Source organism: Loxodonta africana, chromosome 10 (genome assembly GCF_030014295.1).
Source record: "Loxodonta africana isolate mLoxAfr1 chromosome 10, mLoxAfr1.hap2, whole genome shotgun sequence".
Taxonomy (NCBI): domain Eukaryota; kingdom Metazoa; phylum Chordata; class Mammalia; order Proboscidea; family Elephantidae; genus Loxodonta; species Loxodonta africana.
In genome coordinates this window covers 101,009,865-101,586,580 of record NC_087351.1, presented here as the reverse complement: position 1 = coordinate 101,586,580, position 576,716 = coordinate 101,009,865, and the positions used below count along the sequence as shown (strand labels likewise).

General features: G+C 41.6%; 3 protein-coding genes across 12 annotated transcripts; 2 read left to right on the top strand and 1 right to left on the bottom strand.

Moving 5' to 3' along the window:
• The first annotated feature begins 102,920 nt into the window (after positions 1-102,920).
• On the top strand, positions 102,921-190,280 carry KCNK10 (potassium two pore domain channel subfamily K member 10). Its single transcript, XM_003408807.4, has 6 exons — positions 102,921-103,244; positions 124,048-124,165; positions 137,658-137,818; positions 182,072-182,258; positions 186,473-186,615; positions 188,538-190,280. The coding sequence occupies exons 1-6, from the start codon at positions 103,020-103,022 to the stop codon at positions 189,156-189,158; spliced, it is 1,455 nt and encodes a 484-aa protein (XP_003408855.2). The 5' UTR covers positions 102,921-103,019; the 3' UTR covers positions 189,159-190,280.
• Positions 182,214-352,839, bottom strand: GPR65 (G protein-coupled receptor 65). Of its 10 annotated transcripts, XR_010323203.1 has the most exons (4): positions 348,943-352,839; positions 299,199-321,986; positions 296,877-297,046; positions 254,377-261,811 (listed from the first exon to the last, which is right to left on the bottom strand). XR_010323203.1 is itself a non-coding variant. In XM_023546461.2 (3 exons), the coding sequence occupies exon 3, from the start codon at positions 340,017-340,019 to the stop codon at positions 338,997-338,999; it is 1,023 nt and encodes a 340-aa protein (XP_023402229.1). In that variant the 5' UTR covers positions 340,020-340,485; positions 341,552-341,615; positions 348,943-349,004; the 3' UTR covers positions 338,765-338,996. The 10 variants fall into 10 exon arrangements, 3 of the variants coding, with proteins under 3 accessions (XP_023402229.1, XP_003408854.1, XP_064148907.1); XR_010323206.1 differs by lacking the exons at positions 254,377-261,811; positions 296,877-297,046 and adding an exon at positions 182,214-182,296 and having other exon boundaries at positions 321,352-321,986; positions 348,943-349,473; XR_002785343.2 differs by lacking the exon at positions 296,877-297,046 and having other exon boundaries at positions 254,392-261,811; positions 321,352-321,986; positions 348,943-349,472.
• Positions 352,840-367,006: 14,167 nt separating this feature from the next.
• Positions 367,007-444,592, top strand: GALC (galactosylceramidase). The gene is made up of 17 exons (XM_003408573.4): positions 367,007-367,216; positions 386,933-387,001; positions 387,258-387,321; positions 390,843-390,956; positions 394,807-394,946; positions 396,768-396,806; positions 397,306-397,436; positions 406,355-406,510; positions 410,021-410,145; positions 412,422-412,549; positions 417,700-417,789; positions 418,612-418,698; positions 420,739-420,889; positions 423,049-423,229; positions 432,008-432,171; positions 434,141-434,217; positions 443,282-444,592. Exons 1-17 carry the CDS (start codon positions 367,022-367,024, stop codon positions 443,426-443,428), a joined length of 2,058 nt encoding a protein of 685 aa, XP_003408621.1. The 5' UTR covers positions 367,007-367,021; the 3' UTR covers positions 443,429-444,592.
• Positions 444,593-576,716: the final 132,124 nt, after the last annotated feature.

The window sequence follows — 576,716 nt, the reverse complement described above, 5'->3', positions numbered from 1 at the left end:
CAGTCCTGAGGCTAAGAGCCTTCTAGCTGCCAGGCTACTATGGTATGAGTAGGGACTGTCTTATCCACAGAGTTTTACCTCTCCCATCCAGGTAGGCAGGCAGATTGGGCAAACATCGGCAGTCTTTACTAAGTATTCATTGAATGAACAAGCACCATATTGAATGCTAAGGGAATGACACAAGGTGGCAGGGCAGAATGGGTGCAGGAAGATAAGGCCCCTAACCTTAAGAATCAGGAGATGTGAGTTGAATTATTTTTATATGATTTCTGCCACTGCCCTAGAGTAGACTGTAAGTTCCTGAGGGCAGGGACCCCAGTGAGATACAGCAAGACATAAGGTAGTTTTCCAGGCAGAATAACCTGCTCTGATTCTGATCTTATTTAACTACGTCTGAGTCCTACATTTCTATAAAACAAAAACATATCACAAAAAAAATGGTGTTTCACATACGTTATGCGCTCAGGGTTAGCTTCTCTTCTCTGTAGATCCTTGATAGAGGAATGAGTTAAGGACATTTTATAGAACTGTAGAATGTTAAAACTGAAAGAGGATTTCAAAATCTCTAGCTCAACTATTTCATTGAATTTAATTATATCTCTCCTTTTCTTAATGATAGAAAAAGAGCTACTACCATCAAAACATGATGACATTGTGTCTATAAATTAGAAAAGAGAAAAAAATACAGATACCTCATAATGGTGAGGGTGTTGAGAAAGTTCACTGTCATGCACAGTGTTGATGTATAAATTGGTTCAGCTTCTCTAGAGGACAGTCTGGTTGATATGGGTCAAAAATTCAAATATACATACTCTTTGACCTAGCAATTTCACACCTAGGATTTTATTGTGTGGAATATTTGGCCAATTGCACAAAGATGTTTATGTAAAAGAACCTTCTTTCTAGTGTTGTTCATAATACCAAAAAGCTAGGAACACTCCAAATATTCCTACCTAAATAGAGGTTTAGTTAAATAAATTACAGCACACCCAAGCAGTAGATAATTACTGGTGATTGGAATGCGAAAGCTGGAAATAAAGAAGAAAGATCGGTAGGTAGAAAATATGGGCTTGGTGATAGAAACGATGCTGGAGATCACATGATAGAATTTTGCAAGACCGATGACTTCTTTGCAAATACCTTTTTTCACCAACATAAACAGCGACATACTCATGGACTTCACCAGATGGAATACACAAGAATCAAATCGACTACATCTGTGGAAAGAGATGATGGAAAAGCTCAATGTCATTAGTCAGAACAAGGTCAGGGGCCAGCTGTGGAACAGACCATCAATTGCTCATATGCAAGTTTAAGTTGAAACTGAAGAAAACTAGAACAGGTCGATGAGAGCCAAAGTACAACCTTGAGCATATCCCACCTAAATTTATAGACCACCTCAAGAATTGATTTGATGCGTTGAACACTAATGACTGAAGATCAGACGAGTTGTGAAGTGATATCAAGGACATTGTACGTGAAGAAAGCAAGAGGTCATTAAAAAGACATGGAAGAAAGCAAAATGGATGTCAGAAGAGACTCTGAAACTTGCTCTTGAATATCAAGCCGCTAAAGCAAAAGTAAGAAATGATGAAGTAAAGGATCTGAACAGATGATTTCAAAGGGCACCTCGAGAAGACAAAGTAAAGTATTATAATGACATGTGCAAAGAGCTGGAGATAGAGAACCAAAAGCAAGAACATGTTCAGCATTTCTCAAGCTGAAAGAATTGAAGAAAAAATTCAAGCCTATAGTTGTAACACTGAAGGATTCTATGGAGAAAATATCAAACGACACAAGAAGCATCAGAAGAAGATGGGAGGAATACATAGAGCCATTATATGAAAAAGAATTGGTCGATGTTCAACCATTTCAAGAGGTAGCATATGATCAGGAACCGATGGTACTGAAGGAAGAAGTCCAAGCTGCACAGAAGGCATTGGCGAAAACAAGGCTCCAGGAACTGATGGAATATCAAATGAGATGTTTCAACAAACAGATGCAGCACTGAAAGTGCTCACTCATCTATGCCAAGAAATTTGGAAGACAAATACCTGGCCAACTGACTGGAAGAGATCCATACTTATGCCTATTCCCAAGAAAGGTGAGCCAACTGAATGCAGAAATTATTGAACAATATCGTTAATATCACATGCAAGCAAAATTTTTCTGAAGATCATTCAAAAGTGGCTGCAGTGGTATATCAACAGGAAACTGCCAGAAATTCAGGCCAGATTCAGAAGAGGACATGGAACCAGGGATATCACTGCTGCTGTCATAGGGATCCTGGCTGAAAGCAGAGAATACCAGAACGATGTTTGTGTTTTATTGACTATGCAAAGGCATTTACTGTGTGGATCATAACAAATTATGGGTAAAATTGTGAAGAATAGGAATTCCAGAACACTTAATTGTGCTCATGAGGAACCTATACACAGATCAAGAGGCAGTTGTTTGAAGAGAACAAGGGGACACTGTGTGCTTTAAAGTCAGGAAAGGCGTGCGTCAGGGTTGTATCCTTTCACCACACAAAGTCAATCTCCATGCTGAGCAGATAATCTGAGAAGCTGGACTGTATGAAGAAGGGGGCATCAGGATTGGAGGAAGACTCATTAACAACCTGCCTTATGCAGATGACACAAATTCCGTTGCTGAAAGTGAAGAGCACCTAAAGCACTTACTGATGAAGATCAAAGACCACAGCTTTCAGTATGGATTACTCCTCAACATAAAGAAAACAAAAATCTTCACAACTGGACCAATAAGCAACATCAGGATAAATGGAGAAAAGATTGAAGTTATCAAGGATTTCATTTTACTTGGACCCGTAATCAGCACCGATGGAAGCAGCAGTCAAGAAATCAAAAGATGCACTGGATTGGGCAAATCTGTTGCAAAGGACCTCTTTAAAGCGTTGAAAAGCAAATATGTCACTTGAAGACTAAAGGCGTGTCTGACCCAAGCCATGGTATTTTCAACCACATCATATGCATGTGAAAGCTGGACAATGAATAAGGAAGACCAAAGAAGAATTGACTCCTTTGAATTGTGGTATTGGCAAAGAATATTGAATATGCCATAGACTGCCAAAAGAATGAATGCATCTGTCTTGAAAGAAGTACAACTAGAATGCTCCTTAGAAGCAAGGATGGCAAGACTGCGTCTTACATACTTCGGACGTGTTGTCAGGAGGGATCAGTCCCTGGAGAAGGACATCATGTTTGGTAAAGTACAGGTTCAACAGAAAAGAGGAAGACCTTCAATGAGATGGATTGACACAGTGGCTGCAACATTGGGCTCAAGCATAATAACGACTGTGAGCATTGAGCAGGACTGGGCAGGGTTTTGTTCTGTGGTACATAAGGTCACTATGACTCAACAGCACCTAACAACAACAACATTCAGTAGAATATATGCCCAATCTATATTGATTGATATGGAAAGATCTTCTCAATGGAAAAAGAAGTTACAAAATGTCATGCAATGTACAGTCTCATCTACAAAGTTATTAGGGCATTCATGTGCTGCATCACAGAGGGATGTTGGGAGGATGGTCAGCACAATTTTGACAGTTTCTTCTGGATGATTTGGGCTGATTTTTACTTTCTTTTTTATACTCTTCTAATAAGCATGGCCACCACCTGTCTGTCAGTTTGATGTGCTGTGCTGGCTTGTGTGATGATGGAAGCTATGCCACTGGTCTTTCAAATACATCCTGGGGGACTCATGATAGGTCAGTTTCAGCAGAGCTTTCAGACTAAGACACTAGGGAAAATAGCCTGGTGATCTACTCCTGAAAGTTAACCAATGAAAACCCTATAAATCACAACAGAATATGGTCCAATATAGTGCTGGAAGATGAGTCTCCTAGGTTGGAAGGTACTCAAAATACCCAGTGGCCACAACAATGGACTTGAGCATACCAACAATCATGAAGGTGGCACAGGACCAGGCAATGTTTTGTTCTGTTTTACACAGGGTAGCCGTGAGTCAGAGCCAGATGGACGGCCAACTAACAACAAAATATATGGATTGTCTGCTTGAGTACGTATTAGTTTTAGAATCAGAAAAAAAAAAATCATAAAGCTATTTTCATTTTGAAACAAAAGATTAAAAAAAAAAAAAGAAAGATCCCTTTCTGTTTTCCAATAGTAGTGATACTTGGACACTGTCGCTGTGCAGGATCCAATTTTATTATAATTATTCATCCTGACTCTCAAATCATTTGTTTTGTGTAGCCATTAGTATCAAAAGCCCACACCCCAAAAGCTTTTCTCATTTTTTCCATTGCCCCTTTTGGGAATCTTCTGGCTGGCCTCAGATCTTTTTTTGAAATAAAGCCATAGGTAAATAAATAAATATTAAAGATTACTTCTGGCTCTTCCCAACTGTAAAGCTTACAGTATCTTAAACCCATTTTTTCCCTCAACAAAAGCAGATGATTGGCTCTTCTAGACTGTAAATCGGCCATTAAATGGCATCCAAACAAAACAGATTTCCTGTCTTATGATGAAAGAATTTTAAGGACTACTGGGCAAGATGCAGGATTCATACTGTGTATTGGTTGCCATGGTTTTGAGCGAGGATGGGCTGTATAGGCTTATCATTAATTTGGATAGCTGTGAATCTCAGCTTTGCAGGGTTAAAAATGGTGCAAAAGGCAAGGCTGTTTTTAGACTGAATGGGAGCCTGGGTATAGTTAACAGCTAAAAATAGAAGTGCCTAACTTTAATTAACCCTTCGTCTACCAAAGTGGGTAAAGGATTAAATGCAAGAGATTCTCCATGAAAAATAAAGCTGGGCACACAGAAAGAAAACTGGTGTCTAATTATATAGGCATTTTTGGAACCATTCTCCTGCTTAGAAAAAAAAAATCTCAGGTGTATATTAGAAAGGCTTGTTCTAAGCTTTAAAATCAGCTAGTCTGCTTCCATGACAGCCTTACTAGGTCGAAAGATTTCAGATTGTAACCAATTTCACATTTTTAGCAGCTCATTTCGTTTTCCATTCGCAGATAGCACTTCAGAGCAAACAGACAGTGGACACTTAATAGTTTATCATTGGTTCTTTTATCCCTATTATTTCATGTTTTTATTAACTCTAGTATTAAAATGCAGATGGACTCCGTGCCAGGAGCTTTAACACTGAAGGTAAAGGGATTTATAAAGGCTGGAGAAACAAACGTATGATATTTCCAGACTCAAGATTTCCCACCCCTCTTTTGGGAAACTGTAGGGGCTCTTCGTAAGCACTTTGGAAAGCCCATTCAAAAAACAAAGAAAACAAAGGTCCAGTCCTTGGCTCGATCTGGGATTTGGGGCAAATCACTTAACCTGTTTAGTCCTCAGTTTCCTTGATTGTAAATTCTTCAGTTTTGAAGAGACGTGGACCGGATGAGTCATACACTTTTAAAATCTTAGTATTTTAAATAGTTGAATGCTTTCTTCAAATGAATCCTCAGGTGGAAGTTCATTATGAAAACAGGAAAAGTGGAGATCCCCCTGTCAAAGTTGGCTTGAGTTGGTCCCCCCATGACTCTTCCCCATCCAATCCCTGCCTGTCCCCTGAAACACCTAGTAGGAGCCCCCAGGGCACCTCACAGCACAATCTGAGGACCATTGGTTTAGACAAACTTCAACATCTTATTCAAGTTTAAAAGTCAGTTTATGGTTTTGGGAAATTGCAAAAATAATGCCATTAGAAATTTTTAGAGTAGGGAGACTCCATATTGCATCAACAAAAATAAAGTATAGCAACTTCCAAAAGATGCATTATTCTCACCATACCGGCTAGAAAAATTCTTGCCTTGGTTTTTGTGATCGTTAAGGTTGTATGTCCGTTTGGCTGGGTGATGATTCTCAGTAGTTTGGCAGTTATGATGTAGTGTGGCAGTTGTACGATGATGTGATCACTTCCATGATGAGATTTGATATTATGCGATCACCTCCATGATGGAATCTGCTGTGAGTAGCCAATCAGTTGAAAGGGAGTTTCCTTGGGGGTGTGGCCTGCATCAAATACATAAGCGGGCTTTCTGGCAAGACTCTGGGCTTTTGCTTGCTCTAGATACTACTTTTTTTTAGATACTACAGCTGGCTCCTATTTGTCTGACCTCCAGTTTTTGGAACTTCAGCTAGCAGCTTACCTGCGGCCTTGCCTGCTAATCTTGGGATTCATGGGTCTTCCCAGCCTGTGAGCAAAAGCTCTGGTGTCTGACCTGCTGATCTTGTGTTTGCCAGCCTCTGTGGCTATGTGAATCATAAGAAGCCTCCAGCCTGACACATGGATTTGGGACATTCCAGCCTCTACAACCATGTGAGCCATTTTCCTTTATATAAATCTCTTTCTCTATGTATTTATACACTTTACTGGTTTTGCTTTTCTAGAGAGCACAGCCTAAGACAGATTTCTTGACCCAAGCCCTCTCTCCACTCCTATTTGTTATTGGGCCTTTGAATAAAACAACCTACTACTGGTGCTTACCCTTTGACATTTTGCCTGGTGTTACAAATGTCTATCCATTAATTCATTGTTTCATAATTTTTTAAAGTTTTACATTCTTTTGAGTTTTTAAAAATGCTTTGCATGACTCGTGAATGCCGTTATTCTGAATAATAGAAGACTGCCTAGCTTATACGGATAACTTGTTGATTCTCAACGTTAGTCCAACCTCTTTCTGTATTTCTGAAAATCTCTTTTTGTTTTGTTTACAGAGGAATTTGTGGCACCAAGAAGAGCTCTGGTTGAATTTGTATGGAGGAAACTGGAGTCTGGGCCCTAAAATGGAGCTTTTTATTAAAACCTGACCATTAGTTATTGAAAATCTACTAGACATGGGAAATAGCAAGGCAGTAGTATGAAAAATGACAGCAAATCTTCTCAGACTTCTTTCATTATTTCAAAAGAGATTTCAGGGTCAGCAATGGAGGCTTTATCTGATCCTTGCCTTAATTTAATGGTTCTAATAACTATGATGTTCAAGAAATCAATTGAGGTATAATCTGAAGCTGGAAATTGTAAGTACTTCTGGATGCTGTGCTACCCATATAAAATAAAGCTGAGTAGAAGTTCTATGACCTAATAGCATAAACTCTATGAGAAAATAATATGTGTACACCTCCAATTGCTCAGAGCTAACATTTATATTGTGTTTCCTAAACCACTATGCAAACTATTTATAGAGAAATCACATCAACCACCCACCACTTGTTAAAACAGAGCAAGTATTTTAACACTAAAGGCAATTTTATAAAACAGCAAGGAAATTGGAAGTGGGAGAAAATGTCAGGCTGGAGACTTAACTGTTTCTTCCTTTTTTAATTTTTAACCTTTAAAATGTAATATACTTACAGACAAGTGCACGTAAGTATCTGTTAGCTGAATTTTCACAAACTGAACACACTTGTGTAACCAGCACCCATATCAAGAAACAGAATATTACCAGGACCCTGTCGGCTCCCCTCTTCCCCTTCCAGTCACTACCTTCTCCCAAGGTTAACTGGTATCTTGCCTGCTAATAGCATAGATTAGTTTTGCCTGTTTTAATCTTTTATCTAAATGGAATCACAGAACATGTATTCGTTTGTGTATGGCTTCTTCAACTTTGTGGGACTCATCCACGGTTTTTGTTCACTCTGCTGCAGAGTATTAAATTGTGTGACTCTAGCACAATTTATTGACCCATTCTACTCTTGACAGGCATTTTGGTGGTGTTTAGTTTGTGACTGCAACAAATTATGCTTCTAATAAACATTCTTGATCATATCTTTGATCAACATATACACAGTTGAGTATATATCGAGGAGTGAAATTGTTGTGGCATAGGAGAGGTACATATCTACTTTAATGTTGTTAGGTGCTGTTGAGTTGGTTCCAACTCAGTGACCCTATGTGCAACAGAATGAAGCAGTGCCTGGTCCTGTGGAATCCTCACAATTAATGTTATACTTGAGCCCATTGTTGCAGCCACTTGTTGAGGGTCTTCCTCTTTTTCACTGACCCCCTACTTTACCCAGCATAATGTCCTTCTCTAGGGACTGATTCTTCCTGATAACCAGTCCAAAGTATGTGAGATGAAGTCTCACCATCCTTGCTTCTAAGGTGCATTCTGGCTGTACTTCTTCCAAGGTAGATTTTTTTTGTTCTTCTGGCAGTCCACGGTATAGCCAGTATTCTTTGCCAACACCATAATTCAAAGGTGTCAATTCTTCTTCAGTTTTCCTTATTCATTGTCCAGCTTTCCCAGGCATATGAAGTGATTGAAAACACCATGGCTTGGGTCAGGAGCACCTTAATCCTTAAAGTGACAACTTGGCTTTTTAGTACTCCGAAGGGGTCTTTTGCAGTAGATTTGCCCAGTGCAACATGTCTTTTGATTTCTTGACTGGTACTTCCATGGGTGTTGATTGTAGATACAAGTAAAATGAAATCCTTGACAACTTCAATCTTTTCTCCATTCATCGTGATGTTGCTTATTGGTCCAGTTGTGAGGATTTTTGTTTTCTTTATGTTGAAATGTAATCCATACTGAAGGCTGTAGTCTTTGATCTTCTTCAGTAAGTGCTTCAAGTCTTCTTCACTTTTAGCAAGCAAGGTTGTGTCATCTGCATAACACAGTTTGTTAATGAGTCTTCCTCCAATCCTGATGCTCCATTATTCTTCATATAGTCCAGCTTCTCGGATTATTTGCTCAGCATACAGACTGAATAAGTACAGTGAAAGGATACAACCTTGACACACACCTTTCCTGACTTTAAACCACGCGGTATCCCCTAGTTCTGTTTGAGCAACTGCCTCTTGGTCTATGTACAGGTTCCTCATGAGCAAGTGTTCTGGAATTCCCATTTTTCTCAATGTTATCCATAATATGCTATGGTCCACACAGTCAAATGCCTTTGTGTAGTCAATACACAGGTAAACATCTTTCTGTTATTCTCTGCTTTCAGCCAGGATCCATCTGACATCAGCAATGATATCCCTCATTCCACATCGTCTTCTGAATCTGGCTTGAATTTCTGGCAGTTCCCTGTCAATATACTGCTGCAACAGCATTTGAATTATTGTCAGCAAAATTTTACTTTAACAGGCACCGCCAAATAATTTTCCAAATGGTAGTACCAGTTTACATCTCACCAGTAGTGGATGAGAATCCTGGTTGCTGTATATACTCGCCAACACTGATGTTTTCTGGTGGCTGGGTAGTGGTATTACATGGTTTTAATTTGCATTTCCTTGATGACTAATAAAGTTGGCACCTTTTCACATGTGTATCAGTCTTTTGGATAGCCTCTTTCGTGAAGTGTTCGATCAGGGTTTAGTCCAATTTTCTGTTGGATGTTTTTTCTTATTGATTTGTAGGAGTTCTTTGTATATAGTGGATAATTTCTTCATTTTCTTACGTACAATGTAGTTTGTACTTTTTTTTATGTTTTCAGGTATTCTGTTTACTATGCACCTTATACCACTGTATATTGAGGTCTGAAAGGTTTTTTTTTTTTTTAAAAAAAATAATATTTCATGGGTTAAAAAAACTCTTGCCTTGATTTTCTTGTTATTTGACATCAAGGGACACTGCTGTTTTCAGCGAAGTTTTACACAGCAGCTTAGGTTTTTACTGAAGAGTTTCTACACAAATCGTTCAGTGACATTGGTTACATTCTTCATAATGCATGAACATCTTCAATATTTCTGTTCTGGTTGTTCAATTCCCATTAATCTAGTTTCCCTGCACCCTTACGTTCTCATCTTTGTTTTAAAGTAATTGCTGACTGACTGGTCTTATGTAGGTGATCTTTTAAAGGAGCACAGTTCTCATGGGTGATATTCCGTATTTTGTGAGCCAATCTGCTATTTAGCTAAAAGGTGACTCAGGGGCTAGTTCTGGTTCAAAGTTTAAAGAGTATCTCAGGACAATAGTCTTGGGAAGTCCTTCAGTTTCAACTGGTCCAGTAAGTCTTTTTTTTTTTTTTAGGAATTTGAGATTCTGTTCCACATTTTCCTCTAGCCTGAAACACTTTTGATAACTCTTAGGTGGAAGAAGTAATTTTATTCAATAATGTACTGTATGCAATCAGCTACCATAAAATGAATCAACATTATTTAATAAAATTTTAAGTTCATTATCTATTTTTACTTTTAACTTTTTCATATTGTTTGACTCATTGCTTAAAATTGAATACAAAGATAAGAAGGATATGATGGTTAAGGCTGTGTGTCAACTTGGCTGTGCCATGATTCTCACTGGTTTGGCAGTTATGGTGTAGTTTGGCAGCTATGTAATGACGTAATCACCTCCATAGTGAGATTTGATATAATGTAATCGCCTCCATGATGAGATCTGCTATGGGCAACCAATCAGTTGAAAGGGAGTTTCCTTGAGGGTGTGGCCTGCATCTAGTATATGTGAAATTTCTGGCAAAGCTCGCTGGCTTTTGCTTACTCTGGATCCTGCAGCTGACCTGATCTCTGGTTCTTATGACTTGAGCTGGTGTCCTACCTGCCAATCTTGGGATTTGACAACCTCTGCAGTTTATGAGCCAGAAGTCTACCATCCGACCTACCAACCTTGGGTTTGCCAGCCCCTGCAGCTCTGTGAGCCAGGAGAAGCCGCCAGCCTGACCTATGTACTTGGGACTTTCCAGCCTCTATAACTGAGTGAGCCATTTCCTTGATGTAAATCTCTCTCTCTCTCTATGTATATATATGCTTCACTGATTTTGCTTCTCTAAACAATTCAGCCTAAGACAAAGGACAAAAAACAAAAAGAAACAAACATGAGAGGATAATGATCTTCATTTGAACTCGTTAGAAGAGATCACTTTCCCTCTAATTTTGGTAAGTATCGAAGTTGAAGTTCATAAAAAGATTAAAATCCTTGGGTTAGGTTTCAGTTTTGCATCTTACTAATAATGTTTCTTCTTAGCAGACTGGCAGGTCCTTCTTCCTAGTCTGTCTTAGTCTGGAAGCTCCAATGAAACCTGTCTACCATGGATGACCCTGCTGGTATTTGAACACTGGTGGCATAGCTTCCAGCATCACAGCAACACACAAGTCCCCACAGTATGACAAACTGACAGATGCGTGGTGGGGGAAGTTGGAAGGATAGGTAGTTGGAAAATATAGCCTTGGTAATACAAAAGATGCCGGAGATCGCATGGTAGAATTTTGCAAGACTAACAACTTCTTCATTGCAAATACTTTTTTTCACTAACATAAACAGCAACTATACACGTGGACCTTGCCAGATGGAATACACAGGAATCAAGTCAACTACATCTGTGGAAAGAGACAATGGAAAAGCTCAGACCAAGGCCAGGGGTCGACTGTGGAACAGACCATCAATTGCTCATTTGCAAGCTCAGGTTGAGACTGAAGAAAATTAGAACAAGTAGACGAGAGCCAAAGAACAACCTTGAGTATATCTCACCCAAATTTAGACACCATCTCAACAATAGGTTTGACACAGGAAGCACTAAACGACTGAAGACCAGAAGAGTTGGGGAATGACATCAAGGACATCATACATGAAGAAAGCAAGAGGTCATTAAAAAGACAGGAAAGAAAGAAAAGATCAAAATGTATGTCAGAAGAGACTCTGAAACTTGCTCTTGAACATTGAGTAGCTAAAGCAAATGGAAGAAACGATGAAGTAAAAGAGCTGAACAGAAGATTTCAAAGGAAGGCTTGAGAAGACAAAGTCTTATAATGATACGTGCAAAGAGCTAGAGATAGAAAACCAAAAGGGAAGAACACTCACAGCATTTCTCAAACTGAAGAAAAAATTCAAGCCTCGAATTGCCATACTGAAGGATTCTACAGGAAAAATATTAAACTACACAGGAAGCATCAAAAGAAGGTGGAAGGAATATACAGAGTCACTGTACGAAAAAGAATTGGTCCACTTGTCTGTGCCAAGAAATTTGGAAGACAGCTACCTGGCCAACCACCTGGAAGAGATCCATACTTATGCCTACTCCCAAGAAAGGCGATTGAACAGTATCATTAATATCACACACAAGTAAAATTTTGCTGAAGATCATTCAAAAGTTGCTGCAACAGTATATTGAGAGGGAAGTGCCAGAAATTCAGGCTGGATTCAGAACAGAACTTGGGACCAGGGATATCATTGCTGATGTCAGATAGATCCTGGCTGAAAGCAGAGAATACCAGAAGGATGTTTACCTGTGTTTTATTGACTATGCAAAAACATTTGACTGTGTGGATCATGACAACTTAAGGATAACATTGCAAAGAATGGGAATTCCAGAACACTTAATTGTGCTCATGAGGAACCTGTACATAGATCAAGAAGCAGTTGTTCAAACAGAACAAGAGGATACCGCATGGTTTAAAGTCAGATAAGGTGTGTGTCAAGATTGTATCCTTTCACCATATTTACTCAATCTTTATGCTGAGGAAATAATCTGAGAAGCTAGACTCTATGAAGCAGATGGAGCATCGAGATTGGAGGACGACCCATTAACAACCTGTGTTAAGCAGATGACACAACCTTGCTTGCTGAAAGTGAAGAGAACTTGAAGCATTTACTGAAGAAGATCAAAGACCACAGCCTTCAGTATGGATTACGCCTCAACATAAAGGAAACAAAAATCCTTGCAACTGGACCAATAAGTAACATCATGATAAATGGAGAAAAGGTTGAATTCGTCAAGGATTTCATTTTACTTGTATCCACAATCAACACCCATAGAAGCAGCAGTTAAGAAATCAAAAGATGTATTGAATTGGGCAAATCTACTGCAAAAGACCTCTTTGGAGCGTTGAAAACAAAAGATGTCACCTTGAAGACTAAGGTGGGCCTGACTGAAGCCGTGGTGTTTTCTGTAGCCGCATATGCATGTGAAAGCTGAAGAAGAATCTATGCCTTTGAATTGTGGTATTGGTGAAGAATATTGACTATACCATGGACTGCCAAAAGGACGAACAAATCTGTCTTGGAAGAAGTACAACTGGAATACTCCTTAGAAGCAAGAATGGTGAGAGTTTGATTCACATACTTTTGACATGTCATCAGAAGGGATCGGTCCCTAGAGAAGGACATCATGCTTGGTAAAGTATAGGGTCAGCAGAAAAGACGAAGACCCTCAGCAGGATGGATTCACACAGTAGCTGCAACAATGGGCTCAAGCATAGCAATGATTGTGAAGATGGCTTAGGACTGGACAGTGTTTCGTTGTGTTGTAGGAACATAACTCATAGGGTTGCTATGAGTCGGAACTGACAAGACGGCACCTAACAACAACACAACAACAATAATCCTCCTTGGTTAAAATGGCCTTGAGATCATCATATACTGGGTAGGACATTTGTGTTTTTTGGTTGTTCAGTATCCTCCTTTTGGTAACAGCACCCAACATTTTTTTGGAGAAAAACTACCATTGATACCTTTGACAAACAGTTATCCTTTTGTGTTGACTCCACCATCAACTCCAGCAGAGAGCATGTGTGACTCATTCAGACCTGGCCACTCGGAACATCAAATTCCTAGGAGCACATTAATTGGTTTAAGGATGGCCATGTGGACCAGGCAGAACCAATGACACGTAGCTAGACTTGTGCTAGAACTGCACAGGGAGAGGAGGACAGCTAAAGTTGACCTTAGGAAGATGTGATGTGGAAATTCTGTGGCTACGTTGCAACTCTGTGAGAAAGTCTCGTTGAAAATACAGTCAGCCCAAAAGAAGTGAAGCTGAGAGATGGACAGAAAAATGGGATCGGAGTAACATTTTGAGCCCTTTGGGTCAAGCCATGACTGGGGTCACTGATGCCTGAACTTTTCAGTAATGTGATCCAGTAAATCCTTTTCCTGCATAAGATGGCTTGAGTTGGGCTTTCTGACACTTGGAACCTCAGTAGCCTTGGCTGATGTAAGCATTTGTCTCAGATGTGTTTTTCGGCATTACACGTGATATGCAGAGTGAGGTAATGACATGGTTTTGAGCAAAGCCTTCTCTCTGAAAGGAAAAAAAAAATTTTTTTTTAAATTATCATTTTAAATTTAGGCACCAGGAGTTTCCTATAAAGGAGCCCTGGTGGCATGGTGGTTAAGCGCTCAGCAGGTAAGTGCAAGGTTGGTGCTTTAAACTCAACAGCTGCTCCGAAGGAGAAAGATGTGACAATCTGATTCCATAAAGATTACAGCCTTGGAAACCCTATGGGGCAGTTCTACTCTGTTCTACAAGGTCACTATGAGTCGGAATCAACTGGAGGGCACACAACAGCAGCAGGAGTTCCCTATAAGTCGATGAGATAGACCACATAGTGTGGAAGGTGCTCTAATGGAATAGTGTACAGGTATTGCGGGAGCATAGGGGACAGTTCTCTCATGCTGTCTGGGCAGTCTCCTCAAGTGCCCATGGCTTTCAAGTTGTAACAGCAGTCACAGTTTTATTTATAAAAATCCACTTGAGTCACAGCAAACATGCATTTAACTAGCAGAAATTAAGCTATATGTGCCTGGTAGAGGGAGAGAGGTGGAAAGAAAGTGAGAGAGTAAGAAAGCAAGAGAGAGAGGGTGAGAAAGAGAGAGAATGAGAAAGAGAGTGAGAAAGAGAGCAGTTTATTGAGATCATTTCTGTGGACTTTCTCATGCATGGATGAGTGTGAGATGGAGAGACTGGAGAAGCAAATCAACAATTGTTCTATTAGTTGGTCTCCGTTCCTGTGGTTCTGTCATGGTTTGAGCATCCCACCATATTAACTGCAATTCTAGGGCTTCTGTTCAACATGAACATTAAACACTAGCTATCTACTTTCATGCCCAACTGCAGAAACAGAAAATCATTTCATAAATGGAGGAAAAGCTGGCTGGGTTGGGTTTATTAAGATACAACATTGTATTGTATCCCCACAAGAGGATCTTCTTAGAGGATCTTCAAGGAAAATTTTGACAATTTATCATTTTAACCTCATGCTCTGACTTTAAAACCTAACTCTGTGTAAGTTGTGACTCCACTGTACTTTTGTGTACTGGCACTGTATATAGTTTTACTACTTGAAGAGGCCTTAGAAATTCTCTGGCTCAAGCTTCTATCTTATGAAGGAATCCCATTATAGCTTCTTTGCTACATTTTCTTGCAGTCTTCATTTACTGCTTTGTGAAGTGAGCCATTGTTGATAATCCCATTGATGATGAGATTTATCCTTCCGCTGAGTCAAAAATGTGTTTTGATGAATTGCCTTTAAAATGGAAACAATAATCCATGCTGAATATAGATACATTAGAAAACATGTAAACAAAATGTAAATATTCACCCCACCCGTCCCACCCTCTGAAATACTGATGTTCAGAAAATGGTACCTGCTACTGGTACCTGTTCTCTGTATTACTCGTGAGCAGATTATTTTATTTTGCTTCATTTGAAAAAATGCTAGTAGAGTATTTGAAAGGCACAATGTCTGGTATACTCCTTCAGAATGAGTTTTTAAATATCATAAATATATGATTGTGTGACTTGGTAACCTGCTTTTTCCACTTAACCATGAATTGAGACTATGTTTTCATGTTATTGCAGGTACAACTTCATCATTTTTTAGGCTTCTGATCCATATTTCCAAATTGCCCCTCCCCCCAGGAACTTGTAATAATTTGCATTCCCACCAGCAGTGCCTGAAAATGCCCGTTTCTTCACATTCTTTTTCATCTCTAACAATTTGAGAGATGAAAAGTAGCATCCCATTGTTGTTTCAGCTTGCACTTCTGGGATGATAGTGAGCTTCAGCTTTTTTCTTTTGATACTTCTCACCTGTAATTCTTCATAACGGTGTAATTGAAAGTGTTTGCTTACACTTCAAATAGAAGCTGTAAGGATCAGCGTGAATCTAACCTCCAAAATGTGGCGATTGCTCCAGTCCCCACCTTCCCACTTCTCCATCCTTGTTGCCAGCTCCTCCCATGGCACTCTCGCTCTCTCTCTGACACTAGCCATCCAGGGCTAGGCCAGAGTTCACAAGTTTAAAGGACACCGTACTTCAGATGACCAAACAGGCAGAAACCAGACACAAGTGTGGAAAAGTCCACATGACACCTTAATCCTCTGATCTGCGGGCCACATATTTGGGGCTGGTTTCCTTCCACTCCTTTAGGATGCCAGCCAAAAGCTTGGGAGTCCACATGACATCATTTGTTTCTGATCTGCTATCTCCTACTACCCTTTTGGGTTTGTTCCCTGGAATGACTCACAGAACTCACAGAGAATATACCACACTCACAACTATAGATTTAATATAGCCAAAAAGGATACAAATGAAGAGATGCATAGGGTAAGTTCTGGAAGCGAAAATTCCATGTCCCAAGCAATGCACTACCTTCCTGAGAGCAGATGTTCTTACCAGCTAGGAAGCTTTCCAAGCTTCCATGTTCAGGGTTTTTATCAGCCAGTCCTGCATGGTAGGCTAAATCATGCTTCCTGAGGCTAGTGGATATTGGCCTCCCAGAGTAATTCATTTCTGGTCTGGTCAGCCCCCATTCACCAGTGCAGATTCTCAGGTGTGCCCTGGTAGTCCCAGACCGAAGAACCCCAGTTACTCCAAAGATTATTTCTCTGGAGCCAAGGACAAAGGACATCTTAGAGTAAAACTAGGTCCTTTACCCCACACTACCTAAGGAAGTGTTTGTGTCAGCCACTCAGTGCCACATTGCAGTGACCCTTCCTACCGTTCCCTGGAGTACAAGTCCAGCAATGCCTTGAAGCTATTTACTTATTGTATATCTGAGGATACAGCCTGGGCTCTATGGCCCACTTCAGGGAAGTCTTTATTTTCTTCTCGCAAGATGCAAGTCATAGAAAATTCTCCGTGATAACTTTAAAAGTAGGTTGATTGCATTCAGATACATGTGGGGGAACAAGTAAGAGATTTAGAATCTAAGTTTAATAATGTGGCCCAACAATCTGCACTTGAATGTTACTGCCTGAGCTTATGGTCATCTTCAGATTTCAACTTGGAGTTCAAGTAACTCGATGCATCAGAATACTCAATAATAATGTTTCCTATTATATTTATTTCAGCAAGAAAGTCAGAGAAAAAGTGTAAGGAAATGATACCTGATACCGGCACCTGTTCTCTATATTACTCTTGAACAGGTTATTTTATTTTGCTTCATCTGAAAAAATACTAGCAGAATATTTCAAAGGCACCATGTCTGGTATAGTACCGTAGATGTAAAAATGTAGCATAATTACTTACATGGTGAGAAACCAGAGATTACAGCAACGAGTACTTTAACTGTCCAAGGTACTGAAATCTCCAGCTATTTTTGATTTACAGTCTTGTGTATTACTTTGAACTCGAGTGTTTTGTTCATCGAATAAACATTCCTATCATTCCATACTTCTTATGTCCTCTTTTATTTATGCTTATCTAAAGTTAATACATTTGAACGTGAATCAACTGAGTGAATAAAACAATTTTATATGTGATAGCGTGTCATATGTTTTAAGAGCTACTTTTCTATAACAAAAGGAAACGAATAAATGTAACTATGGTTGTGGCCACAAGACCAAGTATCTTTAAAAAACAAAACCTCAAAAACAGAAAACCAAATGGCTCAGAGCTAAATAGAGACCTAACTGCAAGTGGAAATAGAAAAGAAAGAGGTGACCAGACCAGGTCATCAGCTTTGTGAAAAATATTATGACTCAAACACAAAAACCAGGAGTGCAATACTTAACATAAAAAAGAACTGGCAAGATAAAAGGGACACATGAAACAATGTTTTATTTTAATGGCTAACATGAAGGACCACAGAACGGGACATTCTGCTCCACGGGAAGGAATCATAACATTGGAAAGGCACACACTTTGTACTATTTTAAAAAATCTAGCCTGTATGGGGAAAACACACACGCAAAACCCCAAAGATCAGCTGTGATCAGAAATGTGGCTCACGCACAGTCTGCAATCACGCAGATACAGGGGTCAAACTAGACCAAGGAAGGAAGTGTCAGCATTTACTGAGTGAGCGTTGCATGTAGTTTTATGAACTAGGACCAGTGAGAACAGGAAAATGAATTTGAAAAGATGGTTCTTTTCTTAAAGAGATGGGGCAGACACATCGAAAGAAAGGACTCAGAATATCAGAGTTTAACCCCTTCGTCAAACAACAGAAGCCCAGAAATGCTAAGCAACTTTCTGAAGGCTTATTAACAGCAGAGCTCGGGCCAGAAATTAGTAGCCTAATATCTATCTTGGTGGTCTTTCCGATATCTGACAACTGTTTCACATGTAACAAAAAACTTAATATTCATATAAACAAGTGTATCCTAATATTAGGACTAGAGACACAGAGTAGTAAAATGAAAGGATGATAAAGTGACTGAAATGGGAAGGAATTACCCATCAGGAGTCAAAGGACTCGTTTGGTTTGATAAAATTGTAAGGAAACAAAACACATTGGCCAAGAGGCATGAGGAAGACAGAGGTCAGGATGGGCCCAGAGTTACCCAGGGGAGCCCAGTGAACCCTATGCAAGCAGATTTAGGGGGCCAGTCAGAGGAGAGGAGTAAGTTCAGCAATAAATGACAAAGGTATCATGACTGTTTAATCAGTACACATTTGAAACAAGGTGTTTAGTGTAACCGAAATCTCTGATGAATATTCTGAAAGCAATATTTGCTTCTTTAACAACCTCTAACAAAAAAAAAAAAAAAATTTTTTTTTTTTTTTTAACCCACATAAAAGGATCCCTGGTGGTGCAGTGGTTAAGTGCTTAGCTTCAAAAGTTCAGTGCTTCAAACTCACCGGCAGCTCTGTGGGAGGAAGATGTGGCAGTCCGCTGCTGTAAAGATGACAGCCTTGGAAACCCTATGGGGCAGTTCTACTCTGTCCTATAGGGTTGCTATAAGATTGAAATGCAATGATTGAAAATGCTTTCAAATATGAAAATGTGATGCCAGCCAGGCTACTTCTGTTTTAGTCCCACACTGTCATGGACCCGCTGTTTGGCCTTGGGAAAGTTGCCTTACCTTTCAAGACTTTCATCTCCCACCTGTAAAACAAAGGGCTTCAGTACATCAAACCTTCCTAGACTTTGCATAAAAGGACCACCAAGGGCCCTAGTTAAAGAAATACATCCCTAGGTCCCATCTTACACCAACTGAAACACTCGGACCAGGGAATCGGCTGTTTGTCACCAGCAAAGCTTGGGAAGCTCTCACTACATGCTCTCTAAGGCCCCGTCTAATGATTATGGGCTGTGATTCACTGGAGTAAGCACAGAATTCCCAAAGCAACTTTATCTCTGTTTAATGGACTCAGGGTCTTACAAGACCCCCAGAGATCACTGTGAATGTATATTACACTCATCATCAGGGTCTGCAGCTTCCCATGGAGAAAGGGTAGGAGAATGGATGAAGGCACTAACCTTAGGTTATCCTTTTTTGAATATAACATTCCATAGATGAGGTCTCTGATGTCAGCTTTTAAAAATTCTATTTGCCAAAAATAATATTCTATATCCAGTGTCCCTGTTTTCAAATAAAAGTCCTAGCACCAAAGGCAGAAAATAATAGATGATACTGTCTCCTAGGGGCGGAGTACAGCAAAGCAAAATATCACTGTAAATGTATAAGCTTCACATCTTCTCAGTAGCTTTCTTATTAAAATATCAAGTTACCCAGCTGGTCAGAGGTAGAGTGTGGATTTTTCCATCTCATATTTTACAATTAAGTTTATAATTTTTTAAAATCATTCATGGCTCAAAAGCAATGGAGGGATCTTGATAATATTAAGTTCAAGCTTAATGTTACAGATTTCAGGAAAGAACAGTAATAATGTTGCAGAGCTATGATAGTTTGATCTTCTACTAACTGAAAAGAAATAAGCTGAAAGTAGCTGGAAGTGACAAACACATTAATATATTCCCCCCTCAAAACTATTCTAAAATTAATTTGAATTCCTGCCTGACACAAAGCTCTTAAATATCTGTTCCAACAATTGTCCTTGAATAATTGGAAGCTATCAAAAACAAAACAAAAAAACTCTCCTTGTATATGTATCACGTATCTTATATGGCCAGCGCATATGGTTGTGAAGTTTGTGCACCGAACACAGGCGCTAGGCTAAACGAGTAAGTGGAGAATGAAATCCAATCCAAGTTCAGGACACAAAGCTGTGCTCCTCGGCATTGGCTTCTCCCCAACTCCCACTCCTAGGAAGGAAGGAAGGCACGTCTTCTGACTTGAACAAAGACAGTCTACAAGTCAAGCCAGTATCTGTGGGTCTCTTCCACCTCCAGGAGCATCTTGCTCTAATTGCCATACATACCAGCAGTGGCCTTGCTTGTATAAGCTAGTTACCATATAGGTTGGCAATGGTCACCTAGGCTTGCAATGGCCTTGTTTACATACTAGCAAATACAGTATCTGACTACTTCTTCCAGGTGGTTGCTGGGGGCAGATTTAATTGGTGGAGTCTGACTCGCTGACATTTTACTATGTTACATTGGATGCTGTTGTTGTTATGTGGTGTGAGTCTATTCTGATTCATAGCAGCCCTATATAACTGAGTAGAAGATTTTCTAAAAATGTTTGGGTTCTTTCTAATCAAAGATTATGGCCACTTGCTTCTTTTTGGAACCCAAAGATGTGACACTTCTGCATCTCCTTGAAAAACAATGCCCCAGTTTGTAAAGAAATGAAAAAACAAACAAAAAAAATACAATCTTTTATAAGACACAATAAGACTCCTAGGTATTACAGTTGTCAGCTTAACTTTGACTCCCGATTGGAAAAAAACAGTGATGCAGATCATTGATTATTTTGCAGCCTTGAGATGATCAATATTTCAATGTGTATCAGTAAATGGCTATTCTAAAAATATATAGTATTGGAATCTATATTTATGTGCTGTAAACTGGAAAGAGATCTTCTTCTTATACTCAGCATTATTAATTGATTACTGAAGAGGCATTATTGATCAACCACTGAAGAGTAGAGTAGGCAGAGCAACGCGATGTGGTTGTGGAGAACTGGGCAAGACCTGGGAAAGGCAAAGTAATTCCAAGCCTGTTTACCTGAGCGGATACTTCGAGATGACACATCTTGGTGTGATTTCACAGACATGACAAAGACTTTCCCATCTCCTTCCCGCCCATCTCTTGCCCAGTACTTCTTTTACTTGTCTACTGATGCTTGATGGTTTCTTATTCATGACTTAAAGATTCATTTGTTGTTAAAACGCAAATACATCTGGCATGGGAAGAACATTCTTAGGGGGCAATTCTCTCAGAGAGCACACTTTAATGGGGGAAAGAATATAAGGGCATAATACTCCGGAAGATGGGTCCAACCCACAACCCATCATAGGAATGATGCAGGACTGGGCAGTGTTTTGTTCTATTGTGCTTGGAGTCGCCCTGAGTCGGGGGCCCATTTGAGGGCAGAAGCTAATAGCAAAGACAACAGTCCTGAAAGATGTCACTGAGATAGGGAAAGGACCAATACGGCTTCAGCTGCAATTTCAAGTGACCTTGAAATTTGACCCTACATTGGCAGTCAAAGCAACTTTACATGTGATTAGCTCTGTATAAACCTACTGAAAAAACCAAACCCATTGCCATTGAGTTGATTCTGACTCATAGCAACCTTACAGAACAGAGAAGAACTGTCCCACGGGGTTTCCACCGAGTCGCTGGTGGATTCGAACTGCTGACCTTTTGGTTAGCAGCTGAGTTCTTAACCACTGCGTCACCAGGGCTCCGAGCTCTGCATAGGGAATGACAATTTGACTCAGACATGAGAGGGGCTGGGTCAGACAGCTCTTGTATGATTTGTGTTTCCATTTCTAACTAGTGATGTGTACTAGTCACTTAACTTCTCCAAGCTCCAATTTTCTCCTCAACTAATAAATGCCTGGCATTATATCAGACATTTTTAAATATGAATTCATGATAATAATAGTACCCACATTATAGGGTTGTTATGAGAAATAAATGGGATGACCTTAAAAGTGCTTGCTATGTGCCTGGCACAGAGTAAGAAAACTTTTATGGAGGAAGTAATCATAAGAAGGATCTTTTAAATCCATAAATCCCTGTACAGTTTACAAAGCACTTTTGTATCTACTGTCTCCTTACAGCAATTGCGTAGGCATAACTAGCCAGGTATTTAGTGCTCCATTTTATAGGTGACCAAAGTGAAAGAAGTTTGGCAAGATTCACTTGCTTCGCTGTACTTCCTACTGAAAAAGGTGGCTGGCTAAAATGTGCATAAATCTGCCAAAGTGTGTACTTAATTCTTTCATTTTATCAATGGAGAAACTTAGGGTGGTTCAGAGTAATTTTGATTTTCTTTTCTGAAACTTGGAGTGAAAAAGATGTTTGTATAAAAAAGTATGAGTTGGACAAGTGCTTCATACGTACTAGTAAAGTTGGGTAAAAAGAGTTACCTCACATGCAGAAGAGAACAGTGAGCAATTTAACTTCCAGTAGATAAAAATTATTATGAGGGTTCTGCTGCTCTTCATCTTCACTGAAGTGTTGGAAAATTAAGGAAGGACAAGATTTACACTGGAAACAAGAAAAGATTTGACGGCACCAAGGTTTCTTAGATTTTGGAAAAGCCTGCTGATACAGGGTTTGAGATCTCTCCCACTAGATACATTTAGAAATCTGGGGTGGCCATATAAATTAGAATCCTCTTCAGAGGCGGACAACTGGATCAGGAAGCATCTTGAAATGACCTCTTCCAAACCTGGCTCTGTGATTCAGCAAAGATTTAGATGACTTCGAGGTAGGTGAGGGAAGTTCTAACAGGACATTTGTTGTGATCCTTTTCAACCAACCAAATACCTGCTTTAAAAGCAGCAAAAATGAAATGAATATATTGCAAACATTCCCACTGGACACTGAGACTATGGCCTACCCTCTACTGAGCAAAACCTTTTCTGTTGGTTAGAGACTATCCCAGGCTTGCCATTAGTTGCCTGGGAGAAGCATCTGTTAATACGTTGAGACAGCAGGACCCAGTAAAGAATTTCCAACTCTGTGCCAAGCTGAAAGGCTCTGGAGTTAAGGCTTGCCCATAAATAAAGGAGGTATTAAAAACATGCATGCCTTCTACATGCCTTCAAGTTTTGGTTCAAATTACAACCTTTCTAGAATGACATGAAAATCAGGGCTCATTCATTATGAATGGTGTGTAATCTTGCTAAGTTCTTATTTTTAAGTTTAGTAAAATATCATATGTGTCTGTCAACTTGGTGTGTAAGTGTGAAAACACATCCATTCTGAAACATGGCCTTTTTGAGGATAAGAAACAAAGATAACTTCTTTGACTAAAGTTAGGACTTTTATTCCCTGGATACTGGCAGCGGTGATGAATTTATAGAAGGAAATGAGTTACTTTAATGATCTGCTGTATAGTCAGGAAAGCATTTTTCCCTTTTGACTCAATTTATCTTTAGTTACATCATAACATGAAAGATTACCAGAAAGCAAATGGGTTTGCACTTTAAAAAAAAAAAAAAAAAGTCATGGGGGAAAAAAAAAGATGGAAGTACTTTTCCAGAATAAAATGTACTAAATAGACTAACAATCAAATGCAATCTTTGATTCGATCCTGGTTTTCACCAAATGACTGTAACTTTTCTGTGTGTTTGAAATTTTCAAAACAGAAATTCAAGGGGAGAAACAAACAAAACAACACAGTTTCAGCTTCATCTCTGAAAGAATGACCTGGGATTATGTTTTGGTCGTAGCCCAGAGCGAGGGAATCACCTTAAAACTTGTTTTCTGAGAAGCAATGGTGACTCAGGGAAGGATTATAGCTCTGTGTATCTTTGGTAAAATATTTGGCACAATGCCTTAAAAAGCAAACAACAAAAAACAAACAAACAAAAAACACCAAACCTGTTGCCCTACAGTAGATTCTGTCTCATAGAGACCCTATAGGCCAGAGTGGAACTGCCCCATAGAGTTTCAAAGGAGGGCCTGGTGGATTTGAACTGCCAACCTTTGGGTTAGCAGCTGTAGCTCTTAACCACTATGCCACCAGGGTTTCTTCAATGCCTTACAGGAGTTGAAATAATACTTTCCCAAGGGCTAAGATTAAAAAAAAAAAAAAAAGGCAGGGGGAGGGGAGAGGAAGGGGGCTAATTTACAAGGTGGTAGATGCCCTTACTGGTTATGAAACATGGTCATCAGCTTGACGCCTTAATTACAACCTCTTTGAAGTTCATGGTATGTTGTCATTAATCCCCAATAAGAGGACTGAGTCACCAAAATAAAAGCTGCAGGATTTACGCACAGGGATTTATTATTGAACAGGGCCTCCTGCTTCAGGGGTAGGATACTTGACACCCTCTGCCCTTTCACTGCTGATGTCTCCGGCTCTTTCAAGCCAAAAGGTAGAGCCCAAGATTAGAGGAACGTGTATTTAAGGGCGTGTTTTTGCAGATGCTGGTTGGGACATGAAGACAAACGTAGGAGTGATTAATCCTGAGAACAAAATGGGAACTTTGCTGGTGGAAGAAAATATTTCTGGAACCAGAAGCTTTAGTTAGCTTTAACTAACCCTATCAGTTTTTGCCACTTACTTATCAGTTTTTGCCACTTAGTGAGTATACACAGGGCCAAAGGGGAAGGGTAGGTGGGCGAGGGATCTTCACAAAATGAAATGGAAAGCTCTCTGCAGTTCTTTTGAGAAGAGGATTTGGAGGTGCCTCGAGGTTTTTTTTTTTTGAGGGTGAGGAACAGTTAGGACACTGGCATTTCTTCTGGACTTCTGGGAGAAATGGTGAAACCAAAGGAAAACAACCTAAGGCTGATTAATGAATTCATGGTGATGTTCGCGAATTCAAAGTAGATTCTAATCAGATCCCGCCCCCTTCCGTTTGCGGAGCCAGCACGAAGCAAGATTCCCCAAGCTGCTTCATCACTCCCTGCTATTCGCTGTCCCAGGAAACTCTCCTGCCTCACCCCTGAGTCCGTCTTCCACGCTTCTCTCGCAGAGCAGTTCATTGCCAGCCACTCCCAGGCTCCCCGCGCAGCAGGCAGCACCCTCTCCGGCCTCACACCCACCCGGGCCTGCAGCTTGGGGAGGGGGCAAAAGATCCAGCTAACTCCAGGAAAACTTCCTCGCCCGAGATGACTGGGGTGCTCCGGCTTCCCCAGCCCGCCAGCGCGGGGCCCCACGGCATTCATCAAAGTGCTGCGGCAGCGATTGGTGCTGCACGGCCCGGCGGCTTCTGAGCTGCAGAGACCCGGGCGACCCGCAGCGACGCGCCCCCCGCGAGGGACGGGGCCCTTTCCCACCGAATGCTCCCGGGACGCGGCCGCCGCCAGTCCGGGGCTGCAGGCGGAGCTCGGCTAGTGCAGGGCGACTTTGCGCCACGATGCTTTGTTTTCCTGCGGCAGGCACCGGAGGCGGTCTCTCCCCAGCAGACTTAACCCGCCCGCAGCAATAGCCATGGAAGTTGCTGCGGCACAGATGGACAGGGAACCGCTTGGCGCGGCATCTTTTTTGGATGGTTTTTCTCTGCACGGATCATTTCTTTCCTCCTTCGTGAGGTAAGTGAAAGCCAGCCTATATGACCAAAGGGAGGGATTGAGGAAGGGGATTGCGGTAGCACAAAGGGTTAATGTGTCAAGTTTTCTTCTTGGTGCGGGGGAGGATCCCCCAATGCCATCCATTGCAAATACAGTTTAGGGGTTGGGCTTGATTTGCAGGCCCCTTAGGGGAGGGGGTGTTGGGATTTATTTTATTTTTGCCTCAAACTTGTCTTTGCCCATGTCCTGAGAAGGGAGAATGAAAGTGGAGGGAAGAGAAAGCCCCAGGAGTCGGGGGTGGGGTGGGGGTGTAGATGGCCCCCGAATGATTTAGCAGAGAGGTGATCCTAAGGGCAAGTGACTAGAGCAAGCCTTTAACCCAGACCAGGAGCTCTAAACCCCTGGTCATACTCCCCCACCCCATAGCACCCATCCCAAATCACCCCAGCACCCAAATAACCATGCTGATGCCTCTCTGGGAAAGGCTCTCCAGGGGCCAAAATGACTACTTATGAAGGTCTGCAACCTGTCTTGCATACAGGTGGTGCACAATATATGTTTGCTGATCGGCTGAATGGCGGTGCATCCCAAAGGCTGCCTTTTCTGCCACAGAAATTTTCTTTGGACGGTTAACTGATGCCCTGATGTAGACCCCAGGGCACCAGATAGTGCAGTTCATTTTGCAAAGGAGGTGAGCAGGAGTCTTAGGTAATACAGTACTTAGATCTTCATCTTCCAGAAGAACCCATCTGACAGCTTCTGGGTCAGATCTATGGGTCCAAGGAGCAAGTGACTTCACAAGGTTCTGGCATAGTGAAGCAAGCACAGGCCTTTAAGTCAGAGATTTGGGTTTGGATCTTGATGTTCTGATCCTGGATGTCTTCTTTTACCTCTCTGACCCTCAGTCTCTTCATCTGTAAAAGAAGGCCAGTTAGAGCTTCCTTAAAGTGACAGAGGGAAGATTAAGGGAGAGGAAATCAGAGAAGGTGAGGAGGGCACTGGATAAATGTCAGTCTTGGCTTGGAGGACTCAGGAGAAGAGGGTATCTTAGGTGCTGCTGACTTCTCTGTTGGCACTTCCCTCTAACTCTGGTGCAGGTCAAAACATTGCATTGCAGTTATGGCCCTGGAAACAGTTAAGGAGGAGCAGCCAGCGCGAGGTTTGGAGCCTTTATCTGGAGCTTAGCAGCTCAGGAGCTGCCTTTGGGCTGGGGAACAGAATTTACACACCTACTGGTGTTTCTGGGATATGAATGAGCGAAGCAGAAATTCCTTGTTTGCCTCATTTCAGCACCTCATCCATCCCCTCAGCCCTCTTCTAGTGGACGGAAGCAAAGTGTGGGAAAGGGGTCCCAGAAATCGTGTCTTGGAAGCACCTGGGAGACCAGCACCTGCCCAAAGGGCTGGGGAGTCAGAGTAGGGCCATCAGATTGGTACCAATTTTGCCTGAGCAGGGTCTGCAGAGAACTCAGGGCTCCAGCCAGGGCTGCCTGTGAGGTCAGTGACAGAACACTAACCAACCTTCCATGGACCTCATTTGGGAAACTTAGAGGCTTGGTTGTGACATTAGGGTGGGGTGGGGTGGGATGATGAGAAAAGATGCTATTGACACAGGGCTCCCCAGAGGCCTCAAGGTGCCCTAGAATGGCATACCAATTCAGAGAGCAACTGCTAATGTAGGGTTTAGAGCCACAGCCAGCAGGGTTTCAGATGACGGGGGCAGTCACCTTCTCTTTCATAAGGAAAACGACTATCTAGTCCAACCTCACAGCACTGGAAAGTAAGCTCCATGAAGGCCAGATCCATGTCAGTCTTGAATGAACACTGAATTTTAGAAATTTCATCCATAACCGAAAAGAGGATTCAAACTTCTCTCTCTCCAACACTGCTCCATGCAATTCATGCCTTCATTTAGCGAGTATTTCTTGAGCATCTACTACGTGCTAGTTTCCATTGCTGGGCATCGAAGGAATTTGTACATCTCATTCATATTGGTACTTCCAGTAGCCCATCCAGGAGCATCTCAGCCCCACTTGACTCTTCGGGAGACGGAGGCCCCACCGCCAGCCCCCGTGTGGCTTCAGGCCGGGTCAGGGGAAGGGGAGTGCCGGGAGCGGGAAATGCGGCCCGGTAGCCTCTTCCCTGGAACTTGTCAATAGCCCCTCCACCTGCCCGTGCTGGGTTCCAAACTCCCAGGGCCGCCGCTCCCCGGAGGCGCCGGGCTTGGCAACTCCTCTTTCCTTTAGGGCCGCGGCGCCTCTCTCCAGCCCCCTCCCTGGCCTCCTAGCGGCGGCTCCAGCCGGGCCGCAGGTAGCTGGGGAAGGGACCCGGCTGCGCCTAGGGAGCGAGCTTTCCCGGGCGGGGAGAGCGCGGCCGATGCGGTGCGGTCCCAGAACAAAAGACTTATGGCTGGCACCGGCCTCCTCGGAGCGCGGTGAAGACCTGGGCGTGGGGCGCAGGCGGGAGAAGCCGGCGCAGGAGGAGACTGAAGTGAAAAAAATGAAGTGAGACAAGAAAGGGGGGCGCTCAGGGTGGGAGCGGTGAGAAGAGGTCACCCCCGAGGCCGAGGTCTGCGGCGGGGCCGCCGCGGCCCTCCCTCTGCCTCCTGCAGCGCCTTCAGGGCAGCCGAGCGTGTCTCCGGCAGCAACTCCGCGGAGCGCGCCGTGGTCGCCTCCACGCCCGCCGGCCTCGGAGCCAGTAAGTAGCGGCGCGCCTGCCGCCCGCCCCGCCGCGCCCGCCCTCGCACCGCCCCGGGCCACTCCGCCGCCAGCCAGGCCCAGTGCTGAGCGCGCCTCCCTGGACTGCTCCTCCGCCCGCCGCGCTCCTGCGCTCTCCCGCCGAGGCGCGGTGTCTGCGCCGCGCCGCGGGGAGGGTCGCCTTCGCCGCGCGCTCCCCGGGCTCCGCACCACCCACACGTCCAATGGCTTTCGGGGGGTGGGGAGAAGGGGCGGGGGGCGTCGCCGGGGGCGAGGAGCGCGGCCCGAGTGGGGCGTGTGCGCTCAGCGCGGCCGAGCGAGGCTGACGTGCCCGCGGGAGCGCGCGCCCGGGCGGTGTGAGCGAGTGTGTGTGTGCAGGAGTGTGTGCGCACACGCCTTCGGGGGCCGGTGACACTGCAGTGGGCTTCTCCATTGAGCCAGCCTTCCGGCTGCTCAGCCCCCAGCCAACGGGCACCTCTTTTAGGAAACAGCTTGGCTCTGTCATCTTTCCAAGCCTTCCCCTGCATCCACACCTCGCTGAGCTTACTTTTCCTTTGACCCAGGGTGCCGTGGCCGACCACCCCCCCCATCGGTACAAACACCCACGCCTTCTCAAGTTCTACCCTAGGCCAATATTTTTCCACTTGTCTTTCTCTGGGGTTCCTCTTTGAGCCAGGTCAGGCTCCCCCATCCTTGGAAATTGTTAGACTGCTGTACCGAGGCGTGCAAAGCTCGAGGACTTTATCATTATTTTGATTCTTTTCAATTCCTCCCCTTCCGGGTAACGGAGCAATGAAATTTCCAATCGAGACTCCAAGGAAACAGGTGAACTGGGATCCTAAAGGTGGGTATCCTCGACTTTTGGCCGCCCTCGCCCTGCCTCCGTCTCCTGCATGTGCGCGCCTCCATGAGTAGAGGACTGGCTCCTGGCAGCGTGTGTCCTCCGACTGGGATCTGCGCTTGGGAACCGCAGCACCGGTGGGAGGAGGGCGGAGGCAGCGTGGGTTCCGAACACAGATAGTGCCTGTCATTATCACATAATCATTGTCCTTCCTGGATGGCTTTAAAATCTATTTAAAGATACATCAAGTCGGCTGTTTGGCTTGACATTGCATCAAGTGTCGGTATTTGCTTTTGACTTTGTGCGATTGTGTGTGTATGTGTGTCCTTTGTTTCTAGTGATCTTTGTCTCTCTGGCAGATGGGTGGGGTGCCTCCCCCTGGCCCCGGAGCCGCGCGGCTTGCCAGGGTGTCCTCAGTGGGAAAGGTTTCCTGGCAGCAAGTGGAGAGCGGATCTGCACAGCCGCGGTCTCTGGGGTGGCCCTTCTCTAAGGGCGTGAGGAATAATGGAGCCCACGGGGACCTTCCGAGTCTTGGCTCAATCTTATTACCAAACCAGGCAGCTAGTTGGGCTCAGGCCATACTAGGAAGGGGAAGAGCAGTGGTTGGTGAGAAGGGTGGGGCTGGAAGGGGCTGGGGAGGGGGCATGCAGTGTGCCTGCCAGAGAAGTGGTGTTATTTACAAGTGCTTACCAATGTGGGATGTTCCGTGGGCACAAAACGGGACGATTAAGACCGATTTGTGTGTTCCCTGCATTGGCCACCGTGCCTTTAATTAGCATACAAGTGTTAAGGCTCCTCCCCCGTATCAGAATGGGAGCAGAACAAGTTGAAACCCAGTGTCCAGTTTTGACAAGAATACTCTTTAGCGTTGGTCTTAGCTGGGCTGAGCTTGGCTAGGCAATGCCTCAGTGTGCACTGGGTTGAAATTTGTTTGTTTGGCATGTGTAATGTTCTTTATGGTGCATTTCTTCTTTCCTCCAGACTGGAGAAGAAGAAACCCACTCCTATCTTGACTAAATGTCTTATGAATTGACTGGCTATTTAAGAGTGAGTGGTATTGCCTTTTTTAAACACTGAGGCTCTTACACTTTATATACAATGCAAACCTTCAATTTTTTTATCTCTAATCTCTGGAAATATGGAAGTATGCTGTGTCTTTTTTTTTGTTTTAATCCCTGCAAAACGTACGTATTGAAAACCTACCACATACTACACCAAGCACTATGTTAGCCCCCTGGGGATACAGTCAGAAATGGACAGACGAGACAGAAGGTCTGCTTCCATGGAGTTTACAGTGAGGGAGGTGGACACAAAAGTCACTGCACAGAGGAGTGCATACTTACAAGTTTATATATGTTCTTTGAAGGAGAAAGTGTCTGATGGAACAGATTGTCAAGCAGCAGGAGATGGGTGTGGCTAGAGAAGGCTTCCCTGAGGAGGTGACACTTGTACTGAGACTTAGAGGGTGCAAAGGACTTAACAGACTAATGAGGAGAGGAAGGTGTTCCAGAAGAGGGAATAGCAAGTGTGAAGGCCCTGAGGAAGAGGAGGGAGCACTGTGTATGATGAACTGAAAGATGGTCCCTATGGTTGGAGTGGAGTGAGGGAATGTGTATTTTGAAATGTGGCTAGGGGAGGGGTCCACAGTGGTCAGATCACAAAGGGCTGTGTTGGTGGTGGTGGTGGGGGGGATGGGATTCTAGGGTGGGGGAAGGACTGTAGTCTTTATCTTAAGCCAATGAAGGGTGTCAAGGAGAGGGGTGATGTGATCTAAACTAAGTTTCAAAACAAGCGATGTGTGGCTTCCATGGATGTAGGGGACCAGATATGATGGTGGCGTGGACTGGCATGGTGGCCATGGAGACAGAGAAGTGGATGGAGTTGGGAGGTATAGAGGACGTGAAATCAACAGGCTTTGTGTGAATAAAGTGGGCAGGTGGAGGAATTGGAATGACTGGACAGGAGGCAGAGCAGGACTAGTCTAAAAGGAAAGCTCATGAGTTTAGTTTAGGACTTGTTGAGTGGGAGATGTCCGTGAGTCATTCAAGGGCTGTGTCATGTGGGCAGCTGTCTAAAGGGTCGGGATCATCAAGGAACTTGGGTGGCGAGGGAGGGGAGTGGGAAGAATTTCTTGAAGCTTGCCTTGTTTGATTTCCGTATGATCATCATTCAAAATCTAAATGTCTCCACGATAGCTACACCCATCAACATTTTACAGCCTGAGACAGTGGAGGAACATGCAAGAGGCATCTACAGTCACAACCAATAGGTGCTGAAAGGAAAAAGACCCCAATAAAAATCACAACATTTAATAAGCAATCGTTTTATGCCAGGCGCTTTATACACACTATTTTTTTTCACTCTCACAATACTTATCTGATGATATAAGTGTTACTGTCTCTCTTTGACACATAATTGCCACCATGACACCACCAAGCTACTTGGTGTAAGTAAGATACTCTGGATTCACACGTGGTTGTTCCTGTAGGTGGAGGTGGCAGAGGACAGAGGCAGGAGTGTGGAAGGTGAGGGTGGCATATCTCACACCCGTACAGAACTGTATACCAGCGTTGGTCTAGTGCTTAACATGTGTTAATTTAGTGAATTTTCACACACACAAAGAAAATTAGGAGGAAGGTACTACCTTAGTTTTACAGATGAGGGAACTAAGGAACAGACAGGTTGAGTAACTTGCCTAAATTCACACAGCTAATAGGTGGTGAGTTTGGGTTAGAATCGGGGCTCTTAAACACTCTTCTAGTCTATGTGTCTTAAGTAATTGGAACCTGTGATTCTTGGGTGGTGAGGCACCCGGAGTGCAGGGACTCGAGCAGCTTTTCGGGTAGAGGAGGAGCAGGAGGAGAAGAAAGAGGAGGAAGAGGGGGAGGAGGAGGAGAGGAAGAAGAGGAGAAAAAGGAAGAGGAGAGGGGGAGGAGAAAGAGGGGGAAGGAGGAGGGGAGGGGAGGAGCAGAGGAGGGGGAAGAAGAGAGGAAGGGAGCAGAGGAGGAGGAAGAGGTGAAGTGGAGAAGAGCAGGAGGAGGAAGAGAAAGAGGAGGAGAAAAAGAGGAGGGGGAAGAGCAGGAGGAAAGGAGGAGGAGGAAGAGGAAGGAGAGGAGGAAAGGAGAAGGTGAAGAGGAGGAGGAGTGGGAGGGAGAGCAGTGATCAGCATTTCCGCCCTCATTCCTTTCTCCACTAACCCATTTAGCCAAATAAAGTCTCCACTTCTACTTCTTTTTTTTTTTTTCCACTTCCACTTGTGGTGGGCCGGCCACTGGCCACTTGAACAGATTTTGAGTTTGCTCTTGGTTGGTTTGTGTTTACACAGACCAAAGTGTGTTTAGCAGGGCAAAGATGAAAGGGAACCTAGCCTTACAGTGGAAAAATCAGAGGGACAGTTTGCATTAAATAGACTGTAGGATTTGGATTTGGATTTTAACAGACTTGAACCTTCAGGTGGAGATGCTCGAGGGTTGTGGAAGGAAGTTGTAATCATGACGTTGTGCTTACAGCCCCATTACCTGGCAATTTAATAGCACAAAATGAAGGTGGTTGGAGAGCAGATTGGTTTTGATTGTACTTGGGCGAATTAAGGAAAACACTGTCAACAGGTTTAGGTGTAAAAATAAGACCTAAACGTAACTTGATTATTTTTTGGTGGGCTATAGCCTTTCTCCATATTCCTAAAAATAAGCCTTCAGTAAACAGGATAAGTGTGTAGGACTTGCATGAAAGTAGTTTTGAATACAACTTAGGTGCATTTTAAATCACTGAGATCACTTGTTAATGATTTTCTGCTTAAAACGGGGATTGGCTTTCTACTTCTGTATATTAACTGGTAAAAAACCAAACCAGTAGCTGTTGAGTTGATTCTGACTCATGGCAACCCCATGTATGTCAGAGTAGACTGGGCTCCACAGGGTTTTCAATGGCTGATTTTTCAGAAGTAGATCACCAGGCTTTTATTTCAAGATGCCTCTGGGGGGACTTAAACCTCTAACCTTTGGGTTAGCAGCCAAGTGTGTTAACCGTTTGTACCACTCAGGGACTCCTATGTATGTTAAGGGCTTTTAAGAACCAATAAAATCAGCAAACAGTGTTTCCATAGCTTGAGGCAAGCAGATCAAGGTGCTGTAATGGGGGCAAAAGAATTAGGTTCGAGACCCAGCTATACCATTAGCTAGCTGTGTAACTTTAAGCTGCTCATTTAGCCTCTCCTTGTGGAAAGGGCCATTGACATAGCCTCTGCCCACCTCTTTGACCTTCCTCAGTTTCCTCCTTTGATCTGATCTTTGAACCACTTAGCTTTCTTTTGTTCCTCAAATAGATCAAACTTCCTCCTGTCTCAGGGCCTTTGCATTTGCAGTTCCCACTGCTTATAATGCTCTTCCTTACACATTCACATGGCTGGCACCTTTCCATCATTTGAATCTCATCTCACATGTCACCTCATTAGTGAGAGCTTTCCTGTTCTATCTGAAGACCTCTCCTCCTGTTCTTCAGTCTTATCACTACCTATTATGTCATCTGCTCAGTTGTTTTCATGACTTCTGTCATGACCTGAAACCATCTTACTTCCTCATGTGTCTCGTTTGTTGCCTCCTCCCTCACTGGCATGTGAGCGCCATGAACGGGACCATCTCTGCCTTGACCACTGCCATATCCGCAGGGTCGGAAAGTGCCTGGCACATAGTGGTGTTGTTAGGTGCCGTTGAGTCGGTTCCAACAGCGACCCTATGTACAACAGAACAAAACACTGCCTGGTCCTGCGCCACCCTCACCATCGATGTTATGCTTGATCCCATTGTTGTAGCCACTGTGTCAATCCATTTCTTTGAATGTCTTCCTCTTTTTCCCTGACCCTTCACTTTACCAAGCATGATGTCCTTCTCCAGGGACTGGTCCCTCCTGATAACATGCCCAAAGTACATGAGACAAAGTCTCACCATCCTTGCGTCTAAGGAGCATTTTGGCTGCACTTCATCCAAAACAGATTCGTTCGTTCTTCTGGCAGTCCATGGTATATTCAATATTCTTTGCCAACATCATAATTCAAAAGAATCAATTCTTCTTCAGTCTTCCTTATTCATTGTCTAGCTTTTGCATGGGTATGAGGCAATTGAAGATCAGGTGCACCTTAGTCCTCTAAGTGACACTCGATAACCACATATAGTCATTGTTGAGTGAATGGACGGGTGGTGGGATGGACTGGAGAGTATCCCTCAGGCTTCATGCATCACAGAAATTCCAGGATTCCTCTAAGCTAATAATGGTGAAGTACAAGTAAGGAAAAAGAAAGAATATCCCTAAATAATGGGATATTGGGAAGATATCAAACCTGTTGCCATCAAGTTGATTTTGACTCATGGCGACCCCATGCCTTACAGAGTATAGCAGTGCTCCATAGGGTTTTCTTGGCTGTGATCTTCATGGAAGCAGATTGAGGTCTTTCTTCCTCGGTGCTACTGGGTATGTTTGAACTGACAACCTCTTGGTTAGTAGTCAAGTGCAAACTGTCTTGCATTGCCCAGGGACCTGGCATATTGGAAAGGACACCAATATTCCCACCTCCTTGAACTCTTCCAGCTCTTCAAAGCCTCCAGAGGATGGTTCCCTTCTTTTCTCTCCTTTCACTGGAGCGAAAAGTCTGATGGGAGCTGGGTTGATCTAGTCTGATAAAGATATGGTCAGTGTCCAATGAGTAATTTGGTTCATAGTCACCCCTGGAGAGTTTTTTAGGTATTTTAATTCAGTTAAGACAGAAGCAAAGCCACAGAGCAGTAGCTAGATTTTTTTAAAAAGCTGTATTTCTAGTGCATACTTTTATGCAAAATTCTGGAGAGGCCTCCACCATGAGTGTGTAGCACCTTTCAGTTTACAGAACACTTTTTACAAATTATCTCATTTGCTCTTGAAACAACCCCTAGTTCTGTCATTAGAGTCTTAGATTTGTGTAAAATGGGTAAACTAAGACGTAGCAAGAGTAGATGACTTATCTGGGGGCCTGAAGTGGTAAACAAGCAGAGCTGGGCCCAACCCAGGTCTTTTGATTTTTTTAATCATTGTAAAAATACATACGTAAAACATTTGCCAGTTGAGAATTTTTACACGTACAATTCAGCGACGCCAATTACATTAATCATGCTGTGCAGCCATCACTAGTGTCTGCTGCCAAATTTTTCATCACTGTGAACAGATACTCAATGCTTCCTAAGCGTGACTTCCCCTTTCTCCCTTCCTCCTGCGCTGGTCAAACACCGTATTGCTGTGGGCAAATCTGCTGCAAAAGACCTATTTAAAATGTTGAAAAGCAAAGATGTCATTTGAGAACTGAGGTGTGCCTGACCCAGGCCATAGTATTTTTCGTTTTTTTTTTTTTAGACAGTGGGGAGCTCTAAAAACTTTTATTTATGTTTCTTTTAATGTCAATCAGTGTTATAAATTTCGTATCAGACTTCTTTTTTTTTTTTAAATTGTACTTTAGATGAAGGTTTACAGAACAAACTAGCTTCTCATTAAACAATTAGTACACATACTGTTTTATAACATTGGTTAACAACCCCATGACATGTCAATACTCTCCCTTTTCGACCTTGGGTTCCCTGTTACCAGCTTTCCTGTGCGCTCCTGCCTTCTAGGCCTTGCCGCTAGGCTGATGTGCCCCTTTAGCCTTGTTTTGTTTTATGGGCCTGCCTGATCTTTGGAAACCCTGGTGGCGTAGTGGTTAAGAGCTGTGGCTGCTAACCAAAAGGTCATCAGTTGGAATCTACCAGCTGCTCCTTGGAAACCCTGTGGGGCAGTTCTACTCTGTCCTACAGGGTCACTCTGAGTCAATGTCAACTCAATGGCAATGGTTTTTTAATCTTTGGCTAAAGGGTGAACCTCAGGAGTGACTTCATTACTGAGCTAAAAAGGTGCCTGGGGGCCATACCCTCAGGGTTTCTCCAGTTTCTGTCAGGCCAGTAAGAGTGGTCTTTTTTTGTGAGTTAGGATTTTGTTCTACATTTTTCTTCAGCTCTGTCCAGGATCCTCTATTGTGATGCCTGTCAGAGCAGTCAGTGGTGGTAGCCAGGCTCTGTCTGGTTGTGCTACACTCAGTCTGGTGGAGGCTGTGGTAGTTGTGGTCCATTAGTCCTTTGGACTAATCTTTCCCTTGTGTCTTTAGTTTTCTTCATTCTCCCTTGCTCCGGAATGATAGGGTGAGACCACTGGAGTATCTTAGATGGTCACTCTTAAGCTTTTAAGACCCCAGGAGACAAGTCATAGTATTTTCAATCACCTCATATGCATGTGAAAGCTGGACAATAAATTAGGAAGCCCGAAGAACTGACACCTTTGAATTTGGTGTTGGCAAAGAATATTGAATATACCATGAACTGCCAGAAGAACGAACAAATCTGTTTTGAAAAAGTACAGCCAGAATGCTCCTTATAAGCAAGGATGGCGAGTTGGATGTGTTATCAGGAGGGACCAGTCCCTGGAGAAGGACATTATGCCTGGTAAAGTAGAGGGTTAGCGAAAGAGAGGAAGACCTCAGTGAGATAGATTGACACAGTTGCTACAACAATGGGCTTAAGCATAACAATGGTTGTGAGGATGGTGTAGGACCCAGGCAATGTTTCATTCTGTTGTATATTGGGTCCCTATGAGTCAGAACTGACCTGATGGCACTTAACAACGACAACGACAACGACAACGATCTGCCCGTGGTAACCATTAATAAATTTTGATCTCTACTTATGGGGCCCTGGTGGCACAGTGGTTAAGAACTTGGCTGCTAAACCAAAGGGTCAGTAGTTCAAATCCACCAGCTACTCCTCGGAAACTCTATAGGGTAGTTCTACTCTGTCATAAATTGACTTGATGGTAACAGGTTTTATATACTTACACTTCGTACAAGTGAGATCATACAATATTTGAACTTTTGGGACTGACTTACCTCACTCAACATAATGTTTTCAAGGTTCATCCATGTCGTAGCATGTATCAGGACTTCTATTCTCTTTACAACTGAGTAATATTCCATTATATGTATGTGCTGCATTGTATTGATCCATTCATTTATTGATGGACTTTTAGATTGTCTTCACTTTTTGGCTGTTGTGAATAGTGCTGCAGTGAACACTGGTGTACATGTGTCTGTTTGCATTGCTGTTTTCAAAGTCTTTTGGGTATAAGCCCTGGTGACACAGTGGTTAAGAGCTCAGCTGCTAACCAAAGGGTTGGCAGTTCGAATCCACCAGCCACTCCTTGGAAACCCTGTGGGACAGTTCTACTCTGTCCTATAGAGTCACTAAGAGTTGGAATCGACTCGATGGTTGTGGGTTTATGAGGCCATGTCTTTTGATTCTCAAGTCCAGAAGCATTTCCTTTAAGCTCTTCTTCCTTTCAGGATTCTTGTCCATTGCATACTCTTCCCATTCCTTCTTGCCCCAAAGTGTATTCAAAGGTTTATCTGAGAGATTTTGAGGAAAGTCTTCCCTGATCAGTGAGTCCTCAGACAACAGCTGTGTTCAAGCAGATCGTGCTTGTACAGGCTGACACTTCCTTTTTCCCATGAGTTCAAGTGAAGACCCTTGGGCCCCATATGTGCTCTGATGGCTAAAAGGACATTTTGGTCTCTTGTGAATTCGAGTGTGCTCAATTTGCACAGTCGCTTTATAGCTGTCTTTATTAATGTGTTTCCAAACACACATTTGCATAACTTAGAAATTTTCTGGAAAGAAAACATCTATTTTTGATTTAATATCCAACTTCTAGGAGATCAGCCTTCTAAGTAGGGTTAATAATGTGCCAAAATCATCACAATTACCCTAGAAAGTAAAGAGTAAAGATGTTCCAAAGATTGTCTGGGCCAAGATTTGGTTCAGCGTTCTTTTCCAGCGGTGTCTAAGGGGAGTGTCATCATCCTTTTGACAATCCCAGTGATCGTTGGTTGGAATTAAGACTGAGCAAGTTGACTTTGCTATTCCACACCATTTCTAAAACATTTGTGCCTTGGCTCCATGGGAATATCAACTTAAATCAGATGTATTTAAAAAATACAATCCCCATCTTGCCTCAAATTGGGCAACTTCAACCGCTATGGAGATAATGCTTGTAAAGTATGTCTAATATAGGAACAGTGCTAGTGGCTGGCTGTTGGTGAAGAAGGGGTTTTGGAGCTAGTGAACTCCTATATGCTTTTGACCCATAGAGAGTTAGACAGAGTTTAATGATAAAACAGAGTGAAACCATTTTACCAATAGGCTATTAGGAGTTTTCAGTTTGGAGAGCTCTCTTGGCTGTAGAACAGAGGTGAATAAAAAGGCAATCTTGTATTGTCCTCAGATTCTTTTATAAAGGGCAGTTACCAGATGACCCAGCCTGGTTAGAGTTGATTAGGGGGTCAGCTCTGCATGACTGGGTTACAGAATCTACCCAAACATGGTACCAGGAACACAGTCGCCATGTTGGTTACACCCACATTGGCAGATTTCTCTCTGTAAGAATTATGGTGGTCAAAGGACCTAGCAGTTCTCTCAGGGGAGACTTTGCTATTTATCTGTGTGAGACTCATTACCGTTCCCAGAATAGGAGAACAAAACCCTCATATTTACTTTCTAGAAGATTTATTTGTGGTTTGTGAACAGTTTGAGCCCTCTCCACCCCTCTCCCTCATACTGAGTATCTGGGACTGAGTACTATGAATTAAAATAAAACTTGAATTTCTAATCCTCCATCTAGGGTTGGGGTGGGATGAGGTCAGAGCCATCAGCACGGAGGGGTAACAAGGGGAAGAAAGGACTGAAAATCTGCTTCTGAAAATCAACCAGTGAAAACCCCATGGATCACAATGGTCCAGTCTGCAACCAATCCTGGGGATGGTGCAGGTCTGGGCAGCATTTTGTTCCGTTGTTTATGGGATCACCATGGGTCAGAGATCAGTTCGAAAGCAGCTAACAACAACAACCTGAGGTAGGGGCATTTGCAGTTTTAAAAAAGACAGTTGAAGAGACAATCCAGATTTGCTGAAGTGGTGGAGAACCTGGAAGTCACAGGGAGCTTTGCAGAATGGCCTAAAATATCAATATTTGTACTTCTGACATACAGGCTAGGAACAATTTTACTACCCAGGAAATGAGTTTCTTGTATGAAAGCAGGCCTTTAAAAAAAAAAAAAATTTTTTTTTTTAGGTCCGGTAAATTGTAACATCATATTTTAGCAGAATAAAGATAAACAGTATAATTTACCAGATTTAATGTGATATGAGCCCGTCAGGCTGAATGGAGTTGCTTGGTGTCAGGTGTGATCCTTGACAACTGAACCTTCACTCATTTTGAGACAAGAAGGTAGGCTCCAGAAGTTTAAGAAAAATTGGTGGAAGGAAAAGCTTAGAGATGAAAAAGATACCATCCATGAACTAATTTTTTTTTCTCTTTGCAGATTGAGAACAGTCTATTGTTAGTCCATTTTAGCCGTGGACCATCCTGGGTCAGCTCCTCAGTTCCACTGGTTGAGGAAGTTGCTTTAGGCCAAAGGCATTCATTTCTCATGGTGGAATTTGAGACCAGGTGGAAACTAGTTATGATAGACCTGGTTCAGCTTATAACAAAGAAAAATCCCCATTGTCATTGAGTCGATTTTGACTCATGGTGACCCTATGTGCTATTGAGTAGAACTGGTTTATAGGATTTTCTTGCCTGTAATCTATATGGAAACAGATCACCAGGACTTTGTTCCGTGGAGCTGCTGGGTGTGTTTGAACCACCCACCTTTCGGTTAGCAGACGATTGCAAACCACAGGTGTCACTCAGGGACAGTTCAGCATATACATTCTTAAAATAACCTGATAGGAGATAGGACCTAGCTCCTGAACAAGACAGCGCTCTCTGTGTAGCATAGAAACTTAGAGTGGAGACACCTAGTTCTAGTGCTGGCTTTGCCATACCACCTCATTTGTTTCATATAGAAAAGGAGGGAAAAAGCCTGTTGATCACTAAGATCCCTTCCTACCCTGGCATTCTTAGGTTGCCTGAGTCCCAGTTCAAGCTACATCACTTACTAGTGGGTGATCTAAGGCAAGTCGCTTTACCTCTCCGTGACTTGGTCTCCTCATGTATAAGATAGAGATAATTACAGCCTATATTTCCTATAGGGTCGCTGTGAATCGGAATTGACTCAGTGGCAACAGGTTTGGTTTGGTTTATTTCCTTGGTTTGTTATGCAGATTAAATAAAGTGATGTATGTAAAGCTCTAAGAAGAGTTCCCAAGACATTGTAAGGGCTCCATGAATGGTACCTGTAATATGTGGTTATCAGAGTTGCAGGGCACCTAGTCTGTGAAATAGGGCAGGCTCCAACTCCAGCATTTTAGGAAGCATCCTGTTCTCTCTCCAGATTATCTGGGACAGTGACCCATAGCAGAGCCTACCCTCCTGAGACTCTCTTAAGCCCCCCCAGTATTTTCATTGTTGTTAGCTCCTATTGAGATGCTGCCCAGACCGTTGTGTTCCATAAGGTTGTCATTGGCTGATTTTCAGAAGTAGATCACCAGGTCTCTCTTCCTACTCCATCTTAGTCTGGAAGCTCCACTGGAACCTGTTCAGCATCACAGCAACACGCAAGCCTCCACTGACAGACTGGTGGTGGCTGTACATGAGGTGCATTGGCCAGCAATTAAATCCGGGTTTCTTGCATGGAAGGCCAGAATGTTACCGTTGAACTACCAATGACTCCCCTCCAGGCCCCCCAGTATTCTTAGTCCATGTTTAAAAAACCTGGGCTGCTCTCGGCAAACAAGGGGAAAGACTAGAGGAAGAACATGGTTTGAAATCACAATACTTGAGTATGAGTTATTATTATTCTACTGATTTTATTAGCTATGTGAACTCGGGCAAGTCACTGACCCTTTCTGAGCCTTAGTTTTCTCCTGCGTAAAAGAAAGATAACAGTGACATCTACTTCACAGTTGTTGAGATGACCAAATGAGATTATAAATGTGAATGAGCACTATAAACTGTTAAGTTCTAGACCAACACTTCTCCAAGCATGTTCCATGGAACACAAACTAGTCTCATCAGACGCTCTGAGTGAAAAATGGTTTCATGGTCAAGTTAGTTTGCTGAATGATGCATGCTCAGTCCTTCCTGGAGAATCGTCATGCACGTTAGCATGCTGTGAGTTATGTATTGCTGTGTAACAAATAAGCCCATTTAGTGGCTTAAATCGATGACAGATATTTATTATCTCAAAGTTTCTGTGAGTCAGGAATTCTGGACCAGCTTAGCTTGGTGGTCTGGCCAGGGATCTCTTATGAGGTTGTGGTCAGATGTTGGTTCGGGCTACTGTCTTCTGAAGGCATGACTGAGGCTGGAGGATCTGCTTCCACGATGATGTAGTCAACTAGCAAACTGCCTGTGGTTGTTGGAGAGAGGCTTCGTTTCTTCCCAACTTGGGCCCTTCCACTCCTCTTGAGCATCCTCACTACATGGTGGCTGGCTTCCCCTAGCGCAAGCAATCCAAGAGAGAACAAGGTGGAATTGGCAATGCCTTTTATGACCTAACCTTAGAAATCATACATCATTACAACCACTACCACATTCTTTTTATTAGCTATGAGTCACTAAATTTGGCCCATGTTTATGCTGGGAGGTGAATTAAGCTCTACTTTTAAAAGGAGTGTCAAAGAATTTGAGGATATATTTTAAGACCACCATATGCATTTTACCCCTATAATTTGTTATATACTTACTAAGTACCAGGCACTGTGCTAATTGCTTTACATTCATTATCTCTTTCTAGTCCAAAGAAATAAATGGAATTATATCCTCATTTCTGGGTGAGGAGGCTGAGGCCTACAGAGTTTAAGTAACTTGTCTAAAGTTGTCCGGTAATGCTATGACTTGAACCTGGCTCTGTGTGAATAAGTGCCTGAGTTTTCACCTCTACGCTGTATGCCTTCCCCAAGTAATCGACGCAGTATGGAAGCATGTTTAATTTTGTTAACCATGAGTTTCCCACTCGACCACAGACCATAATTCATTTAATTCCATTTACTCTTTCTTTGGATCCACTGTTGGAAATGATATTCTAGAAAGACAGTGAATATGATGATAGTTCCTGGGTGGTGTAAATGGTTAACACATGCGGCTGCTAACTGAAAGGTTGGAGGCTTGAGTCCACCTCAGAAACACCTCAGAATAAAGCCCTCATGATCTACTTCCATGGTTCTACTCTGATACACATGGGGTTGCCATGAGTCTAATTGAGTTGATGGTAACTTTTGGTGGTGACGATGTTAATTTACATAAAATGTGAATACATAGTCTTACATTAGATCCCAGTATACCTACCAGTCCAAACAGATTGTTCGATTCCAAAAAGCATCTACTGAGCCTGTCTTGTGTAGGTGCCATGCTGCATGTAAACCTGTAAGGAATTATCAGAGAAGTGACCCCACAGATTACCCTATTTTTTCTCACCGTGAAACCAGAGTTGGGATGACTTATGGGTTTTCTCCCCTGCTTTTTTTTTTTTTTATGGATTCGGTGACTGGGAACTCAGCTTCCTTGAATAAAACCAAAAAAACCAGGTGTTTGAGCACTAGAAATATCAGGGAGCTGGGAGTCTGCTGTGTGTCTGGTGTGTTCCCGTAATGACAGCAGGCCATGTGTCTGGGTGACTGAAATGCAAGTAAGAATGCAGCCAAGATGGCAGGGACAGTGTGACTGGAGGTGATGGGTGTACCACATAGTGCAAAGTCACCGTTGGAGGTGTTAGCACACCGTGCCATATTTTGAGTAAATTTTTGTTTTGGCTATCGTGTTGCTTTTTCACATACTCTTGAAACAAAATAATTTCCAGGAAGCAGGACACGTCTGGTGCCTTACCAAACCCACTGCCGTTGAGTTGATTCCGACTCATAGTGACCCTACAGGACAGAGTAGAAATGCCCCACAGGGTTTCCAAGGAGTGCCTGGTGGATTCAAACTGCCTAACTTTTGGTTAGCAGCCATAGCTCTTAAGCACTATGCCACCAGGGTTTCCATTTGGTGGCTTAAAGCGTCCCATGTTTCCAAAAATGAACACCTGGCTTATTTATTCTGAATAAGGTTTCGGAGCTGCTGTGTCCCAGAAGGAGAAGAGTGATGAGATTTCCTCTGTACCCTCAGGGACTTGAGAATGATCAGGAGCTGTACATCGTTGAACTTTCCACACTAAAATGGCAAGGAGAGGGCCTATGGCAGGGCGAGAGTGGGTTGAATGAGGCTGCCTGAGGCCCCAGTCACATTCCAGAGCCAACTATCATGGAGTCTGTAACCATAGTAACTAAAGGCTGAAAAATTCTCAGGCTGCTGATATGCCATGGCACCTACCTCCTTGTTCTGCTGTTTCTCCTCTTTTCCTCCACCCAACTATCCTTGTATTCCCCCGCCCCTCTGCACAGTGACAGAATTTCAGGGTGGCTTCTGCACTGGCCATTTCACTTTCTGACTAACTCTACACTTCCCAAGGCCCCATTTTCAATCCCTAGGCCCACAGCAGATTCATTATGACCCAGACGAAGCCACACGCACATCATTTTCTCGGCTTTTCCATTTTTACTATGAAAAATTAGTCATCAGTCACATAGTGTACATACTCTAGATTTAATTGTAGCCGTGCATAATGATGGCAGCTCACGGCTCTCATTGTTTTGAATAACACTCCTACACTTGCAGGCTGGTTGCGATCTTGAGTTTTAGACGTGTTTATAAAATAGGAGAGAAAGCCCATGAAGTGCAGTAGTCTCTGGTCAGAAGACCCTGGTTCAAGTACTGGCTGAAGAGTGAGGTGGGGCAGGAGGGCAGAGAGGTGGGTGACAACCAGATTTTACAGAGTGGTTGTTATTGTTATGTGCCGTTGAGTTAGCTCTGACTCATAGCGACCCTGTGTACAGTAGGAGACACTGCCTGGTCCTGTGCCGTGCTCACAATCATTATTATGCTTGAGCCCATTGTTGTAGCCACTGTGTCAATCCATCTTGTTGAGGGTATTCTCTTTTTCACTGACCAGTAGATAGTAGGTCCTAGTAAGAAGTTTTATCTTTTTCCAGGAGAAAAAAAAAAAAAGAAAGAAAGGCATTGAATGGTTTGAAGTGGGGAAGGGGCACAATCAGATTTGTATTTTAAAGATTATTTAAGCTTCTCATAAATTTATTGATTCATTTGTTCATTCAGTCAGTGTTTATGGAAGATACCTACTATGTATTAGGCACGATGTTGGGTACAGGACGCCCCTGGGATATTCTATGTCTTCTTGTAGGGAGCATAGGAATTTCTGAAAAACACTTAGGTGGGGAAAGGTTTTTCCTGACACCTTTAGATTAAAGCAACCAATTCCAAACTTCTGGTTGCTATCGGGAGGTGCATCTTAAAGCAATGACCACCATATTTTTAATTTCTGTTAATTAAAAACAGAGTCCCTGGGTGGCACAAACAGTTAATGCACTCGACTGCTAACCAAAAGGTTGTAGGTTTGAGTCTACTCAGAAGCACCTGGGCTGAAAGGCCTGGTGATCTGCTTCTGAAAAATCAGCCGTTGAAAACCTATGGAGCACTGTTCTGCTTGACACACATGGGGTCTCCGGGAGTCAGAATTGACTCGCCGTTAGTTAAAATAATCTTTTCCTTGGCTTTGTTACTCAGCCCTTGATTCTGCGATAATTTGCATATCTGAAGCTGACGAATTAATAAACCGAAAATTCTCATGTGTCCATATTCAAACTTCAAACGGCTTTCAGAAGCATGTGGCTGTCGGTCCAGCATAATGGGCCTAACGGAAATTGCTGGCGTCTCCTCCATGCCTGCTGCCTCTTTGTCTCTGTTGTGTCGGGGGTGTTGTGACATTAGGGGCATTTCTCCTTTGACTATAATGGGACCCCTGCGAGTCGCATCCTTGTGGCCCTGGCTCAGAGAGCCTCACAGAAGCCTGTGATGTGCCGGTCCCTTTCTCTAGCAGGGTGAGAACACAGTGTCTCTAGGAGCATGAATGCCTGCTCCACCAGGCAGTAATCTCCACACAGCCTCCTTCTCTAAAGACAGGCGGAGCGGACAGCCACAGGGGGTGGAATTTCAGGAGCTCTGTAAAGTCCCTCTCAGCCGACGACCCAAATCATTCCTTCCCAGGCCTATCAGGGTGCCTCAAGTCTATCAGTGACTCTATTCATTGCAATCTTTCATTTATCCATCTGGTTATTCCGTAAGCATTTATTGAATGCCTGCAGAAGTGGGGTAAGCACTAAACACAGAAAAAAAAAAAAAAAAAAAGACGAATCTGTGTAGCCAGAGAACTTGAGGCCTATCCACTGGGACAGGTGCATAATCAGGTAATCATGATATATTATGATAAGTGCTTTGATAAGGATATGGATTAAATCTCCTGAATACATCTTGTTAAAATGCAAGTGTATGTCCTGAGGGTCACATAAAAAAACAAAACAACCAATTGCCGTTGAGTTGACTCCAACTCATGGCGACCCCATGTGTGTCAGAGTAGAACTGTGTTCCATTGGGTTTTTTTTTTTTATATAATTTTTATTGTGCTTTAAGTGAAAGTTTACAAATCAAGTCAGTCTCTCACGCAAAAACCCATATACACCTTGCTACACACTCCTAATTACTCTCCTCCTGATGAGACAGCCCGATCTCTCCCTCCACTCTCTCTTTTCGCGTCCTTTTCGCCAGCTTCTAACCCCCTCTACCCTCTCATCTCCCATCCAGGCTGGAGATGCCAACATAGTCTCAAGTGTCCACCTGATCCAAGAAGCTCACTCCTCACCAGCATCCCTCTCCAACCCATTGTCCAGTCCAATCCATGTCTGAAGAGTTGGCTTCGGGAATGGTTCCTGTCCTGGGCCAACAGCAGGTCTGGGAGCCATGACCACCGGGGTCCTTCTAGTCTCAGCCAGACCATTAAGCCTGGTCTTATGAGAATTTGGGACCTGCGTCCCACTGTTCTCCTGCTCCCTCAGGGGTTCTGTGTTGTGTTCCCTGTCAGGGCAGTCATCGGTTGTAGCCGGGCACCATCTAGTTCTTCTGGTCTCAGGATGATGCAGTCTCTGGTTCATGTGGCCCTTTCTGTCTCTTGGACTCGTAATTGCCTTGTGTCCTTGGTGTTCTTCATTCTCCTTTGATCCAGGTGAGTTGAGACCAACTGATGTATCTTAGATGGCTGGTTGCTAGCGTTTAAGACCCCAGACGCCACTCTTCAAAGTGGGATGCAGAATGTTTTCTTAATAGATTTTATTATGCCAATTGACTTAGATGTCCCCTGAAACCATGGTCCCGAGACCCCTGCCCCTGCTACACTGGCCTTCGAAGCATTCAGTTTATTCAGGAAACTTCTTTGCTTTTGGTTTAGTCCAATTGTGCTGACCTCCCCTGTATTGTGTGCTGTCTTTCCCTTCACCTAAAGTAGTTCTTATCTACCAACTAATTAGTGAATACCCCTCTCCCACCCTCCCTCCCTCCCCCCTCTCATAACCACGAAAGAATGTTTTCTTCTCAGTTTAAACTATTTCTCAACTTCTTATAATAGTGGTCTTATACAATATTTGTCCTTTTGCAACTGACTAATTTCACTCAGCATAATGCCTTCCAGGTTCCCTCCACAGGGTTTTCAATGGCTGATTTTTCAGAAGTAGATCACCAGGCCTTTCTTCTCAGGTGTCTCTGGGTGGACTTGGACCTCCAGCCTTTTTGTTAGCAGCCGAGCACATTAACTGTTTGTACCATCCAGGAACTCTGAGGGTAACATACTAACTCTCAATTACCCCATCAGTGCAGCCAAGTTAATCAAGTTTCTGTGAGAGAGCTGGGCCATGAGGGAATGGGACATAGGGCCGATATATATTGATGGGTTGATGTAAAGTGGGTAAGGGAAAGATCCAGAACATGAAACAGTGGCTTTGGTGAGGTGTTGCATTGGGAGCAGACCAAGGGCCATGGTGGTGATAGGATGGTGTGATGGAGGTGGGGTGTGGCTAGAGGCACACAGGTGAGGAGAAGGACAGAAGGTACCGTGTAGAGACGGGAAAGGCGCTGAAGGCAAACTTGCCCTCATGTAGATGTTGCCCAGGGCTCACCCTGTTCCCATTAAACTCACTTCAGAAGTTGGAAGGGACCTTTGAGATACACAAGCCCTCCGCTTTTCAGAGGACAACGCTGAAGTACAGAGGGCTCAAGTGACTTGCCCTTGGCCAGGCAGCAAAGAGGTGACAAACCCATCCTTGAACCCTTATCCGCTAACCTCCGTTATATAATAGTGCCTTTCATGGTAATGCCAAGAGGTGCTGGTGCCCTTTTTCTCTTCCCCTGAAGATGTCCTTTAGGAAGAAGAATTACTATACAGCTAGAACTCTACTGAGGAGCCCCGGTGGTGCAGTGTTTAAGCGCTCAGCCGCTAACCAAAAGGTGGGCATTTTGAACCCACCAGCTGCTCCATGGAAGAAAGATGTGGCAGTCTGCTTCCGTAAAGATTACAGCCTTGGAAACTCTATGGGGCATTTCCACTCTGTTCTATAGGGTTGCTGTGAGTCAGAATTGACTCAACAGCAGTGAGTTTTATAGCTCTTCTACGGTCAGGAGCATATTGGTTCTGAGATTCCGGTACGAATCCTCTCTAAGCTTGTAACAAGTATGGATGTGAGTGTACATCCAGCCTCTGGGAGAAAACAGCCCTTCATTTGTTCGGTGAATATTTACTGAGTGCCTTCTTTGTGCCAGGCACTGTTCTAGGCTCGGGAGAGACAGAGACGAAGTCTCTGCCCCTGTGAAATTTACCTTCCAGCCAAACTCAGCATCTCTCACAGATGCCCAGGGCAACTACTGTGTTTTCGAGATCTGTTGAAACACAATTGACAAGTTGTTGTTAACTGCCATCAAACTAGTCTACCACTATGGCGATCCCATGCACAGTTAAAGGCTGCCTGGTCCTGTGCCACGCGCCATCCCCATGATGGGTTGAGGATTGGGCCGTTGTGACCCACAGGGTTTTCACGGGCTGATTTTCTGAAGCAGATCACTGGGACTTTCTTTCTAGTCTATCTTTGTTTGGAAGCTCCACTTAAACGTGTTCAGAATCACAGCCACATGCAAGCCTCCCCTGACAGACGAGTGGTGTCTGCACATGAGACGCATTGGCTGGGAATTGAACCCGGGTCTCCTGCAAGGAAAGTGAGAATTTTGCCACCAAACCACCAATGCTCCCCTATTCGACAAGTAAGGGGGTTTAAACGACTTTATAATCAGGATGAAAGCGAGAGTACTCTGATGTTACACTGCTTTGCAAAAAGTACTTAGTTTGATAATTTAGTATGGGATGAGTGTTGATCCCACTGAAGGCAGCAACATTCTGTTAGAAAATTTAGTGATTTCAAAGAAGGCCTCAGAAATGCCTAGTTTCCATTTAAATGTTATTAAGAGCCTTTGTTAATTAGGACTCTGTGGCTCCTGCCTGTGTTGTTGGGCCTAGACTAGAGCTTTAGTCTCCTCTATGATGGTGGCATGTACATTAACTCCCAGGAGCTGCAAGAGTCCAAGATGTTAGGTACCTAAATACACACGTTCACGCACACGCATGCGTGCGCGCGTGCACACCTGCCCTCGCGCACCCTCTTTCTCTAGGAAATGGAAATTTTTTGCCACATATGATTTCCAAAGTTTCTAAGTTTACATGCCTTCTGAATAGGGGGGAGTTGGGGGTTCTGTTTATTATAAGCTGGCAGGCTCTTTGCAGGATCGGGGCTGCTGAGGCCAAGAGAGAATCCAGGATGCCAGCCTGGGTCGCGAGGACTTAAGGAGGCAGCAGCTGGTTGGACTGGCTGAGGTGTCTGCCGAGAAGGCAGGGGACAGTGAGAATTTTACTCGGAGTCTCAGGCAGGGTTGGGGGTGAGGACACACTTCTACTGCCAAGACTCTGAGCTGAGTGGCAGGAGAGGCCTGTGGGAGCCATCCCACCAGCAGTTACCAGAACCTTCTGCTCTGTTTTCAACTGGTCCTCATGAGCAAGGGAGTCCTTGGGTGGTGGAAATGGTTAACGTGCCCGGCTGCTGACAGAAAGGTTGGTGGTTTGAGTCCACTCTGAGGCATCTGGGAAGAAAGGCCTGGCAATCTACTTTTGTAAAATCAGCCATTGAAAAACTTATGGAGCACAGTTTTACTGTGACACACATGGGGTCGCTATGAGTCAGAATCTACCTGATGACAACTTTTTTTCTCTCCCCATCCTTGTCTCTCTTTTCCATTTCCCTATTGGTGCTTTCTTCACCCTGCAAATAAACTGCTTATGCTCAAATCTTTATCTTAGGCTCAGCTTCTAGAGGGAGTTAAACTAAGACATATGGTAAAGTTTATCCTTCCCTTGCCTCTCTGCCTCACACCCCAGCTAGCAAGCTTTGATGGTGGGAGAGAGGGGACATGGTATGGTGCCCCTGAGACGTTCGACTTCTCAGGCAGGCTAAATGGTTCTCAGGAGACATCATCTACAGCTGTCACCAGATGTCACCAGCACATCTTTGGCACAAATCCCAGGGCTGGTGGGTGCTCCATAAGGCATGAAAAGAGAAGTTAAGGCTTGATAAGATTCGTCCCTGCCTCATCAGGCCATATTGTTTCCATAATTCCCTTCTCAGAAGAAGACAGCATGAAGCATTTCTTAAGCCAGCACAGTAAGACTCCATTTCAATTCAGTGTATTTATTAGACATTTGTGCCAGGCTCTGTGATAGATACTGAGATGTTACTAAGATGGTTTGTGACCTTAAGGAGTTGTCATCTGGTGGCACTGAGTGCTATGACACATGACAGAATACATACTCCGAAAGACAGACAGAAAGTTCTAGAGGAGTGTGAAGGAGGCAATGGAGAGAGTAAGTGAGGAAGGACTTCACAGTGGTGGGGTGTTTTAAATAGGTCTTGAGAGACCTTTCATGTTTTGTGTACCTCACACATCACTGAAAACAAAGGAAGCAATTGGTTGGAACATCCTTATTTCCCCCTTCCAGGTCTGTCAGTCTACCTGGTCTGTACCCACGAATCCTGAGTTTATTCTTTTATGGATGAAATATGTCTGTTCCTACCTGTCATTGGTTGAATTATGTCCCCCCCAAAATGTGTGTATTAACTTGGTTAGGCCATGATTCCTGGTATTCTGTGGTTGTCCTCCATTTTGTCATTGTCATTTTAGGTTGAGAGGATTAGGGTGGGATTGTAACACCACCCTTACTTAGGTCATCTCCCTGATTCAAGGTAAAGGCAGTTTTCCGGGGGTGTGGCCTGCACTACCTTTTATCTCTCAAGAGGTAAAAGGAAAGGGAAGCAAGCAGAGAGTTGGGGACCTCATACCACCAAGAAAGCAGCACCAGGATCAGAGTGTGTCATTTGGACCTGCAGCCCCTGTGCCTGAGAAACTCCTTGACCAGGGGAAGATTCAGGACAAAGACCTTCCTCCAGAGCCAACAGAGAGAGAAAGCCACCCCCTGGAGCTGACACCCTGAATTTGGACTTGTAACCTACTAGGCTGTGATAGAATAAATTTCTCTTTGTTAAAGCCATCTACTTGTGGTATTTCTGTTATAGCAGCGCTAGATGACTAAGACACTACCTAAGGCCAACCTCTGCATTTATGCTGGAGACTTCACCTCTTTGCTTTCTCGAGGACTTTGCTTCTTTGGTGATCCTCTCTTCTCCTGAACTGTCAATCTCTCCTTTTTGCTAGAATATTCTTATTAGTGTATAAGTACACTTCAGTAACTCCCATCATCCCCCTTCACCGCATGTGCCCTCCAGCCACTTCCTGACTCTTATATGCTTCCTCACAGCACATTTGCTAGAAAGAGTTGTCTCCAGTCACTGTCTCCACTTCCTCACCTCACATTCTTTCTAACCCACTCCACCTGGGCTTCTACGTTTATCAAGGTCACCAGTGGCCACCGCCATCACCGTTTAGTTTTTCTGTCTTAAGTATCAATTGGGATGCTTTTGGCTGCGTCTTGCAGGATGTCCTACTAAAAGTGGCTTAAACGATATGGACATTTACCGTGAAGAGAGTTATTTTCTCACTTCACCGGGTGGTTCTGGGGTTGGCTCCACTGCTTTGTAATGCCATTGAGGACCCAGGCTTTGTTCAGCTTCCTGCCCTGCCTTCCATAAAAGACTCCCTGGATGGTGGCAAGAGGGCTCCAGATGTTTTGGGCATCATGTCATCCAAGAGCAGGGAGGAAGGTGAAATGGCTTTTTTCCCATGATTCTCCTTTTATCATAGAAGATCTTTTTCCCTTGAAGTCCCATATCATTCTTTCCCTTATAGATCAACGCCTAAACCAATCACTGGCAAAGGGGAATGGTATTGGCTTGGACCAGTTAAGGTTCATCTTGTGAGGCTGTGACTGGGGCCCACCTTCCTTGAACATACTGCCATTTAACCAGCATTTAAGTGAAATAGGGGTTCTGTGAGCAACAAATGCGAAAGTACCCGGCAGCATCTGTCACATCTGTCTTTACACCCTGCAGCAGTTTTGACGTCCAGTCACCCCCTCCTCTTGAAGCACTTCATTCACTCTTGCCTTTTGCTTTGTGGCATTATTTTCTCTGGGTTTTCCTTTGACTTTCCTGGACATGCCTCAATTTCCCATTGTCTCCATCTCCAGTTCTCTATCTCTAAATGGTGGAATACCCATGCACTTGAACTTGAGGCCCTTCTCCCTAGGTGATGTCATCCACCCCTTAATGCCATGTATGTGCTGTCACTCCTAAGAGTGTATCTTCAGACTTGCACATCTGACTGCTTGCTTGACATTTTCTCTCACCTGTCTAATGGTCATCTCAGGTTTACAAAGAACTGTTGATTTTCTATCCCAAACCTGCTCCTCCTCAAGATTTCCTCATGTTAATAAATTGTACCACCATCTGCACCATACTAGCTGCCGTCCAGTTGATTCTGACTCATGGTGACCCCATATATGTCAGGGTAGAACTGTGCTCCATAGGATTTTCAACAGCTGATTTTTCAGAAGTAATCACCAGGCCTTTCTTCTGAGGTGCCTCTGGGTGGACTCGAACCTCCAGCTTTCAGTTAGCAGCCGTAGCACTTAACCACTATGCCACCAGGGTTTTCTTGCACCACACAGGGACTCCTATACAGTTGCTCGAATCAAATAGGCACGATGCTTGCTTCCTCTTTTCCCACCACTTGCCATTCCACATACTAATCGTCAGCAGGTCCTGTCGACCGTGCTCTCTAAACATATCCAGAATCTGTTCCTGTCTTTCTGTATCTGTTCCCACCTCCCTAATCCAAAGCATCTTCCAGCTAGAGGTTGACATAACCTTTTTATTGGTCTCCCCTACTTAACACTCTTGCTCCCTATAATCCATTCCCCATGAAGCACCCAAAATGATCTTTTAAAAATATAAGTTAGAGCCTTCCCACACCCTCAGCTTAAAACTCTCTCTCTAACGGTGGCCCTTCCCACTTGGCATAAGATCCGGGCTTCTGCCGCTGACCTGCAAAGCCCTGTGTGACCAGCTGGTGCTTATCTCCTCCCCAAGCCTCATCTTGCTCCTTCTTTCCCAGCCCATTCAGTACTTCTTTCTGTGTTTTGAGTAAGCCAAGCTCATCTTAACCAAGGGTCTTTGTGGGATCTGCTTTCTCCTCCTGGACTTTTCTTCCCTCTGATCTTCATATGATTGGCTGCGCCTTACCTCTGAAATCTCCACACAAACACCCCCACCCGAGACAGGCTTTCTTACCTGTGTTGTAATTCTCTGCATTATGCCTGTTGTTCTCTGAAAATTTTTATTAATTGAATAAAACTACAACTAAAAAATTAATAGGCTAAAAACACTAAAATGAAATCTCCGTGAAGTCAAGGGAGGAGAGAGTTTTAAGAAGAACTTAATTAAAAAAAACCAAAAAACAAAAAATCCTGTTGCCGTTGAGTTGATTCCAACTCATAGTGACCCTGTAGGATAGAGTAGAACTGCCCTATAGGGTTTCCAAGGCGTGGCTGGTGGATTCGAACTACTGACCTTTTGTTAGCAGCCGAGCGAGCTCTTAACCACTGTGCCACCAGGGCTGCCTCTAAGAATTAATTAAGGGCATTAAATGCTGTTTTACTAACAACAACAGCAACAAATGCTGTACAAAGACTGAAACTAATGATAATGATGATGATAATGATAATGACAATGATAACATTTATTATTCCTACGAACCTGGCAGAGCACCAGGCTTTGTGCATAAAATCCATTGCCGCTGAGTTGATTCCGACTCATAGTGAGCCTATAGGACAGAGTAGAACTGCCCTTTAGTGTTTCCAAGGCTGTAATTTTTCTGGAAGCAGACCGCCACATCTTTGACCCTTTTGGTTAGCAGCCAAGCGCTTAACCACTGCACCACCAGGACATACATTATGTTATTTAATCCTTATAATGAATCTATTGTCAAGGAATGTTATTATTCCCATTTTACAGATGAGAATTCCTAGGGGCTTAGGGAGGTTAATGTCTGCTATGTGAGTAAATGAATTTCCCTAAGGTCCTGGAGCTACAGTTGAGATTCCAACCTAAGTAAGTCTGAGTGGCTCCAAAGTTCATCTTTGTAAACATTGGGCTATACTTACTCAAATGAATGAGGACTGGGATACTGAAATAATACTTAACAGATTGAGAAAGGGAATATAATATAGGATAGGTGATTTCTTACCATGTATTTGAAACACATGATAAACAAAATTAATTTTCAGGGCAAGAACCTTCTCAGTTTTGAACTCTACCAAATTCTTGTATACAGACACCTTGAATTCTGCAAAAATATTAGGGATGAGCCCAGATTGAGTGATTTCCTGGTTAAAATATCAGAAGGTGCGTTCTAATGATGAATCCACTGTTCGCTGCAGGGAAACTGTTGAAAGTGGGTCTTTGTGTGGAGTGCGGTAATGACCACATGGGTGATGTGGTGGATGAACGCATCCTAAGCTGGTTTCCATGTTTGACAAGCCCGTAGAACATGTAGTGTTAGACATTTACTGAACATGTGGGTTTTTGGTTTATTCTGTCTTGACACATGCATTTAGTACTTGTCATAGCTTGACACTCTTGTACGCAGTTTGAGACTTCACAAAACGTTAAGGACATAATGACCCTCCTTGCTGAGTTCATAGTCTAATTGGGGTGATGCAGCCTACATGGTGAAACCTGTGAGAGCTGGCACTCCACCGGACTGCCTTGTTTTTCTGGGTCTCGCGTATATTCCGCTTTTGACAGGGTACAGTCTTACCACTTTTGTATCGCTCTCTATTAGTGGAAAATATTGTTGTTTTCCTTCTCTGATAGGTTTCTACTTAAGTTACCGGAATAAGGTTCTTGCCTCTCACTGGTCAAGAATGAGCAGGTAAGGCACGTAGTTTTCCACACGAGCAAAGCTTTATTGAAGAGGCTTGCAAGCGGAGACGAGGAGGGCCTAGAGCAATACTTACCCTCATCTCACAGAACAAAAGACAGGCCGGAGTTTTTAAAAGTTCCTGGGTCGGAAAAGATTCATGGTTATTCATAGGCACATGTGGGGATATGTTAACTAAAGTGGGGGCGCAGCAGCTTTTCAAGATGGCTGCTGTCCTGGAGGCCTCTGAGATTCGTAGCAGGACTTATTATGGGGTGTCACGCCTACGCAGTCTCCCGCTCTCTGGGTTCGATTCCCTGGCTGGGGCTGTAGCCCCTCACTGCCCCGGTGGAAGGTTACACAGTGGTCACAGGTGGATGTTCTGCGCATGTCCCTGGGCCTGGTTTTCTCCAGCTGCTTCTGAAAGGCAACTTTAAAGAAGTTTGTGGGCTATTTTTAGATACCCTGCCCTATTGTTCTGGGGAATGACTTTGTTTCTGCGGCCTGGCCTATTTCTTGTTACTTTGTTTGCAGATTCGGGGGCCCTTCTGTTCTCTGTCCTACTAAGTTCTCTAGGTTCCACACTCGACCCGCTATTGCCTCCCTTATAGTATAGTCTATTTCCCTTTTACTTGTTTCTCCTCTAACCACACCAGTCTCTTCACTATTTCTCAAACAGGCACCCTACGATCTCAGGGCCTTTGCTCCCTGTCTTACTTAGACAAGTTCAAACTTTAACAGGTTTTACTGTGAAAGAAACAAACCCAAAACCAAAACCGTTGCCGATGAGTGGACTCTGACTCCTGGTGACCCCGTGTGTTACAGAGTAGGACTGCTCCATAAGGGTTTCTTGGCTGTAATCTTTATGGAAGCAGATTGCGTGGACTTTCTCCCGCGGCACTTCTGGGTGGTTCAAACTGCTGACCTTTAGGTTAGCAGCCAGTGTGTAAACCATTTGTGCCACCCAGGGACCTGATGAAACATGCGCACGTGAGTAAACAGAAAGTCACAAGTGCAAACCATTCATGTAATTGATGAAGAACCCGTGGTACTAGAGTGATTGGATAAGAAGTGCAAGAAGCGGATATTTTTGAACTTCTGTTACCGGGGGGCAGGAATGCACAGGGATTGGTGGAGAGGGAAGGGGAGGGAGAATGCCCTAAGCAAAGGCAAGACTGCACATTGGCAAGATTTACCCAAGGGACAGAAAGGGCCAGTTCTCATTGGGGGAGGAACTGGAAGGGAGTTTGGAGAAGAGGATTGGGGAAATGAGAACTGTCAGTAAAGAAAGTGAGATGAGGCTTTTCTTGGGGTGCTATTGGGGTTTTGGATACCTGATATGACATAGAAAGAAAATTGGTAAAGATAAATCTTGCAGTGGGTGTGGAATATTTGGCAGCAAAACCAGGTTCAAACTGGAAATACTAGTTAGAGCAGAGCTCCTTAAACTTCAGCTTTTCCTACCCCACCTTCCATTTATTTTTGCCATATTTAAACATTACCTCTACCACTACTTTTTTTTTTTTAACCCATTTTTTAAAAAATTGTGCTGTAGGTGAAAGTTCACAGCTCAAGTTAATTTCTCAAACTTTTCTACACATATTGTTTTGTGGCATTAGTTGTAGCCCCCACAATGTGACAGCATACTCCCCCTTTCCACCCCAGGTTCCCTGTGCCCATTTGTCCCGTTGCTGTCTCTTCCTGCTTTCTTGTCTTGCCTTATGGTCAGGAGTTGCCCGTTTGGTTTTGTAAATTTATTGAGCTAAGAAGCATGTTCCTCAAGTGTGTTATTTTTACTTAATAGTTTTTCTTTAAATTGATTCTCCTTTTCGAAACTTGAATAAATTTAGCTCTGCCCTAAGCAGTATCTACCGCTATTGACTTAATATTTTTCTGTAAATTGACTCCCGTTAAAACAAACAAGCAAGCAGATGTTTAGCCTTACCTCAAGCAGGAATACCTATGGCATCATGGGTATTCTGTGCTAGTTATATTTTTCTTAGTGCATATTAAAATAAACTCATGGGCATCAAAAAACCTTTCACCTTTGCATCACCTGATGTTACTTTGTGTACCACGAATTGTTCATGTGTTACACTTCTGGAAACTTTCAGGGCACTGTTACAGCTCTCTAGTCTCACACAATGAACTTGAATAAATGTGATTCAACCTACATTTGTTAGGTACTTACTATGTACAAGTCACTGCGCTGGAGGAGATGAAAATATGAATTAGATGCAGTCTCTGCTCTTAAAGAATTTCAGAGATTAGCACCAACAAGAAGGTGAGCTGCAGACTCCACGAGACCATTCCCAGCTGTGTGGAGCACATTTTAGCTATAACATCTGGGCAACTGAGTGGGTTCCCACTGCAGAACGGGACCGGGCAAGCTCTCCTCAAATTCAATTCACCTCAGCAAGTGTTTGCCAGGCCGTATGTGATGCTTCTGTGAATGTGAGAGAGATTATAGTGTTTTGCCGTTGTTGTTAGTTATTAGCAAGCTGGCTCCAACTCACAGCGACCTTATATATGAGAGAACGAAATGTTGCTTGGTCTTGCACCATCTTCACTATCGTTGGTATGCTCGAGTCCGTTGTTGTAGTCACCGTGTATTTTGAGCACCTTCCAATCCAGGGGACTCATATTAGACAGTTTTCTGTTGTGATTCATAGGGTTTTCATCAGCTAATTTTTGGAAGCAGATTGCCAGGCCTTTCGTTCTAGTTGGTCTTAGTCTGGAAGCTCCGCTCAAGCCCATGCACAATAGGTGACCCTACTGGCATTTGAAATACCAGGGGTATAGTTTTCAGCATCATAGTAGCACACAAGCCACTATATTACAACAAACTGACAGACGGGTGGTGGTACAGTGTTTTAGGGAGCGATAAACCAGAAATCTCATCATCACCTGAAAACTATACCACTGGTATTTCAAATACTGGTAGGGTCACCCATGGTGCACAGGTTTCAGCAGAGCTTCCAGACTAAGGCAGACTAAGAAGAAAGGCCTGCCAATCTGCTTCCAAAAATTAGCTGATAAAAACCCTATGAATCACAACAGAATATTGTCTAACACAGTGCTGGAAGATGAGCCCCCTCTAAGCTAGAAGTCTCTTACGATACGCAGTGGCCACAATGGATTCGAGCATACTAATGGTCAAAAAAAAAAAAAAAATGGTCATGGATATGGTGTAGGGCCGGGCAACATTTCCTTGTGTTGTACATAAGGTTGCTGTGAGTCGGTGCCGCCTTGATGGTAACTTACAACAACAACAAAAACACTGTGATCTCGTCGTATTCATAGAAGCATCATTTCGACTCAACATCAACGGGGTTTTAAACCGGAAACCAAAGGGTGTCATTGGGAGGCTGGGGGGATAAAGACACAGGAGAGATGTGGTGCATTTGCGCCCAGGGTTTACAAGAGGAAGAGGTCATAGCCAGCTCTGGGGACCAGGAAAGGCTTTCTAGAAGACATAGTGTTTCAGATGGACTTCGGAGGATGAAGAGCTGTCCATTTTAGTGATGCAGAAGGTCCAGGAGAAAGGAGGGTGCCAATAAGGCACCAGTGAGGCAGACTGAGGCATCTGTTTGGGGAAGAGCAAGTCTCCAGTTGTTCTGTGGGAATGTGTGCAGATGAAGGTAGACAGGAAGGCTGGGGTCTTATGGGCACCTTAGATGCTAGGATGAGCATGGCTTTATTTCCACAGGTGACTAGGAACCCTTGAAGGTTATGATATGTGACAAGTTGCACTTTACGAAACAATTTGGGAGGTGTACATAATATGAGGTATAACTGTAAGCAGGAGACTTGTTAGGAAGAAACTCCATCGGAGTGAGGAATATTGAGGTTCCGAATGTCACAGTGACAGAGGTCTGGGCTGGAGCGCCCCCTACAGGAGTGGAGAAGAAAAGCCTACCAGAGGGTCTGTGCAGGCACCTGGGCACTGACTAGCTGTCAGCACAGTGGAGTCAATCGTTCTTAAATCACGGGAAGGAGCGTGATATCATTCATGAGTTTTGGAATAGTGGGGAGCGTTGATCGTATGAGGGAGGGCAGAAGACAGTGATTGCAGTTTTTAGCATATTATGGGCGAGAAGGAGGAGGCGTCCTACAGATAACTCTTCATTGTGAAAGAACAGCAGTTCGCGCTTATTTAATTCCTTTTGTTTTGCCTGTAAGTACACATGAGGATAAATAGCTGTATAATTTCTGTGTGGACTTTCAGGCCAGAAAGGTATTAAGGTCATGCTGAAAACGGACATTATCGGTCTTGACTTGTACAAGGGTAATGTGTCCTGGGAAAATGGCCCACAATATTCTGTGAAAAGTCATCTGAGTGACTCCTTTTTCTCCATAAAGTAGATCTTTCTCCTTCAATTGTCCTATATTTAGGGGTACTTGGTCGCTATGAGTCACAATCAACTCGATGCCAACGAGTTTGTTTTTTTGGTTTTAGATGACAGGAATTGTCCCTGGGTGGCGTAATCAGTTAATGCTGCTAACTGAAAGGTTGGAGGTTCTAGTCCGCCTATAGAGTGCCTCAGAAGAAGGGCCTGGTGATCTATTTCTGAAAAATCAGCCATTGAAAACCTTACGGTGCATGGTTCTGCTCAGACACACGTGGGGTCCCCATGAGCTGGAGTTGACTCAATGGCAACTGGTTTGAAATGACAGAATTCCTTTATTCCAATCCCTTGTTTTCCACCTGAGAAGTATCTCCCAGTCCATGGCTGCAAATGCAGTTTTGCCTTTAAACAGACAGGAGTCTAATGTGAATGTGTTTAAGTGAAGAGCAGATGAAGGCAGAATCTGGATGTTGACATTTCACTGCAGAGCGCAGGGACGGCGGCCCTCTGATGCTGGTTGATACCAGCCACCAGAAAATTTTCCCAGAGAACCTTCTAAATGTATGAATTTCCAAATACACCCATTTCTGTTTAGCTTTCGCTTCTCAAGTTCGTATTCTCTCATCTATTTATATAATGCTTATCCCTGTAGTGTCTGGGATGAAATGGCACCAATTTTAATTGCAAGGAATAGAGCACAACAACTCTTGGGAGCTGCTCTGGGCAGGAAGCGGAGGCTGAATTCTTCTAATGGAAACTTCTTCGGGGACCGTGACTCACTCGCCTTCATCCGCATCCCCACACAAGACTTGGTTGAGTTTCAGGAGACATCTGGAAGTCTGCAGCCAATTTAATGGTACACAAGAAGGTACAAAAAAAGGTGCTGTTAAATGGATCAGTACTCCTAGTTTTCAAAGGCACCAACGCTGTCTTGTAGCTAGTAGACACCCAGGCTGTGCTCGAGGATGCTGCCAGGTGTTTCTGAATTGGCCCCTTACATTTTATGGTCCTGAATACTTCACACTTGTCAGTAGTGTCTAAGACTGGTTCCTAGGTAGACACTAGACTTTTGGAATCTGTTATTGGATCTGTTAAAGCTGCAGCAAACTGTTCAGAGTGAAGTTTATTATTTTTGAAAAATAAATTTAAGTGAATGGTATGGTGAAATGGTAAGTATTTAACCTTAATTTTTTTGTTTGATTTTTCTGTTGTATCAAATTTTGTTTTTAAGTGATAGAGCCTCATTGTAATGATGCTGCCAGGAAATTCATTGATTTTGTGTGTACATTGATTCATTTAACAAATATTTATTTATTGTCTGCCAGGCTCTGTGCAGGACTCTGGGAAATAAGGATAAGAGCCACATTTTGCACTTTTTATGTTTTTTTTTCCCAAGAGAAACGTTCTACTGTACTATATTAATTTTAAGATGTATTTTTAAAAATATTTAACATTTCTGAAATCAGAATGTGTCTTACTACCAGTGACATGTCATGGTTTAATTGGCAATTTTATTCTTTTTTAGAGGTACATAAAATAATGATGCATTTTGTAATTGGTGGTATCTTAGATCAGTAAAATAGGAGCTATTTATGCAGTACTATATTGTGCAAGTCAGCTTTAGTTATGGTCGAGTGGTTAAGGTGAAGGACTAGAAATCCACTGGGGTTTCCCCACCCAGGTTCAAATCCTGCCAACCATGGGATATTTGGAGCCCTGGTGCTGCATAGCTTAGGAGTGGCTCCTTGGAAACCCATGTGCCATCTCCTGAGTTAGCTCCACCGCAACATTTTTGGAAACCCTGGTGGCGTAGTGGTTAAGCACTACAGCTGCTAACCAAAAGGTCAGCAGTTCAAATCCACCAGGCGCTCCTTGGAAACCCTATGAGGCAGTTCTACTCTATTCGATATGGTCGCTATGAATTAGAATCAACTCAAAGGAAATGGGTTATATTGTACAAGAAGGAGCCCTGGTGGTGCAGTGGTTAAGCATTTGGCTGCTAACTGAAAGGTCCGTGGTTCAAACCCACCAGCTGCTCCACAAGAGAAAGATGTGGCAGTGTGTTTCCATAAAGATTACAGCCTTGGAAACCCTATGGGACAGTTCTACTCTGTCCTTTAGGGTTACTATGGGTCGGAATCGACTCGACAGCAAGAGGTGTGGTTTGTTTTTTATATTGTACCATGCTTTGGCCAGTATTATGGCCCCATTTGAAGTTCAGTACTGATGCTAAGCCTCTAGTTTTAGGCATTGAGGTTGGTCCAGGGATGCCAGGACTCAAATGTGCAGATATCCGGATCTAGGAAAGAAGAAACGGAAGGCAAATGGAGAGGCATCGGGTTCAAGCTGCATAAGCAGTAACAGCGGGATGAAGAGGAATTCTCTGCTATCGTGTGTCTCTGCCTCTTCCTTCCCTCCCCTCTTGTCCTGCCCCATCAATTCAGGGCAGTGTACCTCTGCCAGGCATCAGAACAGAGCAGGAGCAATGACAGCCCAGAGATGAGAAATCACTCCGAGAGAGAATGGGGCAGTCTGTGTACCTGATGCTGGTAAAATGACTAGCAAATTAGAGCCAGAGTTGCTTTGTTGTTAGTTGCCATCCAGTCGGTTCTGATTGATGGTGACTGTGTATGCGACATAATGAAACATTGACCAGTCCTGCGCCACCTTCATGATTGTTGGCACGTTTGAGCCCATTGTTGTGGCTACTGTTTAGTGCCTTCCAGCCTTGGGGCCCATCTTTCAGGACTGTGTTGGACAATAGTCTGTTGTGATCCATAGGGTTTTCATTGGTTCGTTTTTGGAAGTAAATCACCAGGCCTTTCTTCCTAATTGGTTTTAGCCTGGAAGCTCTGCTGAAACCTATGCACCATGGGTGACCATGCTGGTATTTGAAATACTGGTCGCATAGCTTCCAGCGTCACAGCAACGTGCAAACCACTACAGTATGACAAACAGACAGATGGGTGGCGGGTAATGATAGTAGGCACGTCCATTTATTGTTTTACTATTACCCATTCAAATATACAATTTTACAAGATAAGTATTCATTAAGCATCATTTTTATCTTTGTTTTGTGTGTGAAACGGGCTCAGAGAGGATAAATGACTTGCCCAGTGTCATACGGTTGGTAAGTGGTAGAACTGGGATTCGGACTCTATGAGGCATTAACATCCATGCCATTTCCAATATGCCCCGCATCATCCCAAAGGCTCAGAACCAACCAGGTCAGACCAGTACGTGGAGAGCCATACAAAGTAGCCTCAGAATCCAAAATTACGGCCAGTGAGCAGGATTGCATTAATGTAACGTCCTTGTGTGTTGTAGCCCGGGTGCACAGACTGGGTGACTTGGGAGGGGGCGGATGCCCAGCAGGCTCAGGGAAGTACTTGGTAGACTGGCAAGTTAAGTGCTGAGGTTCAAGAATTGGTTACTTTGATCAGACCCCAAAGGGGCAGAAGTGCTGTTGTAGCTAAGATTCCAGAACTTGGTGATGGGGCATTTTAATGAAGCCTTTGATCCCAAGAGGAGCTAGCTGTCCGGATGAGCTCACAGCCCATAGTTGGGAGTTGATGACATTTCTAATTATGTTTCTGATACTTGTGGGGATGTTCTGCTGTAATAGGTTCCCTTTAGATTTTGATCCCATGTAGATCTCAAGGAAATTTAAGATGTGTTGGCTCATTATTTAAAATCACTATGTTATTTGCTTATTGCCATGAATAGCTGAAAAGAGTTTTACAAGTTATAAGAAAAAGTACAAGTTTCAAACGCCAAAGGTAGCTATTCAAACCTCAGACCCAAGAACTCTAAGAATTCTAAGTTGTTCACCTAAGCCTGTTTCTAATCTCTTCTTTCAAAAACCAAAAACCCACTGCTGTCCAGTCGATTCCAATTCATAGCGACCCTATAGGACAGAGTAGAACTGCCCCATAGGGTTTCCAAGGCTGTCAATCTTTATGAAAGCAGACTGCCACATCTTCCTCATGCAGAGTGCCTGGTGGCTTCCAACCAAAGACCTTTTGGTTAGCAGCCAAGCTCTTTAACCACTGCACCACTAAGGCTCCTTAATCTCTTCTTACAAGGGTGATAAGGGTAGGTTTTCATTACTTAAGGGGAACTATCGCCACTGAATGGTCAGGACAACTGTCCGTCTAATGATGCACTCAGCATGGCCACGGCCATCCTTAACATCACTATCTTTGTCATCGATAAGCACTTATTAAGTACTTAACTACTTGTTGTCTTGGATGAGGCATCATACAAAGAGGCTTACTTTTGTTCCTTGTCTTTTGTAGGTTCAAATATAAGAACATGTGGCTCAGGAAACGTAAGAAATATATTGACCACGAATATTGTGAATTAGGATGTTAATGAATGCACGGTGAGAGATTTATAGCCTATATAAAGTCACGGTGACTGCATTTAAACGATTTGTAAGAGTAGAAAAAACAAAACAAAAACAAAAAATCCATTGCCATGGAGTCGATCCCGACTCATAGTGACCCTACAGGACAGAGTAGAAGTCCCCTGTAGGGTTTCCAAGGAGCACCTGGTGGATTTGAACTGCCAACCTTTTGGTTAGCAGCCATAGCTCTTAACCACTACACCACCAGGTTTTCCTATAAAAGTAGGAAACAACATTATTAGTACACCTGAGAGGGGGAGGTTGGGACAGTATACTTGAATCTACATATTAATTTTAGGTGCAGAAGGAGAAGGCTGGTCATTTTTCAGGTCAGGAATTGATCCTAAAGGCAGCACTTTGCTGTTGGAATTGGGGCTCTGAAGACTGATCAAAATTTTGTGGGCCTTGAATTGACTCAACATCACCCAGCTAGAATAACAACAACAGCGTGAGGCCATTAGTATGTATGAATGGTTTGAGACCTGAGCCTCACGGGCATAAACAGTCACTGAATCAGCCAGGATATTGTTAGGATAAGTTCTCTTGCAAGTTACAGGGAATCCAGTCCAAATGGGATCCAGCCCAAAAGTGAATTATTGATTCTTAGAATGTCTCCAGGACTGCGGATTTCTTCATTTCTTGATTAGCCATTTCACATTGCTCTCTTCTTAGGCAAGCTTTCCCTGGTGGTTCTAAGATGGTTGCCAGTGGTGCCAGGGCTCTGTCCTTCCAGACTCACATCTTTCATGAAAGGGAAAGCTCACTTCTCTAAGCTCAAACAATAGTTTTACAATCGAATCTTTTTGGCTTTGATTGGCATATGCAGGGCCCTATGATCATCAGTCACTGCGGCCAGGGGGATGGAATGTGTGATTGGCTTAGACTGGGTCATGTGCTTCACTCTTGAAATCTAGGGGCAAAGCCCCCAGCACATGGCTGAGAGTTTCCCTAAGTAAAATCAGGGTATCACAACAAGGGGTCATGGATGCCAAGAGATGTTGGATTGCGGGTTGAGAATGGAAGCAGGGATACTGGTTGAGAGGTTGCTGAAGTCCAGGCAAGGGTCATGGTGGTTTGAACAAGGAGAGTGGCAGCTGAGATAGAGAGGGGTGGACAGATTGATGTTTTCAAGATTGATTTCACAGGATTCGCTGATGGAATAAATTCAGGAAAATAATTAAAAATGACTTTCAGGTCTGTGGACTGAGCAATTGAGAGGATGGCAGTACCATTTTTTGAGATGAGAAAGACTGGAAGAGGATTTTTTTTTTTTTTTTTTAAATCACCATGCTGTTTTGGCTCATGTAATTGGAGGAGTTTGTTAGAAGTGGGGAAATTTAAAGTAGGCAGTTGCAAATAGAGGGAAGCACTGGGAATATAAATTTGAGGAGTCATAGATATAATAATACATAAAGAAGGGGATGGTTGCAGGAATTTTTATGCTTTTAAAGCATAAAACAAACTGTTGGCTGTCGAGTTGATTCTGACCCACAGTGACCCTCTAGGACGGAGTTGAACTGTCTCAGGGTTTCCAGGGAGCGGCTGGTAGATTCAAATTGCCAGCCTTTTGGTTAACAGCCAAGCTGTTAACCACTGTGCCACCAGGGCTCCTTTTAAGGCATAAAAGTGGTTTATTACATGGGCTGGACTTGTTGGAAGTGCAAACAATAAATGGTTTTATTGATCTTTGGCTGTTACATTCACACCTGCTCTGTTAGATTTCCCTTCGCCACCTGTGGATAACACCACAGACATATCTCACAGCTTTAGACGCCTTTAAAATAAAATAAAATACCAATAAAAACAAGATACTTATTTTCAGGTATTAAAAAATCCAGTTCAATATAAACCAAGACAGCCACCTCTCATCTGATTCAAAGCTGCTTCCTTCCCCACAGGCCATGCCTGACCCCAGATGCCACTGGTCAGCGGTGGAAAAGGGCGGCCTTGGTTCTTATTCTCGCCTTGTCCAAACTCCTTCTCACTTGCTTTGCTGCTCCTGGTTCCTCCAGAGGCAGGTGGCAAATTAGATGCAAAGCCGTTGTGCTTAGCTGGTGCAGTGGGTGGTTCTCTCTGGGACTGGAATACCCTGTCTTCTCGTGAGTTTTCGCCTGCTAACTTACTTGGGGCTTTTGTGCCTTCTTGGTGACCTCATGTGAAGACTTCCAAAGTTTCCTGCGGCAGGTGTGGATTATTGTTTTCCTGGGGCTGCTGTAACAAAGTACCAAACATTTACTGTCTCGTAGTTCTGGAGGCTTGGAGGCTGAATTCAGTGTGTTGGCTGGGCCATGCTCTCTGTTTTCTGTCTCCTCCAGCTGCTGGTAGCTCCAGATGTCCCTGAGCTTGCAGCTGCAGCCCAACTCCAGTTTCAGCTTCCAATGTCACCTGGTCATCTTCCCCCCATCTGTCTCTCTTTTCTTTTATAAGGACACTACTCAGATTGGACTAGGACCCATCCTACTCTGGTGTGATTACATGTTAATTTAACTGCTAACTTGGTGCTTCAGTGGTAGAATTCTTTCCTTCCACGGGAGAGAGTTGGGTTTGATTCCTGGCCAGTGTGTCTCATGTGCAGCCTCTACCCGTCTGTCAGTGGAGGCTTGCCTGTTGCTGTGATGTAGAACAGGTTTCATTCAGCAGAGCTTCCAGACTAAGACAAACTAGGAAGAAAGGCCTGGAGATCTATTTTTGAAAAATCAGCCATTGAAATCTCTATCAAATACGACAGTCCAATCCCATTGTGCATGGGGTCCCCATGAGTCCACCTTAACAGGAGCTAGCAACATTTCTGAACAAGGTCATGTTCACAGGTATCAGGGTTTAGGACTTCCAACATATCTTTTCGGGGGATATAATTCAATCTATAACACCCTCCCTGGCTGGTCTCGTGTGACCTCCTCTCAGCTTCTGCCTTGAGTGCACTCTGGGATTTTTTTGCTCTAGTAGATAGGCTTATTGGAGGAGGGTTTTTTTTTTTTTAAATGCCAGCTCTACCCTAAGCTACCCTCCACCCCATCCCACTGCCACCTTGGCCCATGGGAAACCATTATGCATCTTTGTCTGCCAGACTTGGGAAGAGCAGACCACTCTTATTGCTGCCCTTTCCACTCAGCCTGCCACGAAAGGCCAAACTCCAGGAGCCCACACCCACTTCTCCAGGGCTGTCTCATTGTACAATTCCAGGGCCACCATTCACATTCACAAATCCTGGAGTTGTGCAATTGATGTGGCTGTGAGTCCTAACACATCTCTCATGCTCCCGTCTGCGACAGTGCATGGCAGATCTATGAAGTTTGCAGCTTAGCAAGCAACTGGCTGGGGTCTGAGGTGCCGGGACCTCCTTCTGCCAATCCCTTTGATCTCTCTGAGCCATTGTCTTTCTGCCCCCTTTGTTTGCCACTATGCTTTCCAGCACTGTGATTTTTCTCCTAAGAAATGCCTTTTCTCCAATGAATTCTCATATATGAGTTGTAGGTGGTTGTGGTTTCTGAACAAACTTGATGTCATCTTAGCAAGTTCTGCAGAAATGAATGATCCGTCTTCAGCTTTGGGGCTTCAGTCTAAACCATGAGACAGCAGGAAAAGCCCCACTTTACATCTCGTTGTAGGTAAATCTTTTCTTCAAATAAAACCTTGTGGGAAAGGCCAATATATAATTCAGATAGACATGGCGCTGCATGGTTGTTGGTAGGGAATGGGGGTGGAGGGGCGCTCAAGGCTGGCTCCTGGGTACAATTTGCATCAGGCAAATCAACCATAGTCTCCATGACAGGGAGTTTCCCTCTGTTTACAGGTCTGCAGCGTTTGGCCTATTCATGACTTTCTGATGAAAACAACAGTTTGTGAAGTCACTTGAGAATGACAATAGTCCTAGAGCTGCCCCAGAGCCCCTTCTGAGGACAGCCTACGGCCTGAAGTGGTGGGCTTGTCTGTGCACAGCTGTCATACCTGCTTCCTGATACTGTTACAGCAGCGATCAGGAGCTAATGCAATGGGTGACATGTACTGGGTGCCTGCTTTGTGCAGACATGGTTATACTCATGAAGCCTCACGACAGTCCAGATCCAAGGCTCCACTCTTGGTCCAATTTTACAGATGAAGAAACAGAGGCCCAGGTTACTGCCTCCCTGCTTCCTGACCCTGACCTAGAAGCTTCTGGAGAATGCAACACTTCTGTGCAAACTTGCTTGGTGTGCTTCTTCTTCTTTTTTTTTTGGTGAATGAAAAGCTCTGCCTCTGGCTCAGAAAATAGCAGCTCTTGGCACACCCTACAGAAGTAATTTTGTTGTTTTCTTGTGGCCGTGTAGCCTAGGACTTTGTTCTTCATTGGAAAATTGGCAAGAATTTTCTATAAACGTTTTTCTGCACAGATTTTCTTCTTTGCACAAAGTAGAGTGCTTTGGAGGTCAGTCCCCTCCATCTCTTACAAGTTTTGGGACGTTGGGAAATTAGCTAACCAACTTGGGCATCTGTTTCTCCATCTGTAAAACTGGATGGAGAGTGGAACCTCCATTCTGGACTGTCATGAGGCTTCATGAGAGCTTAATAGTGTCTAGCACACAACAAGCATCCAGTACATGTCATTAATTTTATTAGCTTCTGATTGCTGCTGTAACAATTACCACAAACTGGGCTTGAAACAACACAAATTTAGTATCTCATAGTTCTGGAGGTCAGAAGTCAGAAATGAGTCTTATGGGACTGAAGTCAAGGTGTCGTCGTCAGGGCAGCATTCCTTCTGAAAGCTCTAGGGGAGCATCCATTTTTTGCCTATTTCAGTTTCTAGGCACCGCCTGCATTCTTTGGTTCTTGCCTACATCACTCTGACCTCTTTCTGTTGTCGCGTCTCCTTCTCTCACTCTGAACCTTCTGTCTCTCTTACGAGGTTCCTGATTACATTGGTCCCACTCAGGTAATCCAGGGTAATCTCCTAACCTCAAAATCCTTAACTTAATCTCACCTACAAAGTCCCTTTTGTTATGTAAACCAAAAACCCAGTTGCCATCAAGTCGATTCAGACTCATGGCGACCCCATGTGTTGCAGAATAGAACTGCACTCCGCAGGGTTTTCAAGGCTGTGACCTTTCGGAAGCAGATAGCCAGGCCTTTCTTCCAAGGAGCCCCTGGGTGAGTTCAAACCACCAACTTTTTGGTTAGTAGTCAAGTGTTTAACCATTTGCACTGCCCAAGGACACTTTGCCATATAGTTTATATATTTAAATGTATTTCACAGATTCCAGGGAATAGGATGTAGACATCTCTGGGGTCCATTATTCTGCCTACCACACCAATTATTTTACACATTATCTTTTAACTATCTATAATGAGCCAGTCCCTCTGCTTGACTGCTTGGTGCTAGGCATTAAAAACAAAAACAAAAAGAATAAGATGCAATGCTTATACCAAAATGGGTCTGTGATGATGATGTTGGTAATAGTCATAGTTGTTGACGTTTGAGTGTTTGCTATATGCCAGGTATTTTCCTAGCCACTTTGAGTGAATTATTTTGCTGAAGTCTCACCACAGCACTAAGAGAAAGGTATTGTTCCCATTTTAAGAAGAACACCAAGGCTCAGAGAGCTTATATGCTTTTCCCGAAGACATGAACCCAGGTCTGTCTGATTCTAGGCTTACACAATTAATTAATTAACGTATTACATACTGCCCCTTAAAGGACGTGTGGGTATGCCTCTGGTTGGCTACCTAATTTGTTGTCGTTAGGTACTATGAAGTCGGCCTCTAACTCATGGTGACTTCACACACATGGGAACAAAACACTGTCTAGTCCTGCACCATCCCCATGTTTGGTTGCAGACCGGGCTGTTGTGATCCACAGGCTTTAAAAAAAAATTACTTTGTTGTTGTTGTTGAGAATACACATAGCAAAACATAACCAATTCAACAGTTTCTACATGTACAATTCAGTGACGTTGATTACATTCTTTGAAACATGCAACTCTTCTCACCCTCTTTTTCTAGGTTGTTCCTCCCCTGTAAACATAAACTCACTGCCCCTTAAAATTCCTGTCTAAACTTTTGAGTTGCTGTTGTCACTTTGATTCCATATAGATAGATCTTAAAAGAGACAGTGATCAAGGCAGACATTCTTTACTAGTTAAGCTAAATTATTGTTTGGCTTTAAGAAGACTTCAGGGGATATTTTTGGCTTAAGGGTTAAAGATTATCTCAGGGCAATAGTTTTAGGGGTTCATCCAGCCTCCATGTCTCCAGGAAGTCTGGAGTCCATGAGAATTTGAAATTCTGTTCTGCATTTTCCCACCTTTGATCACGATTCTGCTATAGAATCTTCTATCAAAATGTTCAGTAATGGTGATCGGGCACCATCCAGTTTTTCTGGTCTCATGGCAAAGGAGACAGTTGTTCATGGAGGCAATTAGCCACACATTCCATACCCTCTTCCCATTCCATATCCTGAGTCTCCTTCTTCCTCTCTTGCTCCGGGCAAATAGAGACCAATTTTTGTGCCTTGGATGGCCGCTTGCAAGCTTTTAAGATCCCAGATACTACGCAATGAACTAGGAGGTAGTACGGAAGCACTAAACATGTTATTAGGTCAATTACTTGGATATCTCATGAAACCAAGACCTTAAATCTCCAAACCAAGGAACCAAATTCTATGAGGTTTTTGGTTGTACATAAGCAACCTCAGCAGCTAGTCTTTTGTTTTGTTTTGTTTTAAGTATATCTATCACACAACTTTTGCCAGTTCAACTTTTTCAGGTGTACAACAATTTTTCCATTACTGTTAACACTTCTTTTCCCCCTCCCTCCCACCCTGGTAATCACTAATAAACTTTGGTCTCTATACATTTGCCTTTTCTTGTCTCTTTATATAAACGAGGTCATATAATATATGTCCTTTTGTGATTGACTTATTTCACTCAGCATAAAGTCTTCAAGCTCCATCCATATGTAGTATGTATCAAGAATTCATTTCTCCTACTGGCTAACTAGTATTCCCTTGTATTTGTGTACCACATTTTGTTTGTCCAGTCATCTGTTGATGGGCATTTAGGTTGTTTCCACTTTTTGGCTATTGTGAAGAGTACTGCAATGAACACTAGTGTACAAATCTCTGTTTGAATCTCTACTTTCAAGTCTTTTGGATGAATTGCTGGGTCATATGTTCTTGTTGTTGCTATTAGGTGCTGTTGAGTCAGTTCTGATTCATAGCAACACTATGTACCACAGAACAAAACACTGCCTGGGCCTGTGCTATGCTCACAATCATTCTTAGGTTTGAGCCCGTTGTTGCAGCCACTGTGTCAATCCATCTTGTTGAGGGTCTTCCTCTTTTTCACGGACCCTGTACTTTACCAAGCATGATATCCTTCTCTAGGAACTGATCCCGCCTGACAACACCCCCCAAAGTATGTGAGACACAGTCTCACCATCCTTGCTTCTAAGGAGCATCCTGGTTGTACTTCTTCAAAGAAAGATTTGTTCATTCTTTTGGCAGTCCATGGTATATTCAATATCTTCTCCAACACCACAGTTCAAAGGTGTCAGTTCTTCTTCCGTCTTCCTTATTCATCGTCCAGCTTTCACATGCATATGATTCGATCGAAAATACTGTGGCTTGGGTCAGGCGTGCCTTAGTCTTCAAGGTGACGTCTTTGCTTTTCAACACTATAAAGCGGCCCTTTGCAGCAGATTTACCCAATGCAATGCGTCTTTTGATTTCTTGACTGCTGATTCTGTGGATGTTGATTGTGGATCCAAGTAAAATGAAATCCTTGACAACCTCAATCTTTTCTCCATTTATCATGATGTTGCTTATTGGTCCAGTTGTGAGAAATTTTTGTTTTCTTTATGTTGAGGTGTAATCCATACCGAAGGCTGTGGTCTTTGATCTTCATCAGTAAGTGCTTCAAGTTCTCTTCACTTTCAGCAAGCAAGGTTGTGTCATCTGCATAATGCAGGTTGTTAATGAGTCTTCCTCCAACCCTGGTGCCCCGTTCTTCTTCATACGGTCCAGCTTCTCGGATTATATTGCTCAGCATACAGATTGAACAGGTATGGTGAAAGGAGACAACCCTGACACACACCTTTCCTGACTTTAAACCAGTCAGTATCCCCTTGTTCTGTCTGAACAACTGCCTCTAGATCTATGTACAGGTTCCTCACAAGCACGATTAAGTGTTCTGGAGTTCCCATTCTTTGCAATGTTATCCATAAGTTGTTACTATCCACACAATTGAATGCCTTTGCATAGTCAATAAAACATAGGTAAACGTCTTTCTGATATTCTGTGCTTTCAGCCAGGATCCATCTGACATCAGCAATAGTATCCCTGGTTCCATGTCCTCTTCTGAATCCAGCCTGAATTTCTGGAAGTTCCCTGTCAATATACTGCTGCAGCCACTTTTGAATGATTTTCAGCAAAATTTTGCTTGTGTGTAATATTAATGATGCTGGGTCGTATGGTAGTTCTTTTCGTTTTTTTTTAGATTTTCGAGGAACCACCACACTGTTTCCCACAACTACTGTAACAGTTTGTATTTCCACAAGCAATGGATAAAGATTCCAATTTCCCCACATCTTTGCCAACATTTGTTATTTTCTTTTTGTAAATTTATTTTAGCCATCATAATGAGAGCGAAATGGTATCTCATTGTGGTTTTGAATTGCATCTCTCTGATGGGTAATGATGTTGAGCAACTCTTCATGCGTTTGGTGACTATAGGGTTTCCACCGACTAATTTTTGGAAGTAGATTTCTAGGCCTTTCTTCCTAGTCTAGTCTGGAAGCGCCACTGAAACCTGTTCAGCATTACAGAAATAATGCAAGCCTCCACTGACATGTGGGTGGTGGCTCCACATGAGATGTATTGATTGGGAATCGAATCTGGGTCTCCCACATGGGAGGTGAGAATTTTACCCTTGAACCACCAATGCCTCTGTCTTCTTAATATGTATGTAAATAAAGGTTGCGCAATTTCAGTAGAGCGGACCACGCAAGTGGCTGTGATTCAGGACCAGTCGGCAGAGTTTGCGCAGGGGAGGCAAATGCTACATCGCTCCTGTCCCTGCCATGGACCAAAACTGCAACTTCATGGCACTGACTGTTGGGCAGAGGCTACTCTGTCTTCAGGAGAATCTAACAGCGTGTGTGAATCATTCCATTGAACTTGTCCCTTCCCAAGATCATCTCTCATTGTCTAATGGGGTCCTGCTTCAAGCTAAGGGAGTGTGTGAATAAAAGCCCTTGCATGAATAATACAAAAACTACCTAGTGATTGTAAAGGTTAAAAAGAAAGTATATTCAGGTAAATCTGAAGGGAAAGGAAGCATTGGAATACCAAAGGCCACAATAGTTTTGATCTTTTTTTTTTTTTTTTTTGCTGGAATTTCTGTCAGTGGAAGTAGAAGTCTTACAGGGAGGGCAAAGGTGGGGTGGAGGTTGGCTCCAGATAAAGCAGTGTTGTATAATGGGACAGCCCTGTTGCTGGGTGCAGCAGGATGGCCAGTGTCAGCTCACTGGGGCAAGTCAGACACAAGTAGGACAAGGAGGGGGCGTGATTACAGAGAAGCTCTACCTTTGATCTTCATCAGTAAGTGCTTCAAGTCCTCTTCACTTTCAGCAAGCCAGTTGTGTCATCTGCATAATGCAGGTTGTTAATGAGTATTGCTTCAATTCTGATGCCTTGTTCTTCTTCATATAGTCCAGCTTCTCGGTTTATTTGCCCGGCGTACGGATTGAATCGGTATGGTGAAAGGATACAACCCTGATGTATGCCTTTCCTGACTTTAAGCCATGCAGTATCCCCTTGTTCTGTCCAAATGACTGCCTCTTGATCCATGTACATATTCCTCACGAGCATAATTAAGTGTTCCAGAATTCCCATTCTCTGCAATGTTATCCATAATTTGTTGTGATCCACACAGCATCTTTCTGGTATTCTCTGCTTTCAGCTAGGATCCATCTGAGATCAGCAATGATATCCCTGGTTCCACGTCCTGTTCTAAATCCAGCTTGAATTTCTGCCAGTTTCCTGTCAATATACTGCTACAGCTGCTTTTGAATGATCTTCAGCAAAATTGTCCTTGCATGTGGTATCAGTGATATTGTTCAGTCATTTCCACATTCGATTGGATCACCTTTCTTGGGAATAGGCATAAACATAGATCTGTTCCAGTGGGTTGGTCAGGTAGCTGTTCCAAATTTCTTGGAGTAGATGAGTGAGCACTTGTAGTGCTGCATCTGTTTGTCGAAACATCTCAATCAGTATTCCATCAATTCCTGGAGCCCTGTTTTTCGCCAATGCCTTCAGTGCAGCTTGGGCTTCTTTCTTCAGTACCATTGGTTTCTGATCATATGTTACCTCCTGAAATGGTTGAACATCAACCAATTCTTTTTCGTATAATGACTCTGTGTATTCCCTCCATCTTCTTTTGATGCTTCCTGTGTTGTCTAGTATTTTCCCGGTAGAATCCCTCAGTATTGCAACACAAGTCTTGAATTTTTTCTTCCGTTTTTTCAGCTTGAGAAATGCTGAGCGTGTTCTTCCCTTTTGGTTGTCTATCTCCAGATCTTTGCACATGTCATTATAATACTTTACTTTGTCTTCTGGAGCTGCCCTTTGAAATCTTCTATTCAGTTCTTTTACTTTATCGTTTTTTCCTTTTGCTTTGGCTACTGGATATTCAAGAGCAAGTTTCAAAGTCTCTTCTGACATCCAGTTAGGTCTTTTCTTTCTCTCCTGTTTTTTTTTAATGACCTCTTGCTTTCTTCACATATGATGTCCTTAAGGTCCTTTCACAACTCTTCTGGTCTTCAGTCGTTAGTGTTCAATGCGTCAAATCTGTTCTTGAGGTGGTCTCTAAACTCAGGTGGGATATACTCAAGGTAGTATTTTGGCTCTTGTGGACTTATTCTAATTTTCTTCAGTTTCAACTTGAACTTCCATATGAGTAATTGATGGTCTCACCCTCAGTTGGCCCCTGGCCTTGTTCTGACTGATGATATTGAGCGTTTCCATCATCTCTTTCTATAAATGTAGACGATTTGATTCCTGTGTATTCCATCTGGTGAGGTCCATGTGTATAGTTGCTGTTTATGTTGGTGAGAAAAGATATTTGCAATGATGAAGCCGTTGGTCTTGTAAAATTCAATCATGTGATCTCCGTCATCATTTCTATCACAAGGCCATATTTTCCAGCTACTGATCCTTCTTTCCGGTCAATCAGCATAATAATAATAGCAACCTAATAGAATTACATTTGAACATAAATATCAAATTGTAAAGTATTAAATTTAATACATGTAAAGTGGTACATAATAAGCACTCAATAAATGGTAGCAATTTATATATTATTACTATATCTGCTTTGCATGGTGCACATCAATAGATGGAAGAGTCAGGAATGTCATAACAAAACTGTTAGCTTTTTTAAAAAAATTATATATTTTATTTATTGTTGTTGAAAAGTGTTAGTTTAGAGCCTTTTTAAAAGTTGCTTATTTGTCAGTGTATGGGATGCTTGGGTTCTGTTCTGGCTTTTGTCATGATTCAATTTTGAAAGCAATTCCTCAGTTATAATGTAGATTAAAACCTATTTCTGCTCTTATTGCTTTATAACAAACCACTCCAACTTGTTGTTGTTGTGTGCTGTTGAGTCAATTCCAATTCATAGCAGGCTTACGGGACAGAGTAGAACTACCCCATAGGGTTCCTAAGGCTATAATCTTTACGGAAGCAGACTGCCACATCTTTCTCCCATGGAGTGACGGGTGGGTTCTTAACTGCTGATCTTTTGGTTAGCAGCTGAGCTCTTAACCACTGAACCTCCAGGGTTCCTTCACTCCAACTTGTCGTTAGATGCCGTTGAGTGGGCATCTACCTGCCCATCTTCACAATGATTGCTATGTATGAGCCCATTATTGTAGCAACTGTGTCAGTCCATCTCATTGAAGGTCTTCCTGTTTTTTGCTGATTCCAATTTAGGGGTGGAAAATAAACATTTTATTATGCTTATAAATTCTGTGGTTCAGGAATTCAGGCAGGACACAGTGGGGATGGCTTGTCTCAGTTGCATGATGTCTGGGGCTTCAGCTGGGAAGATTCAAAGGCTAGCAGTGTCAACAGTGGGGGGCTGGAATCAACCAGAGGCATCTTCATTCACATGACTGGCAGCTTGGCTTTTGGCTGGAACACCTGCGCTTGACCACTCCATGTGGTCATTTGGGCTTCCTCCCAGCATGGTGGCTGGGTTCCAAGAGTGAGTATCCCATGAGAACCAAGCAGAAACTATATTGTCTGATATGAATTACCCTTGGACATCACATAGTGCTCCCTCTGCCTTAGCCATGGCCCATCTAGATTCAATAGGAAGCAGCATGGGCTCCACCTCTTGATGGGAAGAGTGTCAATGTCATGTAGCATAAAGATCATGGGGGATGGATGATATTGCTATAGCCAACTTTGGAAAAATACGGTTTTCCATGAGACTTAATTTACTAGGAGGCCATTTATGAGGCTAACTGGCTCAAAGGATCCAATATACTTCTCTATTTTGGGTATGCTCTGAAATCAGGGTCTCTTTTGTTTATTAGCAGACTTGGTGGCACAGTGCTTAAGAGCTCAGGGTACTAACCAAAAGATCGACAGTTCAAATCCACCAGCTGCTCCTTAGAAACGCTATGGGGCAGTTCTATTCTGTCCTGTAGGGTAGCTGTGAGTCAGAACCAACTCGACGGCAACGGTTTTGTTTTTTTCTTTGTTTGTTTATTAAAGAAATCGAGTACTCTTAATCTAAGTTGTATTAGAATTGAAAGATTGACTTGCTGGAACGGGTAGAGTTTCATTCATTTAACAAATACTGATTGAATACAGACTCTTCAAAATGCTGTGCTATTTGTGCTGGCAGATGGAGATGCCATAAGAAGTCAAGAAGTTAACAAGCGAAGACAAATACAATTGGCTTTCAATTAACTGGTCCCTGGAGAGGAAGAAGGCCGCTGACGATCCCTAATGTTAGTTCAAATAAAACAAGACACAAAAGGGACTTACTGCAAACATGTTCGGTTAGCATCGCATTCAGTATCCAGGAACATAGATCCCATTCTGTAGACTTTTCCTATTCATTAGTTATTATTAGAGCTTGCAGTTATTGAGTATGTGCTACAATTGTACGAGTGTTATATCATTCAATTCTCAGCAATTTGGTGAGGCAGGTAGTCTTATTTTCTTCTCCATCTTATAGATGAGGGAGTGAGGAGGAGAGAGGCTAAGTCACACAGGCTGGCATTTGTACCCAGGTTTTCAGGTCCCACAGTGCTTGCTCAAGGTGATACGGCTATTAGTGCAAAGCTGGGATGAGAACCCATGTTCAACTCTTTCTGTTTTGGTGCTCTTTCTTCCAGACTTGTGGTTTCCAACTGTGTTCCATCAATCATCGGGGTCCACATGAGGTCTTGGGACCTAGGGCAGGGATTGAGAGGGAGGCAAAGCTCAAATGACTCCAGGCTCCCACTCTGAATTCTACCATGTAGCCTGCCTTGGTTTATATCATATTACATTAATATATCATATAACAGAAAAGGAAACCCTGGTGGTATAGTGGTTAAGAGCTCGGCTCTAACCAAAAAGTCCGCGGTTCAAATCCACCAGGTGCTCCTTGGAAACCCTACAGGGCAGCTCTACTCTGTTCTATAAGGTCGCTGTGAGTCGAATCGACTCGATGGCAACGGGTTTGGTTTTGGTTTATAACATAAAATACATATTTAATATCAAATATATGTTATATGGAGCCCTGATGGCACAGTGATTAAAGAGCTTTGCTGCTAACCAGAAGGCTGGCAGTTCAAATCCACCAGCTGCTCCTTGGAAACCCTATGGGGCAGTTCTATTCTGTGCTATAGGGTTGCTATGGGTTGGAGCTGACTCGATGGCAATGAGTTTGGTTTGGTTATATATTATATATTTAAGTATATATTTATAAAATATATATAGTAATATTCTAAGAGCTGTGTGGAATAAATCAGAGGTGTTCAAACTTTTAGAACAAACTTTTAGAACCCTTCTCTCAAATGGAAGGATTTTGTTCTAAAAGTTTGAATTTTAAGTGGAAATTATATAGCTAGATAAATAGGCAGAGGTATAACATTCCATTTGAAGGAAGGTGTTGTTTTACAAGTGAGTGTCTCTGATCCATTCCCTGCTCTTGGATATTTTTAGTTTCAGGATGTGGTTCTTAAGCATTGTCGGTATTATTTTAACTTTAGACTCAAGGTCTCAGTTAAAATCTTTGTCTATTTTACCATCTGTAGAAAATAGCCCTTACAGTGTCCACAGAAACACAAATCACAAAACTAAAAGTCATAGAAAAGGAAGAGAGTTTATTCCGTGTTTTAAAATTTTATGTCTTATGTCTGTTAGATTTTCCTGACTGATTCAGTGCATAAATACGTTCCAGAAAGAATGATAACACTGTGATCCTTGTTTTTAGTTTGCATTTTTCACATCAAATTTTCCTGATGGAAAGTAACCGAAAAAAAAACTTCAAGTGTGATAATCACTTTCTTCTTTAGCAGACAGCTGAGTTTGATAGATGAATCCAGCAGTTGTTCACTTGTGATAAAAGGAAATGTGAATTTTCTGGCACCTACACACACACGAAATTCTAGTTCCTGCCCAAATTTTAGATAGCTCATAAGCTTGACACCTAGAGCTGAAGTAGGCCTCAAGGGGTAGTGATGTCGTGTACGGCTAGCTGTGCAGGTTGTGCACTGTACAGCTGTGAATGGTGCCTCCTGGAGTTGTGCAACACAGAAGCCCTGTCAGGAGGTCATGGATTCCAGCCTCTGTTGATTCTTAAGCTTGGTAGTGCTTGCTGTCAGATTTCAAGGTAGTAAGGATAAGATGGTGTCATTTCCAGGATAGGACCTTTATGAGCTGCCATTACTTTCAGTTTGGGTATTTCTTCTGGAATCTTTGATGGGTACCTAGGAATAAAAGGGTAGTTTGTTTGATACCTTGTGCAGTTGTTCTGAAATGGAGGATCTGGGGATAGATGTGGTTCACCTTCCTATTAGTGGCTGATTGGTGACTACTTGCTGATTTGTTCTGGAAAATGCATGAAAAATATATGACCTCCAAGCCCTGGCATTAGGCTTTGAGACATGGCATGGCTGCCTGCTCTCTGCTCCCAGTGGGCTAAATACAGTTCTGAATACCAAGGATTGAGATTTGGGGTGATAGAAGGATTTATTAGAACCAAACTGAGAAATTCAAAATAACTGTAAGAATTGATACAGAATCAAGGCTTGAGTTCTTCTTTCAGAGAATTTCTTGTAACAGAACGTGAAGGCAGCTGGGTGTCTTGATAGAGCCTGGAGTTTAGGACTGGATGGAAACTGAGTCTCCGGCAAATGATTTATTTTCTCTGGTTGAGGGGGTTGGACTAGCTGTTATCCAAGACCCCTCTCAGGTAAAAAATTATATTGTTAGTCTATAGGAAATTTCTTGTTCTTTGATTGAATTCTTTCTCTCAGAGTATTTTTTTTTTTATTAACTTTTATTGAGCTTCAAGTGAAGGTTTACAAATCAAGTCAGACTGTCACATATAAGTTTATATACATCTTACTCCGTACTCCCACTTGCTCTCCCTCTAATGAGTCAGCCCTTCCAGTCTCTCCTTTCGTGACAATTTTGCCAGCTTCCAACTCTCTCTATCCTCCCATCGCCCCTCCACACAGGAGATGCCAACACAGTCTCAAGTGTCCACCTGATATAATTAGCACACTCTTCATCAGCATCTCTCTTCTACCCACTGTCCAGTCCCTTTCATGTCTGATGAGTTGTCTTTGGGGACAGTTCCTGTCCTGTGCCAACAGAAGGTTTGGGGACCATGACCACCAGGATTCCTCTAGTCTCAGTCAGACCATTAAGTCTGGTCTTTTTATGAGAATTTGGGGTCTGCATCCCACTGATCTCCTGTTCCCTCAGGGGTTCTCTGTTGTGCTCCCTGTCAGGGCAGTCATCTATCGTGGCTGGGCACCAACTAGTTCTTCTGGTCTCAGGATGATGTAGGTCTCTGGTTCATGTGGCCCTTTCTGTCTCTTGGGCTCTTTCAGAGTATTTTTTAAAAAATTTATTTTTCTTATTGTTGAAAATGTACACAGCAAAACATACACCAATTAAACAATTTCTACATGTACAATTCAGCGACATTAATCACGTTCTTCAAGTTGTGCTACCATTCTCACCCTCCTTTTCTAATTATTCTTCCACCTTTAATGCAAACTTGCTGCCCCCTAAACTTCCCATCCAACCTCTTGTTACTCAGAGTATTTATTGAATGCCCTTCATGTGCTAGGCACTGGGTATTACGGTGAACCAAACAAGCTAGGTCTCTGACCTCAAGGAGCTGACAGTTTGGTGAGAAGGTGGTGGGGAGATGGATAATAAACAGTAAATCAGAAAACAATAAAGAGTAATTACAATCATGATACCTGCTATAAAACCAAAAATATCAAACCGATTGTCGTTGAGTTGATTCTGACTTGTATTGGCCTTATCAGACAAAGTAGAACTGCTCCTTAGGGTTTCCAAGGAGCAGCTGGTGGATTTCAACTGCCGACCTTTTGGTTAGCAGCCAGACACTTAACCACGGTGCCACCAGGACCTGCTATGGTAGAGAATAATAGGGAGGTGCTGTGTAGAGTGGTCAGGAAAGACCTCTCTGAGGTGGTAACATTTAAACTAAGACCCAAAGGACCCAGCCATGGGAAGAATGGGGGAAGGGCCTTCCAGACAGAAACAAGAGCCTTTGTAAGTTGAATGCGGGCTGGAATACAGAGGGCTAGGGGTAGCGTTGTGAGATGAATTTAGAAAGGTGGGAAAAGGCCCTGTTATCAGACCTTGGAAGCTATGGCAAGGGGTTTCACTTTATTCTAGATACAATTGAGGGGGATACTGAGAGGTTTTAAGTAGGGAGAGATGGATATGCTTTATATTTTGAAAGACTTCTAAATGCTAAGATGAGAGTGGATGGAAAGGGAGTGAAAGTAAAAGTAGAGAGACCTGTTAGGAGCTGCCATTGAGTCAACTCTGACTCATAATGACCTTATGTACAACAGAACAAAACGTTGCCTGGTCCTGTGTCATGCTTACGATCGCCAGCATGTTCCAGCCCATCACTGCAGCTACGATGCCAACCCATCTTACTGAGGGTCTCCCTGGCTGGTCTTCTACTTAACCAAACATGATGTTCTCCTCTGGTGATTGACTCCTTCTAATGATATGTCCAAGGAAAGCTAGTCAGACAGTGTTCTGTTGTGATCTATAAGGTTTTCATTGGCTAATGTTCAGAAACAGATTACCAGGGATTTCTTCCTAGTCTGTAGCTGTAACCAAGAGATGTGTGGTAGCCTGGACCAAGGATAGAGGTAGGGAGCTAGGGGACAATAGATTGTTTCTAGATCTATTTTGGAGCTAGAAATGACAGAATCTGGTAATGGACTATGTGGAGGAGTGGGGAGAGAGTAAAGGAGACCAAAAAAATAAAAAATAAGGCTGCATCTCAGGATCTTACGTTTTTGACTTGAGAAAACAGGATGTGTGTGAATATCATCCTGGGAGATGTGCCTTCTTTTTAGGTTGAGCTGGGCAATCTAGTGTAATTTGAATGTACAAAGTCTGAAATATGATTGAGATATCCAAACGAATAGGAGGCAGCTCCAGAATGAATCTGGAGCTCAGAGGATGTTTTAGGCCTGGGTATATAGATTTTGGGGTCATCAGCAAGTAGGTGGTATTTAAAACCATGGACCTGGAAGAGATTCCATGGGGAGGGAATGTAGAGAAAACAGCCTATGGAAGTCCAACATTTAGGTAGAAGAAGAAGACTTGGCAGAGTGGATTAAAAAAGGCAGAGAAGTTGGAGGGAAATCTTGAGGGCATGGTGTCATAGAGGCCCAAAGAGGGAAGCATTTTAAGAAAGAGCAAGTTCTTCTTTGTGGAGTGCTATGAAGAAGCCAAGTAATATATGGCCATGACCGTGTCCACTGGATTTGGCAATGTGGCAGTAGTGGTAATCCTGAGAAGAACTGTGTTGGTGGGAGGAAAGCACAGCTGTTTTTCCTTGGGTTTACAATTGTTATTACCCACCCAGTTTAGTACTTAACTACATTTTTGGCCGGTCATTTTGAGTTGTTGTGTTCCTCTTGTCCTCATAATTTAGGGTTTCCAGATAAAACACAGAATACCCAGTTAAATTTGAATTCCAGAAAAAAAAAAAAAAAACCCAAATTTTTAGTATAAGTATGTCCCAAATATTGTATGGGACATACTTATGCTGAAAAAAACTATCCAAAATTCAAATTTAACTGGCCGTCCTGTATTTTTATTTGCTAAATCTGGCAACTCTACCCTAACTAGACTGCCACATAGAAGCTACCATATGATTTGCTTCTGGGTTTAGCCACCAGGGCCAACAAAGAAAGGCAACCTCGAGGGACATTATCTCTGGTAATAGCTTATGCTTCTGCAAAGTGCCCTTAGTGCACCCCATAGAGTGCTGAGCACATAGTAGGCTCTCATCAAATGTTGGTTTGATAGAAACTATGTATGTACTTTTGAGGAAATTATCTGACAGAGATTCCCCAATGGAAAAAAACCCTGGAAACTGTGGTACAACTTAGAGAACACCATGGAATGGGCCTCACTTGGAAGGTCCCAATGAATTAAGTGGTGCACGCAGCACTTTTGGCTGTGGCTTGAGGAACTGAGTACCGAGTAGGTATGATATACTTACTCTTTAGCCCTAATGGCTGTGGTATGAATGGATTTGCTGAGTTCTGTGACTCTCAGTTCTATCTGCTTAAGTGCCACTGGCTGTTGAGAGGCCATTAAAAAAAAAAAAAAATCTTTAAATGAAAGGAGACTCTTGGAAATGCCCACAAATTCCGAGAGAGCCGGGCTGAGTCATTCAATGTTTTAATTGGTCATGCCAGTTCCTACACCTTCCTTTTTCCTTCCTTTCTGTGAGATGGAGGAGATATAACCACAAGATTGTATTTCATATGATCTCTTCAGAGAGAAAATTTCAAAGCAATTAAAATGAGTTGAATCCAAAATGTATGATGAATTAAATATCAGCTAGGATTTTTCTATGAAGATTCTGTTCCTGGGCTAAAAACCAAGAACCCGAAGATCAGATTTAACTACTCATGTAAAATGGTTTTCTCACTTGTGGTTTTTTTCCTTCAAGATTTGTGTTTACAAGGATCTTGCATCAACATGGCATTAACATTCATTTATATAGCAGGCTGAGTGTAGTACTTTCATTCTACACTAATTCATTGAGCCCTATGGCGTACCATTCTATTGCATGATAGAATTTTGAAGGAACAAGACTTAGTCATTGAAAATACCTTTCTTCAACAACATAAACAGCGTCTATACATGTGGACCTCACCAGATGGAATACACAGGAATGAAATTGATCACATCTGTGGAAAGAAATGATGGAGAAGCTCAATATCATCAATCAGAACAAGCCCGGGGACTGACTACAGAACAGACCATCAATTGCTCATAGGCAAGTTCAAGTTGATGCTGAAGAAAATTAAAACAAGTCCCTGAAAGCCAAAGTACAACCTAGAGTATATTCCCCTGAATTTTAGAGACCATCTCCAGAGTAGTTTTTTTATTCTAGCCACTTTATTTATTTTTTAAATAGTTTTTATTGTGCTTTAAGTGTAAGTTTACAAATCAAGTCAGTCTCTCACATAAAAACTTATATACAACTTGCTACTTATTCCCAGTTACTCTCTCCGCCATGAGACAGCCCCCTCCTTCCTTCCACTCTCTCTTTTTGTGACCATTTTGCCAGCTTTTAAGCCCCTCTACCCTCTCATCTCCCCTCCAGGCAGGAGATGCCAACATAGTCTCAAGTGTCCACCTGAACCAAGTAGCTCACGCCTCACTAACGTCCCTCTCCAACCCATTGTCCAGTCCAGCCCATGTCTGACGAGTTGGCTTCGGGGATGGTTCCTGTCGTGAGCCAACAGAAGGTCTGGGGGCAATGATCACCAGGGTCCTTCTAGTTTCAGTCAGACCATTAAGCCTGGTCTTTTTATGAGAATTTGGGGTCTGCATCCCACTGTTCTCCTGCTCCCTCAGGGGTTCTCTGTTGTGTTCCCTGTCAGGGCAGTCATCAGTTGTAGCCAGGCACCATCTAGTTCTTCTGGTCTCAGGATGACGTAGTCTCTGGTTCATGCAGCCCTTTCTGTTTCTTGGGATCGTTATTATCTTGTGTTTTTGGTGTTCTTCATTCTCCTTTGATCCAGGTGGGTTGAGACTCATTGATGCATCTTAGGTGGCTGCCTGCTGTCATTTAATACCCCAGATGCCACTCTTCAAAGTGGGATGTAGAATGTTTTCTTTTCTTTTTTTTTTTTAATAATTTTTATTGAGCTTTAAGTGAACGTTTACAAATCAAGTCAGTCTGTCACATATAAGCTTGTATACACCTTACTCCATACTCCCACTTACTCTCCCCCTAATGAGTCAGCCCTTCCAGTCTCTCCTTTTGTGACAATTTTGCCAGTTTCTAACCCTCTCTACCCTCCTATCTCCCCTCCAGACAAGAGATGCCAACACAGTCTTAAGTGTCTACCTGATACAAGTAACTCACTCTTCATCAGCATCTCTCTCCAACCCATTGTCCAGTCCCTTCCATGTCTGATGAGTTGTCTTCGGGAATGGTTCCTGTCCTGGGCCCTGGGCCAACAGAAGGTTTGGGGACCATGACCGCCAGGATTCCTCTAGTCTCAGTCAGACCATTAAGTCTGGTCTTTTTATGAGAATTTGGGGTCTGCATCCCACTATTCTCCTGCTCCCTCAGGGGTTCTCTGTTGTGCTCCCTGTCAGGGCAGTCATCGGTTGTGGCCAGGCACCATCTAGTTCTTCTGGTCTCAGGATGATATAAGTCTCTGGTTCATGTGGCCCTTTCTGTCTCTTGGGCTCATAGTTATCGCGTGACCTTGGTGTTCTTCATTCTCCTTTGATCCAGGTGGGTTGAGACCAATTGATGCATCTTAGATGGCCGCTTGTTAGCATTTAAGACCCCAGACGCCACATTTCAAAGTGGGATGCAGAATGTTTTCATAATAGAATTATTTTGCCAATTGACTTAGAAATCCCCTTAAGCATAGTCCCCAAACCCCTGCCCTTGCTCTGCTTACCTTTGAAGTGTTCAGTTTATCCCGGAAACTTCTTTGCTTTTGGTCCAGTCCAGTTGAGCTGACCTTCCGTGTGTTGAGTATTGTCCTTCCCTTCACCTAAAGTAGTTCTTATCTACTAACTAATCAGTAAAAAACCCTCTCCCACCCTCCCTCCCTCCCCTCCTCGTAACCACAAAAGTATGTGTTCTTCTCAGTTTATACTATTTCTCAAGATCTTATAATAGTGGTCTTATACAATATTTGTCGTTTTGCAACTGACTAATTTCACTCAGCATAATGCCTTCCAGGTTTCTCTGTGTTATGAAATGTTTCACAGATTCATCACTGTTCTTTATCGATGTGTAGTATTCCATTGTGTGAATATACCATAATTTATTTATCTCTAGAGTAGATTTGATGCATTGAATGCTAATGACCAAAGAGTAGATGAGCTGTGGGATGACATCAAAGACATCATACATGAAGAAAGTAAAAGGTTCTTAAAAAGACAGGAAAGAAAGAAAATACCAAGATGGATGTCAGAGGAGACTCTGAAACTTGCTCTTGAACATAGAGTAGCTAAAGCTAAAGGAAGAAATGATGAAGTAAAAGAGCTGAACAGCAAATTTCAAAGGGCTGCTTGAGAAGACAAAGTGTTATAATGAAATGTGTACAGACCTAGAGCTAGAAAGGGAAAAGGGAAGAACATCCTTGACATTTCTCAAGTTGAAAGAACTAAAGAAAAATTTCAAGCCTTGAGTTGTAATATTGAAGAATTTTATGGGCAAAAAAATTGAATGATGCAGGAAACATCAAAAGAAGATGAAAGGAATATGCAGAGTTGCTATACTAAAAAAAATTGGTTGAGTTCAACCATTTCAGGAGGTAGCATATGATCAAGAACTGATGGTACTGAAGGAAGAAGTCCAAACTGCACTGAAGGCATCGGTGAAAAACAAAGCTCTGGGAATTGATGGGATACCAGCAGAAATGTTTCAACAGACGGATGCGACACTGGAAGCATACGTTCGTCTGTGCCAAGAAATTTGAAAGAGAGCTACCTGGCCAACCAACTGGAAGAGATTCATTTTCGTGCCCATTCCAAAGAAAGGTGATTCAACCAAATGTGGAAATTATCGAACAATATCATTAACATCACATGTAATTAAAATTTTGCTGAAGATAATTAAGAACAATTGCAGCAGCCCATCAACAGGGAACTGCCAGAAATTCAAGGTGGGTTCTGAAGAGGATGTGGAATGAGAGATATCACTGGTGATGTAAGATGGATGTTGGTTGAAAGCAGAGAATACCACAGAGATGTTTACCTGTGTTTTGACTATGCAAAGGCATTTGACTGTGTGGGTCATAAAAAATTATGGATAACATTTCGAAGAATGGGAATTCTAGAACACTTAATTGTGCTCATGAAGAACCTGTACATAGACCAAGAGGCAGTTGTTTGAACAAAACAAGGGGATACTTCATGGCTTAAAATCAGGAAAGGTGTGTGTCAGGGTTGTATCCTTTCACCATAATTATTCAACCTGTATGCTGAGCAAATAATCTGAGAAGAGGGATTATATGAAGAAGACTGTGGCATCAGAATTTGGAGGAAGACTCATTAACAACCTGTGATATGCAGATGACACAACCTTGCTTGCTAAAAGTGTAGAGGATTTCAAGTACGTATTAATGAAGGTCAAAGACTATAGCCTTCAGTATGGATTACTCCTTAACATGAAAACAAAAATCCTCACAACTGGACCAATCAGCAACATCATAATAAATGGAGAAAAGACTGAAGTTGTCAAGGATTTCATTTTACTTGGATCCACGATCAACACCCATGGAAGCAGCAGTCAAGAAATCAAAAGACATGTTGCTCTGGGCAAATCTACTGCAAAAGACCCCTTTCGGAGTGTTAAAAAACCAAGTGGTGACTTTAAGGACTAAGGTGCGCCTGAGCCAAGACATGGTATTTTCATTCACCTCAGATGCATGTGAAAGCTGGACAATGTGTGAAGAAGACCGAAGAAGAATTAATGCCTTCAGTTTGGCGTTGGTGGAGAATATTGTGTATCCCATGGACTGCCACCAGAAGCAGGAACAAATCTATCTTGGAAGAAGTACAGCCAGAATGCTCCTTAGAAAGGAGGATGGTGAGACTTCGTCTCATGTACTTTGGACATGTTTTCAGGAGGCACCAGTCCTTGAAGAAGGATACCACACTTGGTAAAGTTGAGGGTCAGCGGAAAAGAGGAAGACCCTCAATGAGATGGATTGACACAGTGGCTGCAACAATGGGCTCAAACATAGCAATGATTGTGAGGATGGCACAGGACTGGGCAGTGTTTCGTACTGTTGTATATAGGGTTGCTATGAATCGGAACCAACTCAATAACACCTAACAACAAAATGTGCCAAGGAGCCCTGGGGATGCTGTGGTGAAAGCAGTTAGCTGCTATCTGAAAGGGCAGTGGGTCGAGCTCACTAGCCGCTCCCCAGGAGAAAGATGTGGTAGTCTGCTTCAGTAAAGATTACAGCCTTGGAAACCCTATGGGGCAGTTCTACTCTGTCCCATGGGGGTCGCTATTAGTCAGTATTTACTTGATGGCACTGTGTTTTTTTTTTTCTTGTGTATGTGCCACTATTCAATATGTAATTTGTCTTTTGGTGGTAGGTTTTTAAATAATGTCTCAGGTTCTTATAACTGTGGAGTTTGCACTGAATACTTAACTGTGACTACCTCATCTCCTAGAGATTTTGCTGGGGTAACAGATTTGGATCTGAAGATCTGTGAGAGAGTGGTGCTGAGGGAGAGGGAATTAAACCTTGAAAATAACACCGAAGCAAGCTTCTGTACACACTGCTTTATGACCTGCTACTTGGGGAGTGGAGTCCTTTGGTGGTGCAAATGAGTAACACGCTCAACTAGCAAACAAAAGGTTGGAGATTGGAGTCCACCCAGAGCACATTGGAAGAAAGGCCTGGCGATCTACTTCTGAAAAGTCAGTCATTGGAAGCCCTGTGGAGCACGGTTCTACTCTGGCACCCATGGGGTTGCTGTGTGTTGGAGTCGATTCAACGGCAACTGGCTCGTTTTTTACTTTGGGAGCAGCTGAAGGGCCAGCACAGCAGCTTGGCTGGCTTCCATGTGATCCATGTCAGAATCTAAATGCTCCCTGAGATTTTGGATGCCTTCTCCAGGTTCTGAGTGCTGGGCCTTCACTAAATTCCATGGGGGTGAAGGTACCTACTGGCTCCTCATTTCATCCGTTCTGGACAGCTGTGATTCTACTCGTCGCCTTGTGGCCTCTGTACCTGAAGCACAACAGGCATTCAGCAAAGGCTTGTCCAGTTCATTCCGCAAACATTATTTGAGCTCTTATCGTATGCTGTGCTCTGGGATTAGGAGTATGGCAGATTCAGAGATGAAGGAGCCCATCTTCAAGGGGCAGTTTGAGGAACTTACCCTCTACCAGGAGGAATTACTCCTGAGCCAGGACTAGATTTTTTGGGGGGTGGGATGTTGGTCTAGTTAGCTGGTCTAGGCTGTGTTCAGCAGGTTTCTGGTGTGGGAAAAGCCCCCAGAAGCCTGGATCAGCCCGAGGAACTCCTGGCAGCTCTGAATCTTACCTTAATCAGACCCTATTTTATCCCCCAGGATTCCCTGGGTGGCGCAAATGCTTAAGCGCTCGACTACTAGCTAAAATGTTGGTGGCTCAAATCCATCCAGAGGCGCCTTGGAACACAGGCCCTGCAATCTGCTTCCGAAAGGTCACAGCCTTGAAAACTCTATGGAGTAGTTGCGCACATGGGGTCACCATGAGTCGGGATCAACTCTACAGGAACTACAACAACAACGATGACATTTTATCTCCCAAACCCAGGTGCTTCTGGAGCACGCTAAGTCGTTTTGTTGAAGGAAATCCACTTCCCCAATTTTTTTTAGTAAGTCTGTCGATTCCTTGAAGACTTCACTAATTAGAGCTATTAATATTTCAAAACACCTCTTCTGATGAATGGATTTGTACGTTTTCTACGTCACTGCCTCTCCAGCCTCGTGAAGAGCAATGTGGGTGTCCTTTTCCCTTTTAGATTTCTCTCTTCCTCCAGCCCACGCTCGCTCGCTCGCTCGCTCGCTCGCAGCCTCTGATAGCTGTGTTTGCAGTCGTTCTCGGAAATGTTGCTGATGTCGGCAGCACTGATACTGTATTAGAGGAGCCGTTTTAGAGGAAATTACCCAGAGGGCGATACTGAAATACAAAACCATTTTGCCTGGTATTTTGTAGAAACCCCTTTTCTCCCTTGGATGGATCTTGTTCGTTTTTGCAACTTAGCAGGCTCAATGAAAGAAGACGTATGTAAAAATTTTTTCCATCTAAGTTGTTTGTAGGAGGCTTCAGTGGCTATGAAATGAACAAGGAACACTGGCAGGTGAAGGCGGCTGAGGCTACTTGCAAAGCAGAATGCACTGGGGTGTCGAGCTCCCTCTCAGGGGCTCTGGGGAGAAGGGCAAAAGTGACGATCCACCATATTCCACATAAATGGTCTGTTCTTAAAAGTATATAAATATAAATAAAAGCCTATCTTAGAGACCTGCAGACCTTGGTGTTCAAAAGCTTTCTGCAGAAAATCCTTTCATAAAGTAAACACTGATCTTGCTGAGTAGGATTTCTGTATACAACTTGAGATTTCTTTATAGAGGTACACCTACATCTTTACACTTACCCTAACAGCAGGCTCTGACCAGGGAGCCATGGAAGGATTGCTCAGTGTCATCGAGGGACAGTTGAGGGAAGAAACTATGAATTCAGAGTGGCAGTGATCCCTGATGCTGTTCAGTTTCTCTAGCAGTGTTTAGCAGTCTGCATGCGGACTCTGAACAGAGAGAAGGCCATTCTATAGAAGGGGCATTTCCAGGAGGAGTCTCTGGGTGGGTGGGTGGGGGGTGCAAATGATTAATATGCTCAGTTGCTAACTGAAAAGTCGGGTGGTTGGAGTTTACCCAAAGGTGCCCCGGAAGAAAGGCCTGGAGATCTATGTTCAAAAAAATTAGCCATCGAAAACCCTATGGATCACGTTATGCTGAGTGAAATAAGTCAGTTGCAGGATGACAAATACTGTATGACCTCATTTGTATAAAAAGACAAGAAAAAGCAAATGTATAGAGACCAAAGTCTGTTAACAGTTACTAGGGGTGGGAGGAGTGGGGAAAGAAGTTTGTTGGTGATGAAAAATCGCATTGATTAAGGGTAGGGTTGCACAGCTGATTATTGCAATTGCTGTCAATAAGTTGTCCGCCTGTAAGAAGTTGAATTGGCAAAAGTTGTATGATAGATATGTTTACAACAATAACCAAAAAAAAAAAAACAAGTGTAGCTTCTCAGCCTGTGTATGTACAACCAAAAACCTTATGGAATTTGGTTCCTTGGTTTAGGGTCATGGCTTTATGGGAGATACCAGTTAATTGCCCTAATAGTATGTTTAGTGCTTCTGCTCTATCTCCTAGTTCATTGTATAGTACCTGGGGTCTTAAAAGCTTGCAAGCAGCCATCCAAGGCATGACGATTGGTCTTATTTGCCTGGAACAACAGAGAAAGAAGGAGACTCAGGATATGGAAGGGGAAGAGGCTAATTGCCTCCATGAACAAATTCCTCATTTGCCATGAGACCAGAAGAACTGGATAGTGCCTGACTACCAGTATTGAACATTTTGATCAAATTTTCTATAGAAGAATCCTGACAAAAAAGGGGAAAATGTAGAACAGAATTTCAAATTCTCATGGACTCCAGACTGTCTGGAGCCGAGGGTGCTGGATGAACCCCTAAAACTATTGCCCTGAAATAATCTTTAAAACTTAAACCAAAAATATCACTTGAAGTCTTCTGAAAACCAAATAACAGTTTAGCTTAACTAGTAAGAAAGGTCTGCCTTGAGCATTATGCTCTTTTGAGAACTACCTATATAGGATCAAAGTGTCAACAGCAACTCAAAAGATTAGATAGGAACCTGAGGGGGGCAGTGAGTTTATGTTAATGAGGGAAGAGCAACACAGAAAAGGTGGGTGAGAATGGCTGCACAGCTTGAAGAATGTAATTAATGTCACTGAATTGTACATGTAGAAATGGTTGAATTGGTGTATGTTTTGCTGTGTATATTCTCAACAACAACAAAATAAAATTGAAAGAAAACCCTAGGGAGCATAGTTCTACTCTGGCGCACATGAGGGTCGACAGCACCTAGTTTTTTTTATTTCTAGGTAGCTTCAGGAAAAGACAAAAAGAAAGGAAGTTAAGTCTGTTAGCTAAGGAGTGAAGTGTTGAACATGAAATCTAAGCTAGGTGAATTTGAACCACTAACCACTAACCACTGCCGTCAATGACAATTAAACGGATTCTAGAAGACTCATGTTCTACAAGACTAGCAATTGGAGCCCTGGTGGTGCAGTGGTTAAGAGTTTGGCTGCTAACCAAAAGGTCAGCAGTTCGAATCCACCAACCACTCATTGGAAGCCCTATAGTGCAGTTTTACTCTGTCCTATAGGGTCTCCAGTATAAAAAAGAAAATTATAGGAAACTTTTCAGAGAGTGACCCCTAACTTTTCCTCTATTATGCTTTTCAGTGGTCGGTTCATCCATACCAATAATAATATTAATAACTATGAAAATAAATTAATACAACTTAACCCGGTATTCACTAGGTGGCTAATAGGTGCCCAGCACAATACTCCATGCTGCAGAAATGCCAATGGACAACATACGCACAGCTTCTGGAGCCCTCGTGTCCCAGTGGTTAAGAGCTCAGCTGCTAACCAAAAGGTTGGCAGTTTGAATCCACCAGGTGCTCCATGGAAAACCCTATGGGGCAGTTTTACTCTGTCCTATAGGGTTGCTATGAGTCAGAATCGACTTCATGGTAATGGGGTTGGGCTGCCCTTACAGAGTTTATGATGGGGTAGAGGAGATAGAAGTCAATGGACATTTCAAAATAGAGTGAGAATTTTCCTGGTAGAGGATGTACAAGATGCTATGGGAGCCTAGTGCACATGGGGAACAACTAAACAAGATGCGGAAGAGGTCAGGGACAATTCCTACAGGAAGTGCCTTCCACGCCAAGAGGTAAGGATGAGAAGGAATCAGCCAGGGTGGTGGATGGGGGAGGGTCTCAGGCAAGGGATAACTTGGGTGATGTCAGAGTCTGGATGGGAAGCGTGTAGAGGGCGAGGGGGTGAGGTTAAGCTGGAGAAGGAAGACAAGCCCAGAGCACACAGGGCATTGAGAACTGTGTCAAGGGCAACGGTAGTCACTGAGTGGCTTTAAGTAGTCCCAAGATTGGAGTTTTAGAAGGATCACCTGACTGTGGTGTGGAGACTGGATAGCAGTTGCTGTAGGGCTGACTCCTGGCAACCCCATGTATGTCAGAGTAGAACTGTGCTCCACAGAGTTTTCAATGGCTGATTTTTCAGAAGTCGGTCACCAGGACTTGAACCTCCAACCTGTCAGTTAGCAGGGGAGTGTGTTAGCAGTTTGCGCTACCCAGGGACTCCAGAGGCTGGTTAGGAAGTGAATTATGCATGAAGCCTGGTGAGGAGAGATAACTGCTTTTGATAAGGCACCTGGAAGACCTCTATCTCAAAGGAATGGACGCCTGACAATAGAATTTAAAACACTTGGCCCCTGGGTAAAGGAGATATTTTGGAACTGCAACTGCCTGTATGATTTTCAATCCCCAAGGGAAAGAAAAGATCTTTCATTTTAAAAATGCTCTAGTTAATTTAAACTGTGGGAGAAAAAGCTTAGAGCAGGAGGCAGCAAATATTATGCAGGAAGCATTTTGGAATAAGACAATAAACCTCCAGCTGCTGCTATGCTACCTTTAGGACTTTGACTATGGAGGCAAGATAAAGAATCCATCTTTCCAAGATGGCAGAGTCCGTTGGGAGAGCCACCAGGCAGGCAGCCCTGGGCTCTGAAAGATGACCAGTCCAGTGAGATACGATGGGCTGTTCTGACAGCACATACAAGGAACAGCTCTGGTCCTGTGCTGTTTGTGTCCTGGGTGTGCTGAGGATTCATTTCAGTGTGGGCATAATAAAAGCATCCCATCTGCTACCAGAACTAGGCCTATAATGCTTAGAAGTTCTAGAGCAGGGGTTCTGTTGAAGAGGGGTTTCTTGGCAGCCAGAGAGAGAAAATGGAGCTACAGAGTGGTAATATATGACAGTAATTGGATCATCAAACCCATACTGAGACCTCCTATGGACGAATCTTTGTGAATGATGCTGGAGGCACAAACCAGAGTAGGACCCACCTTCTCTGACATCTCCTCTTTTCCCCTCTAGTTTTTTCTCATTCTGATTTGTGAATTTCTCCCCTCTGCTGTCCCTTAAATGTTGCTGCTCCCCTGAGCGCCATCCACCACTCTTTTCTCATTCTATATCTCTCTCTGGACTATTTCATCCCATCCTGTGGCTTTCGTACCACTTATATGCCAACCACTTTCAAACCTAGGGTTCCAGCTAGATTCCCTCCTGAGTTCCAGACCCTTCTGCCTAATGTCTACTAGACATCTCCATCCAATGTGATACGGTTGCTGCAAACCTAATTGTCTAACACTGGGCTGTCCCTCTAAGCCTCCTGCACTTCCTATTTTAGAGAAAGGCACCATGTTCTTCCAAGCCAGATACCTGGGAGTCATTCCAAACCCATCCCTATTCCTACTTCTCACTTTCTATCAATCACCAAGACCTGTAAATTTTACTTCTTTAACAACCCTTGCTTCTGATCCTCCTCTCCATCCCCTATGCTACCTCTTGAGTTGAGGCCCTCCATAATCTGTTCCAGAAAATTCCCAGCCATGCTCTCAGTTGAAGATCTGTTGCTTCTCCAGTCTTTCTTTCACACCGCTGCCAGAGTCAGCTGTGGCCCCTCTATCCATGTTAACCTTGACGGTTTCCCAAGCTCATTAATATGACTTACAAGACCCACCGTGATCTCCCATGCCTGTCTTTCCAAATTTATTTTGGGGGTAGTCCTCTTCACACCATGGAGTCCTGACACACAGACCTGGTATAATTTTTCAAACATCCCAGGCTGATTCATGGCTAAGTGTCTTTGCATCCATTGCTCCCTTTTGCTGGTCTGCCTTCCTCTTTACTTCCCCCTGTCCTCTGGCAGACACCTAATCCTTTTTCTATACCCAGCTCAATGGGCACCCCTTCTGGAAGTCTTTTCTAGTATCCTCTTTGGTAGAATTGAATGCTCCCTCTTCGTGTCTCTCTGTACCCTGTTCATGTGTCTAGCATAGCATCTGCATACTTTGTTGTGTTTATTTGCATAGTTCATACAGTTCTCACTGCTTTCTAATTGTGTGAATGGTTCATGTTGATTAAGTGTTTGCTTTGAACCAGGCACTGCGCAATATGCCCTACATTTTTGCATTGAATCTTCGCAACAGTGCCACCAATTCTGTACCTTGCCAAGTAGGAGGGAAGGAAGCCCAGAGAGAGGACTGGCTGATGTTTCCTGGAAATGATAGCGCCTGCAGTGGCACTCAGACATATGATGAGGGTAGGAATGGATGACCATTGAAGTCTTACCCTTCCCTGTTTTTTGTAAACCTGAAAGTCTCATTCTCTGACTCTGTTTGCTTCTGGAGAAGGCCCCTGACTTTGTGCCATGACCTTCATTTATAAATACAAGAAGAGATTTGGGGACCATCAGAAGCTGTTTGCTTACTAGTCCTGAGAGGGAAGTCACTGGTCCTTTGAGCCCCAAGTGAACCCAGCTCCCTCTGTCCTCTTCCCAGGTGAGGAGAGCACTAATGGAGCAGGGCAAGAAAAGTCTTTCAGTCTTTGGAGCCTTCAAATCCAAGTTGATGCTGTTTGGTCCTAGTCAGGGGGGAAGACTGGAAGGAAATTCTGCCTGCCTGGTACCAGAGGGGTGACTCACCAAGGGTGATTCATACCATTTAATAGATTTTTCTTTTTTACCTAAGAAAGATTTTATACCCATGAGCAAAAGAGAACTGTCTAGCCCTTCATGAAGAGAACAAGAATGCACGGGGCTGAGTGTTTGGAGTACAGTGAAGTCAATTACTGCCATGTCTCCTTTCTCTTTTTCCCTAGCAATTGGGAAAGCCATGAAGAACTCTTTGGACTGTTTACTTTTCCAGAACCTTAACACCCCGACTCAGGGAACCTGTCTATGGAAAAACACACAGTAGTGCCAGGGATGCTCTTGTCTGCCAGGTAACTGTGCAGTTGAGCTTTCTTTTGGGTGGGTGTGTGAACTTAATCTCATAAATGCTGGCCTAAGGCAAGTTTGTCGGTGGATGAGTAAACATATTCAAAAATGGAGCAAATTGTAATTAGGAGCCACCCAGTTGTAGGTGTTACGCTAAGTTCCATGTTGGAGGGATATACATAGAGAAAGGGCATCTAATCAGACTGGGGAGTGAGAAATCATGAAGAACTTCACTGAGGTGGTAACACAGGAAGTGAGTTTTGAAGTATGAGGAGGAGTTAGCCAGATAAAGAGTCGGAAGGAGAAAACAATCGAAGAAGTGAGACCCGTTCCTCTGGGAAGGCCCATAAGGGGACATCAGCGGTGGCTGAGTGTGTGTGGGCCTGGGTGCTGCTAGGTTTGTTGGGGCAAAGGTTGCTTCTGTTGGCGTGGCGGTAGGTGAGGCAGGAGAGACAGGTAGCTGCCAGGTCCTGGAAGGGTGAGTCTTGGTGCAAGCTTGGAGCCTGAACTTTACTCCGAATCTCCGTGGTGTCTTTGGAGGATCTTGGCACCTTGGAAAACTCCACCTGACTGGGCTGTGGAGGATGGATTCCAGGGGGTCAGGACTGAAGGCTGTCACAGTGACTCAGGTGAGAGAACACGAGGGTCTGGACTAAGGAGAGAGGAGAAGATGGATGCAAGACAAGGTGGCAGAATATTCTTAGCTCCCTCTTCCTCAGCTGTTTCCTCTCTCCTGGGCTTTCTGTCTCCATAGGATCCCAGTCATTTCGTGTTACCATGGTTTCCTCCATCTGGAAGCAAAGCCTGAAGTTCTAAAGAGGGCTAGAAGGAGAGGGCAATGCTTAACCCGGAGGAGAACCTCTCCTGTGGTGGAATTTCAGGACCGTGCCTTGCTCATTTGATGTGATCGAGCACCATCACCATTCCTACTGAGGCCAGTGTGCCTGTCTCCCAGGCGTGGCTGTCATATGGGAAAGGTTTGACTGCTGGGGTATCTGATTGAGAAGGAGCACACACAGTCTCTGCTTTTCTCATAGGCAGGTGACAGCTGAAACCAGCTGCTGTGACAAGGCGGGGCTAGGGCACCTGCCGTCTTCCCACTCCCTACCCACCGACCAGCCTGAAGTCTGACTCTGGCCCATGAAGCCTTTTGGGACTGAGCTTTAACTGGGGCCCTTTGAAAGCTTTAAGCTGCCAGCACAATTGGCCCTGGAACCATTCCAGACCTGGGAGAGGAGGGTGTGGTGTTCTCTGCCTTCTGTAGTCACAGTTGTACTTTGCCTGGATCAGCAGGCAGAGTCACGTTGCTGTGTGATGGTGGCACCTCTGAGGTGGCTGCATTGCATGTTTCCAAGAGACCCTGAAGCCTTTGGATGTCATTCATTGCCTTGGTGGTATTGGTGAGAGGAGGCTGTTGGGGTGAGGTGTCTGAAGATGTATTCAAGGACACCACTGCATGTTAGCTTGTGGTAGGCTGGCCAGTGTCACTTCTCTGGGCCTCAGTTTCTCCCCTGTCAAGGAGGCAATAATGATCACTGCCCTCCACACAGGATTGTTGTGAAGATAAAATAAGTTCAAGCATGTGAAAGATCTTTGTCGCCTGTCCCACTGCCTCTGGCAACAGGGATGTGTCTCATTCATTTACATATTATTCCCAGTGCCTAGCATGGTGCCCAGCAGACTTGAGTGTTTGTTGATTGAATGAATGAATGAATGAATGAAGTCTAAGGGGCATGGGAAAAGCCAATAATGTAATATCAATAACGATATTTAATAAATATAAAAAGTAATATTTATAGTAATAAATATAAAGAATAATATTTATAATAATAAGTATAAAGAATAACAAAATTGCTAAGAACTTGTCAGCCAAAGAACAGGAAATTTCTACGTGTATCCCAGTATCCACACATACTTAGGTAAAGATGGAATATGCTAACATTCCTGAGGAAGCATTTTGAAATGAAAATTAACTAGTTATTCAGCATTTCCTTTCTCCTTAATTCTTGGCAGCATTTTTGCTGCCAGATACTTTTCTGTTGGAGTCATGAAGGATGATGGCCCATTACTTTATAGGCACCATCCATTATTGATACATTATATGGGGAAAACTCCATCACTGCTAGGAAACCGAAGGAGTCAGTCTGGTAGAATGGAAAATATTTTTATGTCCGTTGGAAACAAATGCCTTTTCCATTTTGGAAAAAAATGGTCCCTTTCACCTGGAATTGCTTTGTTTCTTATTTTCCTGTTTCTATTTTTTTTTTAATTATCAGAGGAGAACTGACTTTAAAGTCAGATTATACTAGTTTTAATTCTGGCTCTACCACTTTCTACTTGGCCTTGGCTTAGTCATTTGACCTCTCTGGGGCTCAGTTTCATAATCCGTTAAGTGGGGTTGTGTAGTGGCCATGAGCTCTCTTGCAGGGAGGGTAATTGAGCCCTGGCTGCTGCTCTGAAATCTACCGCTAGGCTTGCACCGGGCATGAATCACACATAGGCTACTCCCAGCGAGGGACTAGGTGTGGGGAAGCTACTAAGTCTGGTCTCTTTCTGGGAGACACAGGACTGCTCTGATGGCTGACTTTGGCCCAAGATCTCCTTGTTGGCCTTCCTTAGGCCGCAAGCATTCTAGGATGCATACGCCTATCCTTTCTTCCCTGTATCCTTCCCTTGGGGTCAGAATTACACTGTGTCTGATGGCTGTCTTGATTTCTCTCATACATGTATTTCTCCTAATAAAATCTCGGTACATTTAGTTCTGCCTTGACATTTGCTTCTTGGAGCGTGTGACCAACACAGGATGGCAATACCCCGTGGCGAGGGCCCAATGCAATGATGTAACAGAGTGTTTATCTGAGTGCTGGGTCCAAACTAATGCTCAGTAAGGGCTCCCATCACCACCACTCCCGCCACCATCAACGTGATCGTCATCTAGCCAGTTTTACTTCTTGGTTGGCTCCAGGCACAGAGACCTCCAGGAGTGTATCCCAAGCCACCAGGCAACTTTGTATTAGTGTGAGAGCTACTGTGGTTTCTGAGACAAATAAATGGATTAATTTCAATCCCCTTTGGAAATGTATGCAACCTAAGGAAAAGGCACCGACCAAATCCTTTGCCAGCCATGGAAAAGTGCAGTTGTATTTGCTAAAGGAACCAATTCCATGTTAATTAAATGCACAAAAGGTTTTGTAACATTTTCTGGCCCCAGCCAGCACTCCTGACATCAAAACTATTCTCCAGTCGGTAAGCTGGGGCGGTTCATTTGTTGTTTCCAAGAATCCTGTGTGTGTGTGTGGAGGGGCGGGGGTGGCAGAGTGGGGTGGGGGGAAGTAACCACTATTATTCACATTTCGCAGATAAGTAAACAGAGAAACTAAGTGACAGTTTCAGGGCCACCCAGTCACTGACAGGTTTGGGACTGAAGCTCTGGGTTTTGCTCTGGTGCTTTGGAAGCTCAGGGGTTGGTGAGTTCTGTTCAAACTCTGCTCCCAAGGACAATCTGTTCGCAAAGTGGCACCAGGAACTGGCTCGAGTGTGAAAAGACCCTTCTTGAGTCCAGTTCCACCCAGCCCCACTAGAAGCTCTGGAGTCCTCCACAGTGCAGATCAGTGAGGACACAGTCCCAGCTCTACCAGGCCTCCGTGCCCAGGCATGGTTTGTCACCTGGTGAGGCTTCATCCTAAAGTCAGTGACCTGGCACTGTGGTGTATGCCCCAGGTAGACAGCAGAACCCTGAAGCTTGGCAGGAACTGCAACATAGCCCAGCCCCTTGTGTCTATTTGGTGCTAAACCAATGTCTCCTGTGGTGATTTCAATAGGGCTTCTGTTTATAGCCTGAAGGAAAGGTCATCATTATCGACAACAGATAACAAATGTTTGCTCCATGCCAGCCACTGTGCCAAAAAATGGAGATGCAGCAATTAAAAGATGAGCTTTCTGACCCCTAAGAGCTTCTAGGCTAGTGAGCAAGACAGGCAGACTGTGTCTGCCTGGTAAAGACCAGGAGGACTTCACAGAGGAGGCGGCTTTAAGCTGTCACTGAGAAGGATGAGAGTTTTCCAGGCAAATGGGGTGAGAAGGGGTTACTGGCTGAGGGAGCAACATCTGTGAAATCATAGAGGTGTTAAAAGAGCATTGCTGAGTTTGTCAAGGTTGTTTTGCATTTGATACTACTCTTCCTCAATATATGTGTGGTCTGGATGTGTTAATGTTCCTTTCTTCCTTCCTCCCTCCTTCTCTTCCTTCCTCCTTTCTTTCCGCCTTCCTTTCCTTCCTTCCCTCTTTCCTTCAACCATTATTGATTGGACACCCACTGTGTGTCAGGCTCTGTGCAGGGCACTGGGGACAACAGAGGTGACAGGTAGATATGGTGTCTGTCCTCATGGAGCTTTCAGTCTAGTGCAAGAGCTGGACAAGTAAACAGGTTCTGTGGCACAATGGTTAAACTCTCAGCTGAACCACCAGCCACTCTGCAGGAGAAAGATGGGGCAGCCTGCTTCCGTAAAGATTACAGCCTTGGCATGGAAGCTTCGTAGGCACATCTGAACTCCCTGAGGGACAGAATTACTGGGCTGAGGGCTGGGTCTTGGGGGACATCCAGCTCAATTGGCATAACATGGTTTATAACGAAAATGTTCTACTTCCTACCTTGGTGAGTAATGTCTGAGGTCTTAAAAGCTTGTGAGCGTCCATTTAAGATACTCTTTTTTTTTTTTTTTTTTACTGGTCTCACTCTGTCTAGAGCAAGGGAGAATGAAGAAAACCAAAGGCACAAGGGAAAGATTAGTCCAAAGGACTAATGGACCACAACTACCATAGTCCCCACCAGACAGAGTCTACCATAACCAGATGGTGCCCGGCTAACACCACTGACTGCTGTGACAGGGTTTACGATAGAGGGCTGTGGACAGAGCTGGAGAAAAAAGTAGAACAAAATTCTAACTCACAGAAAAAGACCAGACTTACTGGTCTGACAGAAACTGGAGAAACCCTGAGAATATGGCCCCTGGATGCCCTTTTAACTCAGTACTGAAGTCATTCCTGAGGTTCACCCTTCAGCCAAAGATTAGACAGGCCCATAAAACAAAATGAGACTAAATGGGCACAGCAGCCCAGGGCAAGGTGGAGAAGGAAGGAGAGGACAGAAAAGCTGATAATGGGAAACCCAAGGTCAAGAAGAGGAGAGTGTTGACATGTTGTGGGGTTGGAAAACAATGTTACAAAACAGCATTGTATTAATTGTTTAATGAGAAACTAATTTACTCTGCAAACCTTCATCTAAAGCACAATTTAAAAAATTAAAAAAAAAAAAAGATGTCAGCCTTGGAAACCTATGGGGCAGTTCTGCTCTGTCCTATAGGGTCACTATGAGTGGGAATCGACCCAATGGCAACAGGTTTGGTTTTATTTTTTATCACCAACACTGCGCAGTGAGTGCTGGGCAAGGGAGACCTACCTAGCTGGAAGGGGTATTAGTTTTCTATTGCTACTGTAACACATAAACACAAACTTAGTGGCTTAAAACAACACAACTGTATTATCTTACAGACCTGGCAGTCGGAAGTCCAGAATCAGTCTCACTGGGCCAAAATCAAGGTGTTGGCAGGACTGGTTCCTTCTGGAGGTTCTAGGGGAGAAGCCATTTCCTTGCCTTTTTCCAGCTTCTAGAGGCCGACTGCATCCCTTGGCTTGTGGCCGCATCGCTCCTCTGCTTCCATTGTCACATCTACTTTCTCTGACCCTCCTGCCTCCTTCTTATGAGGATCCTTGTAATTACATTGAATCTATCTGGATAACCCAGGACGATCCCTCCCATCTCAAGATCCTTAATTTAATCACAACTGCAAAGTGCTTTTTGCCATGAAAGATAGCATATTCTCAGGTTTGGGGACGAGGATATGGATATTTTTGGGGAAATTATTCTGCTTATCACAGAGGGTCTAGGAGAAAAGGGGAGGAGGTGGTCCCAGAAGTGGTGTTTAACCTGAGATTTAGTGGGTCAGAAGCTGGGCAAAAGTGGAAGCTGGAGGACACTTAGGAGGCTGCTGAATTGGTCCAGGCAAGACAAGATGGTGGTCTGGATGAGGCTGGTGGCGTTGGGGTGGTAAGAGGTGCAAGGGATTGAAATGCACCGGGGAGGTAGAATGAATGGGAGATGCACCCTAGACAAAGCTCACCTTAGTATCAACAAGGGCAGCTAAGAACCCCAATGTGGTGTCCTTAGAGAAGGGTTAGCAAGAGCATCTACTGTGAATCGCCAAAAGAATGAATAAATCAATTTAGAGGAAATATACATTTGGACACATTATTAGGAAAGGCCAGTCGCTAGAAAAGAGCATCATGTTTGGGAGGTAGAAGTCTAGTGAAAATGAAAGAAACCGTCAACGAGATGGATTGGCACAATAGCCGCTACGATGGACTGAAACGTATCAATCATCATGAAGATGGCATAGGACCGGGCAATGTATCCTTCTGTTATACTTAAGGTTGCCAAGAGTCAGAGCCAGCTTGAGGGCAACTAAAAACAAGAAGCAAGAACATAATGTCCTGGTTGCTGATTCTAATTTATAAATCATTCAATCAGAGATTCCAGAGAATTTTGTATTCTTGTTAGTCAGAGGGAAATTCGATGATTTTATTTGATAGAGTGATAGACAGTAAAAGGCTGATTCTTAGTTTTCAAAGTGAAAAGCTGATTTTGAAGTTCTAAAAGGAAAGGCAGATGTTTACAAGTCCATTTCTTCTAAGTGGCCACCCCTCTGGCCAGGTATTGTCAGGGTCATTGGTGTTTTGAACAAGGATGACATTTCTGACCTTCTATTCACCCCAAGTTTCCCAAGCCAGAGGTTCAGCAGCTTGGCTCCCACTGGAGTGGAGTTGTTTGCCCTTACTTAGGTAATTAGGTTTGTCTCTCCTAGTACCTTATTTACACAACAGCCAGGCTGCACCCTGACAGACGCCATCATAAGAATTAGGATAATAAAGGCAGAACAGAATCTAAGAGAAATGGCCGTTCATTGCTGCACATCACAGACTTCCATAATGTGTTAGACAGCATTACATGTACAACATTACCACGAACTTCCTGCCATTACAGAAAAGCCTCCAGCTTAACTTATTTATTTCCAAAGTAATGAAATTGCCCTTACAGAGAACAGGGACCTTAGAGAATTCTATGTGTCTCGAAAACCAGAGGAAACTTCCTATCCAGTGGCTTACTGGAAGAAAATAGAAGAAAAAATTCTGTTACTAACAGATCAGGATAAACACCAAAAACCAGACTTATTGCTATCAAGTCAATCCCAGCTCACAGTGATCCTATAGGACAGAGTAGAAACTGCCCCATAGGGTTTCCAAGGCTGTCAATCTTCACAGAAGCAGATTGCCACATCTTTCTCCTGCAGAATAGGTGATGGATTTGAACCACTGACCTTTTGGTTAGGAGCCAAGTGCTTCACCACTGCTCCACCAGGGCTCCTGAGATCAGTGGTAGTTATATCTAAGTTATTGCCTTTTCTATTGAGAAATACATGTAGGATACATTTTATTATTATTATTATTATTATAGGAACCCAGGTGAATTGACATAAAATACCACTCAACATTCTCTTCTCTCATTAAGGCCACCTTTCTTTTCCTTCACTCTTAGTCGTCTCTGGATATTTGAACTTTTTTTTATTGTGTCTGTTTTTTTGACACTTCTCCCTCATGGTGCTCTCACTGTTCTTTTTTTTTTTTTTTTTTTTAATTTCGGTCCCCATAACCCTGGATAAGAGGATGTTTTAATTTGTTTTATGTTCATCTTTCCTTTGCTCTTGATATCACCTAGACTTCAGTACTTGGATAGGGTAGTTAGGTATCTCTCTCCTATTTCCTGTGCAAGTTGAACAATATTTCTGTTTTTCAAATACGGAGTTTTGTCATGTATTTTATCTTTTGTTTAAACAAGGAAGCTAAGGGAAGATCTAAATTATAAATAATAGAAAGATGGCTTTCAAATTTGGACCTGGTAGAAAAAAATACAAACATTTCAAACTCAATTAATACTATTTTTTTAAAACCAGGACTCCTGGGGCTCAATGTTAGAACTCAAGCCATCACCTAGCAACTGATCAAATGCCTAACTAAAGCCTTTGTGCACACATTTTTAATCCTCAAATTTAAAAGCTGGTTTAAGCAAGACATCTGTGCTTTGTTTCTGACAAGTTTTGTCTTTCGTATTTATAAACAAACTCTTTTCCCCTCTCCCCTTCCCCCACCCTTGTTTCCTCAGTGGCTGTTCCCTCAGCAGCACCTGCCTGTCAGCCCAAGAGTGCCACTAACGGGCATTACCCGGCCCCACGCCTCGCCATTTCCTCCCGAGCCACGGTGGTAGCCAGAATGGAAGGTGCCTCCCAGGGGGGCCTGCAGACCGTCATGAAGTGGAAAACAGTGGTCGCCATCTTTGTGGTCGTGGTGGTCTACCTTGTCACGGGAGGTCTTGTTTTCCGGGCACTGGAGCAACCTTTTGAGAGCAGCCAGAAGAATACCATTGCCTTGGAGAAGGCAGAATTCCTTCGGGATCATGTCTGTGTGAGCCCCCAGGAGCTGGAGACATTGATCCAGGTGAGCTGAGTGGGGGTCAACCATAGAACAACCTGTAGGGAGAGAGGAGAGCATTCATTTTGTCTTTCTGGGTCCTTGAGTTTTGCCTTTTGCTAAGCTCCTCCTGGTGGGCAGGGAAGTCCTCTTTTTAATTTATTAATCTCTAAATCGAGGCTAAGGACAGTCACACTCTCCACATCAGAAGACTTTGTGATGATCACTAGGTGAGCAGTGGCCATGTGGGTTTCAAGAGGACTGAGCCCTAGTTCTGACTTTGGCATAACCCTGCTGTATGACTCTTAGCAACTTGGAACTGTCCAAGCCTCAGATTCTGCAATGGAAAAATGAATGGTTTGGGTAGACTCTCTAAGGTTCCTTTGAGCTCTGTGTAGCTATTAAGTCAAAGTGCAATAGAAATGCCTGCTGTTCTTCCCCAAAATAATTAGTGTTGACTCTCATTCACTAGAATTTCATTCCCTAAAGAAAGCATGCATGGTGTTAAGTCCTACACATTTTATTATCCTATGGAACAAATAACTCTGAAGCCCATTCTCAATGTAAACATTTAATTCCCCAAACTGGCAGGCAGCCCAATGCTATAGCTGTCAGACTGTGGTCAGGGAGAGAATAGATTTGACACATTCAACACTAATGACCAAAGACCAGATGAGCTGTGAGATGACATCAAGGACATCATACATGAAGAAAGCAAAGGGTCATTAAAAAAAACAAAGACCAAAGTGGATGCCAGAAGAGACTCTGAAAATTGCTTTTGAATGCTGAGTAACTAAAGCAAGAAATAATGAAGTAAAAGAGCTGAACAGAAGATTTCAAAGGGTGGCTTGAGAAGACAAACTAAAGTATTATAATGAAATGTGCAAAGACCTAAAGTCTTTGCACATTTCATTACAGTGAAGAACACACTCAGCATTTCTCAAGCTGGAAGAACTGAAGAAAAAATTCAAGCCTTGAGTTGCAATACTGAAGGATTCTGTGAGCAAAATATTGTACAGAACAGGAAGCATCAAAAGAAGATGAAAGGAATACACAGAATCACTGTACTGAAAAGAATTGGTTGACATTCAGCCATTTCAGGAGGTAGTATATGATCAAGAACCAATGGTATTGAAGGAAGAAGTCTAAGCTGCACTGAGGCATTGGAGAAAAACAAGCCTCCAGGTATTGATGGAATACCAATTGAAAATTTTCAACAAGTGGTTACAGTGGAAGTGCTCACTCATCTTGTCTAGGAAGTTTGGAAGTCAGCTAACTGGCCAAATGACTGGAAGAGATCCACTTTCATGCCCATTCCAAAGAAAGGTGATCCAACCAAATGTGGAAATTATTGAACAATATCATTAATATCACATGTAAAATTTCGCTGAAGGTAATTAAAAAACAGCTGTAGCAGTTCATCAACAGGGAACCATCAGAAATTCAAGGTGGATTCAAAAGAGGATGTGGAATGAGGGATATTATTGCTGATGTGTCCGATGGATCTTGATTGAAAGCAGAGAATACCAGAAAGATGTTGAACTGTGTTTTAGTGACTATGCAAATGCATTTAACTGTGGGGATCATAACAAATTATGGATAACATTGTGAGGAATGGGAATTCCAGAACATTTAATTGTGTTCACGAGGAACATGTATACAGACTAAGAGGCAGCCTTTTGAACAGAACAAGACGATACCGTGTGGCGTAAAATCAGGAAAGGGGTATGTCAGGGCTGTATACTTTCAGCATCCTTATTCAATCTGTATGCTGAGCAAATAATCTGAGAAGATGGATTATATGAAGAAGAATGTGGCATCAGGATTCAAGGAAGACCTACGATATGCAGATGACACAACCTTGCTTGCTGAAGGCGAAGAGGACTTAAAGTACATATTGATGAAGATCAAAGACTATAGCCTTTAGTATGGATTACACCTCAACATAAAGAAAACAAAAATTATCACAACTGGACCAATAAGCAACATTGTGATGAATGGAGTAAAGACTGAACTTGTCAAGGATTTCATTTTACTTGGATTCACAATCAATGCCCATGAAAGCAGTAGTCAAGAAATGCAAATGACGTATTGCATTGGGCAAATCTGTTGCAAAAGATCTTTTTAAAGTGTTGAAAAGCAAAGACATCACCTTGAGGACTAAAGTGCACCTGACCCAAGCCACGGTGTTTTCTATCGCCTCGTATACATGGGAGGGCTAGGCAATGAATAAAGTAGACTGAAGAAGAATTGAAGCATTTGAATTATGGTGTTGGTGAAGAATATTGAATATATTGTGGACTGCCAGAAGAATGAACAAATCTGTTTTGGAGGAAGTACAGCCAGAATGCTCATTAGATGTGAGGATAGCGAGACTTTGTTTCATGTACTTTGGACATTTTATCAGGACGGACCAGTCCCTGGAGAAGGACATCATAGTTGGTAAATTAGAGAGTCAATGAAAAAGAGGAAGATGCTAAACGACATGGATTGACACAGTGGCAGCAACAACGGGCTCAAACTTTATGAGGATGGTGCAGGACAAGGCAGTGTTTCATTCTGTTTGTGCATGGAGTCGCTATGAGGTGGAACCAATTCTATGGCACCGGACAACAGCAACAACATTTATTTTTGGGGGAAGGAAGAGAAAACCCCAGAAAGCCTCCTAAATTATGTGTGTCCTGGGGCTCTGCTAAAGGAAAAGAGAAGAAGGCTCCTTAAATGCCCTTTGGGGCTTCAAACCCTAAAATTTCTAATTGACAGATTTTACTGGGTTTGTTTCCTTCACAAAAGTTGTTCCCTTGAGTGCTAGGCTGGATGCTTACGCTCTAAGACTGTCCCTTTGTGGCTGAGAGCCCAGGGAAACAACACAGCAAATTTTTATTCTGTTTAGAGAGTTTACCTGGCCACCTAGATAATTGTCTGTATCTTGAGCTTTGATGGGAAGACTCAGCCTCATATTTATTAAGTAGACACTGGGGCTGGCTCTGTTGATCTCTGTTTTCTCTAGTTGTGCTCCAACTGGTTTGAGACGTGGTTTCAGAGAACCCCAGGGATCAGGCAGGCTCAGGCAGCCCCCAACAACAGGTCACCCCAAACAATGGGGTGACCATTGATTCCAAGGTGTGACTCAGTGCATCATCAAGGGGTCGCTCTCTCTAGCTAATCCCACCTTCTACTGACACCAGTTTGTGCCATACCAATCCAGGGAGGCTGGTCCAAAAATCTCAGCTTTTTTCCCCTGGTCAGTCCTGATACCAACTGGTCCACATAGCCCTTTCTCTCATTCCAGCCACTGGGGCTAGGTCAGGGGTACCAGCCACAAACACAGGGATCCACATGACTCCCTGCACTTCAGCTGGTCCCTAAATTTGAGGTTTTCCTCCATCCCCCTTAGGATACCAGCCACAAGCTGGGGAGTCCACCATCCCTAACTTCTGACCTGCTGGCTCCCACTTCCCCTATGGGTTCAGCAATTCATTGAAATGACTCACAAACTGCAGGAAAAGGACTAGGTTTAATCTAGAAGAAAAAAGGATACAAACACAGGCAAGATTTGAGACAGACCTAGGCGCAGAGCTTCTATACCCCCATTGGACACCCTTACTCTCCATGACAGAATGTTTGCTCTCTCCAGCCTGGAAGCTCCACTGAGCCTCTGAGCTCTTCCACTGAGTCTTCCGTAGCTTTTATTGGCCTCACCACATGGCCATGACCATGACTCCTGAGGCCTAGTCGTTATCAAGTCCCCAGGTGAGCCCTCTTGGGCTGGTCAGCCCCCATTCATTGATCTTTGGTGTGGTCCACTTCTCAGGAACCAGGACCAAAGGCCAAATTGATTGCTCCAAGGGGCTTCCACACCTTGCACTCGGTGAAAGGGTCTATGTCCCCAATGCCTGATTGCTAATGAATCCCTAAGGAGACACATGAATTTTTCTAGGAAAAGAGTCAGGCCCCTTTAATATGGACTCATCTGGAAAAAGGAGCCAGGAGACAACACTAAATCCAATTCCAGTAGGACTCGTTTGATGCCTTAGAGCAAGCCACTTAACCTGAGAAATTCAGCCCATAAGGAAATATAAAATCCATCTGTCTCTGGAATCTTACCCCTGAGACTGCCAGCGAGTCTGCAATGACTAATAAGGCGACTTCCTGCAGAGCCGTTGTAATAATAAAAAATAGCTACCATTTATTGGCCGTTTCCTTTCCTCTAGGCTCTGTTCTAAATGCTTCTATCCTTTAGTTCATTTAACCCTTGTAATAAACCTAGGAGGTAGGTTCTATCATTATCATCATCATCCCATTTTATGGATGAGCAAATAAATTTTAAGGAGTTAAGTAACTTGCCCAAGGCCACACAGTCTATAATTGAGGGATTTAAGTCTTGGGAAGTCACACTCCAGAGCCCATACTCTTAGCCATTTGCTATATTGCTCACTTGTGTCAATGGCCTTTTTTAAATTAAAAAGAAATTAAATTTTCATGACTTTATTATTATTTTTATTGTGGTAAATATATATGTAACAGGACACCTGACACTTCAGCAATTTTCACACATACAGTTCAATGACATTATGTTCATTATGTTGTTCAAGCATCGCCCTTATCTGTTCCCAAGTTTTTCTGTTACCCTTAACAGAAGCTCAGTGCCAGGGGGCTTTTCTTAAAGCTTTTACTCCAAGGAAAAGACTAGAAGGAGAAGAAGAAATGATTTGGGCTATCTGATGTGGTACTGTAGCACTCCAGGTATGGAGTACTGTGTCTTCAAAAAAGATGGGGGTATCAAGGATAGGAAGGAGTGTGGCAGACTTGGTCCCTTAACTACACTGAATGTAAGGCTTCTTTCCATATTAAAGGGGCCAGACAATCCCTTTCTTTTGGATTATTGGGAAGAGTGAACAAAAAAAACCTTGTAAAGTGCCTAGCAGAGTGCCTAACATATACAGTAGTTGGTGTTCAGGAAATGTTATTTCCCACCCCCGTTTGATCTTTCCTCTCCAAAGTGAAGTGCATGGAATGGAATAGAACAGACCGTGATAAGCATACCTGGGGTACTTGCATTTCCTTGGCAGTGGAATCAAATAAGTGAGATACATGGTCAAGTTGCAGTTCCTATAAACTTGGTTTGACAGCTAGTCTGTCCCAAGAACTTCTTTGTCCTTTATGCTTCACAAACCACAATTGCTTATGTCTCTGTTCCCAGGGCAATTGTCTCAGAAGCTTCAGTACTGATGAGTCTTGGAAAAAGCAATAAAACACTTATCTTCTGTAATCCTCAAAGAGTAGCACCCTGAGGATGTTTTCCTGACTGACAGGGAGCGAAAGGTGCTTCAGCCTGCACAGATGATGATTGATGGCAGTTGTTTTCAGGTTGTGAATTCTTAGACATTTTAAGACCTTGCTGTCTTCTGTGGAGCTCGTGTGGTCACATGGCTGCTGTTTCTTCTGGTAATAGCCACACTGAAGAGAGGGGTTTAACGGGAGAGGGCTTAGTGTTGGGCAAGGTGTCCACCAGGGCAGATGTGGGATCTTCTATTCCAAGCTCCGTGATACAACACGGGCAAAGAGGACCTGTCTCTCACTAGAGGGTGTTTCTGAGGTCAGCTTAGTCTATTCCCCCCAAGTGAGCAAGTTGCCTCACTGCCTAGAAGGCTGATTTTCTCCGTGGCATAATTTAGTCCTTGACTTGGGAAAGTTTCTTAACTTTCTAGAATCCACTTGACCTGACGTGGGCACCTTCACATCATGGTAGTCTCTTTGTCTGAAGAAAGCCCCGGAGCTTTCATCTGCCTGGCGTGGGTTGTTTCTGGAGTTTCTTGGAAGTGTGAGCCTTTGGGGAGCCCTGTTGGCTGTTTACTCTCAGCTGCTAACCGAAAAGTCAGCGCGGTTCAAATCTACCAACCGCGCCTCAGGAGAAAGATGGGGCATCTGCTCCCGTAAAGATCACAGCCTTGGAAACCCTATGGGGCCATTCTACTCTGTCCTACAGGGTCACTATGAGTAGCAATTGACTCAATGGCAATATGGGTATGAGTCCTAGGGGATTCCTTCTCACCCTGTTATGTCTCCTCCTCCCTGACTGGTTTAGTGACTTTTTATGGTGGTAAACGGGAGCTTTTCCACTGATCTTTATTTTATGACCTCTTAGGGATTATTATGCTTCATTAATAAATTATCGGAGTCTTAGCACTTTGCTCAGTCATCAGGCCTCACACTGTTTGACACCATTTGCTCAGTCATCAGGCCTCACACTATTTGACACCATTTATTAAGCACTGCCTGTATGCTAGTTAGCCTGTATGCAGGCTCGGTACTAAGTGCTTATGCGCATTAGTGAGCCTCTATTTGACTCTCCCCATTGTCCCAAGGGGTAGCCACTGTTACTGCTCTATTGTAGGGGCTAAGTAACCTGGTGAGCCCTGGTGGTGCAGTGGTTAAGAGCTAAGGCTAAGAGCTAAGGCTGCTAACCAAAATTTGGCAGTTCAGATCTACAAGCTGCTCTTTGGAAACCCTATGGGGAAGTTCTACTCTGTCCTATGGAGTTACTATGAATAGGAATCGACTTGATGGCAAAGGATTTGGTTTTAAGTCACATGGTAAGGAACCCTGGTGGTGCAGTGGTCAACGTGCTTGGCTGCTAACCAAAAGGTTGGTAATTCGAATCCACCAGGTCTGCTCTGTCCTATAGGGCCCTTCTGAGTCAGAATTGAGTCAACGGCAGTGGGTTTGGGTTTTTGGTAAGCAACTTGGTGAGCACAGTGGCAGTTCAGTGGTAGAATTCTACCTTTCCCCTCCCCCCCGTTTGAGAGACTCTGGTTCAATTCTGGCCAATGAACCTTACGTGCAGCTACCACCCATCATTCAGTGGAGCCCTGTGTGTTGTGCTATGATGCCGAACAGGTTTCAGCAGAGCTTCCAGACTAAGACAGACCAGGAAGAAAGGCCTGGGTATCTACTACTGAAAATCAGCCAGTGAAAACCCTGTGGATCACAGCAGTCCAATCTGCATCCAATCATGAGAATGGTACAGGACTGGGCAGTGTTTCCATTCTGTTGTGCATAGGGTTGCCTTGAGTTGGGGGCTGACTTGATGACAGCTAACAACAACAGGTAACTTGGTTAAATTCTTGCAGCCAGCTAGTGACAGAAGTAATACTGGAATCTGGATCTCTTCGATTCCAGAGCCCATGTTTAATCATGGCTCTGCCCTGGCTTGATATAATGGGGCTAGAGTGTGTCATTGCATCGAGACCAAATCTTCCTGATGAAGGGCAAATCCACTCAAATGAAATGCCTTACTGATTATGGGAAAGCTTCTTCAGGAGAGTTGGTGCTTGTCTTCTGGCACAGAGTTCCATCTTCCTTCTCCCCCTGGATTTGTAACCTTTCCAACATACAAGTTCCCGGGGAGCATCCACACCAAGGCCAGAACTCTGGGCTGTTGGCCTCTGGCATTCTAACTCATCTCATTGGCTCTGTTCATTTGCTTTGGTTGAGGAAGATGTAATTTAAGATATGCGCAACTGCATGAGAGGCCTGGTACCACTGTGTGGTCCTGGGCATGGCTTTGGCCTGTACTCCTTTGATGTTGTCATGGTGGCCAAAGCTGCTATTCTGCAGATGAGGGAAGGGCTAGCGCTCAGCTGCTAACTGAAAGGTTGTGATTCGAACCCACCCAGTGGCTCCATGGTAGAAAGACTTGACGATCTGTTTCCTTAAAGACTACAGCCAAGAAAACCTTATGGGGCAGTTCTACTCTGTCACATGGAATCGTTATGAATGGGAGTTGAATTTATGGTACCCAGCAACAACAACAGAGGTCATGAGTTGCCAAACCATTCTCTCCAGAAACAGATGTTGCTTAATTTGCATGCCCCATGGATATTTCCCAAGGCTCTTTTTTCTGGCCAAGCCCCAAATCATCCATTCACTCACGCATTCATTCAACAAACTTACTGATTGCCTACTGTGTGACAGACGTACGGCAGGGATCTGGGGACATAATGATGAATAAAACACAGATGTAGTCCCTGCCTTCTTGGAGCTTATACCTGAGCTGACTTGCCCCTTTCTCTCTCAAAAGTGTCCTGGTTTGAAAGATAGATTTTGTGATCATCCTACTTCTGGGTAGTGGGGGAGGCTGATCTTATGTATATAATCACATAAATAAGTGTAAAAAAACCCACGATGGTGGCGTCAAAGGAGAAGGAAATAGAGACACGGGACCCATGAGCAGGAGAACTGACTTCGCAGGGCAGAGATCCTAGGCAGAGGGAGTGAGTGCCGAGGCCTTGTGGTGGGAGGAAGCAGCAGCATGGCTGAGAAACTGAGGGAAGGGGAGCAAATGTGGCTGGAGGTCATTTATCAAAGGAAAGTCAGAAGGTGGTTAGGCTGGAGACAGAGGCAGGGGCCAACTCTACAGGGCCTGGTTTTGGTTTTCATTCCAAGAGCACTGGGAAGCCATGGTGATGTTTTAAACAGCAGGGTGACATGATGTATCAATCAGTACTCTGCCATTTTGGTCCCTCATATAAACCCAAAAGATAGCAGTGGTAGTTGTGAGTTTGTTCTAAGTCATTTATTCATTCATTCAACAACTAAACATTTATAAAGTGCCAGCCATGGCACTCCGCTAGTGTTTTGCTCTGAATTTCCTAACTGATTATTGTCAGTGGTGTCAAGACTGAAATCTGGGGGGAACCTTCGCAGTCTCTTTGTATTAGGTGGTGCCCTCCCTTCTTGTGCCCCATGCCACTGAGAGCTCATTTGCTGCCACACTTATTATATTGTATTGGGTGATTGTCACTTGACTCATCCATCTCTTTCCCAAGACAGTGAGCTCTTTGAGGGTGAGTCTGTGTCTTTTATCAATGTATCCCCTCATGCCTGGTGCAATGGCTGGCCAAGAGAAGATGTATAAAGTTTGAGGAATGAATGGTGCCTCATATCTGGTTTGGAGAGCAAGATCCCCTCATTTAGAACCTTCGTGGAAGCGAAGCAGAAAATTCTTTTGTTTCTATGGAATATAAGTCATTTTCTTTTCATTCTGGTTGTCAATCATACCCTTCTCAAATCCCGAGCAGATTGCCTTGGGGTTGGTAGCCCAACAAGCTTTACATATTTAGGAACTTGAGGCTCTTAAGGAAAGCAGTCCCTAGAAAAACACGGCAGCTAAGAAGCCAGTTATTCACCAGCCTGTGGGAATCCGTGCTGTGACTTCAAGTGCAGAACAAGATCCAGACCTGCCCTCTCCCTTCCTGCCCGGGCCAACCGCCTCTTCCAAGCAGCCTTTTGTCCAGGAAGTTTAGGCTGCGGCCCAGGCAGCAAGTGACCTCGGTGATTGCAGGTTTGGCTTCTTTGTGCCCAAGGCATCAACTCTGAGGAGTTGAAGTGACTCCTCCTGGCTGTTGCCCTGAATGAAGTCATAGGTGCTGCCCTCTCACCAGTGAAGCGGCCACGCAAAAGATGCACTGTGTGCAAGATTGGGCCTGCAGCCGCAGCCTGTCTCTACAGGCCTCAGCTTCATTATTATTATTGGTTTTATTCCTGGGATTGTTGATTCCGTCATTGTGTGGTGAAGATCTAAAGCTTTTAAACCAGAAATTAAAGAGCTAATGGAAATTGGCATGCCTCTGGAAAATGAATTTGCAAGTGAGAATTCAGTGTTCCAAAACAAAAACAAAACAATAAAACCTATAAAAATAAAACAAAAACCCAGAAATGAATGCTACTGCGTCCACACTTATACACAAATGTACGTGTGTTTGCTCTTGTTTAGAGTGTTGTTGGACACAGTGTGGAATAATGGGATTTTGATGGTATGTGGCTTGTAATATTATTCTCATTATTTATAATCAAATGTGTTCATTGAGATAACTTATATTTACTGAATGCCTGTCATAAAGCAGGTGCTCTGTTAGGCTAGAGTAATTAAAAAAAAAAAAAGCAGGATGCCTCCATCCTGCCTTGAAGTAGTTTACAGCCCAGTGTTAATTATAGCAATAGCTAATACAGAGTGTTCACTATGGACAGGTACTGCTCTAAATGCCTTTTTGTATATTAACTCGTTTAATCTTCAAGTGATCCTTTGAGGTAGGGGTAGACGACTGAGGAATAGAGAAGTTAGATATGTTGCCCAATCTTATGCAGCTAGTGAGATGTAGAACTGTCATCCAAACCCAGTCTGCCTCTAGGGTCCGTGCCTTTTAACCACCAAGTCACGTCTTTTTCAATCATCTCATGTACAAGAGAAAGTTGGACAATGAAAAAGGCAGACAGAAGAATTGATGTCTTCCAACTGTGGTGTCGGCAAAGAACACTGAACATACCGTGGACTGCCAGAAGAACGAACAAATGAGTTTTAGGAGAAATACAACCATAACGTTCCTTAGAAGCATGGATGGTGAGACTTCGACTGGCTTATCTGTCATTAAGAAAGACCAATCACTAGAAAAGCATGTCATGTTTGGTAAAGTAGACGGTCATCAAAAGGAAGGGAAACCCCTCTGTGAAATGGATTGACACATTCATTAGCCACAAGAATGGATTCAAGCCAACAATCATAAAGATGGTGCAGGACTGGGTAATGTTAAGTTCTGTTATACACGAGGTAGCTATGAGTCGGAGCTGACTAGATAGCACCTCACAACAAGAGCTCTACTTCCAAGTCAAGGGAGACTAACTTGGCCTGCATAGTTAGAGTCCGGTGTGGTTGTTTCTGGAAGACAAGGAAGCTCAGGAGCCCATTCATGGAGCAGGAGTCTCTGACTCAGTCTGTGGAACCCTCCCTCAAGAGGACCTTCACTTACTCATGAGAAGACTGCAGAGAGCAATGATTACTCATTCGTTGTCCTCTTGAGGGGTTGTGGCTTTGAGTCTTGTGTGGAGGCTGGGTCAATATGTTCTGTTTAAAACCAAAATACATAAACTATCATTCATGTCTAGTTAAGAGTAGCAGATCAGTGTGTATTGAGAACATATATTTTCTCCTCCTTCTCAGTGGAAATGGGCAGAAAAAATAGAAATCTTGCTGCTATAGTTCATTTTACTGAGGTAGTGAGAGTTTAACTTTTTGTTCTTTTTAAAGCGAGAAGTACCAGAAGTACAAATTCTTACTGCTCTGTATTGCCCCTTTTCAAGGGGGGAGAAAAGGGGCAAGTTGGAAAGAGAACTGTTTGTGGGAGACAGGAGAATGCGGGAGTTAAAAGGGTGGTTTTAACCAGTCCCAGCTTTGCCACTTGGAAACCCTGGTGGCGTAGTGGTTAAGAGCTATGGCTGCTAACCAAAAGGTTGGCAGTTCGAATCTACCACGCGCTCTTTGGAAACCCTATGGGTCAGTGCTACTCTGTTCTGTAGGGTCACTATAAGTCGGAAGCGACTCAATGGCAAAGGGTTTTGGGTTTTTTTTTTATCTTTGATACTTAATGTAACCAGAGGCAGGTTACTTCTGTTTTCTGTTGTCTCCTCTATAAAGTGGGTTAAAAATAGTAGTATCTATTATGACAGGGCTTTTGTCAGGACTGAATAAGGTAAGAAGGCAGTGCCTGGCACATTGCCAATGCTGGATACTATGATTATTTTTATGAGCATTTTAGCACTTTCTTCAAAGTCTCTGGGACTATCTCCACTTCCATGTCTGCCGCCTTCAAACTGTGCTCAATAGAGAGATGGTGGTATTAGGTGCTGACGCATTCTCTGAGGGGGCACAGGAAAGTGAAATATCAATTTTGGATTAATATTGAGCACTCACGAGCAATAAGGAGCCCTCAGTAAAAAGCTACAATGAAAACAAGACAGCAGACTCATCTCTCTTTTTTTTTCATTAATTGTCTATTAAAGTTCAGGTTCTCTTCAAAGCAGTGGCAACAAAAGAACGGTCATCTTTCCTTAGCTCACACGGCAGTGATCCAGAATTCTTGTAGTTGCTTTTTGTAGCCCAGTACTTTTTTTTTTTTTTTAACAGAAATTAGATAGGCTCATCTTCGTGAGGAATAATCTCAAATGCAGAGATAGTGGGGCATACATCAAGCATTTTCCTCAGGACCAGGGTGGTATGTCAACATCACTTGGCAAATTTGTTACTCATTCTGTAGAGGTTGAGTCCAAACTGAGATAAAAGGGTGGCAGTTAGTAAGACTGAAAGTTTATTGATCTTATCAGAGCACGTATGCCCGCCTTCTCAGTCGACTGGATGCTTTCCTGGGGGTTGAACATTTCTGCTAGTTCACCCTGCCATACAGTCAAAGATAGAAAATTAATTCCGCGTTGTATGGCACCCTTTGGAAGGTAGAAGAGCTTCCTGTGAATCTGGCTTGGCCCCACATAATAATATTTAGATAGATTAGTCCTTAGTGTATACCCAAGGGGCCAATGAATTGAGTTCTACAACATTTCTCCCCCCAAAGGATTAACTAGTGGTAGCAAGGAGCCCTGGTGGCACGGTGGTTAAGAGCTCAGCTGCTAATCAAAAGGTTGGTGGTTCAAACCCGCCAGCCGCTCTGCAGAAGAAAGATGTGGCAGTCTGCTTCTGTAAAGATTTACAGCCTTGGAAACCCTGAGGGGCAGTTCTACTCTGTTCTCCAGTTTCGCTAAGACTTGAAATTGACTCAGTGGCAATGGGTAGGAGGGCATGCTAGCTTGTCTAGATAGAGTGCTGCTGTTGAGTCGACTCTGACTCAGGGAGACCTTATGTACGACAGAACAAACATTGCCTGGTCCTGTGTCACCCTCATGATCACCAGCGTGTTTGAATCCATTTTGGTGGCCACTGTGCCCATCCATTCACTGAGAGTCTCCCCAACCCCAGCTGACCCTCTACTTCACCAAACATGGTGTCTTCCTCCAGGGATTGCTCCCTCCTGATGACATGTCCAAAGCAAGCAAGTAGGACAGTGTTCTGTTGTGATCCATAGGATTTTTTTATTGGCTGATTTTTTGGAAGTAGATCTCCAGGTCTTTCTTCCTAGTCCATCTTAGTCCGGAAGCACCGCTGAAACCTGCTCACCATGGCTGATCCTGCTGGTATTTGAAGTACAAATGGCATAGCTTCCAGCATCACAGCAACATGCAAGCCACCGTAGTAGGACAAACTGACAGATGGGCAGTGGAGCTTTTCTAAGACAAGATGTGAGGGCCAGCTTGGAGACCAGCTCGTCATGGGTTTTTCTCTCTTTTTCTCCACTTGTCCTGTCCATTCTGCAGGTGGCCTTTGCTGCAGATTTATAACCAGGCTGTAAAGGTCCGACGAAAGCCTGCTGCCTGGCTCCCCTAGGGACCTGAGGGAAAGCTAATATTTGCACATAGCTGGATGCTTAGAGCAGCAGGAAAATAAACACACCACAATACCGCTCACTGTCCCCTGAAGGTGCCTTTCTCTTCGCCTTTTTACGGTCTTTGCAAGCATCTGTTTGTGAGAGACTCGGAGGCGGTGTGGCAGTTAGGATGCTCACTTGGTTGTGGCAAGCCTCTGATCAGTCAGCTCAGCACAGGCCTGGCTGCCACACTGGCTGTCTGCTTGGGGGCAGTGAAGGTGCGTGCACGTGAATCCCCTTTCTCTTCCCCCCATCCTCTCACAGACATTTTAGGTCGGGGAACAAGCACTTGCATCATCTGAGATGGGGAGAACTCAGGGGATGGAGGAGCAGACTTTCCAGCGCTGAGAATGGTGCTCTTCCTGTTAACAATTCTAACGGCATCTGCTTGCTGGCTTTGCCCTGCACTGGATGTGTGACCGTGGACAAGGGACTTCCCCATTCTAAGCCTCACGTGTCCTCCCGGGGACAGTAGCCATGCCCACCTCACAGGGTAGTCTTGAGGGTTAACTAAATTAATCTAGGCACTGGTCAGTGATCAGAAAGAATTCCCGTCATTATTAGTGTTAGTATTGTGAGAAATGACAAAGCACTGTGCTGGAAGTCATTTTTTTTTTTTTTTTTTTTAATTGTCAGTTGATTCTGACTCACGGTGACCCCATGTGTGTCAGAGTAGAACTGTGCTCTATAGGATTTTCAATGGCTGATCTTTTGGAAGTAGATCGCCAGGCCTTTCTTCCTAGGTGCCTCTGGGTGGACTCAAAGCTTCAGCCTTTCGGTCAACTGCCAAACGCTTAACCATTTGCACCACCCGGGGGCTCCCTAGAAGCCATAGGTACCTTCGAAAATCCTGAGAACAGGATTTGTAGTGAGGAAACTGAGGCCCACTCCGAGCATTTGCTCCTTAATCTGAAAACTTTCTAAGTTGTAAGAGTAACATATGAGGTGCTGGACTCTCTACCTACCTGTCTGACCTGAAACAGACTTCCTTGAGTCAACCACAGGTGGACCCCGCTGGGTGTGGCTTTAGCACTCCTCTGTGACTTCCTCCCCCCACTGTTATCTGAACTGTTATGATGTGACTTTGCACTTGGATGTCAAATAGTCCCTCCCCTGCCCCAGCATATTCACTGCTGCTGCTGTGAAATATTTATTTAGAAAATAGTTTTGAAGCAGGAGAAGTAAATAGCAACGATGACCAACAAACTATCATCATGCTTCCATCTCTCACCTAACGCCTTTCTGCTGCAGCGCTGTGAATATGCAGGAGGTGGAAAGATGCTGCTAGCCTGGTAAAGGGGTTTTAGATCATTAGAGGCACTTTTTAGGGGTGATGAACGTGGCCTGCCAGTTGCCTCTCCACCTCTCACAGGGTTTGTGGCTTTTCTTCTGTCTATGAATGGCTGGGCATGCTCCCTTTTCATACATTTATGAAGCCACTTCCCGTGTCCAATCCCTCCCCAGCCTTCAGCCCCTGACGAAATATTTAATTCCTAAATCCCTTTGCTGACTATGCTCTCTGGGGACTGAGAATGTTGTGGACACAAGGCCCCTGTCACATACATACTCAGATGGAGTCCTTTCCTTCGTCCCAGTAGTATAAGCTATTGGTAGAGTGACCAGATGGGGATGTTGGTGGTTCAGTGGTAGAATTCTCGCCTTCCATGCAGGAGACCTGGGTTCAATTTCCGGCCAACACACCTCATGCACAGCCACCACCCATTTGTCAGTGGAGACTTGCATGTTGCTATGATGCTGAGCAAGTTTCAGTGGAGCTTCTAGACTATGACAGACTAGAAAGAAAGGCCTGGCGTTCTACTTCTGAAAACCGGCCAGTGAAAACCTCATGAAGCATAATGGTCCCGTATGCAATGGACCATGGGGATGGTGCAGGATAGGGCGACCGTGGGGATGGTGCAGGATAGGGCAGCATTTCCTTTCTTTGTGCATGGAGTCATCATAAGTCAGGGACCACCTGGACGGCAGCTAATGACAACAAACAACAAAGTGACCGTATGTCCTGGTTTACACCTGTCTCCCTTTCCCTCAGCAGGTGTCCTGGTTTGGACAGTAAATCATTTGGTCACCCTAGCTATTTGTTTCCATACATCGGCAAGGATCTGTTGTTTTTCAGCCAATCTGAGGCAGGCTGAGTGCTTGTTGCTCCACCTTCGTTTGTCTTCTTCTGGTGTCATGTAAGGAAACAGACGGATGATCTCAGCGAGCACACAGATCATAAGAGAAAAGCCACAGGCAGTTAGTGGTCCCCCGAGGGTCATCACTCATCCCAGTGAGGCGCTAACGCTCATGATGGAGTCTCACACTGTCTGGAGCAGTGATCGACCGCAGCCCAGCAATACCTTATGGGATGACAGCTCAAGAGGGGCTGAGGGGACCCTCTAAGGGGAAGGCTTATCTCCCAGCCTCCTCTTTTCCTTCACATCATCCTCAGATGTCTCTCCCTCTGTGCACTTAGGGGGACAGTGAGAGAGAGGGAGGAAGGGAGGGAGGAAAGGGGTGGGGGAGAGGGGAGAAAGAAGGAGAGACAGAGAGAGAGAGAGAGAGAGAGGGAGGGAGGAGTGGGAGAGGGAGGGAGGAGAAAGAGACAGAACAGAGAGGGGGAGAAAGGGAAAGAGAAGGAGAGAGGGAGGAGAAAGAGAAAGATCTAGAGACAGAGAAATAGATTCTTTGAAGATTTTCTTCTGGGAGTCAGAGCTCTTTTTTTTTTTTTTTTAAATAAATTGATAATTAGATCTTTTTTTTTTGTTGTTTTTGGTTGGGCTACTGTCTTGTGCTTGTCTGATTTTACAAAGAAACAAATTACCTTCTCACACCTCTGGGAAGATAATGTGGCTAAATTTATTACTTTAGTTTGTTCATTCGTTTGATTACTCACTTAAACCTTTACTCGTTGAGTCTTCTACTGGGTATCTGGGTGGGAACTGAAAATTCCAACTTAGAAGCTAAAAAGGCAATTCAGGAAAGGGTGAAATTAAAGTGTAAAGTAATGCTTCTTATCTACAGTACCCTTTCCCAGAAGCTTGACTCTCTCACATCACATATGGTATAATTTTTTTTTTTTCATCCTCATAAGACCTCTGTGAACTTGATGAGGGTTGAACTGGTAAGTGAATAAATGATGCTTATTGAGTTCAAGGTTGTGGCCCAAAGTGATGTTGGTATTGGTTGAATCTCTACCCTATTCGTATTATGCGCAGGTCTTTGAAGCTAAGCTTATGTGTCTCTGTTTTAACACTTCATTATCTCTGTGCCCAGGCACTAATGGACTGGATTATCTTCACTTTTACATCCTGCACACAGATAAAAAAACTTGAAAACAAATGAATTTAATCCTAATGTGATTTATTCAAGTTCAAACAATTAAGATCACTAGAAAATACTCTAGAAAATTAACAGGATTTAGAACCATGAACTCAATTAGAAATATTGTTATTGATTGAAACGGATGCTATTAACTCAAGTGCTAGCAGTCAATTAATACTGGGTTTTCCTTGTATGTACATAATCCAAGTTTGCTGATTAATTTTAAGTCTGGTTGTTAGCTGGAGTCTTTGTGACCCAGGTGGTCTAGATAGGTTCAGACCTCATTCCTGAAATTGGGAAGAGTCCAAAGATCTCCCAAGAGTTTGGTGACTTATTGGAGGGCTTATTTTTCTCCTTACTCCTGGTTCTAACTCTTCTCAGTGAATTAGTTCAGCTCAGCAGTGGCCGCATTGTGCCCGTCAGAATCCTGAATCTTAATTTCTACAAAACCACTCCCCGCAAGGCATTTGCGTGTGTAGCCCATTTTACTGGGAGGAGAGAGAGGGGTTTACGTCACGGATACGAAGCAAGTTAAAAGGGGATACTAGATGGAGCTGCTCTTAAAAATTCCCAGGAATTCTTGCTGCTGACCTTGAACCTGCCACGATGTTGATTGACACTGCTTTCTCTTTTGTCTTTTCTTTCTCGTTTTTTTCTGGGATTTCTTCCTCCTTCTCAGGATATATAAACAAGCCCTCCCCCCCACTTTGTGTATTTGTAGGCAGAGCATTTGAGCTCTCTCCAGCTCCAACAGCCAAATGAAATTAGGTGCCTCTGTTTGCACGTTCAAGGGAGTAGGCTGACTAGAAATGACTCCTCCAAAGTTCCCTTCTAAGGAGCCCTAGTGGCGCAGTGGTTAAGTATTTGACTGCTAACCAAAGGTTGGTGGTTTGAACCCACCCAGCGGTGCCTTGGGAGAAAGTCCTGTCCATCTGCTATCGTAAGGATTATTGTCAAGAAAATCCTATGGGGCAGTTCTACTGTGTCATATGGGGTAGCTATGAGTAGAAAATTGACTTGACGGCAGATAATGACAACCACAGGGTGCCTTCTGCTTCAGTTCTTGAACAAAGGCAGTCCATTTCCCTGATCTCCATCTGGAGTTTTGGTGGAGGGATGTGTTCTGTGTCCCTTATGTAAAAGAAAGAGCCCCGGCTTGGGGCCAGACTGATAGGGTTTGAATCCTGGCTTCTCCGTTTCCTGGCTGTGTGAACTTGGGTGAATTACTTGATCTTCCTGAGCCTGTTTCCTCATCTATAAAGTGGGGATAGTATCACCTTTCTTGCAAACTGTGGAAAGGTGATACTATCCCCACTTTATAGATGAGGAAATGCAATATAGCTTTTCTAGAGCGTCTGGCTAAGTGGAGACACTGGACAAATGTTAGTCTCTTTTACTTTTCAACTAATAAGCACTTTCCTGAGGCTTACATATGTATACATTAAATATTTATAAATTGAATAATTCAAAAAAATCTTACTTTGGGTTTTTTTGGATAAAACCAATAATCATCCTGGTTTGTGTGTCCTGCAAATCTGTACCTGTAGAGACTGCGCTAGCTCCGCGTATGATGTTTATCTGCAGTTCTCAGCACTGTGAGACCGGACTGAACCAGAGCTGTCCTTGCAGCTTTGTAGATGCTGTCGATATTAGGTGTTGATGGTGGGATTTGAGGCAACCTGAGTGACTGAGGCCTAAAGCTGTCCCTGAGGTGGGCGCATCAGAGCCGCCTAGGTGATGAGGCTAGAAACACTGGTTAAGGTCTTGTGGAGGCCCTGCTAAGCTACTAACCGAAAGGTTGGTGGTTTGAGTCCACCTGGAAGTGCCTTGGAAGAAAGGACTGGTGGTCTCCTTCTGAAAGAACACAGCCTTGAAAAACTTAGGGAGCACAGGTCTACTCTGAAACACGTGAGTTGTTGTGAGTCAGAATCAACTTGATGGCAAATGATTTGGGTTTTGTTTTTTTCAGGCATTGTGGTTTCATCTGTTGACACGCATACAGCACTGAGAAAATGGGTGTCTGACCAGTGGCAAGGACTCACCATCTGTCCCCCCTCTAAAGCAGAGCAGAGTGAGGCCCTGGATGAATAAGTCATCACTACCAATTAGGAGCCCTGGTGGCACAGTGGTTAACAGCTCAGCTGCTAACCAAAAGGTTGGCAGTTCCAATTCACCAGCCAGAGAGACAGAGAGAAAGAGAGAGACGTGGCAGTCTGCTTCTGTAAAGATTTACAGCTTTGGAAGCCCTAGTGGACAGTTCTACTGTGTCATATAGAGTTGCTATGATTTTTTTTTTTTTTTTTTTATGAGTCGGAATCACGGCAACGGGTTTCATTTTTTGGTATCTCTACAGAGGTTGTTCCAACATGCCCAGGGAACACCATCTCTATTTGTTGTTCCAGGAGTAGCTCTTAGGTCTGTCATCTGTCACCTCCTCTCGGAAGCCTCCACCAATTATGTCCTCACCTGTGTTTGAACGGCTGATTTGATAGTACTTCCCACCTTCTTCCTTAGCTTGAACATGGCAAGGGCCGGTGCAGGAAGGGTCCACCCAAGGGCCCACTGCACATGATGAGGCTCTGGCCGGAAAGTCTGTGATCAAAAGCCAATTAACTATAAATGGTGCAGAAGTAGGGAGCCCAGGGAAGGGGCAATTGTGGGTGCTGTAGTGCATGGATTGGGTCTCACGGGGGAGTGGAGCTTGAATTAGACCCTGAGAGATGGGCAGTTTGGCGGATGGCAAAAGCACAGTTACAAGGGAGATGATGAGTGGGACGAATGAAGGAAACTCTCATGGAGACCGGCAGGATGGAGGCTCTTATAGTGATGTGAGGTGACGTTGGGTCATCAATATGGCCAATTTACTGGGCCTTTACAGTGTATGGAGGAGCCTGGGTCGCATAAGTGGTTTGTGATCGCCTGTGAACCTAAAGGTTGGTGGTTCAAACTCATCCAGAGGCTCTGTGAAAGAAAGGCCTGTGATCTTCCATAAAGATTACAGCCAAGGAAACTCTATGGAGCAGTTCTATTCTGTCATACATGGGGTCACTATGAGTTGGGGCCCGATTCAACGGCAGCTAACAACGATAACTACACAGCATATGGAACTTCAAATCCAGTAATCAGTGAGTAGTCATTGTAGTTTATTTTTAGAAAGAGAAAATGTGTGTGTTGGGGGAGAGGGAGTGAAATAATCATGAAATTGGCTACGATTTGTGAAACCGTACCTTGGTGCCGGGCATTGGGCTAAGTGTGTTAATGTCTCATTTAATCCTCCCAACAGCTCTATGAGGGAAGATACTATTATCGTCAGGTTGCAAATGAGGAAACTTGGACTTAGAGAAGTTAAAATAACTTGCACAAGGTTTTGAAGTTAATAAGGGACACAGCCAGGAAGGTCTGATCCTGGAGCCCAAGCTCTTAACTCCTTTGCTACTGAAATAAGCTCAGTGCAAAACCTCCTAACAAAACAGGAAAGAGAAGAACGAAAAAGCAACTGAAATCCTGCCTCCCAGGAATGACCACTTTGGGTGAACATCCTTCTAGACGTCTTTCTATGTATTTATGCACAGCAATATGTATGGATTTTGCATAAATTTGGACCATCTGTGCCTGCAATTTTTACATAAATAGCACTGTACTGTGTATCCTATGGAGCCCTGGTGGCACAGTGGTTAAGCACTCAGCTGCTAACCGAAAGACAAAGTCGGTGGTTTGAGCCTACCCAATGGTTCCTCAGGAGAAAAGGTCTGCTTCTGTAAGGATTACTGTATTTTTATGCAAATAACACACCCTGTTAAAAAATTAGCATATGGGGTGGAGGGAGGATGGCTTGTCTGCAAACAAATGTAGAACTCAGGTTCATTATTTAAGTAAAAATACAGGACAGCCTAGGAAACCCTATGATGGCAGTTCTACTCTGTCCTACAGGGTCACTGGGTCAGAATCAACTTGACGACACACAACAACGACAAGGACAACAATAATGCTATGTAACCTAGGTTTTTTTTTCCTACTCAAAATTAGTTTTTTAATTTTAATAAATAGACGCATGGTCATTTTATGACAGTACCCTCCTCTTAACCAGACCTCTATAGATCATGGCAGGTTCTTGAGCAGGGAAACGATTTTTTGAAACTTAAAAAATTTTTTTTCTTTTGGTAACTAAGCCTTATGCTTTCTCCCTCTCTTTGCAGCATGCCCTTGATGCTGACAATGCAGGAGTCAGTCCAATAGGAAACTCTTCCAACAACAGCAGCCACTGGGACCTTGGAAGTGCCTTTTTCTTTGCTGGAACAGTCATCACCACCATAGGTATCCATTTGTTTGCTAATGTCTTTTCCTCTGCAGGCCATCTTGAGAAAGGGTGCTTAGTCAACGTTTCATCCTCCTGGAATACATGGCAGTTTGAGGTTCAAAAGAGGCTTAGAAAACACTGTTAAATTAATGCCATCATTGTGGCTTTCAATGAAAAGCCAGGCTGAAGGAAAAATCTCTTTCAGAATGAAAGGCTGAGAAGCCTTCGTTTGAAAGGACCCAATGAAAATGTTAGTGTGAAAAATATGAATTAGTCCCTCGAACTCAGACTGCTCAGCTAAGATCAAATTTCTTTCTTTTTATTTAAATTGTACCTTTTATTAAAGTTATATGTATAAGAATTAAAATGTTCTACAGAGGTTCTTTTTTTAAATGAAAAATAGCAGTCTCCACCCCCTCCCCCTTTTCCACCACTTTTGTCTCTTTTAACTGATCATTTTGATATTCATCTCCATGTCTTCTGGAATTTTCCATGTTAGGCATTATTTCTTGAATTCCTGCTTCACTGCGGAAGTGCTCTCTTCCCATACTCCAATCTTCCCAATATGGTTTGATTGACTCAAAACAGAACATCGACGTTATTTTGACTAAGAAAATGTTTTTTCACAACTGATCATGTAGTGAACTGTGACTGCTTCTCTCCTGCACTCCGTTTTGTCTTCTGTTGTGTGTGTGTCTCTGTGTCCCTTCTGAAACTTGGGATGGCTTGGCTTTTTGTTTTAGGGTTTTTTTCAGAATAAAATTCTAATTGTATCTAATAGTAGTGCTCTGTTCTTTAAGCAGTGTCTATTTGTTCCTTGTTGTGAGTAACGCCATCTCTTCTGCCTCTCCTTCTTCTCCACCACGCCATTTGAGTTGACGCCAGCTCTTTATTGTTTACTTTTAAATAATTAAGCAGACTCATCCTCCTATTATATGATTTGCCAGTTTTAAATGATAACTCTTGGCTTTCATCTATTTCATATAATACAGCCGGTGAACTTAGTCAGCATCTCCACTTCTTCCCCTCTTTCCCTACTGATTTTTTTTAAGTCTTATCATTTTATAACATCAGGGGATATGATTTACGTTCTGCCCTTTTACTTTAATACTAGGATTTGCTTTAATCTTAGTTTTACAGTTAAATGTGCTTGGTGTTTATTCTCTAGTCCTTTTACAGTGGTTTCCCTCAACACCTCTTGAGGCTGAAAGACATCTTCAAGTAGTTACCTTAAGAATGGTTTGTAGGAGGAAAATTCCCTTACTTCTTGAGTGTTCAAAATTGTAGCCTTTCTACTTAAAGGACAATTTACCTGGAAGGCAATCTTTGATTGACATTTTCTTTATTAAGCATCTTTTAGGTGTTGCTCCAGAGTCCCTGGGTGGCACAGTTTGTGCTCAACTACTCACCTAAAGGCTGGGGATTTGAACCCACCCGGTGGGACCATGGAAGAAAGGCCTGGAGACCTGCTTCTGTAAAGATTACAGCCAAGAAAACCCTATAGAACAGTTCTGCTCTGTAACACATGGGGTTGCCATGAGTTGGAATCGACTTGATGGGGAGTTTGATTTTTTTGATTTAGGTGTTGCTCCACTGTGTTCTGTGGAGAAAGCAAACCCCAGCCTGATTTTTTTCCCTTTTATAAGTGACTTGATCTTTTTGCTTGGCGAGCTAAAAGGTTTATTTCTTTAGCTTTCATCTCTGATAACACTACTAAGTTTCATTTATTTATTATTGTACTGTAGATGAAGGTTTACAGAACAACCAACTTCTCGTTAAACAGTTAGTCCGCATATTGTTTTGTGGCAGTGGTTACCAACTCCACGACATGTCAACACTCTCCCTTCTCGACTTTGGGTTCCCTGTTACTAGCTTTCCTGTCCCCTCCTTCCTTCTAGTCCTTGCCTCTGGGCTGGTGTACCCTTTGTCTTGTTTTTTTTTTTAATAGGCTTGTCTAATCTTTGGCCGAAGGGTGAATCTCAAGAGTGACTTCATTACTGGGCTAAAGCAGTGTCTGGGGCCATACTTTCAGGGTTTCTTCAGTCTCTGTCAGGCCAGTAAATCTGGTCTTTTTTTGTGAGTTAGAATTTTGTTCTACATTTATCTCCAGCTCTGTCCAGTACCCTCTATTGTTTCTTTGTTTTTTTTTTTAATAGTGCTTTAAGTGAAAGTTTACAAATCAAGTCAGTTTCTCATACAAAAACTTATATACACCTTGCTAAAAAAAAAAAAAAAATTTTTTTTTATGGAACCCTATCTGCTCTCCCCTTAATGTGACAGCACACTCCTCCTCTCCACCCTGTATTCCCTGTGTCCATTCAACCAGCTCCTGTCCCCCTCTGCCTTCTCATCTCTTGACTCCAGACAGGAGCTGCCCACATAGTCTCATGTGTCTACTTGAGCCAAGAAGCTCACTCCTCACCAATATCATTTTCTGCCTTATGGTCCAGTCCAGTCCCTGTTTGAAGAGTTGGCTTTGGGAATGGTTCCTGTCTTGGGCTAACAGAGGGTCCGGGGGCCATGACCTCTGGTGTCCTTCCAGTCTCAGTCAGACCATTAAGCCTGGTCTTTTTATGAGAGTTTGAGGTCTGAATCCCACTGTTCTCCTGCTCCAGCAGGCATTCTCTGTTGTGTTCCATACCAGAGCAGTCATTGGTGGTAGCCAGGCACCATCTAGTTCTTTTGGTCTCAGGCTGATGTAGTCTCTGGTTCATGTGGCCCTTTCTGTCTCTTGGGCTTATATTTACCTTGTGTCTTTGGTATTCTTCATTCTCCTTTGCTCCAGGTGGGTTGAGACCAGTTATGGATCTTAGATGACCACTTGCTTGCATTTAAGACCCCAGACGCCACTCATTAAAGTGGGATGCAGAACGTTGTCTTAATATATTTTGTTAGGCCAATTGACCCAGATGTCCCCTGAAACTATGGTCCCCAGACCCCTGTACCTGTTACTCTGGCCTTTGAAGCATTTGATGTATTCAGGAAACTGCTTTTGGTGTAGTCCAGTTGTGCTGACCTCCCCTGTATTGTGTGTTGTGGGACCCTCTGTTGTGATCCCTGTCAGAGCAGTCAGTGGTGGTAGCTGGGTGCTATCTAGTGTGCTGGACTCAGTCTGGTGGAGGCTGTGGTAGTTGGACCAATCTTTCCCTTGTGTCTTTGGTTTTCTCTATTCTCCCTTGCTTCCAATGGTGTGAAACCACTGAAGTATCTTAGATGGCCACTCACAACTTTTAAGACCCCAGACTCTACTCACCAAAGTAGAATGTAGAACATTTTCTTTATAAACTATGTTATGCCAATTGAGCTAGATGTTCCCTGAGACTACAGCCCTCAGCCCAGTAATTCGGTCCCTCAGGGAGTTTGGATGTGTCTATAGAGCTTCCATAACCTTGTCTTGGACAAGTTTTGCTGGCTTTGCCAGTATTGTATACTGTCTTACTCTTCACCAAAGTTACCACTTATCTATTGTCTATTTAGTGTTTTTCCAACCCCACCCTTCCCCTCCCTTGTAACCATCAGACATCATTTCCTTTTGTGTGTAAACCTTTTCATGAATTTTTATAGTAGTGGTCTCATACAATATTTGTCCTTTTGTGATTGACTTATTTCACTCAGCATAATGCCCTCCAGAGTCATCCATGTCATGAGATGCTTCGGAGATTCATTGTTGTTCTTTATCGTTGCACAGTACTCCATTGTCTGTATGTACCATAGTTTATTTATTCATTTATCTGTTGATGGGCATCTAGTTTGTTTCCATTTTTTGCTATTGTGAACAATGCTGCAGTGAACATGGATGTGCATATGTCTATTCATGTGACAGCTCTTATTTCTCTAGGACATATCCCTAGGAGTGGAATTGCTGGATCATATGGTATTTCTATTTCTAGCTTTCTGAGGAAGTGCCATATTGTTTTCCAAAATGGTTGTACCGGCAGTGCGTAAGAGTTCCAGTCTCCTCATAGCCTCTCCAACATTTGTTATTTTCTTTTTTTTTTCTTTGATTGGTGCCAGTAATGTCAGAGTGAGATGGAATATCAAGAAATGTGGTTTTGATTTGCATTTCTCTAATGGCTAATGATCTCGAGCATTTCCTTAGCTGCTTGAATGTCTTCTTTGGTGGAGTGTCTGTTCATTTCTTTTACCCATTTTTTAATTGGATTGTTTGTCTTTTTGTTGTAGAGGTATGGGATTCTCCTATGTATTTCAGAGGTTAGACCTTTGTCAGATCTGTAATAGCCAGAAATTTTTTCCCACTCTGTAGGTTCTCTTTTTACTCTTCTGGTGAAATCTTTTTATGAGCCTAAGTGTTTAATTTTTAGAAGATCCCAGTTATCTAGCTCTTCTTCTGGAGTTTGTGTGTTGTTAGTTGTGGTTTGTATCTTGTTAATGCTGTATATTAAGGCCTCTAGCGTTGATCCTATTTTTTCTTCTATTATCTTTATAATTTTTGGATTTATATTTAGGCCTTTGATTCATTTTGAATTAGTTTTTGTGTATGGTGTGAGGTATGGGTCCTGTTTCATTTTTTTGCAGATGAACATCCAATTTTGCCAGCACCATTTGTTAAAAAGATTGTCTTTTCCCTGTTCAATGGACTTCGGGCCCTTGTCAAAGATCAGGTGACCAACACTACTAAGTTTTGTACCTTTCATTTCAGGAATATTTTCTTGAATGTTATCTTTAAACATTTTCCCTGCTGTGTGGTTTTGGTTTCATTCTTTGGGGATTTCAGCTATACATATGTTGTAACTTCTTCATCTGACTTCTATGTCTATTGTATTTTCTATACTCCTTTTCAATTCTTAACGTTTATTTCTCATTTTGTTAATTTTATCCTCTATTCCTTTTTATGTTTTTTTCACAGCGCTTATTCTCCCCTGTGTTCCTTCTGATTTTGTTTCCAGTTTTGTGATCATTTGGGGATCTCCCCTCCTGCCATTTTTTTTAAGCATTGTTTTCATTAGTTCATATTTACTTTCCACTTATTGTTTCCCATTTCTTCCCTAATTTCTTGCATTTCTGCTTTGTGGTTTCTCTGTAAAGATTCTTTTTTATCTGGTTTAGGTAACATTTTTCCTGGTGAGTGCTTTTCACCTATTGGTAAATTCTGCTACTTTTTTCACATTTTTCTTATGGCAGCTTTATCTTTATATCAGGCCAGCTTCCTCTTCAGTTCTTCACCTTGGATGAATTGGCTGTTCCTGGATCAATTTTTCTATCTGCTGAATGTTTCTTTAGGTCAGGGGAGATGAGAACAGGGAGAGGCCAGGGTAACCTTCCTGGCTGCACATCCTGAGACTCTCTTCATCTCTGTGGCCAAAGAGACTGAATGTTTTCTGCAAGTATGACCCATCTGTGTTATTCTTCATATAGTCCTGCCTCTCTGTTTTTCTGAACCAGACCAAATTCAGGGAGGCTTCTGCTGTTAACCATCTTCACCCTATCTATATTCCACATTTAGTGCAAACAAGGATGTCTCTTTTGGAGTTCAAAGTGAGCTCTCACCTTTGTAATTGAATTTTCTGCCGGCGCTTTCTGAGATCTATCACTGGTGGGCCTTCTCATTGTTCCGTATGCTTCTTTATTTACTCCCATATGGCTTGTGCTCAATCTTAGCTTCTTTCGGTGGTCCTTACAGATTATATCCTTTTCCCAGATTAGTTGAAAATGAGTTTGAGGGTTTTTGCCCCCAAACCATAGTGAACTAGCACTACCATAAAAATTTTCATTCAGAAGATGGAAGAATAGGAGGTACATGGCATGCAGAGGTCCATAAAAGTGATGGACAGGCTTTGAGAGGTTCCTCTGCCCGTGCAGTTAGGGAGATTCTTTCATTAAACCCTGTTTATACTGTCTGGGAGGAACTCCCTTGTCTATTGCTCTTCAAGGTCCAGCTATGCCTTCTGGGAGATTCTTCCCTGGCCCTTATCCTTCATGATCTCTATCTTAAGTGGGCTTTGGAGAGTATGCATTCCTTGGGGGATGCACAGTTCTTATATTCAACTTCCTTTTGGCACCAATTCCAGGTTCTAAGGCTTGTTATGAAACAAAAGCCCAGGTTTTTGTTTTTAGGCCAAGTTTTCAGGACTTGTGTTATTTCTACATTCATGAAATCATGAAGTTTATGTACAAAAAGAAAATTTGGTATGAAAGAAAATTGTCATTCCTATTTAGAAAGCCCCGTAACCTAATTATGTAACATACTAGGTACGCACTTGTGAATCTGCAAAATATTAATATTAGCTATTACAGGTATTAGAGATACGCATCACACTGGTTGGTCTGAGATCTAGAAGTCTTTTTCAGCACTCCAGATCAGGTTAGATCACATTAGCACACACAGTCTTCCAGCACCCAACAAAAGAAGCCAGGTGATCTGACACAATTTGATGTAAGGGCAAAAAGTGTTATGACCCTCAACAGCACCAGAGGGCATCAGGGAAGACCAATATCAGGCTACTTTTTGTTCAACGACCTGTTTATTATGATGGGGAAGTTTGTCGTGCATTTTAGGAGGATTTATAATAAAATCATTAAAATTGAGAAAGTATGGGCCATTTCAAGGGGCAACACTTTGGAAAATACACTCTAGGATCCAATATTGGATCAGTGAGACATGTAAAAAAATTGGCATAGTGCACTTACGAAAATACTTTGCGAGGGGTCGGGGCGGGGGGAAGGGAGAGGAGGGCGTGGTTGACAAACAGTTGTAGAATGTGCACATTATTTGTGTAAAAATAGGTTGTATTAAAGAAAATAGGAAAAGGAAAATGCTAATTTTCTTGTTTTATGGAATGACTAACTGTGATGCCTGTATGATGCATTGAAAAAAACTATAGCTATGTTGGCATATGCACTAATGGTATGGATGTGACTTGGTTTATAGGACAACTGTGTACATTGGCCCACATGACATTGTGTGAGGGGAATGGTGGCCACACTTACCTAATGAGGAACATTCAACATGTAATATTTTCTGCCCTTTTTTTTAGTGTGTTTGTACTGGAATTGTTGAGTGTGTGCAAATGACTCTTAGTCATTGAAGTAAGGGTCCTTGGCTTCTGCTGCCGCATGTCCATTCACTCATTCACACTTGTCCTTATGACCATAACCCAATGGCCCCCCTTTCCAATCTTGGCCTCCAGGCCCCAGAGGAAGGATCACCTTGTTTAGACTAAGTGACCCAGTGCCTTGTATCCCCCTGGCCACAGCCATTAACTTAGAGATGGGCACATGGCCTGAATTAAGCCAATAAGAACCTCAATTCCTGGGCTTTTCCTTGAGCTTTGGGAGGTGATTTCTACTCTTTCTTAAACCCAGTGAATAACTCTTTCTTAAAAAAAAAAAAAGACTCTTTCTTACTGGATGTAAATTTGGAAAGAGACAGGCCCAGGGCGCTGCCAGTCATTTTCTTCCCCAAATGAGAATTCAGCTAACACTAAAAAAGCAGAATCAGAACAAGAGAGTGATAAATGGGTCCTTCTCATAAACTTTGAGCTCTGGATTGAGCAACTCATGAAATATTAAAAAAAGTTCAATCTGCTTCTATACCAGCTCATTGCATTTCGTTTTTTGCTTAAGCCAGTCTGCACTGGGTTTTCTATCACTTGCAGCTGAGAAATAAAAACAAAAACCAAACTTGTTGCCACTGAGTCGATTCTGACCCATAGGGACCGTTTAGGATAGAGTAGAACTGCCCCATAGAGTTTCCAAGGAGCGGCTGGTAGTTTCAAACTGCTGACCTTTTTGGTTAGCAGCTGAGCTCTTAACCGCTGTGCCACCAGGGCTCTGCAGCTGAGAAAAGTCCTACCTAGTATATACTTATAGGTCAGAGATTATGGAGGGCCAGTAAGTATTCTCTCATCTCCATGGCCAGAGCCTAACCCTGCTGGCCATTGCAACCACTATCTCCACCATCTTTGGACCACTTGCTCTTGATTTAAAGACTTAGGCAGAGCATCCTACTGGATAAGCCTCTAGGCTCATGTGTCCATGTTTTGGCTGCCTGGCAGGCTGTTCCCTCTGTAGTGGGGGGCGTGATTATGCACAGGATGGGGACCTTTCCCCCAAATCAAAAGGAAGTTGGATGCGGAACAGGAAACTACAACAAAATAAGCATACAAACAAAAATAAAAATAAATAAAACTAACGTAAATAAAACGCAAACCACAAGTCACGTGTGGTATCCTGGAACAGTGTTAGCACTGAGATGAGGCGTTTGTTCTAGTTAATGGAGAAAATACTATTTTCACTCTCATACTCTCTCTTCATTGACACATAGTGTATTGTAAGTTGAATATAAGTTAGCTGGCTACATTTTGACTGCAGTGTGGAGGCTCTTTATAAAGTCATACGGTTAAAGAAAACCTTAATACAATGTTAGTAAGAATAATGTGGTGAGGAAATAATTGTTTTTCCAGGCACTTAATGGTAAATTCATTCATCACCCATGATGAAGCCTAGTACTCGGAGCCTAGTAATTTTTTCAATTCTTGCTGAGATGTTTTCTGCTTTTGAGGAGTCAGGCAATGGAGCAGCTAGAACTGAGAAAGCTGTGTTTTCATTAGTTGTGAAATACACACATATTAGCCCCCTTGCTTGGGTTAAGCTGAAAGGTTACCAGTTTGAACCCACCCAGAGGCACTTTAGAAAATAGGCTTGGTGATCTGCTTCCAAAAGGTCACAGCCTTGAAAACCCTGTGGAGCAGTTCTACCCTGCGCACATGGGGTCACTATGAGTTGGAACGGACTTGACACCAACTAAAAACAGCTTCTGTTCATATGATTTGTGACATAATATTGTGTATGTTTGCCCAAATTATTAAAGTTCTTTGGAGAACATAATCTTTGATGGATTACAGTGAACCCACTACATACTCCATAATGACGTGTTGTTGGAAGTTTAAGCTGTTTTGAGTTTTGTAATAGTGTAGCACCGTGATGAAAAAAGTTGTTGTGTATGAAGCATGGCCTTCATCTCTGGCTGTTTTCTTTGAAGAGATTTCCAAGGGGTGCTGTGTCAAAGGGCATGGATATTTTAAAGTCTCAGCAAATTGCTTTTCTGAAAGGCTCTCATGAACAGTGTGAGGTTTTGTACTTTTCAGACAAGCAAAATGTGTCCATTATTTAGAATGTGTATAGGGACAGCTTAGGAACAACAGGGTAGTTCTGCAAAAAGCAGTGATACTACTCAGTATCGATGGTTCCTTCTACCTGAGGATATCAGCACATTTCTTTTTTAAAAAGCTTTTCTTGAGTTTGGAGCCCTGGATGGTGCAAATGGTTAGTGCACTCAGCTGCTAATCGACAGGTGCCTCGGAAGAAAGGCTTGGACATCTACTTCTGAAAAATCAACCAATGAAAACCCTATGGAACACAGTTGCACTCTGACACACGTGGGATCCCCATGAGTCAGAATCGGCTCAATGACAACTGTTTCTTTTCCCCCTTGTGTTCAGATATATAGACATGTAAATCTAGAGCAAAAGGGGAGACATTCCAGCACTTTCCCACACCAGAAGGAAGAACAGACTCCACTTGGTCTTTGTCCAGGGCTCTCTGCTCTTTTCTCAGTAACTGATTCTGATGAGAGGGTTTCACCTGCCTTGCGTTGTTGATTGTGCTGCTGGGATCCCAGCAACTAGCTGTTTTCTAAGCTTGAGGAATGACTCTCGCTCCCGTGTGAAGCTGCTCTACCACAAACCATCACTTGGAAACGAGCAGCAAATGATTGAGTTCTTACCAAGAGCTGTGAAATGCAGTTAGAGTTTAGTCTTTAGGGCATTTTCAGATTGAGTCACCTGGCTGAACCCACATCAACAGGAGTACCTGGTCAGGTCCCATGTGACAACCAGTGACTCTGTTGCATTCCTGGCAGCCTCAATTAACGGTTGTAGCTGCAAAAGTACCTAGGTTGGTGTTTGGCTTACCCAGCACTTGGACTGGATGTTTACCCCATGGCTTTGGAAATAGCAATCATTATGGCTGACGTTTGCTGAGTGCTGCTGACTAGGTGCCAGGCACATAATCTCATTTAATCCTCACATTAACAGCATGAGTTAGTTGCTAATATCGGCTTCATCTTAATGATGAGAAAACTGAGAGGCAGAGAATTTCAGCAACCTCCTCAGTATCTCACATTTACAAGCAATGGAGCATAGCTCCATTCATCAGGACAGCTACATAATTTGCAGGCCCAGTGCAAAATGAAAACACTGTCCCTTGTTAAAAAATTGTGAAGAATACCAGGCTGGCAACAGCAGACAACAGCCGCAAAGTGTGAGGCCCTGTGTTACTGCACAGGGCATGTGCCCATAAAGCCAGGCCTGCTTACCCTGATGGTCTGGTTCTAGAGCTCGTGCTCTCGAACTGCATATAGTTTAGCGAAGATTTGACTTTGGCCGATAAATAGCAAGTGGAAGCACAGGCGTCAGAGTCCCTGTTGGTGCAAACAGTTAACATGCTCAACTGCTAACCAAAAGGTTGGAAGTTCGACTCCACCCAAAGGAGCCTCCGAAGACAGAGGCCTGGCGATCTACAACATGATGTGGGAAACCCATATGAAATTGTTCACTACAGATTAGTAAGTAAGCACAAGTAAGCTCCTGCTTACCTTGCTTTCTGGGTTATCTGCCCCTGCCAAGGCCTTGGCTTTAATTTTATTTTAGAGTTCTAGTCTGTGAAACTGAACTAATAAGCAGCTGGTTGTTGTAATAACAACAACAGCAACGACAATGATGGTAATGATACCTTTGTATTGGGATAGTCTTGGCCTTGTCGATTCCTTCCTTGTCAGTAGTCCTGGGTATTCCTTGGTTCATTGGTGATTCTCAGGTGGCATCTGTCTTCCCCCAAGTGTGTGTGTCTCTGTATCTAATCTGCTCTTTTCATAGCTAAGAAGTGATTAGATTTAGAACCACTCTACTCACGTATGATCAAACGAACATAACAAAGTCAACCCTATTTCGAAACAGGATTACATGCCTATATATATGGGTGAGGGTTCAAACATGTATTTGGGGGAGGGATACAATTTAACCAATAACAAGATTAGGATTTGGAGAGGTTAAGTGCATCTAAGGACAACCAGGTAGTATGAGTCAGAATCCGGGCTGAAGCCTCTGTCTTCTCACTTCTCACGCCCGCCCCTTGGATGGCACGGGAGATGTTGCATCAGCACTGTACTGTGCCCGGGAGGTGGGGAGGATCCTCTCTGAAAGCTGGAGAAGAGGTGCAGCACTTGTCAGGAGTAATAAGGTGCCTATTCAGCAGGTTTAAAGCCTCGATTTGTCTGCCTGTGTCTGCAATTTATTTCTTTCTGAGACACACAGACTAACAGGAAACCTCTCTTCCCAGACTATAACCAGGCAGCTATGAGACAGTCAAGCAAGCGTTTTAAATGTTTTCCCCAGCCGCTGGAAAGTTTCCAGGAGTCACCATAAACCTGCACAGAGTTAAGCTGTGCAGGCACAGCAATTAAAAAACCCATCGCTATAGGGTTGATTCCAGCTCCTGACGACCCTATAGACAGAGTAGAACTGCCCCATAGGATTTCCAAGGAATAGCTGGTGGAATGGAACTGCTGACCTTTTGGTTAGCAGCTGAGGTCTTGACCACTACACCACCAGGGCTCTGGCACATCAATAGGGTTATGTTAATGTAAACCAGATCATTCTAGAGGGCAATGCTTAGACAATGCTTTTGTCCGAGCTCCTGAAAGTGCCTGGAAAAAGTTCTGAGAGCTTTCTCTGTAGAATTAAGTTGAACCGGTGGTGAGTAAGAGAAATGCAAGATTAGGAAGGCTTGCCTGAACACTTAGTTAAGAAATGGAAACTGTAGTTTAGATAATTTGTGATAAAAGGTTTGAATGATCGATTTTGAACAGAAAATTCAAAAGGAAAATAGCCAGGTGACTCATTCCCAAAGGCAGGAAGCAACAGTGAGTTTTCCAGACCCAGAGGGGGGTGAATGATGGACCAACCATCAACATTATTCTTTACTATTCTTTAGTATTAGTGCTATTATAATAAACCCAAAACCAAACCCATTTTTGTTGAGTTGACTCTAACTCATAGCGACCCTAAAGGACAGAATAGAACTGCCCCATAGGGTTTCCAAGGAGTGACTGGTGAATTCGAACATGCCGGCCTTTTGATTAGCAGCCGAGCTCTTAACCACTGCTCCACCAGGGATCCACTATTATAATAGTATTAGCATTATTTTTACTGTATAACATTACTCTTTACCCACGTCAATAACCATGAACCCAATAACTGGCCCCACTGGATGGATTCAGAAACAGGTTCTACATGAGTTAACCTAGCTTGGGAGAACAGTTAGGTGACACTCTAGACTCTAGTTAGCATAATATTGTAATACTAATTGGCATGAAAATGCGTATCAATTAATTTAGACTCTCATCTATATAAATTGTGGTAATGCTATAAGTCTTTTTTTCCCCAGCAAAGCTTTCCTTAGCGCCATCCATATAGAATAGGCCCAACACTCAAAATACATGTAACTTAATGTAATTGCAAAACTCTGAAGAATGCAGATGTTGGTGTTTGCAAAGCACCGTTTGAAATACGTTATTAATTGACTTGACTGTAAAAGGACTCTCTCATATTTAAACATCCAATCTCTCAACAAACATTTATTAAGCATCTGATCACCCTCATCTAAGGATGTGTGCAGGAAGAGGGTAGGGGGAGAGGCAGAACTCAAAGATGGTGTGGAGTTCCCAGTCAAGAGAAAGAGACCCAGGCAGATCTCAACATTGCTGTCAGTGCGGAAAAGAGGCACAGTGTCTTCCCTCTTTTCTGGCTTCCCAGGTTAGGGCGCTATGGTTCACAGGTCCTTCAGCATTTGTGCTAAGCCACATATCTTCCTTAAGCCAGAGCACCCATTACCTTAGGAAGACAAATGTTGAAGACAGCCAATTGGTCCAGGTAGAAGGGGTGCTCACTGGGTAAAATGGTAAAGGAGAAGCCCTTTCAAATCTAAAAAAGGCAGTGGTGAACACTTCCCAGACATCCAAGCCCCCTAAAAAGCCAAACCCGTTGCTGTTGAGTTGATACCAACTCATAGCGACCCTATAGGACAGAGTAGAACTGCCCCATAGGGTTTCCAAGGAGCGGCTGGTAGATTTGTCCAGGGCTCCCTAAACCAGACATGTCTAGTCAAGTCCATGACGTTTGGTCCTTCTGAAAAGGATGATACCATTTTCCATCAGAATTACAATTCTGGGTGACTACAAATTTTCTAAAGTATAATCTAACTGAACATATAAAGAGCCAGGTTCTCTCTGAGACTATTCGCAAGCAGAGAAGAATGGAAGGATGTTCTGAACATCTCAGAGCCTTTGAGATGAATTTCTGTGCCCTAAGGCTCATGAAGTAGTGGTTATATAGAACTTTTTAAAGAAGAGAAGTCTGTGGGTTCTTTGGTTCAATATTCTGATCTCTCTGTCACCTTACCATTCTCCCTCTCTTTAATATTTCTCACCAGGGTATGGGAATATTGCTCCAAGCACTGAAGGAGGCAAAATCTTTTGTATTTTATATGCCATCTTTGGAATTCCACTCTTTGGTTTCTTATTGGCTGGAATTGGAGACCAACTTGGAACCATCTTTGGGAAAAGCATTGCAAGAGTGGAGAAGGTCTTTCGAGTGAGTACTGCGTCTATTTAAACCTAACCAGTGTGATCCAATTGACTTTAGCCTGATGGGATCCAGAAGGAATTATCAAAGGTGTTGTATCAGATATGCTTCCAGTGGTATAGTTGAATGTCATGATGGTATTTTCTGTTTTGGCCAATGGAAGTCATGGGTACTGTGTCTACACTTCCTTCTTGTGAGTAGCTTCCTACTTTGGAGTGGTATTGCTGGAATCTCAACACAAGAGGGTAAAGTATGGATTTTCCAATACATATTTTCTGAAGAAGTGAAGCATACTAAATTTCTCCTTGAGGTGGAAAATGGGTTCCTTAGTGTATTTGCAATAGATAGAGAATTGTAAATTCATCCATTTTGCTGTTGGAACTCCTTCATGCCATTTTATTTCCAAGCTCAGTGTTTTCAGACAAATCCTGGCATCTAAGAGCTCTTACAGAAGCGTATCTTCTCATGGTTCTGTGTTTACATCTGCCTCTTCTTCATGGCCTCGCCCTCTCTCCCGTCCCACTGCTGAGTGCTCACTCAGTTATAGTATACCAATATACTAACTTATACTAAGGTGTTGATGATTGCTATTGGCTTAGTGTTTTTTTTCCTCTTGGGAATACTTACCTTTAAACAATAGACAAAAACGTCAACTCATGTTTATTTACTAAAGATGGCTTTTCTGGCATCAGTGTCAGGCATGTGGAGTACATACAACTGGACTAGGGCTCCCAATACCCTTTAACTCACACCCATTCATATGATTTAACAGAACACTTGTTTTTCTTAAGTGTAAAGTCATTTCTGTTCTTTTTTTTTCTCATTATTGATCCAATTCTCAAGTGTTTTGAATATTCTTCAGGGGATTCTTTCTGATGATGACTTAATATTTTGAAATGACATTTGGAGATCTTTTCCAGAATCTAGCAATGACGAGTAAAGATAAAAAAAAAGCTGTACTTTTTTCTCTGTGAGACAAGAACTCTTAAACTTTCCTCCTAAGTCTGTCTGTCTCTGGTATCATGGTGTATACTTATCTTCAGAGGAAGAGAACAAAAAACAAAGCAAAACACAACAAAAACCTGTTGCCATTGAGTTAATTCTGACTTATGGCAATCCCACAGGGGGTTTTTTTGGCTGTAATCTTTACAGAAGCAGATCACCAGGTCTTTCTTCCATGGGGCTGCTGGGTGGGTTTGAACCACCAAGGAGATCCCTAACTGAAGTGTTTCAGAGGTTTCGTTTGAGTGGCGGGAATAGGGCACTACAACTGGGTAGGAGCCACCACTTATAAGCTCAGTCACCCTGGGTAAGCTGCCTCAGTTTAGTCATCAGAAAAATGGGATAGAATTTGAATCTACTTTATAAGTTTTTGATGATGAGTAAATAAAATAATGTACAAAAAGGGGTTGGCACAGGGTCAGCCACACAAGAGTTCAGAGCTGCTACGTGTCTGTCTCCCAAATAAAGCACTGCTTAGCAGGATTGACACCCATTCATGTTTCATCTGAGTAGCTTGGTGGTGGCATGTGAGTTTTTCTAGAATATCTGACAACCTTTGCCCCATAAGTGCTGGCTGGCCAGCTGGTCTCACTAGAGCATGCGCCTGGGCCCCTCAGTGGTCACCATGGAGACAGTTGATGCTCAGTGCTCTGCTTCTCAGATGTTCCCATCTCCCTCAACCAGACCTGGCAACTCTGTCTCCAAAAACCTTTCTGAACTTTTTGGAGGTGTCTTCGTAGCCCTCCAAGTTAGAGAAAGATGATTCTGGCGTATTGAACACTCAGAACAGGATTCAAACGGAGAAATGACTAATCTGGGATTGTTTATTTTTATGTAGCTTCTCTAGATCTGTTTCCTCATATTTAGAAAGAAAGGATTGGACTGAAAGCCTTTGAAATCTCCTTTAGTTAAACATTTTTAATTACTGTGTTCTAAATGAGCGAAGAGGTTGCAATCAGTTTGACTATGCCTGCTATCAAATTTGGGAACCAAATCTTCCCTAATGAATTTTAAATTACCAGTGGAGAGTACTGTTGTCTTTCCTCTTGAGGCTGTCTCTCGAATGGATCATTCAATTGGCTCTGAGACAGAGCCTTAAAATCTCACATTTCATTTTTATGCTGAATGGCCCACTCTGTTCTTGTAGTACCATCAAAAGACTGGGAGTCTGTTAGGAAGGCAAGACAGCCTTATATTATCGAATTGGCAGCACACAATGTATTCATTGGCAGAATGTTGGAAGGATGGGGTGACTGAATTCCAGGAGTAATGTAAGTGCACTTCCTGGGTATATAAGCAACCGATCCCATGGCAGCTTGCTTGCTGCATGTAAAGTTTTAGTAGAAAATCTCAAAGCTCTTTGCTATTCATTCAAACGACTTCTAAGCAGCCAATCACTCTTCCTTGATTATTTGAAAACTGGATTTTGCATACGCCAACACAAGCTCAAGGCTGTGAATTTTCAGTCTTCATGGGGAAGGTTCATTTTTTTCCCTTTTGCCTGCTGAGTAGTTGCTATAAGCCTTTTGTCTCATCTATTACGCTTTCTCTCACCCTTTGGGAAGGGAGGATTTATAGGGAATGGTGGTGGTTTTATGGTAGAGTTCTCACCTTCCGTGAGGGAGACCTAGGTTTGATTCCCAGCTAATGCACCTGAAGGATAGCCACCACTTGTCTGTCAGTGGAGGCTTGAGTATTGCTATGAGGCCGAAGAGGTTTCAGTGGAGCTTTTAGACTAAAACAGTCTAGAAAGAAAGACTGGATGATCCATGTTGAAAAATCACTCAATAAAAACCCTGTGGATCACAAAGGCCTGGTCCCTGATCCCTCGTGCATGGGGTCACTATAAACTCAACGGCAGCTAATAACAATAACAATTCCAAAAATACAAGATAAAATCAACCTTCCAGGTACCAGTCTGTCACCTGAGGCACCTTGTTCATTCGTTCTAACACATCCCAAGTCCTGAGCCTCATTTTAAGAATTTCTGGGGGGTGCTGTGTTACTTAGGAATGCTGTTGACAGCAGAGTGATACAAAGCCTGACTGTTGAAGCTTCTATGGGATGAATAAATAAAAACTCTTTCTTCTCCTATGAAGTTCAGGATGAACTGAGAAATAGACCATGGAGTCAGATGGAGACCAAAATGTCAGTTTTATTGCTGATAAGCTGATTGGAGAATGTGGCTTTAGTTCTGAGGCCAAAAGACCTTACTGACCACTTCGCCCCTGAATTAGAAAGACTTCAGTACTGCGGTAGTGTAGTGGTTAAGAGCTCGGCTGCTAACCAAAAGGTTAGCAGTTCAAATCCATCAGCTGCTCCTTGGAAACCCTATGGGGGATAGTTTTATTCTGTCCTATAGGGTCACTATGAGTCAGAATGGACTTTACAGCAGCGGGTTTGGGTTTTGGTCATCACTGTATTAGATTTCTATGGCTGTGTAACAAATTACCGTAAGTGTAGATGCATAAAACAACATCCATTTATCATCTGACAGTCCTGTAGGTCAGAAGCCTGGGTGGGCTTGGCTGAGTACTGTGTTTAGAATATCATAAGTCTGAAATCAAAGTATCAGCTGGGTGGGGCTTTGGATCTGGGGAAGAATCTGATTCCTAGCTCAGTCAAGTTTTAGTAGAATATAGTACCTTGTGGTTATAGGACTGAGGTCCCTGTTTACTTACTGGTTGTCACTGGAGTGGGCGGGTAATTCTCAGTTTCTAGAGGCCTCCCGCAGTCCTTGGCACATGGTCCCTCCATCTTCAAAGCCAGCAATGGTGCATCTAATAATTCGCATGCTTTGAATCTCTCTGACTTTCCTTCTGTCCCTTCTGCCATCAGCTGGAGAAAGCTCTCTGCTTTTGAGGGCTTATGCAATGAGATCAGGCCCCCCTGGATAATCCTCCTATCTTAGGTCAACTGGGCTATATAACATAGCATAGTTATGGGAGTAGGGGGGAACATCTTTGGGAGACCATTTTAGAAATGCTGCTTTCCTCACCCACTCAGTCATCAGAAGCCAGACTTCCTCCATAAAGGCCGAGCCTACCCCACTAACCTTGCTAGTTTGTGGAAGGAAAAGCAGAGTGCACCTCTCTGTAGGCGGATGGCCTCCAATTGGGAGAAGAAGGGGGCTGAGTCGAACTGGCTCCATCCTTTGTGCTAAAATCACCATGCAAGTCACTTGTCCTGGATGAGTGACAGGGAGAGAGGTCCAGAGTGCTACTCTAGCCAAAGCCCCTCTACATGGAACATGAGGCCAGGAAGATGGACATTCTCCCCAACACCGATTAACAGTGGAATAAGAATTTAGTTGCTTAATTATCTCACATAGCAAGGAACCTGGAAGTAAATTGCTCCAGGTTTGGCGCATTAGCTCCACAATGTCAGGTCTGCTAGGTTTGTTCTCTCTTTCTGCTCTGCTGTCCTTGGCATGTTGGTTTTTCAGCAGCATGATTGCGAGATGGCTACCGCAGGACCCAAAACCATGTTTTCATGCACCAACATTTAAGGCAAGACAAAAGGGCTCTCCTTTTATGGGAAAAAAATCTTTGCAGACTTCTCCTTATGTCTCATTGAGCGGACTGTGTAACATGACAATCCCCATCCTACAGGGGAAGTTAGGAATGTGAGTGTCTGACAAAGGAGGCTGAGATTACTAAGGTTGGCCTATACCAGTGGTTCTCAAAGTGTGGTCACTGGACCAGAAGCATCAGCATGTTCCTGGGAACTTGTTAGAAATGCACTCTGGGGTTGAGGCCCAGCAATCTGTGTTTACCAAGCTCTTCAGGTGAATCTGATACCTACTAAAGTTTGAGATTCCCTGACTTGGAGAAATGATGGTTCATTGCCTGGGGCTGAACACGTTGCTGTTATGAACAAAATTAGAATTCTGCTAGCAAAGAAGTTGGGGTAAGCAAATGACAGCATCTGCCACAGATGTCAACTAACTGCTAGCCACATAGGCCACTGGTAGGGAAGCTATTCTCCCCCACACCCCCTGCCAGAGAATCAGGTGGCCTTTGGGATCCTTGAATAAGTCAGGAGATTTATGCTATGGCAACACAAACAGCACAGGCTTAGTTTCTGTCCTACCAGGTCTGGGCAACTCCCCAGGCTTTAGGACCTGCAACAGCAGGGGAAGAGAACTGGAGCATTGCATTTGCTCTTAAGAGCTTTACCTCAGTTACAGCCCTTTAGTCTGAACTATGGGCCAGCTGCAGAGGGGGCTGTGGAATGTGTTGTTCAGCATCCAGGAAGAGGGGAGGATGAGAAAATTGGTGAGCCATTTGGTAATGTCAAGGAGTACCTGAGTGGTATAAATTGTTAACATACTCAGCTACTAACTGAAAGGTGGAGCTTTGAGTCCACCCAGATTTTCCTTGAGAAAGGCCTGGCGATCTATTTCTAAGAGATTACAGCGATTGAAAACTGTATGGAGCATAATTCTACTCTGACACACATGGGGTTGCCATGAATTGGAATTGACCACAACTGGTTAAGTAATGTCATGTGTGCATTGCCTGGGACCTACCCTGAGTCCCATTTCCAGGTGACAAGCATCCCTGGAATTTAGGTTCAGATCACTCTTTGAGGCATGGTATTGTAGTGAGACTCACTCATTTCACATTTGAGAAAATGGAGGCCATGATTTGCTAAGTGACTTGCCCAGAGCCACACAGTGACTTGGTAGCAGGGCCTTGGACTAGAACCAGTAATCCTACCTTAACCTTTCCAGCGGGCTGGAAGATACTTGCTATTGGATACATTAATCCACCATGAAACCAACTTGGAACATTCCACACTGAGTTATGGAAATGATTTATAAATATTTATATAACTGTCTTAGTCATCTAGTGCTGCTATAACAGAAATACCACAAGTGGATGGCTTTAACAAAGAGAAATTTATTCTCTCACAGTCTAGTAGGTTACAAGCCCAAATTCAGGGCATCAGCTCCAGAGGAAGGCTTTCTCTATCTGTTGGCTCTGGAGGAAGGTCCTTGTCATCCATCTTCCCCTGGTCTGGGAGCATCTCAGGCACAGGGACCCCAGGTCCAAAGGACATGCTCTGCTCCCAGTGCTGCTTTCTTGGTGGTATGAGGTCCCCCTGTCTCTCTGCTCGCTTCTTTCTTTAATATCTCCACAGATCGTCTCAAGACACAATCTAATCTTGTAGGTTGAGTCTTGCCTCACTAATACGACTGCCATCCCATCCTTCCCTCCCTCATTAACATCATAGAGGCAGGATATACAACATACAAGAAAATCACACAATACCGAGAATCATGGACTAGCCAAACTGATGCACACATTTTTGGGGGGACTAATTCAATCCGTGACAATAACACAAAGTAAAAATAATGTGTCCTGAGTTTCCCAGGGGAAATCTGAACCATTAGCAACGAAGGGTAATTATCTGGGATTAAGCGGCTGACACCAGGCTTCAGGGACAGCCTCTTCCTCCCCTGCCGTGGGCTGTCTCTTTTGCTGGATCAGGCTGGCTGTCACTCAATAGGACGCTATAGGAGAACTGGTCACATTTTCGACTGGATCCTACTTACTGGCTCTGAGCTGGACTTTGGCTGGTACGAAGCAGCTGCTTCTTTTTAATGTGGCCGATCAGTGGGCTTTCTGATATTCCCTCTGAAACTCACAGACACTCTTTTTCTTCTTTGGCCTTTTCCCCCAATGATAAGGCAGAAATGTTTATTTGCCTTTGGAGCCAAAGGAGTCTGGGTGTTGCCGACAATAAGAACACATTATCCTGAGTTATTGGTGCCGTGATTACTTGGGGAAATTGAGAGCCTGCCAAATGCTTAAGACAGGGTAAAGATAGTCTCAATCTGCTCATGATGTTTGATTAGTGGGCTAATCAATCACTTTGGATTGCAGCAAGGGGGAGGTCGGTGGAAGCCAAAGACTCTCGGAGGCCCCTGCCACATGCCTGGCATGTGTCACAGAAAGACGTTGAAGAGCACACTTGGAAGGAGGCTCTGTTTCTCACAAGGTGTCCTTGAGCTAGCATCCAGCAGCAAAGGAGTTAATTTAAAATTATTATTTTATAATAGTATAATAAAATAATTAGTATTTTATTATTTCAAGGAGATAAAAATCCCTGCTTTGGAAACTGGGTGTTATTTTTAGCTCTGTGGGTTCAACTTGAGCTTCCAGTTCCTGTTATCAGTGAAGGTGTTCATTGACGTTTCAGCCATGCACGCTGGTGCTGTAGCCACATAGGCAGGGGGATTGGGCTGGATTTTTGGTCTAAAACGTGGCTGCCTTTCAGTAGTATAGACGAGATGTGATATTGAAATTCAGTTTACAACTTCATGAGCATGCTCGTGTGTCTGTGTGTCTGCCTCTATAACATGACAGTGATTGAAATACATACAGATATGTAATATAAAATCAAAACCAAACCAATTGCCATCGAGTCGATTCTGACTCATAGTGACCCTGTAAGACAGAATAGAACTGTCCCATAGGGTTTCCAGGGAGCGGCTGGTGGATTCGAACTGCTGAACTTTTGGTTAGCAGCTGAACTCTTAACCACCGCACCACCAGGGCTCCATATATAATAACATGTTTTTTTTTAATATATGTATATTATACACACACACATACATGTATTTGTTGTTTTTTAGTTGATGTCCAGTCTGCTCTGACTCATGGCAACCTTATGTATAGAACGAAACATTGCCCAGTCCTGTGCCATCTTCGTGGTCGTTGTTACGTTTGAATCTCTTGTGGCTATCGCATGAATCCATCTCACTTTCATTGGTCCCGTGTGTTACCAAGCCTGATGTTTTTTTCTAGCAGTTGATCTTCCCTGATGACATAATCATATTACAAAATCTTGACAACTTGATAGGGTTATTGTTACATGGCTAATGTGAGCAGTTTATTTTTATCAGAGAGAAGACCCTGGAGCTAGCGTAAGCAATTGCTTTCTTATTTTCCCTAAGGGACTAAAAAAGAGCGGAGGGGTAATTGTTTTGAAATGCAAAAAAGGCAAATAATTTTAGGGCTTTATCAACCAGGGCCCTTTTAAATTGGCTTAGGTATATTGCCTTGCTTAAATGATAGGCCTGGAATGTGGGTTTCCTTTGCTTGAGATGAAACTACGTAAATGAGATCCACAAAACAGATTGCACAGCATCTCTTAATGACAGCCCGTGACACAGTTTCCCATGAACATCCCCTTGTCTTCTCCCTTCCTCTAATGCAGGGTTGCTCAACCTTGGCACTACTGACATTTTGACCTGAATAATTAGTTGTGGGGGATTGTTCAGTGCATTGTAGGATATTTAGCAGCATTCTTGGCCTCTACCCACTAGATGAACATTGTCTGATGTTATCAAGAGAGACCAGACCCTGGAGAAGGTTCATTGAAAAAGAGGAAGACCCTCAACAAGGTGGATTGACACAGTGGCTGCAACGATGGGCTTAAACACAGCAACGATTGTGAGATGGTATAGGACCGGGCAGTGTTTGTTCTGTTGTACATGGGGTCGCTGTGAGTCAGAGATGACTCTACGGCACCTAACAACAACAACAACAACAACAACAACAACAACACCCACTCAATGCCAGTAGCACCCCTTTCCTAAGTTGTGACAACGAAAGATATGTCCAGACATTGTGAAATGCCTCCTAGTGGACAAAATCGCCCTGGTTAAGAACTACTGTTTTAATGGGATGTTCAGGGTTACCTGCCCCCCAGGCCCTAGGCATATGCTCTGCTCCCCTGGGCAATCTTCCACACGGGCTCACTCTCTCCAGCAATGGTCCCAGCCAGTTCTTCAGTGTCAGCTCCATCCCTCCTCTCTCCTATGGTCCCTGAAAGAGGGCTTTGGAGATTTTATAATCTGGGAGTAAGATCATTTCTCATCAATAAGGGAAAATGCCTGGGGGCTTGACCCTGATGAGTATACATGAAAATGGCTCGTTCTACTATTATCTTCAATAGGCAAACCATCTCAGCAGGAACTTCAGCTGATCCAGTAAAGACTAATCTAATATACTGCTCACCCTCTTTCTGGGCTTCTCTTTAATAACTGGCTGGTGCCCCTTTGCTGTTTCCTATTGTGGTCTGAGATCGCTATAGAAGGTTATAATGGCCTTTAAATGACATCTTCACTCTTTTTAATAAACAGTAAAGCTAGCAAAGTCTGAGTAACAGGCCTAAAATATAACTACGTAAAATACTGCCTGAATAATGTTTAACATTTAAACATTTTTAAGGTAGTTTAATAGAGCCTCTGTTTTTCTTTCTGGCGAACTTGGATCTCAGGTGACTTCCGGGAATCTGATGGCTACTTTGAGGTGAACCATTATGTGTGAGCATCTGTGAACTTTTGTACATAGGGACCTTTGTAGAGAACTTTGAATTTGCCATTGACCAATAGGATTTGGTTGAGGTTAAACGGAGTCTCAATGGCATCTGAGTATTGAAGTAGAAATATTAATACTAGTTGCTTATGTGTTTTGAGGGTGTACTGTATGTCAGACACTGCACTGTGGGCTTTAACTAGAGTAAGCTGCCCAACAAACCTCCCATTATTGTCCTTAATTTTGCACGATCGGAGTACTTCCTTAGAGAGGTTTTGTGACCTCTCCAAGGTCAAACAGCTCATAAGTGACACAGCTAAGATTCCAAAGCCAGGCCCCTGCACCAAACACACGCAGGGGTTCAGCCATTCCACTATCCTGTCTTCCTTCTTTCTCTTGTAACTTAGGGATAGGATCTGATGGTTCAGAAGAGGATTCACAGAAGGTTTATTAAGACCTGGGATAGATAAAGACGGCCGGTTGAGAAAAAGTTAACATTGGCCCTTTCTTTATCTGCCTTCCAAAGGTTTTTTATTGCTGCCTTGTATTGGACCATAGCTTGTGCCGCTTCTCCATGGACCTGCTCTGTTTCCCTAATGCTTGTTGTCAGGTGCCGTAAAGTCAATTTCAGCTTGCCATTGAGTTGATTCTGACCCATAGCCACGCTATGTGACAGAGTAGAACTGCTTCATAGGGTTTTCTAGGCTGTTATCTTTATGGGAGCAGATTGCCAGGTCTTTCTCCTGTAGGGCTGCTGGATGGGGCAACCTTTCGGTTAGCAGCCGAGCATGCTTAAACATTGCGCCACCACGGCTCCTTGTTCCCCTAAATCTGGTTCATTATTAGCAAACACATCTTTCCTGGTGTTCTCTTGGAAATTGACCTGGAATTTAAAGGTGCTTTGCTTATGTCTGCCACATGATTAATGTGAAGGTGGGTTTAGAACAGAGAGGTCTATACGGTTTGGGAAGTCTCTGGGTGTTGTAAACGATTGACACACTCGGCTGCTAACCAAAAGGTTGGAGGTTGGAGTCCACCCAGAGGTGCCTTAGAAGAAAAGCCTGACGATCTACTTCTGAAAAATCAGCCACTGAAAACCCCATGGAGCCCAGTTCTACTCTGATCCACATGGGTTTGCCATGAGTCGAAATCGACTCACAGCAAGTGGTTGGAAATTTTGACCCAATAGAGGAAACTATCTAGAAATTTTTTTTGAATGTTCATTATCTCATAGGCCTTGCCCATTGAAGACTTGATCACTTCCTAGGGTCACAGGTGTTTTATTAACTCAAATACTTTATATCTTTGCTCTTGGGGGCCACCCAAACTTCTGTGATTCTTTAGATCTACTCCGTGATGACCTGTATCTAAAACTTTCAGTATTTTTTTTTTTAGCTTTTTTTTTATTAACTTTTATTAAGCTTCAAGTGAACGTTTACAAATCCAATCAGTCTGTCACATATAAGTTTACATACATCTTACTCTGTACTCCCGCTTGCTCTCCCCCTATTGAGTCAACCCATTCAGTCTCTCCTTTCGTGACAATTTTGCCAGCTTCCGTCTCTCTCTATCCTCCCATCCCCCCTCCAGACAAGAGTTGCCAACACCATCTCAAGTGTCCACCTGATATAATTAGCTCACTCTTCATCAGCATCTCTTTCCCACCCACTGTCTAGTTCCTTTCATGTCTGATGAGTTGTCTTCGGGCATGGTTCCTATCCTGTGCCAACAGAAGGTCTGGGGAGCATGGCCGCCGGGATTCCTCTAGGCTCAGTCAGACCATTAAGTATGGTCTTTTTATGAGAATTTGGGGTCTGCATCCCACTGATCTCCTGTTCCCTCAGGAGTTCTCTGTTGTGCTCCCTGTCAGGGCAGTCATCAATTGTGGCCGGGCACCAACTAGTTCTTCTGGTCTCAGGATGATGTAGGTCTCTGGTTCATGTGGCCCTTTCTGTCTCTTGGGCTCTTAGTTGTCGTGTGACCTTGGTGTTCTTCATTTTCCTTTGCTCCAGGTGGGTTGAGACCAATTGATGCATCTTAGATGGCCGCTTGTTAGCATTTAAGACCCCAGACGCCACATTTCAAAGTGGGATGCAGAATGTTTTCATAATAGAATTATTTTGCCAATTGACTTAGAAGTCCCCTCAAACCATGTTCCCCAAACCCCCGCCCTTGCTCCGCTGACCTTTGAAGCATTCATTTTATCCCGGGAATTCTTTGCTTTTGATCCAGTCCAATTGAGCTGACCTTCCAGGTATTGAGTGTTGTCTTTCCCTTCACCTAAAGCAGTTCTTATCTACTGATTAATCAATAAAATACCCTCTCCCTCCCTCCCTCCCTCCCTCCCCCCTTCGTAACCACAAAAGTATGTGTTCTTCTCAGTTTTTACTATTTCTCAAGATCTTATAATAGTGGTCTTATACAATATTTGTCCTTTTGCCTCTGACTCATTTCGCTCAGCATAATGCCTTCCAGGTTTCCTCCATGTTATGAAATGTTTCACAGATTCGTCACTGTTCTTTATCGATGTGTAGTATTCCATTGAGTGAATATACCACAATTTATTTACCCATTCATCCGTTGATGGGCACCTTGGTTGCTTCCAGCTTTTTGCTATTGTAAACAGAGCTGCAATAAACATGGGTGTGCATATATCTGTTTGTGTGAAGGCTCTTGTATCTCTAGGGTATATTCCGAGGAGTGGGATTTCTGGGTTGTATGGTAGTTCTATTCTAACTGTTTAAGATAACGCCAGATAGATTTCCAAAGTGGTTGTACCATTTTACATTCCCACCAGCAGTGTATAAGAGTTCCAATCTCTCCGCAGCCTCTCCAACATTTATTATTTTGTGTTTTTTGGATTAATGCCAGCCTTGTTGGAGTGAGATGGAATCTCATCGTAGTTTTAATTTGCATTTCTCTAATGGCTAATGATCGAGAGCATTTTCTCATGTATCTGTTGGCTGCCTGAATATCTTCTTTAGTGAAGTGTGTGTTCATATCCTTTGCCCACTTCTTGATTGGGTTGTTTGTCTTTTTGTGGTTGAGGTTTGGCAGAATCATGTAGATTTTAGAGATCAGGCGCTGGTCTGAGATGTCATAGCTGAAAATTCTTTCCCAGTCTGTAGGTGGTCTTTTTACTCTTTTGGTGAAGTCTTTAGATGAGCATAGGTGTTTGATTTTTAGGAGCTCCCAGTTATCTGGTTTCTCTTCATCATTTTTGGTAATGTTTTGTATTCTGTTTATGCCTTGTATTAGGGCTCCTAGGATTGTCCCTATTTTTTCTTCCATGATCTTTATCGTTTTAGTCTTTATGTTTAGGTCTTTGATCCACTTGGAGTTATTAGTTTTTGTGCATGGTGTGAGGTATGGGTCCTGTTTCATTTTTTTGCAAATGGATATCCAGTTATGCCAGCACCATTTGTTAAAAAGACTATCTTTTCCCCAATTAACTGACACTGGTCCTTTGTCAAATATCAGCTGCTCATACGTGGATGGATTTATATCTGGGTTCTCAGTTCTGTTCCATTGGTCTATGTGCCTGTTGTTGTACCAGTACCAGGCTGTTTTGAGTACTGTGGCTGTATAATAGCTTCTGAAATCAGGTAGAGTGAGGCCTCCCACTTTCTTCTTCTTTTTCAGTAATGCTTTGCTTATCCGGGGCTTCTTTCCCTTTATGAAATTGGTGGTTTGTTTCTCTATCACCTTAAAATATGACATTGGAATTTGGATTGGAAGTGCGTTATATGTATAGATGGCTTTTGGTAGAATAGACATTTTTACTATGTTAAGTCTTCCTATCCATGAGCAAGGTATATTTTTCCACTTAAGTATGTCCTTTTGAATTTCTTATAGTAGAGCTTTGTAGTTTTCTTTGTATAGGTCTTTTACATCCTTGGTAAGATTTATTCCTAAGTATTTTATCTTCTTGGGGGCTACTGTGAATGGTATTGATTTGGTTATTTCCTCTTCGGTGTTCTTTTTGTTGATGTAGAGGAATCTAAGTGATTTTTGTATGTTTATTTTATAACCTGAGACTCTGCCAAACTCTTCTATTAGTTTCAGTAGTTTTCTGGAGGATTCCTTAGGGTTTTCTGTGTATAAGATCATGTCATCTGCAAATAGTGATAACTTTACTTCCTCCTTGCCAATCCGGATACCTTTTATTTCTTTGTCTAGCCTAATTGCCCTGGCTAGGACTTCAAGCACGATGTTGAATAAGAGCGGTGATAAAGGGCATCCTTGTCTGGTTCCCGTTCTCAAGGGAAATACTTTCAGGTTCTCCCCATTTAGAGTGATATTGGCTGTTGGCTTTGCATAGATGCCCTTTATTATGTTGAGGAATTTTCCTTCAATTCCTATTTTGGTAAGAGTTTTTATCATAAATGGGTGTTGGACTTTGTCAAATGCCTTTTCTGCATCAATTGATAAGAGCTTGTGGTTTTTGTCTTTTGTTTTATTTATGTGATGGATTACATTAATGGTTTTTCTGATATTAAACCAGCCTTGCATACCTGGTATAAATCCCACTTGATCATGGTGAATTATTTTTTTGATGTGTTGTTGGATTCTATTGGCTAGAATTTTGTTGAGGATTTTTGCATGTATGTTCATGAGGGATATAGGTCTATAATTTTCTTTTTTTGTAATGTCTTTACCTGGTTTTGGTATCAGGGAGATGGTGGCTTCATAGAATGAGTTGGGTAATATTCCGTCATTTTCTATGCTTTGAAATACCTTTAGTAGTAGTGGTGTTAACTCTTCTCTGAAAGTTTGGTAGAACTCTGCAGTGAAGCCGTCCGGGCCGGGGCTTTTTTTTGTTGGAAGTTTTTTGATTACCGTTTCAATCTCTTTTTTTGTTATGGGTCTATTTAGTTGTTCTACTTCTGAATGTGTTAGTTTAGGTAGGTAGTGTTTTTCCAAGAATTCATCCATTTCTTCTAGGTTTTCAAATTTGTTAGAGTACAATTTTTCGTAGTAATCTGAAATGATTCTTTTAATTTCATTTGGTTGTGTTGTGATGTGGTCCTTCTCGTTTCTTATTCGGGTTATTTGTTTCCTTTCCTGTATTTCTTTAGTCAGTCTAGCCAATGGTTTATCAATTTTGTTAATTTTTTCAAAGAACCAGCTTTTGGCTTTGTTAATTCTTTCAATTGTTTTTCTGTTCTCTAATTCATTTAGTTCAGCTCTAATTTTTATTATTTGTTTTCTTCTGGTGCCTGATGGATTCTTTTGTTGCTCCCTTTCTATTTATTCAAGTTGTAGGGACAGTTCTCTGCTTTTGGCTCTTTCTTCTTTTTGTATGTGTGCATTTATCGATATAAATTGGCCTCTGAGCACTGCTAAAACTTCCAGTATTTTTGAGTTATGAATGTAATCCAAGAGTTTTATTAGCACGCGCACATTTATAGGGTTGCTATGAGTCAGAATGGATTCGTGGTGACAGGTTTTCTTTTTCCCCACTTTTTAGTAGTACCATAAAATCAGCTTAATAGGTGGATTATTTTGTACATTCACCCTACATCACCAGTTTTCACAGGCTAGTCAGGTTCCTCTGGAGGGCACTGATTTAGTAGAATAATAATCCTTTGCTCTTTTGTAGAACTATGTAACTGAAAATCAGAAGGTTTTTAAAAAAATTTTTTTTAACACATTTATCAAAAAGGGCTGGTGTCACTTCCACAAGGAAGCAATACCCCACTCTGGTGTACCTTCCAACGAATTAGGATTCTGGAAGTTGAGAGATACCCTTGTTATGTCTGACCATCGTGGAGCTAGGTGTTTGCATTGGGGAGGAGGGACTGAGCTATTCGTAAATGGGGTGACTGGTTTGTGCGTTGTCATGGATCAGTTCTGAATGGCTCTAGGTCTTTTTGCTTCAGAAATGGGAAAGTGTATTTAGAATAGATCATTACTGAGGGGTACCAGTGTTCTGGAACCTTCGCCCCAAAAAGGCAGCTTCCTTGGGAGGTGGCGGCAGGATGGGGCATATTACAGCCACACTGCTGAGCAGGCTCTGATGGGCTTCATGTCAGGAAGGACTGTCAACACACCACACTCCCCAGAATCGAATCCAGCCAAGGAAACTTGCATTCCTGTTAGAGGAGATACGACCTGTGTTTTCTTGGGGAAAACACGTTGTCTTTTATTTTCTGAGGCGAGCTGCATTTGTGCGTTGTGGTGTTTTTTACTTAATGGCCTTGCACCACCTCGTGGAAGGTGACTGCTGAACTTTAGTCACTTGCTGGTATGGAGCTGGATTCTCACCCTGTGGGTGGGGAGTTCCCAGGGGCCTGCAGCGTTATTTTAAAGGATCAGGGAATTGTTTTCTGCATCAAGTGGTGCTGCTAGACAGAAAAACCTGTCTCCATCTCATAGATACTAACTACCCTTTTTTTAAATGCATGCAAGCGTTGTCATCAGTAATTCATTTACATTCATTTTAAAGGGTGATTCCTGAATTAGTAGCATATTTTTGTCTTTATAAGCTTTCTTAGTCAGTGGGTACCAAAAGTTCTATTATCATGTAGGACTCGGAATTTTTTTTTTTTTTTATGTTAAAAAGGGATTTCAATACTCAGACAGAACCCGTTGCCCTCCAGTTGATTCTGACTCATAGCAACCCTATAGGATAAAGTAGAACTGCCCCATAGGGTTTCCAAGAAGTGGTTGGTGGATTTGAACTGCCGACCTTTTGGTTAGCAGCCAGCTCTTAACCACTGTGCCACCAGGGTTCCATACTCAGACAAGCTGAGTACAAATGGGAAGAGCAACACAGACTTTTCAAACCAGCTCCTTGTTTCCATATCTCTCTGGTTTTTTTCTTTTCCTTGGAAATAACATTTTTGCCCTGGTTATAGTCACTATTTCAAAGAGCTTCTCTTTTCATGTAAGGTAATCTCAGGAGTTATCTCGAGCCTGCTTCAACTTCTATAGGTTCAAAGACAGCATTGAGCAAATGCTCTCTGACTTAAGTCCTGCTTGCTTCTACAGCTGCGTTCTCTCGGTGAGGCCTGGCCATGCCTGGTGGCTGCCTCCCTCTTGCACCTGCCCTCCCTTCCTGCACTCACCTCCAGCTGTGTCTGCTTTACCAGCTTCTATCCCTGCTTCCTCAGCTCCGGCTGTGCCTGACAGACAGCTGGTGGGAGAGAGGGGGGCTCCATGCCAGGCAGACCCAGACCTCTATGTATTGATGAGCCCGGTTCCCACCTGGTCTTGTTGCTGCTCTGAACTCTTTCTATTCACCCATAATAATTCCCAGTCCAGCTCCCTATTGTCACCACTCCTTACTGTCCCCAGGTCAATATAATAAGGAATTATCAGATAACACCTCTGTGTTCTTAACACTGTGGGGGTATGGGCAATTAACAAGGGACAGTACTTTCTCCTAAGGGGATGGCAAGGCAGTGGGGAAAACAAATATGTATAAAGACCAGTGCCTGTAATATTGTGCAGAATGATACATGGTTAGGTCAGGCAGGCTCTGAAGCCACACGGGCTCAGTGATCTACCTGGGAGGTGCAAACGGTTAATGTGTTCCGCAGCTAACGGAACGAGTGGAAGCTTGTGCCCACCCAGATGCACCTCCGAGGAAAGGCCTGGAGACCTACTTCTAAAAACTCAGCCATTGAAAACCCTGTGGAGCACAATTCTACTCTGGCATACCTGGGGTTGTTATGAGTTGGAGTTGACCTGATGGCAGCTGGTAAACAAATAGACAAACAAACAAACAAACAAACAACTTACCACCCCTGTGAGTTTGGGTTCTGCCTCAGTTTCCTTATTTGACAAATGGGGATGATAGTAATTAGTATTCCTTTGGTACTTAGTGGATGCATGAGAGCATGTCTGGCACACAGTTGGCCCTCAGTAAATGTTATTTACTGTTAGTATATGTACACTGTTAGCTATGGGAGTCCCGAGGAAGCACTTGGGAATTCTAGCTTGGGTATTTGTGGCACAAATGATTAAGCACTTGGCTACTAACTGAAAGGTTGGTGGTTTAAACTCACCCAGCAGCTCTGTGGCAGAATGACCTGGTGGCCTTCTGCCATGAAGATTATAGCCTAGAAACCCTTATGGGGCAGTTCTACTCTGTTAGATGGAGTCACTGTGAGTCGAAATCTACCCCATGGCACCTAACAGTAACAACAACAATGAGAACATATTTGGCATCACCCAAGTCTTCAATTATGTGCTAGTTTTGTGTTGCTAACTGTTTCATCTCCTCCACTAAGCTTCTGGGCCTTGCAGGCAAGGACTATGCCCTTCTCTTCCTGCACGTGTGAAGTGCCTGCTCAGTGCTAAGCATATTGGGAGGTATTATGTAAATACTTATCGATTGTGAATTGACTGGAGACTAGAGAGAAATGGACCAGGTTCCCCTCTATGTGCTCAGGCTGTGCAGGCAATGCAATGCCCTTGGACAAACCCAATGAAGAAGAGATGTTTGCTGATGCTGCCCTCTGCCCTACCCCTCCTGGGGGTGGCAGGGTGTGTGTGGGAGTGGAGAAGCGGAGGGGGCAGGAAAGAGGGCGGTAAGAGATGCCACCTAGCAAAGGGAGTCCGAGGGGCAGCAGGGCAGTGCTTAGGCTTGGGACAAAACTCCGTCTTCAGCCATTGTCCCTAGGAGGAAAGCAGGCACTGGCCGTGACTCGATGAGCCCTTTTGAAAGTCAGGTGAGAAAGGAAGAATATAGGCAGACTGCTTCTATGAGGCTTGACTGAGTGTGCCTCTGCCATTCCATCTGTGCGAGGTGTGGGGTAGGGAACACCCTGGTGCACCCTTGGCGGCTCTTCCCTGGCCCCAACTGTTCATGCAGATGTGTCCATAAAATTCCACCCCTTGCATAGATTCTAGTAAAAAAAAAAAGGTAACCAAAAAATAAAAAAAGAATTTATTTTAGCTGTATGCTGATTGATTCTCAGCTTGCCTGTGCTCTTACTAGATATTGAACACGTGGGCCAGTTTTATTTTTATAAAACATCAAAGCATTGCTAGACTCTCCTTCCAAAGATGCCAGGCTGCTCATGTATCAACAAGGGGCCGTGGGAAGATGGGTTTTTCTCCACTCCAATGCCGTCTTTCACATCATTGCCACATTGTTGCCTCCATGGGTCCATTTAGGGCCCAGCAATGCCCTGGTGGCACAGTGGTTACGAGCTGTGGCAGCTAGCCAAAAAAGTCAGCAGGTCAAATCTACCAGCTGCTCCTTGGAAACCCTTTGGGGCAGTTCTACCCTGTCCTCTAGGCTCGCTTTGAGTCAGAATTGACCCAATGGCAACGGGTTTTTTTTAATGACCCCCCTGTTAGTTTTTTCCGTTCCTTGACAGAAATGAATTTACTGTGAACCACAGCAACAATCTTTCTCCATGTGCCTGGTGGAGGGTGGGGGTGGGGGTGGTTTTGTCTTCCCACTGAGTAGGCTCAAATCGATGTACTGGGCATCTCATATCAATGAGCAGGACTTTGTCTTCTAAGTCTAACATTGATTGGCAGTTGAGTTGGAACCAGGAGAAACAAAGTTGTACATAACATGCAGATAAAAAAATAAAAGGAATTTCTGTATGATTTTTGGGATAGAGTTCAAAAAGCATCTGTGTGATTTTTTTAAAACATATTTTGCTAGGTATCATAACAGAGTTGGCAGCAAAGTTAACAAGAAAGCAAGTGTCAACATTACAAAGGTAATGTAAAATATAGAAGTGCCATGTGGTGTTATCCTTGCTCCTTGGTGTTCACGCTTTTCTTGACGTCGCTGTTTGCTTCTTGCCTCTGCCTCCCTTTGAAAAAGTCTCAATTGTTCTTAACCCTTTACATCTTTATTTCTATTAAGTGTATTTCTCTCCTACTTACCCTTTGGAGGCTTGTCAACCTTTTCTCCAAGGAAGAGGAGAAAGAGGACCTGTCCAGATGGCTGTATAAATATGTGACACCTGTTTCCGTGAGCCCTTATTGGAGGAGTCTAAACATGGATGGGATTGCCTCCTGCCGAGAAAATGGTCACGTTCCTTCCATCTCATTATCATATGCCCTTATTTTATTTTATTTTTTTTTGCTTTAAGTTTCTTTTTTTTTTTTAATTTTTATTGTACTTTAGATGAAGGTTTACAGAACAAACTAGTTTCTCATTAAACAGTACACATAGTGTTTTATGACAGTGGTTAACAACCCCCCAACTTGTCAACAACACTCTCCCTTCTCAACCCTGGATTCCCTATTACCAGCTTTCCTGTTCCCTCCTGCCTCCTGGTCCCTGCCCCAGGGCTGGTGTGCCCCCTTAGTCTTGTTTTGTTCCATGGGTCTGTTCAGTCTTTGCTGAAGGGTAAACTTCAGGAGTGACCTCATTACTGAACTGAAAGGGTGTCCGGGGGCCATACTCTCAGGGTTTCTCCAGTCTCTATTGGGCCAGCCAGTCTGGTCTTTTTTTTTGTGAGTTAGAATTTCATTCCACATTTTTCTTCAGCTCTGTCCGGGACCCTCTGTTGCGAACCCTGTCAAGAGTAGTCACTGGTGGTAGCCGGGCACCACCTAGCTTTACTGGACTCAGTCTGGTGGAGGCTGTGGTAGATGTAGATGTGGTCTATTAGTCCTTTGCACTAATATTTCCCTGTGTCTTTAGTTTTCTTCATTCTTCCTTGCTCTTGAAGGGGTGAGACCAATGGAGTGTCCTAGATGGCTGCTCACAGATATGCCTTTATATTTAATAAAGGTCCTTGGGTGGCCCAAGTGACTTACCCTCAGCTACTAACTGAAAGGTTGGCGGTTCAAATCCACACAGTGGTACTGTGGAAAAAGTCCTGATGATCAACTTCTGGAAGGTTACAGCCATTGAAAGCCCAATGGAGCACAGTTCTACTCTGAAACATGTAGTCACCATGAGTCAGAGTTGTCCTTGTCCCTAGATGTATCTGTCTGTAATATTTCCAGAAGTGGCTTGAATTTGAATCCTCTCCTATGATCAAGAGAGCAACCAAGAATGAATCAACCAAATTTCAGGAAAAGTTCAAGTTAATAAAAAGTTAGAAGTTCTTCACAGTTAACATTCTTGCCTGGATTAAGCTCCTTAATGATCGGTTTGGGGAGAAGTCTGTGCTTTCACAGGGGAAATTCGAAGGGTGTGTGTGTTTCTACTGAATGTGCCACTCTCTTTTATCTCCAGGCTTTTACGTGTGATATTTATGGTACTTCAAAGACTCCCCTCATCATCCTTCTGGTCTCATTGAAAATGTCATTTCCTTGGGAAGGTTTTTCTCATTCCTAGATGAGGTCAGGAGTCCCTGGGTGGTGCAAATAATTAACATGGTCAGCTGCTAACCAAAAGGTTGGGGGGTCTAGTCCAGCCAGAGGTACCTCAGAAGAAAAGCCTGGTGCTCTGCTTCTGAAAAATCAACCATGAAAACCCTATGGAGCACAGTTCTACTCTGACACATATGAAGTCGCCATGAGTTGGAATCAACTTGATGGCAACTATTTTTCTGAATGAGGTCAGCTCCCTACAGCACTTCGTGCACCCCTAGAATAACATTCATCACACTCTTTTGGAATCAGGTATTACGCAACTGCCCTTCCCATTAACTTAGGGCTCTGCGAGAATCAGTCCCATCTACCCATTCACTGCTGAAATTCGAGGGGCTAGCCTGATGGTGCAGTGGTTAAGAGCTAGGTTGCTAACCAAAAAGTTGGCAGTTTGAATCCACCAGCTGCTCCTTGGAAACCCTGCAGGGTAGTTCTGCTCTGTCCTCTAGGGTTGCTATGAGTCAGAACCAACTCAATGGCACATAACAACCACAACAAGCACAGGGCCTGGAAGCCAGAATGCACTAAACCAATACCTGATGAATGAACAAACATTGCTGGACATGACTTCATACATTTTGATGTAGAAAATAACCTTGTAACCAAAAGTAGTATTGTATACAGATAAATCTCAATGGAAAAATGGGCTTAACCTCTGAGGTGTAATTATTTTGATGAAAGGATGCTTCAGTAGGGAAGCTGTCCACTGAATTTTTTTGCAAATGGCGTTTAAGTGTGCGTGCACACATATACACGCGCACACACACACACAAAGCGAGTTGCAATGGAGTTGATTCCGATTCATAGTGACCTCATAGGTGTCAGAGTGTAACTGTGATCCATAGGGTTTTCAATGGCTGAGTTTTTATATGTCAACTCCCAAGCCTTTCTTCTGGGGGTGAACTTGAACCTCCAACCATTCAGTTAGCAAATGAGCACTCTAACTGTTTGCACCACCTAGGGACCCTGTTTTTGTACACAGGGACTTTTATCTCAACTGGAGATATCTATAAGTGTAATTGTATAGATATCTCAAGTTAACCTTCTTAAACACAATATACAATTTACTTTTAGCCAGTGGTTCTCAACCCTGTAATATCCAACACTCCTTTTTATAACCAGTGTTTATTAATGCCCCTTTTCTACATTGAAATGAATTTCATGCATAGTACAACTTACCTAGACATGTAATTTTGAAAAAGTCAATATTGTCCTCTAGCTATACAATAAAGGAAAAAATAAAAGGAAAGTAATTTAAAATAAAAATAATACCTGTTTCAATAATAGGCACTCAGTCATGAAACCCTAGAGACTACTGAAGCAGCCAGCTGCTTGCATTTAAGTAGAATGCAACAGCTCCAATTGCAGACCGAGTCAGATGTGTTGTATCAGTGATGCCACAAGGGACTTTGCTGCCAGCTATGTGGTTTTCCAAAATGGAGAACATCGCTCAACACCCAAACCTGAGCAAACCCAGCACTGTTGAGTCCATTCTGGCTCATAACAACCCTAGAAGACAGAGTAGAACTGCCCCATAGAGCTTCCTAGGCTATAATCTTTACAAGAGCAGATTGCCAGGGCGTTTCTCTCGTGGAGTGGCTGGTGAATTTGAACTGCCGACCTTTTGGTTAGCAGCCTGTGAAAATGGCATGGGGACGACTGACCTCATGTAACTTCATAAGGAGGGAAAATCATCAGCATCAACAGCCCAAGGCTGATTCCTATGAAGTGGGAGTCAAATATATCTCCACCTTTTTACCAGTTCTGACACCAGCCATCCCTCCCATGGCATTCTCTACTCCTCTGCTGTGTTTGATAATTCATTGCAATGGCCACACAGAACTCACAGACAATATTTACAATTGTGGGGTTTATTAGGGAAGTAACAGTTTACAATTCAGGATCAGGAACAACTCAGGATACAGTTCTTCGGTCAAGACAGCTTCTCGGCTGTGCTTATAGGCAGGTCTCTCTCTGGCCCTCGACTCCTCAGTCCTCGACTGCTTGGCCCCTTGGGCTTCTTGGGCCTCATGAGCTGCTTGGGTCTCTTGGGCTGCTTGGGCCAGCCAGGCCTTTGCCCTGCTCAATCAAGTGTTACAAATCTCTTTAGCTCCTCTGATAAGTGGCTGGAAGCACCCCAGTCTGCCAGGAAGCCTCCTCCTTGAAGACATTCAGCTCTTTCGCACTGTGGGTAGGCACACCCACTGTAGCCACCTTGCTCTGTGGGCTGGGAAGCCCACCAAGCCATCTCGTGCCAGTCTCCTGGCTCTGCTGCCACTGTCCCTCTGCATCGTGTACCACCTCCGGTGTTACAGCTCTCTCTCTGTCTCCTGGGTCTAGGAGTTATCGGTGCAGGGACCCTGGTCCAAAGGACATGCTCCACACTTGGCTCTTCTTTCTTGATTATAGTGAGGTCCCCTCTCTGCTCTGGGATCCCAAAAACAAAACAAAAAACCAAACCCATTGCCGTCCAGTCAATTCGGACTCGAAGCTACCTTAAAGGACAGAGGAGAACTGCCCTATAGGGCTGGCTCTCTTTTAAGCCTAGTGAGACAGCAAAACTGGCCAACCCCCACGTTGAGTTTCCATACACCTTATTTGTACGGCCCTACCCCTGCAGGATTCCATGAGCCTTATTTGCATTGTTAACAAACTGTCCGATCCCCTGGTGGGCCACAAGCACCTTATTTGCATAGGCCCACCAATCACTTTGTAGGGTCACAAACCGTGGTGAGAAAGGCCATATAAAAGCAATTCATCAAGCCACACTCAGCTTGACCACTGTGCCACCAGGGCTCACCTCTCAACAAGGTTCTGACAAGTCAAAATTCAGCCTTCTCTCAGTTACGCTGGAGTCGTATTCCTGGATAATTCAGCATATATTGAAACAGTCCAAAAAATCTTGTTGTTAGTTGCCATCCAGTAAGCTTCGACTCATGGTGACTTCATGTATAACGGAACAAAACAATGCCTGGTCCTGCTTCATCTTCACGGTCATTGGTATGTTCGAGGGCATTGTTGTGGCTATTGTTGTCAATCCATCTCATTGAGAGAATACTTTGTGTTTATATGCAAAAGGGGGATAGGTTCTTGGCTCAGATAATTATAAATGTGATTTTTTTTTTCAGAGGAATGTTCACATCTTATGCTAAATGTGGGATAATTCTCTGATTTGTGAAACTGGCTCTTGCATTGCAGGATATTTGAATATTCTTGCCCCCATTCACTCCGTGCCAGGGGTGCCCCTCCAAATGTAACAACCAAAAACACCCTCTCAGATTGACAGATCGCCTACTGTGATCTTAATAGGATTATAAAAACATCTTCCAGAAAGCTCCTGTGTAACTTTCAAGAATTGTTGTTGTTAGCTGTCGTCGAGGTGGCCCCCGACCATTGGCAACCCCATGCTCAATGGAACAAAATACTGCCTGGTCCTGTGCCGTCCCCATGGCTGGTTGTGGACTGGACTGTTGTGATCCACAGGGTTTTTGCTGGCTGATTTTTTGAAGGTAGATGACCAGGCCTTTCTTCCTGGTCCATCTCAGTCTAGAAGCTCTGCTGAGACATGTTCAACATCATAGCAACTCACAATCTAACACATGTGTATAATTTCTATTCTGTGTTAATGGCCGTGTTCAGAGAGTTAAGAACATCCCCTTGGTGTAGTTCCCATGCTATTAATATTCATTTCAACAAACATTTATTGTGTATGTATGTCCATCTGCCTGTGTTTCTCTATGATATTTATTAACATTCCGTATTATAAAATCCTCACAGTTTATCTCCTGTTGGTTGAATAATTTTCTTTTATAGAATAATTTACCTTAAACAATTACTCTCATATTTCCCCTGCTTGTTAAAAGAGAAGGGGAAAATGTAGAAAATGCCCTGCTCTGGGCACCCAGGGCACAAAGACAAAGGAGTTCACTGTCCAGCGGGGAGACCTGTGTATAGATAAATAGCAGTGCAGGTGGAACAATTCCATCCACAGAGGCTCGTGCAAGGAACAAAGGCAGGAGAGAGGGGGAGATGGGAACTGTAACCAGAAGACAGGGAAGGCTTCTTGGAGGAGGCAATACCTGCACTGTGTTTTGAGAAATAAACAGGAGTTGAATAAGTCTAAAAAGGTAGAAGACTATCCTATCAGATTGAACAGCTTTTAAAAAGACACAGAATCACGCAACCGTATGGTATTTGGGCCCCAATAAATAAGCCATCGCCTCTAGAGGGTAAGCTACAAAATAATGGTAAAACAAGGGAAAGGGGGAGACAGCATGCTTGCTGTCGGTGGGGCTCCCCAGCAGTCAGTTCCGCTCAGGAAGAGGATGTGGCTCGGGCAGCAGGCAGGATGCAATTACCTGAGCTGGAACCAGGCCAGGTCCTACTGCTTCCGTCAACCATTGGAACACTTTCCAGGGATCCTGAAGGCTCAGACAAGGCCCATCTTTCTTACTTAGCTGTGGGGATTATTTCTTCCTCCTTCTCTCTTCTGGTTTTCCTCAAGGGCATAGTTGTCATCCCATTCCCAAAGGAAAGGGAGACTAATGGGTGTGATTTTCAAGAGCCTTGTGTTATTTCTTGAGAGAACCACTACAAGATTCATGAGCATGGTCGTTTCCTCTCTTTCCCTTTATTTCTCCTTATCCCTCCTCCTCTTGCCCTTCCTTACCTCCCTCCTTTTCTTTTGTTACAAAGGTTATAAAGGGGATACAAGGTCATTGCAGGGATTTTGGAAAACATTGAGTACGCTGGAGAAAATAACATCGCAGATAAATCCATTGTCCAAAGAGATCCATCATTAACATGTTGATAAATGTATTTCTAAGTCTTCTCTCTTCGCATCTATATCTAGCCCAAATGCCTGCCGCTCCGCTCGCGTTACAGCCTTCCACCTTCCTCCCCCTGACCCAGTTCCCCTTTCCAAGGTTCCCTGGTGCTTTCAGGGGTTGCCACCTGTGTGTGTCCCTGTCTGTCCCTACTGCAGCCTATGCCTTCCCCATCAACTCTTTCTGGACTGCCAATCTCTGCTCTGATCACCAACCCCTGCCTGCTGGTCCCCTCCTGCAGGTTGAAACCCCTCTGCCTTGGGTTGGCAGCTGCTACTGCCCCGTCAGCCTTGGGGAGGAGGTAGCCCCACTCTTCTGTTTCACACTCCATCCCATAGTAGGTACAGACCCTTCCACATCACAGTTGAGACCAGCTGCAATTTTTAACAAGGCTTTCCAGAATATTTAGGAATGTCAGGAAGATATTACTCACTGCAGATCCATCATACCTGGTTGCAGCTTGGGCTGCTCTTGGAGCCCAGGATTCCAGGTCTGTCATCAGGGGGCCGATTGAGTTGTGTCCCTGACCTGCTTCCAAGTAGCTGAAGCCATCTTACCCTGACCTCCTGGAATGGTTGTTCTAGGTTTTTTTAGGCAGGCAGCTTAGCTATAACTAATTTAAGCAGAAAAGTTAAGAAAAGGATCTTGGATATCTATAAAATCCTTAGGATGGTTAGAGAACTGGCTTGGAAGCTACCCAGCCAGGAACAATGACTAGAATCATGCCACAGAACTGGCCCTGAAGAAGCCACTGCTGTGTCTGCCTGACTCGTACATGCAGCTGGCTCTGCTGACCCCACCAATGCTTGAGCCTGGATGCTGCTGTTAGAGTCATCCTCATAATTGCCCATGGAAATGGGATATAGTGCCACCATGGCAGCCACCAGCCCTCGAATGGATTCCATATGGCTTCTGCTTCTTTATGTAACGCGAATGGGTTGTCTACTGCTGCCCACTACCTCCATCTGCCTATGGAAGTTCCCACCTGCTGTTGCTCAATTCAACCTGGATCTGGGCCAAGATTCCCCTCCATATCTCCACCCCACTCAGTGTCCAAACCCTTCATCCTCTATTAAAGGGACATAGGAGGATCCAGGACCCTTGAGAGGTGGGTTATACATAAATGGTAAATCAGTTATTGCCCACACTAGAAGAGAGCTCTGTATCTAGTGCCTTCCCCTTTGGTTTCTGCTCTCTAGACTGGAGGCCCTGCTGGTTCCTCTTGGAAGATCTCCTAGTCCCTCCCATCCTTCCTTCCACTCCAGGTTGAATGGCCATTCCACCTTCTCTCTCTCCTACCCCTAGCCTAGTCTTATTAGTCTCTGGGAAAGGAGAAAGTTGTTCTGCAAGCATGTCTCTGAGAATCTTCAACTTTCACTTAGCAGCAGCCCCTGGGGTATCAGTGAGAGAAAAGAGGGAAAAGGAAACACACAGGAAACCAACAGATGAATACTTCAAGATGTAACCCAGCCACCCCTGCATCACCAGTCTCTGTTCAAAGTCTGGCGTACATCTCTAGGATCAGGGAGCCTGGGTCACATGCTTGCGTCCTAGCAACAAGAGAGGCTGGGAAATTGAGTAGTTGGCATTTTTCAGCTTCTTTTTTTTTTTTTGTATACTAGGGAGCCCTGCTGGTGCAGTGGTTAAACATTTGACTTTTAACCAAAAGGTCGGCAGTTCGAATCCCCCAGCAGCTCCTTGGAGACCCTATGAGGCAGTTCTACTGTGTCCTATAGGATTGCTATGAGTTAGAATCAACTCCACGGCAGTGGGTTGGTTGAGTTATACTGGGAGAGGTCTCTGTTTTCCACCAAACCAAAGAAGGGGTTAAGATGATGGGCAGACAAAAAGAATGACCACAGTCCTCTAAAGTGGCCATACATATGATCCCATTAGCTCAATTCCATTGTAACATGATAACGGAGTGGCTTAGTTGGTCCTCAATGGCATCATTGGTGGTCGTTAACAGTAGATTCCAGGCCCAGCATCATGAATGTCAGTACAATTCCATTTTCTAATCTTTCTTCCAACATGAGAAGAATGTCAGAAGCTTGGATGTCCTTTTAGTTGTCTATGGGGTCACAGTTTGTGGTCCTCTGTGAAGAATTGTTGAAATGATAGCATGCACATCTCTGCTAAGCACTTTGCAGGCACAGTGGAATCTAAAATTATATTTTAGAGAGAATACTTTTCTAATAGAAATATTATCAGCAGAGATGCAACCCTGCTGACAGCTCAGGGCACTGTTGATCTTATGGAACGTGGTTCTGGAGTCACAGCCTTGTGATGACCACACTGGCTTTCATTTGCGTAACTGGACAGCTCTTCCAGTGCATTTCCCCAGAAGAGATGGATTAGTTCATCCCAAAGTTTATAATGGAGTCCCTGGGTGGTGCAAATGGTTAACATGTTTGGCTGTTAACCAAAAGGTTGGAGGTTTGAGTCCACCCAGAGGTACCTTGGAAGAAGGGCCTGGAGATCTACTTCTGAAAAATTAGCCATTGAAAACCCGATGGAGCACAATTCTACTCTGACACACATGGGGTCGCCATGAGTCAGAATCAACTTGGTGGCAACTGATTAAGTTTATAACAGGGCTTCATCTCTTTCAAAACAAAAAGTAGCATATGAGTTTGAAATGGTAATCTCATGGCTTCTACTATTGCCACCCATTTTCAAAGATTTTTGGGGTCAGGTTTAGTTCAGAGCTCAAGCTTCAAGTAAAACCTTGAAAATCCACTGGAAGGGTGGGCTCACCTCTCGGCTCCAGCCTTGGTAACGAAGTCCCATCCTATAGCCTGGAATGAGGCACTCAAATATGTCAAAGAGATTTGAACTCATTGGCTTGGACACAAACCCAAAGAAAATATTTTTTAAGGGTAAAATAATCCCTTTGTGAAAAGTAAAAACATACTTCAGTCATTACGTTAAGCTCTGTACATAATTTAATTCTTTTAAAGGAAAAAAAGGATCAATTAGCTAAAAATAGGAACATTTACTATGCGTGTTTAGTAATCCAAATGGAGCCCTGGTGGCGCAGTGGTTAAGAGCTTGGTTGCTAACCAAAAGTTCAGCAGTTCAAATCTACCAGCCGCTCCTTGGAAACCCTATGGGGCAGTTCTATGTTGTCCTATAGGGTTGCTATGAGTCAGAATTGACTTGATGGCTACAGGTAGTAATCCAAATAGAATTCTGTCATTCTAATCAAATTCATGTGGGCAATTCTATTCTTTAATAATCAATGCAGATGAATTATCATTCATTCATTTGTCCACAGTTTATACAAACGTGGAGTCTCAAACTTCCTTGAAGCATTTGTATAAAACTTGGGTAAGATTTAAAGAGGGCATGTCTCTGAGTATGCAAAGTACCCATCCTGGATGATTCTGCCCTGAGGCCATCAATGAAAACTTCGCCAGGAGCAGAAAAGAGCCAACACAAGTGATGTTTATTCATTGGACTTGTTGGCCTACTTGCAGGGTTAATTCTCTCCAGCACTAGTTCCCTGCGTTGAACCATTTGGAACAACACTCTTCACTTAAATGGGGAGTCTTCAAGTATAGGCAATGTATATATGGGGAATGTGATAAGTAAGCAGTTCAACAGGGTCATTAGATTTCCTGCTATACTCTCACTACTTGGAGTCCCTTCCCTTCCCTTCTCACAAGCTGTGGTTATATATTTGCTTGTGTGGTTATTCATTTACTGTGCATTTCTCTCCCACTATGAGGCCAGGGTACATTTTGTTTTGTTCACTACTGTCCCTGGATGGCACAAATGGTTAAGTGCTCAGGTATTAGCCAAAGGTACGTGGTTCAAATCTACCCTGACACGCCTCTGAAGAAAGGCCTGGTGACCTACTTCTGAAAGGTCATAGCCGTTGAAAACCCTGTGGAGCACAGTTCTACTCTGAAACACAGGGAGTCGCGTGAGCTGGGATCAACTCAACGGCAACTAGTTTGGTTTGAATTTAGCTCAGTACCTGACAGAGAGAGGGTGTACCATCCGTATTTATTAAATGAAACAATAGAAAATTATAGAGTTCGATTCATTCACAGCTTGGAAAATATCTTGCTGAAGAAGTTGTTACAGTTCCAGCTTGTTTCTATTGAGTTCCCTCAATTCAGAGCTTCCCGGTTTAGAATTTATTTCTGGGTGGCTTTCTGTAAAGCGTTCCCTAACTAGAAGGTTCATGCATATCTCTTTGTCTCTTCTCTCTGTTTTTGTTCCGTCTCGGAAGCAACTAGATACGTGCCCAGCTGGGAGACCTCCTTATACCTCCCAGAAAATTCTAGATCCTCCAAAATATTGTTCCATTTCTTTTTTTTTCCCGACATGCTCATTTTTCTCAAGATCTATCCTAATTTTTATTGCTTCGCATTGCCTTTTTTTCTTCTAGTTCATACATATTTTCTCTATAAGATGCCTTAGTGCTTATTCCATTATTTTTGAAAGTTTTATTGGACAAGCATCCCTATGTACTTACATTAAAAAATGTTTAAAAAGAAAGAAAGGTGGGAGGGAGGAGGCAGGATGGGAAGGAGGGAGAGAGGGCGGAAAGAAGGAAGGAGTTGAGGAGGGATTTGTTTGCTACTTACCCAGTAATAGCCAGGTATTTATACAGCTATTGACCCAATAATACACAGGTAATTTTATAAGTATTGACCTAAATCTGGCTGATCTTGGAGGAATGAATCAAATTCTTCTAACAGGCAAAATAAATAGGGCCACAGAAAATGCGTTCTCTGTTTGTCACTGACTTTGATTCCTGGGCATAGAGACAGCATTTCAGGCAGCTAACCGAAACTAAAAACCAAACCCATTGTGGTCAAGTTGATTCTGACTCATAGTGACCCTACAGGACAGAATAGAACTGCCCCATAGTTTCCAAGGAGTGCCTGGTGGATTCAAACTGCCAGCTTTTCGATTAGCGGCCGTAGCTCTTAACAAGTACACCACCAGGGTTTCCAGGCAGCTACCAGAAGCTCACAAATGCCTTCTCTCTGGGCTACTCATACCTGAGCACGGTGCAGAGATGAAGCCTTTCTCCTCTCCCACACTTCCAGAGTACTCCTGGATGCTGGTTCCAGTGCATAGTGACATGCCTAAAACGGTGTTAAGCAGAGTAAGGAAGAGTAAAGCGCCCCTAGACAATCCTTAGGGGGACAATTGGGTGCTTTATTGCATGGTGCTTTGTAGTTGCATTATGTTCATTGTTCCCCAGTCCTGTGCAAGGTCCTGTCCCTCCCAGCTGACTTCAGCTATGACATGGATTTCCTTAATTGCTCTCCCAATTCATTATCTCCTCCTAGGAGAGTGTCTGGCTTTACACACCCTCAGCAGAGGCTCTGTGTTATCTCACCTTACATTTCTGCTTTTAATACATATATTCCTTCCTAGTTGTTGTTGTTGTTAGGTGCTGTCGAGTCGGTTCTGAGTCACAGCCACCCTGTAAAACAGAAGTAAACACTGCCCGTTCCTGCGCCATCCTCACAATTGTTGTTACGCCTGAGCACATTGTTGCAGCCACTGTGTCAGTCCATCTCGTTGAGGGTCTGCCTCTTTTTCCCTGATTCATTCTCTGATTCACCAAGTATGATGTCTTTCTCCAGAGACTGACCCCTCCTGACAACATGTCCAAAGTATGTGAGATGTAGTCTCACCATCCTTACTTCTAAGGAACGTTCTGGTTGTATGTCTTTCAAGACAGATTTGTTCGTTCTTCTGACAGCCATGGTATATTCAATATTCTTCGCCAACAACACAATTCAAAGGTGTCAATTCTTCTTGGGTCTTCCTTATTTGTTGTCCAGCTTTTGCATGCATATGAGGCAATTGAAAAGACCATGGCTTGGGTCAAGCGCACCTTGGTCTTCAAGGTGACATCTTTGCTTTTTTAGCAGATTTGCCCAATGCAATGTGTTGTTCGATTTCTTGACTGCTACTTCCATGGGTGTTGATTGTGGACCCCAAAAAAGTGAAATCCTTGACAACTTCAATATTTTCTTAATTTGTCATGATGTTGCTTACTGCTCCATTTGTGAGGATTTTTGTTTTCTTTATGTTGAGGTATAACCCATACTGAAGGCTGTGGTCTTTGATCTTCATCAGTAGGTGCTTCAAGTCCTCTTCACTTTCAACAAACAAGGCTGTGTCATCTGCATAATGCAGGTTGTTAATGAGTCTTCCTTCAAACCTGATGTCCAGTTCTTCATATAGTCCAGCTTCTCGGATTATTTGTTCAGCATACAGATTGCATAAGTGTGGTGAAAGGATACAACCCTGATGCATACCTTTCCTGACTTTAAAACAAGTAGCATCCCCTTGTTCTGTTCTAATAACTGCCTCTTGATCTATGTACAGGTTCCTCATGAGCACAATTAAGTGTTCTGGAATTCCCATTCTTCTAAATGTTACCATAATTTGTTATGTCCACACAGTCAAATGCCTTTGCATAGTCAATAATACACAGGTAAATATCTTTCTGGTATTCTCTGCTTTCAGCCAGGATCCATCTGACATCAGCAATGAGAACTCTGGTTCCATGTCCTCTTCTGAATCTGGCTTGAATTTCTGGCAGTTCCGTGTCGATGGTATTGCTGCAATCACTTTTGAATGATCTTCAGCAAAATTTTACTTTTGTGTGATATTAATGATATTGTTTGATAATTCCTGTGTTCAGTTGGATCACCTTTCTTGGAAATAGGCATAAATATGGATCTCTTCCAGTCAGTGGGCCAGGTAGCTGTCTTCCAAATGTCTTGGCATAGGTAAGTGAGCACTTCCAGCGCTGCATCCATTTGTTGAACTATCTCAACTGGTATTCTGTCAAGTCCTGGAGCCCTGTTTTTCACCAGTGCCTTCAGTGTATCTTGGGTTTTTTCCTTCAGTACCATTAGTTTTTGATCATATGCTACCTCCTGAAATAGCTGAGTTTCCATTAATTCTTTTTGGTATAGTGTCTGTATTCCTTCCATCTTCTTTTGATGCTTCCTGCATAGTTTAATATTTTCCCTGCAGAGTCCTTTAATATTACAGCTTGATGCTTGATCCTTCTTGGTGAGGGGCTGCAATCTGAAAAAGAGAATTCGCCTTCCCATTAGGAGAACTTGCCTATAGCTGATGGTCTGACCTGCTTTCCTCCTACATAATGGAGTAGTCACTGAGCCTTCTGCTAAAATGTAAATCATGACACCAGGAGGACTGGAGAGAGAAGAGTCTTTGAAAGAGCTCAATAAGTAGTAGCATCCTCTCTTACCTACCCAAGATATGAACCAGCTGAGAAATAAGGCAAAGATAACTACTAAAGCTTAATGCTATTATAGTCCCTTCATACTGGAGAACATGAGCTCTCTGGGTGGCACAACAGTTTGAACTCAACTGCTAACTTAAAGATTGGCGGTTCAAACCCACCCCGTGATGCCACAGAAAAAAGACCTGTCAGTCTGCTTCCGTAAAGATTACCGCCTAGAAAAACCCCATCAGGCAGTTCCAGTCTGTAACAAATACATAGGGTCACCATGAGTAGGAATTGACTTGGTAGCAACATGTTTGGCTTTACTGGATAATATGGCTTACATCTGTGGGAAGTTGGGTTCTCTAATCCTGAATTCCAGAATTAGACAGCAGATCACAAGGGGCACTTCTTGGGGGCAGCTTCTTCCCACAATGAAGGGGAGGGGAAGCCCCGGGGTCAGAGTAAGAGGCTTGAGAGAGGCCTTGAATGTTAGAACTGGTGGGGCTTCCTGAACAGGGAGGAATCACCAAGGCGTGGGAAACGAGCATTCATCCTAACAGAGGGACCTTGTGGTCTAACTATTGTGCGATGCTCGGCCAGTAAACTGTGACCTTGAACCCTTGTTACCCAGTGGAGGGAGAAGAGTGAGCCTACCTTTCAGCGGCCTGTTTATATTGCTGCTGCTGTTGTTAGCTGCTGTTGACTCTTGGTGACCCCATGTACAATAGAACGAAACCCTACTCAGCCTTGTGTCATCCCCATGATCAGCTGTTGTTAACCGTAGGGTTTCGTTGGCTGGTTTTCAGAAGCAGATCACCAAGACTTTCTTCCTAGTGTAATAGTGCTCCTGTCATATTATTGTCTGCTTGTGTGTGTGATGGGGGCATTATGTGTGGGGGGGGGGGACATTGTTCCTTGTGCTACTGAAATCTGGGTAAAATCAATTTAGAGTTTGAGTGAGTGAGAAGCTGGGAGGGTGTCTGTCAAGGTTGCCAGGATTTATTCCATTAACGTGGCTGATTAGCCACATCTTTTTCATGGGTCTACCTTTCACACTTCAACTAAAGAGAAGGATCATTCTTCAGGTAAAATCACCTCTGGATGTTTCCTACGTGTGATGGCTTATCTGTAGTTCTGGCCTCTCGGCCATAGCTTCTGAGTGCTTAGCCAGCAAAGATCCAACGTTTCATCACCACAGCAAAGATCCAACGTTTCATCACCACAGCAAAGATCCAGAGATCTTCTGTTACAGCTGGCACATCTTTATGTTCCACAAACCAGAGCTACAAGGATATTATTCTTTTCTTTCTTCTGTCCCAGGTGATACTTTAATCACTAGGGTGTCATTATGCACTAAACTTTGCCTTCAATATGGAGCCCTCGTGGCACAGTGGTTAAGAGCTCGGCTGCTAACCAAAAGGTCAGCAGTTCGAATCCACCAGCTGGTCCTTAGAAACCCTATGGGACAGCTCTACTCTGCCCTATAGGGTTGCTATGAGTCAGAATTGACTTGATGGCAATGGTTTTGGTTTTTTGGTTTTTTGCCTTCAATAACCACCAGTCCTGGACACCACAGACAGCTCCAGGAGGAATGTTTTCAGCCAAAGACTCAGACTCTACCCCCAACTAGACTTTATGTGCTTGAGGAAGGAATTTTACATTTTTCTTTCTATTTTTTTTTTAAACTGCTCTGTCCCTTGTGACCAAAACAGTGCCCAATATTAAAAAAAAAAAAACTTAAAAATTACACGCTGAATGAATTAATTGGTTTAAATTTGAAAGCAAGATCTTGTCTTCCAACAGAGTCTTCTGTTTAAATATTAGCAGCTCCCAACTTTTAGAAAGGCAAACTTTTACAGATCTGAATTAAAGACTTCCTGGAGAGAAACAGCTGAGGGTTAAAAAAAAAAAATTGTGGATTTTAATTTTATTTTTTTTCCATACCAGGTATAGCTACTTTGGCAGTTCAGTGATAAAACAATTTAACTGTATCTATCAAAAGCTTTGTGTGGCGAAACTAGCAAAGCACTTCATTGGCCGATTATCTGTTAGATGCTGTGGTGTGGCTTGGAGCTGGATACAGCTTTTTTTTTTTTTGTATACTTAAGGTCCATTTATGTATTCAGCTTTTCAGCAGGACATTTTCAGCAGGCTCCATGGGAATTTGACTGCAGGTTTCTCACTAATACGTGTTCAGAATAGGCGACTCTGCCATGCGGATCATAGGCCCCAGTGTTTAAAAGGTCTCCTCATAGTTTATAGATTTACTGCTGCCTTTTGTCGATTCGTTGTGATGTTGAAACTATTAGCTAGAAGCAGACCTTAAAAAAGAATCTTTGCCGAATACAATAATAGAAGCAAATGAGGTCAATTCTTTTGTGAAGCAGTTCCTGTTATCTTTCCATCTTGAGAAATTATCCTCAGTTCAATCGTATGACTGTGGTGATGTGTTTAGGAAACCCTGGTGGCATAGTGGTTAAGTGCTACAGCTGCTAACCAAGAGGTCGGCAGTTCAGATCCGCCAGGCGCTCCTTGGAAACTCTATGGGGCAGTTCTACTCTGTTCTATAGAGTCGCTATGAGTTGGAATCGACTCGACAGCAGTGGGTTTGTTTTTTGTTTTTTTTTTTGGGTGATGTGTTTAAGTCTCAACCAAACCAAACCAGAAACTTGAGCTTTCTGCTTGTCTAGCTCCTGTCCTAGGATTTTTATTGCTGTATCTTGATTATTTAATAATATCCCCATTGTCCTGGCTGAAAATCGCAACAAAGATGCAAAATTTCTCAGCCAGACTGTGATCTGGATTGTTTATTGCAGAATTCTCAGGCATCCCATAAAGGTGAAAAGGAGAACAGAGAGGAGTAGACATCCAGTAAAGAAATAGCCCACAAATGAACATACTCAGTCTCTGAAACAAGATTGTTGATATAAACAAAGGCAGGTGGGAACATCATGCTTGATGAGAAGAATTAGACTTGTGGCTTAGCCCCTGAGGTCTGAAACAAGTAAACATGTCTACAGTTGTCGGTACATACATCCTTGGCTCAGAGGAGAGTTCTTTGAGCTGGCCCCCCCAGCCCCCAGCCCCCTGTTCAGGAAGCTTATTTGGCTCTTCCTAATAATTTTTTTTTAAATAATTGCACATACAATTTTGACAACTAAAGGCGATGGGTTTGGAGCTTTTCAAAAATTCCTAGTTAATACTGGTTGGACAAGGGGAGATAGTTTTGTGTCACACTCTTTGTATAAGGAGAAGGGAATAACATAGCATCTATTCTAACCAGTCCACAAAGTGCGAAAACAAGACTTGGCTAGAAATACACACCTACCCTACCACTTCAGCCCCAATAGTGTATCAAACCGTAGCTTCCCAGATAACAGCTTTGTTAGCCCAAGGGCTCTCACAAAGCTCTCTGCTAGCTGCTCTGCTTACTGGTAAATAAGTAACACAGTTTTGCCTAGCAACCCACTGTGGAAACAGATTGGCTCTGTAAGTGGTGGGCGGAGGCGGGGGAGCAGGGAGAGCAGTCCTGTGCCTCCCAGGGCCCCTCTGCAGGTGGTTCCTGACAGTGCAAACATTCTCTACAATTCTTGGCCATTTTAGAAGGATGATGAAGAACTAAGGGAAATTAATTGGAAGGCAAATAAAAAATCTCCCAAGATTGTGAGCTGAGATTGTCTGAGAGCTCGATTTAGAGTCAGCCCAGAAGAACCATTTCCTCGTTGAAAATGAGGTCATTAAATGAGATAATGTATCCAGGAAGGGGCAAGCAACAGTGACCTCCTGAAGCTGGACAAAGATGATCTTAAGCCAGACATGCGGGAACGTTCCTCAATAGCGAAGGGCAGCATTAAATCTGGGACTGTCCTGTCTGAGATTTAAAGTTTGACGTTAGCAATGATACTTAACTACCAGGCACTGTGCTTTGCTTTTCACACTTTATTCCTTTGATCTTCTAAGCAACCCTATGGGTGGGTACTCTTTGTCTCCATTTTATAGAGGAAGAAACCAAGGCACAGAGAGGTTTGGAAACTTGCCCGAGGTCACTCAGCTATTCAGTAGCAAGGATGGGATGTGTCTCAGGCAGTCTGTTTCCAGAACCCACATTTCGAAACATGTTTACACAGGCAGTGAGCAGTTGAAGGGCTAAAGGTGTTAAGGAGCCTGCAGATCTCCGCATTGTGAATGAGTTTGTGGTTCCTTCTTGAAATCTACTGTTTAAAATGTTCAATGAAGGCAACTGTGTTTTTAAATATCTAGACAACAACAAAAACATAGGTATCCAGGATAACAGATATTGCTAAAACCTTACACCTTTAAAAGAAGCTCTGCACAACGGAACACTCATTTCCATTACTAAAGAGACTCAAAAACCCTCAGCTTACAATGATTCAAGAAAGACTCGATTCATTACCCTTATTATGTATGGAAGTAGATATTGTCTGGCAGCTTAATTGTGAAGAATCGTTGAAGAATTTGTAAGAGCAAAGAATAGAAATGTTTTTTATAAATAACATGTTAGAGATGAAAAATCTATCTAAAAATAAAATATATGTTTTTTTAAAATTTGTTGTAATGTTTGTTTTCTGATCATTAAATTTCCTTCATGGTGTCTTTTTATTTGTTCATTTGTAATTGTAACATTTATTATGAAACAGGCATCAGAATTGAAGCATGAGCTGTTTAAAGCAAAACTGGTGAAAATCAGTTTTTCATTGTGGGAGATCAACAGACTTGTACACCTTGATTGTTGAAACAACTAAGTTCACTGACTTGTTTTTTTGTTGTTGGTGTTGTAGAATATGTGGGATATAGTAAAAATCTTAGTACCCTGCACGCACTAAAAATTTTGTAATCCAGCTCATCTCATTCTGCTAAAATGGCATGTACCACTTTTGCGTTCAATTGCTAGTATTATAATTGCATTTAAAAAGAAGTTACATCACGGATAGCTAAGATACACACACACACACGTGATATAACTCACATATCCTGCATGAATGCGTGAGTAAGCAGAGGAGGGGATACCACCACAGATACCAGTGTTCATGGCCCTCACATGCCTTAATCTCGCCCTGCTGTCGATTATACATAAATCTACAGAAACATGCTAATTACTTTTTCTAAAATTTACTTATTATCTTAAACTTTTGCCTTGTGAAACTAGGTAGTGGCCACATTCTTGTGGACTGGGCATAAGTAACTCCATCTTTGTTTTTAGCTTCCCCAGCCAACACCTGTACCTCTTTCTTTTATAGTGAAGTATGGGTTACACATATTTTCATACACCTACACCGACACACACACACCACTTGATTTCTTAAGTCCCTAAAAGACCTCCGTCTTAGTTGCCTAGGACTGCCATAACAAAATACCACAATTTATTTTCATACAGTTCTGAAGGTTAGAAGTCTGAATTTAAGGCATCAGCAGGGCTATGCTCTCTCTCTCTCTGTCTGCTTTAAGATCCTTTTCTTGTTTCTTTCCATGTCTGGTAGCCCCGGATATTGCTTGATGTTTCTTGGCTTGTAGTTGTATCTTCACACAGTGGTGCCTTCGCCCTCTATGTGTGACTCCATTTCCTTGTTTGTTCTCCCTTCTTATAAAATACCACTCAGGTGGGATTAAGACCATCCTACACCAGTGTGGCCTTGTCAATTTAACTGATTACGTCTGCAAAAACAAACAAAACCCCAAGCCAAACCAGTAACCATTGAGTCCATTCAGAGTAATGGTGCCCCCGTGTGTTCCAGAGTAGAACTGGACTCCATACGGTTTTCAGTAGCTGATTTTTCCAGTGTAGATTGCCAGGCCTTTCTCCCGAGGCACCTGTGGGTGGATTTGAACTGCCAATCTTTCATTAGTAGCCAGGCGCCTAACCATTTGCAACATCCGGGGATTCCACCATCTGCAAAGAAAAACACTATTTCCCTGATCAAGTTCGTGTTTAAAGGTACAGGGGCTAATGCTTTAATGGATCCTTTTGACCCCAGTATTTAAATTCTGCAAGCATCCTCTGAGCATTACCCTTGGACATCTGGGAGGAGCAGCCCAGGAACACTCGGGGTAGCTTGGGCAGTGAGCAGTGGTGAAATATTTACCTTGCTGATAAGGCAGTAAGGTGCCAAGGTCTTGCCTTCGCTGCTCACCTCACTCTCTGCCACCAAACAAATCCACTCCTGTTCCGTGCCATCTTCCCTTCTGCCCATCTCCTGCAGCCTGGAATGTCTCCAGCTTCCTGTGGACTCGCTGTTCTCCTTTGCCAACCTCAACCTCATTTGGATTGCAATTGCATTTGCTTCCTAATTTATGACTTAACAAGTGTCTCACAAACATTTAATTCACTTTAATTTCATTATGCTTTTGAGGAGGACGATTTATAGAGGGGGGAAATTGATGTTCCCACTGCCAGCAATTAGATTAACATAATGATCTATGGTAAAATCTCCTTCCGGGCTTTGGACTTTTCTTACATGCCTACAAACAAAATTAGGCTAATGAATCGGTTCCTGGGTCCACAGAGGGGCTCAAATGCACCCACAAAGTCCTCCTATAATACCCAATGTGGAAATTCATGAAATGGGAAAAACATGCACCTTATCCAAGCCATGGTGTTTTCAGTTGCCTCATAAGCGTGGGGAAACTGGACATTGAATAAAGAAGACTGAAGAAGAACTGACACCTTTGAATTATGGTGTTGGCGAAGAATATTGAATATACCGTGGACTGCCAGAAGAAGGAACAAATCTGTCTTGGAAGAAGCACAGCCAGAATGCGCCTTAGAAGTGAGGATGGCGAGACTTCATTTCACATACTTTGGACATGTTATCAGGAGGGACCAGTCACTGGAGAAGGACATCATCCCTGGTGAAGGAGAGGCTCAGGGAAAAACAGGAAGACCCTCAATGAGATGAATTGACACGGAGGCTGCAACAGTAGGCTCAAGCATAACAATGATTGTGAGGATGGTGCAGGACCAGGCAGTGTTTTGTTCTGCTGTACATAGGGTCACTATGAGTCGGAACTGACCTGATGGCACTTAACAACAACATGGTTCTCAGCTAATTTATGTCTTATGATACTTTTGTGGAAAAAATTTTTTTTCATATCAATTTGGAGAATATTGATAAATTATAATTTTTTCCAGATAGCTTTTCTGAGGTCATAGGGAGGGAACACATCAAATGATCTTTTCATGTTCCCACTCTATATACTGAGGATCTTCTTCGGGCGGGAGTAGTGGCGGTTCAGCGGTAGAATTCTCGCCTTCGTTGTGGGAGACCCAGGTTTGATTCCCAGCCAATGTACCTCATGCACAGCCATCATCTGTCTGTCAGTGGACGCTTGCATGTTGCTATGATGCTGAATCGGTTTCAGCAGAGCTTCCAGACTAAGACAGACTAGGAAGAAAGGCCTAGTGATCTGCTTCTGAAAATCAGCCAATGAAAACCCTATAGATCACAAGGGCTTGATCTGCAACCGATCATGGGGATGGCGTGGGATCTGGTTGCATTTCATTCTGTTGTGCAACAGCCACCCTCCTAGGAGTAAAGCATGTGACCCCCTTTTTTTTTTTTTTTTTATAAAGGACTGTATTTCTTAAGCTTTTCCTTTGAATGTTTAGGGAATATATTGATCCAGGAATTGGGATGCAAATAGTGCTGATCTCAATTCGTGCAAATAAATATTCTCCACCTATTCTCAGTTATTTACATAACTTCCCACTCCATTTTGCCATACTGAACATAAATCAAAAAAACCAAACCCACTGCTGTTGAGTTGACTCCGGCTTTTAGCAACCCTGTAGGACAGAGTAGAACTTCCCCATAGGGCTTCCAAGGCTGCAAATCTTTATGGAAGCAGATTGCCACATCTTTCGCCTGAGGAGTGGCTGGTGGATCCGAACCACAGACCTTTCGGTTAGCAGCCGAGGGCTTTAACCACTATGCCACCAGGGCCCCTTATGTTGAACATGGGGGCTTATGACCCCAGTGAAGTGGGGTGAGCAAGCCATGTTTATAAAGGAGAGCAACCTTCTTTCAACTCCTTCATCCCTTGGAGCTTTCCAGTGAAAGAGAAGCACCAGTGTTTCTTCCCATAAACCAGGGAAGAGGAGGGGGAACAGAAGAAAGGGAAACAAAGCCACAATTGTCCAAACTTCTTATCTCTAAGACCTAGATATTTTCTTGACTAGCATTTCCATGGTTGAGCCAAGTGGCCAATTTTAGGAGAAATAATTCTATCTTGAGCATTTCTGTCCTGGAAAACCTGGCTATGAGTCGGAATTGATTTGGCGGCAGTGGGTCGGTCGGTTTTGTTGTTAAACCTGGCTGAGGTGACAGAACCCAGAGTATGAGTGAAGCTTTGGAATTCCTGGACAGATTTTGCAGCGACTATTATTTATTCCCGGAGCCCTGGTGGTGCAGTGGTTTAGCGATACAGCTGCTAACCAAAAGGTCAGCAGTTCAAATTCACCAGTCGCTCTTTGGAGACTCTATGGGGCAGTTCTACTCTGTCTCCTAGGGTCTCTATGGGTTGGAATCGACTCAATGGCAACAGGTTTGGTTTGGTTATTATTTATTCCCAACCTTTCTTCCCAGCAAAGAAATGATGGCCTGCTCTTCAGTGGGATTCAGTCTGGTTTCTTTTGTTGAGGTTTTTTTTTTTTTTTTTGGCAACTTTGAGCCGGTGAATTGTTGAATAACTGGAAAAGCTGTTTCCATTATTAAGCACGGAACTGAGTTAATTACATCAGAATTTGAATCTCAGCTTTGTCTCTAATTAGCAGCCTCATTTTATGCAAGTCCCTTAACCCCTCTTGGCTTTAGTTTTTACATCTGTGAAACGGAGTATATGAATGCAGATGTCTCCCTGAGTTCTGAGGTTCTCTGCCTTCTAATTCACCAGAATGCAATGAATCAGGAACAGGTCATGTGGTAAGAATTTCCTATGCTGGATTGCCCCTAATGTGGTCATACCTTTGCAGGAAATCAATCTACGCAGTGTAGAAAGCCCAACACACTCTGGGGTTCAACATATATTTATGCTAGTATATCGTTTTGGTGGGATTATGATACTAGAGCCCTCTGATGACAACCTCCAGTGTCCATTCTGGGAGCTTTGAGAAGACCTAAAGGATTATTCATTTAGGAGGCAACGCGAGTGCTGTCTTCAGTGCGTTCAAGGGGAATCCCAACAATGTTCCCAGTCACCTCTGGACACCATTGGCATGGTTCCTTTGCCCCAATATCAGCCTAACTCCCATTCTCAGATGATGCCTTTTATCACCTAACTACTGACTCCTTTGGAAGCTGATGTGAGATGAAGCTCCTGCTGCCCATTTTGTGCCTGGCACCCTGATCGGGCTCTGGCTTTCAAAGGCAACAGAGTTCACAAATATGGTGACCGCAGCACCAGCTCAAACTAATGTGTTTGTAAAACAAAATTATAAGGAGGGTGAAGAAACACACAAGTGTTAGTTAGAGTCTGTCACAAATGATGCCAAGGGGTAGATAAACTTTCTTTTCATCCAAGCATTTGGTCCAACTTGTGTCAGCCATTTTTTTCCCCCTGTTGAAGACATAATCATGTATTAATGCGAAAGAATAACACAATATTTGATTGCTCTACAATTTAATAAACAGTTTGCAAATTGGGGAAACAGTTCCTCATGCAAGAATAAACTGCTTCTAGAGAATGGAGAATTCACAGCGACTTCAATAACTTTGGATTAATGAATACAAGTTTCCATGGTGGTGAAGTATTTAATGGTTACTGAGTTAACATTCAAAAGGTAACTATGGAAGATTGCCCTTCGCCCATCTAGGGTCCTGAGACCTCTAGAAATTTTAACTAAAGAAGTCCTAGTCTTTCTCATTTAATCGTAAGTTAATGGTTTTTTATGATCTGCTGTTTGGGTGAGAGAGAAAAAACTGCTGGCAGCTCAGTTTTTTGTCAGGAAGTTTTTAAGTTCATGGATAATAAAAGGCCTCATGAAATAAAAGTAAAATACTTTTTTTAAACATAAATTTGATTCCACACCCTCAATGGGTTTCCTTTGACAGAATGGGAAGTAGGTGCAAATCTATCACGACCACTGTGAAAAGAGCTCTGTGCTTTCCTAATGGAGGGTAAATAATACCACATGAGAAATGGCAGTGTCTTAGGCTAGGTTCTCTAGAGAAGCAAAACCAGTGAAGTGTATATATGTATATATGGAGAAAGAGAGAGACTTAAGAAAATGGCTCACATGGTTGTAGAAGCTGGCAAGTCCCAAATCCATGGGTCAGGCATCAGGCTGGAGGTTTCTACTAACTCGCGGGGCTGACAAATCCTATATCGGCAGGTAAAACAGCAGGCTGCTGACTCGAGTCCCAGGAACCAGAGGTCAGATGATGACAAGCCAGATTTAAGATCCAGAGCAAGCCAGCAAGGTTTGCCAGAACGCCCATACATATATTGGATGCAGGCCACACCCCCAAGGAAACTCCCCTTACAACTGATTGGCTGATCACATCATGGAGGATGCATCATTACATAACTGCCAAATCACTGAGAATCATGGTCCAGTCAAGTTGACATACAACCTTAACTATCACAGGCAGCAACCATCTTGGGAAGTAATGAAGTTTGTACCTGTGAGGGAGCTAGAATTGGTATTTAGGCTGCAGTTATTCAACCACATGAGGGACATTCAAGACATGAGCTGAGCTGCTTATGAACAGGCTTCATGGTGCCTGAGAACCTCCTAAGATCATGTCGAAGAGTTAAACCAGTAACTCTGTTAGGAGCAAAAAAAAAATGAGTTTTATTGAGAATAAAAACAGCTATATCCGGGCCCCATCCCATTGCCGTCAAGTCAATTCCAACTCATAGTGACCCTATAAGACAGAGTAGAACTGTTTCCAAGAAGTGGCTGGTGGATTCAAACTGCTGACGTTTTGGTTAGCAGCTGAACTCTTAACCACTGTGTCACCAGGGCTTCTAGGGCTGGCAGTGCTAAGTAAAAGTACAAAGTAAAAAGTTCAAGCAGAGAGAAGGGTCTTTGCACAAAGAGAACAAAGGAAAGGTGGGAGTTAATGATTGATTGTAGATAAGATCAGCTTCAGCTTGAAATCCTTTGAAATGCAAAGGTCAGCCACCTGACTACGAAGGGGTGAGTCACCAGGTAGGTGAGAGGTGGCCAACTGGTTTGGCCATACATGACTGTAGAATAATTGGTTGTACATTTGTCCTTCTACCCCAGGGCAAATTGTTTACATCTTGACACATTCTTGCTAAATGATTTGCATCCTGACCTTTGGTCTCCTGAGAATGCATGTTGACCACAGCATTCTTAGTCTGACAATGAGTGCCTCCAGTTTCAAACTTTTCTGTTACAACCATCTGAAATTTCTGGATGTGCTTTTTTCAAAGAGGGAGTCCACGGCTTTCATTAGATTCTCAGACAGCAGCCTATGACCTAAAAAAGGCTTGAAGCCACTGACATAATACATTTTTCTATGCCTCTGTCTTCTGAGTCCAGGATCACGGAGCTGATTTGCCTTTCTTTCTTCTTTGTTCTTCCTAGAAAAAGCAAGTGAGTCAGACCAAGATCCGGGTCATCTCCACCATCCTGTTCATCTTGGCTGGCTGCATTGTGTTTGTGACGATCCCTGCTGTCATTTTCAAATACATCGAGGGATGGACGGCCTTGGAGTCCATTTACTTTGTGGTGGTTACTCTGACCACGGTGGGCTTTGGTGACTTTGTGGCAGGTGAGCACTGGAGGCATCCTGGTCACTGGGATGAGGATCTGTTGGCCGGGAAAGGGCAGGGAAAATGATCTGTTAGCCACGCTTTTCAAAGCCACAATAAACAATGTTGTAGGAGAAGCAAACGACTCAGGTGTCACTGCTGCTGTACACAGGCTCATTTAAAACTCATGATCCTATGCGATGTAAACCGCAGCAGCTTTCTGCTGTGAAGGGAATGCAAGCTTCTTCCTTCCTAGGATGCTTGTGGCCCTTATCATCATATGAATTATGCATGAGTGAGATGACATGTCTCACTGAATGTTGGACTTCGGAATTGTGTTAAGGCTCCTTGAGTCAGTTCATAAAGGCTGTATCGGCAGATAGAAAACTCAGGAAAGGTGAGCATAGAGCTTGGCCTGCAGTGGCCTGCTGGTTAAGCTTCCTGACGCTGGGGTGAGAGCCATTATCCCCACAACAGTTGTCCTGGGCGTGCCCAGACATAAGACTCAGAACTTTGGTGACTTTCAGGAGCTGAGGAAAGGTAGTATTTTACTGGGTTCTTCAGGAATGGGTATAGAAGCAATAGAAGCCTTCTTTGTAAAAAAATAAATGTCAATGAGCTATGTTTAAGCAAGTGAAAAAAAAAATCATCATCAATTTCACCTGAGGACAGGAGTTTGGAAATGAGATTTGGCTTCTTACGTGGATCACTTTCTCAAAGTGTGGTAAAAAGGCAGGCATAGAAGAAGGACGCCACCTTCCCTTTTCCCAGAGGGATTGTTCTAGGTGGTCAGACAGTCAATACTTTTCTACTCTGACAAGTGAGCATTTTGATCAAAAAACACTGTGATAATCTTGAGATGTTTGGGTTGAGTGTGTGTATGTGTGTGTGTGTTGTGTGTGAGTGTGTGTGTGCATGCCCTTGCCAGTTTCTGGTTAAGCAGCATCCTGGACAGTTAAAGACAGCTGCCTGGCAGACTGTTCCTCATTTTGGCATAGTGGTCCCAGCAATGCCCTAATTCCTCCATGGAGTACAGCAAGGCGAATGGGATCTGGTCTTTGGGAAGCTGCTGTACAGGAAATTATGGAAAGGATGCTGAACACCTGTCAATAGGAACATGGGTGCCTCCATATTAATTCTATAACACAGACAGCTGACAGGGTAGTTTTGTAGCTATTTCAACTGGGCAATGAAGGCTGAAGTCCACTTTGTAGAAACATTGGGTCTTTTTCCTTCCTTTTTATTGACTAAGAACTGGAAAGTCAAAGTGATTAAAAATTGTTTGCGAAAAGACTGGTGACTGGGACTCCACCAATCTTCCCTTATGCACAGTGCTCAATCAGTGTGCAGCTAGCTCCTCTGCCTTGGTGAGAACTCCCCTAATGCTATCTGATTACAGGCCTGGAGAGAAACCACACAGCAGGACTCAGAAGGCATGTCCCTGTCCATTCCTCCATTCCTTAGCATGATCCATAGCTGGTCTGTGGGAAAACTCAGCTGAGGCTCCAATCTAAGGCCAAACACATGTAATGGTAACTGGATTTTAGAACTGTTTCTACAAACGTATTTAAGTACCTCAAAGCACAATTTGCTTTGGGTTATGTCTGGGTTTGCACTAGGCTACCTTGAGAATGCTCTGTTTTAGGACATTTGTGTCTAGACTCTGCTCTCTGACTGCTCAGTTCAATAATTCCAGACCTGTTTCTAGGGCACAAAGGCCAGAGCCCTGGGTGTACAAGATTAAAAAAAATTATGATTTTATTTATGATTCTAATTTATTATTTATTATTATTAGGCGCCACAGACTGAGCAGTGAGCATATACTAGCATTTTACCTTCACTCACCTAACAAGGGCGCAGTTACAAGGCATCATACTATTTTAATTTCTTCACTGCTGGTTACAGAGCCATATTTCATTTGTCCTGTGGTTTACACAGATTCGGGCTCTGTTATAATTCACAGCACTGACAGCAGTGAGATGAGGCCCTTCTAAGCACCTGTTTCCAGAATCTGGGCTGACACATCTGAAGAACATGTGCCTTAAAAACCGGAGGTTTGTCACTCCCTTTTCGTAATATTCTAAGTGCAATAGGGAATGATGACCAGTCATTTGAAAAGTATACTAACAAGAGTTGATTGTCACTGTGATTTGGCAAGGTACCAACTCTACTAGAAATACAATCGCGACGTCAACCACGCTGGAGTCAGTGCTGGTTTATTTTATAGCCGACTCACGTTTCGACAGCCTATCAACCTTACGGCATGGCATTTTGCAACCCTGCCTGGAACCTCACACTGAGCTGAGAATCCTAGAAAAAGGGACACGCAAAAGGGTGCCTACTGTGTTGTTCGCTAGCGCCCCTTAGTGACAAGCTTCGTTGGGTGATTTAAAAAAAAAAAACAAAAAAAGCCAAACCCATTGCCATCTATTCCCACTCACAGTGAGTCTATAGGACAGAGTAGAACTGCCCCATAGGGTTTCCAAGGCTGTAATCTTCATGGAAGCAGAATTCCACATCTTTCTCCTGTGGGGTGGCTGGTGGGTTAGAACCACAGACCTTTTGGTTAGCAGCTGAGGGCTTTAACCACCGTGCCACCAGGGTTCCTTCCATGGTCACTACTTAGCCTCAGATAGCCCAAAGGAGGAAGCTATAGACCGTTCTGGCCTAACACAGAAAGGAGAGGAAGTGCAAAAACTGCTTAGTGTTACAGGAACTCTGATAATATCCTAAGAAAGCTTGGAGGAGAGTTGCAGCTAAAACCAAAGGCAGTGAAAGCAAATGACGGGTCTTGCCACAGAGCCCTTTGAGAATATTTGGAATTATAATTTTAGGAAATGGCAGTAGCTGTTAAGGCCTTGTGGGCTGCATTGCAAAGTGGGTTCAGACACACTGAGAAGAGCCACAGGCCACAGCTCCTGCCCAGCTGCCTTTGGGAGGTATTATCGATACCCTAAAAGCCCAATCTGTATTCAGCTCTAGATGTGGTTACAACCATGACCCAGGGGGACAGTCTAATAATCATTCATCATGTAATACCATAATTACTGATACTTTGCTAGTATCAGTCATCTTGGAAATGGCCACCTGCCTGCTTCATTAGGCAACAACTTCTCACAGAGTGAGAACAAGGCTTGTGTCAATTTTGCCCCTTCTCTTTCTCACTTCTTCAGGAGAGTGGGCTGAGCTTAGAATCTATTTTGCATGGCTACCTTAGGCAGTGCCTGTAGGAGGGTTAAAATGAATAGGCTAGCTATTTGAAATAAGTGACTGATGCCTTCAGTGGGACAGCCAGTCAATTCAATCAGGCAATTGGCCAATTCAGTATGATGGTTTTTTACTGGAATCCCTGTTTAGAAAATAAAGAGATTGGGCTAGCTGGGCTCTAAGTTCCATTTCAGCTCTAGCTTATGATGATTCCAATTAATCGGCCTAATTGACCCTTCGTATTAGCAGCATGTAAACACGATCCCTCAGTTAGCATTAAATCACCACTTCTTGGATCAAAGTCTCGGTAATGCCATTATGTCTAATGTTATTTCCACACATCCATTCATCTCTTGGTAAAGGCATGTGTCCTTAAAGAAGGAAATGGTTGCAGAATTGCAAACCATTTGGGATCATTTAATGATATTCAATTTTTATTAAAAAAAATTAGAGAAGTTAAAGGACAAAAAGGAGGCCTAGCGGTCCAGTGGTTAAGCACTCAGCTGCTAACTGAAAGGTTTGTGGTTCGAATCACAGCAGCTCTGTGGGAGAAATGTGGCAGTCTCTTTCTGTAAAGATTGCAGCCTTGGAAACCGTATGGGGGCAGTTCTCCTCTGCTGTAAAGGGTCACTAAGAGTTGGAATCGACTCAATGGCGCGTAGTAACAACAACAAAAAAATGACAGCCGGGCTCATTGTGTTGCCCTCTAGCTCAAGTCATTGTCAATACTCAGGTTGAGAATAAGTGAATCAAGTTAGCCATTGACCATTTTTGTCATGAATATTAAGGGTAGTGGTTGAGAATCAAAGAAAGCCAAAGCACGATCAAGCTTCCTTAGGAAAGGGACATATCTATTCCCTGCCCTCCAATCCCTGCCATGTAATGCACATAGCAGGCCTGACAGTGTTAGACGTTGGGAGTGTTAGGTAATGATGGAATGGCATCTCCACTACATGGACTGGAATATGTTTGCTCTGCAAAGACTGTATGCTAGATCACAGTTAAAGTAACGTTTGGTTGTTTTCAGGGGGAAACGCTGTCATCAATTACCGGGAGTGGTATAAGCCCTTAGTGTGGTTTTGGATCCTTGTTGGCCTTGCCTACTTTGCGGCTGTCCTCAGTATGATCGGAGATTGGCTACGGGTTCTATCCAAAAAGACAAAAGAAGAGGTAGGACCCTTTCCAGATACTGTGAGTGCTTCTGAGATCAGATGAGCTCATGTGTCGAGAATTGCCTGTCTCTAGCTAGAGCATTTCTTGCTTAATGGAGGACCCTTCAAGGCTTCCTTGTTTTGAATCATTCCCTACAAGCCAAGTTAAGTGGAATAGCAGTTATTTCTGAATCCTCTTTTGGCAGGTGAGGAAATACGCTAACTCAGTTACCACCCTACAGATCCTGGAAAGCCTAGTAAACGAGAACTTATTTAAAAAAAAAAAAAATGGAAATAGTCAGCAGAGGGAGATTATGGCTGAGGAAGACGTGCAGTAGCCCCTTAGCAGCAAGGATGTGAAGAGGTTGAGAAAACCCAGAAAAAGCCCAGAAATATCAGGCCTGTCCTTCAGGTCTCAGGGCCTGGATGGCAATGCAGCTGAACACCATGAATCTTTCTCCATTCAGTATGGGACTGAAGTCATCACACAGTGACCAGCCATGGGGTAGCCATGGGGATTCAAGTTGTTTTTACCTATATCCCCTCCTTGTTTTTTGTCTGATCCCTAGAGACATATATAAACCTGTGACCAGGGCCAAGGAGTGTTCCCTCCCTCACAGAAATTTACATGAAAATTTACACAAAGGCCAGAGGAGAAACACATAAAAAGGCAAGATAGACTTTTCGATTATAAAAAAAATACTCATGTAGTTCTTCTAGGAAGAAAGGAAAAAAAATAAGAAGGAAGGAGGGCAAGGAAAGGAGAAGGAAAGAGCTAAAGGCAAAAAAGGAAGCAAGAAAAAAAAATGGAAAGAAATGCAAAGGATAGCCTCTTTATGGGCAACTGTTTACTTCCCAGAATACTGTCTTTCCATGTAGAAGACCCCTGGGAGAGGGTTGCATAATGGAGACTTTTCCCAGATCATTACCAGGCCCAAGTGCTCATTTTCCAGACTTACAGAAACACTGTCAATGCAATTTCCAGTTGGATTCCCCAGATAGCTAATTGACGTGCCAAATATGAACTATGGAAAAAAAAAAAAAAAAGGACTACATAAATATTGACTTTCCTAAATGCAAGGATTTGAGTTACTTGCCTGTTCTGGGAAGTATGGGCTTGTGCTATTTGCCCTGCTATTAAAGAGCCAAGAAATTTGGTGCTGACCCTCATGCAAAGCTTTGCTCTAAGGGAATATGTCCTCTGGCCTTTGGCAGATCATGCTCTCTTCCTGCACCCTGGCCAGGGGAATTTGGTTACCAGGTGCCCCAGAGGGTCTTCTTAAGCCAAGACAAACCTGATAGCACATGGCCGTAGCATGGCCCAGATGTACGGTGATCAACTCTCTCATTTGCCTGGGACTGATGGAGTTCCCAGGACACAGGCCTTTCAGTTTTAAAATGGGGACAGTCCCGGGCAAACGGATGGGTTGGTCACCCTCTCCAGATAGAATTATTAGAGGGACACGGAAGGAAGGGCAAAGGACCTGCTGAGCACCTGCTTTGGGCCCGGGGCTGAGCTAGGTGCATTTCCCTACCTTGTGAAACACTAAAAGCTCTAAGCTAGATATGATGACCCCAGTTTATGTCAGGGGAATGAAGCCACACAATTTAGAGGTGGAAACATAACCAGAACCCAGGCTTGTCCAACTGCAAATATAGGCCTCACCCTTCAGAATGCTGCCTGCTTCTCACTTAGTCCCTATCTCCAGATCTCAGGCCTCTTTGGGGTGGTCTGATGTGTGTGCCTCTCTGAACCACATTAGTCACTAGCCAGTTTGAGGTGTGTATTCAGGTGGCGGGAAAACTAAGCTAGAAGTAGCGTTTCATCCCCTTCCCTGAGCCCACCTTGCCATGCGGGACATGAAAGGGCTGTAGGTGCTGGGAGATGCGAAGCAGAGAGGACTTTCTCAGTGTGTTGTTGTTCTTCCATCTCTTGACCAGGTCGGTGAAATCAAGGCCCACGCAGCCGAGTGGAAGGCCAATGTGACAGCCGAGTTCCGAGAGACAAGGCGTCGGCTTAGTGTAGAGATCCATGACAAGCTGCAGCGGGCAGCCACCATCCGCAGCATGGAGCGCCGGCGCCTGGGCCTAGACCAGAGAGCCCACTCTCTGGACATGCTGTCCCCCGAGAAGCGCTCTGTCTTTGCTGCTCTGGACACAGGCCGCTTCAAGGCCTCATCCCAGGAAAGCATCAACAACCGGCCCAACAACCTGCGCCTTAAGGGGTCAGAGCAGCTGAACAAACATGGGCAGGGGGCCTCTGAGGACAACATCATCAACAAGTTCGGGTCCTCCTCCAAACTCACCAAGAGGAAAAACAAGGACCTCAAAAAGACTTTACCCGAGGATGTCCAGAAAATCTACAAGACCTTCCGGAACTACTCCCTGGATGAAGAGAAGAAAGAGGAGGCGATGGAAAAGATGTGTAACTCGGACAACTCCAGCACCACCATGCTGACTGACTGTATCCAACAGCAGTCCGAGATGGAGAATGGGATGGTACTCACGGACACCAAAGACAGGGAACTTGAGAACAACTCGTTACTTGAAGACAGAAACTAAATCTGGAGGACGCTGGACTTGGGATAAGTGTTGTTAGTGTTTTCTGTTTTTGTTTTTAATATTCACACTGAGACAGGTGCCTTAAACTGACTTCTTGTTAGTCCGAAATTACATAGCATTGAAGAATATATTTCACTGTGCCATAAAATGACTGAAAGCTTGCTCTGCCAAAAGGAATCAAAGAACTTCAATTCTGAGAGCGACAGCAGGACATGCAGAGAGTGTTCGCACACCGAGGAGGTGACCACTATTCACGGTGAGGGAGTTTTTGTGGCAATGCTGTGTGGCTGTGCAGTGCCGCCCCAGCCTGGCATTTCTAAAAGGGCAGCTATTCCTTTGACCAGCCTTCTGAAGGGAAGAGGTGTGTCTTTTAAGTGTCTCATGTCCTGAACCTACTGTTAGTGATACGTGCACAACAGAGAAGGGGACCTGCAAGGGGTGAACTGGTAAATGTAATTAGAGTTAGACGTGATGTTGTGACATGTGCCCTGAGCTTGAATTTTGATACAAACCATTCCGTCTGTACCTAGTCTTTCTAAACTCCCAATGAATGGCCACGGGACCTGAGAGCACCTGGAATTTGTTGGAAGCAGATCAGAGCACATGTATTCAAAGGTGCAATTGCTTTCCTCATGACAAATGAAAAAGAAAAAAAAGTCACAAACACATCACACTGTGGATATCACTTAAACCAATGACAGAAGCCTACTGAAGTTTTTCTTTCTCTTAAGGGGTAGGTAGTCCAAATGAACTTGCAAGCATTGGTGAAAACTCAACCTCAACAGCTGCCTGGTTCAAAGGCAGATCATGCTTTTTCCTCAATGGGTCCAATGGTGAAGATGAACTGGTTTTGAAATGTCCACATTCACTTTTATAGTGGGACTTTGGTTATAACTTGCTTTGATAAGAGGGGGAAAAGTTACCAAAACTATTGCCTTGCATGATGCCAGCAGCTCGCTGTTCTGTCTAGCTGATCCCACATTTTTATAAAAGTAGACATCCTTCATTCCTGAGACATACCAAGGAGGACCATGGCATCATACCATCTCAGGGCTTTCTGTCCCTTTGGGTGTCTTAGGGTGGACATAGTTATGAGATCTAACCTTGCTAGCTCCAAACAAAAGGAACCGTAATCCCTTAAACCAACCCTTGTATCATAAGATTGAAATGTTTGAATTGCTTGCAGCTTAAGTGCCATTAATGCCATTTAAAAAAAAAAAAAAGATACTTAAAAGAAGTACTTAAAATATTTTATTTTACTTTTATATTTGGGTGTTCCTTTATTTTGAAAGCATCACTTTTTTTCCTTGCCTGTTTATCTCACACCTGTTATTCATGAAAATTGGGATACCACCGTGAATGATTGTTTCAAGCCAAACAACCTGCATGCGATAATTATAATTGTTCCATCAGGTTCAAATCTCCAGTGAAGGAAAGTGGGGGAACGGCTAGTTGTAGGTTTTGAGGGGGTGATTTCGAATGTATTTTTATCAAAAAGGGCAAAATAAGGGAGCTGTGTATACCAGGCCATCATCCTGTGAGTGCCTCAGGCTTCATCATGACTGGCTGAATGTTGTACTGGCTCAGACAGGGCTATTTGGGCCACACACTTTAGTGATTGGCCCTCAAAACACCAGGAATTTGCTGGTTATGGTCTCTCTGGCTTGGTGCCACCTTTTGGGGATTTCAGATAACTAATCTGCTGAACGGAGTTACCGAAAGATCACAGGACTAGTGGGGACTTCCGCAAATCATTGAATGCTTTCTGACTTTTAGAGAAAACTATGCTCGCCACATCCTTGATCCCTGGTACCATGGAAGACCTCTCCCTGCCCACTTCCCCAGAATGCACAGCTCTTCCCTGCCTGTAGCACACATAGTCCCCTCACCCCTACTCCTAAACCTTTAGGCTCTAGTTGAAGTTCTGGCATTGTTTTTGGGAATACGCCACATAAGTTGTTTGGCTTTGATGAAGCCCTTTCTGGTACAGGGTAGGCTTAGGTTAACTCCTCCACTGGGATGGAGTGGGGTCTCACTGATGGCATCCTGGGTTCATGCAATGAAAACAGATTGCTGGGAAATGTTTCTGCTGGCGTGGACTTTGGTTCTTTCTATGGGAATGGGTCCAGCCTGACAAGATGTATTTGAGGAATCAGTAGATAACCGAGACTGTCCCTCTTATTATTCTAGCAGGTTAAAGGCCTCCTGGTTAAACTGCCCATGGATTTTACTCGCTTAGGTTTCCACCCTCTATTACCTGGGGACCTTCTTTAGAGTAGTGTGTTAAAATTCTAGGCCCTACAGCCAAATCTGGCAAGGGGCTTCCTCCAGGAAGAAATAAGGATAACTATCATTTATCTGGTGCCTTCTGTGGGCCGGACACTGTACTAGGCACTTTATGTACGTTAGCTCACTGAAACCTCACAGCAAGACTATGTGCAAAGTATCTGCAAACCCATTATATAGATGAGGACATGGAGGCTCAGGGAAGCTAAGTGACTTAGCCCATAGCACACAGCAAGAAGGTGGTAGAGCAGGTATTCATAGCCTGTCTGACCAAAGTCTGCTTTCAACTTTGCTACAGTGTCCATATTATGCACCCTGTAAGTATGTGTGTGTGTGTGTGTGTGTGTGTGTGTGTGTGTGTGTTCCTAGCTTCGTGGACACAGCATAGAGAGATGGGAGAGAAGGTTTGGGGAGTTCTGACCACCAAGAGAGCATGAGGTCTTTGTGTAAACATGGCCTAATGTGATGCCCTGGCAGACAATGTACAATTTTTTGGGGGGAGGGGGTTGGTTCTGGAATGTTGTACGTGGCACCCTTTCTATATTGTTAAAAATGCCCTATGAAAGCACTCTTTTGCACTTTACTTGCTTCCCTTGCAGGAACTCTGCTTATAGCAGGAATAAAATAATTCAGAGCACTTAGCTGCAAACTCTACCAAATGGAACAGGTGCATATATGGATGTGCTGGTTAGACGTGTTCCCAAAGGAGTTAAATCACAGTAATACGGGGAGGGGGTTCCGAAACAGCCCTTGGGTTGGGAGTGGCAAAATATTTAATATAATCCATTCCTTGAGTACAGATGGGGCCAAACCCTGATGAATAAAATCAAAGGAAAACCCTCTGGAGAGACTGAACTGTCAAATATGTGGATAAAGTGTTTGCCCAATGATAAAGTACTTTCCACAGGAGAAGATGGGAGGGAATGAGAGGCCAGACTCCTCTTTGGCGTGCACAAGCTAAGATCTGGGGAGAAGCCAGTTGTTTTGAAGTTGCTTGAATATTGCCTTATTTTTCGACTGGGTCAAATAGCATGTAGAATTCATGGGATAAAGCAAAACCGCTTCACATTGGACACACACATTCGTACGGCCCTCCCCTCTTATTCTACATTTCCAACTGCCACCATAAACTGGGAATAAACATTTCGGTTTTGGACATGGAATGAGCAGTATCTTCAGTGGGCATTGTCCTTTGCTTCGCTTGGTCATTGGGTACTGAATTTTCCTTCTGTTTCAACACATCTAGAGGTTTATTGGTGAGAGCCAAAAGGCGGTTTGGAGAGATGACAGCCCAATCTCCCAATCCCCACCCAATGATGATCCAAGAAATTCATCTGTTGGGGAAGGACCACAAAATGGAGGAGGTGGAGAGTGCCACTGACTTACAACTGAGGCATCTGGGACTTAGTCTGTGCTCAGTCTGTCACAGCGCTTAGATCTCTGTCACCTCATCTGCAAATTGAAGGACTTGAACACAGATCATTGTCAAGGGTCTTTTTAGTTCTATAGTTCTCTGACAAAATATTTCCTGATTAATTCAATTTATTAAGAAAGCTATTAGTTGGATTTGTGAATACTAACAGTCCTACTCATTTTAGGTTAAGATGAACTCTTGGTCTCCTGTCCTTCTGGGTGACTAATGGAAACCACATGTATTTGGAAGACTGACTCCAAATTAGGGTCATAGTCTGTGTAGGCTCATTCTGTCCTCCCTTACAGCTTTTTAGCATGCTGTCACCAGGAGGCCTCATGCTAAGCGGGCATTTTTTGCATGGTGTTAAGACTATTTCAACAATTTTAAGCTGTTGCTATTTGCAGACTGTTATACTAAAGGCTCTCTATGGTTACTTCATGAGTTTATGTATTCATAGGCATCAAACATCTCTTCCATTCTCTCTCCCTCTCTCACACACACAGGACATGGTTGCTCTAGGTTCTGTGGGGACCAGCCCATGTTGAAGTCCTAGTTGTCTTAGTCGTTAGCAAACCACCTTCTTGTATCCCTTGGAAATATCATATTCCTGACTAATCCTATACTGCTCTTTTGTTCATATGCTTGGTTTGGCGGGATTAGTGAAAATGTGACCAGAGTTTGGGTGGGGCAGGTGTTTATCCAATGGATTGCTTAAGAATGTGAACCATCCAATGTGCACTATGGTTTCCTAACCATAGGAAAGGCATAGGAAAACAAAACAAAAAGAGAAAACAGCCAGGGTTCATTTCATATCTCTGCTTTCTGCATTCCATTGATGTTTCAGATGGGGGTTATTCTTTCTCACTGTCATGATGCGACTGTGTGCAAGAGCCAAGTGAGCTCTTGGTGGTATCGTTTAAGAGCTAGTTAGTAACGGCCTTAAAAAAGAAAGATGGCAGCTCTGTGAAACAAAGGTCATTTTAATTTGGCATAGCGGATGCTGTTTATTCTGCCTACAGAGTCTTTGGACTAGCATGCTACTAGCACGGGTGTGTGTAAAGCCCTGCACTCCGTCCTTGCGCGTGAAACCTGCTGCATTGTACTTCACCAACCTCTTCATACTCCGTGTCAATCTCAGTCCTTCCATGGCTATCCATAAGTCACGTGACATCGGCACAATGGCATTGAGAAGTAAGAGATGTCTCTGATTTGACCAAAAGCGAGTACTTTCACAGGTGCCTAAGAGATTGGCAATCTATTTTTTGTTCTTGGCTCTGAAGTGAAAAATCTCAAAGAGTTCTCTGTGTGTTTTTAAAATTCCTGGAGAGGACTCCTGCTCCATCGAGACAGCAAGCCTTTGCTGCAGGGGATAGCTGCAGACCCTCGCCTTCGCCACCGGCAGGGCGCTGAGCTTGCAGAGAGAAGGTGCAGCGGTGCCTAGAAGCGATATGCAAACCCATTCACATGCCAGCCTCGGGCCTCTTTGCCGACCCAGAGTCACAGGCAGGGCACTACGACCATAAACCCATGTGTGGAGGTGTTTTACCTATTTCTCTCTCTGTAGGATTTCATGGTGCTTAAAAAAAAAAAAAAAAGGCATTTTACAGAAAATAACGGGGAAGGGGATTTCGTAATGTTCTTAGGAAAAGTACAAAAGCAATTTTGCTTGTAACATTTCAATAAGCTGTGCTGCTATTGTCTTTATTGGATGATGTAATGTTTGTTTTGTTTTGTTTTGGTTTCCTCAGTGATGGAGAAAATTGCAACAAAGACCATCTGGAAGATACAATCCAATGGCTCTACTGTATTCTTTTCTGGGGCTGAGCATGGTTTGTAGTGGCTGGGTTGGGGGCTTTGCTCAGGACCACACATCTCCTGGGGACAGGGCCCATCCCCACCTCTGCAACCCCCCCCCCCACCATGCGTTCATAAGCGCTTGGTGTATACAAACTGCCTTGCGGAAGGAGGCACCCAAAGCAACCCTAGAGGAGGAATCTTAGCCCGGCACTATTGCGGCACATTTATTTCTCCTCCCTATTCTCATCTGATCTTAATTGCACATTCCTTGGGGTTGGACAGCATCACTTATCATGTTTTCTAGGTGAAAGACTCAGTTCGGACGTTGTGCAAAGTCTGCCAATATGACTTGAACAACTCCCCAAGCGGACAGCTCCGGCTGTCTTTGGTTTTGTCTTTGCTGTGTGTGTGGTCCACCAGCCACATGTTTGTCATGATGAGATGAAGTCATGACCATTTCTGAGCACCTGGTTTGTACCAGTTATTAGGCTAAGGGGAGTCCTTGGGTGGTGCAAATATGTAAGTGCTTGCTGCTAACTGAAAGGTTGCCTGTTGAGTTTACTTTGGAAGAAAGACCTGGTGAGCTACTGCTAAAAATCAGCCATTGAAAACCCTATAGAGCACAGTTCTACTCTGCAACACTGGGGTCACCGTGGGTCACAATCAACTCAATGGCAGCTGGTGGGTTTCCTGTGCTAGGAAGTTTACAACTATCCCACTCGGCCTTCCCAATTAACAGTAAGCCAGGTATCTTCATTTCATAGATGAAGACTTTGAGGCTTGCATAGAATAAGAAACCTCCGACCCAAGTCAATCAGCACAAAACCCCTTTCTTTAGGTCACCCTGCTGTGTGGGGCGTGTGTTTTAATCACATTTCCAGTGAAGGTCATGTGGTGCTGGCTTGCCTCCACTGTTTCTCTCCTCCTGTTTGTGAGAGAGGCAGGTCCTGACGTCACAGGTACTTTCCTAGCCACGCGGATGAGCGAGGACAAGAGGCCACAACAGTCAAACCCAAGACCTTTGCTGGGGCTACTGGTCAGGGCCTGGGCATGGACAGACCTGGCTCTTTATTTTTACATCTTTAAAATACAGATTGTCAAAACAAAGTTTTCCTATAAAGTAATAATTTTGTTTTAGATTTTTTGTTTGCAAAGAGTTCTAAAATTTTAATAGTAGGAATGGTTGTTGGGGAAAAAAAAAACTACAGATAAACTAATCTAAAGATGACTGCTCTGAAGGACAGCTCTCATTTAAATGTATATATAACAGAGTATTTATTTTAAAACCAAAATCTCATTACTATAGACACAGTTCAAATGTCTCTGCCCTCAGGGGATATGAGACTAAGCTTTGTGGAAGTGTCAAATGCGTAGAAAGTGTGGTACCACTCCTTCCTTCTGTGTCCAAGGCAGACATCACTCATGAGTCACAGAACTCCTTCCTATTAATCCAGGCACGTTCTCAGAATCCATTTTAAGACTATGCTACAAGTCAGCAGTCCTCAGGTTATAGTCCAGGGACCCTTGTTCTTTCTTCCTGGGGGCCCGTGGGTTCAGAACTATTTTCTGAATAATAGTAAGACCTTGTTTGCCTTTTTCGCTGTCATGCTTTCATAAGCGCACCACATTTAGAATTGAGTACCATTAGTCACTCAGAGAAGGAGCCCCAGTGGTGCAGTGGTTAAGCACTGATAACTGAAATGTCAGTGGTTCGAATCCATCAGCCACTCCACAGAAGAAAGATGTGACCAGTCTGCTTCCATAAAGATTGATAGCCTTGGAAGCCCTATGGGGAATTTCTACTCTGTCCTATAGGGTCGCTATGAGTTAGAATTGACTGGATGACAGTGGATTAGTCCCTCAGAGAACAGAGGCAAGGTAATGTGATATCTCTTGTTGAAAATTAAAAGACTATTGCAAAATGATAGTAAATGGACCTGTATTTGTAAGACAACTCAAAAGCACCTAGATACAGTGTTGTCGTTGGAAAAGGCTTCCTGCTTCCCTAGTAGGCGCGCATCATAGCACAAGCCATAAAATACTATTTGTCTGGCCTTGCCCCAGTGGCTCTGTGGGGCCTCCAGCCACTCAATTAGTCCTGAGAGTCCCCAGGACTCCCCAGCAGCTTCCTAGAAGCCTTTCCTGCACCCCCAGGACTGAAATACATGACCTTCCAGTGTTCTGGCAACAACAAGCACTCTGTTTTGTAATTTCCGTCTTCCCTGTACTGAGAGCTCCTAGAGGGAGCTCCCTTTTCCTCATTGTTTTTATGGGCCTGGCTCTGTACATGGTGTATGGCAGGAGCTCAAAAGGTGTGGGCTAAATGAATTACAAATCCCAAACCACGGTGCTGAAAAGCAAAGGGGCTTTTGTGAAGAGCGAGAGCAGAGAGAGAGAGCCCATATCTAGGGTTGACTGGAGGGGGTGTTGGAAGGACACAGTGCAAGAGAGAAGCCCAGGGCAAAAGATAGTGGCCAGGCAAATGGGAAGTATCTTGGAAGATTTCCGGAGACAGAATACTGACTCCAATGATGATTTTTTTTCCCGGTCACTTGTGTGAACATACATCAACTAAAGAAGCCAGAATGGTACAAACAATCTTAAAACAAAATTATTCCTGTTTTAAAATGCTGGTACATATGTGGCTATGTGAATTTGAGACGGCAAAAAAGTCAATATGCATTCATTGCCTGCATGTGAAATATTGTTTTTGAAAACCACAAATTTATGATGGCTTGTACTTAGGAATAAACTTGAAAAGACATAACAGAGTCCAAAACTAAAATATGTTTCTAAATGTTGCACACAGCCTGTTTAGAACAGCCGTGTTTAGGAAATGAATTTTAAAGGTCATTCTTCATTATTTGGCATCATTCAGGTTAAAAAGGATATTTCCTTACTTGGAAGGTGATAACACTAAAATATTTTCCGTATGTGATAACCTGTTTTGTTATTGATAAACTGCCTGCATCAATGGTTCTTTTGAGTTATTTGCAAACACCCAGAGCAAAGAACAACTACAGGACCTCAGTAAGATATAAATTCATTTTGAGATGAAGAGCCTAGGAGAACTCTCTAATATTCTGGAGTCAACAGCATTGATTACAAAGGCAAGAAACAGAAATACACACACAATTTATGGCTGCACATTTCAATAGTTTAGGTAGAACATGAATCTATGGCCTAAAATACATTCTGCTCTTTAGTTGTCTGACTCCATACTCCATAGAAAGAAGAAAAATAATGGGTCGTTTTGTTGTTTTGATGATGGACAAATATGAATCCAAAGAATTTCTCCACTGAATTATTGTTGAGGGAAAAAAAAAAGAGCTAATGGTGAATGGTAATCAGTTAAAATTATTCAATCCATTCATTCATTCATTGAACAAATATTTTTGGAGCCCTACTATGTAAAAAAAAAAAAAAAAAATTTTTTTTTTTTTTTTTTTACTATATATAAAGCCCTGGCAGAGTGACGGGGATGACTGGGCCGTGGCCCCTGCCCTTAATAATCCCGTATTGTAGAGTCAGGTAGCCCTGTATGGGGTGCTCTGGGGGGATAATAAGCCTTCAATCTGATTGGAGGACGAACAATCTGGTTTGGAGGACAATATGTGATAAGGTTCGAAATTTCAAGGAATTATCACAAGAAATTAAAGAGCATGAGGATCAGTGTGCCCCGTGGCAGCCTAGGTGGGCTTTCTGTAAGAGGGAGACATCTTAAAGAAGGTGATTTGTAAGGGAGTGGAGAAACACAAACCGCTCCAAAGCGTAACTCGGCATCCTAGTGTTTCAGATCAATCCATTTGTCTTGAGGATACAGCAAATAAATCCTCATTTGAGATTACTTTGTTGTAAACCATTTTTTGTTTAAGGAGGACTGTGCTAAAATGACTGAAATGAATCAACCCTAAGTCAAACTTAAAAGGTAAACAGACGATAAGCCCTGTTAGTCACCAGTTTCAACGGGAATTGTAACGCCTTCTGAAAGCCAGTGTGACTGACTACCGCAGAAGAAATCTTCTCCTTTCTTCCTGTACATTTTCCTTCTCTCATAGTCAAGCGGATCCCGGGTTCTGGCTTCATTTCCTCTGGGGAGGGATATATATTGGGGAAAATTCCTGGCTCTTTGTTTCAAAAGCCAGATCCACAGCAGGATTTCATTTGGCAGGAAGCAGAGTGACTTGGAACACGCTGACAGGAAAAAGGGGCTTCTCCCAGGTTCTAAAGAGGTTCCCCCAGGCTTGGGCTAGAGCAGAAAGAAGTCGAGGTCCTACCCGGCGAGGGCCCTGGGTGCTCCCTGAAGAAAAAGGTCTGCATAGTGGACTTCAGCAGAGGGTACCTAGGGTACCCCGTGGGAAGGGAAGGACCAGAGGTACAGGGGCCAGCATCCCCCCAGCACAGCCCACAGGTGTCTAAGTGTTCCCCACCTGCCTAGTACAACAGGTCTTGAAACTGAAGTCATGCTGATTTATAGAAAATAAAGAGCTTTATCACCTCTTGTGTATCTGAACTTTTTTTTTTTTTTTATCCTTAGTGGTTATTTTTCTTGGTTTGAACCTTGTATTGTCTCGTTTCTTCTAGAAGCAGAGAAAAGGAATTTTCATCCTGATTTGGGGAAGATCCTTATCCAGGAAGCACTTTGTATCCATGCAGTCCCGTGGACTGGACAATCTCTTTTTGAGGAAGGGGTTGGGGAGGCAGTTTCCTGTAGCTGTCTGGAGGCAAGAAACACCCCAGCTGAGTGAGAGGAGGCACAGAGAAGAGAGCCTTCCAAACATTCACCCCAGTCTCCCTTAGGCAAAGAGGAACGGGATGGGGGGGAGGGGTGGGACTGGAGGACTCCGGTGGGGAGAGAGGGATCCAGTAGATCTATGCAGGCTTGGTTATCCTCTGCGATTGGGAGACCCATATTGCGTGCCCACCCCTGGAGTATCTCCCTCCCTTTACCAATTCACTGCTTTGCAGGGTGGGAGCTGAGATCTGGCCTAGGCAGTGTCAGGGCTGACTTCCTGCCAACAAGAGGAAGGGCTTAGCCAGGAAAATAAGAGGGTGATCAGAATTGTGTGCATCGAGGAGAGAAATGAGGCAACACCCCACCTTTTCCCTCTCCCCACTTCTCCTCTCTAGGCCTCTAAGGAGCTCCTAGAAAAAATAACTTTAAACATCGCAAAATTTGACTGCATATTCTGACTGGGGCAGGGTAATATTGCCTAGCATAAAACTTTGTTTTTTTTTTTTTCCTCTCCCTTCTTGAATTCCCTCTCCCCCACCCCTCACCCTCTATCCCCCCACAATTCAAGCAACAACAACAAAAAAAAAAGATGCAACTTTGTGGAAAGCAGAAATAGCCTAGTATTTTCGTCTGAACCCCTGGGGGGTCACCAAGAGAATTCTGAGAAAAAGTAATGGGGAGAGAAGACATGGGGGGTAGAAGCAAAAATATCTTCTAGAGACAAAAAGGCAAAGGAATTTACTGCTGGCAAAAAAATTCCCTCACGCTAGAGAGAGAAAAGTGAAAGAAGGGGAGAGGGGAGTGGCAAGACCCAGAAAGGAGACACCTGCAAAGTTTATCTGGGTAGATGGGACCTGAGAGAGGCCTTCTCCTTCTCAATGGGGGCTGGATTCCTTAAAGGGCAAGGACAAGGGGTCTTATTCTAGTGTGTTATGGTGGGGGAGTGTGAACTGTACATGCTGGTTAGGAGGTCCCCACCCAGGTTATTCCAACTTGGTACAGGCTCTGAGGCCTTCAAGAAGCTAGAAGTAGTCTCAGGCTTGGGAAAGGCCAGGCCTTGAGCAGGTGAGAAGTTTCACCAAAAGTGATTTCAGAAATAGCCTGAAGAAGACAAGCTTCCTGAGGTGATTCATGGCCATAATAAGGATACAAAAGGAACTGAGTTGAAGGGATTAGGAAGGACTTGAAGGAGGAAGTGAGTGGAAGGCTTGGAATCCTGTTTGCTGGCGCTGGGAGATCCCAAGGAACCAGGGTTCCTGGCAACCGCCTCCGTGCCGTGCTTCACAAGAGGAAGAAACCATTCCTCCAGTGGACAGATGAGGAGGCTTCGGGGGACCAGCCTCTCTAAGAGCCCAACGGAGTGCTCAAGACAAAACAACCCACTCTGGCGATGCCTGAGAGTATGCGGGGTGCCATGGGCTCTGAGCAGAGCAGTTTTGAGGATGACGGTGAATTTCAAGGCCAGATGTGAAAGGTGCTTGGCCTTGCCTCCACATATCTCAAGCCAGTGTGAGAGCGGAGGGGTCAGCTGGCCCCAACTTCATAAGGCTTTGTCCCTCTACACAAACAGCTCTCATCAATTTAAAGTGAGGCAAACAAGTGTGTCCACGAAGACAAACACAGGAGTGTCGAGTGGTTTCACTGAAGTTAAGAAGCAGGCCCTGCTCCCCACGTTCCTCCCTAGGGGGTAAGTTTATTGTGTTGTAACTCTGAGAGAGCCAGCAAATAAGTGAAGCCCCCTTTAAATATGAGTCTCCTTTAAATAAAAACGGTCCCTATTTAAGGTGGAAGGAATCTCCATCATATCTGTGCCTTCTAGACCTTTTCTGACTAGAAACCCAGAAGACCCTAATGTCCCAAAGTTGATTAGAACAAAATACGAGGTGTCCCTTTAAATCAGAAGATTAAACAAACAAACAAAAACCAAGAGGTTAGAGTTTTCTGGGTTAGAATCCCCCAGGGAATACTGGGAACCCCTTGACTACATACCACACACACACACACTCACAAATATTAATGATTTTATTGTTAAATATGTAAATAAGAAGTTACTTAAAAATTTAGTATTAGATATTAACTATTTCTATTTTTTTTTTTATTCTTTTATCCCATGTGGTGAGCTATACAGAAAAATATAATTGATCTAGTGGAAAAATATATGGCTCATTATTTGACCACTGTAAACGAGTCTACTTTGTCAGAGAGTATATTTCATTTCCCTTTTTAACTTTTTTTTTTTTTTAACCCTTACGAGAAACTGAAGAGCCTTTTAACAGCTGCTGGCTTGTCAGACCCATTGGAATTGAAGTTCAAAGCTTGATAATCTCTCTTGCTATTAAAAACAAAAAGCCAATTACTGTTTCCTATGGAAGGCAGGCATCCTAGGTACCATAAAACTTTAGTGATATGCCCAAGGTTATACCCACCACTGGTGGTGCCCAGGCGGGGATAGAAAATCAAGACAGGCTTAGCCCCAGGTCTCATATTCTTGGCCATTTTCAAGTCACTGCTGTGAAGTTTCTGATGTGAATATGAAAACTACACCATAGCAGAGGAAATGGGGACTCTGGTAGATGCCAACTCTGTCCCCTCCAGGAGTTTCTTAAGGCCAGGCTACTGAGCCCTGGAGTCAGGAGACTGCTCTCCTGGCTTAGCTAGAAGATGAGCAGCAGACCAGCTGGGCACCATCTGCCCACTGGGACCTCCTCCCAAGCTCTCCTCCGCAGTGTACTGCTAAGCCATCGAATTAGTAAAGGGTGAGTGACAGTGATGCAATGCAATGGCTGGTACTCCCCCGCCTCCCCAGCCGATCCATCTCAGGTGGGGAAGAAGAGGCAACTCTCAGGCAAACGGCTAGCTGTACTAGCACACTGGTGCTAGGACAAAGACAAAATTACTGGCTCTTTCCCCACTGATTAGAAGGTGCGTTAAGCAGCCAGAAAAGTTACAAGAGTTCGGTAGAAAAGATAGCTCCTTTCACCTCTCTCCTCTTCTGTCTTCCCCTTCTCGTTCCCAAAGACCCATCCTCTTAGAAGCAGCTAAGGGCAAAGTTTTAGTGAAAAGTGGGTGGGCTGCCCTCCATAATGACACTTTGGGATACTGCCCCCATTAAACCACATAGAACCCCCAATGTGGCTCCTGGGGAGAGAAAGTGGAGATGACTTGCTATTCCTTCACCTCCCTCCCACCTGGTTCTCCTTCCTTGCATGAGCTCTCTATCTGATTAATCCTCAGCACGCTAAGTAACTGGCCTTCAGCAAGAGGTTTTCCCCACAGTTCCAGAGGGCTTGGCCTGCAGTGGGTACTGTTGTATCTATGGATGTGCTTTAGAGTGTTTCGTGTGGACACTTCTAAGTCCCGTGTGATTCTATTCAAAAGTACCGCTTGACATTTAGAAATCTTTTCTCGCTGGAAGGTCAGGAAGGCTGGAGGTGGGGTGGGGTGGAGTGGTTGGGAGCTGGGCATATTAATAATATTTGGATGCTTTGAACAGTCTCTTTGCTCTGTAGACTTTTCCAGTTTTGTTTCCTAAAGTCCATTCCACGAACTTTGTGGGACCTGGGGGTGGGAAGGGGTGGGTCGTGGCAGCACGGCAATGGGGCCTGATATGGGATGGTGGCCTGTGCCCTTCCTTAGGCAGGGCTGTGACAAGCAGTGGCACTGCATCCCATTGCCCTACCCTGCACAGATACTGCCCTACTGCCCCACCAGGCCAGGTAAAGTACTCAGAGGCGCCAGCTGTATTTTCAGAAATACCTTCTACCAGTCGCTGCATAATTACAATAAAAAGTCATTCGCCCCCTCCTTCGTGGCTGTCTGTCACATTCTTCTGCTTTTACCGCTGGCCATGATTCTTCACTGAGAGCCCTGCTCTGGAAGTGTCAGGCTCTGCTGCCAGCCCCACTCCTTGGATTTCCTTCATACGTCTCGAATTGCCCTTCCTCTTTACTCCCAAACTCTTCTTCAAGAATCAGGCATCTTGGTCTAGTGTTCTGAATGCAGCAAAAATGCCTGGGGAAACTACCATCACTCTGTAATTGTAGCAACAGCCACAAAACAATGTTTCTCTGGCCCTGCTCCTACTTGCCCTATGGAGCTCGAGCCTCTCAAGTTTCTCCCCAACAGTTCTGAGACTCCTCAGAAGGCGACTCTCATGCAGTGCTCATCGTTTTCCTTTTCAACTGCTCCAGTTGGCCAGGTGAGGGGTCTGGGCTGCTGCCAAAGCACAAACTGGCAGGTGGGCCACGGAGCATGCCAGACGGTCCTGCAGCTGGTATATAGCTGTGGATCTCCAAGCCAAGGTTCAGGGCAGAGCTTGTGCCAGAGGCAGCGGAGACGTTGTCATCAAGCCTGCTGCTGCTGCTGTCACCCACATTGCCTTAGCTAATCGGGGGGAGTCATGTAAGTTAGGTCAGTAGGACCTAGGGGTGGGCATTTTGGTCATTTTGGCTTTGAGAACTGCCTTTCTCTATAGCTCTAATTTTCACTTTTCTTTTCGTAGGCTTGGCCTTGGAAGGACACATTAAAGGAGAATACTCAACATTTAGCTAGCGCAGGGCCCGGAGAAGGCACCTGTGCCGTTTTGAATCCTTCCCAGACTCTATGGGGGAGGCATGAGATAATAGGGTCCCAATCACAGCCTCAGTCAAAACTCACTGCCGTTTCCTCAAATTGCACTCAAAGGTTGAGACCTGCCAATATAGAGGCAGAGAATGTTGAGGCCATTTATTCTAACCTTCCACCAGGACCCATACCCCCTCTGTGACAATCCTGACAGATGGCCAACCAGCTGCTATTTGTACATTTCCAACCCTGATGGGGAAGGGCCCAGCGTGGAATACAACATTCCAGATGGGGCTCCCGTCCTTGCATGCTGAGTTCTCCTTGTTTCACTCCAAGTACAAAACCTTGTCTCTCAGCACACACTTTGGGTCTCCAAGGACATATTTCAGGAAGGTTGTTACCACCTGATGCCCCCAACCCGCATCATCTCCAAAAGCTGATGCATTGTTTTTGCTTTCCAATTGTCAGGTGACTGGCTTTATCCGCTGCTCAGTGTATCACAGCTGGCTTGCCATTAAAGTGACAAAGAGGAATAAGAGAGAGATGAGAGAAAGAGGAGAAAATGGCACACAATGTGCACCTGTCAAGGGGCTGAAGGGAGGGACAACAAACAGGGTGGTTTCAATCTTCTAAAGGAAATCTGGGTTTCAAGTGCAGGGAGAAGATAATTGTTCATTCATTCACCCAACAAACATTTATTGAATGCCTACTGTACACCACGAATAGTACTCAAAAGTGAAAATCTACAGACAGGCTAAGACATCATTTCTGTCTGATAGAACCTCACTGTCCAATGAGGGTGAAAGTCATGAGCAGATTAACGTCATGGACTGTGGTCAGTGCAATGATGAGGCATGCCCAAGGTGAGGGGTCACACATGCTGCCTCATGGTACAGGTGGGGAGGCAAGGCGTCATGGAGACTTCAGGGAGGGGCCTGAGTAGGAGCTGGCCTGGGAGTGGAGTGGGAGGTGATTGTTCCAGACAGAGAAAAACCATCAACAAAAGCACAGAGCTGTGGCAGGACACAGTGGATTCAGGGAACTACAAGCCTCCTGGTGGTGTTAGAATGGAAAGGCCAATATGGCGGTGTGGGATGACCCACCTGATGAGACCTAAGATGCCATGTCAAGGAGCTTGGACTTTATCCTACAGGCAGTGGGGGAGCACTGAAGGGTTTTGAGGATGGGAGAGGTGTAAAGAGGAGAATCTACTTAAAATTTTGCCTAGGACCACAAACCCAGAACCACATGAAGGGGGAGAACTGTGAATTTATAAAGCACTTCCAACTCTGTTGGGGAGGAGAGGCAACAGTTTCTGCAAATGACCATGGAGTTAAATTTCAAGTGGCTAGAAATATCAATACTGAGACCCAAAACTAGCTATTTCAACTTTGGCTCAGTGTTTTAGCCTTTTTCAGAAACTAATTCCATACATGTTCTGGATCTTTCAAAGTGTACTTGAGACGTGTTGCTGCTCATTTCAGTTCTTGTTTCATCTGTGTCTATGTTCATGCTCTCCACTTGTCCTCTCTTCTTTCCTCCTTCTCTTCCTTCCTTCCCTTCCCTCCCTCCTTCCTTCCAATTTGACTGCTCATTCATAAATGTGAATTAAAAACTGATGTATAATTCTTCCCACTATGGGAGCTCCTGGTCTGCGTGCCTTTCAGTTAACACACAGAACTCTTTCCCTAAATCATTCAGGCCAAGCCCCATTTGTAAGAACAGACAAGAATGGAATGAAGAGTAGAAATATGTCTTAAGTTGGGAATGAGCCCTCTTAGGTTACATAGGTTGCTCCAGTGTGGGCAAGATGTGGAACAGAGTCCTGTGGTGTAGGTTGTCAATCAAGAGGGTAGTCAGAAGGCAGATTCTTAATCTTGGCTCTTTGCCCAACCACAGCGTCTGCTGCCATAAATCGGCAGAATGGTCTTTCACAGAGAAAACATTGGTTTGGTCAGTAATAGCAGTAAGCCCCTAAGCTGAAACACTGAGATTCTTTCCAAGGCCAGGCTTTCACCTCTACCTTTCTCTATCCCTCAAATTGCAGTTTTATCCATCTCAGTTTTGCCAAAACCCCACACGAGGCTGAGAGGGATTCAACTGCTACCAGTTATCCTAAAATGTATACTCCATAGTGTCAGAGCTGGAAGGGGCCTTAGAGATGAGCTTTGCATTCATGCAACATGTTTTGGGTGAGCACTTATTTGCCTGGGTTAACTTCTGCTCCCACCTCACAGGGGAACAACAACTAGGGAACACTGTTCTGTTCCCACTCTCAGGCTGGCCCTGCTTCTTTTGAGCACCAGGGACATTTTAGACCTCAGCTGAGCTAAGCCTACTGAATTTCTCAAATCTACTAAATTTTCTGGGTCTTTCAACTGTCTACTTAAGTGCTGCTGCTCATTTCATTTCTTGTGTCTTCTGTGTCTGTATGTGCTTTCCAGTTGTTCTTCCTTCTTTCCTTCCTTCCTTCCTGCCTGCCTGCCTCTTTTCCTTCCTTTCCTATTGATTGAGTGCCTGTATGTGCCAGACTCTGCTGGGAACACCAAGATAAATTAAGTGGCTTATGATCAAGTGGAAGATGAATAAGAAAATGACTAGTGATCATCATGGAAAAGTTATGTGTTCATTTGGAATGTGAGAGCCATCAAAGCCTGAAGCCCAAAGTTCTCCCCACCCCCAGGTTTGGGGGGTTGCACCTTACCTTCCAAAGGTTCCATTCAGTTAAACTGCCATTTGAGCTGTTCTCAGTACTTCTGTGCCCTCAGAGAAATAACTTCAGTCTCCTTCTGTACCTCCCTGATGACACCTTGAATATCAATGTTAAGATCTGATTTATCCAACTGTCATGTTTTTATGAGGATTGCTCCATTCTTCAGTGTGAATTACACATTGACTTGAGTCCATAGGTTTTTTTTCCAGGGGAACAGGAAACCTGTTCATGAAAGCTTGAAGGGAAAGCTACTTTGAGGAGCTGGCACATTTGTGGATTTTCTAACATATTTTCTAGAGAACTCATACAGTAGAGGATGAATAGGGCCTAAAGGGAAAAAGGAATCATAGTTCTTGCTCTGCATATCACACAAAATCTTGGGATCCAGTTAGAATCATCTATCAGGAAAGAGGAAACACAGTAAAATACCAATGTAGAGTATTTAGCTACATATTTTTGAATTGCTTTTGCGCTACAGGGGTGCTTATTGTGTAGCTAAGGAACGCTAAGGGACGCTTTAATTCCCCTGGGAGTAGGTAACCTTGTAGAAGAAGTGATTTTTAGGGACAGATGCCCTCAGCTTATCCTCAACCCCGCCTCCCCACATATAGCCATCCACCATCTCTGAACCACTCAATGTAGTTCTTGCTAGTCTTCACAATCTATTTCCAGAGCCAAGCAAAAGAAGGGAGGGATAATTCTCTTGGCTAACTGGAAATCATAGTTAAGGTTAGAAGAAAAGCCAAGGAAATAACTTCAAAGAATCCTCACTCTGCCTTCCCCCATTATCCTCATGGAAAAGCCCAATAAAATTAAGAAATGACTAGGATTTTTTAATTTAAAAAAGTGATGCAGGTGAAAGGCAGCTACTAAGATTGAAGCCTCAGGAAAATGTATCCAGACTCTCAGGAATTATCTGTTATGAGTGCTGAATGCCCACGGCCCAGCACTTAAAGCAATATTGGAGTGGACGAAAGAAATTTCCTTATCCCCATGGGTGTGGGGAGAGAGGGCAAGGGTGGTAAAGAGTCAGAACTCACCAGATGCAGAACTAATCACGAGTCCCCTTCTTTCTCTCCCCTTTAAAAGCCAATATAATGATTTAGAAAAGTCTAGAAGTGAGATTTAACATAAAAACTTTACAAGTATCATTTGGAAGGGAAATATTATTTCATATGACTATTAGATTTTATGCTCCTAAAAAAGAAAGAGACATTAGGATAATGGGAGGGCATAGGAAAAATATTCCCCAAGCTTTTGAGTGTATTAGATTTTCTGACATTCATTTCTTTTTTCCTTCTGTGCATATTCACTTTTAGAAGCTTGTCAGATTTTCAATTTCCCTTCTTTCCACCTTTTCTTTCCAGGATCATCCTTTCCTTCTTTCATGCCTCAGGGAGAGAGCTGGTTTGGGTTTGAGTCTTGACTGTCGCACTTATTAGCTTTGATCTTGGGAAAATGAACTTTGTTATATATTCCCTCTTCTGTAAAGGAGGAATAGTAAAGCCTACCTCATGTGATTATTGTGAGCATAAACTGAGTTAATACATGTCAAGTGCTTAGTACTGTTTTTGCACCTGTAGGTACTCAATAAGTGTTTTCTTCTTCAGAAGAATTACTTTTTCTTTCTGAAGCTAAACCCTCAATAATGCCATTCCCTTCTCTTTTTGTAGAGACCTCCTCTCTCTTGCATCTCCAACCTTTTTAACTTCTTGAGACCCTTTCCTATATGAGGGGACCCAGACTTAGTGAGTCCCTCTCTGTGACTAGGAAGTTGCAGGAAAGGAAGAATCAATCAGGAAATGAGATACTCGTGGATTCCTTAGAAAGCTGAAACCATGAGATTGTTAGAAAATGTCTTGGTTACTTTGGGTCCATTTATCCAGCCAAGAAATAAGATCATGAGGGTGAGTAAAAGCTCTCCACCTGAGCATCTGGACTGAAAGACTAGAACCTTGGGGAGGCCCAAGGAAGAGGAAAAACCAGACAAAGAGGGTTAGAGGAAGTTGATAAAGAGGGGGTGGGGGAAGAGAAACAGAGCAGTGGGATTAACAGAAGTCAGAAGCCAGGGCTAGAAGACAGTGAGGGATTTTTCAGAAAAGAGTAGCGAAGTATTCGCATATGGTCTGAAAGGTGTCCATTGAGTTGAGCCCACTAAGTTTGTTATTCAGGAGGTGACCTGTAGCCTTTGCCAGAACATTTTAAGCAGCAGATTGAGGAGGTTGATTTCACTGCTCTGAACGAGGCAGTGAAGGAAACAGGTGTAGTTGATTTCTTTTGACAAGCTTGGCCAGGAAGATGGAGCAGTTGCCAGAGAAGATGCAAGATCAAGGAACAGCTTTGATTTTTTCATAAACATGGCAGCACTGTCGCACATTTGTAAGCTGTATGAAAGAAGAATGATGAGAGAGGCTGTGAATACAGGGGAGAGAGGAAACACCGGGGAAGGGACAGGGTCTGGGGCCAAGAAGACGGGAGAGGAGAGGACGGATGCAGAGCATTCGTGGTGGGATTGCCTTGAACACAGGGATAGATAACATTCTCTGAAAGAGATGGGGCGAGAATGGATGCAGATTTTGATAGTCATGGGCATAGGGGATCTCTTTTGAGGTCTTTATTTTCCTCTGTGATGGAGGAGGCAAGGCCATCTGCTGGGGGCAGGAAATTGGGGATGGGATGGGGATTTGGGAAGAGTGGTGAAGATTTGGAATAGCTGTGGTGGGATATGGAAAAGGGTTGTTGCAGTACACTTAGATTCCAGGGGTGCTGGAGACCCTGTATGGTGACTTTCTCTAGCAATGCTCAGCAGCATGGGGGTAGAAAGGGAGAAATGTTTGCACTGATGTAAGGGTAATAATGAGCAGGGAAGGTACGGCTGGGGAGAAGAGGGCTAGGTCATTGAGTATGATGGGAAGAGTTGGAAAGTGATTCACTACGAGTCATTCCAGAAGAGGAAGGGAAGCCACAAAGAGGGGACTGGCTGGGCTGAAAGTAGAGAGCATACGATCAATGAGGCTGAAGAGCATGTAAAAGGGGACTGAAGAAATTAAAGAGCTGGAAAGAGAATGAGAGATGGTGGCCAGAACTTGGAATTTAACATTTTGGAAGTAATGCTGTTTTAGGAGGTGTCAAGGTCTATACAGAAGGTCTTTCTGTTGAAGGGATAAGTTCAGACTGAGCTGGCTTATTATTCAAGCCAGTACTAAAATTATACTTCTCTGCATCTTAATGGAATAATCTACATTCCTAAAAGATCTTGGATGGTGGAGGTAAGGACATCTAAAATTCCTTCTCTTTCCCTACCATTTAGGGATTCTGAATATGAATCCCTTTATTTCTCTTTCTCTCTCTTCTCTCCCTTTTATGATACTGCATAACTTTTAAAAAATATTGCTCTGACAATTACAGGAAATTATAGACATTGAATACATGGTAGTACTTTCCTCCTCAATTCTTAGATTCTTGCCCAGCTGGGCAGGTCCAAGTTTTTGCTTCTGACTATTGAAATCAGGGGCAATAAAAAGAATATTCTTCAAGTGAAAGCACCATCTTTCACACAGGTGTCAGAAGCAGGCTCCTTACCTGCCCAAAAGGCCTGTCGTTTGATCCTTCTCTAAATGAGGATGTGCCATCTTGATTGGCCCTCCCCCCATCCTGTCCCTGGGGCTGTGATTCAGGCCTTGTACCTCTTTCATGGAATCTGCTGTTTTCTATCAGCAGCCACTGCAGAGGAAGTATACATTTTTGAAAAAATTTCTTTTGGCCTTAAGTTATGACATACTTTTTCCCTGAAGCTTGCAATTTGGGAAGGCAAAAGAAATTATAAATGAGTTATGGATTTGGGCCAAACTGAATCCACACATCTAGGTTGTATGGAGCTTCTGCCATTCTTCCATAAATGGCTCTTCTTCCTGGTAAAATAGAATGTTCCTCAACTGGAAGCCAAGAGACCTTGGGTTCTAAGTTGATCATTTAGCCAGCCAACTATCCAATTTATTTTTTGAATCTGGACAAGTCACTATGGACCTCAGAGTCTTCTGTGGATCTGAGTCTGGGTATGTGAGCCCTTCTAACCTTCTATCCTTCTATGATGTGAACATATCTAAACACATCTGTATACTCTTACCCATTTTATATAAATGGAAATAATGAGCATCTTTCATAGCCTAATGAAAAGAGCTGGGGCAAATGTTTCATTTAGGAAGGAAGTAAATGCATCCTCCTCCCCTAAAAAAAAAAAAACAAAATCCAAAAAACAAAACAAACCACCGCTGTTGAGTCAATCCTGACTCATAGCTATCCTACAGGACAGAGTAGAACTGCCCCATAGGGCTTCCAAGGACGTAATCTTTATGGAAGCAGACTGTCTGTCTTTCTCCTACGGAGCTGCTGGTGGGTTCTAACCACTGACCTTTCAGTTAACAGCCAAACACTTAACCACTGTGCTACCAGGGTGCCTTGTATCTTCCCCAGGTGTACTTCATTCATGTATACCGTGCAATCAGAAATTCTTGGAAATTAGAAATGGAAGACTCTCATTATTGTAAGCTATTTACTTTTTTTTTTTTATTTACTTAGCTTCCCTGTATTACATTTGTCCTCACGATGGCATTTCTAATGCTGAAGGCACAGACAGCCCTGTCACTGGACACTGTATGACCCCTTTTCTCCACCTGGAATCTTTCATCTTTAGCCCAACATTTTGAATTCCAAGAGAAAGTAGTGAAGAAAATCAATAGTTCTATTTCAGTTTTGTTCTGGTTCTGTTTCCAGAGTTGTTTTGGTGCCTGATTTTCTCTTGGTTTCAGTGAAGAGTGTGCTATGCCTGTTTTTAACCCTTGTAGCCTCTGGAGGTACCTTGGATTTGTCCAACCACTCTGTCACTTCCTGTCTCTCTTGCACTCTCCTTCTCCCCTTTCTTCCCATTTTTCTGAGTGTTCAGTGCACAGAGGTACTGGATTTCTCTCATAAAATTCCCTGGTCAGAGCTGAGTCCCTTACCATCAGATTAAAATTTTCTTACCTTGGATCACCATGAGGCAAACTGGTTTTTAATGAATTTTCTCAACCAATGGAATCCAAAAGAGGCCAAGCTTGGAAAGGTCAAGGTCTTTGCTACCTCAAATATGGTCCATGGGCCAGCCATACCACAGGCATCATATGGGAACTCATTAGAAATCCCAGATCCTCAGCTCCAACCTAGACCTAAGGATCTTCATTTTACCAAGATGCCCAGGTGGTTCATATGAACTTTAAAGCTTGAAAAGCATCAGTTGTGATGACATGTTAAGAGTATGGAACCGTCCATCTGAGCCAGGGGGAGAGTGTGAAGAAACCCATTGTTACAAACACTCAGTTTTATTCTTCACCCCAACCTGATTTATGACCTACTAGAGTTTTTTTTTTATTAGAGTTAGACTACCTCAGAGGCTGTTTGGGTTATTATTCTTTCGGAGAGGGAGAGAAGTGAAGACTGTTGGGAGTTTGTTGGAAGACAAGGGGGATACCCTGCTAAAGGTCCTGGAATTATGGAATTTGTCCTGTCTGCTTGGTGGGGTCTGTCATTCCGCTGCCAATCTCCTGTGAAATTTAGTGACACATCTTTCTAAGAAAAGAAAAACATGGAGAAAGAAAACATGTATGATATGTTCTAGTTTCCATCCTATGACGTAAAGATACAAAAATGAATGCAGCCCAATAGGAATAATTACCGATGGGTTTTCCAGATAAGTATTAGGGAAGAATCAGCAACCTGTCTTGATAATAAAACAAGCAAATGAACAAACAAACAAACAAAAAACCCAAAGCCATCGAGTCAATTCCAACTTATCACAACCCTATAGGACAGAGTAGTGCTGCCCCATAGGGTTTCTAAGGTTGTAAATCTTTATGGAAGTAGACCACTGGAGCTGCTGGTGGTTTGAAACTGCCAACCTTTCGGTTAGTAGCTGAGCACTTTAACCACTGTGCCACCAGGGCTCCATGTCTTGATAATACCGACTACATATCGGCAGATTCATTTCGGATGACAGTGTAAGAAAGCCATTAAAATGAATCCTAGACAAAGGTATGTTTCGTGGCATTCTGTCTGCAAGTAGGACGTTGCGGTCTCCTACTGAGGGCTCAGGAGGGCGATGACCTGGGATGGGTCACCGAGAAGCCCTTCTCTTCTGCACTGCATTGTGATGTAGTGAGAAGCATTAATGGCAACCATATCACTTTGGCAGCCATGAACTTAGTATTTGCAAGTAAGTGTTTGAAGGCATGGATGAAATATTTTGAATTATTTGTCTTTTTTGAATATCCATTTTCATTTTTTGGACATTCATCCAACTCCCACTCTAGCTAGATAAATTTAATCACTCGTGAAAATACCTGGAATCATTATTTCTCAGAGAGACACCCTGGAAAATGCCTATATTGTCACTAGGGGAGGACTGGTAACAGGTTTAAACCAGCCAGGGACTTCTTTTGGCCTTTTCTATTGTCGGGTTGTTTAGAAGGTGAAGGGCAAAGACTCAGGAAGCTCCTGTAATTAAAATTTGAATCCTAGGTTGTCTCATCCCATATTTCTATGCAGTTAAAAAAAAAAATGACAGTTTTTGATTAGTTAAAATTAAATGCCCAATATTAAACTCGAGTAGCATTAAGGGAGAGAAAAGCAACAACAACAAAAAACACCTGTGGTTGCCTCCATCTCAGAATAACTTAATATTTTGGGTTACATTTGTTTATATTTGCATTTAGTAATGTATTACAATTTCTCACATTAATAAATACCCTTTACTGTACGGTTTTTAATGGCTGTACCCTATGAAGGCTAGCTCCTCTAAGAAATGAGAATATCTAGCTAGAGGTATGGGTCTAATTCAAATAGGGAACAAGAACAGAGAAGAAGACCCCTAGTTCCAGGAGCATTCAAGTCCACTTGCAGATCAAAGGCAATTTAAGGGTCTAGATAAATCTCATTTCCATTGGGAAATCATATGACTGAACACTTTTCTTATTTTCATATCTTATGATGAGAATAAGTGTAAACTTGCACATACTTTACTGCTAAAATGGTCTTTGTATGGTGTTATGGATTCAATTTTGTCCCCCTAAAATATGTATTGAAGCCCTGAACCCTGTACCTGTGGATGTGATCCTGTTTGCAAATAGGGTTTTTCTTTGATTACGTTAATGAAGTCATATCAGTGTAGGGTGGGTCCTAAACCTAATTGCTTCCAAGTTATAAAAATAGCAGAATAGACACAAAGGTGCACACAAGGAGGAGACATGTCGTGTGAGGATCTGTCTACAAGCAAAGGAGCGCTAAGGATTGCTGGCAGACATCAGAGCTAGGACTTTTAGCCTCCAGAACAGAATAAATTTCTCTTTTTTAAAGCCACCCACTTGGTCTTTTACTGTCAACTCCTGCTGACTCTGCCCACCATTTTTAAAAACGATTTGGGGATGCAGAAAATTTCTTGTTCCAAGGTTCTCAGTTGTCTCAACCTCCTTCTTTCCATCTGCCTCTAGAAGTGCCTGACGGATGCAGGTGAAAGCTTAACGGACGTAGGGCAACGTGATACTGGAGAAGACTCTAGCTGAGGGGGATGGGAAACTCAATTTTTCTTCATCTGTCTTTGTCAAAATGAAGTGCCTCCTTTGTTGCCTGCATAGGTGATCTTGGAAATTTGGGACTCTCTGTGGGGTATGCCAAGTGATTTTCCAGGAACACAGCTGCTGCCCTAATTCTTCTCTGCTGCACACTCGAACATGGTTGCTAGCTTCCCATTGGAGAAACTCCCAAGTACTTGGCCCAGTCCTTTCAGCCATGTGCACCATGACCTTGACCTATGTTTCTCCCCTTATTTTGCAGTGCTTGGCTCCATTAATCTTGCATCCAAACAGGCAGGCCCATCCATTCACATCCCTGAGACTGGCTCTTCTGACTGCAGGAATCCTTGGCAGGCTTCCTCCTCCAATAAGACCTTCTTCTTTCTCTTCCCCTTTTAAGTCCCATCCATTCTTACTCAGGACTCAGCTCCTCCATGAAGCCATGGAGCTCACAAATCTTATGCCACAAATGGGCTTGTTCACCATCTTAGGCTTATATCCCACTTGATATTCCTCATATGCTTTAGTCTCTTGATTATGTGTTTGTGTGTATAGACACATCCCTGTTTAAAGCAATGACCCTTTTCATGTACAAGTCAGATTTCTCATAAGTTGATCAAAGGGCTTTTTGCTTGCATTTTATAGAAGTCCCAAAGCCTCACCAATTACTTTGACATTAGTAAGATGGCTATGGATTTTAATTCTCTTGAATCAGCCATGATTGATTTTAAAATTCATTCAAAAAGTGAATTAGGATCTCTGTGTTTTCTTAAGTCCTCAAAGAGACTTGTACCCTTTGCCTGAACTGTAGTTTGCAATCACAATGAACATGCAGTTAATAGGGTGCTTATAGGTGGGTGGGGAGGTAGTAATACAAAGTATAAATAGTCTGAGCCGATGAAGGAAGAATCCAGATGATTCATAAACAACATGGAGCTGAAAGCAAAGGTCTCCTCCTTTCCCACCACTCCCTCCCACCTCTCTCTCCTTGGTTTTCATCTATGCTCCAGACTGCTCTGTGCCTATGTGAGTCATGCATAATTTTACATATCTCTTAAATTGCAGTCAGTGCCTTTGGGAACCACTCCTGTAAGGAGAAAATTCCCAATGTCAGGTTTTTAATAACCCAGAGAGCATCTATAGAGTTAAATTGTAAGACCCTGATAGCAGGACCATGTTGTATATTTCATTGTGTCTAGAAGCACCCAGTACTAAATCCTTATGAATAGAAGCTGAGTAATGAAATGAGCTGAGGCATCTGAAACACTAGGTTGTGAGGACCTCTGATTCCAGTAAGTTGCCAGTGGTGATTCCCTTATCCTGCCCCTTAGGGTATAGGTATGGTTATTCCAGTGTCCTGCCAGACCTAATTCTATGGAAGACCATACATTTCCATAAGGAGGTTCTGCCTTCTTTGAGTGAAGAGGTAGGGGGGCTATTCTTTGATTCTTTCCAACAGAGGATCCATTAGAACAGGAACATAGGGCCATATAGCCCTTAGTAATCATCTCAAACTGAGCCTTGTGGTCATGTTTGCTGTGGGTGGAATGTGGGAACAGTACCTCCGTCCTTCAGGTACTTCTAGGGATGGATGGAGAGAAGGAGGTTGAAGTACATGAGAAACATGGATAGATGGATAGATTGTCAAATGAATTGCTAGGGCCTCCTTCCCCATAAAAGTGGGAATAGAACTGATGTTGAGAATACAGAATATTCACTACAGATATAGTAGAGGAAGAGAAAAACCCAGAGGCCCAGACAAGTCGTTTGGGCTTAAGGAGAGAGGAATTCTTTTCTGCCTTCCAAGTATTGACAACCTCAAACCCTTCTCCTCTTCTTGTCAGTGTCAATATTACACTTTTAGGGGAAATCAGTAGGTGACAAGAAGCTACCATCTGTATTTAAGATTCTCCCTACCAGGCTCTTTCTAGCAGCCTTCCCCTTTAGCAGAGTGCTTGGATTTCTCTCTCTTTCTGGCTTCCTCCCAACCCATCTCTTAGCAGATAGCACTTCCCAGTGAGAACTATTTTTGTGAGTTTGAAATCACTCTCTGGCTCTACTTTTCTCCGCATTCTTGCAGGTAGATAATAGATTTTGGAAATAAAAGAGGGCTTTGTATTTCTCTGATCAACTCTCCTGATCTTAGAGATGGTGTTGAGTGACTCCCTTGATGTTACACCTGATACTGTATACCTGGGAGGCCAGGGCCAGGCCTTTCCCTAGGTCCCAAGCATATTTAGACAACAGCTGCATTAGGGGAGATCTTGTACTCAGAATGGGATGAAGTACTGGTGGAAGGGTAATGCGCTGACCTTGACAAAATGGCATCATCTGAATTATTCAGACATTTGTTTAACCAAGGTACTTGAAACGCTGTCCAGTCAAAGTTTTAGACTGAGGACCCATCATATACCCATCTTCCCACCCCCTTTAGTTTCTAGGTAAAGAGTAGTCAGCAAGATGGACTGTCTTTTATTTTCTAAAGGTCGCAATGTCAGTGTCACAGAGTAGAGCAACCCTAGGAACTTATTCACCAGCTTTCCTTTTCTAAGTCATGAGCCTCACCACCAGTACCGGGGTTCCCCCTCTCCTCTAGCTCACCCTTCACATTACTGCCAAAGCAGCAAGAGGTGGCTCCTTTCCTCTCTGATTCTCCATCATCTACAGGATCAAGTCTCTGCTCCTGGGCACAGTGGCTGGCCTGCTTTGTGGCCTTGCCCCAGCCTTCTGTTTTCCTGCTGCTTGCCTTGGCTCCTGGGATTTCCTGGAGAGTTCTTACACTTTCCTCTTGTTTCACCCTCTACTGTTTTTACTTCTTTCTGTCTGAGGTGACCTGCTCAACTTTCTGCCCCTAGACAACTCCCTCTCCTCCTTTATGGGCAAACTTTGAAGTTTTGCCCTCTGGGAGGCTTTCCCTAACTCTATTTTCTGCAAGTTTACTAAAGTATTTGGTTTGGTTGTTATCATTATTTGCTTACATGTTTGTCTCTCCTGAGAGCCTCTGAACTCTATGAGGACAGGTGCCTTGTTATATTCATTTTTTTTTTTTTATCCCTAGAGCCCAAGACAAAGCAGGCACTCAGTATGTTTGATAATGGATACAGATCCATATAAATTTGGGTTTATATCAAGTCAAGACATATTTGCTTAAGAAGATCCCAATCTACCATTTCTCATTATGTGACTGGTTGGTTACACTAACCACTCTCCCATTTGTCATGAACTCTGAAATTTCCAGGGCTTCACAAAGGCCTAAAATCATGTTCCTTTTCTGCTTACCAGAAAGCTTACTATTACATGATTAAAGAAAGGACTTGGAGTCTTGGTTAACTTTTTCTCCTTTCAGAAGGAGGCAATGACCCTCTTGGCTGAGACAGATAAATCATTATGATGGCAAGGATTGGAGCCAGGGACTTGTAATGACATTAGAGCTAAATGAAAATCCGAATTCTATAGAAAATACTGCTAGTGAAGGACCGATATTTTCATCTTCTGTTTGTTCCAAGATAAGGTCATTTATTGATTGCCAAGCATTTTGGAGATGTAAAGTCATCTCCTTTATGTTAGTATCCAAGGGTGGAGTTGAACTTGACATTTTGGAGGTGAAAAGAAAAGAGCAAAACTAATCCCCAACCATTCTCTCCTCTCAATTAGGAAATGATACTCATGTTAAGGACAAAGGGAGGAAGTCTGGCTAGCTGAAAGGAGGGAGGGAGGTGGAGGGAAAGATAGTTACTTTCATTAGGGCTGTTTGCTTGATGCTCAGCTAGCTACTTGACAGCCATCACATAATTTAATGCTTACAACTTTCCCAGGTAGAATAATTTTTTTTCCATTTTACAGATATAGAAACTGAGGCTCAGAGAGGATAAATAGCCTTGGCCAAGGTAAACACGGCTAGTAAGTGGCAGAGTCCAGGGCTGCTTGACACCAAAAATTATGTTTTCTGCACATACTCATCATAGTGCTTCTGTGTCCTGACTAACCCAAAAAACCAAACTCATTGCTGTCGAGTCGATTCCAACTCCTAGCAACCCTACTGGACAGAGTAGAACTGCCCCATAGAATTTCCAAGGAGCACCTGGTGGATTCGAACTGCCGAACTTTTGGTTAGCAGCTGTAGCACTTAAACACTATGCCACCAGGGTTTCCTGGATGCTGACTAAAAAAAAAAAAAAGACTAGAGAGGTCAAAACACCAAGCCAGGTTGTGGGACTGGGGAAGCCAATGAAAACTTTGGAGAAAAGTTCAACTTTTATGTAAAGCAATACCAGACTTTCAGTTTTTTTCTCCCTGACACGATTTTACCATTTTCTGCCCTGAATCCTAGGGGGCCTAGCTTGCCTACAACCAGAGTATTTGGAAACAACAGCCTTAGGGAACTAATTCAGAACATAGCTGTGGTAGGCTGGTAAAAAAAACATGTGTCTAGGCTTCAGAAAGAAGAGTGGTATATTTTCCTGGGAAAAAGTAATCCAAGTGTCCTTGACTTGGTGGCGCCTTTTAGTTTCAGCCAGTGTAGTCATTTTAGGCAGCCCGACCATGGATGGTTGTTTCAGTTACGTCCCCCTACAAACTGTAATAGAAGGTCGGTGTTAGACATTTTACGATCTTCTTTTAAATTTTCACCATTTAATAAGTTTGGGCGTGTTTTTTTCTCTTGTGAGGAGAGAGAGACAGAGTGGCAGGGAGGGAGGGAGGAAAGCAGAGACAGAAGGAGGGAGGGAAGGAGGGAGGGAGAGGAAGACAGAGAGGTTATTTGGGCATTATTTGGTTACCTGAAGGGAAGGTAAAATGTTCATGTCAATGGAAGTAAAGGCTTTACAATCAAGATTGTGTTGAACCAAAGCATGATATAAAGGGACACGTGGAGATTCTTTGCTCTGATTCTGATTAGTTATTAGGGTAGTGGAATGAGATAGAAGAAAGAGAAGAAGGGGGCTATTCTATAAGTGAGCCAGAGAGATCAAGCACAGAGTCTTCACTAGGCTGCTCTAGGGGCGTGAGATTGTTTGGACAAAAAAAGGTACAAGGACAAGTGCTGGTGAAGTGAGAGAGGGAGAAGGGAGAGAGAGAGAAGGGGAAGAGAGAGAGAGAGAAGGGGGAAGAGGGGAGAGAGTGAGAGGGAGAGAGAAGGCGGAGGCAGAAGAAGAGAAAGAGTAATTTGATGTTGCAAAAAATGGAATAAACAAAGCAAAGCTCTGGCTAAGCATGAGGCAGACGGGCAATACGGAAGATGACTGAGAAGATCCATTTCACTCTATCTGGTCTCTTACAACTCTTCTTTTTTTGCCCTTGTCAGCCCAGAATGGAGCGTAATCACTTCTCCTTTGTGAGGCTGAGGGATTGGGGTTAACAGAAGAGATTTCAGCACTGCATAGAGCAGGAAACAAGATTTCTCTAGTTATTCCAAGCTATGAGGATTTTCTCACGGGCAGCATCTCTTCCTAAATCCCCCATGGCCACTATCTTCGCTACCTTCCCATTTCTTTCTCCCACTGGTGCCATCTACAGACAGCTCATGCTCCAAAATTCTGGTTGCTTTAGTTAATCAAAGCAATTTAGCTCTCTTTGGCTTACTTCACACCTTTGTAGACTAGTTCCGTTGCCTCACTTCTCACATCCCCAAATGCCCATCAAGACCCATTAAGCTGATATCTGAACAGAAAAAACACCTGCAGGGAGATGGAGCATGCTGCCCCTCCACTCAAGGCAGAAGCAGCTGTAAGCCCAATTATTCCCAGTAGCAATTTTTTTCCATCCTCAAATTTTGAGAGCGGCTATATTAGAGTTACGAGAGTATAGGATCAGAGAAGTGTGGACTCAGCTCCTGGTTCTGCCAGTAACTGAGGAGTCTGCCAACTGCTTGTGGCAGGTTTTCTACTGGATTTAGCTTTGCTCTGGGCAAAGCGATGGGATTAGTGATGGGATGTTACTTGTTGAATAGACAACTTGGGAAATTTCATGGAAATGTTGATTCAAACTATTGTTCAACATGACTTTGGGGACAAGTCCTGGACAAAAAGGGAAATGACCATTCCAACACAGTACCCCTGCAAAATACAAAAACGAAAACCCTAAACCAGTTTCTGCTGTGTCAGTTCTGACTCATGGTGACCCTATGTGCATCAGAGTAGAACTATGCTCCATAAGGTTTTCAATGGCTGACTTTTGGGAAGTAGATCACCAGGCTTTTCTTTAGAGGTGCCTCAGGGTAGATTTGAATTGCCAACCTTTTGGTTAACTGTTACAGACATTTCTACAAGAGGGCCCCCCTCTCTCAACAATCTCAAATTACACAACCCGTTCACTGCTGCCTCTCTGCTTCTCACATCACTCGCCATACTCTGTCATTAGGGGTTGAAATGTCTTCTCACATAGAGTGTGTGCTCTGTGCGAGCAGCACCTCAGTGCTGGGCAAGCAGGCAACAATTACTCTTTGTGAGTAAAGGAAATAAGGAATGACCACATTGGATTTTTGGCTTTGCTTTTCTTTGTAGCCTCGTTCACCTCTGCGTCAACGGTCACGTTTGCTCTCGAACAACTTTTCTTTCCCTGTCTTTTTATAATGTATCACTTGAATTCAGGTCCTACCAGCCCCCAGGGTAAAAGGGATGTTTAACTTGCCTCCAAACAGAAATATGCCTCTATTTAGTAAGATGTTACTGAGGGACAATGATTACTTCCTTCTGAGAAACCGCCATGTGCTGACCAGGAAGGGCCAAAATCAAGAGTGGCCCAATTACACATAGGTGGTGTGGAATGGACCAAGAGTGCCTTTGTTAGGGGGTGGGAGTTACTGTCAGTCCAATTCTGTCTACAGTAAAAATAGTTGGAAAAACAAAATCCAGAGCTAAGCTGGAGAATTTCCTTCTCAGTCATTGGGGCAAATATTGTGTATGCTATTCTGTTTAGTATCAGTTCATTGAACTATATACATGCCTCCTTTTTTGAGGAACAACTACATGGATTGCAATGCTGGCTGCTCACAGTTTAAATAGGCTTGTTTGTTTTAAGAAGAAATATCTACCACTTTTTTATGCTTTTCCTGTACCCTCTAAAGACTCTAGTTTCTGTTAAATGTCCCTTATTTCTTATTCACACTTCACAGACCACCCCGCATATTGTCCTCATTCAGGGGGCATTTAGTGATTGTTTGCTAAGTTTGACAGTGCAGGCATTTTGGTTTCTAAAAAATAAAGAAAACCATCCAAGAGCAGGCCTACCAAAGACTTCTTGGATTTCTGTGGGCCTGTAGGTGATGAAGGACTCCGTGATCCTTAAGACACCTTCGGCTTTTTGGAGCTCCGAGTTTCCTAGCCATAATATGTCTGTAGCACTAAAGTATAGGCCAGATCTCTGCAAAGTGCAGCATAAATTCAAGTTCAGATTCATTTTTTTAGAATTCACATTTCGACATATTTTAGGGGCCTATATTGGGATCGTGATAGGTCTACAGCGTCTCTGTGGTTATTTTTCTCCTTGTTATGTACAAGTTGAAACTGGGAGTCTGTGGTTTGTTGGCTAGATTTGCATGGTCAGACTTCAATCTCAGGTCCTGTGATCTAGATGCCCGTTCTTCTCTTCCTTTCTGCTTCTCTTATAAAGCAACACAGCAGCTGATGCGTGACCCTCCTATTGGGCAACAGATAAAGTTGGTCTTGTTGTCTAAAAGCAGAGGCATAACCAACTCCATGGCATTGGTTTGCATATATATCTTTGCTACTTTCATTTTATAAAACCCCGAAGAGTGCCAGTGGAATCAAGAGTCAGACTGTATAATCTCTTATACTCTCCCGTCCCTTGCCCAGCATTTTCCGCCTTCCCATCTCCAAACTTATCTAGCTCTGCACTTGGATTCTGACTGAAGTGGGGCGGCTGGGCGGGGGGGGGGGGGGGGGAGGAAGGAAAAGGAGGAGATTTGAGTCAAAGGGGGGCTAGCCCTGTGATTGCTGCCTGAATTAGGGAAGCATACAAAGCTGAAAGGAGTACCTCCAAAATGGTAAATGTATCACTGTCACGATCAGGAAAGATGGACTGTGATACACAGACAAGGCCAAGGCCAAGGTAAGGTTGGTGGTGGAACACTGTCTAGAAGAGGAGTGATAAGCGTTGGGGTGCTGACAGGGTCCTATGGCGTGCTCCATGCTGATCCTTTCTTTCTTAGATGACCTGCCTCCTCATGGAAACAGGGAATTTGGGGCCCATTCTCATAACTCCACAGTGTTGGTGAATCCTGCAATGGGGGTTAAAGGTCGACCCAACCATAAAGGTTGCTTTCCTGTCCAAACACCAAGAACAATTACTTGTTAACTTGGAAAGTGACAGCCATCTAGATGGGTCTAGTCTTTGATGGCTCCCAGGAAGAAAGGAAAGACTATGAGGTACCTCAAGGGAATATGTAGATCGGGACTACAGACAGTGCTCCAGGCGCCCAAACGGGTTCTCTTCCCTCTATGGGAGGAGGCAGGCAGTAGTCACAAGGGGTAATGTCGCAGAGCTAGGAAGTCTCTCTCGATGAGCATCTTGCTAGCATCCTGAGGCACCAGGGCTGTTGGGGCAGGAGGAGCAACTGTCAGGATGAGGTCTAGCCTGCTGGTCATTCTGGGGAATACAGGCTTTCTATAGATATCGCATCCTTCAAGACTGCATGGAAGCATCTGAACATATCAGGGCCCCCGCCTTCCATCAGTAACAAGGGGGGAAAAAAAAGCTCAACAAAATATTCAGTTTCTTTGCTCTTAGAAATTCCAAAAAGCAAAATGTGGGCAAATTTACTGCCGGGAGTGATACTTGAAATGCCCTTCTTTCTCCCTAAATATTCCAAGTATCTGAAAAACTTATAAATATGGCACATCTTCTAGAAAGCTTTCATAGGCAGATCTGAGGAGGTGGGAGGTGTGAAGTGGTGGAGTTTAGTCAGACTGAGCAGGGGAAGGTCCACAGGGCCAAAGTGTTAGTGTATTCTTTACCAAGAGCCAGAATGAGGGGTCATGCAAAGCAAGAGCAGAAATGAGTCATTAAGCCAGAGAAAGTAATTCGAGTGGGTCCCTGCCTAAAACCAAGAATCACAAGATGAAGTGGACGAAATGGATATACTGTCAGCGAGGTCTTGGCAGGGACGGAATAGGTGGGTAGTCCTGGATGAACACACTAGCAGCGCACTCTTGCTTGCAGTGGTCTTCTACATGCATTCTGCAGAGGAATGCATGAGTACACATGGCTGTATTTATAAGTCCAGGGACAAGGTAAACAACAGCCCCCAACCTTTTGGTGCCCTTCTGCTGGAAGATCACGACAAGCTGTTCCTGGATCACCTGGTAGAAGGCAATGCCCCGAAATTGCTCTTTTGGCCTGTGCCCTTCCTGTGCCCCAAAGCCGGTCATGGTGTCCAGGGCAGTAGATGTTTTCCCAGCGATGAATTCTGAGGTCTCCATGTTGGGTTACCAGGTTGGGTGAGGCAGTGATCAAGGACTAGGTGAGTCAATCATGGCAGTACCCAAGGGAACATGGGGTGCATGCCTGTAAAAGGAGATTTGACACAAATGGAAGACTATGGGGTTGATGCCCTTGGTTACCTCAAAAGGCTCTTGGCAATGGTTGTACAGTTTTGGCACAGGAAAGCGGAATATTTATAAACAGGAGAGCCAGAAGGTAACTCCAACTTGACTAGAATACGCTTTAGGCCAGTGAAGCTTAATATCGTTTGTGTCACAGATCCCTGTGAGAGCTGATGGAAGCTACGGACCATTTCTGGAGAAAGAGAAACAAAAAACATTGCTTATAACTTCAGTGTTTATGGACCCCTTGGTGCCCATTCGTGATCCTGATTTGAGAGCCACTGCCTTTCACTTTTTTTTTTTTTTGATACCAGAAGGTGTTTAAGAATCCTGTAATGTATCGGCCAACTGCCGAAGTGATGATGGGAATATTGGGATATGACTGTGCTGATGTCAGAAGGGATGTTCCGGGTGGAGAAGCACTGTGAGCTGTGTGCAAAGTCTATTTTAGTTTCATGGGCAGACAAGTTTGATGTTTGTAGGACATGTAGCAAAATTCTATTCTTTTTTTTTTTTTCTTAGAACATGTGTCATTTGTGGATGGAGAGCAATGGATGGATGGATGACTTTGAATAGCTCCTCAAAAACTGGCATACCTATTGGATGCCAGCTGTGTCGTGAATGGGATTGGATATTTCCTTATCAAAATAGGTGACAGTGGCTGATGTGACATTACTGACAGTGTGAACTCCAACACAAACATGTGGAAGGAGCATCTCTAATGTGGCTCTGTGAATGCTGCATGAATTAGGGAAGGATACAAAGCTGAGAGAATACAAAAATGGTAAATGTATCCATGGCATGATCAGGAAAGATGGACTGTGATACACAGATAAGGCCAAGGCCAAGGACTTTGATGTGTGGTCAATAAAGGAAGAGCCAGGGAAGTCTTATCCTTCAATATGGCACTCCTTGAGTTCATGTGGATACAACCCATTGGAGTCTTTAGTACTTCCCACCTGAAATAGTTTGGTCCCATTTGATCAAAAAAGAGGCTTTTAATGGACCTAGAAGGCAGCGCCATTTAATGTCAGTGATTGCAGGTTTCTAATGCCCATAGTCTCTTCCAGTTTCCTATCTCATCTGAGGATTGTCCCATGGCGTACATCCTATAACCCACTGCTGGGAAAAACCTGTTCCCACTCCTCTGACACCAAACTGTAATGACCAATTTATTATCAATTCTGTTCCACCTCTGTCCTGACTCCAGCCGCACGTGCACCTCTTCTTCCTCTGTCACAAACCACTTGGAGCTAGGTCAGATCTCACAAGTTAAAGGACGAAGTCCTCCAGTTTCCGAGTCCGCCCAAGACTTCAGACACCAGCTGCAAACTGAGGAGTCCCCAAGACACTCTTACTTCTGACCTGCTGGCTACAAATGTGGGATTTTCCCACTATCCCTTCAGGGTGCCAGCAGTAAACACAGGGGTCCTCAGGGCCCCCTTCACTTATGATCTACTGGCTATAAATTTGGGGGTTCCTCCTGCCCCCCTAGATACCAGCCATACATCCAGGGGCCTCAAGGGCTCCCTCTCACTTTTGACCTGCGGGCTCCCACTACTTCTTTGGGTTCAGTAATTTGCTAGAATGACTACAGTTTTATTATAAAGGATACAAATCAGGATTAGCACAAACAAGAGACACACAGGGCAAAGTCTGGGAGGGTTCCAAAAAGGGACACGTTACTCTCCCATGTGGATAAGTGTCTATCACCAACCAGGAAGCCCATGAAACATCGATGTGCCAAGATTTATCGAGGGTTTCATTACGTAATGCAGACTCCAGCCTCTCTCCCTTGAGGTCAGTCACTATGACAAAGTTGATATCACAAAGGTGATATCATGGGGTGAGTCTTTCTTGGCCTGGTTAGCCCCCACCCAAGATGTACCTCATCAGCATAAGCTGTTAGGTTAGGTGTGGTCTGGAGCCCTTGTCTTTGGGTAGTTGACCCCATACCCTCCTTGTGCTGGTAGGGATGCTCTCTGCTTTAGTATTCTCTCTACTCCTGCTAGAGGGTGGGTGCTTTCTGTGGACTCTCTGAGGGTTCTCAGAAAAGCTCAAGAAGCTCCCTTCTGATCTACCTGGTGAAGCGCTTTTCACGGAGGGTGACATCTACACTAGTACCTATCAATGAGTGCCATTTTTTTTTTTTTTTTTTTCCTAAACCTCAAGTCAGTACACATGAACTCCTGGGTGTGAGAGACGATCCAGAAGATATAGTTTGGATAAGAAAATGTTAAAGTATTGTTTGATTGTATAACAGGGCTGAATATTTGAAATCAGGACTGCTCTGGAAAGTTCAGCAGGATGGGGCCTCATATTTCGGACCTGGTGCCCTTCCCAAATCTCGCCAAAATGGAGTGGGTTCTCCTTAACTATACCCTTTGGTTATTTATCTGTTTACTCTCATGATGCACTGTGACAGAGGACACACATGACATCAAAACCCATCAACAATCATGGTTAAATGCAAGTTCTCTACATGTTGGAGTTCAGTGATTAAGAATCTTAAAAAGTTCTGGCACTTATTATTTGGATGAATTATAAAATCCTCCTTCTTTCTCTTCCTCCCCTCTCTTCCATAGCCTGTGAACTTGTTGTTTGTGAAACAAGAGTCAGTTGAAGCTGGAATATTATTTAAGAAGACACATGGCAATGCCAAAAAAGGTGTGGAGTTACATGCCAGAATTTGTTAGTGTGACTAGACAGTTAACACTCTGCAAGACATGTCAGAGTAGGGAGTGGTCAGAAGGGCTGAGGTGTTGCTAGATGTGATACCACCAAAATCACCACTAGGATTGGGTGGATTCTGGAGCGCTTAGCCCAGGAGCAGAACCTGTGGGCTCAGGTTCAACTAGGTGGACAGAGTTGGTCAGCTTCCCTGGGGGGCCCAGCAAGCTCTCGTCATAAGGCTGGACCTAGGTCATGGAAATTCAGAGGATTCTAAGCCCAGGCTGGCTGGCAAGTATTAATAAGGAAGTTCATTCATTCTCACATTCATCCATCCAAAATTCTTCCAATGTTTATTTAGTCCTTTGTTCTAGGTATTTTGCATGCACTAAGGCTATAGAAGTAGTCAAAACTTTATCTTTGCCTTCAAGGAGTTTACAGCCTACTACACAAGGCAGTCAAGTTGGAACAGAATGACAACAGAATGCAGAGGTGATATCCTGGAGATAAGCTACAGGGGGTTCTCAATCCAGGGTGAGGCCTCTCACCTGTGCTGGAGTGGGCAGAGTCAGGAAAGGCAGAAAGGCAGAGGGTTTTCTGCTCTGGACCTGGATCTGGATCTGACCCAAGAGAGAGCCAGAGGGAATGTGGAAATGGACTTTCCAGCAGAGAGTGCCCTGGGTTTTACAGTCCAGACCTGATTGGGGTGAAGGCCATGGCTTCTGTCCTCTAGGGGACTGAAGAATCAGACTAGCCAATCTGGAGAATCAGATCGGAATATGAGAACAGGACTTTGGAACAGATCTAAGCAGAGACCTAGTCCCATAATCTGGGGCACACAGAGAATATCTGGGCTTGGAAACCCCAGGGTGCAGGAGGCCTGATGCCCTGTTATTAGAATGCACACGGTAGAGGTATTTAACTGCCCTTAGGGAGTGATGTGGAAGCCCAGGGTTCAGTCTTAGGGCTGAGACCCCCAGGTCTGGAAGACAGCCAATGTGGTGTCCTGCTGTAGTCCAGCCACCATGTCAGTCTAACCAGAAGGAAACCTGATGCTAAGCCCTACTAGATAGGCTGTGGGGTCAGATGGGACAAGGGGCAGCGGGAAGGGGGAGGAACTGAAGCAACTCAACTACTTCCTTCTTCCTGTCAGCCTTGGTTGGGAACTAGGGTGAGGTGCTGGTCCAGCTGTGGTAGGAGAAATGAAGGGCTAGGGTGGGAGTGTGGATGCACTGACACAGAGATGGCTAATAAGAGTGTTCTATACAGCTGGAAACCCTTGTGGCATAGTAGTTAAGTGCTCTGGCTGCTAACCAAAAGGTCAGCAGCTCAAATCCACCAGGTGCTTCTTGGAAACTCTGGGGCAGTTCTACTCTGTCCTATAGGGTCGCTATGAGTTGGAACTGACTCAATGGCAATGGTTTTTTTTTTTTTTTGGGGGGGGGGGTGGTTATATAGCTGAGAAATTTTCTCCTTGAGGCTTGGGCTATTCCAAAACAGTCATGTACAAATAGGTGCTTAATGTTTTTGTGGAGGCTGATAATAAAGTCTAGCAGGAGCAAAAGGAGGAAGAGTTGTTGGGGTTTACATGATGAAACCTGGACCAGTGAAAAACCCTCTGTCCATCTACTCCAAGGTCCCTTGCTGCGTGCATCTGCTCAGGATGCCCCCAGGGAGGCATTGGAAGCCAGCCAGCAATCGTTGGATGCACAATTGTCTGCCACTTTATCTTAATTCCCCCCAAACTATCCCATTCATAAACCCAAAAGGCATTTTTACCTGTACCTGTGCCTCTCACATTTTGTTTGGCCTTGGCCTGATACCTGGATCCAGAGCCTTGACTTAAGAGAACTAAGCCTTTGGTTCCTAGTTTCGATCCTGACTACTCTTTGACCTGCCTCTAGAGTCCTTTCCCTCCAGGACATCTGCTCCTGGACCCCAGCTTGGCCAAACCTGTCTCTGGTCAAAGTGATGCTTTTGTTTGTAACTTTATACAGGGCCTATCTCAAAGATAAAGTTAAATCTCTGCCAGAGGAAGATGTAAATATGCGGAGGAGAGTGTTGCAGCCCTGGCCTAAACCGAGTAACTTACAAGGAAGAGAGGCTAAGAATAACAACTTCCTTTTGGGTGAGAGGGCCAGAGCATTTCTTACAAAATCTTGGAACATTTTCTAAGTTTAAAGGCACAGACAGCTTGTAGATTCCCTCCAAATTGGTAAGAAATGATATTTCTCCTTATCCCTGGACTCCACTGGTGGTTGGCTTCTTGTTTCTTGCCACGTGTGGCCATTTCCCTGATAATCTCAGAAAATGTGTTTATGTGTTTTTTTTTAAAAATCCAAACCATACCCAATGCTCTTGTTGTGTTCTTATTCTTTAACCGATGCAGCATATCTTCTCTTAGACTGGACCTGCCTTATTATTATCATACCCCAGAGATGCCCACAAAATGCTAAATTAAATGAGCAAGGCCCTTGCTCTCTGATAAGGCCATTTGCTCCACAGCTCTAGTAATTTCTCTCCAGTGGGGCATTCCTTGGTGTTTTGGGTTATTTGACTACTTTGAATGTATGTATGTATATATATATTAGCTATGTAATTTTACTGTATATTAAAATATATATATTTATTTAAGTCCAAATCTTCAAAAGTAGCAAAACATTACGGCAAAAACAAGGAGGTTTATAACTGTGATTTTGCATCTAATGTTAGCTATATTTGCTATACCAATTCAGTAATAAATATCCAAGAAATTCTTTTTTTTTTTGGAGGGAGGGGAAATTAGCCTGTTTTAACTGTAGGGTCCAGACTAGCTGCACAGATGTGGGGTGCTGGTGAGCTAATACAGTCAGCATCTTTTTCTCCATGGAAACCCTGTAACGACAAATGCTGCTAGGCTGAAACTTGTTTCACACTGGCAGCCCCGGGGAATGTGAGAAATAGATAGCACATCTGTATTTAAGTTACGTTTAGGGTATATTTAGACTGTAACTGTGACACATGAAGCAGGGCTTTCCCTGGTGATTAATAGCCAACTGGTGTTGATGACACTTTGGTCTCCCAAACACCTCTGGATGGGCTTTTATTTCCAGGAAATGGCTGGTGTCTTAATCAGGACTACGTAAATGAGCAGCCTTTGCCCACTAGAATCGAATTTGTATTTGGGAATCTTGATGGGAGCATTTTCCTCGAATGCCAATTGGTCTCTTATCTGGGGAGACATGAAACAGCTGGGATAGCCTCACTGGGGTGGTAAAAGAACAACTGGTTAAGATCGTGTGCTTCTTCTTGAAACACCCTCCCACCCCCCTTTAATACTGAAGCCCCACTTCAGAGTGATGGGATTCCTTGGAACTTCCTGGTGGCTTCACGGTCTGATGGCAACATGGAAGGGGCTTGTCCTTTGAAGGGAAACTTGTTTCAGAAAAATACAATTCTTGAAATTGAAAGTTCTAGGCGCAGGGATGCTTATTTATGGATGACGTTACCTAAACGCCAAAATGTCAACATTGGCACGACAGCTCTTCCTCCCAGAGAGACAAGGCTCTCATTTCCGTAAGTGCTGTGCTCAGTCAAGCTAGCTGCAACTGCAGACGCTTGTGGAAATTTTGAAGACCACTAGTGCTAACCGCAGAAGAAAAGGTTATAAACGCAGGCCTAAGTTTGCTCATCCGCTCTTTGGTGTCCATAGTCAGGTGGTGCGCACCAGCCCTTCCATGCTGATTGTTTACCGCTGGGATCCGTTCTGATTGGTTGGTGCCCGTACCATATACCAGTTGTTAAATATTTTGAACATCAGCTCCACCTAGCCTACGATAGACTTAGAAAAGGAATAGCATTTTAAGGGATGCGAATACCTCACAGGTGATACTCCTTGTGTAAACATCCCAGTTTTGACAGTAGTCAATGGTGGGGTGGGGTGGGATAGGATGGTGAGGGGGGAATTGACTGGACGGACCCTCAGGATCGGGGCACCAGTGAACCTGAGCCCTTAAAAGCCTTTTCACAAAAAGGTCCAAATGTGGATGCCCAGGGAACGAGAGTGGGCTGAAAAGTTAGACAAGCCCAGGATTCAGGAGCTGGTGAAATCATGAGGTTGTGAGGCCGGAAGCATTCCTGAGTGAGCGCAATGAATAGAATTGGGGTGTGAATAGTTTGCCTCGATAGGTCACCAGTCCTTTGGCAGGTGGAACTGGCCACTCTGGAGGCATCAAATGATGGTGGGTACAGGCTGAGTGTCCTTCGATCACATCTGTGTCCCCTAGCACCAATACTAGGGAGCTGGCCCAGGCTAGTAAGTGTCCTAGGGGTCTTCCCTGCCTGAGGCTCAGCTTCTCTCCCTCCTACTCAGGGCATCCTTCTCATGACCCTCATTACTTGCCAGAATGTTGAGAATGGATCCCAAATGATAGTTCACATTTTTTCCAGTGTGGGAAACTCTGAGAGAGAAAAGGCTCAACTCGTCTTATACTGTGGGTATGGTGTATCACCATCACTTTAACTGTCAATAGTCTGATGGGTAAAAATTCAAGCATATGAATGCTTTAGCTTTTCTTAGCAGATTCACTGTTATCCACAGATGACTTAATGTACCCGAGTTTCTGAAAATGATTTGTATTTGGTTTCAGGATAGGCTATGTGACTTTTTTCTTGAGGGATGATGTTAAGTAAGATTTTATGCCTTGATATCACACCAACAAAAGGGGCAGGCGAGCCAGGCACAAACTGAGCCTGCATAAGATGAAAATTTCGCTCTCAGTACATCACATGGGGTACCTGAGAATGGACAGTGTTGGTACAGTTCCGTGTATCTCTTACTTTTGGTATTCCTTAGATTGTCTACTTCTGGTAATCATCTTTGGGATTAGAAGAAATGTTTCCCATTTATTAAACATGAATATGAATGAATATGTTGCTGGCTAAGGATTTTCTATTTCTTGTATGTATGTGGCCAGTTTTCACAGTACGAAGCCTCAGTGCCTTACAGAAGTAAAGGGCTGAAGACCCATTTAGGTGGTCTGAACACCCCTTGAAAATTGGTTGTTAGTCCTTTGGAGGGAGGGATACCCAACCTCAGGTAGAGGGATCAAAGTACATAGAGTGGGGGCTAGACAAAGATCACTCTCAGTGGAGGGTCAGAGCTCAAGACTCCTTGTCATTAGGCAAAGAGAATCTCAGTGGAGATGTGAGATCACTGTTTGAAGCAGACACCACACTCCATCACCTCATCTGTGACTTTTATATCCTGGTTGGGTGAGACCTCATGCACAATGAGGCAGAATCTCTGTAACAGCACGTGGAAAGAGCTTCCCTCACAGTACTGGAATTTCAGCTAAAGCCTTAAAGCCAAGGGCAATGGACACAAAACAACTCCACATTCATTCAGAACTTACCAAGGAGGAACTTGTCTTTGGAATATTCATACCCATCATCCAAGTCTACCTTAAAAATTGGAAGATTGGAATTAATTTGGGTGAATTATTTCAAAAGGAATTTATAGGAGTAAAGCCAGTTTTGGATCTCCCCATGGGGAGTGGAAAAGAGGTGAGAAGAGCGTGTTACTTCTTTTTTCTCTCACTCATTAGCCAAGCCAAGAGGACCCAATAAAACCATGAGAACAGACTTTGGGGTTGTCCACTAGAAGGACAGACCAATGTCACATCCCCTGGCTGAATGCTTGCTAGGGTTAGAAACTCATTAACTTGCTTTGGGCTGCTGTAAGGGTGCTGGAGAGTTCTCTAGAAAGATTGTCAGGAGTCCCTGAAGAAGTGGGAGGCTGGCTGGGGCAGCTCACAGTAACAGGGAAAGAAGAGCAGGATCAGTGGCTGAGCAAAGCTGTACTTGCACTGTTTTAAGGAGCAAGAATGTATCCCCAAAGCATCAGGTGAACACATAAAAGGATCCAGGATCAAAGTGTCTTGAAAGAATCCTGCCCAAGAAGGCCATCTTCTGGGTTAAGTGGATCCCAGAGATATACTGCCAGAGTAGGAGCTGGTGGATCTGGGGTCACAAGAGCTCAGCCAGAGGGAGCATTGTCTGGGTCAGGAGATGGTGCCACATGCAGGTCTCCTAGGTGGTCTTCATACACCCACAACTGCTCACCACAAAAATAAAGTTAGTATTTGTATGACAGAGGTTCTTTAACAGCCTAAAAAGAACTTCTCATCCCTCTTGTACCTAGAGAACCCAGAAGCAGGCATTGGGTGGGGTTGGCTGGGCATGGCATAGAGCAAAGAGAGGAATAGTAAATGACTCTTCCCTCAGTGCTGATACCCAAACTTGAAATTAGGCCTGAGCTGGCTGGAAGGAGATGTTTTAATTGGATGAAAGGTTAGTTTTGATTTAGAGTGGTCTGCACTAGGTTTTTTTTTTTTTAATTTATTACTGAAGAGGAGACTGTTTTTAATGGCTGACATTGGCTTAAAAGTGATGTGATCTACCCCAGGCAAGAAAGGCAGATCCATCAAGAGTATGTCTGAAGTCACTGACGGGAGAATACAAAACTATTTCCTGATTATATCATGCCCTGTTAAGCTCTCTGCAAACCTGGTAAAGTTTTGCATTCCAAATGTCCAGATGCAGCTTGCTTGATGCTCTTAGCTACACTGGCATTTATTCTGAAGACCTATTAAGGCATTGGTAGTTTCAGGCACAAAATGCCTACCTCCACTTTGATGTTTAGGGGTAGGTAAGAATTCACCCTAGGGAGACAGGAACATAATGCTTTCCAAGGGGAAGGTATTATGGGGAAGACCTGTTACAGACCATCTTGTCCTCACTGAAAGCCAGAAGACTCTTTGGTCTCTGGGAGAATTTTTCAAGATGGTTTCCAGCCCCTCTCTCTGGACACACATGGCTCGTTTCCTCCCCATTGGGATGACCAATCCAGTGTTTGCTGAGCTTGCTCTCTCTACACAAAGGACTCATTTTAAAGGATCAAAGCGAGTTGTTTCTAGGAAGATGGACAGCCACAAGCCAATGATGCCTCTGGGAACTTTTTTGGTACATTCCACTTAAAACCTTCAAATTTCAGAAGAATCCAGAATCACTTTTTATTGTGTGCATTCGTGCTAAGAATCAAAAGCAGGCAAGGTTTTGTCTCCTCTGCTCCAAGAGTATTTTGTTTCTTCTCAGAGGCCACTTTAGGAGTCTTACAATTAAACACAAACAAGAGAGAAAGAAGCCTCAACAGTTTCCTTCATGAATGGCTGATCAATAGTTATGCTGGTGATCCTGGTTGAGTCTCTTCTTCTCCCACAAATAGCTCTTATTTACTATTTCTCAACCTGAGGATAATTTTCTTTGACTGGATGCCAGAGCTTCCATGTTAAATGACTCAAGGGAATATTTTCTGCAGAATAGTTAAGGCTCTGCTAAGGTACCCGAGGACTTGTTGGAGCCATTCCTTGACAGTCCTTTCTTCTGTAAAGCGTAGCCTACCATTACTTGAGTCATATCTCCTCTGTACTGGCAGAGACAGGAGAAATGGATGAATAGGATTGCAGAAGCAAGGAATCCTGGGTTATCTTTCCAACCCTACCATGGATTTCCAACAAAAGCTGAGGCTCAAAACAAAAAATATTACTGAAAAATTTAAATCCAGAAGGAGATGCTACAAACAAGGCATTCAGAACATTTCTGGGCGCTAAGCTTACTTTGCTGTTTGTTTTGAAAGAAAAAAAAAAAAAGTTTTGAAAGAAGTCAGCCCCTAAAGCCTAAATTCTAGTTTGTGAGACCTTTTCCTTAATTTCAATTTCAACCTAAAATCTGGCTTTTAATCATTTCCTGTTTTTTCTGAGCTAGTCAGAATTCAACCTTATGGGGCAGTTCTACTTGATGGCAGTGGGTTTGGGTTTTTTTTTTTTTTTTTGGTGAGTCAGAATTCAACAATGAAGATTTCTCATGACTAATGCCATATTTTAAGTTCTTTCCAGATTGAGTTGAACTTTTTTTGATGGTACAGGAAAAGCTTGGAAAACATAGTCCCAACTCCCCAAAGAAGAAAAAGTTAGTGATTGGAGGAGCCACTGCAGCGCATGCTGAGACACAACAGTGGCTGAGGGCCACAGGCATTTTGGTTAGCTGTTCCTTGCTTGTAGGTACCACAGAATGAAACTTGTAAAAACCTTTTATATTTTTTTAAACTAGAATTTTTAGAGTGGGGACTCAGGTCTTCTTTTCTCTCATTCGGCAGAAAACTCAACCTTGGTTGGCTAATTCATACCTACCTTTAGCTTCAGGTAATATAGAGAATTCCTACACAACTGAACCCTGCATGGCCAAAACTAATAAATTTCCTTCACATTTAAAAGCAGGGAGTTGGGGCTGCTTTGTTTTAAGCAACCAAGCATTAAGGAAAAGTAAACATTTATGGACTAAGTGAGGGAGTAGTCTTTTGAGTGGAGACCTCTCAAACAGCCAAGAGACCAGGGCAGTCATTGAAGGCAGCCATTAGTTTGGATTTGTGATGACCCTCCTCATACCCTTGCTGGGATTAGGATCTTTCCCTGACCCCAACGCTTGCTTGATCAGCTGACAATTTTCGTAGATTTTTTTGACTCTTCTTGGAGGGAGGACACAGATTACACATGCCCCCAAACACTCACTGGGGTTCACTTCAAACGAAAGGGTACCTGGATGCACCGCACAGCTGGCTTTTTGAATTGCCAATTTCTTGCTCTCTGGAAACATCTTCCCATGACTGACCCAACAGGTTTGACAGTTTTGAGTATAAATGCTGGTTGAAATCTTGCCAAGTTTCACCATGACCCTCTGGGGGCTGTGTTTTAAAGCTGGTGGTGACTGATTCTTCTGGGAAGCATGGAGGTTAGCCCTACAACCAAATCAGTTCCTTGAGTCCCCACGGTGCCAGCTCCTTCTCTGTCCCCACCAGCCCATGACTCAGGTACAAAGTATGCCTTCATAGTGCTTCCATCAGAGTACAATAAACCATTTATTTGGTACAGAGTAAAAAGGCAAATATAATTGTCCCTAGACATTCCAGGTATAGCTTCACATGTTTTCTAGCAGCAAAGAGGAGGGATTCAGTGACGCCCCAAAACAATGTCTTTTGGTAAAGATATTAAGAGTTTTATAATTCAAATCAGTAGAGTTGAACAAATATTCATTGAGCTTCTGCAATGAGCAAGGCATTATGTTAAACTCTGTGTCGGACCTAAGGACAAATGAGGCATATCATAAGATATGGTGAAAAGGATAAGGCGCATTAAATGAGAAGACCTCAAAAACTTATAGAAAATTTAATTGAACCAAGAAGAAGAAGGAAAAAGCAAAAATACATGAGAGGAAAACCTGCAGAAGTGTTCCTGTGCAAAAGCACAAGATTAAATATCCACCATGAACCTCCTCCTTCAGTTATACTTCACTGAATAGTGGTAATGCTAGTACAACAAACAAAAATAGAAAAAGAGGGGAAGAGCCATAACAGATGTGAGATGTCTCACTTCTGGAGCAATGGAAATGTCTCAAGTAGAGAATGCAGCAAGGGTACATTTTTGGTTCAAGATGGTGGATAGCATACACACGTCCAATTTACTCCCTCCCAAAACACCTCTAAAAACTTAGAGTGAAGTGATTTTTTTAAGGTCATGCAGCTATAAAGATGGGAGCAGTCAACCTCTAACATTTGTGGAGGCTATAGCAAGAGTACATATGAAGGGCCAAATGGTATGTTTGATATTTCAAAGTTATAAATCAAGCTAACAAACTATTATAGTTTATTCTCCCACCTTGACAAATATGCCTTTATAATGACAAAAATGAAATATATGTGTATATTCATTCCAGTGCATACCAAATAACTGCAGAGAGTGCAACTTCAACATTAGTTTCACTTTTGTCAAAGACATGATTCATTTTGAGAAGAAGCAGTGGTGTGTACACGTGAGCAGCCCAACACATGGCCAGCTCCATTCACCCCTTGCAAAGAGTCCTTTCTTGGCCATCCCTCAGGCCTAGCATGTACTAGACTGTTGGTGCAGTGTTTGGGATTAATCCAGGAAGAAACCTTTGTAGGTTCTACATGTGTCCTGGGGTGGGGGACTTCTTGGAAAGGGAATTCAGGGATCCTGCATACCCAGAATGTGATCCCAAAGGGGATGGTAAAGACTCATCTTGCTTCAAAGAATCTGTGCCTTTTTGGGAGGGGAGCAGTTCAGATCTGAGGTGACACTGCAGTGGGGAAAACGAGAGGAACGCAAAGTCACACAATTTCTGAAACTGAAAAACAGATGGATAAGTGATAACTGACTTATTAGACAGGAGAAAGCCCAATTCTCAACCTGCAGTGGGGAAAGGGAAAAATTAACTTGGTTTATACTACGAAAAAGAGATAGCCTTAGGAAATAATAGGTTGATCTTCAAGGAGAAACAAAAGAGAATAAAAAGGGCCAGAAATTTGGGCCAAGAAAGCTCATCTGCTTCTAAACCACAAAAGTGGGAGATATAAAACCTAGAGTAAAAGTTCTTAGTAAGACAAAGTGACTAGGGTGTGATGGTCCCATTCAAGCCTAATAGCCCTCAAGATTTAAAAGACAAAACAAAACAAAACAAAACAAAACCCGTTGCCATCCAGTCGATTGCAACTCCTAGTCCTCAAGATAGTTGTCATTAAGCTGAGAGTAACATGCAAAGGGAGGAGGAGGCAGCAAAAGTAGTCAGCCTGAGAACTAAGTCTAGAAAAGAACTTTAGGTTGCTGTTGTTGGAATATGAAACCAATTAAAGCAAATACATCAGAAACTTGGGTTTTTGAGGAAACTGTATTGTTGAAGAAAACCACGTGTCTGATCTAAAAATTTCTAAGCTGCTAGAGACAAAAAAAAAAAAAAAAGGACCCCTGTGGCCCCAACTTCACAAGCTGCAAAGGGGCTTCAAAGAATCTAACAGCCTCCCTCCCAGTGGGACACACTCACCAATACTCAGGCCAGATGTGACCAAGGAGAATAAAAATCACAGATTCTCCCAACATGCAGAGAAAGGGGTAGCAGAGAATAATAGCCAAAAGAGTCTCTTTAAGAGAGGAGAATCTAGGTCCAGTCCAGGATATACCCCTGACCCCAGGCTGGGAGCTTCTTCTCTCCTAGTGCCCAGTGGGATTTCAGAATTGTTATGGGTCAGTGATTGTCTCAGTCTTCTGTTCTTCAAGTTTATGAGCAGAAGTATTTGTTGTCCCTAAGCTACACTTTTACTTTGGTATTTGTGCAACCAATGACTTTGGTTTCTAGACCAAAAGGGTCAGAACCAATAGAGATTATTGCTTATCAGTAAGAAGGGACTTTGGGTCATTTGCTGTCTACACATGGGAAGAACAATAAAATATCTGGTGACTAGAAGGGCATATTTGGCAGAGATAATGCTAGATGTTCCCCACACATTTCTTCTTCCTGGTGCACAGGAAGACTACTTGGCCCAGTCCCTCTTGCAGTGAGGTTGAGGTCTTGTGACTGATATATGGCCACTGGGAGATGGGCAGGAGTAATGTAAACCATTTCCAGTCCTGGCCCCTAAAAAAACCTCACACGATCCCCTCATGTTCCTTTCCCTTTGATGACAACCTCAGAGGCATGTGTCCCAGATTGTGAAGTTACAAGATGGAGACCCATGACATGCAGTGATGGTCATGGTCACCACTGACTGTGACAAAATGAGAAATAAAAATGTATTGTTTAATTCCCTGAAAAGTCAGGGTTTTCTGTTGTGGCAGCCAGCATTTTTTACTCTAAGGTACATGTAATATTGGAACTAGGAGAGGCAACATGGCGGCAAGGCATGGAGAATCCCCAGGATGATGGTCAAGGGAGATCCCAGGAGAGCAGCAGTGGACCAAGCATAGGAGGCTACCTGCCCGGATTAGGGAAGGTATGAATACCTGGTATGTGGATGTTTTAAGAGGAAACGTAGAACCCTGATGGAAAATTTGAGGTTACTGATGAAAACATAGAATTAAGTCTGGGAAACACAACAAGAATAACAATAACAAAAAACAAGACAATAACTAACTCTAAGAAGAGAAAATATTTCATTAAAAACAAACAAAAAACGGTAGCAGCTTGTGACATGTATCACCTCTAATTAGCATACAGTCATAATAATATAAGCACTGGCATAATAACCTTGAGCAAAAGGAGGTGGGGGTTGGAAAACGTGCAAGCGTTAGTGGGAACGGGGAAGAAAGACTTCTCTTTCACAATAGGAAGCCAATAGGTAATGCCTAGGACCAAAATAAACATATAAAGATATAGCAATAATTGTATGTTATTCAGAGATAAGCATTCTCATACTGAAAGAATCAATTCAAAAGGGTCCTTTCTGATATTACTTCATGTCAGAGAAGGAAAAAGTGTTTTAATCAAAACCATTTTCAGTGGTTAATTCAATGGTAGCCACTCTTCGGCTAAGCTATTTAGAGAAATGAGCCTGGTGGCGTTGGAGGTATAAAGTCTGACAACCAAAAGAATCATTAACTGATTTATCTACATCATCCTATTTTCCTGTACAATCTCTATCCTGCACCGACGTCTCAAAACATAACCAAATTATAAGAGCACAAAAATCACAATGGTTGTTCCTTTCTTCCGAGACAATATTGTAAAACTAGCCATGGTATGTCAGCACACAGAAATAACCTCTGCCATGGAAAGTTTGTTCCTCGATTTTCTTCCTCTTCCTACTTTTGTTGAGTACATTCTAAGTAAGGGGTCAATAAACTATAGCTCATGTACCAAACTCAGCCTGTTGCCTCTTTTTGTATCACCCATAAGCTAAGAATGGTTTCTATATTTTAAAATGGTTAAAGAAAAAAAGAATATTTCATGACACATGAAAATTATATGACATTCAAATTTGTGTCCATAAATAAAGTTTTATTGGAACACAGTCATGATCATTCATCTGCATATTGTTGAATGCTGCTTTTTGTGTTACATTGGCAGGCTTGAGAAGATGTGAGACCATATGGCCACAAAACCGAAATTATTTACTATCTGACCCTTGACAAAGTTTGAGCTAGGTGGTAAGGATAGAGGAATGTATTCCTGCCTTCACATGGGTGGATATGTCGGATGGGGTGGTGAAGCCATTATAACAGACCCCATTTAAACCAAAAGGATCAATAAGAGAGGCATGCCCATGGGATTATGGGAGGATAATTATGGGACTGGGTGGGGGATATCAGGAAGGAACACACACCAAATTTTACATTGTGTTTCTAAACTTTATCTTCAATAATTACCAGTCATGGATGTAAAAAAAGAAAAGGATATGCAATTAAAAAAAACGAAAACAAAAACAAAGAATCTTACATAATCCTGCTTCCAAGAGATTAACTACTATGGTTTCAGGTAAATTTTTAACTAAAATGAGATATCTGTATATATTCTTAAAACTTAATACAACAATAGTCTATGAACACGTAAGAGTTGTATTGTAGTTCTTTATATGGATGTATTATAACTTTACCCCCATGCACCTGTCAGTTTTTGTTTTGTGGGAGCTTGTGTATTGCTGTGATGCTGGAAGTTATACCACCGGTGTTCAAATACCAGCAGGGTCACACATGGCAGACAGGTTTCAGCTGAGCTTCCAGACTAAGACAGACTATGAAGAAGGACCTGCTGCTCTACTTACGAAAAGAATTTGCCAGTGAATACCTTATGAATAGCAGAGGAACATTGTCTGATATAGTGCCAGAAGATGAGCCCCTCAGGTTGGAAGGCACTAAAAAGACGACAAGGGAAGAGCTACCTCCTGAAAGTAGAGTTGACCTTAATAATGTGGATGGAGTCAAGCTTTTGGGACCTTCATCTGCTGATGTGGCACAACCCAAAATAAGAAGAAACAGCTGCAAACATCCAGTAATAATCATCAGAATGTGGAATGTAAGAAGTTGAGTCTAGGAAAATTGGAAATCGTCAAAAATGAAATAGAATGCATAAACATCGATATCCTAGGCATTAGTGAGCTGAAATGGGCTGGTATTGGCCATTTTGAATCAGACAACCATATGGTCTACTACGCCAGGAATGACAACTTGAGGAGGAATGGCATTGCACTGATCATCAAAGAGGACATTTCAAGATCTTTCTTGGAGTACGACCCTGCCAGTAATAGGATAATATCCATACGCCTACAGGGAAGACCGGTTAATATGACTATTATTCACATTTATGCACCAACCACTAAGGCCAAAGACGAAGAAATTGAAGACTTTTACCAACTTCTGCAGCCTGGAATTGGTTGAACATGCAATCAGGATGCGTTGATAATTGATAACTGGTTATCGGAATGTGAAAGTTGGAAACAAAGAAAAAAGATTGGTAGCTGGAAAATATGGCCTTGGTGATAGACATGATGCTGGAGATTGCATGATAAAATTTTACAAGACAAATGAATTCTTCATTGCAAATACCTTTTTTCACCAACATAAACGGCAGCTATACACGTGGATGTCACCAGATGGTATACACAGGAATTAAATTGACTGCATCTATGGAAAGAGATGATGGAAAAACTCAGTATCATCAGAACAAGGCCAGCAGCTGATTGTGGAACAGACTATCAGTTGCTCATATGCAAGTTCAAGTTGAAGCTGAAGAAAATTAGAACAAGTCCACAAGAGCTAAAGTATGAGATTGAGTATATTCCACCTGAATTTAGAGGCCATTTCAAGAACAGATTTGACACATTGAACACTAGACCAGATGAGTTGTAGAATGATATCAAGGACCTCATGCATGAAGAAAGGAAGAGGTCATTAAAAAGGCAGGAAAGAAAAGACAAAAATGATTGTCAGAAGAGACTCTGAAACTTGCTCTTGAACATTAAGTAGTTAAAGCAAATGGAAGAAATGATGAAGTTAAAGAGCTGAACAGAAGATTTTGAAGTGCAGCTTGAAAAGACAAAGTATTATAATGACATTTGCAAAGACCTGGGGATAGGAAACGAAAACGGAAGAACACGCTCAGCATTTCTCAAGCTGAAAGAACTGAAGAAAAACTTCAAGTCTCGAGTTGCAATTTTAAAGGATTGTATGGGGAAAATATTAAACAACACAGGAAACATCAAAAGAAGATGGAAAGAATCCACAGAACCACTGTACTAAAAAGAATTGGTCGAAGTTCAACTATTTCAGGAGGTGTAGCATATGATCAGGAATCGATAGAACTGAAGGAAGAGATCCAAGCTGCACTGAAGGCATTGGTGAAAAACAAGGCTCCAGGAATTCGTAGAATATCAGTTGAGATGTTCAGCACTGCACTCGTCTATGCCAAGAAATTTGGAAGACAGCTACCTGGCCAACCAATGGGAAGAGACCCATATTTATGCCTATTCCCAAGAAAGGTGATTCAACCAAATGTGGAAATTATAAACAATAGCATTAATATCACATGCAAGTATAGTTTTGCTGAAGATCACTCAAAAGTGGCTGCAGCAGTACTTCAACAGGGAACTCCCAGAAATTGAAACTGGATTCAGAAGAGGACGTAGAACAAGGGATATGATGTCTGTTGTTAGATGGATTCTGTCTGAAAGCAGAGAATACCAGAAAGATGTTTACCTGTGTTTTATTGACTATGCAAAGGCATTTGACTGTGGGGATCGTAACAAATTATAGGTAACATTGTGAAAAATGGGAATTCCAGGACACTTAATGGTGCTCATGAGGAATGTGTACATAGATCAAGAGGCAGTTGTTCAAACAGAACAAGGGGATATTTCATTGTTTAAAGTCAGGAAAGGCGTGTGCCAGCGTTCTATCCTTTCACCATACTTTTTTAATCTGTATGCTGATCAAATAACTGGAGAAACTGGACTATATGAAGCAGAACAAAGCATCAGGATTGGAGGAAGACTCACTAACAATCCGCGTTATGCAGATGACATAACCATGCTTGCTCAAGGCAAAGAAGACTTGAAGCACTTACTGATGAAGAACAAAAACCACAGCCTTCATTACGGATTACACTTCAAGATAAGGAAAACAAAAATCCTTACAACTGGACCAATAAGCAATATCATGATAAACAGTGAAAATATTGAGGTTATCCAGGATTTCATTTTACTTGGATCCACAATCAACATCCATGGAAGCAGCAGTCAAGAAATCAAACAACACATTGCATTGGGCAAATCAGCTGCAAAAGACTTCTTTAAAGTGTTAAAAAGCAAAGATAACACCTTGTAGGCTAAGGTGCACCTGAACCAAGCCATGGTGTTTTCAATCGCCTCATATGCATGGGAATACCAGACAATGAATAAAGAAGACCACCCTACTCAGGCATGATCTGAGAATTATGAATGAGAAAAACTGACACCTTTGAATTGTGGTGTTGGTGAAGAATATTGAATATACTATGGACTTCCAGAATAACGAACAAGTCTGTTTCAGAAGAAGTACAACCTTAGAAGCAAGGATGACGAGACTGTCTCACATACTTTGGACAAGTTATCAAGGGGGATCAGTCCCTGAAGAAAGACATCATGCTTGGTAATGTAGAGGTTCAGCAAACAAGAGGAAGACCCTCAAGGAGATGAACTGACACAGTAGCTACAGCAATGGGCTCAAGCATAACAACGATTGTGAGAATGATGCAGGACCAGGCAATGTTTCAATTTGTTGTACATAGGGTTGCTATGAGTCAGAACTGACTCAACAGCACCTAACAACAACAACATTGCAATTTTATAGTCAATCACTTAACTGTAAAACATTTAGTTTACAGTTCTCAGTGCTTGGAAAATTCTGCATCGAACACCCTTTAAGCCAAATTTTGTTTCCGTCCTTAATTGCTTCATTAAGATAAATTCCAGTGGTCTCAGGACCTTTCTAGTTCCTTCCCTAACATGAAATACTAATGACCTTGTTTCTCAAAAAATAGCTAGATTTTACCTGTCCTCAATTCATAAACATAAAGCAAAAAAAGTGGTAGTAAGACCAGAGTCAAAGAGATTTTCAAATAAAGAGGATCCAGCAATTTAGTCTATTGTCATTAGCTTCTTTCAGGTTGGCCCCCGACTTGACAATCTATATGTTACAGAGTAGGACTGCTCCACAGGGCTTTCTTGACTATAATCTGTTACAGAAGCAGTTTGCCAGACCTGTCTTCCAAGGACCCACTGAAAGGGTTCAAAACGCCAACCTTTGGGTTAATAGCTGATCCCCAAATCAGTTGCCATCAAGTTGATTCTGATGAGCTGATGTGTGTCAAAGTAGAACTGTGTTCCATCAGGTTTTCAATGGCCAATTTTTTGGAAGTAGAACGCCAGCCCTTATGAGGTGCCTCTGGGTGGACTCAAAGACTTGACCCACCAACCTTTTGGTTAGCAGTCGAGTACTTAACTGGTTGTGCCACCCAGGAACAACCAACGGATCAATCAATAAATCCCCTGCCTCCGGTAACCCCACATGTCTCAGACTAGAACTATGCTCCATAGGAGTTTCAATGGCTGTAATCTTATAGAAGGAGATAGTTAGGTCTTTTTCTGTGGCACTGCTGGGTGGATTGGAGCCATCAATCTCTCCGTGAGTAGCCAAGAGCACATTGTTCTTGCCTGCCACGCAGGGATCTACACAAACATATATAAACATATATAGCGGGCATTAATCAACTTATCAAAGGTGCAGTTTTGTTCATTATCTCCAGCGTCTAGTACAGTGCCTGTCACAGAGTAAGTGACAGTAAATACTTATTGAATTTTCATCCCAATACCTGGTACATAATAGGTCCTTGAAGAATGGATGAATAAATGACTGCACAAACAACAGTCTGCTAACCTGGTCACCAAAGAGGTGTTACCTGGACCCTATCATATGTGGAATATGGTGGGATTGGAGTATAAGAAGTGATCTTTGAATTTAAAATTCTTAAAATGTCATAAGATTAAACATTTTATGATGATATTGTCAATAAATTATCAGTTGAATTGTGCAGTATAGACTAGTTGCCTTCAAACTGGGTACTTTTACCCCTGGAGTACTCTGTCCTGACACTAAGAAGTTTTCCTTTCCCATCCCTCCTTTCCATAGCCCATCTCCCACTTCATCAAAAACAAAACAAAACAAAACAAATTTCATCTTTCCCACATCTTGCTGTGGCCTATGACTCTGGGCTATAAAAAATCCTAGGGAACAAAGAATGGGTTGAAATTCAAAATGTGGCTTTGAGAGAAGCCTGTTACTTGCTTAAATCAGGGATCCCTAAAATCTTCCTTTTTGTCTTGTACATATTTCTATCAAGGTTAAAACAAGGTATTAAAAATTTAATTGTGCACCCCCGAAATATGTATTAGAATCCTTACCCCTACCTGTGGATGTAATCCTTTTTGAAAATAGGGTTTTATTTTCTATGTTAATTAGATCATACCTGAGTAGGGTACGTTCTAAATCTAATCGTTTCTGAATCATAAAAAAGAGCAGATTAGACACAGAGGCACATACACAGGGGAAGACAGATGCCATGTGAAAATCTACAAGCCAAGGAACCGAACAACACCTGGGACTATCCACAAGGAAAGAACTGACCTGACTGAGACATTACTTTAGACTTTTAGCCTCCACAACTGTGAGCTAATTTCTGTTCTTTAAAGACACCCACTTGTATTTTTGTTACAGCAACACGAGGAAACTAAGACAGGGAACTAAAACAGGGATATTTTGATCCCACTTATTGGTGTGTTCCTAAATTAGAAATAATATTAACTATGGGCCATGGGTCTGATTTTTATTTAATGACCTACCCTTCCATCCCTTACTTTTGTCAAGAAATGTATAGCCCTCGAGTAAGATTTTGATGAAGATAAAGAAAGCCATTGATGAGATATAATAAAGTGAAAATGCCCCCTCCCATTTCACATAAGTGATTTCTTTCAGCTGTTCTCAGTGCTTATCTCTAGAACAAGACGTTAGCTGAAAAGGCACCTGGAGAAGTCCAAGTAAAATAGGTTAGTTATGGTTAATTTTTACAAATGTAACTGGAATATTTTCAGGGACTGTCAAATTTTCAAGTTACCTCGGTAATAAGTTGGGGTATAAGAATCAGCATAAAGCTGGTTCCTGTGAGGCAGAGGTCGAGCACATCCCTGCTTTTCAACTTTTCCATTATCTTTGACACCAGCTGTTCCTTTTCCCAGCCCCCATGGCACTCTTTTTCTCTGTTGGGTTTGATAATTACCTGAATGTTTCACAGAGCTCACAGACTATACTTATGGTTATGTGGTTTATTAGGGTAAAAGGATACAATTCAGGAGAAATGGAATACAATCAGGAACAACAGGATATAGCTCTGGACCAGTGTCAGAAAGAGGTAACTGGGCAAGGTCTGGGAGGGTCTCCAAAAAGGAGAGTATGTCCCTTTCTTAGTCAACCAGGAGGAGTCTCTTCAACCAGGAAATGCTCCATGACATCTCTTGGACAGCACTTCTTCTCAGCTGGCATTGCTGCCACTTCTTGGCCAGTGGTGCTTCTCAGCTGGTGCTGCTCCCTGGCCAGCATGGCTCTCAACTGGCACAGCTCTCAGCCAGGTCTGGGAGGGTTTTCAGCATGGGGCTTTGTGTTCCAAGGGATGCACCATTCCTCCTGGCTCTCGTCAACCAGCAAGCCCCCAAACCCCTGTGTTCCAGGGCTTTTATTATCCAGTCCATATGCTCCTTGTCAGTTAGCAGGTGGGCTTCCCGGCCAGACCAAAAGCAAAACCAAAACCAAACCCACTGAATTGATTCCAACTCACAGCAACCCTATAGGACAGAGTAGAACTGTCCCATAAGACTTCCAGGGAGCACCTGGTAGATTCAAACTACTGACCTTTTGGTTAGCAGCCGTAGCTCTTAACCACTATGCTACCAGGCTTGAGATTGACTTGACGGCAATGTGTAGCTAGACTGGTGCCCAACAAATCATCGGGGTAGTCAGTTACTTAAGAAATCCCTAAGGTCAGTTTTGCAAAGACCAAGGGCAAAAGGCCACATGAGGGAACTCATTGGACCACACTTGGGTAAATCCTATAAAAAAAAAATATAGATAAGAAATTTTGTGATTCCTTTTACTTTAAATCTAGTTTATCATCTTACTAGGCAATATGTATTTAAATTACAGTTAATGCTGTCCTATTTTGTCTTATAAAATGTTAAATATTATTACTTTCTCATATAAAATAAAAGCATATACTAATGAAAAACATAGTTTTTTTCATGGTATATAACTTCTTATCTACATAAAAAAGTTTAATTAGTAAAATTAATGGTACTATTTCTTAATCTCATATATTATTAATTTTTCCCTCTAAAGTGAATTTTCTATATTACTTGAGAATATTTAATTCTTCTGTAAAAAGCAAGAAAACAAAGGGGATAGATAAAACTCATAAGAAATGTTAAGCATAGTAAGAAATCTAGTAGCTTATGACATATAGGCAAAATGCATTGGATATACTTAGTATAAATAATGGGTAAACAAATAGTTTGTGAGACACAGGCAGAGTTCATAAGTGTGTTAAATGTAGATAGTAATTAGTAACCTGTAGGACATATTGGTCAATGTTCAATCATTTCATTAAGTAACATGTGATCAAGAACCCATGGTACTGAAGGAAGAAGTCCACGCTGCACTGAAGGCACTGGTGAAAAACAAGGCTCCAGGAACTGATGGAATACCCACTGAGATGTTTCAACAAACAGATGCAGTGCTGGAAGTGCTCACTTGTCTATGCCAAGAAATTTGGAAGGCAGCTACCTGGCCAGCTGACTGGAAGAGATCCATATTTATGCCTATTTCAGAGAAAGGTGATCCAACCAAAAGCAGAAATGACTGAACAATATCATTAATATCATGCGCAGGTAAAATTTTTCTGAAGATCATTAAAAAGTGGTTACAGCTGTACATTGACAAGGAACTACCAGAAATTCAAGCCTAATTCAGAAGAGGACGTGGAAGGAGCGATGTCGTTGCTGTTGTCAGATGAATCTTGGCTGAAAGCAGAGAATACCAGAAAGATGTTTACCTGTGTTTTATTGACTATGCAAAGGTATTCAATTGTGTGGATCATAACAAATTATGGATAACATTGCAAAGGATGGGAATTTCAGAACACTTAATTGTGCTCATGAGAAACCTGTATTTAGGTCAGGAGGCATTTGTTTGAACAGAACAAGCAGCTACTGCCTGGTTTAAAATCAGGAAAGGCGTGTGTTGGGGTTGTATCTTTTCACCACACTTATTCAATCTGTATAATGAGCAAATGATGCGAGAAGCTGGACTATATGAAGAAAAAAGTGGCATCAGGATTGGAGGAAGATTCATTAACAACCTGCATTATGCAGATGACACAACCTTGCTTGCTGAAAGGGAAGAGGACTTAAAGTACTTACTTACTTACTAATGAATATCAAAGAATACAGCCTTCAGTATGGATTATACCTCAACATAAAGAAAACAAAAATCCTCGCAACTGGACCAATAAGCAACATCATGATAAACAGAGAAAAGATTGAAGTCTTCAAGGATTTAATTTTACTTGAATCCACAATTAACGCTCATGAAAGTAGCCTTCGAGAAAGCAAATGACATATTGCATTAGGCAAACCTGCTGCAAAAAAGCTTTTTAAAATGTTGAAAAGTGAAGTTGTTACCTTAAGGAACTAAGGTGCACCCAACCTAAGGCATGATATTTTTAATTGCCTCAAATGCGTGAGAAAGCTGGACAATGAATAAGGAAGACTGAAGAAGAAGAAAGCATTTGAAATATGGTGTTGGTGAAGGATGTTGAATATACTGTGGACTGCCAAAAGAACAAAAAAATCTGTCTTGGAAGAAGTACAGCCTTGGAAATGAGGATGGCGAGACTTTGTCTCATGTAGGTGGACGTGTTATTAGGAGGGTAGAGTTTCTGGAGAAGGTCATCAGGCTTAGTAATGTAGAGGTTCAGTAAAAAAGAGGAAGACCTTCAACAAGATGGATTGACAGAGTGGCTGCAATAATGGGCTCAAACACAGCAGTGATTGCGAAGATGGCGCAGGACCCAACAGTGTTTTGTTCTTTGTACATAAGATCACTGTGAGTCGGAACCGACTCAGTGGCACCTAACAACAACCACAACAGGTCACAATGTTGAGATAATCCCCCAAACCAATGTTGTTGAATTTTTGAGGACACTTAGTCTGAAAATTTTGGTTGACACTGAATTTCAGTATCATCTCAGGTGAATTAATATAGAGAAATACACATGCTATGTTATTATGAATTAACAGTTCCGTTTAGATCACAAAAAGGAATCAGAGTGTCTGGAGGAAGTTTTGCTTTGTGTTTACTAGAAATTTACTTACCTTGCATCTTTGAAACCTGGTTAGCTATTTTGTTCAATACCCGTTATTTCATAAGAAAGTACAATTTCTTCAGCCACTAAAATGTTAATCAGTGTTTGTCTTGATTACCTAGTGTTGCCATAACAGAAATACAACAAGTGGGTGACTTTAAATGTTTCTAAGTGCAAGAAAGTTGTGATGTGCTGTGTGGACAAAATACGTGTGTTAGATAAGCTTCGTTCAGGCATGACCTATAGTGCTATTAGCTGTGAGTTCAATGTTAATGTCTCAATAATACTTATTAAATCAGGTGTCATTAAACAGAAACATGAATGAAAAAGGTTATATATTGATCAGTGGACAAAAATATTGTAACCTGAAGCTCATGTGAACCTAACCTGGTATTTCTGCAAGAGCAATATTTGCTAATTTGGTATTCAAAACAGTAAAACATAACAACCACAAATAATGAGAACCAACTGCATTATGGAGTTTCTAACACTTATAGAGGTAAAATGTGTGATGTCATTAGGACAAAGAAGAAGAGGTGGAAAATGAAGGTGTACTGTTGTAAGGTTATTACAATGTTTATGAAGTGGTTTTAATAACATTCGAAGGTAGACAATAATAATTTAAAGATGTGTATAATTGTAAACCCTAGAGCAACAAAGAAAAAATACAAAGAGGATTAGCTAATAAGCTAACAGTGGAGATGGAACAAAAAATACTCAATCCAAATAAAGACAAGAAAATAGGAAAAATGGAACAAAAAATAGCCATCGCAAATAGGAAACAAATGGGAACATGGTAGTTTAAAACCCAACCATATCAATAATTACATTCATGTAAATTTTGTAAACACTCCAATTAAAAGTCAGAGATGATCAGAATGGATAAAAAAGCTTGACCCAGCTATAGGATGTCTGAGTTCCTTATTAACGAAGATAAGAAAGAAAGTTCGATGGCCAGGATCTAGAATTCCTGAAGGTCGAATCTCTGTGTTTTTCCCACATAGGCTTGCATGGGAAATATACAGAAGGATACATCAGGACAATGCAAACTTAATTTTATTAGCTTGGACATTGTCTTAAGCCTTCATGCAGAACCACCCACCTATGTGTTTGTTACAAGGCCTTTTATCACTCCTTAGTACAAAGGCACTAAGAGCAATCTGAGTGATTTCCTTGGTCCCTCTCCTCCAGACTGGGGTGAGCAAACTATACTCTGCAGGCCAAATCCTGTCCACCACTGATTTTTTCCGTAACAGCTTTATTAAGATAAGGAGCCCTGGTGGTGCAGTGGTTAAGAGCTCGGCTGCTAACCAAAAGGTTGGCAGTTTGAATTAACCAGCTGCTCCTTGGAAACCCTATGGGGCAGTTCTACTCTGTCCTATAGGATCACTATGATTTGGAATTGACTTGAGGCAAAGGGTTTTTTATTATTATTATTATAATTCACATACCATACAATGCACTCGTTTAAGGTATACAATTCGATGGCCTTGAGTGTATTCACAGAGCTGTGTAACTATCACCATAATCAATTTTAGAACATTTTCATCACCCTATGAAAAAATCCCATACTCTTTAGCTATCACCCTTCAATCTTCCCTTCCCCGTCTTCCTCCTCTGGCCTAGATAACCACTAATTTACTTTCTGTCTCTATAAATTTGCTTCTCCATATTTCACACAAGTGGAATCATACACTGTATGGCCTTTTGTGTCTTGCTTATTTCACTTAGCAAGACATTTTCAAGGTTCATCCATATTGTAGCATGAATCAGTACTTTTTTCCTTTTTATGGCCAAATAATATTCCATCGTATTGATATACCACCTTTTGTTTATTCAACAGTTGAGGACATTTGGGTTGTTGCCACTTTTGGGCTACCAAAAATCATGCTGCTATGGACATGTGTATTAGATTTGGTGAGGGCCTAAGTTTTTATTTCTCTTGATTATACACCTATGAGTGGAATCATTGGGTCAAATGGAACTCTATGCTCAATGTTTTGAGGATCTGGAAACCTGGTTTCCAAGGTGGCTTCATCAGTTTACATTCCCAAAGTATGAGTTGAATTTTCTCCACCTCCTTGCTAGATCTTGTTATTATCTGCCTTTTTTTATTATAGCCATCCTAGAGGGTGTGAAGTATATCTCATTTACAGGGTGTGTATTTGACCTGATTCAAAGCCACTTAGTGGGAAATACTCCATTCTCAAAACATTTTTTGGAAAAATTCAATGGCAATTGTTTAACATTGCAGCTACTTGAGGTGGTGATGCTACTCAGAGCAAACAAGGAGGCTGCACAAAATACTTGAAAGGAAAATCTTGGGAATGAGATATCCAAAGGGGTTTTGAAAGCTTCAGCATATCCCCTGGAGTCCACAAAGCCACATGAAGATGCATGGCTATGTGAATGAGCCAGAAAGACCTAATATCTCATCCCTGGCTGATGCTGAGTCTCTGCTCAAACAGGAAGTGAAGAATAAGGCAGAGTTGAAAACTGCTGCAATATTGAAGGCAAAGCACCCCTGCAAAGGCTGGGAAACTTATTTATTTCAAAAATTTAAGTAAATCTCTGTTTAATTCTTAGTAGACCACTAAGATACCCGATCTTCCCTAAAAGGAATATTAGACAGTCCTTCACGCTTAGATGAAAGGACGCCAGGCAGTAACTTGAATCCACATGAAGAAATAAAGAGCACCAGTAAAGGTGGTTACATAGGTAAATATAAAAGAAAAAAAAAATTTTTTTTTAGACAGTATAAATGCATTTTTTGTTTGTAACTCTTTTTTTGCCCATCTGATTTAAAAGAAACTGCATAAAACAATAGTTTTAAATCTGTGTTGATGATCATACAATATACAAAATAAAATTTGTATGACAATAATAGTACAAAGGAAGGGGAGGAAATGGAGCTATATAGGAGTAAGGTTTCTGTAAACTAATGAAATTAAGTTGATATTATTCTGAACTAGACTGTTACAAGTAAATATATTAAGTATAATTCCCCAGTGAAGCCACTAAGAAAATAAAAATATATAGCAAAAAAAGCAACACAGAAATTAAAATGGCACACTAGAAAATATCTGTTTAACACAAACAAAGGCAGTACTGGAGGGGTAACCCATTACTGTTGAGTCAATTCCAACTCATAGCAACCCTACAGGACAGAATAGAACTGCCCCATAGAGTTTCCAAGGCTGTAAATATTTATGGAAGTAGACTGCCACATCTTTCTCTTGTGGAAAGTTGGTGGGTTTGAACCACTGATCTTTTGGTTAGCAGCTGAGTCCTTAGCCATTGCACCACCAGGGCTCCTTTTAATAGAGGAATAGAGGAAAAAAATAGACATAAGACATATAAAAAACAAATATGAAAACAGTAGACACAAATACAGTTTCCATGAAACACCTGGTAGTTTCAAACTGCAACCTTTTTGGTTAGCAGCCATAGCTCTTAACCACTACATCATTAGGATTTCCCTCCATAATTACATTGAACAAAAACAAATTAGGCACTCCAATCAAAATGCAGATATTAGCAGAATGGATAAATAAACATGATTCAATTTTATACGGTCTATAAGACACACTTTTTCAAAGACACAAATAGATTGTACGTAAAAGGATAGAAAAAGATAAATTACACAAAAATAACTAAAAGAGAGCTGGGGTGTCTAAATTAATATGAGAAAATATAGATTTTTAAGCCAAAAAGCTTACTTGAGACAAAAAAGGACATATTATAATGATAAAAGGGTCAATCCATTAGGAAGACATAACAATTATAAACAAATGCACACTTAATAAGAGAACCCCAAAATACATGAAACGAAAACTGACGAAGGGAGAACTAACTCACCAATCACAGCTGGAAACTCCAATACCCCACCTTCAATAACGATTACAGCAATTAGAAGATCAGCAAGAAATAGACAAACAACACAATAAACCTACTAGATCTAACAGACATCTATAGAACAATTCATTCAAAAGCTGAAAAATGTATATTCTTCTCAAGTGCACATTGAATATTCTGTAGGATAGACCGTATGCTAGGCCATAAAATAAACCTCAATAAATTTAAAAGAATTAAAATTATACAAACTATGTTCTCCAAAATGAAATGAAATTAGATGTCATTAATAAAAAGGACTTCGGACATTCAAAAATATGTTAAAATTAAATGACATACTTCTAAATAACCCAAGAGTCAAAGAAGAAATCACAGGGGAAATTAGAAAATGTTTTGAGATAAACAGAAATGAAAACACAATATATATTAAAAAAACAAACAATATAAGGGGAAGAGCTAAAGCTGTGCTTTGAGGAAAATTTATAGCTGTAAATGCCTATGTTAAAAAAGAAATATCTCTAAGTAATAACCTAATGTTCCGCTTAAGAAACTAGAAAAATAAAAAAGCAAACTAAACACAAAGCAGACATATGGAAAGAAATAGTAAAGATTAAAGTAGAAATAAATGAAATAGAGAATAGAAGAACAGTAGAGAAAATGAACAAGACTTTGAAATGATCAAAACATTGACAAACCATTTTGTTAGACTGACCAAGAATAAAAGAAGGCTCAAATTACCAAAATTGAAAACAAAAGAAGGGACATTTCTACTGACCTTATAGAAATAAGAAAGATTGTAAGGGAATAATATGAAGAACTTTATGAAAACCAATTAGAAAACAGATGAAATGGCTGGATTCCTAGAAAGATATAAACTATTGAAACTAGCTCAAAAAGAAATGGAATGCCTGAACAGACCTGTAACAAGAGATTGAATTAGTAAACAAAAATATACCCACAAATAAAAGTCTAAGCCCAGACGACTCCAATGGTAAATTCTACCAAATATTTAAAGAATTAATACCAATTCTTCGCAAACACTTCTAAAATATAAAAGAGGAGGGAACACTTCTCATCTCTTTCAATGAGGACAGTATTCTCATGACACCAAAACCAAAGACATCTGCAGAAAACTGCAGACCAATACCCCTTGTGACTATAGACTCAAAAATCCTCAACAACCACTAGCAGATTGAATCCATCAATATATAAAAAGAATTATATGTGATCAAGTGGAATTTATCCCAGAAATGTAAGTTTGATTCAATGTATAAATTCGTGTAATACATCATATTAACAGCATAGAAGGCAAATATGCTCATATGATCATCACAATAGAAGTAGAAAAACCATTGGTAAAATCTAACAGTCATTAGTGATAAAAACATCCAACAAGCTAGGAATAGAATGGAACTTCCTCAATCTGATAAAAGACATCAACGAAAAACCCACAGCTAAGGTATATAATGGTGAATCACTGAAAGCTTTTCCACTAGGATAGGAAGACAAAGATGTCCACTCTTGCTACTTCTATTCGACATTGTACTGGAGGTTCTAGCCCATGCAATTAGACAAGGAAAAGAAATAAAAGACATCCAGATTGGAAAGAAAGAAGTAAAACTACCTCTATTTGTAGATGACATGATATTACATAAAGAAAATTAGAAGAAATCTACATAAAAGCCTAATTAGGATTGTGGGATACAAGATCAATATACAAAAATCAATTGCATTTCTATATACTAATAATGAACAATCTGAAAATGAAATTAAGAAAACAATTTTATTTACAGTAGCATAAAAATAATAAAATACATAGAAGTAAATTTACAAAAGAAATGCAAGACTTGTACACCAAAAACTGAAAAACATCGTTGAGAAAAATTAAATAAGCCCTAAATAATTTAATAATTGAGCAATTTAATTTAAGGACTAAGGTGCATCTGACCCCAGCCATAGTGTTTTCAGTCAACTCATATGCATACAAAAACTGGGTAATGAATAAGGAAGACCGAAGAAGAATTGACAGCTTTGAATTATGATGTTTGTGAAGAATATTGAATATACCATGGACTGCCAGAAGAACAAACAAATCTGTCTTGGCAGAAGCACAGCCAGAATACTCTTTAGAAGCAAGAATGGTGAGACTTTGTCTCACATACTTTGGACATGTTATCAGGAGGGATCAGTCCCTGGAGAATGACATCATGCTTGGTAAAGTAGTCATCAAAAAAGAGGAAGACCCTCAATGAGATGGATTGACACAGTGGCTGCAACGATGGGCTCAAGCATAGCAATGACCATGAGGGTGGCACAGGACTGGGCAGTGTTTCGTTTTCAACCCGTGTATAGGGTCGCTGTGAGCCAGAACTGACTCCAGGCACCTAACAACAACAAATAATTGGATAGACACCTCATGTTCATGTTTTGGAAGACTTAATATTGTTAATATGCAACATTGTCTGCGTTGGTTGAATAGGGGCCCTCCACAAATTCACGTCCACCCAGAACTTCAGAATGTGAACTTATTTAGAAATAGAGTCGTTGCAGATATAATTAGTTAAGTTTAAATGGGGTCAGACTGGATTAGCATAGGCTCTTTGTTCAATGACCAGTATCCTTGTAAGGAGAGAACACTTAGTGACACAGACACATAGGGAGGAAGGCCGTGTGAATACAGAGGCAGAGGTTGAAGTTGTGCTGCCAAGAAATGCTAAGGATTGCTGGCAACCACCAGAGGCTAGGAAAAGGCAGGGATGGATTCTTCATTAGAGCCTTCAGAGGGAGTATGGCCCTGTGGACACCCTGATTTCAGATTTCTGAGCTCATAAGCTGCGAGAGAATACATTTCTATTGTTTTAAGCAGCCAAGTGTGTCACAGTTTGTTATGGCAGCCCTAGATAACTAATATAATCCCCAACTGGATCTACACATTCGACACAATTCCTTGCCAAAGCCCCAGCTGTCTTTTTTGCAGGAATTGACATACAAAGTGGAGGATACAACTTTCCTGATGTTAAAACTTACTGCAAAGCTACAGTAATCAAAAGTGCATGGTACTGAATAAGTATAAAAAAACAGAACTATATAAATGGAATAAAGTGAGAATTTAGAAATAACAGCTTTACATTTATGATCATTTATGAAAACATACGTCCATACAAAAACATGCACATGAATGTTCGTAGCAGCATTATTCATAATAGCCTAAAAGTGGAAACAATCCAAATGTCCAACTGATGAATGGATAAACAAAATAGGATTTATTCATACAATGGAATATTACTCAGCAAAGTACATGCTGCAATGAACAAATCTGTCTTGGAAGAAATATAGCCAGAATGCTCCTTAGAAGCAAGGACGGTGAGACTACGTCTCACGTACTTTGGACATGTTCTCAGGAGGGATCAGTCCCTGGAGAAGGACATCATGCTTGGTAAAGTAGAGGATCAGCAAAAAAGAGGAAGACCCTTAACAAGATGGATTGACACAGTGGCTGCAACCATGGGCTCAAGCATAACAAAGATCATGAGGATGGAAAGAAACCGGCAGTGTTTCTTTCTGTTGTACATAGGGTGGCTATGAGTCAGAGCTGACTCAGTGACACCTAACAACGTGCTACAACATGAATAAACCTTGAAAACATCATGTTAAATGAAGAATCCAAACACAAAAGGCCATATTTTGTATGATTTCATTTACATAAAATGTCCAGACTAGGCAAATCCATAGTGACAGAAAGTAGTGATTGCCAGGTACTGGGAACAGGGAGAATGGGACATGACTGCTAATGGGTACAGAGTTTCTTTCCAGTGTAATGAGAATGTTTAGAATTAGGTAGTGGCGATGGTTGTACAAGTTTGTGAGTATACTAAAAGCTACTGTTTTGTACACTTTAAAATGGTGAATTTTATGGTAAGTAAAATATATTGCAATAAAGCTGTTAAAAAAAAAACTTTTTTTTTTTTTTTTTTTAACTCGTACTTGTATAGGTCATGGTGTGGCTGAGTTCTTTGTTCAAGGTGAAATCAAGATGTTGTTTGGCTGTGTTTTCATCTGAAGCTCCATGTTCTCTGCCAAGCTCATTCCTGTCATTTAGCAGAACTCAATTCCTTGCAGTTGTGAGACTGAGGTCCCCATTTGCTTACTGGCTGTCAGCAGGGGGCCATTCTCAGCTTCTAGAAGCTGCCCACTGTCCTTATTATACTGCCCCCTCCATCTTCAGGCCAGTGATGGTGCATTGACTATATCTCGTGACTGAAATCTCTGATTTTTCCTTTTGCTACCAGCTGAAGAAAACTCTCTCTATGCTTTTAAGACAGAAACTCTCTGCTTCTGTGATTCTCTTAGGCCCACCCAACTAATCTATATCTTAAGATCTTGGTAAAGGAGACCTGGTAGTGCACTGGTTAAGTGCTTGGCTGCTAACCAAGAGGTCGGTAGCTCAAACCCATCAGCTGCTCTGCAGGAGGAAAGACCTGGCCATCTGCTCCCATAAAGATTACAGTCTAGGAAACCCTATGGGGCAGTTCTGTTCTGTCCTATAGGGTCTCTATGAGTCGGACTTGACAACACACAGTAATAACAACAAGGTTTTGACACTTGGTACTTAATTGCATCTGTAAAATCCCTTTATGACAGTACCTAGATTAGTGTTTGGATAACTGTCTTAGTCATCTAGTGCTGCTATAACAGAAATACCACAAGTGGATGGCTTTAACAAAGAGAAATTTATTCTCTCACATTCTAGTAGGCTAGAAGTCTAAATTCAAGGCATCAGCTCCGGAAGAAGGTTTTCTTTTTCTGTCGGCTCTGGAGGAAGGTCCTTGTCATCATCTTCCCCTGGATGAGGAACTTCTCAGGTACAGGGACCCCGGGTCCAAAGAATGTGCTTTGCTCCCGGTGCTGCTTTGTTGGTGGTATGGGGTCCCCAACTCTCTGCTTGCTTCCCTTTCCTTTTTATCTCTTGTAAGATAAAAGGTCACACCCCAGGGAAACTCCCTTTACATTGGATCAGGGATGTGACCTGAGGAAGGGTGTTCCATCCCAACTTAATTCTCTTTAATCACAGGCAGACATGATGGTTTATAACACATAGGAAAATCACAAAACCAAGTTGAGACACATTTTGGGGGGACACAATTCAATCCATGACAGTAACCATGGGTGGGAATCTTGGGAGGGGAATATTTGGAATTCCGCCTACCCCAACCCATATTGGTGCTCATCCTTCTAGGGAGTGGGTCAGCTGTGAGTCTTATGTGCCTAAATGTTCCATGTTGCTGAAATTCTGTCCAGCATTTTGACCTCTCCAAATGAGCCAAGGACCATCTCTCAGGAACTGTCCAGATGAACATCTGGAGTTGTTTTGCTCCAGCCTTGGTCTCAAAGTGTCAGTATCAGTGAGTTGAAATGCCTACTTAAGAAGGTCCTGTGGAAGGCTACGGATGGTGGAAACCTCAGGCTGCCTGGCCTGGGTGATTGCAATCATCTTGGGGTACCTCCGTTGGTGAAGGGAGAGTTGGAATGAGTAGTGTCTGGTCCTGTCAATGCTGCCTTGACCTGGGGTCTTATGAATGCCGTTCTAAGTAGCTCTGAAATCACCTCTCCCTATTTTTCCCCAATAGGATCACTGCCATTCCATGCTTGACTCTCTATGGCACTAAATGTTCCCCGTGGCATGGTGGTGGGTGTTTGGGGGCATCATGATGAGAGCCATCATGTAGAAATAGAAAAAAAAGAGAACTTAAATTTCCTGGTACAAAACAGGATAAGAATGGCACGAACCTCTACCTACCCCATTTAAAGAAATTCACTAAAAACACATGTGCTGGCAGTATGCAATAAATAGCAGTAAATGAAGAACCTGCGTAAAGATATTTCAGATACCCTAGTGTGCCTATTTCCTTTTAAATTGTTTCCTCGGAGTCAAAATACAGACAATCTCTTCCAAGTAGATGTCATTATTCATGGGCTAGAAAAATTCCTAATTCTGAAGAAGGTTCCAGAATAAGGTAGACATCAATGCCACATCATTTGGAGCCCAATGAAAGATGACTGGTGGCAGGCCAACTGCTCTCTGGTCCTCACTCCCAAAATTTAACCCTTACATATGGATACTGAACAGGTCTTGTACAATCTGGGTGAGGCACCCCATGAATATTCTCTTATTCAAAATAATCAAATTTCGAGGATGTGCTACCGGGAAAATCTGTCACATTGCATTAGGTTGGCACTGTGACTTATATGAAAATTGTCACGTAACTCAATTGCCCAGGCCCAATCTTCCGCCGGCATAATTTAGTTCACTTAGAGTTAAGAGAATAAATGGTTAATAAAATGTCTTATCTGGGATTGTTGAAGGCAAACAAGAGACTGTGGTGCATCGGATGGTTCACAGGAGCTCAGGAGCTGGCTGCTAAGATTAGAACAAGCATAGGAACAGCGTTTAACACTTCAGGAATGCTTACAATTACATTATATTGCTCTCTATAGTTTACGAAGCACTCTAACTTATTGTCTGCCTTGATTCTTAGTGCAACTCTGTAAGGTAAGCGTTGTTATTATCACCATTTACAGGTATGCATCACTTAACGTCCACCATAGGTTCTGTGAAACAGGGCGTTATGCAATGTGTGAACACCATGTTACATATAGGCAGTCCCATTACAATTTCTAGTTAAATTCTCATAAAGCCTATTATGTTAAAACCTTATGGGAGCCTACTGGACAAAGCCCAAAAGCTGTATCCGCTGGATATAGGAGGCCGGCTTTGCCCAGTATGTGGCTGGGCTGGGCTGGGGCCTGTGCCAGCAGGTGTATCTGGACTTTGTGAACATCTGGGTGCAGGCAGGAGGGCGGGGCTGGGTGTGGCCATGTAGAGAGGAGGCCACCAGGAGTGAGTATGTGGGTGCTGGGAGCATGGCTGGTGGTGGCGGCCCTGGCTGCCACCACCCTGCTAGTGAGACCACTTCCTGGTCTTGTGCAGCCGCACCGTTGCCCAGAGCCAGGAGCTCAGAGTGCCCTGGTTGGGCTGGTATCCCCACCAGCACTGGAGGCATGAGAAGAGGGGCCCTGGCAGGTGCTGCCCTGCACCAGGAGTGAGAGGCTGCATGACTGCTGGGTGGGTGAAGAAAGCCAGGAGGAGGCAAAGGAGGAGGCAGAAGAGGTGGAGGTGCTGCAGAGATTGGGGTGTGCCCTGGAGCTCCTCTGCTCATTCATTCTAGGGGTTGGGGTCTTTATAACCATTACGGGGAAACAATAAACAGACGGAGAGCTGCATTACCTTAAAAAAACAAAAACAAAAATCCTTATGTGACCACTGATGTACCTGCGGTTGGCCGTGGCCTGAAGGGACATTATGTGGGTGTGTGACTGTATAATGAAGATACTGAAGCTCAGAGGGAGTGCTTGTTCAAGATCACTTACCTAGTCTGTGATGGAGTGGAATGAGAAGCTGAACTCAAACTTCTAAGAATAATAAAAGCTTCCATTTATAGTGCCCCGAGTGTGGGCCAGATACTTTACATATATTACTGTGAAATCCTTTAGGAACCCTTCAAGGTACATTACTATCAACGGCCTTCTCAAGACTTGCCTATGGTCAAATAATACAACAAAACCTGAAAGAACTGGAACTGCCAGAGAAGGAAAACTCAAATATTTTCCACTAAAAGGGAATGTAGGAAAGTGGTAAGACCGTACCCTGTCAAAGGTGGAAAACTTCTGAGACCTGGGAAAACAAGGCAGGCGCATTGAGTTCTGGCTTTCACAGGTTTTCCTGTAAATGGTGGAGCTGGGATTCCAACTCTAGGACACCTGAATTTGAGCCTGTGGCCTGCCCAGTACGTTCCTGAGCCATACTGGTATCTAGAATGTTTGCGGCAGTGTTCCTTTTATTCTATGTCTCCCAGGCAACCTCTGACTCAGTTTGAACCCCACCATGCTAACTTGGGAAAACCCTGGTGGTGTAGTGGTTAAGTGCTACAGCTGCTAACCGAAAGTTCGAATCTACCAGGTGCTCCTTGGAAACACTATGGGGCAGCTCTATTCTATCCTATAGGGTCACTATGAGTTGGAATCGACTTGACGGCAACAGGTTTATTCTAACTTGGATACACTTACTATGAACGATTATATATATATATAAAAAAGTGCCTGAAACAAAGAAAAACTTGCTCAGTATTTGTTTAGTGAACAGTAATAATTACCCTTTAACCTGTTACAGCACCTCAGAATTTACAAAGTCTTTTCACATAGATTCTTGTTAGATCAGTTAAATAATTTGAAGAGCACTTTAGTGTGTTCTTGTCTTTCTTTCTTTTTTTTTTTTAAGGTTTTATCATGTCACCCCCAACCAGATAGTAAGCGTCTCTATCTAGAAGGTAATGAATAGGTCATTTTTTTTTTTTATTTCTACAAGGCTGATTCTTCAATTGGTTTCACTGGATAATAGACTTATAGTTTGAAATGATCACGCGTGTCATCCTGAAGATGATCACAAAGAATGAACTGGATTGTGGTTGTTAGTTGTAATTAAGTCTGCTCTGACTCATGGCAACCTTATCTACAACAGGATGAAATATTGCCTGGTTCTGTGCCATCTTCATGATTATTGGTATATTTGAGCCCATCGTTGTGGCTACTGTGTCAGCCTATCTCACTGAGGGTTTCCTAGGTTTTTGCTGACCCTCTACTTTACCAAACATGATATCCTTTTCTGACGATTGATCTTCCTTGATGACATGTCCAGGGTAAGTGAGTAAAAGTCTTGCTATCCTTGCTTCTAAAGAGCATTCCACTTGTACTTGTTCTAAGACTGATTTGTTCATTCTTCTTGCAGTCCATGATATATTCAATATTCTTCTTCAACACCACAATTCTTCTGTCTTCCTTTTTCATTGTCTAGCTTTCACATGCATATAAGGCCATTAGTCATCAAAGTGACATCTTTGCTTTTTAAAACTCTAACGAGGTCTTTTGCAGCAAATGTGTCCAATGCAATACTTCATGTCATTTCTTGACTGCTGCTTCCGTGGACGTTGACTGTTGATCCAAGTAGAATGAAATCAGTGACAACTTTGATTTCTTCTTCATTTTTCATCATGCTGTTCGTGTTCATTGTCATGAACTGGATAATCTACACAAAAAAAGCAAGAACAGACAGTTTTCATTATCCAAATCATAACCAACTTTGCTAATGTATCCTGAATGTGACTGTGAAGTACTTTAAGTTCTTTCCCTCCTTTACTCCACTGCAAGGTGAGCACTGATACCATTATCCCCTGTACTCCATCACACTTGGGGGTAGGGAGGGATCAACCTGCCTGTTCAGATCTCCATAGCTCTTGGGGTCCAGAAAGATGAGACAATCCCCCCAGAACATTCATATAAGCTCAGATACAAGACATACCACAGCCCTGTTCTCACCTGTCATGGTGTTTGGCCTTCATAGGTGATCGCTAAATCCTTTACTAGTTTTAATATGCTATGGAAACCCTGGTGGCATAGTGGTTAAGTGCTACAGCTGCTAACCAAAAGGTCAGCAGTTCGAATCCACCAGGCACTCCTTGGAAACTCTGTGGGGCAGTTCTACTCTGTCCTGTAGGGTTGCTATGACTATGAGTCAGAATCGACTTGACAGCAATGGGTTTGTTTTTGGTGTGATTCATTGTTATTTTCTCCAATATTACGTTTCAAGATGCTTTTGTCTTGTATAGCTTCCCTAGGCAGCTTATTTAAAGTTGTGATAAAAAAACCAAGAAATCAAACCTGTTGCCATCGAGTCGATTCCGACTCACAGCCACCCTATAGGACAGAGTAGAACTGCCCCACAGGTTTTCCGAGGAGCACCTGGTGGATTTGAACTGCTGACCTCTTGGTTAGCAGCTATAGCTCTTAACCACTACACCACCACATTTCCCATTAAAAAAAAGTTCAAATAGGCAAATCTAACTTTACTGGCTCAAACTTTTAGTGATAGGGGAAATGCCCATGATAATACTGTTAAATGAAAATAGTAGATAAAAATATGTGCAGTATGATCCCGGTTCTCTGTTTTTCTACTACTTGTAGATGTGTGACTTTGGGTCACTGTGAGCCTCGTTCTCCTACATGTGCATAGTAATGTGTACTTCACAGGGTTAACTAAGAGTAATTCATTTGACAGTCCTCTAAAAATCCTGAAGATTATGCCTCCTGCACACCCTTCAGCCTGTTCCCACTAGATTCTGCTGTTTTTCCAACACTTACCCCATTGACAGGTCCAGACCTTCCTCCTTTCCAAAATCTAGCTCAAATGTCAGAATCTTTAGGAAGCTGCCTTAGTTACCTAGTGCTGCCACAACAGAAGATACCACAAGTGGATGGATTTAAAGAACAGGAATTTATTGTTTCGTAGTTTCATAGGCTAGAAGCCCAAATCAGGGCATCATCTCCTTGTCAGTAGATCCAGGAGTTCCTTGGAGTTTGTTGGTGTTCCTCGGTGGTTGCTGGTGTTCATTGACGTTCCTTGGTGTTCTTGGCAACTGTCTTCCCCCTGTGTGTGTCTCTGTGTCTATTTTGCTCTTTTCATAACTCAGAAGTGATCAAGTTTAGGATCCCCTCTACTTGGGTATGACGCAATTAACATAACGAAGGCAACTCTGTCTCCAAACAGGATCGCATTCACAGGTACAGGGGCCGGGGCTTTAATACATATTTTGGGGGAACATAATTCAATCCACAATGGAGGTGTTTTTCAATCCCAACCCATCCATAAGAAATTGATCTCTTCCTACAGCCTTCTAGGTATCTACGTCAGAGCAGCACTATATTTCGTTAATTTTCTGCATCCCCCACAGACCAGGCCTAGGACTGGACCTGGTACACAGTAGGTGTTCAAGATATAATCTATTGAGCTGCACTGAACACCAGTTAAGTAAACCAATGCGTTTCCTTTCCATGACCTATCTGGAAAATTCCTTCATTGACCAGCAGTGGAGCACCCTGGAAGGAACAGAGACCAGGAGGAGTTAACAGGAACCCAGACAACTCCTTAAGACATTTAGGATAAACAAGTTTGTTTATTTGGTCTTCCTTTGTGTATATTTTATGCATAATGAACCTATTTTAAGATATGTTTGAGACAGTCTAATGTTTATGGATACTAACATGAATGTTAAGTGACTTTCTTGATGTATAGATGTACTTTAAATTTTTAATCAATATGAGAAAAGCTATTCTATTTAGGAAGTCTGGAATATCACGTAGAGTGATTATTTAAACTGCTTATGGGGGAGGATAAAATAGTACAAAAAGAAAGTGTGCTGTGAAAATGTACAGAGTTTAAACGGGGTTTATTTCAAAACGTGTGGAATCCACATATGCATATTTATTTATTTGTCCTGACAAATTTAAAACGAATCTGCTAAGGATACTTGGGATTGCGGCACAGCTAAATGACAAGCTATATTCTCACTTGAATGACTTTCTTATCTCAGTGTACCTCAATTCCAAAGAAATGGACTTTTAAGAAATTCTAGAACTAAAAATGTACCTCCCATACTTCCCTCTTCCAAGCTAGCTGCTTGTGAAAATCTGAAACCACACCAAGCCCGGAGGTAGTTGGTCTTTTGTTAGGAGCTCAAACAGTGGAGGGTACAACACATCCGTACATTGTCTAGAGAGTTCTGTATTTTGCTACCTTTACAGTTGAGGTGTCCATCTTTTTCTTTTTCACCTACACTGAATTTTTTTTTTTTTTAAGTCCTTTGTGCCTTATACGTAGTAGGACTTCAACAGAAGGTATTGAAATGGATGATTAAGTGAACTTGAAAACTGGAAGTAATTTAATTTCTCCTGCATTTTCGCTCTTCATTGATGGCTGCACCATCCACCCAGTCTTCAAGCAAAGGTGCATAAGGTGCACTGATACCTCCCTCTCTCTTGCTTCCTACATCTTGTCAGTAAGTCCAATGATTTTTCTCTAATCTGTTATCTCTGCTCCATTCCCTCTCCCCTGTCTCAGACCATTTCCTTATATCTAGGCAACAACCTCATGGATTTGCTATAATGTTGTTTTGACTGTGTGTGACAGAGACCCAAAGTAACAATGGCAAATACAAGACTGGCTTGGGAGCTTTTCTTCTGCAGGCACCTGGTTTCCTTCTTTCTTGTTGCTCTGCCATCTTTAGGGCTGCTATCATTTGCATTGCCCAAGATGGCTCACCATCATGTCTGCATTCAAGTAAGAAAGAAGGGAGAGATTGGAAATGAGAGGGCATGGCCCTTCTTTTTAAGGCAGGACTCAGAGATTTCTCAGGTAATTTAAACTCACATCCCATTGGACAGAATTAGTCACATGGCCTCACATCACCTATCTTGTCCTATTAGCACCCGATTCTTTACCACCGAACTGTTATTTTTCTATGAATAATGTGGTATTTCATGCCTCAGTGCCTTTGCACATACTGTTTCTTCTTTTAAGAATGTTCTTCCACTTGGAAAATTTCTAGTTGGCTTTACAAACCAAGCTCTGAAGTCACTTCCATTAGGAAACCTTTATTAACCTTCTCTCTCCCACCCTTATCCAAGATAATTAATTGGTCACTCCTTACTATCTCAGTGGCACAAATGGATAAGTGCTTGGCTATTAACTGAGAGGTTGGAAGTTCAAACCCACCTAGAGGCGCATTGGAAGGAAGCCCTCCTGATTTACTTTTGAAAGATCACAGCCATTGAAAACCCCATGGAGTACAGTTCTACTTTGGCACACATGGGTCACCATGAGTTGGAATCGACTCAATGGCAACTGGTTTGGTTTATGGTTTTCTTTACAACCTCATACCTTGTACTTACCTGTTCCATTTTTGCCCTTAATATATTATGTAGTAATTTATCTGTTTGCATATCTGTCTCCTTTTCTACACTATGAGCATGATCAGATTCATCTTCATATCCTCAGAGTCACAGAGCTTGCCACAGTTCAATAAGTGCTTGTTTACCTTTGACTATGTGAATGAATGAATGAGTGAAAGAGTGATTACGTCACACACCATTCCTTGTTTAATACTTCTTACCTTTAATATGGGGGCTTGTTTCAATAAACAAAAAACTACTATTGAGCACTTTCTTTGGTTGAGGTACTGTGTTAGGGTCTTAGCATAGTTATCTAATTTAATTCTTACAAATATCTCCTTAAGGTAGATGTTATTACTATAATTTTAGAGATGGGAAACTGAGGCATCAATAACTTAAGTAACCTACCCATCTTCTTTCTTAATTTTATGGATTGTAGGGCAAATGGAGAGTAGAAGAGCATAGAGTAGAGTTTTATATGGAATAATATGCTGCAAAGTATATTGGACTGGCAGTACTTAGCCCTTGTCCAAATTCTATAAATTCTTAGCCCACTCCACCTGGGACATGCTACCTTCCCCCCCGGGCCTCAGTTTTCTCATCCATAATGGGAGAGTTTGGCTTAATGCTCCCTCAGTTTCCTTCCACATCTAAAATTCAGTGATTTTCTTACTTTTCTAATACAGCAAGTTGAAATGTAGCCCTCCTCCACACCAGTATGCTACACTTGAACAGCTGTGATTTTGCTAAAAATGGACACTTTCTGAATGTTAAAACAGTGCATGGTAGAGAATAGACAATTTATATCCAAAAACCTCCACTGTTAAAAGATTAACACTAAACCCCTGGAACTCACTCAGAATAAAATCTTTTCAGAATGGAGGATGTGAAATGGCATAGCTTTCACTGGAGATTTTAGAAGATTGCTTTCAGATATATTTAGCCACAAAGCAAATTTCGAATTCTATGAGTATTGCAATTGAAATGTAGCCTCAGCACACCCTGGATTATCTCTTTGGCATGGTCCCACAATGTGGCCAAGTCTATATAATCTCTGTGTGTGTTGGTGGATATCATACAGGTCTTTTCTTCATTGAGTTATACTGGAGTCTTGAGAGGTCTCAATAATATGGCCACTTTTCATCACCTGGGTTCTGAAACAACTGAAAACAAGACAAACTTGCTCAGCAGATAGAGATGAAAATATCACCTTTTTGATGTTAATGATATTGGACAATGTGACTTATACTCATGGCCAAGGTAACTTCCTAACATTGAACCTCAGAATTTTGGCACCACTACTACTATCCACCTACCCCTGCTGGATTAGGATGTTGGATTAGAACCAGCCCCTAAGGAGCAGAGAAAATCACGTGCTCCTTTTCAAGAAGCATGAAAGCATCCCTCAAGAAAAAAGAAGGGCTGAATTAAACATGATCAGTTCCTCCTTACAAACTCACCATGGCTTGTTGTTATTGTTGTTAGGCAGTGTTGAGTGAGTTTCAACTCATAGCAACCCTAGGTACAACTGAAGGAAACACTACCTGGTCCTGCACCATCCTCATAATAATAACTATGTTTGAATTCATTGCTGCAGCCACTGCATCAATTCTTCTCATTAAGGGTCTTCTTTTCACTGACCCTCTACTTTACCAAGCATGATGTCCTTCTCCAGGGACTGGTCCCTTCTGATAACATGTCCAAAGTATGTGAGATGAATTCTTACCATCTTTTCTTCCAAAGAGCATTCTGGCTGTACTTCTTCCAAGACAGACTTGTTCGTTCTTCTGGCAGTTCGTGGTATATTCGATATTCTTTGCCAACGCCATAATTCAAAGATATAAATTTCTCTTTGGTCTTCCTTATTTATTTCCCAGCTTTCACATGCATATGAAGTGATTGAAAATACCACACCTTGGCTCAGGTGCACCTTAGTCCTCAAAGTGAAAGATAAGTTATTGTGTTTGGCCCCTTCCACAACCAAAAGGGAGGCACAATGCCTGGTGGGTCTTTCTGGATTTTGAAGTCAAAGCATCCCTCATCTGGGTGTACTACTCCCGCCTATTTATCAAGTGACTCAAAAAAGCTGCTAGTTTGGAGTGAAGCCAAGAACAAGAGAAGGCTCTGCAACAAGTTCAGGCTGCCGTGCAAGCTGTTCTGCCACTTGGGCTGTAGGATCCGGCCAATGCAATGGTGCTCCAAGTGTCAGTGGCAGGTAGAGATGCTGCTTAGAGTCTTTGGCAGGCCCCTGTTAGCGAATCACAGCATAGACCTTTAGGATTTTGGAGCAAATCCCTACTATCCTCTGCAGAGAACTAGTCTCCTTTTGAGAAGCAGATTTTGGCTTGTTACTGGGTCTTGGTAGAGATTGAACACTTAGCCACGGGCCACCAAGACACCATGTAGCCTGAGCTGTTCATCATGAACTGGGTGTTACCTGACCCACAGAGGCATTAAGTCAGAAGTACAAAGCATACTCCATCATTAAATGGAAGAAGGTAGTTCTAAATACCAGCTACAACCATGTGACCAGTTGTAGAAAGGATGACTGTAACTGTTATGACTATTCCTTCCTTGTATGTGTACATGAAATATTTTTATTTTTTTCACACTATGAGTCAAAATAGACTCCAAGGCAGTGGATTTGGTTTGGTTTTGAGTTTCATTTATAAAACGTAAGATGTAAGCAGGGCTAATGTGTTGTCTGTTGTACACATGGCAGTTGTATCATGTTACACAGAAGTATGACTTTGTAATTGTCTTTATTTAGAGATTGTGTATGGTTTAAGGAGATATGTACCTGTGCCATGTTGATAAGGGGTGGATTGTAATGGTTAAGGTTGTATGTCAGCCTCACTGGGACGTGATTCTCAGTGGTTTGGCAGTTATGTAATGATGTAGCTTGGCAGTTATGTACTGGTGCAGTTATCCTCTATTTTGTGATATAATGTAATTACCTCCATGATGTGTTCTGATGTGATCAGCCAATCAGTTTTAAGTGGAGTTTTCTCAGGTTGTGGCCTGTACCCAATATATGTAGACATTCTGGCAAACTTGCTGGCCTTTCCTCACTCTGGATCCTACAACTGGCTTATCATCATTTGACCTCTGGTTTTTGGGACTTGAGGCAGTGGTGTGCCATATTGCCTGCCAATCTTGGGATTCATTGGCCTCCACAGCCTGTAGTCAACAACCTGCCATCTTTCCTGTTGATCTTGGATTTGTCAACCTCCACAGCCCATGAGCCAGCAGCCTGCTGCCTGACCTGCTGATCTTGGATTCATCAGCCCCTGCCACTTCCTGAGTCGGGAGAAGCCTCCAGTGTGACACCTGATGACGGACTTGGAATTTGCCAGCCTCTACAGCTGTGTGAGGCATTTCCTTGAGATAAATCTCTCCTTTCTCTCTCTCTGCTTCACTGGTTTTGCTTCTCTAGACAGCCTGGCCCCCGAATATGGTTTCCACCTCTACAGTATAGAACCCTACTTTTTAGTGGAACTAGTATCCCTGAGTGATGCAAATGGTTAATGCTTAGCCGTTAACTGAAACGTTGGAAATTCAAGATCACCCAGAGATGCCTCAGAAGAAAGGCCTGGTGGTTTACTTATAAAAAATCAGGCATTAAAAACCCTGTAGAGCACAGTTCTACTGTGATACAGATGGGGTGCCATGAGTTGGAACTGCCTTGACGGCAACTGGTGTTGGTTTATTGGATAGCAGTAAATTCTAGGCCCCACTCACATTTAAGGAGAGGAAATTATACAAGGGCATGCATCATAGGGGCTTGTCTTAGAATTCTGCCTACCACACAACCTACAGAGAATCCCTCTATCAGCCCCTGCTGCCACATGAGGAGAATTCTCCAGCCTGAGGCCTGACCCATGGACTTGGGACTTGTGTCAGCCTCTCCAATTACATGAGCCATTTCCTTGAGATAAATCTCAAGTGCCATATACCTGGCACTCTCCCTCCCAAATCTTGTATTTGTCAGTCCTTTGTTTTCCTTTTTCTGTAAATTTATTACATCTATGTGTTTTACAAGAAAAACATAGTCTATTTTGTTGTCTTTACAAAAACAATATAATATTGCATGAAATCTTTTGAGACTTGCTTTTTTGTCACTTAATATGATATTGCTAAGGTTCGTCTATATTGGTATGTGTATTTATAATCTGCTTTTTAACTGCTAGGCAGTATTCCATTACAGGAATTTTTATATGATTTATTCATTCTCATACCGATGGGCATTTGAGTTGTTTCTAGATTTTTTGCTATTGTGAACAGTGCTGCTGTGAACATTTTTATTCATGTCTCCTGCTATATACATGTAAGAATATATTTTGGGAATATACATACGAGTGGGATTCCCGGGTCACAAGATACATAAACGTCAGACTTTTCCAAATTTACGTTTCCATCAGCAGCGCAAAGAGCCTATGGCTCTATATGACCTCCAACACTTGGTATAAATATATTTTTACATTTTAGCCCATCAGCTCTTCTTATGCTTACTAGCCATGCGTTTCCTCTTCCGTGAAATATCTGTTCATGTCTTTGACCATTTTTCTGTTGAATTGTTTGTCTTCTACTAATATTTATTTGTAGGCATTCTTTATATATACAGGTTTACTTTTCTTGTCAGAAATATAGAGGAACTGGAGAAAATGACTGCTAAGTTCCCTCATATGTCAAGTGGGATAATAATGCCTGCCATGCTTACTTCTCAAAGCTGATGTGAAGATCAAACGTGAGAATGCAGTGAAAGTCCTCTGCACAGTAAACACAGAGTAACAACTTGTTCTGGGGTAAAACACCCCAGATAACTGGTGTTATGAATCGAATTGTATCCTCCTAAAAGTTGTGTTGAAGTCTTAACCTTGGTAGTGACCTTGTTTGAAATTGAGTCTTTTAAGATAAAGTAGGGTGGGTCCTTATCCCATCAGAGTGTTGTCTTATAGAAGGGAACAGACAAAAGGAGTTAGACAGAAAAAGAGTCAGGTGACTACAGGAGCAGCTGCAAGCTAAGGATAGCCGAGGATTGCCGAGAGCCACCAGAAGCTAGGAGGGAGGCATGGGCCAGCTCCTCTCTCAAAGCCCTCAGAAGGATTAGTGATTGCACACAGATTTCTTGGGTCTAAAAATTAGCTCTGGCACTTACTAATGGTGTGACCTAAGGTCATTTATTTCACCTCTGTGCCTCAGTTTTCTTATCTGTCAAATGGAGGGTAATAGCAGTATCGATCTCGGAGGAATTTTTAAAGGACTGGATGAGTTAACATGTAGAGAACACAGGGTACAGTTCAGAATATGTACTCTGCTAATGCTTGATTATTGTTAGTTGCCATTGAGTCGATTCCAACTCATGGTGACCTCATGTGTGCAGAGTAGAGCTGCTCCATAAGGTTTTCAAAGGTGTGACCTTTCAGAAGCAGATCACCAGGCATATCTTCTAAGCACCTCTTAGTGGGTTTGAACTCCAGCCTTTTGGCTAGTAGTTGAGTGCTTAACCATTTGCTCCACCCAGGAATTCCTTTTAATACTTGCTGAGAGTATTATTTGACCTAGATTTCCACAGGTCCTACTGGATGCAAAGGCTGTGTTCTGCTAATCAAATAAGGGAGAGCCGTTGCACACACACCTGCCTGTGTATATTCTTTTAGTCTTGACTCATTTCTAACAAGTCAAAATATTATTTTTTCTATGTGAATAACTCTTTCTCTGATCGTGGATTAACTGCTGAGAGAAAACTAACTCTTTTGGGTTACCAATATATGATACTTAACATATCATGTAATAATCATATAACCTCTAATACATAATTCTTCCTCTAAGCTCCCTTCTAGCTTTACTAGTCTGTGATTCTATAAGGGATGTTAAATTACTTATTCATGGCTGCCTGGTGCTTGACAATGGGCAAGACGGAACTTAAATTGCACTGCTTTGTTGAGTCTGAAATCACATTCCGGGCAATAGTCATTATCTAAGTAAAATGGGCTGCCAATTATGTGAATAAAGAGAAGTGGTATTGTCTTGGGTTAACTACTTTTTTTTCCGTTAATAAAGTTCATTTGTTCCCATCTGTCCACCTTCTCCTTTGTTCTGCAGGGCATTTCTTACAATTGCTGAATCCATAAATGCTTTGATCCACTCCAGACAGACAGAAGGAGTCTGATTCTTCTAGTGTGTATATTTTTAGCAGCAATTAAAGCTTATGTATCCTGCTTTTTGGAGTAACTAGCATCCTGCAGCATTGAGAGCCACCTGCATTCAGCCTTCAGGGAACTGGACTGTTTTGCTGATGGTTTAGCTATCAGCTAGAGGCATCAATATTGCAGGTTGTGGGCAAGCTTGAGAAAATAGCTAATTATGCTAAACAGAAATATTAATAAAGATACACAAACAAAAACACTCTTACTAATTTCAAGGCATGATTCTTCCCTTCCACTTCCCACTCCCTCACTCCCCATGCCCCTAACTCATCTGGAAGACATGATAGGTGGGTCTCCTCCAGCAGATACTGGATCCCAAAAAACAAGAGATGAAGTTGACAATGAAATCACCCATCGTGAAAAAGAGAAACACCATCTTTGCTTAGGAACAGGGCTTTTAAGAAGGGTTTGGAAGCCATAGTCTCTGGGTGGTGCAAACAGTTAATGGACTCAGCTGCTATCGAAAATTTGGAGATACGAGTTCACTCAGAGGTACCTTGGAAGAGTGTCCTGGTGATCTTCTGAAAAATTAGCCATTGAAAAGCATATGGAGCACAGTTCTGCTCTGACACACATGGGGTTGCTATGAATTGCAGATAACGGTAACTGGTTTTGGAAACCATAGAGTGTAGTTAACTGTAAAAGACTTGTGATGTCACTCACAGAGACTCAGGTTAAAGATCAGGAAAGGCCATTATTAGAGACATTCTAGGTCACCCTGTTCCAGCCCAGAAAAAGGGAAGGATTGACATCTGGACAGGTAAGGGTTGTCCTGTTGGGACAATCAAACTCTTCTGCTTTCACAATGAGAACACCTGAATGAAATGTTCTCAAGAGGCCCTGTCAGCTAATATAAACCCAGTTCTCTTGGGCTAAGCCCCCAAATGTGTCTTAAAGTGGTCATGAGCAGGTATTCTAGTTATCTGTTGCTGTGTAACTAACAGCCCCCAGACTTAGTGGCTCAAAACAACAATTTATTATTATCTGTAATGGTTCTGTATGGTGACCAGACTCAGCTTGGCAGTTTTTGCTTGGGGTCTGCCATGTGGTTGCAGTTAAATAGCCGCTGAGGGTAGAGTCATAAGAAGGCTGAAATGGGCTAGATGTCCAAGTTGACCGCTTTGCTCATGGGTCTGGTGCCTCATTGGTCTTCCACGTGGTCTCTTTCTGCAGCTGAATAATCTGGACTTCTTACACGACCTCTCAGAGCACCAAGAGAAAGGAATCGGCACTGGTACAGCATCACTTCTGCCCCATTCTTTGGTCAAAGCAGTTAAAGGCCAGAGCAAATTCAAGAGGGTGGAATGGCTTGTGGGTACAGGGAGGGAAGGAATTGATGGCAGCCATCCTTGGAGACAAGTAGATGCCTGTTTCACTTAGAAGCCTCCCAAGAAACTTAGCCTTTGGGAAGCACAGAGTCCTTCAGTGCAGGGTCTGCCCCCAATTCCTGACTAGTTAACTACTCATTCTTTGGCTTTCAGCTGATAAGTTATTCCCTTCACTCCCCAATGTCTTTCTAAGGCTCCACCATTAAACTGTGCTCTTCGAATCCACCAGGCGCTCCTTGGAAGTCCTATGGGGGCAGTTCTACTCTGTCCTATGGGTCGCTATGAGTCCGCATTGACTTGACAGCAACGGGTTTGGTTTGGTTGTTACTTTTCCTTCATAGCATTTATCAATGTTGTAACTAACTGCACATTTGTACGATTTCTGATTTCATGTATATTTCCAACACAAGGGCAGACACTCCTGCTTGCAAAGCCTCCGTTGACTCCCTGTTCTTACTGTAGTACAGGTTCTCAGTAAAAGCTCAGGAAATAGTTGTAGCAGAATGAACTACTAAGTGGTTAATGTGAACACATCTGGTCTTCTCAGTTGACTTCTGTAGTTCACAGAGAGGTTTTCATAGAGGGGAGTCAGAACCTCTTTTCAATAATTTATTGTTTTTTTAAAAGCATTATATATCAAGTGCCAAGCAGGTGCTAGACACCATGCTAGATTTTAGGAGTGGAAACAAGGACAAGATAGAAGTGACCTCTGTATTCACAAGGACTACAGCTATTTGAGAAGGCAGACAAGTCAGTACGCTAATACAACCCAGTGAGAAAAGTACTCAGATGAGATCTGCAAGTTGCCTGAGGATGCATTGTGGGGAATGTACTACAGGGTAGGTATATCACAAGTCTCCTTAATAAGTTGAAAACTACTCTCTCTTTGTCTCCGTGTTTGTCTCTTCCTGTCTGTGCCCCTGTCCCTCTCTTACTCTCTCCCTGTCTGTTTCACACACACATACAAGCATATGTTGCTGTTGAGCCAGTTCCAACTCATGGAGACACCATGTGTGTCAGAGTGGAACTGCACAGGGTTTTCAATAGCTGTAGTCTTACGGAAGTAGGTCACTTGGCCTTTCTTCTTTGGTGCCACGAGGTGTTTTCAAACCACCAACCTTTCGGTGAGTAGTCGAGTGCAGTTTGTACCACCCAGGGAACATTTACACACACGGAATTTCACTTACAATTTCAGGAACCTACAGACTTCAGATTATAAACTTCTATTGTAGATACTGTTGTGTAAAACTGACTTCACTCATATTTTTGGTTATATTATTTTGGGCTTATTTAGAAAGATCAGGGAATGTCCTTCACTGATGAGAAGATTCTAAAAAGTCAACTTGCTAAATTTTAGATATTTACCATAATGGAGTTCGTGTCAGAAGAGCTGGAATCTACAAGGGATCAAAAAGTTTATAAAATATTTCCAGTATCAGATCTGGAGGGTCAGGTTTTTTTTCTTTTGGATCCACTTGCATTTCAGATCATGCAAACCAAACTTACCCTTGAATCTGCTCTGTACGTGTTCCTTGTAAGTATTTACCTAAATGTGGGTAAAACACAGAGCAGTTGCAAAATTGCCCAGCATTGCTGAAACTTTATTGTTCTAGGTCAGCTGGCAATCACACTCTGAGAACAAAACAGTCAGCAACTCATATAGTGAAACCAGGAGTATGGATTCTATTCTAAATGTGACAGTAAGCTGTTGGAGGGTTTTGAGTGGGAGAGTGACATGATAATATTTACATTTGAAAAACCTATTCCAGCCGCAGGGTGGTGACTAGACTACAGGAGTCTAAGAATAAAGCAAGACGACCAGTCAAGAAGTTCCTACAGTTGTCCAGGCTTGGACCAATGGGTAGCAGGGGAGCATGAAGGTGAATGACTAGAATAATGAAGGGGTTGAGGACCGTGTCATATTTATATTTTTAAAAACTAGGGGAGGCTTAGATGTTTCCACTGGGGAGATGAGCAATGCCTTCAGATATGTGAAGGGCTGTCATGTAAAAGATGAATTCAAATTATTCTGAATCCCAGAGGTAGGCAGATGGATGGAAACCACGGGGCATAAGATTTGGGCACAGAATAAGGAAGAGTTTTCTTTCAGAGCTGTGCAATCACAGAAGGGGCTGCTTGGGGGAGTTTGTGGGTTCCCATCCCTGAATGCATTCAAGGAGGGGCTGGAGGACCTGCCAGGGGAGATGTGGCAGAGAGAGAGTCTGGGAAGGGATTATGAGACCATACGCTGTACAGACCTCACTCTTGAGATTCACTGATTCTGGGAACGCATAGAACATGACAGTATTGAGAGTGGTGGATAGTCTCATTTTGCTACAATACTACTAAAACAGAGAAAACTCATAACTATATTACTCACTTTAGGGCTTTTCAGAGAACGCCCAAGTATTTGACACATAGCACATCCAAGCTGAGGTGCTATTGCTGGTGACCTACTTAGCAGAGAAGGGTGAGCATTTTCCCACATCTTGGCTACGTTTCTCAGAACATTAAAAAAAAAACATCTTCCTTGGAGAAGCAGTGTGGTGTAGGGGAAGAGTCTGAGCTCTGGATTAGAGAAACCGAGCTTGAATTTCACTGCCCGCACTTGCTAATTGCATGAGTGTAAACAAATTATTTAACGACTCTCTTTGAGTGTCATTCATTCATCTATTAAATGATTTTCTATGGTGGTTGTGAATGTAAAAGATAATCTGTGCAAAGTTCCCAGAACCTTGTAGGATTTTAATACATGAAGACCACACCCAGGAAAACAAACAAACAAAACAGTTTCTTGTGCCAGCAAATGGAATCTAGCCATTCTAAGTGGGAATTTGGGAATATGACTCACCATAATTGAAGAGTTAACTTGAAAAAGGAAATGTTCACTGATTGAATTGATGGAGCCTAACTCCAGGGTATTATTCATTTTTTCCTCTCATTTGCTGCATCTTTAAAGAAAACCGTATACACCAGTTCTTAAAAGGCTCCGAGAGATGAGCGACAGTGCAGAGGCAAAAGTAGGATGCCCAGAGCTCAACTCACTCCAGACTGGCGCTGGGAAGTGGGAGGGAGTAATTGAGCCTCTTTGATGAGTGCTCTCTTTCCTGTGGATACTGCGAGGGGGTGAATTTGGGTTTCAAGTAATTTATTACTTTTATGGGTTACTGAAAAAAAAAACTACAAAGTTCTCTATGAAAATTGAATAGCAAATCAGTTCATTGCACTGGAGTTATTGATGCTGCAACCTGCTCCCGATGAACGCAATTACAAACCCATTTGGGAAAGAGTATGATCGCAGATTTTGTTTGCTTTCACCTGCCCTTTAGGGGCCTGAATGATGTTTTGCAAATGAGACCTACCCCTTCACCCCCCACCAACACCTTTGGGTCCTGTTTGTTTCTCTATCTCTAGCACCTGTCACAGAGCTCGCACAATGATGGGAACTGCTAATATTTGCTGGCTAATTGGAAATGCCCTTACCAGGCAGTGTCTGGTGTGCTTTGCCCACTCAACACAGGGGCACTCAGGAACTGGTTATAGAGTTACCTTTATGTGTGTCACCATTGTATATGTCCACCGACTCTAGCAGCCTTGGTTCTCAACTAGTGCCAACCTTGGCACACAGCTGCCGTATCTCTTTATATTTACAGTAAATAGCCCATTCACAGGAATGCACTCTGTGCATAACCTACTTATGTAGGACGCTTTCTCTGTTTTCTGTAAAGTCTCTCTACATTTTTAAAAGACTGCCAGGGAGCTGGCAGGCATGCCCTCCAGGCGGGGCTGTAGCAAAGGTAATAACTGCCCAGGGGCAATCTCTAAATTGTACTCACAACCAATTTCAAGATGAATAGACATTGGTAGCAGCGACACATCCAAAATCGCCTTCCCCCTTCTTGTTGAGATCCTCAGTCAGTCATCTTTGATATTTGTGGCATTTCGGAATGTCATTACCCACCTTATCTGGTGCCCTTTTGGATTTGCCTCCCTCTGTCCCCAACCCCCCCTCCCCCACCCCACTACACTTCTGCCTCCAGGGCTTTCTAAGATAATCTATTGATGCTGTTGCTCTCAACAACCCACCACATGTGCCCCAACCATCTATATAAAGGGAAGATGCAACATTTCAAGGGGGCTTACCCAATAGTTCATTGACATGAAGAATTTACCTCTAGTAGGACATTCTCCAGGAGCCCTGGTTGGGTAGTGGTTAAAGGGCTTGGCTGCTAATGGCAAGTTTGGTGATTTGAACCTACCAGCCACTCTGCAGGAGAAAGATGTGGCAGTCTGCTCCCATAAAGATTTACAGCCTTAGAGGCCCTATGGGGCAGTTCTGCTCTGTCTTATAGGGTCATTATAAGTTGGAATCGACTTGACGGCAGTGGGTTTTTTTCAATGGGTGGGGGGGACAATATCAACTCCTGAGCAAAGTAAACCAGTTCTAAGAAACCCTCAGGGGTTCGGGAGTGGCTGCTACAAGAAGAGGGGGCTGGCATCTCAATCTCTGGCTGGATTCTGGTTGAGTCAGAAGCAAGGCAACCAGCTCTGCCAGGAGGGAGGATGGTGAGAGAGTGCTTAGAGAGTTTGACCCATACACTCTGGAGTTTAGGGTATCCCTGAATATGGAGAATGGAGCTAAATTAGAACCTGGAGAATTATGGAGGTAGGAAAACAGATGGTTCCGCCTGCAAGGGCTAGGAGGAGAAAAAGAAGGAGAGGGACAGCATTTGGCCTTCATTTTCCTTGCCACAAAAGGTGACCAAATGTAAACCATTTTGAAGGAAGCTTCCCAGGTGGGCAGCATGCTTGGGGAGGGCACCCAACTGTGGGAGGCACCATGAAAGGCAGGAGCTGAGAGCTGGTCCAAAGGGGGCAACTGGAGAGCAGAGTGCCCCCACCAGGAACTGAGCAGTTCCCCCTGTGATTCTGAAAAATCCACACTTATGTCCCATAAAAAGCCAAAATTTGAATGGAAGCATCCCAGAAGTGGACATCTGGAGTCTACAAAGGGAGAAATATAATGGAGACCATCTAAGGAAAAAAAAAAAAGACTGCCCCTTCCTCTGATCTCACTTTAGCCCCTTCCTCTAATCTCTCTTCTCCAGGAACCAGGAGAACCAGGAGAAAGTGGAAGAACACGTCATGTTCGACCTCCAGTGCAAATTCCCAAGCAAAGGTCAGGCCTGCTTGGGGAAGAGTGGGCAGTGGAAGCAGGTAGTGGGAAGAAAGGACTGGGGCGAAGCTTGAAATCAGATACGAAACTCAAGTTTTGTTTTCAATTTGTCGCGGCTTTATAGTATCTGAAAATGAGTTTTTGTTACTGAAAGGAGATTGTTCGTGAAACCAAAGGGACTGGAAGGCCACAGGAACTACCTGGGATGTCATCCAAAGGTAGAAAAAGGAAATCCATCCACTGTTTCTGTTTGTATCCTCACTTTGTTCAGACTTACTCACTAAATGCTTTCATGTGCAATGTAGATTTTACTGAAGAATTCATTGGTGAGATGGAGGAGAGGGCTTACACCACACACAGCAGATGCCCCAAGCATCCTCACTAAATGTGCCTTTCTTTTCCAAATCTCTCCCAGCTCTGTGGAGCTAGTGGCCCTGCTCTCCCCCATGATGTTCAGTCTCTTCTCTTGGCATACTCCTCTTCTGAAGGTACATCAGTAATACCTGCATGTTACAGGCATGGCACTGGGTCAGTGTGCATGGGATGGCAGCAGATAGTCATTCACATTCTCTTTAGATGGGCTTTTACCAAGAATAAAGTCTGCAGCTGGACTTACAGGTTGAGCTCAAGGTAGTAGATCCTGCTTTCATTTAGGGTAAATAAAGCAGGTATTGAGCTCAGAAAGGAAATCAAAGACAAGTTCTTAGGTAATCCTGGACTATCATTGAAAAATTTAGTGGGGCCTCTTGGGTATTAGGTATGAAAGACTCACAATGACCTTGGGTATGTGCTTTTTATACCCGCTTTCCAAACTTCAGGCTAATTTCCTATTTTGAGACATTGTCTCCACTTAATTGAGAATTGCTGAGTTCTTCAATTATTATCCAGATGGCTTTATAAAATGATTTTGAATTCTCATTTGCTTCTAGTAGATGAGTTCGTTTGGAGTAAACAACAATAAAAAACATTAACATACAAAAATGACAGTAATGGGTCTTTTTGTGGAAATCGCAATAGGATGGTAAGTAGTTAAAGTCAAAACCAAACCCATTGCCCTTGAGTCAATTCCAGCTCACAGTGACCCTGTAGGACAGAGTAGAACTGCCCCGTAGCATTTCCAAGGAGCACCTGGAGGACGTGAACTGCCGACTTCTTGGTTAGGAGCTGTAGCACTTAACCTTTATGCCACCACTGTTTCCATTTTGCCCATAGAATCCTCTAATATTGCAACTAGGGGCTTGAATTTTTTCTTCATTTCTTTCAGCTTGAGAAAGCCAAGCATTCTTCCCTTTTGGTTTTCTAACGCCAAAAGGGAATATCACTGTAATACTTTGTCTTCTCCAGCTGCCCTTTGAAATCTTCTGTTCAGCTCTTCCACTTCATCATTTTTTCTTTTCACTTTAGCTACTGGACATTCAAAAGCAAGTTTCACAGTCTCTTCTGACATCCATGTTGGTCTTTTTTTTTTTCCCCCTTCTCTTTTTAATGACCTTTTGCTTTCTTCATGCATGATGTCCTTGGTGTCATTCCACAACTCATCTGGTCTTCGGGTCATTTGTCAATGCATCAAATCATTCCTGAGATGGTCTCTAAATTCAGGTGGGATATACTCAAGGTCATATTTTGGCTCTCCTGGACTTGTTTTAATTTTGTCTAACTTCAACTTTTTTTTTTTAACTTCAACTTGAATTTGCATATGAGCAATTGATAGTCTGTTCCACAGTTGGCCTCTGGCCTTATTCTGACTAACGATATTGAGTTTTTCCATCCTCTTGCTCCACCGATGTAGTGGGTGTGATTCCTGTGTATCTCTTCCAGTGAGGCCCATGTGTACAGTCACTGTTTATGTTGTTGAAAAAAGATATTTCCAATAATTAAGTCGTGGATATTGCAAAGTTCTATCATGCCATCTCCTGCGTAATTTCTATCACTCAGGTTATTTTTTCTAACTACTAATCCTTGTTGTTTTAAACTTTCACATTCCAATAACCAGTATAGGCATTCCTCAGGTTATGATCATCTGACTTATGTACAACTCAGAAACCAACCCCTGTAAAGTGTATTACATTAAAAATTCTAGGTTCACAAAGATTAGTGAGGCTCATAAAACAAACAATAGTACACATAGCTCAACCACGTATATGAGACTAACCATGTATATGAGACCCAGGGGCAAGGAGAAGAAGGCAGGAGGGGACAGGAAAGCTAGATGAATGGAAATGGAGAACCCAAGATTGAGAAGGGGAGAGTGTTGACACGTCGCAGGGTTGGCAACCAGTGTCATAAAACAATACGTATGTTAATTGCTTAATGAAAAAATTATTTGTTCTGTAAACCTTCACCTAAATCACAATAAAAAATTAATAAAAATTTGAGATACGTGTAACTGTTCGTAATAACAAGCATGTGCTACTTTGTGACATGCATCAAAACATTATTATTACTATTACTGTATTATTATGTTAAAATGTGTATCTGGAAGTGTTTCTCTAATGTTTTTATGCATATAAAGGTGCACTATATACTAAGACATACGTCTGACTAACTGATGTTAGATACAAACCGTACTTAATGGTTACAACTTAAACGTACTAATTCAACTAAAAGACAGAGTTAGGAATGGAACTCATTCTTAATCCAGGGACTGCCTGTAATTATCAATGCATCTTGATTGCATGTTTTATCAATTTCACATTGCAGAAGTTGGTAAAAATCTTCAATTTCTTCATCTTTGGCATTAGTGGTTGGTGCATAAATTGGAATTATAGTCATCTTAACTGCTCTTCCTTGTAGGCATATGGATATTATCCTATCACTGACAGCATTGTACTTCAGGGTAGATCTTGAAATATTCTTTTTGATGATGAATGTGATGTTCCTCTTTAATTGGTCATTCCTGGCATAGTAGGCCATACGATTGTCTGCTTCAAAATGGCTAATACCAGTTCATTTCAGCTCACTAATGCCTAGAAGATTGATCTTCAAGCATTCCATTTCGTTTTTGACAATTTCCAATTTTCCTCGATTCATACTTCATATATTCCATGTTCTGATTATTAGTGGATGCTTGCAGCCGTTTCTTGTCATTTTGAGTCGTGGCACATCAGCAAACCCAAGTTTTGAAAGCTTTACTCCATCCTCATCATTAAGGTTGACTCTACTTTGAGGAGGCAGCTCTTCCCCAGTCGTATTTTGAGTGTCTTCCAACCTGAGGGGCTCATCTTCCGGCAGTATATCAGACAATGTTCCATTGCCATCCATAAAGTTTTCACAGACCAGTTTTTTCAGAAGTAGATCTTTAGGTCCTTCTTCCTAGTCTGCCTTAGTCTGGAAGATCCACTGAAGCCTCTCCACCATGGGTAACCTTGCTGGTATTTGAAATACCGGTGCTATAGCTTCTAGCATCACAGCAACACACAAGCCACCACAGTACAACAAACTGACAGACAAGTGGTGATAAGGTGTAAGGGTCCACATTCTTTACAATGTTTGACAGTAAAAAGGATTTTGAGTTGCAGTTATAATAATAGCTGCCACGTTTTGAGCACTTATTAGTTTCCGAATGTTCAGTAACTTGCCCCAAATCACAGAGCTATCCTAAGAAAAGACGGCTTTGTTTAGGGTTGTGAGACTGGGATTGATGTGATAGTGGGAGCTGGAACAGAGGGGAAGCTGGTGTCACCTAGAGCTCTGACAATACTATATAAGTCTGGACACGTGTGGGGAGGCAAGCTGTGGATTTCTTATCTTCAGTACCTGAAGGCAGCATCCAGTGGTAGACAAGCATGAGCTCAGTCCAGAGAACTGGGCCATGATGTGGCTTTTCCATTTAGTATCTGCGGAAACTTGTGCAACAACTACTTCTCCCCAAGACTTATTTTCTCTGCTCCAGATAATGAAGGGTTTTGAGGGCTGTCACCTCTATAAGCTATCACCAACAGCAAATTGTCTGAGCAGGTAAGAGAAGGTATCAAGATAAAACTAAAGGCATGCTTGCCCCTGATTTTCCAATATATCATAACAGTTTTTTTTTTTAATGCTGCACGTTTATCTTCATGATTAATTTTGTCTTCTCTTAAATCAGTGATTCCTAATTTTTAAAGAATTTTGATATCCTATTATTTCATAGGAGCGCTGGTGGCTCAGTGCTTTAAGAGCTTAGCTGCTAATCAAAAGGCTGGCAGTTCGAATCCACCAGCCACTCCTTGGAAGCCTATAGGTAAGACTCTGTCTGGAAGAAGACAGAGTTTTGCAAAGTTTGGAAAGGAAACTATTACTGGCACTTGGAAACAGAATAGTTACTTTCGCCATGTAATTATGGCAAGTAATACTGTTTTTTAAATTCATATTAGTAATATAAATTGTTGCCTTTCAGTAAATTTAAGTGAAAATCTGAGTGGATTTAAAGAAAACTATTAAATAAGTGAAACTAAGGTGGTGGATGCCTACGACAATTGGAAGTCATGAACCACTGAAATTTGGGAAATACTGGTGCAGTGGGTAGAGACGTTTATTATCTATATGGGATCCTGGGGTAGATATAATGATATAGCTATAGACAGATATACAGAAATATTCTGTTTATCAAAAGAGTTGTGTTTAGCTCTGATCACCACTGTGTAACTCTGAGCGACTCGTATAACATTCATTATGGACAACAATGTTGTCACTGGCGAAATTAAAGAATGGATTTAACTTATCCCAAGGATTCTTTTTTTGCTTCAAGAGACATTACATCTCTTCTTCCAACAAACCACTCTCCTTTATTTGGGAAGGAAAAAGCATTTGGATTATATTTTATATGTCTGAAAGAAGTACAGATGACACTGCTTTTAACTCAGTGTCTTCTCCTAAGAAAAAATATTTAAAAAATAATTTCTAGAGTGGGGCTGTTATCTGCGAACGTTGTTTTTCTTCACTGACTTTCAAAGACATTTTTGTCAGCATCATTAATTCCTCATCATAATTATATCTCCAGTCAACATCATAAGATGTGAACTCTAGTATTATCTATCATCATTATTCACTGAAATGGGTCATCAAAGGCCATCCCAAGCCTCCGTAATTGCAACGCCAGTAATGCTGTTGTGTGTATCACATTTAGGAAAATCACGCAGAGTTCATGAGAATGGATCAGAAGGAAACATTCTGAATACAGAAACATATCCTGAAACCAGGCAGTCACTGAGGTGCCCAATCAGTCTTAAAATAATATCTCTTGCCATCACTGACATTGGAGTTGACATTTTCCAGAGTGGACAGGCCCTGAGCTATTGGAGGCTTTCACTCAACTCACACCACAACTCTCTAACACCCCCTTAAAAGAGACTGAAGGGGGAAAGGTAAAAGACAAAATGCTAGAGGAACAGGGCCCCACCACTGTGAGTTGGGATGGTCTCTTGGTCATAGTATTAGCCTTGGTAACTGAACCTCTGCTCCATTCTTGGCACTTAGAAGCAGTACAATTGTGGACTTTAATGCTGAAAAGGGCTGTCTCATTTCTCAGACAAGGAGATTGTGGATCAGAGAAGCTAACTGATTTGTTCAAGGTCACAGACTGAAGTAGGAGCAGACAGGACTAGGATTGACTCCTGTTAGCCCAATGCTCTATCGATCCTTACTCTGAGTTTTCATTTCCTTACTTGACAAATAAGAGCAATACTTTCCACCTTGTTGGACACACAGGGTTCCATCCTCTGTGGAGAGAGGGAATTTAATGGCCATTTTTAGACGAAAAAAAGAAACTATAAATTATCGTCTCCTGAACTCAATCACATTTGGGCTACAACCTCTGCTATACTGGTTGTTGGGTGATGAAAAAAACAACAAAAAAAACCAAACCAGCTGCCATCAAGTCAATTGAGACTTATAGCGACCCTACAGGAGAGAACAGAACTGCCCCACAGAGTTTCCAAGGAGCGCCTGGTGGATTCAAACTGCCGACCTTTTGGTTAGCAGCTGTAGCACTTAACAGCTACACCACCAGGGTTTCTGTTGGGTAATGAAACCTCCTAAATATCTCCTTATCCCAGAATGTTTCTACAATCGCCATTTGTATTTCAGAAATATTAACCGAGTGCCCACCCACTTACTGATCTCTTACCTATTCATGCATTGATTCATACACTTAATAAATGTTTATTGAACACTTAGTACATGCCAGCAACATGATAAGCACTTAGGCGTGCTCCAGTGAATCAAACATGGTCACTGCCCCTCAAGGATCTCAGTCATGAAACAATATTTACGCAGTGAAGTCTCACAGGCTCCGTCATACGGAAATGTGCTGGGTGCAGACGGGTCGCAGAGCAGGGAAGGCTGGTTTCACCCAGGGAACTTCTCCATGTGGTTGAGGAGCAATAAGGTCAATAGTCTCACCCACCTATGATTCATATACCACATGATCTCTAACAGAGATTCTGAAGGTCCTTCACAAAGAAATAGCTGAGCATGAGAGAGCCAGACTAGCAGGAAGGCTTGCACGTAGAAAGAACCATAGCCTGTCTTGCGCGGTGTAGGATTTAGCAGCATCCATCAACTCTTTCCATTAGATGCCAGTAGCACCCTCCCAGTTGTGACAACCAAAAACGTCTCCAGATATTGCCCGATGTCCCCTGGAGGGCAAAATCACTCCTAGTTGAGAACTCCTGGCTAGCTGATCCCAGTCAACCCCCAGATTCATGAGCAAAATAAATTATTGACATTGTTTTAAACCACTATGGTGATTTGTTAGGTAGCAATAGATATCCAGAGGGGCGAGGGGAAACTAGGATGCAGAACATCGTTTTCATCTATTTCACAGGTTTAGTTAAATGGTCTGCTTCTACCACCCCAGGAATTTTTATTGTGGGTTATCTTCTACATCCACCACCTGTCTGTCAGTTTGTCATATTGGGGTGGCTTATGATGTTGGAAGCCATGCCACCAGTATTTCAAATACCAGCAGGGTCACCCATGGTGGACAAATTTCAGTAAAGCGTCCAGACTATGAAAGACTAAGAAGAAAGGCCTGGCAAACTACCTCCAAAAATTGGCCAATGAAAAAACCTATAGACCACAACAGAATATTGTCCAATATAGTTCTGGAAGAAGAGTCCCCTAGATTAGAAGGCACTCGAAATACACAGTGGCCACAACAATGGACTTCAGCATACCAATGGTAGTGAAGATTGCATAGGATTGGGCAATGTTTCCTTCTGTTGTATGTGGGGTTGAAAACTAACAACACAAGAGCAACCTTCTACATATGGTATTTAGATAGGTACTTATTTATCATTTTTTGAGGGGTTTGTAGAGGTTTAAAATCAAATGCATATAACATAGAAACATCTGCCTTATAAAATACACACAAAGAAGTTAAAAAAAAACTTGAAGAAAAAATAGAAATTATTTAGCAGAAGGGGCAAATAAGTGTTTCAGGAAGGAGAAAATGGCTACTGATTTCATTTGCTTCTCAGTTTGATGTAAACTAAGAGAAACACTTTGGACCTTTATTGTGAACTAATTTATGAGTGTTAAATGTTTTTCTGTCCCTAAATCCTAAGGGGAATTTAAGACAAGAAATCTTACATGAAGGATATTGAAAATGTCATTAACAGTTGTAGTTTTATATAAATTGCAGAAGAATTCCTCCTATGGCCGTGGACTTTGCACTAAATCATAACTCACTGGAGGTGTTGTTGTCAGAATGAAGCTGACGTATCCCGTGTGTTTTTGATGATTTAGCAAGGGGCCAGGCTAGTCCTTAGAAAAAGCAACCAAGCAAGGAGTATAACTGGAATTGTAGCCAGCTGATCAGCAGTCCTATTTCTGGCAAATTCTACCTAGGGAAATCATCTGTTTGTTTCAATCCATTCTGTTGAAGACTCCTAGTTCTTAAAAATCATATGTCGTTCTTGTTAGGTGCCATCGAGTTGGTTCCAACTCATAATGTCCCTGTGCACAACAAAACGAAACACTGCCCAGTCCTGTGCCATCCTCACAAGTGTTGCTGTGTTTGAGCCCATTGTCGGAGCCACTGCGTCAATCCATCTCTTTGAGGGTCTTCCTCTGTTTCACTGACCCGCCACCTTACCAAGCATGATGTCCTTTTCCAGGGACTGGTCTCTCCTGATAACATGTCCAAAGTACACGAGACGAAGTCTCCCCATCCTTGCTTCCAAGGAGCACTCTGGCTACACTTTTTACAGGAAAGACTTGTTCTTCTGGAAGTCCACGATATGTTCAATATTCTTTGCCAATATCATAACTCAAAGGCATCAATTCTTCTTTGGTCTTCCTTATTCACTGTCCAGCTTTCCCATGTGTCTTAGAATGGGTTCTCTAGAGAAGCAAAACCACTGAAGTGTGTACATGTGGGTGTACATATATATGTCAAGGAAATGTCTCATAGAGTTGTAGAGACTGGAAAGTCCCAAGTCCATGGGTCAGACTGTAGGTTTCTCTTGACTCACGTAGCTGCAGGGGCAGACTAACCCAAGATCAGCAGATCAGACAACAGGCCTCTGGCTCACAGGCTGGTTATTTGTGGAGACTGTCAAATCCCAATATCAGCAGGTAAGCATCTTGCTCAAGTCCCAAGAACCGGAGGTCAGATGAACAGGAGCCAGGTGCAGGATCCAGAGCAAGTGAAAGCCAATGAGCTTTGCCAGAAAGTTCACCTATATTGGATGTAGGCCATACTCCCAAGGAAACGCTCTTTCAACTGATTGGATGCTCATAACAGATCTCATCATGGAGGTGATTACATTATATCGGATCTTATGATGGAGGTGATTACACCGTTATATAGCTACCAAACCACATCATAACGGCCAAACCACTGAGAATCATGGCCCAGCCTAGTTGACATACAACCTTAACCCTCGCAGCATGCATATGAGGTGACTGAAAATACCATGACTTGGGCCAGGCACACCTTAGTCCTCAAAGTGACTTCTTTGCTCTTCAACACTTTAAAGAGGTCTTTTTCAACAGATTTGCCTAATGCAATATGTCTGACTTCTTGACTGCTGCTTCCATGCATGTCGATTGTGGATCTAAGTAAAATGAAATCCTTGACAACTTTAATATTTTCTCTATTTATCATGATGTTGCTTATTGGTCCAGTTGTGAGAATTTTTGTTTTCTCTATGTTGAGGTGTAATCCATACTGAAGGCTGTACCTTGAACCTTCATTTTAAGGTTTTGTTTCACTTTTCAAGGATACTTGCTTGTCCCAGATGAACTAGGGAGATCATTTTTTTTTTTAATTTTTTTTCTATGTTGAGGTGTAATCCATACTGAAGGCTGTACCTTGAACCTTCATTTTAAGGTTTTGTTTCACTTTTCAAGGATACTTGCTTGTCCCAGATGAACTAGGGAGATCATGGTGTTTGTTAGAGTCAATTTCTCGGCTCCTACCAAATTCAAAGTCACCTCGGATCACCAAGTCAGCTCAGAGTCACTGGGTGAGGCTGGTTATTTGTAATATACTGTGACAGTGAATCCTGACTTTGGGTCTTTGGAAAGAGAATGCATTTTTAACTTCTTGTTTCACTTCCTTGTGAGGGCTTTCACAGTCTGACTGGAAGGCAGCTTATCTGTAAACCACAGTGATGAAGAGTGAGGTCTTTGTGTGACCCTTGAGAAGCAGATTCCTGGAGCAGTTTATTAAGACGTCACTCTCAGAAGAGAAATTAAATTATCTTCATCTTCAGAACTCAGTAATACATTGAGTCATTTTGTCCCCCCAGATTCCAGCCACTTTGGAAGTTAAAATTTTGGGTCTCATGGAAAGGACACTTGGCAAATAATCTTTTCAAGGTATGATACATTGATTAATCACGGACTTGGGTCTTGATTCCCCTACAAACTAGCTGAGTGATATTGTGCAAGATTTTAGCCTCTCTTACCAGTCGTTCCCTTTTCTGTAAAATGAAGACAGTAATAGCACTTTTCTCTTCAGGTTATTAAAAAAATTAAATGAACTAATGTAAAGTACTTAGTTCAGTTCCTGGAAAATAACATGCCCTTGGAAAATATGAGCTATTATGATTAAATGTAATAATGAGGTAGGAAAACTCTATCAAATCCCGTTTCTTATAGCCCAAAGAATTGGTAAATGGCTCAGTTTTCTTACTGTAATTGCAGATATTAAGAATGTTTTGGGATAATGTGTAATCTTAATTTGGAAAACAGTGAATTATTTTGTAATATAATAACGTAGATGATAAGAAAAGACTAACTTTTATTGTCTAAGAATTTTTACAACATTAGCAGAACTTATTAAGCATAATTTTTCTTAAGGTAGAATACTATTAGAATTAATTAAATAGACACATACATCCCTTACTCATTAGAAAAGTCAATTTACTGTGTCTGGGGATGTTCATTTTTCTTCAGACTTCCCAAATTGCAGTGTTCTTGGGCGGTGTAAACAGTTAGTATGTTTGGCTGAGAATAAAAAGCATGAAGGTTTGAATCTGCCCAGAGATGCCTCGGAAGGAAATGCCTGGTGATCTACTTCTGAAAAATCAGCCATTGAAAACCCCGTGGACACAGTTCAACTCTGACACACGTGGGGTCGTCATGAGTCATTGTATTCAATGGAGTATATATGTAGTGAGCTTCTCACTCACTACTTACATACTACATTGGCTGCGGCTGAAATGAAGTCCTTGCATCTGTTGGATTAACAGTGAGGATGTTTTGGCTTGAGTAAGCTCTCGTGCCATATTCTGGCTATTTTGGGTTATGACTCATGTCTTCTTGTTCTTTAAAATTATTTTCTCAGGGTTAGATTTATTGCAAGCTTTGCTTGTTAGGGCTAAGTGGTAGCCTTCTTTTCCAGCTCCTGTGGGGGACAATGTTTTCTCATGCAGAAAAGTTTAAATCTCACAGATATACAGTCCATCAAGGAACAGCTCCAGATATATAGTTCCAGTGAGGATGAGAAAATTGTGGTCAAGTAGAAATAGCAAGATCTCTGAAGTCAGCCAGGTCTGGGTTTTGACCCTGATTCCACTTTGTACATAAATGTGTGTCTAAGGGCAAGTCACTGCCCCTCTCTGAGCCTACTTTCTTACCTGTAAAATAGGAAACTACTATATTACCACATATAAATGGATGTAGAGCACTTAGAAGATTCCTAGTTTATAGTGAAAGTTCAACATATGTTGTTTATTAATAGGGTTATAATTATGCTTATGATTATTGTAATCTGGGGAAGCCATTGAGACAATATTGTGGTACAATGATACAAAGCAACTAGCACACTACCTAGCTGCAGAATAGGCACTCAGTAAATGATAGCCATTGATATTATTATCAAATTATTAATATTAATGATAGTAACAACAATATTAATAGCAAATTTAAACTAGTATCCAGTTGCCATTGAGTTGATTCTGACTCATGGTGACCTCATGTGTGTCAGAGTAGAACTGTGTTCCACAGGGTTTTCAGTGGCTGATTGAAAGTAGATCACCAAGCCTTTCTTCCAAGGTGCCACTGGGTGGACTTGAACCCACCTGTCCGTTAGCAGCTGAGTGTGTTAACCGTTTGCACCACTCAGGGATTCCATAGCAAATTGACTTCTTGTTTAATAGACATTTTAGGTCCCTGGGTGGCACAAGTGATTTGTGATCTATTGCTAACCTAACAGTTGGTGATTTGAACTTACCCAGCAGCACCATGGAAGAAAACTTTGAACTGTTTCGGTAAATATTGTTGTTGTTGTTAGGTGCCATCTGGAATCATTTCCAACTCATAGTGACCCCATATACAGCAGAACAGAACAGTGCTCCGTCCTGTGCCATCCTCACAATTGTTGTTATGCTTGAGCCCGTTGTTGCAGCCACTGTGTCAACTGGTAAATATTACAGCCAAGAAAACCTTAGGGAGCACAGTTCTACTCTGTAATATGTGGGGTTACCACGAGCTGGAATTGACTTGATGGCAACGGGTTACTCAGTATTCTCCTGAGTACGTGAGGGAAGAGCTAGAAGGGGTAACCTGATGTGTCTGTGCCGCCTCTTTTAGGACCTTGAACAGGGCCAGCCTCAGCTCACTCTGCAAGATAGTAATGATGACGAAGATGATGATGATGATAGCTGGAATTTACTGAACACTTAACTCTAAGCCAGGGGTAATGCTAAGTACATTGTCTTGTTTGTTCCTCCTAACAAATACATGGAGTTGTTTTAACCTGGATTCCTCCAAAACACACCCTGAGGCAACGGTTGGAAGTGATTCAGGGGAGAGAAGAAGCCAGGAAAAAGTGAGGTCAGTACTGCCCTCTGAAAGACTGGAGGCTCCAGTCCACCCAGAGGCACTTCAAAAGAAAGACCTGGAGATCTACTTCTGAGAAATCAGTCACTGAAAGCCCTATGGAGCACAGTTATACTCTGACACACGTGGCATCGCCATGAGTCAGAATCAACTCGATGGCAACTGGTTTTTTTACTGTTGTGGACAACTGGGGCTCAATCTTGTTGAAGCATCTCTGAGAGGCTGTAGAATGCCTCAAAGTTGTCCCACTGAGAAGTGAGGATGCTGGTGTGTTTATCCACCAACTCTCAACCTTCATTAGTTGAAAGTCATTTGATGCGAGGGGAGTGTTAACACACCAGCAGTTCTGGCTAGTCCTGCCTGCTGACTGAGTAGGTTCTGGCGGCCAGGGAGTGCTCTCAGACAGAGAGACACAGGAGCTGGAGCCAGGAAACCTGTTCACGGAAGGAACTGTTCACCATTTGGTGGGTCAGAGCACCCAGGCTCTTCCGTTCCAGTTTACAGCTGTAGAAACTGGCCCATTGTACAGCTGGAATTCACATCCAGAGCCTGCGATCACAACTGTGTTGTTATCCTGGACTCCGTATTCCTCAGAAGGCCTGACTGCTGATAGGCCCACAGCCTTATAAGACCAGAGCAGATTTGAGTCTCTGCTAGTGGTAGTTGATTTTTGACAATAATCCCTGCTCCAGGACTAACTCTGAGGTTTGATCCATTTATGGGAGTTTGGGGCCTTCAATCAGTGCTGACCTGGACCCCCAGAATGTTCCAGGTAGGTGAGCCTATCCCACTGGCTTTAAAGAGGTAGGTCAAATTCAATGATCTAGGCAGGCAGTGTGGTCTGGGCTAGAATTCGAGTATCTCAGTTTGAGTCCTGACTTTTCCATTGGGGCAGCTTACTTAAACTCTTGGAGCCTCAGTTCTCTTAATTATATTATGGGATATTAACACCCTCCCCCAGCTCCTTCATAGGAGATAATACGCAAGCATATGTGTGAGAGTCCTTTGCAAAGTGCAGTCACATGCTGCTAGTTACCGAGATTCCCAGAGGCTGGTTGCACTGGGGTGAGGTCCACGACCCCATGCCAGGCTGCACAGGTTTGAACCCTGGCTCTGCTACTCACAGTTCCTTGAGACTTGGGCAAATTACTTAACCTCTCAGGGCCTCAGGTGCCAGGCAGGAAGGGGTCTGTGCTGTTTGTGATTTCTTCTTGTTATTTTCCCTTGTGAGGTTAACAAGCAATCCATTTCTGTCTTGGTTATGAGGCCCTTGCATTGCCCTGAGGTTAGGAACATCCTGTCTTTAGCAACTGTTCGGGGAAGTCAATTATCTTGACAAACTGATACGTTCCTATCTATGATGCGTATACCAACTACTGGTACCATCAGATATATGGCCCCTTCCATCACCAGGGAAACTCCTTTCTCCGCTTTGCTCTGGAAAGCCAGTGTGACTTGGCCAAGATTCTGAAGAAAACAGTCTGAGGCAAGGATTAACAGGCTGACACGTTATTTGGGAGATTCAAACCCAGAATAGGAAAAGTGAGGAACAAGAGAAGTGAAGCAAGGAAAGATGTGGAGCAATGCATCATGAAAAATGAAAAATGTCCAGTTTGGCTACTACTTCTTAATGACCTGGGGCTGGAGGCCCAGCCAGTTGCTCAAGTGCTTAGATCAGCTTCAAGAAGGATTCTTGAGACAATGGTTTATTAGGAAGTGCTGAGAAAGGGAAGAAAAGGAGCATAGGCAAGAGTATGATATCAACTACACTTTATGGGGGGCACCTGTCTCAGTCCCCAGAATGATCTGGAGAGATGTAGGCCAAGCTTCCCAGCTGTCCTGATCAGCTATTGAAGAGCTGGAGTGTTAATACCTCTGCCCACATCAGGCATGGGATAAGAAGAACTGAACCCACGTACTTCTGGTTCTTTCTGGGTACTGGCCCTGCAGGCTCAGGCAGCCTGAGGGCAGCCCTCTGACAAAGAGATGCAGGTATGAGTGCCAGTGTGCAGGAAAATGGCAAAGGATCCAGTGGCTTATGGCAGTCACTGACATGGTCTGCTATAGGCTATTTGGTTGGTTAAGAACCCGGATCCACTATGAATATGTCTGTGTTTTATTATCCATTCTAGATTCCCTTCACCTCTTCCAGCACCTCTGCTGGTCTATATGAGTGTTATGGATTGAATTGTGTCTCCAAAAAAGTTTTGTTGCAAGTTCTAACCTCTGTAACTGTGAATGTGACTCTGTTTGGAAATAGGGTCTTTGATGATGTTATCAGTTAGGTTATCATGAGGTCATACTCAAGTTGGGTGGATCCTAATTCTATATAGCTGGCGTCCTTATAAAAGAGGAGGAGAGACACAGAGACATAGAGACAGAGGAAGGATGCCATGTGATAATGCAGCTGTAAGCTAAGGAACACCTGGGGCTATTAGAAGCTAGGAGAGAGGCATGAAATAGATTCTCCTTCAAAGCCTCAGAAGGAATCAACATGGCAGACACCCTGATCTTGGACTCCCAGTCTCCAGAACAGTGAGACAATAAATTTCTATTCTTATAAGGCACCCAATTTGTGGTACCTTTTTACAGCAACCCCAGGAAATGAATACAGTGATCACCCTAAAGGGCCTGAGCCCATGGTCACCACACCCTTCTCAGGCCATAGCTGCAGTACTTGTCCATTTACCATCAAAATTGGGTAGAGGCATATCAAGAGTCATCCTAGTGGATCACCTAGGTCTCCCTACTGTGTAACATCAACCCTACCTGCTCCTAAGAACCAGGTTCAATTATCCTTGCCAGTATAGTGGCTCCTTTCTTTGCCTGGTGATCTCTTGGTCCAAGGAGCTTGAAGTCACTGGTTGGCAGCACCATTTAATGGAATTCTTTTGATGTCCTCTGGTGGAAATGTTCCCTCCCTGGGAGCCAAGCTGTAGACCGATAAGCCTAGAGTGTGGGGACTGGAAGCACTAATTCCCCAGTGGGCCACTGAATGTAGTGGAAAGTGAAGTCACTCCTACTTCTCTCTGTTGGTCCCCAGACCCATGTATTCTAACTACTGGCAACAAGGTGCCACATAATGGTCATCATTTTAGGGAGCACACTATGTCCTGGAAGATGGCACCCATCCTCACAAGGTATCATCTCTAATCTGGTAGCTCATCTGTGCATTCAAAAAGCTGACCCTCCGGGTGGTGTAGCATGCGGTTGGACCAGTGCATGTCCAGGTCAAGTGCTCACTGCTGTATATCATTTGTTGTAAGGCAGGGTTTTTGGTCTGTGCTGAGAAAATTTCTCTATGCTTACCCTACTTTTTGAGCCTAGGTTAGGGAGAAGCATCACATTATGTGTCCTTATTACCTATTGTCAGAACTCTAAAAGAGAATTCAGCTTCCCAAGATTTAAGCAGCTGGCAGAGACGTAGGAACAATTGCCTAGGTGCCCCTGGTGGGCAACATATGTGAATGAAAATGCAGGTGGTAAATACTGCAGTAAGGATGGGCACAGGGTGTTTTTGAAGCAGAAAAGGGACCAAGAGAAGACTAAAAAAAAAAAAAAATTGCGGTCAAGTCAATTCTGACTCATAGCAACCCTATAGGGCAGAGTAGAACGGCCCCTTAAAGTTCCCAAGAAGCGCCTGGTGAAGTTGAACTGCCGTCCTTTTAGTTAGCAGCCACAGCTGTTAACCACTCACCACCAAGGTTCCCAAGAGGGGGCTGCTTGGTGTTATTGGTAGAGGCCCCCAGCATGGGGAACGTAGGGAAGGAGTATTAATCACAAAGAACCAGTCCTCATACCCAGGAATCCAATTAAAAAGAATTCTTATAGCCAGTACTGTTCCTGAGCCAAAAGCCAAAAACAGAGAATTCAAGAATCATAGAATTTTGTTGCAGAAAGGGATCATCTGGTCTAACTGTTCCATTTTATCAACAGATGAGAAAGGTGGGGTTGGGGAGATGGAACCATGGTCAAAATAGAGCCTATTTCAGGTATTTGAGAGAAAGTTGAGGTGGGAGGAGTCTGCATAGCCATGTAATTAATCATCGGGTCAAGAGGTCTGTTAAGTCAGGAGATGAGGTTCACAAAACAGAGAACAGGAATTGAGCAAAGCAAAGCCACAGAAGAGGCTGGGTCAACCCTGAGTAAAGAATCTTGGTTTACCAAAATTGGCAAAATACAGATAGTTGTCAAATTTGGGTGCTGTGAACAAGAGGCCTCATCACACTCTGCTCTCTACTTTGTGTATGTGTGAAACATTTTATAATAATAAGAAAAGTGTGTAGGTCGGGTTTGGTGGGTGATAGTTGAGGTCAGCTATGGACATTCCACGAGCCAACGAAGTTGGAAGCCTTGTGGACATGGATTTCTTAGTAAGCACTACCAGGCAAATGGCTTCTCTCATGGCGGTACAATTAAAAAATTAATATAGGGCTGGAAGCAGAGGGAGCCTTAAGTTTGGGTCACCCTGACTGTGTATGATTGAAGTGACTCTGGGAAGACCCCTACCTAAAGTATGGGCTTCGTCCTAGGACCTGATATTCCATCATTGTAACTTTTGCCTTTTTAAGTAAGAAAATATCTTTTATTATAAACGTAAACATTTCTGAGATGGACAACAGATAGTATTTATCAGTCATTAATTCCATGGGGCTCACTCATTCATGCCACCATTAGTCTGTCAATAAAAATCATTACAACTGGACCAGTAAGCAACATCATGATAATGTAGAAAAGATTGATGTTGTCAAGGATTTCATTTTACTTGTATCCATGATCAACACCCATGGATGCAGGAGTCAAGAAATCAAATGACATATTGCATTGGGCAAATCTGCTGCACAAGACCCCTTTAGAGTATTCAAAAGCAAAGATGTCACCTTGAGGGCCAAGGTGCACTGACCCAAGCCAGGATATTTTCCATCATCTTATATGCATGGGAAAGCTGAACAATGAATAAGAGAGACTGAAGAAGAATTCATGGCTTTGAATTATGGTGCTGGCAAAAAATATGGAATATACTACAGACTACAAGAAGAACAAACAAATTTGCCTTGGAAGAAGTACTGCCAGAGTGCTCCTTAGAAGTGAGGAGGGTGCCTTTGTCTTACACACTTTGGACATGTTATAAAGAGGGACCTGCCCTGGAGAAGGACATCATGCTTGGTAAAGTATAGGGTCAGCAAAAAAGAGGTTTGACTCTCAATGAGATGTATTGACACAGTGGTTGCAACAATGGGCACAACAGCAACAATTGTGAAGATGGCATAGGACTGGGCAGTGTTTCTTTCTGTTGTACATACGGTTACTATGAGTTGGAACTGACTCAACAACAACAACATTCATTCATTCACTGATTAAATTGTTATTAAGCATCTGTTGATGTTGTTAGTTGCCATTGAGTTGACCCCCAACTCATGGTTACCCCATGTATGTCAGAATAGGATAGTCCTCCATAGGGTTTTCAGTGGCTGAATTTTTGGAAACACATCACCTGGCCTTTCTTTCAAGATGCTTCTGGATGGACTCAAATCTCCAACCTTTTAGTTAGCAGCTCAGTTGTTTACCATTTGGTAGGCTACGGCTGCTAACCCAAGGGTCAGCAGTTCGAATCCGCCAGGTGCTCCTTGGAAACTCTATGGGGCAGTTCTACTCTGTCCTATAGGGTCGCTATGAGTTGGAATCAACTCGATGGCACTGGGTTAAAGGGATACTGGAGTCCTGGTCACACAGTGGTTAAAGTGACTGGCTACTAACCAAAAGGTTGGCAGCTCAAACCCACCAACCGCTCCACAGAAGAAAGATGTGGCAGCCTGCTTCTGTAAAGATTGCAGTATTGGAAACCCTATGGGGCAGTTCTACACTGTCCTACAGGGTCGCTGTGAGTTGGAATTGACTTGACAGCAACGGATTTCATTTATTTATTTATTTTTTTTGATGGAGAACAACAATAACACTAACAGTTTCTATGCAGTGGACACTGTGCTAAAAGAGCTTTGAATTCTCATTTAATCTTCATAAAATATTAAATATTTGGGAATACCAGGATATATAAGACTCTGCTCAAAGGTCTCATGGTCAAATAGGAGAAGCATGTGTCTAACTACAAATAGGAACATAGCATAGTAGAGGCTACCACAGAGATATCTACCCAGGGCATTAAGGAAGCCCAGCAAAGGGTGTCTAAACTACCTTTGCGTCTGGAAGGAGTGGGTCAGCCTTTCCAAGAGAGGTCAGGACAGAGGTGAGTCTTGAAGGGTAGCATAAAACAGAAAGAGCACTGACTGTGGAGTCAGCAAGATCCAGCTTCAAATCTCTGCCCCACCAGTGGCCTGGGATAAGTTATTTAACCTCTGAGCTTCAACTCTAAAAGAGTTCTAATACCTTCTTCATATTTTTCAGTAAGGGGTCAGAGCAGAGATGCCAGTGGTGGCCAATACTGTTCATGGTTCATTCAGCCTCCATTCTGACTTCTCTGTTGTTTGACTCTCTGGAAAGCTAGGAACCATATTTCCCATGATCCCTTGCAGCCAGGCTGGGTCAAACATTTGCACCTGTATGGAATAGAAGAAAGAAGTGAGCAACATGGCCTAAGATTGGATGAGGGGAAGTAGACTCTCAAGGCAATCAAAATGTGGAGGTATCCAATTCTTCTGGAGTAGCTGTGGTAAAGCTTGTGGTGTCTACTTTCTACCTAGTTTCATAGGGGCCGAACAACAATCAGTGGTGATTCTTATAGAACAGCCATGTGATATGGCCGGACATTTCTCCTGACTGCTGTGTTCCTGCCTGTGAGCCTTCCAGACTAGGTTTTCTGGCCCTCCTAGAGGTTGTATTGCCTCAAACCTTTTAACAAACCCCTTTCTGCATAACCAGCAAAGATAATTCTATTTTCTGCAACTAAGAACCCGAACACAGATGTCGTCTTGATTCCTTTTTCTCCCATACCGTCAAATCCAATCAATCACCAAGTTCTGTTGCTACCATCTTTCAGTCCTTTCCCACTGCTGCTTCCCTGGTTTAAAATACTACAATATCTTACCTCAATCCCATTCACAGCCTCCTCGTGTCTCTCTCTGTCCCTGGTATCACTCCTACTCAAACTCATGCTCTACACTGACAGCAGAGTCATCTTCATAAAATGTCAATATATTCATGACACTCACCAGTGCAAACCAACTCCCCATACGCTAGGTTTCAGCCATATGGAATTATTTTCTATTACCAGTGTGTGTAATTGCTTCTTTGACCACCTGGGCCTTGAGCATGAGGATCTTTATACCTAAAATTCCATTCTCTGCCTTTCCCAGGCCCACTTCCAGTCATCTTTCAGGTCTTAAGTGCTATTTGCTTCAGAATGCATTTCTTGACTTCTCAAATTTGAGTTAGGGGCCCTTCTATACTGTTTATATTCGCTGTTTATTTCCTTGTATTGTGTATTAGACACACACACACAAACACTATGATGGCAAGAATCTTATCTGTTTAGTTGATAATTATGCCTCCAACATCTGACACAGAACCTGAAATATTGGAGGCACTCAGTAAAAACTAGTTAAAAGAACAATGGTATCAAATGCTGCAGGAAGGTCTAAGACATAAATATTGAAGAACATCTGTGAGCTTTGCCACTCTAGAAGTCACTGATGACTTTATCAGGGGCAGTTTCAGTGGAGAAGTGGCAGGAGAAGCCAGGTCCCAAGTGGGCGATGAGGAAGTGGCAATGGGAAGCCTACTGGTTTATCACATCCTTCCTAACTCTGTTCTTGGCCAAGAAGTTATGATGGGGCCAGCAGGCAGAACAGGAATTAGAAGCAGAAGGTATTAGGTGTCTGAACTGCTTGTGTGAAAATAATGGTGTCCCACGGGGGGCAAATGTGCTGAAACACCAACTTTAGGACTACTTCATCATGCAGAAGAGACACAATGCCTAGAGACCCATGAAAGTGTTTTAATTTTAATTTCTTTTAAAACCAGAAGAACAAAAAAGTGACTCAGATAATAATGAATCTGTAATAATGAATCCATCCTGGATGATGTTCATCTTTATACCAGTTCAGTTATAAGATAGAATTTTTAGTATTACATTATGGAGAAAGGAGCCCATGAAGGCAAAAATACCGAGGGCCCATGAAAGTCATAACGGAGCTCTGAGCAACTTTGCTGGCTTTACAGTCTAGTCCTGCCTATGAGATTCACTTGTCATGAATTAGGTCACCCCATTTCTTCCATCAGCCTCTGACTCCCACCCTGAGCCTCTCACACTTCCTGGGCCCTGTTGGTGTGGGAAGCCATTTCCTCTGGTGACAAGGGGACTGTGGTTTGGAAAACACCATCAGAGGCTAGTCAAGGCCAAAGGCGGTACTTTTTTTTTTCATGATTTTCAAAAAGATATTTGGTTCAGCCTTTGGGTATGTCTGTTTTCTTTTCCTGTTACTGCTGAGGGTAAACAAGATCTACAAGATACCATCTTCCTGGAACTGTTGAGAGAGAGAAGATCCAGTTAGACTCTGCCAACACAGCAGAGTGTATGGGAACAAGAAGTGCTGACTTTGTTCTATGAAGCAATAAGGAACTACAGTGAATCACCAGGTGGATAAATTAACGTGGGGGAAAAATAGGGGGCCCTGGGCATCGATTACTTCTCCAAGGAACTAAGAGGAGCAAAGAAAACTCATCAGAAAACATTTTAACTTGCAGACTCACTTCCCAGCAAGGTATTCTTTGTTCCAAGTAGAAGACTAATTTGTGGAGTTCCCCAGCTTCATAAGATGCACGTGAAAGCTGGACAGTGAAGAAGAAAAACAGAAGACGAATCGGTTCATTTAACCTGTGGTGTTGGCAAAGAATACTGAATATTCTATGGACTGCCAAAAGAACCAGCAAACCAGTCTTAAAGGAAATACAAACTCCTTAGAATGCTCCTTAGAAGCAAGGACTTCTGCTCACTTACTTTGGGCACGTTGTCAGGAAAGATCAATCATTAGAAAAGGACATCATGGTTGGTAAAGAAGAACAACAGTGAAAAGGAGGGAAACCCTCAAAGAGGTGGGTTGACATAGTAATCTGTAGTACACAGTTTCACATGTGGAACTGTACTTTACAGACTAGGAAGTAAACACAATTAAGCCATGTGTACCTTGCTTACTGTAAGCCTGTGCATGCCTTGTTTACTGGTTAATCCACCGTTGTGAAGACAGCACAGGACCGGGCAATATTTTATTCTGTCATACAGAAGGTTGCCATGAGTGGGAGCCAATTCGATGGCAACTAACAACAATAACAAAGAATTCCAACACTTCAGATGAGGTGAAAACCTCAGCAGTGGTTTTTCTGAAGCTGTTAGTGGTGAGGGGGTCAGAAGCCAAAACGAGGGCTTGTGTTTCCAAAGGTTTCTCCTTTTGGAAACTACCTGCAGCCAGCACACAATTGGGCTCCAGTTTGGTGGAACTGGAAGCATGGACCTCCCTTAACTCCACCGCACTCTATGCCTGTAAAGCAAATGTCCTGCCTGAGTCAGAGGTTCTGTAAAATTTATCATATTTAGTCATTAACCCATTCATCCCCTTGAGCTCCTTCTAAGTGCAAGGTTCTGGCAATACAAATGTGAATAGGACGTCATCCCTGCCTACTTTGCTAGTACTTTTCTTCATAACCCTTAAATTTACTTGCTTATTATCTGTCTCCCCCCATCAGATTGTAATCTCCACTTTGCTCTTTTTTTTCCTGCTGTAAACTTGGTGCCTGAATGAATCATTGCCATAATTAGATAAATATTTGTTATAGGAGTGTGGTGAATTAATGAATGGATTAAATGATTTCATAATAATTCTTATTCCTGGACAAAATGCTAAAAAGAAAAGTCCGTGAGTTCCATCCAAAGCACATTTTGTTACCACTTTCCAAGAATTTTGTGTTGAAACTATTTATAAAAACAGGCTAAACGTAACATGGAAACAACAGTATTTCTTGTTAATGAAAGCTCAACATGAATATGTAACAGAGCACTACCGAGCTCTCTATATACCTCCTTACACATTACTCATTTTGACGAATTTGAACTTCACTTGAATTAGCTATTGTTCGAATTTAGGCCTTCAGTAACTTCTAAATATAGCATCTGCCAGCTCAATAATGTAATTCATGTTCGAATTGGTTAAAACAGGAGTTCCTTGGCACAAGCCTGGATCTTTCCTAGGGAAGATTAATTGGTTTGCAATAATCTCTGCACATGTTCAGAGTCTGGTTGGCCTATATAGACATTTCAAAAGAAAGCGGACTTGGATTCTGAACCAAAGCAAACAACTCTCCAGTAATGATCCATATGGCTTTGGAAAAAAATCTGGCCAACAGAGTCAGCCTCAAGAATAGTAGGTGTAAAAATTATTATGTAGAATCACTGTCTCTTGATGCCTCGATTTCCTTTGAGGGTATTCCTTTGGGTCTCAAAGAGTCTCAATCTTTTGAGTTTTCCCTTGTGAATATGGCAGAACTCATATACCTTAAGTCATTATTTGACAGTCAAATGTCTCCAGGGTCTGCACAAATACTATGAATTAGTGAAGCAGGTGGGTGTAAGACCACAGGAAGTTGGGGGAACTGTAAACTGTAGATGCCTAAGACACAGGATTTCTAGACAGTGGCAGCTTTAGACGTTTCATTAAGAAGGACAACAAGCTAGCTGGGAGTGGAGAGAGGTGGAGGATGGAGCTGCTTGAAGCTAAATTTGTGTAGGACTCTACATAAAATAAATCCAACATCCATTGCCCATCTAGGAGAATGGGAACCAAGTACTGATGAAAACTATATGTGAAGAATAACTGCCATTTCTGCTTACATCCCCTTAGCTACACCAAGCTACAAGAAATGTTAGGAATTATCATCTACATTTTGGGAGGCCAGGTACTGAGTTAAAAATCCTATTACTGTGGAAGGATACTGGGAGTGAAAGAGCAGTTTTGACCACAGGATACTACTGCAGCAATCCTGGTGAGAGATTACGGTAACGGAGGTGGTAAGAAGTGGTCCTATTCTGGATATAGTTGGAGAAAGACTGAAGAGGATTTGCTGATGCACTGTTGGTATTAGGGAAAGAGAATAGTCAAGGATCACAAAGGTTTTGGCTTCGGCAACTAAAAAATGAAGCTACTTTTATTGAGCAGGTTTGAGGGTGAGGATAATTAGGAGTTCGATTTTTTTTGAAATTCAATTTTGAAGTGACTATGAGACAGACTCCCAGGTGGAAAGGTGAAGAAGGCAGTTGGATATACAAGCCTGGATTTAAAGAGAACCATCTGCATAGATATGGTATTTAAAGTTATGAAACTTGACAAAAGCACCAGGGACTGAGCTTGTGGCACTCCAGTATTTAGAGGTTTGAGAGATGAGAAGGCTTGACCAGGAAGGAAGGCAAAGAATCAAGAGACAAGGGTTCGTGGAAGCCAAGAAAATAAAATACTTCTAAAGGGAGTGAGTGATATAGCATATCAAATGCTGCTGCCAGGTTGAAAGAAATGGAGATTGTTAATTGACCACTGAGTTTGGCAACATAAAGGTCGTTTGTGACCTGGACACAACCTGTATCGATGGAATGGTGAGGACAAAAGCCTGCCTGGAATGGCTTCAAGAAACAATGAGATTAGAGAAAAGAAGACAGTGAATATAGACAAATTTTTTCAGGAATATATCTTTAAAAGTGAATAAATCTGTCTTGGAAGAAGTACAAGCAGAATGCTCCTTGGAAGCAAGGATGACGAGACTCCATCTCCCCTACTTTGGACATATTATCAGAAGGGACCAGTCCTTGGAGAAGGATGTCACCAAAAACCTGTTGCCATCAAGTCAGTTCCAACTCACTGGTAAAATAGAGGGTCAACGAAAAAGAGGAAGACCCTCAACAAGATGGACCTACACAGTGGCTGCAACAATGGGCTCAAGCATAACAACAATTGTGAGGATGGCCCAGGACTGGGCAGTGTTTCTTTCCACTGTACATAGGATCACTGTGAGTCAGAATAGACTCGAAGGCCCCTAATGACAAAATCTATAAAAGCTAGCAAAGAAATGGGTCGGTAGTTGGAGAAGGATATGGAGTCAAGTTTCTGTCTTTTTTTAAGATGGGCTATATTTCATCATAGGAGCCCTGGTGGTGCAATGATTAAGCACTCAGCTGTTAACTGAAAAGTCAGCTGTTCAAACCTACCAGCAGCTTTGCAAGAGAAAAGACCTAGCGATCTGCTCCCATAAAGATTACAGCCTAGGAATCCCTATGAGACTGTTTTACTCTGTCCTATAAGGCCTCTATGAGTTGAAATCAATGGCACAGAGCAACAAAAATCTATTTTATCATGTTCTGTGGGTTGATGGTAAAGTGCCAGTATAGAAGGAAATTTTGATGATGGAAGAGGGAGGACAGAATTGCTGGAGTAATATCCTTGAGCAATGAGAGGAAATTGTGCCCAATGCACATATGGAGGATTTGGCCTTAGAAAGGAGCACAGACGATTCACCCAGAAGGGAAGGCAAATTATACATAAAACAGATGCAGGTAGGCAGTAGAAGAGATGGTGGGAGCTAATGATTTTTGATTGTTTCGATTTTCTTATTGAAATAGAAATCTAACTCATCAGCTGAGAGTGAAGAGGAGAGAAGAGGTGCTGAAAATTTGTAGCAAGGAGAGAAGGTATGGAATTGCTATGTAGGAGACTGAACAAATGAATGGATTATGGAAATATAGTGAGATTGTGGGACAGCACTATGGACCAATTTTAGGTCAGTGATTATGAATTGAAAGTGAACCTAGCCACAGTTAGCTTTGTGAGTGTCAGAGTAGGTAAAAAGTTAGATGTAACCAGACTGGGGTTTTTCCAGGAGATTATGAGAGAGAATCAGTCCCTGGGTGGCACAAGCCATTAAGTGCTCGACTACTAGCCAAAAAGTTGGTGGTTCAAACATGACCAGTGGCACCTCAGGAGACAGGCCTGGCAATCTGCTTCCAAAATATCACAGCCTTGAAAACCCTATGGAGCAGTTCTACTCTGCAACTCGTGTCAAATGGGTAGCTATGAGTTGGAATCAATTAGATGGCAACCTACAGCAACAATGTGAGCAAGACAGAGAGAATACGAGGCAAGAAATTAAGAGTGTATCCAAGGAAGTCATAAGAAAGGACCATGAGTCTAATCTGCATTGAAGGGGTGGTGGTAGGGAACATAGTAAAGTCTAGGATTCCATAGATCAACTATAGCCTCTCTTGCGGGGGGGAGGGGGATCCTGGCAAATCGCAAAAATAGACATCGCTACTTTTAACATTCTGTATTAGAGAATGTTGGAAACCCTGGTGGCGTAGTGGTTAAGTGTTACTGCTGCTAACCAAGGGATCAACAGTTTGAATCCACCAGGCGTTCCTTGGAAACTCTATGGGGCAGTTCTACTCTGTCCTACAGGGTCTCTATGAGTCGGAATCAACCTGACAGCAACGGGTTTGGTTTGGTTTATTAGAGAATGTTAAATGTCAGTAAAAATAAAACCTAAATTTCAGTGGCTTTAAAAACAAAAATCCCTTATAATAGGTTGATGGCCACTCTCCTCCACATAGTCATTTAAGGACCTAGGTTGATGGTCGTTCTGCCATCTTCAAACTGTGGCATCTGGAAGCCATCCAAAGCATTGTCTCATTAGTCATCACCCAGTAGAGGAAAAGGGCATATAGGAACAAGTGTGAGAGGTTTTTATGGACCAAGCCTGGAAGTGGCATATATCACTTCATTCAGAGTCCACTGAAGAGAACTTAGTCACTTCACTGCAGGAAAGGCTAAGAATGTCATCTATCTGTTTGCCCAGAAAGAAGGGAAAATGAATTCTGGTAGGTAACTAGCAATCTCTATCACAGTTAGCCCAGTTATTACATCTGTCTCAAAGTCTGGGATCTCAAGGTGATGCTCAGATCTCTCCTTTAGTCCAGTTATGGTTCCTTAAGGACTGCTGTTATGTGCCATCAAGACAATTTCGACTCACGGTGACTCTATAGGAAATGGTAAAACTGCCCCATCGGGTTTCCAAGGAGCGGGTAGTGGATTCAAACTGTTGACCTTTTTGTTAGCAGCCATAGCTCCTAACCACTGCACCACCAGGGTTGCAATTCTTCCTATAGGATGACTTAGTACTTTGAAGTGGCTTTTATTACACTGGAAGAATTAGAGTAGGTTATAAGATTTATAAAAGAGCCAAGGGTTAGGTGAAATAGAATATAATAGAATATGACTGGATTTAGTTTTAACAAGTGCCTGATAAGGCTAAAACTTAATTTGATTTGATCTGATTTTCAGTAACAGGAGTAGATGGGGGAGAACTAACTTTAGAAAGTTTTTTGGAGTTTTCCATTTCTGGAAGCCGAAATTTCCTTTGTTTTGAGAAAACTGCAAGATGGGATTTGAGAAAAAAATCCCAACAGAGAACCTATTTTACAGGAGAAAACACCGTGCCATTCATCTTAATATATTTTAGAATAAGATGATTATGTCTTGGTTACGACACAAATTTAGGTCAGGTATAACTTGAACGTGCTTTTGAAGAATTGAAGAAATATTTTTTTTCTAAATATGCAATTAGACTCAAACGGTGGTATCTACCACATAGTGTTATTCATGTTGAATAACCCAGATTTTGGTAAATACACTAACAGCCGTTATGATATTTTCTGAGCCACTGAGATTATACACTGTGATTGGAAGTGAGAGTTTTTGGAAATTCACTAAAGGAAGTGGAAGTCCTCACTGTCAATCTGTCTTGGGCAAGGAAGGATGAATAGATCTTATTCTGAGGATGGGGTAGCCTTCTTTCTCTTGCTGATGCTAAAGGGTAGAAAGATAGAATACTAAAGAAGCTTAGGCATTTGGCTGTATAGAATTTGAACAAGTTTTTCTCTCCTGGAACACAGCAGGAGCTAGACAGAAATGAGAAGTTTGGATTTTGGCTTGTGATTTTATAAAATAGTTTTAGTAGCACTTAATGTTTTGGAAACCCTGGTGGTGTAGCGGTTAAGTGCTACAGCTGCTAACCTAAAGGTCGGCAGTTTGAATCCACCAGGCGCTCCTTGGAAACTCTATGGGGCAGTTCTACTCTGTCCTATAGAGTTGCTATGAGTCAAAATCGACTCGACAGCACTGGGTTTGGTTTTTTTGGTTTTAATGTTTTGAACGGTAATACTGTTATCCCATATGTACTCAATAATGATTTTTTTCAAGCTTTTTTATATGAAAAACTGCATGATGCAAAATTACATGTTAAGGAATTACTATGAAGAAAATACTCTTGTAACCACCACTATGTCAAGAAATAGAACTTTGCCAGCTACCTCAGGGTCCTTCACTTGCTAGATCCCTCTTTCCTAAAAGTAACCATCATCTTGATTTTTATTATAATCATTTCCTTAAAAAAAAAAAATTTTACCCCACGATTGTGCATCCATAAACTCTGTACTTTAATTTTGTCTGTTTTTAAATTTGCCTTTTAAATGTCTTTTAATCTAAAGGGTCTTCCCTCACCCCTTCTTATCCCTTGCAAATTATTCATTGAAGAGCCTAGGTTGTTTGACCTGTAGAGATTCGTTTAATCTAGATTTTCCGGGTTACATTGTATGGTGTAGTTTAACGTGTTCCTCTCTTCTCTATATGTCCTGTAAATTTATGGTTTGATCAGGCTGAGATTTAGTTTTTTTGGCAAGACTGTAGGTGATACGGTGTTTGTTCATCGAGAGGCACATAATGTCTGGATGTCTCCCTTTTTGTGATGTTAGCAGCTGTCGTTGCACAATGCCTAGATCTACAAATTGAGTAGGGACTGCAAAGTGGGGATTATTTAACACAATACTATAACTTCTGGGAAACTTTCTGAAAGAAATAACCCAAGACTTCTGATTCTAGAGCTATGGTGGAGCAAATTAATACAAATATTTGCATAATGTGTAGAATTTCAGGATAATATACAGTGATTTAAAAATGTGTGATTGTTGAATTCACATGAAAGTAAGAAAATGCCCAGATGTAAGAAATAAATAAAAAATGAAAATCCAGAATTGTAAGTCCAGATGATGTTACAAGTAAGTTCTAACTACTCTTCAAAGAATAAGTAATTCTCACCCTATACAATGTGGTTCAGAGAATACAAAGAAAGGGAGAGATTTTCATCTCGTAGTATGCCATGTGATAACCTCTATAGGTGCAGAGAAAGGATTTGGTAAAGTCCAATGTAAATTCATAATAGAAAACTCATAATATTTTTTTGTTAGTCTGAAAAAGGAAACATTCTGAAAACAAGAATAAACATTGTACTTAATGGTGAAACCAGACAAAGGTGTCTGCTATCCCAGTTTTATTCAACGTTATTCTGGAAGTCCTAGTTAGTACCTCCGAATATTAAGGGAAAGCAAGTAGGTGATTTATTAAGATTTTAAAATTGCACCATATAGTACTCCAATCATATTATTGGCTTAAGACTTCTAAGAAAAGATATGCTGCCCACCCTTGGAAAATGAGAGAAAATTGTTGCACTTAAAAAGACTGAGTTCTTCATAACTCAGAAAAATATTTGCTGTATTGTGAGATTTCCAGTGATCCATGAGAAAGTAAAGGGCAGAGGGTAGTAAACCTCCAAGTCAGGTACAGCTGCAAGTGTGATAGAGAGGACTGAGCAGGCAGAAGGATCACAACCCAGGCTGCCATGAGGGCAGGAGCATCATAGCTGGACACTCAAGTGAAGAACCAGAGCTCCAGTGCAACATCGTGTGGACCCTTCACCATTCTCCCAGAATCATGTAACCCCAGGGTTCTTGTGTGACGCAATGGACTAAGGGAAGGAGCCCCAGGAATGACCGAGGCACCAAAAGCTCATCGGGTAGAAAGATTTCTCAACTAAGTGTTCTGCAATCCCTATCCCCAACCCCACTGAGAATCAAGGCTATAAAAATTCTGATGCCTCTTTCTTGAGAAGGAAGCTTTCCTAAGAGCGGTCTTTTTTTTTTTCTTCCAGGTTCTGAGTTCTCCAAGCTTTTCTGTAGTAGCTTTGGAGTATTGTTATACTCCAGTTCGACTCAAGGCAGCTGTATATATAGAAGAACAAAATGTTGCCCAGTGCCGTTTTCATGATCACTGGTATGCTGGGGCCCATCGTTGCAGCTATTGTGTAGTGCCTTCCAACAGAGGGGGCTCATCTTCCAGCACGATGTCTGACAATATTCTGTTGTGATCCATAAGATTTTCACTGACTAATTTTTGGAAGTAGATCACCAAGCCTTTCTTCCTAGTCTGACTTAGCCTGGAAGCTCTGCTGAAACCTGTTCACCCTGGGTGACTCTGCTGGTATCAGTGACATAACTTCCAACATTATAGCAACATGTAAGCCACCACATATGACAAACTGACAGATGGTTAGTGACTTGTGTGTTGCTATGATGCTGGAAGCTATTGTGTGATTAGCCAGACACATAAAGTTTCTATCTAGAAGAGACCTTTGGGATCACCTATCCTTCATTTGACATATGGACCACTAGGAATTTGGCCAAAGTCAGAGAGCAAGACAAGACTGTGGGATAACTGGGATGAGAATTCAGATCTCCTGCTTCCCAGCCCATAACTACATCCATCATACACCTTCCATTTCAGTAAAGGTAACTTGACCCAGTAAAAAAAGACAAACTTGACCCAGTAGCACATACTATTTCTAACCTCCTGATGTTGAGTGTCAATTGCTTCTCAGATTTCCTCAGACTTACGGAGTCACATCACGAATGTACAATATTAGAAATTCAGCAAGATGAATTCTTAACTTTGTGGCTCCGTATTGTCCACACATATGTTATTTCAATCCTCAACAGAGAATTTGAGTTTCGAGGAATTGGTGAAATAAATCCTGCAGAGCCATTACATCATATTAACGATAACTGAGGGTAAACATCCATAGACTATGCAATGCCTCATGCAGGGGTAACAGCTTGTTTAAAGTCTTGTTTCTACCTCCCGCCCCTACCCCCCCAGGAAAGTATACTGAAAGGGAAAACAATTTACTTTCGTTTTCAATTGAAAAAGTAGACAAACTTAAAATGTATTACTGTGTCCTTATGTCTATGCGTCTCCCGGTCATTTCTTGGGAAAACATCTACATGGCACCAGTAATTCATACATGGGTCAGAAATAGTGTTTCCAAAGTGACTCCCAGGGAATTCTGGTTTGTTGAGATATTTTGTGAGAGCAGAGAGAGAGAGCTGCAGTCTAGAGTTTCCTCTTAGAGAGTCGCCGTGCTCATTGGCATATTAAAGGCTTTAGAAGTCCCCTTTGACCCATTTTCCAAATTTCTTTGATGTGGAACCCTTGTTAATGTCTTTCATTTAACATCCTCAGAACTCAAGTTCCATGGAACACCCTTGGAAAGTGCTGGTCTATGATTGCTCTCCAGGTGCTCCAAACTCTGGATGCGCATGTACAATCATATTGACTGTCTATACCCTTTGCCGTTGAATTGATTCTAACTCATAGTGACGCTATAGGATAGAGGAGAACTGCCTCACAGAGTTTCCAAGGCTGTATATCTTTACGGAAGCGCCACATCTCTCTCCCACAGAGTGGCTAATGGATTCGAACCGCCAACTTTTTGGTTGGCAGCTGAGCGCTTAATCACCGCACCACCAGAGCTACTTTGGCTCTCTAAGGAACCTCACAAATGCAGCTCTAGCTGTAAGCCCGTCACCAAGGCGACCTCCCAACATCAGCAAATTCTCTTCAGTCACAATGCGAAAATATCTTTCAACCTTTTCCCCTACTCCTGAATGTCTAAATTACTCTCTATGAGTATTGGCCATTACCATGGTTGAGACCAGGCCTTTGCGGAGACTTTCCCGACCCTCTAGCTCCTGCTTTCCTATTGCCCATGTCACCTTGGGCAGCAATCTTACCACTCACTCTGTGTCAACAAGAAATACTTATCTGAAGCACTGAGAGTTCAGTTCATGGAAGACTTGCAGGCTCGTAGCAAGTTGCTTTTCCCTTTTTCCTGTCTTTCTTTGCCTTCTCGTCCCCAGCCCCTCAAAAGAGACAGCTAACTCTTCCCCTTGTCATATGGGAAACTATTTTCAGTTTCTTGAGCGTGCTCTTAGAAGGGCTCATCTCCTATCCCAAGTAACTTATCAAAGTATTTCACCCAAACTCAAAGGGCATTCTAATCACATTTCCTTTTATCATGTTATTGAAACTATGTAAGAATAAAGAGGAAAGCTGTCAATAATGGTGTCTATTTAATGAATGTAAGTTTCTTTCTTTCTTCTTCTCTCTGTTGGACTAGAGGCACTGTAATCAACCCTGGCTTCACATCACAGTCATGTGAGGGGCTTTGAAAATATAGATATCTGGGTCCTACTTTTCGAGATTGTGGCTTAATTGGTGGAGACCACACATCAGTTTTTTGAAGCATCCCAGACAATTTAATTGTGTACATCGATACATAGTCTCACTGATTTAGAACAGGAAGTCAGTGAAGGTAAAAAACACCATCAAGTACTAAACAACTAGAAAGAAGAAATGTTTAAATATTCCACAGATAATAAATATACCCGATTACCCACTGTACTTATCCAGCTCTGCAGATAGAGATTTCTTAATAGATATTCAGAAGAATGCAACAACATAGTAAATTATCACTGCTCTTGGCCATTGAACTTCAAGCTTGTGAGAATGAGAAAATAAATCTAGAACATTTAGGCTCTTTGCTTCTAGCTGTCATTTGCATGATGTTACCTTTGAAAATTTATAGCTGCGGCTGAATATACAACCAGCCCCAGTGTGCTCAGTCCAGGGTACTGGTGACTAACTTGCTATTCACAGCCTGATGTTGCAATTTGCTTATCTCAGAGGTGCTGGCAGATTCTAGCAGAGATCATTGATAAAGGTGGCCACGGCAGCATGCCAAGTGAGGTGGTGAACAGAGGCAATAGCGGTCAAGGCAGCCCGGGTAGACAGGAGGGGTAAGAGGTCCCACACCTTGTCTCTGTCCTCTGCTCACTGCTCTGAGCTGCCATCACTCCCATATCCTTACTTCTGTCTCAGGTGCTAGTCATCCTTCAAGACTCAAGACAAATGTCACTTCCTCAGTGATGGCTTCCCTCCCTTCTTACTGCCTCCCCAACACTTTGCTCAGACCTCCCATTATATCATGTGTTTTCCTACTAGATTCTCAGTTCTCCAAGGGCAGCATCCCATATCTTAACTCTCTTTGCATCAACAGAGCCAAATACAATGCCTGGTACCAAGTGAGCCTCAAGAAATACCTCTGTGACATACAATCTGATTAAAATGTTGATGGTATCTATTGTCCGCCTTGGGTTGAGTATAAGAAATTCAATGTCCCTTACAAAACCACAGGGTCTACTTAAAAGATTGGTGTTAACTTATTATCGATGTGATAGACAGCAGATCTCAAGTTCTGCTTTAGCAATTCAGCAAACATAACTCTTTTGCTTTTGGAAGAGAGGGGAAATGGTCACTGAACTGAGGGCCATTCCCGAGCTAAAAATAAAATGGTGGGGAAGAGAACCAGGTGCAGTCATTTTTGTGTTTAATCAGAACCAGGAAGAAACCACTTTACATAAATGAGTCTGCTTAAAATCCTCAAATGTCTTCTCTTCATTTCCCAAAAGCATTCAGCATTTTCTTAAAAAGAGACTACTACTGTTCCCAACATGTGCTCAGTGTTTTAGGAAATCAACTAACCGTGTTGCTTCCTTGCTCACCTGTACTGGGAGGTCCGAAGGAGTTCAGAGAATCCAGGCCTTAGCTTACTTTTTTTCCAGGAGGCATGAGTCATTTTCATCCAGAGGCTGCTGAGAGTAATTTGGATGGAAAACTTGCAGCTAGCTAAATCCACCATGCCTTGTTACCGAGATAATCCCAATCCTCTGCGGTAACAAGCCCAAATGCTTTCAAGAGTCAGGGAGGGAAGGGAAATGTGTAGCCTGTGCTAGGAACACAGTAGGGATTGCTAGGGACTATGGCAAATAGGGAAAAAATGCGTGCCCTGCCTAGAGACATTTAATTTAAAAATTTACAAAAGTTGGGTCTGCCAAACAAAATACATTTATAGGCCAATTTATTCTTAAGGCCTAAGCTTTTATCTTATATATAGTCATTTGGCTTCTCTTGTATCCCCATCTCCACAGCTCCCTATGATTCCCCTCCCTTGACCAACCTGCTATTCACTGCTTCAGATCCTCAGCTTCTTCCTCTTGTTCTGCTACCCCTGTGGCAACCAGTTTTGCATAGATTCCGATTGATTTCATGTAGGCCAACCTGACTGCCTCACCTCTTGCCCATGCCTCTTGCCTGCTCACCTGGGGCTTCTCTACTGATACTTCTGCGGAACTCCACACAGCACACATGTATGTATAACCCGGACTTGCAAGGAAGTTAATATCCACCCCAAAAGTGAGCCATTTGACCAGTAGGAATGGGAGACTGGAGCCAGTAGAGAAATTCTCCCCCTTTCTCTCCCTCCACCAATGTGCAGTGCTGAGATGCAGTTTTTACACCTTCTCGAGGTTGTGCCCACAGAATTGAGCAATCGGTCACACCTAGTGGTAGCCTGCTTGCATATTAGCTCTTCTTATGTTCTTTAATATTCTTGTTCTTTGTTTCTGATTGCCAAGATTATATTCAAGTCCTTTGCCTTAGGCTGTGCTTTCCGGGGGACCCAGGTTAAAACAGTATCAGGAGTAGTCCTAGAAGTCAGATACTCAGGATAGAATTTTCCAGCTAGGTTACACAGCAATCTGATGGCAATAAATAACAAACCTGTTGCTGGTGGTAAATGGGATGGTGATAATACTTGGCCTGTGGTGGCATCGCAATTACTAAGGCATTCACCTGAGGTAATTGGGGTGAGATGCATGTAGAAGAGGAGGCATTGGGATATGTTACACTTGGTTGTTACAAGAGTAACAATAATGATATGAATTTTTGAGTGGGATGACTTTGTTAACTACGTTGAAAAACTTGATATGAGAAAATGAAAAGCTCATGATCATCAATTGACAAGTAAAGACACTCTATGAAAGCCAGTGTGTTCTACAGTAACTTTGAAGAAGACTCTCATTTGCTGTAAACTAAGCTGAAAATCAGGCCCAGGACCTAGTTTTTAAGTGTACCAGAGCTGCACAGACGACTCAGTGCATAGCCTCGACAGGTGTTGTATGTCAAAGTTAATGCCCTGATAGGAAAAGAGTGGGACTCTGTGACTTGTGTTAGGGATATTCGGGTGGATGAGCCTGAAAATTGTAAACTCTCTAGGATGTCAGAAATAGCTCTCCATCTTGTCTGAGGAGCGCAATCTCCCCTTTCCTAGAGAAGGTGCAACACCATCATTGAAGGCAGGTGTTTTGCAAGATGACACTAGTTCTCTTCAAGATCCACCCCTCATAACCTCCAGGCTAATAACCAGAGGTAGGTCTTATCACAGCCTGATTAGCAAATTACAGCTTTTGAGGAATAGCCGACACTCCAAGGATTTGTAGGACCTAAGGAACTCTTGTAGGAGTAGATCTAAAAGGTGTTGGCCTCAAGTTGGGGAAGAAGATATAAGACTGGGTAGAGAGCATTTATTGAACAAGAGAGAGCTCATTCATGACTTGGGTTTCAATTTCTGGAAACAAAATCTCAAGATGATCCTAAAAATCTGTTGGGATGACTCCTTGTAGCTTTTACAGGATGATGAACCTTAGTAAATGAGGTAGAAATGCTGGAAGTTCATTGGTATAGTATTGAGGGAAAAGCTGGAAGTCTCACAGAGGTGGGTATGTTAGGACTAATTTGTTATGTAAGACCTAGAAACCTACCACCAGACTATGTCCACTGGGAGATCCCAGGAGATACCCCACTAAATAAAACAATGAGAAGTACTGGCAGCCATTTAGATGTTTGATGGAAGTTGTCTTTGTAAATAAGACTGATGGAGGGAGATGCTACCAAAAAACTGGGCCTCACAGTATCAGTGGGAATGACAGGATTCCAGAATGGTGGAGCCCAGTGGTAGCACTTAGCTAACATAGCCAAGATAGACATAATATATACAATGGGCAGCAAAGTCAGAATGCAATTCACAATGCCCTTTAACAGGGATCTTCGGTGTTGGCTAATAGACCATGGTATTCCTGGAAGTGAGATAGACTACTGACTAGGGTTGCTGACTTGTATTATTATATTTTTAAAAATTGAGAACTAGTGCACAGAAGGCTGACGTCAGCCACCAGAATGGAAATTTTTGATCCCTCTTCCTGATTCAAGATCTAAATTAATTCATAGAATCATAGCCTATTTATTGAAAGGGAGCTTAGGTCCTCTTGAGGAATAACCCTGCAATCTACTATATCTACATTTACATCTCTATCTCTGTATCTACTAAGTAATCTCCCAATCCTTGCCCAAAGGGACCTGTGACCATTTGTCAGGATATCTGTGCACTGGGGAAAGGGAAACACACAGATTTTTTTTGAGCACTCTTAGATGTGGGGTCTTATCTGTCTGATGGTAGAGGAACTGAAACTTCATCATGGTCCTCAAGCTAGAGAAGGGGGTAATGGAGTTTAGGTGATAAATAGAATTTGGGCCCAAGTTTATCTCATAGATATTTCCATAGTCTCCAAAGGCATAGTTGTCTGGAGCAGCTAGCAGAATCTTCATGTTGTTTCTCTGACTTCTAGTGTATGGTAGGAAGGGCCAAGTAGAAGCCCCGGAAACCTCTGCCATTCCTTCTCCACAGACACAAACACATTCCTACCGTATGTGGTATGTGAGAAGCAATCTTCTTCCCAGGAGGAACTGTAGAGATTATCACTATCATCAAAGATTTAAAGGATTCAGGTGTAGTGGTCCCATCACATGCTCATCAACTGACCTATCTGATGGGTCATGGCACGTAATCCATTAAGATTTTCAGAGATTTCTGCTGGCCATCTCCTTGAAAGGGACTCTGTGAAAGGTGGGGCTAGTGCTACTCAGCTGTTTGATCAAAATTTCACAGCATGAAATTGACTCTTGGGGAAAAGATGAGGAGAGCTGATTCTTACAAAATGGAGGCCCCGTGCTGTAGTATGGGAATTGGATACAATGGTGAACAAAAGTAAACCTGAAGGGTATAAGAGGACTGTATTATGCACCTTTTAAGCACTACTCTATATTCTCTTAATCTCACCTTTTTCACTCAAGTTGCTACTGAGATAGCTTGTTCTGCATAGGTTCTGACCACTTGCATACAGGCATAACTCAACAGTATCACAACTTCTTGCCTCCTGCCCTGGGCCTACATTAGTGATACCTCCAGAAGACCTCTATTGCTCTCATGTATGTGCAGTCTTGAAGTGTGGGGAAGTTCATGCCCTGTGAGATAAAACTTTGACCAATGGGAGACTGGAGTTAGTGGCTAAACCCCTCCCCTTTTCCCTCTGTGATGACATTATATAGCTTCTCAGAGGATGGTCCTTTGGGAGTGAGCAATCAGTCAAACCCAGCAGCAGTCAGCTCCATAATGCATCTTCATATGGCTCTCCTTCTTTCTCTACTTCATTCTTTTGCTCCTCACTCTTGCATCCTGGGATTGCACAATTAAATAAAGTAATATGGATAAGTCCTTTCCCTCAGGTTCTGCCTTCTGGAGAACCCACGTTGGATCGTTGGATAAGCTCCTACCTTCCAAACTAGTTCACTTGTGGCCTCTGGATATTCCATTGCCACAATGAGCATTCCGACAACTCCACCTTGAGTGAAATCTGGCTGTCTTCTGAGGATACAGCTTTCCTTGCAGCCTGTACAAATGAAGACTGCTGGCTCATCAAATTATGTTTTTAGTTCATCCTTCTTTCTTTCACCTTTGAAATATATGCCATCCAGCTAAAGTACCCTCTAAACCAAAAACCAAACCAAACCCAGTGTCGTCGAGTCGATTCCAGCTCATAGTGACCCTATAGGGAAGGGTAGAACTGTCCCCAGAGTTTCCCGGGAGCGCCTGGTGGATTTGAACTGCCATCCCTTTGGTTAGCAGCTGTAGCATTTAACCACTACGCCACCAGGGTTTCCAAAGTACCCTCTAGTCCTTGTAAATATCTTTGTATCTCTCCATCTCTTGCCACATCCTTAGTTCAGATCTCCACAAAATCTTGCCTCATTATTTCAACACCTTTTCCCTTTCAACATCAAATAACTTTACCTCTAATCTTGCCTTCCTTTTGATCTTTCTTGGACACTGAGATAAGAATAATCTTCCTAAAGCACAAATTTGATCATGTCATTCACCTGTTTAAAATTTTTAATGGCCATTTAATGACTATAATGGACTTTAATGGAAACCCTGATAGCATAGTGGTTAAGAGCTATGGCTGCTAATCAAAAGGTCAGTAGTTCAAATTCACCAGGTGCTCTTTGGAAACTGTATGAGGCAGTTCTACTCTGTCCTGTAGGCTCGCTATGAGAATCAACTCGATGGCAACAGGTTTTTTTTAATGGCCTTTAATAGAATATAAAAGTCCAAATTATTTAACTTTGCTAAGAGACCTGGGGAAACCCTGGTGGCATAGTGGTTAAGTGTTACAGCTGCTAACCAAAGAGTTCGCAGTTAGAATCCGCCAGGCACTTCTTGGAAACTCTATGGGGCAGTTCTACTCTGTCCTTTAGGATTGCTATGAGCTGGAATCAACTCAACTGCACTGGGTTTGGTTTTTTTGGTTTGAAGAGCCCTGGTGGCACAGTAGTTAAGTGTTAGGCTGCTAACCAAAAGGTCAGCAGTTCAAATCCACCAGCCACTCCTTGAAAACTCTGTGGGGCAGTTCTACTCTGTACTATAGGGTCTCTATAAGTCATTGATTTGATGGCAATTGGTTTGGTGTTTTGGTTAAGAGTCTATAAAATTAACTTCTATTTCTTTGCAGTGTTAATTTCTTGCCACTTCCCTCTCTCACAATCAGCTTCAACAACACTGAACTACTTTCATTTCCTTAAAATGGATCCAGGTCTTTGCACGCACTGCCCCTTAGCTTGAAATACTTCCCCCTCCCTTCCCTCTTCCTCCCATTGCTCATTTAATTAACGCCTACTCAGCTTTTAGGTTTCAGGGGAAATATCATATGGCCTGGGAAGTTTTTTTGATCCCCAAGATTGAGTAGTGGTCATCCATACCCACCGTACTTACATAATTAAAAAAAAAATTTTATGTGTTTTGTTGTTGAGAATATACACAGCAAAACATATACCAATTCAACAGTTTGTACACATACAGTTCGATGACACTGATGACATTCTTCGAGTTGTGCAACCATTCTCACATTCCTTTTCTGAGCTGATCTTCTCCCATTAACATAAACTCTTTGTCTTCTAAAGTTCCTATATAATCTTTCGAGTTGCCGTTGTCAATCTAATCCCATCTAGGTAGTTGTTAAAAGAGCATAATGCTCAAGACAGATATTTTTTACTAATTACATTAAACTATTGTTTGGTTGTAAGATTTCAGGGAATTTTTTATTTTAAGGTTTAAAAATCTCAGAGCAATAGTTTCTGGGCTTTATCCAGCCTCTGTGGCTCCAGAAAGTCTGGAGTCCACGAGAATTTGAAATTCCGTTCTACATTTTTCTGCCTTTATGAGTATTCCTCTATAGAATCCTTGATCAAAATGTTCAGTAATGGTAGCCAGGCACCATCCAGTTCTTCTGGTCTCATGGCAAAGGAGGCAGTTGTTCATGGAGGCAATTAGCCACACATTCCATTTCCTTCTCCTGTTTCTGACTCTCCTTCTTCCTCTGTGCTTCAGGTGAATAGAGACCAACTGTTGTGCCTTGGATGGCTGCTTGCAAACTTTTTTTTTTTTTTACCCCAGGCACTACACAGTAAACTAGGAGATAGAACAGAAACGCTAAACATGTCATTAGACCAATTAACTGGGATGTCCCATGAAACCATGAACCAAAACCTCCAAACCGAGGGACCAAATCCCATGAGGTTTTTAGTTGTACATAAGCAGCCTCAGAAGCTATTCTTTTTGTGTGTGTAAATATATCTGTCACACAATTTTTGCCAATTCAACTTTTTACAGGTGTATAACTTACTGACAGCATTTGCAATAATCACCACCAGTGTGAATTTTCCACACCATTAACCGAAACTCAGTATTCCCTAAACAATAACCACCTCTTTCCCTCTCTGTCCTGCCCCTGGTAACCACGAATACATTTTGGTCTCTATAAATTTGCCTTTTCATGGAGCCCTGGCACAGTGATGAAGAGTTCAGGCTGCTAACCAAAAGGTCATCAGTTTTCGAATCTACCAGCCACTCCTTGGAAACCTTATGGTGCAGTTCTACTCTGTCCTATAGGGTCGCTATGAGTCAGAATTGACTTGATGGCAATGGGTTTGTCTTTTTATAAAAATAAGATCATATAATATTTGTCATTTTGTGATTGACTTATTTTGCTAAGCGTAATGTTTTCAAGTCCTGTCCATGTTGTAGCATGTATCAAGACTTCATTTCTCCTGCTGGCTGAGTAGTATTCCATTGTATGTATGTACCACATTTTGTTCATCTATTCATCAGTTGTATACTTAAATTTTATTGTAACATTTGCTACCTTGTATTATTTATGTCTTTGAATCTCCCATCAGACCATAAGCTTTCCAATACTAAAAAAACCAAACTCATTCCTGTTTAGTCAGTTCCACTCGTAGTGATCCCATGTGTTATAGAGTAGAACTGCTCCATAAAGTTTTCTTGGGTGTAATCTTTACAGTGTTCTGGAATTCTCATTTTTCTCACTTAATTCCAGAACACTTAATTATGCTCATGCCGAATCAGTACATTGGCTAAGAGGCAGTTTTTGGAACAGAACAAGAGGATACTGCATGGTTTAAAATCAGGAAAGGTGTGCATCACCACACTTATCCAATCTGTATGCTGAGCAAGTAATCTGAGAAGCTGGGCTATATACATGAAGAAGAATGGGGCATCAGGATTGGAGGAAGACTCATTAACAAACCTTGATATGCAGATGACACAACCTTGCTTGCTGAAAGAGAAGAGGGTTTGAAGCACTTACTGATGAAGATCATTAGACCACAGCCTTCAGTATGGATTACACCTCAATATAAAGAAAACAAAAATCCTCACAACTGGACCAATAAGCAACATCATGAAAAATGGAGAAAAGATTGCAGCTGTCAAGGATTTCATTTTTCCTGGATTCACAGTCAATACCCACGGAAGCAGCAGTCAAGAAATCAAGAGATGCATTGCATTGGGCAAATCTGCAGCAAAAGACCTATTTAAAGTGTTCAAAAGCAAAGATGTCACTCTGAGGACTAAGGTAAGCCTGACCCAAGCCATGGTATTTTCAATGGCCTCATATGCATGTGAAAGCTGGACAATGAATAAGGAAGACAGAAGAAGAATTGGTGCATTTGAAATATGGTGTTGATGTACCATAGGTGGAATCTATTTTCACTCATAGGGACCCCATATGACAGAGTAGAACTGCCCCATAGGGCTTTCTAGGCTGTAGATCTCCAGGTCTTTCTCCTGAAAAGCCACTGAGTGGATTTGAACTACCAACCTTTTGGTTAGTAGCTGAGCACTTAACCTTTGTGCTACAGGGCTCCTTCCAATACCACTATCCCCAATACCACTAGCACCTAGCAAAATTTACAAATATTCACTGAAAGAATAAATAAATGAATCAAGTGTTTTTCTATTCTTTCTATTAAAATTTTCACTATCCTTCATAATTTAATTTTAAAAAGTGGCTGTGCACTTTTTTCACATACACTTTTCCCGTGGGCTTAAGAAGGAAGATTAAATGGAATATAAACAGCATAAAATTGACTGAGAACTTTACCAGGGGTAACTTATATCATTAGACTTAATCTCTTGCATTCACTATTTAGGAAAAATAGTTTAAATTCCGTATGTAGATTTTTAGCCATTTAACAACCTCATTCTACATTCTTTATATTTAAAAAAAATGTGTTGTATTTTTGTGACAATAGTGTATCACAATGCTGAGCACACCTCCTCTTGAACATTTATCTCCCTGGTAGCCTTGAATTTTATGTGATATCATAATAATTACAATTTAGAACTTTATAGGGACTCATAAAGAGTAGCAAATTGATAATGGTGTTCTGGAATGATAATAGCCCCTTCTTCAGGAAAGAATCTTTAATATCATTGCAATAATATGTGCACACAAAGATTTCCTGACATCCTTGGAGCAAAACCCCTTTGCATCTTGACCTAATTAACATCTCTTTCTCAATAGTGATCATTCAGATTTTACTAAAAGAAATAAAAAAATAAATACAGAACCTGCTAGAACATCATGGAAACAGGTAGGCTATATAGTAATGGTGGCTAAGGTCATAGGTTTTGGATTCAGACACTTGCGTTCAATTTCTTGTTCTGTTTTTACCCTCTCTAAGCTTCAGTCTCTTCATGTACGGTAGGGATAATATCTAGCACATCAGATTGTTGGGGAAATTAAATAAAATCTGGTATGTAGAGTTCCTAGCACATAGCCCACACTTACGGGAGCTATCACTGATGAGCTCCTAGACACCTGGAACAATAAGGCAATCTGGTCAAAGAGCTTTAGGAGCCAGAATATCAGGATAGATGAGTAGAGGAGTAAGAGGGAATGGGAAGAAGTGGGAGGAGTGTGGCCATTTTCTCCAAAGTAGTTTTTATTGAAGAACAGCTTCCAGTTGGGATCTGGAACACTAGGCAATATCCTCGGAGCCAGCAATGCAGAAATAAATTGCGATAAGCCTAGTTATGTTCTGGAAAACATTCTCAACGAACTGCAGGGGAGACATAGCAGAGAGATCCATGGCTAATAAACTGCCTTTAAAGGACTTTTGTAATCCAATGGGACACACAGGAATGTTTTTTTTTTTTTTCTTTTGCCTAATCATAAACAGGTAATAAACACCGTGACTCACTTGTCAGGTGAAAAACTTGACTAATTTTTTTCTAGAAATAAACATCATCATAGCTAATCCTACATATCCTTAATGTAAGCCTGGAGTAAACTGGAGGTTAATTTAGCATTAATTCGTTTCCATTATCACATGGTAAAAAAAAAAAATTGTCATGTATGGAATAAGTCAAATGGGCTTTAGAACTTTCCCTGATGTACGAATTACAAAACTGCATACCCATAAGTAAAATATATGAACACATTTCTTATGCTAACATATTAAAGTTGAAATGGTCAATATGCAATCCGTACTTCATCATCCTCAAAACAATTTATATCCAATCCTTTATGCGTACCACTTAACAGATACCATTAGGTGGGCAGGGAAGGTAATATGATGCTCATATTAAAGATGAGGGACTTTAGTTTCTAGAAATCATTTTATTTTTTTTGTGTAGCTAAATAAAAGAACAAAAACTAGACCATGTCCTATGCCTCATAACCAAGAAGCATCCACAATGGACCACACTGACTCGCGAGTCATATATGCTCACAATCCCAAAAATTTCAGTGTCTACAAGGCCATTTTAAACATAAGTGTTTAGCAATCAATGCTCCAGTCTGTGACTATAGATAACAGCCACATACTCAGGCATCTCACAGATATTTCCCTGATTTGACACATGAATGGAGTGCAAGTGTAACTGGGAAAATGAGTACCTGTTTGCTCCTCGGAACCCACTCTTCATCCTTCTCCATCCAACTTTGTGCTCTGGGAGCTGACCTCATGAACTGCGTCAATGGGTGTCTTAGGCTGGGTTCTCTAGTAATGCGTATAAATATATATAGATTTATATTAAAGGAACTGCTCACGCGATTGTAAGGGTTGAAACATCCCAAGTTCTTGAATCAGGATGGAGTCTTTTCCCAATTCACGGAGCCGCAGAAGCTGGTGAAGCCAAGATGAGTAGGTTGGAGAGCAGGGATCCTGCTCACAGGTTGTGATGGTCAAGAAATCCCCAAGGTCGGCAGGCAAGGCCGCAAGGTTTCTCCTGAGTCACTTAGCTGCAGGGGCTGGTGAACCAAAGATAGGCAGGTTGGGTAGCAGGACTCTTGCTTGCAGACCATGAAGATTGGCAAATCCCAAGATGGACAGGTAAGTTGCTAGCTCAAGTCCTAAGAGCCAGAGGTCAGACAAGAGACAGCTACTGGATCCAGGACAAGCCGACAACGTTTGCAAAGTGAGCAGGAAGGAAGTAGGTGATGGAAGGCAGAGAGATGAAGGCTGAGGTGGCAGTGAGTCGCCACAGGCCCCATCCCTGCCGGTACCACTCAGCAGATTCCATCATGGGGGTGATCACATCAAATTTCGACAGGGCAGTGATCGTAACTTTATACAACTGCCAAAACAATAAGAATCATGGCCTAGCCAAGTTGACACACAATCTTAACCATCACAATGGGCTTCCTGCCTCTGGCTTCCTAGTGGTTCATCCAATAAGGAGCTCCTGCAGAAAATTGGAGAGAGAAAAGAAGCATGAGATTTTGATATTTGTTCCCCATTTTCACCTTTCATCTTAAGGGGAAGCCTCAGCCCAGCTGCACCTTTCTGTCCGGCAGCCCTCTCCAGGCAGTCCTTTCTGCTTCTGGGTTTTGGTAACCACTCCCTCTCCTTGTCCCTTCAGGGCCAGAGGAGCCAGGGTGCCCAGATGTCACTATCCCCAGGGTGCAGCACCAGCCCTGTGGTGTCCTTACACCCTGCCCATGTCTTTGTGAATGTCTCTTTATCAAACTCTCCTCAGGTTGTCTGCATTTGGGTTGCCCTCTATTGACTGCCAGCATGCTATCTGACATATTGTCTTCCAGAACGAACCTTGTCAAAGGTGTCAATTCTCTGTGCGAAGAAGTCTAACCCTCCCCACCCCAGCCTAGAATTGACTATATTGCAGACTGTCTGTCTGGTGTCACAGGTGTATATGGACCATGCAGCCTAGAAAGAGACTCAGTAGTCACAGAAGAAAATTGGTCTTTATAGCCCTGTCTCCTTTTCTTACTTTGAGTAACAGAGTCCTGGTTTTTCTTTGGGGAACTGGTCTCTCTTCTCCGTTTAGTCTCTGAAGTTAGGGTGGGGCTGACCCCCACATTCTAGGGGTAGGTGTGGGACCCAGCCCTGGCTTTTGAGAAAACCATACACTCCTTGCCATAGTGATTGGTTTAAAGATGAAAACGAGGCCAGGGGAACCAGAATTAGTTCCACGAAATATCGGGAAGGAGGCTCTGTCTCCCCATTCTATTTTCTAAGCTGTGGAACTTAACCTGGAGATGCTGGTGGGTCTCTTTGATGTCATATAAGAACTTGCCTGAAAATAAAGCCGAAACAGCAAAAGGTGGAGCTAAGAGATGGTGAAAAATATCTTCCTGACAATATCAGCTCAGTATTTGAATTCAGTCATGACTGAAACTGCCCTCAGGATTTTTCTTACAACAAATATATATATATATATGTGTGTTTTTTTTCCCCTCAGTCACTTCGATCTGTTGCCTACAACTGGAAGAGTCCTGCAGTAATGAGAAAGCTCTTGGTCTGGGAGACTTGAAACTCCAGTCTTTGTCATTTAGAAGCTGTGTGACTTTTGGCTAATTAATTTGACTCTCTGAGCTCAGGCTCCTATAAAATGAGGATTTTGTATTGGTTTGTCTCTAAATGCCTTACTAGAGCTGAATATGGAACATGATAACGAATGATTAATCTTTTAGCTGAGGTAGGACCGAGGGAAAATTTCTGTCTCATAGTGAGCTCATTCTGTTTCCAGTGTGTTCACCATAGCAGAGAGCTGCCACGCTGCCCACCCAATTAATACCTCTGTTGTTAGTTGCTGATGAGTCCATCTCAGCTCATGGCAACTCCATGTGTGCAGAGTAGAACTGCTTCACAGGGTTTTCAAAGCTGTGACCTTTCGGAAGCAGATAGCCAGGCCTGTCTTCTGAGGTGCATTGGATGGGTTCTAACTGCCAACCTTTCAGCTAAGAGTCCAGTGCTTAACTGTTTGCTCCACTCAGGGGCTCCTCCAATAAACGCTACCACACATAATGACCACACCCAGCCCTTGTGGCCCCTTTGGGATTTCTAGAAGATCTCAGCTCGTCTTCCTCACTTCAATTCAATCAATCCAATTACACCATGTAATTTTCATATCTCTCTTCAAATCAAATCAGTACATCAAACGAGTAAATGAATATTCAATGCATGTCCTATGTAAGATGCATTGCTAGGTATTGTGATTATTAGCATTCTGTCCATATGCATTGGAAGAAATGAAATTCCTTTTCATCCAGAGAACGACAGAAACAAATGAGTTTTGAAGTGAAGGTGAACCAAAACTTTGAAGAGTACTTAATCCTCTTCATTATCCATCTTCCCATTCTCCTAGCCCCCAGTAACCAGGACATTGTTTATGGGGTGTTTGCAAAGGCAACATTTTCTGCCATCGTTTTCCAGTAAATGAAAATTTAGCTTAAATGAACTAGGCGTATGTAAAATGGAAAACCCTGGTGGCGCAGAGGTTAAGTGCTATGGCTGCTAACCAAGAGGTCAGCAGTTCAAATCCACCAGGCACTCCTTGGAAACTCTGTGGGGCAGTTCTACTCTGTCCTATAGGGTCACTATGAGTCGGGATCAACTTGACGGCAGTGGGTTTGGTTTTGGGGTATGTAAAATGGGAAGTCCCTGGGTATTGCAAACGGTTAAGCACTTGGCTACTAACTGAAAGGTTGGCAGTTTCAATCTACCCAGAGATACCTCAGAAGAAAGGCCTAACAATCTGCTTCTAAAAGAGCACAGCCAATTGAAAACCCTATAGAGCACAGTTCTATTCTGACACACATGGTGTCGCCATGAGTCAGAATTGACTTGATAGCAACTTTTTTAATGAGAAATGAGTGAAACACCATAATCCTGCACAATTTTCCAGACATTTGTTGAGTTGAGGGATCACGTAGTTACACACTACATTTAGATGTGGGAAAGAAACTACTGTCATCTTGCTCTGAAAACACTGATGTGGGAAAAACAACCCTAATCTTGGATGTGGAAAGTATTTCAGTCTCTGCTGGTCTAAAAAGTCCTTTAAAAGACTAGTTCAGTGTCTTCTGGATAGTCAAACTCAAGTTTCGTATTCCCTCTTAGTACAGTTTCTCTTCTTAGATATTCACCACCGCCCCTCCTCCCTCCACAGGATGGCACCTGGTGGAGGGGAAAGTTTATCTGTCTTCTTCACAGTGAGGAAAGAGGTGAAGTCTACCTGGTGGTCTTGGTGCTGTCCTCTGGGTCCTCTGCATCCTTTGAGAAGATGTCCTGCCTGTCCACTGTGCATTCTGCTGTTAGACGCTGCGGTTGTCCACAGGCAGTGTGACTTGTGGTCTGGTGGCCTGGCTGGGGTCCAGCGTTTCACCCTTTGGTTGTGTTCTCTTACCTTGGTTCTCACTAGTGCTGTGATCCTCTGCATCTCAGCTACCTTCTCCGTCCCTCCTTTGGCGTAGGTTGTACTCTCTGCACCTCTACCACAGACTCCTGTTTCCCTCCCATAGTCATCTGCGGTAGGTCCACTGGCCTCCTCTGTTTCTCCTTTCACCCCTGGCAGCTTGTGAGAATGTCTGGATACCTCCCTTGCCCCATGGGAGCTGACTTATCCAGGGCTGCTATTTCAGATCACTTTCCTTTTAAGCAGACAGCATTCTACCATGTCTATTTTTCTGATCTGTTGTATATATACAACCACGAACTTTAGCCCTTTCTTATCTGTAGTTTCGCTTTCAATGGTTTCAGTTACCCACGGTCAACTGAGGTACCAAATGTTAAATAAGTAGCGTGATGAGAGAGAGAGATCACTTTCACATAACTTTAATTACACTATATTGTTATAGTTGTTCTATTTTATTATGTTATTGTTGTTAGTCTCTTACTGTGCCTAATTTATGAATTAAGCTTTATCACAGGTATATACACATAGAGCAAAACATAGCATATACAGGGTTAGGTACTAACCGTGGTTTCAAGCATCAGATGGGGGTCTTGGAACATATCCCCCTGTGATAAGGGGGACCTACTGAATATAAAAAATATCTTATTGGTTCTGTTTCTCTGGAAAACCCTGACCGAGACATATACCATTCTTATTTTTTAAATTAATTTTCATTATGCTTTAAGTGAAAGTTTACAAATCAGGTCAGTCTCTCATACAAAAATTTACATACACCTTGCCATACACCTCTAATTGCTGCCCCTCTAATGAGATAGCACAGTTCTTCCCTCCACTCTCCTCATGTCCATTCAGGTAGCTTCTGGCCCCCCCTGCCCTCTCTTCTCCCCTGCAGACAGGAGATGCCCAAATAGTCTCATGTGTCTACTTGATCCAAGAAGCTCATTCTTCACCATTACCATTTTCCATCCCATATTCCAGTCCAAACCCTATCTGAAGAGTTGGTTTTGGGAACGGTTCCTGTCTTGGGATAACAGAAGGTCGATGGCCTCCGGGGTCCCTCTAGTTCCTGTCTGACCATTAAGTCTGGTCTTTTTACAAGAATTTGAGGTCCGCATCCCACTGCTCTCCTTCTCTCTCAGGGGTTCTCTGTTGAGTTGCCTGTCAGGGCAGTTGTCGGTTGTGGCCGGGTACCATCTAGTTCTTCTGGTCTCAGGCTGATGTAGTCTCTGGTTTATGTGGTCCTATCTATCTCTTAGGCTCGTAACTACCTTGTGTCTTCGGTGTTCTTCATTCTTCCTTGCTCCAGGTGGGTTGAGACCAATTGATGCATCTTAGATGGTGCTTGCTAGTGTTTAAGACCCCAGATGCCACCCTCCAAAGTGGGATGCAGGATTTTCTTAATAGATTTTATTATGCCAATTGACCTAGATGTCCCTGAAACCATGGTCCTCAAACCCTGGGCCCTGCTACTCTGGCTTTTGAACCATTCAGTTCATTCAGGAAACTTCTTTACTTTTGGTTTGGTCCAGTTGTGTTGACCCTTCCTGTATGGTGTGTTGTCTTTCCCTTCACCTAAGTAAAATTTCTCTACTACGTAATTAGTGAATACCCACCCCCCCTCCATCTCCCCTCTTGTAACCATCAAAAAATATTTTTTCACTGTTTGAACTATTTCTCCAGTTCTTGTAATAGTGGTCTTATACAGTATTTTGTCCTTTTGCAACTGACTAATTTCACTCAGCATAATGCCTTCCAGATTTCTCCATGTTATGAAATGTTTCATGGATTCATCGCTGTCCTTTATCAATGTGTAGTATTCCATTGTGTGAATATACCATAATTTATTTATCCATTCATCCGTCGTTGGGCACCCTGGTTGCATCCATCTTTTTGCCATTGTAAACAACGCTGCAATGAACATGGACGTGCGTATATCTGTTCATGTAAAGGCTCTTATTTCTCTAGGATATATTCCATTTTATTTTTGACAATTTCCAATCTTCCTAGATTCATGCTAGGATATATTCCATTTTATTTTTGACAATTTCCAATCTTCCTCGATTCATACTTTGTACATTCCAGGTTCCGATTATTAATGGATGTTTGCAGCTGCTTCTTCTCATTTTGAGTCATGCCACATCAGCAAATGAAGGTCCTGAAAGCTTTACTCCATCCATGTCATTAAGGTTGACTCTACTTTGAGGAGGCAGCTCTTCCCCAGTCATCTTTTGAGTGCCTTCCAACCTGGGGGCTCATCTTCCAGAACTATATCAGACAATGTTCCTCTGCTATTCATAAGGTTTTCACTGGCTAATGCTTTTCAGAAGTAGACTGCCAGGTCCTTCTTCCTAGTCTGTCTTAGTCTGGAAGCTCAGCTGAAACCTGTCCTCCATGGGTGACGGTGTTGGTATCTAAATACCAGTGGCATAGCTTCCAGCCTCACGGCAACACACAAGCCCCCACAGTACAACAAACTGAGAGACACATGGGTTCATGTATCTGTTAGCCGCCTGAGTGTCTTCATTAGTGAAGCGCCTGTTCATATCCTTCAGCAATTTTTTAGTTGGGTTATTTGTCTTTTCGTGGTTGAGTTTTAGCAGAATCATGTAGATTTTAGAGATGAGGCGCTGATCAGAAACGTCATAGCTAAAAACTTTTTCACAGTCTATAGGTAGTCACTCTTTCAGTGAAGTCTTTGGATGGGCATAGGTGTTTGATTTTTAGGAGCTCCCAGTTATCCGGTTTCTCTTCTGCATTTTTGGTAATGTTTGTATATTCTTTATGCCATGTACTAGGGCTTCTAACATTGTCCCTGTTTTTTCTTCCATTATCTTTATCCTTTCAGGCTTTATGTTTAGGTCTTTGATCCATTTTGGGTTAGTTTTTGTGCATGGTGTGAGGTATGGGTCTTGTTTCTCTTTTTTGCAGATGGATATCCAGTTATGCCAGCACCATTTGTTAAAAAGACTGTCTGTTCCCCAATTAACTGACTTTGGGCCTTTGTCAAATATCAGCTGCTCATATGTGGATAGATTTATGTCTGGATTCTCAATTCTGTTCCACTGGTCTATGTATCTGTTGTTGTACCAGTACCAGGCTGTTTTGACTACTGTGGCTGCATAGTAGGTTCTAAAATCACGTAGAGTGAGGCCTCCCACTTTGTTCTTTTTCAGTGATGCTTTACTTATCCGGATTCTCTTGCCCTTCCATATGAAGTTGGTGATTTGTTTTTCCATCTCATTAAAAAATGTCGTTGGAATTTGGATCAAATTGTATTTTATCTATAGATGGCTTTTGGTAGAACAGACATTTTTACAATGTTAAGTCTTCCTATCCATGAGCAAGGTATATTTTTCCACTTATATAGTTCTTTTTTGGTTTCTTCCAGTAGTATCTTGTAGTTTTCTTTGTATAGGTCTTTTAAGTCTCTGGTAAGATTTATTCCTAAGTATTTTATCTTCTTGGGGGCTACTGTGAATGGTATTGGTTTGGTGATTTCCTCTTCAACGTTCTTTTTGTTAATGTAGAGGAATCTAAGTGATTTTTGTATGTTTGTCTTGTAACCTGAAACTCTGCCGAACTCTTCTATTAGTTTCAGTAGTTTTCTGGAGGATCCCTTAGGGTTTTCTGTGTATAAGATCATGTCATCTGCAAATAGAGATAATTTTACTTCTTTCTTGCCAATCCAGATGTTCTTTATTTCTTTGTCTAGCCTAATTGGTCTGGCTAGGACCTCTAGCACAATGTTGAATAAGAGGTGTGATAAAGGGCATCCTTGTCTGGTTCTCATTCTCAAGGGAAATGCTTTCAGGCTCTCTCCGTTTAGAATGATGTTGGCTGTTGGCTTTGTATAAAAAAAAAAAAATTTATAGATGCCCTTTATTATGTTGAGGAATTTTCCTTCAATTCCTATTTTGCTGAGAGTTTTTATCATGAATGGGTGTTGGACTTTGTCAAATGCCTTTTCTGCATCAATTGATAAGATCATGTGGGTTTTGTCTTTTGTTTTATTTGTATGGTGGATTACATCAATGGTTTTTCTGATATTGAACCAACCTTGCATACCTGGTATAAATCCCACTTGGTCGTGGTGGATTATTTTTTTGATATGTTGTTGAATTCTATTGGCTAGAATTTTGTTGAGGATTTTTGCATCAATGTTCATGAGGGATATAGGTCTGTAATTTTCTTTTTTTGTGATGTCTTTACCTGGTTTTGGTATCAGGGATATGCTGGCTTCATAAAATGAGCTTGAGAGTATTCTACCTTTTCTACGCTCTGGAATACCTTTAGTAGTAGTTGTGTTACCTCTTTTCTGAAAGTCTGGTAGAACTCTGCAGTGAAGCCATCAGGGCCAAGGCTTTTTTTTTGTTGTTGTTGGGAGTTTTTTGATTACCTTTTCAATCTCTTTTTTGTTATGGGTCTATGCAGTTGTTCTAGGTCTGTGTTAGTTTAGGTAAGTAGTGTGTTTATAGGAATTCATCCATTTCTTCTAGTTTTTCACATTTGTTAGAGTACGATTATTCGTAGTAATCTGATATGATTCTTTTAATTTCAGTTGGGTCTGTTGTGATATCGCCCATCTCTTTCTTATTTGGGTTGTTTCCTTCCTTGTTTTTCTTTTGTCATTCTGGCCAATGGTTTATCAATTTTGTTAATGTTTTCAGAGAACCAGCTTTTGGTCTTGTTAACTCTTTCAATTGTTTTTCTGTTCTCTAATTAATTTAATTCTGCTCTAATTTTTATTATTTGTTTTCTTCGCTGCCTGAGGGTTTCTTTTGTTGCTCTCTTTCTATTTGTTCAAGTTGTAGGACAGTTCTTTGATTTTGGCACTTTCTTCTTTTTGTATGTGTGCATTTATTGATATAAATCGACCTCTGAGCAATGCTTTTGCTGTGTCCCAAAGGTTCTGATAGGAAGTGTTTTCGTTCTCATTGGATTCTATGAATTTCTTTATTCCATCCTTAATGTCCTCTATAACCCAGTCTTTTTTGAGCAGGGTATTGTTCAGTTTCCAAGTATTTGATTTCTTTTCTCTGCTTTTTCTGTTATTGATTTCTACTTTTATGGTCTTATAGTCTGAGAAGATGCTTTTTAATATTTCCATGTTTTAGATTCTGGAAAGGCTTGCTTTATGACCTAATATGTGGTCTATTCTAGAGAATGTTCCATGTGCACTCGAAAAGAAAGTATACGTGGCTGCTGTCGGGTGGAGTGTTCTGTATATATCTATGAGGTCAAGTTGTTTGATTGTGGTATTTAGATCTTCCGTGTCTTTATTGAGCTTCTTACTGGATGTCCCGTCCTTCACTGAAAGTGGTGTGTTGAAGTCTCCTACTATAATTGTGGAGCTGTCTATCTCACTTTTCAATGCTGTTAGAGTTTGTTTTATGTAACTTGCAGCCCTGTCATTGGGTACCTAAATATTTAATATGGTTATATCTTCCTGGTAAATTGTCCCTTTAATCATTATATAGTGTCCTTCTTTATCCTTTGTGGTAGATTTAACTTAAAGTCTATTTTGTCAGATATTAATATTGCCACTCCTGCTCATTTTTGATTGTTATTTGCTTGAAATATTTTTTCCGTCCTTTGAGTTTGAGTTTGTTTGTGTCTCTAAGTCTAAGGTGTGTCTCTTGTAGGCAGCATATAGCTGGATTATGTTTTGTTTTGTTTTTTAAATCCAATCTGCAACTCTGTCTCTTTATTGGTGCATTTAGTCCATTTACACTCAGAGTGATTATAGACAGGTATGAGCTTAGTGCTGTCATTTTGATGCCTTTTTTTGTGTGTTGTTGACAATTTCATTTTTCCACTTACTTTTTTGTGCTGAGTTTTTCTTCGTAAATTGTGTGTTCCTCTTTTTCATTGCAGTTGAATTTGTTTTTACTGAGTTTATATTGGTTTTTATATTGAAGCATGGGATTGTTAGTTTTCTTTGTGGGTACCTTAATATTTACTCCTATTTTCCTAAGTATAAACCTGACTTGCATCTCCCTATATTGCCTTGATTTCCTCTCCATATGGAAGATCTATGGCTCTTGTATTTAGTCCCTCTTTATTGATTATTTTTATCTTTTACATAATGACATGAGTGATTCCCTGTTTTGAGCATTTTCAAAAAATTTATCTGATTTTATTTTTTTGATTTCTCTATCTGAGTTGATATCAGGATGCTCTGTTCTGTGTCCTTGTGTTGTGTTGATATCTGATATTATTGATTTTCTAACCAAAGAATTTCCTTTAGTAATTCTTGTAGCTTTAGTTTGGTTTGTGCAAAATCTCTAAGCTTGTGTTTATCTGTAAATGACTCAATTTCACCTTCATATTTGAGAGAGGGTTTTGCTGGATATATGATTCTTGCCTGGCAATTTTTCTCCTTCAATGCTCTATATATGTCATCCCATTGCCTTCTTGCCTGCATGGTTTCTGTCAAGTAGTCTGAACTTATTCTTATTGATTCTCCTTTGTAGGTGACTTTTCATTTATCCGTGGCTGCTTTTAAAATTTTGTCTTTGAGAGATTGGAACACTTATACACTGCTGGTGGGGATGTAAAATGGAACAACCACTTTGGAAATCAATTTGGCTCTTCCTTAAAAAGCTACAAAGAGAACTACGATAAGACCCAGCAATCCCACTCCTTGGACTATATCCTAGAGAAATAACAGCATTTACACAAACAGATATATGCACACCCATGTTTATTGCAGCACAGTTTACAATAGCAAAAAGATGGAAGCAACAAAGGTGCCCATCAACACATGAATGGATAAATAAATTATGGTATATTCACACAATGGAATACTACGCATCGATAAAGAACAGTGATGAATCTGTGAAACATTTCATAACATGGAGGAACCTGGAAGGCAGTATGCTGAGTGAAATTAGTCAGTTGCAAAAGGACAGATATTGTATAGGACCACTATTATGAGAACTTGAGAAATAGTTTAAACTGAGAAGAAAACACTCTTTGGTGGTTATGAGGGGGGGAGGGAGGGAGGGTGGAAGAGGGATATTCACTAATTAGATAGTAGGTAAGAACTACTTTAGGTGAAAGGAAAGACAGCACACAATACAGGGGAGGTCAGCACAATTGGACTAAACCAAAAGCAAAGAAGTTTCCTGAATAAACTGAATGCTTCGAAGGCCCCCGTAGCAGGGGCAGGGATTTGGGGACCATGGTTTCAGGGGACTTCTAAGTCAACTGGCATAATAAGATCTATTAAGAAAACATTCTGCATCCCACTTTGAAGAGTGGTGTCTGGGGTCTTAAAAGATAGCAAGCGGCCATCTAAGAGGCATCAATGAGTCTCAACCCACCTGGATCAAAGGAGAATGAAGAACACCAAAGACACAAGGCAATTACAAGCCCAAGAGACAGAAAGGGCCACATGAACCAGAGACTACACCATCGTGAGACCAGAAGAACTAGATGGTGCCTGGCTACAACCAATGACTGCCCTGACAGGGAACACAACAGAGAACCCTTGAGGGAGCAGGAGAGCAGTGGGATGCAGACCCCAAATTCTCATAAAAAGACCAGACTTCATGGTCTGACTGAGACTGGAAGGACCTTGGTGGTCATGGCCCCCAGGTCTTCTGTTGGCCCAGGACAGGAACCATTTCCAAAGCCAAATCTTCAGACATGGATTGGACTGGACAATGGGTTGGAGAGAGATGCTGGTGAAGAGTGAGCTTCTTGAGTCAGGTGGACACTTGAGACTATGTTGGTATCTCCTGCTGGAGTGGAGATGAGAAGGTAGAGGGGGTTAGAAGCTGGCAAAATGGATATGAAAAGAGAGTGGAGGGAGGGAGTGGGCTGTATCATTAGGGGGAGAGTAATTGGGAGTATGTAGCAAGGTGTATACAAGTTTTTATGTGAGAGACTGACTTAATTTGTAAACTTTCATTTAAAGCACAATAAAAATTATTAAAAAAAATTTGTCTTTGGTTTTGGCAAATTTGATGATAATATGTGTTGGTGATTTTCTCTTGGAATCTTCCTTGTATGGGGCTTGATGAGCATCTTGGATAGATATCCTTTCATCTTTCACAATGTCAGGCAAGTTTTCTGCCAACAAATCTTCAACAATTCTTTCTGTATTTTCTGTTATCCTTCCCTGTTCTGGAATTCCAATCACGTGCAAGTTATTCTAGATGGAGTCCTGCATGATTCTTAGGGTTTCTTCATTTTTTAAAATTCTTTTATCTGATTTTTCTTGAAATATATTGGTGCCATTTGCCTTATTCTGCATCTCCCCAATTCTGCATTCCAGTTCCTCAATTCTGCTCCTCTGACCTCCTATTCAGTTGTCTATTTCTGTAATTTTATTGTTGATCTTCTGAATTCTGTCTCTCTATGGATTCTTGAAGCTTATTAAATTTTTCATTATGTTCTTGAATAATCTTTTTAATTTCTTGAACTGCTTTATCTATGTGTTCCTTGGCTTTTCTGTACATTGCCTGATTTCATTTCTGATGTCATCCCTGATGCCTTGAAGCATTCTGTATATTAACCTTTTGTATTCTACATCTGGCAATTCCAGGAATACGCCTTCATCCGGGAAAGATCTTGATTTTCTGTTTGGGGGGTTTGTAGAAACAATCATGGTCTGCTTCTTTATGTGGTTTGATATTGACTGCTGTTTCCGAGCCATCTATTAGTTATTATAATAATTTATTTTATGTTTGCTCACTGTGTCCTATCTTCTTGTTTTTTGTTTCAATATACCCAGATGGGCTACTAGAGTGTGCTAACTTGATTATTAGAGCCTTTGAAGCACTAATGTCCTGTTACCAGATGGTTAGAGCTGTTACCACATATATGAGCCTATGAGTCCATGCACTATTCTTGAATAGGATCAACTCAGGTGGCCTGATAGTTGGTCACCTAGTGTGTGGTGTAGGCTCTCACCTACTACCTTAGAGTAGTAGTGGTGAAGGTTGTATGCACTGGTTTCTGGTAGTGGCAGGGGGTCACACTCTGAGGAGGGCAACGTGCTGACAGCCTACCCCAAAGACATGCACCATTCTTAGTTCATTCCACTAATTAACATTATGTACTCACTCAATAGACAATTCTGGATACCAGTGAGGAGATCCTTAATGATAGTCTTCTTGGTGGTCAAAACAAGACTTGCAGAGTGAGAAAGAGAATCTCTGCTTGTTCCTAACCCTACTCTGCCTTGACAATCCTTTCAAGCGAGAAGGACTGGAAAAGTGCTCAAATGCATTAGGTCATCCAGTTCTATAGTCCTTTTGAAAACAGGGGGTCACACTTCCCCTCCTTGGGTGAATTTCCAGAGGAGCACTGATAGCAGTGCCTCCCTCAGCATCTCCCCTTAATATCAGCAAGTGCAAGTTCCATGGGTGGGTAGGTGGTGGGGAAGAGGATTTTTTTCATTATATGTATATTAAACAAACAAACAAACACTAATAAAGACTATTAGAGTCAGCACCCATTGTGTGCCTGCTCAAAAGTTTCACAGTAGATCTCTCTGTGACATTTCTACAAAGGCAATTTCAGTCTTTGATATGGTTCATTTAATTGTCAGAGGAAGCCAGGATTTGAGAAATTAAGTCATTTTTCCAAGTTAAATCAATAGTACCAATAGTCTTGGGACCAATACCAGAAATGTTACAGTAATTCTGAAAAAGATTCTTTTAGAAGGATGTTTACAAGCTCAATCAAAAAATCTAAGAACTATTGTTGAAATAGTAAGACTTGAAGTTAATGCTTTTCATGGTATTGACAAGTCAGGTCATTGTACAGTAAGGTTCTCAGTTGTTTTTGGTTTGAAATTAATTGATCACACATTGGCTAGATAACAGAATTTATGTTTTTATTCTAGAGCTCACACTGAACAATAATCCTGAGACTTCCCTAGCTCATTCCTCTTCTTATGTAGATTACTTGCTTTTTGAACGTCTCATTGCAACATTGTTTGAGCAATCACAACCCATTTGTTTTTATTGCAACATTGTTTGAGCAATCACAACCCATTTTTTTTTAATGTATAGAAATCCACAGGTGGTTCTTAAATGGCTGGAGAAAATTATAGTCAGGAGAAAAATTGATTACAGTCCGTTATCTGTTTAATGCTATGCAAATGCTATTAAATTAAAACATGACTGTTATTTGGGGAGAACAGATTTAAACAGTTGAAAAGAACAGATGTAATGTTTTAGTGCTGAGATCTAATAATACCGATGTAGAAATGAAAAATCAGACATATATTAAATTACATCTTGACTTCCATAGATAAAAATTATAGTAGATAATAAACGCAAACGGCTTATAACTTAAATGCTCTGTATTTCTGTTAATGTGAATGTTGTTAGGTGCCTTTGAGTTGGTTCCAACTCATAGTGACCCTATATACAACAGAACAAAACACTGCTGGGTCCTGCGCCATTCTCACGATCATTGTTATGTTTGAGCGTGTTGTTGCAGCCACTGTGCCAATCCGTCTCATTGAGGGTCTTCCTCTTTTTGCTGACCCTCTACCAAGCATGATGTCCTTCTTCAGAGACCGGTCCTTCCTGATAACATGTCCAAAGTACGTACTGTGAGAGAAAGTCTCATTATCCTGCTTCCAAAGGGCACTCTGGCTTTACTTACATGAATGGTAGTCTGTATTTTCTTATATAAGACAATTGGACAAGGACAATTTATCAATGTTATAGCCACAATCTTGCAGAAATCCCTCAACTTAGCCTGTATTCTCTTACGTGTGGCCTGACCAATTTTAACCAGCTGAAAAAAAAAAAAAAAGGATTGGAATAACATATTGATTTAAATCAAGTGAACTGTCTGATGATTATTGAGCTATTCAGGTAACAGAGAAATAAAAGCTTCAAAGAGAATTTTAACATTTTTTTCCTATTTATTTCCAGTTCGTAGAAGGTATTTTTGTTTCTTGCAAAATAAAACACTATCCTACTCTACTTTCGGAAACCCTGCCCTTTTGGGAGTGGTAGCTGGCTCAAACAACACAGGTCCCCGATAAAGCACTATCGCCACCTAGTGGCCACACGCAGGACCCCCGTGTTGTTTTTCTTGGCCAGCAACAAGTGGAGCAGCAGGAAAATGTCTTCAGGAATCTTAACGCCCCCATCACTTCTCCCTTGCCTGCCCTCTTTTGTCATTTTCATGTTTTCCTGCAAACAAGGGGTATTCAGCTGATGTAATTAATATTACAAAGCGAGTCCCGCTGTGCTCTATCTTTAAGCTGTTTGAAACGCCAAACAATAAAAGACAAAAGCTATAGTGGGCATTTTTTTTTTTTTTTTGCTTAAATAGATTAGGTGTTTGTACTATGGACACGGAATAATTCTAAAACGGTACATTCCTGTTTTCTTTTAATTTAACTTTCTGCTATTTTCCTCAAAGGTATTTACCCAGGGGAGGTAAATGAAAGAAAACATCTCCGTCTGAACTGGATTTTTCCCGGAAGAGTACAGTAATAGCAACGATAGTGAGGATGGCGCAGGACCGGGCAGTGTTGCCTGCTGTTGTACAGGGTCTCAAGGAGTCGGAAACGACTCGATGGCACCGAACAACAACCACACAGTACAGTAATGAAAAAATGCAGATGTCAGAGCTCGGCAGCCAGTTTTGGGTGGAAGAGGAAGAAGGAAGAAGGGACAGGGAGGGCGAACCTTAATAACGAACTCCTGGCTGCAGATGTAGTAAACACGAAAAAGAAAACATCCAGACGGGGAGTTATGTCAGAAGTTAAGGAGTTACTGGGTTTTCTACTAAGTTGGTGTTGCACACTTCACAAAACAATAGGAGAACATGCTAAAAGGGGCAAGGGATTTTTGTTAGTTTTTGTGAGATGGGGGCAGGTCGTTTGTGTGCATCTACAAACATGTATTATGTGTGTCTCTGAATATGTGTTCAATGTGTCTGTGTGCGTATCTGGGTATGTGTTATGTGTGTCTGAGTGTATGTGCTGTGAGTATGTGTTGTGTGTGTGAATGTGTGTTACATATGTCTGGGAATATGTGTTATGTGTAACTGTAAACGTGATGTGTGTGTGTGTCTGCGAATGTGTGTTATGTGTATCTGGGAATGTGTGTTGTGTGTGTCTGTTGGAGGAACAGGCTTCTGGTTCCATGACAAGGTCACCTGATGGACCTAGACAAAGAAATCTGTTATCACAAAGGCCTTCCTGGGTCAGGGTATTATAGTAACTGTCATGTTTCCATAGCAACCTGTAGATGGGCTAGCCAGAAAAGAACAGGAGCCTCATACATGGATGACAAAATGGTGACAGAAATCCCTGGGGAAAAAGCACAGAGCAATGTAAATTGTTGGCAAAAGCAAATGCCTATATGTGATGCATCACAAAATGTATTTTAAAATCAGTATCATCTAATTAAAAAGAAATAAATTAACAAAGGCAACAGAGACAATTGATAATTTTTTTTTTTTAATTTGATCATAAAATTGAAGAATAGAAACCTAAACTGTTGGGAGACCTGTTAGCTTGAAATAAAGTATCAGTTTGGGTAAGCAGATTTGCTTAAGGGGTGGCTGCGGAGACGATGCTTTATAATTTGAACAACAACAACAAGGTCTAAATATCGAACCAGTTGCCTCGGAGTCAGCGTGCCACTGACGCTCAACAGGGTTTTCAATGGGCTATGGTCTTCTGGAAGTTGATCACTAGGCCTTTCTTCCAAGGTACCTCTGAGTAGATTTGAACCGCTAAACTTTATAGTTAGTAGCAAAGCACTTAACCATTTGCACCACCCCCAACTCCATAGCAAAAAATCCAAAACCCATTGCCATTGAGTCGATTCCAACTCATAATGACCCTATAGGACAGAGTAGAACTTGCCCAACAACGTTTCCAGGGTTGTCATCTTTACAGACGCAGACTGCCACATCTTTCCATGAGGAGGGACTAGTGGGTTCGAACTGCTGACCTTTCAGTTAGCAGTGAAGCATTTAACCACTGCACCATCAGGGCTCCTAGGGACTCCATCCCAAAAACCAAACCCAACCCAGTGCCATCGAGTCGATTCTGACTCATAGCAACCCTATAGGACAGAGTAGAAGTGCCCCATAGAGTTTCCAAGGAGCGCCTGGTGGATATGAACTGCCGACCCTTGGGTTAGCACCTGTAGCACTTAACCACTACCCCACCAGGGTTTCCAGGGACTCCATAAAGGTGGTTGTATTTGATGTCTCTTGAATTTTCCTTCATCCATGAGGACTGCTCAGACTAGGGAGGGGAGGTGGGGGACTTTAAAAACTATAGTCCATCCCTTTACTATCCTATCCAACACTTCTAACTTGAGTTCCTTAAATTAAATAATAACATCCTGAATAACAAAAAGTGTTCACAGAGCTCATGTACTTTCTATCATGGAAGAGGCCTCCAGATACTCGCTCAGAGCCTATTAACTTTTCCCTTATATAGAAGTCTTAAAGCTTGATAACTAGGTTTCCTAACCGATGTAAGCTTCAGGAGGCCTAAGACCATCTTTTTTTAACGTCAATACTTATCACACAACCTAGTACATGGAGACGGCTCAATAAACATTTGTTAATGAATGAGAGAACTCTGGAAGCAGTGTTTAATCATTGGAGTTATTGGAGACAGGTATGTACAGTGGGGAGAAGTGACAACTGATCGCCTGAAATCCATAGAAAGCCTGAGAAAAAGAATGCAAATCGGACACAAAGATCACTGATTTAAAGATACACAATTCTACACACTTTACTAACCTCTGAGGTGCAAAGCACAGATGCAGACAATTGCCATTAGTAAAAATGACTGTGAGTCATTAGGAAAATATGAAATTTATTTAATACACCTCATTTAACAAAAGTCAGGGAGCTGTACCCACACACTTTGGAAATATTTCCATTGGAGAGGGATAAATATTCACTCAATCGGACCCCTTAGATCCCATCCCCTTCTAAAGTTCTTTTGCAACATGTAGGCAGTGGTGGGTTGAGTCTTGGTGGTATAATACTGTGTGCCTTAAAATCAAAGCAAAAATAAATCTTCTTGGTCTATTCCAAGACCTCTAATTCCACAGTATCTTTTGTAGACATGGAAAGTAAACTTTTCCTTTGTCTTTGTGATTTATTAAACTTCCCTGTCCAGAATTTTAATACATTCCACATGTCAGACCTCCCCGTTTCGGTTACAAAACAGTACAGAATTGGATCGGCAATGCAATTTAAACTTGTTAATGCGACCGTGATTCTATATATTTTATAAGTCTGCTTCCAAGACTTGTGGACAAAGGGCCCCTCATCCAAGCTCACATCATGCTCTAAAACGCTGCGAATCACCAGCATCACGTGGAAGGGTGTGAAGCACAAGATAAAAGTCAGCGTGATGCTAGCCAGGAGCTTTATGATTCTCTTCTTTTCTCTGTCTTCTGTGGCTCGATTGTGCTGCACAGCTTTGTAGACTTGCCGGTTGCAAAGCATTATGATAACCAAAGGGATCGCATAGCCCGTACACGTCCTAAACAAGTTGAGACGAATTTGCCATTTTTCCAAAGGGTACTTGTCATAGCACAAAGTAAAATTAGACTTTTCGGCATCACAATACTCAATAGAGATTTCATCTTCCCACAACATGACTGCATTGAAGATGGTTTCCGATACCCAAACGGAGAGGCTGGCCAGGAATGCAAACTTTCTTGTCCTTAGATAAAAAAACTTCAGGGGGTAGACAACTGCTAAGTATCGATCGAGAGCGATGCAGGTGAGGAAAGCCGTACTGCTGTAGAAGTTCATGTACATCAAGAAAGCTGTCCCTTTGCACAAAGCAGGTGAGAAAGTCCAGTTGTCTCTGTTCCAAGTATAGTTAATCCACAGAGGGAGAGTTAATGAATAGAGCAAATCGGAGAGGGATAAACTGAAAAGGTAAATTCCTAGTTCATTATCCTTCTTTGCTTGCAGAAAAGACACACACAGAGATCCAACGTTGGCTGGGATGCTGATGACAACCACAAAGATGTAAACAATGGGGAACAGATAGTGGTCTAGGGTGTGCTGTCCTTCGATGCATGTGCTGTTCATTTTTTCTTTTCTTTTGAAGTGGCAGCTATGTCAGTTCTTTGCAACTAAGTGGAAAAGTAAGTCTTGCCTCATTGTAGCTTGTTTTCAACATAAAATGCTCTTTTGCTAAGATTTTTTTTTCAATTTTTCTTTATTTTCAAAAGTTCTGATTAATTCACCAGTGCCTGTAAGGGCTGGATGTAGACTAATTTGCACACAGGTCCCAATGGGTGGAAGTCAGGATCCAGGCTCCTAGCAGGTAGCTAAAGTGGTCAGCTGAGTTTAATGGGCAGAAGGCCATGTTCTCATCACCACAGAATGCTGCCCAAGAGCCCTCGAGGATCCACAGGGTTGTCTCTTAGGCTTCATAGAGTGTTGTCGCCAGTTTGTTCTTCTTCATTAATTTCAGAGGAGATTGGTACAAACATGAACATACAAGGTCTTAGTTCCACAGAGACTGACCTCTCTTTGTAAAAGGCCTTTGTTTCTGTAATGAAAGAGGAACTAGGATAGTTGAGATGTTTAAAAGATACAGGACCTCATTACCGTTGTTTTGAAACAATCTCCTCTTTTTTTTTTTAATCTTGCTTATCCAAGATAAATAAAAAGAAGGAAGATATTGGAAGTACATTGAATTACAAGAAGGTATTAACATAATATTATCTAATCGATTTTGGTAAACAAAACCAAGCAGAGATAGCTTAGCTATTTCAAATAAGGGTTATTCACAAGTGGTTAGATTTGAAGGAATTATGTTTCTCACTGGGCATGACCTAAGAACACAAAACTATCGTTCAAAAGTCATTTTAAATGGAAAAAAATAAATAAACCTGTTGCTGTCGAGTCAATTCAACTCATAGCCACCCTACAGGACAGAGTAGAAATGCCCCACAGAGTTTCCAAGGAGTGCCTGGTGGATTCAAACTGCCAGCCCTTTGGTTAGCAGCTGTAGCTCTTAACCACTACACCACCAGGGTTTCCAAAAAGTCATTTTAGCAGCTGATAAAATGACAGCAAATTCGATGATTTGTTTACAATCAGGAAACATCTTTGTGTGTGATAAACTTCATGGTTACACAATTTAAAATTTAAAATTCCACATGTAAGCTAGGTATAAGGTCTGTTCATAATTAGTTTATTAGCTAAGGAAATATTGTTGCAATAAATATTATTAAGCTGTAGAATTCGAAAATGTAGTGGTTTTCTGAACATTTTAAAATAATCAGACAAGTCTACCTCTTCTGTTTTCCTTTCTGCTTTCTTTGTGGCCAACCCTTTTTATCTTTTTTTATACTCTTATAAACAAGAGAGCAGAATGCTCTCAATTCTTGGTATAATATTGTGACCATCAATTTCACCTTTATACCTGATTGTTTATTAGTTCGGCTTATTTTTTAAAACGTCATAGATTCACATGGATTAGAGATTCCATCTTTCTCCATACACTGGAGTAGAGAAATACTTCTATATTCCCTTGTTGGTGAGGCCTATTAGTGGTTTGGATAATTTACCTGATGACACCTTCACAAATAAAACAAAATGACAAAACCCACCTATGGTAGCAGATAGGAGAGAAAATTGACAAGTTCTCTGCTTCAGCTTTATTCCTGGAAGAAACTATAATAAAAATTCTTTCCTGAGTATTCTTGAGCTTTGGCTGGTACTCACCTGCGTATAGGGACAGAATCTACATTATTAGTTTGGTCCCACAAATCTCAAGCCAACAATGAGTTAAAACTGGACCTAGGTGCTCGACTTCTTCAGTCATCAGAGAAATACAAACCAAAACCATAGTGAGATAACACTACACACCTACAAGAATAAATAAAATAAAAAAGACAAAAAATACCAAGTGATAGTGAGCACACAGGGCTCCTAGGACTCTTGTTTATTATTATATGGAAAACAGTTCAGCACTATCTACTATAGGTGGACAAGCATACTCCCGATGATGTAATTAAGAAAGCAGCAGTCAAGAAATCAAACAACACATTTCACTGGGTAAATCTTTCGCAAAAGAACTCTTTAAAGTGTTAAAAAAAAAAAAAAAAAAAAGGCAAACATGTCAACTTGAAGACTAAGGTATGCCTGACCCAAGCCATGGTATTTTCAATCACATCATATGCATGTGAAAGTTGGACAATGAATAAGGAAGACTGAAGAAGAATTGATGCCTTTGAATTACAGTGTTGGTGAAGAATATTGTATATACCATGGACTGCCAGAAGACCAAACAAATCTATCTTGGAAGAAGTACAGCCAGAATGCTTGTTAGAAGTCAGGATAGTGAGACCTTGTTTCATATGCCTTGGACATGTTATCAGGAGGGACCAGTCCCCAGAGGAGGACATCATTCTTGGTAAAGAAGAAGGTCAGCTAAAAAGAGGAAGACTCTCAATGAGATGAATTGACACGGTGGCTGCAACAATGGGCTCGAGCATAACAACGATTGTGAGGAGTATACAGGTCTGGGCAGTGTTTCGTTCTGTTGCACATAGAGTCACTATGAGTCGGAACTGACTCGATGGCACCTAACAAGAACAACAATAATGATGTAGTGGTTCTACTTATAGGTATATAGTTGACAGAAATGTGTATATATGTTTATCAAAAGGCACGTGCTGGAACGTTCATGCTAGCACTATTTGTGATGGCCCCCAATTAGAATGCCCAATCAGTGGTAGAATAGTACAACAGCGATCACTATATCAATGAAAATGAACAAGTGATTGCTACATGAATGACATAGTTGATGTTCATAAACATAATGTTGAGTGATTAAAAAAAAGACAGGTACAAAAGAGTACATCATACTATCTGATCAAAAAGACGAAGAAACAAACAAAACAGGCAAAGTTGCTCTGTGCTATTGAAAGTCAAACCAAAAAAAAAAAAAAACCCATTGCCGTCAAGTCAATTCTGACTCATAGCGACCTTATAGGACAGAGTAGAACTGCCCCATACGGTTTCCAAGGAGCACCGTTAGCAGCTATAGTGCTTAGCCACTACGCCACCAGGGTTTCCCGTTGAAAGTCAGGGTAAGGCTTATCTTTGGAGAGGGGCCAGGAAATGACTGGAAGAGGGCATTAAGGGGACTTCTGAGATTTTGCCATTGTTCTGTTTCTTGTGATGGGTGCTGACTACATGAATGTGTTCAGTTTGTAAAAAATTATCAGTCTGTACTCTTGGGATATGTGGATATTTCTGTGTGTATGTTATACTGCATTTAAAAAATTAAAGAGCAGACTCAAAAGGTTGTGTGAAATGGAATCAACAGTAATTTGCAAATTCAATATTTGAAATTATATGATTTTACTGCTCTTGCTGCATAAAAAGTAACTCAAAGAAACAAGCAAGACCATTTAAAAGAATATGAAAATCAATTCAACAAAAATAAAAGTTTGCTATATTAAATTAATTAATCTCAGGCATCTAGAAGAAGCAAACACAAATTCTTCCTTGAGAAAAGCACCCTCAACCCAGCACTTAAAAAATTGCACAGTTAGAATTTTAACAAATATAAACTCGTTAAAACGCACGCACACATGAGAACAAGTCACTATATGAGATTCTGCAGAAATAAGAAGTGACAAAACCAAACCCACAGAAAATTTAGAGATTAGGGTTAACTCTTACAGAATATGAAATAGGTGTGTTTAATATGTTTATAGGATTAACGGAAAGAATCTGAATACACAGTAATGACCAAGAAACTATAAAAATGATGAGCATATTTTTACAAAGAAAGAGTTTCTAGAAATGAAAAATATAATTTAAATTTAAAAAGTCAATTCAAGGACTAATCAGCTGATTGAAAACAGCTGAAGAGAGAATTAGTGGACTGCAAGATAGTTCTAAAGAAATAACACAAAACCAGCAGAGTGTTAAAAAGATGAGAAATTATCAAAGGGAGGCTAAGAGACATGGCGAATAAAGTGATTTGGTTAGCATATGCGTAATTGGAGTTCCCTAAGAATAGAAGATAATTAATGGGGAAAAGGGCAATATTCAAAAAGATAACAGGTGAGAACTTTCTAGAACTGACGAAGGACATGGAATTCTCAGATTTATAAAGTCCAGTGAATCCCTGGTAGGATAAAAAAAAAAAAAGGAAATCTATACTTAGACACATTGCAATCAAACTGCAGCTCACCAAAGACCATGAAAAACAAACAAACTAAGGTGGATTACTTACCAAGGTTGAATTAATATTCCCAAAATGCTAAGAGAAAGTATCTGTCATTCTGTAATTATACACCCAAGAAAATCAAACTTTGAGAACAAGGGCAAATACAAAGACATTTTCAGATAAATTAATACAGACATAATTTGCCCCCAAGACCTTCATTAAAGAGTTTTCTAGAGGATATACGACCTTGAGTGTATCCCACCTGAATTTAGAGACCATCAAAAAAACAGATCTGATGACTGAACATTAATGACTGAAGAACAGACAAGTTGTGGGATGACATTAAGGACATCATATATGAAGAAAGCAAAAGGTCGTTAAAAATACAGGAAAGAAAGAAAAGACCAAAATGGATGTCAGAAGAGACTCTGAAACTTGCTCTTGAATGTCAAGTAGCTATAGGGTAGCTAAAGCGAATGGAGTAAATGCTGATGTAAAAGACCTGAACAGCAGATTTCAAAGGGCAGTTCAAGAAGACAAAGTATTCTAATGAAATGTACAAAGACCTGGAGTTAGAAAACCAAAAGGGAAGAATACACTCAGTATTTCTCAAACTGAAAGAACTGAAGAGAAAATTCAGAACTCAAATTGCAATATTAAAGAATTCTACGGGCAAAATGGGAACCCTGTGGCATAGAGGTTAAGTGCTATGACTGCTAACCAAAAGGTTGGCAGTTCAAATCCACCAGGTGCTCCTTGGAAACTCTATGGGGGCACTTCTGCTCTGTCCTGTGGGGTCAATACGCGTCAGAATCAATTTGACGGCAACAGATTATGGGCAAAATACTGAATGACACAGGAAGCATCAAAAGAAATTGGAATGAGTATCCAGAATCACGGTACCAAAAAGAATTGGTCCAAGCTCTATCGTTTCAGGAGGTAGCATATGATCAGGAACCAATGGTATTGAAGAAGAAGTCCAAGCTAAACTGAAGCCATTGGCAAAAAACAAAATCTCAGAAATTGACAGAATACCAGTTTAGATGTTTCAACAAATGAATACAGCACTGAAGGTGCTCACTCATCTATGCCAAGAAATTTGGAAGACAGCTACCTGGCCAGCTGACAAGAAAGATCTGTATTTGTGCCTAATCCAAAGAAACAGGATTCACCAGAATGCAGAAATTATTGAACAGTATCATTAATAGCACACACGAGTAAAATTTTTCTGAAGATAATTCAAAAACAGTTACAGCAATACATCAATGGGGAACTGCCGGAAATTCTAGCCAGATGTAGAAGAGGATGTGGAAAGAGGTAGATGACTGCTGATGTGAGACGGATCTTGGCTGAAAGCAGAGAATACCAGAAAGACGTTTACCTGTGTTTTATTTCACTACGCGAAGGCACTTGACTGTATGGATCATAACAAGTTATGAATACCATTGCAAAGAATGGGAATTCCAGAACACTTAATTGGGCTTATCAGGAACCTGTACGTAGACTAAAAGGCAGTTGTTTGAACAGAACAAGGGGATACTGTGTGGTTTAAATCAGAAAAGGTGTGCGTGACGGTTGTATCCTTTCCCCGTACTTATTCCATCTATATGCTGAGCAAATAATCTGAGAAGCTGGACAATATGTAGAAGAATATGGCATCAGGATTGGAGGAAGAATCCTTAACAACCTGCTATATGCAAATGACACAACCTCACCTGCTGAAAGGGAAGAGGACTTGAAGTACTTACTGATGACAATCAAAGACCACAGCCTTCAGTACGGATTACACCTCAACATAAAGAAGACAAAAATCCTCACAACTGGACCAATAAGCAACATCATGATAAACAGAGAAAATATTGAATCTGCCACGGATTTCACTTTACTTGGATCCACAATCAACATTCATGGAAGCAGCAGTCAAGAAATCAAATGGCATATTGCATTGGACAAATCTGCAACAAAAAACCTCTTTAAAGTTTAAAATGCCAAGATGTCACCTTGAGGACTAAGGTGCGCCTAACCCAAGCCATGGTGTTTTCAGTTGCCTTGTATGCATGCACAAGCTGGACAATGAATAAGGAAGACCAGGGAAGAACTGATGCCTTTAAATTACGGTCTTGGTGAAGAATATTGAATATAACTGAACTGCCAGAAGAACTAACAAATCTGTCTTGGAAGTACAGCCAGAGTACTCCTTAGAGTCAAGGAAGGCAAGACTTCTTCTCATGTACCTTGAACATGTTATCAGGAGGGACCAGTCCCTGGAAACAGACATCATGCTTGGTAAATAGAGGGTCAGTTAAAGAGGGGAAGACTTTCATCAACATGGATTGACACAGTGACTGCAATGATGAGTTCAAGCATAGCAGCGATTGCAAGGATGACGCAGACTGGCAGTGTTTCATGCTACTGTACACAAGGTCTCTGTGAGTCGGAACCAACTGGATGGCACCTAACAACAACACCAACAATAGAGGGTATAGTTGGTGAAGGGAAATGCCATTAGAACAAAGGTCTGAGATGTATGAAGGATTGAATAAGCTACTGAAAATGGGGCTGTGAGGGATACATAGCATCCCACTCATCGCTAGGCTCATAAGTCTGAGGGACAACACCTGAACCATGCACATCTCCTGCCTGGGGACCTGGACAAAGAGCGCAAGGGCATGGGCAGCGGGTGCCACTTCCTCCTATGTGCCTGATGCTCAGTAAGTGCACATCTTTCTTCTTACAAACAATAGATAAGATGGAAAAATGATTTTGGGAGGATTTACAAAGTTCTGAATTTCTCTGTCTAAAAGCACTTCCTGTCTTGACTAAAACAACCACAAGATGGGATGGTTATGATGAAGCAGATTCTAGATCTCTTCTTTGTTGGGCAATGGAGGCAGTACAGCCTGTGGTCATGACTGAGGGTTCTGGAGACAGCTTGGCAGTCTTCCAAAAGCCCTCAGGGGATCTGTGACACTGTGTGTCTTCCCCTAAGTTTGAGTTTTCACATGTGTAAATTACTCCTCTCTTCATTGGGTTGTTGTAAGGATTAAATGAGATCACACATAAAGCAGACAGCCTAGCAGGTAGTCACATTTCAGTCTACCTTAACCCCTTGCTGTGGAGTCGATTCTGAGTCATACTGACCCTATAGGATAGAGTAGAACTGCCCCATATGGTTTCCAAGAAGCGGTTTGTGGATTTGAACTGCCGACCTTTTGATTAGCAGCCGATCTCTTAATCACTGCCACCAGAGCTCCACAGTCTACCTTAGCTAATACTATTTTAAAGACACGCACTGGTAGTCTGCAGGTATCCTTGGTGCTGTTCTAAGCATCTTTGGGCCATCTAGGAAGAGCATAGGAGAGAAGCCAAATAAAGGCACTTAGTTTGTAATTTGTACAATAACGTTTCACATATGACACGAGGTGTGCAGATCCCTGTGGCCATTGAGTTGATTCCAATTCATAGTGACCCTATAGCAGCCTTACAAGACAGAGTAGAACTGCCCCAATAGGGTTTCCAAGGCTGTAATCTTTATGGAAGTAGACTGCCACATCTTTCTCCCTCAGTGGGGCTGGTGGGTTCGAACCACCAAATTTTAGGTTAGCAGCCAAGGGCTTTAACCGCTGTGCCATCAGTTTTCCTCTATGATCCAGAGTAATGAGTGCCCAGGGGCAATCTCTAAGTTTGTACTCCCCGCCCCTTGTCAGCCTCGGCAATGGTGAGGAGTGAGAGGGGGGCTGTGATTAGCTGGCCAGCCTCGTCTGGCTCCTCCTTGGACTTGGAGCCCAGGGGCAAATGGCCCCATCTAAACCCCCTCACTACACCTGACTAAGGTCTGCAGGTAACAGTTGCTAATTTCACTTGTGTGAATATGAGATTTTAGTGGAATACATCATTCTTATTATTCATACTTTTTCTTTTTTTCCAGGTATCTTTTGGCTACTTGGAAACCCTGGTGGTGTAGTGGTTAAGATCTATAACTGCTAACCAAAAGTTCAGCAGTTCAAATCCACCAGACGCTCCTTGGAAACCTATGGGGCAGTTCTACCCTGACCTATAGGGTCGCTATGAGTCAAAATCGACTCCATGGCAATGGGTTTTGGTTTTTTTTTTTTTGGCTTCTTGATCAAATTTTGGGAAAATCCTTTTTAGAACGAGTGCCAAGAAATTTGGATACATTTTTTATTTTTGCCAAATGCCAATCAACTCCTAAAACACTCCTAAAGTACAAATCGTTGATGACATGACCAAAAAATGAAATGTTTTCTTACGTATTATAGTATACACTTGCCTCCATTAGTCAGCTTAATAGCTATTTATTTATTATTTAAGACCACGTGTCAGACTCTGCTAGTTACTTCCTAGCATGACATATTTATTAATATTGGATACACTATGTCCACACTTCACATTATTTCTGAGGGCTGTAAAAAATATCACTGGACCATTTTATAGGAAATGGTGCCAGACAGCTCTCTGGCCAGTAGCTGGTAGATGTCTTCCTAAACAGTGAATTCAGTTTGCCAATACACTGTTTTCTGAAGAGGAAACGGAGTGTAAGCCTTTCTTGTTTGTGTGTGGATTGAGGGTTTTACCTGACTAGTTCTAAGTTTAAATTTTGACATCTCTTAACCACTCTCCCTAGTAGGGGAAACCATATGTCTTCCTCATTTCTCCCTCTTGTAATGCTCCACATTACCACATTCATACAGCCTAAGCCAGAAAAAAAAAAAAAAATCACAAATATTACCAACAATCATGCAACAGTATGTTATCTACTTAAAGTCTTAATTGATATTTTAATATTTTGCTTACCTGTGTTTCTTGGGAGGATGGTTTTGTTGACCGAGGAGCTGACAAATCTCTCTGTCTCAAGAAGAGAAACCAACGCTGTTGAGGCGACGGGAAATTGCGCTCGTATTTCATCATAAACCAATGAGGAAGCAGCCTCTTAACGAGACAGAGGTAGGTTGTCCCAGTTTGAACAAAAGAAGTGGCATACTTTAAAAGATGATTTCATTTATTATTTATTGTAGAATTGTTTTTATAACTTGCTTTTCTCTTTGCGTCTTAATCACAATTATATAATGAGATTATATATGCTTTACTTGATAGAATATCTACTAGAATTTTATTCATTCATTAACTCATTCATTCTGTCAACACATACATGTGCTATATTCTTAAAGCTCTGCGTTGGGAGGTGAATAAACCAAAAACCAAATTCCTTGCCACAGCGTTGGCTCTGACTTGTGGCAACTCCATGTAGTTCAGAATAGAGCTGTGCCCCGTAGGGTTTTCTTGGCTGTCATCTGTGGAAGCAGATCACCAGGGCTTCCTTTTGGAGCATCACTGGATGGATCTGAACCACCAAGCTTTCAGTTAGCAGCTAAGAACAAACGGGTTGTGCCCCCTAGGGGCCTGTGTGTTGCCCTTAAGGAGTTTATCATCTAGTGAAGAAGAAAGACATGTTCAAAAATAATCACGGTACAGTGGCAAAAATGGATACACACTCTGAGAGAGGGACAAAGGAGGTCGAATCAGTTGTTCGAATGTTTGAAATAGGAGAGAATACTGTAGACACACTGAGGGAGACTACATCTCTGGGAGCAAAACAGTAGACAGAGAATGTGCAGAAGCGTTTTTAGGAGGGTTGGTGGGTGTTGCGTAATTTCGTGGCAATGATGGATGGAGCTAAGTGAGTAAACTTTGGGACTTTGTAAAGTCTTTTATTTATTTATTTAGTTTTTAAGAGTTTTTAATGGAATATACCACATGCAAAAAAAAATTTTTTTTTTTTTTTCAGTTTGTCATAGTGTGGTACAACGCTGTTTAAAGTGTTTAACACTCTTTAAAGTGTTAAAAAGCAAAGATGTCACTTTAAGGACTGAGATGCCCCTGACCCAAGCCATGATGTTTTCAGTCGCCTCATATGCATGCAAAAGCTGGACAGCGAATAAGGAGGACTGAAGAAGAATTGATGCCTTTGAATTATGGTGTTGGTGAAGAATATTGACTATACCATGGCCTGCCAGAAGAACAAACAAATCTGTCTTGGAAGAAGTACAGTCAGAATGCTCATTAGAAGCAAGGAAGGTGAGACTTCATCTCAGATACTTTGGACATGTTATCAGGAGGGGCCAGTCTCTGGAGAAGGACATCTTGGTAAAGTAGAGGGCCAGTGAAAAAGAGGAAGACCCTCAGTGAGAAGGGGTTGACACAGTGGCTGCAACAATGAGCTCGAGCATAATAACGATTAGGAGGACGGCGCAGGACAGAGCAGTGTTTTGCTCTGTTGTACACAGGGTCGCTATGAGTTGGAACTGACTCCATGGCACCTAACGACAATAACAACAATGAGATTACATGTATAGGATTTGGCTGGAGAACCATTTTCTCTTAGATTCTCAGCTTGGAATAGAAGACAGAGATTGCTAAAACCAGTTCAACTAACTGGCCAACCAAGTAAATAATTTTGTGAAATGTGAAAATTTGTTTGAAAAATATGTAGACTGTTAGGAAAACTCACATAGTACTTTATGCAAGTTACTGCCAAATTTATCAGTGGTTTAGTATGAAGTGAAATTAGCTCCTAGAACTTTCTACTCTTGAGATATGAAAAAAAGTCAGCAACACTGCTTTTGAATCTTGCCCTCTTGAACTTTCATCAGAAATGAAGGTAATAATATTATTTTATAAGGAAGGAATTGATTTTGGATGAAAACTTTAATTCAATTTTAAAAACTGCATCCAGGGAAACCTGTGCCTGTTTTTGCAAAAGGATATTAAGGGTTGCTGTTCATGATTTTTTTTCCTATTCAGAGATAGAAAAGATAATTTTGCAACATAACCAAGACTTTTAATCTTTAAATAGTGGGGTTAATAATGATGTGTCAGGATGTAAAAGTTGTCTAGACTTCCTTTGGAGAAATTTCATTGAGACTAATAAAAGTAATACACGGTATTTATGAAATGACAGTTTGCAAAACAGTGTAGCATACGGTAAATTAGAAGTTCAGAATACTTGATTTTTTTTTTACTGAAAAAAAATTCAAGTACAATGTTAAAAATGAGTAATAAAACCCTTAAACCTTTAAAATAACACCAAGATGAAAGTCATGGTTCCAGCAGACTTGTGACTCTAATCCAAAATTCTCATTTTTGCTTGGTTTTGCACATCCGCTTATCTGTGGTTTCAATACATGGATATTTCATGACTTTCACAATGTCTTATTTTACCTAAATAGATTATACTTCTGCTTTTAGAAGAAGGAAATTTTCTAGTCCATATTAAACAGCATGTGTATTTTGCTCTTCAAAAACGAAAACAATCAAACTTTCACTTCTCTTGATGAAACAGGAGAAGAGGTAACTGTGGATGACCTGAGCTAAAACCTTGCCAACTCTACAAAATAAGAGATTTAACAATTTTTAATAAATTTGCCTCTTATTTGGGCCCGACTGTATGGCACTACTGTGTGTACAATCATAGGGCTATCTAATGAAGAACTGGAAAGGATCGAGTCATTGTGGTATTTTTAACAAGATAAAAATATGAAAAGCAGCAATCTAGAACATTGATCTTAGATGGTTGGTGTTCCTGATGAGTAGTCAGTTGTCTGAACTCCGGAGGCCACAGACTGGCCAGTAGTTGGGCACTTGGGCAGCCCACAGCAGAAAGAGGAAGAGATGGGTAGATTTGCCCATTCTAGCTTCTTTATGGGCCAGACCTCGTAAGAACCCGTTTGGCTACTGAAGGATCCTTTGCGAAGCCACATGGTCTGTTTGGTGGAATTTCACCAGTTATAACAGTAACTAAATATGGCAGGATAAGGTTTTGAAACACTGATATATTTTCTCAGCCGTATTTTCTTTTCCACCCAGACTTATCCATGCACTCAACTATCCATTTTGCATTTATTGCCTCAGTGAAACGATTCTTGGCAGAAAGTAGGAAAAAAGAAGGAGAAGGAAGAGGAAAGAGAGAAGGAGAAGGAGACAATCTTAGGTTTTTAGTCTCAAAAGATTTAGGCAACATAAGGGAATAGAGGAGTCCCTGAGGGGGTCAAAACAGGTAATGAACTTGTCTGCTAACTGAAAGGTTGGAGGTTAAAGTCCGTTCAGAGGTGCCTCAGGAGAAAGGCCTGGTGATCTAATTCCAAAAGATCACAGCCATTTAAAATACACATGGGGTCACCATGAGTTGGGGTCTACTCTATGGCAACTTTTTTTTTTTAGGGGAATGATGGAAAAGACTGAGGCAGATACAATCTGCTGGTGGAAATATCTGTTGAGGTAAAGCTAAACTTCCTGCCCCCAGAACCAGAAAAAAGTTTTCCTGTCTGGTGGATATGGGGCCCCCAAGGGGCATAGTGAGAGAGGAAGTAGTGAGAGCTTAGATGTGGTGAGTACCCATGAAAAGGGCCTTGCATCTGCCCTGAGGTGGGAGTGGGGTGACAAATACCCAACGAGTTGTATGATCTGGGGAGGAGAGTAGAGCAGTGACTCATTTCCAGTGTGAAGTCTAGAGAGGTGGCAAGACCTGAGAGTATGTATATAAAAGGTCTGAGCCAGCCTCACCTGGTTCCCCTGCGCCCAGCGTAGATAGCACCAAACCAAAAACCAAACCTATTGCTATCAAGTCGATTCTGACTCATAGCAACCCTATAGGTCAGAGTAGAATGGCCCCATGGAGTTTCCAAGGGGCACCTGGTAGATTCGGACTGGCAACCTTTTGGTTAGCAGACGTAGCTCTTAACCACTATGCCACCAGGGTTTCCATAGATAGCACAGGAGGAGTAAAATAGTTTCTGGGAAGCCATGAATGGCACAAAGTGATGGAAGCCTCACCCTGTCTCACGGTGCTTCCAGTGGCCCAGTGGCACAGAAACAGCTTGGCAGCAACCAGTGGGAGTCAACTCAGGTGAGTCCTGCACAGGGTAACTACTGAAGACTAGAGTGAATGAAGCCATCTCAGGAGCTGCCAACATTGACAGAGGGCAGCGCTGAGAATCACTGGTCGAGTTGCCGCCATTGGCAAAATATAAAATCCCAGGAATTGAGACGGAAACCTGAGGAAGGAGAAGTGGGACCCATGACTGAGATTATATTTCCACCACCTTGGCAAAAGGGGAGAATGAAACAGAATTTTAGTTGAGTTACCAGAAGATAAAGAAAGTTGTATTTCTTGCATCAGTGACTTTGACCTCAGATTGGAATCCACAGCCAAGACCACATGTTTGATCCAAGGTGTGTAATTCAACAAACCTTAGTTGGCTGCTCCCAAATGCAAAGTTCCTCGGGATTGGTTTACATCAGTGGTTCTCAAAGTGTATTCTTGGACTAGCAGCATCAGTGCCCCCTGGGAACTTGTTGTTTTCGAAGTAGACTTACAGAAGATTATTGCCAGGTCTTTTTCCTTCAGAGCTGTTGGGTGGGTTCGAACTGACAAACTTTCGGTTAGCAAATTCTTAGGCTCCACTCCAGGACCGATGAGTCAAAAACTTTGGGGATGGGGTCCAGCCATCTATGTTTTAACAAACCCTCCACGTGGTTCTCTACTCCAAAGTTTGAGACCTCCTGTTTCCCAGGATGGGTGTCAGAGTAAGGGAGTATAAAGGAGGGAGAACAAGAGTTCTGAAAAGGGAAGAGGGTGAAAACACATTTTCTGTTCAAGTTCTTGCCTGGGTTGGGTGTTGCTGCTGTTAGTAGCCGTTGAGTTGGTTCGACTTATGGTGACCTTGTTAGGTGCCCACGAGTCTGTTCCCACTAATAGGAACCCTATGTCAGGGGCAGATTAACCAGTGAACACAGTACGCATCAATTCACAGTAAGCAAGGTACGCATGGGTTTAATTGTGTTTACTTACTAATCTGTAGTGCACAATTTCGCAGGCCTTTCATCACATCTTTTATTGGGTAATCTGTCCCTGCCTTATGTACAACAGAAGGAAACACTGTCCTGTTGTGTGCCATCTTCACAATCGTTGCTGTTTGAACCCATTGTTGTAGCCACTGTATTATGCCATCCCGTTGACAGTCTCATCTTTTCCACTGACCATCTACTTTACCAACCATGATGTCATTCTCCGGGGACTGGTCTCTCCTGATAACATGTCTGAAGTACATAAGATAAAGTCTCACTATCCTCGCTTCTAAGGAGCATTCTGGCTATACTTCTTTCAAGACAGATTTTTGTCTTCTTTGTAATCCACACCCAAGGCTGTAGTCTTTGATCTTCATCAGCAAGTGCTTTCAGTCCTCTTTGCCGCCCATAAGCAAGGTTGTTAATGAATCTGGTATCTCATGTTGTTAATGAGTCCTCCAACCTGGATGCCATGCTCTTCTTCATATTGTCCAGCTTGGATTGTTTGCTCAGCATACAGATTGAATAAATATGGTGAAAGGTTATAACCAGGACACACATGATTCCTGACTTTAAACCATGAAATATCCCCTTGTTCTGTTTGAACAACTGCCTCATGGTCTATGTACAGGTTCTCATGAGCACAATTAAATGTTCTGTAATTCCCATTCTTTGCAATATTATCCGTAATGTGTTATGATTCAAACAGTCTAATGCTTTTACACAGTCAATAAAACACAGGTTAACATGCTTCTGGTATTCTCTGCTTTCAGCCAAGTTGCATCTGACGTCAGCAATGACGTCCCTCATTCCACATTCACTTCCGCATCAGTCTTGAATTTCTGGCAGTTCCCTCTTGATGTATGGTGACCTTATGTATAACAAAAGGAAACATTGATCCATCCTGCACCAACTTCATGATCATGGGTACGTCTGTGAGGTGTACAAGATTAGGTAGTGTCTTAAGCCAATCTCTGCTGAGATATAAATGAGAGAAGCCAGAGCCAGCAGTGTAGGAACCTCAAGCCCAAAGGACAAGCTCTGCTTCTGGCATGGCTTTCTTAGTGGGAACCTCATACCACCAAGAAAGTGGTGCCAGGAGCAGAGCTTGTCCTTTGGACTTGAGGTTCCTACACTGAGATGCTCCCAGACCAAGGGAAGACTGATGGCAAGGACCTTGCTCCAGAGTTGACACAGAGAGAAAGCCTTCCCCTGGAGCTGAATTCAGACTTCTAGCCTACTGGACTGTGAGAGAATAAACTTCTCTTTGTTAAAGCCATCCACTTGTGGTATTTCTGTTATAGAAGCACTAGATGACTAAGACAGTGAGTAGACGGTTTGTTGTCCAAATTCTTCTCTCTTGGTGTGGGGGAACGGAGAGTGAATGGGGAAGACAGCGTATCAGCCCTTCAAGGTTCCATGAGGCCAGAAAGGAGGAAGGAATCTCCTATCCAAAGCTGCTGGTGTCAAAATCAATTGAACAAAGTGGGGAGCTGGAGCTGCTAACGCAGCCTCTTAACCCAGGTGAAGGGCCAAAAACCAATGTTGAAAGCCTGAGTATGAATTAGTGATCTGAAGTCTAGGGGTCAAGATCAGAGAGCAGCAAACATGGAGCAAAGGCTGGCAAGAGGTTCTTGGCAAATAGGCACCAGTGCACACAAGAGGTTTATTTGTTAACTGTAGGCTGGTACATTGGATGACTGGCCACATTAAAAAGGACAGAAATGGGGTGGACAGTTGGGGGTTCCAGGCATTCAGGCCATTGAGAGCAGGACTCCAGGTGGCAGCTGGAGAAAGGAGAATCTGGCCTGGCCTCTGGGGAGTGGGCAGGAACCAGGAAGTATGTCTGGGCCTTAAGCAAATGTGCTGAAGTTTAGCTAAACTGTAAGGACAGCCTTGGCCTCTGGAATGACAAACAGAGATAAAGGCTCAGGACCAGGCTAAGTCAGCAGGAATTAGACCAGAGTAATTTTCAACAGCTCATTTCCACATGATCTTTTTTCTGAACAGGGTCGACTCTGAGTGCAATGAGGAAATAGATTAAACCTGCCAGGTCTGTTTGGTTTTTCTACTTCATCCTTGCCTTGCTCAGATGCCCTGGACCTTCTTGCTCTATTCCTTCCTTCCCCAACCCAAACTTGATCTCTTACAAGTTTCTGGGGATAACTCACACTAAGGTATAAAATGCATTTTAATGCCATTTTAAGGAGATGGGCTGAATTCCATAAGGTAGAATTTTTGCTAGGTTAAAATAGGTATTATTTTGAACCTCAGGATTAAACATTCATTCAACGCATCTTTATTATGTATGTACTATGTCATTCATTCCATAAATATTTATTCAATAAATACTCATTAGGTATCTATTATGAACAAACACTGAGCCATAGCATAGCCCTGTGCCATTGTGATGGACATCATGGTGACTTAACCTTAATTCAGCTTCAGATTCTACTAAAGACAATACATGAAAGGTTAGAGAGAGGTAAGTTTATTTACCAGACGAATAAAGGGAAATTTAAGAAGGAGGTAGCTTTGAGGTGTATCTTAAAGAATGGAACTACTTTAAACATTTAGAGATGGGGGGTATGACATTCCCTGACTATGAGAACGGCATGGACTAAACTGTGGAGGAGAGTACTTATTAGGTGTGCCCAGGGAAGAACAAGTGGTTACATTCAACATAACCTGTTGCTGTCGCATCGATTCCAATTCATTCAACATAGAGTCCATAAAAAGAAATGCAGAACTATTTTTTTCTACCTCCAGTTCTGACTATGCATGCACCGTTTTGAACCATCAAAACATACAGCAGAATTGTGTTTATGCTAAAGACTATCCCTTGAACACAAGTGTGGATTTAAACTTTTTGAAAAAAACAAAAACCTAAATGTTTCTGATGACTCCGAACGCAAGTTTACCTATTGAGGATCAACCATATATCAAGAGTGTGCTATCCTAGAGAAATGAGATAAATGATACTTAACTGTAGTTAGATATTGAGTGGATATTCTTCATCCTAATCCTCAGAAGCCAGGGGTGGATATCCGATGAGTGTGCCTACCTCAGAGCCTGGCATATACTAGATTGGCAGGAACCAATACAGGTGCCACTGGCCACATTCGGCTATTGTGCACTTAAAATGTGGCTAAATCAGAACTGAGATGTGCTATAAGTGTTTTGAAAATTTAGTACATGAGATACAGGAAACAAAGAGAACATAAAATATTTTATTAATATATCTTTATATTGATCATGTTGCAATGAAAATACTTTTGGTATTTTGGGTTACAAAAAATATGTCATTAAAATTAATTTCACTTGTTTTTTACTTTAACGTGACTACTAGAGAATTTCCAAGTGCATATGTGGTTTGTATTATATTTCTGTTGGACAGCACTGTATGAGATGCTCCAAAAATCATTGGACTGGTAGGAACTTCTTGCACTGTCCTTTTCTTCACATCTATGAACTGGAGCTAGATCGACTGTTAAAAGCTTTCCGTTGGCAGGAGTGCAGAAAAATGGATATTGGCAATCCAAGAAGAATAGGCATATCACAGTTGTACCGTAAGAGGACAGCCTAACTTCCTGGAGTTCCTGTATTTATGGGTTTTTTTTGGGGCGGGGGTGGGGAGTGGAGAAATCCATGCAGTAACAGTTACCAACAAAAAAACTACCAATGATGATGGCAGATTTTAAAGTGGGGAAATGGAGACACGTTGTCGTTGTTAGGTGCCTTCGAGTTGGTTCTGACTCACAGCCACCCCGTGTGAAACAAAATGAAACACTGCCCGGTCCTGCGCCATCCACACAATTATCACTATGCTTGGGCCCATCATTGCAGCCACTGTGTCGATCTGTCTTCTTGAGGGTCTTCCTCTTTTTAACTGACCTTCCACTTTACCAAGGATAATCTCCTTCTGCAGGGACTGGTCCCTTCTGATAACATGTCCAAAGTAAGTGAAACAAAGCCCCTTGATTCTTGCTTCTAAGGAGCATTCTGATTGTACTTCTTCCAAGACAGATTTGTTTGTTGTCCTTGCAGTCCATGGTATATTCAGTATTCTTGCCAACACCATAATTCAAAGGCCTCAATTCTCCTTTGCCTTCCTTATTTATTTCCCAGCTTTCACATGTGTATGAGGTGAGTAAAAATACCATGGCTTGGGTCAGGCACACCTTAGTCCTCAAAGTGACATCTTTGCTTTCTAACACTTTAAATAGGTCTTTTGCTGCAGATTTGCCCAGTGCAATACATCCTTTGATTCCTTGACTGCTGCTTGCATGGGTGTTGATTGTGGATCCAAGAAAAATGAAATCTTTGACAACTTTAATCTTTTCTCCATTTTTCATGATGTTGCTTATTGGTCCATTTGTGAGGATTTTTGTTTTCTTTATGTTGAGGTATAATCCATATTGAAGGTTGTCGTCTTTGATCTTTATCAGTAAGTACTTCAAGTCCTCTTCACTTCCAGCATGCAAGGTTAGGTTGTGTCACCTGTGTATGGCAGGTTGTCAAGGATTCTTCCTCCAACCCTGATACCATGTTCTTCTTCATATAGCCCAGCTTCTCAGATTATTTGCTCAGCATACAGTTTGAATAAGTGTGGTGAAAGGATACAACCCTGACACACACCTTTCCTGATTTAAACCACACAGTATCTCCCTGTTCTGTTCAAATGACTGGCTCTTGTTCTATGTATGTGTTCCTCATGGGCACAATTAAATGTTCTAGAATTCCTATTCTTCATAATGTTATCCATTATTTGTTATGATCCACACAGTTGAATGCCTTTGCATAGCCAATAAAACACAGGTAAACATTTTTCTGGTATTCTCTGCTTTCAGCCAAGATCCATCTGACATCAGCAGTGATAGACCTCTTCTGAATCTGGCTTGAATTTCTGGCAGTTCCCTGTTGATGTACTGCTGCAACGTTTTTGAATTATCTTCAGCAAAATTTTACTTGAGTGTGATATTGTTCAACAATTTCTGCTTTTTGTTGGATCGCTTTCTTTGGAATGGGCACAAATATGGATCTCTTCCAGTCAGTTGGCCAGGTAGCGGTCTTCCAAATTTCTTGATATGGAGGAATGAGTGCTTCCAGCATTGCATCTGTTTGTTGAAACATCTCAGTTGGTATTCCGTCAATTCCTGGAGCCTTGTTTTTTCCAATGCCTGCAGTGCAGCTTGAACTTCTTCCTACAATACCTTTGGTTCTTGATCATATGCTACCTTCTGAAACGATCAAACTTGGACCAATTCTTTTTGGTACGGTGACTCTTTGTATTCCTTCCATCTTCTTTTGATGCTTCCTGGGTTGTTCAATATTTTGCCCATAGAATCCTTCAATTGAATTTTTTCTTCTATTCTTACAGCTTGAGAAATTCTGAGCATTTTGTTTTTCAGGTTTTTGCACATTTCATTAGAATACTTTACTTTGTCTTCTTGTGCCACCCTTTGAAATCTTCCATTCAGCTTATTTACTTCATTATTTTTTTCCTTTCACTTTAGCTACTCTATGTTCAAGAACAAGTTTCAGAGTCTTTTCTGACATCCATTTTGGTCTTTTCTTTCTTTCCTGTCTTTTTAATGACGTCTTGCTTTCTTCATGTATGATGTCCTTGATGTCATCCCATAGCTCATCTGCTCTTCGGTCATCAGTGCTAAATATGTAAAATCTATTCTTGAGATGGTTTCTAAATTCAGGTGGGATATACTCAAGGTCATACTTTGTTTTAATTTTCTTCTGCTTCAGCTTGAACTTACATATGAGCAACTGATGGTCTGTTCTGTAGTCGGCCCCCGGCTACCATTTTTTCCACAGATGTAGTCAATTTGATTCCTGTGTATTCCATCTGGTGAGGTCCACATGTGCAGTCATCATTTATGTTGTTGAAAAATATTTGCAATGAAGAAGTCATTGGTCTCTCAAAATTCTGTCATGAGATCTCTGGCATCATTTCTATCACCAAGGCCATATTTTCCAACTACTGATCCTTCTTTGTTTCCAACATTTGCATTCCAATCACCAGTAATTATTAATGCATCTTGATTGCATGTTTGATTAATTTTAGACTGCAGAAGTTGGTAAGAATTTTCAGGTTCTTTGTCTTTGGCTTTAGTGGTTGGTGTGTAAATTTGAATAATAGTATTAACTGGTCTTCCTTGTAGGCATATAGATATTATTCTATCACTGATAGTGTTGTACTCCAGGGTAGGTTTTTAAATATTCCTTTTGACAATGGATGTGACATCACTCCTCCTCACTTTGTCATTCCCGGCATAGTAGACCATATGATTGTCTCATTCAAAATGTCCTATACCAGTCCATTTCAGCTCACCAATGCCTAAGACATCAATGTTTATGTGTTCCATTTCATTTTTAACAATTTCCCATTTTCTTAGATTCATACTTCGTACATTCCAGGTTCCAATTATTAACGGAAGTTTGAAGCCGTTTCTTCTCATTTTGAGTTGTGCCACATCAGCAAATGAAGGTCCCAGAAGCTTTACTCCATCCACGTCATTAAGGTTAACCCTACTCTGAGGAGGCCGCTCTTCCCCAGTGGTATTTTGAGTGCCTTCCAACCTGAGGGGTTCATTTTCCTGCACTATATCAGACGATGTCCTGCTGCTATTCATAAGGTTTTCACTGGCCCATCTCTTAGAAGTAGATCACCAGGTCCTTCTTCCTAATCTTTTAGTCTGGAAGCTCCACTTAAACCCGTCCACCATGGGTGACCCTCCTGGTATTTGAAATATCAGTTGCATAGCTTCCAGCATGACAGGAATACACAAGCCACCACAGTACAACAAACTGACAGACAGGTGAGCCAGCAGTCTGTTGCCTGATCTGCCAGTTCTAGGTTTGTCAGCCCCTGCAACCATGTGAGACAGGATGTCTTAGACTGGGTTTTCAAGAAAAGCAAAACCAGTAAAGCATATAAATATATACATAGAGAGATTTACATCAAGGAAGTGGCTCACATGATTGTACAGCCTGGACTGTCCCAAGTCCATGGATCAGGATAGAGGTGTCTCCTAATTCACGTAGCCGAGGGGGTGACAAACTCAAGATTGGTAGGTTGGAGGCCAGGGCTCTTGTTTACAGGCTGTGAAGATCGATGAATCTGAAGATCTGCAGGCAAGACTGCAAGGCTTCTCTTGATTAACATAGCTGCAGGGGCTAAGAATCCAAGATTGGCAGGTTGGAGAGCAGGGCTCTTGCTTACTGGCTGTGAAGACTGACGAATCCTAAGATCAGCAGGGAAACTGCTAGCAGAAGTCCTGAGAAACTGGAGGTCAGACAAACAGGAGGCAGCAGCAGGATCCAGAGCAGGCAAAAGCCAGAACATCAACTTACATTCAGATGCAGGTCACATGCTCAAGCAAACTCCCTTTCAACTGACTGGCTACTCAGATCAGATCCCATCATGGGGGTCATCACATATAATTATACACTGAGAATCATGGCCCAGCCAAGTTGACACATAATCTTAACCATCACACAGGAGAAGCCTCCAACTGATGCCTGACCCATGGACTTTGGGATTTGCCAGCCTCCACAACTATATGAGCAATTTCCTTGAGATAAATCTCTCTCCCTCTCTCATTCTCTCTCTCTCTATGTGTGTGTGTGTGTGTATATACATATATATATATAAACCCTGTAGCGCAGTGGTTAAAGCAATTGACTGCTAACTGAAAGCTTGGAGTTTTGAAGCCACCTGCAGGAGGAAGATGTGGCAGTCTGCTTCCACAGAGATTTACAGCCTTGGAAACCCTATGGGGTTACTATGAGTCCAAATTGACTCGACGGCAGTGGGTATATATACATATATATGTGTCACTAGTTTTGTTTCTGTAGAGAAATCAGCCTGAGATATTTGGTACTGAGAGTTGTTCTAGAGAAACAAAATTATAAGCATGAGTTTTCTCAATTGGTTCTCAAGTTTGACTAGTCTTGAAAGCACTGATGGCTCTACCTCCAGTAGCAAACAGGGTGCTGCTAATCCATAGAATGAGGAGGCGATATTAATACACAAAACATCACCACCAATAGATCTAGTATTGGTGGGAGGCGAGTCTCTGGGTGAGTGCATGTGTCATGGATTGAATTGTGTCCCCCCCAAAATTTGTATCAACTTGGTTAGGCCATGATTCCCAGTATTGTGTGGTTGTCCTCCATTTTGTGATTGTAACTTTATGTTAAGATGATTAGAGTGGGATTGTAATGCCACCCTTACTCGGGTTACCTCCCTGATCCAGTGTAAAGGCAGTTTCTCTGGGGTGTGGCCTGCACCACCTTTTCTCTCTCAAGAGATAAAAGGAAAGGGAAGCAAGCAGGGAGTTGGGGACCTCATACCCCCAAGAAAACAGCACCAGGAGCAGAGTGTGTCCTTTGGGCCCAGGGACCCTGTGCCTGAGAAGCTCCTTGACCAGGGGGAGATTGAGGACAAGGACCTTCTTCCAGAGGCAACAGAGAGAGAAAGCCTTCCCTTGGAGCCGACACTCTGAATTTGGACTTGTAAACTACTAGACTGTGAGAAAATAAATTTCTCTTTGTTAAAACCATCCACTTGTGGTATTTGTTACGGCAGCACTAGATGACTAAGACAGCATGTCTAGTACTTTTCGACAATTTTGTCAGAATGAGAAGTATAGGGAAGATGGTTGATTGGTCTTACTTTCAGTAGACAAAGTAGTGAAAGAAACAGATAAGCTCAGGCGTCAGAGCCACAGACCAGGTGCTTCATTAAGACCTCAAAGTTTCCATTTGTGCTCTGAAAGAAAGCCTTATGTCTTGTAGCAGCAGAACAGCTTTGCTGAAAACCAAACCCAGAGTCTTATTGCAACAGTGGCTGAATTACAATGCCTATTGAATTCCCAACCTTGAATGGTGTCTAAAATTAAAGTGAGTGCATTGATTGGGAAGAAATGGGATCCAGAAACTTGAGATGGGGATATAGGCAGATAATCATGAAGCTGAGGACACTGAGCCCCTAAATTCTGTTGAATCACTCTAAAGAGACATAAAAAAAAAAAATAGTAATTTTTTTTTTTTTTTTAGAGACATAGGAGCTGAGAATTCTTTGTGATGGTAACCACAGCCACTGCAGGCAACAGAAACCATTGGTGGCTAGCCTGAGTAAAAATGAACTAAAAAGAAATGAAGATACCTCACATATAGATGCTAAGGTTAAAGTACCAGGCTTGCAGAATGGGCTAGAGCCAAGGGACCAGAAGGACAGCTCAGGTCACCCTGTCTGAGAAGTCAGGTGAGGATGGCACTGCTGACCCCACTATTCTAGGGACTTAGGGTAATTTCTGATGGAGCTTTTATATCACTGCCTTCTGGGCTCTGACATGGCTCCTGTGTGATTTTCCAACTGTTGGCCCATCTAGTAACTCCTCCAACATGGTAGTTGAAGGTTCAGTGAACTGGTTAAGGGAGCCTGGTCACTACCAGAGCCTGCAGACAAGAAGAGGGAGGGTCTGGCTCCTTCGCACCTGAAGGAGGCAGTGTTCTGTCTTAACAAGGCTTACCCCATGGAGAATTAGCCTAACTGGACATGGTGTGGATGCTCATAATCCGTTGCTGTTGAGTTGATTCCCACTCATAACAACTCTATGGGACAGAGAACTGCCCCATAGGGTTTCCAAGGAACAGCTGGTGGATTCAAACCGCTGACTTTTGTTCAGCAGCCAAACTCTTAACCACTGTGTACCAAAGCTCCTTTGATTCTCACAGACAGGAAAAAAAAATTCAGACCAGTACAAAAACAGGAATAATCCTTTTTTTCCCCAAGGTTGCCCTAGCTTTCGGGTGAAGCGATAAACTCAAAAGTTACCTTATAGTTAAATATCTATGTCATTTAAGTTTTTATTTGTATAATAAACACATTTATCAAGTCGTATGTGCTGATTGGTCTTGTAAGTGCTGTATGAGTGTTAACTTAGTAAAATATCAACTCATTATCATCATCACCTCCATTTTATGAATGGGTGAACTAAAGCCAAAGAAGCTAAGTAACTTGCTCAAAATCACATGGCTAGTAGTTGGTAGGTGTTTGATGATTTGAAGCCAAGCACTCTGGGGCTTCAGGGCTGATGTTTTAAGCACTATACCACATTGTTCCTTGCTATATTTAGCACTTGTTAACTGTAATTCTGCTTAAGAAACCACTAATTGTCTGTTTGTCGTACTATGGTGGTTTACATGTTGCTGTGATGCTGGAAGCTATGCCACTGGCATTTCAAATGCCAGCAGGGTCACCTATGGCGAACAGGTTCCAGACCAAGACAAACTAGGAAGAAAGGCCTGGCAATCTACTTACAAAAATTAGCCAGTGAAAACCTTATGGATAAGAACAGAACATTGATATAGTGCTAGAAGATGAGCCCTTCAGGTGGGAAGGCACTATGGATTGACACAATAGCCTTGGCAATGAGCTCAAACATATCAAAGATCAGGGAGATGGCGAACGACTGGCAATGTTTCTTTCTGTTATACATAAGGTTGCAAAGAGTTGGAGCCTACCTGACAGCAACTAACAACAACATCAACATACTTAAGAAAGTGTTTAGTAAGCAATAATCGATTCCATTGTGTGGATTCTGTCCTCTTACTTTCATTGTCTTCATATAAAGTCCTGAATACAGAGAACCTTTTCACAAGATAACTCAAGAACAGAACATACTTCATATCCTTTTATGCCCATGGGGCTACTACTTTAAGATTGCTGTTTCCAACTCCTTTTGTAAACAATCCCTTTTTGTCCTCCTTATGTGATCATCCAGTGATTTAATTTTTTTTTAGTTCAGCACAACTACCGTTTATTGAGTATCTACTGTGGGTTGGACACTGTGTTCAGAAAGTACAAAGAAGAAAAAGACTTAATGTTTGCCCTTGAATTTCTCACAGCCTAATTCAGATTTCTAAAAGTAAAGCCATTTTCTAAGCGGAGACAACAGACTGCTACCGAACTTTTAGTCAACTTCCATTAATAGAAAGAATCTCATCTTTTTCAAGAGGTCAGCTCATTTTGATCATGTTTTCACTTTTGCACAAGGAGAGCTTTGCCATGGTCGAAATATCAGTATCACTGTGATACTCAGAAACATTGATGAGATGAAAATTGTCCTTACTTTCTGGTCTGTGAGAATTGGCACTTTCTCCCCTAATGCCTTGTTTGTTTCACTGTCCCTGAGACCACAGATGCAAGGGAAGCCAAACACATCACATGTCTGATAACTGCTATTTCCTTTAACTCACATCTTGAACAGCTTTGAGTGCCACATCCAGCAGTCCAGTGATCTCTCTTTCTCAGCTTGCATGTCTTGTTAGAAACTTTCTTGTCTAATGGTCTCCTGAGTAGGGACTAGAAACTAGTAACACTGAAATATATTCTCTGGTAAGTAATTACATTGGTATACGAACTAATAGGAAGTAGGCTACCTTTTCTGTTAAATTTTTCACACATTGCTCAAATATTAGTAGTGTGCCTTCCAAGTACAAGATGTAATGATAAACCACATGATGATGTGTACCGGGTACTAGTTTCGGCTTCCAAATTTCACACGTATTTTCCTCTGTTGGAACCTTGTAGTCACATTATTATGTGGTTCTTATGCGTATATGCCTATCACAGGTGTAAAATCTCAGGGTTGGTGGAAAGGTTAACAGTCACTTGATTTATCATCAATGGGTTGCACACAGCTGCAGCTCAAGCTTAGAACATTGTGTTAGAGCTGATGGATCAGCGTGAGTTCTGAGAAGGTAAATCCACAGAACTTGGAGAGATGCTGTCTTGTACCATAGAATGATGGTGATAGTCGGAGGCAGAGAGTTCAAATAAGTGCTGCACTGGGATAAGAAGAAACAGAAGAAAACAAATGGCTCCAATATGGAGGACTATATAACTTACCACCCAAACCGGAAGAACACTTTTGAGGTGAAAGCTGGCTGCTATTAACAATTATGTTGGAACAGTAGACAAAAACTGGGACTGTCCTTGAGAAACCAGAATAAACCTGGCATAATTTAAAACAAAGAGGACCAGGAAGCGTAACTACTGTCCATTAAGATCCTGGGGATATCAGAAGGGCTTGATGAAGGCGCTTGCTCACTGCCGAGAAAAAAATGTGACCTGCTAGTATCATTATACTTGTGGTCCTAAAACCTAAATTTAGGTCTGAGGTTAAGGGGCAAAATAATCAGATTCCACATAGGACCTTGCAGGCAAAGCCCCTCATGTCTGATAGCTTTGGGGTCTTCTTGCTATCTCATGTTTCCTTGACATTTTGGTTTCCCTGCGGCTTCTGCGGACACTGATAACCAACCCCATGGCTCTGCCAACAACAGCTTTGTAATCAGAAAAGCTTTCTTCACAAGCCTCTTAAAAGTCTCCTCAAGCTACTCCAATACCAAAGGAATGAGGAACCTCAGGACAAGGCTGGACATGGCAGAAACCTCAGGACGATTCACTACCTTCTACCAATCTAGGGTTATCTCCTGGAATCATTTCAACGTGCAGCAAAAGGTAGTTACTGGTGCTAAGAGCCCTGGTTGACAGTGTGGTTACCAGAATGGAGGATCTTCTCAGTTGACATCTGCCAAGTGTATAACACATTTAATTACATGTATTAAGTACCTGTTATCCTTCTCTTAATAGTATGTCCCCCACGTGGCTGCCCTTCTTGTCTCGTTTTTCGTACGAGTAAATTTAGGAACAGAGTCAAGTGACTCCACCAAGGTGATAGCTGAACTGAGGCTTGGCTAGAGCCTCCAAGTCGGGTCCTCTTTCTCGCTTTGCCACCCACTGGCACGTGGTAGACGCGTCCTGAGACGCTGGGGTCAGACAAGAAAAGGCTCGCTCTGCCGCCTCAACACAACTCCGGCTCCTCTGGCTGCCCGTAGCCCGCACTCAAGATGGCGGCGGCAGCGTCAGCGGCCTCCTGCCCTTCTCCATCGTGGCGGCGGCCGGACCCGCCTCCCTGGGCGCCAGAGTCATGTGACCCACACAATGGCTGAGAGCCTACTAGAGGCTTCGCGGCAACGCCGAGCGAAAGCGATGACAGCCGCCGCGGGTTCGGCGGGCCGAGCCGCGGTGCCCTTGCTGCTATGCGCGCTGCTAGCGCCCGGCGGCGCGTACGTGCTCGACGACTTCGACGGCCTGGGCCGGGAGTTCGACGGCATCGGCGCGGTCAGCGGCGGCGGGGTGAGCAGCGAGCATCAGGGATGCGCGGGGGGCTCTGGGGGTCGCCTCGGTCGCGCCCCACAAGTCCCCGCGGCGCGGCACCGCGTTTCGAAGCACCCTGGCCGCGTCTCTTCTCCCCACCGGCGTCCCGCTGCTGGTGGTCGGGGCGCGCCCGCTAGGGGTCTGGAGACCGGTTCTTGCTCCTTTGAAACGAACTTAAAGGGCAGGTGTGAAAGTAGAGGACACAGAGATCCAGCGACTAAGTGACAGGTCTCGATACTGACACGGCCGAGGCGCGAACCCTCACCCCGGGTACCAGGGCCTGGCTTTCCTCGTTGTGGAGACGACACTTAGGGAGGATCGCTTCCAGAAACGGCCAGAGAGCCGGGGTCGTCGGTGTGCAGAAGAGGACATCCCACTGGGATGCTTCCGCTGGGCCTCTCACTTTTTCGGGCGTGGGTGTGTCGGGGGTTTGGAAATCCGTGGCCGCTAGGGCTCTTTCAGAGGAGCGAGTGCTGGGCAGGGTCTCTGTTTGGAGGCACGATAGGTGCCTGGAGGTCTCTTTAGAAAGGTAAGAGGCCTGAAACTAGGACCTTTTTTTTTTTTTTTTCTCGTGGTAAGTATTCCTATCACCCGATAGCCTAGGATTGTTTACTGTTGGGGGGGGGTGGGCGGGGAATGTGTTGTCCCGCGGAAGGTCAAGGCCTAGGAGGGCCATTTCTCTCTGAGAGGGCTCGTGCCTTGTTGGTGGCTGTTTCTTTGTGCAAAAACTCGTTGCCTTGGAGTTGATTCCGACTCCTAAAGGTGGAAAACATTGGGCTAACAGCTCAGACAGTGGCTCTCCATCTTTAGGATGCGTAAGAAACCAACGCCACCATCTGGTATGCCGTTAAAATGCAGGCTGTGTCCCTCTGGGTCTCTCCTTTTTAAGGATGCATGAGGAACCGCCTGGTATACTTGATAAAATGTACGTTCTGCCCCCCGCCCCTTGTAATTATGGGGTGGGGCTTGAGCATCTTCATTTTAACAAATAACACCAGTTGATTCTGATACTAGGTTTTGAGAGACCTTGTTTCCTGGTTCTAGGCTCATAGGAGTAGGCAATGAGGACTTTTTTTTTTTAAATCCCTTTTTTATTGTAGAATAATTTCGGATTTACAGAAATGTTGTAAAGATAGTACTGTGAGTTCTCACATAACCTACACCCAGTTTCCCCTATTATAAACATCCCACATTCGTATGACACCTTGGTCACAACCAAAGTTGATGTATTATTAAGTAAAATCATGTCATTCAGATTTCCTTAATTTTTATCTGAGGCCCCATTTCTGTTCCAGGAGCTCATCCAGGATACCACATTACATTTAATTATCATGTCTTCTCTGGCCTTTCTTGACTGTGGCAATTGGGATGAGTTCTTTTTCTGTGGGCATTCCATCCCAAAACCCACTGCAGTCAAGTCAGTTCTGACTCATACAGACCCATAGGGCTTTCGAGGCTGTAAATCTCTATGGAAGCACACTGCCACATCTTTGTTCTGAGGAGCTGCTGGTGGTTTCGAACCACCAACCTTTTGGTTAGCTGTCATCATTTTTACCACTGGGGCACCAGGGCTCCTTGGGTATTCCATACATGAGGACAGTTCCAGCTTTGTGCAAAATTGTCAGTGGGCACAGCTCTTCATTTCCTTAGCTCCTTGATAACCCAAGAGCTTCACTAGCATAATTGTTCTTAACTCCTAAGGAAATTTACTTGCTCCCTGTTGTTGTTGTTGTTAGGTGCTGTCCAGTCAGTTCTGACTCTTAGCAACCCTATGCAGAACAGAATGAAACACTGCCTGGTCCTTTGCCATCCTGACAATGTTGCTATGCTTGAGGCCATTGTTGCAGCCACTGTGTCAGTCCACCTCATTGAGGGTCTTCCTCTTTTCTGCTGACCCTGTACTTTACCAAGCCTGATGTCCTTCTCCAGGGACTGATCCCTCCTGACAACATGTCCAAAGTATGTAAGATGCAGTCTTACCATCCTTGCTCCTAAGGAGCATCCTGGTTGTACTTCTTCCAAGAGAGATTTTTTGTTCTTTTGGCAGTCCGTGGTATATTCAGTATTCTTCACCAACACCACGATTCAAAGGCAACAATTATTCTTTGGTCTTCCTTATTCATTGTCTATCTTTCACATGCATATGATATGATTGAAAATGCCATGGCTTGGTCAGGGGCACCTTAGTCTTCAAGGTGACACCTTTGCTTTTCAATACTTTAAAGAGGTCCTTTGCAGCAGATTTACCTGATGAAATGTGTCTTTTGATTTCGCAGCAGATTTACCTGATGAAATGTGTCTTTTGATTTCTTTTTTTTTTTAATTAATTTTTATTAAGCTTCAAGTGAACATTTACCATTCCAATCAGTCTGTCACATGTAAGTTTACATACATCTTACTCCCTTCTCCCACTTGCTCTCCCGCTATTGAGTCAGCCCTTTCAGTCTCTCGTTTCGTGCCAATTTTGCCATCTTCCCTCTCTCTCTATCTTCCCATCCCCCCTCCAGTCAAGAGTTGACAACACACTCTCCAGTGTCCACCTGATTTAATTAGCTCACTCTTTATCAGCATCTCTCTCCCCTCCGCTGACCAGTCCTTTTCATGCCTGATGAGTTGTCTTCGGGGATGGTTCCTGTCCTGTGCCATCAGAAGTTCTGGGGAGCATTGTCTCTGGGATTCTTCTAGTCGCAGTCATACCATTAGGTATGGTCTTTTTATGAGAAATTGGGGTCTGTATCCCACTGGTCTCCTGCTCCCTCAGGAGTTGTCTGTTGTGCTCCCTGACAGGGCAGACATCGATTGTGGCTGGGCACCAACTAGTTCTTCTGGTCTCAGGATAATGTAGGTCTCTGGTTCATGTGGCCCTTTCTGTCTCTTGGGTTCTTAGTTGTCGTGTGACCTTGGTGTTCCTACTTTGCCTTTGCTCCAGGTGGGTTAAGACCAAATGATGTATCTTAGATGGCCGCTTGTTGGCATTTAGGACCCCAGACGCCACAATTCAAAGTGGGATGCAGAATGACTTCATAATAGAATTATTTTGCCCATTGAGTTAGAAGTCCCCTCAAACCATGTTCCCCAGACCCCAGCCCCTGCTCCTCTGACCTTTGAAGCTTTCATTTTATCCCGGAAACCTCTTTGCTTTTAATCCAGTCCAATTAGGCTGACCTTCCTTGTATTGAGTGTTGTCTTTCCCTTCGCCCAAAGCAGTTCTTATCTACTGATTGATCAATAAAAAACCCTCTCCCTCCCTCCCTCCCCACTTTGTAACCACAAAAGTATGTGTTCTTCTCCGTTTTTTCTATATCTCAAGATCTTATAATAGTGGTCTTATACAATATTTGTCCTTTTGCCTCTGACTCTTTTTGCTCAGCATAATGCCTTCCAGATTCCTCCATGTTATGAAATGTTTCAGAGATTCGTCACTGTTCTTTATCGATGCGTAGTATTCCATTGTGTGAATATACCACAATTTATTTACCCATTTATCCGTTGACGGACATCTTGGTTGCTTCCAGCTTTTTGCTATTGAAAACAGAGCTGCAGTAAACATGGGTGTGCATATATCTGTTTGTGTGAAGGCTCTTGTATCTCTAGGGTATATTCCGAGGAGTGGGATTTCTGGGTTGTATGGTAGTTCTATTTCTAACTGTTTAAGATAACGCCAGATGGATTTCCAAAGTGGTTGTACCATTTTACAATCCCACCAGCAGTGTATAAGAGTTCCAATCTCTCTGCAGCCTCTCCAACATTTATTATTTTGTGTTTTTTGGATTAATGCCAGTCTAGTTGGTGTGAGATGGAATCTCATCGTAGTTTTAATTTGCATTTCTCTAATGGCTAATAATCGGGAGCATTTTCTCATGTATCTGTTGGCTGCCTGAATATCTTCTTTAGTGAAATGTGTGTTCATATCCTTTGCCTACTTCTTGATTGGGTTGTTTGTCTTTTTGTGTTTGAGTTTTGACAGAATCATGTAGATTTTAGAGATCAGGCGCTGGTCTGAGATGTCATAGCTGAAAATTCTTTCCCAGTCTGTAGGTGGTCTTTTTACTCTTTTGGTGAAGTCTTTAGATGAGCATAGGTGTTTGATTTTTAGGAGCTCCCAGTTATCTGGTTTCTCTTCATCATTTTTGGTAATGTTTTGTATTCTGTTTATGCCCTGTATTAGGGCTCCTAGGGTTGATCCTATTTTTTCTTCCATGATCTTTATCGTTTTAGTCTTTGTGTTTAGGTCTTTGATCCACTTGGAGTTAGTTTTTGTGCATGGTGTGAGGTATGGGTCCTGTTTCATTCTTTTGCAAATGGATATCCAGTTATGCCAGCACCATTTGTTAAAAAGACTATCATTTCCCCAGTTGACTGACACTGGTCCTTTGTCAAATATCAGCTGCTCATACATGGATGGATTTATATCTGGGTTCCCAATTCTGTTCCATTGGTCTATGTGCCTGTTGTTGTACCAGTACCAGGCTGTTTTGACTACTGTAGCTGTATAATAGGTTCTGAAATCAGGTAGAGTGAGGCCTCCCACTTTCTTCTTCTTTTTCAGTAATGCTTTGCTTATCCGGGGGTTCTTTCCCTTCCATATGAAATTTGTGATTTGTTTCTCTATCCCCTTAAAATATGACATTGGTATTTGGATTGGAAGTGCGTTATATGTATAGATGGCTTTTGGTAGAATAGACATTTTTACTATGTTAAGTCTTCCTATCCATGAGCAGGGTATGTTTTTCCACTTAAGTATGTCCTTTTGAATTTCTTGTAGCAGAGTTTTATAGTTTTCTTTGTATAGGTCTTTTACATCCTTGGTAAGATTTATTCCTAAGTATTTTATCTTCTTGGGGGCTACTGTGAATGGCATTGATTTGGTTATTTCCTCTTCGGTGTTCTTTTTGTTGATGTAGAGGAATCCAAGTGATTTTTGTATGTTTATTTTATAACCTGAGACTCTGCCAAACTCTTCTATTAGTTTCAGTAGTTTTCTGGAGGATTCCTTAGGGTTTTCCATGTATACGATCATGTCATCTGCAAATAGTGATAGCTTTACTTCCTCCTTGCCAATCTGGATACCCTTCATTTCTTTGTTTAGCCTATTTGCCCTGGCTAGGACTTCAAGTACGATGTTGAATAAGAGCGGTGATAAAGGGCATCCTCGTCTGGTTCCCGTTCTCAAGGGAAATGCTTTCAGGTTCTTTCCATTTAGAGTGATATTGGCTGTTGGCTTTGCATAGATGCCCTTTATTATGTTGAGGAATTTTCCTTCACTTCCTATTTTGGTAAGAGTTTTTATCATAAATGGGTGTTGAACTTTGTCAAATGCCTTTTCTGCATCTATTGATAAGATCATGTGGTTTTTATCTTTTGTTTTATTTATGTGATGGATTACATTAATGGTTTTTGTGATATTAAACCAGCCTTGCATACCTGGTATAAATCCCACTTGATCATGGTGAATTATTTTTTTGATGTGTTGTTGGATTCTATTGGCTAGAATTTTGTTGAGGATTTTTGCATCTATGTTCATGAGTGATACAGCTCTATAATTTTCTTTTTTTGTAATGTCTTTACCTGGTTTTGGTATCAGGGAGATGGTAGCTTCATAAAATGAGTTGGGTAGTATTCCGTCTTTTTCTGTGCTTTGAAATACCTTCCGTAGTAGTGGTGTTAAGTCTTCTCTGAAGGTTTGGTAGAACTCTGCAGTGAAGCCGTCTGGGCCAGGACTTTTTTTTGTTGGAAGTTTTTTGATTACCATTTCAATCTCTTTTTTTGTTATGGGTCTATTTAGTTGTTCTACTTCTGAATGTGTTAGTTTAGGTAGGTAGTATTTTTCCAAGAATTTATCCATTTCTTCTAGGTTTTCAAATTTGTTAGAGTACAATTTTACTTAGTAATCTGAAATGATTCTTTTAATTTCATTTGGTTCTGTTGTGATGTGGTCCTTCTCGTTTCTTATTCGGGTTATTTGTTTGCTTTCCTGTTTTTCTTTAGTCAGTCTAGCCAATGGTTTATCAATTTTGTTAATTTTTTTCAAAGAACCAGCTTTTGGCTTTGTTAATTCTTTCAATTGTTTTTCTGTTCTCTAATTCATTTAGTTCAGCTCTTATTTTTATTATTTGTTTTCTTCTGGTGCCTGTTGGATTCTTTTGCTGCTTACTTTCTATTTGTTCAAGTTGTCGGGACAGTTCTCTGCTTTTGGCTCTTTCTTCTTTTTGTATGTGTGCATTTATCGATATAAATTGGCCTCTGAGCACTGCTTTTGCTGTGTCCCAGAGGTTTTGATAGGAAGTATTTTCATTCTCGTTGCTTTCTAAGAATTTCCTTATTCCCTCCTTGATGTCTTCTATAACCCAGTCTTTTTTCAGGAGGGTATTGTTCATTTTCCAAGTATTTGATTTCTTTTCCCTAGTTTTTCTGTTATTGATTTCTAGCTTCATTGCCTTGTGGTCTGAGAAGGTGCTTTGTAATATTTCGATGTTTTGGATTCTGCAAAGATTTGTTTTATGACCTAATATGTGGTCTATTCTAGAGAATGTTCCATGTGCACTAGAAAAAAAAGTATATTTTGCAGCAGTTGGGTGGAGAGTTCTGTATAAGTCAATGAGGTCAAGTTGATTGATTGTTGTAAGTAGGTCTTCCGTGTCTCTATTGAGCTTCTTACTGGATGTCCTGTCCTTCTCTGAAAGTGGTGTGTTGAAGTCTCCTACTATAAATGTGGAGGTGTCTATCTCACTTTTCAATTCTGTTAAAATTTGATTTATGTATCTTGCAGTCCTGTCATTGGGTGCATAAATATTTAATATGTTTATGTCTTCCTTATCAGTTGTCCCTTTTATCATTATATAGTGTCCTTCTTTATCCTTTGTGGCAGATTTAAGTCTAAAGTCTATTTTGTCAGAAATTAATATTGCTACTCCTCTTCTTTTTTGCTTATTATTTGCTTGATATATTTTTTTCCATCCTTTGAGTTTTAGTTTGTTTGTGTCTCTAAGTCGAAGGTGTGTCTCCTGTAGGCTGCATATAGATGGATTGTGTTTCTTTATCCAGTCTGTGACTCTCTGTCTCTTTATTGGTGCGTTTAGTCCATTTACATTCAGCGTAATTATAGATAAATAAGTTATTAGTGCTGTCATTTTGGTGCCTTTTCATGTGGGTTGTTGGCCATTTCATTTTTCCACATACTTTTTTGTGCTGAGATGTTTTTCTTAGTAGATTGTGAGATCCTTATTTTCCTAATGTTTAACTTTATGTTAGTTGATTCGTTATGTTTTTCTTGGCTTTTTTCTTGAGTTATGGAATTGATATTCCTTTTTGTGGTTACCTTATTATTTACCCCTATTTTTCTAAGTAAAAACCTAACTTGTATCGTTCTATATCGCCTTGTATCACTCTCCATCTGGCAGTTCAGTGCCTCCTATATTTAGTCCCTCTTTTTGATTATTGTGATCGTTTATCTATTGATTTCCATGATTCCCTGTTACGTGTATTATTTTGTTTATTTATTTATTTTTTAGAATTAATCTTAATTTGTTTGTTTTTGTGCTTTCCCTATTTGAGTTGCGTTGATATCAGGACGTTCTGTTTTGTGACCTTGTATTGTGCTGGAACCTGATATTATTGGTCGTCAGGCCAAACAATCTCCTTTAGCATTTCTTGCAGTCTTGGTTTAGTTTTTGCAAATTCTCTAAACTTGTGTTTATCTGTAAATATCTTAATTTCTCCTTCTTATTTCAGAGAGTTGCTGGATATATGATCCTTGGTTGGCAGTTTTTCTCCTTCAGTGCTCTGTATACATCGTCCCATTCCCTTCTTGCCTGCATGGTTTCTGCTGAGTAGTCTGAACTTATTGATTCTTCCTTGAAGGAAACCCTTCTTTTCTCCCTGGCTGCTTTTAAAATTTTCTGTTTGTCTTTGGTTTTGGCAAGTTTGATGATAATATGTCTTGGTGTTTTTCTTTTTGGATCAATCTTAAATGGGGTTTGATGAGCATCTTGGATAGATATCCTTTCGTCTTTCATGATTTCAGGGAAGTTTTGTATCAGGAGTTCTTCAGCTATTTTCTCTGTGTTTTCTGTCCCCCCTCCCTGTTCTGGGACTCCAATCACTCACAAGTTATCCTTCTTGATAGAGTCCCACATGATTCTTAGGGTTTCTTCATTTTTTTAAATTCTTTTATCTGATTTTTTTCCAGCTATGTTGGTGTTGATTCCCTGGTCCTCCAGAAGTCCCAGTCTATATTCTAATTGCTTGAGTCTGCTCCTCTGACTTCCTATTGCGTTGTCTAATTCTGTAATTTTATTGTTAATCTTTTGGATTTCTACATGCTGTCTCTCTATGGATTCTTGCAACTTATTAATTTTTCCACTATGTTCTTGAATAATGTTTTTGAGTTCTTCAACAGTTTTATCAGTGTGTTCCTTGGCTTTTTCTGCAGTTATCCTAATTTCATTTGTGATATCTTTAAGCATTCTGTAAATTAGTTTTTTATATTCTGTATCTGATAATTCCAAGATTGTATCTTCATTTGGGAAAGATTTTGATTCTTTTGTTTGGGGGGTTGGAGAAGCTGTCATGGTCTGTTTCTTTATGTGGTTTGATATGGACTGCTGTCTCCGAGCCATCACTGGGAAACTAGTTTTTCCAGGTAATCAGCTAAAAAAAAATGCAGTCAGATCCCTATCTGAATTCTCCTTCTGGCTCAGGGTATTCGGATGTTAATGGAGCCGCCTGGGGAGGGTGGGGGAGGGATCAGAGAGCTAGGAGTGTAGCACCACAGAATATAGAGCTGATCGCCGCGTTCACGCTCCCCCCGCATCCGCCAAAAACCCGGCGGGACGGCTCCCCGACTGGGACGTTACTCTCCCCTCTCCAAGACCAGTCACTTCCTCTCGGGGACTTCTCCCTCTGGCACACCACTCCGCTCGCGCGAACTGGGTGGGTGTCGCCCGCACTAACGGGTGGGCCCGCCCCCGGGGTCAATTCAGGGAAATATAACTGGTCCCCGCGCTCACGCCCCGCCTGCTCCCGCCAGAATCCCAGCGGGACGGCTCCCCGGCTGGGACACTGCTCTCCCCGCTCCGAGACCAGCCACTTCCTCCCGGGGACCTCTCCCTCCGGTGCGCCGCACCGCCCGCGTGAACTGGGTGGGCGTCTCCCGCACGAACGGCTGGGCCCGCCCCCGGGGTCTATTCAGGGGAATATAACTGGACCCTGCGCTCACGCCCTGGCTGTTCTGGCCAAAATCCCAGCGGGACGGCTCCCCGGCTGGGATGCTGCTCTCCCCTCTCCAAGACCAGCCACTTCCTCCCGGGGACTTCTTCCTCCGGTGCGTTGTACTGCACGTGCGAAGTGGGTGGGCGTCCCCCGCACGAACGTCTGGGCCCCCCCCGGGGTCGCTTCAGGGAAATATAGCTGATCCCCACGCTCGCGCCACGCCAGCTTCCCCCCAAGCTCCCGGCGGGACGGCTCCCCAGCTGGGATGCCGCTCTCCCTGCTCCAGGATCAGTCACTGCCTCCCGGGTGCTTCTCCCTCCGGCTGCGCCGCTACGCCGCCTGCGCCAACCAGCTAGACTCCCTCCCAGGGTGGGTTCGGGGGGGTAGGGCTGGGCCCCTTGTCTGTGCCGTCTGCCCCCCAGGGCTCTGCCCCAGATCGGGCTCCGAAGGTCACCTGCCTGGTACGCTGGCTCCTGGTTCTGAAAACGATCGCTGTCTGCCCGTATTTGTTCGTTCTCTGTCTCTAAGTCTGTGTTTGTTGTTCAGAGTTCGTAGCTTGTTATGTATGTGATCGATTCACTTGTTTTTCCGAGTCTTTGTTGCAAGAGGGATCCGCGGTAGCGTCCACCTAGTCCGCCATCTTGGCCCCGCCTCCCGTCTTTTGATTTCTTGACTGTTGCTCCCATGGGTGTTGATTGTGGATCCAAGTAAAATGAAATCCTTGACAACTTCAATCTTTTCTTCGTTTATCATGGCGTTGCTTATTGGTCCAGTTGTGAGGATTTTTGTTTTATGTTGAGGCGTAATCCGTACTGAAGGCTGTGGTCTTTGATATTTGTCAGTACATGCTTCAAGTCCTCTTCAACTTTCAGCAAGCGAGGTTGTGTCATCTGCATATCACAGGTTGTTAATGAGTCTCCCTCCAATCTTGATGCCCCATTCTTCTTCATATAGTCCAGCTTCTCAGATTATTTGCTCAGCTTACAGATTGAATAGGTATAGTGAAAAGGTGCAACACTGATGCACACCTTTCCTGATTTTAAACCACTCAGTATCCCCTTGTTCTGTCTGAACGACTGCCTCATGATCTATGTACAGGTTCCTCATGAGCACAATTAAGTGTTCTGGAATTCCCATTCTTTGCAATGTCGTCCATAATTTGTTATGAGCCTCCTGCCCTTTGCTTTTTGTGGTCTTTGTCTTGTCTTTGTTTTGTCCCCCTCTGTATTTGTTCTGTGGGTCTGTGGGGTTTATGGTGACAGACCTTTGGGAGAAGGTTTTTGTTGTACCCCAGATCACATCTAGAGCTAATTTTATTTGAAAGTGTCAAAGCTGGACTCTTGAATGGGTTGTTTGTTGGGTGGCTTTACAAACCTCCCTCAGAACTAACTTGAATGCTTGCTTGCTTTTGGGTGACCCAGCCTATAGCCTATTCACTTTCAGCCTCATATGAACTTCTGCTGGGGGTGGGAGGGGAAAAGATCATTTCTCTAACCCAACTGATCCTTCCTGATCATTATACGTCTATATAAATGTATCAGATAGGGAAGGCAGTATGGTGCAGTATTTAAGAGGAGATTGACAGGGGCCTAGCCTAGGCCTTGGCGCTCGCTGTATGGCCTTGGGTAGGTTATTTAATCTCTGTACCTCAGTTTCTTTCCTGAGATAAAGTGATACCTGCCTGGTAGGAGCATTGTAAGGAGCCCTGGTGGCTCAGTGGTTAAGTGCTCAGCTGCTAACCGAAAGATCAGAGGTTTGAACCCACCATCTGCTCCGCAGGAGAAAGATGTGGCAGTCTGCTTCTGTAAAGATTTACAGCCTTGGAAACCCTGTCAGGCAGTTCTGACCTGTCCTATAGGGTGGCTGTGAGTTGAAATTGATTTGATGACAATGGTTTGGTTTTTAGTTTAGGAGTATTGTGAGAATTAGGTGTAAATGCATGGAATATTGTCTGGCAGATAACTAACATTGGTTAATACCCTGTTTCAGGGATTAGGGAGGAGGAGGTTGTCCTAAGGCCTTTGGATGAAGAAATGTTGTTCCCAAGGCTTCTCCCTGGGTTTGTTGTAAACAGCTCCAGACCTTATTCAGGCTGTGTGGTGTCTTTAGTTATCTAGCACTGCTGTAACAGAAATAGCACAAGGGGATGGCTTAACAAAGAGAAGTTTATTTCCTCATGGTAAAGTAGGCTAAAAGTCCAAATTCAGGATGTCAGCCTTCCAGGGGAAGGCTTTCTCTCTCTGTTGGCCTTCTTATCAATCTTCTCCCAGACTAGGAGCTTCTCCTGGCAGGGACCCTGAGTCCAAACGATGCGCTCTGCTCCTGGCACTGCTTTCTTGGTGGTATAAGGTTGTGACCCTAATAACTCCCTGGCATGTTTTCTGCTTTTCAAAGTAGGCGACTGAGAGCTTGATGTAACTAACACCCTGATGAACCTGTAAGTTTTTCTCCTTCCTCTGCCTGCCTCCTCCATCCCATACCTTTGTTAAAGACTTTATTTTTATCTAATGTGAATGACTTTGTTCTTTGTTTTGATCTGATGCAAATAACTTCATTTAGTTCTGTCTGACCACCTGTGATTTATAATCCCTCACAGGGAAATTAGAGCCTAGAGTCTGACATGTATATCTTTAGCCTGAAAAAGAGATGTCTGGCATGTATCTCTTTAGTCTGATAAAGAGTCTCTTGTCACTATATTGTAATGAATAACTCCCCTGGCCATGCTATCTTTGGGCTACGAAGACACTTGTAACCCTTGTAAAAATTCTACATAAGCTGTAATGAAAAATTGCTTTTTGGGACTCCATAGAGACAGTCAGGGTTACTATTGGATCCCCGGTAGTGTCATTTCCTAAATTAACCTTCTCACTCTTTCTGACTTCGAGTACGTTTCATTAGCTTGACTGCTCTAGGGCATGGACCCTAATCAGGTGACAAGGTCCCCCTGTCTCTCTGTGCACTTCTGTCTTTTACAGCTCAAGAGATTGCCTCAAGACACAATCCAGTCTTGTAGATTGAGTCCTGCCTCACTTTCACTAACATAACTGCCACCCATCCTCCCTCATTAACATCATAGAGGCAGGATTTACAATGCACAGGAAGATCACGCAATACCTGGAACCATGGCCCAGCCAAATTGATACACACATTTTTGGGGGGACATAATTCAATCCAGGACATATGGTTAGTAATCTGGTAATTGGTTATTGTTTGATGGTACATTTCAACATTAGACTTATACTGACTATTGCCATTGACTAACACTTGCATTGAGTATGATTGCAGGCTTGCAATAGCATAATGGTATGTACTTGCCTAAAGCTGGCACACTCTGTGTTAAGGTTAGGAGCGTATGCAGGGAAAAATAACCCAGAAGTAGCAAAATACAGTTTTAATGGCGTCATGCAGGGCAGGAAGCTTTGTTAACCTGGGGTCAGGGATTTGCTTGTGTACATATACCGTATTCATTCACTTAAAGAGTGTCTACATTAATACTGTGAGACTTTGCTAAAATCTAAGTGTTACAGGGCAAGGCTTCCCAGCTTGGGACTAAGCCCTGCCTAGGTTCTTAAATTCTTCTGATCAAGGATGACCAGGAGAGGCTCAGAGATTCCACACAAACAAAGGTTTATTAGTGATAGAAAGAAAGTAAAAAGGCTCACGAGGGAGAGATGGAGAGGGGTTTCTGCCTACACTAGTCTCCAGTCTCTCCTGAACAAAGGATTTCTTAGGGCTTATAAAAAGGCATTATCTTTATTCATTAGATGGGTGGAAATTTGCAGGAGAAGAGGAGGGATTATGAAAGTCAAGTGCGCCCACAGTTGGAATTCAAGATGGATTTCCTTGCAGAGGTTGTTGGAACTAAGATGGAGTCTGTCACAGAGGCTGCTGGGATGTCAAACAGGACTTATTCTGGGATGTTGCTTATGCCCGATGTCTCTGGATCCTGGTTCAAGTCCTGGCAAGGGATCTTTGGTCATGATTATCTCATGTGGAAGGTCATTCATAGGTTACCTTGATTTTTACTGCGCATGCTCTGCACCTGGTGGGGGACTTGAAAAACAACTCAGGATGGTTATCAGTAATTTATAGCTGGTCAAGCATGTAGGGTTAGGAAATATGGGCCCTTGTCTAAGCACCTAGCTTGTTAGTCACAAGTAGTCCTCGAGTGCCAGCAGTAAAAGTTATATGGTGGTCTGTACTTAGGTTTAGATTCCAAGAATACTGAATCAGAGGTTATTTAATTATAGCCAGTCTGATCTCTTGCCTGTCTCTTAAGCTCTTTGAGAATAATACTTTTTTTTTTTTAATCTATATAATGCTTGCCATTTTATTACATGCCAGGTACTGTGCTAAGTCTTTTACGCACATCATCTTATTTTAATTTTGCTATAGCTGAGTGGTTTTGGTATAGCTGAGTGAATAAGATATCCTACTTTACAATAATTTGCCCAAGGTCACACAGCTTATAAATGATGGAATCAGGATGCAAACTCCATGTGACTCAAAACCTCCTACATTGTGTTGCCTGTACCTGTGCTACCAAAGATAACACCAAACGTGTTAAATAAATGTTTATTGAATAAAAGAATGCATGGGAATATGAGTTTGAATAAGACCTGTCCCTGTCCTCAAGGAGCTTAGAGGTGAAACAGTTAAGTAAACTAGTGATTAGGGCCCAGGGTTAGAAGTGTTATGGTAGAGATATGGACCTGGTGCCAAGAAAGCCCAAAGGAGAGGTACTTACATCAGACCAATAGGCAGGAGTAGAAGGCATCCTTCTTGAAAGAGATGGTGTTTGACCCAAAAGCCAAAGGGTGAATTAGAGTTGGCTAAATGAGGATGTGGGCGTATTCTAGGCAGAAGGAAGAGAAAAAGTAGTTTGGTATATTTACGTAGAAGCTGTGAGAGTGATATGAAGTGAAATATCAGAGTTAGGGTAAAATAAGTAAGGGCTTTTTTTTTCAGGTACCAAGCTGGACAATTTGAACTTTATTCTAAAAATTATTGGGGAAGAGGAGACTTAGCAAGTTTAAGAAGTCATTTTATATTTAGATTTGTGCTTTGAGAAGATTAATCTGTTAATTAGTGTGGAGGATAGAATAAAAAAAAAAAAAACAAAACCCAGTGCCGTCGAGGCGATTCCAACTCATAGGAGGATAGAATTATAGGAAGGCATATGGGAGACCCTAATATCATTTGACTATTCTGATAAATGAGGGCCTAGGTTAAGGCAGTGAGGTTTAAGAGAAGGGGGTGGATTTGAATGTTATTAAGGAGGTCTTAGTGACTGTAGATAGATGGAAATTTGATGAAATGGTGGCCCCAAGTTTAATGTTTAGGAGAATATCATTCTTTTCTAAGATAGCAAAGACAGAGGAAGGCACAGATTTAGGAAAAAGTGCTCTTTGGCTTGGGATGCATTGAGTTTGAGGTGGCTAGAAAACAGCTCTGTGGGCGTGCAGCTCAGCAGTAGAGCCTGGGGTGGCCCTCAGTGTGAGGGAAATAGATATGTGAACCACCAGAATGTCAGTGGTGGCATATAAAAAAAAAAGAGAGTTGAGCCTCATAAAAGTCAAATATCTTGCCCTGTCACACACCTGGCAAGATGTCAGTGGTTTGAACCTAGGGCTATCTGGGTTCCAGGCCTAGGGACATTCTGCTATTCCATTCTGAAAACATACCTCTTTTATTCCCCTTGTTTATATTTTCCCTGAAGGATAGATTATTGGCCAATTATTGTTTTGTAATTTCTTTTATCAAGCAATCATCAGTCATAGTCCAGGTATGATTATCAGTTATGTCTTTTCATGCATTCTGATGCCAATCTTGGGTGAGGTTTTCTTAGTACAGCCTGGCCTGGTGATTATTGTGTAAAAAAAACCTACTGCCGTCGAGTTGATTCTGACATTATCTTGTAGTCATTCGTAATTCTTAATCTGTTCATAAACACTTATAAATTCCTAAAAAGGCTGAGGAAACTAGTGCTTTCTGTCAGCATTCCTGCTTGTAAAAAAAAAAAAAAATAGAGGGGAAAAATTAGCTGAGATTTGTCCATTGCTTCCCAGCATCCAGATACTATTGTTGACAAATGGTCTTAAGATAGAAAACCAAAATTTCATTTCTTCTAATAACTATTCTATTACTTAAGATCCTAAGAAGTTTGTGGAGGCGGAGCCAACATGGCGCTATAGACAGAAGCACCACACTGTCCCTGCACGGCAAAGACCCAAAAAACTAAGTAAAACAGAGACAAATGCCAATACTAGAACCCTAAGCATCAATGAAGAGATAAAGAACTAAACCAAGCACCAAATGGAAAAGAAACTGACAGAGAACAGAGAGCAAGGAGAGATAAAATTAAAACATCAGCTACACAACTGAAAAAAAATAGAAAGAGAACAGCAAAAGAAGCCCACAGCCACCAGAAGAGAGGAAATAATAAAGACTAGAGCAGAAATAAATGAAATAGAGAATAGAAAAACAATAGAAAGAATTAACAAAACCAAAAGTTGGTCATTTGACAAGATCAACTAAATTGACAAACCACTGGCCAGATTGACAAAAGAAAAACAGGAGAGAATGCAGATAACCCAAATAAGAAATGAAGTGGGGGACATTACAACAGACCAACTGAAATAAAAAGGATCATAACAGAGTATTATGAAAAACTATGCTCCAAGAAATTTGAAAACCTAGAGAAAATGGATAAATTTCTAGAAACACACTACCTACCCAAACTAAAAATGATGTCGAAAATCTGAACAGACCCATAAAAACAAAAGAGATTTAAAAGGTAATAAAAAAAAAACTTACAATAACAAAAAAAAGCCTTGGCCCAGATGGCTTTACTGGAGAATTCTACTAAACATTCAGAGAATAGCTTACTGTAGTACTACTCAAAGTATTTCAGAACATAGAGAAAGAAAGGATACTTTCAGATTCATTCTGTGAAGCCAGCATAACCCTGATACCAAAACCAAGCAAAGACGCTGCAAAAAAAAAAAGAAAATTACAGAGCAATATCTCTCAGAAATACAGATGCAAAAATTCTCAACAGAATTCTAGCCAATAGAATTCAGTATCGTATCAAAGAAGTAATACACCACGACCAAGTATGATTCATACCAGATATGCAGGGATGGTTTGGCATTAGAAAATCAATCAACATAATCCACCACATAAATAAAAGAATCATATGATCATCTCAATCAATGCAGAAAAGGCATTCAACAAAGTCCAATACCCATTCCTGATAAAAATTCTCAATAAAATAGGTATAGAAGGGAAATTCCTCAACATGATAAAGGACATCTATAAAAACCAACAGTCAGCATCATTTTTAATGGAGAGAGGCTGAAAGCATTCCCCTAGAGAACAGGAACAAGACAAGGATGCCCTTTATCACCACTCCTATTTAACATTGTGCTGGAAATCTCAGCTAGAGCAATAAGGCAAGAAAAAGAAGTAAAGGGCATCCAAATTGGTGATGAAGAAGTTAAACTCTCCCTTGTTGCAGATGATATGATACTATACATAGAAAAGCCAGAAGATTCCAGGAGAACACTACTGGAACTAATAGAAACATTCAGCAAATTAGCAGAATACTAGATAAACATACAAAAGTCAGTTGGATTCCTATACAGCAATAAAGAGAATGACAAGAAGGAAGTCAGGAAAACAATACCATTTGTAACAGTCCACAAAAAAAAAAAAAAAATTTTTAGGAATAAATCTAACCAGAGATATAAAAGACCTATACAAAGAAAACAATAAACACTACTGCAAGAAACCAGAAGAGATCTACATAAATGGAAAAACATACCATGCTCATGGATAGGTAGACTCAACATTGTGAAAATGACAATCCTATCCAAAGCAATCTACAAATACAGTGCAATGCCGATCCAAATACCAAGAACATTCTTTAAAAAGATGGAAAAACTAATCATTAACTTTATATGGAAAAGGAAGAGGCCCCGGATAAGTAAAGTACTACTGAAGAAGAAGAACAAAAAGGACAGCTCACGCTACCTGACTTCAAAACCTACTATACAGCTACGGTAGTCAAAACAGCCTGGTACTGGTACAATGACAGATACATTGACCAGTGCAACAGATTTGAGAACCCAGATGTAAATCCACCTAAAGTTGCCTGATCTTTGACGAGGGCCCAAAGTCCATCAAATGGGGAGAAGAGTCTTTTTAACAAATGATGCTGGCAAAACTGGATACATCTGCAAAAAATTGAAACAGAACCCCTGCCTCACATCATACACAAAAAGTAATTCAAAATGGATCAAAGACCTAAATATAAAACCAAAAACTATGAAGATCTTAGAAGAAAAAATAAGATCAACACTAGAGGCCCTAATGCATGGCATAAACAGGATACAAACTGTAACTAACAACACACAAACTCCAGAAGATAAGCTAGATAACTGCAGTCTTTTAAAAATGAAACACTTTTGCTCATCAAAAGACTTCACCAAAAGAGTGAAAAGAGAACCTTCAAACTGGCAAAAAATTTTTGACTATTACAAATCCAGGAAAGCTCTAAGCTCTCAAATCTACAGGAAAATCTAACAACTCTACAACAAGAAGGCAAATAATCCAACTAAAAAGTGGGCAAAGGAGCAAACACTTCACTAAAGAAGACATGCAAGCAGCTAATGGACACATGAGGAAATGCTCACGATCATTAGCCATCAGAGAAATGCAAATCAAAACTACAATGAGATACCATTTCATCCCGGCATTACTGGCACGAATCAAAAAAACAGAAAATAACAAATATTGCAGAGGCTGTGGGGAGATGGGAACTCTTATGCACTACTGGTGGAGAACAATATTTGGCTTCCTTAGAAAGCTAGAAATAGAAATACCATATGATCCAGCAATCCCAACTCCTAGAACTATATCCTAGAGGAATAAGGGCCATCACACAAATAGACAAACGTACACCCATGTTCATTGCAGCATTGTTCCCAATAGCAAAAAGATGGAAACAACCTAGATGTCCACCAACAGATGAGTGAATAAATATACTATGGTACATACACACAGTGGAATACTACACAGTGATAAAGAACAATGATGAGTCTGCAAAGCATCACACAACATGGATGACTCTGGAGGGCGTTATGCTGAAATAAGTCAATCACAGAAGGACAAATATTGTATGAGACCACTACTATAAAAACTCATGAAAAGGTTTACACACAAAAGGAGCCATCTATGATGGGCACGAGGGAGGAGAGGAATGGGGATGGAAAAACACTATATAGACAATAGACAAGTGGTAACTTTGGTGAGAAGGGTAAGACATTATACGATACTGGGGAATCCAGCACAACTTGTGCAGGGCAAGGTCACGGAAGCTCCATAGACACATCCAAACTCCCTGAGGGACCGAATTGCTGGGCTGAGGGCTGTGGGAACCATGGTCTCAGGGAACATCAAGCTCAATTGGTATAACATAGTTTATAAAGAAAATGTTCTGCATTCTACTTTGGTGAGTAGCATCTGGGGTCTTAAAAGCCTGTGAGCAGCCATCTAAGATACTGCACTGGTGTCACCCCTTCAGGGGCAAGAGAGAATGAAGAAAGCTAAAGACACAAAGGAAAGATTAGTCCAAAGGACTAATGAAGCACGTATACCATGGCCTCTACCAGCCTGAGTCTAGTACAACTAGATGATGCCTGTCTGCCACCATTGACTGCTCTGACGGGGATCACCATAGAAGGTCTCAGACAGAGCTGAAGAGAAATGTAGAACAAATTCTAACTCATGAAAAAAGACAAGACTTACTGGCCTGACAGAGACTGGAAAAAACCCGATAGTATGGCCCCCAGACACCCTTTTAGCTCAGTAATGAAGTCACTCCTGAGGTTCACCCTTCAGCCAAAGATTAGACAGGCCCATAAAACAAAATGAGACTAAAGGGGCACAGCAGCCCAGGGGCAAGGCCTAGAAGGCAGGAAGAGACAGGAAAGCTGGTAATAGGGAACCCAAGGTTGAGAAGGGAGAGTGTTGACAGGTCTTGGGGGTGTTAACTAATGTCATAAAACAATATGTCTATGAACTGTTTAATGAGAAGATAGTTTGTTCTGTAAACCCTCATCTAAAGTACAATAAGAAAAAATTAAAACGCTTAAAAAAAAAAAGGTAAGTTCGCATTCATGTATTTGTCAATGGTATCAAACTTACCTCTCTGCCAACCCTCACTCCAGCAGAAGTGAAACTTGCTTGTTGCTCAGAACCTGCCCTTTAGTTATTGGACAAACAATAGCAGTACTTTTCCAGTGATGGCAGAAGAAAAGCAGACAAGCAAGCAACCGAGGGAGTAACTTTCCACAGCTCAGCCTTTCCTAGGGGTTGGCTCAATGTGCATATGGGGTGGGATGGTTGATCATTATGAAAAAGTATTCATGACTGGACTTGTTTTATTCATACTCCTGAAAACATTTTTTTTTTTTTCTTCAGGCAACCTCCCGACTTCTAGTAAATTACCAAGAGCCCTATCGTTCTCAAATATTGGATTTTCTCTTTAAGGTAATAAAAAAATAATCATTGAATGGTAATTGTGATATCTTAGAAATTATATGGAGAATTTCATCAGTAAAATCTGTCAGCTTCACAATTCTAATTAAAAAAAAAAGGCAAGTTACTGTTGGAAGAAGTTGCTATCTGAAGTTTTGCTTTGGTTTTCTCATCTGCAAAACCAAAGGAAGGGATTTCTAATTGTCTTCAAGTGCTATGTTCTTCAAATAATGAAGCACGGTGTTAATACTGTTACTTCTTTCCCCAGCCAAACTTCGGTGCCTCTTTGCATATTTTAAAAGTCGAAATAGGTGGTGATGGGCAGTCAACAGGTAGGAGTATTTGGGGTATGGGATGGTTCCTCCCCAACATTTTAATCTTTACTTAACCACATAGACTGTGATTTCAAAATATAAATACTAAAAGTGGTGACTTTTGATATTGATTGTTGGTTAGTAGATTGTTCCTTACTATTCCTTTTTTAAATGTAACTCTATATAAAAAATTTATATCAAAATATGAATTATCCATCAAAAATGGCGTTCTGACTTTAGATTGCTTGTTTAGTTGAAGTAATCAGGATAAATAAACCTGTAGCTTCTAAAGACTGTACTAGGCAGAGCATAAAGACAGCTTGGAATTTTATAGGGAAGTTAAAAAAATTTTATTATGTATAAAGTGTTGTCAACATCAAATAAAATTGTGGTAACAGTACAAGTGATCAGTATTTCAGTTTTTTTCTTTTAAAAACAAAATTATTTTTAACTACCAAATCATCAATTTTCATTGTCACTGTTTAGATTGGCTTTGTGTAGAATGTGTTATCAATTATTACTTTAATGGTCTCTGTGTTTGAGTAAGAAGAAATAATTTAATTCTGTCAATGATTATGTAAAGCTTATTATTTACAGGTCAGATTCAGTGATAGTGAACTCTAGAGTATTGTCTATATACTTGTGTTCCTTTTAGTGCTTTGAAGATAATTCTTGTTAAATAGAGACAATTGCGTAGTTGTATTAGTGTTTAATTTGAAAAAATGCCAAAAAAAAAAAAAAAAGCAAAAACAACCCAAAATCTCTACACAAAAACTTTCCCCAAGCTATTGTAAGAGGACATGTGTTTTATTGTCACCACATTTTAGGCAGAATTGATGATTACTGGCCAGCTTCATTTGCTGAAGCTAAATAAGAGGCAGAGATGTAGAAGCAGGTAGTTTTTGTGAATTCTGATGTTTACCCTTAAGAAGAAATGGGCAGTGGCCCCCTCCTTTTTTTTTTTAATTGTGTTTTAAGTGAAAGTTTACAGTTCAAGTTAGTTTCTCATACAAAAATTTATATATGCATTGTTATGTGACCCTAGTTGCTCTCCCTATAATGTGACAGCACACTCCTCCTTTCCACCCCGAATTTCTTTGTCCTTTCAACCAGGTCCTGTCCCTTTTTGCCTTCTCATGTCACCTCTGGACAGGAGCTGCCCATTTAGTCTCATGTATCTACTTGAGCTAAGAAGCACTGTCTTCACGAGTATCATTTTATATCTTATAGTCCAGTCTATGTCTGAAGAGTTGGCTTTGGGAATAGTTTCAGTTCTGGGCTAACAGAGAGACCTGGAGCCATGTCTTCCAGGGTCCCTCCAATCTCAGTCAGACCAAAGTCTGGTCTTTTTACTAGCATTTGAGTTCTGCATCCCACTCTTTTCCTGGTCCGTCAGGGACTCTCTGTTGTGTCCCCTGTCAGGGCGGTCATTGGTGTCAGCTGGTCATTTAGTTCTTCTGGTCTCAGGCTGATCAAGTCTCTGGTTTATGTAGCAGCGCCTCTTCTTATGAGGTCCTTCTTAACAAGGGCAGGCATTTGTGCCTGTGTAATCAAGACTTTGATGTCAGTTACCTACCTTGACACACTAAGAAGTTAGTATAGAGTTTTGTTATAGTGAGAATGTGTGCTCAATCCTTTGTCCTCAAAAGTATTTTCTTGCAATAGCGTGGTACGTTATAGGTTCCAGGTATAGAACATGAGAATTGGGGCTCAGGAGCCCGGGGATTCACTGCCAGGATCAGAAAGCTGGAAGTTGAGGTGACGTGAACTTAAAATTGGACATGGTGATTTCAGAACTCCTGAGAGACCAAAAGTCCAGGAGAATGTAGTCCTTGGAATTTTCGATTATGTAAGGTTGCAAGATACAGAATCACCTTGCAAAAAGCAATTTGGCTTTTCGTTCTTGGTTCTTTTGAGATGTATCAACACCTGAGGCTGATGAATGAGGCTGAGCAGACCAAGAGTGACCATCTGGGGGCCTGATGCTGACTAAGCCTCATGAGGGTGGTGTAACTATAATGGCCGTGGTGAGGCCAGTGAAACCTCTGAGGATCAGATGGAGCTTCCTGGTTGGTGATCACCCATGGGGGAGAGTAACACGTCCCTCCTTAGAACATGAAAGCTTTGCGCTGTGACTCCTTCCAAACTTCCCCTTATGGGTTTCTTTGTTTGTATCCTCTCTGGCTGTAATAAATCTGTAGTAAGTATGGTATGTTGTTGTTAGGTGTCATCAAGTTGTTTTTGACACACAGCAACCCCATGTGACAGGGTCATATCGCCCTGTAGGGTTTTCTAGGCTGTAATTTTTGCAGGAGCAGATTGCCAGGTCTTTTCTCCAGTGGAGCAGCTGATGCGTTTGAACCACCAACTTTGTGACTAGCAGCTGAGTTCTTAACTGTTGTGCCGCCAGGGCTCCTCAAGTGTGGTATGTTTTGTGAATCCTGTGAGTCCTCCTAGGGTATTAACAAACGCACAGGGGCAGTGAGAGCCAGCAGGGACTGGCATCTGCCTGTTTGGCAGTCTGAAGGTAGGTGTCCTTCCAACGTGGGAGCTCTGACCTAGTTCTGAGTGGCTAGGGTTTGAGAAATGCTGTATGGGCAGCTGGAGTGAAAGACAGTGTCCATCTAACTTGTGAGCTCTGACTCAGCTCTGGATGACTGGGGCTGAGAGAGAGAGAGAGAGAGAGTATGCCCTGTGAGTGGCTGGTAACAAGGGTGGAGAAGTGGGAAGGTGAGGACGGTTGCCATTTCCTGGTGGGAATTGGATTCATGCTGATCCTTACCATGCAATTAGCAGTGAAGGTGGATTGTGCCCATTGTGCCCCTTGCTTTGTGTAGAAGTGATAAAACTTCTTTTAACACTGCTTATAATAGGGTCACTATGAGTGGGAATCGACTCAATGGCAGTAGGTTTTTTTTTAAATATATGATAGAAAGTTGCAGTTAGATTATTTAGGACCTTTATAATGCTTCTAAACCAAACCAAACCCAGTGCCATCGAGTCGATTCCGACTCATAGTGACCCTATAGAACAGAATAGAACTGCCCCATAGAGTTTCCAAGGACCATCTGGCGGATTCAAACTGCCGACCCTTTGGGTAGCAGCCGTAGCACTTAACCTCTACACCACCAGGGTTTCCTTTATGATCCTTCCAAAAAAACCAAACCCAGTGCCGTCGAGTCGATTCCGACTCATAGCGACCCTACAGGACAGAGTAGAACTGCCCCGTAGAGTTTCCAAGGAGTGCCTGGCAGATTCGAACTGCTAACCATTTGGTTAGCAGCCGTAGCACTTAACCACTATGCCACCAGGGTTTCCTTATGATGCTTAGAGTAGTGAAAAATGATAAAATAATATGCTTGGATCATCCAACCTCTAATTATATAAGATTATTCTTATTTGCCCAACTTCAGGATTGGAAATGGAATACTATTCTGTGAAGTGTGTGTGTGTGGGGAGGGGGAGGGGGCGAAAGGGGAGTGGCCGTAGGAATCCCATTAACAGATTATTTCTTTCCTCTTTTGCTCTCCCCCATCCAGATGGCACTGAGCCCTCCCACATGCACTATGCGCTAGATGAGAATTATTTCCGAGGATATGAGTGGTGGTTAATGAAGGAAGCTAAGAAGAGGAACCCTAATATTACACTCGTGGGTAAGAAATGAAGTTTGCAATGCTTCTGCAGTCTGTTTTACCTTTACTTTTAAATTCTGAGTCCTTTCGTTACTGAAGTACTAATAATAATGTTAGTGCTACCAGCAGTAAAGCATGAACCAGGCATGATCCTTTCTTTTGCTGGGCAATTTACTTCTGAAAGATCACAGCCATTGAAAACCCTGTGGAGTGCAATTCTACTCTGAAACACATGGGGTTGCTATGAGTCAGAATCAACTCCGTGACAACTGGTAAAAATTATTATCTACCTATTTTTTTTTCCTTTTTTCTTCTGGATATCTATCATCTATCAGTCATCTATCAGCCATGTATCTATCAATCATCTATCATCTATCTATCCATCTAATGTCTAATCTTAAAATAACTCTGGAGTAAGGTATTACTTTCCCCTCTGCGGAAGGAACAGTGAGGGCTGAGGGGGCTTAAGCCACTGACCTGAGGCTACAGACCATCAGTAAACGGCAAAATCAGATTTAGAACTAATTTTGTTCTGCTTTTGTTATGTAACTCTAAACTACTTTCCTTAACAAAATCATCAAAACTTGTAAAAGAGTAGTACTATTCATAAAATTGTATATTATGTACAGTAGCACACCCCTACTACTTACAAAATTGTGGTACATGCAGTGATTGTTGTTAGCTACCATCAAGTTGGCCCCCCACTCATGGGGACCCCACGCCCAGCAGATTGAAATGCTGCCTGATCCTGTGCTATCCCTCTGATTGGTTGCAGATTGGGCCATTGTGGTCCATAGGGTTTTCCCTGGCTGATTTTTGGAAGTTGAGCTCTGGGCCTTTCTTCCTGGTCTGTCCTAGTGTGAAAGTGCCACTGCAACTTGCTCGGCCTCCTAGCAGCACACAAGCCTCCTCTGACATGGGGGTGGTAGCTGCACATGGGGTACACTGCTAGGAACCGAATCCAAGTCTCCTGTATGAAAGGCAAGAGTTCTACCATTACGCGCAGTCGCAGACCCCATTTCTAGAAGAAGTGCATACAAAACTCGTCTGTTTTTTGAGCCTTGATGATACGCCAGTCACTGTTCAGGCACTAGGGATACCGACAAATTGGTCCCAAATACCAGCCCTTGGGGTTCTTGGGGTCTAGGGACAGGATCATTGGCTGATTGCCCAAAGGGGACCATACGCATTTCACGGTTCTCCGTAGCAACGTGTACAGAGCTTGTGCAGTATTTCAGACATTCGCAGTGGTGGAATACTTTCATCACCTGAGATGAATTTCATTTTTTGAAACAGACTTACGTTCAGACTAAGTGAAATTAATCCATTTGAAAGGTTTGATTTCAGGTTATTTTTAAAATCGTTTTAAACAATCAAAGGGTAATAATTTTAAATTAAAAAAAAAAGAGGAATGAGTGTGTTCTTTCTAAATGGACTGAGAACAAATTTCGGAAATGTTTTGAGCAGAAAAGTATAGAATTCAGCCCATACCCTCCCACTGGGCTGCTTCCAAGGTCAGCCCTCATTTAAATGTAGACAGTCTGGCACACAGAACCACTTCCTAACAAAGACTTACACATGGTGGGCATAGAGAATGTATTTGGCATTACAGTGTTTAAAAATGTTGCCTTATTTTAACATCATATTTCTTATGTTGTTACATTTCTGCTTTCTTCCTGAGTTTAGAAAAATAAAGAAGCATTTTGTCATTTCGAATTTGATGTTTTTCAGTGGTGAACTAGATTGATCATATATTGAAGAGCTATGGAAATTAACCGTTGAGCTTATGTTAATATGCTAGTAAGAGAATTAAGATTTAAGAATTGTAATTAGTGCTTCTCAGTCTTTTTTAAACTTTAGAATAATAATCAGGGTTATTGGAAGAATGTGCACTTATTTGTTCTTTTATCATTTAACAAAAGTATATTTTCCTTTTGAGCCATTGGCATTTATATTGATATAAAGACAGACTAGTTTTGTTAAATTTGATTGACTAATTAGTACTTTTTAAATAATTTATTTTTTGTTGCTGTTGAAAATGTACCCAGCAAAATATACCTGACTAATATTTTGGGTAGCCTTGAACTGTAAGAAGCTATGCTAGTGGATGAAGGATTTGTATTATACCTACCTTACAATATCACTAATATCACACGCAAGCAAAATTTTGCTGAAGGTCATTCAAAAATGGCTGCAGCATTATAGCGACAGGGAACTGCCAGAAATTCAGGCCCGTTTCAGAAGAAGGCATGGAACCAGGGATGTCATTGCTGATGTCAGATGGATCCTGGCTGAAAGCAGAGAATACCAGAAGGATGTTTACCTGTGTTTTATTGACTATGCAAAGGCATTCGATTGTGTGGATCATAACAAATTATGGATAACATTGCGAAGAATGGGAATTCTAGAATGCTTAATTGTGCTCATGAGGAACCTTTACATAGATGAAGAGGCAGTTGTTTGGACAGAACAAGGGTATACTGAGTGATTTCAAGTCAGGAAAGGTGTGCGTCAGGGTTGTATCCTTTCACCATACCCATTCAATCTGTGTGCTGAGCAAATAATCGGAGAAGCTGGACTCTCTGAAGAAGAATGGGGCATCAGGATTGGAGGAAGACTTAATAACAACCTGCGTTATGCAGATGACACAACCTTGATTGCTGAAAGTGAAAAGGACTTGAAGCACTTACTAACGAAGATCAAAGACCACAGCCTTCAGTATGGATTACACCTCAACATAAAGAAAACAAAAATCCTCACAACTGGACCAATGAGCAATGTCTTGATAAACGGAGATGAGATTGAAGTTGTCAAGGATTTCATTTTAAGTGGATCCACAATCAACACCTGTGGAAGCAGCAGTCAAGAAATCAAACGATGCATTGCATTGGGCAGATCTGCTGCAAAAGACCTCTTTAAAGTATTGAAAAGTAAAGATGTCACCTTGAAGACTAAGGTGCGCCTGACCCAAGCCATGGTATTTCCAATCACATCATATGCATGTGAAAGCTGGACAATGAACAAGGAAGACCGAAGAAGAATTGATGGCTTTGAATTGTGGTGTTGACGAAGAATACTGAATATACCACGGACTGCTGAAAGAACGAACAAACCTGTCTTGGAAGAAGTACAACCAAGATGCTGCTTAGAAGCAAGGGTGGCGAGATTGCCATCTTACATACTTTGGACATGTTGTCAGGAAGGATCAGTCCCTGGAGAGGGACATCATGCTTGGCAAAGTACAGGGTCAGTGGAAAAGAGGAAGACCCTCAACAAGATGGATTGACACAGTGGCTGCAACAGTGAGCTCAAGCATAACCATTGTGAGGATGGCGCAGGACCAGGCAGTGTTTCATTCTTTTGTGCATAGGGTCGCTATGAGTTGGAACTGACTCGACGGCACCTAACAACAACAACAACACAGGCCTAGTTAAGGATAAGCTTTCCTGAACTCTTTGATTTGACCTCCAAGAACAGAAATTGTAGTGTTGAACATTCCCTACGGTGGGGAAGGGGTGTTAAATTGTATGATACATTTCTTTCTGTGATATGTGTCTTTGAGAGAGATGTTTTTGTTATTCTTATTTTTTCTTGGAAGAGCATTTGGGATTATGGAACCTGACTCTAGGGGTCACTAAGGAATTACGGTGTCTGTATAGGGTCGCTATGAGTCAGAATCTACTTGACGGCAGTGGCTTTTAGTGGGTGGGTAGTCTGGAAGGGGTTTTGAGAAATTGTGTGTGATGTACAATCTTTCCTTTAGTCAGATGTGTATTGGAATTTTGCTTAGCTGAGTGTCCTTTTTGTTTTGTTTTGAATGAGCTAGCACTGTTATCCCATTCCATCTTTGCCTCTTCCCTTCTCTCTACAGGGTTGCCATGGTCATTTCCTGGATGGCTGGGGAAAGGTTTCAACTGGCCTTATGTAAACATTCAGCTGACTGCCTATTATGTCGTGGCCTGGATTATGGGCGCCAAGCATTATCATAATTTGGACATTGATTATATTGGGGTTGGTAACATGCTTAAAATGCAATTAATTTTTGGACATGCATTTGTAATTTTTTAAAGTAATTTGATTCTGTGACACTTTGTTGACTAACCATTTTGTGTCAGGCTAATTTGCCCTATTGGTGTCTAAAAATAACACAGATTAACAACATGTGACCTTTTATTCCTCCTCTTTGCCCATTCAGATTCTTCCCACTTTTGACAACCGTACTAAGTGTATGGTTTTTGTGTGTGTGTGTGTGTGTGTGTGTTTGTGCCACCTCAGCTGAAACCCTTGTGCAAAGCTTTTCCTAGTGTCTCTAGTCGTTACAATAATACTGTGTCTACTAGAGTTTAATGATAAATTTTGTTTTTCTCTATGAGCCACCTATTATTATCCTAATCCAGGGGTTGGACAAACATTTCCTTAAAAGGTCAGAGAGTAAATATTTTAGGTTTTGTGGGTAAAGAAACAAAATCGAGGATATCAGGTAGGTACTTACATAACCATTTAAAAAGTAACCATTTGAAACACTAAGAACCATTTTTAGCTGTCAGGCTGTGGAAATACGGTGGGCTAGATTTGGCCGTCATCTCCCTTACCCCATCCTAAAATGCTATTTAACACTTTTTAATGATTAAAAAGTGTAAAGCACAATATTCTGTCTCCCCAGCTGGTCTGTTGGCAGGCTGGAGGCATGCTTCACATGACATTCCACCCCATAGAGTCATGCTAACACACTTAATAAAAATTTGCTTATTAATATGCTATTTGTCGAAAGTTTTCATGCAATAAGCAAGCACTAACTGAGCTCCTGCTGTGTTGAAGGCACTGTAACTATGTTCTAGAATTAGCAAGATTCATAAGCTCTGGAGGGCTTCAGCGAAAGGGTTCGACACTGGAATAGATAAATTGCAGTATCACAGGTTGATATACTACATGGTTGTCAACCAAGAGCTGCAGGAACCTGGAGATAAGAATATGCTTGTTTCTGTTACCCTTTTCCAAATTATAACTGAAAATTAATTTGCATTTGAGGGCTTTCTTAAATGGCAGGGTATTTTTAACCCACAGTGAAGCTAAATGCAGGTTTGGGTCTAGTAGCTTTCTATTATGGTAATGTCACATTTAGGAAATGTTTCTGGCAAGTAAGGGGTGATTGAAATCTCTTTTAGACTCTTGATAATCACATGGTATGGTGAGGAGCTTCTTAGATCAGAGACTCTTTCCTGTGTAAGTAGAATAGGAAGATCTTTTGGAGTTACAGCACCTGGGTCTTAGATCCATCTCTGTTACTAACAGTTTTCTTAGCTGCAAAATGAAAGTCTTCGTGATTCTAAATCTAAGAGATTTGTTCCTTTTATCTTTCCTCATTAAGAGTTTGCTTTTGGGGTCTAACACATCTTTGATTGTGTGCACTTAAAAAATTATTCCTGTACAGTGTATTTATGAATGCTGCTCTTCCAGCTGTGACTTTGGAGTCCTCTCCTAATTATTACAACAGCCTCCGTGTCTGTTAGTCCTCAAGTGCTTAGCATAGTGTCTCGCACACACTACACCGTCGATATTTGTTGAGTGAGTGAATGAATATTCCACTGTCTTAGAAATCTCTGGAATAAATTACTTTTTGAAAAATACCCACCAAATATTTTAATTTAAAAAAATTTGTATGTTATTTTATAAATAGCTATAAATTCCCTGATAGGTCATTTCATAAAGTAAGAAAAATGGCGTATCAGATGATATGAAAGATGATGGGAGAAGTGGTTATCTTAATGGTAGTGTCTACTTTTTGACACTTAAAACTTTCATCTCAGACTTCTTTGACTTTTTCTTTTGTAGATTTGGAATGAGAGAACATTTGACATCAGTTATATCAAGGTCTGTACAACTTTAAAATCTTTTTTATCTTCAAATTATTAGTGAATAATTCTTTTATAGAATTTAAATTTAGTCTTGCTATTTACGTTGTATTTATGGCTTACTCTGGTTTTCAGTATATTCTCCCAGTTTTTAAATTGTGTCTGTAGAATCCCAGTTAGGTTCTGAGGGCAGTGGATGGAAATGCATGTATGAGTCCTGGGACCCTCACTCAGTTCAACCAGGACAGCTTCTCTTTCATTTGTCCTGTTTAGGGCTTCCATCCAAACCATTTTTACTCCTTGTGGTTTTTTGTTTTTTTTTACATGCCCACGAAGTAGATTACCTTAAAGATAATGCATTTGTTTTCCACAGGAGGTACATTTGTAATGAGAAATAGTATTAAAACTATCTTCCAGGATGCTGGTTTTTGAAGATACTTTAGCTATCTTTGTCATAATTCAACAGCTAAAAATGTATTTGTAACCTTTCCTATGTATTCTCTTTACCTCTCTGAAAGATGTTAAGAAAAATGCTGAACCATCAAGGTCTCGAGCGGGTGAAAATCATAGCAAGTGATAATCTCTGGGAGCCCATTTCTGCTTCTATGCTGCTTGACTCTGAACTCTTGAAAGTGATTGATGTTATAGGGTAAGGATGTTTTAGTTTGAAAACTAGCAGTTTCTGTGTACTTGCTCTGTGTATCAGCTGTGCCTTTGTTTTTGCCTTCCCCTCCACATTTCATTATACTTTGAGAAGGCAGCTTTCTGGTATTTACTTACCCAAAGTATGTATAGCTGAGTGTTCATTACTTTCTCTTTGAAATGTATGAATTTTGGAGTCTTCCTATGACAATGAAATGCATTTGTAAGTTTTAAAATCTTACATAAATGTTTGGAGTGTACTAAAAAAGGGCTTTATTTAGATTAAGGGGTGGAATAATATTTGCTTTTAGATACTATAAAGGCAGTGTCTTGAAATTAGTTCCTAACTCTCAGGCTTCCTGTGGCTGGCAGTTCTCAGCATGAACACTTATGCGAATGGTGTATTGCAAAGCTCAGGAGTCCTTAAGACTACCCTTACTTCTGACATCAACTGTAAGTTTGGGGGTCCCCAAGATCACCATCAGGTTCTTTAATTTGCTAGAATAACTCGTTCAATTCCCTGAAAATTGTTATACTCATGGTTACAGTTTACTTCAGCAAAAGGATAGAGATTAAAATCAGCCAAGGCAAGAGGTATGTGGAAAGGGTCCAGGAGAGTTCCAGGCATGAAGCTTTTGGTTATCCTCTTTTAGTGGAGTTGTGCAGACAGCACCTATTTCTCCCAGCAACAATGTGTGACGATATACATGGGGTATTGCCAACTGTGGCAATACCTGAGCCTTGGTGTCCAGAGTTATTATTGGATATCAGTCACTTAAATAGGTTTGACTACCTGCATGGCTGATCTTAGTCTTCAGCCCATCCAGAGGTTGAGCTGATACTATATGGCCCAAAGCCCTCACCATAAATAACATTGTTAGCATAGACTATCTGGCGTGGACCAAGACCCCCAGACCTAGAGGTAAACAAAGACATTTCTATCAGTCTGGACATTCCAAAGGCATAGAGATTACCTTCCAGAAGCTGGGGGCTATGGCTGGACTTCTGTTTTGGGCAAAGTTAATCTTTTACTGTGTGGGTATGATCACTGACTATGACTTTTATCACGTCTCCTTAGCAGTACAGCTTTAATCCTACTCCTTATTCCAGTTCTGCCTTTTAGCCCTCTGGAACTTGACTTCATTGGGCACCAGCAATGTATATATTTTTAAATGAATTTGAAATTTAGTCATCATAACAGCATGTATAACCATTTGAAAGCTGGGATGCATATATGTGTGGAACTTGTTCTTTATTCAATTTGAGGACTCTGCTTGACCTACATATATGTTTAAAAAATTTTTTTATTATGAATAATTTTAAACATACACAAAAGTAGGCAGGGTAATATAATGAATACCCATGTTCCTAACACTCAGCCTATGTAACTATCTGTCCACGGCTAGTTCCCACCCATTGTGCATATTCGCTCTTCTCCCTGTCCTTCTCATATTATTTGGAAAAAAATCCCAGATGTTGGATTATTTCATTTATAAAAATCTTATCGTTTATCTCTAAAATGGAGTCTTTTTCTTTTAACTGTAAACAATACCACTGTCACAGCTAGAAAACAAGTAATAGTTTATTGATATAAAATATCTCTTATTATTATGTTATAGTTTTTTTTTAATTGAATCTAGGTCTTATTAAGATCCATACATTGTCATTGATTTGTTAATAGTTCCCTAAAATCTCTTCTAATCTTTAGGTATCTGTTCCTTCTTTTTTTTTTTAAGTCATCACAATTTGTTGAAAAAACTGGTTTGTTTGCCTGATAGGGTTTCCCACAATGTGAATTTTACTAATTTCATCCTTGCAGTTTAGTTTAACATGTTCATTTATCCTGTTTATTGTTGGAAATTCACTCCTCATTTTCTCTTTCTAAAACTAAATTTAGGTTTGATTTTTTTGTTTTGGGGCAAAAATTGTAAGATATTTGTGCATTTATATTTAAATATTTCATAAATGAAAATTAGGATTAAATTTTTGCCTACACTGTTAAAATTTTCATAAATAAACCTTCAGGGAACACAAAGTTGAATATATTTAGTTAGGACAGTTGGATATTATTTAGGAAAAGTTTACTGTATCTTCATGAAAAATTTGGCTGCTTAATTCAATTTATTTTTATTGATCCAGGTATTTAGTGCAATGAGTTTTCTTTTGTCTCAACACTGCTTTAGTTTTATCTCAGACTATATGTTGTGTTTTTGTTATCATACATTTCTAGTAATTTACTTGAATTGTTTTGTAGTTCCCTTTTGATCCAGTAGAGTTTTTTCAATTTCCAGGTGGCAAAACCTTTTTGATTTTTGATTGTTTAATTAATATTTATTTTTATTGCGTTGTGGTCATTTAAGGCTAAATGTATCATGTAATTTTTTTTGTTATTTTATTCTGAATTATTATAGCAAGATGTTTTCTCTGTAGGATACAGAATCAAGTGTATCCTATTTACCTTATTAATTGTTTTGTTTAGATTTCTGTATCCTGATTATTTTGTCACTTGAACTGTCTAGGCCTACCAAGAGTGTTAGTTTCCTCTTATAGTGTGTCTCTAAGGGGCCCTGGTGGCTCAGTGGTTAAGTGCTCAGCTGCTAACCAAAAGGTCGGCAATTGAACCTGCCAGCCATTCCACAGGAGAAAGATGTGGCAGTCTGCTTCTGTAAAGATTAAAAAACCAAAACCAAGCTCATTGCTGTTGAGTCGATTTCAACTCACAGTAACCCTGTTGTACAGAGTAGAACTGCCCCATAGGGTTCCAAGGCTGTAATCTTTACAGAAGCAGACTGCCACATCTTTCTCCTTTGGAGCAGCTGGTGGGTTCAAACCACTGACCTTTTGCTTAGCAGCCGAGTGCTTAACCACTGCGCCTAGGAAACCCTGTGGGAGTAGTTCTAGTCTACCTTGTGAGTCGAAAATGACTCAGTGGCAGTGGAAGTGTGTTTCCATTTCTCTTTTCAATCTCATGCAGTTTCTGCTTTACAAAAGTTTTGTGCATAGATAGTAATGATTGTTTTCTCTTCATTGTAATTTCTGACTGTTGTCATTAAAAAATGCCATTCTTTCTCCCATTTAATTCTTCTTGGACTAAATTTAGTTTTGTGTGTGACTCTTGCTTCCTTTTTATTTGCGTATGCTTGGTATATCTGTGCCTATCCTTTTCTTCTTGCCCTTTCAAGGGCGCTTGTTTTAGGTCTGTTGCTTACGCACGGCATTGAGTTGGATTTTCTTTTTTTAGCCAGTTTGAAGATCTTCATATTTTAATGAGTGAGTTAAGCTCATTTGTAATTATTGGTTTAACTGATGTATTTGTTCTCTATTCTATCATATCGTCTTTTGTATTTAGAGATTAATATTATATATGAGGCATGGCAGGTACAATGGTAGGATTCCTGCCTTATGTGTGGGAGACGCAGGTTCAATTCCTGGCCAGTGTATCTCATGTCCAGTCACCACCTACCTGTCAGCAATGGACTGTGTGTTGCTATGTTGCTGAATGGGCTTCAGCAGACCTTTTAGACTAAGACAGACTAGGAAGAAAGGTCTGGTGATCTGCTTCTGACAATTAGCTAGTGAAAACCCTATGGATCACAATGGTCTGATCCACAACTGATCGTGGAGATGATACAGGACCAGGCAGTGTTTTGATCCATTGTTTATAATGTTTTGTAACCATCCACTGTCTAGTTCCAAAACATTTTTACCGTGCCAAAAAGAAACCATGTACTCACTATACGGCACTCCCCATTCCATCTTTCTCTCAGCCCCTGGCGACCTCTAAACTGCTTTTTTTGTCTCTATGGATTTCCCAACTTTGGATATTTCATATAAATGGAATCATACAGTATGTGGCCTTTTGTGTCTGGTGTCTTTTACTCAGTGTAATATTCTCAAGGTTCATCCATGTTGTAGCATGTGTCAGTATTTCATTCTTTTTTATGGCTGATTAATATTTCATTGTGGGCTTTCTTAAACATTACACAACAGAATTTGACCAGGACAGTCGGATGATTTCAGTTCGCGAAACCAGAGCCATTCTGAGGCGTGGTGGTATTGAATGGAGAAACAAATACAACTGTATTATTTAATTGTATAGAAGAACCTTTTGATGGATAAAATATAGCCAGAGCTGTGCATGTAAAGTTGAAGTTTGATACGATCAAGGATGTCATGGCACAGATTAAAAAACAAGAGAGATTTGAACAGTATACTACCTTTAAGAGCTGCCATCCTGAAAAGATAACTGGCCTCTGTTCTTAATAAATTCTTCTGAGAAATAAAGAACAATAGTAACACAATGCATTTTGCTTACCTCTATTATGGCTTATTCTCATTTTCATGTTTTATTTTTAAAAGGACCTACTTACATAAAGATTACATATTTTATTATGACATTTCTTAATAAAACTCTTTGATTAAAAAATTTTGTTTTTATTTAGCTTCAGTAGCATACAAAAACTCTGCTCCTCTGCTCCTACACAGCACCATCCACCCCATCTCTATGTTGTTCTTATTACATTTGTTTATCAATGCATTTGTTGATGGACATTTTGGTTGTTTCCTTCTTTTGGCTATTGTGAATAGCACTGCTATGAAATCTGTGTACAAGTTTTTCTTTGAATATCTGTTTTTAATTATTTTGGGTATATACCCACTAATGGAATATCTGGCTCATATGGTCATTCTGGAAACCCTGGTGGCATAGTGGTTAATTACTACAGCTGCTAATCAAGAGGTCGACAGTTTGAATCCACCAGCCGCTCCTCGGAAACTCTGTGGGGCAGTTCTACTCTGTCCTATAGGGTTGCTATGAGTCGGAATCGACTCGACGGCAGTGGGTTTTTCTTTTTATGGTCATTCTGATGGCACTGGGTTTGTTTTTTGTTTTTTTTATGCTTAGTTTATTGAGGAACTGCTAAAACGTTTTCCAAAGTTGCTGTACCATTTTATAGCCCTTCCAGCAATGTATGAAGCTTTCAGTATCTCTGTATCTTCACCAACACTTGTTATTGTCTGCCTCTTTGATTGTAGCTTGCCCAGTGGATGTGAAGGTAGTACCTCATTGTGGTTTTGATTTGCATTTCCTTATTGACTAATGAAGGAGCCCTGGTGGCTGCTAACTGAAAGATCAGCAGGTTGAATTCACCAGCTACTGTGTGGGAGAAAACACCTGGCTATCTGCTCCTGTAAAGATTACAGCCTCGGCCTGTATGGGGTAGTTCTACTCTGTCCTGTAAGGTTGCTGTGAGTTGGAAGTGACTCAGTGGCATACAACATCAGCAGCATTTGAATAATGATGTTGAGCGTCTTTTCATGTGCTTGTTGGCCATTTGTATATCTTCTTTGGAGAACTGTCCATTCAAATCCTCTGCCCATTTTCTAAATGTTTTTCTCTTTGTTGTTAAGTTGTGAGAATTCTTTATGTATTCTGATACCAGATTCTTACCAGATGTATTATTTGCAAAAATTTTCTCCCATTCTGTGGGTTGTCTTTTCACTTCGTTGATAGTGTACTTTGATGTACAAATGTTTTTAATTTTGATGAAGTCCAGTTTATCTGTTTTTTCTTTTGTTGCTTGTGCTTTTGGTGTTGTATCTAAGAAACCATTGCCTAATCCAATATTATGAATATTTACCCCTGTGTTTTCTTCTAAGAGCTTTATGTCTTAACTCTTATATTTAGATCTTTGATCCATTTTGAGTTACTTTCTGTATATGGTGTGAGATAAGAGTCCAGCTTTATTCTTCTGCCTGTGGATTTCCACTTGTTCCAGCACCTACCGAGAATAATTGAAGAGACTGTTATTTCCCCCACTGGATGTTCTTGGCATCCTTTTCAGAAATCAATTGACTACAGATGTATTTTTTTTTTTTCTTTTTTTCTGGACTCTCAATTTACTTCCATTGATCTACATGCCTGTCCTTGTGCCAGTACTACACTGTTTTGATTACTGTAGCTTTGAAGTAAGTTATGAAATCGGGAAGGGTGTCTTCTAACTTTGTTTTTTTCCAAGATTATTTTGGTTATTCAGGGTCCGTGGCAATTCTACATAAATTTTAGGATTAGCTTTTCCACTCCTCCAAAACAGGAATTTTGATAGAAATTGCTTTGGGTGGGATACCATTTTAACAAGTTATTTTCGTAGCAGTTACCCAGGACATTGCAATTAACATCGCAAGTTGATAGCAATCTATTTGTTGTAATTTAGCTTCAGTAGCATACGAAAACTCTGCTTCTATACATACACAGCTCCGTGTACCCTTACTGTATTGTTTTCATCACAGATGACATCTTTATATGTTGTGTACCCTTAACATGGGTTTATCATTATTGTTTTATGCTGGTGAAGCTTGGGTTCTGCAGTTTGCACAGCCAGTCATTAGTCCCCTTTCATTTCTCAGTTGTTCTGTCTACTGCTCTCAGGCCAGTTCTGACTCTCTGCAGCTCCTGGGGATTCCCTGACCCCTAGTGTCAATGAGGATGTTATCTATGAGTATTTCCTTTCCCTCAACTGGCCGATCTGTTTGGTTTCAGTAGGCGTTTCAGAAACTGGGCTGCTGCTATGATCCACCTTCTCCAGAAGGTCTGGTTTTTCTTTGATACAAATATGTTGTTCTGTTAAGATAAACTCTAAAGTTGCTTTGTTTTCAGTGATACTGATTTTAATTTTGTCATTTGCAGTTTTGGAAAATCCTGCTGTGAAGTGATAGAGGAGTTTAGCATGGTCATGTGCATTCAAAAATTATGTCCTTAGAAAGCCTTTACGTTCTGTTGAACTAGCAGTGGATTGGGACACTGGGAGAGCCCAATTTTAGCATTAGTTCTGCTCTTCTTTGCTCGGATCGTTTTAGCAAATCACTTGGGTTTTGAATGTAATGTAAAACAGTTTTGCCATTTTCTGAATGAGGGTATACTACCTACTTCCATAACTTCAATGGAGATATTTTTTCAGATTATGGAAAATAATAGATACTCGATATAAAGAATTTGGGAAATGTAGAAAACTATAAAGATGGAATTCAATTTACTTATAATAATATTTGAAGATCATTAGTGACGTGATAGTATACTACTTACAAGAGTGTTTTTTTTTTCTTATGCAAATATATTTAACTGGAGATATAGCAAACATGTATTTGGCTAAATTACAACCAGATCAGTATTAAATTTAATATTTGTCTGAGGCCGAAGCTGAATATCACCATTCTACAATGAAGTTCTGGGATATAAGAATAAATCTAAAATTTAAAAATTTGTTGAAATTGTACTATTAAAAAAATTATAGTTAGATTTTCTAAGTTGGGCATTCTAATGCTGGAACACTGATTTCTTAACCCCTTCAGGTGCTAGATTACTCCCAGGGTCTCTCTAGTGCATATTTACAATACTGAATAGATGCTCGCTTTTAACTGAGTTCAGTGACTAAACAAAATCTTGGTGAAACCTAAGTTTTTCTAATACTTCCTTCATGTTCTTTATAGACTTTATTATGTCTGGGTTGAAGATGATATACCATGCCCGTTTTACCTGATTTTTAACCTTTTCCTCCTAATGAAATTCTGAGAAACCAAAGTGATGTGTCCTAATTCATCTTCACGAGGCATAAAGAATTCCCAAATAGGACTTTTTTCTTAAGAGTCAAGACCTAAATGGAATTAAATAACTAAAAACAAAAACAGATCTTCACAATAATTCTTTTGATATTATGAATATTGTTATGCTAGTCAGCCTTCATTATTCTGCTTGTAATATTATTAAAATGTTTGCAAATACTTTTTGGCCTAAAAAGTGTGTACTCTTTTTCCTAAAGTTATTTAGCTGATATACTGTCTTACTGGAGTCAGAATCGACTCGATGGCACTGGGACTCTCTTACTGTATTAACTACCAACCTGTTTTCTGTTTTACACTTGAAATTTCTTAATTGTTCTTATTTATAAAATCACTAGCGTCCGCAATCATCTTTATGGCGGTATTTTACTCGCACTACAAAAAAAAAAGAAAAAATTTTTTTTTTTTTTATAATAGATATGCATTTTTATGTCAACCGACTAACTCCCTGCAAGTGCTGGAATGGTCCGTTACTACTCGGGGTTTTTCAGCCTCCACACCAGTGACATTTTAGACTGGATAATTCTTTGTCGTTGGGGCTCTTCTGTGCATTGTAGGGTGTTCAGCAGCATTCCTGGCCTCTACCCACTAGATGCTAGTAGCACCCCTTCCAGCCTCAGGTGTGACAATTGAAAATGTCTACAGACATTGCCAAATGTCCCCTGGGGGGCACAATCTCCCAGGTTGGCAACCACTGCTCTGGAGTAATAACTTCTAATTCTCCCAGGTAGATTACTGTTTTTCTTCAGGAAAGAACCCTCTGATTTTTATTTTTTGATTGGCAGTAAATGCCAAGCTGTCTTTCTCTTAGTGGCAGGAGTAGGGGAAAGAGTACTGCTTTACATGGTAGACAGACTTTCATTAGTCTTATTGGTAGCCTCCTTCTTAATCTTACCCTTCCTTCCTACTCTTCCAAGTTCTTTGGCTTCCTCTGTAAAGTCTGACTCAAGTGTCTACTGGGTCTCCTCCTGGAGTGTTCTGGAGCTGCTAGCTCTATTCATCCCCAGGCTTCCATACATTTTATGGCTTCCAGAAACAGATTGAAATCCCTCATCCACTGATAATCTTTCCTGTTCTATGTGCTGTTGTAGGTTTATCCCCTTTTGTTTTCTTTGCTGTCGTTTTAACGGGATCTTGGGAAAAAGGATGAGAGGCAGATCACCTGTATTCAGTATGTCATCTATCTGGACTCTGCCCAGTGCTTTAAAATAGAAAACCTTGGAGAGGACATGTATTTCTATTCGTGGAACAAGTATACACAAGTGCCACATTCTGACCTTTCTCCATTTCTTTTCACCCTTTCTTTTCCAGAGCTCATTATCCTGGGACCTATTCAGTAAAGGACGCAAAGCTGACTGAGAAGAAACTTTGGTCTTCTGAAGATTTTAGCACTTTGAATGACGACGTGGGTGCAGGCTGCTGGGCTCGTATACTGAATCAGAATTATATTAACGGCTACATGACTTCGTAGGTTATTAAAATCTTTTTAAGCTCTTTATTATAAAAATTTTCAAAAGCACAAATAAGTAGGAACAAGTACAATGGTCGTCTATATTCGCACAACGTAGGTTCAGAAATTTTAAGCATTTTACTTATTTGCTTCACTTGTACCTATGACTATACCTATGCTAAAAAAAAAAAAAAATACCTATGCTAGTTGCTGTCAAATCTGTTCTGACTCATGAGAGCCCCATGTGTACCAGAGTAGAACTTAGTTTTATAGGTTTTCAGTGGCTGATTTTTTGGAGTAGATTGCCAGGCCTTTCTTCCAAAGTGCTCCTGGGTGGACTTGAATCTCCAACCTTTAGGTTAGCAGCTGAGTGCGTTAACTGTTTGCACCACCCAAGGACTCCTACACCTATGTATGATCTATATCTATCTTTCTGTATATATAGCCAGGTTTACTGAAGTATAATGTATAGATAATAAAAGTCACGCAGTTGTATAATTTTTTTTTCAATAACTTTTATTAAGCTTCAAGTGAACGTTTACAAATCCAATCAGTCTGTCACATATAAGTTTACATACATCTCACTCCCTACTCCCACTTGCTCTCCCCCTCTTGAGTCAGCCCTTTCAGTCTCTCCTTTCCTGACAATTTTGCCAGCTTCTGTCTCTCTCTATCCTCCCATCCCCCCTCCAGACAAGAGATGCCAACACAGTCTCAAGTGTCCACCTGATATAATTAGCTCACTCTTCATCAGCGTCTCTCTCCCACCCACTGACCAGTCCCTTTCATGTCTGATGAGTTGTCTTCGGGAATGGTTCCTGTCCTGTGCCAACAGAAGGTCTGGGGACCATGGCCGCCAGGATTCCTCTAGTCATTAAGTTTGGTCTTTTTATGAGAATTTGGGGTTTGTATCCCACTGATCTCCTGCTCCCTCAGGGGTCCTCTGCTGTGCTCCCTGTCAGGGCAGTCAGTTGTATAATTTTTGACAAGCTGTAGTATTTCCACGAGTTGGAATCGACTCAATGGCAACTAACAATAACAATATATATTTCTAATGAATAGTTACAAAGTACAGATGTCATGACACTTCACCCCTACGTATTTTATCATGCATCTCCAAAAATAAAGACAGTCTCCTACGTGATCACAGTATCATTTTCTTACATAACACTATTTTTTAATATTTGGGAGACCTGGTCTATATTCATATTTTCCCAGTTGTCCCCAAAAATATCATCTGTAGCTTTTTTTTTTTCCTTTTTAACCAAGATCCAGGCAAACACCACACACTGCATATAGCTATTATGTCTTTTGAGCCTTTTAAAATCTAGACTAGTTCTTTTCCTTCCCCATTTTTTATGACCGATTTTTCTCCTAAAGGACCAGGCCTCAAGTCCCAATCTGCCTGATTGATTCCTTAAGGCATCACTTAACTTGTGTAACTGTCTAAACAGGTTCATAAGGTCGAACACGGTTCTGTTTACTCCTAAGGGAAACATTTCTTTAATGGTTTGAAAACACTTGAATTGTAATGAGCATCAAATTACCAGTCTACAACGATGATAAACAGAACCAAAGCAAGGCAACATACTTTAGCAATATTGATCCAGTTGATACATTCTTCTGCCAGCCTTTAATTGTTCTTCATCTCTTTTTGAAAGAGAAGATGCTTGTCATGGAGAATTTGGCTTAATGAGTTAAATTAGTTGCATGAGTAATTCATATTTATGGCAGAGAAGTTAGAAATGGCAGGTAAGTACAAAGAAGGAAACAGAATTACCCATAATTTTGTCATCCAGAAATAGCACCCTTAAAGATTTTGATGTGTGTCTTTCAAATTTATATTTACATGTATAATTTTTAATACAAAATTGATATTGTCACACACAGTCTGTTTAGTTTGCTGTTTTTCACTTAACAAGGCAGGATGAACATTTTTTCATGTTTAAGTATATCTCTACATCATCGTTTTAATGCTTTACGTATATTCTGTTACATAGAACAGTCATTCCCAAACTTGCCTTATTGCCCAAACTCTTAATGAGTACCTGAGGCCCTTGTACTGACTCCTTGGCAGCAGCCTAGACCTGCTGACTCAGACATACAAGGGAGGCCCCTAGGACTCCTTTCTGTCCAGTCAGCGTGCTAGGTGATTCTGATACCACGTGAGTTTGGAAACACTGATACGGAAACTGTCATCTGCCTCATTGACTGGACCCTCTTCCTAGAAATGGAAGTTGTTTTTATTTTTTAGTAACAGCTTGGTACAAACTGAAATGAAACAATTGTATACAGATATCTTTGTACACATCTGTGACTATTGCCTTAAAAAGCGTACTCTTATAAATTGAATGGCCAGGTCAGAAGTATATATATTTTTGAAAGCTTTTAATATGTATTAACAAAATACCCTCCAGAAAGCTTGTATCAATTTATACTCTTATCACTAGCGAGAGAGGACACCTGTTTCCAGGCAGTTAGCAAACTGGGTAAAATCCTGAGAAAGGTTTTTTAAAATTCTCACTGATAATAAGGTTTTCTGAAAATTGGGACTATTATTTCTACTCTGTGTTGACAGAATTAAAAGGCTTGGGTTTTCTCACAATGTGATTCGGTCATTTTTTGATGGATAAGAACTTGATAAGAAAAATTTCTGTGGGTAAGCTCGAGCTTTTTTAGCTGTGAGGAGCCTAGCGGTAGCAGGTCCCAGAACTCCCCTTTTGCCCACATGAACTCATGGCCGCCTTTGGGATTTTCGTGAGAACCACAAAGTATAATCTTAGGGTTCAGGCAACTGCTGTGGACTCTTAGGGCCTGGCCATCTGAAAGAACAGCCAAAGGAGCAGACGAGCATGCTGGAACCAATTAATACCCGAAAATGAAGCAGAATAAGAGCAGTTACTACAGTGCAGTACTTATTCTATACTCTTCTCTGTTTTAATACATTTAGTCCTCACAACAATCACATGAGCTAGGTACAATTACTATCCTCATTTTACAGATGAGGAAACTGAGGTCCAGAGAGGTTAAGTGGTGGAGCCATGATTTGAACCCAGGCAGTCTGACTCTAAGACCTGAGTTCTCAATTGTAAAAGTTTGGAACAGTTCAGAGTCAAGTTCATAAAGTTATGTCATGAAACTGGGGCATTAAGAAGGCTGACTGTCGAAAGGAAAGCAGGTATGGATAAAGCCTTTATTTGTATTTGACTCAAATTTGTGACATGTTCATGACTGGTAGGGCATGTGTCATCTTCTGGCAACACCATTGTTTCAATAAAAAGTTTGCATAACTCATACGTATGCATTGTTTTATTATGTGATTCACCATTAAAAGTATCTAGATGCATCTAACACTGGAATTTTCAAAATGTGAGTGAACTTGGGCAACTTATATTTTCTTGTGTTGAGTGGTCATTTTGTGGTCGTTTACATAAGCTGTCATAAGGTCTTTTTACTACAGGCTTTTAGACTTACTTTTTTATCACAAGTTGTTTTGGTGTTTCTCTTTTATCAAACAAATCTTTTAGCACAATTGCTTGGAATTTGGTGGCTAGTTACTATGAACAGTTACCTTATGGGGGATGTGGATTGATGACTGCTCAGGAGCCGTGGAGTGGGCACTATGAAGTAGAACCTCCTATCTGGATATCAGGTATCGTTCAGATTCCTCCTTTAGTTTCCTAAATTCCTTTCTAAGAGACAGCAAAAAACACTAAGAGGGGAGTCACCCAAACTTAGTGTATGTGTGTGTGCACGTATATATGTGTGTTACATGTGCATATGTGTGTGTATTTCTCTGTTTTAAGTAAGTTGAGTCATAGTGTTTTATAAGAATCGTTTGGGTAATTGGAGCCCTGGTGGCATAGTAGTTAAGAGCTTGGCTGCTTACCAAAAGGTTGGCAGTTCGAATCCACCAGGCGCTCCAGGTGCTCTGCCCTGTATGGTCGCTATGAGTCGGAATCATTGGCAATGGGTTTCAGTTCTTTTTTGGTAGTCAGACTACCTTTTGTATTCCATTATTGATTTTTAGGCTAAGACCTGGCTCTTAGAAAAAAATAGCAAAGGAGGAACGTATATTTTATTACCTGGCTAATGTCCATCAGCAGTTAATGTTTCAATAACGTTTAGTTTTTGTGTAAGTGTTTTGGGGTGTCCACTGCATACTGACACTGTGCTAGGTCCTGGACTTCCAGTGGTGAGTGGAAACAGACATGGTCTCCTCACTGAACTCTCTGAGGGAGAAGCAAATAATCTAAATATGTACTTACAGATTATGATAAGTGTTAATAAAATGATGTATTTGAAAAAACTCATTACAATTGAGAGTATCTAAAGGCGATTTAAAATTAATCATGGGGGCACTTTACTCTTTCACACTAGTGTAGCTTTATTGATAAGACTAGCGTGCTAACAAAATCAAAGGTGAGTCTATAGCACTCATTAGGTGATTAACAAATACTGTATTTATTGAATTATTAAATGGATAAGTACATGTAAAAGTTATATGATATATCATGGTTTCAGGTTGTGCCTTAAACCTACAGATGTGTGTTGTTAAAAGATCATTTTCAGAAAAAGGAAAAGTCATGACTTATACGGATGTAAAAATGAACACATGTTAAACAATATCTATTACTCAAAAGATGTGGCAGAACCAACCAGGTGTTATAACTAGCTCAAAGGAAAAGCACAAATTTATATGGAATAAAGGAATTTGAGATGAATGGCAAATAGAAACAATACTGGTTTTCCCACAGCAGAGGAAGTCAATTAAAACCTTACCTGACAGTACGTAATTTACTTATCTATCAGTTACCTACAACATATGGAGAGTTGCAGAATAGCTCAGAGATAATAAATGGGGTTATAGATGATGCATGCTTTTCCCCTGAAACACAACAGTTGTGATGCAGACAGTGGGTGGCATGGTATAATTTTTTTTCCCGAAAGGATAAAGGTAGCCATATTGATAATGAATATAATTTAAACAGAAATTCCTTGTTGAATTACCTTGAAGTTATTTTCTACAGTTTTTTTCTAAAAAAAATTAAACATGACCTTTTTGTTTTACCATCACAACCACAATTCCTTTTTAAAAATCAGTTCCTTCAGAGGTAAGATGCTTTCATAGGACAATTAGGAATTTGAAGTGAATTTGTTTTAACCTTCAACCCATATTGTGGTGCTTTTTAGCTGATGTATTTTCCTCAAAGAGATTTATAATCATGTCAGTGAATTTGATTACTAGAATAAACTCCTTAGATTGTTCTTCTAAAATATGGAAAGTTAAGATGAACTTGTACGTCCTTGTTTGTTAACCCTTTAAATGCTGAAATTGCTGGCCCCATATTATCTAGGTGAACTAATACACTCTGCTCATTTTGTGACTGTCTCATTTTGGGAGAGTGGAGACATGGGATAATTGCAGTGTATATTTTCAGGGCCATCTTTGGAGGTGCTAAGTAAATGTATATTATGGAAATAAACTTGTTTGAAACCATAAGACTTACGGTTTTGAAATGCATGAACATTTTAACTTCAGGTCTTGTAGTTGTATTATGATGGGTACAGCAGAAATGAACAAAGGTTGGCATGGAAAGCTTTTACTGTTGGGAGAAAAAAAGACTAACATTCTTGAATTCTTGGTGGATTCTTGATTCACAGAGTGTGGTTCATTTATTTTTACCAGTCTTTCTAAGATTCTTCTGAAATGCTACCATTTAAGTGGATTCATTATTTAAAAGTTGAAAATGAGGTCAGTAGATATTTTCTTCCAAAACAGAAAGTGCTTAGCTTGTCAGACTCAAACCATGTTATGAATCAGTAGGCAGCCCCCACCCCTCACACCCCCCTCCCCTTTTTTTCCCTAAAGAATCCTTATCATTGCCCTTTTTTATCTTATTTGGGTCTTTCTCTGCTTTTCTGTAGCTCATACCACTCAATTTACGCAACCAGGTTGGTACTACCTGAAGACAGTTGGACATTTAGAGAAAGGAGGAAGCTACGTAGCTCTGACTGATGGTTTAGGCAACCTCACCATCATCATTGAAACTATGGTAAAGTTTTGTTGCTATTGGATTAACTACTTCTTTAGGATTGGAAATACGGCATAACACAAAACTGAATACTTTTTTTTTAACCAGCTTTACTGAGGTATAATTGATGTGTAATAAATGGTACATTTTAAATGATATGAAGTGCACAATTTCATAAGTTTTAATATATGTATACACTCGAGAGACCATTACCACAACTAAGATAGTGAATTTACTTCTTGCTCCCCCAAAGAATGCTTATATCCCTTTATAATCCCTTGTTCCATCTCTTCCCGACACACCTGTGGCTTCCCAAGCAACCACTGATCATTGCTTTAGGAAGCCTCTGATGTTGCTTTTCAGAGGGTGTAGCCTTGGCATTGTGCACAATCCGTAAAGAGAACAGTGGTTTTCCCTGGGCTCTCTTGGACTGTTCCCTTTCTTCCTGGATCACACCTACTTGTTGCTGGTTAATTGCTATATTGTTTTTAACAATGTCCTGGGGCTCAAATTGCTCCGCAGTCTCCAAATTAAATTCTGACTGACTTGTAGGAATGTTTTTGAGGTCACTGAGATTTGTTCTGACCCCAGGAAGAATCGTCTTAGCTGTCTCTGATTTTCTCTGGTAAACTAGCCAGGCTAAGGTTTAGTTTATATCTCAATGAAGCCACTAGTTTCTTCTTCTTTTTTTATTGTGCTTCTTTTTTTTTGTGTGCCTTTTTTTTTGTTGTGAAACTTTACAGTTCAAGTTAGTTTCTCATGCAAAACTTTATACACACGTTGTTATGTGACCCTAGTTGCTCTCCTTATAATGTGACAGCACACTCCTCCCGTCCACCTTGGATTTCCCGTGTCCATTCAACTAGCTCTTGTCCCTTTCTGCCTTTTCATCTCACCTCTGGACAGGAGCTGCCCATTTAGTCTCATGTATCTACTTGAGCTAAGAAGCTACTCTTCACGAGTATCATTTTATGTCTTATAGACCAGTCTAATCTTTGTCTGAAGAGTTGGCTTCAGGAATGGTTTTAGTTTGGGGCTAACAGAGAGTCTGGGGGCCATGTCTTCTGGGCACCAGTCTCTTCTTAATTGGTTTTCTTAAAACCTTTATTATTTTTGAGAACATCTTTTGGTTTGAGCTTCACACTGTTTTGAATATGAGCAGTTCAATCAGTTCCTTTGGGGGAGAGTTTTGGAGCTCTCTATTTTACTGCTCTGGTGGTGCAGTAGTTAAAGAGCTCAACTGCTAATCTAAAGGCTGGTGGTTTGAACCCATCAGCCGTTCCTTGGGAGAAAGATGTGGCAGTCTGCTTCTTTAAAGATTATAGCCTAGGAGCCCTTATAGGGCAGTTCTTCTCTGTTCTGTAGGGTCTCTGTGAGTCAGAACCAACTTGATGGCAACGAACAGGTTTTATGGCCTGCCTCTCCTCCTGGACTAACTCTCTGGGCCAAGTCTCTGGATCTTGAAATGGGGACAGGGGCACACTTCTCTCTCAGTGACACCTCGATGAGCAGGGACTGGGTGGGTGGGGGGCAGTAGCCTCGGGTCTTTTCATTTCCCCTCTCCCTGTCTGGAACTGCTGCCCTATAAACGAGCCAGGGTGAGGGTGATTGGGTAGGGTGCCAGTATTTTCAGTATACCATGCTCAAGGTGGAGCTTCTGTTCACAAGTGGGTGCTGTGCAATAAAGGGAATCCTGTTCACAGCTGCCCTTGCTGGCACTTAACCTTTGCGTTAGGTACCTGGAGTAGGGTGGGATAAGAAATGCTGACATCTTGCCCCTACCAGGTGCCCCTGTCTCTCTCGACTTGGAGTAGAGTTTCTGTCAAACTGCGCTGGGAGGGAGGGCTGAGAGACTGAGAGACAGAGAGTGTGGGTCATGGTTCATATGCTATAGACTCTTGCTGTTCTTACTGAATTTTAGTAGATTTTCTTGAATGAATGTTCTCATTTGCTGTATGTTCTTATGTTTGTTTCCAGAGACTTAATATTTTAAAATTTTCACCAGTTTTTCTTGGATATGGGTCCATGGAGCACATCATGTTGCCATCCTGGAGATGGAACTCTCCCTCAATTCTTAGGCATGGCTTTCGTTAGTTCTTTGAACATTTTTTGTCTAGTAAGTCTAATGTTTGGTTTTCCTCAGAGAGAGTTTCTGTTGACTTTTTATTTTCCCTGTGTATGGGCCATTTTTTCCTGTTTCATTGTATGTTTCATAATTTTTTGTTGAAAAGTGAACATTTTAAGTAATGTATTCCTTTGTATGTTTCATAATTTTTTGTTGAAAAGTGGACATTTTAAGTAATATGTCAACTCTGGAAATAAGATTTTCCCATTTCTCCAGCACTTGTTGTTGGTGTTTGCTGTTGTTGCTGCTGCTGCTGCTATTTGATGTTAAGTGTCTTTCCTGAATTAATTCTGTAAAGTCTGTAAGCTTTGTTATGTGTGGCCCCTGATGTCTCTCCTTGATTAGTTTTGTGGGCAGCTCATGACTGTACAGAGATTTCCTTAAATGTTTGAAACGAGCATGTCTCCCAGCCTTTGACAATGAACTCTATGTGCATGTTGGGACATACCTTCAACAGTCAGTCAATTTACAACTCTGGCATAGCCTTTGCTTCCTGCTTGTGCACATGTCAAAGTGAGTTTGAGGTAATAGCTTGGGGCCTTCCCAGGTCTTTTCTGGGCATGTGCAAAACCCTATACATGGGCATGGCCTTCTAGATTCTGAGGAATATGTCAGAGCTTTTTAAAGCCCCTTACGAATCTTATTCCCCAGCTTTCCCTTTAATTTTTTGGTCAGCTTGTTGTTTGTTCCAAATGCTATTGCCACCTCAGGCAGCTGCAATGTTAAGAAATTGCCACTAATTCTTTCCAATAAATGCCTCCAGGGAAAAGGCTGTTCTTGTGGGGCAAGTTCTTCATCAAGTCAAATAAAGATAAACCCCTGAGTGGGGTCTTCCAAACTACCAGACAGGTCAGATAATGGTAGTTCTCTGGGAATTGGGCTTTGGAGCAGCTCCAGCCCTGTTCTGCCCTCTCTAGTGGTTGCTAGGCTGCTGGTTTTCACCAGGATTGTGGGGGTCCTGGTTTTCATGACAACTGAGGAGCTAGAGAGGGGGAGATGCCAGTAGTGCAAGTTTAAACATCATAAAGCTCACTGTTCTTAGTGATATTTAGCCATTTTTTTAAAAATAAATAACCTCAAATTGTTGCAAGCCTTTGGTTAATTTCCAGTATTCTGAAAAAGTTGATTTTGACAGTCTTTGCCAGTATTCTTGTTGCTTTTATGGAGAAGATATTAAGAGGTTCTTACTTTGCCTTCTTTCTGATGTGTCCCACTGATTAATTTTTGAATATTAAACCAACCCTGCATTCCTATCATAAACCACTTGTCAATGATGTATTAATCTTTTACTGTGTTGTTGGATTCAGTTTGCTGAAATTTTGTTTAGAATTTTAGCATTTATATTCATCAAGGATATTGGTTTATGATATAATGCCTGCCTGGTTTTAGCATCAAGGTAACGTTGGCCTTAGAATAAATTGGGAAGTATTCCTTCTTCTATTTTTTTGAAGAGTTTTTGTAGAACTGGTATTATTTAAAAATTTCTGGTAGGATTTCCTAGTAAAGCCATCTGGGCCTACAGTTTTCCTTATGGGAAAAAAATTTTTAACTATAATTTTAATTTTCTTTGTAGAGATTGTGCTCTTCAGGTTACCCATTTCTTCTTCAGTGATCTTTTAGTTTTTGTATCTTTCAGGAAATTTGTCGATTTCATCTAAGTTGTTGAATTTATAGATATAAAGTTAATCACACTCTTATCCCCTCAATATCTGTAGGATCTGTAGTGATGCCACCTTTCTTATTCTTGATAACGGTGTTTTGTGTTTTCTCTCTTTTTTCCCTGATCATTCTGGCTAGAAAGTTATCATTTTTTTTGATCTTCCCAAAGCTTTAGTTTTTTAATCTTTGTCTCTTGTTTTCTTGGTTTCTATTTAACTGGGTTCTGCTTTGACCTTTATTGTTTCCTTTGCTTACTTAGGTTTTAATTTGATTTTTTTTTCTGATAACTTAAGGTGGATGCTGAAGTCTCATGTCCTTTCTTCTTTTCTGATCTGGGCATTTAGTGGTGTGAATTTCTCCCTCAGTACTGCATTAGTGGCATCACACAAATTTTGATGTGTTGTGTTTTCATTTTCATAAATTCAAAATTCTAATTTCCCTTTTAATTTTGATTTTTTCTGTGAACCATGAATTATTTAGAAATTGGGAATTTTCCAGAGATTGATTTATATCTTTTTGCTGCTTTTCTGTCTAGTTGTACTAGCAATTACTGAGAGTGGGGTATTGAAATCTCTAATTGTAATTGCAGTTTTCTTTCCCCAACAAAGTGTGTCACAGAACATTGTACTGAGTGCTCTGTGATTGTTGAATCTCCTAAGGTAAAGATTATGTCTCATACCTTTTTATCCTACCTATATTAGTGGTTTTTTAGTAAAAAAAAAAAAGATGTTGACAAGGTGAAAACTATTTGTAATATGTATTTAGGTGATCACAGTTTGTATTTGAAGGTGATAGCTAGATGATGTGCTTTTTTAGTGAAAAAAATTTCAAACTTTTGCTTTTAATTTCATGTATTTTTCTTTGAAACAGAGTTGTAATTTAAAAATTAATCCATGTGCCATAAAATATCTCTGAAAATTAGCTTTGAATTTAAAGTTTGATTCAGTCAAAATACCATTGGATTTTACTTTGACTAGGTATTCGGAGGAATCCTTGGGTGGTGCAAATGGTTATTAACATGCTCAGTTGCTAACTGAAAGCTTAGAGGTTCTAGTCTACCCAGATATGCCTTGGAAGCAAGAAGGCCTGGCAATCAACTTCAGAAAAATCAGCTATTGAAAACCCTATGGAGCACAGTTCTACTCTAACACACGTGGGGTTGCCAAAAGAGTCCAAATTGACTTGACAGCAGCTGGTATTTTAAGTACACAGGATAAACATTTTAATAAATGTTATGTTAGAAGAAAGCCTTTGTATAATTAATTAATTAACTTATTTTTTGAAATAAACTCATATTTATTACCATTTCTGTTAATATTGTGGCATTAACTACTGACTTTTTTTTCTAAGACACCTTAACTTATGTGATTTTTTTTTTCCCTCTTAGAGCCATAAATATTCAATGTGTGTACGACCCTTTCTTCCTTATTTCAACGTGTCACGACAAGTTGCTACCTTCACCCTTAAGGGATCTTTTGTAAGTAAATATGTAGGATTTTTATTTTCGTTTTAATTTGAGAATTTATGGAACCTTGGTGGTGAAGTGGTTAAGAACTTGACAGCTAACCAAAAGGTCAGTGGTTTGAATCCACCAGCCGTTCCTTAGAAACCCTATGGAACAGTTCTGCTCTGTCCTGTAGGGTTGCTTTGAGTCGGAATCAACTTGATGGCGATGGATTTGGTTTTTGGTTATCACAGTGTAGCAGTTTTTAAGTGAAGTCTCATAAGCTCTTTAACAGTTTGTAGGAAACTCAAACCCAAACCCATTGCCACTGAGTCGATTCCAAATCATAGCGACCCTATAGGACAGAGTAGAATAGCCTCATACGGTTTCCAAGCAGTGGCAGGTATATTCAAACTGCCGACCTTTGGTTAGCAGCTGAGCTCTTAACCACTGCATCACCAGGGCTCCATAGGAATGTACAAATGTCATGGTGTCTTCTATACAGAAAATGTAAGGCCCTTTCTGACTACTAATGGTATAAGGATTGTGTTTTAATACCAGAGAATTCTTATAAACCTTTTTATACAGGTACAATAACGAGTATTTTTGAAGCAAGGGCTAAAAAGCCACTAAAATTGTTTTTAAAATTTGCCAAAATTCTTTGGTATTCATAGAAAATAAAGTACCTGCTTGAGTAATGTTTTCTTACTTTCAGAAATGTTACTGTTTAAATTTGAGATGGGTTTTTGTAAATAGAAAAGGAATCATTGGACCATTCTTGCTGCTACTGATTTTGGAAATCTTAGAGGATATGATAAATCACTCAACCATGCTTTTTTTGTGTTTCCTCCCCAGAGCCAAATACCAGAACTACAAGTGTGGTATACCAAACTTGGAAAACCATCTAAGAAATTTCTTTTTAAACAACTGGATCCTATATGGGTAGTTTTAAAATAAATTCCTATATTTTGGGCTTTGCAACAATAAAAGGGAACAGAAATTGGATTATTGAATTAAGAATTTTTAATCGTGTGATTTTTTTTTTTTTTAGCCAAAGCGTAGTAGAGATAAAGTTGTCTCCAATTTTTTATATTATAGAAATCTTCAAAGCAGTAAAGAAGTTTATGTGTTTATAGGTGTGTTTGCCCTTAGGTACTTAGTTTTCCTTGGTGAATGGTGCCATTAACACCTGTCTGCTCAGGTGAAACGCCCATAAGAAATTTGAATCTCATTCTGGTCTCTGTGTAATTCTCTCTCACCCTCTACATCTTATCAGTGATCCAGTATAGAGGATTCTATCATCCACGCATTTCTTCTAACCATTCCCACTGCTACTGCTTATTTCAGTTCCTCAACATCTCTCTCGTGGATTTCTGAATCTACCTCCTAACTCTAGTCTCTCTCCAGTCCACTCACCACACTGCTGCCAGAATGATGTGGAAAAATGCAAATGTGATTTTTGTCAGTCCCTTGCTCGTAGCACCTCAGTGATTTTTTCTTTAAAGTTTATACCCCTTTGCGTAGTACGTGACTGTCACTATCTCCTCTTGAGGTAAAAGACTGCCCTCTTCACTAGCTGCATGCCCTGCTAAGCTGGCCTCTCTTGACAGACTAAACTTGTATTTTTCAGAGCATTGCAAGGTGCCATACTTGCCTCTGAATTTACACATGCTTTTTCCTTGTCTCAGAATGCCGTTTTCTTACTTCTTTGTCATCCTTCAAGACTCGGCCCAAGTGTCACTTCCTCTGGAGCTGTCCGATGAGCCCTTGTTCCCCTCCCCAAGCCTTAGCTCCATGGCTGCTTAGGACTGTGTGCTTATCTAGTTGAACACTTTCCCACTGGACTAGACACCTTGAGAATTGGGGCCTTGCTTTATTCAGTTAGCTGTATATCTCAGGTACCTTCTCTGGTGCTTGGCACTAGTGGTTTCTCAGGAAATGTTTCAGAGAATAAATTGGGCCACACAAGTGCATTGCTTCACCTAATTGACACAAATCTGCTACTTCTTTTAGAAATTATTATTGTTCTTTGATCAGCTAGTCACTATCAGTGATTCAGTGTCCACTTATGTATTAAGTTCTGAGAAGGGATAGTCTCTACTTTTTGTACAACGCATTGTTACAAATAGCATAATAAAATTGATCTTCCCCACAGGAAAAACAGTATCGTTTGGAATTATTCCTGAGCCAGAGTATGGCATCAGATGTTTCAAAGAACTGACCAAAATTTCCTATTAAAACAAAGATAAATGATATAAACTACAATTAGAAAAACAAAGCCGCTGAAAGTTTCATACAAAGAGTATACATTCAATGCCTACATTTATTACACCAGAGATTCTGATGCCTTCAAAACAATATAACAGCTATGATATAGGGAGCATTTCACTTTGTAAACATTATCTTGTTTAATCCTCACAGCAGCTCTCTGAGGTATTTTTTTCTTCCTTTTATAGATGTGGAGGTTGTAGTTTTTAAGTCATAAGATCATAAATATGACATAAACCTAACATGCTAATTGAAATATGTATTGAACCTATAATAAGCAAGATTTTCCTTTCTTAAAAGGTTTCTTGGGTCAACAGTGAGATTTTATGGATTTTTCTACCTTAGGAAAGTTTTAAAAAATAAACAGGGAGGTCTTTGAGTTACATGTAATGAATATGCACAAGCTTTGAAGGAGTTTACAATCTAGTGGAAAAGAATGAGCTAATAGAAATAGATTTTGAGATGATCTAATCCTTCCCTCCATGAAGTGAAATTCTTTTTAAATCCTGTCTAAAAAGTATAGATTTATAGTCTTAAAATCCTTAAAAAAGATTCCCAGGGCCTTGATACGGGTGTGTCTTTCATAGGTGGTTCGGTAGTTCTAGCAGGAATGAGTTCAGTTTTTCTTTAAGCTTCTGTTTTTCAGTATTGTTTTGCCCAAGTGAGATGAGCCACAGGACTTGGCCTTGAATAGAAGGTTGTCTTCTCTTTCAGATCCTTGACCTTGACGGCCGCTTCACGCTGGAGCTGGAGGCGGATGAGCTCTTCACACTCACCACCCTCACTACGGGCCAGAAGGGCAGCTACCCACTGCCTCCAGAGTCCCAGCCCTTCCCACCTGTCTATAAGGATGATTTCAACATCCGTGAGTGTTGTTTCACTAAAACTTAACTCGGTCTCCATCTCCAGATAGCTAGATTTCTCCCTGTCAAACTGTGTGCATGCTCTCTCTCTATGGTAAAAGGAAACCTAATTTTCTTGTTACATCAAGGTAAACCTCAACTTCAGGATCCTTTATTTATTTATTTATTGGTACTAGAAAAGACATAGGGGTTATTTTCAGAATAAAAGCTATAATTCTAACTTGATTTTGGTTGAAACTTAAGATTTGAGACTCGTGAAAGCCATTATTGACACTTTACTTTTGTGTGGCAGTTAATGCCTGTTATTTATTTTCTGTGTTTTCCCATGGTGCTAGTGAACAGAGTTCTTACGATGAGTTACACTGTGCTTGAGTAATCCAGCTCATTATCTACCCTCTAGCTGTACCTAGGAGTTTTGCATTTGTGCTCTTCTGGTGTTCTGTAAGTATGCGTCCTAAAACTATTTGAAAAGGCTTTGATTATAGGTAATTTAGGAGAACCATTTGAAAAGTTAGAAGATGTGGCCATTGTTGTCATATTCCAAGAGAACAGAAAGCCACAAAACCCGTTGACTAGTAGATGGTGTTATATAGGATTATGGGCCTCACAGACAGGGTCGGGTGGCTCTGTGACCTGCTCCTAAAATCTGAAGCTGTAGGAGCGTATTAGGGAGCAAGACTAGACGGTGTTGCTCAAGAGTGACTTGAACCTCTGGTTGCTGTAGAGTTGCTTGTTCCACCAATGATGGAGACTCCTTCCACCCACTCCTGGTCACTTCTGCAGGATCTCAGCTCCCTTTCTCAGGAAATGATCTCCTTGGTTGGTTGGAATACAAGGCCCTTTGGATTGTGTCCTGGAGTCCCTTCAGTTATTTGGACAATAGAAACAAGACCGACCCTCATGGGAGCTTGGTAGTTTGTTTTCCAGCAACTCCCTGAAGGCGTCTGTTAGACGAGTCCTTCAGTTTTGCCAACCGTGAATGTCTTAGCACATCTGTTGCTCAGTTCTCTGTTGACAAAAGTAACTTTTTTGTTTTTTACCTTAAGTAGGTGGGGAATTCGTGTAGAGTATGGGCTAGTTAATGAGGTTAAAGAGCTTTTGCCAACATCAAAACTGTTTGTTCTGTGACTGAAGACTGAAAGGCAATTCTAAATCTTCAAATCTAAAAAGTAATGCTGAATTAGCCATGAAAGTTCAAAAGTAAAGCCAGACTTTGAGTTACTCAATATTGAATTCTTAATATCTCAAATGAGGTAATGAGCGTGAGAACACTTGGGAAAGCAAGGAGTGTGAAATAGCCGTAAGATATTATGATTAAAATTCTGTAACCTTCATCGTTGTAAGACTAAAATTTAATAAGACTAAAAAGGGATTGACAGATAGCTTAGGCCCAAAACTTGTTTTTGCTTCATTTTAGAGGTAGAAAATATGTAAATTTCACACTTGATATAGTAAAAAAATCTAATGCTTGGGTGCTGGCTCTGCCCAGTGATTTAGAAAGTGGTTTGACAGATAATAAATAGAAATAACAAAACTGTCCTTTATTTAGCTCTTGCTAGATGCTGATGTGGAGCCCTGGTGGCGCAGTGGTTAAGAGCTCGGCTGTTAACCAAAGGTCGGCAGTTTGAATCCAGCAGCTGCTCCTTGGAAGCCCTATGGGGCAGCTCTGCTGTGTCCTATAGGGTCATTCTGAGTTGGAATTGACTCGACGGCAGCGGGTTTGGGTTTTGGTTTAGATGCTAATGTATATACATACTTTATATATGTTGTTCTATTTAATCCTCCTGTCCCTTTGCCCAGTTAGAAATGAGGAAACTTGAGACTTAGGGCAGTAAGTCAGTCAGTATTCTAAGACCGAATTAGAATTTGAACCCAGGTGTGCCCTACTCAAAACTCATCCTCTTTCTTCTTAACCACAAATGCATGGATTAAGTATTATGCAAAGCCTATATATCAGACTCGTCATGCGGATATTTAATGATGATGATATAAAAGTCACTATGTATCTCTTTATTAGCTGTAAATCCTAAATTTTGACTGGTTGTAAGTGTTACTTTTTAAAACTTTTCAAAAGTGTTTCAAAATGTGCCATGAAGTATCAGAGAGGAGAGATTCTCTAAAGACTTGATATTAAGTAGAAAATTTATTGTCTTCTGAACAGATTACCCACGTTTTAGTGAAGCTCCGAATTTTGCTGATCAGACGGGTGTATTTGAATACTTTATAAATAGGGATGACCCTGGAGAGCATCGCTTCACACTCCGTCAAGTTCTAAATCAACGACCCATCACTTGGGCTGCTGATGCATCCAACACCATCAGTATTATAGGAGATTATGAGTGGTATGTGAATTGATGTCTGGCAGAAATAACCTTGTCACGGTGTCCAGGGAATTCTGAAGTGACACATTTTCCACAGTCCTTCCTGTCCACGGACCTAATAGTGTGTAATAATTGTTGAATATCATGGTGACTGCGAAATAGCAAATTGCTTTTTTTGCTGCCTCAGCATCCTTCCCTCAGATATTCCCAGTTTAATAGTCATTAATTATTGCAGAAGTAGGTTTTTTTTTTTTTTAATATGAAAATTTAGGACTTTGGAACTCAATTATAACTTAATATTTCTAAATCGACCTTGTGATTTCTGTATTGTTTTTGTTTTACTGGAGACTTCATTTGCTGATGTGATGTTGCCACCTTCTGGGAAGTACTAGAATTACACTGTCTTAGCCTCCGTAGAAAACCCCTTTACCAGGTGACCCAAGCCAGTGCCGTCTAGATGGCAATTGTAAAAAACAAATCAGCTTCGAGTTGGCTAGTGAATTCAGCTCCTGTCTTTTCTTTAGGCACCTGGTATAGCGATAAGTTGTATTTCTTCTTCACTTAAAACTTAACAACCAAAACAATCTCCCCTTCCCTTTTAAGCCTATTATAGAATTCCTGTGTGCTGACTTTCTGTACCTGCTTTAGATGTTTCTTTTCTAGTTTTCCCTTTAAAAAGTATAATTCCACTGTGAAAAAACCCACAAGCCTTCCAGGTTTACTGATAGTAACTAGTAATGCTAAGCCTCCAAACAGCCATGTCTCTAGCTTAGAAGTCGGACAGGGAAGGGAGGATAATTCTGAGAAGAGCCTTGACTTGCTCATCCGTGGAATGCTGAAGGACATAGTTGTCTCTTCTTTATTGTCTTACTCTTCTTGTGAATCCTGACTCCAGGCCCAGGTTCTGATAGAAATCTTGAGAAGCTTTCAGTTATCTAGAGCTCTCTAAACCCTTACAGTGCCATGGAGAGTTACTGGGCAGAAGTGAAGAATTCTTGACTAATTTAGGATAATTAGGTTGGCTGTCTTTTTACACAATAAAAATGCTGCTTATTGCCATCATCTCTGAAATGAGCACTTTCCAGTATTTTCTGATTGTGGCAGTGGGGTCTGTGACTTTCTTATTTGTGACTAATGGTCTTATTGTAAGACAAGTGGCTGGGTTTAAGTATCCAAGGGATGGGCCCCATAATCTTGATCACAAGTTTGAAAGCCAGCCACTATAGGACATCTTTAACTTTTCTGTCACAGTCCCATGCCCCCATGCCCCCATGCCCCCATGCCCCCATGCCCCCATGCCCCCATGCCCCCATGCCCCCATGCCCCCATGCCCCCATGCCCCCATGCCCCCATGCCCCCATGCCCCTGGATACTACAGAGGACTCTAAACTTATACTCTCTTATTTTTGGTTGGAACGCCAGCAAAATTGAGAGCCTTCTTAATTGTAGTAGAGTTGAGATAGATAGAGTACCTTCCTAAGGTTAACCAGTACTCCTCACAAATTTTAAGATTTGCAGTAGTTAAATGAAAATATTCAGACCTAACCAGGATCTATTGCAGTCGGTCAGGAGGTAGGGAAGAGGGAGATGGGGAAGAGTGAGGGGAGAGAAAGAGAAAGAGGACACATTTGGAAAGAAAAGGAACCAGGGACTAGCCATTAGGCATGTGAGGGAAGGACTGCTAACTGAAAGGTTGGCAGTTGGAATCCACCAGCCGCTCTGCAGGAGAAAGGTGGCAGTCTCTTCCATAAAGATTACAGCCTTGGACTCCCTCTGGGGCAGTTCTACTCTGTCCTGTAGTGTTGATGTGAGTCAGAATCCACTCAACAGCAGTAGGTTCATAGTGCTACTATAGATAGTACACTAGAATTGTGTACTAGAATTGTGCTTTGCAGTAGAACTTCCTTGTTGTTAGTTGCTATCAAGTTGATCCCGACTCACGGTGTCCCCATGTGTGCATGGTAGAACTGCTCCATGGGGTTTTCAAGACTATGACCTTTTGGAAGCAGATCGCCATGCCTTACTTCCAGGGTGCCTGGAACCTCCATCCTTTCAGTTAGTAGTTGTTGTGGATTGAATTGTGTCCTCCAAGAATCTGTATCAATTTGGCAAGGCCATGGTTCCCAGTATTGTGTGATTGTCCACCATTTTGTCATCTGATACAGTTTTCCTATGTGTTGTAAATCCTACCTCTATGATGTTAATGAGGTGCGATTAGTGGCAGTTATGTTAATGAGGCAAGACTCAATCTACAAGGTTAGATTGTGTTTTAAGTCAATCTCTTTTAAGATATAAAAGAGAGAAGTGGGCAGAGAGAGATGGGAACCTCATACCACAAAGAAACAAGAGCCAGGAGAATAGTGCGTCCTTTGGACCCAGGGTCCCTGCATTGAGAAGCTCTTAGTCCAGAGAAAGATTGATGGCAAGGACCTTCCTCTAGAGCCATTAGAGAGAGAAAGCTTTCCCCGGGAGCTGGCACTGTGAATGTGGACTTCTAGCCTACTAGATTGTGAGAAAATAAATTTCTCTTTGTTAAAGCCATCCGCTTGTGGTATTTCTGTTAGAGCAGCACTAGATGACTAAGACAGTAGTCCAGCACTTAACCATTTGTACCACCCAGGGACTGTTTTCTCAGATTTAGTAAAGTACCAGCCCGGTAATTTGACTATAAGGGATAGACTTACCCAAGCTATGTAAAACTTTCCATCTTGTTAGTAAGCTTCGGCTGGGATTGTAAGGCAACCACAAAATTGGCTTTCACTGCATGTATCTCAACTCTGCTTCCTTTTTATCAAATTTGCTTAATACATTGGCTGGTTTTTGTTCTCTCAGCACTACTGAGAGACTGTGGTTATGGACAAATAAACTGCACTTTTATTCTATTTCATTCATTATCTACAAAATTACCTAACAAGTTCTCTTGCAAGGATCATTTATTCTGAAATGTGATGTATAAAGAAGTATAAAGTTTGATTTTCTCTTGCTCCAACTCTAAATCAAGTAGTGGGATGGTGCTGACAGCATCTATCACACTGTTAACTTTCGGTGCACACGAGGAAGGAGGTAGGAGTGTGAGAACAGTGTGGATCAGAGCTGGTTTCATGCTGGTGGTATTCTGCAAAGGGAAAAGAATCCCTCTAACACTGGGACGTGGCAGAGAGACTCAACTTCAGCCGCTTAGCTTTTGATCTTCCTGTGAAGGCAGGTAGCCCAGCTCAGGTTATATGATTAAATGTGGATTTTCCCGATTGTGTACTTGTTTTAGATGTTTCTTTTTATATTTCTCTTTAAATAATATAATTCCGATGTGAAAAATTCACTGAGGAGAATAAACTCTGAGAAATGGAAAAGTCACATAATTCTAGAGCAGATTTCCTCTCCATTTCCAGATATATTTCTTGGCGGTTTTAGTTTTCCAATTCAGACAGGTTGCTTGCTTTATTACTTGGTTGCATACAAGCTTTCTTTTTTCTTCTCAGTTGCAAGTAGTCAGTGAGTAGGAAGTGAATTATTTTCAGAGATAACATTGGTTAAGGTTGTTATTGTTGTTGTTAGATGCCGCTGAGTCGGTTCTGACTCACAGGCACCCTCTGTACAACAGAACGAAACACTGCCCAGTCCTGTGCCATCCTCACAGTCTTGTTATGCTTGAAGCCATTGTCGCAGCCAGTGTGTCAGTCTGTCTTGTTGAGGGTCTTCCTCTTTTTGCTGACCCTGTGTTTTGCTGATCATGATGTCCTTCTCCAAGGACCGGTCCCTCCTGATAACATGTCCAAAGAATGTTAGACGAAGCCTTGCCATCCTTGCTTCCAAGGAGCGTTCTGGCTGTACTGCTTCCAAGACGGATTTGTTTGTTCTTCTGGCAGTCCATGGTATAGTCAGTGTTCTTCGCCACCACCATAATTCAAAGTCGTCAATTCTTTTTCAGTCTTCCTTATTCATTTTCCAACTCTCACATGCATATGAGACGACTGAAAATACCATGGTTTGAGTCAGGTGCACCTTAGTCCTCAAGGTGATATCTTTGCTTTTTTTTTTTTTTTTTAACACTTTAAAGAGGTCTTTTGCAGCACAGTTGTCCAGTGCAGTGCGTTTTTTGATTTCTTAACTGCTGCTTCCATGGGTATTGATTGTGGATCCAAGTAAAATGAAGTTATTTACAGCTTCAGTATTTTCTCTATCATGATGTTGTTTATTGGTCCAGTTGTTAGGATTTTTGTTTTCTTTATGTTGAGGTGTAATCCATATTGAAGGCTGTAGTCTTTGATTTTCATCAGTAAGTGCTTCAAGTCCCCTTCACTTTCATTAAGGAAGGTTGTGTCATCTGCATAGGACAGGTTGTTGATCAGTCTTCCTCCAATCCCGATGCAGCATTCTTCTTCGTATAGTCCAGCTTCTTGAAATAATTTGCTCAGCATACAGATTGAATAAGTATGGTGAGAGGGCACAACCCTGATACATGCCTTTCCTAACTTTAAACCATGCAGTATCCCCTTGTTCTGTTCAAATGACTACCCCTTGGTCTATGTACAGGTTTGTCATGAGCACAATTAAGTGTTCCGGAATTCCCGTTCTTTGAACTGTTATCCATAATTTGTTATGATCCACACAGTCGAATGCCTTTCATAGTCAATAGAACCCAGGTAAACATCTTTCTGGTATTCTCTGCTTTCAGCCAAGATCCATCTGACATCAGCAGTGATATCCCTGGTTCCACGTCCTCCTCCGAATCTTGGTTGATCTCTGGTAGTTCTCTGTCAAAGTACTGCTATAAGTGTTGAATGATCTTCAGCAAAATTTTGCTTACATGTGATAATAATGATATTGTTCGATAATTTCTGTATCCTGTTGGATCACCTGTCTTTGGAATGGGCATATATATGAATCTCTTCCAGTAAGTTGGCCAGGTAGCTGTCCTCCAAATTTCTTGGCACAGACGAGTGAGAAACATCTTAATTGGTATTCCATCAATTGCTGGAGCCTTGTTTTTACCAATGCCTTCAGTGCAGCTTGGAAGTCTTTCTTCAGTACCATTGGTACTTGATAATATGCTACCTCCTGAAATAGTTGAACATTGACCAATTGTTTTTGGTACAGTGACTCTGTGTATTCTTCTTTTGTTGCTTACTGCGTCGTTGGATATTTTCCCTGTAGGATCCCTCGGTGTTGCAACTTGAGGCATGAATTTTTTTCTTCAGTTCTTCCAGCTTGAGAAATGCCAAGAGTGTTCTACACTTTTGGTTTTCTAACTCCAGGTCTTTGCACATTTCATTATAATACTTTGTCTTCTTGAGCTGCACTTTGAAACCTTCTGTTCAGCTCTTTTACTTCCTTATTCCTTCTGTCCTGGATTGAATTGTGTCTCCCCAAAATATGTGTCAACTTGGCTAGGCCATGATTCCCAGTACTGTGTGATTGTCCACCATTTTGTTATTTGATGTGATTTTCCTGTGGGTTGTAAATCCTATCTCTATGATGTTAATAAGGTGGGATTAGAGGCAGTTATGTTAATGATGCAGGACTCAGTCTACAAGATTAGATTGTATCTTAAGCCAATCTCTTTTGAAATATTAAAGAGGGAAGTGAACAGAGAGACATGGGGACCTCACACCACCAAGAAAGCAATGCTGGGGCCAGAGTGTGTCCTTTGGACCTGAGGTTCCTGCTGAGAAGCTCCTAGACCAGGGGAAGATTAATAACAAGAACCTTCCCACAGAACCAACAGAGAGAGGAAGCCTCCCCCTGGAGATGGCACTCTAATTTGGAGTTCTAGCCTCCTAGACTGTGAGAGAATAAACTTATCTTTGTTAAAGCCATCCACTTGTGATATTTCTGTTATAGCAGCACTAGATCGCTAACACACCTTCCTTTCGCTTTAGCAATCTACCTTCAAGAGCAAGTTTCAGAGTCTCTTCTGGCATTCATTCTGGTCTTTTCTTTCTTTCTTTCCTGTCTTTTTAATGACCTCTTGCTTTCTTCATTTATGATGTTCTTAATGTCATTCCATAACTCACCTGGTCTTTGGTCATTAGTGTTCAATGCATCAAATCTATTCTTGAGATGATCTCTAAATTCAGGTGGGATATACTCAGTGTTGTGCTTTGCTCTAATTTTCTTTAGCTTCTGCTTGAATTTGCATATGAGTAACTGATGGTCTGTTCTGTAGTTGGCCCCTGGCCTCGTTCTGACTGATGATATTGAGCTTCTCCATCATCTTTTTCCACAGATGTAGTTAATTTGATTCCTGTGTATCCCCTCTGGCAAGGTCTGCATGTATAGTTGCTGTTTATGTTGTTGAAAAAAGGTATTTGCAATAAAGACGTCGTTCGTCTTGCAAAATTCTACCATGTGACCTCTGGCAGTGTTTCTGTCACCAAAGCCATGTTTTCCAACTACTGATCCTTCTTTGTTTCCAGCTTTCGAATTCCAGTCACAAGTAATTTTCAATGCCTCTTGATTCCATGTTTGATCAATTTCAGACTGCATAAGCTTGTAAAAATCTTCAGTTTCTTCATCTTTGGCTTTAGTGGTTGGAGGGCAAATTTGACTAATAGTCTTATTAACCATTCTTCCTTGTAGGCATATGAATGTTTTCCTATCACTGAAAGCATTGTATTTCAGGATAGATCTTGAAATGTTCTTTTCGATAGTGAATGTGACACCATTCCTCGTCATTTTGTCATTCCTTGCATAGTAGAGCATATGATTGTTCAATTTAAAATGGCTGTATGTCCATCTCAGCTCACTTGTGCCTAGGATATTGATGTTTATGTATTCATTTCATTTTTGACGATTTCCAGTTTTCTAGATTCGTATTTTGTACACTCCATTTCCAATTATTAATGGATATTTACAACTGTTTCTTCTCATTTTGAATCGTGTTGTATCAACAAATGAAGGTTCTGAAAGCTTTAAGGCCAGCTGTACTTTGAGGAGGCAGCTCTTGCTCACTTCTCTTTTGAGCGCCTTCCAACCTGAGAGGCTCATCTTCTGGCACTATATCAGACACTGTTCCACTTCTATTTTTAAGGTTTTCAGTGGCCAGTTTTTTCAGAGGTAGATGACCAGGTCCTTCTTCCTAGACCCTGCTGGTATTTGAAATACCAGTGGCGAAGCTTCCAGTGTCACAGCTACATGCAAACCACCACGGTATGACAAACTGACAGACACGTCGCGTCGTGGTTAGTTGGAGTAATCACCAAAGGGAAGTGCTGTATTTAGTAGCATTTTTAAAAGGCAGCTTGGAGGAGAGTTTATTGTAAAACCTGTAGGTGTTTCTGGCATCCAAATCTTTTTTCTTCTTTGGTGTACTCCTCAAGATTGGTGACCCTAGAACTGGGGTTTTACTGTCTCTGTATAAATCAGGATGTACTGCAGGCTGTTGTTTCTCCAAGTGGGATCCCTGGACTAGCAGTATCAGCATCGCCTGGGAACTTGTTGCCATCAATTCGATTCCGACTCATAGTGACCCTATAGGACAGAGTAGAACTGCTCCATAGGGTTTCCAAGGAGTGGCTGGTGAATTCCAACTGCTGACCTTTTGGTTAGCAGCGAAGCTTTTAACCACTGTGGTATGACTGAGTCCACCAGCCGCTCCTTGGAAACCCTGTGGGGCAGTTCTACTCTGTCCTATAGGGTCACTATGAGTCGGAATTGACTTGATCCCTGTGAGTTTTTTTTTTTTGAGAACTTGTGAGATATGCAAATTCAAGAGTCTACCCCAGACCCTCTGTGTTATGTGGCTTCTGTAACAAGTGACCGCAAACTTGGTGTCATAAAACAACACACATTTAGTTGTTACAGTTCTGGAGTCTAGAAGTTCAATATCAGTTTTACTGAGCCTTGCCTCTTCCAGCTTCTGGTGGCTGCTAGCATTCCTTGGCTTGTGGCAGCATGTCTCTGCCTCCGTGGTCACATTGCCCTCTTCTCTTCTGTGTCTAATCTCTCTCTGCCTCTCTCTAAAGGATATGTATGATTACATTTAAGGCCTACTCAGATAATCCAGGATAATCTCCTCATCTCAAGATCCTAATCTTAATCACATCTGCGAGCCCCCTTTTGCTGTATGAGGTAATATTCACAGGTTCTAGGAATTAGGATATGGATTTCTTTGAGGGAACATTATTCAGCCTAAAACACCTGCTGGATCAAAAACTGTGGGTGTGGGGCCCAGCAATCGGAGTTTAATGAGCCCTCCAGGTGATTTCTATGCTGGTCAACTTTGAGAAACACTACTGAAGAGTCAACATAGAGTTGACTCTTTCTTTGCAGAGAGACACTTTTAGATCTTTCTTCTAGAATTTGAGTCTTATTAGGTTTAAATATAAAAATTAGCCCAAAGCAGTTTGTTCCCAGAGACTCCTAGCGTTGTCTTCATTGCTTCTCTTTGCTGATGGAAATTTGATTAAGTTTTATTCAGAATTGTGTGGGAAGTTTTTTTACCTTTTATGTCCATAGTAAAAGTGGCTTGTTTTTGTATTATGTTCGTAGGATGAAAAGTTGTTTTATTATAAAGAGACAAGAAACATCCTCTTAAGAAACTTTAAACCATAAATATTATTTTCCAGAAGCCCTTTAAAAGAGATAATGAAATGACTTGATTTGAATCATGTTAGACTTTCTTTACAAAACTGTTATCGTGAAGATTCTTGAAGTCCATGCCCATTACAAGCACAGACTTAGCAAATCTGATTCTACCCTAAATAGAAGTTTGGGAGCTTGTGGCTGTGAAATGCCATGTCCGTGCTAGATCAGGAATGGTGTAGTTAAAGAGTACTAATCACCAGTTTCATTCTGCAGGAGCAATCTGACTATAACATGTGATGTTTACATAGAGACCCTTGACAGGGGAGGTGTGTTCATCGCGGGAAGAGTAAATAAAGGTGGAATTTTGATTAGAAGTGCCAGAGGAGTTTTCTTCTGGATTTTTGCAGATGGAACCTACAGAGTTACAGGTGATATAGGTAAGTGACTTCTTTTATAGCACATGACCCAAAAACATTTACCGGGGGCTTGCTGTCTGATCTGTTATTTTGAGCATCTGCTTGTAGCTTGTGGGAGCAACAAAAGAACTTGACCTTGGAGCACTTGGACATCTAATGAGGAAGGGATTCAACACATGCAAAGCAAATACCAAACAATTCAAGATTCCAGAGTTACTGAATTAGTACAGAGTAGAGCAGCTTAGTAAAAGCTAAAATAACTGAGCAAAACTTTTTAGGTTATTGTAGAGCTAGGTGGGTTATAAGGGTGGAATTTGCATACACTTTGGGGAGGTGGTGGTGGGGAGAAAATGCTAAGGAAACACCTTAAATAAAAGCAAGACTATAAGAATGTTTCTAGTGTGTTTATCGAAATACAGAGAGAATGATTGACCTGCTTAAAATGGAGAAATCCTATTTTCTAACTTAGTTAATAACTTGAAAACTGATAGAGTTGTCTTAGTCATCTTAACGGCCCTTGTCTTAGTTAAAACAGTTGCCACCCAATTGATTCTAATTCATGTGTCTCAGGTAGGATGTGTTTTATCCAGAATAGGTACTTAGAATACATATTCATGTTGAATTTTGTTCCACACTGCTTGTCTTAGGCTGGGTTCTCTAGAGAAGCAAAACCAGTAAAGTGTATAAATATATATATATAGAGAGAGAGAGAGAGAGAGAGAGAGAGATTTATATCAAAGAAATGGTTCATGTCATTGTAGAGGCTAGGATTTCTAAAGTCCATGGATTAGGATAGAGGCTTCTCCTGATTCATGTAGACGCAGGGGCTGGCTAACCCAAGATCAGCAGGTCTGAGAGCAGGGCTCTGCTCACAGGCTGTGAAGATCCACGAATCCCAAGATAGGCAGATAAGCTGATAGCTCAAGTCCCAAGAACTACAGGTCAGATGAACAAAAGGCAGCTGCAGGATCCAGAGCAAGCAAAAAGCCAGAATGTCTGCTTACATTTGGATGCAGGCCACACCCCCAAGGAAACTCCCCTTCAACTGATGGGCTACACACAGTGGATTCCATCATGGGGGCGATCACATATAAACACTGAGAGTCATGGCCCAGCCAAGTTGACACACTGTCTTAACCATCACACTGCTGCTTTGAAGATAGACCTTATTGGTGGTGACTTTTCTTGGTTCTCACTTTCTTGAATTTCCTCGTGCATTAATAATTTTATCTCTTCTACCGTTTACTGCTCATTGCCTCTTTCTGAGCGTAAAGAGGCTCTGTAAGTAACGGTTCCAGTGTATTAAAAAGGGAACAGGTAGTAAGGGCTTTAGAATAGGAGTTGCAAAATGATAGTATAACTGATCTGAAAGGTACCTCCCGATCTTTCCAAAGCAGAACAGAGAGCCAGGGTTAATTGATTTATCTAAGGTAAAAAAAAAAAAAATTTTATTGAAACTAATTAGTGGCAAAACTGGAACTAGGAATTTAAATCTGTATCTCCAGTCCCCATTGTTCCATATTTTAAACTGTATTTTATCTCATCCCGGTTTTCTCACAAGCATTCAAATGCAGTAAATACAAAAACAAAGTCACCATCTTCCCCTAATTCTCAGTTAGTGCCATTTCTGCATAACCAGTTACACTCGCTGGAAGTCTTACAGTAGACTTTGCCTACTCCTTCTTATCCTCTACGTTCGTTCCCATCAGGTATAAATATACATCGGAACTATAGGCTCTAAGGCATCATACTGTGGTTGGTTTGTGAGTTTACCTCACCCATTCTGTTATGAGCTCACCCATTGTATGTGGCTCAGAGTAGGATCTCAATACATGCTTGTTCAACATGCCTGGCAATAAAGAGACATGGTTCATTGTTAGGATGGACTTTACTACACACAGATGCCACCTGAGTGCTTCCCACTAGGTTATGTGATTCTGTGGTTAGCTTTTTAAAAAATCTCAATGAGGATAATCTTTTTGTTTTACAGCTGGATGGATCATTTATCACTTAGGACATGTTGATGTTACAGCAAAGAAATGGTATACACTTAGTTTAACTATTCAGGTAAGTCTCACTGGTCAGTTTGCCTGGAGGTAAAATGCTCTTTTCTTGTGCCTCATTAGCATTTTCTGTTATCAGCAGGGAGGGAGGAGAGTATAACAAGTAATGGAAAGAGGCAGGGAACCTACCATGGCACCAGCAGGCCACCCATCCCTAGGATGATAGTGTTGTCAGGATTACCCACATGAGAACCATCGGTGGTTGGCTTTACCAGACAGAGCACTATTATTTTTAAATTCTAGTTTTTTAAACTGAGGAGTAATTGGTAGATAAAGTCAGTAATTGAACCATTTTTTCAAGCTTGCTTGAACTGAGACTATAATTGGAACTTAGAGGTATAAGCAAGTCATAAACAAAACAAAACAAAACAAAACAAAACAAAACAAAACATCATTGCTGTTGAACTGATTCCGACTAATGGCAACCCTATAGGATGGCTACCAGTAGAACTATCCTATAGGATTTCCAAGGAACAGCTGGTGAATTTGAACTGCTGACCTTTTGGCTAGCAGTTGAGTGCTTAACCATTGTGCCACCAAGGCTCATTAGGGCAGTTTTAGGATTACAGAAGAATTAAACAGAAAGTGCTGAGAACTCCCATATATCCCCTCTCCCCACTCCCACACACAGTTTCTACTACTATCAACATCATGCATTAGTTTGGTGCATTTGTTACAATTGAACAAATATTGATACGATATTTTAAAAAATAATTTGAAGTGCATAGTTTACATTCGGGTTTACACTTTGTCACGTACAGTTCTGTGAGTTTTGACAAATGTGTAATGCCATGTATCCACCATTACAGTGTTCTGCAGAGTATCTTCACTGGCCTTAAATTACCCTGTACTTTACCTATTCATTCTTCCCACCCTCCCCCAAACCACTGATCAGCCATGGCAACCACTGATATTACTTCTCTGTAGTTTTGCCTTTTCTAGAACGTCATATTGTTGGAAACAACTATATTTTTTTATAGTTTTGCCTTTTCTAGAATGTCATATTGTTGGAATCAGATAGTATGTAGCCTTTCCGACCAGCTTCTTTCACTTAAAAGAAAAAAAAAAAAAAAGACCAAACCCATTGCCATCAAGTCGATTCTGACTCATAGTGAACCTATAGGACAGAGTAGAAGTGCCCCATAGGGTTTCCAAGAAGCGCCTGGTGGATTTGAACTGCAGACCTTTTGGTTAGTAGCCAAACTCTTAACCACTAAGCCACCAGGGTTTCCTCTTTGACTTAGCAGTATGCATTTAAGGTTTCTCCATATCTTTTTGTGGCTTGATAGCTCATTTTATTTATTGCTGAATAATGTTCCATTGTATGCATGTACCATGGTTTGTTTCTTGAAGAACATCTTGGTTGTTTTCAGTTTTTGGCAATTATGTGTAAAACTACTATAAACATTTCGTGTGCAGGTTTTTACATGGACATAATATCTTTCAACTCATTTGGGTAAATACCCAGGAGCACGATTGCTGGGTCAAGTATAAGACTATAGCTTTGTACAAATTATTTATTTATTTAAAATCTTGACAGAGATTGCAGTGGAAGACAATGTTGTTTATTTTTTATTGTGATGAAAATACACACAACAAAACATTCACCAATTCAGCAGTTTCTACGTGTTTAATTTAGTGACATTGATTATATTCTTCATGTTGTGCAACTATTATCATTATCCTTTTCCAGATTATTCCACCACCATTAACGTAAAGTCAGTGCTCCCTCAGCAAAACTTTCTCTTTTCCCCTCCCTCCCATCCCTGGTAAGCACTAATGATCTTTTGTTTTTATATGTTTTCTTATTTCAGGTAAGTGAGGTCATACAGTATTTGTTTTTTTGTGACTGACCGTTTTCATTCAGCATAATGTTTTCAAGGTGCGTCCATATTGTGGCATGCATCAGGACTTGGTTTCTCTTTATGGCTTGAGTACTATTCCACTGTATGTGTATACCATATTTTGTTTAGCCATTTATTTGTTGATGGGCATTTTGTTTTTTTCTACCTTTTGGCTTTGTGCAAAGTGCAGCAGTGAACATTGATGTACAGATTTCTGTTTGTGTTCCTGCTTTCACTTCTGGCTATATACCTGGGATTGGAATTGCTGGATCATATGGTAGTTCTGGAAACCCTGGTGGCGTAGTGGTGAAGTGCTACGGCTGCTAACTAAGAGGTCGGCAGTTCAAGTCCGCCAGGTGCTCCTTGGAAACTCTATGGGGCAGTTCTACTCTGTCCTATAGGGTCGCTATGAGTCGGAATCAACTCGACGGCAGTGGGTAGTGGTGTGGTAGTTGTATGTTCAACTTTCTGAGGAACTGCCAAACTGTTTTCCATGGTAACTGTACGATTTTACATTCGTACGAGCACTGGACAAAGGTTCCAGTGTCTTCACAACTTGGCCAACATCTGTTGTTTTCATTTTTTTTGATCATTGCCATTCTAATGAGCGTGAGGTGGTGTCTCCTGCTCTGCTGCTAACCAAGGCCTCAGCAGTTTGAGTCCACCAGCTGCTCCTTGGAAACCCTATGGGGCAGTTCTGCTTTGTCCTGTAGGGTCGCTATGAGTTGGAATCGACTTGAAGGCAATAAGTTTGGTTTGGATTTTTGGTAATGGCTAATGACTTGGAGCATCTTTTCGTGTGCTTGTTGGCCATTTGAATATTCTCTGGTAAAATGTCCAAATCCTTTGCCTATTTTTTAATTGAGTTGTTTGTCTTTTTATTGTTAAGTTGTCAAAGTTTTTTTTTTTTGTATATTTTGGATAATTTTGGTTGCCAGAAATTTTTACCGATTTGTAGTCTTTACATTTTTTTGATAAAGTCCTTTGACGAACAAATTTATTTATCTATTCTTTTGTTGACTATTGCAGAGATTTTTGTTTAGCTTATTTTTTTTTTTTTTTTACAATAATAATAGCTCACAATTGTTGAGCTACATATTTTTATTGTGCTTTAGGTGAAAGTTTACAGAGCAAATTAGTTTCTCCTTAAACAATTAATACACAGATTGTTTTGTGACATTGGTTGCCAACACTCTCCGCTTCTCCACCCTGGGTTTCCCATTTCCATTTATCCAGTTTTCCTGTCCCTTCTTGCCTTCTTGTCTTTTTTTTTTTTTTTGCTGGTATGTCTATTTAGTCTTGTATACATAATCGAACTATGAAACATGTTCCTCATATTTGTTACTGTTTGTTTTATGGTACTGTCTAATCTTTGGCTGAAGGGTGAACTTAAGGAGAAACTTCAGTACTGAGTTAAAAGGGTGTCTGGGGGCCATACTCTAGGGGTTTCTCCAGTCTCTGTCAGACTAGTTAAGTCTGGTCATTTTTTTGTGAATTTGAATTTGGTCTACATTTTTTTCCCCCTCTGACCAGGACTCTCTATTGTGATCCCTGTGGGAGCAGTTGGTGGTGGTAGCCAGGCACCATCTAGTTGTTCTGGGCTCAGTCTGGTGGAAGCTGTGGTAGTTGTGGTCCCTTAGTCCTTTGGACTAATCTTTCCCTTGTGTCTTTGGTTTTCTTCATCCTCTTTTGCTCCAGATGGTGGGGGGACCAGTATTTTAGATGGCCCTCAGAGGCTTTTAAGACCGTACTACTCCCCACAGTCAACTGTAGAACACTTTCTTTATGAACTATTTTATGCCCTATGAGAGCTAGATGTCCTATGAGACCGTGGTCCCCAGCCCTCAGCCTAGTAAGTTGGTCCCACAGGGAGTTTGGATGTATCTGTGAAGCTTCTATGACTTTGCCTTGGTCAAGTTGTGCTGACTTCCTCAGCATTGTGTACTGTCTTCACCCTTCACCAGAGTTACCATTTATCTATTGTTTAGTTAGTGCTTTCCTTCCCCTCCCTCCCCACCCCTCCTCTCTCTTGTAATCATGTTTCTTTCTGTGTATAAACCTTTTCTCCAGTTTTTATAATAGTGGTCTCATACAATATTTGTCCTTTTGTGATTGACTAATTTCTCTCAACAAAATGCCCTCAGATTCATCCATGTGTGTGAGGTGTTTCACAGATTCTTCATTGTTCTTTATCATTGCATAGTACTTCATTGTGTGTATGTTCCGTAGTTTGTTTATCTGTTGATAGGCACATAGGTTGTTTCCATCTTTTTGCTATTGTGAATAATGCTGCAATGTATATGGGTGTGCATATGTTTATTCATGTGACTCCTCTTATTTCTCTGGGATATTTTCCTAGGAGTGGGATTGCTGGATCATATGGTAGTTCTGTTTCTAGTTTTTTAAGGAATAGCTGTATTGTTTTCCAAAATGGTTGTACCATTCTGCATTCCCACCAGCAGTGCATAAGAGTTCCAGTCTCTTGCAGCTTCTCTAACATTTGTCATTTTCTGTTTTTTTGATTAGTGCCAGTAATGTCAGGGTGAGATGGTATCTCATTGTAGTTTTGTTTCTCTAATGGTTAATGATCATGAACATTTCCTCGTGTGTCTGTTAGCTGCCTGAATGTCGTCTTTGGTGAAATGTCTGTTCATTTCCTTTGCCCATTTTTAATTGGATTATTTGTCTTTTTGTTGTAGAGGTGTTGGATTTTCTTATAGATTTTAGGGATTAGACCTTTGTTGGATATGTCATAGCCAAAATTTTTTTCGCAATCTGTAGGTTATCTTTTTACTTTTTTGGTGAAGTCTTTTGATGAGCATAATTGTTCAGTTTTTAGAAGATTTCAGTTATCTAGTTTATCTTCTGGTGTTTGTGTATTGTTAGTTATGGTTTGTACCCTATTTATGCCATGTAGCAGGGTCCCTAGCATTGACCCTATTTTTTCTGCCATGACCTTTATAGCTTTTGGTTTTATATTTAGGCCTTTGATCCGTTTTAAATTAGTTTTTGTGTATGGTGTGAGGTATGGGTCCTGTTTCATTGTTTTACAGGTGGACATCAGTTTTGCCAGCACCATTTGTTAAAAAGACTGTCTTTTCCCCATTTAGGAGCCCTGGTGTCACAGTGGTTAAAGGAATCAACTGCTAACCAAAAGGCCAGTGGTTTGAAACCACTAGTGGCTCCCTGGCAGAAGGATGTGGCAATCTGTTTCCGTAGAGATTTGCATCCTCGGAAACCACTTGAAGGCAATGGGTTTTGGTGGGTTTTCCCCATTTAATGGAATTTGGGCCTTTGTCCAAAGATCAGGTGACTGTAGGTGGATGGATTTACATCTGGGTTCTCGATTCTGTTGCGTTGGTTAATGTGTCTGTCTTTGTTGTGCCAGTACCAGGCTCTTTTGACTTCTGTAGCTGAATAGTGAGGTTAGACAGTGTGAAGCCTCATATTTTGTTCTTCTTCTTCAATAATACTTCATTTATCCAGGGCCTCTTTCCTTTCCATATAAAGTTAATGACTAGTTTTCCCATCTTGTTAAAGGATGCCATTTTTATTTGGATAGGGATTGTATTATATTTGTAGATTGCTTTGGGTAGGATTGACATTTTTACAGTGTTGAGTCTACCTATCCATGAACATGGTATGTTTTTCCATTTGTGTAGGCCTCCTTTGGTTTCTTGCAATAGCATTTTGTATTTTTCTTTCATAGGTCTTTTACATCCCTGCTTAGATTTATTCCTAAGTATTTTGTTTTTTTAGGGGCTATTATAAATGGTATTGCTTTCCTGATGTCTTTTTTAGGTTCTTTTCATTGGTATAAATTTAATTTTGATGGTTGAAAGTAATTTGGTTTTCAACTATTAGTGCAGTTTTTAAAATTTTTTTACTATTGCAAAATAATTTTAGGATTTGGTTCCCAGGAATATTTTTTGTCAGAGAAGATACCAAATTGATTGTAATATAACGTGAATTTAAAAAATATTTTTTAGAGTTGCTGCTTGATCATGCATTATAGATGGTGCTTATGGTAGATGCAGCATATGGAAATTCTCCTGTAAAATATAATTCTCTTAAAACAGCCCTACCATGATTTTGTTTAGGTTGAGATAGAGATTAAAAATGGAATTCAGATAACTTTTTGAACTTAGGTCTCTCTTCTGCCAGCCAACCACCAAAATGACAATATAGGTAGTCCTCGACTTAGGATGGGGTTCCTTTCTGATGACTGACTACTCTGTTGCAAGTCAAATATGTCATTCTTTTTTTTTTTTTTTCTTTTTAGCTTTCATTATTATTGCGTTTTATTATCAGTATCTTTGTAAATCCGATCTTCGTCTTTGAGGGTTGGAAACATTACCTCTAAGAATGATAATATCAGCAAATTATGCGCTACAACACTGTATGTAGTACATATCACTGATGATAAGATGTACCCCCCCCCCCAAAAAAAAAAACCCTGGTCGAAAGTGCGGTTCATTGTAACTAGAATACCTTGTAAGGCGGGGACTACCTGAACTGATTTTTCAGAGATTAACAATGTGTCTTGAAGATCTTTCCATATCAGTAGGAATGGTTTCACCTCATTCTTTGAAACTGCTTTATAGCATTCCATGGTTTGGGTGTGATGGACATTACTTTGTCCCCAACCAGTTTTTCCCATTTATAGTGAACTGAGGCAGTAAGGGCTGGTTTTACTTGTACATGCATGGGGTGAATATGTGCTGTTGTTTGTTTAGGCAGATACTTAGAAGTGAAATTGGGTTGTAAATTTTAACAAATGCTGCCTTATTGCTAGCTAGACTGTACCAATTTTTACAGCAGTTATAGGAGTATTTGATATTATCAATTTTAAAGGTATTTTTTATACTAATTTATAGTCTTTGTATTTCCTTGATAATTAGGAAGGTTGTACATCTTATTATATGTATTGGTTATTTGTATTTTTTCTTTTCTGATGTTGCATATTCACATAACTTGCTCATTTTTCCATTGTATTGTTTGGCCTTTTCCAATAGATTTATATAAAATTATTATATTTATATTCTGGTGGTGGCTCTTATTTGTTATATATGTCACAAATATTTTCTCCCAGTCTGTCATGTGTATTTTAATTTTGGTTGTGGTATCTTTTGATGAATAGAAATTTAAAATTGGTACTGTCAAATATTTTCCCCTTTTATTTTTATTGCTTTTGTGTTTTGAGAAGTCCTTTCCCTTTCTCAAAGCTAGAAACTTTTTTTTTCCTAAAACTAGACAAAATTTGGGATTCTTTTTTTATATGTAAGTCTTTAATTGGCCTGGAATTTATTTGTGAAATATAAGAGGAGATACTCAGTATAATTTTTTTTTTTTAAACAAATGGATAGCCATCACCATTTATTGCATAGTCTGTCCTTTTGTCCATGATTTAAAAGGCCCCTTTTTTTGATCTAACAAATCATCACATTGCATAGGGCTTTTTTTTCTGGACTTCTTTTTGTTCTTTATATTGCTCTGTTTGTGGTTGAGCTAATATCATACTTTAAATTGCATTAAAAAAAACTAATTAGCTTTTTTAAAATCTTTAATTATGTGATTTAATCCCAGTCTTAGCTGCTATAACAGAAATACCACAAATGATGACTGTAACAAACAGGAATTTATTTTCTTACAGTTAGGAGACTAGAAGTCAGAATTCAGGGTGCTGGCACTAGGGGAAGGCTTTCTTTCTGTCAGCTCTGGGGGAAGGTCCTTTTCATCAATCTTCCCCAGCTGAGGAGCTTCTCAGTGCAGGAACCCTGGGTTCAAAGGACTTGCTATTCTCCTGGCCCTTGTTTCTTGGTGATATGAGACCTTCCTGTTTCTCTGCTTGCTTTTCTCTTTTATATCTCAAGAGATTGATTTAAGACACAACCTGATCTTGTAGATTGAGCCCTGCCTCATTAACATAACTGCCTCTAGGCCTGCCTCATTAACATTATAGAGGCAGGATTTACAACATGTAGGAAAATCACATCAGATGACAAAATGGTGGACATTCATAATACTGGGAATCATGGCCTAGCCAAATTGAGAGATATTTTGGGGGGACATAATTCAGTCCATGACAGGTGACTTGAATTCAAGTCCTAGCTCTGCTGTTAAATCCGTGACTTGAGTTTTAATATTGGTATACCTTAGTGTCTCCATCCACAAAATAAAACAACTAAGTTAAGGCCTTTTGCATAGAATTCTAAGAAAAAACATTTTAGTTTGATTCTTGACCTAGTGCTTTGGATCTTCAGCTCTTTACTCTTAGATTAAACCCAGTGCCGTTGAGTCAATTCCGACTCATAGCGACACTAGAGAACAGAGTAGAACTGCCCCCATAGAGTTTCCAAGGAGTGCCTGGCAGATTTGACCTGCTGACCTTTTGGTTAGCAGCCGTATTAGCTAGTTTAAAATGGTTGGCTATAATTGATATGCGGTGGCTATCTACTCATAAATTGCCATAATAATCATACGAAGAGCTATTACTTCTTGTTCCCTGTGTGCCAGGCACTATGTTTAGTAGGAATGGCAATGCTCTGAAGAAACTATTATTTTTGTCTTTCTCTCTCAGTGAAAGAAGCCCTTTCTTGTGGACACTTCCTTTCTATCCCAGTTATCAGTTTAACTGATGGTTACTATTTTTCTAACTCAAGGTTAGGTGCTTCTGACATATAATAAGGCTTCGAAGTGCTCATCTGTACACAGGGACAGGACAGTGAAACTGTGGTTAATTAATTCTCATCTGGCTGAGCTAACATTCCTTAGTGAGGACCTTAAATAAACAATGGGGTCTAGGCAGACCTTTTAGCTCCAGCACAATTGAGTCTGAAGAGCTGGTGGCAGGTAACTACAACACGTGGAAGTGGACTACTTATCAATAAGAAATGCTTTTTATTTTAGTAGGCTTTTGTCTAAAACTTTATAATAATGTTATGAAAAGTTTTACATTCGTTGATTTTAGGACATTTTAGTGGAGCAAAGGAAATACTGAAATACTCCTTTTACGTTGGAAACTATTTAAAGAGGTGCATAAGAATTTCATTTGAGAAAATGTTTTCTGTATTTCAAGCTTTTGCTACAACTTGTGGAATTGCATTTTGTCTTGAGTAAGAAGACATTTTCTTCATTAAGTAGATATGCTATATGTTATTAAGAAATAGATTTCAGAAGGTCATTTTCATATGTTTTCAAGGGATGTGTCTCTTTCCATTCCAGGGTAATTTCTGCTCTGGCACGTTGAATGGTAAACCTCTCTGGACAGATGTCCGTGTGAATTTCCCGAAGAATGGCTGGGCTGCAATTGGCACTTACTCCTTTGAATTTGCACAATTTGACAACTTTCAAGTGGAAGCCCAAAACTAATTCTTACTCAGCATCACAGAACACTCTGGATTTTCTTTTTTTTCCTGCTTTTCAGAGCCAGTTCGTGTTTTGATGAACAAAGATGTGAGCCTTTTGGAAGCTAAAGAGAATGAAGAGTAAATAGGGAGAAAAGTGTATTTTTTTCTTAAACCTCTGGAAGATTTTGCTAGAACTAATTCCAAGGGGAGACTAGGCAACTCTTGAGCACTGCCTGATGTGTCCTCTAAAATTCGGACGATGTGTCGGGCCTATCCTGTGGAGTGGTCTAGGTGGTTCAGACCTTGAAGCCTTGGTCTTAATGTTGAGGTAGCTCTCTTCATCTTACTTGCAAGTGATCATGCAGATGTTGATAACTTGATCATCACCAGGACGTTTGTATGAATGCCGAGTGCTGACCACATGTCTCAGTGAGCTGACGTGCTTGTCCTGATGCTACCATAAGAAGCTGAAGAACACTGGATGTGGTTTTTCCTGAAAACCACTGCTACATATTATCCTTTTATTCTAAAAAGCATTTTTTTTTTCCGTTTTAAGATGATGCTTCTGAATTGCAAGATGTGATGAGCGGGATGGTTTGAAAAATCCCTCACTAATCAGATACCTCTAGAGCTATTTCTGCAGTAATAAATATTAGCAGATTAATTTGGTCATCTGTATTCTGTAATTCTTTTGGATCTAACTTTTAGTCTTATAATTCTTCTAATCTGTGAATGTTTTCCCAGATGGCTGGAAAAAGAAAGAAAACCCAGTATAGCCAATGCTGTATCTGAGTCTGTAGACAAAGTTGTAGCAATTTTCGTGTGTCTCATTTCTTTGTGCCTTTTGTGGTCTGCCTTCCCATGAGCCACTGGTAGCAGATTAAAACCACCAATCAGTTCTTTTTATCTCTTTGTGTGTGGAAGAGGAGAACATTAGCCTTTTGCTAGCTCATAGTTTGGGTCACTGCTAATGTTTTGTGTGGTTAAAAACAAAACCAAACCCAGTGCTGTCAAGTCGATTCCGACTCATAGCGACCCTATAGGACAGAATAGAACCGCCCCATAGAGTTTCCAAGGAGCTCCTGGCGGATTCGAACTGCTGACCCTTTGGTTTACAGACGTAGCACTTAACCACTACGCCACCAAGGTTTCCTTTGTGTGGTTAAAAAAAAAAAAAAACCAAACCCAGTGCCATTTTTTTTTTTCCCCTTAAGTACAAATCTGTTTATACTTAAATACAGGTTTTTCATGCCGTGTGTTTCTCATTGCAGTAGAATTTACGTTAGCATTGGTGCACCTCTTATAAACAACTCATTCATGTGGATAAAGGAAATTCCGGAATGTTTAAAAACTTCACTGAACTAATTCTACTATTTTGCATGTAGGCTATACACCACACACACACACACACATACCCCTACCCACCCACCCACCCTGGTGGTGTAGTGGTTGGACCTTGGCTGCTAACTAAAAAGTCGGCAGTTAAAGGCCACTAGCCACTCCTCGGAAAACTCTATGGGGCAGTTCTCTGTCCTAGAGGGTCACTTGCATGTGAAAGCTGGACAATGAATAAGGAAGACCGAAGAAGAACTGATGCCTTTGAATTGTGGTGTTGGCGAAGAATATTGAATATACCGTGGACTGCCAGAAGAACAAATAAATCTGTCTTGGAGGAAGTACAACCAGAATGCTCCTTGGAAGCAAGGATGGCGAGACTGCATCTTACATACTTTGGGCATGTTGTCAGGAGGGATCAGTCTCTGAAGAAGGACATTATGCCTGGCAAAGTACAGGGTCAGTGGAAAAGAGGAAGATCCTCCATGAGGTGGATTGACACAGTGACTGCAACAATGGGGTCAGGCATAACAACGATTGTAAGGATGGTGCAAGACCGGGCAGTGTTTCGTTCTGTTGTGCATAGGGTTGCTATGAGTCGGAACCGACTCAACAGCACCTAACAACAACAGAGGGTTACTGTGAGTTGAAACTGACTCGACAGCACCTAACAACAATGTAGGTGAAGCTGACACGAAATTTTGAATTGCTGTTGAAGATCAGAAGCTAATTATAAGAATAAATCAAATTATGGAGAACAAACTAAGTTAAAACTTGGGTCTCTGCATATTTTTTAAAATATTAACTTTACTGTGGTATAATTAACATACAATAAAGCGCTCCACTTGAAATGTGCAGTTCAGTGAGTTTTGATAAATGGGTGTACCTGTGTAACCAACCCTCCAGCCAAGATATTGGGCAGTTCCATCACCCCAGAAATTTCTCTCATACACCTGTGCAGTCAGTCCTCCCTCCCTCCCACACTCCCTATCTTAGGTGCTGTCAATCAGATTTTTATCACGATAGTTTAGATTGCTTTGTTTCAAACATCATTAAAAGTGGTATCATACATTATGTACTCTTTTGTGAATAGTTTCTGTCATTTGGCACAATGCTTCTGAGATTTGTCCATGTTGTGGCGTCTGTTAGTAGATCACTCCTTATTGCTAAAGAGTATTCCATTGTATGACTGTACCACAGTTTGTCTCCTCTCCCTTCCCCAGCCTTCCGTATTAAAAATAATGCTGCTATGAACATTTGTGTGCAAGTCTTTGTGTGGGCATATATTTTTATTTCTTCAATGTAAATACGGAGGAGGAAAATTTCTGGGTCTTACGGTAAGTGTACCTTTATATGTAAGAAGCTGCCAAACTCTTTTACAAATGATTTTATAAATTTAATTTACATTCCCACTAGGAATGTTTGAGAGTTCCAGTTGTTCCACATTCTTATTAATACATCATATTATCATTCTTTCTAATTTTAACCATTCTTATTGGTGTGTACTAGAAAATAAATTTCTCTTTGTTAAAGCCTTTCATTTGTGGCATTTCTGTTACGGTAGCACTAGATAACTAAGACATATTTAATGAGACGATTATAAAATTTTTCTCTGTTCTGTTAATGTGGCGAGTCACATTGTTTTCAGATATTGAACCAACTTTCCATCCTTGAAATATGTCATGACCAAGTGGAATTTATTACCGAGCTTATATATTGGTGGATTCGATTTGCCAATGTTTGATTAAAGGTTTTCATTTTTTTATTCCTACAGAATGTTGGACTGTAGTTTTCTTGTACTGTCTTTGTTTCGGGTATCAGAGTGATGTTCACAGGATAGGACCATCACAGGATGTGTGTATATACACATACATATTCTGCCGGTTCTGTTGCTCTAGTGGAACCCTGATGTGTATGTATGTATGTGTATGTATATCTGTTTGTCTCTGTATATTGACAGAGATTCATCACACTTCCTAACTGATTTTATGACTCACCACTCTGCTGCCAAAGCCGAAGACAGTACAAGAAAACTACAGTCCAACATTCTGTGTGAACAGAAAAAAATAAAAACCCTTAACCAAACACTCACAAATCAAATCCACCAATATATGAGCAGGGTAATAAACCCCACTTGGTCATGATGTATCCTGTATTCTGAAGATGGAAAGTTGGTTTAATATTTGAAAATTAAACAATGATTAACAAAACTTTGATAAAGGACATACTCCTACTGCTCTTTAAAAAATTTTTATTGTGCTTTAAGTGAAAGTTTACAAATCAAGTCAGCCTCTCACACAAAAACTTATATACACCTTGCTGCGTACTCCCAATTGCTCTCCCCTTAACGAGACGGCCTGCTCACTTCCTCCACTCTCTCTTTTTGTGTCCATTCCACCAGCTTCTAACCCCCTCTACCCTCTCATTGCCCCTCCAGACAAGAGATGCCAGCACAGTCTCAAGTGTCCACCTGATCCAAGTGCTCAGTCCTCACCAGCATCCCTCTCCATCCCATTGTCCAGTCTAATACCTGTCTGAAGAGTTACCTTTGGGAATGGTTCCTGTCCTGGGCAAAGAGAAGGTCTCGGGGCCGTGACCACCGGGATCCTTCTAGTCTCAGTCAGACCATAAAGTCCGGTCTTTTTACGAGGATTTGGGGCCTGCATCCCACTGTTTTCCTGCTCCCTCATGGGTTCTCTGTTGTGTTCCCTGTCAGGGAAGTCATTGGTTGTAGCCGGGCACCACCTAGTTCTTCTGGTCTCAGGCTAATGGAGTGCCTGGTTTATGTGGCTCTTTCTGTCTCTTGGGCTCCTGATTACCTTGTGGCCTTGCGTTCTTCATTCTCCTTTGATCCAGGCGGACTGAGACCAATCGATGTATCTTAGGTGGCTGCTTGCTAGCATTTAAGACCTCGGATGCCACTGTCCAAAGTGGGTTGCAGCATGTTTTCTTAATAGATTTTATTTTGCCATTTGACTTAGTTGGCCCCTGAAACCATGGTCCTTGAACCCCCACCCCTGCTATGCTGGCCTTTGAAGCATTCAGTTTATTCAGGAAGCTTACTTGCTTTTGTTTTAGTCCAGTTATGCTGACCTCTCCTGTATTGTGTTGTTTTTCCCTTCACCTAAAGTAGTTCTTATCTACTATCTAATTAGTAAATACCCCTCTTCCACTGTCCCTCCCTCCCCCTGTCATAACCATCAAAGAATATTTTCTTCTCTGTTTAAACTATTTCTTGAGTTCTTACAATAGTGATCTTATATAATATTTGTCCTTTTGCAACTGACTAATTTCAGTGTGTGAATATACCGTTATTTATCCATTCATCCATTGATGGGCACCTTGGTTGCTTCCATCTTTTTGCTATTGCAAACAGTACTGCAGTGAACATGGGTGTGCATATATCTGTTTGTGTAAAGGGTCTTATTTCTCTAGGGTATATTCCAAGGAGTGGAATTGCTGGATTGTATGGTAGTTCTATTTCTAGCTTTTTAAGGAAGCGCCAAATTGATTTCCGAAGTGGTTGTACCATTTTACATTCCCGCCAGCAGTGTGTAAGTGTTCCAGTCTCTCCACGACCTCTCCAACATTTATTATTTTGTATTTTTTGGATTATGCCAGCCTTGTTGGAGTGAGATGGAATCTCATTGCAGTTTTGATTTACATTTCTCTCATGGCTAATCATGAGCATTTCCTCATGTATCTGTTAGCTACCTGAATGCCTTCTTTAGTGAAGTGTCTGTTCATATCTTTTGCCCATTTTTTAATTGGGTTATTTGTCTTTTTGTAGTTGAGTTTTTGCAGTATCATGTAGATTCTAGAGATCAGGCGCTGATCAGAAATGTCATAGCTAAAAACTTTTTCCCAGTCTGTAGGTAGTCTTTTTACTCATTTGGTGAAGTCTTTGGATGAGCATAGGTGTTTTTCCCCCAGTTATCTAGTTTTTCTTCTGCATTATTAGTAATGTATACTGTTTATGCCATGTATTAGGGCTCCTAACGTCCCTATTTTTTCTTCCATGATCTTTATAGTTTTAGATTTTATATTAGGTCTTTGATCCATTTTGAGTTCTTTTTTGTGCATGGTGTGAGGTATGGGTCTTGTTTCATTTTTTTTGCAGGTGGGTATCCAGTTATGCCAGCACCATTTGTTAAAAAGACTGTCTTTTCCCCATTTAATTGCTTTGGGGCCTTTGTCAAATATCAACTGGTCATATGTGGATGGATTTATGTCTGGATTCTCAATTCTGTTCCATTGGTCTGTGTATCTGTTGTTGTACCAGTACCAGGCTGTTTTGACTACTGTGGCGGTATAATAGGTTCTAAAATCAGGTTCTAAAATCAGGCCTCCCACTTTGTTCTTTTTCAGTAATGCTTAACTTATCCGGGCCTCTTTCCCTTCCATATGAAGTTGGTGATTTGTTTCTCCACCTCATTAAAAAATGTCATTGGAATTTGGATCAGAATTGCATTAAATCTACAGATAGCTTTTGGTAGAATAGACATTTTTACAATGTTGAGTCTTCCTATCCATGAGCAAGGTATGTTTTTCCACTTATGTAGCTCTTTTTTGGTTTCTTGTGGAAGTTTTTATATAAGTCCTTTATATCTTTGGTAAGATTTATTCCTAAGTATTTTATCTTTTGGGGGCCTACTATAAATGGTATTGATTTGGTGATTTCCTCTCCTATGTTCTTTTTGTTGGTGTAGAGGAATCCAACTGATTTTTGTATGTTTATCTTGTATCCTGATACTCTGCTGAACTCTTCCCTTAGTTTCAGTAGTTTTCTTGAGGATTCTTTAGGGTATTCTGTGTATAAGATCATGTCATCTGCAAGTAGAGATACTCTTCCTTGCCAATCTGGATGCTCTTTATTTCTTTATCTAGCCTAATTGGTCTGGCTAGGACTTCCAGCACAATGTTGAATAAGAGTGGTGATAAAGGGTATCCTTGTCTGGTTCCTGATCTCAAGGGGAATGCTTTCAGGCTGTCTCCATTTAGGATGATGTTGGCTATCAGCTTTGTATAAATGCCCTTTTTTATATAGAGGAAGTTTCCTTCTATTCCTATTTTGCTGAGAGTTTTTATCATGAATGGGTGTTGAACTTTGTCAAATGGCTTTTTTGCATCAATTGATAAAATCATGTAATTCTTGTCTTTTATTTATATGGTGGATTACATTAATTGTTTTTCTAATGTTGAACCATCCCTGTATACCTGCTATGAATCCCTCTTGGTCATGGTGAATTATTTTTTTTGATATGTTGTTGAATTCTATTGTCTAGAATTTTGTTTAGGATTTTTGCAACTGCATTCATGAGGGATATAGGTCTGTAATCTTTTTTTTGTGGTGTCTTTACCTGGTTTTGTTATCAGGGATATGCTGGCTTCATAGAATGAGTTTGGGAGTATTCCGTTCTTTTCTATGCTCGGAAATACCTTTAATAGTAGAGGTGTTAACTCTTCTCTGAAAGTTTGGTAGAACTCTGCAGTGAAGGCATCCGGGCCAGGACTTTTTTTGTTGGGAGTTTTTGATTACCTTTTCAATCTCTTCTTTCATTATGGGTGTATTTAGTTGTTCTATCTCTGTTTGTGTTAGTTTAGGTAGGTAGTGTGTTTCTAGGAATTCATCCATTTCTTCTATGTTTTCAAATTTGTTAGAGTACAATTTTTCGTAGTAATCTGATATGATTCTTATAATTTCAGTTGGGTCTTTTGTAATATCACCCATCTCATTTCTTATTTGGGTTATTTGCTTCCTCTCCTGTTTTGTTTTGTCAGTTTGGCCAATGGTTTATCGATTTTGTTAATGTTTTCAAAGAACTAACTTTTGGTCTTGTTAATTCTTTCAAATGTTTTTCTGTTTTCTATTTCGTTTAGTTCTGCTCTAATTTTTATTATTTGTTTTCTCCTGGTGCCTGTGGGTTTCTTTTGTTGCTCTCTTTCTATTTGTTCAAGTTGTAGGGATAATTCTTTGATTTTGGCCCTTTCTTCTTTTTGGATGTGTGCATTTATTGATACAAATTGGCCTCTGAGCACTGCTTTCACTGCATCCCAAAGGCTCTGATAGGAAGTGTTTTCATTCTCATTGGATTCTGTGAATTTCTGTATTCCATCCTTAATGTCTTCTATAACCCAGTCTTTTTTGAGCGCGGTATTGTTTAGTTTCCAAGAGTTTGATTTCTTTTCCCTGCTTTTTTCTGTTATTGATTCCTACTTTTATGACCTTATAGTCAGAGAAGATGCTTTGTAATATTTCAATGTTTTGGATTCTGCTAAGGCTTGCTTCATGACCTAATATGTGGTCTATTCTAGAAAATGTCCCATGTGCACTAGAAAAGAAAGTATACTTGGCTGCTGTTGGGTGGAGTGTTCTGTATATGCCTATAAGGTCAAGTTGTTTGATTGTGGCATTTAGATCTTCCGTGTCTTTATTGTGCTTCTTTCTGGATGTCCTCTCCTTCACTGAAAGTGGTGTGTTGAGGTCTCCTACTATTATTGTGGAGCTGCCTATCTCGCTTTTCAATGCCAATAGAGTTTGTTTTATTTATCTTGCAGCCCTGTCATTGGGTGCATAAATATTTAATATGGTTATATCCTCCTGGTATATTGCCCCCTTAATCATTATATAGCATCCTTCCTTATCCTTTGTGGTGGATTTAACTTTAAAGTCTATTTTGTCAGAAATTAATATGGCATCTTCTGCTCTTTTTTGATTGTTGTTTGCTTGATATATTTTTTTCCATCCTTTGAGTTTTAGTTTGTGTCTCTAAGTCTAAGGTGTGTCTCTTGTAGGCAGCATATAGACAGATCTTGTTTTTTAATCCATTCTGCCACTCTCTGTCTCTTTATTGGTGCATTCAGTCCACTTACATTCAGTATACTTATGGATAGGTATGAATTTAGTTCTATTATTTTGATGTCTTTTTTTGTGTGTTGTTGACAGTTTCTCTTTCCCAGTTAATTTTATGTGCTCAGTAGATTATCTTTGTATGCTGTCTTTTCCTCATATTTGTTGTTGTTGATTTTGTTTCTGCTGAGTCTCTATTTTTTTCTTGTATTTTATTTTGTTGAGTAGGATAGTTTGTCTCCTTTGTGGTTATCTTATTATTTACCCCTATTTTTCTAAATTTAAACCTAACTTTTACTTCTTTGTATCGCCTTGTCTTCCTCTCCATATGGAAGATCTATGATTACATTTCTTAGTCCCTGTTTATTGTTTTAATGTTGTCTTCTTTTACATAATAACCTTGCTATTTCCCTGTTTTGAGCTTTTTTTTATCTTGATTTATTTTTATGATTTCCCTGTCTGGGTTGACTTCTGATTGCTCTGTTCAGTGTTCTAGTCTCGCATTGATACCTGGTACTATTGATTTTCTAACCAAAGAACTCCTTTTAGTATTTCTTGTAGTTTGGTTTGGTTTTTACAAATTCCCTAAACTTCTGTTTATCTGGAAGTGTCCTGATTTCACCTTCATATTTGAGAGACGGTTTTGCTGGGTATATGATTCTTGGCTGGCAGTTTTTTCCTTCCATTTTTTATATAAGTCATCGCATTGCCTTCTTGCCTGCTGAGTAGTCCGAGCTTATTCTTATTGACTCTCCTTTGTAGGTGACTTTTCGTTTATCCTAGCTGCTCTTAAAATTCTCTCTTTAGTTTTGGTAAGTTTGATTATAATGTGTCTTGGTGACTTTCTTTTAAAATATCTACCTTTTGTGGAGTTTGATGAGCATCTTGGATAGATATCTCCTCATCTTTTTTTCTGTATTTTCTGTTATCCCTCCTTGTTCTGGTACTCCAACCACTTGTAGGTTATTTCTCTTGATAGAATCCCACATGATCTTAAGTTTTCTTCATTTTTTAAAAAATTCTTTTATCTGATTTTTCTAATATATGGGTGCCACGTGCTTTATCTTTAAGTTCAGAAATTCTGCCTTCCACTTGCTCAATTCTGCGTCTCTGACTTTCTATTGAATTGTCTACTTCTGTAATTTTATTGTTAATCTTCTGAATTTCTGGTTGCTGTCTGTCTAGGGATTTTTCCAGCTTATTAAATTTTTCATTATGTTCCTGAATAATCTTTTTAATTTCTTCAACTGCTTTATTTGTGTGTTCCTTGGCTTGTTCTGCATTATCACCTGACTTCCTTCCTGATGCCTTGAAGGGCTCTGTATTTTAATATTTTGTATTCTGCCTCTGGTAATTCCAGGAAGGCGTTTTCATCTAGAAGATCCCTCAATTCTTTGTTTTGAGAGCTTGTTGAGATGATCATGCTCTGTTTATGTGACTTGATATTGACTGTTGTCTCTGAGCCATCTATAAGTTATTAGTTTATTTTATGTTTGCTTACTGTGTCGTAGCTTCTTGCTTTGCCCAAATGGGTTGCTTGAGTGGGCTAACTTGATTATTTTATCCTTTGGAGCTCTGAAGTCCTGTGCCCAGATGGCTAGAGCTGTTATCAGGTTTACCAGTAGAGGAGTTGATTCACTTTTCTTGTATGAATTCAGCTCAGGTGCCCAGGTAGCTGATCATCAAGTGTGTGGTACAGGCTGTGTCCTACAGTCTTAGAGGGGCAGAGGTGATTGGTGTAGGTACTGGTATCTGGTTGCAGCAGGGTGTCACGCTCTGAACAAGGCAGGGGGCTGAGAATCGTCCCCCAAGTGTTTCTGAGGAAAGTGTGTCCCTGTTCCCTAGAGTGTACAGGTGGGTGGGTTCTGCAGACTGACCATAGGCACCTGCTTTTGGTTGTAAGGAGCAGGAGGTACCAGTTATCCTTGGACCCCTGTCATGGGTGGCTGGGTGACCTGAGTGGAGGCACTAGTCTTTAGGCCCCTGATGTGGGTAGGTGAAGACCCTGTTTAATAGGCAAAGCAATATGAAACATCAAACACGCACCTCTCCACCGCACAGCTGAAACAGTTGGAGCCTGCCAGCAAGGGCCTATTTTCCCGAAATAGGCCCGCACAGGTCCATGCAGAAGGGAAAGGTGCTCAAGGTTCATGGACGGTTTATGCCTGGACAGGAGCCACTTCTGTCCTGAGCTCCCCTGGTTAGTGGAGCTGGCAAATTATCTTTTCCCCCAATTGCAAATTTATTCCTTCTCCAAGGTCGGGAGGATGGCTCTAGGTGCTCAACAGGGCCTATCTGAGGCCCAGGGAAATGAACAGCTGCTGAAACCGACTTGGGGGCAGGGGACATGGTAAAATATACGCAAGAACTTAGCTGTTGGTGACAGCACCGTTCTTCTCTGGTTCTGGAGGTGTGAATAGGCTGTGTGGCTGGCTGCTTCTCCCTGAGGAAACTGCGGCTGAATGCTAGTACCAGCCCAGTGCAGCTGCTCCCGGGAATGGTGCCTGAGGGCTCCCGATGACTCAGGTCTGGTAACTCCTCTCTGCTTCTGAACTGTCTCTTCCTCCCTCTACCCTTCAGTTCATTTTCTAAACTTGCCTTTGATATTTAGGGCTCCTAGCTTGTCATAAATATACTCATTTCACTTGTTTTTTCAGGTCTTTGTTGTAAGACGGCTTGCTGGAAGCGTCTGTCCATTCTGCCATCTTGGCCCCGCCTCCCCCTACTTCTTTATTTTCTGAGTTTGTGAAGTTCTTAAGTTTTAGATAGAATCATGAGTTGAATCCATCAGTACCCATTCAAGAGAAAGAAACCACACTGGTAATTTGAACAGGAAAATTTTAATATAAAGAATTATTAACTAGGGATTAACTACTCTAAAGAAGGCAGGAATAGCAGATATACCAAAACGAAAAACCAAATTTGTTGCCACGAGTCGATTTCAACTCATAGGGACCTGTAGGACAGAGTAGAACTGCCCCATAGAGTTTCCAATGAGCAGCTGGTGGATTTGGACTGCTGACCTTTTGGTTAGCAGCCATAGCACTTAACTACTATGTCACCAGGGTTTCCAGCAAATATAGGGACCAGCCATTTCTTGACTAGGGTAGGGCACCTAAGGAAGGAAAAAAAATGGAAGAGGGCTTCTTTACAAGGCTGAGATTCAGATCTCATTAGAGACTGCAGCTATGGACTTGTGGGTGGCATAGAAAGTTGCTGAGATGTTGTGTGCTGCAGCTGGTTAGCAGGAAACCAGCTTCTGGGGTTGTGATAAGACTCCTGGGGTGCTGCTGAAACTCACTAGGAAGCTACCTTTTGTCGTGCTGGCAAAGCGTGCTGGGAAATCACCTTTAGGGGTGTCAGTGAAATCGCTGGAGGTGTAAGTTCCATGGGGTGCTCCAGCCCCTATGGTAATGCTAGCAAAACTCACTGGAAGGTGAGCATCACTGGATGTCCCAAGTGCTGCCAATAGCTGCAACCTACAGGGGCAAGAAGAAAAAGCAGATTGAAACAAGGACTAGAAGCCCCTCCCTCCTGCCATGCACCTCCTACTCTCTACTGACAAAGCTTAACAGAGTGTCATCTGGCAAAAGAAACTACAGCACCCAGCCTGGCAGCATAAGCAGGGTAAAGAAGAGTGGATGGAGAATGAGAAGCTTTAACAGCTACAGGGCTTTACAAATTTGGTCAATTTTGGCAATTTGTGTCTTTCAAAGGAATTTGTCCACTTCCTCAGGTTTTTTTTTTTTTTTCAGGTTATTGTGTTGATTAGCATAAAACTGTTTACAATATTCCCTTATTTAGTACATTGCTGATATGACCAATTTGCATTTTCTCTCATTTTGTCTTCATTAGTTGGGTTCAAGTTTATTCATCTTTTCAAAAATCTAGCTTCAGTATGGATTACACCTCAACATAAAGAAAACAAAAATTCTCTCAATTGGACCAATAAACAGTGTGATAAATGGAGAAAATATTGAAATTGTAAAGGATTTCATTTTACTTGGATCTACAATGAATGCCCATGGAAGCAGCAATCAAAAAATCAAATGACACATTGCACTGGGCAAATCTGCTGCAAAAGGTCTCTTTGAAGTATTAAAAAGCAAAGATGTCACTTTGAGCCATGGTGTTTTCGATCACCTCATATGCATGTAAAAGATGGGCAATGACTAAGGAAGGCTGAAGAATTGATGCCTTTGAATTACGTTGGTGAAGAATATTGAATACACCACAGACTACCAGAGGAAGGAGAAAACCTGTCTTGGAAGAAGAAGTACAGCCAGAGTGCTCCTTAGAAGAGAGGATGGTGAGACTTCATCTCACATACTTTGGACATGTTCTCAGGAGGGACCATTCCTTGCAGAATGACATTATTCTTGGTAGAGGGGTCAGTGAAGGAGAGAAAGACCCTCAACCAGATGGAGTGACACAGTGGCTACAGCAACGGGCTCAGACATAACAATGATTGTGAGAATGGTGCAGGACTGGGCAGTGTTTCGTTCTGTTGTACGTAGCGTAGCTAGAGTCCAATTCGATGGTACCTAACAACAACAACAACAACAACAGCTTTGGTTTATTTTTTTTGTATTACTTGTTTGTTTTCTATTTTATCGATAGCTTCTCTTCATTATTTCTACTTACTTTGGAGCTTCCTGGGTGCCAAAAACGGTTTGCACTCAACTACTAACCTAAAGGTTGGCAGTTTGGATTTAACTTGCTCTGCTTTTTCTAGCGTCTTAAGGTGTAAGCTTAGATCTTCGATTTTGGATCATTCTGTTTTTAAATATAAGCTTTTTAATGCTATAAAATCTTCTTCTGAGCGCTGCTATAGCTGCATCCCTCATATTTTGTTATCTGATGTTTTTAATTTCATTCATTCAGAATGTTCTCTAATTTCCTATGTAACTTTTTCACCTTTATGTTAATTAGAAATGTGTCATTTGATTTTCAAATATTTTAGGATTTCCAGATATATGTTTTTATTGAAGTCTAATCTAGCATTCTGTTGTGGTTGGAGAATATACATTGTTTGATTTCAGTTATTTTAAATGTATTTTGACTTGTTTTATGACCCAGTAGGTGGCTTATCTTGGTTTGTGTAACCTTGAAAATAATATGCATTCTGCTGTGATTGGCTATAGTGTTTTACAAATATCAACTAGGTCGCGTTAGCTGATAGTGTTATTTTAGACTTCTTTGTCCTTGCTGATTTTTTGCCTACTTGTTCTATTAATTATTTAGAGAGGTGTGTTGAGATCTCCAGATAAAAGCGTGTATTTTCTGCAGGACTTCGAGTCAGTTCTAACCTGTTTGATCATGGCCAACGAAGCGAAATTGGAACAGACCCAGATTTTTAAAATTTGGTTGATCTGGAACTATAGCCAGAATGGGAAAAATTAGGGGTCAAAGCCCTGGAATAGAAGACTCAGAAGAGGCGTCGTGAGCCCTTGTGTAAACCTAATGTGTGAGATTGGATTATTGGTAGAACTCAGGAGAGCGACACATTCCAAGCGTCAAGGTAGGCTGCCTTTATTTGAATGGGGCACTGCAGTTTCCGACTGTACAAAATCCACTTGGTAAGAGATTTGATTGTCTGCAACAGGTATACTGCCCTTGTTTTCTAAGAGGGAAATTAAGTTTCTAGCAGGGCTTCAGCCTGTAGTTTTTTGCATTTCAGTTATTGTTTTGATTCAGCCAAATTTTAGAAGTTTAGGTTTGTTCCCGTTTTGTTTCCTCAGCCGTGACTGAACTGGAAGAACTGGTTTGAAGCCCTGGTTTTCTGTTTGTCCTTTCGGTTCTGACAATTTTTGCTTCATGTGTTTTGAAGCTCTTTTATAAAGTACGTAAACATTTAGGACTGTTTTGTCTCCTTGATGAATTATTCCCTATGTCATTACAAAAAGTCCTTTATTTCTGGTACTATTTCTTGCTCGGATGTATGCATTTTTTATGTTAAACCAGGTGCTTCAGCTCTTTTATGACTAGTGTTTTCATTGTGTAACTTTTTCTAACCTTTTGTTTTAACTTAACCTAACTCATATTTTGGAAACCCTGCTGGCATAGTGGTTAAGAGCTACAGCTGCTAACCAAAAGGTCAGCAGTTCAAATCCACCAGACGTTCCTTGGAAGCGCTATGGGGCATTCTACTCTGTCCTGTAGGGTTGCTTTGAGTCGGAATCCACTTGATGGCAATGGGTTTGGCTTTTTTTTTTTTTTTTTTCAATTCATATTTAAAGTAGGTTTCTTATAGACAGCATATGTTTTGGTTGGATTTTGCTGTTTTAAAGTTAAGACTGACATTCTCTACCTTTTATTTTGTATGTTTAGTTCATTTACACTTTATTTAATATTCTTATTGATTTGTTTGGGATTAAATCTACCATCTTGCTATTTGTTTCCTGCTTATCCCATTGATTCTTTGTTCCTTTTTCTATCTTCATTTGGATTAATTATATTAGTATTCCATTTAATCTCTTCTTCTATTGGCTTAGCAGCTGCACATCTTTCTTTTCTGTGTTCTTTAGGATTTACAATATGCATGTTTAAATCATCACAGTATGCCTTCAAATATTACTATACCTTTTTATGTATAATGAAAAAACCTTCGTATACTTCCATTTGCTCTCTTCTCATCCTTTGGTTATCACTAGCTTTCATTTTATTTACACACGTGTTATAATATTAAACGAATAATTTTTTTTCATAAGGATCAGCACAAAGCTGGTTGCTATGAGGTGGAGGTTAAAGATGTCTCAAGTGTCTAACTTTTCTAAGCTGCTGTACCACTTCATCATCCCTAACATCAACTACTCCCTCTTGCCTCAGTACTCTTCATCCTGTCTATGGGTTCCCTAATTCCTTGCAACGTCTAACAGAACTCACCAACCACATAAAAGAAATGTCTTACCTGGTTTTGGAGGCTGGCAAGTCCCAAATTTGTGGATCAGGCGTGGACATTTCCTTGGCCCTCAGTCTCTGCCCAAAGGCACTCAGCTTTATTGCTCCGTAGGCCGGAAAGCCCACTCCTCTGTCTCCTGCAGTTCAAGTCCTCTTTACTTTCAGCGAGCAATGTCGTGTCATCTGCATATTGCAGGTTGTTAATGAGTCTTCCTCCAATCCCGATGCCCCGTTCTTCATATAGTCCAGTTCCTTGGCTTATTTGCTCAGCATACAGATTGAATAGGTATGGTGAAAAGATACAACCCTGACACACACCTATCCTGACTTTAAACCACTCAGTATTCCCTTGTTCTGTCTGAACAGCTGCCTCTTGATCTATGTACAGGTTCCTCATGAGCACAGGTAAGTGTTGTGGAATTCCCATGCTTCACAGTGTTATCCATAATTTGTTACGATCCACACAGTTGACTGTCTTTGTATAGTAAATAAACACAGGTAAATATCTTTTTGATATTCTCTGCTTTCAGCCAGGATCTATCTGACATCAGCAATGATATCCCTGGTTCTATGTCCTCTTCTCAATCTGGCCTGCATTTCTGGCAGTTCCCTGTCAATATACTGCTACAACTGCTTTTGAATGATCTTCAGCAAAATTTTGCTTGTGTGTGATATTAATGCTATTGTTCAATAATTTCCGCATTTAGTTGGATCACCTTTCTTGGGAATAGGCATAAATACGGATCTCTTTCAGTCAGTTGGCCAGGAAGCTGTCTTCCGTCTTTCTTGGCATAGACGAGTGAGCACCTCAAGTGCTGCATCCATTTGTTGAAACACCTCAATTGATATTCCATCAATTCCTGGAGCCTTGTTTTTCATCAATGCCTTCAGAGCAGCTTGGACTTCTTCCTTCAGTACCATCGGTTCCTGAAAATATGCTACCTCTTGAAATGGTTGAACTTCAACTAATCCTTTTTGGTATATTGACTCTTTGTACTCCTTCCATCTTCTTTTGATGCGTGCTATGTCATTTTTTTTGTCATTTAGTATTTTCCCCATAGAATCCTTCACTATTGCAACTCAAGGCTTGAATTTTTTCTTCAGTTCTTTCAGCTTAAGAAATGCTGAGCGTGTTCTTCCCTTTTGGTTTTCTATCTCCAGCTATTTGCATGTGTCATTATAATACTATAATACTTCTTGAGCCACCCTTTGAAATCTTCTATTCAGTTCTTTTACTTCATCAATTCTTCCTTTTGCTTTAGCTACTTGACATTCAAGAGCAAGTTTCAGAGTCTCCTCTGACATCCATTTTGGTCTTTTCTTTCTTTCCTGTCTTTTCAACGAGCTCTTACTTTCTTCATGTATGATGTCCTTGATGTCATTCCACAACTCATCTGGTCTTCGGTCATTAGTGTTCAGCGTGTCAAATCTATTCTTGAGATGGTTTCTAAATTCAGATCATAGTTTGGCTCTCATGGCCTTGGTCTGATTTTCTTCAGTTTCAACTTGAACTTGCATAGAGCAATTGATGGTCTGTTCCACAGTCAGCCCCTGGCCTTCTTCTGAGTGTTGATATTGAGCTTTTCTATCGTCTCTTTCCACAGATTTAGTCAATTTGATTCCTGTATATTCTATCTGGTGAGGTCCATGTGTATAGTCACCGTTTATGTTGGTAAAAAGTTATTTACAATGAATAAGTCATTGGTCTTGCAGAATTCTATCATTAGATCTCCATCATTGTTTCCATCACCCAGGCCATATTTTCCAACTGTGGATACTTTGTTTCCAACTTTTGCATTCCAATTTAGCATTACAACACACAGATACAGCACTAGAGGTGCTCACTTGTCTATGCCAAGAGATTTGGAAGACAGCCGCCTGGCCAACTGACTGGAAGAGATCCATATTTATGCCTATTCCCAAGAAAGGTGATCCAATTGAATGCAGAAATTATTGGACAATATCATTAATATCACATGCAAGTAAGATTTTGCTGGAGATCATTCAAAAGTGGTTGCAACAGTACATCGACAGAGAACTACCCGAAATCAAGTGGGATTCAGAAGAGGACATGGAACCAAGGATATCATTGCTGATGTCAGATGGATCCTGGCTGAAAGCAGAGACTATCAGAAAGATGTTTACCTGTGTTTTGTTGACTATGCGAAGGCATTCGACTGTGTACATTGTGACAAATTATGGATAACATTTTGAAGAATGGGAATTCCAGAACACTTAATTGTGCTCTTGAGGAATGTGTACATAGATCAAGAAACAGTCCTTTGAACAGAACAGGGGGATACTGAGTGGTTTAAAGTCAGGAAAGGTGTGCATCAGGGTTGTATTCTTTCACCATACCTATTCAATCTACATGCTGAGCAAATAATCTGTGAAACTGAACTGTATGAAGAAGAATGGGCATCAGAATTGGAGGAAGACTCATTAACAACCTGTGTCATGCAGATGACACAACATTGCTTGCTGAAAGTGAAGAGGGCTTGAAGCACTTACTGCTGAAGATCAAAGATCACAGTCTTCAGTATGAATTACATCTCAACATAAAGAAAACAAAAATCCTCACAACTGGACCAATAAGCAACACCATGATAAATGAAGAAAAGATTGAAGTTGTCAAGGATTTCATTTTACTTGGATCCACAATCAACACGCATGAAAGCATCAGTCAAGAAATGAAAAGATGCCTTGCACTGGGCAAATCTCTTGCAAAAGATCTCTTTGAAGTGTTCAAAAGCAAAGATGTCACCTTGAAGTCTAAGATGTGCCTGACCCAAGCCATGGCCTTTTCAATCACCTTATATGCGTGTGAAAGGTGGAGGATGAATAAAGAAGACCCAAGAAGAGTTGGCACCTTTGAATTGTGGTGTTGGCAAAGAATATTGAATATACCATGGACTGCTAAAGAATGAACAAATTTGTCTTGGAAGAAGTATAACTAGGGTGCTCCTTAGAGGTAAAGATGGCAAGACTTTGGACATGTTATCAGGAAGGATCAGTCCCTGGAGAAGGATATCATGCCTGGTAGGGTAGAGAAAGGGTCAGAGAAGAAGAGGAAGACCCTCAGTGAGTGGATTGACACAGTGGCTGCAACAGTGGGCTCAAGTATAGCAAGGATTGTGAAGATGGTACAGGACCAGGCACTGTTTTGTTTTGTTGTACCTAGGGTTACTATGAGTCAGAATCTACTAGATGGCACCTAACAACAACAGCAACGTGACAGACATTGAGTTCTTACTCCCAGGATTTAATTCCACGATTCTACATCTTTTCCAAAGGAAATGGTGAATTTGTGCAGGAGCAGAAGAGAGCAGTGAGCTGCAGGAACTGCCTCCGTGTCTTCTGTGCCTCAGGGACTGTTCATCTGACTTGTGTTGGAAAGAATTTGTGTGTTTTTGTGTACATGGGCTTTTTTGTTTTGTTTTGTTTTTCTCTTTAGCCTGAGGTATTAGGTGGTGATGATGTGATCCTGTTTCTCAGACCCGTAAGGACAGATCCTAAGCTGTTCTGTCTGGGACAGAACCTCTAAAGCAGACTAGTGGTCTTGCTTTGGTCTTGGGCTCAATGTAGTCCCTGGGTGGTACGAACAGTTAAGTAATCTATTAGACGAAAGGTTGGTGGCTCAAACCCACCTAGAGGCTCCTTGGAAGATAGGCCTGGTGATCTGCTTCTGAAAGGTCACAGCCTTGAAAACCCTCTGGGGCAGTTCTACTCTGCACACATGGAGTCCCCATGAGTCGAAATGGACTTGATGACAACTAACAACAAGAATAGAGCTCAAAAGTCTTTTGAGTGGTGAATGTGGGGTATTGACTGTACAGCTATATTCATTTAAAAGTTTTGTTTATTCCCCCTACATATTTCTACTGATTTTCCTACCCTGTGTTCACATTAGAATTGTCTGACCAAAAAAAACCAAACCGATTGCTGTCAAGTCAATTCTGACTCACGGTTTCTATGTCGAAGACTCTGATTTAATTGGGTTGGGGCTAAGTCTCAGGTGTTGGTATTTATTTTAAAAGCTCTCCAGGTAACTCTGATTGTAGTCAGGGCTGAGAACCACTCTTATAGCCCAGCAAGGCTCCTGTCCCAGCAACCTTTGCTTGTCTTTACTTTTTCTCCATCCTGTGTCCGCTCTCATCCACCATGAAGGCTTCTGCTTCTATTGGTAGCATCTCTAAGGACAGTCAAAGGTTCTTTATTAGATTGAGGAGGAGAGAAGGGAAGAGAAGACTTCTATGAAAAACAGAGTTAAGTATATATAGCAACTATTTTTATTGTTAATTTAAAATTAATGATTAACCCTAAGGAAAGAGACTAAAAACTAAAAGTAAATAAATAAACTAGAAAAGTTTTATAGTTTTTCTGTAATCAGTAAATCTGAATGCAGGTTATCTCCTGTTAAGTGACAAACTTAGGCTAAATGAATGCTTTTCTGAGAGAAAAAAAAAAAAACTTTAATAAAACCGACTCGAAAGGAATTGAAAAAAATGACAAGGACCAATTATCGTGGAAGAAATTGATCCAGTTGCCATCAAACATCAGGTCAAAACAGTTTCTGATTGGATAATTTAAAATTTTTGAGGATCAGATGGTTCTTAGGCTGTTTAAAAGTGCTCTGGAAAAGAGAAAGAGAAGTAAAGCTGAGTTATTATTATGAAGCAAACACGCCATTGGTATCAAAAATGTTTAAGAATAGCACTTAAACAATTAGCAGCTAAGAAACTTAATCTTCATGAAGAATATTGATAGGAAAATTCCAAATAAAGTATTAGCAAATAGAATCTAGCAATGCATTAAAACACATTAGGGCTAATTGAGATTCATTTTAGCAAATCAAAGATGGGTCAATAATGGAAATCTGCTAATGTAATTCTCTATATCGATGAGTACAGGAGAGGGAAAAGTATGTTGATTTCAATAGATGTGGCCAAGGCATTTGATAAAAGTCAATATATGTTCCGGATGAACAAATCAGTAAAATAGTAATAGACCATATTAGGGAAAGTTTCTTGAGTTATTTCCATTATACCTGAGGTTATAAAACATTAGGAGCTTTTGTTTGTTTGTTTGTTTATAGTTAGAAATAGACAAGGATGCCCATGGCAATGTTGTTGTTAGGTGCCATGGAGTCAGTTCTGACTCATAGTGACCATAGTGTACAACAACACGAAACACTGCCTGATCTTGCATCATCCTTGCAATTGTTGCTATGTTTGAGCCCATCGTTGCAGCCACTGTGTCAATCCATTTTGCTGAGGGTCTTCCCCTTTTTCAATGACCCTTACCAAGCATGATGTCCTTCTCCAGGGACTGGTCCTTCCTGATAACATGTTCAAAGTATGTGAGACAAAGTCTCACCATCTTCCCTTCCAAAGAGCACTCTGGCTGTACTTCTTCCAAGACAGACTTGTTTTTCTGGCAGTCCATGCTATATTCAATATCCTTCACCAACACCGTAGTTCAAAGGTGTCAATTCTTTTTCGGTCATCCCTATTCATCGTCCAGCTTTCACATGCTTGTGAGTTGAATCTGTGCCATACTGAACCTCCAGGAAGAAAATGATAAAAGGAAAACTTGAATAAATGGAGAACAGAAGGCAATATTGTAAAAATGACATTCTCTCTGAATTTATTTAGGAATTAATTTAAACCCCGATTATTATTCCAACCAAATTTTCTTAACTTGAAAAAATGATTTGAAAGGCCTTCTAGAAGAGTAGATACTCAAGAATAGCCGGAAAAATTATGTAAAGGAGTGTAATGAGAAAAGACTTAAAGTTGTAGTAATTCAGTGAACATGGTAATAGCTTAGGAAAAGAGAAGCAACTGGTTGGCCCAGAACAAGGTCAGCAAACTATGGCTTGCAGGCCAAATACGGCCAACTCCATCTCCATTTACATATTATCAATGGCTGCTTTTACACTACAATGGCAGAGTTAAGTAGTTGCAACAGAGACTATATGGTCCACAAAGCCAAAAAGATTTGATATCTAGCCCTTACCAGAGAAAGTTTGACAACCCCTGGATTAATTGTGATACTTTAGAAGTAGATCACCAGGCCTTTTTCCTAAGACACCCCTGGGTGGATTTGAATTACCAACCTCTTGGTTAGTAGCTGAGTGCTTAACTGTTTGTACCACCCAGGGACTCCACAAAATATCATCCAGCTTTTAAAAACAATAACCTTGCTCCCAGAGGCAGAACCATGTGGTGGTTAAGTTCACAGTCTTTGAATTCAGACTGCTTGGATCTGAATCCTGATTCTACTACTTACTATCTATGGGATCTTGGAGCTTAATCTGTTGATGCCTCAGTTTTACTGTTTGTGAAATGGAGAAAATAACTGCCTACTTGGTTGGGGTGTTTTGATAACTGAGTTAATACAATGCCTCCTTTTTAGCTCTCAATGAATATTAGATGTCATTATATTTGCTGATAAAATAAAGGATCAGACTGTGACATTTAGAGTGATGGATTAAGGTCTCAAAATGTCAAGTATAGTAAGATCCCATTTTATATAAAAAAAAGTATACATATGAGTATTAGACAGCAACAGAATTTTCCAGAGTGTGTTCAAGACATTAACAGAGGTCCACTCTGAATGGAATTTCAGGTGATGGTACTGTTTTCACTGTGCTGTGTTTGCGTGTATATATGAATATGTGTTTACAATGTGTCATGTATTGTTTAAAAAAAGCTGTTAGAAAAAAGGCCAGACCTTAAATTCCTTCATTTTATTATTTTGACTAAAATAATACAGAGCACACTGACAGCAAAGACAGGACCCAAATTCCTTGAAGAGAAACTTCGAGTGTCAGCCCTGCTTGGAGACTCACTAGACCACAGCAGGAAGCCTGGGGTCTCCTGGCAGGAGTTAAGCACCTTCTTAGATCACCATGGCAACCATGATAGAAAGTTCAAAAAGTAGTTTTGAGGGAAGAAAGTGCCTTTGTTTATCATCAGGAGCATAAGAATCAGAAGCTTTTTATTTTTGTTTTTTGATGACAAACCTCTCTCCTTTACCACCAAAGTCCCCGAGCGAGAAGCCCACAAATTCCAATCCTTTGACCATAATCCCAAACAATTAATGAATGATTCGGTATATAAACTCTTTGTAAACAGTCCTCTTAGGCAGATTTTCCCTGTTCCAATGACCTGTGGGCTCTATGAAGAGTTTTAATAAACATGTTAGAAATGAGGCATCCAAATGAATGCCGCTATTGTTGTTGCTGTTTGGTGCTCTGACTCATGACGACCTTATGTATAACAGAACAAAATGTTGTCCCGTCCTGTGCCATTCTCGTTATTGTTGGTACGTTTGAGTCCATTGTGGCTAATGTGTCAGTTCTTTTCATTGATGGTGTTCCTTATTTCCATTGCCCCTCTACTTTACCAAACATGATGTCTTTCTCTAGCAATTGGTCTTGAATGATGATGTGTCCCAAGTAAGAAAGTTGAAGTTTCTCCATTCTTACTTCTAAGGAGCATTTGGTTGTATTGAGGGAACTCTGTGGATCACAACAAAAATAATGCTACCATCTTCAAAATAGAATTAGTAAACTTCTGGGTAATTTGGAAGGTGTTTCAGAGTCAGAAATATTGGAGAACTCCCACTCCTGCTGCTCCAACCGGAGATGGTTTAGCTTCTCTCTGACCTCTCCAGTGACTGGTGCCACTACTCATCCAGAGAGACATCTTCATTGTAGGAGAATTAAAATCATTAGAAATATTTGTTTTGATTACAAAATCTAACTTCCTAGAACTTCTACCAATTTATTCTAATTTTAGATCAGAACCAACCCTGAGAAAGTTTAACCCTTGTCCCACTTTAGACGCCTTCAAATAGATAAAGGTCACTGGCATGGACCATTTTGGGAAGTGACATTTATTGCCTATGGTAGGGTACTTTAGGAGTTCTTAGGTACTAGGGATACAAAGGGAAACCCCGGTGGCATAGTGGTTAAGTGCTATGGCTGCTAACCAAGAAGTTGGCAGCTGGAATCCGCCAGATGCTCCTTGGAAACTTTATGAAGCAGTTCTACTCTGTACCATAGGGTTGCTATGAGTCAGAATCGACTCAGCGGCAATGGATTTGATTTGTTTTTTAGGGGTGTAAAGATGAATTAGACACACCACACTTTATAGTCTTGTTTGGAAAGCTGACGTAGTTTCTCCTCCCCCTCCCTGAATTTTCCTTTTAATGTAGTTATTCTTCAAAAATCAGGACAAATGTTATGCCACTGAGAGAGTTCTCTGGAGAGCTGCCTTTCTCTGTTGCTGCTTCTTTCCCCCTGTAATGTGATGGCTTGTTTTCAGATCTGTCTCTCCCATTAGAGTGACAGTCACTCTAGGGGTAGGAGTGAGGGGAAGCTCTTTATCACTGATTCCCAAGTGCCTGTCCTAGCCTGGGACTCAATAAATATTGGATGTACAGTGTGGCTGTTACAGAGGACAGGAGACAAGCCCCCTTTATCTGGGACCCCTGCTAGGGCAGCCTGAGATGGGTTCCTTTTGGTCTGCTAGTTGTTAGTAAGTGTGTGGCTCAGCTGTTGGCAGACGAGTCACCCTCTTTTACCAAGTGAGATGTCACAACATTGAAAGCTGCAGCAAGGACCATAGAGGGGTCCTCTCGTGGGCTTTACATGGCCTTTCAGCATGAGATTCTTGGGTCTTGATGCTTGCATTCAGCCTGGTCTTGGTCTGTTAAAAAGAGTGTACCAGGATGGTGCTGGTTATGGAGTGGGATCACCTGTCTCCAGAATTGCCTGCAAAGCCCCGTAGCTGAGACCCAAAGGTGCTAAGGACCCCACACCCCAAGTTCAGAGATCTGTCATCAGTTGGGGCTCAGTCCCTCTCTGCAGGAGTTTCTGAAACATACCTGTTCAAGAACTAACCTGACCTTCCTCATCCCAACTCTCTCCTGATCCAAGAGGGCTAGGGGCAAGGAGAGAAGTAGTCACTTTTGAGGGAGGGAGGATGATGCACTGTTGGTGAGACTATTCCTTTTGTTTTCTCTCTAAAATAAGGAGATCCCAAGCCCACTGAAGGTGCCTATTATGGATTGAATTGTGTCTCCCCACCCCCCCCAAATATGTATTGAAGTTCTAACCCCTGTACCTGGAAATATGACCACATTTGGAAATAGGGGATTTCTTTTGTTAATTAAGCTATGCTTGAGTAAAGTGGGTCCTAAACCTAATCACTTCTAATAGATTTAAAAATCACTTATAAAAAGAGCAGAATAGACTCAGACACACACACACACAGTGGGAGACACCGTATGAAAATGGAGGCAGAGGCATCCACAAGCTCAGGAACACCAAGGATTGCTAGCACCTACTAGAAGGGTCAGAACTGACTCGATGGCACCTAACAACAACACTAGAAGCTGAAAGAGACAAGGAAAGACCTTCCCCTAAAGCTGATATCCTGGTTTGGACTTCTAGTCTCCAAAACATAAGAAAATAAATTTCTGTTCTTTAAAGCCACCCACTTGTGGTATTTCTGTTATAGCAGCACTATGAAACTAAGAGAGTGCCTAAACCACCCCCTTCTCCACTGGCTTGGGGACTAGTGGTCATCTGTTGTCCAAAGGTTTCCAAACCTCTCCTCCATCCAGGGTCTGATGCTGCAGGAGTGCTGAAAGTGACTGGGAAGCGATGGCAGAGCCTAGAGGTAGCCTAGTAAAACCCCAGTGAACTACCACCATGGGTGTGAGAGGAACATGTTTATACCACCAGTGGGTTAAGACTCTCAGTGAATCCATTTCTTTGGGTATATTTGGAAACAAATGATGAGTCCACAGTACCTTGTGATGTCACCACTGCTTCCTTAGCTCCTGGTGACCTTCAGAAAGTGCCTGTCCAGTGGGCATGGCTGCCCTGTGCTGGTATTCCACAGTCTCTAATTCCCTATTCAGGCTGGAGGGATGCATGGTCTGCTTTCTCCCCTTTGCCCTTCTACCTCTATCTTAGGCCAAGCTTTTCCAATTCCCCTTAGCATATCAGAGACCCCGGAACCACGGAGAATAACTTAAAACTATCACTAATGTAGCTATTGGCAAAGCCCCGGGGCTGGACCTGTTCTCAGGGACACTTCCCTGCCTCCTCCTGGCCAGCCACTGTGTAGCAAAGAGAGACTGTTTACCCAGCACTGGGAATGCCTGGGCATCCCCCTTCCCCAGGATGAAGACAAATTTTTCTTAGCACCTAGAAAGAAGAACTTTTTTTGTTGTTGTTGTTAGCCTCACCCTTAATCTAAAGTCCATGGTGCTCTGCGAAAAGGCATACCCAGTTTACATTACTAAATGTTAAGTCTGGAACGTTAGCAGTCAGAGTACTCCACTACATACCGATCTTCTCCACAGGTAATGGGTGGGGACCTGCTAGCATGAGTGGGGGACTTTTGTGAAACCAAAATATGGGACGTGTTTTTTATGGGACGTGTTAAGTTGGAAACGCTCATCAGACACCTAAGTGCACGTGTGTAGGCAGTTGGATATACTAGTCTGAGATTAAGAGGAAAAGTCTGGTGCTGTTGTTGTTTTTAGTTGCCATCCAACTCATGGTGACTCCATGTACAAGAGAACAAAATGTTACACTGTTCTGCACTGTCTTCTCGATCATCTATATGTTTATGTTCACTGTTGTGGCTGTTGTGTATTTTGAGTGCCCTCCAACCTAGGGGACTCATCTTCCCGCACTATATTGGACAATATTCTGTTGTCCATGGGATTTTCATTGGTTAATTTTTGGAATTAGACCACCAGGCCTTTCTTCTTAGTCTCTTAGTCTGGAAGCTCTGCTGAAACCTGTCCAACCATGGGTGACTCTATTGGAATTTGAAATACTGGTGGCATAGCTTCCAGCATCACAGCAACACTAAACCACCACAATATGACAAACTGATGGACAGGTGGTGGTAGAAGTCAGCTAGGAAGAACTGATGTACAAGACAGGTCTAAGGATTGAGAGCTGGGTTTGGAGGTCAGGAAGAGGCAAAGCACCAGCCGAGGAGACTGAGAAGTAGTGGCTAGTGAGAAAGCCAAGGGAGAGTGTGGTTGGGGGAGAGTGTGATTGTGTGTCCAAGGCTGCTGGTGGGGTGACCAGGATGAGGACTGGAAATGTCTGCCTCCCAAAGCCTATGCTCTGGGGTTTCTGTGATTAGAGGCAAGAGGGAGAGCTCTTGGCATGTTCTCGTGGAACATGCATTTCATTTCCCACTGTGGTTCTCTGCCACTGCTTTCGGAGAACTCCAGGCCATCACTCTTCCCTGATCTCTTTATCGCCAGACAAGTTGCATTTTCTTTGTGACTTGGCAACTTGGCAGGGAAACCATACCCCCCAAATTGCTCATAATCCTTGGCTAAGTTGCTCCCTTTGTACTGAGAAAGGAAGCCAGCAGAGCCAGAGAGTGATTTCTGGAATGAAGAAGAGAATCTCTTGACAAAAATACAGGCTCATCATATACCCTCCCTTCCTTGTTCCCTGGGGCAGAATGAAATCTCCTAGCCAAGATAGCATTTTCCTTTCACAGGGTAAAAATGCAGCTATCCCTGAGAAGTGTAGGAGGAATTTGGGATTTTGTACAGCTGGTCTTTCATAAATGTGTGTATATAAATGTGGGTTGAGGAGAAGGGTTGGCAGACGTGAGACAGAATGGCCTGAGCGCTCAAGGAGGCTAGCAGGAGGAGAAAAACCAATGCAGGAACAGTGGTGATGGAGGTGATGGACTTTTATTGTGAATGTCTTTGACCTAGAATTGGCCCAATGTTTAAGGTCATGGATTCAGGAAATAGGTCCTCTACCTCCTCTCTCCTCTCTTTGCCATAACAAAGATGACACGTGGTGCTCTGTGCTTGCATCTTCTGATGCCTTTGCTCTATTTTTTCCTCCTCTCTTCAATTTGGATATTTGGCACGATGGACTGAGGTTTGAAAGCAACACTCCAGCTGTCCCCTCTATGTCCACCCCTACTGAATTATCCTGAAATCCTTCCTGCTTGGCATGGCTTTCTTTAGTTCCCTGCTAAACAGAGTCTTAGGAAGGCTTCTGTTTTGACATGAAATGCACTTGGCACCCCTGTCAAGAGTCTTCTTGGATTATTGAACATCTGCCTTTTAGACTTCAAAACTTGTGGTTGCACAATGGAATACTACGCATCTATAAAGAACAGTGAGGAATCTGTGAAACATTTCATAACATGGAGGAACCTGGAAGGCATTATGCTGAGTGAAATTAGTCAGTTGCAAAAGGACAGATATTGTATAGGACCACTATTATAAGAACTTGAGAAATAGTTTAAACTGAGAAAAAAACATTCTTTTGTGGTTATGAGAAGGGGGAGGGAAGGAGGTGGGAGGGGGTACTCACTAATTAGATAGTAGATAAGAGCTACTTTAGGTGAAGGGAAAGACAGCACACAATATAGGGGAGGTCAGCACAACTGGACTAAACCAAAAGCAAAGAAGTTTCCTGAATGAACTGAATGCTTTGAAGGCCAGTGTAGCAGGGACAGGGGTTTGGGGACCATGATTTCAGGGGACGTCTAAGTCAATTGGCATAATAAAATCTATTAACAAAACATTCTGCATCCCACTTTGAAGAGTGGCGCCTGGGTTCTTAAATGCTAGCAAGCACCATCTAAGATGCATCAATTGGTCTCAACCCACCTGGATCAAAGCAGAATGAAGAACACCAAGGAAACAAGGTAATTATGAGCCCAAGAGACAGAAAGGGCCACATGAACCAGAGACTACATCATTGTGAGACCAGAAGAACTAGATGGTGCCCGGGTACAACCAATGACTGCCCTGACAGGGAACAGAACAGAGAACCCCTGAGGGAGCAGGAGAGCAGTGGGATGCAGACCCCAAATTCTCATAAAAAGACCAGACTTAATGGTCTGACTGAGACTGGAAGGACCCTAGTGGTCATGGCCACCAGACCTTCTGTTGGCCCAGGACAGGAACCATTCCCGAAGCTTACCCTTCAGACATGGATTGGACTGGACAATGGGTTGGAGAGGGATGCTGGTGAGGAATGAGCTTCTTGGATCAGGTGGACACTTGAGACTATGTTGGCATCTCCTGCCTGGAGGGGAGATGAGAGGGTGGAGGGGGTTAGAAGCTGGTGAAATGGACACGAAAAGAGAGAGTGGCGGGAAAGAGCAGGCGGTCTCATTAGGGGGGAGAGTAACTGGGAGTATGTAGCAAGGTGTATATAAGTTTTTATGTGAGAGACTAACTTGATTTGTAAACTTCCACTTAAAGCACAATAAAAATTATTAAAAAACAAACAAAAAAAAACAACTTGTGGCTGGTGGTTGACCAGCTGTCCCTGAACAGAGCTGCATGCTAGTGGCCTTGATGAGGCCTCTAGATGGTTTGGGTTCTAAGCCACGAAATACGCAGGTACATCCTGTGTTTAACACAACTCAGGACTTGCAGAGTCCATTAGATTAGTGGGATAGCCATAAAGAGAGAATGAATTTTAAGAATTATTTAGTAATTCTCTTTGTTATCAGGCCTTATCAAATCCAGAATACAGCACTTGTTTACTGCCCTGGCGACCAGGAAGCAAGTCATGCAAAAAAGTAGGCAGGGAAGAGGTACGTAGGTGGTAGAAAAATATATTATTTTCACATCTCCTAATAGAATTCTTCCCAGGAAGGAGGCTATTTTAGGAAAATATCTTGACAAGCCATTTGGGGATGGGAGGGGGAGCACTAAGGGCTTGCTGAAGTCAAGACAATCAAAGGAATTTCAGAACTGCTGTGCATAAGATATTGAAGCATGGGAAGAAGGAGAAGAGAGGGTGCAGCTGGAGGGATGGGCAGAGCCCAGTGACCTACCCTGTTAAGGAGGTCAAAGGAATTTTATGAACATTGACCATGAATGCTCAATTTGACGTGGCTGCATTCCAGTGATGTAACCTCCACCAGGTTTTCTAAAACCTTCAGTCAAGTATATTGTGCACACGAGTGTACGCCTTCTGTAAGTGGAGTGTGCATTTGTGTGAGTGTGCATGCAGTAGGTGTGCACGTATTGAGTGAGTACGTGTGTGCATATGTGTGAATATATGTGTGCATGTGTGGGTATGTGCATGTGTGTGCTTGTGCCGCATGTATATATATGTGTGTGTGTATATGGTTTGTGTAGGTGGAAGAAATGATGAGATTCCTTTCACAGTTGCTGCAGTGCAGAACAGGGATGATGGGATAACCCAGAGACTGAGCTAATTCAGCAGAACCAGAACTGTAAATCAAGTCAGCAGCAAGGCGTGATTACCTAGAAATCTTGTAGATGGTTGAAGTGAACTGGCGGTTACCACCAGTCTTATCTAGATCATAAAGGGCCTGGTGACAACCAGTCTTATCTAGGTCATGAAGGGCCTGGTGACAACCAGTCTTATCTAGATCATGAAGGGCATGGTGACTCCAGTGATGCTGAGTTCTGGCATATCCATCATCTCTTGGTAAAATACAAGAACCTGATGCTAAGAGACTTACAATCTGGCCATAATTGCCCGTCACTCTCTAACAAAGCAAGAGATCTGAAATGTTTTTCCACTTTTCTTTATATTCCTCTCTGGTACCATCTTTTGACAACTTTCCGTCTCCTCCTTTATCAAAAGCACTTATTAACTTTAGAAGAGAAAATTGTTAAGGTTGAGGGTGTGGTTTTCTGCAAAGGCTTGGGATGCAGGATCCTTCAATAGGATTTTCATTCAGGCATTAGAAGTATAAATTCAATAAAAGCAACTTGATATACTTAGACTTCCAGGATATCAGTTGTGTAAGATGAATTATGCTTTCACACCAGGTTCTGAATGGCCAAAAGATAAAACATGACTATAATGTTTTGCTGAAGTCTTAAATGACTTTGCAGAAGTGAATTAACCTTATAACACAACAGGTCTTCTTTGGGGTGGGTCGACACTACCCCTTCCCTAGTCCACTGAAGTGTTACAGTATCATTAGTATGTGTCACCTCCTGGGCTTGAGTCATCAAGTACTAATCAGATAAGAAATTTATTAGTGAGGAATCATATAAAATGTATTTTCAGAGTAAATATAAAGGCAGTGCAAATTTAAAATTCACAGTGAAGCTATCACAGCTATTTAGGATGCAATAAAAGTCCATTTTAATAAAAATCACATAGTTTACTTGGAGCCCATTAAAGGCATTTTAGAGAGGCAAACTGAAAAGTATAATCTGTTTAAGCATTTTCCACTAATATAAATTACCCAGTGTGCTCACACTGCTAAATGAGGCAGAAAACTTTACTAAACTTTTATTTTACTTGTATTCCTTATGTCCTTATGTATTGATGAAGAATATTGAATACACCATGGACTGGCAGAAGAACGAACAAATCTGCCTTGGGAGAAGTACAACCAGAATGCTCCTTAGAAGTGAGGATGACGAGACTTCGTCTCACATACTTTGGACGTGTTATCAGGAGGGGCCAGTCCCTGGAGAAAGACATCATGCTTGGTAAAGCAGAGGGTCAGCGGAAAAGAGGAAGACCCTCAATGAGATGAACAGACATAGCAACTGCAACAATGGCCTCGGGGATAACAAGGACTGTGAGAATGGCACAGGACCATGCAGTGTTTTGTTCTGTCGTACACAGGGCCGCTGTGAGTCAGAACCGACTGGATGGCACCTAACAACCATGACCACCTTATGTACTTGGTTGTGTAGGGAATGAATTCTGAAATAGAAGTGAAAATTCCTCCATGGGCTTTGAAGGCCAAAGAGACCTCCCTCAGCTCTTCTTCTTGCTAGCTTTCTCATGTTGAACAAATCATCTGATTTTTCTGGTCTCAGTGGTTAAGAGCTGCTAACTAAAAGGTCGGCAGTTCAAATCCACCAGCTGCTCCTTGGAAACCCTATGGAGCAGTTCTACTCTGACCTGTAGGGTCACTATGAGTCGGAACTGACTCAATGCAATGGGTATGGGTAGGCTCCTTACCTGTAAAAATAGACTAGTTAATCCTATGAGTGTTCAGGTCAAATGAGATAGACAATGCATTCAAAGCCCTCAAGTCTGGCATATATTAAAATCAAGTACTCAGTGTTGTTGCTGGTTGCTGCCGAGTTGGCTCCTACTCATGGCAAACGGTATAACAGAATGAAATGTTGCCAGGTCCCGCACCATCTTCATGATTGCTGGTATACCTAAGTCCACTGTTGTCGCTACAGTGTAGTGCCTTCCAACCTAGGAGGCTCATCTTCCAGCATTATATCAGACAATATTCTGTTGTGATTTATAAGGTTATTATTGACTATTTTTTGGAAGTGGCCTGGCCTTTCTTACTAGTCTGCCTTAGTCTGGAAGCTCCGCTGAAACCTGTCCACCATGGGTGACCTGCTGGAATTTGAAATACCTGTGGCATAGCTTCTAGCACCATGTTGTTGTTGTCAGGTGCCGTTGAGTTGGTTCCGACTCATAGCGACCCCATGCACAACAGAACTAAACACTGCCCAGTCCAGTGCCATCCTTACAATTGTTGTTATGCTTGAGCCCATTGTTGCAGCCACTGTGTCAGTCCACCTTTTGAAGGTCTTCCTCTTTTCTGCTGACTCTGTACTCTGCCAAGCACGATGTCCTTCTCCAGGGACTGATCCCTCCTGACAACGTGTCCAAAGTATGTAAGACGCAGTCTCGCCATCCTTGCTTCTAAGGAGCATTCTGGTTATGCTTCTTCCGGGACAGATTTATTCGTTCTTCTGGCAGTACATGGTATATTCAATATTCTTCGCCCACACCACAATTCAGAGGCATCAATTCTTCTTCGGTCTTCCTTATTCTTTGTCCAGCTTTCACATGCATATGATGCGACTGAAAATACCATGGCTTGGGTCAGGTGCACCTTAGTCTTCCAGGTGACTTCTTTGCTCTTCAACACTTTAAAGAGGTCCTTTGCAGCAGATTTACCCAGTGCAACGCGTCTTTTGATTTCTTGACTGATGCTTGCATGGATGTTGATTGTGGAGCCAAGTAAAATGAAACCCTTGATGACTTCAGTCTTTTCTCCGTTTATCATGGTGTTGCTCATTGGTCCAGTTGTGAGGATTTTTGTTTTCTTTATGTTGAGGTGCAATCCATACTGAAGGATGTGGTCTTTGATCTTCATTAGTAAGTGCTTCAAATCCTCTTCACTTTCAGCAAGGAAGGTTGTGTCATCTGCATAACGCAGGTTGTTAACGAGTCTTCCTCCGATCCTGATGCCCTGTTCTTCTTCAAATAGTCCAGCTTCTTGGATTATTTCCTCAGCATACAGATTGAATAGGTATGGTGAAAGAATATAACCTTGATGCACACCTTTCCTGACTTTAAACCAATCAGTATCCCCTTGTTCTGTCTGAACAACTGCCTCTTGATCTATGTAAAGATTCCTCATGAGCACAATTAAGTGTTCTGGAATTCCCATTCTTTGCAAAGTTATCCATAATTTGTTATGAGCCACACAGTCGAATGCCTTTGCACAGTCAATAAAACACATGTAAACATCCTTCTGGTATTCTGTGCTTTCAGCCAGGATCTATCTGGCATCAGCAACGATATCCCTGGTTCCACGTCCTCTTCTGAAACCAGCCTCAATTTCTGGCAGTTCCCTGTTGATATACTGCTGCAGCCGTTTTTGAATGATCTTCAGCAACATTTTGCTTGTGTGTGATATTAATGATATTGTTCTATAATTTCCACATTTGGTTGGATCACCTTTCTTGGGAATAGGCATAAATATGGATCTCTTCCAGTCATTCAGCCAGGAAGCTGTCTTCCATATTTCTTGGCATAGACGAGTGTGCACCTCCAGTGCTGCATTCGTTTGTTGAAACATCTCAATTGATATTCCATCAATTCCTGGAGCCTTGTTTTCGCCAACGCCTTCAGAACAGCTTGGACTTCTTCCTTCAGTACCATCGGCTCCTGATCATATGCCACCTCTTGAAATGGTTGAACATCGACTAATTCTTTTTGGTATAATGACTCTGTGTATTCCTTCTGTCTTCTTTTGATGCTTCCTGCGTCATTTAATGTTTTCCCCATAGAATCCTTCACTATTGCAACTCGAGGCTTGAATTTTTTCTTCAGTTCTTTCAGCTTGAGAAACACTGAGTGTGTCCTTCCCTTTTGGTTTTCCATTTCCAGCTCTTTGCACATGTCATTATAATACTTTACTTTGTCTTCTCGAGCCGCCCTTTGAAATCTTCTGTTCAGTTCTTTTACTTCATCAATTCTTCCTTTTGCTTCAGCTGCTGGACGTTGGAGAGCAAGTTTCAGAGTCTCCTCCGACATCCATCTTGGTCATTTCTTTCTTTCCTGTCTTTTCAATGACCTCTTACTTTCTTCATGTATGATGTCCTTGCACAACTCATCTGGTCTTCGGTCACCAGTGTTCAATGTGTCAAATCTATTCTTCTGATGGCCCTAAATTAAGGTGGGATATACTCAAGGTTGTATTTTGGCTTTCATGGACTTGCTCTGATTTTCTTCAGTTTCAGCTTGAACTTGCATATGAGCAATTGATGGTCTGTTTCACAGTTGGCCCCTAGCCTTGTTCTGACTGATGATATTGAGCTTTTCCATTGTCTCTTTCCACAGACGCAGTCAGTTTGATTTCTGTGTGTTCCATCTGGCGAGGTCCATGTGTATAGTCGCCGTTTATGTTGGCGAAAGAAGGTATTTGCAACGAGGAAGTTGTTGGTCTTGCAAAATTCTATCATTCGATCTCCAGCATCATTTCTATCACCAAGGCCATATTTTCCAACTACTGATCCTTCTTCTTTGTTTCCAACTTTCCTATTAAAATCACCAGTAATTATCAATGCATCTTGATTTTTTTTTTCTTGATGTGGCATGACTCAAAATGAGAAGAAACAGCTACAAACATCCAGTAATAATCGGAACCTGGAATGTGCGAAGTATGAATCTAGGAAAATTAGAAATCGTCAAAAATGAAATGGAACACATAAACATCAATATCCTAGGCATTAGTGAACTGAAGTGGACTGGTATTGGCCATTTTGAATTGGACAGTCATATAGTCTACTATGCTGGGAATGACAACTTGAAGAGGAATGGTGTTGCATTCATCGTCAAAAAGAACATTTGAAGATCTATCCTGAAGTACAACACTGTCAGTGAAAGGATAATATCCATATGCCTACAAGGAACACCAGTTAATATGATTATTATTCAAATATATGCACCAACCATTAGGGCCAAAGACGAAGAAATAGAAGATTTTTATCAGCTGCTGTAGTCTGAAATTGATCAAACATGCAATCAAGATGCATTGATAATTACTGGTGATTGGAATGCAAAAGTTGGTCTAGCACCATAGCAACACACGATCCGTCACTGTACAACTGACAGATGGGTGGTAGGGGTGTGTAATAAATGACAGCTATTATTATAAGCTTGAAGTATTTAATTCAATACTACTATTTTCAGAGTCAGAAGTTGTGTTTATTTTAACCACTTAAAACGGAAACTTTAAATGCATAAATTACGCTCCTCTTGCTCGTTAAGCAGGAATTTTATTATAAAAACAAGTTATAACAACGCAAAGGAAATTAAGAAATAAAAATAACTCACACCATTGTTCTCATAGTCTTACAAAGCAGCTATTTTTCTCTGTCTGGATTCCCTTTCAGTGTTTGCCCATGTGTGGATATATTCTGACATCATTGTAATCAGTGTACGTATTCTGTACTTTTGTAAAATATAAATATTTTTTTGTTTTTTCAATATGGTCTCTGTAGTTGTAATTTTTGTGGCCATATACTATTCAGCTGAGTTGAGGAACCATGATATAACGGTCTCTATTTTTAGTCACTTCGATTGTTTCTAGCTTTTGTATACATGGCAGAGATGCCTGTCTTTTATAGGAGTCAGGGGTGGGTCCTTTTGCTTGGGGCTGGGAGAGAGAGGTTTGCAGCTGTGGTATCTGGGGATGAGTGTTGAAGCTCCAGTAAGGTCCTGGAGAGTCAGCAGCAGTGGGGTGGGTCTGGGGGATCCCAAAGGAGAGGACCTGCACAGGGCGACTCATAGTTTGCGAGGGAGCCTTTGTGGTTTCCTTTCTGGATTGATCTACTTAGGTCACCAGGGAAGAAAAAACGAAGAATAGGTATAAAGTCCCTCCTAGCAGGCGAAGAAGAAGGGAGTCAACACTTTGAGATGGAACCCCTGCTTCTGCTATTTTATAACTGTGATCTCATTGAATCCAATAAAACTATTTATTCTATAAAGTCAGTAATGTCCCACCTGGACAAGTGGGGAAACCAAAGCATAGAAAGGTTGAGTAAATTGTCCAGGTCAACAGCTGGTACCATGTGCAGCTCCTCAGCATTGTCCTGAGCTGAGCACTGTGGAACCCTAAAGGGTGGTGGTCTGGGTGCCTTTGGGAGTCTTGTTAATAGCCCTTCTACCAGTAAAGTGCAAGTTCAGCATTATAATTAAATTGAAAGTTTGCCTTCCCTGCCAGGTAAATTGGGACACTGCCAAGCAGAAATTAAAATGGCTGCCCACTTCTTTGGGCCCACTTCTTGGTGTTGAGTGGGACACCTTTAAGAGCATAGCAACCAAGTGTGTGTGTATAAAAGAGCTCTGCCCTTCAGAACCTCTGAAAGGCTGGAAGATTCCCTATAGAATGGGCTCTTTAGCAGTCTGTGGTAAGAGAAGCCATCTTTGCCACCATTCACAAACAATGACTGAGTCAGTCAAATTATTTTGGTGAGGAGTATTTGGACGCTGTATTGTTCCAGTTAATTAGAAATATTTTGAAAATGTCTGAGTTAATTTAACTAATAAAAAGACTGCATTTTGGAGCCTATCATCTTGGCCAATATATACATAAATATATACATATAATGTATATGTACATAATACATAATATTCTGTATATTATATATTATTTTACACATTTTCTCCAATGTACTAAATAATGAACCAAAGGCAAACCAAACCCATTGCCGTTAGTCAATTCTAACTTATATGACCTTATAGGACAGAGTAGAACTGCCCCATAGTGTTTCCAAGGAGCGGCTGGTGGATTTGAACTCCCAACCGTTTGGCTCACAGCCGAACGCTTAACCACTGTGCCATCAGGGCTCCATATAAAATAATATATATTATATATTTATGAATATTATATATATGGTTTTAGAAAATATTATGAAGGCTCCTAGACATTATGAAGGAAAAGTAAAGATTGGTACAAATATGTGTGTGCAGGCTCTTTATAGTAGTGAAAAATGATAAATTATTTAAATGTGCAATAACAGCAGAATGGGAAAAGAAACTATGTGCATCCATACTATGGAATCCTGAAACAAAACCCATTGGTGTCGAACTGAATTCTGACTTATAGCGAACTGCCCTATAGGGTTTCCAAGGCTGTACATTTTTCGGAAGCAGATGACTGTATCTTTCTCCCATGGAGCAGCTGATGGATTTGAACCACCGATCTTTCAGTTAGCAGCATGCTGCTTAACCATTGTGCCACCAGGCCTCCTTATACCTTGGAATAGGAACCTTTTTAAAAAATCATACTTGTAAGGAATATTTAATAACATGGGAAAATGCTCAGGATATAATATTAGGTTTTGAAAAAGCAGTACATAAAATAGTATTTGCAATATGGTTCCAGTTTTGAAAAAAAATTGCATTAAAAAAATAAAAAAAAACTGAAAATAAATCCATCAAAAGGTCAAAATGTACATGGTGATTATTTCTGGGAAGTCCAAGTAGGGGTTTTATATTCTTCTTCACATTTTACTGTCAAGTTTACACATTTTCTTCAATGAGCATGACAAAGACACAGAGAAAAACATTTGTGCTTAGGAAGCCACCAGAGAACAACCATACTGTCTGTTTCCCCAGATTACCCCAATGTCCAAGTCCTATACTTTGTCAGACTACGTGATTTCGGTTTTTGGCTGGGAAATATAGTGCTGTAGGAAGTTAAACCAGTTACTATCGAGCTGATTCCGACTTACAGCAACCTTATGTGTGTCAGAGTAGAACTGTGTTCCACAGAGTTGTTAATGGCTGATTTTTGGGAAGTTGATTGCCAGGTCTTTCTTCCAAGGCATCTCTAGGTATACTTGAACCTCCAACCTTTTGGTTAGCAGCCGAGTGCTTAACCACCCAGGGGCTCCCTGTAGGAATTTAAGGAAGGGAAATTCAAGGTTTTTTCCGTAAAGAAGGTTTTTAATGAGAGCTCTCAAACAGATTGCTCTATAGAATACTAGTTCAGGTTGGTCAAATGGGCAGTGGAGGGCAGTCAGTCTAGAGGGGCTGGAGCACTGGACTGGGAGCCTCCAGGACAGGGGTTCCGGGAACTGAAGTTTGCATAGTATAGAGGAGCAAGATGGGGGTAAGTTCAAGTCCAAGTCCAAAGTTTCCTACATTGGCTTAATCTCATAAAATCTCAACAGAGTTGCAAAATGGCAGCAATAATGATTGCCTTGTAGGGTTGTTGGGAAGAGTTAATGGTATAATGTACATAAAAGTGGTAGCAAAGGAGTCCAGCTTACATGGGGTATATAATAGCCCACATTTCAGTTATTGATCTTTCTTGGTTTACGTCTTTGCCTATCAATTCAAGGAACTGGAAGAGATGATCTTTAAATTCCCCTTTCTCTTTAAAACATCTATGTATGGTACTTAAACAGCCTTTAGCAAGGAGAATTTTATATTTCCTTTAGCTTTTATTTTTCCTCCTTTGGCAGAGAATGAGTTCTTGCAGCACACGTGTATACATTAAGGAGCCAAGTAGCAGTGTTTGTAATGTACCACTGAGTGTAGAGAGGCTTAAAGGAAGCGAGAAGTGGGACATAGTTCTCGAAGTGAGGGATGACGAGGGATCAGGGGAATTGTACAGGTGTCTTGGTCTCTTGCCCTTTCCTGAAAAGACTCTTATCATTACCAAAGGGCTCTGTGTTCTCTTTTCTCTAGAACAGTGGTTCTCAAGCTTTATTGCAAATTATAATCGCCTGGAGAGCATCAACAATGTCTCAAGGCCCCAGCTGAACCCCATACCAATTAAATCTGGGTAGAACCCAGGCATTGGTAGTTTGGAAAGCTCCCCAGCTGATTCCAGTATGCACCCAAGGTTAACAGCCATGTCCTATAACCAGGCTCAGGAATGATTGCGAATCCCACATGTCAGCTCCACACCGCGTGGATTGAAGTGACTCTTTAAATCTTTCCTGAGAGCAGTGACTGCCTGATACCAACTGGGGAGGGCAAAGCTTGCGGTTGTTCCTTATGTTTATAATCCTGGCACAGGACCTGTGTTGCTCATAGGGTTGTTACACTCACATGTGATATATCTGAACATGCTTTTGAGTAAGGAGGTGCTGTAAACATCATCTAATTCCACTGCTCCCTTGGCAGGCTAAGAAGCAAGGTTCGGAGGTGTGAAATGACTTGTTTAGGCCCCAGAGCTTAGAAAGGCACCTGGATTCTCTGTTTCTCAGTCACTTTTGGTCCTCATCTCCGAGTGCTGCTATAACAGAAATGCCACAAGTAGGTGACTTTAAAAAGAGACATTTATTTTCTCACAGCCCAGGAGGCTAGAAGACCGGATTCGGGGAACAAGCTCTGGCAGAAGGTTCTGTCTCTGTCAGCTCTGGGGGAAGATCCTCGTCTCTCTTAGCTTCTGTAGCCCTTGGTTCCGTGGCAATTTTTACATAGCGTCTCTCTTCCCCTGTTTGTGTCTGCGTGTCTCTGTCTATGTTGTGCATCTTATAACTCAGAAGTAATTAGGTTTACACAGGTGTTCTCAATATTGCAACAAAGAAAAGCTTATTCCCCAACAGGATCACATCCACAGGTATACAGGGCTTACAATTCTGACAGGTTTTTTTTTGTGAGGACACAATTCAATCCATGACACTTCCGTTACCTACTCAGAGCAATCTCGACACGGCAGCAACGCGCTTTCCCAAAGAGTAGCGTATTGGTCACACAGCAGTGCCCAAACTGTCTCAGGACAATACTAAAAAGAAAATAAAAGTGACCTGTCAATGTCTCAGTTTGAGGTCTACTTCCTTACAAAACACACCGTAAAACCAAAAACCAACACCATGGACTGAAACAAAAGCCAGGCTCTTGCAGGTTCAAGTGTGCTCCTTTCCAGGGGGGCACAGCTACTCTTGTGAGAAGCATCTCATTTTTAGACAAAAGCAGACGAAAGGAATTCTATTCTGCTCATTGAGTGTGCCTGCCACAGAGTCTGGTAGTACAGTGGTTAAGAGCTCGGCTGCTAACTGAAAGGTCAGCAATTCAAATCCACCAGCCGCTCCTTGAAAACCCTATGGGGGCAGTTCTACTCAGTCCCAGAGGGTCACTGTGAGTCGGAATCGACTGGATGGCAACGGGTTTGGTTTTGGTTTAAGACAGGAGAGAAAGCTAGAGTATACTCCGATGTACACTCAGAAAAATTCATAGCAGTATCTCGGAAATTAGTCTCCTAAAACAAACAAACAAACAAAAAATAGACGTCTGACATAAACCTTAGGACTTTGTATCCTTTTTTTCCAATTAAAGACGGAAGAACGTCAGTTCTAAGCGATATCCGCTGGGTGGCAGTATTATCCCGAGTAAACTGTCACACTGGCTTTTTTTTTTTTTTTAAGCTTTTTATCATGTTCTTTCTAGTTTAATAATTAATGATTTGAGATCTTCAGATGACTCTTTAAGCCTCTGCTTTGATTGTGTGTGCCTGATCATTAAATTCTGCTCCTGAGTTCTTGTGGCATGGCAGTGTATCTGCTGGACTTGATTTTTGGCGAGGGGTGGAAAGAGGAGGAGTACCTGGTTGTCCGGCGATTGGGAGAATCAAAAGCCAAACCAGCGTTGTTACTGGTTGTTGTTGTTGTTAGGTGCCATGGAGTTGGTCGTGTCTCATAGTGACCCCACACACACCAGAATGAAACTTTACCGGGTCCTGAGCCGTCCTCACAATCGTTGCTCTGTTTGAGCCCATTGTTGTAGCCACTGTGTCAATCCATCTCATTGAGGGTCTTCCTCTTTTTCACTGACCCTCTGCTTTACCAACCATGATGTCCTTCTTTAGGGATTAGTTCCTCCTGATGACATGTCCAAAGTAACTGACAAAGCCTTGCCACCCTCCAGCTTTCTGGCTGTACTTCATTGTTACCGGACAGAGTGTGAATTAAGCAGCAGGCATTTCCAGAGAGGAAACCTGAAAAGATCAGACCTACCTCCTGCTAGTAGCCTGAAAAAGGCCATTCGTGCTGCCCTGAGTGAGGCGAGAGAGAAATGCTCATTTATAACCCTGGCAGCGGGTGGTCTTCCTGTGTGCTGACTGCTAAAGAACCCCGAAATGTTAAAGGGAAAAGGCCATAATCTTATAAAATGGGCTTTCTGTTTCCAGCAACAAAAGCAAACAGACAAACAGAAAAAGAAAACCGCAAAAAAAGCGTACCAGCAAAACCATGGCAGAGCGTGAGTCAACCCTGAGAAAGGGAGACAGGCTTTCTGGGGCCTGATTTTCCATAAAGAAACAGATGTATTTAGAAACTGGCAGCACCTTTTGACGTTTGCTAAGCGATTTTGGTGACTGACTTTTCAATTGCATTTCCGTTGTGAGCAAAAGGAGGGGGTGCCAAGAAAAAGCAATTTTCCCAACGGGATATAAAATCCTTCAGGCTCATGACATGTTTTCTCTGGTTTAGAGATAACAACCCGCTTTTGGATTTTATGCCTAATATTGATTCTTTGTGTATTTTTTATAGAAGCCTTGATGAAATTCAGTTAATTGTATTTTATTAGGTTGGGAGATTGTCTGTTTTAATATTCTACATTTCCTCTCGATTGGGGCTCTACTTCTCCCTATCAATAGTGTAACTTTGATGAATGGTTTGTGGCAGTTTAAAAAAAAGAAAAAGTCTCACTCTACCTCCTTGAACCTATTCTAGTTTGAGCAGTTGCAAAAACGCTGAAAAAGCCAAGCTCGTTTAAGCAGCAAGATGCTGAAAAAAAAAAAAAAAAAAAAAATCCTGGTAGGTTTCTGCATCCCACAATTTTAAGGTGAACCACTTTCTGAGATGGTTGGATAAATGCAGAAAATAAGATGAAAACGAGGTTCCAATGCTGCTTTTCCATCTACGGGTGCTGAGTTTATTTACAAACACTGTGAGTGTTAGGGTAAGTTGTTAGGGTCTGCCTCCCTCTCCAAAGATGAGCTGGAAACATACTGTGGCAGGTTCTGGGAGTTAGCAGTTTGGTGGCTGGGTGGTAGGTGCTGTGTATTCCATCTTTTTGGCTGCTTGTGGTTCGTTTAGTGAAGGCGTTTTCTTGAGAAAACTGCTTTGTTATTGGGCAATAAGATGTCTTACTTCTTGGGATTGAGGCTCTCATAAAATAATTTGGACAAGAAGACCCTGTGCTTTATAGAAACTGTCATCTTTATTGAATGACCAGAATGGGGATGGAAAGAGGAATTGCTTAAAGGACACAAAGGTTCAGTTTGACTTAAACACAGAACACTAAAGAATAATGAAAATGAACGGCAATAGAGAGACAGGATGTTGTCGTACGAATAGCTCTGCTCTAGCATTTAAAAGACTTGGATTTTAGTCTTGGGTTTTGTGACTTCGAAGCCGTGTATATATATACTTGGCTAAGTCACTTAACTTCTCTGAGCCTCAGTTTTCTTATCTGTAAATCACAGTCAACAAACACCTGGTGGGGGCTTATTCTGGTTTAGGTTAAGAACTTCATATGTGTTACATAACTTAATACTCTCAAGAGCCTTATAAGGCATTAATATGGGAAATGGAGGAACATGGAAGATTAGTAACTTTCCCAAGTCAGTGACAGGTAGAATTGGACCCAGGCAGTCTGAAACCAGAGTCTATAACCAGTCTACCATACAGCTACCTCGGAGAGAGAATCCTTGCCTTGCTTACATAATTGTTGTATGGACCAAATGAGTTCATATGTGTGAAAAGTGTTCTGTAAAATACCAATTCATGTGCAAATGTAAGGTGTTATTACCAGTTTATTACTAATAGGCTCTTTCATGTTAGATGTGGTGAGCATGTCTACCCAAGGTTGTAGACTCAAGTGCTATGAGGCTGTTTGGCACAGTGGTTAATTAAGCACAAGGATGAAATTTGGGGTCAGGCACATGGAGTTCAAATCCACTTCTCCACTGTTTACTAGTTCAAATGGCTGCTTTAGTTTCCTATTGGTGCTGTAACAAATTATCACAAACTCCGTGGCTTAAAACAATACACATTTTCTTCTTACTGTTTTGGAGATCAGAAGTCCAGAATGGGTCTTATTGGGCTAAAATCAAGGTATCAGCAGGGCTATGACCCTTGTGCAGGCTCCAGGGGAAAATCCGTTTCCTTGCCTTTTCTACCTTCTAGAAGCCATCTGCATTTCTTGGCTTGTGGCCCCTTCCTTCGTCTTCAAGTCCAGCATAATATCATTTTCAAATCCAGCAGCATAGCATCTTTAAACTTCTCTCTGAATCTCCTCTGACCTTCTGCCTTCCTCTTCTATCATGTTGGACCCTATGATTACTTTGGGACCACCTGTACACTGCAGGGTAATCTCCTCATCTCAAAATCCTTAACTTGATCGCATTTGCCAAGTCCCTTTTGCCAGGTAAGGTAACGTATTCATAGGTCTTGGGGGTTAGGACATGGGCATCTCTGGGGGCTATCATTCTGCCTACCACAGTGACTGTCCCAAGCACCCTCTGTAAGTCAGGAACCCCAGTGGTTTTATCTCATAGGGTTGTCGAGAGGGTTAAAGGATGTCACTCTTGCGTATGTAGCACTTGGCATAGTGCCTGGCACAGAGCAACAACTCATTACATGTTAGCTATCAATATGAATACTGTTCTCATCCATGTAATGTTTTAATGCAAGGGTCTCTTTTTAAATCCTCTTAAACCATCAGTAAGGAGCCCTGGTGGTGCAGTGGTTAAGTGCTTGGCTGCTAACTGAAAATCAGCATTTCAAACCCATCAGCTGCTCCGCGGGAGAAGCCTGTGACAGTCTGCTTCTGTAAAGATTTACAGCCTTGGAAACTCTATGGAGCATTTCCACTCCATCGTATAGGGTTGCTATGAGTTGAAGTTGACTCGATGGCAATGGGTTTGGTTTGGTTTGGTAAACCACCAGTTGCCATCGAGTTGATTCCAACTCATGGTGACCCCATGTATGCAGAGTAGAACTGCCCTCCATAGGGTTTTCAAGGCTGTGAACTTTTGGAAGCAGATCGTTGGGACTTTCTTCCAAGGTGCGTCTGTGTGGGTTCGAAGCACTAACCTTTAGGTTAGTAGTTGAGTACGAACTGTTTGTGTCACCCATGGACCTAAACAAGTTGCCATCAAGCTGATTCCGACTCATGGCGGCTCCAAGTATGCAGAGTGGACCTGCTCCATAGGGTTTTCAGGGCTGTGACCTCTTGAAAGCAGATTGCCAGGCCTTTCTTCTGAGGTGCCTCTGGGTATGTTTGAACTGCCAACCTTTCAGTTAGTGGTCGAGTCCTTAACTGTTTGCGCCACCCAGGGACTCCTAAATCCTCTTACATGTTGCCATTGAGAAAATTCGGACTCACAGCGACCCTAGAGTAGAACTGCCCCACAGGGCTTCCAAGGAGCAGCTGGTGGATTCGAACTACCAACCTTTTGGTTAGCAGCCTGGGCACTTAACCACAGTGCCATCAGGCCTCCAAATCCTCTTAAATGGTGGGGAAATCTGTGCAAATGTTTTTGCTGTTTGTGTGAATCCAAAGGAAAGCAAAGATGTTCTGTTTTCTGAGTAAGCAGAGGGCAACACGTATCTAGCAGAGTAGGGCTTGCACACCGTTTCTGTTGTCCACATTTCAGCCCGTTTATTGCACTGTTCAATCAACTGGCGATTACAAGATATCATGGTTGGGAAAACAGCCAGTTTAATTTGGCAATCTCAATACTTTCAAATACTCCATTTTTTGGCTTCTTAATGTTTAAGACATTTTAATGGCCAGTGTAACACTTACTTTGTTACCTCCCAATCCCGAGCCTACATTTAAATCACTTTAGAGTGTTTAATGTATCTTATATAAGCAGCCTACAGCCACACCAATAGAGTGGAATTATAAAATTATTGTTTTTTATAAATACAATAACAATTTAAAGATAACATTGCAAAGAATGGGAATTCCAGAACACTTAACTGTGCTCATGAGGAACCTGTACATAGACCTAGAGGCAGTCATTTGAGCAGAACAAGGGGATACTGCATGGTTTGAAATCAGGAAAGGTGTGTGTCAGAGTTGTATCTTTTCACCATACTTATTCAGTCTGTAGGCTGAGCAAATAATCTGAGAAGCTGGACTATATGAAGAAGATTAGAGGAAGACTCATTAACACTGAGTTATGCAGATGATACATTCTTGCTTGCTGAAAGTGAAGATGACTTGAATCACTTACTGATGAAGATCGAAGACCACAGCCTTTAGCATGGACTACTACCCGACACAAAGAAAACAAAAGTCCTCACAACTGGACCAATAAAAAACATCATGATAAATGGATAAAATATTGAAATTGTCAAGGATTTCAACTTACTTGGATCGACAATCAAAGCCCATGGAAGCAGCAGTCATTAGGCAAATCTGCTGCAAAAGACCTCTTTAAAGTATTAAAAAATCAAAGATTTCACTTTGAGGACTAAAGTGTGCCTGGCCCAAGCCATGCCTCATATGCATGGGAAAGCTGGACAATGAAAAAGGAAGACCAAAGAAGAACTGGTACCTTTGAATTATGGTGTTGGCAAAAAATAATGAATATACCATGAACAAATCTGTCTTGGAAGAAGTACAGCCAAAATGCTCCTCAGAACTGAGGATGACAAGACTTTATCTCATGTACTTTGGACATGTTATCAGGGGGACCAGGCCCTGGAGAAGGACATCATGTTTGGTAAAGTGGAGGGTGAGTGAAAAACAGAAGACCCTCAATGACACGGATTGACGCAGTGGCTGCAATGATGGGCTGAAACATAGCAGCAATTGTGAGGATGGCGTAGGACCCGGCAGTGTTTTGTTCTGTTGTACATGGGATCACTGAGTTGGAACTGACTTGACAACACCTAACAATAACAATATAAATAATTGAAATATATAGTTTTACAAAGGGCTTTCTCATAGACTATCAAGTAAATGACTGATTCAACAGTTTCAGTGTTCCAGTGTGATGACAGAGGTTACCAGCACTGGCCTTGGAATCAGACCAATCAATTTTCTGGACCCACCATTGCCCCTTATGGACTTCCTGATCTTAGCTAAGTCACAGACCCTCTCTGAACACCAGTTTCCTCACCTGTCAAACAAGGCAAACATCACAGGCTCCAAGTAAGGTTGTAGTGAGACTTCAATAAAGGAATACCCATAAGGCACTTGGTGCAAGGCCTAGCACGTCTAAGTGATCAATAAATATTGTTGTTGCTCGTGGTTGCAGTTGAGTGGATTCTAACTTATGGTGACTCCATGTGTGCAGAGTAGATCTACTCCATAGGGCTTTCAAGGCTGTGACCTTTTGGAACAGATCAACAGGCCTGTCTTCTGAGGTGACTCTGGGTGGGTTTGAACGGCCAACCTTTCAGCTGGTAGTTGAGCACTTAACTGTTTGTGCCACCGAGCCACCTGGGATAAATATTGACTGCCATTATTACCACTGTTACTATTATTGTAAAAGGATATTAAAACAAAGCTCTACCAGTCCCAGTTGTGCACCCCAAGTGGTATATGCTACAGTCCAAAGCAAGGTGCAAAACCACATGCAAGAAAGACTCACAAGAGGAGGTGGTCAAAAACCAGGGTTCTGCCCCACTCCTAACCATTCTTCCTCAGCTTCTAAGAGGTTGGGAAGATGGACAAAAGAGTGAGGAATGAGAAGAGGATTTTTGGTGTGAGTTGGTGTGTGATGAGCCTTCCCATAGAGTGCTTCACCTCAGGTGCAGAGTGGAGGCCAACTTCTCTTTGTCACCTCCCTGTGTGTAAGTGAGCAATGCCAGCTTAGGTGCTGCTGCTGCCCTTCATTCAAGCCATCATTCCTTTGGCCAAGGGCTGGAAGCAGCAGCTGGAAGACCTAAATAGTACATTGCACCACCCTGAATAGTTACTAAAGGAAAGTAAAAACAAAGACCTCTAATCAGTCTCTCTCTCTCTCCAGGACCTGGGGCTTTCATTGTGCTGAGGTGACAGAACTAAAATCAAGGCCACTGCCAGTTAGCTTTCTCTGATTTTGGCAGCTCCTAAAACAGAAATCTTGCTTCATCAGGGCAATGGAAAAAGAGGAATATGTTTAGCTCAGAAACAAACAGAGAATTGTGGAAGCATGAAAGGCCATGAATAGACGGAGAGTAGGCTTGTCCTTGAGGAGCCCTGGTGCCACAGTGGTTCAAGTGCTCAGCTGGTAACTGAAAGGTCAGCGGTTTGAACCCACTAGCCCCTCCTTGGGAGAAAGATGTGGCAACCATAAAGATTTAAGGCCTTGGAAACCCTATGGTTTCTACTCTGTCCTACAGGGTCGCTATGAGTCGGAATTGACTTGATGGCAGTGGGTAGGCTTGTTCTCTGTGCTGTCACTGGCCGGATTCAGGGCAGGGGTTAAAGTTGCATGGAATTAGACTTGGGCTCATCTTTTTAGCCCAGGTGTCTCATCCACAGTTCTACTCTGCCCTTTAGGGTCACTATGAATCAGAATCAACTAGACGGCAAAGGGTTTGGTTTTTGGTTTTTTGGTCTCTTACCTAGGAGTCATCACTGTGTTTTTTGCAGAGCACACACACACGCGCGCACACACACACACACACACACACGAAAACAAAAACCAAACTTGTCTATCACTTTGCTCTGGCCCCTCCCCTACTTCTCTACCCAAAGCCAGCCTTTATGCTACCTTCATGTCCCTGGCAAAGGACATCATGCTTGGTAAAGTAGAGGGTTGGTGAAAAAGAAGAAGACCCTCAACAAGATGGATTGACACAGTGGCTGTAAAACTGGGCTCGAACATAACAGCAATTGTGAGGATGGCACAGGACTAGGCAGTATTTTTTCCGTTGTGCATATGGTGGCTATGAGTCGCAACCAGCCCAATGGCAACTAACTACAACTTGCTACCTCACAAATGAGCAAGAAGGGGCTGCTCATGGGTGACGTGCTCTTCTGGATATGTCTTTTTTGGGGGAGGGCTACAGTTATCTAATTACCTAGTGCTGCTGTAACAGATTCTTTGCTGTAACAGAAATACCACTATTGGGTGGTTTTAAAGAATAGAAATTCATTTTTTCACAGTTCTGAAGGCTGAAAGTCCAAATCAAGGTCTTGGCTCTTGTCAGTGGTCCCGGGTATTCCTTGGCAATCTTTACATGGTGTCTGTCTTCTCCGGTGTGTGCCTGTCTGTCTGTGTCTGTGCTGCAGTTTACATAACTCGGGAGGGATTAGGTTTACGATCCACCCTACTCTAGCATGACCCCACTGATGGATTATATTATATTAGTTTGCATTATGGCAGGTGATCACTATACATTAGATTAGATTACGTCCACAGGTATATAAAAAAACCCTGCTGCCCTCAAGTCAATTCTGATTCATAGCGACAAAGTAGAACCACCCTGTAGGGTTTCCAAGGCTGTAAATCTTTATGGAAACAGACTGCCACATCTTTCTCCCACAGAGTAGGTGGTGGGTTCAGATCACCAACCTTTCAGTTAGCAGCAGAACACTTTAACCACTGCAGCACCAGGGCTCCTGTATCTATAGGTACAGCGGCTAGGATTCTAGCACATATTTTGGGGGGACATAATTCAATCCATAGCATTGTGTTCTTCCCTCTCAGTGGGGTGTAGGAAAGATAATGGATTTTGGAAACAGACTGCCATTGGTTCCATCCTTGGCTCTGCTGCTCATAAACTGGGTGACTGTGGACAAGTTATTGAAAGTCTCTAAGCCTTAGTTCCCAGTTTTTTTAAATGGGAAAAATAAGTCACATGCTTCATAGGGTAGTTGTGAGAGTTAAATGTTTACTATGGTCCCTCACCATAATTCAGACACTTCTACAATGGTGACCTCAAAAGGCATTCTATATTTGTTTCAAGTTTACAATGCATAGAAATATTTTATATAAGGAAAGCTTACATTTCATAAAACAACATAACATTACGAGTCCAAATTCCGCTGATGATTCTGAGTTTTTCTGTTCATGCTGGTTCTTTCTAGTTCATTTGTGTTGTCCTCTGTTAGTATCTGCCAACAGGCAACTGATAGTAGACCACAAAGGTATAAGGAAAGCACTGGAAGAAAAAATTATATTTGGTGTATTTCTATATATTAAACTTAATGTAATTAATTTTAGACTCAGACAGTTTGAATCCCTGTTTGTCTATTAATTGGCTTTATAACTTTGGGCAAATAAATCACTCAACCTCTTTAAACCTCAGTTTGCTCATCTCTAACATAGAAATTGTTGTGAGGGTACATTTAATGAAATTATATGTAGAAATGCTTAATGCTTGCTGTGCCTAGGATATAGTAGGTTGTTCAAAACTGATGTCCTCGTGGTTGTTAGGTGCCGTTGAGTCGGTTCTGACTCATAGTGACCTTGTGTACAACAGAACGAAACACTGCCTGGTCCTTTGCCATGCTCACAATAGTTGTTATGCTTGAGCCCATTGTAGCAGCCACTGTGTCAATCCAACTTGTTGAGGGTCTTCCCCTTCCTCACTCACCCTCTACTAAGCATGATGTCCTTCTTCAGGGACTGATCCCTTTTGATAACATGTCCAAAGTATATGAGATATAATCTCACCATCCTTGCTACTATGGAGCGTTCTGGCTGTATTTCTTCCAGGACAGATTTGTTTATTCTTTTGGCAGTCCGTCATACATTCAATATTCTTCACCAACACCATAATTCAAAGGTGTCAATTCTTCTTTGGTCTTCCTTATTCATTGTCTAGCTTTCACATGCATATGAGGCGATTGAAAACACCATGGCTTGAGTCAGGCGTACCTTAGTCTTCAAGGTGACATCTTTGCTGTTTAACACTTTAAAGAGGTCTTTTGCAGCACATTTGCCCAAGGCAATGTGTTGTTTGATTTCTTGACTTCTGTTTCCAGGGGCATTGATTGTGGATCCAAGTAAAATGAAACCCTTGACAACCTCAATCTTTCTCTGTTTATCTTGATATTGCTTATTGGTCTAGTTGTGAGGATTTTTGTTTTCTTTATGTTGAGGTGTAATCCATACTGAAGGCTGTAGTCTTTGATCTTCATCAGTAAGTGCTTCAAGTCCTCTTCACTTTCAGCAAGCAAAGTTGTGTCATCTGTATAATGTAGGTTGTTAGCGAGTCTTCCTCCAATCCTGATGCCCCATTCTTCTTATAGTCCAGCTGCTCGGATTATTTGCTCAGCATACAGATTGAATAAGTATGGTGAAATGATACAACCCCGACATACACCTTTCCAGACTTTAAGCTACATAGTATCCTCTTATTCTGTTCGAACAACTGCCTCTTGATCTTTGTACAGGTTCCTCATGAGCGCAATTAAGTGTTCTGAAATTCCCATTCTTCGCATTGTTATCCATAATTTGTTGAGCCACACAGTCAAATAACTTTGCATAGTCAATAAGATACAGGTAAGCATCTTTCTGGTATTCTCTGCTTTCAGCCAGGATCCATCTGACATCAGCAATGATATATATTACTATTTTTTTCTACAATAATTTTATTCACTATTCCATTTTAGCTATTGAATATCTCAGTCATGAGGCATCAGAATTTCATGGGTGTGAGTTGGAGAACCACTGTGTCCACAGTAATAACAACTGTGTTCTGGTCTATGTGAGTTTCCAATTGCCAGTGTAAGAAATTTTCCAAAAACTTGGTGACTTATAAGAACACAAATTTATTCTCTTATACTTCCGGAGGCCAAAAATCTGAAATCAGCTTTGCTGGGCTAAAATCAAGGTGCCTGCAGGACTGGTTCCTTCTGGAGGCTCCAGGGAGAATCTGTTTCCTTGCCTGTTCTAACTCCTGGAGGCCACCTGCCTTCCTTGGCTTTTGATCCCTTCCTTCAACCACTCTAACCTCTTGCTTCCACCTACATCTCTTCTGCAGTCAAATCTCCCTCTGCCTCCTTCTTATAAGGACACTTGTGATTATATTTGGGACCCATCTGGGTAATTCAAGATCATATTTCCATCTCAAAATCCTTTACTTAATCACATCTGCGAAGTCCCTTTTGCCATATAAGGTTAACTTCATAGTTTCAGAGATTAAGATGTGGGCACCTTAAGGGGCATTATTCAGCCTACCCCGTGGTCTATCCTGGGAAACAGGGATGTTCCCCTCGTATGAATTGTTCAAGTAAAGGGTAGGGCCTGGTCTTATGTCAGGCATGGTAGGGGCCAATTCCTATACTAACTGGAAGCTTGTTTAGAACGGGCCTGCCAGAACTTAGGATCTATAATTTTCAGTGAGAGCTAATGGGAATAATTGTACCACCTAAAAGTGAAAGTATTTATCTTTTCCTCACTGCCCTGCATTATAATATTTCATCTCATCTAGGCAAATCCTTTATCCATTAAGGCATTTTCTTGGAGTCCAATTTTTACTATTCCATAGGCCAGTTAAGGACCTCTCCCAGTCTTTTCGAGAGTTCACTTCTCTTCCCACACTCATTTTTTGCATGTTCTTGCCCTAGATGGGCAGTTCTATCACATTTATATGGCATGTAGTGTGCTAGCACTGTTCTAAGCACTTTATATATTAACTCAGTTAATATTAGAAATATTATATGACAGATGTACCCCCATTTTGCAGATGAGGAAACTAAGGCACTAAGAGGAGAAGTAACTTGCTCCAATTCTCACGTGAGAGTTCAAACCAAGGCCATCTGGCTCCTCACTTTGAGCTACTAGTCCACACTGCCTGTCTGCAGAGAGTCCTCAATAAATGGTCACTATTATGATTTTTATAAGACGCAGAAAAAAAGTGCGTGTTTTTTGAGTCCACCTCCTGGAGTTCTTCCCTCCCCCCACCAAAAAAAAAAAAAAAAAAGAATGAGGAAAGAAAAGGGGAAAAGAAAAAGTGAGAGAAGTTCTTGTTGATTTGATCTAGAAGTCACCCTGAGACCCGTCCAGTAGGTGAGCAACACACTCACAGGTGACACCACAAGTAAGCAGTTACCAGATTTTGTAGATTAGCATTGAATCCAGTGCCAAGCAGATGTTGATAGGGAAACTGCAGAGAAACTTCATACAAGGATGATTAAGCTAAAAAATTTGAATGGTAAAAATTCAGAGTCTTAAATTTATAGATTTATGACTGCTCTGAGCATTTATATTTGTTGGTAAAAATTCAGTCTTAAATCTGTAGCTGTGCTGAGAATTTGTAAAGGGCGGGGGTGGGGAGAGACGATTGTCCCCAGGTAATTAAAGACAGTGGCCTCTTCACTGGCATATCCTCATCTCTGCTCACAGAGTGGGATAAGAATTACAAGAAAACACACTGCATGGTGGTTAAGAGTCCAGGTTCTAGAGCCAGGTTGCCTGAGTTCAAATTCTGACCCCATCACATACTAGTTGTATAACCTTGGCTAAGTTTGCTTAACCTTTCTGTGCCTTGGTTTCTTCAGGAGACAATAGGTATACCTTATTTTTACACAAATAATGTGCACTTTTTACGTTTGTTTGCCAACTGCACCTTCCCCTGCAAGGTATTTTCATGAGCCTGCTATGCAAATTGTTTTACAAGTTGCTGTAAAAAATTTGCGTAGTGTGCTTATAAAAATACCTTGTGGGCAGAGGGCACGATTGGCAAACAAATGTAGAGGGCAAGTGTTATGTGCATAAAAATATGGTAATAGTGACACCTACTTTGTAGAGTTGTTGTATTCCATGGGTTAATACACAGAAGGCTGTTATGCCTTGCACATGACAATATTGAATACATGTTAATAGTTATTACACCCTTATCATATCTAATGGTCCCTGGGTGATGCAAATGGTTTGTGCTCAACTACTAACCTAAAGGTTGGCAGGTTGAGCCCACGCAGAGACATTGTGGAAGAAAGACCTGGTGATCTGCTTCTGTAAAGTTTATAGTCAAGAAAACCCTATGGAGCACAGTTTTACTCTGTAACACATGGAGTTGCCATGAGTTGGAATTGACTAGATGACAATCAGTTTGGCTTTATTTTTTTTTTTTTAATGGGCTTGGCGATTGCCATGTGTGACCTGGTAAGGGTGTTGCAATCTCACCCTAATTCTCTTTAACGTAAAATTACAATCACAAAATGGAGGACAACAACAGGATACTGGGAATCATGGCCTAACCCAGCTGATACACACATTTTTGGGGAGTGTAATTCAATCCATGACACCGTGCAATTGAGGACAACTTGGCTCATGGCATTTTCTCTAGTACGTTTCAAGAGGGTAGAGCTGGGAATACAAAGGCATTTCTCCCTTCCTCCCTTCTGGTGGCTCTTTTCCCTGCTGGTGAATGCTCCCAACCGCTGGCTCCAGGGAAGACCCTGAGCTGCAGGTCTGGGGCTAGTCCTGTGGGCTGTGGTTATTCACCAGGGGTCATCTTGTGTCCAACTTGCTGAGCTCTGCAGGACTGGGGGCAGTTCTTAAAGTTGCTGAGGCATGCTGGAGAGGTGAGGAAGTATATTCATTAGAGGGGTTCCCCCTGGAACACAGCCCCTCAACCTCTCCCCAGTTCTGTTCTCTTTCTTGGGGAGCATCCTTAAGCCAGCTTAATTTGTGTGTGCCACCATCTCCAGTATAAAGCTGTTGTTAAACACCCAACGTTAGGACCAGGACTATTGGATAAATAAAATACTGCTGTATATTCAAGCATGGCCTTTAAGCATTATATTAAAACAATAAATCAAGTATTACAGACTCAGCGTTTGAGCCAGCTCTTATTGCATTATTCCATTCTCTCCATTATCCAGTTTTAAAATCCCTCCCTCTGCATTTATGATTTTGAAACATTACATCAGTTATGCCCGTATGGCATTTTAATCTAATCCAACACTTTAAGGGGTAGGTAAGTGTTTAGGACACTGGGCCAGACTCTGATCATTTTATGAAACTGTTATTTTATAGATGAACATTACCTTTATTACCAGATTCTATGGTGTGTTTTGGGGAGCAGGGCAATCTGGTTGCAATTACAAATAGCATTTCTTAAGAGCTGCAGTAGAAAGCTCAGCCATTTGAAGATGAGATATGGCTTCCTCGATCGGTCGCAGCATATTGGTGCAAGATGTCAAAAGGAAGCATGTCAGTGCCCCAGCCTGGTGCTTCTCCTTGGGGGGTTTTATGTGAACTATTGGTGCAGGTGTTTCCAATGGAAAAACTTTCCATGCTCTGCGCCCTGAAATAATGTGAGTCATCTATAAGCACAATCGTCACCTATGTCAAAGGAGAGACTTTACGTACTGACTGATGCAGTATGTTAAATGCATCCCAAATGAACTGGATGTCATTAAGCCTTTAGAGCAATAGTTTTCTTCTTCCAAGATGGAAGGTCAGTCTCCTGGAGGAGGGCTCACCCTCTGCTGTGCTGCTTCTTGATTTTGCCCAGAAGAAATAGATGTCTGTCTCTAGTCAACTTTCAAAACCAGTTGAGTTGATGCCAACACATGGTGACCCCATGTGTATCAGAGTAGAACTGTGCTCCATAGGATTTTCAATGGCAGATTTTTCAGAAGTTGTTTGCCAGGTCTTTCTTTTGTGGCACTTCTGAGTGGACTCAAACCTCCAACCTTTCAGTTAGTAACTGAGCTAATTGTTTGCGCCACCCAGGGATTAAGCTCTTGCCAACACCCGTATGTGTATTTCCTCAATATCCATTTTTTTTTCTCCTCAGTTAATATTTTATTGTGCTAAAATATATGTAATAAAACATTTGCCATTTCAAACAGTGCTGGCAAAACTGAATGTGTAGCTGCAAAAAAATAAAACAGGACTCATACCTCACACCATACACAAAAGCTAATTCAAAATGGATCCAAGACCTAAATATAAAACCAAAAACTATAAAGATTATAGAAGAAAAAATAGGATCAACACTAACCTGTTGCTGTCCAGTCGATTCCAACTTATAGTGACTCTATTGGACAGAGAAGAACTGCCCCATAGAGTTTCCTGGGAGCGCTTGGTGGATTCGAACTGCCAACCTTTTGGTTAGCAGCCATAGCTCTTAATGACTACACCACCAGGGATCAACAGTAGAGACCCTGATTCTCAGCATTAACAGGATACAAACTATAATAAACAACACAGAAACTCCAGAAGATAAGCACTACATAACTGGGATCTTCTTAAAAATCAAACACTTAGATGCTCATCAAAAGACTTCATCAAAAGAGTAAAAAGAAAAGCTACAGACTGGGAAAAAAATTTTGGCTATTACAAATCAGACAAAGGTCTAATCTCTAAAATCTACAAGAAAATCCAGCACCTCTACAACAAAAAGATAATCCAATTAAAAAATGGGCAAAGGAAATGAACAGACATTTCAACAAAGAAGACATTCAAGCAGCCAACAGACACATAAGGAAATGCTCATGATCACTAGACTAGGGAAATGTAAATTAAAACCACAATGAGATACCATCTCACCCTGGCATTACTGGCACGAATAAAAAAACCCAGAAAATAATAAATGTTGGAGAGGCTGCGGAGAGATTAGAACTCTTATGCATTGCTGGTGAAAATGCAAAATGGTACAACCATTTTGGAAAACAATATGGTGCTTTCTTAGAAAGCGAGAAATAGAAGTACCATATGATTCAGCAATCCCACTCCTAGGGATATATCCTAGAGAAATAAGAGTTGTCACACGGATAGCATATGCGCACCCATGTTCATTGTGGTATTGCTCATAATAGCAAAAAGACGGAAACAACCTAGATGCCTATCAACAGATGAATGGATAAATAAACTATGGTACATACACACAATGGAGTACTACACAACAATAAAGAACAAGGGTGAATTTGCAAAACATCTCACAACATGGATGAATCTGGAAGGCATTATGCTGAGTGAAATAAGCCAGTCACAAAAAGGGCAAATATTGTATGAGACCGCTACTATAAAAACTTATGAAAAGGTTTACACACAAAAAGAAATAATCTTTGATAGTTACTGGGGAGAGGAGGGGTGGGGATGGAAAAACACTAAATAGACAATAGATAAGTGGTAACTTTGGTGAAGGGTGAGACCGTAAACAATACTGGGGAAGCCAGCACAACTTGTCCAAGGCAAGGTCATGGAAGCTCCATAGACACATCCAAACTCCCTGAGGGACTGAATTACTGGGCTATGGGCTATGAGAACCATGGTCTCAGGGAACATCTAGCTCAATTGGTATAACATAGTTTATAAAGAAAATGTTCTACGTTCTGCCTTGATGAGTAGTCTACTGTTTTCATCCCATTGGGAACAAAAGAGAATGAAGAAAACCAAAGACACAGGGAAAGAGTGGTCCAAAGGACTAATGGACCACAACTACCACAGCCTTCACCAGACTGAGTCCAGCACAACTAGATGGTGCCCAGTTATCACCACTGATTACTCTGTTAGGGATCACAATAGAGGATCCCAGACAAAGCTGGAGAAAAAAGTAGGACAAAATTCTAACTCACAAAAAAAGTCCAGACTTACTGGCCTGACAGAGACTGGAGAAAGCCCAAGAGTATGGCCCCCAGACACCCTTTTACCTCAGTAATAAAGTCACTCCTGAGGTTCACCCTTCAGTCAAACGTTAGACAGTCCCATAAAACAAAACAAGTCTAGAGGGGCACACCAGCCCAGGGGCAAGGACAAGAAGGCAGGAGGGGACTGGAAAGCTGGTAACTGAGAGCCCAAGGTCGAGAAGGGAGAGTGTTGACATGTCATGGGGTTGGTAACCAATGTCACAAAACAATATGTATACTAATTGTTTAATGAGAAACTAGTTTGTTTTGTAAAGTACAACAATGATAATTAAAAAAAAATCTGCCATTTCAATAATTTTTATGTGTATAATTCAGTGATGCTAATTATGTTCTCCATTTTGTGCAACCATGACCACTATCTGTTCCCAAATTTTTCGTTACCCTTAACAGGAACTTGGTACTCCTTAAGCAATACTTCCCTATTTCTCCCTCTCACTTGCCCCTGAGAATCATAATACATTTTGGTCTGTATGTATTTAACTATTCTGGATATTTCATGTAAGCTGGATCGTGCAATATTTGTTGTGTTGTGCCTGATGTATTTCACTAGCATAATGCTTTCAAGGCTCTTCCATTCTGTAGCATGTATCGCAACTTCCTTTCTCTTTATGGCTGAATAATATTTCCATTGTATGTATATAATGGATGCTTGGGTTGTTTCTACCTTTTGGCTATTGTGAATACTGCTACAATGAACCTTGGTGTACAATATCCATTTCTTTTCTTTTGCTGGTACATAGATAATGCTATTTTAAAACCATAACCCAAACTATGTCAGTAGGACACTGTTTAACATTCAAGTGGCCTGTCTTTCATATACCGTGAGTTCTCTGGGAAGCCAATAAATGTCAAATTATTTATGTATTTGTTGGATCCCTGGAGCATGTCTGAGGAAGTCTTGTGGCATTGGGTCATTGCATTCTTTGAAGGCATCACACAGAGTAAGAGTTCCATAAATACATCAAGTGGATTTCAGCATTCACCTCTGTGTGATCAATCGTCCAGCATGGGAGAGTGTGGATGGCATGTCCCTTGCGGGGATTTCCTCTGCCAAATGATTCCTCTAGCTCTAATGTCAAAAGTAGGTGAGCAGATGTGTCCAGTGATCTGCAGAGGTTGGGTTTAGGTGGCTTTTGATGTTCTTAGTCCTCGTGTTAGAAGTCCTTAATATTTCATGGAAATGAGCTGCCAGGGGTTTTTAGCAATTGCCTGTGGGGTGTAAGAAGGTGAGTCAGAGCATGGAGGTGGGTGCCATGAAGGAAAAGTGGGAGGAGCTGGGCGCTGACAGCCAGCATTAATGAGGGCTTTCCAAGACCATGTTGGGCCTACCTAGGAGGACATGGGCATCTTCCTCTCTGCTCCTTGTCCAGAAAGACTCCTGAGGTGCCTCAAAACTTTCTGACCAAGCACTGCCTAGTGCTTCAGGGACTCAGCTGAACTCAGCTGAATTCACAGGTAGCCATTTCAAATATCTGTCTTTATTAAAGCTGAAAGTGGATGTGTCAAACAGCTTGTAAAAAAGCTGCACCAATATATGGAAAACAAATTATTTTCTTTTTGATATCTCTTCCTTCAGCCCTTCCTCCCCCTCCCCCAAACTACCTAAATTCTGCAGCCAAAATGGCTTTCTTTTCTAACAATTAAAAGTCAACATTTACATTAATAAGTATTGCAGAAGGAGCCCTGGTGGCGCAATGGTTAAGTGATCAGTTGCTAACCAAAAGGTCAGTGGTTTGAACCTACCCAGAGGCTCTGTGGGAGAAAAGACCTCGTGATCTGCTCCTACAAGATTATAGCCTAGGAAACCCTTTGGGGTAGTTCTACTCTGTCACATAGGGTGGCTATGAGTCGGAATTGACTTGATGGCAGACAACAACAGCACTGTGTGACAGTCACTGTGATCAACAATTTATGTTTTACTTAACCCTACAAGTGATTATTTCCATTTTACCAGTGAGAAAGCTGAGGGTCCAATTTGCCTAAGTAACCTAATCTGCTAGGTGTCAAAGCTAGTGTTTGAACCCAGGTTACCTGGACCCCCCATCCCACATTCTGTCCATCACTCCAAGCTGACTCCCTGGGAAGTCCTTCCCCTGAATTTTGGCGGACCTCCTGAACAAATACAAATTTCTGGGCAGTATTTTCAAAGCTATTCAGCTCTGCACCCTCCTCAGAGGTGGCATCACCACAGAGAGCTGAAAACCACAATCCCTCTGTTTACCTGTCTCCTTTCACTAGGAAATGGAATAGCAGACTTTTTGTCAGCACAGGTTACGGGAAGGATGCAAGGTTAATCATCAGACAATGCAGTCTGAGGAACAAAGGATGAAGACTGGGATAAGCTGAAATGGAGAACAGTGTGGCTAACTATAGTGGTTATGTAGTGTGCTATTTATTTGAATCTTCTTAAAAAGAGTCTTGAATGGAAGATGATTGGCTATGAAGGAAAAGCATTAAATGTGACAGTGCAGAAAAGTAAGACTGGCGCGGCCCTCCATGTGAAGTGCACTAAGATTTATAAGAAGCGTCCATTTGACTATCTCTGTGGAAATAAAAAAGGGGAACCACATGCTACACATGAACAAAGCCATGTTGCAGAAGGCTGTCATGGATCGAATTATGTCCTGCCCAAAATGTGTGTATTAACTTGGTTAGGCCATGATTCCCAGTATTCTGTGATTGCCCTCCATTTTGTGACTGTAATTTTATATTAAAGAGGATTACGGTGGAATTGTAATACCTTTACCCAGTTGCATCCCTGATCCATTGTAAAGGGAGTTTCCCTGGGGTGTGGCCTGCACCACCTTTTATCTCTCAAGAGATAAAAGGAAAGGGAAGCAAGCAGAGAGTGGAGACCTCATACCACCAAGAAAGCAGCACAAAGCAGATTGTGTCCTTTGGTCCTAGGGTCCCTGCGCAGAGAAGGTCCTCATATAGGGGAAGATTGATGACAAGGAACCTTCCTCCAGAGCCCACAGAGAGGGAAAGGCTTCCCCTGGAGCTGATGCCCTGAACTTGAACTTTTAGCCTACTTTACTGTGAGGAAATAAATTTCTCTTTGTTAAAGCCATCCAATTGTGGTATTTCTGTTACAGCAGCACTAGATGGCTAAGAAAGAATTTGGTACTGAGAGAGTGGGGTGCTGCTCTAACAGATACCTAAAATGTGGAAGCGACTTTGAGACTGTGAATGGTTAGAAAAGCAGCAGTGGCAGAGAAGCGGCAGCAGCAGAACCAGGAAACCAGAGTGAAAAAGCACTGGAGCAGATCCATGGAGCGAAAGAGCTGAGTGCCTCTGTGCAGGAGGCTTCCTGGCAGAGAGGGGTGCCTCCAGGCACTTATTGGTGGAGTTACAGAGTTTTGGAACATTTGCTCCAGCAGGACAGGTGTGGGCATGAAGCCTGAGAGCCAAGAGGCCAAGAAACTAGGAAATAGAAGCTGGAGAGACTAGGAACACAGGAAGCCAAGCTGCCTTAGTCTCGTAAGGTATGGCCAGGACCTCTGGCGTTTCAAAGGGTGGGGCCATGGCCTCTGGTGTTTCTAAGGGTGAAGTCCTTACTCAGATGGACTAGGAGAATGGTGAGTCTAAAGCCCAAGGAGCAGAGTTGTCCCAGTCGGCCTGGAAGGCGGAGCTGAAGCCCAGGGCCGAGGGCCTTCACTCAGAATCCAGAGAGTATGGCTGATACTTAGAGGCTGGAGGCCAGGGCTATTGTGTAAATTGTCTCAGAGAACAGAGGATTATTTTCAAAACCTGGAGGGCTAATGTAATGAGTTCTGCTGACCTGCTGAGTACCTGTTATGCCTTCTATCCCTCCAGTTTTTCCTATTTGTAATGGAAATGTCTAGTTTATGCCTGTTCTGCCATTGTACCTTGGAAGCAGATAACTTGTATTCTAGATTTCACAGATGAAATGGAGTTTTTGGATTTTGGACTTGGAGTTAAGACTTTTGCTATGATATGATGAGGTGAATACGTTTTGCATGTTACAAGGATGTGATTTTTTGTGGGCCAAAAGGGTGGAATGTCATGGATTGAATTATGTCCCCCCCCCCAAAATGTGTGTATTAACTTGGTTAGGCCATGATTCCCAGTATTCTGTGGTTGTCCTCCATTTTGTGATTGTAATTTTATGTTAAAGAGGATTAGGGTGGGATTGTAACACTTTTGGAATTTTAGAAAATATTTTTAGAAGGCTACTCCATCAACCTCAAGTCTTATTGTTAGAATAACTCCTCACTCACCATTTGATTGTTGTTTGCTGCGCTTGAGCCAGCCCCTAACTCATGTCAACCCCATGCACAACAGAATGACATGCTACCTGGTCCTACACCATTCCTATAATCAGTTTCGGATTGAACTGTTGTGATCCATAGGGTGTTCATTGGTTGATTTTTTATAAGTAGATTGCCAGGCCTTTCTTCCTAGTCTGTCTTAGTCTGGAAGCTCTGCTGAAACCTGTTCAGCATCATAGGAACACACAGGCCTCCATTGACAAATGGGTGGTGGCTGCACATAAGGTACATTGGCTGCGAGTTTTAGGAAAAAAATTTGGAACTTTAGACTTTTAGGAAGAAAATTTCTTTAGAAAGACGCTACATCAGTCTAAAGTATTACTGTTAGAATGATTCCTCACTCCCTATTTAATAGACCACTGATTTGTTCTGCCTCTCTCAGCCTGTCATGAACGGTTGGTTTTGTGCTTGAATCAAACTGCAATTTGCTTGTTCCTGAGGCTGACTTTATATGAGGCTCAGACTCTGATACAGAAGGCCTTTATGAGGTCCTGTACTACGCATATCCTTCCACTTTTTTAGAATGTTGTTTTATTGTGAAAAGAATATTATAACAGAACATTTGCTATTTCAACATTTTTTACGTGTACAGTTCAGTGACACTAATTATGTTTATTGTGTTGTGCCACCATCACTCCTATCTGTTTCTAAATTTTTCCATCATATGCAACAGAAGCTCAGTGTCACATAAGTGTGTGTGCTTGTCATGTGAGCAGAGCAATAAGAGGTGTATTTGGTCATCTTCTTCACATAGCACAGAAATCAGCAGACAATGGCCTATGGACCCAATACAGATAGCTACCTGTTTTTGCAAACTAAGTTTTATTGGAACATAGTGACATGTATTTGCTTCCAATATTGTCTGTGGCGGTTTCATGTTACAATAGCATGGATGACTATGTCTGGAACTCTGGGAATTCTCTTGAGTGCTTTTTGATGTTTCTACGTCCAGTGAGAGTTACAGATGGGAATGCAGCAACAATAAAAAAACATTGCAAGCAGCGGCTCAGAACCTCAAAGGTGAAGGTTTAGGCCACTCCACTAGGAAAGCAAGTCAGACTAGTGGATGCACCAGGTAGAAATAAAGGAAGCTGATGAACATAAATTATGGCCTTGGGGCCAGTGCAGTAGGAGGGAGTATGCCCTGTATCCTAGCCATCCATCTTTAAAGCATTTGTCCGATTTTGTGTTTGGTTGCCATATTGAAGCTTCAGTGAATGAGTGCATTAAATACGGGGCATGAGAAGAGGTAATGATGCAAGGGGTGGCCTGTATCAGACAGCATCGATGCACTTCCCCTCCCTTTGTCTCACTGCTGAGTTTACCTGCATCTGTGGCAAACAATTTCCAGAGTGATAACAGTACCCCAGCTCAAGTGCCTGTGTCTCTGCATCTCTCGCCCGAGTGCCTTTTTTTAAAAAAAATTTGTGTTTTAGGTTAACGGTTACACAGCAAATTAGGTTCCCATTTAACAATTTTTATACAAATTGTTCCATGACATTGGTTACAATTTTCACAATGTGTCAGCCTTCTTATTATTTCCATTCTGTTCTGTGTCCATTGATCTAACTTCCCTGCTCCTTCTTGCCTTCGCATCTTTGCTTTTGGGTAAATGTTGACTGTTTGGTCTTATAGAATTGATTGTTTAAGGGAACAGATTACTCATAGGTGATATTGTTTATTTTATAAGTTGATCTATTATTTGGCTGAAAGGTGACCTCTGGGAGTGGCTTCAGTTCCAAGTTCAAAGGGTATCTTAGGGCGATAGTCTTGGAGATTCCTCTAGTCTCTATCGGTCCAATAAGTCTGAACCTTTTTAGGAATTTGAATTTTGCTCTAAATTTTTCTCCCATTCTATCTGGGACTAGGCATTTTCTTATATGTCCTTCTGAATATTTCTCCCCTCAAGCCTTCTGTTAACACACTAAAAGGAGCAGCCCTCACTATGGAAGACAAGGGACATTTTCCACCCTCTTCTCTGGGATTGCATTAATGGGAGATATTGTGTTTTATTTATTTTTTAATTTTATTGTGCTTTAGGTGAAAGTTTACAGCTCAAGTTAATTTCTTATTTCAAAATTTATACACACATTGTTTTGTGACATTGGTTGCAATCCCTACAATATGAGAGGATGCTCCCCTTTCTACCCTGGATTCCCTGTGTCCATTCATCCAGTTCCTGCCACTTCCTGCCTTCCTGTCTTGCTTTTGGACAGGAGTTGTCCATATGGTCTCGTATTAGATATTGTTTTAAAAAGCAACCCAAAACCAGATACTCAGTCAGATGGTCAGACAACCCTTGTCTCCCCACTTAGAAGAACCTTACTAATTTGAACCTGACTAATATTGGAAACCCTGGTGTCATAGTGGTTAAGTGCTACAACTGCTAACCAAAACGGTCAGCAGTTCAAATCCACCAGGCGCTCCCTGGAAACTCTATGGGGCAGTTCTATTCTGTCCTATAGGGTCACTATGAGTCAGAATCAACTTGATGGCAACAGGTTTTTTTTTTTTTTTTTTTAAATATAGAATCAAAGGAGCCATGGTGATGCAACGGTTAAGCGCTGGCCTACTAACCAAAAGGTCAGTCGTTTGAACCCATCCGTGATTCTGTGGGAGAAAAGACTTGGTGATCTGCTGTCCTAAAGATTACAGCCTAGGAAACCCTATGGGGCAATTTTATTCTGTCCTATAGGGTCATTATGGGTCAGAATTGACTCGATGGCACCCAACAACAAATACAGAATCTACTCCAAGTCAGACATGTTGTTAGCTGCTGTCCAGCCGGCCCCCAACTCATGGCGACCCCCTGCACAGTGGAATGAAATACTGCCTGGTCCTGAGCCATCCCCATGATTGATTGTGGATCTGACCGTTGTAATCCATAGGGTTTTAATTGCCTGGTTTTTGGAATTAGATTGCCAGGATTTTCTTCGTAGTGTCTTAGCCTGGAAGCTCTGCTGAAAACTGTTCAGCGTCATAGTGAAACAAACTACCACTGACCAACGAATGGTGGCTACACATGAGGTGCATTGGCTGGGAATCAAACCTGCCTGGAGGGTGAGACTTCTACCACTGAAGCTTGAAATACCACATTTACGAAGAACAAAAAGTATGAATTAAATGTAATCATCATAAAAATCCCAGTTGTATTTTTTAACTCAATAAACCAAACTTGAGTTTTATATGGAAGAATAAATATTCAAGAATAGGTAACTCAACTTTGAAGAGGAAGGGTAAAGAGCAAGCACTTATCTGTCTAGCAGATTTCTTGAGACATTATAAAGCCATGTGAATAACAACATGTGATTCAGGTGCACGAACAGACCAATGCAACAAAATAGAGAGCTTAGAGACAGATCCATACATGTATGTGGGATCATCATATATAACAGATGTGGCCTCATAAATCAGCTAGGGAAGCACGAATTGTTTAGTGGAAGGGGTTTGGGATACTGGCTCACTAAACGGGGAAAAAGAAAACTGAATCCTTCCCTGAGTCCACTTACAAAGTGAATACCAGATGGATTGAAGATGAAAAAGAAAAACTCTAATGTTATATATCTATATTTAAAAAAAAAAAGAAAACCAGGCTGCATGAGATATGTTTGACCTATGCCTGAGAACATATTTGGGAGTCCATTCTGCACTCTATTTCCATATCAATGATCAATGCGCCGTTTATGGATTATTGAAAATGATTGCTAAAGCAGATCCAGAAAAGCATTGACTTGCTAACTCTAATTGATCCTGTTTTGGCTAAAATATATAGTATTTAATAAGCTTATACAGTATATCTTTGAATACTCAACAATTCAGGAAATTTTCTCTGACTGAGCTTGGGTAGAATTAATCTAATTAAAGAGATTTTTTCTCAATTTCAGTGTTGACAGCTTTCTTTTCATGTTTGTTGACTGTGTACACTTAAGTTTTACATTCAGAAATTTTTATTCCTAGAAATAAAAACATTACACACGGGTTATAAAATATGAACAAATGGTGACCATATAAGATCTTAGTCGAAATTGACTCGATGATAAGAGGTTTGAGTTTTTTAAGAGGAGTTGGGGAGCTGGGAGTTTGAGGTTCATTTCTGAATCTTGGCTGGCATCACGAGGCTTCTCAGAGTAGTAACTGGCTGAGCAAGTAACTCGCATCCGGCTTGGCACTTTTCAGCAGATGTTTGCATACAATTTTCTGAATTTTAGGTCTGACGCAGAATGACGTTCAGTGTAGTTTATTTATCTCCGTTTTCAGCTTGAATGTTTGTAGAATATTTAGCATGATGGTAACAGTTAGTAAACACATGCAAGACTTTTGGAGAACACCTGGACAGGAGAGGGTGTGGTGGTCCAAAGGCACCAAATCAAGAGAGAGAAGAAACTTATTTTTTGGCAGCATGCTGTTCACAAAAACGATTTTAGGCAGTTTCTAAATGTCAGGCTTAAACTAGCACATGTGAAACGTGGAAGAGAAGAGCCTGTTGAATTTAAATAGGAGAAAATGTTAATTTTTTATGTGTTTAAGAGAACTTTGATGTATTTAAACAAGCACAATCGGCCTCCCCTGTATAGTTCAGAAAATAAGGAAAATGCTGGTTTGTGTGCAATCCACTGATCAAATGTGTAATATTCATTTTATGAAATAATATTTTTTTCCTTCAAAAAGATGATGTATAGGAAAATATAGGCAATTTGGAAAATGTAAAAAAAGTAGAAAGTAGAGCAGAAATCCCTCTTAAAATATTATTAACATTTTGGTGAATTTTCTTTCAGTCTCTTTTTCTGTGCCTTTTATTGATATTTGGTTTCAGCATAGTTGAAAGACATGGTAATACACAGAATAATCTGTATTTTCTTTTTATAGAATATGAGTTTGTATTGAAAACTTATAGAAACGGGGCCAAATTATCCAAAGAGAGGAGCTAACTTCCTTGGAAATCAGAGCAAAAGGCTATAGGAATTTAAAAAGAAAATCTGTGTTCACTTTAGAATATTTTTTCCTTCTCTGTTGGTTATTAGTGTCTGTGTGCATGTCTCTGGGCTATAACACTACTGTGGTATCTCAAAGGAGAGCAGGCCCGGCTAGTGCTCACGGGCTTTGGTTCTGGAGCCAGATCTGGTTCATATCCCAACTGTGCCGTTCACCGCTGGACACGTTTCCTTCTCTGTAAAATGGAGATTATAAAACTCCCTCTTGCATTCCTATGTTGCAAGCTAATGTATGGAAAAGCAAAACAGAACACTTAGGACAGTGCTATTTTTTAGATGACACAAGACTGCTTCTAATCACATGGTTAGTGTCATGGGTTGAATTGTGTTTCCCAGAAATGTATGTCAGCTTGGTTAGACCATGATTCCCAGTATTGTGTGGTTGTCTTCCATTTTGTGATTTTCCTATGTGTTATAAATCATAATCTCTGCCTGTGGTTAAAGAGGATTAGGGTGGGATGTAACACCCTTGCTCAGGTCACATCCTTGATCCAATATAAAGGGAGTTTCCCTGGGATGTGGCCTGCACCATGTTTTATCTCTCAAGAGGAAAGGGAAGCAAGCAAAGAGTTGGGGCCCTCATGCCACCAAGAAAGAAGCACCGGGAGCAGAGTGTGTCCTTCGGACCCAGGGTTCCTGTGAGGAGAAGGTCCTAGTCTAGGGGAAGATTGATGAGAAGGATCTTCCCTCAGAGCCCACAGAGAGAGAAAGCCTTCCTCTGGAGCCAACGCCCAGAACTGGGACTTGTAACCTGCTAGACTGTGAGAAAATAAATTTCTCTTTGTTAAAGCCATCCACTTGTGGTATTTCTGTTATAGCAACACTAGATGATTAAGACAGTATATTACTGCAGTAACAATAATAAACCCTGAGTTAGCACATGGGTAACATGCTTGGCTACTAACCAAACACTTGGAGATTTGAGTTCACCCAGATGTGTCTTGGAAGAAAGGCCTGGCAATCTACATCTGAAAAATCAGCCATTGAAAACTGGATGGAGCACAGTTCTACTCTGACACCCATGAGGTCGCCATGAATCGGAATCCACCTGAGAGCAACTGGTTTAGGTAGTGAGTGCCACGTACTAAGCACTGGCCTAAGTGCTTTACACACATATTTCATTACATTCATATATCCATTGTCAGAGTTCTGTAATAAAGGCGCTGCCACCCCCGTTTTGCAGAAGAGAAAACTGAAGTTTGGGGAAGTTACTTATCTACTCCCAAGTCTCCAGACTGGTAAGTGGGAAGGCAAGCAACTAGTTATCCAGGACTTTCTTGTAACTTTTAAAGCAAATAAAACCCAGGCATCTCCTGTCTTACCTGTGTCGGTGTGGAAGCGCTACAGTTCAAGAAGGAAGTGGATGGGGGAAGGGAAAGGGGGATTTTAAGGACATACTGCTGTCATCTACGAGAGGTCTCGAAAGTCACATGAAGAACACAAGTTATTTTGAGATTACTTTTGGTGGCCTTGCTTATTCTTTCACCCTCGCTACTCTGAAACAAGACCATGTGAGCCAGAACTCTTTGATCATGGTGTTCGTTATCTTTTTACCTAAAGATTAAAAAAACAAAAGGAAAACAACAACAACAAGAGAGGAGAATGTCAGTTCTCCATGAGGAATTGCAGAAAAGGAAGACACACATTTCCTTCTTCAATTTTCTCTAGGAAATAAGTTATTACATCTGAGAGGGGTAGCCCAGGACTGGCGGTCTGTTCTTATGCGTGATTATGTCATCTGCAAACAGCCTTTGAAAGAAACACCCAGGGTAATTTATCAAGGAAACTGCTTTTGACTCTGTTCTTTTCCCTGGGGTTTATGAAGCTTCAGCAGGTGGCATTTTGGTGTTTAGCATGACAAGCTTGTGAAATTGTAACAGCTAGCTGGGGAAGAGGGAGGTTGTTTTTGATTTTTCGTATAGGAAAACGAAGGAGAAAGAGCTAGCATACATTGGACCTTTTGAATGTGCCTGGTCCTGTGCTGGGGTCTTCAACATACCTACTAATTCAGTCCTCACAGCGTTCACTTACTCAGTCAGCCAATGTGTATTTAGGGCTTGCCCAAGAGCAGACACTAGGTAAGGCAGGCTGGGTTTACAAGGTGGGCACAGAGCCCAGGTGAAGAAGACAGACCCGAGGGCATCTACTTAAACGTGCTGGGGAGATTGATGGTGATGTGAGAAAGAACAGCAAGAGCTTCTTACCTGGTAGGAAATTTCCCCTGAAGATTTCCCCGTTGAGAAAATTGGAGCTTAGGGTGGTTAAATGATTTCACTAACTAGTAAGGCCAGGACTCTTTGAACCCTCTGTGACTTCTTCAGGGCCACCACTGATGAATATCATCTCTCAGAGGATCTCCAAGGTTCATGTAAATGATGTATTTCCTAACTCCCTTCTTCATGCTCGTAAATAGTTTGCCTAGTCTCCCCCAAATTTTGAGTTGTGACCATATCTTTTTTTTCTCGGTGCAATTTCCTGTTTAGCTCTCTGCTTCTCCTTCTTTCCCCTCTCCTAGCTCCCTCTTCAGGGCTGAAGATACGTTAATAATAATTGGAATAATTGGAGTAGCATACAAAAACAAAAAGCAAACCCGTTGCCTTGGAGTCAATTCTAACTCAGAGTGACCCTATAGAACAGAGTAGAACTACCACTTAGAGTTTCCAAAGAGCAGTTGGTGGATTCGAACTGCCGACCTTTTGGTTAGCAGCTGTATGTCTTCACCACTAAGCCACCAGGGCTCCAGGAGTAGCATAAATAACCCTAAAGATAAAATAAAGAGAGCCCTGGTGGTGCTGTGGTTTAGTGCTTGGCTGCTAACAGAAAGTTTAGTGGTTCGAACCCACTAACTGCTCTGGGGGACAAAAATGTGACAGTCTGCTACTATAAAGATTACAGTCTTGGAAACTCTGTGGGTAGTTCTACTTTGTCCTACAGGGTTGCCGTTAGTATTAATTAAGGTCACCAATGGGATGACTTTGAGTTAATCAAGACAGACATTAGGGCCTAACCTAATCACAGGAGCCCTTTGAAAACAGAGTATTCTGCAGGTGGTAGCGGAAGAGAAAGCCAGAGAGATTCGAACCAGGGCTTCAAGCAGGTTCTAATTGGTTCAGTCATAGCTGACTACATGAAACCAGAACAGACCAAAATTTTTACAATTTAGGTGATTCTGGAATGATAACTGGAACAGGAAAAATTACTGGCCAAAGCCCTGGAATGGGAGAGTTAGGAGATGCAGAGCGAGCCTTTTCAGGAGCCTGATGCATGAGATTGGATTATTGGTAGGACTGTGGAGAATGACCCACATTCAAAACGGCATAGTTGGCCACCATCTTTGAACGGGACACTTCCTACTCTGCTCAAAATCCAACAGGCAAGAGATTTGGTTTCTATGCAGTGTGTACGCTGCCCTCGTTTTCTAAGAGGGAGATGAGGTTTCTATCAGGGCTTCAACTTCTAATTTTTCCCTTCCCAGTTATCATTCAGGTTTACCAAAATTTAAAAATTTCAAGTTTGTTCTGGTTTTGCTTCCTTTGCCATAACTGAACTAGGAAGAACTGGTTAGAAGCCTTGATTTGAACATGAAGGGGATTCAACTAGGGGGCCCTGATGCTAGCTATAAAGTAGTAGTTATAAGAGGGCCTGTGAGAAAGCCCATGGCAAGGAACTGCAGGTGGCCTCTAGTAGCTAAGAGTGATCCACAGGTGACAACCAGGATATCGGAACCTCAGACCTACAACTGCAAGGAACTGGATTCTGCCAATAAATCGAATGAGCTTTCAAGTGAATTCTTTCCCAGAGCCTCAGATGAGAACATATCCAGCCGACCCCTTAAGGGTGAGACACTGAGCAGAGAACCAAGTTGAGCCATGCTGAACTTGACTTACAGTAACTGTGGGATGAAAAAGGGGTGTTGGGTTAAGCTGCTAAGTTTGTTGTCATTTGGTACGGAGCAATAGAAAACTAATATGCCACTCCCCCACTGTTCCCCCTGTCATGGATTGAATTGTGTCCCCCAGAAATATCTGTCAACTTGGCTAGGCCATGGTTCCCTTGTATGATTGTATTGTCTACCATTTTATCTTCGGATGTGATTTCTCTATGTATTGTAAATCCTATCACTATGATGTAATAAGATGGATTAGTGACAATTATAGTGATGATGTCTGCAAGATTAAATGGTGTATTAAACCAATCTCTTTTGAGATATAAAAGAGGTGTGAGCAGAGAGACATGGGAACCTCATACCACCAAGAAGGCAGTGCTGTGAGCAGAGTGTATTTTTGGACCTGAGGTTCCTGCACTGAGATGCTCCCAGAGCAAGTGAAGACTGATGACAAGGACCTTCCTCCAAAGCCAACAGACAGAGAAAGCCTTCTCCTGGAGCTGATGCCTTGAATTTGGAATTATAGCCTACTAGACTGTGAGAGAATAAATTTCTCTTTGTTAAAGCCATCTACTTGTGGTATTTCTGTTATGGCAACACCAGATGACAAGACACCTGCAACATACATAAATTAGTTACATGTAATAGATAAACAGATAGATCTATCATGCATTTCACAGTGCTCTTAAAAACTTGTATCTTTTACAAATAATGAATATCACCCATAAGTAATGTGCTCCTTTAAAAAATCACAAAACGGTCAACAATTACTTCAAAATAAAGATGAGAATGTAAGGGGGCAGGGAAACTAGATTAATGGAAATGACGGAAATAGAGAACGTTCATGCATTGTGAAGAATATAAACATTGTCGCTGAACAACTTGTGTAGAAATTGTTGAATGGGAACCTAAGCTGCAGTGTAAACCTTCACTGAAAACAAAACTAAATATTATTAAAAAGGAAAAAATAAAAAGCTTGTGTCTTCAGAAGCATTTCTTAGGCTCTCCTAGACCCCAATTTCCATGAGAATGAACAAAGCCAAAAGCAGTTCATCTTGATAGATAATCTCTAAATCCCTTTCTTATTTTAAGAGCACTGAGACTTTGCTGCTGTAATGACTGTATAACGACACATTCACTGAAATTTGTGTGTGGAATTTTCATGCTCCTTTAATTATTTTTCCCAAATCAGGATTGAATTTGCTTGCAAGTGACTGGAAGGTGTAGCAACAATAGGGTAAACAAGATAAACATTTATTTTTCTCTCATAGGAAAGATATCCAGAGGCTGTTCCTGGCCAATGATTGAGTGTGGCAGCGTCTTAGTCTGGGTTCTCTAGAGGAGCAAGACCAGCGAAGTACATATAAATATATATATAGAGAGAGAGGAATTTACTTCAAGGAAAAGGCTCATGCAATTGTGAGGAAGTGGCTTACATAATTGCAGGGGTAGGAAATCCCAAACCGTGGGTTAGGTGACAGGCTGAAGACCTCTGCTGGCTCACTTGGCTACAAGGGCTGATGAATCCAAGATCTGCAGGTCAGGTGGCAGGCCAGAGACTTCTGCAGGCTTGCATCCCTAGAACGGGAGGTCCGGCAACGAGAAGAGCACATGGTTGAGAAAGACAGCAAGCTTTGCTAGAATATCCATTTATAGACTGGAGACAGGTCACAACCCCAAGGAAATTCCCCTTTCAACTGATTGGCTGATCACATCAGATCACAAAATGGAAGGTGATTAAACAGTGTCTGCCAAACCACTGAGAATCACAGCTTAGTCAAGTTGACACATAAAATTAATCATCACAGGCAGGAGATTTTGATGAGCTACAGCAAGTCCCCGGGTCACTAATGTCTGACTTATGGACAACTTGTATTTGCCCTTTAATGTTATGTAAATTTTCCTTCACTTTGAAACCACTGAAACAACCACTACTTACAACAAATTCTTTATCACGGTCACCTTCACTTGCGCCATGTGACTGAGCACAACAGAGGTAAAAATGTAGTTCCATTTTTGGAAGATGAAGGACAATATTGGCTCGAGGATGCCCTGACTGCCTGATGGTACCTTCCTTAGACTGCATGGCAATTGAGGGCACTTTCACCCAAACTTCCTTCCTTCCCTCTCTCTCCTTCAGAAGGATCAGACCTGCATATCTTCTCTCTCCCCGTTTTCCATAACTGGAGTTTTCCCCAGCAAATCTCTAGGGCGTCTGATCCCATTTTGGCATCTACTTTTTAGAGAAGCCAAACTAACACAATAGGAGTTGTATGTGGTACCTTGTTTGTACACCTGGCTGAATATACTGTTCAGTTGAAGTCTTGCTTCAATAGAAGGCAGGTCAAATCATTTGTTTCTCCAATTAACATAAAGCAGCAGAGTAGTAAAACATGCTCGTTAGCCAGTAGGGCTTTGGCAGTAGCTGGGGTGATAAAATGCCACATTTGCTGCATTGTCATCTCAAATATTTACATGATGGCAGCTTACTAAAAGGTTTGAGACTGCTCTTCAGATGTGTGGGTTTTGCAAAGAAGACCTCCAAACATTTAGAAATATCAACTGCTTATATGGAATTTCTTTCTGTGAGATTGAAACAAATCAAACATGTTTCCAGGGACTCAGCATTGATCTGTTTTCTTTGGAAGCAATTTGTGGTCCTTCTATCTCTTCCTGGTGAGGATATCTCCAAGTGCAGAGGTCATAAACGGGTTTATAAAGTTATTTCTCCAGCCCTGGAACACAGAGCTGTTATTATCTAGGCCACAGCTGTTCTCTTACCACCATCTATTTTGTCTTCTGACAGTGATTGTATCGGCTTTTGTAGTTGTTTTAGTGTTTAAAAGGTGTCACAATAAAAGTGTTAAGAGCGACAAGGCCAATGGAGTTAGAGTGGCATTCTGGTATTTTGGGAAGACCCAGAATCTAATCCCCACTCAGATGTTGAATAACTAAGTGCCCTATAGTGAGTTTTCTAACATTTATGTGCCTTAGTTTTCTCATCTGGGAAAGGGAAGGATAATGCTGTATGATTGGGGGAGATGAGCAATTTATAGAGATCCTTCTTCTATGATGGACCCTGAGTTAACATAGGTCAGGGGGCCACCATGACCATGATGGCTGGCAAGGTCTGAGGGACAGCCAAGGAGGCTTGACCACAGAGAGTTGGTAGCAGGTGTTAAATAAATGGGAGCTAACATTTAAAGTCTGTGTCTTAGTTTCTTAGTGCTGCTACAACAGAAATACCACAAGTGAGTGGCTTTAACAAACAGAAATTTATTTTCTCCCAGTTTAGGAGGCTAGAAGGAGTCTTGGTGGCTCAATAAGTAAGTGCTTGGCTGCTAACCGAAACGTTAAGTTGGTGACTGGAACCCATCCAGTGGCTCCTTGGGAGGAAGACCTGATGATCTGCTCCCATTAGGATGATAGCCTAGAAAACCCTATGGGGCAGTTCTACACTGTCATTTGGGGTTTCTAGGAGTCAGGAATCGACTCAATGGCACCTAACAACAACAACAATCTTTATGGGAGCAGATCACCAGATCTTTTCTCCCACAGAGCAGCTGGTGGGTTTGAACCACTGACCTTTTGGTTAGCAGTCAAGCGCTTAACCACTTGCCACTGGGGTCCTCAAACAAGAGGCTAGAAGTCTGAATTTAGGGCACTGGCACTAGTGGTAAGCTTTCTTTCTCTGGTGGCTCCGAGGAAAGGTCATTGTGCCTTTTCAGCTTCTGTTCCTTTGTTCCTTATCCATCTTCACATGGCATGGCATCTATCTTCCCCCATCTGTGTTTGCTCGCTTCTGTGCATAACCTGCTTTTTTTTAATATATCAAAGGTGATTGGTTTAAGACACTTCCTACCTTGATATGGCTTCATTAACATAACAGAGAGAACCATATTCCCAAATGGGATTACATCCACAGGTACGGGGATTAGGATTTACAGCACATATTTTGGGGGGACACAATACAATCCATAACATTCTGTATGAGTACTATGATTCATAAATTTGGGATAATATTATAAGCTCCAAAAGGCAGGATATCTGAGCCCCACTGTGGCAAGGATAAGTCCTGTCCCGTGTGAGTGCTTAATGTGTACTGAACAGATAAATAAATAGCAAGGAGGTAAAAATGAACTTTACCTAGCAACTGCAGAAGGGTAGGAGACCACCCATTGTGTCTCAGTTACCTATTGCTGCTGTAACAGAAATGCTACAAGCAGCTGACTTTAAGGAACAGCAATTTATTTTCTCACAGCTCTGGAGGCTAGAAGTCCAAATCAGGGTCTTGGGTCTGCAATTCTTCCCTTGTCAGTAGCCTTGGGTGTTTCTTGGTTCCTGGGCAATCCTTACATGACATGCCTTCCTCTGTGTGTACATATCTCTGTGTTTAATCTGCTCTTTTTGTAACTCAGATTTAGAACCCACCTGGCTCAGGTATGAGCTAATTAACATAACAAAGAAAACCCTATTTCCAAACAGGATCATATCTATAGGTAAATGGGCCAGGACTTCAATACATATTTTGGGAAGGGGGAAGACACAATTTAATCCATAACACGGTACAAGAATATATCTCAGCCATTCTCTCCATGAATCGCCTTCTACTTCCCAAAACATGAATACCAGGAAGGAGAGGGTGTGGTTTTGAGAGGAAACTGTTTGGATCTTCAATTTCTCACTCATTTAACAAGCATTTATTGAATGTCATCTACATGCCAGCCCTAGGGTTGGTGGAAGGCTGGGAAAGTGCAGTGTGACACAATCCATGTCTTCAAGGAGAAGAGAATCCAGTGATGGACAGAGGTTATGGCAGGGTGCTGTGGAGCCCTTCCCAGGGTAAGAGAGTTGTTGGGCACAGGAGTCTTCTGAGAGAAAACAACATTTGGCTTTAGTCTGTGAGTTTGTGAGATGAAGACAAGAAGTATAGACCAGGGTGCATCATCCTCAAAGACTACTGGTGCCCAAGAACCTGATTATTGAAGGGATCAAGGCATTAGCAAAAGTATTAGAAAGTAAGGTGTCCCACCCAAACAAGAAGATAAATGTTGTAAGGAATGTAGCTTGGGCATGAATATCATTAGTTTCACCAGGAAAATACTGGATGAAATGATCAGCTTGGGGGTATGTCAGTTTGAGTACTAGTTTGTACGTCCTCAAGTCCAAAGAGATAAGTACTTGGCAGAGTGGAGCCAGTGTCTTACATGACTTTTATCTCTAAAGTCTCTCCCAGAATATGAGTAGTGACACACATGAGTCGATGTAAAAAAGGCAAGCTCTCAACCCTTACAAGGTACCGACGGATAGTTGGACTCTGTGGGGTTTATTTCTCCTCCCACTTTGTGAGTTGGCAGTTCCTGGGTAGCACAAACAGTTAAGCGCTCCACTACTAACCCAAAAAGAGATTGGCAGTTCAAACTCAGCTAGAGAAGGCTCTGGCGATCAGCTTGAAAACCCTATGGAGTGCAGTTCTACTGTGTAATACGTAGGGTTGTCATGAGTTGGAGTTGACGCCACAGCAACAAGTTTTATTTATTTATTAGGTTTTAAGTTGTGAGTTATATTCCCCAGTTTCCTAGCAGGCAGGTTTGTGAGAAACTATTTGAAGGAATGATTTAGTTTCTCTGAGTGGTTTGCTTCATGCCTTTTCCTTGCCCTTGAGTAGATTCTTTCTCATAAAGGTGCTCATGCCTTTGTGTGCTGCTTCGGGGCTCTGCTAGTACTCTAATTCCTGTCTTTCCCGACAACACGTGCAGGAGTAAGCTCCATTTTATTTCCATCTTACTCGCTGCTGTCTTTAGAAAACCATGACTGAGATGAGTTTTCCCATCATGGTTAGAGCCAGCCTATTCTCTCTACTTATTGTCAGCAGCAAGCCCTTTCCACACCTCATTCTACAAACGCTTTTTGGATGAAGTATCTTTCTTTCTTCCTTAATACGTCCTCATCTCCATTTCCCTGAGTTGTTTTTATTTACCCTATAATCTTTTTCTCCACCGGTTAATAAGTGCTGCTTTATTTTTTTCCCTATTCAGTGGAAAATGTGGTTTCAATGTGCTTTCTGTCATTTGCCTAAAAAACTGTTATTAAGTTGTGTAGTTAACAGTGCCATTTCTCAGAAGGTGTGCGTTTCATTCTGCTGCGAAGGCTCTGGTGGGGCTCCAGAGGGCCTCCCCCTTGTCTTCTCTGAGTTGCCAGGCCTGATGGCCCAGTGGTTAAGCATCTTGGCTGCTAACGGAAAGGTCAGTGGTTCGAACTCCCAGCTGCTGCACAGGAGAAAATTGTGACAATTTGCTTCCATAGAGATTTACAGCCTGGGAAACCTTATGGGACAGTTTTACTGGAAACCCCATGGGGTAGTTTTAGTCTGTCCTATAGGGTTGCTATGAGTCAAAATCGACTTGACAGCAATGGGTTTGTGCTCCCAGAGAGTAAGTGGTCCAATTCAGGCTCTCTTCAAATCAGACAAACACGCGCCTCGCCTTGCTCCCTTCACACCTAACCAGACCTGCCGTGTGCCTCTCCCCATTCTTTATCTGAATCATAGGCAATATTCTGAAGACAGTTGAGGCTGCTGAGCTCCAGTGCCGGTGAACTTTATTTTCCAGGCCATCTTTAGTGTGCCTTGGATAAAATGGCCAAGCCAACCAATTGATGATAATCAAAATGCGTTTCTCTTGCACTTTCGCCTGGAGTTGAATGTAGTCATACATCAACCTGTGGCCCACGTTGACCATATAGTGGACCCATCACTGTGGCCGTCAGGCTTGTCTCATCTATTTTTTTCCCCTGAGAGGTTTTGCAGCTTTTAACATTTTAAAGCATTTTTAAACATAAAAAATAAACCTTTTTTATATCCAAAGCAATATGTGGGTGTCATATAAAAATTAGAAAATGCAGATAATTAAAAAGAAAGTAAAATGCACCTCTAATCTCACCATTTGACCGATAACCCTTTGGTATTTTATCATATCTGCAGTTATAGACACACACGCAAGCACACCTGGTAGGGTGGTGTGTGTGTGTTTTACACTTTTTTTTCTTACAAAATTAGAATCATATCATACATAAAATGTTTTCATATTCTTAATATGTCATGACCATCTTTTTGGGCTAATGCATATTTATCTCTTTCAGTGGTAATAGCTGAGTAGCACCTCATCTTATCAATGTAGAATCATTTTCTTAATCGATTTCCTTGGTTGTTAGGTTGCTTTTTACTTTTCATTATTTATAAAAGGACATAGCTAAACCTTTAAGCACAAAGGTGACACCTTTTTGAGATTTTAAAAGCATCTTGACAAATTACTGTCCAGATAATTTTTTCCAATATACTCATTTCCCATTAGTTGGAGTCTGCCCGTTTCTACTCACCTTGAGATTTTTTCGAGCAGGTAGGAATTTTGTGGTCCACAGGCAGATTCTGCACAGGTTGTCGAGAAGACAGGTGGATAAAAGGTATGTGGCGACTGGGCGTCTGAGTCTAGCTCTGTGTGACTGTGGATAGATCACAACTCCACAATGCAGGGATTGGAAGCCGCAATGGTGCCTGAATGCTGTCATTCTTCCTAGCCCGCCCAGACTGACTAGCCGATGATGCCTTTCCTATTGCCTTGCTTTTTTCCTAATCACTTTTATTTTCACTACACGTAGACCGACCTTGTGCTGTGTCCCAGTCCTGGATTCTCTGCTCATCTGTTTGGTCTCTGTTTTTATGTGTGTGGATGCTGTTCCTCCACTCTGACTTCGCTTCTTAAGGGAGAGGACTGTTTTGAGATTCTGCTGTAAATTCCGCCTTGGCTGGCATCTAATGATGCGTACCAAACCAAAACCCATTGCCCTCAAGTCAATTCTGACTCAGTGACCCTATAGGACAGAGTAGAACTGCCCCAGAGGGTTTCCAAAGAGCAGCTGGTAGATTTGAACTACCATCGTTTTGGTTAGCAGCCGAGCTCTCAACCACTGTGCCACCAGGGCTCCAAACAATGCATACAGTAGGCAATAAATACCCGTTGACCCCAATGACTCTCGGTCTAGACCATAGCCATATACTGTAGCTGTCTCTTAGTGGGCATGTCGAGAAAGTTGTGTAAGTTGTAGAAAAATAATGGCATGGATGGGAAGGGTGTTTTCTTCATAATTTCTAGAAAATAAAACCATGTGGCATGCTTGGGGAGCCTTTTTCTAAGCCTTCAGAGAAATGCATCATGTCCTTTATTATTCCCTCCAGGGGTCATATACCTTGGTATTTTCAAGCTGTGTTACATGGAAAATCGAAGCCTAAATCAAGTTTACCTCTTGTTGCGCAATTCCAGCCTCTTGGTTGTATTTCCTGAGCCAAAATTAGTAGGAGGAAGGGGACATGCATAGATTGAGTGGGGCAATCGGCTGTTTGCTGGAGTAAGTGATGTGCCCAAGGAGGGCTCAACTTCTTCCCAAACCCTTCTTTCCCTTGTCAATTTGGAGTCTTCTTCCTACAGCCCCTTGGGCGAGCTACAGCAGAGACAATTTCCCTTAACTTTAACACTAATTCCAAGATCCCTTAGAATGATGTTCAGATTGGGCCCCCAGCTTTCTCTAATAGTGAATCATCTTTCTGCTTACTTGAGCCATGACATTAATAGGTTGGATTGACAGTATGCAGTAGTGAGTGATAATAAAAGACATTGTTAAATTGGGGTGGGGATTAAAACTTGACAGTAATTTCATGTAGTAATAGAACCACAACTCATATATATCCAAGGAGCAGGTTCCTACCTGTACCGTCTCTACAGTGGCAATTACCTGTGCAGGCTAGGAGAGTGTGGGAAGGTGAGAACGGGAGCCCTGGTGGCTCAGCAGTTAAGAGCTATAGCTGCTAACCAAAAGGTCGGCAGTTTAAATCCACCAGCTGCTCCTTGGAAACCCTATGGGGCAGTTCTACTCTGTCCTATAGGGTCGCTATGAGATGGAATTGACTCAACAGCAATGGTTTGGTTTTTCTTTTTGGTGGCAGTATCCCAGGTCATCCTTTGGAATCAACAGATTGACCAAGATTTGTGATTTATTGCTCGGGAATAGCCACATTCAAGTGCTTAGCATTGATGGATATTTTTCTCATTACATTTCAAACATAGAAAATGGTCCCTTCCGAATGACGAATCTGGGGGCATTTGAGCCATTAGTCATTTGAAACTTCCTTTCTCTGCCGTTGTTACAGAGAGAGAAAAAAATGACAAGAACAAAAACACATACGTTGTTCTGAGTGGCTTATACAGAACAAAACGAAATGCTGAAGTTCAGTAACTCTATTAACCTGGTGGTTTGCTTCTTTTTCTTTCTAGTTTCCATTTCTCTTTTAGCAGCCTTGCTGTATTCTGCTCTTTTATTGTATGGAAACTAAGAATAACCAAGTGCCTAAGTGCTGGGTGCATATGAATACATATTATCACTTCGGTGGTTCCCCTTTGAACTTAGAATAAAATCTAACTCCCTATCGTGTTTCAGTCAAGGAGCCCTGGTGGCGCAGTAGTTAAGTGCTTGGCTGCTAACCAAAAATTGGCTGTTCGAACCCATCAGCTGCTCTGCAGGAGAAAGATGGGGCGGTCTGCTTTTGTAAAGATTACAGCCTTGGAAACCCTATGGCTTGACTTCGTCCTATCCAGTCGCTGTGAGTCGGACTCCACTTGACAGCAGTGGGTTTTTTTTTTTTTTTTAAATCATGTTTCAAGGGAGGGAGGTACTCAGTTAACATTCGGTTTATTGAACTACCTGGGATAAAATAATACACCCTCCATGCCACAGGGTTGGAGGTAGATATTCTGAAAATCCTGAGGAATTTCAAAGTGTTGATTTGTTTTTGGATATGTTGATATCCGACACACACTTAGCATTTGTCCTGCAAGGTGGCCTGGGTGTTACCTTGGCCTAATTTGAGGCTACAAACACTGGTGGTGTAGTGGTTAAGAGCTATGGCTGCCAACCAAAAGATCAGGAGTTCTAATCCTCCAAGCATTCCTTGGAAACCATGTGGGCCAGTTCTACTCTGTCCAAGGGTCGTTATAAGTTGCAATTGACTCAGTGGCTACGCATTTTTTTTTTTAATCTGCAGCGGAGCACATTCAGCGGGGTGGTTGGCAGAGAGCCATCACTCTCTTGTTCTACAAGCTACAAGCTACATCAGACTGTAGCTCTCCCAGGTATTTCCAGTCGGCCAACACAGGTTACAATGGCACTGACTCTGCCATTAGACTGCTTAATAGGCTTGAATTAAGGTCCTCTGGCGCTAATTTAGATTGCTTTATTGAGGTTCCTTATGGCTTCTGGAGTCCTAGTAGTACAGTGGTTAAGAAATTGGCTGTTAACCAAAAAGGTCGGCAGTTCAAATCCACGAGCCGCCTCTTTGGAAATCCTATGGGACAGTTCTACTCTGTCCTCTGGGGTTACTATGCGTTGGAATTGACTGGACGGCAACAGATTTTTTTTTTTTTTTTAATGGCTTCTATTCTAATAGTTGTAGTATCAGGTGAGGGGGCAGTGGTGGTGCAGTGGTAAAATTCTCATGTTCCATGCTGGAGACCAAGATTTGATTTCTGGCCAGTGCAGCTCACGCACAGCCAGCCACCTCCTATCAGTGGAAGCTTGCATGTTGCTGTGACGCTGAACAGGTTTCAATGAATTTTCCAGACTAGGAAGAAAGGCCTGGTGACCTACTTCTGAAAATCAGCCCCATGAAAACCCTATGGATCACAACGGTCTGATCAGCAATCCATTGTGGAAATGGCGCTGAACTGGGCAGCATTTCTTTTCTTTTTCTTCTATTGTGCTTTAAATGAGAGTTTAAATTCAAGTCAGTTTCTCATACAAAAACGTATACACACATTGTTATGTGACCCTAGTTGCTCTCCCTATAACGTGACAGCACATTCCTTCTATCCACAGGCAGCATTGCTTTTCATTGTGTGTGAGGTCACCATGAATTGGGCCGACTCAACATCAGCCAACAGGAAGTATTAGTGGTAGTAGTCATGGTAACTGTGGTAGGTAGTAGAAGTGATAGATTCAACAGGAGCATCTACAGACTGGCGTTCACCTGGTGCTTTCTCCTGTATTATCTCATTTAGTCTTCTGAACAACCACAGGAGGTAGGGGTTATTTTCCCACTTCAGATAAGGAAATTGAGGCTCAGAGAGGTTAAAGGACATACCTAAGTCCTCTCAGGCTAGTACGCTGCAAAGTTGGAACTTGACACTAGATTGCTGACCTCACATACATATAACTCTCCTAATTCTGGGACAATACAGGAAGTTGGTGAAAGGCAAGCTTCACGGAATGGGTCTCTTTACCAAGGGCTTGTAGGCAAATGTCATGGTTTTTGAAGAGATGTGTGTCTTCGGGTTGGACCACAGCTTGTCTCAGGTGCAAACTGCTCTCTGTGAAATGCTCTTGGAATCATTAAAATCTCAGAGAATACCTGAAAATGAGAATGCTTTTTAAATAGACATAGACACTCCTCCCCACACAATTCTTTTTCATCACCTCTTAAGGCACAGTAAAAAGTCAACAACTTATTTAAATTTGAAATTTTGTCTTAGCCATTTTTGATAGAAAGTTTTATAAAATGAGGTGAAGTTTTCCTTCCATTCTTTTTTTTTTTTAAATCCGATTATACCCAACCAGTCATAAATTCACCAGGGCAGGAATTGCGTCTATTTCATTCACGCTACATCCTGCCTCTCTGTCCCTATCTCTGTACCTAGCACAGAGCAGATTTTCTAGAAATATTTCTTGAATGAATGAATGAATAAATCAAAAAACACATGAAAATAGAACACCACGGGGTTTAAAGCTGTGACCCTGTTTTTGGTGGTGAGCTCATTTCAAGTTGGTAGAAAGCTTTAATTAAATACCATTTCTAGTCTGTCTCACATCTTCATTTTTCTTTTTCAAAAATTCATTACCTTGCCCTAATATGCATGGAAGCAATTGTTAGTTGTAGAGTTGGCTCTGACACATGGCAACCCCATGTACAATGAAGGAAACTCTGTCGCGTGCTGTACCGTCTTCACGATTGTTGGTATGTCCATTCAGTCTTGTGGCTACTGTACTGTAATGGATTGAATTGTGTCTCCCAGAAATATGCGTCACCTTGGTTAGTCCATGTGTGGTTGTCCTCCATTTTGTGATTTTCCTATGTGTTTTTATCTCTGCCTGTGGTTAAAAAGGATTAGGGTGGGATGTAACATCCTTGCTCAGGCCACATCCCTGATCCAATGTAAAGGGAGTTTCCCTGGGGTGTGGGATGGACCACCTTTTTTCTCTGAAGAGATAAAAGGGAAGGGAAGCAACTAGAGAGTTGGGAACTTCATACTACAAGAAAGGAGTGCCAGAAGCAGAGTGCATCCTTTGGACTTGAGATTCCTGCACTGAGATGCTCCCAGACCAAGGGAAAACTGATGCATCACAAGGACCTTCTTCCAGAGCCGACAGAAAGAGAAAACCTTCCCCTGGAGCTGGCACCCTGATTTCGAACTTCTAGCCTATTTGACTGTGAGAGAATAAATTTCCTTGTTAAAACCATCCACGTGTTATTTCTGTTATAGCTGCATTAGATAACTAAGACAGAACTTCAGCTCCTTCAAACCTAGAGCACTCATCTTCCAGCACTGCATTGGACAGAATTCTGCTGTGATCCATATGGTTTTTATTGGCTAATTTTCAGAAGTAGATTGTCAGGCCTTTTTTCTAGTCTGTCTTAATCTGGAAACTCCTCTGAAACCTGTTCACCACAGGTGACACTGCTGGTATTTAAAATACCCGTACCATGTTGTTGTTAAGTGCCACAAAGTTGGTTCTGACTCATAGCAACCCTATGTACAACAGAATGAAACACTGCCCGGTCCTGTACCATTCTCACAATCATTATGCTTGAGCCCATTGTTGCAGCCACTGTGGCAATCCATCTCATTGACAGTCTTCCTTTTTCTTGCTAACCCTCCACTTTACAAAGGATGATGTCCCTCTCCAGATAGTGCTCCCTCCTGATAACATGTCCAAAGTATATGAGACAAAGTCTCACCATCCATGCTTCTAAAGAGCATTCTAACTCTACTCCTTCCAAGACAGATTTCTTTGTTCTTCTGCCAGTCCATCTGTATTCAGTAGTCTTCTCCAACACCATAAGTCAAAAACATCAGTTCTTCTTCAGTCTTCCTTATTCATTGTACAGCTTTCACACGCACATGAGGCAATTGAAAACACCATGGCTTGGGTCAGGTGCACCTTAGTCCTCAAAGTGACATCTTTGCTTTTTAACACTTAATGGAGATCTTTTGCAGCAGCTTTGCCCAATGTAATATGTCGTTTGATTTCTTGACTGCTGCTTCCATGGGCATTGATCGTGGATCCAAGTAAAATGAAATCCTTGACAACATCAGTCTTTTCTCCATTTATCATGATGTTGCTCATTGGTCCAGTTGTGAGGATTTTTGTTTTCTTTGTGTTGAGGTACAGTCCATACTGAAGGCTATAGTCTTTGGTCTTCATCAGGAAGTGCTTCAAGTTCTCTTCGCTTTCAGCAAGCAAGGTTGTGTCATCTGTGTATCGCATGTTGTTAATCAGTCTCCCTCCAATGCTGATGCCGCATTCTTCTTCATATAGTCCAGGTTCTTGGATTATTTGCTCAGCATATAAACTGAATAAGTATGGTGAAAGATGCAACCCTGATGCACACCTTTCTTTAAACCACACAACATCCCTTTGTTCTGTTAGAACAACTGCCTCTTGATCTAAGTACAGGTTTCTCATGAGCGCAATTAAGTGTTCTGGAATTACCATTTTTTGCAATGTTATCCATAATTTCTTATGATTCACACAGTCGAATGCCTTTGCATAGTCAATAAAACACAGATAAACATCTTTTTGGTATTCTCTGCTTTCAACAAGGATTCATCTGACATCAAAAAGTATATCCCTGCTTCTGAACCCAGCTTGAATTTTTGGCAGTTCCCTGGCGATGTACTGCTGCAACCACTTTTGAATGATCTTCAGCAAAATTTTACTTGTGTGTGATATTAATGATACCGTTTGATAATTTCGACATTCCATTGGATCATTTTTCTTTGGAATGGGTACAATTATGGATCTCTTTCAGCCAGTTGCCATGCAGCTGTCTTTCAAATTTCTTTGCATAGACTAATAAGCACTGCCGGAGCTGCATGCATTTGTTGAAACATTTCAGTGGGTATCCTTCAATTCCTGGAGACTTGTTTTCACCAGTGGTTTCAGTGCAGCTTGGACTTCTTCCTTCAATACCATTGGTTTTTGATCAGATGCTACCTCCTAAAGTGGTTGAACTTTGACCAGTTCTTTTTGATACACTGACTGTGTATGTCTTCCACCTTCTTTTGATGCTTCCTGCATCGTTTAATATTTTCCCTGTAGAATCCTTTGATATTGCAACTCAAGGCTTGAATTTTTTCTTCAGTTTTTTTGGCTTCAGAAATGCTGAGTGAGTTCTTTTCTTCGTTTTCTATCTCTGGTCTTTCCACATTTCATTATAATACTTTGTCTTCTAGAACCTCTCTCTGAAATCTTCTTTTCAGCTCTTTTACTTCATCATTTCTTCCATTTGCTTTAGCTACTCTGCACTCAAGAACAACTTTCTTTTGACATCCATTTTTGTTTTTCTTTCTTTCCTGCCTTTTTAATGACCTCTTGCCTTCTTCATATATGATGTCCTTGATGTTATTCTACAACTCATCTGATCTTCAGTCATTAGTGTACAATGCATCAAAACTATTCTTGAGATGGCCTCTAAATTTAGGTGGGAAGTACTCAAGCTCATGCTTTGGTTCTCATTGACTTGTTCTAATTTCCTTCAACTTCAACTTACATATGAGCAATTAATGGTCTGTTCTACAGTGGGCCCTTGGCCTTGTTCTAACTGAAGTTATTGAGCTTTTCTATTGTCTCTTTCCACAGATGTAATTGATTTGATTTCTGTGTATTCCATCTGTCCAAGTCCATGTGTATAGTCACCATTTATGTTGGTAAAAAAGGTATTTGCAATGAAGAAGTCATTGGTCTTGCAAAATTCTATCATGCCATCTCTGGCATAGTTTCTATACCAAGGCCATATTTTCCAACTGCTGATCCTTCTGCTTTGTTTCCAACTTACATGTTCCAATCACCAGCAATTATCAATGCAGCTTTTTTTTTTTTATTGTGCTTTAAGTGAAAGTTTACAAATCAAGTCAGTCTCTCATACAAAAATTCATATACGCCTTGCTATATACGCCTAGTTGCTCTCCCCCTAATGAGACAGCACACTCCTTCTGTCCACCCTGTATTCCCATGTACATTCAGCCAGCTTCTGTCCCCCTCTGCATTCTCATCTCCCCACGAGACAGGAGCTGCCCACATATTCTCGTATGTCTACTTGAGCCAAGAAGCTCACTCCTCGCCAGTATCATTTTCTGTCTTATATTCCAGTCCAATCCCTGTCTGAAGAGTTGGCTTTGAGAATGGTTCCAGTCTGAGGCTAAAGAAGGTCTGGGGACCATGACCTCTGGGGTTCTTCTAGTCCCAGTCAGACCATTAGTCTGGTCTTTTTATGAGAATTTGAGGCCTGCATCCCACTACTCTCCTGCTCCATCAGGGATTACCTGTTGTGTTCCCTGTCAGGGTAGTCATTGGTTGTAGCCAGGCATCATCTAGTTCTTTTGGTCTCAGGCTGCTGTAGTCTCTGATTTATGTGGCTCTTTCTGTCTCTTGGGTTCATAATTACCCTGTGCCTTTGGTGTTCTTCATTCTCCTTTGCTTCAGGAGGGTTGAGACCCATTGATGCATCTTAGATGGCTGCTTGCTAGTGTTTAAGACCCCAGACACCACTCCCCAGAGTGGGATGCATAATATTTTCTTAATAGATTTTATTATGCCAATTGACCTAAATGTCCCCTGAAACCATGGTCCCCAAACTCCCACCCCTGCTATCCTGGCCTTCGAAGCATTTGGTTTATTCAGGAAACTTCTTTACTTTTGGTTTAGTCCAGTTGTGCTGACCTCTCCTGTATTGTGTGTTGTCTTTCCCTTCACTTAAAATAGTTCTTGTCTACTATCTAATTAGTGAATACCCTTCTCTCTCCCTCCCTCCCCACTCTCATAACCATCAAAGAATATTTTCTTCTCTGCTTAAACTGTTTCTTGGTTCTTAGAATAGTGGACTCATATAATATTTATCCTTTTGCAACTGACTTATTCACTCAGCATAATGCCTTTTGGATTCCTCCATGTTATGCAATGTTTCACAGATTCATCACTGTTCTTTATTGATCTGTAGTATTCTACTGTGTGAACATATCATAATTTATTTATCCATTCATTCATTGATGGGCACCTTGGTTGCTTCCATCTTTTTGCTATTGTAAAAAGTGCTGCAATGGACATGGGTGTGCATATATCTGTTTGTGTAAAGGCTCTTATTCCTCGAGGATATATTCCAAGGAGTGGGATTGCAGGATCATATGGTAGTTCTATTTCTAGCTTTTTTTAAGGAAGCTCCAAATGAATTTCCAAAGTGGCTGTACCATTTTACATTCCCACCAGCAGTGTATAAGTGTTCCAATCTCTCTACAACCTCTCCAACATTTATTATTTTGTGTTTTTTGGATTAATGCCAGCCTTGGATTAATTCCAGTGAGATGGAATCTCATTGTAGTTTTGATTTGCGTTTCTCTAATGGCTAATGATGGTGAGCATTTCCTCGTGTATTTCTTAGCTACCTGAATGTCTTCTTTAGGGAAGTGTCTGTTCATATCCTTTGCCCATTTTTTAATTGGGTTATTTGTCTTTTTGTAGTTGGGTTTTTGCAGTGTCTTGTAGATTTGAGAGATCAGGCGCTGATCAGAAATGTCATAGCTAAAAACTTTTTCCCAGTCTGTAGGTAGTCTTTTTACTCTTTTGGTGAAGTCTTTGGATGAGCGTAGGTGTTTGACTTTTAGGAGTTCCCAGTTATCTAGTTTCTCTTCTGGTGTTTGTGCATCATTAGTAATGTTTTGTATACTGTTTATGCCATGTATTAGAGCTCCTAACGTTGTCCCTATTTTTTCTTCCATGATCCTCATAGTTTTAGATTTTATATTTAGGTCTTTGATCCATTTTGAGTTCTTTTTTGTACATGGTGTGAGGTATGGGTCTTGTTTCATTTCTTTGCAGATGGATATCCAGTTATGCCCGCACCATTTGTTAAAGAGACTGGCTTGTCCACATTTACCTGACTATGGGCCTTTGTCAGATATCAGCTGCTCATATGTGGATGGATTTATGTCTGGATTCTCAATTCTGTTCCATTGGTCTATGAATCTGTTGCCGTACCAGTACCAGGCTGTTTTTACTACTGTGGCAGTATAATATGTTCTAAAATCATGTAGTGTGAAGCCTCCCAGTTTGTTCTACTTTTTCGGTAGTGCTTTACTTACCCAGAGGCTCTTTCCCTTCCATGTGAAGCTGGTGATTTGTTTCTCCATCTCGTTAAAAAATATCACTGAAATTTGGATCAGAATTGCATTGTATCTATAGATTGCTTTTGGTAGAATAGACATTTTAACAGTATTGAGTCTTCCTATCCATGAGCAAGGTATGTTTTTCCACATATGTAGTTCTCTTTTGGTTTCTTACAGTAGTGTCTTATAGTTTTCTTTGTATAGGTCCTCTACATCTCTGGTTAGATTTATTCCTAAGTATTTTATCTTCTTGGAGGCTACTGTAAATGGTACTGATTTGGTGATTTCCTCTTTGATGTTCTTTTTGTTGGTGTAGAGGAATCCAACTGATTTTATATGTTTATCTTGTATCCTGATACTCTGCTGAACGCTTCTATTAGTTTTGGTAGTTTTTTTTTGAGGATTCCTTAGGGTTTTCTGTGTATAAGATCATGTTATCTGCAAATATACTTTTACTTCTTCCTTACCAACCTGGATGATCTTTATTTCTTTATCTAGCCTAATTGCTCTGAGTAGGACCTCCCGCACAATGTTAAAGGGCATCCTTGTCTAGTTCCTCTTTTCAAGGGGAATACTTTCAGACCCTCCCCATTTAGGATGATGTTGGCTGTTGGCGTTGAATAAATGCCCTTTATTATGTTGAGGAATTTTCCTCCTATTCCTACTCTGCTGAGAGTTTTTTTTTTTTTTTTTCCATGAATGGGTGTTGGATTTTGTCAAATGCCTTTTCTGCATCAATTGATAAGATCATGTGGTTCTTTTGTTTTATTTGTATGATGGATTACATTGATTGTTTTTCTAATGTAGAACCATTCCTGCATACCTGGTATGCATCCTACTTGGTCATGATGAATTATTTTTTTCATATGTTGTTGAATTCTCTTGGCTAGAATTTTGTTAAGGATTTTTGCATCTCAGTTCATGAGGGATATAGGTCTGTAATCTTCTTTTTTGTGGTGCTTTTTACCCATTTTAGGTATAGGGATACACTGGCTTCATAGAATGAGTTTGGCAGTATTCCACCCTTTTCTGTGCTCTGAAATACCTTTAGTAGAAGTGGTGTTATCTCTTCTCTGAAAGTTTGGTAGAGCTCTCCAGTGAAGCTCTTCAGGCCAGGCTTTTTTTTGGGGGGGGTGGTTTATAATTACCTTTCCAATCTCTTTATTTGTTATGGGTCTATTTAGTTGTTCTACCTCTGTTTGTGTTAGTTTAGATAGGCAGTGTGTTTCTAGAAATTCGTCCATTTCTTCTAGGTTTTCAAATTTGTTAGAGTACAATTTTTTTTTGTAGTAATCTGATATGATTCTTTTAATTTCAGTTGGGTCTTTTGTGATATCGCCCATCTCATTTCATGTTCAGGTTATTTGCTTCCTCTCCTGTTTTTATTTTGTCCATTTGGCCAATGGTTTATCAATTTTGTTAATTTTTTCAAAGAACCAGCTTTTGGTCTTGTTAACTCTTTCAATTATTTTTCTGTTCTCTATTTCATGCAATTCTGCTCTAATTTTTATTATTTACTCTCTTCTGGTGCCTGTGGGTTTGTTTTGTTGCTCTCTTTCTATTTGTTCAAGTTGTAGGGATAATTCTTTGATTTTGGCCCTTTCTTCTTTTTGTATGTATGCATTTATTGATATAAATTGACCTCTGAGCACTGCTTTAGCTGTGTCCCATAGGTTCTGATAGGAATTGTCTTCATTCTCATTGGATTCTGTAAATTTCTTTATTCCATCCTTAATTTGTTCTGTAACCCAGTCTTTTTTGAGCAGGGTATTGTTCTGTTTCCAAGTGTTTGATTTCTTTTCTCTGCTTTTTCTGTTATTGATTTCTACTTTTATGGTCTTATGGTCAGAGAAATTGCTTTGTAATATTTCAATGTTTGGATTCTGTAAGGTTTGTTTTATGACCTACTATGTGGTCTAATCTAGAGAATGTTCTATGTGTGCTGGAAAAGAAAGTATACTTGGCTGCCGTTGGGTGAAGTGTTCTGTATATGTCTATGAGATCAAGTTAGTTGATTGTGGCATTTGGATCTTCTGTGTCTTTGTTGAGCTTCCTTCTGGATTTTCCATCCTTCACTGAAAGTGGTGTGTTGAAGTCTCCTACCATTATTGTGGAGCTGTCTATCTCACTTTTCAGTGCTGTTAGAGTTTTTTTATGTATCTTGAAGCACCATCATTGGGTGCATAAATATTTAATATGGTTATATCCTCCTGGTATATTGTCCCTTAAATCATTGTATAGTGTCCTTCCTTATCCTTTGTGGTGGATTTAAGTTTAAAGTCTATTTTTCAGAAATTAATTTTGCCACTTCTGCTCTTTTTTGCTTGATATATTTTTTTCCATCCTTTGAGTTTTAGCTTTCTTGTTTCTTTAAGGTGTGTCTCTTGTAGGTGGCATATAGACGGGTCATTTTTTTTTTTTTTAATCTATTCTGCCACTTTCTATTTATTGGCGCATTTACTCCATTTACATTTGGCATAATTATAGATAGGTATGACTTCAGTGTTGTCATTTTGATGTCTTTTTTTTGTGTGTTGTTGACAGTTTCTTTTTCCCATTTAATTTTTTTGTGCTGAGTAGTTTATCTTTACATATTGTCTTTTCCTCTTATTTGTTGTTCATTTTGTTTTTGCTGAGTCTTTATTTTTTTCTAGTATTTTATTTTGATGAGTAGGATAGTTAGTCTCCTTTGTGGTTACCTTAATATTTTCCCCTATTTTTCTATGTTTAAACCTAATTCTTATTTCTTTATATTGTGTTGACTTCCTCTCCATATGAAAGATCTATGACTACAGTTTTTAGTTCCCCTTTATAGTTTTAATGTTGTCATCTGTTACATAATGACATTGTTATTTCCCTGTTTTGAGAGTTTTTTTTTATCTTGATTTATTCTTGTGATTTTCTTACTGGGTTGACATCTGGTTGCTCTGTCCTGTGTTCTAGTCTTGGGTTGATATCTGATATTATTGATTTCCTAACCAGAGACTCTCTTTAGTATTTCTTGTAGTTTTTTTGTAGTTTCTTGTAGTTTCCCTAAACTTCTGTTTAACTGGAAATGTCCTAATTTTGCCTTCATATTTGAGAAACAGTTTCGCTGGATATATGATTCCTGGTTGGCAATTTTTCCCTTTAATTTGTTATATAAGTCATCCCATTGCCTTCTTGCCAGCATGGTTTTTGCTGAGTAGTCTGAACTTATTCTTATTGACTCTCCTTTGTAGGTGACTTTTTGTTTATCCCTAGCTGCTCTTAAAATTCTCTCTTTATCTTTGGTTTTGAAAAGTTTGTTTATAATATGTCTTGGTGGCTTTCTTTTGAGATCTACCTTATGTGGAGTTCGATGAACTTCTGGGGTAGATATCTTCTCATCTTTCACAATACCACAAAGAAGACTAATGATCCTACTCACCAAAATAAAATATCAGGGATGTTTTCTGCCAACAAATCTTCAACAATTCTCTCCGTATTTTCTGTTATCCCTCCCTGTTCTAGTACTCCAATCACTCGTAGGCTATTTCTTTTGATAGAGTCCCACATGATTCTTAGGCTTTCTTCATTTTTTAAATTCTTTTATCTGATTTTTCTTCGAATATATTGGTGCCAAGTCTTTTATCTTCCATCTCACTAATTCTGCCTTCCATGTCCTCAATTCTGCTCCTCTGACTTTCTATTGAGTTGTCTAATTCTGTAATTTTATTGTTAATCTTCTGAATTTCTGATTGCTGTCTCTGAATGGATTCTTGCAGCCTATTAAATTTTTCATTATGTTCTTGAATAACCTTTCTAATTTCTTCAACTGCTTTATCTGTATGTTCCTTGACTTGTTCTGCATCTTGCCTGATCTCATTCCTGATGTTTTGAAGAGTTCTGTATATTAATCTTTTGTATTCTACATCTGGTAATTCCAGGAAGACACCTTCATCTGGAAGATTTGTTGATTCTTTGTTTTGGGAGCTTGTTGAAGTGATCACGGTTTGCTTCTTTATGTGATTTGGTATCAACTGTTGTTTCTGAGCCATCTATAAGTTATTGTATTAATTTATTTTATGTTTGCTTACTGTATCCTAGCTTCTTGCTTTGTTTTGTTTTGATATACCTAAATAGGCTGCTTGAGTGAGCTAGCTTGATTATTTTTGTCTTTGAAGCTCTGACTTCCTGTCATCAGATGGCTAGAGCTGTTACCAGGTATATGAGCCTATGAGTCCATTCATTTTTTTGTATGATGTCCAGGTGTCCAGGTAGTTGGTCATCAAGTCTGTGGTATAGGCTCTGTCCTACAGTCTTAGAGGGGTAGGGGTGATTGGGTGATTGGTGTAGGCACAGGTATATAGTTTCAGCAGGGGGTCACTCTTTGAACAAGGCAGGGGGCTGACAACCATCCCTCAAGTGTCTGTGAGGAAAGCACATCCTTGTTCCCTAGAGTGCACACGTGGATGGGTTCTGCAGCTGGACCATTGGCACCAAATTCTTTTGGTTGTAAGGACTGGGAGGTACCACTTATCCTTGGACCTCTGTCGCGGGTGGCTAGGTGACGTGGGTGGAGCCACCAGTCCTTAGGCCCCTAATGTGGGCAGGTGAGGACCCTGTTTAATAGGCAAAGTAGTGTGAAACATCAAAAACCCATCTCTCCATTGCATAACTGAAACCATTGCAGTCTGCCAACAAGGGCCTATTCTCCTGAAATGGGCCCGCACAAGTCCATGCAGGGGTGAAAGGTATTCAATGTCCGTGGACCATTTGTGCCTGGACAGGAGCCACTTCTGTCCTGAGCTCCTCAGCTTAGTGGAGCTGGCAGATTATATTTTCCCCCAGTTGTTAATTTATTCCTTCTCCAAGGTCAGGTGAATGGCTCAGGTGTGCAGCAGGACCTCAAGCCCAGGGAAATCGACAACTGCTGAAGTTGGCTTGGCAACTGGGGGCACAGTAAAATGAACACAAGTGCATAGCTTTACTGAGAGTGCCATCCTTCTCTGGTTCCAGAGGTATGAGTAGGCAGTGCATCTCACTGTTTCTCCCCGAAGAAACCATGTCTGGAATGCTACCACCAGCCCCACCAAGGTCACTCCAGGGGGTGGTGCCTGGGGGTTCCCGCCGAGTCAGGACTTGCAACTACTCGCTGCTTCGGAACTGTCTCTCCCTTCCCCTGCCACTCAGCCTGTTTTCTAACTTTGCCTTTTATGTTCAGGGCTCTTAGATTGTCATATATATAATCATTTCACTTGTTTTTTAGGGGCTTGGTTGTAATGGGGATCACTGGAAGCATCTGATTACTCTGCCATCTTGGCCCCTCCTCTATCAATGCATCTTGATTGCATGTTTGAACAATTTCATACTGCAAAAGTTGGTAAAAATCTTTAATTTCTTCATCTTTGGCCTTACTGGTTGGTTAATAAATTTGAATAATACTGGTATTAACTAGTCTTCCTTGTAGGATATTATCCTATCACTGATAGCATTGTACTTCAGGATAGATCTTGAAATGTTCTTTCTGACTATGAACGTGACACCATTCCTCTTCTGTTTGTTATTCCTGGCATACTAGACTACCAGGTGTCTGTCAGTTTGTCATACTGTCGTGGCTTGCATGTTGCTGTGATACTGGAAGCTTTGCCACTCGTACTTCAAGTACCAGCAGGACCACCCTTGGGGGACAGGTTTCAGCTGAGCTTCCAGGCTAAGACGGATTAGGAAGAAGGACCTGGCAGTCTGCTTCTGAAAAAATTGGCCAGTGAGAATCTCTTGAATAGCAGTGGAACACTATCTGATATTGTGCTGGAAGATGAGCCCCACAGGTTGGAAGGCACTCAAAAGACGACTGGGAAAGAGCTGCCTCCTCAAAGTAGAGTCGGCCTTAATGATGTGGATGGAATCAAGCATTCAGGACCTTCGTTTCCTGATGTGGCATGACTCAAAATGAGAAGAAACAGCTGCAAACATCCATTAATAATCAGAAAATGGAATGTATGAAGTACGAATCTAGGAAAATTGGAAATCTTCAAAAATGAAATGAAATGCATAAACATCTATATCCTAGGCATTAATGAGCTGAAATCCACTGATACTGGCCATTTTGAATCAACCATATGATCTGCCAGTAGCATAGCTTCCAACATCATAGCAACATGCGAGCCACCCCAGTACAACACGCTGACAGATGGGTGGTGAATGGAAGTCTACATAGCCATAAATCCACTGTTGCTTAATTTTTGCACCCCACTGCACCTTGGATTACTTTTCTAGGTAAAAGGAAACCATTTACTTGCTGACAATCCACTAATTTAAATATACCTTTAGGTATGGATTTTCCATAAACCCAGGAGCCAGCCTACCTTATCTGTTTGGCTTTTAATTCTGAAATTTATTAGCTCTTCCAAGCCATTTGCAGATACAAGCTCATTTTTAATTGTTTCATTTTTATTCTCACCCCAAACACCATAACCTTAATGGCAGTTCTTCCAACATTGAGAGGGAATGAGGTAGCTGGGAAAAAGTATTCAAGACACGTTACATTAACAACAATATAATAACGTTTGCAAGCTGTTCATAAGAACTTATATGGACTTTCAAAGAGTAATAGTGCTGAGGTGTTTTTCAAGGGACCCTCCAGATGGATCCATTCTACCCATCTCAAGTTATTGTCACAACATGGTTTGTTCTTCCATCTCTGAGTCATTCGGAACTGTGAAAATTCTATTTTTCTGCCTTAATTACAGAGCTGGTTGAGAATGTATTCTGTTGTTTGGCAGTATTACTAACACACTCTCTCTTTGTTTATGGCTCTTTGAGAAAGCCATTTTAATAAGGTCAGATTTGCAATTTAAATGAACTTTAATATTTCTTGCAAAGTCTGGGGCTGCTTATTTATGCAAGGAGAGAACACGGTGGAAATTTATGGCTTAAAAATATGTTCTCCTGTTTTCTTTTCCAAATGGTGCATCTCAGGTGATAAACGTCTTCAACTACATTTATAATATTTTTTCTCTCCAGAAAAGGGCAGAAAATCCAAATCAGTGAAATAAATCACAACTCTAAATAAGGTTGTTAATACTGTATTTTCTGCTTCTCGCCTTAAAATCTTTACCCAAAACTTCTATTGTATTCATGAATAGATATTACTCAGTTACTGCTGACTGGAGGAGGACTCTTTGTTCTGTCACTCTCAAAACAAACAAACTAACCAAACCAAAACAAAAATTAATCCTCAAACTTTAAAAACCGGACCAGACTAGTTGCTGTTGAGTTGATTCTGACTCATAGTGACCCCATGTGTGTCAGAGTAGAATTGTACGCCATAGGTTTTTAGTGGTTGATTTTTTTGGAAGTAGATTGCCAAGCTTTTCTTCTGAGGTGCCTTTGGGTGAACTCAAAGTTCTAACCTTCTGGCTAGCAGCTCAGCACGTTAACCATTTGCATCACCCAGGGACTCCAAACTTTCAAGAATGATCATTTATTTAATTTATTTAATGGCTTTTAATGGAAGGGACTGAGGTAAGAACGAAGCCCCCCTACATCTACCTATCAAAATAATTGTAACTGGGAATGTCAGGTAGGGCACCTTATATTGTATCCCTACAACTCAGTTATCTCCAGGAGTGGTGGACTTTAAGTAAATTTATTTATTAATCTGTTGAGAAAAAAGAAAAAAAAAATTTCATTGCAGTAATGAGAGAAAGAGAAACATTGCTGCTCTTACCATGGCTAGAACTCTGCCTGTTTCACAAGTGGTTTAAAGACTCTGTTGGAAGCACAATGAATGATCAAACAAAGGTTAGAAGATCTGAATGAAGACTAAGAAGTAGATGCTTTCAGGTACCCACATTGAAAATATTTAACTACACTGGAATACAATGACTCTTACATATTTTGAAATCATGGTAAGGAAGAGAATCAGATGAGTTATGTAATTTTAGTTTTCTGTTAGCTTAAAAGATACACATTTATTTGCAAAGACAAAATTCTACCAGGACCTAAATCTCAATGAGACCTTCCTTCCCTACCTCTCTTCCCTTCTTTTCCCTACCTCCCTTCTTTTATTCCTTCCAAGACATTGCTATATTCAATTCCACTTATGTGAAAAGCACGGTGTTTTTTTGAGCCAGATAACCCTCAGGTGACCATCTTGCATCTGTCCTTCCTTTCACGGCCAAGCTTCATGAAAGGGTAGTCTTAACTACTATTTATATTTCCTCACATCACAGCCATTCCTCAATCTACACCACTCCTACATGCACTCCTTACATTTTGCTGAGCTCCTCTCGTCAAATTCATCAAGACTTTCACTTTGGGAAGTCCAGTGGAGACAAATCTCTTGGTTTGTGTGCGACTTCTCTTGAGATTAGGCTTTGTTTACCTCTTCCTCTTTCTTTATATTCACTCTTCCCTCCTCTTATGGAATCTTGGTTTTCCTCCTTTCTCTCTTTTCTCTGGCTGTTCCTCCTTTCTAGAGCACTAGACCCTACATGTTGGTGTTTTTCAGAGTGCTCTTTCACTCTGTATGCTTTCCCTGGGGACCTCATCTATACTCATGGCTTCAGCTACCACTTACCTGTTGTATGAGAGGTAGAATGCTGTAGTATTCCCTCCATGGGTGAGACAATTCTGAGGTCAAATCCAGCCCACCCACCAGCAGTGTCACCTTGAGAAAATATCAGAGTTCACCTCCCTTGGTTTCATTTTCCTCTTCCTTAAAGTGAGAATTCTAAAGAGTACCTACTGTATAAGTTTATTCTGAAGACAAAATAAGTTGATTTATGTTAAGTGTTTAGCACAATGGCTGTAGGTAACTGTTCAATACTGTCAAATAGTTATCTTTAGTTTAGTTCTTTCTCCAGAGTGCTGGTTCTGTGCATCAGTTGTGTCTGGATGTCCTATAGGTACCTCAAACTCAGTATGGACAAAACCGAATTTACCTTTTGTCCTCAAATCAGTTCCTCCTCTTTGTGATTCTGACCTCCGTTAAAGACCTCAAAATCAACCCAGTCACCCAAATCAGAAATCTGAGTTCTAGATCGCTCTTTCATCCACCACACATCTAATCAATAAGTCACCAGGTTCTAGTTCCTCATCGCCTTTCAAATTCATCCTCTCTTTCTATTCCTCCTGTGCCTGTCTTGATACCAATTGTTATTTCTCACACCTAGATCTCTATATTAGCCTCCCTATCTCCATTTGGGCCTCCAGTCTTGGAGATGTTCTCCATGCTACATCTAGAGAGAACTTTGTACAATATAACCAATTGGTCTTGTCACTTTCCTGCTTTAAGCCACCAATGACTCTCCAACTTTTGGTGTAAAGTCCAAATTCCACTGACTGCCTCTTTGTTATTGATTTATTTTTAAATATTATCATCAAAGAACATACAAAGAACTTGGTCTGTGTAGTATTGAGTCTTTGGAATTTGTTGAGATTACTTTTTGTGGACTTGTACACAAAATGATTTTTTTTTTTTTATAATTTTAGTGTTAGATCAATGTTTTGTAATTTTGGTATTAGATCAATGTCTGTTTGAAAAGAATAATTTCCTCTAATTATTTTTATTGATTCAGATTAGATCTCACTTTGCTTTTTCAGTCTGGGAATTTACATCTTTCTTTAATCCTGGGAAATTCAGTTGTCACCTTTCTCTTGTCTTTATTTTCTCTTTCTATAATTGTTAAAATGACTAAGTTTTTCATTTCTTCGGTCTTCCAGGATTCTTTTAAGAATCCATATTTTTAAACTACTCATTGCCACAGAGTAGATTCCAACTCATAGTGACCCTATGGGACAGAATAGGACTGTCCCATAAGGTTTCCAAGGCTGTAATCTTAATGGTGGGGCCCTGGTGTCACAGTGGTTAAGAGCTTGGATGCTAACCAAAAGGTTGGCAGTTTGGATCCACCAGCCACTCCTTAAAAATCCTATGGGGCAGTTCTACTCTGTCCTATAGGGTCACTGAGAATTGTGATTGACTCAGTGGCAACAAATTTGGTTTTGGGGTTAATCTTCATGGAAGCAGACTGCCACATTTCACTCCTGCAGAGCGGCTGGTAGGTTTAAACCTCTGACCTTTTGGTTAACAGCCAAGTGCTTAAGCCGTGTGCCACCAAGGCTAAACCAAAAACCAAACTCATTGCCGTCCAGTCAATTCCAACTTATAGCAACCCTATAGACAGGGTAGAACTGCCCATTAGGTTTCCAAGGAGGGCCTAGTAGATTCCAACTGCTGACGTTTTGGTTAGCAGCCGTAGCTCAGAGTCCTAGTATTTCTTTAGTATTTATACTCCTTCTTTTCTCTCTTTAATATTTTTAAGCATACCAATTTTTAGGTATTTAGATATTTTGGGCATGTATAGTTCTCGAAATGCCAATCCTACTATTTGCTGTGATTGCTTATTCTCTTCAGGATGGTAAATGTCCTCTGGTGATTTTAAAATTTTGATTGTGAGCTTATCTTTACTGGACATTGTTTCTGTGTGGAAGTCCCATGCATTTGGATTGTGGGAGTATCCGTACAGAACAAATTTGCCTTGTTTTCTACAGGACAAGAGCTTTCACTACTTGATGGCCAGTTTTGATGTGAATTTATCAGCTTGAAAGTCCCGAGTCATGTACCTAAAGTGATTTTGGATTCTGCACCTATCATATGACAAGTTGGGTGGGGCCAGTTATCATAAAAGACATTTCCCTGCATCCAGAGTTAGCATGGTGGTGGAGAAGAGACAAAAGTCCAATGCCTTTGCTTAGTAAACAAAATGCTTCTTCCGTTGGCCGCTGTCCCCTCTGTAGTTCTAACCATTGTCTCTGTGCCACATAGGCCCTTCCCTGCTGCCTTGCCAAACTTCTAGGGCACTGCTTCGCCACACCACTGGGCCTGTTTATACTGTTCCTAACATGTGGAGAAGCGCCCTTGTGGTGCAGCAATCAAGCACTTGACTGCTAACTGGAAGGTTAGGTGGTTCGAACCCACCAACCACTCAAGGGGAGAAAGATGTGGCAGTCTTCTTCTGTAAAGATTCACATCCTGGTAGCTCAGTGGTTAAAGAGTTCAGCTGCTAACGGAAAGGTTGGCAGTTTGAATCCACTAGCTGCTCCTTTGAAACCCTATGGAGCAGTTCTACTCTGTCCTATAGGGTTGCTATGACTCGGGATCGACTCGATGGCAATGGGTTTTTCTGGGAATATATGAATTGTCATTTCCCCTTTTCCTTACTTAGCTAGCACCTCACCTACACATTCTTCAGAATGCAGACTGGATGTCATTTTTTATGGGAATCTTCCCTGTCCCTCTAGTCTGAATTGGAGGCCTTGCCTAGGTGTTCACTCAGCACTGTGTGCATATTTCTCTCATAGAACTTATTACAATTTAGCCCAATAATCTCCTTGTCTGTCTCCCCCTCCCTCTCATCAAACTAGAAGATTAAAAAAAAAAACAAACCAAGCCCATTGCCGTCGAGTCCATTCTGGCTCATAGCGACCCCGTAGGACAGAGTAGAACTGCCCCATAGAGTTTCCAAGGAGCACCTGGTGGATCTGAACTGACAACCTTTTGGTTAACAGCCATAGCACCTACCCACTATGCCTCCAGGGTTTCCAGCTAGAGGATAGAGGTGTTTAAAGATAGAGACTAAGTTTGATTCATCTCTGCATCCTATTGTTGATACGTGACAGTTTCTTTTCAGTGTTTCCTTGAAAAGGATTTAAAAAAATCCTGAAATTGGTTTCACCAAGTGTCACTGTTAAATCTGTGTCTTAGAAAGTTCACTCTGGCATGAGTTTGCCATTAAAGAAGGGGAATCCATAGATAGGATGACCAATTGTGGGACTATTGGAATAGCCCAGGAAGTTGCTGTTGACAAGGTCAGAATGGGATAGAGAGAGAGTATGGATTCTACATACGCTTGAGAATATCATCATCAGCATTTGAAGTTAAGGAAGATTCAGAGGTTTTTCAAAGTTTCTAGTGTGAACACTGTAGCGTGCAGGGATGCTATCACTGAGATAGGAAGTCAAGCAGTAAACAGGTTCAGGCAGGAGTGGATTTTGAAAGGACAAGAGAATGGCCTTGGCTTTGAAAATGTTACTTTTGTAGTGTTTGCTGGTGGACATAGTCAGGAGGCATTGGAAAATGTGGGTCAGAGGTCAGAGGGGAGTTTGAAGTTGGATCATGGTTATTGACACTTTTGTCAGGGTTGAAGCCAAAGAAAAAGAACTCCTTCGGAAGGTCCATGGAGTTTGAAAAGAGAGAAGAAACATGACCAAATTCTGGAGTAGACCAAGATATAAATGTAGGCAGAGGGGAAAAAACGGGCAAGGAGACAGAGAAGGGTACTCAAGAAGGTTGGAGAAGAGCCAGGAGAAATTGTTCTCCTAGAAACCAAGTTAATAAGATATCTCTTATGTTCAACTGAGTTAAATTTTACATGGACTGATCTTATTCCTCGCTGGTTACTCTGAGTAAAGTCAAAGCAGAATTTATTTGATTAGCCTTTGTATAGGCTCCCTTGTGACACCATTCACATAGTAGAGTGCAATAAATTATGCATTCATGAATGAATTCATAAAGGCCATAAAGATCCGTGTTTTATACAGGATTTGGAAACATTGTTCAACAGGTCCACTAAAGACAAGAGAACGTGTGATTAAATCATACACCTTCTTGAAAGCATTTCTGCCAGCTGAATTAGACTCAGCCTGACATTCAAGGCCTGCTAAGTTACGGCACAACTCGTTTCTCAGTAATGTCACCGATTTACTCAGGTTTAGGCCATCCTAGCTGTTCTCTGTGCAGACCCAGAGCCATTGCATAGCAATTTCCCTCCATCTGCAAAGCCTTCCTCCTGGTCCTGACTTGCTGAGGGTTCATTTAAATTCCACTTCTCTCACGAAGGCTTCCTGAATCAATGGTGAAATCTCCGCTCCCGAATTCTCATCATCTCATGTTTGCCATCCTTATGGCATCACATCAGCCCTGTATGTGTGTATACTTGTCTTATGACCTCCTCCCACCCCACTCTTACTTCCTGGAAGGTAGACACCAAATGTCTTCAACTTTGGGCTACCAAAATGTCCAGTACCATGACTTGGATATAGATGCTCGATACATGTTGCTGTTGTTAGGTGCCTGCAAGTCGACTTCAACTTATTGTGACCCATGTGACAGAGTAGAACTGCCCAATAGGATTTTCTAGGCTGTAATATTTATGGGAACAGATTGCCAGGTCTTTATCCTGTGGAGTCACTGGGTGGGTTTGAACTCCTAACCCTTTGGTTAGCAGCCCCGTGCTTAACTGTTGTGCCACCGGGGCTCCTTACTGGATACACAGCTGACAATAACTGAATAGAGGAATGTAAGGATGAGGTGCTGTTGTGTCATGATGGGCCCTGGGACCAGAGAAGTTCATATGTGGAGTGTGTTGGGGTGGCTTTGGAGAGAGTCCAGTAGCTCAGGCTCCATGAAGTGGCCACAGACATCACAGACATGAGACTTTCTAAGAGTCTGTCCTCACATGAACATGATCACAAAGTGTCATGGGTAGTTAGAGGCAGAGAATACACACACATACTCACACACACATACTTATACGGGTACATATGTAATTTTTACAAAAGCATATTTACTTATCTCAAGGTCTCCTAGTGATGGGTTGAGGCCCCAAAGCTCTAAACCACATATTAGAGGGAAGCCAACTTTTTTTTTTTTTAGTAATTTTTATTGTGCTTTAAGTGAAAGTTTACAAATCAAGTCAGTCTCTCACACAAAAACCCATACACACCTTGCTACACACTCCCAATTACTCTCCCCCTAATAAGACAGCCCGCTCTCTCCCTCCACTCTCTCTTTTCGTGTCCGTCTCGCCAGCTTCTAACCCCCTCCACCCTCTCATCTCCCCTCCAGGCAGGGGATGCCAACATAGTCTCAAGTGTCCACCTGATCCAAGAAGCTCACTCCTCGCCAACATCCCTCTCCAACCCATTGTCCAGTCCAATCCATGTCTGAAGAGTTGGCTTCTGGAATGGTTCCTGTCTTGGGCCAACAGAAGGTCTGGGAGCCATGACCACTGGGGTCCTTCTAGTCTCAGTCAGACCATTAAGTCTGGTCTTATGAGAATTTAGGGTCTGCATCCCACCATTCTCCTGCTCCCTCAGGGGTTCTCTGTTGTGTTCCCTGTCAGGGCAGTCATTAGTGTAGCTGGGCACCATCTAGTTCTTCTGGTCTCAGGATGATGTAGTCTCTGGTTCATGTGGCCCTTTCTGTCTCTTGGGCCCATAATCGCCTTGTTTCCTTGGTGTTCTTCATTCTCCTTTGATCCAGGTGGGTTGAGACCAATTGATGCGTCTTAGATGGCTGCTTGCTAGAGTTTAAGACCCCAGACGCCAGTCTTCAAAATGGGCTGAAGAATGTTTTCTTAATAGATTTTATTATGCCAATTGACTTAGATGTCCCCTGAAACCATGGTCCCCAGACCCCTGCCCCTGCTATACTGGCCTTCGAAGCATTCACTTTATTCAGGAAACGTCTTTGCTTTTGGTTTAGTCCAATTGTGCTGACCTCCCCTGTATTGTGTGCTGTCTTTCCTTTCACCTAAAGTAGTTCTTATCTACTATCTAATTAGTGAATGCCCCTCTTCCACCTTCCCTCCCTCCCCCTTCTTGTAACGAAAGAATGTTTTCTTCTCAGTTTAAACTATTTCTCAAGTTCTTATAATAGTGGTCTTAGACAATATTTGCCCTTTTGCAACTGACTAATTTCACTCAGCATAATGCCTTCTAGGTTCCTCCATGTTATGAAATGTTTCACAGATTCCTCACTGTTCTTTATCGATGCGTAGTATTCCATTGTGTGAATATACCCTAATTTATTTATCCATTCATCCGTTGATGGGCACCTTGGTTGCTTCCATGTTTTTGCTATTGTAAACAGTGCTGCAATAAACATGGGTGTGCATATATCTGTTCGTGTAAAGGCTCTTATTTCTCTAGGATATATTCCAAGGAGTGGGATTGCTGGATCGTATGGTAGTTCTGTTTCTAGCTTTTTAAGGAAGCGCCAAAATCGATTTCCAAAGTGGTTGTACCATTTTACATTCCCACCAGCATTCCCAAGAGCAGTGTATTAGTGTTCCAATCTCTCCACAGCCTCTCCAACATTTACTCTTTTGTGTTTTTTGTATTAATGCCAGCCTTGTTGGAGTAAGATGAAATCTCATTGTAGTTTTGATCTACATTTCTCTAATGGGAAGCCAACTTTTTAAGAAAAGCACTTTGGGCAGTTGTTACCAAATGCCTACTACAGCATGTTCTTCATAGTTAGTGGTGTACGTATCTTAGAATTACACTGTATATTATATATGTATGTATATGTACAATACGTGTATATATATTGTATGAGTATATAGTATTATATATATTTTGAAGCATTAGTGGTTCAGTGGTACAATTCTCACCTTCCATGTTGGAGACCCAGGTTTGATTCCCACCTATTGGTCCATAGAGGGTTACCTGTTACTATGATGCTGAACAGGTTTCAGCAGAGCTTCTAGACTAAGAGCGACCAGGAAGAAAGATCTGGTGATCTACTTCCAAAAATCAGCCAATGAAAACTCTGTGGGTCACGACAGTCTGAGCCACAGCCGATCACGTGGATGACACCAGAGTGGGCATCTTTCCTTGCGCTGTGCGTGGTCTAACCATGAGTCTGGGGCCAACTTGACAGTAGCTAACAACAACAAAAATGGTGTGTACTAGAAATCCTGCCTCAGTGTCCAGCAGGATGACTTGGCAGCAACATGTTCGTTTATACCTGGAAGATATAGCCTGGAGAACTCAACAGTGATCATGCAGAAGTCACTGAAGCCTTATGAAAGCCTACTTGAGTTTTGGTGTAATTTATGCTAAACTGCTTGCAAGAATTTCCAACCAATGCCCCTTCTTTTTCTCTTTCCTCTCTGTAAGCTTTTCTTTTGAGACAACTGGGAAACTTGGATAGACGTTGCTAACATTCATTTTCCCAGTTGCTGTTGAGTGGGTTCTGACTCATGGCGACCCCATGTGCGTCAGAGTAGGACTATGCTCTCTAGGGTTTTCAATGGCTGATTATTTGGAAGTAGATAATCAGGATTTTTTTCCAAGGCACCTTCAGGTGGCCTTTCAGTTAACAGCCATGTGCACTAACCATTTCCACCATCCAGGAACAATGTCCATGCTTAGCTATTATTATCTGTCAAATATTCTGGTGAAGGTGGGCTGTCGTAGGCAGGGACAAATAAGAAGTACAACAGAACATGATAATGGAGGTGCAAAAAGTCACTTAGGTTCAGGTTTTGGATACATTCTTATTTTTAAACTGCAAATTCACCATTCTAGTCATTTACTTTTGAATTCAGTTATGTCCGTAAAGCAAACAGCATCTAGGGTGTCCTGGCTGGCAGTGGGGTGCGCTGCCCAGAACATTTCATGGTGTACATTATCTGTAGCCAGGGCTGAGTGAATGAGGAAATTCCAGGATGCAGGTACGGGTGGACCTGTAAGAGTCCCCGAAACTGCGATGCTTTATCCCTAAGCAGTAATTCATGTTCACTGCCTCAGCCAGCAACATCTAACTCCAGCTTACTGGTGCAACAGCTCAGAGCTAGGGGTGACACCCAGCTACTTCATAAAAGCTGCCAGATGAGGAAAAAAGGAATTGCTTTTTAAACGACTTGATGTATTTGCAGAGATCATAGAAGTTCGGGCCAGAAACAAATGTGTTCACCTATCCTTTCAAAAGAGGAACGATCCCCGAGGTTACCTCGAGGAAGTTTAAGTGTATGGAGCAAAATATCCTGGAACATCTAAGAAGCAGTGGGGCATCATGAGTGAATAAGCAGCTTGGCGTTGCCACAAATAAATCATCTGGGACAGATCTGAAAACTGTTTAAAATTCATAGTGGAAGGGAACAAAGTCACTGCCATACATCTTGATTCTGGTAATGCATTTGATACCACGTCACAAAATTTTACTTATGAAATTAGTTGACACTGGCTTGGATATCGACACTATCACAGGATTGATAATTTTCAGGGGGTCTGTAAACAAGGTGCAGTGATGAATAGCGTGACATCCGGCGAGGGGTAGATGATTAGTAGGGGTGCCAAAGAGATCGGTGCTAAACCTGATCGTATGGAACAATGTTATTAATGGCTTCCAACAGAAAGTAAAGAGAATGTTAATGAAATTTGCAAATTATACAAACTGGGGTGGTGCTGGAATAAATCCGGGAAGAATGATGGATAGAATTTATTCCAAGAGATATGGACAGGTTCAATATATGGGTAATAAACAGCAAAATGAGATTCATTTTGAAAAAATGCAAACTAGAATAGATCAGAGGAAAATATAAAAGAAAAAAATGATTACGGGCAGCAAGAACTTAATTTGCAAGAGGCTTCAGGGTCCTTTTTAGCAGGGTGCCATCCCCTCTCTACCTCCCTAGTCTTTGTTATACTTTCCTATTCAGTGGCCTCTGTCCTTTCCCATGTAACCTCTTGGAATGTTCCATGCTCTTTCACACCTTTTCAGTACTGTTCCCTTTCACTAAATGCCTTTCCCTTTTATTTCTGTGGGTAAAATCTGAGGCATTCTTCAATACTCTACTTATTGTTCATTTTCTTTGCAGTACAGTGCTCCCCTCCTCCAGAGTCCCATTTTCTCCATTGTGAGGCCATCTCACTTGGTAATGCTTTCATTGGGGTTTTTGTCACATTGTGTTATGACCACGGAGAAGGAGTAAGGGAGTGACTAAGGAGAAGGTCTTCAGGGTCAAACCAAGTTGGGAACCCAGGCTAAGTTCTACATCAGTCATTTAGAGCTAAGTGATCTGAGATGAGTTCCTTAGACCTTGAGTCTCAGTTGCCCTGACCATAAAATGGGCCCTGATATAGTCTTTATAAAGAGCTCAGTGCTTGGAACATCGTGAGCTACCTTTTACAGTCAGTTATTACTTCTCTAATAGTAGCATTTGCTTAAAGTGGTTTCTCCTCCTCCTCCTTCTATTCCTCCTCCACCTTATTCTATGAATGCTTTGAGGGAAGGAAGTGTATTTATACTTTTTTTTTTTAAATATTGTGTTTTAGGTACAATTTTACAGAGCAAATTGGTTTCGCATTCAACAAATTGTACACACAGTGTTCCATGACATTGGTTGCAATCCCCACACTGTGTCAACACTCTCCCCATTTCTGCCATGGGTTCCCCATTTCCTTTAGTTTGGTTTTCCTACTCCTTCCTGCCTTCTCATCTTCACTTTTGGGCAAATGTTGCCCTTTTGATCTCGTATAATTGTTTGTTCTACAGAGCACGTTCTTTTTGGGTGTTATTGTTTATTTTATAGGATTGTCTAATGCTTGGCTGGAAGGGGGTTTCTGGGAATGGCTGCAGTTCCCGGTCAGAGGGCTGTCTTAGGGCCATAGTCTCAGGCGTTCCTCCAGTCTCTATCAGGCCAGTAAGTCTGTCTTTTTTTATGAATTTGATCTTCTCTTCTATATTTTTCTCCCACTCCGCCTGGGACCCTATATTGTGATCCCAGTCAGAGGAGACAGTAGTGGTAGCTGGGCATCATCTAATTCTTCTGGTCTTGGCTTATGTAGGCTGTGGTGCATGTGGTCTGTTAGTCCTTTGGACTAATTGCTCCCTTGAATTTTTGGTTTTCTTCACTCTCCTTTACTTCAGACAGGAAGAGACCATTAGCTGTATCTTAGATGGCCACTAAGACAACAGGCACTACTTACCAAAGTGGGATGTAGAACATTGTTTTTTATGCACTATATTATGCCAATTGATGTAGACGTCTCCCAAGTCTGTGGTCCTTAGCCTTCAAGCCTAGTATCTTTGTCATGGGAAGTATATTCATATTCTTTATATTCTTTCTGGTGCCTAGCATAGTGTCTGATTCATAGCAGGTCTTTCAGAGGACCAGTGGGCCTCCATTAGCATGGGTTTTCTCTGGAGCTATTAGAGGCATTTCTTTGCTGTGCGTCTGTTGGGTTCAATAGGCAAATGGAGGAGTTAGATAATTTAAGCTCTTTCCCAATTCCTTTCACAGGTGTTTCAGAGGAAAGTATGTGGTATTTTAACTTCTGCGTTATGCATAGTTTCAAATATCCAGCAAAGAGTTTCTGGTGTCTTTTTGAAGTCTGGTGAGATCACGTCTGAAGGAGCGTGGTAAAGGGTGGGCCATAGGTAGCCAGATGGGCAGGGTAGGGACCAGAGCAATGCAAATGGTCAAGGGTCAGCCAGTGTGATTTATGAAGAGAAACTAAGGGAGGGTAAGGGCACAGGGAGAAAAGAAATAGTAGCAATTACCTGACATATGGGAACCCTCATGAAGGAAGGAGCAAGACCTTGACACTTTATAAAGCCTGAAATTAACAATTTTGACAACAAAGAAAAAGAGAAACATGAGTCCAACCTGTCTTGTGACTGATGCCAGTAGAATCCTGTTGGCTCTGGAACAGTCATTTTGGGTGAAGGGCTGTCATATACACAAACTTTCTGAAACCAAAAAATGAAACACCAAAAGGGTTTCAACAAGTCATTTTTCTGAGGCAATAGTGTGTATTGTCTGACATGTGGAATATGTTAGGAACCACCCCAGCCTGCCTACATTTGTTCGCCACCCACAACTCCTGCCCCCAACATTTTCCAGCAACCTAGTATAAGTTTTTGCTGAGTAACCAACACCTCAGCTAACACCGTGTGAGGGACATGGGTCTGCAGGTCAGCCATGGTTTGTCTGATCTAGGCTGAATTAGGGTGGGCCATACTGTACTTCAATTGGGTTAAGATCTACTCATGTGGCTTCTTGAGGGCATACTCTTCTTGTGGGAGATCACAGGACACAGGAGATCAGCCAAACCATACAAGTCCATTGTCTTAGTTATCTAGTGCTGCTATAAGAGAAATGCCACAAGTGGGTAGCTTTAACAAGGAGAAATTTATTCTCTCACACAGTATAAGAGGCTAGAAATTCAAATTCAGGGTGTCAGCTCCAGGGGAAGGCTTCTTTGTCTATTGGATCTGGAAAGAACAAGGAGGAAGACCCTTATTATCAATCTTACCCTAGGTGCTTACACTAGGTGCTTCTCAGTGCAAGGACCCAGGGTCCAAAGGATGCGCTATTCTCCTGGCCCTACTTTCTTGGTGGTATGAGGTCCCCTGTCTCTCTGCTCACTTCTATATCTCAAAAGAGATTGGCTTAAGACACAACCTAATCTTGTAGATTGAGTCCTGCTTCATCAATATAACTGCCACTAATCCCCTCTTATTAACAACATAGGGATAGGATTTACAACACGTAGGAAAATCATATCAGATGACAAAATGGTGCACAATCACACAATACTTGAAATCATGGCCTATCCAAGTTAACACGTATTTTTTGGGGGACACAATTTAACCCACAACAGACATATATAGAACACTCCACCCAACAGCAGCAAAGTATATGTTCTTTTCCAACACACATGGAACATTCTCCAGAATAGACTACATCTTAGGCCATAAAGCAACCTTCAATAAAATCTAAGACATCAAAATATTATAAAGCATTCTCTTTGATCACAACACACCACAGAAATAGAAATCAATAACAGGAAGAGCAAGGAAAAAAATCAAATACATGGAAACTGAACAACACTTTGCCTAAAAACAACTGGGTAATAGAAGAAATCAAAGAGGAATAAAAATTCCTAGAATCAAATGAAAATGAAAACATGTCATACCAAAACTTTTGGGACACAGCAAAGGCAGTGCTCAGAGGTCAATTTATATCAATCAATGCATTAATCAAAAATGAAGAATGGGCCAAAATCAAAACATTAGCCCTATAACTTGAACAAATAGATAGAGAACAGCAAAAGGACCCCACAGCCACTAGAAGAATGGCAATAATAAAGATTAGAACAGAAATAAATGAAATAGAGAACATAAAAACAATAGAAAGAATCAACAGGACCAAAAGTTGATTCTTTGAAAAGATCACTGGCGAAACTGACAAAAGAAGAACAGGAAAGAAAGCAAATAACCCAAATAAAAAATGAGATGGGGGGACATTACAACAGACCTAGTTGAAATAAAAAGGATCATAAAACAATACTATGAAAAATCATACTCCAACAAATCTGAGGACCTAGAAGAAATGTACAAATTTCATGAAACACAATACCTAACTAAACCAGCACAAGCTGAGATAGAAAATCGGAACAGACCCATAACAAGAGAAGAGATTGAAGAGGTGATTAAAAAAAAACTCCCCAACAACAACAACAACGACAAAAAATCCCTGGCCTCAATAGCTTCCCTGGAGAATTCTACCAAACATTCAGAGAAGAGCTCACACCAGTACTGCTCAAACTGTTTTGGAGCATAGAAAAGAAGAAAATATTCCTGAATTCATTTTATGAAACCAGCATAACTCTGATCCTAAGGTCAGGCAAAAACACCACATACACACACACAAAATTACAGACCAGTATTTCTCAGGAATACAGATGCAAAAATTCTCAACAAAATTGTACCCAACAGAATTCAGCATCATATGAAAATAATAATACACCACAACCAAGTGGATTCATACCAGCATGCTAGGATGGTTCAACATTAGAAAATCAATCAATGTAATCCACCACATAAATAAAGCAAAAGAAAAGAATCACATGATCCTCTCAGTAGATGCAGAGAAGTTATTTGATAAAGTCTAACACCTACTCCTGATAAAAACTCTCAATAAAGTAGGAATAGAAGGGAAATGCCTCAACATAATAATGGACATCTATACAAAACCAAAGGCCAGCATCATTCTCATTGGAGAGAGGATGAAAGCATTCCCCCTGAGAACGGAAATAAGGCAAGGATGCTCTTTATCCATTCCTATTTAACATTGTGCTGGAAGTCCTAACTAGAGCAATAAGACAGAAAAATGAAATAAAGTTCATCCAAATTGGAAAGGAAGAAGTAAAACTATCCCTATTTGCAGATGATATCATTCTACACGTACAGAACCCCAAAGATTCCACAAGAAAACTACTGGAACTCATACAAACATTCAGCAGAGTAGCAGGATACAAGATCAACATACAAAAATCAGTTGGATTCCTATACACCAACGAAGAGGACTCCAAAAAGGAAATCAGGAAAACAGTACCATTTATAAAAAAAAAAAAAAAAAAATTTTTATAAAAAACAAAATACTCAGAATAAATCTAACCATGGATGTAAAAGACCTGTAGAAAGGAAACTACAAAACACTATTGCAAGAAACCAAAAGAGACCTACATAAATGGAAAAATATACCATGCTCATGGATAGGAGGACTCAACATTGTGAAAATGTCAATCCTACCCAAAGCCATCTACATATATAATTCAACCCTAATCCAAATACCAACAGCATTCTTTAACAAGATGGAAAAACAATTCACCAGCTTTATATTGAAAGAGGCCCTCGATAAACAAAATATTATTGTAGAAAAAAGAACAAAGTAGGAGGCCTCACACTACCTCATCTTAAAACCTACTATATAGCCTCGGTAGTGAAAACAACCTGGTACTGGTACAAGGACAGACACATAGACCAATGGAACAGAAATGAGAACCCAGATGTAAATCCATCCACCTATGATCAGCTGATTTTTGACAAAGGACTAAAGTCCATTAAATGGGGAAAAGACAGCCTTTTTAACAAACGGTGCTGGCAAAACTGGAGGTCCAACTGTAGAAAAATGAAACAAGACGCATACCTCACACCATACACAAAAATTAACTCAAAATGGATCAAAGACCTAAATATAAACCTAAAGTGATAAAGATCATGAAAGAAAAAATAGGGACAACACTAGTGGCCCTAATACATGGCACAAATAGAATACAAAACATAATTAACAAGGCACAAACTCCAGAAGAAAAACTAGATAACTGGATGCTCCTAAAAGTTAAACACTTATGTTCATCAGAAGACTTTACCAAAAGAGTAAAAAGAGAACCTATAGACTGGGAAAATTTTTTTGACTGCGACGTATCCAACAAGGGTCTAAATTTAAAGTCTATAGAATACTTCAACATATCAACAACAAAAAGATAAATAACCCAATTAAAAAGTTGGCAAAGGGTATGAACAGAGACTTCACCAAGGAGGATATTCAGGTAGCTAACAGACACATAAGGAAATGCTAGCAATCATTAACTGTTAGAGAATTGCAAATTAATACTACAATGAAACACTATCTCACCTCAACATTACTGGCATTAATCAAAAAAATAGAAAAAAAAAACAGAAAATAACAAATGTTAGAGAGGAACTCTTATGCACCGCTGGTAGAAATGTAAAATGGCAAAACCATTATGGAAAATGATATGGAACCTCCTTAAAAAGCTAGAAATAGAAATATCATCTGATCCAGTAATCTCACTCCTAGAAATATATCCGAGAGTAATAAGAGCCGTCACATGAATAGACATATGTACACCCATGTTCACTGCAGCATTGTTCACAATAGCAAAAAAGATGGAAACCACCTAAGTGCCCATCAAGAGATGAGTGGATAAACAAATTATAGTACATACATGCAATGGAATACTGTACAATGATAAAGAACAATGATGAATCCCTGAAATATAACATGGATGAATCTGGAGGGCATTATGTTGAGGGAAATAAGCCAGTCACAAAAGGACAAATACTGTATGTGACCACTATTGTGAAAATCCAAGAAAGGGTTTATACACAGTGAAAAACAATCTTTGATAGTTTAGAGGGAGGGGAAGGTAGGGGAGGGGAAACCACTAACTAGAGTAAACAAGTGTTAACTTTGGTGAAGGGAAAGACAACACACAATACAGGGGAAGTCAGCAGAACTTGACCAAGGCAAAGTCAGAGAAGCCTCCTAGACATATCCAAGCACCTTCAGAGACCAAGTTACTGGGGCTGAGGGCTGGAGTTCATGGTCTCGGGGGACATCTATGTCAATTGGCATAACATAGTTCATGCAGAAATGTTCTACCTCCTACTTTGGTGAGAAGCATCTGGTCCTAAAAGCTTGTGAGCGGCCATCTAAGATACATCTATTGGTTCCAGCACATTCAGAGCCAAGGCGAATGAAGCAAATCAAAGACACAAGGAAAATATTAGTCCAAAGGAGTAATGGACCACATGAACCACAGCCTCCACCAGCTTGAGTCCAGAAGAGCTAGATGGTGCCCGGCTATAACATCAGACCACTCTGGCAGGGATCACGACAGAGGGTTCTGGGCAGGCCAGGGGAAAAATGTAGAACAAAATTCAAATTCACAAAAAACGCCAGACTTACTGGTCTGACAGTGACTGGAGGAACACTGGAAACTATTGCTTTTGAAAACCTGGCTAACTCAGAACTGAAGCCATTCCTGTAATCCATCTTTTAGCCAAAGATTAGACCGACCTATAAAATAAACAATAACATATGTGAGGAAGATGCCTTTTAGTTCATCAAGTATATGAAACCAAATGGGCAACACCTGCCCGAAAACAAAAACAAGAAGGCAGGAAGGGACAGGAAAACTGGATGAATGGACGCTGAGAAGCCAGGGTAAAAAGGGAAAGGGGGAGGGTGCTGACACATTGCGGGGATTGCAACTAATGTCAAAAAACAATTTGCATATAAAATTTTTGAATGAAAAACTAATTTGCACTGTAAACTTGCACTAAAACACAATAAAATTAAAAAAAAAAAAAAGGACTTTCATTTTACTTGGTTCCACAATCAACACCCATGGAACCAGTCGTTGAGAAATCAAACGATGTATTTCATTGGGCAAATCTGCTTCAAAATATCTCTTTAAAGTATTTAAAAGCAAAGAGGCCACTTTGAGGACTAAGGTGCTCTTGACCCAAGCCATGGTATTTTTAATTGCCTCATATGCATGTGAAAGCTGGACAATGAAAAGGAAGACTGAAAAAGAATTGATGCCTTTGAATTATGGTGTTGCCAAAGAATATTGAATATACCATGGACTGCCAGAAGAACAGACAAATTTGGTCTCAGAAGAAGTACAACCAGAATGCTCCTTAACAAGGATGGTGAGACTTCACCTTATTACTTTGGGCATGGTATCAGAAGTGACCACTCCCTGGAGAAGGACATCGTGCTTGGTAAAGTAGAGGGTCAGCGAATAAGAGGAAAACTCTCAACAAGACGGATTGACACAGTGGCTACAACAATGGGCTGAAGCATAGCAACGATTGTGAGGATGGCACAGGACCGGGCAGTATTTCATTTTGTTGTACGTAGGGTCGCCATGAGTCAGAACCAACTCAAGGGCACCTAACCACAACACCACCACCTTAAGACTGTGGCGCGATGGTTCTCCTCTAGTGCCTCTTTGTTGTGTGTGTGTACCAAGTATATATTTAATCATTTGCTCTTTGTAAGTATAAGAAGTAAAAAGAGGTTAATTCCATACCACATGGAACACCTGTCAAAAAATTACGGCTTTAATTTTACAAATCCCAAGCCTCCCTTTGATTATTGCTGTAACTCATGCAGACAGAAGATAATCTCTAAATTATACAGGGCTGCATGATTAAAATATTTTGCCCCTTTTTAATAGTTTAGGAAGAAAGGAGATGTGGCTTTGGAGGCTTTGTGTCAAATTAAGCGATGACAGAGCCATAGAGGAGCATAATAAATATGCATAAAGGGACTAAAAAAAGCATTTCTAATAGGTCCATACTATAGGAGTTTGCTGCGTGTGAAATTGAAAGACTTCCTAGGGAAAATCCTTGGCCCATTTGCTTTTAAATTCACTTTTTATGCTCTTTTGTTAAAAAAAAAAAATGTTTTAAGCTCCATTATCCCCTTGCAGAGGAATCTGATCAAAGGAACATTCTCAGAGCTTGGGAGCTTCCAAAATGTAGGCATGGAGGAAAGCAGTGTGAGGCAGCAGGTACCTTCTGAACCCCCTACCAGCCCAGGGGTGGATGAGATTGGGAAGCATCATAGTTGTGGTTTCTCCTCCAAAGGCCAATGTGATAGCTGGCCTCAGACATAATCAATCAATGAACGCAGGGATATTTATTGAGACCATCTGGACTAGGCTTAGCAGGTGAGAGAATGAGAAACAGCAACAGGCCTGAGGGAGCTTATAATTTAGCTGGGGAGACTGGACATACATCTGTCAGAATGGGTAGTACTGCAGATTGACTCAGGGAGTAAAAGTGGAGAAATTCCAAGACTGAGAGTTGTTTTAGTTATCTAGTGCTGCTATAACAGAAATACCACAAGTGGATGGCTTTAACAAAGAGAAATTTATTTTCTTGCAGTCTAGTAGGCTAGAAGTCCAAATTCATGGCATCAGCTCCAGAGGAAGACTTTCTATCTCTGTTGACTCTGGAGGAAGGTCTTTGTCATCCATCTTTCCTCGGTCTGGGAGCATCTCAGCACAGGAACCTCAGATCCAAAAGACACGCTCTGCTCCCAGCATTGCTTTCTTAAAGGTGGTATGAGGTCCCCAACTCCCCGCTTACTTCCCTTTTGTTTTTATCTCTTGAAAGATAAAAGGTGGTGCAGGCTACACTCCAGGGAAATTCCCTTTATATTGGAGCAGGGATGTGACCTGGCAAGCGTGTTACAATCCCGTCCTAATCCTCTTTAACATAAAATTACAATCACAAAATGGAGGACAACCACAGAACACTGGGAATCATTGCCTAACCAAGTCAATGTACACATTTTTGGGGGGCCATAATTCAATCCATGACAAGAGTTGACTGCCCACTGGGGCATCTTTTTTGGAGGTGATGGGACTTACACTTGGCTGTAAATTGATGTTGTGGAGTGTCAGAAAGGAAGGGAAGGGAGCCCTTGAGGTAGAGGAATGCCGCTCACAAAGCCTTGGAATTAGGTTTGCAGTGAATAAAGACTCTAGCTGAAGCCCAGGCACCACAGAGGGCTGGAAAGAGTTTTCAGAGTAGATCTCAATTCCAGTGCCACCTTTGCAGTTTACTAGACATGTGTCATGGAGTCCCTGAGTGGCACAAATGGTTAAGTGCTTGACTACTAGCCAAAAGTTTGGTGGTTCAAACCCATCTGGGTGCACCTTGGAAGACAGACCTGATGATCTCCTTCTGAAAGGTCACAGCCTTGAAAGCCTTATGAAACAGTTCTACTCTGTACATATGAGGCTGCCGTGACTCAGAGCTGACTCAAGGGCAAATAACAACAACAAAGGTTTATTCTTGTTTTTTTTTCTCCCCAATTCTCTGTTTCCATCTTCCCAAAACATTGAGAGGAAGGAATAGTTGGAAGAAATAATGAAGAATGAATATGAGCTTTTTATTTTTCAGGATATTATATCTGTTCTAAGAAAGTTTATAAATTTACATGTGATTCAACTCTTTGCCCACAATTTAGAAGAAGAGTGAAATTACTCCTTTAGAGAGACCAAGGCTTCCAGAATTTTTCTGTGTATTATTAAGATATCTTGGTAACTTTGTACCATTTCAATAGCTTTAAATGCTTAGGAGATGTTGCGAATTTATTTAATGTTTCTCCCATTTTAATTCAAACTAAGTTTTGGAAAAGTGCTTTAGATTACTCTTAGTTATCTAGTGCTGCTATAACAGAAATGCCACAAGTGGGTGGCTTTAACAAACAGAAATTTATTTTCTCATAATTTAGGAGGCTAGAGGTTAGAATTCAGGTTGCCAGCTCTAGGGTAAGGCTTTCTCTCTCTGTGGGCTCTGAGGCAGGTCCTTGTCTCTTTGAGCTTCTGCTTCTGAGTGATTTTCATCTGGCTTGGCATCTCTCTTCCCCCATCTCTGTTTCTCTTACTTGCTTGTTTAATCTCTTTTATCTCTCAGAAGAGATTGTCTCAAGATACACCGCCATCCTGCCTCACTAACGTAACAGATATAACCTAATCCTCATTAACATAACCTAATCCTACCTCATTATCATAACCCATTCACAGATGGGATTATAATCATAGGCAGAGGTTAGAATTTATAACATATTTTTTGGTGTGTGGCGGGGGGGATACAATTCAACCTGAAACAACTACTTAAATATCTCCAAAAATTTTGCATGGGTTTTGTCAGTGTCTGAGAATTTCAATTAGATAAGGGACAACTTGATAAACAAACTTGACTGTCAGATATATCTTCATTTAGTTTGAGACCTTTTATGAAGCAGGTTAGAGTTTTGGCTCTTGTGAATCAGACCACATTTATACAGCAACAAAAAAACAAATGAGCTAATATAATGCTTATATTTTTCACCTCACAGACCATGAGCTAAACTTTTATAGCTAATGTGTTGCTGAAAGTTTGCTTATTTTCTCTTTATCTAGAGGCAATTAAAAAAAACCTTTTTTTAGAGGCAAGGGAGTGAGAAAACAATGATTTATTGAGCACCTTCTACATGCTTTGTGCTGGGGGTTTACAAGAGAATTCTCATTTACTTGTCAGAATGACAATCAAGGTAGATATTGCTGTCCTCAGAGATGTGTCTCTGGGTTTCACGTTCATCATCTATAAAGTGGGATAATAATAATGACTATGTCTCAAAGATGCTGTTAGAATATTTCTTGTGCATAGCTGTAATCATTCTCGATGTTATTATTATCATTTAAATTTTACTTACCTCACAGAGGTTACTCAGTCAGTAAGTAGTAGGGCTATAATTAAAGCATCCTTATTTTATTAAAAAAGGCAGAAAATTACTTGTGTCTGGAAATAAAATGGAGAAATTAGTTTACCTATTCATTACCACGTATGTGTGAGAAGTACGCTTATAGTCAAATGATCTTTAACAATTCATTTGTTGGAGCACATCTAGTGCTTAAATCTTGATTTTTGAATACCATTTTCCAATTAAAGAACCAGGAGTCCTTGGAGAAATGGCAGACTCTAGGACTGAGAAGGAATATATGAGATGAACTTAAGTCATCTTGTAGTACCAGGAAGTAAGGAAGTGCTCAAACACAATGCAAAGCAAAACCACAACAACAAAAAAAACCCAGACAAACAAACAAACAAAACCCAAAGCCATAATGACGGAGTATGTCAAAGAGACAGAATAGCCAACCAAAAGAGCTTCTAATGGCTAAAGCCATTGGATTCTGAGCCGAGTCATCAAATACCTTTTGGTGCTGCCTTGCTAAGATAGTTTGGCTAAATCTGGTCATGTATAGCTGGAAAGGCAGCCATCTAGTAGGTCTGATCTAAGGTGAACCTCAAATTCCCATCATTATGGCTATTCTTTTGTTCAAAAGCCTTATATCCACAAGGGTACTATTAAAGGGTGATATCAATAGGGCCACCATATATATTATATCATCCAAACCAAGGCACGTTTGAAAGTGAATCAAAGCATTATTAATAATTACAAGGGAGAGCCTGAGTAAATCAGCATCCCCAAGCAAACCAGGCTGGATAGTTAATCTACCTATCAAGACACTCACAGGGTCAGGAGAAAGCTTTGTCCAAACCAGTCCATCTCTTTTGGATGAGCTAATGGACTATTTCGGATGAGCTAAATACATTGTTCAACCGTCCTTTCTCTTTGTTCTCAAAGGATTCTGTTCAGACTGACCCCCACCCATATTTACCTGGACAATTATTTTAAATGATCTTGCATTTACCCTGGTATCTATCTTAGCACTGAATACGCTTGTGTTGAATCTGAAAACAAAATGGATGTCCCTAACATTTCTAACAGTGGATCATTTTCCCATTTCCTGAGCAAGTTTCTGAGAGTAAGTGCTTGGAGGATGAAATAATAAGCAGTTTGAGATATGGGGAGGAAAGCAGTTCAGAATGCTTAACCGGCAGAAGCAATGAGCCCTGGAGAGGATACCGGCTCTCTCTTTCCCCACACTCTCCTACACTTGCAACTTGTAAAGCACTGGTATAATTATTTTCTGATAATTCACAAAGTTCCTACCCAAGGCTTCCTTTATCCAGTCCCACATATTACACCCAATTAGCTACGTTTCACGGGTTGCAGTTGATAATTAGCCATTACTCTAATACATGCCAGCCCTGAAGGGAGCTGATTGCCAAAAATAAGTGGAATAAGAGGAGCCAACAGAGTGCTGACAAACCACAGAGGCAGCGGAACGAATAAGTGCTTTGCCGACTGCCCTGTCCCGCAGTCAGACATTTTGCTGAATAAGGACTTTCATAAGAAAACTCCATTTATTCCTCATAAGATGAACAAGATTAGAGGAAAGAGAGTGAAAGTAGAGTGCTTCCAAGCACTGCCCTAACATAACCGCTTTCTCCTCACAGGTTTGTTACCATTGATGTATCCTGATGGGATCAGAATCAGACATTAAAGTTTCCAGCAGGCGGGAAAGTCTTACTTAAACCCGTGTGTAGTTTTGTGGCTTAACCTATGAATCATTCCGGTAGCAGGCCTCTCCATTATCTGAGTGCTATTTAACATACATGTAAAGTATGGGAGGGACTGTGATGCACCTGACCCAAAACCAAACAAATAACCGTTGCTGTTGAGTCAATTCCAACTCAGAGCGACCCTATACAACAGAGCAGAACTGCCCCAAGGGGTTTCCAGGGAGTGGCTGGTGGATTGGAATTGCTGACCTTTCTATTAGCAGGCAAATGCTTAACCACTGGGCTACCAGGCCTCCACACCTGTCCCAAACCATGGTGTTTTCAATCATCTCGTATACATGTGAAAGCTAGATAATGAAAAAGGAAGACAGAAGGAGAATTGATGACTTCACATTGTAGTGTTGGCCTAGAATATTGAATCTACTGTGGACTGCCAGAAGAATAAACAAATCAGCCTTAGAAGAAATATAACCAGAATGGTTGTTAGGAAAGGACATGTTTGGTAAAGGAGAAGGTCAGGGAAAATGAGGGAAACCCTCAATGTGATGAATTGACACAATAGCCACAACAATGGGCTAAAAACACACCAGGTATCATCAACTCAACAGCAGTGGGTTTGTTTATTTTGTAATCTCTAGAGGCAGACCACAAGGCCTTTCCTCCACAGTGCTGCTAGGGGGATTCAAATCATAGACCTTCAGGTTAATTAGCAGTTGAACGCAAACCATTTGCACCATATATTTATTTTTTTTTATGTATATATACATATATATGTTGTTGTGAGGTGCCCTCCAGTTGGTTCTGACTCATGTAGAACAGAGTGAAACACTGCCCGGTCCTGCATCATCCACACAGTAGTTGCTATGTTTGAGCCCATTGTCTTAGCTACTGTGTCAATCTATCTCATTGAGGGTCTTCCTCTTCTTCACTGACCCTCTACTTTATGAACCATGATGTCCTTCTCCAGGGACTGGTCCCTCCTGATAACATGTCCATAAAGTATGTAAGATGAAGTCTCATCATTCTTACTTCTAAGTAGCTTTCTGGATGTACTTCATCCAAGATAGATTTGTTCATTTTTCTGGCAGTCCATGATATATTAAATATTTTTTTGCCAACACCATAATTCAAAGGCATCAATTCTCTTCAGTCTTCCTTATTCATTGTCCAGTTTTTGCATGCATATGAGACAACTGAAAATACCATGGCTTGGATCAGGGGCACCTCATAGTTCTCAAGGTGATACCTTTGCTTTTCAACACCTTAAGGAGTCTTTTGCAGCAGATTTGCCCAGTGTAATACGTCATTTGATTTCTTGACTCCATGTGTATAGTCGCTGTTTATATTGTTGAAAAAAGGTATTTCCAGTGAACACGTCATCGGTCTAGCAAAATTCTATCATGTGATCTCCTGCATCATTTCTGTCACTAAGGCCATGCTTTCCAAATACTGATCGGTCTTCTTTGTTTCCAACTTTTTGCATTTCAAGCATCAGAAATTATCAATGCATCTTGATTGCATGTTTGATCAGTTTCAGACTGCCGAAGTTGGTAAAAGTCTTTAATTAATTTTCACGTCTTTGGCATTAGTGGTTGCTGGGTAAATTTGAATAATAGTTTTATTAACTGGTCTTCCTTGTAGGTATATGGATATTATCTGACAGCATTGTATTTCCTTTTGAATTTGTCATTCCCGGCATAGTGGACCATATAATTGTTCGATTCAAAATGGCTGATACTAGTCCATTTCATCTCACTAATGTCTAGGATATCGATTGCCAAGTGTTCCATTTCAGTTTTCACAACTTCCAATTTTCCTATATTCATACTTCATATTTGCCACATTCTGATTATTAATGGATGTTTGCAGTTATTTCTTCTTATTTTGAGCCAGGCCACATCAGCAAATGAAGGTCTTGAAAGCCTTACGCCATCCACATCGACTCTACTTTGTGGAAGCAGCTCTTTCCCAGTTGTATTTTGAGTACTTCTAACCTGAAAAGCTCATCTTCTAGCGCTATATCGGACAATGTTCTGCTGCTATCCATAAGATTTTCACTGGCCAATTTTTTTCAGAAGTAGATCACCATATATGATATAATATGTATCTCTATATACATAGAGAGGGAGAGAGAGAGAGATTTTAGGGAATCAGTTTATGGAATTATGGTGGGGGCTAGCACATCCAGAATCTGTAGGGCAGGCTTGTAGGCTGGAAATTCTGGCAGGATTTATATGTTACAGTCTTGAGGCAGAATTCACTCTTCTCTGGGAAACCTTAGCTTTTTTTTTTTTTTTTTTTTAAAGTCCTTTAGCTTTAGTTTTTTAGCTAATTGGATGAGGCCTTCCCACATTATTGGGGGCAATCTCTTCTACTTAAAGTCAAATGATAGTAAGTGTCAACTACATCTACAAAAGACCTTCACAGCAACACCTAAACTAGTGTTTGACCAAAACAGCTGGACACTATAGCCTAGCCAAGTTGACACATAACATTAATGATCACAGATGGTTAAATTACAGCTCTCATTTCATAAGATCTTCCATGTGGATTAAGGAATTTCAAAATCAGACCTTGCTGCTTTAAAAGCAAATGTTGGAAATAGGCAATATAGGAAAAAAAAAAAAAAAGGAGAGAGATTTTTGATTGGGAGGTGGGTGTGTTATGAAGCCAAATTGCCATTTCTTTAAAAATATCTCCTATTTTTCTTAATAGAAGCAGTTGAAAGGAACATAGTGGTTGAGTTTCTCTAGGGATACACAGAAAGTGAGGAAAGGATATACAAAATTGCCTTTGGATTTTTAGATGGTAAGTAGAGAACTTGCAGCAGATAGCTTGAGGGCATCTCAGCTTAAAAGAAAAGGCTTTTAACTGTATGATTTCTCTGTGAACTTTCTGCCATAAGTTGATTCTTAAATGGGACACACAAGCTAACCTCTTGTATGAGCTAGAACTCCTTGATCAAAGGTGACAGAAAGCAAACTCATTTTACTTAAAGAAAAGGGGGGATTTATTGGCAGGAATCTGGGTATTTTTATGGCAGACCTGAACAACCAAATACAGGAAAGATAACAATGTAACTAGGCTGAGAAATAACTAGAAGCAATGATCCAAATGTCGCTAGGGATTTCTCTTCCTCTGGTCTCTGCTCCTCGCTTTCATTGACTTCATTCTTCTCTTTCTTCCTCTACTGTTCCCTCCTCTCTCCTTCTTCAGGCTGTTTCCTTTTCGTCACAAGGTCTGAGAACCAAAAGCCCCACTCTGTTGAGTCAATTCTGACTCATAGTGTTCCTATAGGACAGAGTAGAACTGTCCCATAGGGTTTCCAAGGCTTTAAATCTTTATGAAAACAGACTGCCACCAGTTTTTCCCACAGAGAGGCTAGTGGGTTTGAGCCACAAACCTTTTGGTCAGCAACCAAGTGCTTTAACAACTGCGCCACCAGGGCTACGGTCTGAGAACAGCCACCATAATTCTTAAACTTTACACCTTACGGCTTTAGCTACTCAGGGAATTACTAACTCTCTTAAAGACCTAATTAATAAATTCCTAGAAATAACAATATAGGCAGATTGAAAGTAAAAGAATGGAAAAAGGTACATCATGTAAAGCTTAATCAAAAGGAAGAAGGAGTTGCTATATTAATATTACATGAAGTAGAATTCAACACAACAGAAATTACCAGAGATAGAGAGGAGCATTCCATAAATGATAAAAGGATAATCCACCAACAAGACATAAAAATCCTAAATGTATATGCACCAAAAAACAGAGCTTCAAAATATGCAAAAACTGATAGAACTGAAAGGGGAAATATACAAATTCACAGTTGTAGTTGGAAACTTCATCATCCCTCTCTCCACAACTGATGAAACAACTATACAGAAAATCGGCAAAGATAGAGAAAAATTCAACAGTATCATTAACCAACAGAATCTTATCAAAATTAATAGAATACTTCATCCAACAACAACAGAATACATATTCTTTTCAAGTGCCCATGGAACATATACTAACATAGACCATATTCTGTACTATAAAACAACCCTCAACAAATTTAGTAGAATTGGAATCATACAGAGCATGTTCTATAACCATAATGCAATCAAACAAGAAATCAGTAACAGAAAGAAAACAGAAAAATCTTCAAACACTTGGAAACTAACGTTCCTCTAAATAATCTATAAATCAAAGAGAACCTCAGGGGAAATGAAAGATACATTTGGTTGAATGAAAATTACAATATAGCATATCAAAATTTTGGGACAGAGCTAAGAGAGTGCTTAGAGGAAAATTTATAGCATTAAATGCTTACACTAGAAAAGATGGCAAATATCAAATCAATAATTGGAGCTGCCACCTCAAGAACCTAGGAAAAGGAGGAAATAAACCAAAAGTAAGCAGAAGGAAGGAAGCAATAAAGATAAGAGCAAAAATCTATGAAATTTTAAGCAGAAAAACAGTTGAGAAAATAAATGAAAACAAAAAGCTGGTTCTTTGAAAAGATTGGTAAAATTGACAAGCCTCTGAAAAGATTGAGAAAATTGACAAAACTCAAACAAAACTGACACAGAAAAAAGAGAATACACGAATTACCAATATCAAGAATGAAAAAGGGCATATCGTCACAGACCTTATAGACATCAAAAGAATACTAAGGGAAGACAACAAACAACTCTACACACATGAATTTGACAACTTAGATGAAATGGACCAATTCCTTGAAAAATAAAAATCACCACAGCTCACTCAATATGAAATAAATAATTCATGGAGCCCTAGTGGTGCAGTGGTTAAGAGCTTGGCTGCCAACCAAAAGGTCGGCTGTTCAAGTCCACCAGCTGCTCCTTGGAAACCCTATGGGGCAGTTCTACTCTGTCCTATAGGGTTACTATGAGTCAAAATTGACTTGACAGCAGTGGGTTTAGTTTGTTTGTTTTTTGATATAAACAAAAATATAATTGAATCTATAACTAAATAATAAATCTCTAGGCCCAGACATTTTCTCTAGAGAATTCTACCAAAACCTTGTTCCCTGAAAGATGTCATTAAGAGGATGAGAAGAAAAGCTATAGAGTGGGAGAAAATATTTTCAAAGCATTTATCTGACAAAGGAGGTATTTAGAATACATAAAATCACTCCCCAAACTTAACAGTAAAAAAGCAAACAATCCAATTAGAACATTGACAAAAACACGAGTAAACAATGTACCAAGGAGGATGTACAGATGGCATGTAAACATAAGAAAAAATGCTCAACCTCACTAGCCACCAGGAAAATGCAGATTTAAACTGCAGTGAGATAGCACTACACACCTCTCGGAATGGCTAAATAAAAAGTAGTGACAGCACCAAATCCTGAAAAGATGTAGAGAAACTGGGTCACTCTTACATTGCTGATGGGATTGTAAAATGGTATAGATACTTTGGAAAACAATTTAACAGTTTCTAGAAAAACTAAACATGCAACAATCATATTATCCATTATTATACTCCTGACCATTTATCCTAGATAAATGGTAACTTGTGTGCACAGAAAAACCTGTAGATGGGTGTTCATAGCAGCTTTATTTGTAACAAAGACTAAAATTATCCCAGAGGTCCTTCAACAGGTGAATATGGATAAAACAACCTGTGGTACATACATACCATGGACTATTAAACCAAACCAAGCTCATTACCATGGAGTTGATTCTGACTCAGAGAGACCCTCTAGGACAGAACAGAACTACCCCATAGGGTTGCCAAAGCTGTAACCTTTATGGAAGCAGGCTGCTGCATCTTTCTCCTGCTGAGTGGTTGGTGGGTCTTCTACTCAGAAATAAAAAGGAATGAATTACTGACATATGCAACAACTTGGATGAATCCCCAGAGAATTACGTTGAGTGAAAAATGCTAATCCAGAAAGGTACATACTATAGGATTCCATTTATGCAATATTTTTAAAACAGCAAAATTATAGAAATGGAAATTAGATGATTGGTTGCCAGGGGTTAAGGTGAGAGGGAAGAGGGTATGGCTATATAAGGGCAACAGGAGGGACCCTTGCAGTGATGGAAATGTTCTGTACCCTAACTGTATCAGTCAATATCCTGATGGTGACATTATAGTTTTGCAAGATGTCGATTTTGTGGGAAACTGGGTCAAGGGTACCTGGAATATCTGTATTATTTCTCACAACAGCATGTAAACCTACAATTATCTTAAAATAAAAAAAGTTTAACTGAAAAAAAAAAAAAAAGAAATCCAAGGAAATGGAAGACACAAATGAAAGAAAAAGTGGACACCACCCAAGAGTACAATGAAAAGCAACCCTAGGATGATGGAAGTGCAGCAGGCATGGAAACCGATTAGTCCACATTAAAACAGGGAAAAGAGAAACCTCTGGAGAATATCTGCAAGAAGAAAATGATATCCCTTCAACAGTGAGACGAAGAGACTAGGTGATCTTGTAATACAGTGAAAGTATTTTGTATAGCTATTTTAAACATATACTTAAAATATGCTGCTCCTCTTCCTCTCCTCTGAGGTTTTGGTAATTACATTCTCTTTTGAGCAGAACAGGTTTGGTGGTATAGAATTACATTGCCTCCTTCTGGTCCAATTATATATTTCATGGCCTGCAGTGGATAATATATACATAATCATATATTGACTCTGCTGGTATTTGAAATACTGGTGGCATGGTTTCCAGCATCACAGCAACACAAAGGCCACCATTGTATGACAAGCTGACAGACGCACAGTAGAAGAAATACAGCCAGAGTGCTTCTTGGAAGTGAGCATGGTGAGACTTCGTCTCACATACTTTGGACATGTTTTCTAGAGGGATCAGCCTCTGAAGAAGGACATCATGCTTGGTAAGGTAGAGGGTCACTGAAAAGAGGAAGACCCTCAGTGAGATGGATTGACATAGTGGCTACAACAAAGGGCTTAAACATCGTAACTATTGTGAGGATGGCACAGAACTGGTCAGTGTTTTGTTCTGTTGTACATGGGGTCGCAATGAGTTGGAACTAACTCAATGGAACCTAACAACAACAACAACAACAGCAACAGTCATACATTACTAATGTTAGTTATGGGCTTTCAATTTAGAATCAATCTATTGACGAAGTGTGTAAGTCTTAACTCCATGTGTGTCAGAGTAGAACTGTACTCCATAGGGTTTTCAATGATTGGTTTTTCAGAAGTAGATTGCTAGGCCTTTCTTCTGAGGTGCTTCTGGGTGGACTGGAACCTCCAACCTTTCTGTTAGCAGCAGAGCACATTAACTGCACCACCAGGGACTCTGTGAAAGCCTTAAAGAAAAAAAAAATTTTTTTTTTTTTGTATCCATGTAGATGCTACAAACCTTGACACTGATCATGTAAATGACTTTGGATTTGGGGCAGGTGGGGAGGTAGGAGGTGGGAGGCTGTGAGATGTTAAGGTAAATGTAGGGACGTTGCAATAGTTAAGATTGTGTGTCAACTTGGCTGGGCCATGATTCTTAGTGATTTGGCCATCACATGATGTTGTGATCACTTCCATATTGAGATTTGATATAAATGTGATCAATTCTGTGATAGGATCTGCAGAGAGCAACCAATCAGATGAAAGGGAGTTTTCTTGGGCTTGTGGCCTGCATCAAATATAAGCAACATTCTGGCAAGGCTCATGGGCTTTCGCTTGCTCTGAATCCTGTGACTGGCTCCTGTTCGTCTGACCTCCAGTTCTTGGACTTGAGCTAGCAGCTTACCTGTGGTCTTACCTGCTGATCTTGGGATTCAACAATCTTCACAGCCTGTGAGCAAGAGCTGTGCTCTCTGTCTTGCTGACCTTTGGTTCACCAGCCCCTACTGCTATGTGAATCAGGAGAAGCCTCTATCCTGACCCACAGACTTGGGATGTCCCAGGTTCTACGATCGCATGAGCCATTTCCTTGATATAAATCTCTCTCTGTATATATTTATATGCTTAACTGGTTTTGCTTCTCTAGAGAACCGAGCCTAAGACAGGCACTAATTTCCTCATTCTATGTATTGTCTAAAGTTAATAGGTTACAATATTATGTAAGGCCAGTGGTTCAAGAACTAGAAATACATGATTTAGACTCGTAAATATAAACTACTGAATGTTAAAAATGCTGTGACAGGCAGAAATAAAAGATATATATTATAGGAAGCAGTATAAATGAGATAAATTCCTCATTTTCATAGTAGAGAATCAATGTACGGTGCTCACATTTAGCAAATTGAAAGTTAAGGTATAACCACACAATTTAGCATTATGGAGGGAAGTCCATAAGGGTTACACAAAGGAAATATTATCAGATAATGGGCAAGCAGGCCCCAGAAAGTGAGGGGGCAGAGGGAGAGAGACTGGCAAAGATTCAACCAGGTGGGTGTAAGTGCTCTGTTCGAATCTACCGAACCTGCCCTAACCTACTGGTTAATGTGCTTGGCTGCTAACTAAAAGGTTAGGGGTTTGAATCCACCCAGATGTACCTCAGAAGAAAGGCCTGGTGATCTAATTCTGAGAAATCAGCCATGGAAAACCCCATGGATCACAGCTCTACTCTGACACACATTGGGTCACCATGTCCTGGAATCAACTAGATGTCACCTGCTGTCAATATTATTTGAATTTGTGTTACTCTATGAATATATTATTTTTATTTATAATAATTATTATTTTTATCAGAAACAGAAATGAAAACCCTTCCTTAAAGGTTTCTAAAATCCTAGAAATTTTTATGAATTAGGACTTAAAGTCAAAGTATTTGACAAGCAAGTTTTTTGGAAGAAAGTTTACCACAAGTTCATGGGTACTTTATCCATGCAAGAGTGACAGTAGGATATATATTCTCCTTTCAGAGTTAACCAGAGGATTTGCAGCTCCTCTCCTTGCCACCATGATGTATTTATTAATATACGTAGATGGAAGAAAGGCCTGGAGATCTACTTCTGGAAAATCAGTCATTGAGAACGCTACGGAGCACCCTATTCTGACACACATGGGGTTGCCATGAGTCAGAATTGACTTGATGACAACTTCTTTTTAAATATATGTAGAAGTTAATCGGAGCTTCATATAGGCCTCCCAAGAAATCAGTATTTTCCTCAAGATTCATGCTGTAAAACCAAAAAGGTGATTTGCTGCTAAAAATTGAGAAATGTGGAAGGAAGATTACAAACTCAACCCTAATTCCAGAGAAAGGAAAGGCTGGTCTTCTCTAGTTGTGTTCAGCTGCAGGGGTATAAGTTATTGTATTATCACTGTCAGAAATGATTACAGGCAGAGCCACCCACTAGAGAGTAGAGAGGTGACATGGGTTGCACAGCATAAGTCTTATCTTTACCATCTAGCCTTAGAAGAGATTCCAGAAGATGAATCCAAGAGTCTCTTGGGGACAAGGCAGCTGATGTGTGGTGAGGAGAGTGAAAGAATGATGACAGAGTATCCTGCCAGGGTCTGCTCCGACTTTGAAAAAATATTGGGAAAGCTATGCAAAGCTGTGTATTGGAGAACTGTGTGGGTAGTAGTGGAGTAGGTGGTGATGAAGGGCCACGTTGGAAAGCTCCTCCTTGGAGGGAATGGAAGTTTCCCCAACTGATATAGCCTAGTTGATAATAGGAAACCCTGGTGGCATAGTAGTTAAGTGCTACGGCCGCTAACCAAAGGGTCCGCAGTTGGAATCTGCCAGGTGCTCCTTGGAAACTCTATGGGGCAGTTCTACTCTGTCCTATAGGGTCGCTATGAGTCGGAATCCACTCGATGGCACTTGGTTTTGGTTTAGCTGATAATACAAACATATGTTGCTGTTGAGTCAATCCCGACTTACTGTGACCCTATAGGACGGAGTAAAACTGCCCCATAGGGTTTCCATGGAGCAGCTGGTATATTCAAATTGCCGATATTTTGGTTAGCAACTGGAGCTCTTAACCACTGCACCACCAGATCTCCAGTTGATAATAAAGGCTACCCAAAATTTGTCTCCCCAGATGCTTGGCAGTTTTTCAGTGTGTCTGGAACCATGGCTATACAAGGAGGCATGAGCTAACATATATGCTCACACACAAACACAATGCAAGCAGAAGTTCCTGTGGGGCAGTATTGGGGTTTCTGAATAGGCTAACTGATTATGCTCCTTTCTCCTTCAAATTCTACATCAGTTGAAAGCCACAAATAGATCAAATTTGGCTGGTTGTATTACTGGTAAATGTGGATTGGATGTTGTGAATTGAGCTCAAGACTTAAAGGGGCTTCCTTTCCTCTCCATTTCTCTGCTCCCTCTTCCACCTGCCATTGAATTAACTGACCCAGACACAGGAAGAGCCTCCCTTGCAGGTCCACCTCATGGAGAGGAGGAGCTAACATGCAGATAATGGGCGAGCGGGCCCCAGAAAGTGGGGGGGCAGAGGGAGAGAGCCTGGCCAAGATTCAACCAAGTGGATATAAATGCTCTGTCCTAACCTACCCAAGCAGGTGAGATGCGGAAGATTGAGTGAGAGGGTGAGAGGGTGGTGAGAAGGGCAATGACTTTCTCCCAATTCCGTCTAAGAGGGAATAAGTTTCTGTTTTAAGAGCTTTGGCTGAGATCTAGAAAGAGGGACTAGTTCTTAGAACTGGCAGGTGGGCTCTATGCTGCACCTTACAGTTTGCCTGGGTCATTACACATAGCTGATATGTATAAATCGGTTTGTTTGATTGTTTGATTGGTAAGTGACATCCATACCTTTCTCCACAAAGGTCAAACTTAATAAGGAAGAGTTGAATATTTTCAAATGAGAATGGCTAGGTCAGAATTGGAACTTGGAATGTTTTGCCATATTTTTTCATTATAGCTTGAGTCAACTGAACCTGAGATGGTTAAAAACACTGAGATAATTAAAAACAGACACTCCCTCTGCCTACTTTTTTTTTTTGACAGTAGTATTGCCCAACAACAAAAGGAATAGAACTAAAGCCTTTATTTTTTATGTTTTATTCTAGTAAAGCAGATGCCATTAAACAGTAATTGTTTAATACTACTAGACATGGAATGCCAACTCCCATAATGCATAATGTAAGGCCATTGCTTGGATGGACTGGTGGTGTAAAAAAGGGCTTTTCATTGTCTTATGTACCATATTAAAGTCATTTACACACATTTTAATACTAATAACCTGGGTTAAAGATATGATAGATAAAATGTAATATATGTTAACATTTAGGACAGGAAAACTAATATTTAGAACATGAATGATAAGTAAGTTTGTTCTTTCATGTCAATTCCACTCAATTGGTACCAACTTACTGGAACTCTGTATTGAGAAGAATTTTGAAGCCACGCTTGGCATTGATTAGTTATTCCTGCCACAGCTGGGAAGGGACTGCATTAGCGTCATGTATTTATCATTTATCTTTTGGAAAAGCCACATGAAGCAATTAGATAACCTGTTTTCTTACATCAGACTCTGAATCAGTTTCCTCATTTGTAAAATGAGAGCTAGACTATACAAGTGGTTTTTGAACTGTGGTATATGGGGTATAAGAGCAACTCAGAAAGACAAAGTAAAGTATTATAATGACATGTGCAAAGACCTGAAGTTAGAAAACCAAAAGGGAAGAATATGCTTGGCCTTTCTCGAGCTGAAAGAACTGAAGAAAAAATTCAAACCTCAAATTGCAATAGTGAAGCATTCTAAGGGGAAAATAATAAATGATGTAGGAACCATCAAAAGAAGATGAAAGAAATACACAGAGCCACTGTACCAAAAAATAGTTGGTCAATGTTCAATCATTTCAGGAGGTAGTATATGGTCACGAACCAATGGTACTGAAAGAAGGCCAAGCTGCACTGAAGGCATTGTCAAAAAACAAGGCCCAGGAATTAACAGAATACCAACTGAGATGTTTTAAGAAACGGACACAGTGCTGAAAGTGCTTGCTAGTCTTGCCAAGAAATTTGGAAGACAGCTACATGATCAACTGACTGGAAGAGATCCATATTTGTACTCATTCCAAGGATAGGTAATCCAATGTAATGCAGAAATTATCAAACGGTATCAATATCACATGCAAGAAAAATTTGCTGAAGATCTTTCAAAAGTGGCTACAGCAGTGCATTGACAGGGAACTGCCAGAAATTCAAGCTGGATTCAGGAGAGGACATGGAATGAGAAATATTACAGGCTTAGATGGATCATGGCTGAAAGCAGAGAATACCAGAAAGATATTTACCTGTATTTTATTGACTATGCAAAGGCATTCAACTGTGTGGATCATAACAATTTATGGATAACATGGTGAAGAATGGGAATTCCAGAACACTTAATTGTACTCATGAGGAACCTGTGCATAGATCAAGAGGCAGTTGTTCCAACAGGACAAGGGGATACTGAGTGGTTTAAAGCCAGGAAAGGTGTGCATCAGGGTTGTATCCTTTCACCATACCTATTCAAACTGTATGCTGATCAAATAATCCAAGAAGCTATACTATATGAAGAAGAATGGGGCATCAGGATTGGAGGAGGACTCATTAACAACCTGCAATATGCATATGACACAACCTTGGTTGCTGAAAGCAAAGAGGATTGAAGACTACAGCCTTCAGCATGGATTACACTTTAACATAAAGAAAACAAGAATTCTCACAACTGGACCAATAAGCAATATCATGATAAACAGAAAAAAGATTGAAGTTGTGAAGGATTTCATTTTACTTGGATCAGTGATCAACACCATGCAAACAGCAGTCAAGGTATGAAAAGACACATTACATTGGGCAAACCTGCTTTAAAAGACCTCTTTCAAGTGTTTAAAAGCAAAGATGTCATTTTAAGGACTAAGGTGAGCCAGACCCAAGCCACAGTGTTTTCAATCGCCTCATGTGCCTGTGAAAGCTAGATAATGAGTAAGAAAGACCAAAGCAGAATTGACGCCTTTGAGTTGTGGTATTCTTTTTTTTTTTTAAATTAATTTTTATCATGCTTTAAGTGAAGGTTTACAAATCAGGTCAGTCTCTCACACAAAAATTTACATACACCTTGCCATACACTCCTAATTGCTCTCCCTCTGATGAGATAGCACAGTTCTTCCCTCCACTCTTTCCTCATGTCTATTCGGGTAGGTTCTGGTCCCCTCTGCCCTCTCATCTCCCCTCCCGACAGGAGATGCCAACATAGTCTCATGTGTCCATTTGATCCAAGAAGCTTGTTCTTCACCACTATCATTTTCCATCCCCTATTCCAGCCCAATCCCTGTCTGAAGAGTTGGCTTTGGGAATGGTTCCTGTCTTGGGCTAACAGAAGGCCTGGGGACCATGGCCTCCAGGGTCCCTCCAGTCCCAGTCTGACCATTAAGTCTGGTCTTTTTACAAGAATTTGGGGTCTGTATCCCACTGCTCTCCCGCTCCTTCAGGGTTCCTCTGTTGAGTTCCCTGTCAGGGCAGTCATCGGTTGTAGCCGGGCACCGTTTAGCTCTTCTGGTCTCAGGCAAAGGTAGTCTCTGGTTTTTGTGGTCCTTTCTGTCTCGTAAGCTCATAATTACCTTGTGTCTTTGGTATTTTTCATTCTTCCTAGCTCCAGGTGGATTGGGACCAATTGATGCATCTTAGATGGCCGCTTGCTAGTGTTTAAGAACCCAGACGCCACTCTCCAAAGTAGGATGCAGAATGTTTTCTTAATAGATTTTATTATGCCAGTTGACTTAGATGTCCCCTGAAACCATGGTCCTCAAAACTCCACCCCTGCTACACTGGCCTTTGAAGTGTTCAGTTTATTCAGGAAACTTCTTTACTTTTGGTTTGGTCCAGTTGTGTTGACCTCTCCTGTTTTTTACTATCTAATTAGTGAGTACTCCTCTCCCTCCTTTCCTCCCTCCCCCCTCTTGTAACCATCAAAGAATATTATCTTCTCTGTTTAAACTGTTTCTCCAGTTCTTATAATAGCAGTCTTATACGATATTTGCCCCTTTGCAATTGACTGATTTCACTCAGCATAATATCTTCCAGATTTTTCCATGTTATGAAATGTTTCATGGATTCAACATTGTTCTTTATCGATGTGTAGTATTCCATTGCGTGAATATACCATAGTTTATTTATCCATTCATCCATTGATGGGCACCTTGGTTGCTTCCAACTTTTTGCTATTGTAATCAGTGCTGCAGTGAACATGGGTGTGCATATATCTGTTCGTGTAAAGACTCTTATTTCTCTAGGATATATTCCAAGGAGTGGGATTGCTGGATTGTATGGTAGTTCTATTTCTAATTTTTTAAGGAAGCACCAAATTGATTTCCAAAGTGTTTGTACCATTTTACACTCCCACCAGCAGTGTATAAGTGTTTCAGTCTCTCCACAACCTCTCCAGCATTTATTATTTTGTGTTTTTTTGGATTAATGCCAGCCTTGTTGGAGTAAGATGGAGTATCATTGTAGTTTCGATTTGTATTTCTCTAATGGCTAATGATTGTGAGCATTTCCTCATGTATCTGTTGGCCTGAATGTCTTCTTAGTGAAGTGCCTGTTCATATCCTTTGCCCATTTTTTAAGTGGGTTATTTGTCTTTTTGTGGTGGAGTTTTAGCAGAATCATGTAGATTTTAGAGATCGGGCACTGATCGGATATGTCATAGCTGAAAACTTTTTCCCAGTCTGTAGGTAGTTCTTTTACTCTTTTGGTGAAGTCTTTGGATGAACATAGGTGTTTGATTCTTAGGAGCTCCCAGTTATCTGGTTTCTCTTCGGCATTTTTAGTAACATTTTGTATTCTTTTTATGCCATGTATTAGGGCTCCTAACGATGTCCCTATTTTTTCTTCCATAATCTTACTGTTTTAGACTTTACATTTAGGTCTTTGATCCATTTTGAGTTAGTTTTTGTGCATGGTGTGAGGTATGGGTCTTATTTCATTTTTTTGCAGATTGATATCTAGTTATGCCAGGACCGTTTGTTAAAAAGACTGTCTTTCCGCAGTTAACTGCTTTGGGGCCTTTGTCAAATATCAACTGCTCATATGTGGATGGATTTATGTCTGGATTCTCAATTCTGTTCCATTGGTCTATGAATCTGTTGTTGTACCAGTACCAGGCTGTTTTGACTACTGTGGCGGTATAATAGATTCTAAAATCAGGTAGAGTGAGGCCTTCCACTTTGTTCTTCTTTTTCAGTAGAGCTTTACTTATCTGGGGCCTCTTTCCCTTCCATATGAAGTTGGTGATTTGTTTCTCCATCTCATTAAAAAATGTCATTGGAATTTGGATGGGAATTGCATTGTATGTATAGATGGCTTTTGGTAGAATAGACATTTTTACAATATTAAGTCTTCCTATCCATGAGCAAGGTATGTTTTCCCACTTATGTAGGTCTCTTTTGGTTTCTTGCAGTAGTGCCTTGTAGTTTTCTTTGTACAGGGCTTTTACATCTCTGGTAATATTTATTCCTAAGTATTTTATCTTCTTGGGGGCTACAGTAAATGGTACTGATTTGGTGATTTCCTCTTACATTATCCCTCCCTGTTCTGGAATTCCAATCATATGCAAGTTATTCTTTTTGATAGAGTCCCACATGATTCTTAGGGTTTCTTCATTTTTTAAAATTCTTTTATCTGATTTTTCTTCAACTATTTTGGTGCCAAGTGCCTTACCCACTATCTACCCAATTCTGCATTCTAGTTCCTCAGATCTGCTGCTCTGACTTTCTATTGAGTTTTCTAGTTCTGTAATTTTATTGTTAAACTTTTGAATTTCTGAATGCTGTCTCTCTATGGACTCTTGCAGCTATTAAATTTTTCATTATGTTTTTGAATAATCTTTTTTAATTTCTTCAAGTGCTTTATCTGTGTGTTCATTGGCTTTTTTCTATACGTTGCCTTATTTCATTTTTGATGTCGTCCCTGATGTCTTGAAGTGTTCCGTATATTAGTCTTTTGTATTCTACATCTGACAATTCCAGGAATATATCTTCATCTGGGAGAGATCTTAATTCTTTGTTTTAGGGGTTTGTAGAAGCAATCATGGTCTGCTTCTTTATGTGATTTGATATTGACTACTCTCTTTGAGCCATCTATAAGTTATTGTAATAATTTATTTTATATTTGTTCACTGAGTCCTATCTTCTTGTTTTGTTATGTTTCAATATACCCAGATGGGCCACTAGAGTGTTCTAACCTGATTGTTGGAGCCTTTGAAGCACTTATGTCCTGTTACCAGATGGTTAGATCTGTTACCAGGTATATGAGCGTATAAGTCCATTCACTTTTCTTGAATAGAATCAGCTGAGGTGTCTTGACAGTTGGTCATGTAGTGTGTGGTGTAGGCTCTCACTTACTATCTTAGACGAGTAGTGGTGGTAGTTGTATGCACTGGTTTCTGGTAGTAGCAGGGGTCACACTCCGAGGAGGGCAGGGTGCTGACATGCTTCCTCCAGTCAGTGAGGAAGAAGCATCTCTGTC

Coding starts and splice junctions, on each gene's coding strand:
- GPR65 (XM_003408806.3), bottom strand. CDS start 340,019: ATGAACAGCACATGCATCGAAGGACAGCACACCCTAGACCACTATCTG.
- GALC (XM_003408573.4), top strand. CDS start 367,022: ATGGCTGAGAGCCTACTAGAGGCTTCGCGGCAACGCCGAGCGAAAGCG. Junction 390,957..394,806: donor CCCTAATATTACACTCGTGG/GTAAGAAATGAA, acceptor TTCTCTCTACAG/GGTTGCCATGGTCATTTCCT. Junction 423,230..432,007: donor ATTATAGGAGATTATGAGTG/GTATGTGAATTG, acceptor TTCATTCTGCAG/GAGCAATCTGACTATAACAT.
- KCNK10 (XM_003408807.4), top strand. CDS start 103,020: ATGGAAGGTGCCTCCCAGGGGGGCCTGCAGACCGTCATGAAGTGGAAA. Junction 124,166..137,657: donor AACAGTCATCACCACCATAG/GTATCCATTTGT, acceptor ATTTCTCACCAG/GGTATGGGAATATTGCTCCA. Junction 137,819..182,071: donor GAGTGGAGAAGGTCTTTCGA/GTGAGTACTGCG, acceptor TGTTCTTCCTAG/AAAAAGCAAGTGAGTCAGAC.